The following is a 498,945-nucleotide window of genomic DNA, read 5'->3' as shown; positions in this document are numbered from 1 at the left end:
ACTGCTAATTCTGAAATAGTTAAGAATAGGCAAGCCTGTGCAGATAATCTGGAGAGATTGAGGGAAGCAAGTGGTATGTATGAAGCACAAGAGAAGTATTATTATAGCTTTAAAAGTTAAAGAAACATGTTTTTATTGTCTATACAGTAGTAGCAAAGTAAGCATGCATATCATAACTGTAAAAGCAAGTATGCATGTATAAGTCTGTAGCACAAATCAACTTTAGGAGTCAAGTAAGACTGTAGTCAGAGGTTGTGAGCTCAAATACCACGCATAACAACTGAACAATACTGCAATTCCTTAATAATATTGCATAAATTAAATTCCACACAAGTGGCATAAATGCCCTGCTGTTAACTGTAATCTGTATAATTGGACCAAACATATGTGCAATATCTGTACATTCCAAGGATTACTTTGAGCAATCCATAATTATAGTTTGTAGTTGTTAGGAAGTATACTTACATGTAAAACTTCAGATAGTTTTATTATTGTGATACGATGGGACTAATTTTATCTCTTTTTTTTTTCCACTTTGGGGGTATGCTACCAGTGTTGCAATTTGCAGGGGTATTTGATTTTCCAAATGGTATTATTATGCACTTATTTGCATCTAGCTTCAGGTCACGTCTCTGACACCAGTCATTAGTCTGTGTCAGACTAAAGTGCATAATTTAATTTAAATCCCTAATAAAATAGAACAGTTTAGTTGTGAAAACCATTCCAGCTGCATGAGGCAGCTACAGAAACAAATTATTATGATGCAGTGTGCACTCTGTGACCAGAAGAATAGATATCCACGTGAAAACTTGGTATACTATGAAGAACCGTAGAGGAAGTATACCCTATGACTCCATATTGCTTTTCAAATGTTGTAAATTAAAGGTTATGACTGGCATATTTATTAAATGAGAAGCGCTTGTGGTTAGGCTTCAATATTTGAATCACTGCTTTCACTTAGCCAGAACTACCTCTTATAGTTAAAAGCAAGATCTTTCTGAATCCCGACAACTTTTTTGTGGTAAGAAAAGGGCTCACTGTAACAGACTTGAAAAAATCCACTTGTGTGAGAGGCACTTACCATAAAACTAGATATTTGGCGGAAATTCTTGTAGCATTATAAGTAGCATGGTTTCTGCTCACTGACATCAGTTGTCATCTGTACAGATTCTTAAGCATTCATAGATCCACTCATACAAGAGTGAAGAAGACAGTCTTGCACTGTTGATTTTTCCAGAATCATTTGAAAGATGCTCCATATAAAAGCCATTTTACGACCTCACCTTCATTTCCTCTTGTAAAAATATTGTGATTTATGGCAAAAAATCAGTACAGTGTTTAACTGTTGACAGTTTAACACTCTGAACCCCCCAAAGTTGTGTATAAGTTAACAACCGGTAATCCCTCAGTAAACAGTTATAATTCAAACTCCAATCCAAATTCAGTGTCATACATGGGTATGCTTCTACTCATGTAAGAGACCACCTCACATAGTTCATGTACATTCTTTGAATAGGAGTCTTGTAACATTATTCATCACATTTAACTGGAATCTCTTGCAAAATTAATATCAACAGCCTCCTTGATAGACCCTAAAGCTGGGTTCATCCTTTTCACCAATTAGAATCTGGCATCTTTTTCACGATGTTCCTGCAGTTGGGAACAAGCAGACACCTTACATGGTGTCACTGTATCAGCATAAGTGCTCTTTCACCCCTCTTACTAGTTTACTTTTCGTTACTCACACAGTTTGTGTCTCAGTCCTTGATATCATCAGTAGAAGTTGTTGTCTTCACACTCACTTTTAAGTTAGTTGTGATTTTAGAAATGTATTTAAATGCTGCACCAGAAGGCAGAGGAAAGCTCCTTGCAGGACTGGTGGGAGAGACTTTCATCACACAGGAAGTTGGCTATAGTTTCTTCTCTGGTGACTTTTTTCTGTTCTACTAGTTGCAGTATTTTTACTAGTCATTTTTCAGGGTGGTAGCATGACAAGTGCAATGAGAAAAAGATTGAAAAAATGCACCTGTATGGTGGAAGAGGCATTTAGTGGCAACTCAAGGAGGTAGCACTAGACAACAAGTTTGGGAAGTTGCTCAAACATTAATTCAACTGATAGAATGAATCGAAGAAAGGAAGCAAAGAAAGCCATGAACGCCAAATGCAAACATACAGCAAGGTGAAAAATTATCCAAAACACAGGTGTTTGTAAGTCTTCTGAAATGGAGAGTAGAAGCAGATGATATTGAGGGGAATTAGTGCAGAGGAAATATAGGAGAACTGAAAAAAGAAGTGAAAGGAGCAATGAGAAAAAGAGAGAGAAAGAAAAAGGATTTTCAGAAAAAAACAGTCAGTCCCTGTATGAAGTGCTCAGGAAGACTGAGCAGGTTTGCATCAGTTATAATCTCTTATTTGGGGAAACATAAAGGGATTGGCAAAAAGGGAATGTTGATGATAACAAAAAAAAACAGAGCAAGAAAAGTAGCTGTCAGGAGCAAAAATAAATAAATAAATAAAAATTATGACATTAGGGTTGGGAGGGTGGCTTAATGGCTAAGGTGTTTGCCTTACAAACCCAAGGTGCAGGGTTTGAGTCTCACAAGGAATAATTGGCTAGGCTTAAAATGTCTCGCAAGGGCAGTTAGCTTAGTAATAAATTATGAACCTATTAAGTTAGATCCATCAGTAATAAGAAGTAAAGGAAGTACAATTATGCCTGGATACTGGCTCCTTTATGCACGCATGATTTATTGGCATAATGGACACAGGAAATGAAAAAAATATTTTTGTAGGAAATCCACAAAGATTTTGAAAGGCAGATCATGGATGGTTATGGAGGTAAACCAATAAGAGGTTATAGATAAGGGTTAAAATGGCCTTTGGGGATGAAGTCCTTATGTGGATTTCAAGTGGAATAGCCCCAATGCCACAGCGCATTTTTAAACATAGGTATATGGTGAGAAGGAAAACCTTAAAGACTGCAGAGGGACTGTTCAAATTTGTAGTGTGGTACTACTCTGTCAACACAGCCACAGCTGTCATTAATGGTATAGCTAAGAGCGAACCAATGCATATTTCACTACAAAAACAGTTGTGAACTTTAAACAGTACTGAATACCCAGTGGACATGCTGAGATTAGAGACAGTTTAAGAATTGCTGCGTGTTGGCATAACTGATCCTCATCAGTGCTGGGTTTACAGAGAAGAAGCGCCATGGATCATGGGGAATGACAGTAGACTACAGAGGACTAAGTAAAATTGCACCACCATTGGCATTTGCTGTTCTTGACATTATAACTATTATGGGAAAAGTACCTTAACTTGCTAGACCATATAATGTGGTTTGGACTAAGCCTTATTTTCAATTATTTTAAAAGCAGAAGACATCAAAGTTAAATGCTTTTATATGGGATTACAGACAGTAAATTGTGAGTGCTATCCCAGAGATATGCACACAGCCCCACCTTTTGCCATGGACTGATAACAAGAGACTTAGCTAAACTGCAACTTGGAAAAACGGCTGTGTTTTAAATTAATGACATTTTGATTACACGGGAGCAACCTTATATAGAAACTGTACAGCAAACTGTGTAATGCAGCATCTTTAGAACTGTGGATGAGCTGTGAATAAAAAAAAAATGCAATGTGAAACTTCTGTAAAACTTCTTGGGATGATATGGAATGGATCAAAAAGAGATGTGCCTGCTGCAGCAGTAGAACGCATGCAGTAAGTTGCTGCACCAAAACTGAAGCAACAGCCACAAACCTTCTTAGGAGTTGATGGGATTTTGGAGAGCATTCATGCCTCAACTGACTTTGCACCTTGTCTACCATGTCCTTCAGAGGAGATGTTAAACCAAGGCCCCATCTTCCTGAGTTGGTGGTAGTTCAGGTGAATGTACAAGATCCCACAGTACTTACTGAAAAGAGAAGGGGAATTTCTCCAATATCTTGGCTGAATTCCTTTGTCATTATAAATACCATATTGGGTCTCCCCTGAAAAGAGGCCACTGGCCTAGTGGGAACAACAGAGTCAACAAAGTGTAAATAAAATAAAAAAATAAATAAATGTAACCCAGGAGAAGGATGATTTTACATGGGGTCCAAAGCAGAAAGAGCATTTGACAAAGTGAAGAAAGCTTTACAACAAACCATAGGACTGGGTCTGATAGAACACTAGCAACCATTTATTTTTAAAATGACTGTTCAAAACCATGTGATCCCTTGGGTGCTCTGTGAAATTACTGCATTAGCCAGAAGCAGCCATTAGGATTTTGGTTCAAAATTTTTACCACAGCACAGCTGCAAAATAAACCCCCTACAGCAGCATGTATTAGCCATGTACAATGTTCTGCTTCATGTTGAAGGAATTATAAAACAGCAAACAGTGACTGCAGATGTATACTACCCCATCTGGACTGGGGGGCGGTTATACGGGTTCCTATTACGTTATTGAATCACTAAATGCCGAACGGTCAAATACTCAAAATGGCCATCCATTGAAGTGTGTTTTGTGGGGTCATGATACAGTGGGGAACAGGATATTTGCCCTTTCCCCACTGTAGTGTGACTTCGGAGTTGGAATATATAGTAGCAGGGGGTGTGGTGGGTACAGCCCCCTTACAACAAATGATTCGATGAATGGCCGTTTCGAGTATTTAGCCATTTGGCATTTCATGATTCGATAACATAATATAAACCCGGTTATACTACCCCATCTGGGGGCTGGTTATACTACCCCATCTGGGGGCCGGTTATACTACCTCATCTGGAAGGGTTATGTGATAAGACTTTAAAGAAGCCACATGTGAAACAAGCCTTGTTTGTACAGATTTGGTGACGGTTTCTATAAGAATGAACTAATATGCTCGGAGTGCCTCAAATATAACATAAATTAGTTGCATTTGTTATTTTGGAAGACAAAAATGTCAGTGAGAAACAGCATTAGATAATATTAATGCTTCTCATATCCAAAGCACTTTTCTTTGACCAACTGGACATGGCAAACTGAGAGAAAGCATGATTCACTGACAATTGTGCTACACTCAGCATGAATGGCAGTAAGTGGACAGCAGTAGCTTATTGTCCATGAATTGAGAATATACTAAACGTTGCAGACACAGCCTACCAGTGTAAAATACATGTGGGAAACATAGCTGTCCATTTCCTCTACTATGAATGAAAAGAAGTACAGCCACAAAGTGGATAATATAGCATCAGGAAGGGGCTCTGAAGAGAAATCCATGAAAGCTGGAATGGCAGATGGACACTTTGATAGAGGTGTTACAATGGAGTGGCATGCCAGCACAGAATAATTTTAAACAATAACTTAGAACCTGAGGCCAGTAGGCAATGCAAAATTTGTCAATGAACAAAGCAGAGAAAATGGCAGCTCAAATCTTGTGAATAGATACACTGAGGTAGAAGACCTAGTCAGATATGGCAAACAGACTTTATCAGAAGATCATCATTAGACCAAAATGAGAAATCGGCACCTGCATCAACCCCCTTTTTCTGATTTTGTACATGGGGTCAGGGTATCACATCAACAGTGATCATATCCTAGAGCCAGTGTTCACACAACTAGGTAGCTAGCCCAACAATGGTCATTCTTCTGTACCACACACACACACACACACACACACACACACACACACACACACACACACACACACACACACACACACACACACACACACACATGCACACACAACTAATGAGGGTTCAGAGTGTCCAATCCATCTATTGCATGTTTTGGAATGTAGTAGGAAACCACTGCACCAGCAGAAAACTCATACCACCATTGTAAGACAATATTTCTGAGGCCATATTCAGAAATATTGTCTGACAATGGTTGGTGGGTACTTATTCTAGTTTGCTAATGGCTTCACCAAATAAGAAAAAAAAAGCAGCAAGATGTGCTCCAAGGCTTAAATAAATTACATGCAACCTATGGACTGGTTAAAGAAATTCAGCGTAATGGACGACATTTTGCTGGTCAAGAAATATAAGAATGGGCAAATGAAAATGGAGTTCACTGGGTTCAACTTATAGCATACTATATGCAAACAGCTGGACTAGATGAGCAGAGAAATTAACTCTTGAAAGAGTAAATTCAGAAAAATACCAATGGCGGGATATTGCATGGACGAACTAAAGTACTTGAATTATCTATAAACCAACTAAATAACAGACTTCATAAGAATAATTAGATTCTAATGCAAATGCATACAGACAGTGATTGTTCCAACAACTGTTGCCTGAAACTGGAGATATTATAACCAGCAACTGTTTAACCTGTAACAGTAAATACAGCATAACACAATTCTGGTTACATACAATGACAGAATAGCATATTCCAGCCCAAAATAATAAAATGCTCAAAATGGGATGGAAGGTGCATTTACTAGAGGAATGGGATTAATGACTTGCAAATCTATTGGGATAAGAATGGGTGATAATGACAATACAGGAGGGAGGCCAAGAAATAGTATTAAAGGCTGCAAATTAAGACAATAAGAAACAAACCATCAATAAGGGCCAGCCCCCTAAAAGAGATCTGTGTACATCATAATGCTACCATTCTGCTGCAAGAATATGTTGTATCAAGCAGGTGTGTGAGAATCAGTGTAGCACTACCAGCCCCTGACCAATTAAATGAATGTTGGACTATAATTTGTGATGGATCTTGAGATACCCTACTAATATTACTAATTTCTGCTAAACAACCCTTGTATTTTCCTCTCCATAAGTTATCACCCCTGTTTTTGAAGTAGCTGGACCATTCAAGAGGCACTTCATAGACAGACCATATAATAACAATGATCCTCTTCCATTACGAACCAGTGAAGATATCACAAACATAAAAGCAGACTGTGACTGCTGCTACTATCACTGAACCATTATGTACATTCCAATGGCTACCCCTAAGTGTTAAAGACTTTCAGTAAGTCTCTAGAAAATGTGAAATGATATCACACATAATAAACAAAACTCTGAGAAATGCATATCAAGCAGGTATTAGAACAATGAAAGACAAGGGCACATTGTCAAAATACTCTGCACTGTACCACTTATTATCCATGGAAGAATGCTGGGATGTGCCACAAAAACATAGATGTAGGATCACAGGAAGGACATATTTACTCTTTTTCAGTAAACTCTGGAGTGACAAAGAATAGTGAAGGAGTTGTGGAGTGTATTAAGGAAAGAGTGAAGAAAGAAATTATACAATATGCCAATCAGATAAGGAAGTGCTGAAGAAGATGCACGCAGTCTTGGTAAAGGGGACAACAAGACATTGTCAGTGAAAAGAGTAAGGCCTGTACATGGATTAAAAAAGTCCTATTTAGACACTACGAAAAAGCACCAATGCTCATCCAGCAGGGTGAACTTGTTAGCAAGGTTGACCTGTTGTACAAACACTGATGCTAGGGATTTAGATCTTGGGGTAGGGGATTCAGATAGTATTTGATATAATGATAAATTCAGATCATTTTACTTTGGAGGTCCTGACTTAGAAAAAACTCCACTTTCTCTTTTGTCATCTGAGTGTCCAGCCAAGGGATCATAGCCAGAGTTTATCCCCATAAGAGAGGCATGCACTGCTAGAGGTTTTGAGCTATTTAACTTAACCTTGTCAAATCTAGTACCTATGTGCATAACTATACCAGCAAAGCAGAAAGAAGAAGATATATCGATTATCAGACTGCCTGGAAGCAATGAGTACTTTCTAGAATAAACTGAGAGGAGAAAAGACAATAAGCAGAGGAGTGCCAAATGTTTCAGTACTGGGATTATAGCATTAATGAGTGTCATGGCAAAACTCAATTTCTATGCTTACGATAAGATGAAAAACATAGTCAGATTTATGAAGAAGCCAGAATTCAGACATCCCTGCAGCAACTGCATTTTACGTCAGTTACTTTGGATGGAGTACCTCACAGAAAATGTATCACCTTTGTGAGTTGAATGCAAGCAGGACAAAGAAAAATAATTTGGAAGTAATATTTGCCCCTAAGCTGACTCATATTATGCAAAGAGAAAAGGCAATAGTAAAAACCAATAAAATGCAGTGATATATCGCATCAACAATGAATTCTCAGGGTGCTAGGGTTATTCTTGTGCTGTATGAGGTGAAGGTAATGCATATCGTAGGACAGTTTAGGAAGTTATAACCACAGACACAACAAGTAGTACAGGTTCACCAAATAGTGAGGAGTATAGAGTAGCTATGCTATGAGCAGTGATTTGGAACGTGGGAATGCACACATTAGAAGACAGAAAGGAAAGACAAAGGCAATAAGTATACATTTGGAAACTAGTTTTGAGTGGAACTGGATAGTAAGAATGGAGGAAGAAAGGGACATGGCTATAAGCTTGAAGGGGGGGGGGGGTGCTTCAAAGCTGTCCTGACAAAATACTACTTTAGTGAGATGGTGATGTTTCAGTGGTATAGCATAAGTCACCAGATATTACCATATATGTACCAAGGAAAAGATAGGGCAAGTGTCTGTGAATGGTAGATGTGTGAGGGGTAGTGAAAATACTCACACTTTGTACTTCATGCACTGTCTTCTGGTATTCTTATACATTCATGCAAGCATAGGTGATGACTTAAGTCAGCTAGATGCTTTGTTGGAAAACAAAATGCAGATATTGCAATTACTGGTATGCAGATATAACAGAAAATGGACTGCGACATAACGTCTATGGATGTAAGAGAATAAGGAGTGGTATTCAGAGTCTAAGGAGATGAAAGATGTATGGTAGCAAAGTTAGGCTAGGCAAATGGGAGTGTCAGTAATAAATAAATAACAGGGCTGAGATTTGTAGAGAAAAGGCATGCATGATGAAGAATGTCACATACAATGGAAGTGAATGCTAAGGGAATAATAATCTATTTAGAGGTAGCAGAACAGAAAATGTAATGTGGCTGTAAAGGGAACTCCACTAGTTTTAGACTGGCAAAAGGACATGCAAGGGTTCTTACAGAGAATGTAGAGGTGATGCAGGAATTAGGTGTGGAGTTACTACTAATAGTTTATACTGGGGTGAGGGATATTTTATAGATGATCCTGTCTAACCTGAAGGAACCAAAAGTAAGGGAATTATCTACAACTACTGACCTTGGATGCATAATTTCCCTGTTCCCTGTAATATCAAAACCATGGGACAATGATGCCGTGTTGGGATCTTTGAAGAACAGATTACATTAAGCCATGTACTAGAATAAATAAAATATAAAGTGGAAGGAAAGTGTAGGTGTCAACTGTTTGGGGGATTATAATAAATTGTGAATATTGGACCTGGTGGAAGTTAGTGATGAGAGAAACAGAATGAGGAAAAGAAAAAAATATCCTTCTTGTGCATCTAAAGATGTTAAAATCACTTTAAAGATGGAGATAAAGAAAATAAGATGGTCAGAAATGGAGTAGAGGAGAGCAGTGCATATATGATACTTGGAAATTAGATGATGAAGTAATTAAGGTTAAATTTAATAATGAAAAGCAAATACATAAAATGGTAGGTAAGACTATGAATGAGTTATATATATATATATATATATATATATATATATATATATATATATATATATATATATATATATTATAGAAGGGAAGAATGACAGACATGAGATAAAAGAATTAGGATGAAATAGTGAGTACTTTGGGGGTAGTGAAGGTGCAAATTGGAAAACTTAATTACTATTCTGTCATCTTCTCTGGAAAACACATTTACTTAAACACATAAGAGAGAAAGTGATTATGAAGGTGAAAAGTTGTTTCTTGTGTTGATAGCTGAACTGAATTCATCAAAGAAAAAAAATGACTGACTGAATCCTTCAGTCAGAGAAAACTGAGTAAGAGGGGTAGGGTGGCAATCCCTCTGACTCATCAGTGGGAGCGAGACACCCCCCCCCCCCATAACCCTAACAAAATTTAAACAACTTTGAGGTAATGGCATCTTAGTTTAAGTTACACCTATTTGGGAAGGATGAGTTTGATGGAGACAGATTTGGATAGGAGGATTCAGCAGTTTACTCCTCAGATGAATTCATTTTGGCAATACTCTGCAGAAAGGCAAGATACAGTAAACTGACACTGGAGGAGCTGAGCTTGCCTAGTTAACAAGCATATAAAATAATAGCAGGTTGATCTTGTCAGCTTAATCTATTAAGTTTCAAGGATTGTGTTGTGAGGCACTTGATAATATTCTCTTTGATGTAGAAATTGTAAATTTTTACAAGATTTTCAGCTTGGAAGTAGGGTACATGTGTACTTTTGAACAGTGGTAGGGTACATGGGTATATTTGAACAGAACCTAATTGTGACATCCTTGCTCTGGGCCAGTGATCACGGAGTCTCAATCCTCACCATGGACACTGGTAAGGGATGTTCACTTGAAACAGAAATAGATAAATACAGTATTTCCAGATGCGGCTCTCTGCACCTAGCACAATTTTCCTTAAGAGAACACAGGGAGAACACTCTGTCCTGGGGCTGGGTTTCCCTCTCTCTCTCTAGGCCCCCAAATAAGATTCCCCACTGACATAGCTGTAGAGTTGAGTCCTTATCCAACTGTTCCAAGCCAAGTCCTCCACCACCCTCTCTGTGAAACCACTGCTCTGTGTCCATGCTCCAAATAGCTGACACACACCCTTTGAAATTTGATTTTCACACACACACACACACACACACACACACACACACACACACACACACACACACACACACTCACACATGCACCTGGGAAATGATGGCACAGGTTTACCAGCTATGCCCCCTCTGCCCTAATTATAAGGTACATACCATCAGCAGAATACTCCAAAGCAGACTACTCAAAGGCTCTTACAAGGGTGCCCAATTATACTGAGTAAAATTAATACTAATACAAATGGTTGTGCTTGACCAATGCAGCAAGGCTTTCAGGAATGACCACAGTATCACCAAAAAATATAAGTACTCCCACATGTTAAAATATTCTCTAAAAGACCACATCCCAGTGAAAAGTTTAAATATACTTAATAATAAATAAGGAAAGGACATGAAAATACTAAATATCCATTTACAATAAACACCAGAGTTTCAATCACAGTAAATATTAAAAATAATACAGATGGATAGAGTCACCCAGATACAGAAAAATAGTACGTAACTAACCTCACTATATTTTACTGACTGGTTTAAAGAGTTACTATTCCCTGGATACTTATTAAAGCAATGCAAGATGAAGTGGGTGAGAGTGATCCTTCTTTGCCAGGTTTCAAAAACAGACTGACCTGATATTTCTGTCTCATCTAGTATTAAAGCATAATTTCAGTGCTGGCTTACAGAATGACATCACACACATCTGGTCATCTGACCTCTGGTTCCCACACTACCCCTTTACTAGAAACGGAACCAGAATCTATCACATATGTGCCATCAAACACACACATACAGCTTTGCTAAGATGTGTTATAGAATCTGGAAGCTATAAAACCATTTTAAAAATGTCCACCCTTCCAGGGTAGCAATTAGTTCACCCCTAAGGATAATATGGTAGGATTCCTAGTCCCAATTTTCACAGACATTTTGTTTCTGGCTGTAATTAAAACTGTAAGATACAATCTTTATGGCATAACCAGGTAATTTAATATCAGACTATTTTTCAAAGTTAGCTGGACTGAGATTAACCTATCCAGTATCCTCTTTTATAATATATTCATTTCAACAGTTACAATACAGTCTGACATGCAGTTGTGTTTATTCTCTGTCCAGCAGGACCCACAGTTGGTACATTTTTACACAAGCAGCTTTACAAATACATTTTCAATAAATGTACCTGTACAAATCAGTATTTTATACAAATGACATATAATTCTTTACAAAACTCCAGCTAGCTATTCTGGTATAATGTTACATATCCACTGCCATACTTCTGGCATAGCTGGCAATATCTCACATCATCACATCAGTCACTGACATTAGTAAATCTATTTTACCTGCTTTCTTAAGTGACATATGCCATCAGAAGACCTTGTCCTAACTGAAAACCAAGTGCCTCTGGGTGATCTTCAGTCTCCATCAGGGATTCGAGCATGGGGTGTACACCTAGAGCATGTACATCCCACTCTCAACCCTCAGAGCGATGAGTAGATGTTGATTCATCACTCCTCTTCTTCTTTCACTCAGTAGTTTCTCTAGTACTTGGACTATTAATCGAAACTGGTACATCTGGGCCATAGTTAGGGATTTATCCCTCAACATCATGGAACTGGCTAAATATCTTTGATCTGAGATTTGATAATGTAACAGCGACGAACGAGCTGCAAAAGAAGTGGCCAGTGTTAACCATCCAATTGCTATGATTTATGCTTAGTTTAAAAGAAAGGGGAATGTGGGCAGCACTAGGGTTGGGACACAGATTGCAACCATCGACACAGATTGCAGCCATCTAGTAAATATACCTAGGACTTTTTGAAATTACACCACCTTCCACACTAGTGCCCTATCCAAGGAAGTAACAGAACTACCATTTTGCATGGTATGCACACACACACACACACGCACACACGCACACACGCACACACACACACACACACACACACACACACACACACACACACACACACACACACACACACACACACACACACACACACACACACACAGATATATATGTAAAAAAAACTCAGGAAAACTGTCCACAGTCTTTGAGGCAAAACTACACTCTATAACAAATAAATGTGTGTGTGTGTGTGTGTGTGTGTGTGTGTGTGTGTGTGTGTGTGTGTGTGTGTGTGTGTGTGTCTGTGCAAGTGTATATAAAAATACTGAAATTATTACTTTAGAATGATTTAGAGAATTTGAGTAAAAGAACAAGAACCTTTTTGCGTCGTTAAATGCCATTTTTGTTTTTGAAGTTAGGTGATTTTTTTTTTTGTGCTAGGCATAATGCTACCTCTTTAAAATTCAATGTTTGCCTTTGACTTACATGCTGTTTAGGTGTAACAAAAGGCTTTTGTGATGTGGGATAATATCCGTGCATTTGCACTAATAAGATGCTTAACAAAAGAGCTCAACTGCAGCTAAAAGGGGTACATGGCCATATATTGGTATATGGTAGCACTTTCATGCTGTTGTCGGGGACGTGGGGAAAGATGTATAATTCCATGTATAAAGCATGGTCATTCAAGGTAGCAGCTGTATTGAATTTTTGGCAGGATGTTTCAGATTTCAGAGTTACTGGAGTGAAGTAAACACAATAATCACCTCTTGGCAGTGGAAGCAAGAGACATTAGGGGGGATCCAGTTGGCATTTAAGCCCACATCAGGAAGAGAAAAACAAACCAACAGGCAAAAGGGATACGGCAAAAGGCATGGGCTTCACTGGGTATCTAGTAAGAAATAGAATAGGTTGGATATTTCAACCTGGAAAGGATATAGAAGAAGACCCCATTCTTATTCCACCAAGATGGCCTCATCCATGGATCCCCTTCATAGGACTGAAATCTCAGAACATCAAACCTCTCATCATCGCAGATCAGAGAATCAAAGTTTTGAAATATCGAACCTTGGGAATGGAGATCGTTGTATAGTGCTTAACTGGAACTTTACCATTCTCTTCACTGCAATGCAATCTCGGAGTTGGTATATTTAAGTAGCAGGGGGGTTGGGGTGCAGGGGGGGCTTGCCTCCCTGCACAAACGTGAAATAAATTTTCACAATTTAGATTTTTTTTTTCATAGGTTCACTATTTCAAACCATCAATCCTCTGGTCTGCGATAATCAGAGGTTCGATGTTCTGAGATTTCGATCTTAAGAAGTAGACCCCTCACCCATTTATCAGCTTAGCTGGTATTGTGATATACAGTCAAAAGACTGGGGTGGATAGCACCCCAAGCCTTTCTGTGTTGGAGGGAAGCCTTCTAGTTTATCAGTGAGAGTGGTAAGCACTAGGTAGCCTATCTACCACAAGAGTGGTTTCTGGCTCAGAAACTGTAGTTTACTGGCAGTTTGGGCAGTTTTTCCATCTCTTTCAACTTTCTGGTTTCAAAGCCTGCATTTGCACTTGTTTCCCACATTTCCTGCAACTAGTCTAGTCCAGATATAGATTTGCTGTATCCATGACTGTTTGTAAGCTTCTGAGTCCCCCAAGCCTTTCCGTGTTGGAGAGAAGCTTTCTAGCTTATCAGTGGGAGTGGTAAGCACTAGGTAGCCTATTGACCTCAAAAGTAGTTTCTGGCCCAGAAATTGTAGTTTATTGGCCGTGTGGGCAGTTTTTCCATGTCCTTCAACTTTCTGGTTTAAAAGCCCACATTTGCGCTTGTTTCCCACCTTTCCTGTAACTAGTCTAGCCCAGATACAGATTTGCTGTATCCAGGACTGTTTGTAAGCTTCTGAGCTTTCTGTGTTGGAGGGAAGCATTCTAGCTTATCAGTGGGAATGGTAAGCACTAGGTAACCTATCTACCATAAGACCCAGCTACAGATTCTTAGTTTTAGCACTTGAATTTGCTTATTCATGCTCAGCACTTGTTCAGAACTTGTTGTTAGCACTAAATAATGTACAAATTACTACAGCACTCAGTCTTCCGCTCTACCTAGAGGAAAACAGTTTTTGTACTTACTTTCCTCACTTGCTTAGAGAAAAACAGCTCTTATACTCACTTTCCTCACTTGACTAGAGGAAAGTAGTTTTTTATTCAGGCATGTCCAAGGGTCAGCTCCCAGTGATCTCTCCTGCTATCTGATGAATTTGGGTATATTGGGGCAATGTAGCAATTGCCTCATGTACACAGACAACCCTCTCCTCCTACCACCACAACCTGTGAGAGATGCACTTATCTAGCCAAACTGGAGGTAAAGCTCTCTCCAACCAAGACTGAACTTGGCTGTCAAGAGGAGAAGGTAAACACTTGCACCACACCACACTCATTACATAGTCCCACTCACCTACACCACCAAAATCCACACATAGAAACACAAAAACATTCACAGAGGCTCTCAATAATAATCTGCTCAAGCAACAGAGACCTCCAAAGCAGAAACGCAAGCAACCTCCACTCCCCTAACACAACCCAAATGACACATAGCTCACAGATTCAGTGTGCCAATAAACCACAGCCCATAAGGCAAAACAACATACCCAACATACTAGTCATAGGTGACTCTATAGTCAGGCACACTGATGTCCCACTCACCAGGCTAAACAAGGAGAAGGTTACTGTCAGCTGCCTGTCGGGTGCCAGGATCCGCCACATAACCCATGCACTCAGGTCACTCCACAACAAGTACAAATATGACTCTTTTATTGTCCATGTTGGTGTGAATGACCTGGGATGTACCTCCATAGACTACATGGAAAGAGACATGGAAGAGCTCTTCGATCTTGTAGCCCAGGCAGGTATGACCCTATCCCTGATTAGCATCCTGCCATCGCCCAGAATGATACAAATGGTACAAGGACAAAATGATTGACTTCAACAATTGGCTAAGCTTCTGGTGTCATTCTAAAGGGATCCAGTATCTGTTTGCCTGGGATGACATGGCCGACAGACCACGATGCTTTGCCAGAGATGGCCTGCACCTGTCGCCCCTGGGATTGTGGATATTGGCTAAGGGTCTTGCCGCTCCTATAGTGCTTTTTTGTAGGCAAGGTTCAAATGACAAATTCACCACCATAACAGGAAGAGGCAAGCAAAAACTGAGGATAATGCTACTCAATGCTAGAAGTCTAAATCTCAAAATGCACTCACTCGAGGCACTCCTTAAAATGGAGAGCATCGATATCTGTGCAGTAACTGAGACCTGGTTCAAGGCTCTAGAGTGCACCCCTGCATTACCAGGCTGTAACTCATACCACACTTTTCGGCCATCTATCCTGGACCAGAGCACCAAAGTTGGAGGTGTGTCCATATTCATTAAGGATATCCACACCTCCAGGCTAGTTGCGCAGCATAATGCATCCGGGGTTATCCAAGTGCAAATAGCTTTGGGCAAAACTGCAATCAAATTGTAGCTTGCTACAGATCCCCCACCATGCCCCAGGATTCCCACTCCTCTTTTCTTGATATACTGGAAAATATTAGGGTTCAACCTAACACCCTAATAATGGGTGATTTCAACTACCCCACCATTAACTGGGAATACTACTCATACCAACTCCTTCACTCAACACTTTCTGGAATTCATAAATTCCAATGTCTTGGATCAACTTATCCACACCCTCACCAGGGACAACAATATCCTAGACCTAGTCATTACCAGCATGAGTGACCAGTGTTCTACACCTGAATTCAACTCCTCATTGGTTAGATCTGACCATAAGCTAATCACCCTAAATATCCACATCCCACCCTCATCCACCATTAAGGAAACCACAGTAAAAAATTTCTCCAAAGCCAACTTCATGCTTCTTAAGACAGAAGTGGAGAACTTCATGACACCTATGCAGATGGACAGTACAGGTATGACTGCTGAATCCTACATAAATGCACTCTATAAGCACTTACACGTGTGCATGGATCGTGCTATCCCAAACAGAACCAAGATGCTATCCTCCAAAAAAAGGAAGCCAATCTGGTGGTCCCCCTGCCATAAACAAACTCTACAACAGAAGGAAGAAACTGTTGCAAAAGAGAGTAAAATCCTATGAGTGGAGAAGCTCCCTGGTCAGCCTCAGTAAGAAGATGAGATCCCTTATATGATCCTCCAAAGCTAGCTACAAAAACAAACTCACCACTAATTCTAAGGGCCACCACAAAGCATTCTATAGCTATGTCAAGAATCTCAATGGCAACACCCAGATCTGCTCTGAGTTATAGCACAATGGCACGAAAATTACAGAACCAACTGATATTGCTAACATCCTGGCAGATAGGTTCAGTGCTAACTTTACCCCCCCCCTAAAGGGCCCATATCTATACAGGAAGAATGCAGAGTCCCTGTAATCACATCTATGCAGGTAAAAGCTGCACTCTCTAAAACCAAAAACACAGCATTCATGGGACCGGACAACATCCCAGGCTGCGTTTTACAAAAACTTCAGAATGAACTGGCTGACCACCTAAGCACCAAGTTCAATCATAGTCTCACGTCAGGCTTTGTGCCCACTGAATGGTGCACAGCAACAGTTATCCCTCTCCACAAAGAGGGAGCCACCACTGATCCTGGGAATTATCGCCCTATTAGCCTGACGAGCCTGGTCTGCAAGGCCATGGAATGTATCATCATGGAACTCATAAACAAAGACATTGGTAACCTCCAAACTCTGGACCCCACCCAGTTTGGGTTTGTGAAAGGCAGATCATGCCTTCTGAACCTGATCGACTTCTTTGAGGCAGTCAGCAAAGCCGGAGACGAGGGTAAGGTGGTTCAAACAGCCTATCTTGGCCTCGCCAAGGCTTTTGACACCATCCCCCATTCTGGAATTATAGCTAAACTCACTAAATTAGGTATAAATCCCTACGTCACAAGATGGGTTGCCAACTGGCTCACTGACAGAACCCACACTGTAAAAGTTGCAGACTCCAAATCTGACTTCAAACCAGTAACAAGTAGAGTACCACAGGGTTCAGTCCTGGGACCTCTCCTGTTTGGTATCTACTTCTCTGAAGTACAGGCTAACACAGAAGGCCCCTGGCTAATGAGGTTCGCAGATGACTGCAAACTAGGAGCCATAGTCGAGTCCCCAAATGATGTGGACATCCTACAGAAGGGCCTCATTGAGACAGATACCTGGTGTCAGAGACATGACCTCAAGCTCAGTGCCAAAAAGTGCATTGTCATCCCCTTTGGTAAAAACTCTCCCCTTTTGGAATGTACCTCACAAGACATCTGCAGCAGCTGGAAAGGCCATGGAAGTACCTCGCAAAGAGGATTACTGTCCTCAAACAGATGCCCTACTCTGACCGTCTCAAAAAACTCCAGCTTTGCTCTGTAGCATATTGTCTCCTCCAAGGAGATCTCTGCCTAACATATAAAGCTATGTTAAACCCAGAGCTGTTCCCAATCCCTCCGAGCTACATGCTCTAGGGACCTAAACCTTGTCACCACAATAAACAGGACATGCTGGATGGATAGATTCCAGTCCCAGAGACTTCCTATACTCTGGAACAAGCTATCCATCTATGTCAAGCAAAGTTCCTCATTAGCACTCTTCAAGAAAAATCTTGATGAGTGGATGGGAAATAGGAAATACACCCTGGGGATCACTTCTGTGGCTCTGCTCGACGGGGGCACAGGAAATTAACTTTCTGGGTGGTGTAAGCCAGGGACCCTTGTTGACTAGGCTTACTTAGGCCCTTGGGCCGATATCCTAGTACCTACCTATGAACAGGTTGGCACCGCACTCATTTAAGACTGGGCACCACTGTATTCTTTCTGAAAGTAGATATTAGTTGGAGAAATAATATAGATATTGGCCACTGGATGTTGCAGACATATAAGACATATCAGATCTGATTTACTATAAGTATTTTTCTTTATTGCAAAGAGTCCAGGTAGGGCCATATAAGATCATGATGCTAAACATTTTGATCATTTATTATATCAGATAAGAACTGCATGTGGATTGTTGGAAGAATATGGAACTGAAGAAAGTAAAGGTCCACATTCATTGTTTAGGCAAGGAAAGAATGAAAAGGAAATATTGCAATAAGTCCTTCAGGGACAGGGACACAAAATGAATTTTAAAGGCCAGATACTATTGTGTTGCTCCTCCCTGTATTTGATGTTAGAAATTATGAATATTTTTAAATAGGTGTAAGTAACTTGATCCCAGATGAAAGTATGATATCCAGACATTATTCAGAAACTGTACAGAGGGTGACCAATAATGGATGAACTGCAGAAAGGGACTAGACACATGAATTGCAGGACAGCTTGTGAGACCAAGTGGTAGAGAAATGCACATAATATTCCAGTAGAAAGATCAATTGTGATTAGTTGATTGATTGATTGATGTATTAACCGGGAGGTTGGACTTAACCACAAAGATCAAAGCTTTATATGGGGGAATAAGGTCCTTCTAAAAGAATGGAGTTGACAGTTTTTAGTATCAAAAGTAACACTACTGGAAGTGCTTTCAGGATGTTTTGGGGAGACCTCCCCCACAATATCAAAAGGACACAATTGAAAGTAAATTATCGGTGGTCTGTGAGAATAGACATGAGTTATTTATTTATTGACATTTGATTACCACAGAAGTCCAACTGGGTAGAAGCCCATTTTCAGTGGAGGTCCGGGGAAAAAAGCTCCAAATTATTACAAAAAATTTTAAGAACAATAACTTTACAATCTTCAGAAATAAAACAAAAACACCTGCAGTTTAAACAATTATAGTAAACTGGTGATAATATAAAAACTCTGGTTAAGAATGGATACAAATTATATGACAATCATTTAATATTTATTAAGCAGTTTGTAGAGAAAGTAAAGATAAGTTAGTCTAATATAAACAGAAACTGAAATATGAAGCAAGGGAAAACAGGCTTATGGTATGTTTAGAGAGAAAGTCGAGGAAGAGAATTTGACTGAAGAAAGTAAATGAAGAAAGGAGAGTTAGGAAATACAACAAATAAAAAAGGTACTTGTTTCACATTTATGGATACAGTTTATCCTTGTTTTGATCAATTCAGACAGTGTGCTCCTGTCTGAGTAGTTTACCTAGGATTTTTGGAACTGTACACCATCAGATTCTTCAGCCTCAGTTTTACAGATGGATGCTGGAAGAGGGGTGGACTGATTGATTTCAAGTCAGCAGATTTGGGTTGACACGACATAGTCTTCCCCATCAGGACCAGAACCGTCATCATAGTTGACTGGATTTCATAATTTGCGAACTGCTTAAAGTTCCACTCTGGTTAGTTAGCATTTTAATTGTCCTTTTTAATTGGTTTAAATGGGCACAGACAAATTGCATGACTGAGACCATTTCTTCTTACTGGAATGGTATCTTTATAGTGAGTATGAGCAAGTTGATATGTAACCTAATGCAACTCTTTTATAGAGAGAAATGTCCCAAATACCACAATTTTATGTATTATGAAAACCTTATCTATATAACTAATTCTTGCTGCTTCTGTTTATTCTAACTATTGTTTGTTATATATCTTGTTAAGTTCCTGTAAATATGTAAATACTTTCTTCTGGGTTGTGGCTGAATGCGTTCTAAGGGATCCGTCCACTCTTGATTAAGAAAATGAATACATACACATACAGATATACATAAAATAAACATGTTATTTGTACTTTGCAAACAGATCATCGTTGTTGTACAGTGGTATCCGAAGAACTGTTACATGAAAAAAATGTATGCTATGGAAGTCCACTGGTAAAACACCTATGTGATGCCGACACACACGTTCAGTAGACAGACTGCAAAATGTGTGGATTTAGTCTGTCATAATATCTCCTCTGCATTTGGTGTCTAAGCACTATAAAACAGCAGTATTAACTGCCCTCATTCTAAATACTTCAGCAAAATGTCAATGGGCATTTCTTGTAAGAAAATGTTAGGATCATCTGCTACACTTTGGCATCAAATGTGTTAGGGGAGGGAATGGCACTGAAGCCATACCGCACACGAAAATTTTGCTATGACAGCTGTTTAAAAATTCATACGTTTCCAGTACTTATTTTCCAAAACACTGACAACGTAGAGGGAGAACACTCTGCAATCAATATTTCTGTCCAAAGATACTACAACAGCGTCAAACTAGTCTGGTACAACAGTTTTAAGATGGACTCGAAAAGCACATAGGGACAAATGCCACGTAGACCCCAGCTGGCTACTTTTATGTCGAAAGGGTCCTGTAGCACGACCCCCCTCCCCCTTCCACTGCACCTGAGAAAAAACAATCCACTACTTGAGCAGTGGTTACATTTTGCAGAAATGATAAAATATTAAATGGATGGCCACGGTGCACGTTATGGAGTACCTTAATGATTAGTTGCCTGTCTTTCCAATGTTTACAAAAAACATCATGCAAAATCTTGGGCAGCTCAAGCGCTGCTGGTTTGTTGACTAAAGGCCCATGTATACACGTTTACAGATGTGCAGCCGGGAAGCTTAAAAGGCATCACATTCCTTATTGAAGTGCTACTGCCAGCGGGGAATAGCCGGGACGGGTACGTGAAGCAGGACAAGGCACCGCAAGCTAGTTTTGAACGTGAATACACTACAGTAGGGACCAAGTGAGAAACCATGGTTTGTACATTCACATTTATGCTGTTACTTGGACTTTCAGTGACTTTTGTGGCTTGCAATGCTCCGCCAGTACCGTTGGACGATGTAGCGATCGAAAGACAGTTTGTGCCGGCTGAGTGCCCACGGATTGTGAAAGAAGGGGATTTCGTCAGGTACCATTACCTCGGCACCTTCCCTGATGGTACCCAGTTTGATTCTAGGTAGGTGTAATCTTACGGTCATTGCTTATTTAATTTTCTGCGTGTTTGGGAGGGTCCTATCTGGAACAAGGAATGCAAATATTTAATTTGTAATACCAAGAAATGTCCGTACTTCATTTAAAAAGTAGTTGTGACTTTTTTGCGTGCCATCAGTGGTTGGTAGTGTTTAATGCAGGATATTTGGTTGATGATCTGAACCTAGAAAGTTATATGGAAGTAATTTAAATTTTAGCATTAAAACATTTTTAGGTTGGACATTTGATTAATGACCTCAACCTATAAATATAAAGTTAAGCGGATTTATATTTCTTACAGAAGTATTGCAACGGATGCATTGGATATGTATTTAATTTTCCCAGTCTAGAAAGGTAAGAGGGACTGTATATTAAAAATCCGCGGCCCTTACTCATGGATATAATCAGAGTGCAAATTGGTTTCTTTCCAGCACACTGAATAAATAAATACGAATCCATTTACTTGTGGGGGAAAAATATCTGTTGCTTTTTTAACCTTCCATTCATTTCTTACATCATAGAGTCGCAATCACTAGTAACTGCGGTATGTTGCATGGGCTTTGTACTTCAGTTGCAGCCGGTACTGAGGACTTGTACCGCATAGTTTTATTAGAAGTACATTTTTAGTCATCACGTTTCGGATTTAATTGAAACTTTCCTTTCTCAGTTTGCGAGGAATATTGCTGTTGGGATGGGGTAGTGCATTGAACCAACCATTAACTGACATTTAAGTCCAACTCTTTAAGTTTCCGTACCCTGGCAGTTTCACAGCAGGAATCTAAGGTGCTGGTGGGTAGCAAGGAGAACCCGGTGGTGGTCTGTGCTTTCCACGGCACATGTGACTTGTAAGAGGATCTAACTGCCGTACAAACTGGATTTAGCTTAAGACCCCAGTGGTGCCTTGCCAGACTCGTCTAAAGTGTTCCGCATTACTAGGAACGCCCCACATTTTGAGTCTTGAAACGTCCATCTTCCTCGCTTAGGGTTGCCACCTTATCAGATGCCCCAGGTAGGGCATTTCTTTATGGACATGTAAAACATTGAAGAACAACGGTATTCGCAACTAGTGCAAGGGACTAAACTTAACATTTTTTTTGCCAAAATAAAAGCTTATTTCTGTAGAATTTGAGTTGATTGTATAGAATAAGGAATTTAAGACACAAAATAATTGCCGTATTTCATTTTTACAGGAAATACAGGCTTTTTAGCGTGAAATCTCAGGCCATTCACAATTTTTAATGTCTTTTGGTAGGATACAGCTTCCCAAATAGAGACTGTCTTGCGCAAAGAGGGTCAGGTGGCAACTCTGTACCTTGCTGTTCGTATAAAGTGTATGTCACAGACACAGTGCTACAAAATTAATTTTCTAATATTCAACGTAAATAATATTAATTTATCAACATAGTATTTTGTAAGTATGAAGTAGCATTTTAACCACTGGAACCAAGGTGGCTACAGCACTGCGACCAGAGAAGACAGAATTATTGAGCATTTATTGGACATTAAAAACTTGAAAATGACTAATGCTTTAAGCAGGCATATTCAGGAATACAATGACCATACTTAAGTTTTTGGTAGTACAGCAACTGGTAAAGGATTTGCAAGGGAGATTGTTAGATGTACACTTGGATATATGTGAATTAAATGGCAGTTACATTTGAACGCAAATCGGTATCCAGGTATTAATATAGCAATAACCCACGCCTGGGTGTGGGTAATGCTGGATTTACCCACGGTTGGCGACCAAACAAAGCCAACCGTGGGTAAATACAGCATTACCCACACCCAGAAGTGGGTTATTGCTATTATACCATGACATTATTTAAGAAAAGAAACTATTACTTTTCTTAAATAATAATGGCATAGTATAATGCCTGTTTACTGCCCTTCCGCAGATGTCTGGCATCCACGGCAGTTCTGATGTACTGCACGCCTGCGCAGTACATCAGAGCTGTGGGCAAAAGCAACGGAGAAAGCAAGATCTCTGTTGCTTTTTTTTTTTTACTGTTTCGCTATGTTAAATGGGTTTAACATAGCGAGACAGTTTTAAAATAAGCAACGGACATTCCGTTGCTTATTTTAAAGCTGTCTCGCTATGTTAAACCCATTTAACATAGCTAAAACGGAGAACTTGCTTTCTCCCTTACTTTTTTGTAAAACACTGTCTCGCTATGTTAAATGGGTTTACCATAGCGAGACAGCTTTAAAATAAGCAACGGAGATCTCCGTTGCTTATTTTAAAGCTGTCTCGCTATGTTAAACCCATTTAACATAGTGAGACAGTGTTTAAAGTAAGTTATACTAATGGAAAAAAGTCCGGGCGACCGGACCTTTTTCCATTAGTATAACTCGATTTACAATGTGCACGCTGGCCAATCAGCGTGCACGTTTTGGGGGGGGGTCATGGTATAATTAAGCAATAATCTACGCCTGGGTGTGGGTAATGCTGGATTTACCCATGGTTGGTGTGGTTTGTTTGGCCACTTGGGCTTCGCCCTCGTGACCAAACAAAGACAACCGTGAGTAAATCCAGCATTACCCACACCCAGAAGTGGGTTATTGCTATTATGCAATGACATTATTTAAGAAAAAAAATACTTACTTTTCTTAAATAATGGCATTGTATAATGCCTCCGTGCTGCCCTTCCGCAGCTGTCTGGTATTCTGCGGCAGTTCTGATGTACTGCGCATGCGTATGTTTACACAGTACATCAGAGCTGTGGATGGAAGCAACAGAGAAAGCAAGATCTCCATTGCTTTTTACAAAGTGTCTCGCTATGTTAACATAGCGAGACAGCTTTAAAAAAAGCAACAGAGAATCTCCGTTGCTTTTTTTAAAGCTGTCTCGCTATGTTAAACCCATTTAAGATAGAGAGACAGCTTTAAAAAAAGCAATGGAGAAAGGAAGATCACCGTTACTTTTTTTAAAGCTGTCTCGCTATGTTAAACTCCTTTAACATAGCGAGACAGTTTCTAAAAAGCAACGGGGATTTTGTGTTCTCCGTTGCTGTAAAAAAAAAAAAAAAAAGACTTGTACTAATGGAAAAAGTCCGGACGACCGGACCTTTTTCCATTAGTATAAGTCTTTGATTTACAACGTGCATGCTGACCAATCAGCGTGCATGTTTTAGAATATTAATGGGGGTCATATAATTAAGCAATAACCCATGCCTGGGTGTGGGTAATGCTGGATTTACCCACTGTTGGTGTGGTTTGGTCACAAGGGCGAAGCCCGAATGGCCAAACAAAGACAATCGTGGGTAACTCCAGCATTACCCACCCCCAGAAGTGGGTAATTGCTATTATACAATGACATTATTTAAGAAAAAAAATACCAGTTCAGTCCTGGGTCCTCTCCTGTTTGGTATCTACTTCTCTGAAGTACAGGCCAACACAGTAGGTCTTTGGCTAACTAAGTTCGCAGATGACTGCAAACTAGGAGCCATAATCAAAACTCCAAAAGATGTGGACATCCTACAAAAGGGCCTCGCTGAGACTCAGTACCCATGAACTACCACATAGGCGGTAGTCTACTTAACACTGAAAGTGTGATAAGAGACCTTGGGATACAAGTGGACAGTAGTCTCTCCTTTGATAATCACATCGCCACAGTAGTCAGGAAATCCTTCTACGTGGCACACCTCATCACAAAAGGTTTCTCATTCAGGAAAGAAGAGGTCATTGTTCCCCTCTACTCATCACTCATTAGACCCATTATAGAGTACAATTCCCCTTGCGGTATGTACCTCACAAGACATCTACAACAACTGGAAAGGCCCCAGAAATACCTTAGAAAGAAGATTACCGGCCTCAAAAAGATGCCCTATGCAGACCGTCTCAAAAAACTGCAGCTTTATTCCGTTGCATATCGCCTACTCAGAGGCGATCTCTGCTAACACACAAAGCTATGTCAAACCCAGAGCTTTTAGACATGCTCCTCTTAAAGAAATCCTATTCCCTACGAGCTACACGGTCTAGGGACCTAAACCTTGTCATCGCAATAAACAGAACATGCTGGAGGGATAGATTCCTGTCCCAGAGACTTCCCATATTCTGGAACAAACTACCTATCTATATCAAACGAAGCTCCTCATTAGCGCTCTTCAAGAAAAATCTTGATGATTGGATGGGAGATAGGAAATTCACCCCGGGGATCACTTCTGTGGCTCTGCTCGACAGTGGCACAGGAAAATAATTTTCTTGGTTGGCAAAAGCCAGGGTACCTTTGGCTAGGCTTATGTAGGCCCTAGGGCCAATAGTCTAGTACCTACCTATGAACTTACTTTTCTTAAATAATGGCATTGTATAATGCCTCTGTGCTGCCCTTCTACAGCTGTCCGTTATTCTGCAGCAGTTCTGATGTACTGTGCATGCGTATGGTTACGCAGTACATCAGAGCTGTGTGTAGAAGCAACAGAGAAAGAAAGATCTCCGTTACTTTTTAAAAGGTGTCTTGCTATGTTGAGTTTAACATAGCGAGATATCTTTTAAAAAAAGCAACGGAGAAAGGAAGATCTTTGTTGCTTTTTGTTTTTTAAGATATCTCGCTATGTTAAACTCGTTTAACATAGCGAGATTACAGCAATGGAGCTCTTCCGTTCTCCGTTGCTACCAAAAACACAAAAAATCAAGACTTATACTAATGGAAAGAGTCCGGGCAACCGGACCTTTTCCATTAGTATAAGTCGGATTTACAACAGGCATGCTGACCAGTCAGCGTGCACGTTTTGGAATATTAATGTGGGGGTCATTGTATAATAAGAATATTAGTATATCCAGTGTATTAAAGTTAAAAAATATTTTAGGTTAATTGTTTTATGTCAAGAATATAAGAACAATTGTATAATTAGTGGTTAATATTTTTTTTTATATATTAATCAATTATGTTAATTGAATAATTAATGTAATTGTTATATTATAGTAAAAAGTTGTTGTTCTGAAGAAGTCCATTATTGAGGGAAGAAAACACTACTGTTTACTCAATAAAAACTTCTCTGGTCGCAGTGCTGTATTCACCTTGGTTCCAGTTGTTTAGCAATTTGTGGTTATTTAGTCAACATTTTAACCATCACGGAAAGTTCCCTAGTTGAAGCCTTTGCTGTGTTCCACATTTTAGAGATGGAAGGTTGAGAGCTATGTTACTGTGTTCTTCAGTTTAATAATGCGAGCAGGGTAAACCAACTTATTTTATGGCATGACTGCCATAGGTAACACAAAATATTCTATTGTCTACTTATAAAATGGGTAAACCAACTTATTTTATGGCATGACTGCCATAGGTAACAAATAATTTTCTACTGTCTACTTATAAAATGGCTAAGTTCACCTCCCAGCTTCCATCACAAACTTAACTCTGTGAAGTACTCAGTAAACTGAATGCCCTTTAAAAACCAAATGATATGCTTAACACATTATTTTGCCTATAAGCCTTCTGTACAAAGATCATTGGCTAGTCCTTGGCTCCCTGCTGCCCTGGTTTATTTTCCAGAGGTCTGTTTTCCAATAAGAACATCCAGCTTGCAAACTGGACCACTAACAAAGCACATGCTAGAGCACCCAGCATGTGCCTAGCCAAAGAATGAAACACACTTCCATCTGAACTAATATCAGATCCATCCTTTTCCAAAAAACATGCCTAAATCTACTTTAACTTCTGTATGCAAGGTGGCCAAGATTCATAGAGATGCTCTACAATTCTGTAGAAGGCTTGGTGTCATTGTGTGAAGACATGTGCAGTAATTACATATCCAAAGTGAGACAGACAGCTCTTCTGTGCAGGTACCTCCACTGTGGGATATGTAAGTGAGCACTGCAAAAAATACACAATCTGATTAATCTGTGCAGTAAAACAAGCGCATGACACATTAGATAGCATGACTAAAAATGTTACTTTGCAGACCACTGCATCTAGGAGTAAAACAGTGTATATGGAGGATGTGTGGTAACATGTTCTTCAGCAGGTCAGCACAAGGGACGCACAAAGTATTATAGCTGTACAGTATTTGCAACTGCAATGATACTGTGTCCACGTGTGGATGCTTGCTAGTTGCATAAAAGAGGTATATAGAATCCAGCAAGTAGAGGGACACAGAATGATAACATGTAGGCATTTACAGGATTGGGAGAAAGCAGGGCAGCATTTTTTGGTGGTGATGAGACCCAGTTTTTTTCTTTATGTAGAGAGAAGGGAAGAGGTGGAAGGGAGAAAGGAAAAGAATACGAAGAGGGATAGGTCAGTATGCAAGGATAGACAGACACACGCAATATCAAAGACAAACAGGTAGAGACTGATCATAGTCAAATGGGCCATAGGTAGGTTGGATTGTCCTCGCAATACCATTACCCCATTATTTGGCTGTCTCTCCCCAGTTATTGTAAAACAGTATGCACACTAACAGGGTATGAATGGTATTTTCTTCTTACTTTTACAATAATCACAGAGGTTTGGAGTTTATTTAAAACTTTCAAGTTTTACCGCAAAGATATTGAAAGACATTTGCTTAACAAAACACTCTTACATTGAAAACGGACTTGGAATGAACAAAAGTCGACTTCTTTTCCACTGAAATTCTCATTTATTGAAAATGGATCTGGCAACTTATTAAAACAAGAGAAATGCTGTGAGCTATAGTCCGGTGGCATAGAGTGAATCACTAATTAGCTACTGTGTGAAGTATGCAGGAATTCAATAGACACATATGCAGTGCATTTGCTAACACCATAGGCCAGTCACCAAATGCAAGTCAGGGGTAGCCCAAGAGTACTGTCTGGCGAAGTGATTTTCTTAGTCACACAGTAGACCAACAAAGGAGTAGGGACTCACACCCTCCACTACATGAAGCAGCTTATTAACAGCTCATAGCCTTAATCATCTGCAGTAAGTACCAGATAAACTGTTGCAGACCAACACAATGCATTTCACACCCATGTGCCTGCAAAAAAAGCTAAATTCTTAATTTAACATTAAACTTGACAACTTCATCATGTTTAGTTTATTTACAGAAAAATGCACGGTCAACAGTCAGCAAAACAAGGGAACCATACCCTAAGGACAGAGTTCATTTGATGACACTTCTGTTTACTACAAACAATACGTTTTATACCGTAATTACTCTGGGATGCAGGAGCCAAGTATTTAAATACACAGATGTGATCAAATGTTACAGACTCGTCTATGATTGTGCACAACTCGGATGTTTGCGATCAAATGGATGAATTGATACATAATGACCTAGAAGTGCATGTCTGACCACTGCTGTGAGGATCATACAGTGCACCCCATACCCTCCCAGCCTCTTTGCTCAAGATTCAAAGATCCAAAATCAGAAACAGAATTTAAAAGTTTGTCTTGAGTATTAGGTAGTATAACAGGTTTTCTGTTAGCAAGCATTTTCTGAAGGGTATGAAGTCAGGAACTCGCATGTTTGTTATTATTTCATGACTGCAATCCTTAACGCTTTACCAGAAAGCCACACATTTTACAAAGGGCAGACCACAGATATGAGGAAAAATTTGTGTGCACACACAGGTACGCTGTCACATGCACACTCTGTCACACTATCATTTACAGTCTCTTGTATGACTGTACACCTCTGACATCTACTTGCTATTAAATGAGTGAATACACTCCTAAATTATAGACCAGAAATTCATCTTGGCTAATTGCTAACAGAACAGTATAGTGCATCCCATTGTAACTCCCCCTGCATTTTCTGCTGCCCCTGCCTCTCAATATTTTAGCTGAAGAAAGTTGTTAGAGTAGCAGACTTTGTATTAAGCATTTTCTGAAGGTTACAAAGTCTGAAGCTGGCATCCTTGTCATTATTTAATGACTGAAGTCCACAACAGTCTGCCAGAAAGCTGTTTGTTTTACAGAGAACAGACCATCATTTCTCTCAACATCTTTGCTCAAGAATTATGACAAAGTTAAAAGCAGTGGGGGAACAAAGGCCCACAGAAGGACATATTTTAAGTATTTTCTTTTATCTGTTTGCTAACCAGGTAAACCCACTGGACAAAGTGTCCCTTTTTAGGAGTGATTGACTTGCTGAAAGTCACAGCAGGAAAATGAATATGGAAGGATTCAAACCCTGTGCTTTTGATTACAGGAAGTAGTTTAATAGTTCTTAGTTTGAAGTGCCAAGCAATTCTAGCAATGTCTTTCGGCTTCTCCTGTTAGGGGGTCACCACAGTGGATCACCGGTCCGCGTATTGATTGGCAGTGGAGTTTTTACAGTGTCGAGTTGTCAGCCTGGCACCCAGCCTTCAAGGAAGGCACACACACATATGCACCTACTGCTTGTCTTTAAAATTCACTCAACTGCAGGTAGGACATGCAGACTCCACACAGAAGGTGCTTCAGCTGAAAATAGAACCAAAGAGCCTTATGCTGTGAGGTGACAATGCTAACTGCTGCAACACCAAGTGCCAAACAATTCTAATTCACACAATAAGTGCTGCTTGGACATTCATTGTCTGAACAATAAGAACTATGAAACTCTGACTGGCTTTACTGACTGACTCTCCTCCTCAGTGATTTACCGTCTTTTAAAAGATCTGACTCTAAGGTAACAAAGCAAAATCTCTATAATCTATAAAGCAAATCTGACCTGCAAAGTAAACTAAATCAAATCTTCACCAAAAAAAAATCTGTGAAGTTTGCTTACTTAGACGCACACACACATTTGCACTGTCTGCATCTTAATGTGGGTACTGACTTTTCCAAAAAGACTAAGCTGTACTGTCTTTCTTGCTGCTCCATTTTGACTGTGACAAGCTCCAGGAAGTCTCATTGCTTCACATATAAAGCTTTCGAGTCCGTGAATGATGTGGCTCAAATGTAAAGTTTTTGAGCAAGTGAGAATTGGTTCAAATGTAAAGCTTTTGAACCAGTGAAAGACATGGTTCAAATGTAATGCTCTCAAGCCAGCGAAAGAGACTGGACCTATTGTACATTAAAACAGAGCAAACGAGTGGAGCAGACCCAGGTTGGAGTTGAGAGATGTGGGTGGGACCGTTTGTTTTATTTTATTTTTCTTTTCTTTCGTCATAGTTGTGCAGGTAGCCAAGAAAACTTAACACAGATTTGTTTGACTTATTTTTCAGAGATGCCACTCATTAATTACTTTTTGCAGCAGAAAGAATGTCTTCTAAACAGACATACACCCTTAAAGCCATAAGTCCGTTTGAAGATAAGTCCTGATTAATATTCTCAGCGGAAATTGAGGTCTTGAAGTACTAGAGTAATTGCACATTACATAAATGGACAGAGCAGCATCGTGCAAAACGAAGAGCAAATATCTCACATTTTGGTGACACAGGGTACATTGAGGGAGAAAGAGCACTTAATTGCAAAACAGAATCATGGGATTATGTCAGCCCCATCGGAGGTATTGTGAGGTAGTACAAATTGTATAGTAATAAATACTACCGTGTGGATTGGCACAGTGACCACCTGGCTGCCAAAATGCAAGTAAAATTAACTTGAATTAGTAAATGCAATGCAAGTAAGAGCTGGTAGAGAATATCTTCTGAGAACAAGTCAGAAGTGTGTTTGCATAGTGAAGTGACGTCTCAGTCTTTTTCGGTCCATCTGTTTTGGAAATCCTTGAAACTTCGCTTGTAATGTGGCTCTCTGTAACCATGGTGTATTGAATATCAAGACTGAAATATAGATTTTAGGTGAATGCTGTACTGGGAGAGCTTTTGTGGCTTACTCATGAAATGGAGGGGAATTTTTAGTTTTGCTGACATCTGCAGTAAAACAGAGTTGCAGTACTGCAACAGAGAAGGTCTTGTTAGTAGCATACTGACAGCTTCTAAACTGAACATGTGTCTCTGAATTTTTAATTCTGTTTTATAAGGACATTGACATATTTGGGTAAAGTTGCAAGTCTTAGCACAGTAAATCTTCATGATGTCTGTTTTTTTTTTTTCTCTAACTTTCAGCTTGTAAAGGAGTACAGACTTCCTCTGCAATATTTTCAAGAAAAAAAATGAGAAACATTGTCATATTGATGGGGAAATTGCTGGTAGCCATATGTCTTAATTTGCAGTTTGCACCATCTGCAGCCAATTTAGACCACATTGTAATTTAAATGGGACTTAAACTGCAATAGTCAAATCAGGAAGGAAGCTGTCAAGATAACTACACTGCATTTGGACCTGAATTTGTGACCACTTTTCAGATTTTCTGGGTAAAATCCAGCTCCGCCCATGTTATTTAATTACAATTTACTGTCTTTATCTATGCTATGTCTACTTTTATTATGATGTGATTTCAACAGTTCAAAAAGTGATATGAGCTGACTATTTGATTTTAAATTCTTAATCAGAAAAGGCAACGTTCTAAAGTCACTTCTTCTAGGGTAGACACTACAAAAATATCGGCTAGTAGTCTTTGGTGCACTCTTTTTTCTAAACCAATTTCTTCAGCCATATGTTTTTGGAATTTAAGTAGGCTACCAGTGAAAATTGTTGTACTTACAAAGGAAACATTCCAGTTTATTAGGACAGATATTAATGATTGCTAACAGACCTGTAACATTAATGCTTAACAAGGTTAACTTTAATATGGCCATGTGGTTAGCATTGCTGCTTCACACACACTATTTCTGCAATTCACTCTTAGGCTGTATACTTTGTGTAGTCTTAATGCCTTTTCATATCTTTGTAGACACTTGCTGGTTTCTTTCCACATCCCAGTGACATGCAGTAAATGAAGTAATGAACCTCTAGCTTGTCTTTATGTGGACGTGCAGTGCGTATGCGAATTCTGTCGACTGGTACCATATCTCCGTTTATTTTCTGCCTGTCACCCGGTATGTACCAGGATTGATTCTAACTTCCCCATCACTCTGCATTAGATAAAGCAGGGGGTAGAAGGAGAAAGAATAAATAACTTTTTGAAATGTTTTTGAAAAACGCAGTTGTCAGAATGCCAAGCAAAGGATGATTTTTTTTTTCTTTCTGGAAACTTGCTCATTCTTTTGCAGTGATCTGATCACCACATTATTAATAAACATACTGAGAAGTTTTGAACACGATAATCAAAGTTTGTTTCTTTTTTTTTATTAATTTATTTTGTAGCAGTAAACAGTTTTTAATTTTGTTTAAAAATGTTTAAAATGTGGAACATAAATTCGGCTAATGAGATAATCTCAGAGGTTTCCATGCCGTTTTAAACCTTCATTTTTTAAATATCGCCTCTCCTTGGTGCAAAGAGTAGGAAGGAAAGAGTGAGCCATATGGGGACTTGGCTTAATGGTTACAGAGGGTAACGGTTAGAAGCAAGGACTAAACGGAACAGCAAAACATATGTGGATTCCATTTGTTTCCACACTTTTCTCAAGTAGGACACTCACAGTTTCTTAATGAGACACACAACATATACTTTGAAATAGCACACACTTTTTAAATATAAGATATGTTTTAAGTGCAGTAGCCCATTTTTATTGGTTTCATAGGTTCATGAGTAGTTACTAGGCTAATGACCCCAGGGGCCCTTTTTAGCCTAACTGTACTTCCCGATGTGAGAATCAAATCCTGTACCTTGTGTATGTGATTTAAGTTTTGTTGCAGTGCTTTTATACATAATAGTATGGTTCTTGACTCAAGGACAAATTTTGTTATGAAATCTTGTTGGAGTGGGAAATACTGTATTTACACATAATGTCATGGATTATTGCCAAGTGTAAAGCCTAATGTGGTAATGCAGATAAGTAGTGTTCCATGCAGTCCAACAAGATTTAATGAATGAAATGCAAGTATGGATAAACTGTGCTTGCAGGTTTGGTTTTCATTGGTAGTACTTTGAGTAGATGACTACATGTCCTTATTGATCATGTACTTATCTGAGCGTGTTGATGTACTTGATTTTAGTTTGTGTAGTATGCTGCTGTCAGTTACATTCATTTTCAGGATTTTTTTAACTCCCTGCCAACACTGCATAGGCTGTTCTTCCATGCTTGCTTGTCCCTGAATCACCGCTTATTCCTTGGCGGGTATCCCAGATGTCACCTTTCACCAGGTGAGCCCTCAACCTCCTTGGGAAGTCTACCTCAAAGAAAGACATTGTTATGCTGTGGGAATGAAGGATCTGACTGGGGGAAAACAAGCATGGATACTAGGTGCTGTCATTCTTTTGGCAGATGGTCTTTAATTCATGGAGGTGGCTAGTACTATGATATCAGGACACTCATCACTTCCACCCCTCCTGATGTTAACTGGAGATGTCCTGCAAGACATTTGGTCTCCACTAGAGGCCACCCAGATGTTTGCCCCCCCCCCCCCCCCCCATGGTCAGATGCAGTGGCTGATGACCAACTCTCCTATCTTTCCACATGCCAGCCCAACTGGAAGCATTCCCAAACTCCGGTTAACCAGTGTTGCAAAAGGACACTGTGCATGGGCGCTATTGGGCTGTTTAATTTCAGGGATATGTTTGATGCTGGTAAAGTTATATTTTTGTGTTTTGTCATTGGAATATAATTAACTGTAAAGTCACTTAATTTGTTAAAATGGTAAACCTTCCTTACCCCCTGCTTGACTGCTTAATCTTTTTCTAAGCTGGTAATTTTGTATCTCCTTTGAAGAATGCATTTCAGCTAATCCTATTGTAGAACAAGGGAGATTTTAGTATCCTTATTGTGTAGAGGGAAGTATTTTTTTTTAATTGCTCTGACTTCTCCATTAGTTACTGCCTGTTAATGACTGCACTTACTGCTGAAACATGTTTCACTTTCATAATTCTTATCCACAAAGCACAATAGATCTACTTCTAGCTGGGTCTTGCTCATTTTTCAAGCTGAAGAACATTTGACCACAAAATAAACGGTCATCTCAGAGTACCTTTCAGTTTTGGTTGAGAACTTGAACGTTTGGATATTGTAAGTACCAGCTTACTTCTTCCTTTACTGGTACATCACAAAGGGCCTTTCCTCCTTTTTCTCCAGTATTTACTGGGTTTTGCTCAAGTCTTGTGCTGCACCTAGGCCCACCATTTTAAGCCTACCATTTTTCATTTCAAGGTGATTTTTTTCTCCAAAATGTGCTTGCAACAAACAGATTCTACCTGTGGGGAGAAACCACAAGTACCTTTACTATTTGTGACTCCAGTGCATTACGCTTCTGTATATAGTTTGGGTTCATTTTAATGATGCAGCAATGTATCACAAAAGTAAGGCTTTGGAGAACTGTTACAAACCTGTTGTATACAAAAAATTTGAATTTTATTTTGAGACAAATCTGAGGACTCGCATGTACATTCTAAGCCTCGTAGATCTTCCAGCATTCAATTTTTCTGTAGTTTAGAGTCATAGTTTCCCTGGGCCTTCTTAATGAAAACTTGGACTCAGTTTATCAACCTGCAGAGTCATTGGCTTCAAACTCCTCCTGCCCCTTCATGAGGCCCTTTATACCTTCCCTTTCCATTAGGCATTCACTGTGGTCCCATCACTGAGTTTTTGTTGGCTGCTGTGTAAAGTAAAGTAAAAAGCTCAGACTTCTGCTCTGGTCCCCTTAGTTCTATGACACCAGGAGTCTCCTGCAATGCTTCCTGATCTTTATTCTTTTCAGTAGCAATGGACAAGGCCTTGGCCTCTCCAATGTGCAGTTGTTTGCCTCCAGCAGACTTAGCAGGTGTTTAGAAAACAAACTTCAGCCTATGTAAAAGTGAAAGTGATGCCTGCCTTCCCAATGTTAGTGTTACTGATACTGGCATTTGTGGCATTTAGTTAGGCAAGTGCCACTGAAATAGACGTCCCCTCATTCTTTGCTACAAACTGTGACACTGCCAGCCCAGCTATCTGGAACTTTGCAAATAATCATGTCATTTGTGAATATTAATATGATTCATATGCCTGTCTTACAAATGTAAGAACTGTATGTTATGTGCTGAGCTTCAAGAATGTAAGTGTACCCTACTGGAAAAGAACAGAAATGTATATGAACTATATACTTGTTCATAGATTAGTACTAAGCTAACTGCCCTTGCGAGCCATTTTAAGCCTAGCCAATTATCCCTTGTGAGACTCAAACCCTGCATCTTGTGTTTGCAAGGCAAACACCTTAACCATTAGGCCACCCTCTCAATGTGCAAATGTATGTTTTAATAGTAGAAGCTGTAACATGAGTTAACTTGCAAAACTTCAAGAAAATAAGTGGAAATTATTGTGTTATCTCCCTGTTTCAGTGGAACAGACACAATGTCTAGGGCTAGAGGTTTTTCTATTGTCTTGAAACCTAAATAATTACTAGGGTTAAAATATAAAAATCCATCTGCGAGATATGTACTTCTCGCACAGAGATGATAAAATTCTGTTGGTATCTGTTAGCCTGGGAACTTGTCAGGGGACAGAGTGATGTCATCCGAGCTAACCCAGCAGTAATGTTGATTATTAATTTAAGAACTCTCTCAGAGAAAGGGCATTTTGTATCTTGTCTTGGACCTGGAAACATCCACTCATCTGCATTTGCCTTGCTCTGTAAGTAAGTCTAGGGTACAGTACTTTATTTTAGAGATAGATAGGAATATAGTGCAGATTAGTTTTAAATGTTTTCTGTATTTATTTGAGACTGTCATGCAATGTTGTTTTAAAATATTTAGTGTGATTCTGAACTCTGTAGACACTGTGTTGTTTGAGTATCGTCTTGTTCTTTTATTATTAAATATATTTAAAGCTTTTAATTGTGGCTGGTTTGATTAGAGATATTTAGTTAAGAGTACTTTCATATGTATTTGGTGACACTGTATAGGCCACTCCTAAAATAGCCTTGCTCTTGGTCGCACTTACCATTTGGATAATAGTAACATTACACAGTAGGATTGGTCACCCTTTGCAAGGGCCTTATAGTAGCTGATAAAGAGGTTGGTTGTAGTGATAACTACCTTATAGTCTGGGCAGAAGGGGGCATAGCTGGTAAACCTGTGCCAGCTTTCCCCAGGAGTGTGTGTGTGTGTGTGTGTGTGTGTGTGTGTGTGTGTGTGTGTGTGTGTGTGTGTGTGTTTGACATAACCCTATAGTTGTGCCAGTGGGGAGTCTTATTGGAGATCTGGAGAAATAGGGAGAAGCCAGCCTCGGACTGACTGATCTCTGTGTGCTCTTAAGGGAAATTGTACTTTACTGTGTGTTGTCATCCTCCCAATGTGTATGTCCCTCACTGGTGCTAGTGTTGAGGATTGGGGCTCCTTGATTACTGGGCCAGTGCAGGGGTGTCACACCAACATTTACTTATCAGGGACTGGGGCTACCAGCACTGACCCTTCCAGAGTTAGGAACTCTTGATGCCTGCCTTTCATATGTCAGAGGTACAGACTTTGATATAACTCCACTCTTCTACCTTTGGGAATCTTCAGGTCTGTAAGTGAATTTGCTTTGACCATCTGTTCCAACTGTGATGTTTCTACCTGTGTTCCTGTTTGTGGTATCACACCCTCCACACTCGCCACATGATTTGTGAGATTTTCATTACAGCACAGATAGCAAGAAGTGTCTTTGAGTCTTCTGACTTTGACCCCTTCCCTTCAGAGGCCTAGGACGTGTATGGAAGATGCACCATCTATAACAGTCAATCAACTCTTTCCAAAGCCTTGATGATAAGGACCATGTAGATTCTCCTACAGATGATCCATAGTTAGATTTCTTGCAGAATGAAGAAGGTAGGGAATTGATCCAGGAAGTCAGTATCTTTTCCTCAGTGGAGGCATTTCACCTTTCCCAGAAATCCTCCACTTACAACTGTCTTAAAGTTGGTTGGGGAAAACCTGGGCATAGTGCCCCTCTATTGCGAAGGAGACCAACTGAAGTTTTGTCCCCTCCAGGGTAGTTTTCCTTGTAGACTGAAATACCCAAACCAGCTGTCACTGTTTTATCTGTAGCCCTTTACAAGCCTCTCACTCTGACAGACATAGTTGTTCGTTCATCATATAGTCTAGGGCCATGGACAGGTTCATGTGTTTGCATCCTCAACATTCATGCTAAGGAACCATACCATATGGGGATGAAGTAAAGTATGTTGTGGAGGATCTGCTGTGTGGCTCATTAAAAGTGAGAAGGTGGATATTTAGGTCTAAGCAACCTCCTGGTCCACATGGCTTGCAGTGATGTTGGGCTGCCCTTTGTGGCATGATTTGGCATTGTTGTCTGCACTGGCCCAGTAATCAAGGCGCCTCCATCCTCACCACTGGCAACAGTGAGGGAGTTGCACACTGGGAGGATGACAAGTACACACACAGTAAAGTGCAATTTCCCTTAAGAGCTCATAGAGATCACAGTCAGTCTGTGGATGGTTTCTCCCTCTTTCTCCAGATCCCCAATAAGATTCCCCACATGTATGTATATGTATATGTGTGTGTGTGTGTATATGTATATATATATATATATATATATATATATATATATATATATATATATATACACACACTTTGAGATTTGATTTGTACACAAACACAAATGCACACCTGGGAATGTCTAGCACAGGTTTACTAGCTATGCTTCCTTCTGCCCAGACTATAAAGTAGTTCCAGCTACTCTAAGGCCCTTAGCAAAGGATGTTCAATCCGACTGTGCAGTGTTACTATTAATCCAGATGTTAGTTTTGACCAAGGCAGGCTATTTAGGAGTGGCCTGTACATTGTCACCAAATACACATGCAAGCACTTTAAGAGCTTAAATGTCTCACAAATATCAGCCACAAAGATAGGTTTAAATATATTTAATAATAAATAATAAAAGAACAAGACAATACTCAGTAAATCCAACACAGTTACTTCAGAGTTCAAAACCACAAGAACTATTTTAAAACAACATTGCAGGACAGTCTCAAATGCAGAAAACATCTAAACTAAACTTAACTATATTCCTGTCTATATCTAAGAGATACTATGCCCTAAGACTTACTTACAGGCAGTTGCAAATGGTGATGATGATAAGTGGATGTTCTTGCTGGTCCAAGACAAAATACAAAATGTCCAGTGTCTCTCTGAGAGAGTTTATTTATTTTTTATATTTAGTAACTGGGGAAGTCCGACTGGGATGGGGGGGGGGGCATTTTCAGCAGAGGCCCAGGGAGAAAAGCTCCCCATGCATCTTAAGAATATAAATACATACTATTGCAGAAGTTTTACACCATAAACAATAACTTATTTCAGACAATACATAGTTCAAAAGACAAATTAAGCAATATGCTGTGTAACTGAGAGATACAGTAAGTACGGGTTCAAACATATCAAAGAGTTTAAGTATAGCAATTAGTCGGATAGAGCTAGAATAGTAAAAGCAAACAATTCTACAGCAACTTAGTCTGGGCTAGTACATGAACAAAGCCATGAGTCATTAAGGAAACCTTTTAGGGAGTTTTTAAAGTGATTAGCATTGATAGTACTAATAGTAAGAGGAAGAAAATTCCAAACTTTTGCTATATTGTGAGAATATAAGGAATCGCCAGCAGTATTTGTTGATTTGCCCACTTGTAGTAGTGATTTATTTTTGGATCTAAGGTTACGGTTGATAATATAAGGATTTGATATGTTTAACAGAGCTGGAATTTTTTCAGCCCAATATAATAGTTTATGTGCCATTATTAGTTTGTATGATAATAGCTGTAGTAGTTCTAGCCAAGATAATTTTTAAGGAGTAACAGTGGTGCTTATTATGTGGACAGCCAGTAGCAAATTTAGCTGTAATGTTATAGCATATATCAAGTTTATTTAGATCTGCCTTTTTTAGATTAACAGGAATAGGGGAGGCATACATCAAGGTTGACAGAGTATGGGTTCTAGAAGTAGCAATCCTAGAAGTATCCGTTAGGAATTTATACCTGTATAAGATACCCAGTTTTTTTATGAACTTTGTTTGGGATATATGTAGATCAAACCGGAGATTTTCAACTATAGCACCAGGTAATTTGAGTTTCAGGGATGATTTTTTTTTTTGTATTATTGCCAGAAGTAATATAGAAGGAAGTAGAGAGAGAAGGACTTCTGGGTTTTGTCTGTTGGAGAAGGACTTCTGGGTTATATCTCGGAGGTGTTGAAGTGTATGTGCAGCACATATAGGTGTTGTGTCATCTGCATATTGGATAATAGAAGCTAGTGAAATAACAGTACTAAGGCCATTTTGTAAAGATACTGAAAAGTAAAGGGCAAAGGATAGATCCCTGTGGGACACCTAATGTAATGGGAAGAAGAGGGCAGAGGTCACACTGCCATTTTACTGATTGTTGGTGACTGTCTAGATAACTGAAACCACATAGAGCAGAAGGGTTGAGGTTTAATTTGGAAAGAATAGTTAGTAATTTGGGATGAGAAACTGTATCAAAGGCCTTGGACATATCAAGGAAGACAGTTGAAACTATTTTGCCTTCATTTCTAAATTGATTAATAATGTTAGTAAAACTTAGAGCAGTTATTGTACTGTGAAGGTCTAAATCCATGTTGGGAGTTGGTTAGAATGGTATTGGTGGTAAGGTATAGTAGTAGTTGAGAGTGAATGCATCTTTCAGGTATTTTTGATAGTGGGGACAAAATGGCAGTGGGTCTGTAATTTGAAAGTTCAGTTGAGATTACTCCCTTGTGTATGGGGATTATGTAAGCAGTTTTCCATATTAAAGGAACATAATGTTCTACAATAGATCTATTTATAAGGATTGAAACTGGATAGGAAATAACCTGGCAACTGAACACCTAAAATTAGCAGCAGAAGCTGTCTACAGCTAATGTGGTAGGTTTAGGTTTCTTTAATTTGTATATGGGTGCAATGGAGATGGGCTGGAATGAGAAAGAGTAGTATTTTCTGATTGGGAGTTCTTAAATTAATATCAAACATTACTGCTGGGTTAGCTTGTATGACATCACTCTGTCACCTGACTTCAGTTCCCAGGCTAAATAGAAACCGAACAGAATTTGGCAGCTCTCTGAGAATACATAACTTATAGATGTTTGCACCTGCTAAAGAACATAAAACACTTGCAAAACAATACAGAAGGCACCCTAGTTGTAGATATCCTGTTGCCTTGCTGCATTGAAACTGAAATATAACATCTCTTGTTTATGGCCCAGCTATAAAGTAACAACCTCAACTATTCTTAATTTTTGCAGGTTAATCTTCTGTGTTCCAGCAGGGTACACTGTGGTTACATGTTAGCTCAGATAACATGCAGTTATGTATAAATCATGTCCATATTCACAAATGACATATAATTATTTATAAAATTCCAGATAGCTGGACTAGTAATATTTCCTTCTGTTCTACTTCTGTGTAAGCCATATCAGTATTCACAAATTATATAGAATTATTTACAAACTTCAAGATAGCTGGGCTGGTAGTATTTTCCCTATGTCAGCCCCCCCCCCCTGAAAACTCATGATAGTTTTTCAAAGAGACCCTTGAGAAACCTTGCTTGAGAGGGTGATCCTGTCTGGGAATACACTACCCCATACCCTGTCCTGAGATTCCAGCTTCCTTGGCATTGCTGACCCCAGTACTGTGATGCACTGTTCCATCATATGCCTGCAACCCTAGGCTCCATCATATTAATTTGTGATTTGGCTGGCTGGTTCCCTTTAGCCATAGATCCCCTTTAGACTCCTTCTGCCTCTTATTGCCAATACTCAGCACAAGGGCCTCACTCTCTTCGTAAGGTTTCATCATGTTAACAATACAATTTGTGCCCCTGCCTAGCAGATCTACTATGTAGTTAACATCACTGACCTTCCTTATTACCTTGTAGGGTCCCTCCCAAGCTGCCTGCAACTAGTTGGGTCTGACAGAAATGAGAACCATTACCTGCTGCCCTACAGCATACTCTCTAGCTTGAGCTCCTGTCATACCAGACCTTTTTCTGCTGTTGAGCTTCTGCCAGGTTCTCCTGGTCCAAACCCATAAGTTCCTTGAGCCTTGTCCTGAGTTCTAGGACATATGCCACAACAGGCTCCTTGTGGAATTCACACTTGCCCACCAAATCATCTCTAATCAAATATAGAGGTTCCCTCACCTGGTGTTTTATACAGCAACTCCAAGGATGAAAAACCTGTGGATTCTTGGGGAACCTCTCGTGTGAGCAAACAGATGGGGTAAATATTTGTCCCACTTCCTCTTAAACTGGTCTACAAATGCCCGTAGCATGAACATGAGTGTGGAGTTTAACCTCTCAACAGGACCATTAGTCTGAGGATGGTAGGGGGTGGTCTTTAGATGCTTCAACAGACAAGCCAGCAGGTCTGACATGAAATTGGTACCTCTGTCAGTCACAGCCATCGTTTCAGAGTATCTGGTAGCATAATCTACTACCACTAGGATATACTTTTTCCCTATGTAACTTGGGGTCCTCAGGAGGCCCCACAGTATTCATAGCTGCCCTCTGAAATGTCTCCTCAGTCACAGGCAAAGGCATCAAAGGAGCTTTCAGCTTGTCTCCTGCCTTGCCTACCTTTTGGCATTGCTCACAGGTCCTGCAGTACCCTGTTATATCTCTGGAAATCGTAGGCCAATAAAAAGATCTGCATAATAAGTCTCTTTGTACATTTTATACCTGTATGACCTGCAAAGGCAATATCATGGACTATGGTTAGTAGTGCCAGACGGTAGGCTCTGGTCACTACCAGCTGTTGTATTTTCTCATGATCTAGTCCTCCCTCTAGGGTCCACTCTTTGTACAGTAACCCTTTGTCCCAGTATACAGACTCTCCCTTCCCTTGAGAATCGTGCCTCACTAGCTGCCTCCCTCAGGCCTTGTAATGTAGGGTCTGAGAGCCGAGTCTGTCTCAACTCTCACTTTGTAACCCTTCCCAGTTCCTCTTCCACAGGAAGTCTGGTATTCTCTGACAGCAGTGCCTCACTGTCAGCCTGGGTACTTCTACTCACCTCCTGCCCTTGCAGTCACTCTGTTCAAGGAACATCAATACCCATAAGCAGCTGTGGCTCATCTTCAGTGTCACTGCTACAGGGTAGCTCCTTCCCTGAAGTAACCACCTCACCAGTCCTGGCTGCAAGTGTGCGGTCTGTCTGGGTCTCCTCCAGGCTACCAGACCCACATGCTTGTCTCCCAGCCTGACTGAGTGTAGCTGCATGCACACAGGGTACTGCATTATCAAAATCATTCCCTACCAGGACATCTGCAGGGATATCCTCAAACACACTTACTTGCTGGCTTCCTTTTCCAGCTTCCCAGTCAAGGTGAACCCTAGCCAAAGGTGTTTGGAATGGGGTCCCTCCTAAAGCTCTGACTGGAGTAGACTGCCCAAGCAAGTAGTGCTCCTGTAACCATTGCAAGTTTCACAATGGTTAGGTCAGAGGCTGTGTCTCTCTTAGCAATGGCCTCTTTCCCATCCACTAAGGTAGGATATAACCTGTTGTGGTAGTTGGTACCCTTGTTGTCTCGACACAGTTTACTGCTGGCATTTTGTCATTCCCACTTACTGGCTCTCCCACCTTGCCTCCATGGACATCTGTATGCTATATGGCCACACTGATTGCATTTAAAACATTGGTCCTGGATGTGTACTTGTACTACTGGCTTCCCCTGCTATTAGCAGACGCTGTTGGGGCAATCTGGGCTGACCACCATGTTTTCCCTTAGACCCATGAGCAGCACCGGGTGTCCCTTTCCTGTGCAGAGATGCCCTGCTTGCTAGGTATAGGTCTTCCTTCTTCTCCAACTCATCTGCAGTAGCACACTGTTTATTCTCTAACCATATTCTCATGTCCTCAGGTAAAGTGCTAAGGGTTTGCTCCCTCACCAAACTGTCTACCAGCCCTTCAAAAGTGTTGACCTGACATCCACTCACCCACCTATGAAAATAGTTCCTTAATTCAGCAATGTATTCACACACACTTTCATCTGCTTTGCGTCTGTGCTCACAAAACTTTTTCCTAAAAGCTTCAGGTAACAACTTTAAAGCAGTCTAAAAGACAGTTCTTTAATATACAACATTATAAATTAAATCAATATCGCAGCTTAGAAATAACAGTTACAGCTTAACCATGGAGTAAAGAGGTCAGAAACTGTACCCAGAGCCTTTGGTCAACATTATACTGTTAAACTATCAAAATTATTCCCCTCTGTAAATTATGGAAGAAATTTACTGACCTTTGTTGCTTCTGGGGTTCGGTTGCCCTCTTCCCCATTACCTCCATGACTGTGGCGAAGAGTTAGCATTTTCTTTTCATGTTGCCTTTGCCTGTCCTTCTACTCGGCCTCTAGATGTTGCAGTTTCTCATTTTCCTCAGCCTCTAGACATCTCCATCTCCATCTCTGTGCTGTTTCTAGTTCCAAACGTTTGGCCTTCAGCTCAAATCTCTAACTCCAGATGGATTTTTAAGTCCTCTGTGGAAAGGTTGAGCTGTCCATTTTCTGAGTGTATATCTCCACGGCCAGTCTGATCGTCGTCCTAGTTGATATTCTGTGATGCAGCTGTGACTAAAGCTGCAGTCATGACTGCTTTAGTCGATTTCCATGCACCGGTCCTTTAGTCTGACACATCTCAGCCAACTGGCTCCTTGTCAGCTTGCCATACTCCTCTGCAGACATGCTTGCCTGCTCTCCCTGACTAAGCTAACAAAAAAATAAAACAACTGTGATATGAACGCTGAATGCTCACGGTGTGGGTGATTGAGAGTAGAAATACCTTCATTGACCACTGTACACAGGCTGCAGGAATTCAATATCCACACCACTACAAGCCAATTAATATGTGATGTGGCTATCTCCCCACTATCCACCAATTAAAATGTGACGTCCCTGCACCGGCCAGTAATCAAGGATCCTCCGTCATCACCACTGGCAACAGTGAACGAGTTGCACACTGGGAGGATGACAAGCACACACATAGTAAAGTGCAATTTCCCGTAAGAGCATACAGAGATCAGTCAATCTGGGGCTGGTTTCTCCCTCTTTCTCCAGATCCCCAATAAGACTCCCCACTGACACAGCTATAGGTTTGAGATCTCAGCTGTGTGACCAAGCTAAGACCTCCAGAACCCTGTCTGTCCAATCAGTGCTTCGTGTCCCTATCCAAGTAGCTGACACACACACACACTCACACTTTGAGATTTGATTTGTACACAAACACACACATGGGAAAGGCTGGCACAGGTTTACTATCTATGTCCCCTTCTGCCCCGACTATAAGGTAGTTCCAGCTGCCACCAGCCAACTCTTTATTAGCTACACTAAGGCCCTTGGCAAAGGGTGCCCAATCCTACTGTGTAATGTTACTATTAATCCAAATGGTAGTTTTAACCAAGCAAGGCTTTTTAGGAGTGGCCTGTATGTTGTCACCAGGTACATATGCAAGCATGCTAAGAGCTTAAGTATGTCACACAAGTGTCCGCCACAAAGATACGTTTAAATATATTTAATAATAAATAACAAAAGAACAAGACAATACTCAGTAAATCCAACACAGTTACTTCAGAGTTCAAAACCATGGAAACATTTTAAAACAACATTGCAGAACAGTATTAAATACAGAAAACATCTAAACTAATTTTACTATATTCCTGTCTATAGCTAAGAGATACTATGCCCTAAATCTTACAGACAGGCAGTTACAGATGGTGATGATGAGTGGATGTTCTTGCTAGATCAAAGACAAAATACAAAATGCTCAGTCTGTCTTTGAGAGATTTCATAAATTAATATCGAGCATTACTGCTGGGTTAGCTTGCAGTGGTTAGCTCTGTCGCCTCACAGCAAGAGGTTCTCCGGTTTGATCCTTGGCTGGGGTGCCTACTGTGGGGAGTCTGCATGTCCTCCCTGTGGTCGTGTGGGTTTCCTCCAGGTGCTCCGGTTTCCTCCCACATCCCAAAGACATGCAGTAGGTGGATTGGACACTCTAAATTGGTCCTAGGTGTGAGTGCGTGTGTATGTGTGCCTTCTGTGGAAGGTTGGGTGCCGGGCTGGCAACTCGACACTGTAAAACTCCACTGCCAATCATGAGCGGACAGGTGATCCGCTGTGGCAACCCCTAACCGGGAAAAGCTGAAAGAAGAAGAAGACTGCTGGGTTAGCTTGGATGACCTCACTTTTTGTCACCTGACTTCAGTTCCCAGGCTAAACAGAAACTTAACAGAATTTAGCAGCTCCCTGTGAGAATACATAGCCTTCAGATGGTTGCACCTGCTAGATGACATAAAACAATAAAACACTTCTAAAACAATGCAGAAGGCACCCTAGTTCTAGACATCCTGTCTCCTTGCTGCATTGAAACTGAGAGATAGCATCTATTGTTTATGGCCCAGCTATAAAGTAACTTAACCTCAACTGCTCTTAAGTTTTGCTAGTTAATCTTCTATGTTCCAGCAGGGTACACTGTGGTTACATGTTAGCTCAGTACATAACATATAGTTCTGCATAAGTCATAGCCATATTCACAAATAACATAGATTTATTTATAAAATTCCAAATAGCTGGGCTGGCAATATTTCCTTCTGTCACACTTCTATACAAGTCATATCAGTATTCACAAATGACATAGAATTCTTTACAAAATTCCAAATAGCTGGGCTCGCAGTATTTTCCCTGTGTCACAGACACCAAGGTGTTTTTCCTGTTGTATCCATTTTAAAGACCTCTCCTATTCAGGTTGGAAGGAAACAATACAGACTCTGGCACGTGTGGAAGTGAAACTCCATCCTTTGCAGAGGATCCAATGACAGGTATGGTTACAGTGTACCTCACAATCCCAGCAAATGGAAGGAGATGGTAATCCCCAGTTGCTGCAGCAGAATGTGAGGGGTCCCTGGCCAGTATGTGGGTAACAGCAGCTCTTACCTTTCACCTTACTATGAAACTTCAACAAGGTGTCTTTACTCCTCCCATAGGAGGTAGTCAGAGGGAGGTACTTCCTTCTTGTTTAAAGCAGGAGAAAGATTTATAGACAGAACTGGGTAAGGAGATAATAAGCAGTAGATATTACATTTCCTTACTTTCCACAACTTGGGTACCATCCGTATTCTTGTCAAATGCCCTACCCTATAAGTACAACTTGGCAGAGAAGGAGGTGCTGAAGCTTTTCAACAAAAGAACCACTAAGATGTCCCATTAGACCAACGATGACTAAGATATGGTACCAGATTCTTAAGTGTCCCCAAAAGATTTTCATGTCCTGAAGCTAAAACCACAAAGCTGCTGCATTTCCAGTGCTAGCCTAGTCTCATGGCTTTTCCGATTTGTGGTCTGTAGAAATCTCTTCAGGTCAGAGGCTGTACTCTCAAATGATCTATGAAGTAGACTAAGTTACTTGTTTGGTTTACTATTCAAGGCCTGGATCCTTTCATTGCATTTTCCCCAATTTCTATGTTGCCTGCGAGAAATTTGTTACAGGACTAAGCTATTCCACTGTAAGGTACATTTTGTAGCCATTTTCAGTTTGTTTTGGGTAAGATAATTCCTTTTCCAGTCTACATGTAATTTTTGATGTACTTTTCAGGTTAGGCCCATGTTAAGAGTAATTTCCCTTGCTGTTTAATTTTGAGCCAGCAGTATGTGGCAAGCTAAAAGCACTCTCCCAGAAAACATGACTTTTGCTAGAAAAACTTTAGAGCTTCTCTAGTGTTTGGTTAGACTTCCATATTTGACTTTCTTTAAGGAGAAACACAGTACAAAGGACTAGTCCAGATGAAATCATTTTAGCTAACAGATCTAGGAGTCTTGTTCTTGCTGTTGCTTGTTCTCTCTTGGTTGCATGCTCTTTGTCTCAATCCCCTTTTCTTTCTTTCTTTTTCTTTTGCCATCCCTATGGGAGGAGTAAAGACACCTTGTTGAAGTTTCAAGTAATAAGTCAATCTACCTGCTTAACGGAATAATCTCTTTCCATATCACTGGTTGTGTCCTTGAAGTGATTCCCTCAAGTGGTTAACTTCTTGGGGGTGCCAAGGACAAAAAAAACAAAACAAAGGTAATTCAGAAATCTCGAGTCAGATCTGGTGTCCCACCTGTGACCCCCAGAGGGTGACAGGACTAACGAGAGCGAGAGTACAAGAGATTAGTCAACATAAAATTACTTTAACTTTCAGATCTAGGAGACTGTGTCTTACTTCCGTCTCTAATGTATGAATATCAACAGACGACTCTGGGTACTGAATGGCTTGAACTGATCCTAGAGGAGACTACATATAGTTCTTTTTTCTTTACGGAGATGCTAATTGTAGGGCATTTGCTACTTTGAATTGTAAGACCTAGTTTGCTTAATCATTACGGACTTTGCCTCCGGTGTACAAGGTACAAAGTTTGATCCTGACCTTTGGCCACTGCCTGTATGGAGTTAAATGTTCTTGCGCTTTTTCTGTGGGGTTCCTCACACCTCCCAAAAACATGTTGAGTGATTCCACCTCTGAATGCAGTTGTGATGGTGCCTACTGGGGGAAGAGTTGTATAGACCAAGCACTGTGGTACACGGTATCCATTAGAGAGGAAAACACTGATAACCGACTGTGCGCAGTGTCAGGGCTAGCCACACAATGGTGTAACCGTTGTCTCAGTATGATTTGGTAGCATTGAGTAATGCCAACAATGGGCATGGGTATTGATGGTGATAAGTGGGTTGAGGATCTGGCTTCCACCAGGGACCCATGCTAATGGCAAGAGGGGTCTGTGTGTCTGGAACATCCTGTCCTTTAGTGGCAAAAGGCCGAAAGACATGAATCAATAAGCAACTGGCTGGCTAGTGTCCAAGTTGCTTGGGTTACCTGGGTTAGCTGTATTGAGTGAAAACTGTACCTAAAAACATCGAACTGCCAGACATGTACTGCGGATTGCTACAGTCTATAGGTTCACTTACAGGATGGAGCTTGGAAGTGAATGATATGATGGTAAGAAGGAGGCTGGACATCCTGTGTATCCAGGAGATAAAAAGGAAGCGCAGTGCAGAAATGCCAGGTGGTTTGGAATCCCGAGTCTACAACTAAGGAGGAGGAAGACAGACTAGAAATGGTGTGCGAATTGTGGTGAGGGAGAGTCTTCAGTGGACAGTGAGGGATATTATCAGAATTATTTTAATTTATTAATTGGCATTTGTTTACTGGGATAGTCCAGTGGGCCTTGAGAGCCCATTTTCAGTGGAGGCCTGAGGAAAAAAGCTGCAAAACATTAAATAATATAGAACAATATGCAGGCAAGTTAACCTGAAAATTTTCAAGGTACAAATAGCAGTGAATTCGTGCATAAATGTGTACTTACAAAGAGAGTGTGAAGTAACTGAGAAAAGAAAATAGAATTATTACAGGGTAACTGGCTTCACAGGTTAAGCAAAATTATGAAAGAAAATCACGAGTAACATTTAGGAGGTACATACATAGAAATCAAGGATATGAAAAGTATCTTGGGGGGATGTTGAAGGTAAAGGGGTAGAAGTAGGGGAAAGAGAAATGTGCAGGAGCATTTTAAGAGGGAGAAATAGTGCATATATAGGTATAGTGATAGATTCATGACATTCAAACTCCAGTGTAAGGATAGGGCAGTATTCATAATCTCAACCTATGCCCCACAGCAGGGTTGTGATACAGAGGAAAAAAGTGCATTCAGCCAGCAGTTGCAGAACCTACTAGATAAGGCAGGAAACCCAAGAGTTGGTGTTATTTAATGGGACACCTGTACACACATCGGGACAGACAGAACAAGATAGGACTGCTTGGGTCCACATGGGTGGGGCAAAGGAGAAGCCATTCTACACTTCTGTCTTGCAAATGGCTTGATGCTGGCCAACACAAAGATCACAAGAGTGGCCAGTGTGCAATTCAGGTAGACTTCCTCCTAGTAAAGAAAGAGCACTGAGGTAGAATCCGTGATTGCAAAGTCATCCCCAGTGAAACGTTCGGCCCACAACATAAACCACTGGTTGCCACCTTCAGATGTAAGGAGTGATCAGATAAGGTTCTAAGATCAACAGAGACTAGGCAGAAGACCAGGAAGTTAACTGGAAATAAAGCACAATAATTCCAAGGAAGTGCTTGGGGCTCTAGCACCTCAGGAAGAAGAGGAAATGGGTAAAGTTGAACAAACAGCATGTATGACCATAGAACAGATATTTGCCTGAGCCAGGTATGGAAATGAGGTACATAAGGAAAGATGGTGGTGAAAAGCAGAAGTTCAGGAAGTCAGAAGAAAGTGCAGGAAAAAGTAGGAGATAAGAAAGACCGGGCTAAAAAGGAATACTGATTGGTTGGCAAGGAGGCCTCTGAGAGCAATTACATTAGTGAAGAGCAAGGTATCGGGGGCACTCTACCAGTTTATGGAAAGTGATTTAGTAGGTGTCTTTCTCACATCCCTCCACACATGCACACACCCACACACGTATGCATGTGTATCTGTGCATGTATATATGTGTATGAGGGCACCTTTTTGGAAGAACTGAGAGTAAGAATCCATGTAAATGTGAAAAGGGGGGGTCATTTTGCACTGGGCTGTGCAACCCTGCAGCTCCTTTGTCATGACTGCGTACCCGTACAGACTACTACCGCTAAATGTACTATTGCCCAGTCTACTGTTTGTCAGAGAACGGAACAAATATAATCCTAATTTCCTCATTTTTTTATCTCCTGTAACTTAAAAATGTTGGTTACATTTTAATTTTACATTCCTTGAGTTACTTAAATTCCAGGGGGTGCCATTTATCTCTTTGCTTTCCTTTCTTCTGTGCTTGTAACTCTGCAGTTGCTCCTTCGTGCAGTGCAGAGGACAGCTGGCCTTATTTGGTGGGAGCATGGAAATAACCTTGCAGTATTGCCTGTATGAAGAAGGGCATATACTGAATTAAAACAATTCTTCAGACATGCAAGTCATTACTCAATTAGGTAGACATTGTAATACGCTAAAGTAAATGGGAAAAATTATACTATGCAATATCATTTAACCATTGTACATGGTAACTGTCAGGTGACAAACCTGGTCATGAATGTTTCTAAAAGTGTGGAGACATGGTAGTTGTAGCAACGACAGCTGTACTCTTGTATGTTCATAGGAGATTATTAGGCTAACAGCTTAAGGGACTTTATAAGCCTAGCCAATATAATCCGATTTTACCCGATATGTGGCCCCTAATGGCAAGAGGATGGCATGGATTTGTGCGTATGCATTGGGTATCTTAGACTGCCTTTATCCATAATGGACATAGGCACTATCCAGGGTGTGAATTTGTGATTTCCCCATCCATTGATCTAAATTGCATATGGCGAGAGCTATGGAAAGGCACTGCATAATGTGAATAAGAGTCTTGTTCCAAAGAAGGGGTGATCTGTGAGACAGATGTGCCTGTGCAGTAGGTTGTGTTTGCATCACTGACTAAGTTTAATAATAATAATTACAAGTGTATGTTAAAACTCTGTTGTGGACACAATTGTGGCTAATGCCACTCACAGATGTGGAGACCTAATATTGGTAGTTTAAATCTTTTGCTGCATCCACAGTTAAAGGGTGGGTTGTATGCACAAAATGAGAGCTAGTTGTGCTGACATGGTTCTGAATTCTAATTTACTCTCTCTAATATAGAGTCCAGCCAGCTATGTTAATTGAGGCAGAGTTGTGTAGAAAGGAATTCAGGAATGTTTTCAAGAGAAAAACATTAGACAGCAGCTTGGGCCATCCTTGGATCACACAGATGGGAATGCTTTCAGTTCATACCGCTGATACTTGGTTGATCTTGTTGCTAAGTTGTCTCTGTAGCCAAAGAGTGTGAGGTGAGGTGAATGAGTGGGGCTACAAAAGGTATTGATTCTAATCATCTGTTTTGAGCAGTTCAGTCTTGTAGCTGCCTAGTTTCAGCTCCCACCCCTGTTCAAAATGTAATTGTTTCTTCTGCTGAATTTTATTAGATTATATTGTGGTGGTATTCAAGTGCAGTACAAAAGATCTGCTGACATTTTACTTTAAAGTGCTGTGGAATTTGTTCAGTACACCTAAAATAATTTATCATGACTGTTCTGAATGCAAATGGTTGAAAGCTTTCCGGCTTAAGTATTAAGGCTTTTAGTATCTTACTAGTTATGCCATAAAGAATAGTAGGGTTGGAACAGCCGAGGTAAACATTTGGATATGAGCATCTGTTGAGGCCATGGTGAACTGGAATCTTTCTTTTGGAAAGTAAGTTCAACCATTGCCGTTTTTTTAGCCTTGGTGTAGAACATTCACTTTCTTGTGAGTTGGATTGTTGCAAAGCAAAGTTTATGCCTTGCTAAAAATATTACATGCCCAAGTCTCGCTGAATTTTGTGATTTTAGGCCTCCGAATCTGATATTTCATCTGCATGAGTCTGATATTTCAGCTGCATATTATGTTTTTCAACTAGTGCCCCTTTATAGCGGTGACCTGGAAGTATGGTCTGGTCAAGTGACTAACACAGAGTAGCAAAGTAGGCAAATGAAGGTTAAAGGAATCAAACAATGTAGCCTTGAAAACAAGAAAACTGTCAGTCATTTCTTTTTCTGCCGTCTTCTTAAAACCCACTTTCTTGAGAGATTTTTGCAGAAGTCCAATGGATTTTTGCCACCCTGTGAAGATATTTTGTGTGAGCATGTAGCTTATTGAACATTTCTGAATATGAATTTAAACTTACATTCTTTGATCTAGCTCAGGAATTTCTTTGTCGGCTAGTAATGTGGCTTGTTGCCTCTAGCTATCACTGCACAAGATGTTTGAAAATGTTTTGTGTGATGCATTCTTTCAGTATCTGTTTTGACTGCAGGAGGATGAAGGAAAGGGCTTTGTAACTCAACATATACTCATGAAAGTGCTGACATGCAACTGATGGAATTTCAAGAAATAAACTGGAAACATGTGGCGTGACCAAAAACTCCTCAAACCTATCAAATCTGCTGGGCATGGAATGTACTCATACCATGCTGCTAAGGCCTAGAAAACCTTACCTCTATGCATCAGGGCAATACCCTCCCTCCAGTCCTTTTTAAAACCATTCTGAAAGACTTTCTAGCCAATTTCTGGCTTTATTCTTACTCAATTCCAGGATAAACTATATCCCTAAATATGAAAGTACCTATTTCCACTCTGCACCTTCTTACTCCCCCATCTTCATTCGCATCATTACTTCATTTTCTCTCCCGTGATTTTCATGCTATAATCCTGTTTCTCCCCCCCACTTCATATTACAGTTCTCTTTGTATTATACTAACTTACATTTAATTTCTCTAAACTGGCTAAAACTTCTCTAAATATTAACCATTGTATTCACATGTCTAACTTTGTATAATTATTTAAACTGTAGATGTTTTTGTATTGTTGAAGATTGTAAAAGTCTTGCTCTTAAAATGTTTTTATAGTACTATGGAACATTTTTCAGTGGGCCTCCACTGAAAATGGGCACCTACCCTGTCAGACCTTTCCTGGTAATCAAATCCATCCACACCCCCCTTTTTCCCATTTTTGCACATGGAGTTGGGGGTGTCCCTTCAGCAGTGACAATCAACTAGAGGCAAGGTTTACACTGCCAGGTGGCTAGCCCTGCCACAGTAGTTATTCCATAACACACACTTGCATGCACACTCACACGTATGGCCCAGTTAGAGTAGCCAAACCACCTACTGCATGTTTTTGGCATTTGGGAAGAAACTAGAGCACCCTGGGGAAACCCATGCAATTACAAGGAGATACAAGGAGAACATGAAGACTGCACAGAAGGCCCCCTAGCTGATAACTGAACCAGGGAACCTCTTGCTGTGTGGCAACAACACTATCCACTGTGACCGGTAATCAAATTTAAGTAAGTATCTTCTTGGCCCTTTTTTACTTTGTTTTGATTCTTGATAGTCAAGGCACTGGCACTCAGCCTGAAAAGAAGAAAACTTTTGCATTTTGTTTCTTGTTTTTGTCTTACAGCTTACATTATTTTGAAGTAATTAATAGTCTAATCAGTTTGTTCACCCATGATAGTTCCAGCCAGTAGACAGCAGCAGGACATGAACTGCTTCATTTCAGCTCCCATTTCTGTCTGCAGCCTGCTACTTTACAGCTAGTACTTTGAATTAAACTGCTTCCCTTATCAGGGGATGAATGTTGTTGTTGTTGTCTTTCGGCTTTTCCCGGTTAGGGGTCGCCACAGCGGAACTCCGGTCCGCTTATCAGGGGATGAATAAGGATGTCAAAAAAACCCCACTTCCAAGCCTTGGCAGCATGATATGAGTACAGACCATGCCCTTCAGATTAAGGTTTGTGGCCAGAGAGATTTGATAGGTTTGTGGAAATTCCCTCATGCAGTTGCACAAGTAGGATTTGTGGTGAGAATAACCTAAAGGGATTGGAAAACAAAGGCACTAGATTGTTAGTTCTGTTTGGTGTTCCAGTTGTCTATCACCATGGGAAAATTGAATGTCTTTTGTTTCTATGAAGGATTCTACCAATCATCTGCCAAGGCTTATGGTTATCTGCCAAGGCTTATGGTTTTAACTCATTTCTGGTCTTGAACAAGTCCCCTCTGTTTCAGAAATAAGTATATAATCAGTTTGGTCACCACTAAAAGAAAAGCAGCTGCAGATGTTTGCATATTCACTCCACCATTTTCTCCCAGTTCCTAGGACCTTTCTTGACCTTTTTTTCTCACCACCAGGACAGTGATATTCTCTGAATAAATTTGTTGGAGTGAATTTAGTGAAGGAGCTTTTGGAGACTGCATTGGTAATGTGACTAAGCACAAATGGGCTTTTTTTTGTCAGTGCTTCACTTTTTGCAAAATAGGGACTGTTGGTTGCTTTGTACTTGGCATTTCATTGCTGGAAATAAATTCAGGGAACTTTAAAATAGGCAAAACAGAGATTAAAAAAAAATTAATAAGCATAACATCTGACAAGTACATGTACACCATAAACAAAATTCTGGGCATAAAATAGCCAGATACCTGTAAAAACGCACAAAGCAACAATTCAGGACATAGGAAGACAATAGTCCCATACTGTTTAATTTATTGAAACAACCTTTAATATTTTCTTTTGCATTTTTTTAATCTGGTAGGTGAACTGGTCAAAGGACCCTTTCTGTCACAACCCAGGCCAGACAGTACAACTAACCATACAAGTGAATGTAGAACTATTTACAGAGAAATTTACACTACCATGGTATTATGATTGTGTCTCGGATCTTAACAAGTATGTTATGTGTTCGAGGCATGGATGCCGATAAATTCACTTTGAGAGCAAAGCTTGAAGAGGTCCGTCTTGGCATCCACGTAGAGAATCATGATGCTGCATTTACAATTAGAGATCCACTCATAATTCTTTGCAGTGCGTGGAGACTTATCTGCTCAGTGTACCGGTAGTTACACAATAGTAGGATTTATTTAAAAAAAACCCGCAATATGTTGTGTCTTGAAAGCCAGTAAAGCAGCAGGGAAGTGGTTGATGTCCTTGCATATTCCCTGTTTGAGGGAAGCAGTTTAATTCAAAATACTGGCTGTAATGTAGCAGGCAGAAACAGGAGTTGAAACAAAGCCAGTTCACATGTCGTGGTTGCTATTTACTGAACGCCACTGTCAGTTTTTAGTGACTGATGCTGTCTTAACAGGGTGTAGAGCGCTTATCAATTCACCCTTCTAAACGTTGTTAAGGTTTGTTCTCTTACTAGAGTAGTGCCGAACTAGCATGCAATTTAACTGTTGTGGATTAGTCAAGGTGCTGCATGCATTATGTAGTTGTAGATATGGCACAGTATTAGTAGTGAATTTTCATTTAGGAATAGATCACTTTTGAATTTCCATGCAGGCACAGTTTTTTACTGACAGAACAAATTAGCTTGCAGTCCAATTTCAAAGAAGCATTTTGGTGGATGCAGTAAGAGCTGAATTAGTATCGACAGTAGATGGAATACTTGAATGCTCCTTGCCTTATAGGTGCTTTCTGGCCTACATCCCATCAACACTTGCAGGCATTCTTTTTTTCTTTATTTATTTTTAATTTGAAGCAAGTACATTTGTTCACTTGTCATATTTTTTCTGGGAGTTTTTTTTCCAACTGGGAGGTACGTTTTTTAGAGAAGGCTTTTTCATTAGTAGCTAATTTGTAAGGAAGTCCGGCTAACTGATTGGCACTTGTATTTCTAAGAGTATAATTATAATCCTTACTAAAGAACTGGTCTTCAGAGGTGGACAGTATCCAGTATTAAGAGCTTGTAAGTAAGGATGTTAAGCAGCAGCTTAATTCTCTCTAAAACTGTAAGCCGTAGATGTTCTCTGTTGTCTGTTGATGAAGCTTGTTTATTGCATTTGTGTACTGGGGTGGCCCAACTGGGCGTAAATCTACTCCATTTTAAGCAAAGGCCCAGGAAGAAAAGTTTCATAAACTTTACATATAGAGCAAAGCTGAAGCTAGGGTACATAACATAAATGATTTAAATGCTAGATTACAGTGTGAGTAGCATAAGTTAGTAGCCTGATGGAAAGCAGTATTTAAGACATTCTGGAAATAAACTTAGTGGTAGACTGAGGAATAGATTGGGGAAGGAATAGTTGGAGGGACTGAAGCAGCAAAGGAGGGGTAGTAGTAACAACCTGAGAAATAAGGTTTCAAATAAGGTGAGGAAGAGAAGAGGATTTTAGTATATTGAGTGAAGATGTTATGGTTTGAAGAAAAGAGTATGACTCAGTTCATTTGTTGTCTAAGAACTATACGTATGCATAGTCATATATCTGTTATATATATATATATTTTTGTTTATGCTTTAAAGGAGTTGTTTACTGTTAAGTCTTAAGAGTGCGAAGGAGGAAGTTCCAAGGAAGTTTGTAATTTAGCAAGCTAGGAGGAGTATAAAGAGGCACCTGCTGAGTTTGTATCAACATTGTATTAGTGGGTCTCCGTGGTCTACTTTTTGTTGTGAAATTCAGTATTTTTCAGACTAGGGCAATTGTCCAGTTGATAAATATCGACTTTGTGGGAAGTTAATAGTTGAGAATATGTGAGTGGGTTCTTTAGTTCTAACCACTGAAGTTGTTTTAGGGCCAGACAGTGAGTTCTGTAGTGGTGATTAGAGGCAAGTTTCACCACTTTATTATAGCACAGACCTACAAGTTTCACCACTTTATTATAGCACAGACCTAATAGGGAAAGTTGAGTGGATCATAGGTTAATCAAGATGTGAGCAGTGTATAATGTTGGGATGAGGGGGCACTGTGAGCAGTGTATAATGTTGGGATGAGGGGGCACTGCTTTTCCTGGCATTATCTGTGGTATGTTTGACTATATGCAGTGCATCTAGCTTTTGGCAGGTGCTTTTTACTGCTTGTTTTATATGTTGGTCATAAGTTTTAATCAGTAGTGACTTCAAGAAGCTTAATTTAGCTTATTAGTTCTTTCTGTTGTAAAATGAAATGATAGAGATTGTACTGTGGTCAGTTAGACAATTTGGAGTGAGTAAGATCACTTTTTTTTGAGGGGGGGGGGGTTAAAAAGCAGCTGTATTTCAGTCAGCCAAGCCTCAATGGTAAGACTCTTCGGTGAGCTGTTTTTGCTCATCTAGGCTTTTTGCAGAACAGATAAGTCATCTGTATGCTTGGATGATAGTGGTTTGTAGGCTAAGTGGAGATGGACATTAAGGGAGCTGAAGTAGATCTGTGAGGGACACCAGCCTTAACAGGAAGGAAAGAGGAGATGTTGTACAATTTTACTGCCTGATGTCTATTAGTGAGGTAGCTAGAGAACCAAGATGGTGAGGATTCATGTAATCCTAGGGAAGACATTTTTTGAAGCAATTTTTTATGTGATACCATGTGCTGAGACTTATCAGTGTTTTGATTCTGGTTGACCATTATAAAATGAAGGAGGGTGGTAGAGGTGCTAAGGAAAGGTTGAAAACTGTGTTGCGTAGGGTTGGAGGCAGTTGTTAGTGATAAAGTAAAGAATTTGAGACTGGATCCATTTCTCCAGTATTTTTGACAGCAGGGATGGTATGGCCATGTGGCTGAAGTTTGACAGATTAAGGGTTGCATTCTACCTCTCTGTAAAGGTGGTAACCATTTTCCCGTAGGGTGGATGCATAGCATTGTATGATGGAATGATTGATTGGGATAGCGCTAAGAAATGCTAGGGCATCAGCTGCTGTTTTTTTTTTTTGTTTTTGTTTTTAAAGCAAATATTTTTTAATCACAACCATTAACCTTCAAAAGTGTCCATGTATTATTTTATTCAGTATTAGTACATGCCATCAATATAATTTGACTGGAGTCCTAAACTGTCCAGTCCTAAGCTAACGATAGCAGCAAAATTTGTTTGTAGCCAGGCAATCTCTTCAGCTAGTTTACACAAATATTTCAGTTAAGTATGGCACTCCTCCAGGCAGATTTTAAGCACATATTGTAGAGTGATTTTTTTTTTTAACTCTTAAGATTTTAAGATTTCTTTTTTTTTTATTCAGTAATTTTTATTAGAGATTTAACTTCCAGATGACAATGAGAAACATTTGGAATATATGAAATTACATAATTTTAATCAGTAAAAAATATTAAAACAATAAATTATTTACAGAGGTGTCTACTGCACAACAGGAGTTCTAAAAGATATCAGAAACTAACATTGAGTTTTAACAGCTGTTTAGCAGTGCTTTAGTTCATCCATGTGTAGGAAGAGAGAACACTGGATGTTCTTATCTTGATTTAATAAGTTCAAATTGACATAACTTGGCTGCAGCGTTTATAAATATTTTTCCAGTTCTTGGTAACTTTTCCTGCTATAGATAAGATACTCCATAAGAGGGTATTTTATTCTTGTGACACAAGCAGAATTGGTATATTAAATAAAACTGGAGATTTAGCTAAAATAAATTTATCATTGAATAAAGCCTGTAAAAAAATATATATTATCCCAGAATGGTTTAGGCTCAAGTACAACCCAGTCAAAAAACATTTAGCTTACATCTCCAACATCGTAAGTTTTTTTGTACGTTAATTCAACTCCATGTGTTGTGAAGAAAATTCTGTGTGTAAATTTCCAAGAGAATAATTTCCATTTGGTGAGGAAGTAGTTTTTTTCGATGATGGTAGCTTTCATTTTTTATCATCCTCGCTTGGGTAGCTATTGTTCATAAGTCTGAAATAAACTCTAACTTTCTCTGTAGTATTTTGTTGCATTTTTAACCACTTTATATACTTTGGGTAGAAGTCCTTTCCTCAGCATGCTCTATTGTATCAAAACAATTAAAAGATGAATAAGCTTATGTACCGAGTTTCTTACTGTTGGGTGCATTCATTTAAACTTCTGTTTAACTGATTGTCTACAACTTTGAATGTCTAACCATATTTCTTTACTTAAATCAAATTTATTTATAATATAATTTATATAGTTTGCATTTTTCCACTGTCCATCAACTGATACCAATACACCATTTTTTCCCTGTAAGTGTAATTGCTGATAAACTAAATGTACTGATATTATTTTGAGTGTAAGGTATAGGAAACCGTAAGAAAATCTATGGTTTATATTTTGGATTCGGTAAAAGTTTGTAAAGGTGATCATTGTCATACTAGCTGAAAAATAACCTTTTAACAGTCAATGAAGATTATTATTTAGTATGTTATGATGGTGTGAATTTGTCATGTGATTAGATTTTAACAAGCTGCTTTCTTGTATCTCTTTCCATTTGGCCTTATTATTATTTAACCAAAAAGATAGCGTCCTTATGATTTATGATAGAGAATATAATTCTAAGTCTGACAAACCAATGCCACCCAAAAGACCTGTCTCTTATGTGATGATTTAAAGCTAATCTAGGTTTGTTGGGAAACCAAAGAAATCTCAGAATTAAGGAGTTAACTAGTTGTATACAAGTTTTAGGGAGAGGAAGAGATAGAGACTGTATCGTGTATAACATTTTTGGTAGTATAATCAAAGTCTCGGTTCCGTATTAAAAAAAACAAACAAAAGCTTGTTCCATTTATTAATAAGGTTCTTATAACATTATTATATTCTTATCAGTTAAGGTTATCCTTATAGATAGAATTTCTAAATATATTGTAGAAGATGAGAAAATGTTCATCCTTTTTATAAATATTGCAATATATAGGTAAGATTTTTGTTTTGTTTTCATTAAAGCTAAGTTCTTATTTCTTCTGGAAGGTTTTTATTGCATCAAATACAGTGAAGAGAGAAAGATTGCTATCATTCAGGGTCAAAAAAATATAATCTGAAAACAGTTAAATTTTGGAATTCAAATTATTTTTTATCTGAAAGCCTCTGATATCTAAATTTGATCTTATATCATTTGCAAATGGTTCCATAATTAAAGAGCAGTGGCGACAGAGGACATCCTTGTTTAGTTCCTTTGACTCGAGTCAGTTATGATTTTCAATTTATTTTTATGCAAGGAAAATAATTTTCATAAAGAAGATTAATAAGTTATAAGAAAGTATTAATAAAATTACATTCCTCTAAAACTAATAAAAGGTAGTTCCAAGATTCAAAAGCGCTGTTCATATCTAAACTTACTAATGTTAACGTATAGGAGTTCCTATTTATTATGAAATCAGTTTGGTCATTATTTACCAGAAATTGTAGAAATTGCTATATTCTGCAAGGGTGAATAGCCATAAATATTTTATAATTTATATTTAATAGTGAGTTTGGCCTACATGAATAACATTCTGTAGGACTTTGTATATCCAAGATGGTAAAAAAAACACGGAAAAAAACACGGTTCTCATGAATTACCACATCGATGGTAGTCCACTGAACATAGAAGGCATTGTAAGAGATCTGGGAACACAGGTTGACAGTAACCTCTCTTTTGACCACCACACTGCCACTGTGGTCAAAGTCCTTCTATGTGGCACATCCCATTACTAAGGGTTTTGCATCCAGGAAGAAAGAGGTCATTGTCTCCTCTACTCTTCCCACATTAGGCCAATCATTGAGTACAATGCCCCATTTGGCATGTACCTCACCAAACACCTGCAACAATTGGAGAGGCCACAAAAGTACCTCACAAAGAGGATCCTAGGACTTAAACATTTGTCCTGTATGGACAGAATAAAAAAACTCAACTATTCCCTGTCTAATATCACATATTGCTCTATCTTTGTAAGTCAGGCAGAGATCTATTACAAAGCCATGTTCGACCCAGCCCATACTTCCACACCCAAAGCTACTATAGTTCAATACGCTAACAATTAATCTGTTATTTGTTCAGCCTCCACTCTTCAACTTCTCCACAATTACACCCAAGAATCCTTTCTAATGGCTGAACATTGGCTCACTAAATCCAGTCTCATCCTAAACCCAAACGAAACAAAACTTCTCTTTTATCCGGGCAACCCCACCCCTCCCCCACAAGCAAGTACTCCCACCCCAACTTTTACTATTCTATCCAAAAATAATACCAGCATCACTCCCTTACTCCATACAAAATTGCTAGGGGTCAAAATAGACAGTAGATTAATGGTCTGGGTGATAAGAATGTCATTTTAAAGTCCATAAGAAACTTCTCCTGTACAGGAATAGCAAATTCCTAACCAAAAATACTAAATCCACTATTGCCCGAACTCGCCTACATTCTGCTTTTATATGCTTCACCTATACTAACTAACCTCTGTAAAACAGACCTCACTAAACCTGAATCTTGCTACAATAAGATAGCCAAATTTGCAGTCGGTGCCAAATACAGATCCCATCACTGTACATCTCTTAGACAGCTAAACTGGCTCAAACTACCGCAAACACTGCTTTTATCAACTCTCCTTCACTCACAAAATTCTCCTCTACCCAGATAACGCTCCTGCCCTTCAAAACCTCTTACAGCCATATAATTCCTCTAGACATTTCCACTCTTCCAATAAATTCCTACTTCAGGTCTCTAACAACATCAGATTAATGCTTCAACAGCTTTGCTTTAATCTTCATTCATTCCTTACTGATGGGATTCGGAACCGATCCTTGGTTCCGACACTGCCGATATACCAAGCTCACATCAGCCAAAACTCTTCTGCTAAGACTACCCATAGTGCCTCTCTTCCCCCTTTACCTCAGGTCTCATTTGCCGTGTACTTGTTAGGACGTGTCAAGCCATTCTGTCACAGCTATTTGTTACTATTTTAGTGAGCTTGTTTTTTGAATCTTTCGTTCCTTGTTTGACATCTCCTTTTCACTTTTGCTGTGATAGTTTTTTTTTGGTAAAGTCGTCTTGGTTGGATTGTTATTAGGGCAATATTTCTGATTTTTGTGGTGTTTTGAGGAGTTGACAATATGGCGGAAAAAGAAGGGCACTATTGGTTTTAAAGCATGCGACCAGTGTGCTCGTAAAATGCATAACTCAGACACACATTCCTCGTGTATCTATTGTTTAAACGTGGAACACTTATCAACCACCTTGCTCTGTTTGTGCAGGTTTTAGTACCAGGACCTTGAACGAGAGACGGAATAAATTAATTTTGAAGGGGTTGCTTAAGTCACCTTCTCGGAGGCCCTTTCTATGTCAGAGGGTTCTCCCCCTCCTAGGAAAGAACATAAGAAAAGGAGCCTGTCTGTCCCCTCTTCTCCGAAAGAGTCGGCTCCCAAATCTTTAGAGCCTAGCCTGATAATCACAAAATTGTTGATTATTCCACCAGCACCAGGGCATCAAACTCCGGGCATCAAACCCCTACTTTGGTGCTGTCCGTGGAACCTACAAAGATTTTGATTTCAGAATTGCCTTCACTGTCTTTGGCACCAATACTGGAATCTACTTCTTCGGTACCGACTACTGAACCAGACACTATGATGACTGTCTTGGCACCGGTGACAGTTCCGTTGGTTACAGTTCCAACTACAACTGCTCTAATGAAACTCTCCCTTTGGCCCAAACAATAGGAATTCCACTGCCAGTCACTCCCCCCCCTCTCAAATGCATTGTCTAAGTCCAATGACCTCGGTGTCAATGGGAGACAGGGTACCTAGGAACAGATACACCCCATCGGCGGATCCTTTCTATGGGCAGCCATACAGCCCCTTTTTAGAGCACCCAGACTCCCCATCGGGGATAGCCACCAGATCATCCAGGAGCCTTTCAGAATTAGAAGTGGCCAGACTTGTGGATCAACTCTTGACGGCTAGGGGGTTGCCCCCACTCAGCAAAACCCTATCCCTTCTGGAACAGGGGAGATTTTCCCACAGACTCCATCTTCTTCTCCTCCTTCACCCTTTTTGGTTTCGAAGCCCTCCGCTCCGATGCTCCTCCTGGTACCAGCTGGCACAGCGTCCACAGCACCATCATCTGCAGTACCGAAGCGTTCCCTATGGACTTCGACTCTCTCGGATCTGAGCCATCCTTGGGGTTGTGACTGTTCCGTTGGCACCAGGGGCTGTAGCGCGGCGGCGATCTCCTCTATGGCACCGTGCACTACAGTCCCTATGTATGCAATGGAGCCAAGTTCCCTTGAGCTTCCACTCCTGGAGTTGGGTCTGTCGGAGCACAGTGTGACCCCGGTGCTGAGGTTGTCCTTCTCTGTTTTAGGGCTCCCATCCCTCTCCAGGTGGGCTCACTTTCTTGGCGATGGTAAGGGCACTAGCCTCTGTGGGCTCGCAGCTGGTTCCACAGGCATCAGGTCACTCTATACTCTCACCCCTAGACCACAGTTGACACAGTCTACCACTCCAGGACAACAGGTATGGGAGCCACAAGAGACCCTCTAGCAGGGAGCCCCCTCTCCCCGGTCCTCCTTGGAAGCCCCTGCTGAGCAGGCTCCTAGGAAGAGGTTGTGCAAGAGGAAACACATTGACTCTCCTGAAGAGTCTGTCATTGAAGACCTAGATAACTAGTCTGTCATTGAAGACCTAGATAACTATGAAGGGGAAGGATCCCCAAAATCCCCTCCTGAAGATGTCTCTTTTGGAGACATCCTGGAGATTTTGAAGCGGCGCAGGGATTGGAAGTCCACTAATCCATCCTCCGAGGAGTCTGTGTTCTTGCAGGCTTTCTGTACCCAGCCCTCTACCACTTAGGTGACCCTGCCTGCTGACGAGCTCATCGTGCAGCACGCTTGGAAGAAGCCTGACCCCATCGAGTCCATCCCTTAGAGACCTGATAAATTTTTATGTCCTCCTGAAAATAATCCCCATTAGTCGAAAGGTTTGGCTGTAGACGCTATGGTGGTGGCAGCTACGAAAAAGGAGCTTGCTGAGAGCTACTCTGCCCGTCCCCCAAACAAGGAGTCTCGGGTATTTGACAGGTTAGGGAAGCAGGCGTTCGCCTCTTTGACCTTTCTCATTCGGTCATTGAACTATTTGGCGCATTTCACTAGGCTCCAGAGAGACCTCGTTTCGGAGCTGTCTGGAACACTAGCAGGAGCTGTGTCTGACAAGGTTTGGATCAAGGTGGCTCTGCAGTTAGCGACCCTGGAATCCATCTCTAACTCGTCCATGAGGTTGATCTCGCATGCAACCGAAGGGGCAGCTAGATCAGTGGACACAAGTGTTGTCATAAGACGTCATGCCTGGATGCGCCTATGCAACTTCACGGATCCCTCCAAGGCTTCCTTTCTCAACACTCCAGTCGAACCATTCTCCCTTTTCGGACCGAAAGTAAAAGAGACATTGGCCAGGTGTGAGCAAGTCAGTAAGACTCAATGTGCTGTAGGTGTATGTTTTTCTAATCCTCAATGATATTTCTCCAGGAATCAGAGGAGTAGAAAGATGTGGCACAAAAAATCCCAGATCTCTTTCTGAGACACACGTGGTGAGTATACCCCACAAGGCAGAGGGCTCTTCCAGAAGGCGCCTCTTTCAACGCAAGGGCAGTCCGCGTAGTCAGGGATCCAGAGATTCTTTCTCTGGCCAGCCCTACCGGCGCTCCTGAAGAGTGGCCCGACCTGCATGCCTGGCTAAATATCACCTCCAATTCCTGGGTGCAACAGATGATCACCAGAGGCTATCATATCCCCTTCAATTTGTATTCCAAAACATATTTCCGATGTCCCACCTGGTGAAAAGGAGTGCACAGCTCAAGATTTTAAAGCTGCTACAAAAGAGTCATCCAATTAGTCCCATCAGACTGAGGATCTGGCTTATACTCAAGATTCTTTTTAGTGCCAAAGAAAATGGACTGGAGACCCATTTTGGAGCTCCATATATTGAACAAGTTTGTCAAACTAATGAAGTTCTGGATGGTAATGGTTCAGTCTTGTTGTTGTGTCTTTCGCTTTTTCCTGGTTAGGGGTCGTTCAGTCTTGTTGTTGTGTCTTCCCACCACAGCGGAACTCCGGTCCACTAATGATTGGTAGTTGATTTACGTGCTGAGTTACCAGCCCTGACGCACAACCTTCAACGAAGATACGCCTATTCACGCATGCCTCCACGCAGAAGACACTCTAGCTGAGAATCGAACCGGACAGCGTCATGGTTCAGTCTGTTCTTCCTTTTTTTGGAAAAAGATGATTAGATGTGTTCCCTATATCTTTGGGATGCGTATTACCACATAAAGATGGACAAACGATCCAGAAGATTTGTCTGCTTCCGGCTGGAAGCCAATCATTACCAGTTTCCCACACTGCCTTTGGCCTCTCTACAGCCCCCAGAGTGTTCACCAAATGCATGGCAGTGGTTGCAGCTCATCTAAGACGGCAGGGATTCCAGGTGTTTCTGTAGTTAGACAAATTTCCATAAACCTGGAGAAAAGTCAGCTGACCCCAGCCCAGTCTTTAGAATTCATAGGGGCGATGCTGAACACACTCTCTCCTGCACAGTTTCCTTGCCCTCACATAGATTATAGAGATTGGTGTCCGAAGTCCAAACGATACTACCCCGAGACAAAGTACCTGCATGAGCAGTCCTTCAGGTCTTGGGTTCCATGGCTTCAACCATAACAATCATCCCATTGGCAAGACTACATATGAGGATACTCCAGTGGCTTCTGCTAACACAATGGTCAATGTTGACTCTCCCATTATCCTTCCAGATACGTCTAACGAACTTGTGCAGAAAGAACGTACTATGGTGGATGCAGACAGACATGTCTCTTTGGAGCTGACCTTTCTTGCCCTCTCAGCCCAAGGCCACAGTGACCACGGATGCCTCCCTGACTGGGAGGGGGAGGCATTATCTGGGACAAATGGTCCAAGGCACTTGGTCCCCTGCCGAGGCCAATCTGCATATCAATGTTCTGGAACTAAGGGTGGTGCTCCTAGCGTTGCAGGCATTCGACCTTGCCCTACCGTCAGGACTATAGCTATTTCAGACTGACAACATGTCAGTGGTCTGGTTCATCAACAAGCAGGGGGGAACCAAATCCTACCCTCTGTCAGGAAGCCATGAGAATTTGGAAATGGGTGTTAGCTTCCAACCGTTTTCTGTTAGCAACACACATTCCCAAGGATTCTAACGTGATTGCAGACAAATAGAACAGGTGTATCCTTCTGCCTCACAAGTGGTCCCTCAATCCTTCAGTGGCGTTTGCTGCGACTTTGTTTGCCTTGCACATAAATCACAAGTGCAGAAGCTATTTTGGCCTGACCCCCCCCCCAAGCGGGAACCCCCGAGGGACACACTCGCACATGATTGGTCCACTGGACTGCTTTGTCTTTCATCCAATTCCATTGAGCCTACATTTTCTGAAGAAAGCGATCCAGTTGCAAAGCAAAGTAATCCTCATTGCTCCTTACTGGCCCCAACAAGTTTGATTTCCTTTCCTGTCTCCTCACCTAATGCGCAAACCATACGCAAACCATGGATTCTGGATCCAACTCTGGAATTACTGTCCCACTCTCGAGGGCTACTTCATCCGAACCTGCCTACTCTCAAGTTGCCAGCTTGTTTTTCCACTTCCAATAATTGCCAGGCATAAGAATTTCTCCTCTCCTGTTCATGACATCCTTTTGGCTTCTCATAAACCATCCACAAGGAAATTGTATCAAGATAAGTGGAAAAGATTTACCTTTTAGGCCTGGGATAACAAAGTAAACCCTGTTTCAGCATCCGTTCCTGAGGTACTTCATTATTTATCTGGCCTGCCACAATCTGGAGTGTCAGCTTCTACGATTCGAGTTAATCTAGCTGCTATTTCTAATTTTCACAATGGTTTCAGTGACACCGCTCTGATTTCTCACCACCTCTGTAAAACCTTTCTTAAAGGAGTCTCTCATGTCAGGCCTCCCATTAGAGAACATATTGAACCTTGGAATCTAACTCTTGTACTACAGGCCCTAACAAAACCCCCTTTTGAACTTGCAGCCAATTGTGACATTAAATTTCTCTCATGTAAGTTGTTTTTTTTTCTGGTAGCTATTACTTCGCACGAAGGATATCTGAGTTCCAGGATTTATGTATCAAGCATCCGTATATGATTTTTCATAAGGCCAGAGTATCTCTTCAGACTAACCCTTCTTTCCTAACTAAAGTGATTTCAGAATTTACCATGAATCTGACTATTGATTTACCTGTGTTCTTCCCTAATTTTACAAATACAGTTTTTATTTATTGGATGTCTACAGACAATTATGGTTTTATTTAGACAGGATGGAATCTTTCAGGAAATCTGACCAGCTCTTTGTTTCTTATTCTGGACCTAAAGCAGGAAGAGCTGTTTCTAAGGTTATACTGTCAAAGTGGTTGAGGGATCCTATTTGCTTCGTCTACCATCACAACAATTTGCCTTTGCCAAACAAAATTAAAGCATATTCAACAAGATCTATGGCAACTTCGGTGGCTTTCCATTCTAGTGCTACCATGGATGATATTTGTGCAGTAGCAACATGGGCTACCCCGCACACGTTTATTATTCATTACAAATTGGATTTGGTCTCCAGAGGGTGAGTTGCCTTTGGCTCAATGGTGCTCTGGAATATTCTTCCATAGGGTCTCCCCGGAAACAAGGTAGCTAGGGACTCTGTCCCATCAGTAAGGAATGAATGAAGATTAACAACATCAGATAAACAAGTTATGTCTTACCATAATGTTCCATCTGTGTTGTTCATCTTCATTCATTATGTGCCTTCCACCATCCCCCTCCAGTAGGCTCCTGGAGGTTCTGGATGTGGTCCTTTATCCTGTGTAGGGTAATCTGCACAGAGAAATCCTCCGCTTTTACGTCCATTGGGGCAAACTTGATCTGAGGTAATGGAGAGAGGCACTATGGGTAGTCTTAGCATGAGAGTTTTGGCTGACGTAAGCTTGGTATATCGGGGCAAGTCCCATCCGTAACGAATGAAGATGAACAACACAGATGGAACGTTATGGTAAGACACTTTTTTTCCCATTGCATATCAAAAATATGGAATAAAATCCCAAACTCTTACTTCCAACTGCTCTGTCCCACACTTAAAAAAACTACTCAAAAATACACCTAACAGACTTGGCTCTATCCCTGTAACCCAACATGATAGCCCAATGTCCCCCTTCCCCCACTGCACTTCAATTAGCATCAGTATTATACCCAAACACTTCTGTCTTTCCCATAGAACTAATTACTTAACAGTTAACTTCATCACTGGAAATGTTTCCATGACCTCCTGGTGTAAATATAAACTTCAATCTCCTCCTGGTGTAAATATAAACTTCATTCTTCTCCTTATAAATACAGTCTGTCACTCACTTTCCTTGTACAGCATTGCGTTCTGTTGTACTCTTTGTACTATCTGCTATGTCTTATTATTCGTGTAGTAAGAGCAGTCCCACTGCACTGTAATGTACTATTATATTGGACATCTCTCCTGTACAGTATTATATTCTGCTTTTTATTTTGTTACTATCTTCTATTTTTTACTACTCTTGTATTAACTGCTATGCCTCTGCATTATCATGTATCATTGTATGTTTTTGTATATCTGTAGTACTAGTTTAAGTTTGTGGACCTTATAGCATTGTATTTGTATATCTGTAGTACTAGTTTGAGTTCATGTGGAGCTTATCTCCCCGGTCCTCCACTGAAAAAGGACCTGTGTCCAGTCGGACTTTCCCGGTAAATAAATGTAAAATAAAAATAAAGTGCACAAGCTCAGAGCCATTGTTTGCAGCTTTGCAGATAGTCCTAACTGCTGTTTTTTCTTTTTTCTCCACTAGGGCTGTAACCAACCAAAATGCTCACCTCCACTCTGTTGCCTTCTCTTTTATAGCACCACACCAATCCCTTCACCACTAAAAGCTAAAACAAAAAACATACGAGAGAAAGGAGAGATGAAGAATAAGAAAGAAAAGAAAAAAAAAATAAAATGGCACCATTCACAAGCATCAGATTATTTTTATTTATTTATTTAACATTTTTTGAACGGGTATGTCTGACTGAGCTGAAGAGCCCTTTTTCAGAGGCGCCCAGGGAGAAGAGCTCCATAAATTTGTACATTTAATATATAACAAATGCAAATTAAATTCAAGTGATAATACATATTTCAAAGACTACACAATGAATGACCAAAGCAAATTAGGCACTAGTGATAATACATAATTCAAAGAATACTCAAACTAGATTTTAGTAATATGTCTTATGAGAAAGAGAGATATTAACTTAGGACATTACTTAATGCTATAGTTCTCAGTTTGGAAATTGCAGATTAGGCAAGATATGTACAAATGGAGTGTTACTCGAAGATGTAAACAGATTAGGTTAAGACAGTTGAGGGATTAGTTAAGGAAAGGATAGTGTGCTAGTGTCTGGCAGGAGGTAGATTGTAGTTTAGGTAGGGGTAATTATTGGGGGGGGGGTGAGTACACTGGCAAGTCCACTGACATATAAGATACTCTTTAGTGGCTGTTCTAAATTGTCTGGGATGTGTGTGGGGGGGGTGAGTACACTGGCAAGTCCACTGACATATAAGATACTCTTTAGTGGCTGTTCTAAATTGTCTGGGATGTGTGAGGGTCCTAATTTCAAGTAAGATCCACCATACAATCACGCAACAGATAAATAAGAACATCCATAAACAGAACGAGCAATCCAAGAGATCAGACAAACAAAAGCACCACATACAAAAGACTAAAATCAAACACACCATCAGTACAATCAGTTAACAAGTCCAACCACTATAGCAAGAGCTAAAGCAAAAGTAGCTGATACACAGATACTCCTGCATTAAATATAATGGGCACAAGCTAAGTCAACTAAAATCACTCTATGATTACTTATTAGAATTAAATTAATGTAATAACTTTTTTATAAACTTGAGAAGTAAAAGGAAGCGTGAACGTATAGAAAGTATTGGTAAAATAATAGTAATGAGAGAATTAATAATCCTATATTTACTTAACTAAAAAAATGTATATGTAATAGTTGCATTAATCAATGCGGTTAAAGTAAAAAAAAAAAAAAAAAAAAAAGTACTTACCTTAAAGAAGAGCGCTTGCAAGATTACTTTACTTTTCTTTTAAAACTATTTAAAGGAACTGGTTAAACTTTATCATGAGAAAATAGAAATATATTTGTATATTAAGGCTGAATAATATTATGCAAATTAAATTGAATTATTTTTCCTTTGGTTTCTTTTTCTTTTCACTAATTTTGCATCCATTTCCCATGATTTATCTTTTCAATGAGCTGTTGTTCCAATCCACTTCATCAGTTTGCTGTAGTATTTTATTGTTTTTCAGGAATGTTGTGTCTAAGTCTTCAAAGGATTTGGTTTCATCTGGAAGAAATATGTCTGGTAGGAAACCACAAGTGAACTTTAATCTGTCTTTTCTTAAGTTTTTTTATTAATGGTAAAGAGCATTTTCTCAGACATCAAAGCAGAAGAGTAATCATTGTCAAACCGTATTATTCCGTCTTCTGTCTTAAGAATTGTACCAAGTTATTTTAAGGATAAATTCTTTGTCCTGAGATGAAAAAAATCAGCAGTATTAGATCTCTGTGAATAATTTTATTTTTTGATGAAGATGTAACCAAAGATCTGTGTGCTTTTTCTGTACCATATGACATTGCTTCAGGCAGATCTAAAATCTTGGGTATCCAGGATGATAAGTTTACCATGCTTTCTCTTATTTTTTTCAGGCAAACCAAACATACAACTGTTTCTCCAGACCTGTTTTCTAGATAATCTATTAACAGGTTGTCTATTTTATTTAACAGGAAAGTATTTTGCTTCAGTAGGAATTCAGTATAGTTTTCATCTTCGGATAATCTAATTTGTTGTCCATTTTCAGAGAAAGTTCTTGTATATTAGTAAGAACAGACTGGAGTTCTTTTTTCAAGGATAAGTCCTGTGAGTTTTTGTGACTTATTCCAGGATTACAAGTGAATTAACTTTCTAGGTAAACAAAAATTGTCAGAAAAATGAGTTGCAACAATTGTTTTGATAAAATCCATCAGAACAAGTTTAAGTAGATATATCCACTTCAAAATCAATTAGGATAACATAGAGTTATAATTTCCTGTCAGAAATAAAAATAAAGCAGCAGAGCAAGAGACATCTGTTGCTAGCCTGAAAGCATTCTAGCCACGCCCCAAGCTGCTATTTTGATGTACTCTTCTGGTATGTTATCTGGGGCAGTAATGGTAGATTTTAAGGTTGGAAGTAGATTTTGATTGTGGAAGCTGGGATAAGTTTGGATAGGTCTGAAGATTTTATTTTATTTTTTTCTGAAACGGTCACGGGAGTTAGGCTGCTGTTTGAATGAAGTCTGTATCGAATTGATTAGTTTTGCTATCAGTTTATTTGGATGAAGTAATTGTAGGTTGAATTAGTGTACCAGTTGGTTGACTGTGGACTAGAAAGCTTTGTGGTTTAGTTTGCTGCCTGTATTTTAATGTAGTAGTTCTTGCCACTTTTGATTTGTCTTTTAGTGGAATTAGTGGAATTTGAGATGTGTATACTGCTGACGAGCAACTACAGGTCTGACTTTTTCTTCCATTTTTCCATGCTGTCTCTTTCGTGAGCAGTTTAGTAGCTTTTGAAAGCAAGGGGGGCTGGATTTAATTTTGCTGTTTTGATTGGAACTTGTTCATTTAGTATGTTAAGAAAAGTTGGTATTTTATTCTTGGTGGTTTGTAATTATGTGGTGTTGGCATCTGAGCTTTCAACAAATGGGGGCAATCCATATTCAATCCCTGGGATGAGTACATTGATGTCTATGAAGAGTCTGGTTTCTGGAGTGAGGAGAGTAGATATTGTATAGACTGTTCTAGTACTTTGTTCACATGGGTGACTTCTTGAAAAGTAAAATGAGAAAAAGCATGTGACACAGTTCCTAAGTATATTGAGAGGTGGTTAAAGGCAAAATGTTAAGAGGGTTCAGTGATAACAGGGAGAGGGGCACATTTATCTTTTGAACTGTGCCAGGCTGCATGACCATAGCCTTGCTGGCATTTACAACAACCAATTCACATTAAAGTCAAACTGCAGCTTTCTAGAGAATACAAGTGATTTTTCCATTTTTAATGAACATTAAATAATCTCTGTAAATTAGTTAGTCAAGTGCTGTGAAGTCCCCGGGGAGATTGTTAATAAATAATCAGAATAAAAGTGGTCCAAGAACGGACCCTGTGGGACACCAGGATATTTATTTTCACTTACTGAGGAATTGTAGGCTTCATATGTGGTACAGGACTGATTGGATAAGTAGTTGCAAAACCATTTTACTACATCAGGAGAGCAGCCACAGTTTGTAAGCTTGGTAATTGCTCATGACTGACCTATTTCGAAGGCTGTTTTTGAGATCAAGATGTATTGCGCTAGTCATCAGACCTTGATCCATATGTAGAGCAGTTAAGGTACTGTAATTGGGACAAACATTCTGAAACTGAAAATGTTATATGCGCATCAGATGCATTCATTTTTTAGGTATCCGTTACATTTCATATTTTTCACTGTGCTTCCATGGAGAGTTAGGCAACTGAAGGGCATTCAGTAAAGTATTTTTATGCCCTGCCTGCTCTGCCTGTATAATTCGGACTTTGTTTATGTAGTTGTCATTGTGACCTATCACTCAATTGCCCAGATTTTTGCAGAATGTCCACATTATTGCTTCATAGTTTTGGTGTGTTCCTCATCAAATTTGTGATTTTCTGGCAAGTCATTGAGGACTGAACTCCTAAATGGCAGACAGGAGTTCTCCATATCCTTCAGAAAATGTATGTTAATGCAGAACCCATTATTCTAGCAATTCTCTAAGTAAGTAAAGTAATTTAAAAATGATCCCTTTATTTTTCATATTCATATGAAGTGTAAAATAATTGCAAGAAATTTCAACAGATATTAAGGTATTTACAGTACAAGCACCTTTGTTGCCTCGTCTTAGTTTTATCGGACATTTATTAGTACTTTTCTTAAGTTGGTAGCAGTGTAATACAGGGCATTGCAGTGAGAGAAGTGATTTTGACACTAAATCAGTTAATTTAGTTTACATTGTGAGTTACTCTGAAAGAAAGAACTATGACTTAAAATTGAACATCCTGGGTGTACTTATATTTCCCACGATCCATTGGTTCATGACAAAAATGTTTATATTTAAGCCTGATTTCCAGAATTTGATTGTGTGATCATTGCCCCTTATGATTATTTCCCAAAGATACAACTTGGAGCTCGTTAATTTTCTTGTTTTGAAATGTTAGCGATAGTTCCACTGGTGGCGGTATTAAATACAGTCTTAGCAGATACCACTGATGGATACAGCTTCACATTAACAAGTGGTAAAAAGAAAAATCTGTATACTTCTACAGTCATATGTCTTGCACTGTTGTGCACTTTGTTTTTTTACTTTTGTAAAGAAAATTGTATTGGAAATAGAATTGCTGCAGTTAAATAAATCACATTTTTGCAGGGAAAGAATTTAAGTATTAAAAAATGTGAATATGAAGTTGGACACACAGATTTTTTTTGTTTACTGCTGATATGCAGTTGTTTGTTATATTGTCATTATGAAGACAAACTGTGTAGAGGGGCACCCTAGCACCGCTGTGTACATCTTGTGCATGATCAGGCAAGTAGATGTTTAAGTTGATTTAATAATGTAGCCTTTAGCTAGGACCTTGAGTGCATGGAACTTTACATATGAGCTTTTTTAAATAAAGATTTCACGGAATATGACAGCCAGAATGTAGTCAAAGTGTGACTTGGCTGGGAGGAAACTGAGTAAATGGGTGAAATGTAGAAAGTGCATGGCTTGAAGAAAAATAGCTCCCTTGGTTTACATATTCTTTCTAATGTGTTTTTGGTTCCTTCTTTGTTAGCATCTTTGCTTCTCTAATGTCCTCCACCAAACTTATTATTAAAACTTATCATCACTACTGTTTTCGGGCACCCTTTATTTTCATTCTCCACCTTCTTGTTATTGCTTTCTTTGCTGCTGTTACTATAACCCATATTAACCTATTTTTTGTTTTTCTGCACCTGTGGCATTTGCATTCCTAATAACAACCTCTTTGCATTTTCTATATCTCTACAATATATTTATTTTCCATCACCACAACATCACAGTTGAACCCCCCACCCCCAACAATAACATCCATGTGTAGTAATAAGTCTCATAATTCTTGCCAACATTTTGTTTTCTTATTTATACTTTTATATGCATACAAAACAACAAACTTTTTTCCTTAGTCCTGCAGCCTAATGTAACTCTACTCTCCCTGGCTCTTCTAAATTGACATCCAGAACTTTAAAGACTTGTTCTGGAATAGCTGTTTCAGAGAATACACATCTTTCTTTCCCCATCATCCTCAACGCACCCAATCTGTATGTTCTTCAGTTTGAATGATAAAACAGAAAAATACTTGCTTACGGTTTTTTTTTTTTTTTTTTTTTTCAAATTTTCCTTTCTGTTTCTACCCTTAGTCCTAACTGAATTGTTTTAACTTTTTCAACCACCTTATCCCTTCCTCCCTAGTCAAGCATTCAAACCTGTTTGCAGTCTCATTTCTGTCCTACATTCCCATTCAGTCCTTCCCTTTTTTGCCCCCTCCACTTTTTTTCAGCATAGTCATGTCCTTCCCTTTTTTGCCCTCTACACTTTTTTCAGCATAATCACGTTCAGTCTCTCTCCAATGTCATTCATGTCTGCCTCATCTGAAATAACATCAGATGTTCTTCATATTGATCACTGCTGCACTTGCCTTAGTTATATAGGTTATATCCTACTAAAGATATAACAGCCAGCCAGCTTCCAAAGCTTCAGGGCAACTTCCATATACCCAAACTGTTTGAGATGAGCTGACTAAGACAAGTTTGGGTGATGCGCCCTTCAGAGCTTTACTGCCACTGAAGGAGTACACTCCTCTGAGGCATTTGAGGATCCACGATTGGCTTCTGTTTTCCTGTACTGGGCAGATAAGTTCCTTTTGGGGGAAACAAACTTCCATTTTCTTAAATTTGTTGTAGCTTTGTTACTTTCCTCTTCAGGAAATTTATCCAGAAGGTTGGAGTGTTGTGTTTTAATGGACTCTCTGGAGACTGCTGAATGGAGCACTCGCTTTTTTTGTCAGTTTAAAAGTACTGTAAAATAACTGAAAACATATTTTTTGTGTTGAAATTGTTTATTTTTCTGTTGTGAGTCTGTCAGTGCTTTTAAAAGTGCTGTTTGCTCTGTTTTTCCTGTCAGAAATAACTTTTGTGGACTCCTCTTCCCCGGGAAAGAAGCACCATCTTCAGCGTGACCATGGAACAGATTGCCGGTGCCACAGTTGGTATTCCAACTACAAAAGGAAAAATCTAAACAAACAGCCTTTGCCCCACAGCAGGCTAGCAATTTGCCTCAGCCACAGATGGGCTTGTGGCCATTTGTTGTACCTCAGACCACTCCTCTTTTTGACAGGATCCCTCTGGTATAACACCTACAGCTGCTATGGGCTGGGGGTTAGCTACATCCTTTGGGCTGGGGGTTAGCTACATCCTTTGCTGCGGTTGAAGTCCCTCAGTAGGCAAGGGAAAGCCAGTCTTGTCAGTCCTGTGAGAGGGAACAGGGAAGATTTCCCTGTTGTGTCAGAATTCTGTGCCCGTTCCTGGGGAAGCAGCATCTGCCATTAGTAATACGGCTGGCCTCATTTTTCCTGTCAGAAATTGAAAACCAAGCACATATCTACTCCTCCACACATTTCTTTGGATAGGAGTAGTTTACTAGGACTGGCTAAGGGTTTAATTCATGCAGACTTTCTGGTAAAATAAATGTTCTCTTTTCCTGAAGAAATTCAAGATTCTGAATCTGGACAGGAAGATGCAGGGATGGATTCAGGATTTTGTCCTCTGATTTCTGATTCAGACTCTGTGAAGAGCTCAGTTTCTGATTCTCCCTGTGGGGGGTTTTCTTTCTCTGAGACTATTGCTAGAATGTCCCATTGCTTTCAGTGGGAAAACACTGACGTTTCACAGTCCCTCAGAAAATACCAGCAGTTGTTACAGAAAAATTTCTAGAACCTACACCTGTTCCTCTTCTCCTGTCTGCTGTAGGGGATATGTGTCTTACTACCTGCAGTTTTCCTAATAGCCAGCCAATTGTCCCTAAAGAGGCAGGTATGATGTATAAAGTTTTATACACTATTCCCAAACATGACCCTGCAGCAGCTACGGCCTTAGTTGACTCCACTACTGATAAGCACTTTAATTCCAATTGTACTCATCCTAATATTTCTCACTGTTCTGACTTATAATTTATTATACACATTGCTTATTTCTTTTCTTTGTTATCCCAGTCCTGCTCACTCCTCTATTCTCACAACTACTCACTCTCCTCCATTCACATCTTCACCTTACCTCAGCAGTCAGCACTTCACTGATTGTTCCTGGGGTCCTCTTCCTTCACTGGCTCTATCCCGCTCCGTTCGCTCTGTGGGCTCACTTCGCTCCCCTACCTTGCCCCCAATTTCCACCTGCCCCCAGTGCTCCTACATTTATACACCCAAACCACACCCCCTTCAATAACCACCAATCATAACATCCCACCCCTTAAAGTGCCAGAACAACCACACCCAAGACTCACCTTGTAATCCAACTAACTTATCTTTTCATTACTCTATATACAACCCTGCCATAATGTCATTCATATCTACCTCTCCACAACGGAAAATCCTACTTCTGTCTTCCTTCATACCTATTCTTATTATATTTTACCTACTTACATTTTATGAACATCTCCACGACATAAACCTTTGTTATCCAACAAAGCAAACCTCGTCAACACCATTAGCTTACACTCAAAGCCATTCAAACACACCCAGCACAATAGCCCACCTGCCAGCAAAATATCACAGACTGACTCACATCAGATACTGTAGGCCAAAAGCTAGAAAATCTCTGTTCCAAACATGTAAACCTCTGCAACTTTTATGCTTAGAAATCAACTCCAATCTTTAATAGATGGGGATATCCATCCCAATCCAGGCCCAAATTCTATCCAGTCTAGAGAGACCCATAACACAACCCCTGCTACTACGCAACTCCTTACCAGACCTCCAACTCCTTATTGATAGCCCATCTTAACATCAGGAGCATAAATAATAAGGTTGCCCAAATACATGCTCTCATGGATGTGCATTCATTTGATATCCTGTGTCTCACTGAAACTTGGCTCAAACCATCTATACAAGACAGCAAATTTATTCCACCAGGGTATAGCATCTTAAGACAAGACCGAAAAGCTTAAAAGGGAGGTGGGAGTAGCTGTACTATATAAATCCGGATTACAGGTGACCTCTATTGACTCTAAACCCCCTCTAACTAGTAATGAAGAAATACTTATCTCCAAAATTCAACTCAATAACTGTAAATCCATATATATTATTGCTGTCCATCTTCCCCCAGAGAATAACTCTAATATCCTAGAAAATATCCTAAATTGGCTTTCAACCAATTATCCCCAAGAAACAATAGTACTCGGTGACTTTGATATCAACTGGAAAAGCTGTACTTCCGAACAGCCCTCTACCCATCTTAACCTACATGGGTTTACTCAAACTATTAGCTCCCCCACAAGGACCAATAAACACAATAACAGTGAAAGCACCCTAGATTGGATTCTGATAAATAGACATCACCAAAGTTACAAAGTAGGGACTCTCCCTGAGGATATAAGCGACCATGCACTCACCTTCATAATCAGATTTAAGAGTGACATCCCAAGTCCAGTTACCTATAGAACAATAAGGAGTAATAAAAATTTTAACCCTGATATCTTCCAAAATGAACTTAAAGCATGCAACTGGTCACCCCTCAAAAACTTAATTCTAGAGGAAGCAGTAATCTACTTTAATACTAAATTCTTAAGTATTCTTGACCTCCATGCTCCAAAAAGGACCATTAGAACTAGGAACAAACCTGCCCCCTGACTCTCAAAAGAGACAAAACAAAAAATGCTCCTCAGAAATAAAGTCTGGACCAAATGGCGAACTACTAAAAACCCAGAGGATCACATAAAGTTCAGACAGCTAAGAAATGATACAAAAAAAAACATTCTGTCAGACAAAAGAAACTGTTACATTCAACTCCAACATACCCAGCAAAACAAACCACAAAAATTTTGGGCAGGGATAAACACACTTACACCCAGGCTGTTCTGTCACTCCCTCCCCTGGAGGTACTGACCATGACAATCCAAAGCAAATCGCAAGTACCTTTAATACATTCTTCACTGAGACCATTCAGTCTCTTGCCAATAAACTAACTCCTGACATCTCATCTCTGATGCCCTCTAATACTACCTTACCTCCCACATTTCATCTCAAACCTGTCCCTACATCCTTTATCCGTACCCTTTTACTAAAACTCAAACCTACCACCACTGCAGCAGATCTCCTTCCTGCATAATATCTGCAAAAAGCTGCAAATGTCATAGCCTACCCCATCAACATTCTGATTAACAGAACAATCTCTGAGGTAACTATTCCTTCTGTTTGGAAGATCGCGCATATTATCCCCCTTCATAAAGGTGGAAACTCTAGGGAATTATCCAACTACAGACCTATTGCTATACTATCTCCACTGGCAAAAATCATGGAGAAATGCATTCATAAGCAACTGTTAAAACACCTAATAGATAACTTATTAGCTAACTGCCAATATGGCTTCAGGCCATTTCACAATACTACTACTGCCCTTTTATCCTTCTCTGACTGTATAAACAAAAATCGCAATAACAACACTCTATCCTCAGCCCTCTTTATTGATCTCTCTAAAGCCTTCGATATGGTTAACCACCAACTTTTCATAAACATACTCAAAAACCTATCTCTTGATGCACTGGTTATACAATGGTTCCAGTCCTACTTAAACAATAGGCAACAAGCAGTTCTGTGGGAGAACAACTTATCTCCCCATCTCCTCATTGCACTCGGTGTCCCCTAAGGTTCTATACTTGGACCTCTTCTATTTTCTATTTTCATCAACGACCTGCATACTGTAATTCCTCAAGCTTCCATAATACAATATGCAGATGACTCCACATTAATATGCTCAGCCCCAACTCCATCAGACCTTCAGTCTCTCACCCAAAAAGTGTTTAATATAGTTGAGGAATGGTTACTACACCAGTGCCTCATCCTGAACCCCAACTCCTACTTTTTACTCCCACCAATAGGGCCACACCACTACAGTTTACTGCCACATTGAACAATGGAACCATCATATCCCCCGACTCTACCACAAAACTCCTAGGGGTACTAATTGACAATAACCTTAACTTTGATAGTCACATTAACAATACCATAAAAACAGTCAACAAAAAACTAGGCTCCCTCTATAGAATCAAATCCTTTCCTACCCCACTAGCAAGATATAAGATTGCCCAGACCCACGTAATCTCTACCCTCCTCTATGCCTATTGCCCAGACCCACGTAATCTCTACCCTCCTCTATGCCTCCCCTATATATACTAACCTCTCAAAAAACAGCATGAACAAACTGGCTGTCTCCTATAACAATATTGCTAGATTTGCAACAGGCTCCATATTCCGAACCCATCACTGTATTAATTATGAACAACTAGGTTGGCTAGAGTTACCAAATCTACTTCTATTTAAACAATTAACATTTGCCTACAAAATCCTGTATCAGCCTAATAACACACCAATTCTTTCCAACCTTAAACCCCCTACAGCAACCTTAAGACCCTACGCTCATCTAATAAAATACTAGTACAAATAGGCAAAACCTATAATAAGGCTGGGGACTCTCTGTTCTCTAATACCGTGGGTAAAACCTGGAACTCTCTCCCCAGTGACCTGACTTCCCTTTCTTCCCTAACACAATTTAAAATCAGGCTTAAAACCTACCTCAAATCCCATTGGTTATGCACCTGTATGAACCCTAACCTCTCATGTCATTTTTTCACAAAGATACCTGTCTTATTACTGTATATACTAACTGTCTAATGAAAACCATAAATATAACAGGCCTTAAAATTGATTAGATTCTCTATATCCAAAAATGTCTTTCAGACTATCTACTATGATAACAAAAGATACTTATCATAAGATTCTGCAATCAAATGTGTTTTGAAGTGAACATATTTCCTTATATTCTACTCTACTCACATCTATATGATCTTTCATGTATCAAATAGCTTAATTTTGTATTGTACTTGCACCTGTGAAATTTTGTTTTGTTTTTATATATAATATTGTACTTTACTTTTCGAGGAGCTTTTCTCCCCGGGCCTCTGCTGAAAATGGACATGTATCCAGCTGGACTAGCCCGGTCAACAAATGTAAAATAAAATAAAAATAAATAAAATAAAATAAGGATGGAAAAACTATTAATAGGTATAGGGAAAATGGGTACTTTTCCATTATCAGGGCAAAAGTGTTAATGAGCGGTTTTGCGGTTTCTATTATCAGCCCAACATCGGACACTTTCTGTAATCAGCCCAATATCGGAAAAGAACACAAGTGTTGCCCCGTTAAGTATCATTTCTTGTAATGTGAAGTGCCCCTCTGAGTTTGCTTATGATAACTCTTTGTATACCCACCCGTGTTGCTTTACAGTTATCTGAGCTTCTCTTTATCTGCATTATTTGGCTCTCTGAATGTGTTCTCTAGTTTATCTAAGCACTTAATTGTAAGACAACTACTGCTCTAAAAACATTCTAAGCTTGTTTAATAGTTGTGATTGAGAGTTAACATTAGTTGACCGAACGTCTCCCTGTACTATAATTGGGGCAGGGCAGAGCTCGCACCCTTCAAAATGTGGAAGGCTGCCTGTCATCGTGTGGAGTAAGTTAGCAACATGAGCAGCACCTAGACTTGTTCAGCTACTAGGAAGGAGATATCGTAGCATGGCTGCAGTTTTTCATATTTCCACAAATTAATTTTGGTTTAATGTTGTTTACAATGGATCTCTGTTAAAAAAAAAAAAAAAAAAAAAAAAAAAAAAAAAAATTGTTTTGAATACATAACCGACACTTTCTGTGTAGGCCACGCACAAACCTGTAAGGTTATAGCTTGAAATGGAGAGCCATAACTTTAAACAGCTCAGGGTCAAATGCCAACATAATTGGGGTGGGGACATTTCAAGTATTACTATTAACTTAAGGCATTAATAGAAAAACACAAGGTGACTTAATATACATTTTGTAAAGTAAAAAGTCTGTAAATGTAATGGTTAAGTGTAATTAACTACTTTTTTTCCAAGAATCACCAGTTTGGGGCAGGACTGAGGGGATCAGGGGAGTAGTTGAGAGGTACGTATTGAGGCACAGGGTAGGTATGGTAGTGCGGTGATATTTACTTTCACATGCATTTAAGCTCCCCAAACTGTGTAGTTAGATTTAATTGTTGCCTCCCAAATACCCTTTCCAGTACTGAAAAAACGCGGTCATTCAGGTTGCCACAGCAACACTGAGTCGCAGAAGCCAGTGTAAGAAAACCGCTTATATTGGTAACGGCTGTTTAAAACGTAAAGCACATCAAGCCTAACAGCTGTGCAAGGATGTAAAGTAGAGCTGTAACATGCCAGATCATGCAGATTACTTTACTTTTTAAGAAAAAACTGCTCAGTAAATAAGCCTAAAACCAAATACCTTTACATCCATTTGGTCTTCTCTTCACTGGGAATTTTTTTCTTACTTTATCCTCCTTTATCCACACTTGTATTTTACAATATAGTCCCCTATATCAACAAGTTAAAGATGTTTTGCATAAGAACTGGAGCATATTTAAAGTTGACCATGACAAATATCAAGTTTTGGGTGAAAAACCAGTGATTACCACAAAAATTGGATTTAATCTGAAAAAGATTTTAGAAAGTGGACCAAAATGTCTTGTAACAGATGAAATTATCAACAATGGTACTAGGTGTTGTGGGATATGTAAATATTGTTCTTACATCTTACAGGATACTAAAATATGTTTGAAAAACCAGAACAATAATACAGTTTACCCTAGGAGAGGCAACTGTTTTTCTAGCAAGTTAGTTTATATTGCTATGTGTGACACCTGTAGTTCTTTCTATATTGGGAAGACTGAGAGGCTTCTCAAGACAAGAATTTACAAGCATTTGTACGACATAAAAAATAAAAAAGTTACAAATGCTTTGTATAAACACAGTACGACATGCAATGACTATACAGGTTTTCATTTTGCTATACATTTGGAATCCAGAGGTGGAGACTGGCAAAATCTATTAATGAAAAAGGAATTGATATGGCAGCTTAGGCTTGCAGCAAATGTTTCCCCTGGCTTAAATGAATGTTTGAATTTGGCACCAATTTTAAAGGAAAGGGCAGAACAAGTTTAAGTAAAATGAGAAACAGTTGACATTTGCATACAAACAATACATGTTTATTTAATTGTGATATTTGTGCTTTTTACCATTACATATTGCACTACTATAATGTTTTAAGAACATCAAGAATTTTGCAGAATTTTATTAGATGTTATAAATAAACCTTTGGTATTTTAAATCTCAATTAAGTTAATGGACTTGTTAATTGTTAAATTACTGGACCAATCACTGACTAGTAATCCATATATTTAAGCAGGGTTTTATCTTTTGTATTTAATTCTGATGAAGTCAAGTTTTAACTGACGAAAGCACTTAATTCATTTGGTGTTATAATAAAGAAGGTATTGGACTTGCAACGTATAGTGCTTCTTTTGGGTTTTACAGTTTCTTACAAGCACTATTGCACCTTTGTTTATTTCTTTTAGTACTTTATACATACTTAGAGGCTGCACGCACATTTGGATTAATCATCTCCAATCCCCCTTGTTAATCTTTCATATACAAAATTCCCCTCTTAACCAAGTTCAATCTTGAGCCTTGAATAATTGAAAAAATATTCTGCTTAATTTCTTTTAAAAGTTTCATTGGCATAATGTAAACATTTGCTATACATTTATATGATGCCAGTAAAACTTGAAAAATGATGTAAAATAAAAATAAATACATTTTACCTATTATGGTGTTTATTAAATGTGCTTTCTTCTTGTATGAAAACCTATACATCTTCAAAAATGTAATCATGTCTTTGATTTCTTGAATAATGTTGTCCCATTGTTCATATCTGTATTCTATATTTCCTAATACTATTCCTAAAATATCTGTACTCCTCTCATTATATTCCATACCTCCAATAATACCTTCATACCCAAATCCTTTACTTTTCTCTTTATTTATGCTTAAAGCAATTTATTTTTACCTTGTACTTAATTCTCCATTAATTTTTTCCATCCAGGTTTTATTTTTTGCTATTACTACAATATCATCAGCGTAAGTATACATTATTGGCAACTGTATTTGCTCCATCATTCTATATTCTCCCTTACTTAACATTTTATTAATTTCCCTCACTTGTATTCATGATAATAGCAAAGATCATACTACTTGCAGGACACCCTTGTTTTATGCCACACTCTATTTTCAAATTATCCCCAATCCAACTGTTTACGTTCAGTCTCACAATTCTTTTCATATATTGATTTAATTACTTGTAATATTTTTTTCTGTTATATTATATGCTTGTAAAATACTCCATAAGGCTTCATACTGAATATTATCTTATGCCTTACTAACCTCCCCATCATGATTTTTGTTTCCACTTTTTTATTAATATCATTAATTACTTCCCTTATTATCCACAGTTGGTCTTGACTCCCCTTTCCTTTTTCTCCCAAATTCTGATCAAGCAGTCTTTTTATTTACATTGTAATCTTTTACTGTTCTCATGAAACTGTTGTAGTCTGTTATTCAGTGTAATATAAATATAAAATGTTATCGCACCTGTACAAATTTGTTTATACTTAATTTCTTTTCTAGCTACTCATTCATTATTTCTGTAAACACCATTTTGCCAGTCATACATTTCTTTATACATACTATATTCAATTCTGTCCAAACCTGTAGCTGAATTAGTTAATATCCTTCAAGATCTCAGTCAACTCATTTATGTTTATTTTTCTCTCTCAATGTGCTATTATCTTTTGTTTAATTTTTCTCTGTTGTAAATGTGTTCTATGTTAATTTATTTTTTACTATAGAAGTCTAACACATGTACTTTAATTATTTCATATAATTTTTCTTGTTTTTAGTTTACCATCTTTATTTTTAATTCTCACATTATCTTTCCTTTTACTGTCTTACATAAGTGTGGTGCTACTTCTTTTCTTCCTTGCAAACAATATTTTGCTTATCTAATAATGTATTAACTTTGTCATGATTTCTTCTGTATAATTCTTCCATGTAATTATTTTCTTTTTCATAAAACAATTTTTTCTCTGTTAAATCTTTACATTTTTGACATATTGTATTGCATTTTTCTTCTTTTCTTTTCTATGCATTCTAAAAATACTTTTTTGTTCTTTTTAAATTGAATCCACCAAATTTTCCAATTTTCATAAAAAATCTGTCATACCAATATGTTGCCATAATTCTATTTTTCTTTCTTCTGATTCTAACACTTTTTTTCATTTACCATTTTATACCTTTCCTATTTTAATATAATCCTCATTTTCATGAATTCTTATCCAAATTGCCACATGATCAGAAAACCCAGTGTATTTAATTCCTGTTTGTGTAATTCTTAAGCCTTCTGATATCAAAAAGTAATCAGTTTCTATCTTGATTTAAAAGTCCAGTGTGTACTTTCTCATTTTAACATCACAACTATTCTTTTTATTTCTCAAATTACAATTAAAATCCCCTGTCATTATTATATCCATGTTAACACAGACATAATTAGGTATACTTTTAAACATTGTTTCTCTTTCTTCGTTACATATGTATATAACGTTTATTAGTATATATACATATTTTTTCATCTTATTTCCATTATTGTTATTTGGCCCAGTTTGCACCCTTTTTCTTCTGTTAATATTATAATGTCTTCTCACACTATTAATTGAGCATCTAGTGCAGTCCACCATTGTAAAATATTAATTATTTTAACATTCTTCATACCATTCACATTCTAAGCAAATATTTTCAGTTATTAAAATAGTTTTTAATTTTTTCTTTCCCTAACCCTCTACTATTAATTTCTCTTGTCTTTTCTTTACTTTTGAATTTATCTTGTATTTTATTGTCTGCCACTCTGACTCTAGCCACTAGTTTCCTATGTCTCTATTTTTCTGTTTTTTCCTTTTCTGTCTTTCCCCTTAAATTTAAATATCATTTCTATGTTTTTTTTTCTTGTTTTGTGTGCTCTTGTACAACATTTTATAAATCTTTTTCTTGTATAATTTCATCTTCATTTTCTTTTTCATTTTCTTGTACTTCTGCCTCACATTCTAAATACAAATGCCCTGTATTGCCACATTTCTTTCACTTCACATTTCTTTGCATTATGGCTTGTCTGACCACATAAATAACGTCTTTTTTTTGTCATATGCCGTAATTAAGTGATCACTTTTTCCACAAAAATAACGGTTGTCCTCTGTACCTTACAAAATTTCTATTGCCATGCACATTAATAACAGTAGGTATGTATATTACATTGTCATTTTCCATTTTCAAAATTATGCCACATTCCCAACCCTCAGTCCATAATCCTCTTTCATCATAAATTTAGTAGCATCCAACATTGTTAGCAAATATTCACTATTTTGCTTCAGTTTCAATTCTAAACTGAACCAAAATTCTTTTTGTTTGCCTGAAACAAGTCACAAAAAGTTTCTTTGTTAATTAAAATGAAAGGTGTTAGTTCTAAAGCTTTTACTCCCAAAGGTGCAGTAACATTGTCCCATACCTCATATATTTGTCCAAGCCTTTTTCTTTTTTTACTGCACAACTGAACAGCTTTTTCCTTTTATTTCCTTAATCTCAGTATTCTCCTTAGTTCCTTCTTCCACTGTTTGAGCATAGGACTTTTTTTTCTGGAACATTCTCTGATTCTTTTTCCTTCTCCTTTTCTCCCTCTTCTATTTTTTCCATAATATCACTCCAGGATACAGCAGCTGTACTTTACGGCTCACTGGCTAATTAGCTCTTCCAGATGCTCATCCCGCAGCCCTCCCGACTGGAGGGTTGAAATAACACATTTTCCTGCCAATTTGGCCACTTCAAACAGGTTTCTTTCTTGAAAATTTCTTCTGAATCCATCTCCACCACTGCATTTAGTTCATTCTCCTTCCTGATCTCCTCACTGTCAGCAAACAACATTTTCTCTGCTTCCACATGGCCTGAAAACAATTCTGGTAGTGATTGTACCATTTTTTCTCCATCTTTTAACAGACTTCACTTCCAAAATGCTTTGGCTTTCAGCAGCCATGTTTTCTCCTTGTTCATCCGGCCCACCTCCGCACTTGGAACAGGAACAGAAAGTCAGGATGTGTAACACACAAACTCTTCCCCCTACTGTCGAGTAGGGGAATTTCCCCAAGTGCATAGGCCAGACTTCCCATAGTCAGTATGAATGCTGCCTCCACACCTCTCAACTGTCCCTGTTTTGGAGAAACATTCATATTTTCAGGCTTTACTCCTCCCCACAATTCCCTCCCTCATCCGGAAGAGAACCCACAACCTTTGGCACCAGGAGTGAGTGTGCTACCTGTTGCACCACTGACCTTGTTCATTAAAGTCTACAGATTTACATTGTCTCTTTCATCATTTTGTCGCTCTTTTCTGAGTAGTATCTCACATTCTTAATGGAAGCAGACTTATTTGCTAGTTGATATTCATATTTAATGCTAATTAGATGCCCATATTTTTGTCTTGGTGTACCTGTGTTTCTTAGGCTTTTGTACCTGTTGGCAGTGTCAACAAGTTTGAGAGGTATGTCCTAAAAAGAGGCTGCTGTCCTAGTGGGACTAAACCAATCAACAGTGTGCATATACAGTGGATATAAAGTTTACACACCCCTGTTAAAATGCCAGGTTTTTGTGATATAAAAAAATGAGACCACAATAAATCATTTCAAAACCTACAATAAATGATTTCAAAACCTTTCCCACCTTTAATGTGACCTATAACCTGTACAATTCAATTGAAAAACAAATCTGTTAGGGGAAAAATATAAAAAATAAATGTACAATGCACTGGTTGCATAAGTGTGCACACCCTTAAACTAATACTTTGAAGCACCTTTTGATTTAATGACAGCATTAATGACAACTTGTCACATAAATTGAATTACTTGTTTGATCATGCCTCGGGATTGTAATATCTTAATAATGGGAAGACGTTTTTATTTATTTGTTTATTGACGGTTGTTGACCGGGAAAGTCCACTGGGCTTGAGACCCATTTTCAGTGGAGGCCCAGGGAGAAAAGCTTGAAGTTGCATGAAAATCATTACATGAATTTGTAAGGAAACAGTTACTTTTAAAGGAAGTGAAATAATACAGAAAACTATCTAAACAACACATATGTTGTAAAAAGGCACAGTACAGTAACAATGGAACATCAGCATGAAGGAAAATTATACAGTTAGAAATATTTAACAATACAACTCCATTTTTGGGGAGGTAGGAAAAGGGAAAGGTAAGTGTAGTGGGAATGTAGAATTAGAGAGTTAAACTTAAAGGTAGGATAGATATAGTTAGAATCTTATAGCTAGGTGGTGGGAATGTATAGATTACAGGTAGCATGTATTTAATGGTGGTGTTAAAAGGGCGGCCACGGTGGTGCAGCAGTTAGCATTGCCGCCTCACAGCAAGAGGTTCCCCGGTTCGATCCTCAGCTGGGGTGCCTTCTGTGCAAGAGTCTGCATTTCCGTCGTGTGGGTTTCCTGTGGGAGCTCTGGTTTCCCCCCACATCCCAAAGACATGCTGTAGGTGGAGTGGACACTCTAAATTGGCCCTAGGTGCGATTGTGTGCATGCGTGTGCCTTCTGTGGAAGGTTGGGCGCCGGGCTGGCAACTCGACACTGTAAAACTCCACTGCCAATCATGAATGGACAGGTGATCCATTGTGGCGACTCCTAACCGGGAAAAGCTGAAAGATGAAGTAGAAGAATTAATGACAGCATTCAGTCTTCTTTGGTAGGAGTCTATCAGCATATGACAAATCTTGACTTGGCAATATTCACCCACTCTTCCTTGCAAAAGTGCTCCAAATCTGTCAGATTGCAAGGGCATCTCTTGTGCACAGCCCTCTTCAGGTTACCCCACAGATTTATTATTGGATTTAGGTCTGGGCTCTGCCTGGGCCATTCCAAAACTTTAATTTTCTTCTGGTGACTCCAGTCTTTTGTTGATTTGGATATATGCTTGGGGTCATTGTCATGTTGAAGAGGAAGAGGAATTTCATCTTTCATCTTCAGCTTTCTAGCAGACGGCTGAAGGTTTGGGCCAAAAGTGACTGGTATTTGGAACTGTTCATAATTCCCTCCACCTTGACTAAAGCCTCAGTTCCAGCTGAAGAAAAGCAACCCTAAAGCATGATACTGCCACCACCATGCTTCACTGTGGGGATGGTGATCTTTTAGTGATGCAAAGTGTTGTTTTTGTGCCAAATGTACCTTTGGAATTGTGGCCTAAAAAGTTCAACCTTGGTCTCATCATACCATAACCCATTTTCCCACATGCTTTTGAGAGGCTTGATGTATTGTTTTGCCAATTTTAGCCAGGCCTGGATGCTTTTCTGTGTAAGAGGCTTCCGTCTTGCAACCCTACCCCATAGTCCAGACATGTGGAGAATACGGGAGATTTACATGTAGTACACAACCAGTACTTGCCAGAAAATCCTGCAGCTCCTTCAGTGTTGCTGTAGGTCTCTTGGCAGTCTTCCTGACCAGTTTTTATCTTGTGTGTTCATCAGTTTTGGATGGATGGCCAGTTCTTTGCAATGTCACTGTTGTCCCATATTTTAACAACTTTTTAACTGTCTTCACTGTGTTCCATAGTATATCCAATTCTACGGAAATTTTTTTTTACCCTTCTCCTGACTGATACCTTTCAACAAAGTATTAGTTTAAGGGTGTGCAGACACACAACAAAGTATTAGTTTAAGGGTGTACACACTTATGCAATTAGCATATTGTACGTTTTTTGTATTTTTTCCCCTAAGATGTTTATTTTTCAATTGAATTGTACAGGTTATAGGTCACATTAAAGGTGGGAAAAGTTTTGAAATTATTTATTATAGTCTCATTTTTTTATATCACAAAAACCTGGCATTTTAACAGGGGTGTGTAAACTTTTTATATCCACTGTAGCTTTATTTTTCTATAGCACCCATTATTTTATTTGATATTTATATTCTGGTGTTCCTTTATGGATATATTTCAGACTATCCTCTTTCTTGTTGTAGCTGTATATCAATGAATAGCTTTTTGTCTTGGTTTGTGTGCCATTTGTTTGGGTTGACATGTCTTTGTATCTATGATTATTTACTTTTTTGTTTTATTTATTTTTATGCTGTATTCATGGTTGAACTCTTTTTGAGGATCATGCCACTTCATATCTCTCAATTGTCCATATTTTTTGCAGAATGCACAGATTTCCAGCTCAAATATGTGGTCTTTTCTTTATAAAATTTGTGGTTTTCTGGCAAATCACTGAGGATTAAAACCACTAAATGACATACATTTGACTTTTGTATTTCATATCCCATATCCTTTAAAAAATGCATGCTAAGACAAATGAATAGTTTCATTAGGCTACTGACCTAGGGAGGCTTTTTAAGCCTAGACATAGTTTCCTGAAAGAGTAACTATGTTCATTATCCAGACATGGCATTGATGGCCAGGTATTTATAAGCAACCTATATGTGTAAGGGACATGGGTGCCAGCAGTCTATAGGAGACTGATTAGGGGAAAAGAGCTTTAAGGCACTGTGTAAGGCAGGTCTGTTACTCCTTGTATTCTTATTTTAAGGAACTTCTGAGGTCACTCTAGTTGCTGCATATGCCCTGTGTGGTGCATACCAAAGGTAGCATTGGTCTGATAAGGGCAGAATATAGTGGGATAATGGCCTCTTTAGACCTAGTTGCCGTACCCTTACTTTTAAGTTGGTCAACATAAAAGGATTTCCTCACCACTGTCGCCACCTGGTAGTTGAAGGTAAGGCTACTGTCTACATGTGTACTTGGATTCCTAACCACTGTGTCGACTCTTAGGGGTGTATTATCAAGCATGGTAATTAGCTGGAGTGGTTGTCACAAAGGATACAATTATGCATTTCTTAATAGTGAGTTTAAGACCATGGCTTTGGCACCATGTGTTAGTCAGAGATGGGCCTTCTTGAAGAACGCTAGTGTCTTCAGGGGAGTCTTTGATAACTCCCAGCTTGCAATCATTTGTAAACTTAACCAGCCATAAACCTTCAGTGTTTCCTTTGTCTTCAGAGAAATAGATGCCAAAAAGGAGTGGGCCCAGTACTGAGGCTTGGGGAACTCTACTAGTGACTGGCCTCTTAGTGGAGGTGGCTTCACCTCTTTTGATATCCTGGATCCTATCCGTGAGCCAGTTGGCTATCCAGTAGGTGATAAAAGAGTTTAAACTTAATTTAGTGAGCTTGTTTATGCCCGAGTGGGGTATTGTATCAAAAGCCTTGACCAGGTCAAGGTAAGCTTTGTGCACAGTCTTGCCCTCCTCCATTGCTTTAGTAACCCTGTCAGTGAAGTCCATCAAGTTTAATATGCATGACTTTCCTTTTAACAAAGCTGAACTATGATGGGTCCAGTATTTGTAGGTTACCTAGGTCCTTATTTATCATGGCCATGATGATTTTTTCCATGGTCTTGGATATGAGGCTGGTCAGACTAATTGGCCTGTGGTTACCAGGATTGGTGGCTGTACTTCCTTTGGCAGGGTAATGACTGTAGTCATCTTCATTTCTTGGGCAATAAACCTGACTGTAGGTACCAGCTGAAAAGTGATCCAAGTGGACCAGAGGTCCTGTTTTATGCTATTTAGAAAGCATCCCTGGATGTTATCTGGACACATCAATGCAGTGTTTTTGGCCTTGGAAAGTGTATTGATGACCTTTTTATGCAGTAATGGTTGGGGGGATTGTGGTATGCAGTATTTCCTTTGGGCTATGGGGAGGGGCTTTGAGCTGAACCTGTCGGCCACCAGGTTGCCAATAGCCTTCGGTTCAGTATAGGTGATGCCATTGTCAATAAGTTCTGGCAGCTTTGTTGTGTATTTCCCTTGAGGTTACGGACATAACTGTAGAAAGCTTTGTGGTTGTCTTTTGCCTGAGAAGCTATTTTTTCTTCAAATTTAGCTTCTGAACTTATAACCCTCTTGGCTACCAGTTTAGATTGGTCAGGAGGCTTTTAGTATATTGAACTTTGTTCCTCCTACATTTAGCCAAGATTTTTTTTTTCTTTTTATAACCAATTGATATTGTGATTCCATCAGGCTGGATTGTCTTTTGAGTTCATTTTATTCTTGGCATGAGTGGACACAGCTTGCTGTGTACAGCTTGTCAGTATGGCTTTACAGGGATTTTGTAAAGCGCTCAGCATATGCTTTGGTGTTCACTGAGCTTGGGGTACTTGGAATTTAGCCAAGTTGTTGTTTAGTACAGCGACATTAGCTTTGGAATAGTTATAAGGATTTTTAGTTTCATTGGGTCCCCAGATTTAAGTTTCAGTTTCAAGCAATACTGCTGTATGGTCAAATCTGATGAGCAAGGACATTAAATTGGGTGAAGAACATCTCTTCCCCCCTTGTTCGAGTATAAGGTCAAGAATGTTTGTACCCCTGTTAGGAGAATGGATCACCAGTTCCAGGATATTAGTAAAAACAAAGTTGAGGAATCGCAGGGCTTGTGCATTAGAAGTGGTATTGAATTCCAGCTCTATAGAGGGGTAGTTGAGATCCCCCATGAAGATCGTATTGGGTTGAACAGTGAGGGGCTTGAGTACATTGAGATAGGTAGTATGGATTTCTTGGGACATGGAGGGGGACCTGTAGATTGCAACGGTATGGTATGAGACACTGTTTATGGTGAGCTGCACATGTATGAGTCCCAGTGGGTCAAACACTAAGTAGTCTGGATGTGAGGTTGTTTAATATTGACAGAGTCTTCTCCACCTTTAGTTCCTTCCTGTGGTGTAGCTAGTTTAAAGGTGTGAAAGGCATTATAACCTTGTACTGCCGGGATACTCTCCATGACTTTAAACCATGGCTCCATTATTGCACATTCTCCAAGGAGAGGATATCTTGCAGTTAGTGGAGTTTCTTGTTAAGACTTAAGCAGTACCACTTTCAGATATTCCTTCATAGGTTCAGTTAAGTCAGGAAGTTTATCAGTTTGGCACTACCTAAAAATGGCACTATGGGGGGATAGAAAAGACCAATATCTGAAAGCCTAGAGGAGACAGGTGCAGACCATTACTGCCTGAGACATGTACTCAGCAAGCTTGATCATGTGTCATTTTATATAGTCAAGGGAGGTACGTCTCTCGTCATTAACACCCATATGGACTGTGATAGTCATACTGGTACTTGTGAATGACCTGAGTGTTTACGTGACTTGACAGATCCTAGCCCTGAAAAAGCAGCTAACCTTGGCACTTTTCTTACTCATTCTGCTGGGGGAGACATCGATGTGTCTCATTAGAATCACCAATAGCCATGAAATTTAGCTGTGCTGTGGTTTTCCTTAAGGGCTTAGTAGAGGCATTGCTACTGTATTACTCTTTGTAGCTGTGGGCGGTGTTTTAATGGAGTATTTATGTGATGGCTGAGGACCCTTTTTTGATTGTGCTGTGCAGGAGGTCTTAGTGTTTTAGGAAGGTTACCTATAAGTGCCTCAGCAGAAGTAGTTTTATGTGTAGGGTCTTCACCCTGTGCAGTAGGTGTGGTGCAAGTGTCACTGACAACCTCTACAGGACTAGTTTTGGTTGTATGAGAGTTTTTCCTCCAGCGTTAAAGCTGTTTTATTGAGAATAAGTGGGTTGTCAGTATACATGAGGCAATTGCTACAGTGCCTCAGAATACCTATCTCTACCATATTGGCTAGTCAGGAAGTGCATAGCGATGGCTACTGATCTATGAGGAGGAGTGAGGGAAATGTTAAATAGATCAATAACACAAGGAATTTGATAAGCAAAGCTCAGCTATGCACAAACTGGATGCTCTAGTAGATAAAAAAAATCTGTCTAGACATTTTAAGGTATTTTAAGGGAAACTTGCCCTGTGAAAGATCAGCATCTACACAGATTAAAAGGGAGAATTGTGCTGCAAGATATTGGCATGTGTACAGATTACTGCTAGACGCAACTGTGTTCTAACTAATGACTGTAAAAAATGTGAAAAACTACAGCTATTCAACACAGAAACACTCAATTAATGCAGTGAAAAACAAGTGCCAAAACAGTGGATATGGTGATGCAAGTCAGCTTTTGTAGAGTTTAGCAGAAAATGGCAACACTCTTCTCAAACACAGAGATTCAAATTTTAAACAAGCTAGGTCTCTATTCAGCCAAATGAAGGCACAGTAAGATTTACACCAGCAATTTCCAGCTCAGAAGGATGTAGGCTGCCCTCTCGTGCCACAAGAGTGTAGGCCACAACCTTCCTAATGAAAACTAATTTGTTTTAGAGCCCAAGTGCTTAAACCAGAACAAAGACGCTTAACAGACACCAGTAAGCCTTCACTAGCAATTCCCAACTCAGAAGGGGTATAAGCTGTCTCTCCTGCCACAAAAGTGTAGACCACAAACCTTCCTTATCCAAATCTAAATACATTTATGTAAATCTGACCTAGCTAAATTAGAGGCTTGCTACCACAAAATTGCTAAATTTGCCACAAACCTCCCTAATAGAACTCATCACTGTACTGCTTTAGGACTTCTAAATTGGTTAGAATTTTCAAATCTGCTCTTATTCAACCAGCTTACTATAGCTCACACCATTGTTCTCCAACCCAACAACTGCCTATCCCTCACAAATCTTGTACAGGCATAGACTACCAACCGGACACTTCGATCATCCAATAAATTACTTTTAAAAGTCACCAAAGCTAACAATAGTTTTGGAGTCTCTCTCTTCTCTTACCAGGTAGCAAAAGCCTGGAATGAAATACCTCAGCTTATAACTATACCACAACATTCCATTTTAAAGTACATTTAAAGGAATATCTAAAAAACAATCGGATCTGCTCCTGCTCCAGTTCTGGATAATCTACTCCTTTCTTTTTTCTGTTTTACTTTTGTCATTTTTTTATAATATCCCATATTACCTCCACATGCCAATCACCATCATTTACATCCTGTATTTAATCTATACTATTTTTATGTATATTTTATTTCAGTTTTAAATGTATAGCCTTGTAATATGTACTGTACTACATTTGTGAACATTTTTGTTTAGATGCTTATAACTGAAGATAAGACATTAAGTTGGGGGGGCTTTCCAGTTGATCTGTCAGTGCTAAGTAGAGTGAGCTGATGAGATGAGACTGAGAGGGAGGGTCCAAAGTCAGATTTATAGTGAGGGTGGGCAACTGAAAACCTCCTAGTTTAAAAGTGCAACAGGAGTACAGCAAGTGGGTGGAAAAAATCAAATGCAGACAGAAATCTGCAAAAGTCAGGTGGAGAATGGGAAGTCACGTAGCACTACAGAAAAATAAAGATGCCACTAAATACTTGTTAAATGAAGAATGCTGTTTCTCAGTTCCTCCCACTAATTAGCTAGATTTTATTCACTGTCTGCAAAAGAATATTCTAACTGATCCTAGCCAAGACTGCTTAAAACTTCAAAACTAAAAACAAAATGCAATAGAAGTGTAAAGGTAAAAAATGGAGTCAACCAGAGGAGAAGGCGTGGGTAGCAACGAATAAAGAACTGAAGGACTATCTGGGAGCGGAAGACAGCAAGAGTCAAGTGGGATAAGATGATTCTTCCGGTAGAACAGGGATTGGGATTATCCAATCTGAAGGGGTATTTCAGAGCTATCTTATCTTGTCAAATCGACAGATTACGCAAAAAATGTATTCATTCAGCTTCATCCTTTCTAAAGGGGAGTACTTTTTGTAATTTACTGCTTAGAACATACAAGGCAATCTGCCCGTAAGGCAGAGAGATGGCAGTCGTTGAGGCTGTTCAGTTCTAAGCAGTATATACTATGTCGCTGCTGGGTTAGGGACCGTGCCTAGCCTTACATCTCACTTACTGGACTTGACTCTTCTATTACAGTGTCTAACATGGGGGCAGTAATTACTTTTCTTTTTCTGTTGCTCCAGAGAAAAAGAACAGTTACAGAACTGCCACACTTCGGGACCGAAGTGTACTACACTTTATACAGATAGATGAGGCACCTGTTCTTGATTGTTCTCACCTCTGAGCTGTGATGTCTCAAAGGTAAAAAGTGTTAGCAGTGAATTTGGAAATGTTATAAGGAAAAACAAGTAAATGAGTACATTTAAATAAATGCTTGCTATAGTTCATTAATACACAAGTCTTTCTAGCTACATGAATTAGAACAACCTTTTTATAGATTTTTAGTTTGTTTTCTAACACCCTGGTACAAAATGGTCTGCACAAGAATGTGGAATTTTTTTTTTTCTTTTTAACTATTTTGCACAGTGACTGTTCCAGTGTCTTCTCTGTGCCTTGCCAGTTTTATATTAAAACCATGTGTGTGTGCTTGAGTAGTGAAATTGTTGGACTAAGCGGGGTTTAGCAGAGCAGTTAGTCGAATCCAGAATTCTGAATCAAGGGAAGTTTCTCTCTTACCTTCCCAGCATTTTCAGAGTTACAACATGTGTGTGTTGGGGGGGGGGGGGGGGTTCAGGGGTTGAAGGCTGTGCACAGCTCCTCTGAGAAAATATTTTTATATACTGTTGAACTTTTGTCTCTTTTACTGAAGCAAGGAAAGCTTTCCTCTACTTAACATTTTTTTTAGTGATGCTTCATCTTGCAACAGCCTGAAATGGCTATAGATGAATATAATTTAGATGTATTTTATATGAGTACATGCCTGTACAGTATTGTGATGTATGGATGTACCTTATAAATTACTGCTTAGTGTGGAGTGTTTGCTACAAAGTAAACATGGCATTTGCCTGTGCTGTTCTGTACTTGCAGTGTTCAGAAAACTGCAGTGATATTTCAACACTAGCTGGCTTTTTACATTACATTATTTTTGTAATTGGCACTGTTTGCTGTGGTACAGAAACAATGATTATTTTCTGTTTTATTCTGGATATGTCAGCTGTGGAGATTAGTGCACACTGTAGACCTAAAATTGGAATTAATGGGTCTGTGTTCGGCTATCAAACATAAACCCTCGAATGGCTAAATATCGTATGGTAAACATCAAAACGGAACATTACTGAACATAACTGCGAGTTGGCCAACATCACAAATGCAACCCCCACACCCCCTAACTATATGTACCAATGCCGAGATTGCACTGAAGTGGGGAATAGGGCAAATTTAAAAGGTTTCCTTCACTTACCTCATGCATCGTATTACTTTTTGGTTGTTGGACCTGTGTAAAGTACTAATAAGTACTGGTGTTACTGCGTAGAAACAGCTAGTGCTGGTAGCACCAAAGTGTGCTACAGCAAATGCCACAAAAGCCTGTTAAAATGCTAGCTGATTAAGCAAATTTAAGTGCAGGAAGTAAAAGAACAAGCACGTTATAAGGGGAAATTTGAAGAAAGGGATGGAAAAAAATGCCCAAGTGGCCAATAAACTACTATTTCTGGGTCAGAAACCACTCCTGTTGTGGTGGATAGGCTACCTATTGCTTACCACTCCCACTGATAAGCTAGAAGGCTTGCCTACAACACAGAAAGGTCTGTGGGGGCTCAAACTTACAAAACAGTCCTGGGTACAGCAAATCTGCATCTGGACTAGACTAGTTACAGGAAAGGTGGGAAACAAGCTTAGAACTTTTTTTTTTTCAGAAAAGCAGTTAGAACAGCAGCAAAAACCCTTTAAATGCCATACAAGCTAGCCCACTTGAGTGTGTAGCAATATTAAGGCAAATGCAGTTTAAATAAATGCAGATAAATTAAAAATGACAAGTGCAGAGAGCAGTAAATTGTGAAAAAATCAAAATGGATGCACTAAGTGCAGAGTAAGAGCACTTGAACACTTAAGAGCACACAGAACAGCAAACTAAGGTAATAAGGTAGAAGACAGTTAAGTACGAGCAGCTGAAGAAAGTATAAATAATGTTTTAGTGGAGAGGGAGGGAACAGAGTAGATGAGGTTGTCCTTCCCAAGTGCTTTCTCTGTACACAGCAGAAGAGATGGGACTGGTAGGAGTGTCTGAAATGAAAATATGATCTCATTGTACTCAGTTGAGTGAGCAAATGAGATGGGCCCAGAAGGAGTGTCCAAAAATACATTTACAGCAGGAGCAGGCAGTTCCAAAGCCACCAAGAATTAACACCACAACCAGAATAGGGAGGGTGGGAAACTAACTGCAGAAAGACAGAGACAACAGTATTCAATTAATATTCAGTGAAACAAGTAACTAATCTTTAATGCCAAGTGCAGAGAAAAATACACTTAAATCAGCTTGTGTGTCCAGTTGATTTTCACAGGTAAATCACAGCAGCCAACAGCTCAGATGTTGAGCAGAAATGATTCACAGAAGTGACCAACACTGATTATAAGGCAAAACAGACCCCCCCCCCCCCCCCAGTCTAAGAGTTGACTCAGGATTTCAAAAGCAGAGTAACAACCTCCAATGAACCCAGATGGCTACACTTTTTGACACTTCTGGCAAATTAACTGCAGAAAGATATTCAATGAAACAAATAATGCTAAGTGCAGAGAAAATTATACTTAAATCAGCTTGTGTCCAGTTACATATAGTAACATTGATACCAGGCAACTGTCACAACCTTTACCTCCCCGTGTGTTGGCTGTGTACTGCTTGCATCACAGTCAGCCATGAACTAAAACTGTTGCATCTCCTGGAGTTACAAGGTAAGTGTTGAACCTGGAGTGTATTGTGTAATATGAATGACTGGCATATCCTTGCATGCTGTTAGTTCGTAGTGTAGGCGAGTAAAAGGTGGAAGATTTGTACAGAAATTACCATGACGTGTCAGCAGAGACTTGTTTGACTTGTATGTGCCCATTAGTAAGTTATAGGCCTCCGGCATCAAAGATTCACACAGTCATACCTCTCAAACATACTGATGGTTACTGCATGGCCTCAGCTTAGCACCATATGTTTGTACTGGAAAATCATTAAATAGAGAAGTTAGAAAGTAATGATACACATTGCAGTATCAGACTTCCTAACCCTCACAAGATCATTAACAATAAAGATGGCATTTTGTTGCCATCAACTGTCTGTCTTAAGACCAATACAAGTCAAATGTACAATTCCCAGTTCAACATCACAAATGCAGATATACTAAGCTACAAGTCAACTGTCCACCCTGAGCATCAGACACAAAGCTTATGTATCCCTGAATCCAAAATATACAAAATGGGGATATGGCTCATTTATCATCACTTGCACAGGATGTTGTGGTGGTGGTGGGGGGGGCAGGAAGCCTAGGCTGACACAAAAAGTCGGTGAGTTTTTGTGAGTGAGAAAGGGAAGGAGGCAGATATTTGGATAAAGCAACAGATGGCCAGTGGGACAAAATGAGTTTTAAGCTGCATGGCTGAACCATGTAACTTTTTGTGTGTGTGTGTGTGTGTGTGTGTGTGTGTGTGTGTGTGTGTGTGTGTGTGTGTGTGTGTGTGTGTGTGTGTGTGTGTGTGTGTGTGTGTGTGTTTCATAGGTGTGTACTAGGCTAATGGCCCTGAAGTCTTTACAAGCCTAGCCCATAGGATTACCCTGGCATCGTGCCACCCGACCTTAGTTCCCAGTGCCTCTTGAGTAGAGCCTCTGGAGTGATCCCCGGGGCAAATGAAGGCTGAGGGAATCAAACCCTGTGTTAAAAGACGTTGTTTGTTAAGAGCTCATAGTCTTAATCTGCTGTGCTACCTGCCGGACTGTGTGTGTGTCTGTCTGCCTGGGTCCTTCAGCTGAAAATGGTTTGTGTGTCTGCATGAACACAGCCAAGCTCTGTGCTAGCTCTACGTCTTGGTATGTCAGACAGGTGTGAGCCATGCATGGTAGAGGTGGCAGTTCATCGTTGTCGTCTCCAACCAAGATAACGGGCTCTGCCAGGAGTTGCATTGGCATGTCCACTCCAATGGTCAGATGCGCTGCTTCTACCTGAATGTGGCTGTCTGCTGGACATGCTTACCACACGAGGATGCCCAGGATCACGACCCCATGGCCTGCCTCATCTGGGTTTGGACAGCTGAGTCAGTGATGGAGCAGTGTAAGTACTGCCACTAAGGGAGCGTAATCAGCCATGTACACATTGCCTAACAGCAGATGATCTGGCTGACCTACACCCACAAGCATACCAACCCCTCCCAGCAAACTTTCCATCACAGACACTGCTCCTTCCAGTCTGTCATTCATCTGATCCTGTGAATCAGCAACATAGTGGAGGCAGTCATGCATGTCAGCCTGTGCCGCATCTACAACCTTAAGCATTTCTGTGGAGCACCTATGGGAATATGACTGTGCCTCCATGATGGCCGTAAACATATGTTGAGTGGCACAGGAAGAGATGCCTGGATCAGGTGAACGATGGACAGCAGGCCTTATCCAAGCACCCATTACAACTACATTGTACCTTGCCCACACTTTGGCTACACCCAGAGTCAGCAGGTACTGAAGTCGCAGCAACCACACTTCCCTGATTATCTCGCCCTCCACCTGTCCAATATCTGAGGGCTCACTGGAATGGGTAGGCGTAGGCCTACTGGCTATGTCCGATGGAATTTCAGGGGAATGCTGTATGTCATCCTCAGTTGCCGAGTCAACCTCTGCACCCTCCTTGACTGTGCCTCTGTTTGTCCACCACCATCATCAGAGTCTGCTGATCATGTGGTAGAAGTCCCACACTTCCACTGTCAGGATCACCTGTAATGGTAAGCAACAAACTAAGGAACAATTAATACCTACACTACTATAGTCCAGTATGTGCTAACAGAATAATAGTGGTGGCAGTATTAGTACTGCAATACACAACAGTCCTGACATCAACATCACACATTATTTATTTGAATTGCTCATCAGTACTGACATAAAAATGTTTGTCTTACCGTGTGCAGTTGATGGTATGCTCTATTTGCCGGATGGTCATGGAAGAAGTTGAGCAAAAGGTAAGGACAGCATCATCATCATCAGTTAACAGTAACACAAGGAGTAATACTTTTTCCCATTTATATGTCCAGTAACTATGCTTTCAACAAGAACTTGGATGACAAGTCCAACCTATGCCCATGTGTAATCAATTAGAATGTGTTGTTAAATGTAGCAATCTTCAATCCCCTCAAAAAAAAAATTTCTTGTGAAACATAACCAACGTATTGATTTAAATTGTTACAACAGTATTTAACAATTGAGATACAAAAGACTACCTGAAAGCTCCTCCTGCGACGTGCTTCCTGTCCCCGAAACAGTAGCACCAGTGTTAAGGACATACTGTTCTGCACTTTCCTGGGAGCTGTTTGTATCCCTGATAGAGGACAGGGACTCTTAATTTCGCTGTTAGTGGTGGCTCTGTGGCAGGTCCCCCCCCCCCCCGGGTACTCATCCAGTCATGGACCACTGCAGCTGCTCTCCTCCATGCAGATGAGATCATGTCAGTGGCCCTACGGTGCACCTGGTCATATGTCCTGCTGTGCCACCCACTGCATTAACTTCTGCATCTATCTGCTGACAAATTTGCATTCAGCCTGACATATCTCCATGTCCCCTCTCAAGCAGGATGATACCTTGAATTGTTAAAGCTTCAACAATGACATGATTCCCAGGGTCACTGAATGGTGATTTTTTGAGGATTTAGATGCCTGGGTGCTATAGTCCTAGGCACCCTAAAAGACAGCAGAAGGATAATACACGTAAGTATCACATAACTACAAAATAACTGTTTCTAGATAAAACAGAAAATGTAGCATTTCAGTATCACCCACTTGAGAAACATAAAACAGTGTGGAGATTACAAATATGAACAGGGTGGATGCAAAAAAGGTGAGTAATAATAGCAACATATTCTTGCTTGTGCCATAACAGAAATGCAGCTTTTCTCTCCCACTCCCAAAATAACAGGCAAATGACACATTTTGCTAACAAATCATCGTTGAAATGCTAAAAGTGCTATCAAATGAACAGTCTTGAAGCATGTATACAGATTTAAAATAGAACATTCCATGTTAAGGTATTGCTAATCATGTATACCTGTGAATGCCCTGACAAACATGCCCACGCCATCAGTACATTTCTGACTAATACTTAAAGATAAGTGTAAAAGCCCTTGCTAATCAAAATATATACTATTAAACAGATTTTTCTTAATTACATCTCAGCATATGCAGTATATAGCTGACAAAATGCAAGCATGCCTTCAAAAGTTCAGTAATCCTCTGTGCAGATGTATCCCAAAGTAAATCCTCTGTGCAGATGTATCCCAAAGTAATGGCCTCTTTTCTATGTTCTCCACTTAAACAAATCTCCTCATCATCAGTTTTCCCTAGCTGCATGGTTGCCTTTTTATGTGTAGATTTAGGGCTGTCAGCATGTTGAAGATGCAAATGAGGTGTGAACTCTTTAGAACTGATGAGTCCCAAATACTTGGCTCTGTGTAGCACATGTAAACATAGTGGAGGCAGTTCCTCATTGTTTGTTGCCAGTGGATTGCAACTGTAAATAATGACTGGTAGAGAAGAACAGTGTTGTAAGTAAGCAGCACACAATTCACAGGTTCTGTTCATTAACGTCCAAACTCCCCTTTACTTGTTGGCAACAATCGGAGATAAGACAGAGCTGCATAATTGCAAGCAATACTCATAACTGTTTGTGTGAGCATTACATCCAAAAATAATAAATGTACAAGTAACACCTGTATGGTTTCTTATTACTGTAGATGATGTTGCAGTTGGTTGTATGCAGAATGATTTTAGTTCCTTGCTGCAAATGTGTTTGTGTGGCAAAAGGGGATAAGGCACCCTTACTGTATTCTGAAGGTTCATTGGAGTGAGAGTTCAAATCCAAACCTATGTAGAAATATCTCTTGCGTACTAACATATTTTTTAATATGTATGTCATTGACTGCTTTATTGCTTTTCCTCATTTTAGCTACTTTTCCCTTTTTTCTTTTTCTATTTTGGGGGGTAGCCAGTGTTTGCACGATACCCCACATAGTGCAAACATGGGGAACAGAAAAAATGTCAGGTTTGGCTGTGCTTATATTGGTTGTGCGAAGGGTGGCAGTGAGCAAACTGGACTAGTGGCCCACCCAGGAAGCAGACAGAACACCTGCAGAACACCTACAAACAGGGCATCTGTAAAATGGCAAAGGTCAAAAACAACATATTGTTGCAGTTTGTTTTCCATTTGTTTTCTATTAAGCAACTGTGCTTAAAGGCATTGTGCAGTTATTAGCATGGTTCCCCAGCAGCTGCAGCCATCAAACACCTACAGACAGGACTCAGACAGCCAAGAATTGAAATTGGATGCATTTGATTAGTTCTGTGAGGTGTTGCATGGCGGTTAACACAGAGACCTTAAGAATGATTAGGAAATTAGAAAATGTCAATTATCTAGTCCTGTGGCAGCAGGTGTTTAAGGTGTAGAGTTGGAGTACAGATGGTCCTGGGTTCTAGTACAGGTATTTTTACTGTTGTGACACTGCAGTTTATAGCAATGAACTGAAAAATAGACAGGTGTTGTTTCAACATTTCTTGTAGTAACAAGTGTAAGTGTAGGACTGACAAGCATGGTCCTGGGTTCTAATGCAGGATATTCCGTACAGTTTTAATGTTCCACTTCCCATTATAGTCACTCTCACTTATAACACTTTAGACAGTGGAGACTGATATGAATTATATGTATGAGGGATGAGCACCATTATTGTTTTTTCAGCTGAATGAGTGAAGGTATACCATATACTATATTTCTGTAAGTATAATTCTGCTTCTCGGCTGGAGTGCCTTCTGTGTGGAGTCTGCATGTCCTCCCCGCGGTTGTATGGCATTCAAAAGACATGCGTGAGTGGGCGTGCCTTAGTTGAAGGTTGGGCGTTGGGCTGGCACCTCGGCACCATAAAAAACCGACTGCCAATCCTTAGCGGAAGTGAGTTCCGCTGTGGCAACCCCTAACCGGAAAAAGCGGAAAGAAAAAACAAAAAAAATAATAATTCTGCTGTCTGCATAGGCTTCACAATTACATAAGACATGTACTCAACTGGATCTATATCCAATAACTTTGCCAGGTCATACGCATACATGTGTAGTAGCTCACTGTCACCTGTATTTATGTAAGATTCCAGACTGTCTAAGCAGCACTTCTCCTGTGGCAAAGATGGAAAATCAACACTGTGGCAGAAAATGTTTTGTTCCTTATGCCTAGGTTTGAATCCCACAGTGTAAAAATAAATTTTCCTCAGTGTGTAAAGGCAAAAACAAATCTGTCCGGTCATTACATTTATGTTCCCAGTGCATGTCTGCAAACATAACTCACCTAACAGTTAACTTCCAATTTCTAATATATATTTTCAGGCTACATCAATAGACACCCCTCAAACTAAGCCTATGTCACAAGTGATAATTCAGTAAAGGTGTTTAAAAAAAAGTGTCAGATTAACCTTCTAGTTTCAATTATTTAATTCCTCCCTGCTTGGCACTGCTGTTCTCCACTTTACATCATGCAGACACGCTTAGCATCATTTCTCGTGTTTGCACACTGCCAGTAAACACGTTAACTGAAATTGGTGGGAATGCATCAGTTCCCATTGCTATAGTTCAGCTGGTAGATATGGCTGGTATTATAGAGGAAGGTGCCAAGTTTAGGGCACAGAGGTGGGATGTCCAGGATATTTATTTTACTCCTGGTAAAGCACCACAGCCAAAGGCTTCTGCAGGGGACTATTCTGGCTCCCAGTAAAAGTCTGAGGTCTGGAATAATTCGTCCCAGGCTGTATCCAGTGCCATTGGTATCCTATGCATTGGAGAGCAGTGTAAGCATTATTTTAATGACCTACACAAGTGTAAAAGGGATATTCTCAACCATAGGTTTCATGAGTTTGCGACTGCGGACATCCCACAGTTGTGTAAGTATGACAGTAAGAGTTCTTGTAAGACTTAGAAAGCTAAATATAATAAATACTGATATGTATAATGCTCTTCTGTTCTTCTTTCCCCAGCTCCCTCCAAACATGAGTTCAATCCGACAGGCTCATGTTGCTCAATTGGAGAGACTGAGACAAGCAAGTGGTATATATGCAGAAGGAAAGTGTTATTGTATCTTTAAAAGTTCAACATAGCTTTTTTGGTCTTTTATAGAGTTGTATCAAATTGAGCATGCATTATCGTAAAAGCAAGTATGCATGCATTAATCTGTAGCACTTAACCCGTTGTAGGAGTCCTATATTAGACTGTAGTCAGAAGTTGTGTGCCACCCAGCCGTACATAATCTATGTGTGCTCAAATACCATGATTCACAACTATACAGCACTGTTATTTCTTCAATAATATTTTCATCAAATTAAAAACTCTACCAGTGGCACAAATGTCTTGCTGTAAATTGTAATCTGTATGATTGGAACATGCATATGTGCTATATATGCACATTTCATGGAATACTCTCAGGAATCTGTAGTATAATGTGTATCTGTTGGTGCATATACTTAAATGTAATACTAAAGATAAAAGTGTTGTATGATTGTATTAATGCCTTGTATGTCACGTGATGGTACTAATTTTATTTCTTTTTTTTTCTCACCCCAATCCTTATCTCTCTTTATTTTCTAGTATGTGTCATCAAAATGTCCCAATGTCATGCATGTGTACCGCATCACTAAATGCTACACAGCACAGTGAGGTAGGCCATCCCTCGCTCCATCAGCTCCAGCACTGATGCCCAGCATATCTGGGAGCTAACTTGGCTGCACTGTGTTTGCTATCCCTGCACTACTTGTGCCCTCAAGTTATTCTGCCTGGAAGCTGGTGCAGTGGTACCTTCGGGGAGCTGCGGCGGAGGTGGTGTTTTCATCTCCCAGCGGGAGATACCAGGGCTGGTGTGTAGGGTTGTGCACCTCACCATTGGTATAAGACTATCTCGGATGGAGAGGCTACTCTCTCTCATGGTCCATAGGAGATGATGTCAAGCACACGAGCTGCCAGACGAGTAAGGCAACAGTGATGACATTCCAGTGGTTGCAGACTTAACACCCCCAATCATGGCATTCCCCAAACGTTTGTGTTCCCTGTCTCCTCTCTTGTTTGTCTTGCTTGTTTGCACTTGCTTCCTCGCCTACCCAATTTACCTGACCCATACATACCTATGTCCCTTACCCAACAGTCTTCTCTTACTGAATTAAAAAAATGAGCACCTGTCCCGCAAAAAAAAAAAAAAATCATCCCATACATGGCTCTCCATTTCACACACGTGTCTTCACGGACTTGATTTGGTCCAGTTGGTTACACAATATGATTACATTATTGTCACCCCTCTCTCTGGAGGTAACAGGCCAAATTCAGCTAATATTCTCCATATATTATCAGTTTTACTGTTTGAAGAAATGGATACCCATGGTTCTTTTCTACCTCCGTCCTGCAGATTCCTGTATTGCTTTCCCTTTGTTCTTACCCCTGTTTGCTCTCCATTTCACCACTTTCCTATCTACCCGATTTTAACACCTGTATTCTTGTCAAAAAATAGAATCACACAACACACACAAGTAGCAAAAAAAGCAATGGATCTCTTCACTTGTTTGTGTGGAGTTTTGCATTATGCGGCAATGCCAAGTGACTGTGAGCGGCAGTACAGTGCTGTGGTTATCTCTGCAGTGATGCTTAACCCTGCTGCTCTATGCTAACACACATGTGCTGTAAAGAATTCATGTCATCGTATTATCACTGTTTATTTAAAAGTATTAGATACACCTGGATTTGAACCCAGTATCATCTGGGCTCAAAGATGTGTCAGTGCATTTACACCTGCTGCCACACAGTCATTTAAGCAGCAGGTGTGTTTCAAAGACTCTAACTACTAACTCTCATACTTTAGCAATGTAGCTCGCATTTGTACACTGCTTAACCATGTGCAAACATGGAAAGTATTGGAAATGTGCGTTTTGCATGCACAAACACTTTGCCAACAGTTGGGCAAACCACTGCTCACCCAGCTGTGGAAAAGTAAATGTTATTTATTACTGCTGTTTACTGTCCATTTCCTGTTTGACATGAAATTACATGTGGAAACATAACAAACTGAAGGTCCTAGCTAACAGTATGTCACATATTACAATACAGCCATATGTTGCCTCCCACCATGCACTGCAACCCTGGTATCTCAGTACTTTTTTCATACATAATTTCTGTAGTGTAGGTGATATATCAAATGTTGTGTGAGGTGCAATGCATATGAAGCTGTTAACATGCAGAATCAGAGCTATTGACCCATAAGCCTAAAAAGCTTTGTCTGCAAGGCTATGGAAAAAAGTCAGCACGGACCTTGTCCATAGGAACATAGGTGACTCTCAACACTCTTTTTGACCCATTTTGGTTTTGTCAAGGGTACATCTTGCTTGTTAAACCTGGTAAACTTCTTTGATACTGACCCCAAAGACCTGAAAGAGGGATAACGGAACTTACTGCTTATGTTGAATTATGCAAGGCCTTTGATACTTTCCCCCATTCAGGTATCATAGAGAAAATGTCCCATCTGGGGATTAAGCCCTACGTTACTGAATGGATAGCCAATTGGCTCGCCAACAGAACGCACACGGTCAAAGCTGGGGACTGTACCTCTACCACTAGACCACTTACCAGTAGAATACCACAAGGATCTGTGCTGTGCCCTCAACTGTTTAGAAACTATTTCTCTGATGTCCAGGCAAAGGTAGATGTTTTTTGGCTTACCAAGTTTGTAGATGACTGTCAACTGGAAGCAGTCATATAGAGTCTCCCAACTATGTTAACGTATTACAGTAGGGGCTGACACAGGCAAATGATTGGTGCCAAACATGCAGCATGGACCTTAAAGCAAAAAGTGCCTCAGTGTCCCATTTGGCAGTGAAATACCCCTGGTAATTATGGTATACATAACACCCCTCTAAGCTCAAACACAGTATTACAGACTTGGGAACACATGTTGATAGCAGTCTACACTTCAATCACTGTGTCCATAATGATGAAACACTCATTCTACATTGTGCACCTCATAAATAAGGACATCATATCGAAGACCAGGGAGGTCATAGCTCTGCTGTACTCTACCCTTATCAGACCATTAATTGATTGGAATGCTCCCTTCTGTCTGTACCTCACCAGACACCTGCAGCAACTGGAGAACACAGAGGTTTGTGACTGGGTGAATCCAGGGTTTCCAAAACATGACATACATGAAAAGACTGAAAGACATATCACTGTACTCTATCATGTAGGCTGCTGAGAGGTGACCCAAGCCTGACCTACAGAGCAGTCTCAGACCCTGCCTTACTGAAAATGCTGGACATCAGCAAATCAAATGGGACAAGAATAACTTGCCCCAGGAATGTCAGCCTAGCCTGTTTTTTAAACAGAACACACTGGGGAGACAGATATATCTCCCACCGATTGCCACCCCTCTGTCTCCCACTGCATGTGTAGCAGTGCTCCTCAGTTATGCTATTCAAGCGCATCCTGTGTCCCTCATGGACAGGGCCATTTGATGCTGATCACAACATCGGCATGCTAACAATGACCATCTAACTATGCTCAGTAAAGGGTACTTGTATTTTTAAATGGCTAGACTTGTAAACAACCTACGGCCATTAGGCTAGTAACCTCCTGTGATGATGTAAGGTATTGCCAACTATGCCAGGATAAGTAGGGCAGTGGATGTGTAACATATGCCAGCATAGCTAGCTGGAGTTTTGTAAAGAATTATATGTCATTTGTATATCAAACTGATTTGTACAAGTGCTTGAGTTGAAAATGTATTTGTGAAGCTACTTGTGTTAAAAAGTGTACCAACAGTGGGTTCTGTTGGACAGAAAAAAGAAATACCACCTGTATGTCAGACTGCATTATAGCAACTGAAATTAATACTGTAACAGAGAATAGTGGAAGAAAAGAGGTTAATCTCAGTCCAGCTAACTTTGAAAAATAGTCTGAAATTAAACTACCTGTTAGACCGTAAAGATTGCATCTTACGGTTCTGATTGCAGCCAGAGACTAAATGTCTGAAAACAAGGACTAGGAATCCCATTGTAGTGTCCTTAGCAGTGAATTAATTGCTACCCTGGAGGGGTGGAAGTGCTGAAATATTTTTATGGCTTTCAGATGCTATAACGAATTTTAGCAAAGCTCTATTTGTGTGTATGGTAACGCATATGTGTGAGATTCTGGTTCCGTTTCTTGTAAAGTGGGGGTAGTATGGGAACCAGAAGTCATTAGCTATAAATTGTTTTCTGAGGCAGTCCAAGTCTGACTTGAGCTGTGACGCTTGCCTTAAATACAGAGTTCTGTAGTCTGTGTGCTTGGGTAGGGGTTCTTACTGCAGTCAACTGGTGTGTGTGTAGTGTGTGTGTGTGGTGTGTGTACACGTTTGCACGCGTGCACTTGCTTGACATTAGAGAGAGAGCCTTTTGCACGTTTGCACGCGTGCACTTGCTTGACACTACAGAGAGAGCCTTTTGCACCTGCATGCGAGACACGGTTATTGCTATATTCTCCTCATCAGCTATATCTGATTTGCGGATGTGTACAATTCCAAATAGGACAGGCTCAGAGACTGGCATGGAGGCCAGGCAGAAGTCACTCATCCTATAAGATACAGGTTACAGTGACATGGATTTCAGTCTCTCCACAAACATCATGGCATGGTTGTATCCACTGTGTTTTCTTGGTGAGTAACCCATGTTATCTCTTAAGCTGCTGCACGTGTGTGGTGAGATACATGCAAAAGAGAGCATTATATTTTACAGGTTCGAGTACAGTGCTGTAATATAATCCCTGAGACTGGAACATGATGGCATGACTTATGATGTGTACAACATAGGCTTTCAACAACAGTGTGGAAACTTGGTGGTTGAGGTTCAGATTACTATGTACATGTGTTCCCAATGCTTGCATTGCTGGGTTTCAACAGAGCAGGTCTGTTGTCAATGCTGTAATTAGCAGGGAATTCTACTTTACAGAAGGCCAAAATAAAGACACATTTTTGCATTTATTTGTAGACCACGTGGCTTTGTCACCAATCATTTGTCTGTGTTAGCTTCTCCTGTAGTATGTTATCATCATAAGTGGACTCTTATTGCACCCAGTATGGAAGAATCGGCAAACACGGTAAGCCAAAGATTGTATACTTTAGCCCGAAATGTCAAAAAGTAGATTCCAAACAGTAAAGGGCCAAGCACAGATCCCTGGGGTACTCCAGTGGTGGCAGCTGTACTGGTACAGGTTGATTCACCAACTTTCACAGTATGCGTTGTGTCAATGAGCCAATTGGTTATCCATCTAGCGACACGAGGTTTAATCCCCAGCTGGGAGTGTTTCTCAATGATTCCTGCTTGAGGGATTGTGTTCAAACCTTAGGCCAGCTGAGGATAGCCAAAATGCACTGTCTTGCCTTCATCCAGGCCTGTCGCACATAATCAATGGGCTGTGACAACATCACAGCCTATCATGTGACTCATCACATACACCTTCCTGACACGGTTGAATACACACTTCAACACACCCTCCACACAGACTATGTTCTTGTAGATGGGTGTTTTCAAAATGCATCTGTGTGACTTGAGGGGAGGGAACCGCACCCAATGCATGCATGTACAGACACATCTTGACTTTAATCATCTGTGAGGTAGATCCGCATGTCATCATGGACCTTTTCTAAATGGACAGTAGTGACATCCCCGCCAAGTGCAACAGACCTGTGTGAGTTGTTAATGCTACATCCCGTCTGTTACAGCTGTTAGATGTCCTCAGAGGTCATTGAGGGCATGCATGACAACCACACTCAGCCTTTTGAACTTGACATGCCCAAGGCATTTGACACAAATCCATAATGAAGTCTTCACTCAACACTGACAGATGTGACCATGTACACCTATATCACCAAGTGAGTAGACCAGTGTATCACAGTTGTGGAATCTAAATATGCTGACGTGTGAAGTGACCTATATCTCCGGTCCAGTGATCAGGTCCATATATCATAGCTATCTGTTAGTCCCTTTATGGTCCATTATTTAAGTGATGGACATCACAGATGACATACACATCCTGTGTCCAAACAGCTGCCTGAAAGACTACAGATTCTGGGCAATCATTGACTCTAACTGTGATTAGTATAATACAGACAGTATCAACACACATCCATGATTGCTGCCACAACCATGACATCACCTCTAATGACAAGAAAATATGGGGGGAGGGGATTTGTTACGTCAGGGAAAACAAACAAACATACAACCAAAGTATAGTGTAGATATCACACCCTATTCTCAGACTAGTAAGGCGTGTGACCTGTGTCCTGGGGCAGAGTATTAATGAAGATTAATGTTGAATTATTTAATTATTTGTACACTGAAACTCCCATCACACCTTTCATTTATGGTATACCAGAAATACTTAAGTCTATGTTGACTCCACCCCTGAGACCTCTATACTTCAGCTAGAGGGTGGGTTACAGAATCTATATTAAAGTTTCTTGAAATCCAACTGAGGGCTGGAGTAGAACAAAACCGGGACTATTAGAGATGCAAACAATTTGTTCAAACAGTTATATGAACGGTCACAAGTTAATGACTTAGCAGGTTGTATCATTGTTACATTAGATGTAGACTCCCTATTCACAGTTGTACCTAATGAACATGGCATTAAGTCAGCTAAAGAATTTCTACTTGATTTTACAGAACACAGACAAACATATAAATATACTGTGTCATCTCTTGATGTTAACAAATAATGTGTTCCTGTTCCAGAAACAGTTTATTTATTTGCATTTGTTTACCGGGAGGTCTACTGGGCCAGGGTGAGCCCATTTTCAGTAAGGCCTAGGGAGAAAAGCTCCAAAAACAAACATGATAAAGCTACAGAATTAAAATCTAGAAATCAAGCAGTGATGATACAGAACACTACATTACAGAATAGGTGATACAATAAAATACATAATACTAGTTATAAAGCTGTTAGATTTTAAGTGTGCAGGCCAAACGAGTACAGTTGATGTGCGATAATAGCGAATGTGTGAAGAATACAGTTTTACAGTAGAGCAGGAAAGGTGGAGAGCAGCAGATTAAAGATACTGAGAGTGAGGGACAGCCTTAGAGCTATTGTTATAAAGGCATCAAGACTGAATAGAAGATGTGGTAGGTAACTAATATAGTAGGTTATGCGTGGCTGGGTGGCACATGTTGGACTTGGTAAGTTGGAAGCACTGAATGTATATATCAAGAGTCTGAGCCGTAAGTGAGATGGGGAGGAAAAGTATGGAGGCTAGGAATATTGTTTTTTATAGTCAGTGCTGGTACACGTACATAGCCAATGGGAGAATAGGTGTTGTTTCAGTGAAGTCTTAAAGCACTCAGGATTGCTAGTAGACCTAATTTGAAGGAGAGAGAGCATTCCATTGTTTTGCGGAAAGATTAGGTTTTGCTATCGCAGAGGTCTGTTTGGGTGATACATGGTGAAGAGAAAGGAGAGGGCAGGACAACTAGAAGGCTTGTAGATTAGCTTAGGAGCTGTGGTTAGTTGCAGGTATGCTAGATGTTGGGGAAGTTCTAGCCCATTTAGACGTTGGAGTGATACGCAGTGGTTATACAAACAAATACAAGGAGTAGTGATTGGGTACCCCAGTCGCAAATAGTTATGCCAGTATAGTAATGTACATATGGGAACATCAGTTTTAACATCTGAGAACTGCTTTTTTGGATATGTAGTTTTTTATCGACTTCTCGTAGATGACTTGTTTTTAATCGGGCATGGAGATAGTGAGACTTTTGATCAGGTTTTTGAATATCTTTCTCATTCTTCATCTTTTTTGAAATTTAATAAGAAAGTTTCCACTGACAAAACAGATTTCCTTCATATCACGATTTCTGAGAATATAAATTGTGAGACTGAAACCGCCCAGTGTCAAAAACCAACAAAACAGAATGCATACTTGTATATAAATAGTATGCATCCTCAATATATGTTTAATACTGTTGTTAAAAGTCAGATGTTGAGGGTAGCCAAATTAAATGCCTCCAACAGAAACATGAATCTACAATGATATAAACTGACATCGTTTTTTTTTATTGATAGAGGTTATAACCCTCACAATGCTAGCATTATTTGTGATGAAATTAAGCAGCAGTGTCAAACACTTGCTACACCAACTTTTTCAGCTGTTACCTCAAGGAATAATCCCTATTTATAATCTAGAAACACACCTAGATGGCTGTTTAATAACAACACCAGAAATGTTAAGCAAATTATAGCTGTTGGCATATCCTGCAAGATATCCTGAACTTAATCCCCTTATATCAGCTTGACGCAATTGTGGTTACAAAAGAAGTGGTAACCTTAAACATTTACTTTATTACAAAGAACAGCCATGTAATCTTTTTCTCAAGACAGTTAAGAAAGGCACCTACCACAATGTGGTAGGTGTGCATACTGTGTACATATGTTTTCACTGAAAAATCATTTATTCATCTTGTTGGTGGAAATGAATACAAGATAAATGTTTATGGAAACTGTGATACAACGAAGCTTACTAGTTTTGTGTGATAACTGCCGGACGTATTATGTTGGTAAAACTAACCCAAAAGCCAAGGAACGCATTGGAAATCACATTTCAGAAATAAAAAGACAAGTTATGACAAATATCATAAATTAAACATAAATTAGAAAAAGGTTGTGAGCATGATTTAAGTTTTTAATACTGAATGTTTTACACTGACCTTTAAGAGCAGGTAATATTGTACATTGCACTGAAATTGATGAATACCATTGGATACTTCACCTGAAGGCACATATACCAGCAGGACTTAATGGCTGTGTATCTTTAAAACCTATATTTGAGAATTACATAAACCAGTTTAATTTTAGTATTTAATTAGTCATGTGACCGTTGATTGTACTTGTATACTTGTTTGTGCTTGAAGAAGCCTCATTTGGCAAAAAGTTTTAACTTGCAATGTTTTAAAAGAATTTTATCTTAACCGAGCTGTTTTTGTTTTCAGTTACTTTTTATACTTTGCATTTGTGCCCTTTTCAGCTTCACTGGATTTACTGTTTATTGTTATAAGCTCTGGAAGCTGTCTGTCTGGTCTGATCCCATGGTGGGATATCCCACATAGCTTAGGCTACAGTAGCAAAAATCTAATGATGAACATCACCATATCTCTTCAGGTAAACCCTCATAACACACAGGGCTCCTTGTTTGACACCCTGTGCCTACTTTGCAATATCAGATACAGTTCTTATTAAACTTAAGGTTACTAGATTCATGGTATGACAACAGTTTGTGAACCCTGTTTTTGAATATAAATTCCACAGTGACCTGTTATGATGTTTCAAATGGTGGGGTAATGCAATGCAGAATGTAAAATAGCATGGGAATGTACATGCTGTGGGTGATTAAAGGCATCGATCATACAAAAGCAATAAATACATACAAAAGAGATGCTGACGGAATAAAATATGTATTTTTGACTCATTTTTTTTTTTTTTTAAGTGAAACACATTTAGACTTTGAAACAGTATGTAGAGCAGAAGACATGAAATGTGGATGACAATATTGGAGCATCACTAAGTGGGATGGTAGTGGTGATGATGATGGTGACTGCATAAGTCTCCATGAAGGAAGGAAGTGGGGAATGAAGCACAAGAGGAAATTACAGTTAATAAGACATGGGTGCTTGTAGAGAAAGAGAATCTTTTAATTGTAGGCTGTCAAGCTGAGTGAAGTTAGGAGTGATGTACAAAAAAGAGTGAGATGTGCCAGAGGGGGTACCACATAAATTCTATCAATTATAGGTGTGTGTGTGTGTGTGTGTGTGTGTGTGTGTGTGTGTGTGTGTGTGTGTGTGTGTGTGTGTGTGTGTGTTATCAAATGTCTAATATGAAGGGCAATCATTTTAGAGTGAATTTGAAATGATTGAAAAGTGTGACTGGGTGGTATTTGTTCCCCTGCACCCCCCACTAATTATATACCATCTCCGACATCGCATAATAGTGGGATAATGGCAATAAGTGGATTGTTTTGCAAAGAAGCTATGTTTCTAAATTATAACCAAATAATCCACTTAAGCTGTACTGATGAGGTCTGTAAAAAGGTCAAAACATGCTTTTAGGGTTTTGCTTTATTGGCCTGAATTTACCCATAAATACTTGGAAAAGTCATGGACATTCAGAATCTGTGTTTAGCTGAAACATTGTATGTCCATAAGGGCTCATTTGCATATATCCCATGTCCTCCATTACAGAAGGTTTAGCTTAGCTGGGTTTTTCTTGAGAGATATATATACATTTATGTGTGTGTGTGTGTGTGTGTGTGTGTGTATATATGTATGTATATATATATATATATATATATATATATATATATATATATATATATATATATATATATATATATATATATATATATATATATATATATATATATATGTGTGTGTGTGTGTGTGTGTGTGTATATATATATATATATATATATATATATGTGTGTGTATGTGTGTATATATATATATATATATATATATATATATATATATATATGTATGTGTGTATATATATATATATATATATATATATATATATATATATATATATATATAGGTAGGTATAGATACACGTGTGTGTCTCTCTCTCTCACACACACACACACACACACACACACACACAAAAACACGAATATTTTTATATATACACAATATAATTTGGTTGCAGTGTACTCAGTTGAATGCTTGTCTTGGACAGAGGGTATATTGCCCCTTTTAAATTGAAAGCCACTTTTGTCTACTCCGAGTATTGCATGGTTGGAGGGCTGTATTTATGTAGGGGTAAGTGAGGCATTTGGTTTAATGCTTTATTATAGCTGTAAGAATGTGTGTGAGTGTTTGTGGGTTAGGGATAGGGAAAGAGATGTAGTACATTGCACATGTTCATGTTTGTTACAGGATGTGAGCTTTACTGGATTTTGGATTAGGGTTCGAGTAAGGGATAGAGAAAGTGATACTCGGAACATGCATGTATTTGAGACGTGGGAAATTACCTTGTTTTTGTTTGATAAGAAGGTCTCATGTAGATTATATTATGTAAAATAAAAAGTGATAGTACCTGAGGGGCATGTACTTGTAGGTAGGCCTATAGATAGACTGGCTGCTTAAGCACTAGTTCTATGGCAGATGTCTAATGCGGTAGATCTGTGAACATCTATATGTGTATATGCCGCTAGAATGAAATGATAGGAAGCATATGAATTGTGTGATTATTTACTCTATGCTGCCATGATGAGACTTTGGATAGTGATCTTACATTTAAATGGACACTAAATTATACAAGTTAGATGGTGTATATAATGCCTACACCTTATAATGATAACAAGACCTTTGAAAGGTTAAGAGATGGGGGTTCAATAGGATTAGACAGCACGCAAGAAGTGAGCATAGATCAATGAGCATGTGTAGCAATAGATCAGATGCTTATCTGCATTAACTTCATGGGTAATGAAACACAATTAATAGAAATGTGGATGTATGAAGATTTACCCTAGATTAAATATGCATTAAAGAAACAAATTTTTTATACTATGCGCTTTCTGTATAATGCACTTAATACACAGTGCCGTTAATGTTTTGCTTCCATGATAGACTCTGCTGTTGCTAATATCTCCGATAATGCATCTGCATTTTGAAAGAGGTATGCCCTGATAGAGTTTAAAAAGGAAGGGGCAATAGGAAAATTATATAGAAATATTCTATATATATATATAAATGTATAGATTGTGAGTCTCAATATATGTCAAGACGCAGTTGGATATAGCATGAGTTTTTATACAGCAAGCTTTTTGCATGATACAGACGTATGGAAATACTGTGTGAAGTTTGAAACTTGTATTATAGGTTTCACTATTGTATTTTAATGTTTTAATAGAGGAATTTAGCATATATACATGAGTTTCTATTTATATGAATGAATTTCAAGTTTCGAATCGAGGAATACAGATGTGCATTTGGATATATTATGATTTTATGTAATATTTCCTTTACATGGTATAGATGTTTGGAATTCGTATTATATATGTCACTATTATGTAAATGTTTTATAAAGACATTTGAGAACATATATATGAGCTTTTTACAAACTTTCCATAAACTTTCCATAAAAAAGTGAATCCTACACCTTTAAAACTTTCAATTGTGGAGTAGTGACGTGTTATGTATGGAGCATGCGCTAGTTACAGAGGCTTAGAGATGATAGCAACATGTGAATTACACTAATGGAAAGTAAGTGGAAAGCTATTTAAATGGGTTTTTTAATCTTGTTAACTGTTTATGGTCTGAAGAAGCCACCGGTTAGGTGGTGAAAGCGCATACCGTTTTGTTACTTGTTTTAATAAATATTTATGATAACAGAGCCGTACGTTTGGCGACCGCTTCATTTTTTGATTGTGTGTGTGTATGTGTGTGTATGTACGTATATGTGTGTATATATATATATATATATATATATATATATATATATATATATATATATATATATGTGTGTGTGTGTGTGTGTATCTCTCTCACACACCGCACACACACGCACACAAATATTTTTATATATACACAATATAATTTGGTTGCAGTGTACTCAGTTGAATGCTTGTTTTGACAGTGTATATTGTCCGTTTTAAATTGAAAGCCACTTTTGTCTACTCCGAGTATTGAATGGTTGGCTTATCGAGTCTTACTATATTATGAGGGCTGTATTTATGTAGAGATAAGTGAGGCATTTGGTTTAATGCTTTATTATAGCTGTAAGAATGTGTGTGAGTGTTTGTGGGTTAGGGATAGGGAAAGGGATAGATTTAGTACATTGCACATGTTCATGTTTGTTACAGGATGTGAGCTTTTCTGGATTTTGGATTAGGGTTCGAGTAAGGGATAGGAAAAGTGATACTCCGAACATGCATGTATTTAACAATCTTGTGTGGTGGCACTGTTTGAGAGGTTTTTGGTAAGGTTATGTGTAGGATTCAGGTTAGAGACAGTGACAGTTAGGGTTAACCACATAAGCAAGATAATAGCAGTATGTTTCATACCTACATGCCATTGAAAACAGTTACTGTTTTCTTACCTGTAACTGTTACAGTACTCTCCCAGTAACTGTTACAGTACTCTCCCAGGACCCAGTCAATTAATTTTAACAAATTCACAGATTACTGCAAGTACAAAATGATGTTTGACTGTAACTGAAGAACACTTTATCCGTGTGAAACATCTGTGTGTGGAACAGAGCATCTGTTTGTTTGATACACCTTGAAGATTCTGTAATTTTATATTATGATAATATTTTGTATCATATTTCTTCCCAAAGTAAGATTTTACTAACAGGTGATATATTTAGTTGTAGCCCTGCATTTGTAGTGGTGAATGTTTTGAGTCCATAAATGAGACTGAAGTGTCAGGGAAGTGCCTTGTGGACTGAAGGGCAAGCATTCTCTCCACTGTTGTGGGTAGTGTTCCAAATAGTTAAATTCCTAAAATAGCAGATAACGGTAACAAAGTGCATGCTTAAAATAAACTATATTAGCTGAGGTAAATATGATTTGCAGAAATTACAGTGTAGACAGTGAATTTTCGAAGTTCTAAAAAAGTTGAACTAATTATTTTTAAATGTGCTAAGTACATGTACATTAATGTAAGTTTGCTCGGGCTACTTGACTTCACCTACTGCCTTCAACAATAAGGTATGTCTGTACTTAAGCTTAAGTCTGTTTGTACTGCCATGTACCAATGTGTCTCAAACATCCAGCATTTTTTCACCTACTGGTGTGGGCAAGAATCAGTTGACAAATGAGGGGGTGCAGCCTTAGGGCAGTGCCTGACCTTTTATATTTGCTGATAAGAAATGTGTGGCTTTTATAGTGAGAAACTGCATTAACTGTTGCATCATATTTACTTGCTGTCTGCTCCCCCAATGCATGCATGTGCACACACACACACACACACACACACACACACACACACACACACACACACACACCAAACAGTAAGTACCCCTACCACAATCAGTCTTTTGCTTATACACAAAAACTATTATTTCTTTGAGGTGCATTCTGGGTTTTTTCATTAACCAATTAACTAAGTACTACAGAATAGTCACATAAAGGAGCATACAACAAGTCTAGCCCTTGTCTCAGCAGTTGTGATGCACCAGATTCTATATTCAGACCAAGATGTGTGCATGCAGGCACATGAATTACTGTGGAATGTATGCCTAACCATACCATGGATAAGAGTCAGAAAGGTGGCTTGATCATATGGTAGCTCCAGGCATGTCTGCTACAGAACAACAGAACATTATGTAAAAAAAAAGTGAACCTAGGCAGCTGTTTTGTTCCATACAAAGACCTCTGATATAACTGTATTATTGCAATCATGTGCAGGCTTGTTTTATCATCTCTCCCCTTTCCAGGTGTTTTACCTTCTCTCTTTTGGCCACTGACATAAGTATAGTTTATTGGAACAGAGGAGTCTTGCTTACATAGATGAGAGAACAGAGGTCTGCAGAGAGATAGCTGTAAAGTCCCTGGGGTTTGCATGAACATGTTACATCTCACCCATGCATTTTTCTTTTAGAGATCCACAGTTATATGAATTAACATGATTTGTTTGCCTTTCTGGTTTAGGTGTGTATTTGTACATGAAGTTGCTTTCGATGAGTAACCATATTGTCTTGTGAGCAAGCTGTCCTTAGCTAAGACAGTGGACTGCTTTATGTATTAGGTTTCCATGTTTTTGTGATTTTGCTCCACAGTTATTTCAGTGTTAATTTGTGTCCTATCCTGTCACAAGTAACTGCTTTGCTTTATACAGACCTTGAGATTGAAGGTTGACTTTTTAATTACGTGACATAATGTCTGGTGTAAAAGTAGTTGCAAACTTTAAAGCCCATTTTTCTTAGTGTATGTGTAATAAGAGAGGAATGTTTGGCAGATACAGTAGACAATCCCATAGTAGATTACTTGCAGTTAGACTTTGCAGTTTTATGAGATGCAGCAAAGCAAAAGCTTGTGTCAGTAGGATGCAAATGAGGGCAGTGTGATAAGTACTAGAGCTACACCTGATCTGCTTTATACGGGTTACATAGCTATCCCACAAGGATGCAATACATACAGAGTATGTGCAGTATTGTCTAATATGCTATGCCTTCTTCCATTTTAGATATTTGGCTACCAAGACACATAGTATAATAGTAAATATAAATATCTGGTTAGTGTAAAATAAATTGCAAGTGTTGCCATGTAGATGTGCAACAGTTTGAATAGCAAGGTAGCCCTAGAGGCTGTATTCAGTCTTCATCTTTATCAGTCTTTTTTCCCATCTCTGTTTAGCATGTCCATACATTTTATATGCCATCATATCTTCAAGAAGTTTGCCTTTATTAAACTTTATCATAGCATTACTTACAGCATGAGGATTTACTAACTTTTTGTAAACAATAGGATGTCCACCTGAGGCCTAGATCAATCTGGTCAGTTGAAGGACAAATTTATCCACTTTTGGAAGTGGCATTTCTCAGTGCACAAAACTGACATTCATCACTGTTATCAACTTGAAGTTGCTGTAATATTTTTTTTCTTTTTTGTGTCGTCTACACTTTCTCCATTTTATAGCTTGGGCTTAAAGATGAAGTCCAACATCTTAAGTGATTCAAAACCTTTTATTAAGTCTTTCAAACTTTGACAGCTGAAGTAGTATGACTGCCTTTAAGATTCATTGCTCTGTACAGAGACCAGCATTAAGGGAGGGCTCAATTAGCATGGACAGTGTCGCTACAAGAAGGCTGGGGGTTTCGTTCAGATGCTTTAATACATAGAAACACATCAGAATGGATAGCAGCATCATTAAATATGAACAAACTAGTTAACAGACAGATCTTACATACATACATGTTTATATCTCAACTGCTTACTACAAAGTGGCAGTCAGGCTCACATGTGCTCAGTATACAAGCCCTTGGATAGCTTCTTAAAGGTATATACACACATTGATCTACAGACTGGGTACTAATTGCATGCAACTCTTATAGCTCTTTATGCTGGGCATTGTTTAACAGTTAACCTTAAACACAAAATGGTACACTGCCCTTCTGATGATAAAGTGCCTACATAAATGAAATATACTTAGTTCAGTGGCATGCATTTTGAAAACTTGGCAGTTTATGTATTTTTGTGTATATTTATAAGCTGTAAGACTAATTTTGCCATTTAAAAATTCGTAGTGTTAGAGTACCTAAACAACCTTATTAGAAATATCAGGCCAGTAGAGAAACCAGGCACCATTTTTGTTCTTCCCAGGATGAAAGGTTTGTCACCTTTGTAACAGTCTTTTGAGTGATTATAGGTATTTCTTCACATGTATAATGTCTAGGTTCTGTAGCAACAGAGATCGGAAGATGGAGAATGTTAATATTATACCTCAACAGATGCATGTAAGGGGGGGGGGGGTTGTGGTTTACGTGGCCTTTTACTGGCCCAGGTACAGGTTTCTTAACTTTATTTTTGCCAGGCATATCAGATAATCGCTATTAAATCAACAGGTGTCTGTCCCTCTGCTGCTCAATAAATCTATCATTTTCAGGTTCACATGCTGGTTTCTTTGAGAAGGGTGGGTGGCACTTGGTGCAGAGGATAAAGGCTGCACTGTAGTTCCTATGGTGCAGGGTTGTATTCTCTCAGCCCTCATTTGCCGACTGTGTGACCTTGACCCTTATACCAGACTGTGCCGTCGGGTCACCCATGAAAAGGGACTGTCTTGTGAGTCTATCATGTTAAAAATTTAAGTATTATAATATTATTATTATTATTATTATTATTATTATTATTATTATTATTATTATTAATTGTTATTGCCATTATTATTATTAATAAGCAAGTCAAACCTGGGTCTCTGTCTTTGTGCTGTAAGCCTTTCTGCTGGAGATAAACCCGTAATTCTGTTTCTAGACAAGACCTGCATCAGTCTTGTTTTCAGTGTCTGCTTTTATTTTTTTATTCCTTTCTTCAAAGTGTATAAAATGCTGTCTGCAAGGCCATTAGACAAAGCATGAAAAGAGGAAGTAGTTGCATGACAAGTGATATCTCTTTTCGTAACACTTCCAGATTGCACAGTAGTGAAACCAGCTGTTATCAGACAACAACATTTCTGTATTACGATGTATGCTTAACTCATGGCATCTGAGTGATGCCTCCAGGTACATCTGCAGTTAACTCCTACTGAAGCTTCTAGGCATCAAATATTGCTTGTTCATATTTGCATCAATAATTCCAAAACCATGCTATAGACAAGCTTTTAAAATATTTCATCTTAAAGTTTACACAACAGCAAACTCAACTGCATTATATTTGACCTCTGTCTAGTGCAGGGAAATAAATATTAACTGTTTTATTATATTAATTTATATAGGTATAACTTTTACATTTTTCTAAATATCTCAACAACCACGTAACACAGACTGCTTAACTTCAAGTGAAAGCTCTAGATGAATAAAATGCTGCTGACAGTATGTGTGTAACTTGAGTGGTTGCTTGAGGTACTAAGTTGTTTACAAAAATATTGCAAATGTAATAGTTACTGTGTTTACTCATCTTCTTTCGGCTGTTCCCATTAGGGGTCGCCACAGCAGATCATCTGTTTCCATTTCTTCCTGTCCTCTGCATCTTGCGCTGTCACACCAACCACCTGCATGTCCTCTTTCAACACATCCATAAATCTTATCTTAGGCCTTCCTCTTTTCCTGTTACCTGGTAGCTTCATCCTTAGCATCTTTTTCCCAATATACTCAGCATCCCTCCTCAGCACATGTCCAAACCAACGTAATCTTGCCTCTCTGGCTTTGTCTCCAAACCTTCCAACCTGGGCTGACCCTCTAATATACTTATTCCTAATCCTGTCACCCTCGTCACACCCAGTGCAAATCTTAACATCTTTAACTCTGCCACATCCAGCTCTAACTCCTGCCTTTTTGTCAATGCCACTGTCTCACTACCCTCTTGTAGACCTTCCCTTTCACTCTTACTGATACTCATCTGTCACAAATCACTCCTGACACTCTTCTCCACCCACTCCATCCTGCCTGTACTCTCTCTTCTTCACCTCTCTTCCACACTCACCATTACTCTGAACTATTGATCCCAAGAATTTAAACTTATCCACCTTCGCCACCTCTACTCCTTGCATCCTCACCATTCCTCTATCCTCCCTCTCATTCACACACATATATTCTGTCTTAGTCCTGCTGACCTTCATTCCTCTTCTCTCTAGAGCATATCTCCATCTCTCCAGGGTCTCCTCCATCTGTTCCCTACCCTCACTACAGATCACAATGTCATCTGCAGACATCATAGTCCACGGGGACTCTAGTCTGATTTAGTCTGTCAACCTGTCCATCACCATTGCAAATAAGAAAGGGCTCAGAGCTGATCCTTGATGTAATCCCACCTCCACTTTAAACGCATCCGTCACTCCCACAGCAGACCTCACTGCTGTCACATTACCCTCGTACATATCCTGTACCACTCTTACATACTTCTCTGACACTCCTGACTTCCTCATACAATACCACAACTCCTCTCTAGGCACCCTGTCATATGCTTTCTCTAAGTCTACAAAAACACAATGCAACTCCTTCTGACCTTCTCTGTACTTCTCCATCAACACTCTCAGAGCAAACATCACATCTGTAGTGCTCTTTCTTGGCATGAATCCGGGTCTACCTGAAAATGCTGACAACGAGATAACTGATACGAAAACACCGAAAAAAAAAAAGTTCAAAAACACAAAACTTCACATGCCCAACAAACCAAAATCCCGACAAACAACAAAATAAATACCTTTCCCAAAAAACGCACACACAACACAAGCACACCAAAAACCTTACAAACGTACACTAAACCTTACAAACACAACTATCTATGCACTAACCTTAACCCAAACCCTAACCCTAAGGTCCATCACTATCGCACACTTCCCTTAACCGCACCCTAACCCTAACTCACTTAACCTGCACCTAAACCTAAATTCCGTCACTATCGCACACTTACCTTACTCACACCCTGACCCTAACGTCCGTCCCTATCGCACACTTGCCTTAACATGTCGGTGTTCTCAGCGTCGGGATACTCAACTGTCGGTCTTCTCCATTGTCGATCTTCCGGTGTCTGTATTCTCATTGTCGGCGTTCTGCATTGTTGGCGTTTTCAGGTAGACCCCATGAATCCATACTGCTGATCGCTAATCATTATGTCCCTTCTTAACCTAGCTTCCACTACTCTTTCCCATAACTTCATGCTGTGACTGATCAATTTAATCCCTCTGTAGTTACTACAGCTCTGCACATCACTCTTATTCTTAAAAATCGGTACCAAAACACTTTTTCTCCATTCCTCAGGCACCCTCTCACTTTCCAATCTGGTTAGAAACTCCACTGCCATTTCACCTAAACACCTCCATGCTTCCACAGGTATGTCATGTGGACCAACAGCCTTTCCATTCTTCATACTTTTCATAGCTATCCTTACTCCCTCCTTGCTAATCCATTGCACTTCATGATTCACTATCCGCACATCATCCAACCTTCTCTCTCTCTCTCATTCTCTTCATTCATCAACCCCTCAAAGTACTCTTTCCATCTGTTCAACACACTCTCCTCGCTTGAGAGTATGTTTCCCTCATTATCCTTTATCACCTTTACCTGCTGCACATCTTTCCTAGCTTGGTCCCTCTGTCTAGCCAATCGGTACAGGTTCTTTTCTCCCTCCTTAGTGTCCAACCTTTCATACAACTCTCCCTCCTTAGTGTCCAACCTTTCATACAACTCTTCATATGCCTTATCCTTAGCCTTCGCCACCGTTCTCTTTGCCATGCACCTCATCTCCTTATACTCCTATCTACTTTCTTCATCTGTCTGACAATCCCACTTCTTCTTTGCCAACCTCTTTCTCTATATACTCTCCTGAGTTTACTATGACTTATAAAATTCAGTTTAAGACCTAGAGCGTAAAGAATATTACTGTTGTAAAACTGTTTGTGCTGAAGAGTTTGCCATTTATTTTTCTTTCATAATCCCTACTGTTCCAGAGATATGAACTCTTGTTTGAAATGTGAGAACATAATCTGATTCTGTCAAAAGGTTTAGGCTCCGCCCATTGCAAGTTACTTTGCAAACTTCCTGAGCTCCTTTGGAGTGAATGAGTTGAGCACTAGTTACATGTAATGTAGCAGACTTCCTGGCATTCACATCCATTCACTTTGAATAAGCATTTATTGAAACTAGAAATATTTTCCGTGAAATAGGTTAACATAGGCCACATGCAGTCTGCAGTATGACTTCACATGACCATCTCATTGGTAGCAAATGTATTTTCAGTGGAAGAGAGCTTGCGTACTTCAATGATTTGGCAGTTTTCTACTGTCACTCCATATTCTGTGTTGCTTTTTGGTGTTTAGATTTTTTACAGTATCATTTAATAAAAGTAGTAGTGTTGAGGTTGGCTGGTGTTTTGATTACAAAGTTTTGGATGTTTTTGCAACTAAGGCAGTTTTGGTGGCAGAAGGAGAAAGTAGGGTTGACCATACGATTCTGATCTCTTTTGTTGAGAAGAAGTACTTCTGAGAACTGATTTAAAGGTGATGGAATAGTCTTGGAAGTTATTCAGCATGAATTGAGATTGCAGTGCATACAATGCAGTTTGGAGGTTATGTATTGTATACAATGCAGATGGAAGGGAATGTAACATTTACAATGCAGTTGGAAGGGAATGTAACATTTACAATGCAGTTGGAAGGGAATGTAACATTTACAATGCAGTTGGAAGGGAATGTAACATTTACAATGCAGTTGGAAGGGAATGTAATGCTTACAGTATAGTTGGAAGGAAATGGAATGGACACGATACAATACAGTTGGAAGGGATTGAAATGTATACAATGCAATTGGAAGGTTTTGGAAGACGAGTGTTGAAAACCAGTGTGAGAACAGTGTATCATTTTGCCTGTACAGCAACAATGTTGTCAAATTGGAAATCAACCAAATTGACCTCAAGCTCAAAATGATACTTAAGGTAGAGCTACACAATGAAATCCTAAGACTAATTGAGTTCCACAAGGAGAGTAAAGTTTGGTTTAGACTTTGAAAGGTAAAATGATGAACTGGACTTCTCTCAAGTGTTGTTGGTACAGATAAAGATGCATCCTATGTTTGACTGTTGTGGATAATGTTATGGGTAAGTCACAGGTTTATACTGGCAGTTTGTGACATAGTATGAAAAGGAGGAGGTACTTCGACATGTTCGGCAGACCAACACTGTTTTATGAGAGATAACTGTACATTCACTAATGCTACCTTTTTGCCATGTTTGAGTGTCAATGAAGGATTGTAAAATGTTGTTTCCTTTTGCCAGAGAGGTGCAATTAGCTCGTAACTGACTCTGGGTGGTATTTTGGGTTTATAGAAAGAATTACTTTTTAATATAGAGAAACATTGTTCCAGATTTGTAGTTAGGACTCTAAACACAAAGTGAAGGTGATGCCGAAGAGTCTGCATTTTACACATGAAAATGTATGTTGGGAAGAAAAACTGATATCTAAAAAAATTTGGATTTAATTTGGTGGATCTTTATAATGTTTATTTGTATATAGTTATGGTCCAAGTATAAACATTTGAGATTGCAGGCTTGTAAGCAGATTTATAGCTGCAAATAATATATAGAGAATGTTTTTGTATTAGCAAGGAGCCCTACTGTTTGTCACCAGATAGTTGATTGACGCGACTAGAGTTGAACCTAAGTAATTGTGTATATACTGTCATTGCAGCTGGCCTTGCAGAAGACTATGAAGATGTGTAACGTTTTCTTTGCTGTCTCCACCTTCTCTGAGTTTGTGCATTCTTGGAGTTGATGTGTATGTGGTTTTTCTCCGCACAGGGAGTCGTGACCTTGGAGTACTACTGCTTTGGACAATGACCTCCCAATGTTTTGAATGTTTTGGGCTGTAATTATCTCCGTTAAACAAGATTTAATTGCTCATACTGGACCTGTATTAACAGCTTGAACACCCCCCCCCCCAAAAAAAAAACTATGTTTATGTAATACCATGTTTGCAACTGTTTCAGTGTTGCACTTATTCCTTGATTCTGTGTGAAAATATTTAATAATGTTTGTACTAGTATTTGCTTTGTTGAACCATTGTATTATAGGAATATTCATTCTTGGAATTTGGATGGCCTTAAGCTTGGAAGTTCTTTGTTAAGTTAACTAAAGCATATTTCCGTCTAGTTGACAAATTTTGTTAAATGTGTAGACTAATTTTTTGGTGTGACTGTGAAGGGAAATGAGCAATAGAATATTTTTGATCATATATTGAGGCTAATTTTGTGAATGACTCCTCTTGTGTGCAGTGTTGAAAGTGATTTATAGTTCAAATAATGAAGTACAATCTTGGATGTAATGTCCCTAAAGTGGGACTGTTGCATTTCTGTTAATGTAAGGTTTCCACATTTCTAGTAAGAGAGTGGATGAGTAGCTGTATGAGTAGCTGTATTTTATAGTCATGTCTGTTACCCTATACGTTTTACAATGATTCTTTCTATTTATTGGAGATATGATTAAAAGGTAGCCAATTGGGTTTCCTATTAATCAAGGAACACATTTTAATAAAAATCATGAAAAAAGAGTATTTTGAATACTGTTAAGGAACTTCAGTTATGAGACTGAAAAAAAACAAGAATGCTACTGACTTGAAAATAAGCTAGAATGCCGTAGATCATTTTGAAATTTTGAGCACTGTATGTTGAGTTATTTGAGATAATCTAGTCGTGTCTACATGGCTCTGCATCATTTTGTTGAAGGTAGGTTTGACTGAACAAATGTTTGAAAAAAAAATGAAAGTGCATTTGACTGAAATGCCATTTTGTCAAACTGTAGAAGTGTGTAAGTGGTATTTCTAGTGCCATTTTTGATCATGGAAGTTGTTAGGAATGATTTAGAAGATTTTGTGTGGATTGGCAATGTCCACTGTCCTATTTTACTCTCAGATTTGTAGATTCTTGTGTTTGTGTACCAGCACTGATTCACTGTTTTTTTTTATCTTTTCTCCACAGGTATAGTTAGAGTTTTGTCTTTTCGGCTTTTCCCGGTTAGGGGTCGCCACAGCGGAACTCCAGTCCGCAAATAATCGGCAGTAGATTTTTATGGTGCCGAGTTGCCAGCCCGACGCCCAACCTTCAGTGAAGGCACTCCCATTCACGCATGTCTTTGTGTTTACAAAACAACTTTTCATTGCATATATGTTGTGTAGAATGTTTTCAATTAAATATCTTTCCAGTCAAAATGTACTTTAGGTCATTTGTACCTACTGGTTTATTCGGCCAAACCTGCCCTTGATGAAATGATACAGTTGAGCTATAAGTCTGAGGGCTTTATGATCATTCCAAAGCTTACTTACAGTTGGGATTACTTTTTGGATTAATATAAAAAGAAGTTATGTCTTGCGTTCCGTCTGTGTTGTCGATCTTCACCAATCCTTGAAAGTGGGTTCTGTTCCGAACCGAGATGGCTGTTTACTTCGTCTCGCGCTCTCCAAACTCTTGAGCCAGGCTCTACCCATAATGCTCTTCTCAGAGATTACCTCAGATCGAGTTCGAGTTTGCCATGGAGTGGCAGTCAGAAGTGAAAGGTCATGGATACATGATAGATAGACTAACCAAGGCCATATAGGACTCTTTAAAGGGAATCTAGTCATGGGATAAATTGAGTCTACTAAGTCTCAGGATGGTGGATGGAGGGCGGGTGTGTCAGGGATTGGTGAAGATCGACAACACAGATGCAACATTGTGGTAAGACATAATGTTGTCGATCTTCACTCTGTCATTGATAGTGGGACAGATTCCCCAGCTACTTTTGTCTCTGGAGGTCTCATGGAAGAATATTCCTAAGCACTATAGAGCCAAAGGACGCTCGTCCCCTTGAGACCTGATCCAATTTGTAATGATTGATAAAGGTATGACGAGAAGACCAAGTGGCTGCTGCACAAATGTCATCTAAAGAAGCTCTGGCATGAAAGACTGCTCTTGTAGAATGGGCTTGAACTATTTTTGGGAGCTGGAGTCCTTTAGAATGATAAATGAGTCCTTTAGAATGATAAATGAGTCCTTTAGAATGATAAATGAATGTGATTCAGTCTCTAAGCCATGTGGCCAAGATAACTTTAGAAACTGGATTACCTAGATGGAGAGAAGAAAATGCCACAAAAAATTGGTTTGATTTTCTAAATAATTTAGTCCTGTGAAAATAAAAATGTAGTTGTCTATGCAAGTCAGGTAAATGGAGAGCATATTCTCCCTTGTTTGAAAAATTTGGGAAAAAGACTGATAACTGTAGAGTCTGATTAATATTAGTCTTGGATACAAACTTGGGCAGAAAGAAATGATTACTTCAAAGCGCAATGCTATCCTTTTGAAAAATTATGTATGGAGGTTCACACGATAAGGCCTGAAATTCTGAGACTCCTCTGGCAGAAGTGATAGCCACCAAAAATAAGATTTTCCAAGACAGATGTTTAAGTCACAAGTTGCTGATGGTTCAAAGGGGTTCCTGGTCAGTGCCTGAAGAACCACAGTTAGATCCAAAGGGGGAAGAGGTTCTTTAAATGGAGGTCTTAGCATTAGGAGGCCTTTTAGGAATGCTTTACACAGTGTGTGTGACATTAGAGTGGCACCCTCCAGTCGTATATCAAAGTTTTGAAATTGCGGCTAGGTGCACTTCAATTGTTGAAGCAGAGGAACCCAACTGGTAAAGTGAAGCCAGAAAATCTAATACTTTGTGGATACTACTGGAATAAGGCTCTACTTCATTACCCAGAGCCCATTAAGCAAATTCTCCCATTTACTTTGGGATAATCTCCTTGTAGAATGATTTGGGATGAGTGGTAATTTGTCAGACAGGTGAGGAAAGAGAAGGATGCCTGGCAGTCATGGGAACTGGAGAACCCATGCAGTGAGCTTGAGGTTTTAGAGATGTGGATGTACCATGCCCTCCGGGTGAGACAGTAGATCTGGAACTGGTCCATAATCCATGATGTCTGAATTTAAATAGGGAAACCAAACTTGTCAACGTCAGAAGGGGGCAATGAGGATTATTGAATTATCTGTCCTTTTGGCATTCTTCAGGAACTGTGAGAAATTGGAGGAAAGGCAAAAAGCAGACCGGGATGCCAATCATGGAGAAAAGCATCTCTGGGTGACTCCCCCTGAGGGGGGATTAGGGCAAAGTAACTTCTGCACTTGTTTGGAGGAGAGGCAAAGAGATCCCAGCAAGGTTGGCCCCAGTGGTGAAAAATGTTGTTCATCACTGCTGGATTGAGAGACCAGTCGTGAGGCAAGAGAATAGCTCTGCTCAATTTGTCTGCTAGTACATTGGAGCTCACTGGAATGTGCGTTGCTGTGAGAAAGCATTTGGAAGAAATCGCCCATTGCCAAACTCTTTGAGTGCTTCTCGACACAGTGGGTAAGATTTGGTTCCCCCTTGTTTATGTACCAGACTACTGACACGTCCATCTGAATCGCTACAGTTCCTAGAGGGAGGACATCTTGGAATGTTTATAACGTTAACAGCACTGCCCTCATCTCTTACATGGATGTGCAAGTTGGCCTCCAGTTGGGACCATGTGCCTTGGACTGTCCTGCCCAGACAATGCCCCCCCCACCCTGTCTGGGAAGCATCCGTGGTCACTATGGCTTGGGGCTGGGGAAGAATGAATGGCCAACCAAAGAGAATCTGGTTGAAGTGTAGCCACCACAATGGATCATGTTTGCAGTGATTGGTTATCAGAATTGGCTGAGACAATGGTTGGTGTATGAGACCACTGGGACGCTAGTAGCCATTGCAATATTCACATGTGGTACCTTTCCATGGGAACTAGGGTGATTACAGCTGCCATGGAACCAAACTTTGCTGGGACCTTGTTGCTGGAGGGAGAGCTGCAATTCCCGAGTAAGCGAGCGCCAATGAAATCCAGGTGTTGTGTGGGTTGAAGTGTGGACTATTCAAAATTTATAGTTATTCCTAGAGATGTACAGAGATGTATGGTGTAATCTTGTGCCCATTCTATCTGACGCCTGGTGGTAGCAGTGAGGAGCCAGTCGAGATATGGAAATACTCGAAACCCGTGCAGTCTTAAATGAGCTGCTACCACTGCCTTGCCTGGGGGAACCTACCCCTTCAAAATAAGTATCTTCAGTGAATGCTTCCTGTTGCACCTTTGTTTTCACAGGGAATTCCTCGGGGGATGATCCGGGGAAATTTCCAAAGAAGAGACTACCAAGGTAGGTGTTACCTGAGACTCTTGTGCCCTCTATCCTGGGGATGAGACTGATGGTAGCTCAGGTCGAGGAGATACTGAAATCTGCCCTGACAGGGATGGCAAGGACTGTGAGTCTCCAAAAGACAATGCCTTCTCCATAATCTGGAAGACTGACCCTCCCAGTAGAGGGATGGGCGCCTGGAAGCAAAATAGACTCCTTTTGGAACCGGGGTCACACCCTGCACTGAGGAGGCAGCCCCCCAGAGCAGAAGCCTTGGTTGATGCTACAAAGGCCAAGGTACCAAGAGACATGGAAAGTTCTGAAGGAACCAAAAAGGTACCGTGCATCTCAGACCCAACCAGAAAGTCTCAACCCCAGGCTGTCTCCAGTGCCGAAAGCTCGGAGGTACTCAAGGCAGTTCTCGGAACCAGAGACAAAGATGCTACCAGAACTGAGACAGTTGGAAGTGGGAGAGTCAGAATCGAGGACTCCGAAGGCTCAGCACGAGTTGAAGGAGTTGGGTATGGGGGGTGTCATAGGATGAACGGTTCTGATGAAGGTGTGGCTTGTAACTGAGGAGAATCCCCTCACCACCAGCAAATGATCCACCAGTGTCCTGATCTCTGCCGCTGAGAGACTCTTAGTAGATCGAACAAATACAGTGGAAGGAGATTTAAGGGGCCTCACTTCCACAAAAGGAATGTCTTTGAGGATCCAGAGATGGGGAATAGGACGTTCTTGGGAGCAGAGGCAGCCCTAATTGTTTCAGTACCGGTGCATCAGTAGGTGCCGAAGAAGAAGCTGTCGGCTCCGAAGCCAATTTAGAAGTAGTTCCAGTCAGATTCTCTGGTGCTGATGAACTCTTCCATACTGAGGAAGATTTAGCTGTTCTCCTTGATGGTTCCAAGAACCTTGGAACCAAGGAAGGCCTTTTCTATGAAGCAGGTGATGAAGATGAGGAAGTGCTAGCTTTAGTCATGGACTCAGAAATGGCCTTGTAAAATCCAGATTTAAGGAGTCCTTTTAAAATTAGTTTATTATTTTCTTTCAGTTAAAGTTTGTGTTAAAAACACAAGAAAACTGTGATTTGTCATGGAAGGGTTTGTTTTCAAGGCAGTACACACACACACAGTATGCCTGTCTGAGTTGGGCATTTTGCCCTCACATTCTTTACACCTCTTAAACCCAGAGGTGCCTTTAGAGGGTTTAGAAAGAGAAAGTTTTTCTTGTTCAGCCATAATAGCTGGAAGAGTTTGCCAGCAATCACACTACAGAACAGAGTGAGAGAAATACAGTTAGAAAGTTTTTTTTTTCTTTAATAGGTAGAAAATACCAACGATTGTATGGAAGAACACCTTTAAAAATGGTAAATAAAGATTGGAACGAGTACCAATGATGATGCTGGACAGTCTACCAACAGTAGAAGAAAGAGAAATGGGGAAGATTAGCTGCAATAAAAGGAGGAGCGGGTAGAAATACAGAGTTATAAAGAGAAAGTTTGTTGAAGACGGAAGTGTATAAATTAGCCAGTACTCACAAAAAATACATCAAGGCTTGAGAGAAGGAGCGAACACATCTGGTCTGTGAAGTGGCAAACAAGATCAAAGGTAATCTCTGAGAGGAGCATTATGGGTAGAGCCTGGGTCGAGAGTTTGCAGAGTGCGAGCTGAAGTAAAGGGCTGTCTCAGTTCCGAGGTTCAGAACCGAACCCACTGTCAAGGATTGAGTGAAGATTGATAACATTATTATAAAATCATTTCTTCTTTAACTGCGGTGGTGGTGCTGCGGTAGCGTTGTCGCCTCACAGTAACACGTCCTGTTTGATTCTCAGCTAGAGTGTCTTCTGTGTGGAGACATGCGTGAATAGGCGTACCTTCGTTGAAGGTTGTGCGTCAGGGCTGGCAACTTGGCACATAAAAAAATCTACTGCCAATCATTAGCGGACCGGAGTTCTGCTGTGGCAACCCCTAAACGGGAAAAGCCGAAAGACACAACATTATAAAATCACTTTTTTCTTGTTTTAAAGAATTAAGACCGTTTTAAGAAATAATTGGTACTTGCGTATTATCGCAACCAGATTTACAAGTCTCCCTAATTCATAATGTTATCGTGTAACTACTTTGTTACAGTGAGAAGGGGTGTGAAATGTGTGATTTTTTTGCTACTTTGCTGTAATAGTGGACATGAGTAGCTGCAGTTACCCATACATATCAACCCAATTGTAAGTCTGCATTTGGTAACTACTGAAGTTGACAACTTCTGACCCCACTGTAAAAAGTACATTAAAAAAGGGACCCCTCCTGCACTGTCTGTACCCTAAAAACTATTGCAGTACCATAAGAAAAGACACCAGAAGGCTGGAGTGAGTAAGTATCCCACGTTGACAATTCCCTTTAAATGGCATACGACCTACACCATTAAACTGTCCTTTATTTGATTTAACCCTGCCTGTTTGCAATTTAAATGAAGTACGTCTTAAAAATGAGCTACCAGTAATGTATGTGCGAGCCTCATCGGTGATAACATTATGAATTAGGGCGACTTTTAAATCTGGTTGCGATAATACGCAGGTACCAAATCTTACCTATACAGTATATTTGGATTTTTTGTCTTAATGCTCACTTTATGGTATTGCAAAGATGGGTTTTTAAATAAGGGGTGAAAAACATTATGTATTAGAAGTGTCCTTTGGGAGGTAGCTGCAAGACTGTTCCGATTTATATATGGTCATAGATTATACTTATGAATATGCTAAACCTGTAGTTTAGAATGTTAAGTTTTTGGTAGGTTTTCAGGAAAGGTTAAAGATGTTTTATAAAGATTAAAAATAGAAGTATGTTAACTGATATAAGGGGCTAGATATATAGCTTTCTTTGGGTGAAAAGTTTTGTGGTTTGTTCAGATTATAGTTGTGGGAATAATGTACATAATTTGTAATGGAGGATTAAAACTGACAAACCTTTGTCTGGAATTTTCCTGGTTGGCTCTTATTAGAGTTTGGGTGTACTGCAAACTGACTGTAATAGAATCTAGTAGTTTAAAACAAAATGGGGAAGATTTGATAGCCAAAATGATATGTATACAAGGTGTGGAGTAACTCTTGGGAAGAGTAAGAGGGACCGTATGCAGTTGTCTGAAGATAGCAGATCAGGGGTCTAATTCTAAAAGACTTGCTCTTACTCTAAGTGACTTAATCTGTTGTAAGCCTGCTTTATAGATAGGTCTTAAGTTGAAATATGTCACTTAGACCGAGAACAAGTCTTTTGGAAACTGGCGTCTGGTATTGGATTGCCAATTAGCTGGGATAAGGAGACAGTGGCCTACTGTTAGGGTCTTCTCTTACCTTGATGGTGCAACGTCATGTTGCGCTTGTGCATCACTAACAGGCTAAGGCTAAAACTGAGCTGTATAAATGTTTATACAGTTAGTGTGGGTGGTATGCAAATGTGTGCACTGATGAAATTGACATTAGGAAGTGTTTTATGTACAGCTATCAAGTTTGGCAGTTTAATATGTTTATAGTTTAAACCGGACTTTCAGTAAAGGGTTTTATTTTCATATGTGACAGCCTGTATAAAAGATGGCAGTAAATATCAGCCCTCTGGCATAGAGGGATGAAGCCCTGACAAGATTCTGGTAAAGACCACTTGAACAACTAGCAGCTCAAGTCGGTGCTGAAAGAGCCAGTGCTGGGGGTTTGGGACTGAGTACTCCCCACTGGCTTGCCCATGCTGGAGGAGGGGTGTGGCTTTGGCTTGCCACTTCTCCCTAGAGGGAGTACTGGGTATTACACCTGTCAATCAGGGGCCTGCTGAGTACATGCTGCCCTTGTGTAAGGACACTAGGTAGTGAGATCAGCATGTGCAGTCATATTTGAGCTCTATTCAGGGCTCTCTGGTGCAGGAAATGAGTCACCAAATGGACGAGGACTTCAAGGGTGTGGGTAGGTTATTCCATATGAGCTGTAAGCTTACCTACTCCCTACCCACCTTACTCTTGCCATAGGTAGAATGAATGGTCTGATTAGATTCCCCGGGCAGGAATGGATGGGTGGGTCACAGGAAACTTTTATAGCCTGAGGATGCCGAAAGTGCACCAAATGAGTGAAAAAGTAGTGAAGCCAGTGGGTAGGTGCAGAGTAAGAGTAATGAGTTATTGTAGCCCATTGTTGCAGCACATGTTCATAAACTTGTGAGGATTAAATCTTTAATAGTTTAGTGTTTAATTTACTTTGCAATGTTGCATTGTTCTTTAATATACCAGTTTCTTTTAATAAATGTCCATGTTTAGTAAGCATTTTCCCAGACGGCTCTCCAGTGTGACTGAATTTTGTCCAATTAGGTTCAGCTTGGGCAGAATATTTGCAAATGGGTAATGTTTACTTTTCTTCCTTGTAAGCAGCTTTCACACAAGTAACTCCCACTTTAATCAGTTTTCTTGCTTAGGTTTTAATTTTAAGACTGTCTGGTTCCAACAGCTGTTACTTATTTCCTTGAATTTCACTTCATTCACTGTAGTTGTGCTGTTTCCAGTAATCTCAGAATTCTTAGATTTTCCTTTCTTTTGCTGCTTCTACTGGAAACAGGGTCAAATTTTAAGAGATTCAGGCTGTGTTCACTTAAGGACCTGTTTACTCTGACCACACTCTGAACTTTTCTTTTCAGATAAATTGTTTGGAGAACTGTGCTATGGAGTGGAACCCTGAGTACAGCCCAGGCAATCCTAATTTGAATAGCAGCTGAGGTGCCTGTTGGAACTACCATTAGGAAGGGAGGACTGACTTAGGTTTGTTTGCTACTTTCTTTCGGGAGAAGGGGGCAGGGAGCATTTTCAGGAGCGTGTTTCTTATGAAATACATAGTCTTCATGCTGTACATTAAAAATGCAATTTGCTTCATATGTGTGGCTCTGTGGCATAGTATCATGCTTCATACTTGTGGCTCTGTGGTATAGTAGTGTGCTTCATACATGTGGCTCTGTGGCATAGTAACATGCATCATATGTGTGGCTCTGTAGCATAGTAACGTGGTTCATACCTGTGGCTGTGTGGCATATAGGGATGAAGCCTTAATTACAGCCTAGGTGGCTTTAGTGGTTTGGACTTTGTAAGGGGAGTATGGTAGTGAGGGGATGACATCAGCTCACCCATTGAAGGGAGAAGGTTATCCAGCCTGCAACAGTGTGACACTTACTGGATAGATATATTTACATCATGTAGCAGAAAGGGCAGGGGAATGCTTGGCTCTTCCAAGCCTCATCAGAGTAGCAGTCTTCATGGGACGTAGATGAGAGTGCATAAACCCATGAACGAAGGTATACAGAAGCCCTCATGTTGTTTTCCTGGGTCATAAAATAAAAATTTCTCTCTCGGCTGCCTGCATGACAGCCATATCACAAATGTCTTGTCACATTTGTAATGGAGAATTGAATAGATAGTAGTAGCAGTGGCAGCCACAGGGGTCAAATAAAAAGGTTAGAAAAATGTGCTGCACGTCATGATGTGAAGATCTGTGCTGTGTCAATGGTGTTGCTGATATTATAAGTAGAATGGTATTCTGAAGAGTCTGGTTCAGGTTTCAGCTGTGGTGCCGAATACTTTCTATGCCTAAAGTTTAGCTGGTATCATTTTTACTCCTTAGTACTAGTTGTGGTTTGGTGCCTATAAACTTACACTTGGAATTGTTATTCAGGAAAATTTTTGCAAGAACAACTGGTAAAGAATATCAAGCTACCAAATGGCAGATTTCTTAAACCAGTAATCGCTTGATGGCATATAACTACATTATAAAAGCTCACAATGTACTACAGAAGTTATGAGATGAAGGCTTTGTAGCACGTTGAAATATTTTAGCATTTGTTTTATGAAGTCTTCTTTTTCTGATTTATTCTTCAAATTCATTAAAGTGGCTTATTTGGCTTTGCAAGTAACAACATTTTAAATAAACAAATTTAAGACTTTTATGATCCTCCCTAAATCGGTTAACCTAATTGCTGCTTGTGAAATGTCCTGGAACTTAAATCCTCTTTCTTAAAAGTGAGAAAATGCTTTGGAGAAGGCTTTCTCTTCCTTTTTTTATAAGAAGAAAAATGAGCAGCAATGAGATCTTCCAGAGTTTTCTGGTTGTGCTCTATTCCTGTCGGACTTTTTTTGGAAAGTCATTAACATTCTGCAGAATTCTTACAATTTATTTGTTTATCGCCACACAGAAGGCACTCCAGCTGAGAATTGAACCGGAGAACCTCTTGCTGTGAGGCGACAATGCTACCACTACACCATACAAGACCCTGGATCCATCATTAAATTGTGAGGTTTGATTTCAATCAGGAAGGAGATGACGTAGTGGATGGAGTTGGCCTACATCGTGTGAAGAATCAGATTTTTTAGCAGTGTTATACTTTATTGAAAAAGTTAATAAAACAAAGCAGCAGATAATCCACAAGACAAATGCTTCGTTGCTGAGAGAATAGATAAAAATAAAAACTGTGCAAATGTTCACAATGAAGCAGCCAGGCAACTCCTTAAAGTTCTTGTACATAAAAGTCTTTTATTAAACGACCATGGAACGGTAAGCGCTTTCGCTAACAAGCTTCTTCAGACCACATAACACAAAATAAAATAATGATCCATTTATAAAAATTCAAAAATCACATTAACCAACCACATGGATACACCAATTAAAACATCCATCCCCTTAAAGAAGAAACAGTATGTCAGCCCCATTTAAATAAAAAGTTCATACTGCATTTCTATAAAGTGCATCAATGTGCATAAACATATGGACAATACAATTGCATATGAAAATAAAAAATATAAAAAAAATATATATGTGATGAAAAATATATGATAAAAAATGTATGCAAAAACCACAAATAAAAACAGTGATTCAATAATGCATTTCTGAATCCTCCGTTTTCTCAATAGGGGTTTTATCGAAGCCCTCTCATTTAACTCCCTCCCCTATCTGCTCTAAGGGTAATAATCCACTTGGTTTCCCAATACTCGGTGTGGTTCCTAATATCACCATCCCTGATACTCTGGGCAATGACCTCAAGGACTCTGAAATTAAAGCCATGGTTGTCCCCACATTGCATGATATGTTTGGATAGTGCATTATGTTCAGATTTCTTTTTGATGTTATAAACATGTTCTCTCATCCTGTCACGAAAAACTCTTAGTCTTGCCAGCATAATAAGAGTGGCAGACATAACACTCAGCTTTATATATCACATTTGATATCATACATGTTGTATCAGTATGGAGGATAAATTCCTTCTGAAGATCTGGGTGGTAAAAAATACTAGAACTGTTATTAAGGAACAAAAATTACATCTCCCACAAGGAAGGGTACATCCCATCTCTTTTCTGAAGACATTGGTACCTCTCATAACAGAGAAGTCTCTTCAAATTTTTTCGGTTCATATACAGGAAACATGGTATCTCACCCACTATTTCATTAATACATGTATCCACTTGCAGGATAGGCCAATTTCTACTAAAAATTTCATTCAAATCCTTATTGTCAACAGTGTAAAAAAGAGGAGCCCTTAGGGGCTTACTATTGATACCACTATGGGCACTAATTGCCTTAGCTGGACCAAAGTATGGGGCTGCAACACCCTCTCGTAGTACATTAAGTAGAGACAGATTTTCAGTAATCTCACTTTTTGTATAACCTCTCCTTAACAGTCTTGATTCCAAACTGCCAATTTCATCCTGGAAACAATTATCTAAAGGATTCAGCCTAGATGCCCTCATCCCCTGGCCTTTTATCAAATTCCGGAAGATATATCCAGGGTGCATACTGGACCTGGCTAAAAGTGAATTCCTATGGCAAGCCTTACAAAAAACACCAATATTAAGACCATTGTCTAATTTCTCTACATACAGATCTAAATACTCAATTTGTGTATACGACCAGCAAATAGTAAATTTCAGACAGTCAGTCAAACCATCCATCATCTGATGGAATATATAAAGTTCATCTGGACTTCTTTCCATAACGGGAAAAGATCATTGACGAAACGTCGATTAAAATAAGACGTGCCTTAAACCCCTCTTTCTCAAAGTACAGTGTTCCCAATGTGCCAAAAACATATTAGCGTAACTGTTGGCACATGAGGTACCCATGGCAACACCATGCCTTTGAATATACATTTCACCATTAAAAGTGAAAAGATTGATGTTATGTAGTCCAATCTCGCCTACATTCTTACCTATGGGTTCAGAGCCAAATGTTGGGTCCGACTCGGCCAAAACATTTCTAGCTTGAAGTCTTTCTATTGGCTGGGCTAAGATGGTATCCCATATTGCACTGCTCTATATCCCCAAATCTTGTTTGCCGCTCATGTAGCTCGGACGTGGTCTTGCTCTTGGCTGTGGCTAAGTACCCTTTTTTCTTTTTCTTGAGAGAATTTATTGCAAACAAAAAGCTATTTTAATAGCTATTGTTTGTTTGGTATTATTTTGTGGAAAAGTTGTGTGTGTGTGATTGTTTCTGTGGTATCCCACTAGCTATGAACTGTTCCACAAACCTAATAAAAACTGATGATAAAGATGTCCAAGAGTATTTATTGGTAGCAAAGCACAAACACCAAAGCACAACTCTGTTAACCCAGGTTTCGTCCTAATGTGACGGACTTCTTCAGAACAATGAAGTAACCCAAATGGGCCATATAAAAACACTTCCATTTATAATGGTTCAATAGATAAACCTGTTCCTAATTACATACACAAATTTTAAAGAAACAACACACTAAAATATTTTTTTTTTTAAAAAAGTATTTGTCACTAAATAAAGATGCCACCAGAACATATCATTCATAAAATGATGCATAATAAACAAATATAAAAAAATGTAACAATAATAAAAAAACCCTGAAACACTCCACATATATTAAGTCTAAAACCAGTTATGAACTGAAATAACATAAAAAAATGGTTTACTAGTTTAGCCCAAAATATGTCTAAGCTTAAGTATAGGTGCTAGACTAATACTTTCATTAATGCCTGGAAAATTCAGGGCATCTAACCATAGTTGCCATTTTAACTCACATATATCCAAATGGATATCTAGAGTTTTTCTTTGTATATCTTTCCTCAGGTCTTGTATCACACAGAACCTGAACTCATGACCCGAATTTGCCATAACATGTCTCGCTAAGGCATTGGTAACTTTACTATGTTTGATATCCAAAACATGCTCCCTGATGCTTTCCCTGAATAATCTAGCTGTTTTTCCCACATAGAACGTGGGGCATTCTTGACATTGTGCAACATAAACCGCTTTCTGTGTGTAACACTCATAACGTCGTACAACGGGAATTTTATAATGATTAACCTTGAAAAATTCCCCTGTTAATATACATTTACAAGTAGAACATCTACCACATCTAAAGTTTCCATTCTTCTTATTAGTTTTGTTTGTATTGGACCCACCATCCTTATATAACAGCTCTTGAGGGACCCCCCCTATTTTATTGGTTACTTGCTTGTCTATTTGTAAAAAAACCCAATTTTTCTTCACCATCTCAGTATACCATTCAACATCATGGTTATAGGTAATAATGAAAATCAAATTTGTACTGACACGTTGTTTATTATTACTTCTCATATTTTTATTGATGTCAGTACTAATATTCGTCTTAATAATAGCTTGATAAAAACGTATTGATCTTTTATGCACTACTTCTTTTTTAACGTTATAACAAAGGTCCTCCGGATAACCTCGTTTCCGAAGCATAGTTATCATATAATCCACTTCCCTTATAAAGGCATCATCATCACTCACCATCCTCGCAGCTCTAACCATTTGTCCTTTGATTATCCCTCTGTTTTGGTGGTGAGGATGCCAACTATTAAAGTCTAAATATGAATTGGAAAAGGTACTTTTCCTATATATATATCAGATATAATACATTTATTGACTTGATCAATGGTTAATCGTACATCCAAATACGTAATTGTTTCCATACTAAATTGATAAGTGAATTTAAAAAAAATCAACAGTATTATTAATATATTTAATAAATTCTTCAAGTTGCTCATTGTTGCCCTCCCATACAACAAAAATATCACCCAAAAAGCGCGTATATTGCCTTATGCATTTGTAGTATTCAGTTGGGAACACAGACTCCTCTTCCCAAAACGCCATTACATAATTCGCATAAATGGGGGCACACGCTGCCCCCATAGCCACTCCCATTGACTGTTTGAAAAATTGGCCTTCAAAAAATATATAATTATTGTATAGGACTGCTTCCATGAGTGTTACAAATGTATTTATTTGATCTTTATTATAAACGCCTGTTTTAACAAGGTGGGTTTCCAACCAAACAAGACCCGTATCATGGGGAATGATGGTAAATAAATTGCACACATCAATTGTGAGAAATATGAGATTATCAGTAATCCTAACTGTTTTTAGTTTTTCTAAAAAAATTCCACGAATCCTTTGAAATATAGTCAAAAGCGACCAAACCCCTTTTCAACTCATGATCCAAACATTTACTAATGAAGCATGTCTTAGTTCTTTTTCCATCCACAATCGGCCTGAATTTGGTATTATTGAGACCTTTGTGGATTTTAGGGATCCCGAAAATACTACTGACTACTGGATATGGATTCATTAAATACTCATGTTCTTTCTCACTGAGCTGCCTTGATATAGCATGTCATCAAGAAGCATATCAATTTTTTTATAACTAATATTGATTTCATTAATACTACTCTGTGTAAATTTCCTCCATGAGCATATCCGTAATGACATCAATATAGTCATTTCTTTCCACAATTACTACTCCATTCCCTTTGTCGGGTTTCATTATACGCATTTCCCTATTGATTAATGAACCCAACAATTCATTTTCCTTCTTCAAGTTGTTAAAATCCTGCCTACCACACTTATTTTTATACGCTGTAATATCCATTTCACAAGCTTTTTCAAATAAGGCTACTGCTTGATTAGTGGGGGGGTTGAACGTACTTGGTTTAACTAACCCCCCATGCCCAAAATTGTCACTTCTATCAGGGAACCACATTAACAAATTAATTTTCCGAATAAATGTTTTCAAATCTATTAGCATGTCAACTATGTTACCCTTCCTGCATGGAACAAAAGTAAACCCTTTTGACAGCAAATTGACATGCTCAATACTAAATTCATACTTCGAATAGTTGTATACCTTGAAATCGTCATAGGAATTAGATATAACGCTAGGATTACTTAGTGACTTTGAAAATACCGTATCATTCAGTTCATTGCACATTAATTCCACTATTAAATTAGCATCATCATTAATTTCATTACATAAACACATGGCATTATTTGAGGCCTGGCAAAAATAACTATTAGTATCCCACTAGCTGTTCCAATGTGCTAGGCCCGTTTCAGTTAGAGGACCTAGTCTGTCCCCTTGCTTCCCTGTGTTACAAACTTTCCGGTCTAAAACTGTTTAAATTAGAGGTTTTAGTCCTACCCCCGCTCTTTTGTGTGTCAGAGGATTGTTCGTTAGAGGTTTTTTGTTAGTGGTAGTTTTTCCCACCCTAAGTGTGGTGCAAGTTTCTGACTTTTTTTTCTAGTTGATTCCGTACCTGTAATTTTTTGTCTTGGTGATTGGTGGTAGTTGGTTACGATGTCTGAAGATTCTAAGGAGCACAAGCCCTGGGGCTTTAAGAAATGCTCAAAGTGTGGCTATAAAATGTCCATTACCGATGGACATTCTGTCTATGTATATTGTCTGGGAGCAATCCATCTCCAGGAGTCATGCAACTTCTGTCATACATTTAGCCCCAGGGTCCTTCAGGAAAGAAAGATTAAGTTAATTTTGAAGGGACTTCTGAAACCCTCCTTCGAAGAGGGTCTGGAAACTGCTTCCAGCTCTAAAGCTAAAACCGCAAAATCAAAAAAGAGGTCTCCGGCTCCTTCAATCTCCTCGGAGCCACCGGAGAAAATAGCTAAATCAGCTTCGGCATCCTCGGCTCCACCATCCTTGGGGCTGCAGGAAGTGTCTGTGGTGATGGAACCGGTGTCGGCTCCAATCATTTTGGAACCTATTCAGAGCCGATTGCCTAGTATTAAGCAAGTATCACCTGAGAGGAGGTCTCGATCTCCCTCCCTGTCCTCCAAATCCTCCAGGACATTATCGAATGTGGACATCGATAGAGTGGTGCAGAGACTCCTTCAGTCACCAGTCTTGGCAAAATTGTTCTCTGTTCCATCAAAGTCGGCTCCGGAGCCCATCCTGCTACCTACTTCGATACTTCCTCAGAGTGCATCCCAGCGTTTGGAGCCGGAGTGCTCGGCACCGTGTGATGTCTCCAGTTCAGTTCCGATGGCCCCTCCTGGCTTATCAGTGCCGACGGCAGCTCCGACCCCGTCGGTGCCGTCCACGGGACTCAGGATTCTTCAGTCGGACCCGAGGGAGAGGCTTTGGGACCTCTCTCGGTTCCTTGTTTCCCTCTCGGTGCTTCGTCGCGGGGAAGTCCGACTCCTGTCGTGGCTTCGGAGGCTGGTCTTTCCTCGGACTCAGGGGGACCAGCCTTTGAGGCCATGCGGAGTGCGCTGGCCAGATCGTCAACAACATCATGCGGGTCGGTCATTCTGTCCCCTACTACTCCGGTGCGGGTCTCTGATCACCACCTATCTTTAGACGGCGGAGCCCCAAGGCCTCAGGGTACCCCATGAGTGGCCCCCAAGTTTCTGAGGGCCCCTCAGAGTGCTTGCCTGAGGAGCCCCCTAGAAAGAAAACGTATAAGAGGAAGCACATAGACTCCCTGGATGAGTCTCTCACATCAGATACTGACCTCGAGGAATCGGAGGGGTCCCCCAAGTCATCCTCTGAGGATGTTTCTTTCTCTGACATCCTAGAGATCTTGAAACAAAGAGGTGATTGGCCGTCCAAAGCCCCCTCCGAGGAGGAGTCTGTCTTCCTGAAGGCCTTCAGTGCTCAGCCCTCCTCCTCCTGGGTGTCTCCACCCTTCGAGCTCCTGGATTTGATTTGTTGAAGGGTGTTGGAGAACCCTGACTCTGTGGAACAAGTCCGCAGGAGGCACAATAAATTTCTGTCTGCTCCCCCAGGTAAGGAGTTTCTTTCCAAGGGAGTCCCTGTGGATGCCATGGTGGTGGCAGCGGCCACTCAGAAGGAATTAGCGGAGACTTCTTCCACCGTCCATCCTCCTAACAAGGAGCCTAGGACCATAGATCAGTACGGGAAGCATACCCTCTCTTCAGTGACCTTTACCTTACTGTCACTGAATTATTACACTTTACACAGCTCCAGAGAGATCTCCTCAAGGAGCTTGGAGATACTCTCACGGGTAACATTTCTGAGGCGGTGACCCAGACGGTTAACGACCAGATGTCTACCCTCAATTCCATTGTTAACTCCTCCATGAGGCTGATTTCATATGCAGCTGAGTGAGCGAGTAGGTGGAAAAATCTGGTTCAAGAAATCAGAGGTTTTTTCCTGGTGCACAAGGTGAGCCCCCCTCCATAGGCAGAGGAGGGGGGGTTATTCAGGGAGACGCTGCCCTAGAGGCAGAGGAGATCCCCACAACTCGGGAGACCGCAATTCTTTTTGCTGTTCTCCCTATCGTCGCTCCTGATGGGAGGCCCGACTGTGCATTTCCGGAGCCAGTCAGGGGTCGAATCTCGTTATACCCGGAGGCCTGGCAAGACATCACCCAGGACCAATGGGTTTTACAAAAAATTTCCGGAGGTTATGTCATTCCCTTTTCGTCAGACCCCCCCCTCCAGTCAGAAAAATCCCGGATGTTCCACCCAGTCAAAGGGATTACGCAGCTTCAGAAGTTTCAAAGCTGCTAGAAAAAGGAGCCATCCAACATGTCCCCTCAGACCAGATCGGATTAGGGACTTACTCAAGATTCTTTTTGGTGCCGAAAAGAACAGGGGACCTGAGACCCATATTAGATCTCAGCCAATTGAACAACCATGTACAAAAGTCCAAGTTCCGAATGGTCACATTGCAGTCTATTCTCCCATTGTTGGGAAAAGAAGTATGGATGTGCTCCATCGACCTCAAGGATGCTTACTACCACATCAAAATGGACAGGGCATCCAGGAGTCGCCTACGCTTCCGGTTGGGAGCCAGTCATTTTCAGTTTCGAGCCCTGCCCTTTGGTCTCACCACAACCCCCAGGGTGTTCACCAAATGCATGGCAGTGGTGACTGCTCACTTGAGACGTCAAGGATTCCAAGTGTTTCCATATCTGGACGACTGGCTCCTCACTGCCACCACCAGGCATCTACTAATTCAGACCAGGGACGCCACTATAAATCTGTGTCAACAGTTGGGCATAACATTGAACTGGGAAAAATCTGCCTTGTTGCCCTCACAGCGTGTCACTTTTATAGGTGCAGAACTAGACACCGTCCTCATGCGGGCGTGTCTACCACAGGAAAGAATCAGAGCCCTACAACAACAAGTTCACGCCCTGCTCCCTCTGAGAAGAGCGAAAGCAAGATGGGTTCTCCAACTGTTGGGGACTATGGCCGCGACGATTATGTTAGTTCCTCTAGCAAGGTTACATATGAGACTCCTTCAGTGGCTTCTCTTTGCCCAGTGGTCTCTTCAACGTCTTCCTCTTTCTCACCCTATTCTACTTACGGACAGGTGCAAACAGGATCTCAGTTGGTGGCTTCGCACCGACAATCTGGGCACAGGAAAGCCCTTCGTTCCGGCACCCCCGTTTGCCATGGTGACCACGGATGCCTCCCAGATGGGGTGGGGGGGCATTATCTAGGTAGGACAGTCCAAGGCACGTGGCAAGAGCACGAGATGCATCTGCATATCAATATCCTGGAGAAGAGAGCTGTGCTACTTACGTTGCAGGCACTTCAGAGCTTTCTTCCTCTCGGGACTATTGCAATCCACTCGGACAATATGTCAGTGGTGTGGTATCTGAACAAGCAGGGAGGAACCAAGTCATATCCCCTGTGCAGAGAGGCCATGCGAGTGTGGCAGTGGGCAGTGTCTTCCCAATGTTTTCTGGTGGCACATTCCGTGGAAGTCCAACGTGATCGCAGACAGGCTAAGCAGATCTGTTCTGATGACTTACGAGTGGTCCCTGAACTGTCAAATTGCGGAACGGATCTTCCCCAGGTGGGGTCAGCCTTGTTGCGACCTTTTTGCCAGCCCCCTCAATGCCAAATGCAGCAGTTAGTTCACGTTGATCCCCCCTCAGGGGGAGTCACCCAGGGACGCTGTAGTCCACGATTGGCCCTCCGGTCTACTATATGCCTTTCCTCCGGTCCCCTTGCTGTCAAAGGTTATTCAGAAAGCGCAATCCTTGAGAAGCAGAATGATTGATTGCCCCACACTGGCCTAGTCAGATTTGGTCCTCCTTTCTCCATCCCTACCTCGTGGATGCTCCTTGGGTTTTGGACCCACAACCAGACTTACTGACACACATGTCAGGGCAGCTCCATCCCTCTCTGCGGACCCACCGGTTGACAGCCTGGCTACTCCACTTCCATCATTAGTTAGGCTTCATCATTTCTCGCCGTAGGTAGTTCATATTTTATCTTCCTCTCATAAGCCCTCGACCAGGAAGATTTATTCCAGCAAATGGAAGAGATTTTCAATTTGGGCTCATACCCAAAGGATTGACCCTTACACGGCTCCAATTTCATTTGTTTTGGAGTTCTTGTCTATGCTTTTTCACCAGGGCTCAGCGGCCACCACCATTAAAGTCCAATTGGCGGCAATATCAACCTTTCATGTCGCAAATGAGCCTAGTCTAGATGGCTCATAGACTCTGTAAGGCCTTCCTGAAGGACACTGTGTTACTTTGTCCTCCAGTATCGGAGCCTGTCATTGCTTGGGATTTAATCTTTGTTCTACAGGCTCGCTCTTCATCCCCCTTTGAACCTGCAGCTACTTGTGATTTAAAATTCTTGACCTGGAAGACTGTCTTTTTAGCAGCCATCACGTCAGCCAGACGCGTTTTAGAGATTCAAGCTCCATCAATCAAACCCCCATACTTGATTTTTTATAAGGACAGGGTTTCTGTTAGACCAAACCCCTCCTTTCTTCCCAAAGTGGCGTCAATCAGTAACCTTAATCAGTCCATTGAATTGCCAGTGTTTTTTCCCCAGTTCTCAAACAAGGCAGAATTCAAATTCCATCAGTTGGATGTACACAGACGACTACGTTTTTATCTGCACAGAACGAAAAACCTCAGAAAATCTGATCGTTTGTTTCCTTTTTGGAAAACAGAATGGGGTCTCCTGTTCCCAAAGTCACTCTGTCCAGGTGGATCTCCAGCTGTATTTCCTTTGTTTATTCCTCAGGGGGTAAGGATTTACCGTTTCCAGTTAAGGCTCACTCTACTCTGTCTGTATCTACATCTACAGCCTATCAGGCCAGATTGTCTATGGATGATATTTGTGCTGCGGCTACTTGGGCATCTCCTCGCACCTTTGTTACTCATTACAAATTGGATGTGGTATCTAGGGACAAGTCTTCATTTGGTTCCACAGTGCTCAGGAGTATTTTCCACTGAGCCTCCCAGGATTTAGGTGCTAGGGACGCTGTCCCACGGGTAAGAATGTAGGCGAGATTGGACTACATAACATCAAAAAGTTATGTACTCACCATAACGTTCAATGTATGTAGTCCATCTCTCCTCACATTCTTACTTACCCCCCCCCCCCCTCCTTCCCCCTTCCTGGAGGATCTGGAGGTTGTCTGGTTTCAGAGCTCCCTTCATTCTTGGTTGGTTCTTCCTTTCCTTGGATGTTGTTATGCATGGAGAATGAGTGCTGATGCATGGAGAATGAGTGCTGGTGTTCGCAGCAAACTAGATCTGGGGGATATAGAGCAGTGCAGCATGGGATACCATCTTAGCCCAGCCAATAGAAAGACTTCGAGCTAGAAAAGTTTTGGCAGAGTCAGAGCCGACATTCGGCTCTGAACCCACGGGTAAGAATGTGAGGAGAGATGGACTACATACATCGAACGTTATGGTGAGTACATAACTTCTTGTTCTCCAAAATAATTTCCAAAAAATGGCGTACAAGATCTGTCTGAACCAAAGTAAGTTCACTGTGGGTCATAAGGTATTCCTGTACATACTGTATTCCCAAATCATTGGGAATCACCGTAAAGAGGGACTGTACATCCAATGTGACAAAAAACACTCTTTCCATTCATAGCGATCTATAAGAAACTGTTCTGTTCCGACTAATAACTGGTCTAAGACGTTTCTCAACATACACTGATAAAGGCTCCGTGATCCATCCTCCACCTGCTAGTATGGGTCTCGGTGGATCAAGAGGGTCCTTATGCACCTTTGGCAATCCCTGTATTAATGGTATCAGGGGGTTTGTCACAGTAAGGTAATCATAGGTATCCTTAGTAATAAGGTCTCCTTTAAAGACATCATTCAAAGTATTAGAAATAGAGTTAATGATCTGATGTACATCTTTGACAGCAATCCCACTATAATACTTCCCATCATCTAACATAGCCTTCATAGACCGCAAATATTGTATTTTGTCCATGACAACGATAAGGTCACCCATATCGGCTGGTCTTATAATAATCAGATCATTGTCTTGAAGTCGCCTCAAAGCAGTTCTTTCATTATAACTCAAATTATATCTGAACTTCTTATAAGCATCAGTATTCTATAAGTAATATAATCCTATAAGTACTATGATACCAAGGGTACTGATGCTTATGAGACATTGGCACCAGACCATGGGTGAATTCCAGTTACCCATCCATTCATCCAAGTTGCGCTTAAACAGGGATAGAAAGGAACTCTGCTTCACATGAATGGAGAGCTTGTTCCAGAGAATGGGAATGGGAATTCTCTGAGAAACATATGTCTGTCCAACATGTCCTGTTTATGTAGCAAGCAAAATATAGGTAATTTAATGTAGTAGTTCTGATGCTGTATGTTTTGCAGATGTGCAAAGGGTTCATCAAAACATGGTTCAGGGATGACTCATTTGCCAGACAAAGATCATCTCTCCAGAGTCTGTATGGTGCTGAATAAAGGGTCAGGGTTTTGAGGTGATCAGTGTTGGACATCGTGTTTGCTGCCTGTATGGGTTTTGTAAAGAACATTTGTGGACATTCCAGTTGCTGCACTTATCTGGTCAGGCACATAGTGAAGGGGGCATTGTACTGTATGGTTAGTATGAGGGTATAGTACAGTGGTATAATGACCTCTCCTGACCTAGATGCCATGCCGTTGCTTATAAGTTGAGCAGCAGAGAAGGATTTTCTTACTACTTTGGACACATGTTTGTTGAAGACTAGGTCACTCTTTACCCGATTTCCCAAATCCCTGACTAGTGAATCACTGATGTAGTTACCTGGGGTGGTAGGCTTCCCAAAAGTACCATAATGCATTACTTGGTATTGAGTTTTAAGCCATGGCTGTGGCACCAGGTGTTTTGCTGTGTTGGACCTTCCTAAAGGGTGTTCTTGTCTTGGGGGGGTGGGGTTCAGTGACTGCATAGAGGCTACTGTACCTACCAGACATAAGCCTAGGACTAGCCCCAGAAACAAAGCACCCTGGTGCCATCTCAAGCCATTTGTTTTCCTGGTTATTCCAGAACTGTACCCAAAACTGTACCCAAACATTAGGAACACTAGTCTTCTGTTAAATGCATGTAGAACAGTTTTTCCATCCCCTCAGTGTCCTCCTTGATGATGTCTCATAACATTGAGCTTGCTCATTTTGAAATTGATAGAAGCTGTTTTAGTTCTCATCTTGTTCTAGTTCTCACCTTGACAATCTGCCCTTAGCAGATTTTGAGGATGACAGAGTCCGTTATGGAATGGCCATGTCCTTTCACTTATGTCAGTACATTCGTCAGTGCTTGCTTGGGACTGGTTGAAATAGAACAATTCCTTCCTTGAAATCATTTTCAAGAAGGCCATTTTTTTGTAGTTTACAGTCTCATTTGCCTGAGCAATTTGATACCTGTAAAGACTGATACTCTCTCTCTTTTTTTTCCTGCTCACTGATTTTCTGATTTTTTTGGCAATTCAGCATGAGACTGAATTATGTAATTCCATACCACAGCACAGTTTATCAAGATCCCAGCGTTTGACTACCACACAATGACAGGCTACGATCTGGTTTTGTCAAACTGGTGAACTCCTCTGCTGATGTCCTCTTGCAGTCCATGTATTTATTGTCTTTTTTTCACATGGTCTGTTTTCTGTCAACATATCTGGTCATACCCTGGCAAAGTTACTTCAGTGCATGAGGCTTTGGTGCACACACAATTCTTTTCCACATGAATGCATTGTCTGTGGTGCAACAGGTAGTGCACTTGCCTTTGGTGCAGAAGACTGTGGTTTCTATTCACACACAAGGTAGATGGATTGCTGACACTGCAGTCCAGCATTGGCGGGGGGGGGGGTGCTATCCATACCTTGCAACCTGGAAACATCAAAAATCTGGACAAGGCCCATGAAAAATGGGTACAATTCTGTACTCTGATTAACATAAAATTAGCATATATAATATTGTAACCCCACCCACTCCAATGGAATTATGGGATACCAACTTTCAAATGCAAACTGAAGAACAGACAACCAAAATATGACACTAGAGTCCCGTGCAGCCATTCCAATGTTCCACTACCTGGCTATTTCACCCCATTTACCGTAAACACTAACGTGCATACTGCTTTACTTCTACATTGATTATTTGGATTTTATGTTTACATTTTATAGCACAATGCACAAACACTAATGGACATCTGCTAAACAAAGCAATACTGTCTCACAATGAAAATAGACATAGCATTAAAACTTCTCTGCCCTTGAAATTCACATTCATTGAAACCGCATTGAAACCCACACCACATCCAAAGAAAATTCATCTTGCCAGTGGTGGATAAAGATTACCTTGGGCTGTTTTCAAATCAAAGGCCCCTTGCACACAAAACAAGAAACATACATGTGTTCTTTGATACATCTTCTTGACTTTATTAAATTAGATTCCTTGTATAATACCGCACACTTGTTAGACTTAGAGCACATTTTAAATTTATTGTTTGAACATTTTTACAGTAGCCAATGAAACAAAATGAACCAATGACAAAATTGCCCAATTCAGAAAATTTCCATCATAAAAGTCTACTTCCACACACACATTTTTTTCTTCTAATGCAGCACAGAATATAATCATTCTGATTTTCTGTTCCTGAATTTGGGTTAATATTTTTGCTCTTTCCACTGAGATACAAATACGCTTGTGCATGACATTTTGTCACTTCTGTTGTATCTGTAGCTACATCCTTGACTTGTTACACCAGCCCCCCTTTAAAAGTATAACACAGTACAGTATCAGCAATGCATTTACATACTGTGGGAGTAGAATCCACAGTCTTCTGCATCAAAAACAAGTGTTTAACCTGTTATGCTATTAACAATGCAAGCAGACTCAGCATATGCAACACTAAACGTCTCTTCCCCTGAATCTCTCAGCTCCTTGTAAAATCCACTCAACTGCATCTCTCAACTTTGCAGCACAAGGAGTCTGGAAAAAGCCAAATTTTATTGGGGGGGGGGCAAAAGCCCAAAAACCAGGGGCAGATTTTAAACCTTGCTTGTATAATTTTGGAAAGTTGGTAGAATAAAATGATGTTCTTCGTGTGTTACTGTTGCAGTCATTACATTTGGGGTAATCTGCTGGCAGCTTGCCCTTAGTCAGCCTGATTAACAAAGTCTTGGGTTCTGCGTCGGTTGCTGCCCCTTCTTCCATGACGTCAGGTCGTCAGGGGTATAAAACATGCAGCCGACGTCATTACATCAGTCTTTCTTGCCGTGCAGTGCCCAAAGCAGAAGCAGTTTGCAAGTGCTAGTTGGCCGACTCCTGAAATTTTCGTTTTCGAGTTTCAGAACCAAAGTCTTCAACTTAAAGCTAAGTACCCCATTGGAGAAACTTTTTCTTGCTCCTTACCAATGTCAGTAAAAGTTAATAATTGCATTACTTGTGGAAAGCAAATACCTCATAAAGATTTTCATCTGTACCGTATTCCTTGCATAGGCCCTGACCACAACATACCTTGCTGTCGGTTTTGTGCTTTATTTAATCAGTGCACTATCCGTCGTTGGTACATTTCGGTTCTCGGTTTAATTATCCAGAAATGATGTTGGTTAACTATTTGACCACCAGGATTTCAAAAAAACCCAAAGATAAAGGCAGAGACAGGCCGTTGATGTCCAAAACTGTCAAAGATGCTTCTCCTAAGCCAGTCGCCAGTTTGCCGGTAGTCAGTGAGGCGCTTTCGCAGCCGCTGATACCCGCTACTTCTGACTCGCAGGCCTCTACCGAGACCCATTCGGAGTCCGGTATGCCACGAGATATTTCACCTATGGAACCCGCGGATGTCTGTACCTTGGATAGGTCCGGAGCCGCGGTGCAAGCACTGGCTTCTGAGTGTGTATTCAGGACTACAGACTTGCATATTAAACCAACTCCACCTTCAATACTAAGGCCTAAATCTCGATCTTTGTCGAAAAAAACGACGCCCAGGCCACATGTTCAGGCCCCTATGCCTAAAAAACAAATGATCAAAATGGCTGAAGATCTAATTGCTCTAATCAGGGGTAGTCAACACCCCCCCCCCCTTCTAAGAGGCCTAGGGCCGAGCTTGACTATGAATTTTCTGATCAGGACTTGTTTCTTCTGACCCTTCTAATGACCTGGATTTGTCCATACCTACTTAGGATTCTGATGTAGAGGATTCCATTCCCTGTGCTTCCCCTGCTGAGGATTTTTCTTTTGGTGAAACTTTACATACCTTAAGGCAGCATTTCCACTGGGAAAGTCAGGAATTCTCTGATTCAAAAAAGAGGCTTAGGGATTTTCTTCTTTTACCTCAGCATAGACCTTTGGCTGTACCTCCTGTACTAGACATTGTTGATGATGTTTTTTCGGAATCCATTATGGCTCCTGATTCCCTGCCTCCAGCTCCTGGTAAACCTGACAGATACTACAGGGTTTCTGAGTCCCTCAAGTTCCTTTTAACAAATCCTGTTGCAGATCCTAAAACCATTTCTCAGGGGCCTAAGGGCATTAAGGCTTCTACTGCTAAAAATCCTACCCCTTCTGATTGAGACTGCGGGGCACTAGATTGATGGGGTAAAAAAGTTTATACTTCTGCAACCTTGGCAGTCAGGGCTTTTAAACTGCCAATTTCATATGTTAAAATATCAACAGCATGTTATTGGGCTGCTTAAACAGAAAATGATATTGATTTCTGACTGTGTGGAAAATAAAAATTTACAGGATTTATTGCATTCTGCTGAACAAGTTGGAAAACATACTTTGCAATGTGGTTTTGATTCTTTAGAGGCCTCTTGCAGGGCTGCTGTTACTGGGTCTGTGCTTAGAAGGCATGCTTGGCTTAAAGAGCAGTCTCTGCCTGATCATGTTAAAGTGAAATTGTTGGATGCTTCTTTAAATCAGGACCACCTGTTTGTCAATAAGGCTGAAGAAGTTTTAAAAAAGATGGAAGATAAAGCTAAATCTATGCAAACTGTAAACGATTTCTTACAAGTGCAACCTCCAAGATTTAGTAGGCACTGGCCTACTAAGAATTGGTCCTTTCCAGCTCCTTCCAGATCCTCTCAAGCCAAATCCAGACGCACCAAAATCACCAGTTTTCAGTCCCAGGGGACTCTCAGAACTAAGCAGTGGGGGGCCTCCACTTCCAAATCTGGAAATAAGACAACCCCCTATGGTAAACGCTCTCAATGACTTTCCTTTAAAATTACCAAGCACTTAGTCACTCCTTTGGGGGTAAAGATTGCTCTTCATGCAAAAAACTGGGAACGCATAACCCAGGACAAATGGATTTTAAGTATAGTGTCCCAGGGATACAGATTTCCTTTCCACACGTTGCCAACACCAAATGGGTTGCCAGACCTGCCCCCAAATCAGTGGGCAGAGGCTCAAAAACAGGTACTTTCCCTCTTAAACATGGGGGCTATTCAATCGGTACCAGAACAGGAAAAGGGACAAGGTTTCTATTCCATGCTTTTCCTGGTACCCAGAAAAGACAAATCATGGCGTCTAATTCTGGACATTTATACTCTAAACACCTTTCTGGACATTCCAAAATTCAAGATGCTGACTCTTCACCAGTTACTTCCTATGCTAGGCAAAGATGCCTGGTTGGCAACTCTAGATTTAAAAGAAGCATACCTGCACATCCCAATCAGGGAATCTTGCAGAAGATGCATATGCTTCAAAGCAGGCTACTTGCATTATCAGTTCTCTGCACTGCTCTTTGGCTTGTCTACTGTGCCCAGGGTATTCACAAAATGCCTGGCTCCAGTAATTGCATTTTGCAGGCAAAGAAATATTCAAATATATCCATACCTGGACAATTGTGTAATTCAGGCAGAAAACCAGGGCATTCTTCTAAATCATCTGGCGTTTGTAAAAAAAAAAAAGGTTTCTAACTTGTCTGGGGTACACCATAAATGAAAATAAATTACAACTGGTACCCTCTCAACAGATTACATTCCTGGGTGCAAGCTTGAATACAACTGCCCAGATGGCTTTCTTCACGCCAGAGAAGCAAATTCATTTGGTAACGTACTTCAAACAAGTGGCCACAAAAACTCTGCTATCTGCAAGACAAATATTGCAAGCCTTGGGGTTCATGGCCTCCTGCATTCTTTTAATTCCATATGCAAGACTGCATTTGAGGAAACTACAGTGGTACTTAAAAAACCTATGAAGTCAACATTGTCACAGCCTGGAAGCAATGATTCCTATTATACCTTGCCTACGCATGGAGTTCCTGTGGTGGGCACAGGCCTGCCACCAAAACAAGGGACTGCTATTCACATTACCCCCTGCTGCCCAAACCCTAAGTACAGATGCATCAGATTATGCATGGGGGGCTCACCTGGCAGGGAAGTGCTTTCAGGGCAAATGGAACCCACATCAAATGCACCTACATATCAATCAAAAAGAAATGTTAGCTGTACAGAATGCTCTGACAGCCTTCAAGGACTACATTCTTCCAGGACAACTAATGGGTAAAGATGGACAACACTACGGTTATGTGGTACATAAACAAGCAGGGGGGTACACATTCCTACACCCTCTGCAGACTAGCCATGGCATTGTGGAACACGGCCTAGAGCTACCATGTGCACCTACAAGCTCAATTCCTGCCAGGAAAATTCAATACACTGGCAGATGAACTAAGCAGAAATCTCATGGACCCACACGAGTGGAAACTGGAACCACGGATTTTCAACATGTTGACAAGCAAATGAAGGAGTCCAGACATAGATCTATTTGCCTCCCCCCAGAACTACCAGTTAGACAAGTTTTGCACAAGGACTCCCCACAAAAAAGCCTGGAAAGTGGATGCTCTGTCCTTCAGCTGGAAAAACCTATCACTCTACGCCTTTCCCCCTCTGCCTCTACTCTGCAAAGTTCTGCTAAAAGTCAAACAGGACAAACCAAGAATGATTTTGATTGCTCCAGTCTGGCCACGCCAACACTGGTACTCGCTCCTGCGCAGTGTGTCACACATATCTCCGTGGCACCTGCCTCAGACACCTTCCTTGCTGTCTCAGCAGGAGAACCAAATTCTGCATTATCAGCTTCCAACATTGAACCTTGCTGCTTGGCTAATCACTTAAATTCACCCTTAGCATCCCTCAGCAAACCTGTGATGGATGTCATCTTGGAGGTGAGAAGACCTAGTACTAGAAAACCTTATGCTGACAAATGGAAAAGATTCTGTGCCTGGAACCAATCTTTAGATTTTGCAATACTTAACTGAGATGCTTCACAAGGGCCTGTCTTTTTCTTCTACTAAAATCCACGCTTCAGCTATTTCAGCTCACTATAACACAGAACCACCCCTCTTTTCTCATCCCCTGCTCAAGCAGTATCTCAGAGGGGCAAAGAACTTGAGACCACCCAGGAGACCTCCTACCCCTGCCTGGGACCTTAACTTTGTTTTGGAGAAACTCACTCTACCTCCTTTCGAGCCTGCTGCTACTGCAGACTTAAAATTTCTTTCTTGGAAAACAGCCTTCCTTTTAGCAATTACTTCATCTAGAAGGATATCTGAATTACAGGCCCTTATGGCAGTGGAGCCTTTCATCATCTTTCATTCGGACAGGGTATCTCTGAGGACCAATCCATCCTTCGTGCCCAAGGTGGTTTCCAGTGTGGCTCTTAATCTGTCCATTCATTTACCAACCTTCTTTCCCAATCCACAGAACAAAGGGGAACGGATTCTGCATTCTTTGGATGTGCACAGACAACTTAGATTCTACTTGGACAGAACTAAATTTCGAAGAAAATCTGATCAATTGCTAGTAGCATTTGCTGTTGGGGCAGAGGGGAAGGCTGTTTCAAAACAAACCATTTCTAAATGGATAAGCCATTGCATTCACTTCTGCTATAAGCACCATGGAAAACCTATCCCGCAGGGGATCAGATCTCACTCCACCAGGGCGGCATCTACTTCTGCAGCCTTTCTCAGGAGTGTTCCTACCAGAGATATTCTAAAAGCTGCTACCTGGATGTACATACTTTCACCAAGCATTGTCATTTACCAATTTTCTCTAAATCCAGAGCTGGCTTTGCCACTGCTGCCTTACAGGGCCATATAGCTGGTCCTAATGCTGTATAAATTCCTCCTCCCAACCATAGCTTTGGGAATCTACCCAAATATAATGACTGCAACAGTGAAACACAAAGAACATAGTACAGTTGTGTACACTTACCATAAATGTAGATGTTCAAGTGTATTTACTGTTGCAGTCCTGGTTACCCTCCCTCCAGCCCCCTGTTTTTCTCTGACTATACCTCTACTTTCTGTTACTATGCTTAAGAGCCTTTTTGGTGTATTTGCTTTTTGTTGGAGGTATATTTTTGTGTTTTTAATTTTATTTGCTCCCCGTTCGGGGGGCACCTGACATCTGGGGCAAGAAAAACTTATGTAATGACGGCTGCATGTTTTATACCCCTGACGTCATGGAAGAAGGGACAGCAACCGACGCAGGACCCAAGACTTTGTTAATCAGGCCGACTGAGGGCAACCTGCCAGCAAATTACCTCAAATGTAATGACTGCAACAGTGAATACACTCTAACATCTACATTTATGGTAAGTTTACACAACTGTACTTTGTGTTACCACCATGCGTTTCACTACCAAACTTGAACCTAGGACCCTGTTCACTACAGTCAGAGCAACATACCACTATGCCAAATCAGCAGTTTTCCTGAAAGATAGGAACTTTAGGAAGACTGAAACTTAAATGGTTATCATTTAGTGAATTCAGTTCTTACTTCTCACCATAGCTGTCAACCTCTTAGCACAAAAAAACCTGGACAAAGCCAATAATGGGGGAATACAGAATTCAGTTCTCACTTCTCACCATAGCTGCTCTCAACCTCTTGGCACAAAAAATGGACAAAGCCAATACTTGGGGAATACAGACACAAAAATAGGGACAAATTTCTAATACTGTTCTTATAAACTTAGAAAATTGCTAGAATAAAAGGTTTTGTGTTACCATTTTTTCTCTGAAAAATATGAAGTCTGAAATTCAAATGCCTGTCATTATTTAGTGAATTCAGTCCTTCACTGATTTGCCACAAAAGTCCAGAATACCACAGATTTTATGAGGAACAGAACAAAAATACGAGGCATACATCTGAAATGTTCACAAGTGATGGTGGGTAGGGACTTTAGGCTCTTGTCACCTGTACCCAAGGTACAGGGTTTGAGCCGGAGTACCTCCTCTAGCCACCAGGCATATTCACCTGGGCATTTTATGTGGATATATATATATATATATATATATGTGTGTGTATATGTATATGTGTGTATATATATATATATATATATATATATATATACACACACACACACACAATTCCAGGGAAACAGCAGCTCCATCTATAGGCAGCATTTACCCATGTGTCACAGCTGGAAATACATTCACATTGAGCCCTTAAGCTCAAATCACGACACTAAGGAACAGCTGGAAATGCATGCATATTGAGCCCTTGAGCTCAAATCCGACAGGCTGGCAGGCCGTTTCATGGAGCTGACATCATTGTGCATGTGATGATGTCGGCTCAAAAACCCGGAAAAAAATTTCAAATAAAAATGCCGGGAAATTCAGAAATTAAGGGGTGCCACTCGGGAATCGTGGCACCCCATTATTTGGACCCCAAAACTTGGTAAAATTGGGAGGTATGGTGCTGTCCTACAGATGAGATGTTAGACCGAGGTCCCATCTACCTGAATTGGAGGAAGCTCAAGTGGATGCAAAAGATCCCACTGCACCTGTTGAAAAAGAGTAGGTGAAGTTCACTGATGCCCTGGCCAAATTTCTCCTAGTGTAAATACTACCTCAGATCTCCCTCGAAAATTCTACCTCAGATCTCCCCTGAAAAAGAGACTACTAGCCTAGTGGCTGTAACCCTGTCAACATAGAATAAACCTAAATAACTACCTCTATAGAAAGGAAATTTATCTGGGCTGAGTCTGCACATGGTTTCACTCCATATTCCCACACTGTTAGGAGAGAAAATTCTGGCTGTATATTTTAGGGATTGCATCATGATTTGAAACATTGCCTTTGAAATCATTGACTACACACAGAGAAGTGATACAGCTGTGTTAACATTAGAGGTATGCACATGCACTTGTTTACTTTAGACAGATATTTTTCGTCCGTAAGAAGCCTCCTAAGTAACTGTACAAGACTACCACTGTACTTCCAAGTCTCAAATTGACTTTTCATAAGTGAGTGCAGCTTTGGTGGTGGTGGGGGGCTGGTTTTCCATTGGGTTGTTACTACTACACAGTAAGTCAAGACGATTGAAACTAAATCTGGTTTTCAGCAAAATCATTCTTTATCAAGTATATATGTTCCTAGATCCATGCAGTTATGCATTTTTCCAGAGAGTAATGCATCTGGACATAATTCGATGACTACCTACAAGGATATAAATGTGTGGAGTCTACAAAAGAGATTCTGCTCTTTGCCCTTGAATCTTGGCATTACTAATACAAAGTGCTGCCCTTTACTGCTTTATTTTTATTTTGAGAAGGGGACTTAACCACAGAGACCATTTTTCAGCCACTTCCTAGTTGCATATTGACATAAACAGATAAACATTATGCAAAGTCTTTATAAGAAAATACAGTATAAACATGGGAGAAACCTATGTCTGTATTCAGAGTTTGACTTTAGACACACAAAACAAGACGTATAGATTAAATAAAAGAAGAATGCATATCTTTACCTAATGCCAAGTGTTACTCAACCGATGTTTAGAAAACAAGTAGAGGTAAGTCAGTTCTGTAGTGTGCAAATAAAAGTGATAAGACAGTACATGAACATCAGTGGCAAGCTTTGTTAGGTTGACCATTTAACCTTGATAGAGAAACGTTGTATCTGGGCGTAGGAGTAGGAATCAGTGAAGTATAGTGGCTACATTACACCACTGTGATGTGTGCAGACTGCATGCGGTGTGATAAGTTTTTGGTGTGCTCATTGGAAAGCCAATTATGAAAAGTGACTTTTAAAGGGGAGGAAGAAAGAGTTCTACATGTTGGGGTCCTGAAAAAAGTCCCATTACCAGTATGCAACCGACACCACCAAGTAGTGTGTATCGGGGAGAGTAGTTCTCAAGGTCTTCAGCAAAAAGGCCATTCAGGAGGTCCATCTGGAACAGAGAGAATTAAGACATTACTCAAGATTTCTTTTAGGGCCCATTCCATATCCAGTGGCCTAAATATATTTTTTCCCAAGGAATCATTTCAGATAGTTTTAAGTTCAGTCCAGCCTGTCGTGTGTCTAGAAAAGAGTGCATGTATGAGCTAAACCTGTAAATAGTTAGCTCTACATCAAGAGGTTTGTTTTCTTACAAATAGGAGCCAGTCTGTATACCCCATGCTCTTCACTTGAACTTTAGCTCTGCTCCCAAAGTTTACCAGCTGTATGTCTGTCATAACTCGTTTCCCTCTTTGGTCAATCGACTTCCTGCCACTCCCTGTCAGGAATGTTTCATCCAACAGAGAGAGAGAGGATCTGTTCAAAACCTGTGGTGTGATGGTGACCTCCCAAAGTCTTACCATTCCCTGGTTTAGATCCTAATGTTAATCGGCTGTTCTGTTGATACCAGGAAATGTTGGGCCATCTGTTCACAACCCTTGCCATTCCCTGCTTTAGATCCTAATGCTAGTCTCTTGATACTAGGATATGTCGGGCCTCTCTGCTCCCAGGCATGTTGCTGCCTCTGAGTTTCCTGCCAACCAATGACAACAGAAATATAGGTACAAGCTCTAGGGTTGATGGTAGCATCACTCTGTGGCAAGACACTGCTGTTCTTTTTAAGCTAATCTCACCCATGCCTGTTCCTGTAACAATAAGAGCTAAGCTACATATCTTTTTAGAAAAAGATGTCTCTTTTTTTGTCCTCTGGACAGAGGTCTTAAGCTACATATCTTTTTAGAAAAAGATGTCTCTTTTTTTGTCCTCTGGACAGAGGTCATCTACTTGATCGCCACCCTGTAAGAATTGATCAGAGTTTTTTAGTTGAGCTAACTGCAGGAGTTTAGACCCTTTCTCTACCCATATTCTATGGATCCTGTGATATTTGTAAGAAATATTGTATTCTTGTCTTCACTGATCTTCCATAAAACTGCGTCTGGTAGCCATGCCCATGTTTCAGTCAGGGCACTTTGGTTTGAAAGAGTCTCTTTTTTTTTTAAGGACTTTCCTACTCAGACTCTGGGAGACCCCTTTTCACCTTGGGATGTTTATTTTACACTGGAGAAATTGACATTGTGTCCTTTTCAAACTGAAGTATCTACTGATGTAAAACTCCTGTCCTGGTAGACTTTTTATAGGTAGCTGTAACTTTCCAAGAGGATATCAGAGCTCCAGACTTTCCTTGGTCAGTTTTCCATGCCTGGTCTTTCAAAAAGTGAGAATGGTACTTCCGGCTAACCTGTCCATGTCCAAGGTCTCAGCAAAAGGTAAAGTGAACCAATGGTGTTCTTCTGGGCTGTTCTAACCAGGATGAATGCTTCCTTCACTCCATGGATGTCCACAGTTAGCTCAAGTTCTGGTGGGCAGAACTACATCATGAAGAAGGGGTAATTGTCTCTGTTGCATAGGAAGTGTGAAATCCAATACTTTGAAGAATAAACTGCAATTCATATAGTGAATTTTTAAGTTTGCTTTTGTGCCTTTACTGACATGGAGGGCTGTGCTGTTACACAATTGTACCCAATAGCAAGAGACGCACTCAGATAATATAGTATATATTCACCACATTGGCTAGGAACTCATCCAAGAAGGCACTAAAGATAACCTTCATAACTGATAAGAGGTCCAAGTTACCTACAAAATGACAGATCTGTAAAAAGAAGCTCTGTCTTCATTAACCTTCCTCTGTTCCCACCTTTCCTTGCTGGCTTCTTTTTCTTATGTTTGTCCTGGACACAGAATACGTAGAAGGTAGTTCTGCTTTTCAAAATGGGAAGGGTGTGGAGTGGGAAGGCAGCCTGGTAATGTTTTTTCTGCTGAGCAGTCGTAACCTGTGGACTAAGTCCTAAAGGTTACCAAGGATAAACCTTCTTGCAGATAATTTTCTACAGTAACCGCTGATTAAGTTTAAGTTTCTGTATAATTGTTTTGTGTGTCTTCAATCTTTATGGTCATGTGTTAACACAGGTGTTCCTAAACCAGAAAGTGAGTCTACAGTTTTGACAGTTTTATGATATAAATTAAAACATTATTTTCACTTTTTTTTCAGTTGATGAACTGTAATGTATTCTCCTTGAGTCTTCTGTCAGGAAGCAGTGTTTATTCTTAAAACTCGGAACCTGGTATAAACCACATAACTAGGGTCACTGATTTGGCTAATTCAAATGAATTGGTAATCATTGGTAATAGTCTTTGTACACAGCAGAACAAAGGGCTGCACTTTTTCTTTTGCCTCTGAAGAGGCCCTATGTGGGGATCTATATTATGTGATCGAAGAATCTCTTCTTCGAACACAAAATTGACACCTATACAGCGAGCACTGTAAACTGCAAATGGCTATGTCCTCAGATTGTTTTCCTCTGGGAGAAAAAATTCATGTGGCTGTAAAATAAAAACAAACTTCAAAACACTAAGTGGGGGGTTTTGCCCCCCACACCCCCCCCCCCCAACTAAATATACCAACTCCGAGATTGCTCTACATTGAAAAGGGCAATTCCCAAGAACGGCCAACTGAATTTTTCCCGAGGAAAAAATTTGAGGACGTGGCCACAGTTTACAGCGTTCGCTGTATATGGATCGATTATTATGTGTTCGAAGAAGAGATTCGTCAATCACATAATATAGATCCCTGTGTGGCCAGCAGTGATCTGCATCTGGTACTTTTTAAACGTTCTGAGCTAACGTGATAGAACAGAAGGAAAGTTCAAATGTGCAACAGAAGGAAAGTTCAGATGTGAACAGGATGGTCATCCATCAGCAGGAAGTCTGTATGAGTGACCAGTGAGTCTTGAATGTATGTACAAGGTGAGGGGGGAAGAACAAAAGGTTTGCTGTAATGCAAGTTTTGTTGGCTGGATTAAATGGAGGAGTGTAGAATGGAGTATGCATGCACAAAAAGTGATGGTCACCATCTTGATGAAGTGCTCATCACATGCTAGAGGAGGGTAAACTGGTTAGGGCAGAGCATTAAACCTGATACCTCAAAATATGATGCTGTATTCAACCTCCACCTAGAATTCATCTTCAAGATACCTTAAGTGAAAACAGAAGGGATGACCTGCACAGTAAGTGAGTCCTAGGGGCGACCTGATGTCAGTGACAGAAAAACTAAATAAAAATGCATGTAGCAGAAAACTGTACAACTATATTTAATTTCTTTTTCCACATGGTCTTTGTAAAGGTCTTGGGGGATTTCCAGAGCTTAGGAAGCAGTTTATTTTTTTCTTGTTGCGATACTTAAAACATATGTAGTTCATTTTTTGGTCCCACAAGTAACTGCTCAGCCAGCATGTAGAAGGGTAAAAGCAGTTGCATATAGGAGATACTCTTTATACTCATGATTTTTAATGCAACATTGTAACTCTCTGTTTCAGTTATGACCGTGGCTCCACCTACAATGTGTTTGTGGGCAAAGGACAGCTGATACCAGGGATAGACAAGGCCCTTCTGGGGATGTGCGTGAATGAGAGACGTTTTGTGAAAGTGCCACCTAATCTCGCTTATGGCAGTGAAGGAGTTGGTAAGGAACTTGGTCGATATTATACCACATGATGTTTGAAGATCACTTTTTCCCCCACAAGCTTTGTAGAAGAGAATGTTGAACTTGTTTGAAATCTTAAAACAGTATTTAGATTTTTGTGGAAGATGTGAACAACAGCAACATCTCTGTGTAATGTATGTCAGTTTTAAAATGTGAGTAGTAATGCACAAAGCTATAGACATTTATGGAGTATCTGTTTATTATTTTGATTTTAATTTTTTCTTCATAATTATGAATCTTATTCGTCCAGAGTAAAAGTAAAATCCATTTATATAGCCTTTTCTTTCCTTTCCTTCCCTTTTTCGACCTTGTCGTCATCTTCTGTCCCATCTTCCCATTATGTTTTACTGTTAATTATTAGTGCTTAGTATGTTAGAATCCTGGTAGAGTTTGTTTTTCCTAGATAGCTGGATAGCCACTAACCATTAATCTTGAATACTGCATTTTGGGGGTTTATTACTGAAGTAGTGATTGTGTTTTCACTTTGACTGTTTTGATTGTGTAGCTTATATGGTGAAATCTACTAGTTTTAAGAGGTGCTCTAGGCATGGGCACAAAATTCCATTCAAGATCTTCATGTCATCTGTGTGGTCTACTGACGGTCTTACCTCAGTGCGTCCAGTGACATTTGTGCTGCCTTTGGTCCCTGGACACTTGCAGACAGGAGGAACAAGCTTATTGTCAAGGGTCTTTTTCATCTGGATTCAGAAACTGATAAAAACTCTCCGGCAATGAGCCGTACAAAACAAAGGGTTTGATCCAAAGAAATGTCCAAGTGAGTTTTCTGTTCTGTAGACCGCTCCTGAGGCTCAGTGGCTCAAGGAGCATGCTGCACAGACTGCTACTTACATCTCTTCTCTGGATCTGGGGATATGGGTTCTTATTGCCATTCATGATTCGCCAAAGATACAGGCAGGAACACTCAGCTTTGAGATCTTTTTGCCCTCTCTACAAAATCCTGCATGTCCTACAGAAGTACTGTGGAGGTTGATTTAGATCACTGTTTGCAAAAGTTCCTGAAGACTCTGATTGAGATGGGGGTCATTTTAATTCCATCAGCTTCAAAGCTGATTAGATCCATTTATTTTACCCCTATCCAGGCACAATCATCGATCCAAACTTCAGCTCCATTTCTTTTGGATTCATAATTGTCACCCATATCCTGTGGCCTGAGAGCCACTGATGCACACTTCATTGGCTTGAGGGTTGTTTGATCCAAGTCACCCGGTTACAGCTTTACTGATCTGGTCTTGGAGCCGGGTACCCTGGTGGTTACCTCCATTCATTTTCTCTGAGACATCTGCCTTAGAGGCTTCGGGGTCCTATCCTCTTTTCAGTGCTGGCTCCCTCATATAGAGCTCTGAATTCCACCCAGGTCCATTTAACACTATTTTGGGGAGTTGAATCCAACCATGAGTGTCCTCAGATCCTCATATCCACTGAAGGTTGATGCAGATTTCTGAGTGTTGATGAGGCTCATTGCTTTGCCACATAAGGCAGATCTACAGACTTCAATGACTGCAGTTTCCACCACTCCCCTTTGACACTCATTCTTTCTTGTTGACTTCTGCAAAAGCATCCACACATCAGACTCATTCCATTGACCCCATACATTCTGTCCTGGCACAGAGGCATTCCTTGGAGGACTCAGGAGCCTCATCCCCTGAGCCTCCTAAAAAGAGGGTATGTAAGAGGAAACATCTGTACTCCCCATCAAAGAGCGTCACTTCAGATACTGACTCAGAGGATGGAGACTGGGTCCCCTCTTGAGAATGCTTCCTTCAGAAAGATCCTAAAGCTCATGCAACAGAAGGGATCCTGGCCCACTGAACCTCCCTCTTGGGATGAGGAAGTATTGTTTGAGGCATATGAAATGATCTCTTCTACATCCTGGGTGATTCCTCTCACTAAGAAGTTAATAGGTTTGGTGGTGAAGTCTTTACATTAAACTGTCACCTGCAGTCAGTTTCAAGGAAGCTGGATAAAATACTCCATCCTCCCAAAGACAAACCATTGTGGTCCACAACTCCATTTGTAGACTCCATAATTATTGTGACAGCCACTAAAGAGTTGCCTAAAGACTTTTTTTTTTTTTTTTTATCCATCTGCCCAGCAAGGAGTGTCTGACAATGAATAGACTGGGGAAGCAGGCCGTTTGCTATTGAGTTGCATTGCTCATAAGACAAGATTCTAGAGGAATCTTGCTCAGCAAGCATTATCCACTCTGAATAATCCCGTTACTCCAGAGTCACCGGAACAGCTTCAAACCACTCTGTCAAAGATGTCTAATATTACCAACCTGTCCATGCACCTGTTGCTTAATGCAGCATATGGAGCAGCAAGGGCAGCCGGGGTCTGCATAGCTATGAAATGCCAAACTTGGCTGCATTTGTGAGCTTGCACAGACAAGTTTAAGGCATCCTTCACAAATGACCCCTTTGAAGATTCCACCTTAGTTCCTTCCATGGTGAAGGGAAGATGCAGAAGAGTGAGCCGGACAGTAAGTCTCTCTCTCTGCAGTGGGAGTGAAATTCGAGACCCCTCAGTGCCCATTCATCTGAAACCAGAAGAGGACTCGATCACTCAAGACATGAGTATGATTCCTCTTTTGATACAGGTGGCTGAGACAGAGGCAGGCACTTGAACAGATGCAGGCCTAGAGGCTGAGATGGTGCACAAAACCAGGGTTTCTACGGGCCATTTTCTGACAGACGTCCATCGAATACCTGAAGGTCTGCCTGACTGCCACTCTGGAGGTATTTGAAGGTACATATCCCTTTACCCATACTCGTGGTTCACCATCATTCAAGACAGCTGGTAACGGGGATTGTATCCAGAGGCTATTGCATTCCATTTTTAGAAGTCTCCCCCCTCACCACTTCCATTGCCAGATGGCCTACCCAATCAGTCAAAGGCTGCTATGCAAGACATTTACTCTCTCTGCAAAAGAGCCTTCCAGGAGATCCCACCAGACTAGCTTGGGTCATAATTTCTTTGGAACCAAAAAGAATCTCTAGTAAAATCAAAATACATCCAACCCATCTTGGACACAAGTTTCCTAAGCAACTATGTTGAAAAGACCTGCTTTCTAATTGTCTCTGTGCAGTCAAATTTTCAGTGTCTTCAGGAGAATGAAATGGATGTGTCCCATAGTTCTCCAGGATGCATGCCTTCACATAAAAATAGTGAAGGAGTCCGAGAGGTTTTTGAGACTCTGCTTGGGAGCCAGTCACTACCACTTCAGAGCCCTGCCTTTTGGTCTTACCTCAACTTCCATGGTGTTCATCAAATGCATAATAGTAGTAGTAGCCCATCTGCATCTTCTGGGATTTAATATTTTCCCTTACCTGGATGACTGGCTCCTGACTGCCTCATCCAAGGAGTCTCTTCTGCAAGCTAAGGATTGCCTTCTTCAACTATGTGCAGCCCTATGTATGTCGTATATCCATCAGTCTAGCAAAATCCAGCCTGATTCACACTCATTGTTTGGTCTTTCTTGAATGCCAGTCGGACACAACCGTAACCCTGTTCTCTCTTCCACAGGAAAGAATTTTATCCTTAAACTGCAGTACAAAGTCTTCTGGAGTTTGATTGCCCCCTGGAGTGTTTGGTTTTGGTGGTATTGGGTCATATGGCATAGTCCATATTAATGGTGCAGTTCACTCATTACCACATGAGGATCTTGTAGTGGCTGCTTCAGACACAATGTCTGAGGTTCAACTCTTTCTCAAGCTGTTATGTTAACTCCTCTGCAGTCATGGCTTCATTCCTCACTGGTCTCAGCAGGCAGGCTCTTCTAGGTACCCTGTGATCATGGACACATCCTCCCTTAGGTGATGGGGAGGGGACTCTGGTCCAAGGTTTTGGTCCTACTCCGAGGCTTGTCTTAACATAAATGTCCTTGAGATGAGGACCATTCTCCTTGTGTTGCAGGAGCTACAGGATTGTCTTACTCTGGGAGTGATAGATACAGACGGGACAATATGATAGCAGTCTGATACACAAACAGGCAGGGGGGAACAGATCTTAACCACTTTGTTGCAAGGCTGTGAATTTTGCAATTGATGATGGCTTCTCACTGGTTTCTGGCTGCAACACCTCTTCTTGGGAGATTGAGTGATCTAGCAGACAGGCTCCGCAAAAACTTCCTCTTGCCTCACGTGTGGTTCCAGAATCCAGCAGTTAGCGATGGTTCCAGAATCCAGCAGTTAGCGAGGAGATGTTTCATTGCTTGGGCACTCCCTGCTGTAGACTGTTTGTGAGCCTCCCCCGAACACCAAATGCAAGAGTTAGTTTACCTTTCTCCCTCATTGGGACAGATCCCCAGGGATGCTGTCTCGTTATTGGCTTCCAGCTTTACTTTATGCCTATCCCACACCTCCGTTCATGACCACGTTCATACAGAAAGCAATTTGATGCAAGTCTACAGTCATCATCGTAGCCTCTTTTTGGCCCAGACAGATATGGATCTCCCTCCTCAAACCATACCTAAAGAAACCCCTTGGTTCCTTGATGTGCTACCAGATCTCATCATCCCTCCAGGGAGCCTCACCCTGACATTGCAAGTCTGAAGTTAACTGCTTGGTTTCTCCAGTTCCTGTGATTAAAAGGGATGCATCTCTTCCATCTGATATGATCTACATCCTCACCACTTCCCAGAAGTCTTCTACGTGTAGTCTATCATAGTGTGGAAAAGATTTGTCTTATGGGCTTAGTCTCAGAACAGATAACCTTTTAAGTTTTTTGTTGAAGATGAACTCCATTTGTTGTCCTCCTTGTTTAGCTCTGGCTTTTTTATTTTTTTTGTTTTTATTTTCTGTCTTTTATTAACTATCAAGGTACAGATGGTAGCTATTTCATCCTTTCACATTGGCTTTCAGGATTCTTCACTGGCTTCTCACAGACTACGTAAAGCCTTTCTTGAAGGCACCTTCCTGTTTCCACTGTTCAAGGATCCCACTCTTTCGTGGGGCTTGAATTTAATTTTGAAAGCATTATCCAAAGCTCCATTTGAACCAGTAACATCTGTGGAATTTAAACCATATTCCTAGTGGCCATCATTTCAGCTAGGAGGATTTCAGGACTTTGCTCCCTATCCTCCATTTTCTCCTTAAAGGACAGAGTTACTTTGAGAACCAATCCCTCCTTTGTTCTATAAATGGCTTGTGAGACTGTCTTTCACAACACAACCCATCCATCTTCCTGTGTTCTTCACTAGCTACCAGAATAAAGGGGAATACAGTTTGCATACATAGGATCTACATAGTCAACTCCATTTCTACTGCCACAGAACAGCACCCTTTAGGAATGATGAGCGGCTGTTTATGGCGTTTGCCAGAAGGAATTGGGTAAGAAAGTGTCTAAAATGTCTGTCTGTATTGTCTGACTGTATTGTCACTTTCCATAACCTATCCTTACCCTCCAAGGCTAAAGTGTATTGTACTAGAATCCATAGTGGCTTCAGCAGCATTCTTCAGATCAATTTCCTTGTATATCATTTGTTAAGCAGTTCCATGGTCTTCCTCTCACCTATTTATTAAGCATATGTTGGACTGTATTTCCAGAGTCAGGGCTTAGGACTGTATTTCCAGAGTCAGGGCTTCCTTTGAATCCTCTATCCTGAAGTCACGAGATTCAATCCAAGAATTACACAGCTAGGGATTCTGACCATATGTCGGATCAGATGGCCTGGATGAATAGAATACAAAAGTTATGTACGTACCATAATGATAGATCTTTAATCCCAGTCTGTCTGTCAGCCCACTTAATACCCCTGAAGGATATTCTTTTGTGGAGCAGAGGCAGTGCAAGTGTGCTTTAGGTTCAGGTGCCAAACTTGATCTGAGATATTTGGAGAGAGGGGCATGGTATTATAGGAAGGAAAATTTTGAAAGATTTTGAAGGACTCTAGGCTGGAGCAGTGAATTTGCTGGATCAGATGTAAGTGGAGGCTCAAGAACCCATATGTCATATAGGACAGACTGGGATTGAGAACATAACTTTTGTTTAAAAAATCTTGCTTTATGTTTGCATTTATTTCTGGTTTTTGTTAAAGGAAAAAGAAAAATATTTGTACAGTCATTGTGATTTGTCTAGACTGGCCTCTAGCTACTGTAAACAATCAGGTGGAGTCTTGTATCACTTCTCTGTAATTAGTTTATTTAAATTTTTATGTATGATAGACTGATTCAGAACTGATTTCTCTGCTTACCACCCAGTGAATGGACTGATGGACTTTGACTCCTCTGCAGCTCTAAATTGGAAAATTGGGAGATCTGACAATGTATGATAAATGAAGTAATACACCATGAAGTAATACACCATTCTAAGCAGTAAAAATTGCTCATGTCCATTTACATCTTACATATTGGAAGCAGAATTTCTTCTGTAGTTGTCATCTTCATATACAACTTCCTTATGATATTATTGAAGTTACACCTAAAAACAGTTCATTACAGAACAGACACTTCCAATATGTGAGAGTCAAATATGTGGAAGGTGCCACATACCCACACCTAACGGAATTCTGAAAATGATAAAAATACAACAAGCAGACCTGGCATTTTGGGTCTAATTCATATTTTCCATATGCAGGGATTTAGGCCTGATGGTGGACTTTAGACTGAAATATGATGAAAGTCTAACATTTGTAGAGACTTGTCACATAGCATTTCTAGTGGTAATGAGAGAGTTTTTATTCCACTTTACAATGCTGTAGTAAGACCACACATCTAATATTGTGTAGTTGTCTGTGTTGATAAGATAACTACACCCAGTTAAGCTAACTGGAAAGAATCCAGAGGTATTTACAAGACCAGTTGATGGTGTTAAACATCTTGGTTATAAAAGTAGTCTCCAGCAGTTGTCATTGTACTCTTTGCCTTACAGACTGGTATGTATATGCATGAATAATGATGTAATGTCAGGCACCCTGGGTCTTGAATTCATTCAGCACAGCCAGGGTCAAGAAATAAACTGTAAAGGTCAACATGGCACTCTTCACTGGGGAAAAGCTCTTTTTATCACCGGAATGGAAAATTATGGCCTGACCATCTGGTAGAGATCAGAATTGAGTCTAGCCTTAATATATATATTTAAGATACTTATTTTGTTCTGGCATATGGTGTCCATTTCCATGAAACACTTTCAAAAGCATTAGCTGAGGTGGGCTGAAGAGGTGACTACCTTGGGCTCAAGCTGATGTGGGGTGATCAACACTATATGAAAAGATGCTGATCAGTCCTTGAAAGTACTTAGTAATTTAAGCAGCTGTGGTCTTGGTCATGGCTGCTTATATGCCATTATTTTAGTCAGTGACATGATTTGTGTTATGGGGTGCGAGTGCCAGTTGGAAAGTACAAATGTGTAAAATCTTAACATAACAGTAGATATCCTTATCTTCACTGTTGCAGTATACATTAAAGAGGATGCTTGGCCAGTATAAAAAGCCTAAAAGATCTTGTTTGCGTTGTATGTCACATTTATGCTCCCTGCACAGAACGTAGGGCATAAAAGGGATGTACGGACACAAGTACGTAAAACTGAATTGCCCCAGAACAGAAAAGTTGCCATGGGACAAAAGAGCCCATGCACATCCAGAAGGGAAAAATGAAGAATAAACAAGAGGGTGGTTGGACGGAGGGAACGAATTCCGCAGCAGTGAAGAGAAGGGCATCTGTTTTTATGCCAAGATTTTACACAACTGTACTATGTCCTGCCACTTCACTGTTGCAGTATTTTTGTTAAAGGGATTTTACACAACTGTACTATGTCCTGCCACTTCACTGTTGCAGTATTTTTGTTAAAGGGATTTTACACAACTGTACTATGTCCTGCCACTTCACTGTTGCAGTATTTTTGTTAAAGGGAGAGTAAAAAATCTCAAACAGAATGAGAGGTAGAAGGCTGAGGAGACGTCAACAAACTCACATAAAATGGTTTCAGCAAAACCTGCTTTGGCCGTAGAAACCATATCCAACTTATAATGCTCAGTAAAGGTATGCACTGAAGACCAAGTAGCAGCTTCAAGGATGGAATTTGTGTCCAACCCCTTGAAGGCACCAGAAGAGGCAACAGACCTAGTGGAATGAGCTCTAACGGAAGCAGACAGATTTGCCATGAAAAGAATAACAAAATGAAATTACCTTAGATATCCAGGAGAAAATGGTTTGATTAGAAACAGCCAAACCCCTAGACCTGGTTTGAAAGGAAACAAAAAAGCTGATTAGACATGCAAATAGTCCTAGTTTTATCCACATAGTACTTGAGCTGTTTGCACGTATCCAAGATATGCAGGACCCTCTCACTAGCAGACTGAGAAGAAGGGAGGAAGGAAGGGAGTTGTACCAACTGATTCAAGGAGAGCTCATTTACTACCTTGAGCATAAAAGGATTAGTACAGAGGGATACCCTGTCCCTGTGCAAAACCAAACAAGGAAGAATGGCCATAAGGGCCTGGAGCTCAGGAAACCCTCTGAGCAGAAGTAAGAGCCAGCAGCAAAACTGTCTTCTAGGTACCATGTTACAAAGAAGCAGAATCTGCAGGCTGAGAAGGAGCCTGAGTCAATTTTTCCAAAACAAAATTAAGGTCCTAAGGAGGAGGAATACATTTTATTGGAGGCCTAATATGCAGGACACCTTTAAGAAATTGTTTGACCTCAAAAAATGAGAAGTCAAAGGAGGATTCAAGGGCAAACCACCAGAAGTGACTGACAAATGAGCCTTCACAGAAGAATAGGCTAAGCCAGACTGGAACAAGTCACACTAATAAGAGAGGACCAGAAGGACCCCCACTGAAAAAGGGTCCTGGTTACAAGCATGGCACCAAACCAAAAATCTTTTCCATTTGGACATCCTGTAAAATCCTAAGCACATCCTCTATCACAGACAATGTCACTTGCAAAGTGGACAAGTGGGGATGGATGGCAGATCTCTTGTTCTGTGTGAGGAGATCCAACCAGTGGGCTGACATATGGTGATTGCCCATGATCAGATGCATTAAGAAATGGAGCCACTGTTGTCTCAGCCAAAAGGGAGTCACTAGCAAGATTTTAGGGGAGTCCAGCTGAATCTTCCGCAGGACTCTTGGAAGTAGAGGAAGAGGAGGGAAGGCATAGAGAGACATCCCCTTCTAAGGAAAAGAAAGGGTGTCAGTCTTCCGTGCCAGATGGCATGGCACTCTGGAACAGAAGAGAAAAAGCTGCCTGTTCAGAGGGGAGGCAAAAAGATCTACCTGAGGAATAGGCCACTGATGTACAATGTCCAGAAACACATCTCTGTGAAGCATCCATTCATGAGCCTTTGTTTTCGAACTGCTCAGAGATTCTGTCACTAAATTGTGCTCTGAATGTATACTGCCTGAAGAGTTAACTGACAACAGAGCCACCTTCCAAGCCTGAAGAGCCATCCTGCATAGGAAGTAAGATTTTGTGCCTCTCTACTTGTTGACATACCACAATCACTGTACTGTTGTCTGTATACAACTTCATGGGGCCTGGAGAGAACATGGAGTGAAAAGCCTGAAGGGCCGGAATCCGAGCTCTCATCTCTTTGATATTGATATGGTGTGACTTCTGATGAGGAGGTCAAAGACCCTGAACCTTCAGGTGACCAAGAAATGCCCCCAACCCCATGTCTGAGGCATCGGTTAACAGTTCTTGAGAAGGGAATGGAGCTGAAAGGGACCAGCCTGGGTTGAGAGCGAACTGTCAAATCCACCACTCAAATTCCTTCTTGAGACAGGGAAGGAGAGGCATACTGAAGTTCAGAGGCTAATGATGCTGCAGCCAGACTGACTTGAGGTACCATTGAACTTCTGCATATGTAGTCTGGCAAAAGGAAGCTACAGAATAGATGAGACCATGAACCCCAGGGCCTGAAGAAACTCCCTGACTGGCATGGCAGTCATAGGAAGAGAGACTGAAAGAAGGCTGTCAATGACTATACCTTTGGAGGCGGAAGAGAGGCCAAAATTGGCACCATCTGAGTCCTGCATCTCGGATACATATGATCCTGAAAGGGAGTCACGACGGAGTTTTGGAAGTTAATAGTGAACCCCAGACTTTGAAGAAGAGAGACTGTGAACTGCAGATCCTACAACAGTAGAAAGAAAGAAGGCACCTGAAGCAACAGGTTATCTAGATAAGGAAACATTTGAATGCCTCGGAGCCTTCAAAAGGCAATCACAGGAGCTAGGCATTTTGTGAATTCCCTTAGTGCGCTAGAGAGGCCAAAGGGCAAAGCAAAGAACTGAAAATGAGAGGATCGATCAATATCGAGCAGCAGTTTAAAAGAAACTGGGAGCTTACCCAGTAGTGGTTTACAAAAAGGATAAAACACTGAAACTTATTGTAAACTTACCCACCCAAAAGGTGTCGAGGTGTCATGAGGAATGTGGGCACTGTAATCAATGCCCCTTTATTTTAGAGAACCAAGGTTTCACCATTCATGGATTTGGCAAAATATATTTAGGACAAAAGTACAACTGTGGGACTAAGAACTTGGTCTATATAGAAATTTGTCAATGTTGCCCAAGGTTTTATATAGGGAAAACAATTAATTGTCTCAACAAGCGGATATATCAACATTTATACGACATCAGAAGAGGGAATGTGAATAACACATTGTTTAAACATATCAAAGATAATCCTAACCATCATTTCAAGTTCACTGTTATTGAACAGGCTAGCCATAAGGATGGGGGGGGGGGGTCCATCTGAATTGTTCCTTGAATTACGGGAGCTGATGTGGCAGTTACAACTAAATGCCAACCAGCCCCCTGGTCTTTATGAAACAGTCTCTTTATCTAGTTATCTTAAACTAAAAGCTGAATTTCATCTTTAAGTTATACAAAAAAACTCAAAAGCAATGATATACATCAGCGGGAGGGGGTCAGAGTACTGCTTTAGTATATTGCTTTAGCATAGTGGAAGTAATTTTTAAAAAGCAGATGTGACATTTGTATGTATGTCAATGAAATATGAATTCTGTATGAAAAAAACTTTTTATAAGTTTATTTTTATTATTTTATTGTTGAAATAAGTTCCAAATTGAATAATTGTCTTAATTGTTTTAGTCACATGGTATGTTGATTATTTATAAGGTAGGAAGCAAAGCAAGCTTCTTGTATTCTGAAGAAGTCATATGCTTATTGCAGACGAAAGCGCTAAATAAAAGTTGTTACAGCTACCCGCCTGTGTGCCGTTCAGTTCCTCGTGTTTTTAGTTCTAGGTAGCTGCTTTCGTACATCTGTTTTATGCCCTACGTTCTGTCCAGGGAGCAAAAAATGTGACGTATGACACAAACAAGATCTCTTTAAGCTTTTTTTTATACTGGCCGAGCATACCTCCCAACTGTCCCGAATTACTTGTTTTTTACCGTGTTTTGGTGTCCAAATGAAGGGGTGCCACGATTCCCAAGTGGCACCCCTTCATTTCCGATTTGTTTGCTTTTTTTTTTTTTGAATTTTCGCGCTGTCTGAGCTGACGTCATCACGTGCGCGATGACGTCAGCTCTGTCAGCGCTACCAGCCAGCCGGAAATGAGCAAATAGCAGCAGCACTAATGGCAGTTTCTGTGCTTTGCTGCCGAGAAAGAAAATGCTGGCTGGCTTTGCATATGCTGCCGAGAGAGGTGCTGGCTTTTGAGAGTGCTGCCGTTTTCGGATGTAAGAACGAGAGAGGGACTTTGAGAGGTGCTGGACACTGCTTGCTTTTGAGAATGCTGCCGTTTTCATGAGAGACTGACTTTGCTTTTGCTGCCATTTTCGGATGGATGAACTGCTGGCTTTGCTGCCTAGGTAAAGAACTTTTCCTTTTGGTGCAAGTAATTAACAATAACAGAAAATTGCCAGCCTTGATGCTTGCCATAAGTGCAGCACAGAATAAATCAAAATATCATTGAAACAGACAAAACTTTACAGGCTAAATAACAACCTTTCCTAAATAACAAGTAAATGACCAAAAACAGTAACTGTGATATTTAAATGATATTTGTGACCTAATTCCTTTGCCTCATTTATTTTGTTGGTTTAATACCCTTACAAACTCTGTAGATAGAAGAGTTGTTTACTAAAAAACATATGACTTTGTTATTGATCTGATAAGTGGCTTGCAGAAAAGAATCAAAGTATATGGTTATCTATTGGTAATACCCTGCTAAATGGAAAAAAAAAAGAAGGCCAAATCCATTTCTTAAAATTGAGATGTATTTTTCTGGGTACTTCAGTTTTCTTCCACATGCAAAAGATATGCTGTAGGCAGATTGTGTGTGTGTGTGTGTGTGTGTGTGTGTGTGTGTGTGTGTGTGTGTGTGTGTGTGTGTGTGTGTGTGTGTAAATGTCCCCAATGTAACCTGGTGGCTAGAGGTATTTAGGCTCAAACCCTGTACCTTTGGTACAGCATAAAAATAACCTAAAGTCCCTAGCCACCAACATTTCTCAGCTTTGCCCAGATTTTTGTGCTATGAGTTGAGAGCTATGGACAACATCATTTTTATTCCCCCATTATTTGTTAGCTCCCGGTGGTGGTGCTGCGGTAGCGTTGTCGCTTCACAGTAAGACATTGTCCTGTTCGATTCTCAGCTAGAGTGTCTTCTCTGTGGAGACATGCGTGAATGGGCATACCTTTGTTGAAGGTTATGGGTCAGGGCTGGCAACTCGGCACGTAAAAATCTACTGCCAATCATTAGCAGACCGGAGTTCCGCTGTGGCGACCCCTAACCGGGAAAAGCCGAAAGACACAAACAGTTATTGGCTTTGTTGTTTTGCCCAGGTTTTTTGTTCTAAGAGTTGAGAGCTATAGTGAGAAGTGAGAATTTAATTTGTATTCCTCCATTATTGGCTTTGTTTGCCCAGGTTTTTTGTGCTAAGAGGTGGAGAGCTATGGTGAGAAATGAGAACTGAATTCACTAAATGATAGCCATTAAGTTTCAGTCTTCCTATTTTTTCAAACTGGTGATTTAGCATAGTGGTATGTTGCACTGACTGTAGTGTATAGTGTTCTGGGTTCAAGACTTGCCAGTAACATGCATGGTGGTAACACAACATTTTATTCTAGCAACTCTCCAAAATTATACAAGCAATGTTTAAAATGTGTCCCTGGTTTTTCACCTTTTGCCCCCCCCCCCCCAAAAAAAATCCTGAAATTGAAAATAAGTGCGAAAAGCTGTGCAAGATGCCTATGGCTTACACACTACTGTCATTCTGTTTATAGTTTGGGTGTGGAAGTAGACTTTTATGATGGAAATGTTCTGAATTGGGCAGTTTTGTAATTATTGATGTTCTTCATCTCACATTGCTGCAGTCCTTACACTTGGGTAGTCCGCTGTCCTCGGTCGGCCCGAATATCAAAGTATTAGGCTGACGTCGGTCAAGGCGCTTAAGACTGACATCAGAACGTCAGGGTACAAATGCGCATGACCAACGTCATATCCTCAGTCTTTTTTGCCGCATGGTCCGATGCAGAAGCAGCGTTGCAAGTGCCGCTCATGCTCTGAAATTTTTCGAATTCGGAGTTTCAGACCGAGTCAAAGTTGGCTAAGTACCCCGTTGGGGAATATTTTTGTTTTTTCTTGCCTCAGTGGTTTACCGGATGTCAGAAAAAGTGAATAACTGTATTTCTTGTGGGAAACAGATACCGCATAGAGATTATCATACTTTGTGTATTTCTTGTTTGGGGCCTGAGCACGACGTTGTTGGGTGTCGCTTTTGTGCTAGGTTCAATAAGCGCACTATTAAGCGAAGGTTAGATTGTGCCAGGTTGGTCTTCGGGAAACGGTGCAATTATAATATGCCGTCGGATGCTCCGACGCCCGCTTCTTTGAAGCGCAAAGACAAAGCAGCTAAACCCAGGCAAGAAGAGTCGTCCGTACCGGACGCCGGTTCTTTAGAGGCATCAGTGGAACCGGTGGTTCCGCCGGAGGCTTCTCTGGAGTCCCAGGGGGAGACTTTGATATTGCAGGATGTGGCTTCTCAGGAGGCAAGTCAGGCTGAAGGGGCTTCTCAGGTTACTGTACTCCCCTCCCTTCCTAGGGTGGTTAGGCCCTCTCCTGTTTCCAAGCCTTCTCCCAGAGGCAGGCCAGGTTTAGCTTCTGTTGGTGTCACTCCTAGTTCATCAGGATCTGTGCCCAAGAAGCATATGCTTAAAATGGCAGAAGATTTAATTACTTTGATTAGAGGTTCTTTGCCCCCTCCTGATAAGAGGCCTAGGGTGGAACCAGAGTTGGGGAGTTTTGAGCAGGCTTCGGATGTTTCAGAGTCTTCGGCTGAAGACTTGCAGGAGTATTCTCCTTATTCTGATTCTGATGTGGATGATTCTACTCCTTCTGCTTCTCCTCCAGAGGATTTTTCTTTTTCGGAGACTCTTCATTCCACGAGGGAACATTTTAAGTGGGAAGGTCAGGACTTCTCTGATTCCAGGAAAAGGCTTAGGTAAGTATTGCTTTTACCCCAGCATAGGCCTTTGGCTATACCACCTGTTCTGGATGTTGTGGAAGATGTGTTTGCAGAGGCTTCACTTAATCCTGATTCTTTGCCTCCTGCTCCTGTTAAGCCGGACAGGTATTACAGGGTGCCTGAAGCTCATAAATATCTTTCTAAGAGTCCTAGGGCGGACCCAGAAACTGTTAGTCAGGGACCTAAGGGCGTCAAGGCCTCTGTTGTAAAAAATCCGGTTCCTCCAGATAGAGGCCAGAGCTTTGGATAGATGGGGAAAGAAAGTCTATACTTCTTCCACCTTAGCTATGAGGGCTTTGAATTGCCAGTTTCACATGTTGAAATATCAAAACTATCTTCTTTCTCAATTGAAGTCTAAGGTAGATGCTCTGGCGGAAGGCATTGAGTGTAAAGAATTACAAGATTTGGTACATGTTTCTGAACAGGTGGGTAAGCATTCTTTACAATGTGGTTTTGATGCTGTACAGGCCTCGTCTAGGGTGGCTGCCACTGGGTCAGTTCTTCGCAGGCACGCCTGGCTGAGGGATCAGAATTTATCTGACCATGTTAAGACTAGGATTTTAGATGCTCCTTTGCAGTCTGATGTGTTGTTTGGTTCACCTGTGGAGGCAGTCTTAAAGAAAATAGAAGACAAGGCTAAGTCTATGCAGGCTGTTAAAGATTTTTTGCAAGTTCAGCCTCCGAAGTTTAGTAGGAATTGGCCTGCTAAGGGGTGGACGTACCCTTCTTATGATTCACAGTCTAGGGGAAGATCTAGACGTGGTAGGGGCAGAGCTCAGGGCTCTTTCAGACCTAGAACAGGGAGTTCATCTGCACAGTCTTCGGGTGAGGGCAGGGGCCAGTCCTTTCGTAAACAGGCCCAATGACCTACCTTTTCAGCTGCCAGAGCCTTCTTGTCTGGCAGCGCCTTTGGGAGGAAGGTTGGCACTCTTTCAAAGAAAATTGGAGTTTAATTACCCAGGACAGATGGGTATTGGATATCATACACCAAGGTTACAAGTTTTATTTCCATACCTTGCCTCCTTTCAAAGGCATGCCAGACGTTCCTCCTCAGCAAAGAATAGAGGCTCACAAACAAATTTCTCTGCTGCTTCAAATAGGGGCCATACAGCCGGTCCCTCTGCCAGAAGTGGGCCTAGGATTTTATTCTCGCCTGTTCCTAGTACCAAAGAAGGGGAACACGTGGAGACCAATTTTGGATTTATCCATCCTCAACACTTATCTGGACATTCCCAAGTTCAAAATGTTGACGTTACAACAGCTTTTACCTCTGCTGGGCAAAGATCACTGGATGGTGACTCTGGATCTCAAGGAGGCTTACCTTCATGTTCCTATCAGGCTAAGTTGCAGGAAGTATCTGCGTTTTCGAGCTGGGACTTCTCATTATCAGTTCTCTGCATTGCCCTTTGGCTTATCTACTGCACCCAGAGTGTTCACGAAGGTTCTGGCTCCAGTGATAGCTTTCTTCAGGCTAAAAGGAATACAAATCTATCCTTATTTGGACGATTGCCTGATTCTGGCCCAAGGAAAGGACGAACTTCTTCATCTGCAATATGTGATAGCAGTGCTAAGATGCCTGGGGTATTCTGTGAACGAAATAAAGTCCAGTCTAGTACCCTCTCAGGATATGTGCTTTCTGGGTGTGAGACTGAATACAGCATCCCAGATGGCCTTTTTGACCCCGGACAAACAAAAGACTCTTTCCCTTTACTTCCATCAATTGTCTCATCAGTCCAGGCTGACTGCAAGGACAGTCCTTCAAGCCTTGGGGTTCATGGCATCTTGTATTCTGGTGCTTCCCAATGCCAAACTGCATATGAGGAAGCTACAATGGTATCTCAAAAATGTATGGACACAGCACTGCCAAGATTTGGACACTGTCATTCAGATAATACCTTGCATTCAAAAGGAATTTTTGTGGTGGGCTCAGGAATGTCACCTAAACAAGGGACTCTCTGTGACCCGGCCAGAGGCGAGTCAGATTCTAACGACAGATGCCTCAGACAAAGCTTGGGGAGCTCATCTAAATGGAAAGTGGATACAAGACACGTGGCCTGCCAGACTACAACATCTACATATCAACTTGAAGGAGATGTTAGCAGTCCAATTTGCATTAATAGCTTTCAAGGATTTACTTCTTCCAGGGCAGGTGTTGGTTCTAACAGACAACACAACTGTCATGTGGTACATCAACAAGCAAGGGGAACACATTCTTATCCTCTATGCAGACAAGCAATGATTTTGTGGGAGACTGCTCTCAGTTTACAGCTAAATCTTCAGGCAAGGTTTCTGCCGGGAGCACAGAACTCCTTAGCAGATGTGTTGAGCAGATTTAATTATGGATCCCCACGAGTGGAAATTGGATCCTCATGTGTTTCAGAAATTGACAGTGTCATGGGGAACTCCAGACATAGATCTGTTCGCTTCTCCACTAAACTACCAGCTGCCAAAGTTTTGCACAAAAGGTTTCATCCCACAGCTTGGAAAGTGGATGCTCTTTCTTTCAATTGGAGCAATCTTCATGTGTATGCCTTTCCACCTCTGCCTCTCCTCCCAAAGGTACTTCTAAAGGCCAGACAGGACAAACCAAAGATGATTTTAATAGCTCCAGATTGGCCTCGACAGCACTGGTACCCATTACTGAGAAGTCTGGTACGGGAGCCTCCATGGCCTTTGCCTTCGATTCCACACCTGCTGTCTCAGGAGAACAGTCATTTACTCAATGTCAAACTTCACTCTCTTCACCTAACAGCCTGGCATATTCTGTTTTGAACCCTGGAGGGTCTCAGCTTCCACAGCAAGTTTTGAATGTTATTTTGGAGGCCAGAAGGCCTAGTACAAGGAAAGTGTACGCAGACAAATGGAAGAGATTTTTGTTTTGGAGTGCAGCAAAGGAATTTGATGTTTCTAAGCCTAATTTAAGTGTGGCTCTTCAATATCTGGCTGAGTTACTGGACAAAGGTTTGTCCTTCTCTTCTATTAAGGTTCATGCTGCAGCAATTTCTGCTCACTATGACTGTGATCCACCATTGTTTTCTCATCCTTGGTTTTAGCAATTCCTTAGAGGGGCAAAGAATATAAGACCCCCACGTAGAGCTCCTACTCCTGCTTGGGATCTCAATTTTGTGTTGGAGAAACTCACTCTACAACCTTTTGAGCCTGCAGCTTCTGCTGAGTTGAAATATTTATCGTGGAAGACTGCTTTTTTGTTGGCCATTACCTCTGCAAGAAGGGTTTCTGAATTACAGGCCCTTATGGCGGTTGAGCCTTTCTTAATTTTCCATAAGGATAGGGTATCTTTACGTACTAATCCTTCCTTTATGCCTAAAGTGGTTTCTAGTGTGGCTTTAAACCAAACTATTCATTTGCCTACTTTTTATGCAAACCCCCAAAGTAAAGGGGAGAAGATTTTGCACACTTTGGATATACACAGGCAGTTGCGATATTATTTGAGCAGAACTAAAGGGTTCAGGCAGTCTCAGCAGTTATTTGTTTCATTTGCTTTGGGTTCCCAGGGCAAGCCTGTGTCAAAACAAACTATTTCTAAGTGGATTGGGTTTTGTATTGCTTTCTGTTATTCCCATCATGGTAAGGAGATTCCAGCTGGGATTAGGCCTCATTCCACTAGGGCTACTGCCACTTCTACAGCTTTTTAAGGGGGGTGGCAACTAAAGATATTTTGGAGGCAGCTACTTGGAGTTCAGTGCATACTTTCTCTAAGCATTACCACCTTCCTCTTTACTCTAAATCTAGGGCTGGTTTTGCCACTGCAATCTTACAGGGCATTTTGGCAGCACCTAATGCTTTATAGTTTTGCCATCCTCCCTTACCTCTGCTTTGGGATTCTACCCAAGTGTAAGGACTGCAGCAATGTGAGATGAAGAACATAGTACAGTTTTGTACCTACCATAAATGTAGATGTTCGAAGATCTACATTGCTGCAGTCCAATTTACCCTCCCTCCTTCCCCTCTGTAGTTAGAGGCGGTGGTGTGGTTTGGGTTGTAAATATTGTGGATATTGTACATATGATTAGTGCAAGGGTGGTTGGTTGTTTTTTGCTGTCTTTTGGTTTTGGCCTTTCTTTTTAGGGTCTTCTGACATCTGGGGCAAGAAAAGACTGAGGATATGACGTCGGTCATGCGCATTTGTACCCTGACGTTCTGATGTCAGTCTTAAGCGCCTTGACTGATGTCAGCCTAATACTTTGATATTCGGGCCGACCGAGGACAGCGGACTACCCAAGTGTAAGGACTGCAGCAATGTAGATCTTCGAACATCTACATTTATGGTAGGTACAAAACTGTACTGTTCATACATTTTCTTTGCCTACAGTACAGCCTACTGGAAAAATGTTCATTCAAACAATAAATTTAAAATGTGCTCTGAGTGTGCTGTATTATGCAAGGAATATCGGCTGGGGTGTCTTCTGTGCAGAGTCTTCATGTCCTCCCTGTGGTTGTGTGGGCTTCCTCCGGATGCTTCATGGTTTCCTCCCACATCCCCAAAGACATGCTGCAAGTGGATTGGACATGCTAAAATTGGTCCTAGGCGTGAGTGCGTGCATGTGTGCCTTCTGTGGAAGGTTGGGTGCCGGGCTGGCAACTCTACACCGTAAAACACTGCCAATCATGAGCGGACAAGGTGATCTGCTCTGGCGACCGGGAAAAGCCGAAAGAGAGAGAATAACTTAATAAGTCAGGAAGGTGTATCAAAGAAAAGAACACATGTATGTTTCTTGTTTTGTTTGCAATTGAAAACAGCCCAAAGGTAATGTTTATCCACCACTGGCCAGATGCATTTTCTTTGGATGTGTTGCAGGTTTCACTGCTGTTTCAATGAATGAGTTTCAAGGGCAGAGAAGTTTTAATGCCAAGTCTATTTTCATTGTGAGACAGTATTACTTTGTTTATCAGATGTCTGTTAGTGTTTGTGCATTGATGTGCTGCAAAATGTAAAAATAAAATCCAAATAGTCATTGTAGAAGTAAAGCAGTATGCACACATTAGTGTTTATGGTAAATGGGGCGAAATAGCCAGGTAATGGGACATTGGAATGGCTGCAGGGGCGGGGGGGGGGGGGAGACTCTGGTGCCATATTTGGTTGCCTGTTCTTCAGTTTGTGTTCGAAAGTTGGAATCCCACGATTTCATTGGAGTGGGTGGGGTTATGTAATTATGTATGCAAATTAGTTGTTAATCAGCGTACAGATTTGTACCTATTTTTCATGGCCCTTGTCCAGATTTTTGATGTTTCCAGGTTGAGAGGTATGTGGCCGAGCATTGGTCTGTCCAAGACGGGACTTCCCTTCTTTAATGAAAAAGTAATATGGAAGGACATCTTGCTACTGCAAGGCTGCAAGAGACTGCTTGCATTGTTTGTGTGTTTATGCATGAGTAGCAAAGTGTTTTTGGACCTATAGCTATGCAGCGTTTATTGCTTAAGTACCATGGTGATTGTTCACAGTTGTGCCTTTTTCACAACCATGACCCAAATGTATGTTAGGTTTGTAAACAAATGCAAATGTATGTTGTTTAGGTTATTTAACCTATTTCATCAGTGTAATTTATTTATATTTACATAAAACCAACACACCTCGTGGAACCAGACCTGATACCAAAGAAGAGTCCAGATGGTAAAATACTCCCAATTTATTCACAAGTCACAAAATACGTTAAGCGTTTTCGTCCGCCACACTACAGAACTTTATCAAAAACTCTTTATATTTACATGTTGTATTCCTTGAAAATGTTATTCTTGTCTTGTTGATTTGCTATCACTCTCACTTCCTATTACTTTTCTTTAGAGCAGTAATGGAAACCTTTATACTACTACTGTCTATAGTACTACTGGAAAGCTTTTGTTTTAAGCTCAGCATTCAAGCAAATAAACATTGTAACATGGCTTTTCTAGCATTGCTTAGGCTTGTTTCTATGCTAATAAAGTATTTTAATTTACAGCAGGTACAATCCCACCTGATGCAATTCTGCATTTTGATGTTCTTATGATGGATATCTGGAATCCTGCTGATGAGCTTCAAATCCAGACTTATCAAATGCCTGAAAACTGTAACCGCAAAGTGCAGGTTTCAGATTTTGTGCGGTACCACTACAATGGAACTTTGCTGGATGGGACATTATTTGATTCCAGGTATGGAGCAGGCCTTCTAGAATATTTTTCTTAATTTTACGTAACATGTCATAGCTCTTGTTACTGATTGGAATAGGTTCTAGTTCATATGTTCTAGTTCATAGGTAGGACATTTAAAGGTAGTAAGAGCTTCATGCAACTTTTGGTCTGCGGATAGGTACTGAATTTTCAGTTTGGAAATACTGATGTTGACACAAGGCAGCTATTCACGTGTGCTGCTGCAGTCAGCATGAATTTACTATGATGTGCAAACAAAACAGGATGCCCTTTACTGTGTTTCTCTGCTTATTCGTTAAATGAATTATTTGTAAATGCAGTAGAGCCAGATGTTCTTCATCTCACATTGCTGCAGTCCTAACACTAGGGTAGTCCGCTGTCCCAGTCGGCCCGAATACCAAAGTATAAGGCTGACGTCGGTCAAGGCGCATTTGTCTGACATCAGGACGTCAGGGTACAAATGCGCATGACCGACGTCATATCCTCAGTCTTTTTTGCCGCATGGTCCGATGCAGAAGCAGTATTGCGAGTGCAGGTTGGCGTTCTGAAATTTTCTGAAGTCGGAGTTTCAGACCGAATCAAAGTTGGCTAAGTACCCCGTTGGGGAATATTTTGTTTTTTCTTGCCTCAGTATTTAACCGGATGTCAGAAAAAGTGAATAACTGTATTTCTTGTGGGAAACAGATACCTCATAGGGATTATCATACCTTGTGTATACCTTGCTTAGGGCCTGAGCACGACGTTGTTGGCTGTCGCTCTTGTGCTAGATTTAACAAACGCACTATTAAGAGAAGATTAGATTGTGCCAGGTTAGTTTTTGGGAAGCGTTGTAATTACAACATGCCGTCGGATGCTCCGCCCGCTTCGCCTAAAAAGCGCAAGGACAAAGCAGCGAAGCCTAGGGTTGAAGAACCGCCTGTCCCGGACGCCGGTTCTTTAGAGGGCTCGTGGAGCCGGTGGTTCTGCCAGAAGTTCCTTTGGATTCTCAGGGAGAGACTTTACTGTTACAAGATGTGTCCTCTCAGGAGGTAGGCCAAGCTGAAGGGGCTTCTCAGGTAGCTGTCCTCCCCTCCCTTCCTAAGGTGGTTAGGCCCTCCCCTTCTGTTTCCAAGGCTTCTTCTAGAGGCAGGCCAGGGTTAACTTCAGTGGGGGTCTCCCCTAGTTCTTCAGGGTCTCTGCCTAAGAAGCATATGCTTAAAATGGCAGAAGATTTGATTACTATGATTAGAGGTTCTATGCCCCCCCCCGATAAGAGGCCTAGGGTGGAACCTGAGCTTGAGAGTTTTGAGCAGTGTTCGGAGGCTTCTGAGTCTTCGGCTGAAGACTTGCAGGAGTATCCTCCTTATTCTGATTCTGATGTAGATGATTCTACTCCTTCGGCTTCTCCTCCTGAGGATTTTTCATTTTCAGAGACTCTTCATTCCATGAGGGAGCATTTTAAATGGGAAGGTCAAGATTTCTCTGATTCCAGGAAAAGGCTTGGGGAATTTTTGTTTCTACCCCAGCATAGGCCTTTGGCTATACCTCCTGTTCTGGATGTGGTAGAGGATGTTTTTGCAGAGGCTACCCTGAACCCTGATTCTTTGCCACCTGCCCCAGTTAAACCGGATAGGTATAAAAGGGTGCCTGAAGCTCATAAGTATCTTTTTAAGAGTCCAAGGGCAGACCCAGAAACTGTTTCTCAGGGCCCTAAAGGTGTTAAGGCTTCTGTTGTTAAAAATCCTGTTCCTTCTGATAAAGAGGCAAGGGCTTTGGATAGATGGGGAAAGAAGGTGTATACTTCTTCCACTTTAGCCATGAGGGCTTTGAATTGCCAATTTCACATGTTGAAATACCAAAATTATCTCCTTACACAATTGAAGTCTAAGGTAGATGCTCTGGCGGAAGGTATTGAGTGTAAAGAGTTGCAGGATTTAGTTCATGTTTCTGAACAGGTGGGTAAGCATTCCTTGCAATGTGGTTTTGATGCTGTACAGGCCTCTTCGAGGGTGGCAGCCACTGGTTCTGTTCTTCGCAGGCATGCCTGGCTGAGGGATCAGAATTTAGCTGAACATGTAAAGACAAGGATTTTAGATGCTCCTTTACAATCTGATGTGTTATTTGGTGCCTGTGGAGGCAGTTTTAAAGAAAATGGAGGACAAGGCTAAGTCTATGCAGACTGTTAAAGATTTTTTGCAGGTTCAGCCTCCAAAGTTTAGTAGAAATTGGCCTACTAAGGGGTGGACATATCCTTCTTATGATTCTCAGTCTAGGGGTAGATCTAGACGTGGTAGGGGCAGAGCTCAAGGTTCTTTTAGGCCTAGAACAGGAGTTCACCTGCCCAGTCTTCTGGTGAGGGCAGGGGTCAGTCCTTTCGTAAGCAGACCCAATGACCTGCCTTTTCAGCTGCCAGAGCCTTCTCGTCTGGCAGCACCTTTGGGAGGAAGGCTGGCACTTTTCAAAGAAAATTGGAGTGTTATTACCCAAGACAGATGGGTATTGGATATCGTTAACCACGGTTACAGGTTTTATTTCCATACCTTGCCTCCTTTCAAAGGCATGCCAGACATTCCTCCTATGCAAAGAAAAGAGGCTCACAAGCAAATTTCTGTGTTACTCCAGATAGGGGCCATTCAGCCGGTTCCTGTGCCAGAAAGGGGCCTAGGATTTTATTCTCGCCTGTTCCTATTACCAAAAAAGGGGAACACGTGGAGACCAATTTTGGATTTGTCTATCCTCAACACTTATCTGGACATTCCCAAGTTCAAAATGTTGACGTTACAACAGCTTTTACCTCTGCTGGGCAAAGATCACTGGATGGTAACTTTAGATCTCAAGGAGGCTTACCTTCATGTGCCTATCAGACTCAGTTGCAGGAAGTATCTGCGTTTCCGAGCTGGGAATTCCCATTATCAGTTCTCTGCATTGCCCTTTGGCTTATCTACTGCCAGAGTATTCACAAAAGTTCTGGCTCCAGTCATAGCTTTCTTCAGGCTAAAAGGAATACAAATCTATCCTTACTTGGACGACTGTCTGATTCTGGCTCAAGAAAAGGACGAGCTTCTGCAGCATCTGGAATATGTGATAGCAGTGCTAAGATGCCTGGGGTATTCTGTGAACGAAATAAAGTCCAGTCTAGTACCCTCTCAAGACATGTGCTTTCTGGGTGTGAGACTGAATACAGCAGCCCAGATGGCCTTTTAACCCCGGACAAACAAAAGAGTCTATCCCTTTACTTCCATCAACTATCTCATCAGTCCGGGCTGACTGCAAGGACAGTCCTTCAAGCCTTAGGGTTCATGGCATCTTGTATTCTGGTGCTTCCCAATGCCAAACTGCATATGAGGAAGCTGCAATGGTATCTCAAAAATGTATGGACACAGCACTGCCAGGATTTGGACACTGTCATTCCAATAATACCTTGCATTCAAAAGGAATTTTTGTGGTGGGCTCAGGAATGTCACCTAAACAAGGGACTCTCTGTGACCCGGCCAGAGGCGAGTCAGATTCTAACGACAGATGCCTCAGACATAGCTTGGGAGCTCATCTGAATGGAAAGTGGATACAAGACAAGTGGCCTGCCAGACTACAGCATCTACATATCAACATGAAGGAGATGTTAGCAGTCCAGTTTGCATTAATGGCTTTCAAGGAGTTACTTCTTCCAGGGCAGGTGTTGATTCTAACAGACAACACAACTGTCATGTGGTACATCAACAAGCAAGGGGAACACATTCTTATCCTCTATGCAGGCAAGCAATGATTTTGTGGGAGACTGCTCAGCTTGCAGCTAAATCTTCAGGCAAGGTTTCTGCCAGGAGCACAGAACTCCTTAGCAGATGTGTTAAGCAGGCAAATCATGGATCCCCACGAGTGGAAACTGGATCTTCATGTATTTGAAAATTGACAGTGTCATGGGGAACTCCAGACATAGATCTGTTCGCTTCTCCACTAAACCACCAGCTGCCAAAGTTTTGCACGAAAAGGTTTCATCACACAGCTTGGAAAGTGGATGCTCTTTCGTTCAGTTGGGAAAATCTTCATGTGTATGCCTTTCCACCTCTGCCTCTCCTCCCAAAGGTACTCCTAAAGGTCAGACAAGACAAGCCAAGAATGATTTTGATAGCTCCAGATTGGCCTCGGCAACACTGGTACCCATTACTGAGGAATCTGGTAAGGAAGCCTCCATGGCCTTTACCTTTAATTCCACACCTTTTGTCTCAGAGGGACGGTCATCTACTCAATGTCAAGCTTCACTCTCTTCATCTAACAGCCTGGCATATTCTGTTTTGAACCACAGCAGGTCTCAACTTCCTCAACAAGTTTTGAATGTGATTATGGAAGCCAGAAGACCTAGTACACGTAAAGTGTATGCAGAAAAATGGAAGAGATTTTTATTTTGGAGTGCAGCAAAGGATTTGGATGTTTCTGAGCCTAATTTGAGTGTGGCTCTTCAATATCTTACTGAGTTATTGGACAAAGGTTTGTCTTTCTCTTCCATTAAGATTCATGCTGCAGCAATTTCGGCTCACTTTGATTGTGACCCACCATTGTTTTCTCATCCTTTGTTCAAGCAATTTCTTAGAGGGGCAAAGAATATAAGACCCCCACGTAGAGCTCCTACTCCTGCTTGGGACCTCAATTTTGTGTTGGAGAAACTTACTCTACAACCTTTTGAGCCTGCGGCTACTGCTGAATTGAAATACTTGTCATGGAAGACTGCTTTTTTGTTGGCCATTACTTCTGCAAGAAGGGTTTCTGAATTGCAGGCCCTTATGGCGGTTGAGCCTTTTTTGATTTTCCATAAGGATAGGGTATCATTACGCACTAATCCTTCCTTTATGCCTAAGGTGGTTTCTAGTGTGGCTTTAAACCAAACTATTCATTTGCCTACTTTTTATGCAGATCCCCAAAATAGGGGAAAAGATTTTGCACACTTTAGATGTACACAGGCAGTTGCGTTATTATTTAAGCAGGACTAGGGATTTTAGGCAGTCTCAGCAGTTGTTTGTTTCTTTTGCTTTGAGTTCTCAGGGCAAGCCTGTGTCAAAACAAACTATATCTAAGTGGATTGGGTTTTGCATTGCATTCTGTTATTCCCATCATGGCAAGGAGATTCCAGCTGGGATTAGGCCTCATTCCACTAGGGCTACTGCCACTTCAACAGCATTTCTAAGGGGGGTGGCAACTAAGGATATTTTGGAGGCAGCTACTTGGAGTTCAGTGCATACTTTCTCCAAGCATTACCACCTTCCTCTCTATTCTAAATCCAGGGCTGGTTTTGCCACTGCTGTGTTGCAGGGCATGTTGGCAGCTCCTGCTTCATTATAGATTGGCCATCCTCCCTTACCTCTGCTTTGGGATTCTACCCAAGTGTTAGGACTGCAGCAATGTGAGATGAAGAACATAGTACAGTTTTGTACCTACCATAAATGTAGATGTTCGAAGATCCACATTGCTGCAGTCCAATTTACCCTCCCTCCTTCCCCTCTGTGTTTAGGGGTGGTTGTGTGGGTGGGGTTCTATTTTGGTAAATTTGTATATATTGTACATATATTAGGTACAGGAGTGTTTGGTGTTTTTTGGTTTTGGCCTTATCTTTTTAGGGTCTTCTGACATCTGGGGCAAGAAAAGACTGAGGATATGACGACGGTCATGCGCATTTGTACCCTGACGTCCTGATGTCAGACAAATGCGCCTTGACCGACGTCAGCCTTATACTTTGGTATTCGGGCCGACTGGGACAGCGGACTACCCTAGTGTTAGGACTGCAGCAATGTGGATCTTCGAACATCTACATTTATGGTAGGTACAAAACTGTACTTTTTTAATAGTTGTGAAGTACTCTGTATACACTGCTGTGAAGTAGTAGCATGTTTTTGATAAGTAAGATGTGCTTCCTTAATCACTGTTGCAGAATACCTTGCAATATGTTATCCTGCTGGATAATAGCCATATGATTGGCCAGCATACCAAAGCCTTGGGCTCTTCCCACTTGCCATACATTAGATGTATGTCTTACACCTCCGGTATAAGGTACATAAGTGATGTACGAGCGCCATATCCTCAGAACTTCTATGCTACCAGTCCAAATGCTGTGTGTTGAATTCAGACTGAAAGTTCTGATAGTTCTGCAAGCCTAGGACAGACAAATACCCCACTGGGGACTTCAGTTTCCCCATAAAGATAGACATGAGAAGTGCCTTCTTTGTTTGGGTGCAGATCACAACCACATCATCATCCACTTTTTTTCCCACTTTCTACATGGGTCAGGATGTTGTGTTAACTGTCACCATCTCGCTCGATTTAGTGCCAAACTTCTGCCTTCTTTGACACATGCTTGACTGTTTCAGATCTTCTGTCAAAATCCATCCACCTCTTTACAGGATGCCCTTGTTTCCTCTTACCTTCTCCTGTCTGTCCCAAATCTTCACCAGATTGTTTTCTGCTTTTCTGCACATGTGCACGAACCGGCATAATCTGTTTTCTTTCATCTTTTCTGCAGTTGGAGCTACTCTGGCTTCTGCTCTTATGTCCTCGTTTCTTTGTCTGTCTTACATTGTGCATCCTACCACCCTTCTCAGGCACTTCATTTCCATTGCCTCTTGCTTTCTCATCTGCTCTGCCTTTACTACCGAGGTTTCTCTATCATACAGTAGTAATGGTCGCACCACTGTTTTGCACACCCAACTTTTCAGCTTCTTTGACATTCTTCTATCATACACTACCCCAACACTCTCTTCCAGAAGGCTGCAGCCCCTCTGATTCTAGCTTTGACCTCCTTCATTCAGACTTCTCTTTTACTCAACCACCCCTCCCAGATACTTGAAGCCATTAACCTGTTCCACTATGTTCCCTTTTATAACAATTCAAAGCATCTTATGATTTCCCTAGTTTGCTGCCATTGCCACTGTCTCATCTGTACTTCGTTTCATCCCATGTGCATTCAGTTTTGCATTCCATTCCCCTATTCTTTGCTGACGTTTTTGCTCAGAGTCTGCCTGTAATGAGACATCGTCTGCATACAGCAACTGTGTTGAGTTTCTCCCCGCCTGTTTACTTCTGTTCACACCGGTGCTGGCCTACATTAGTTACCTCAGAACTGAACCGTGGTGCACACCCACCCCCACTAAGAACCCCTCTGAGACCGAACACTGTTTATACTAGAGTCATTGGGTCCTTGTACATAGCTTGTACTAATTCTTCCAATGTTTCTGGATTTCAAACCACTGCCATGCTACCCAAATTGGCTTTCTTGAGAGCTTGTCATATACTTTCTCCACGTCTAGGAATGCCCGGTTGGACTTTTCCTCATCTCTAACTTCTTCTCAACTATCTGTCTCGCTGCAAACCGTGGGTCACTTGTGCTGGAACCTGATCTGAATCCAAACTGCTCATCTCTCATCTTACTGTACTACTCTGTGTAGATGTGTCACCCTGTCCAGAACTTTCATACAATGTAACAGGAGTCTGATACCTCTGTACTGCCCACGTTTGAGTGTCTTCTTTGTTCTTGTACACTGGAACAAGAATGCTTATTCTGCAGTCATCTGGGATATGGCTTTCGCTCCACACCAAATTGTAGCTTGCTACAGATCCCCCACCATGCCCTAGGATTCCCACTCCTCATTTCATGATGCACTAGAAAATATTAGGGTACAACCCAACACCCTAATTATGGTCAGTTTCAACTACCCCACCATTAACTGGGAAAACTACTCCTTGTACCAACTCTTTTGCTCAACGTTTTCTGGAATTCATATATTCCAATGGTTTGGATCAACTAATCCACACCCCCACCAGGGGCAGCAATATCCTAGATCTGGTCATTACCAACATGGGCGACCGTTGTTCCACACCAGAGGTCAGTTCCTCGTTGGTCAGATCCGACCACAAGCTAATCACCCTAGACATCCACATCCCGCCCCCACCCCCCATTACGGAAACCACTGTAAAAAATTTCTCCAAACCAAATTCACGCTTCTTAAGACAAAAGTGGCAAACTTCACATCACCCATACAGACGGACAGTAGAGGTATGACTGCTGAATCCTACACAAATGGACTTTATAAGCACTTACACAAGTGCATGGATCGTGCTATCCCTAACAGAACCAAGATGCTATCCTCAAAAAAAAAAAAGAAGCCAATCTGGTGGTCCCCTGCCATAAACTGTACAATAGAAGAAAAACTGTTGCAAAAAAGAGTAAAATCCCTTGATTGGAGGAACTCCCTGGTCAGCCTTAGTAAGAAGCTGAGATCCCTCATAAAATCCTCCAAAGCTAGTTACAAAAACAAAATCGCCACTGATTCTAAAGACAACCACAAAACATTCTATAGCTATGTCAAGAATCTCAATGGCAACACTCAGATCTGCTCTGAGGTACAGCACAATGACACTAAATATACAGAACCAACTGATATTGCCAACATCCTGGCAGATAGGTTCAGTGCTAACTTTACCCCCCCCCCACCCCCTAAAGGGCCCATCTCTATACCGGAAGAATTCAAAGTCCCTGTAGTCAAGGCTGCAGAGGTATAAACTACACTCTCCAAAGCCAAGAACACCGCATCCATGGGACCTGACAACATCCCAAGCTGCGTTCTACACGAATTACAGAATGAACTGGCACCCCACCCAAGTACTATGTTCAGTCATAGCCTCATCTCAGGCTTTGTGCCCACTGAATGGCACACAGCTATGGTTATCCCACTCCACAAAGGGGGAGCCACCATGGACCCTGGGAACTACTGCCCCATTAGCCTGACAAGCCTGGTCTGCAAGACCATGGAACGTATCATCATGGAACTTATAAACAAAGATATTGGTAATCTCCAAACTCTGGACCCCACCAAATTTGGGTTTGTAAATGGCAGAACATGTCTCCTAAACCTGATAGACGTCTTTGAAGCAGTCACCAAAGCTGTAGATGAGGATAAGGTGGTTCACACAGCTTATCTAGATCTCGCCAAGACTTTCAACACCATCCCCCACTCTGGAATTGTAGATAAACTCAATAAACTAGGTATAAATCCCTGTGTTACAAGATGGTTACCAACTGGCTCATTGATGGAACCCACAATGTGAAAGTAGCAGACTCCAAATCTGACTTTAGACCAGTGACAAGTGGAGTACCACGGGGTTCATTCCTGGGTCCTCTCCTGTTTGGTATCTACTTCTCTGCAGTACAGGCTAACACAGAAGGTCTTTGGCTAATGAAGTTCGCAGATGACTGCAATTCCTAACTATGTGGACATCCTGTAAAAGGGCCACACTGAGACAGATGCCAGATGTCAAAGCCATGGCCTCAAGCTCAATGCCAAAAAGTGCATTGTCATCCCCTTTGGTAAAAACTCTGTAACCATGAACTACCACATAGGCGGTAGTCTAACACTGAAAGTGTGATAAGAGACCTTGGGACACAGGTGGACTGTAGTCTCTTCTTTGATAATCACATTGCCACAGTAGTCAGGTAATCCTTCTACGTGGCACACTTCATCACAAAAGGTTTCTCATCCAGGAAATAAAAGGTCATTGTTCCCCTCTATCCATTGCTCATTAGACCCATTATAGAGTACAACGCCCCTTTTGGTATGTACCTCACAAGACATCTACAGCAACTGGAAAGGCCACATAAATACCTCACAAAGAGGATTACCGGCCTCAAACAGATGCCCTTGCAGACCATCTCAAAAAGACTCTAGCTTTACTCCATTGCATATCGCCTACTCAGAAGCAATCTCTGCCTAACATACAAAGCTATGTCAAACCCAGAGCTGTTGGACATGCTCCACTTAAAGAAATCCCAGTCCTTCCGAGCTACACGCTCTAGGGACCTAAACCTTGTCACTACAATAAACAGAACATGCTGGAGGGACGGATTTCTGTCCCAGAGACTTCCCATACCCTGGAACAAACTACCTATCTATATCGAACAAAGCTCCTCATTAGCACTCTTCAAGAAAAGTCTTGATGATTGGATGGGAAATAGGAAATTCGCCCTGGGGATCACTTCTGTGGCTCTGCTCAACAGGGACAACAGATCGTGCAAGAAAATGATTTTCTTGGGTGGCAAAAGCCAAGGTTCCTTTTTAGCTAGGCTTATATAGGCCCTAGGATTAATAGCCTAGTACTTGCCTATAAACCTTATGAGTACCCTCAGGAGCCATTTCTCCCTTATCTCACCCAGCATCTGTGTCATACCTGCTTTGACCTCCATCTGAGCCTGCTGCTTTCCCTGACGTAATTTTCCTTAGTGCTATTCATACTTCTTCTAGAGTGGGCTCCTCTTCTCTGATCGTAGGCTATGTCTGGGGTGGTACAGCTTCTGTGGGGTTTTTTTCATTCAGAAGCTGCTGGAAATACTCCTTTCATCTGCCTTTGATGTCCTGTGGACTGGTGAGCAGGTTGTTGGTGGCGTCCCTTATGAAGGGTGTCTGACTATCTTCTTTATCTTTCTGTCTTTGCCTTGCAACCTGATATAGGTTCTTTGTGCCACCTGCTGAGTCACTTTTCTGAAACTGGTAGGGTGCCTCTGATGCATTGTTCTTTGCTACTGCAACTCTTTTCTTAGCTTCTTTGTTAGCCAGCCAGTATTTCTTCATAGGCTGGTCTGTCTTTTTTGTCTCCCAGTTTTTCCTGCACTCCTTCTTTCTTTTGATAACCGCCTGGACTTCTGCATTACACCACCAGCTTTCCTTATGTACCTTATTTCCATACCTGGCTCAGCTACATATCTGTTCTGTAGTCCTCACACATGCTATTTTTAGGTGCTGACATTCTTCTTCAACTCCATCTATTTCCTCCTCTTCTTGGGGTGCCCTGAGCAATCCCTTGAGGTGTTGTACTTCTTTTCCAGTCAACGTCCAGGTCTTCAGCATGGTCTCTGTTGACCTTTGAGCCATCTCTGACCATTGCTTGCAGCTGATTGTGTCAGCCAGTGGTTTATGCTGTGGGCCGACTGTTTCACTGGGGATGACTTTCCAATCATTGTTTCTACCCCAATACCGTTTTCTTACTAGGAGAAAGTCTACATGAGTTGCATGCTGGCCACTCTTGTATGTGCTCTTATGATTCTCTTTTTCTGAACCATGTGTTGGCTACCTTTGCCAGACAGAAGCCTAGAATGGCCTCTCCTTTATTCCCGTTGCCCCCACCAATGTGGACCCAGGCTGTCCTCATATCCTGTTCTGTCTGTCCTGGTATGTGCATTCAGTTCCCCTATTAACACCAATTCCTATTGTGTACTCTACCTAGTAGATCCTGCAGCTGCTGTATGAATGCACTCTTTTCCTGACTATCACAACCCTGCTGTGGGGCATAGGCTGATTGTATGAATACTGCCTAACATTACCCTGTAGTCTGAAGGCCATGAGTCTCTCAGTAATTCTGATATCCCTCACTGCCTTCTGAACCATCTCTCTCATCACAGTTCACACACCATTTCTAGCCTTGCCTACTCCTGAGTAGTAGATTCTGGATTCCAAGCCAAATGTCTTTGCTGCACTGCCCTTCCATTTTTTCTCATGTATGCTTAGGATGTCCAGCCTCCTCCATTCCATCATGTCATGCACTTCCAAGCTGCATCCTGTCAATGAACCTACATTGAGTGTAACAATTGTTAGTTCATGTTTTGGCAGGTTGGTTGGTTTTATGTCCAGCTTTCACTCAACAGAGCTATCCCAGGTAACCCCGACTGGGCAACCAAACAGTAGCTTATTGACCCAGGGCTGCTGGGCATTATGACTGGCACATTCTGACCAAAGGGGGGGTACATACATCCCTCCAGCTGTTAGCATAGGTCCCTGGTGTAGGTTGGGTTGTCATCCCACTTACCACTGACAAGTACCCATGCCCATTTGACAACATTAGTCAACATTACCGATTTACCTAGAGCCATATTTACACCGTCAAGTGTCTAGCCATGCCATAGCATGCAGTCTGTGATCCATGTTTTGCTTTCTTGAGGATACTGCGCACCACATTAAATGCCCAAAGTGGTTGATCTATACAGATCTTCCCCCTGTAAGGCACGATGTAAAGTCTGTGCTGCTGCCCACAGCTCCATTCATTGGTGAATTTTAAGATGGAAACACTCGGCATGTTTTTTGGAAATTGGAGGAATCCCTAAGACACCTGGAGAACATGCAGACTCCAAACAGACATGGGCCAGATCTTAGGATCAAACCTTGCAACTTGTTAATGGGACCCTTATGCCAACACAAACACAAGCAGTGTGATATTTGTAAGGCATTTGTTCCTAAGATCCTGTACAGCAGTCCTTCTTCCCTTTCTGTCTGTTTAGAGAATCAATGGTTGAAATTATTCGCTGAAGGAACCAGGACTAATGAGTCCGTCTGCATGGACATCCATTTTCTATCAAAGAAGTTGAAGTTGTGACCAGAGCATCTGTCTGTCTCTAGGGTCAGAAGAGCATGAGGAACCTTCTGTTCTTACACCCGCTGCCTCTGTTGCAGCCCATTTGGAGGCTGACATGGGGCATGATTTTCACACATCAAATGAGGCTGAGCCATTATCCATTGTGGACAGAAAGGGGAACTGTGGCTGGTAATTTCTGAAGGACATGGGGGAGTATTTCCGATACTTGTAAGGGAAAAAATACCAGGCTTTTTTATAGAGTTAAAGCAGGAAATACCAGGTTTCCTATAGAGGTAACGCAGGGTTCAGAACCTCATAAGTTTGTTAGGACTGATGGCCTGTACTTACTAATGAACTTAATGGCCCCAAGGGGCCTTTTTTAAGCTTAGCCATGCTTCTTTAAGGTGAGAATCAAACCCTGTACCTGTATGGTAAACACCTTAACCATTATTCATACAACCCTCCTGAACAATCGATGGAAACACACAGGCACATGCCGTCATATTAAAAAGATTTTATTATGAACAAACAAAAGACAGTTAAGCGCTTTTGTCTTGTTCAGGGACTTTTAAAAAACTGCTTTGTCAGCTGATTCACTTTATGACGATAGGGGGCCCTGCAGTCATGCCAGGAGAAGTAGGGTAGTGGATGTATAATTTATGCCAACACAGCAAGCTGGAATTTTGTAAATAATTATGTTATTTGTATATCAAACTGATTTGTACAGATGCTTGTGCTGGAAATGTATTTGTAAGACTGCTTGTGTTAAAATGTATCAATGGTGTGCCCTGTTGGAAAGAAAAGAAATGTACATGCATTATTGTAACTGAATTAAGTGCGTATGTTTCAACATTTACTGGGAGAGAAGAGGTTAATCCACCTGACTAAAATATATCTGAAATAAATTACTTCATGGGTTATGCCATAAAGATGTTACCCCGTAGTTTTGAGTCGAGCCAGAGATGCAGTGTCTATGCTAGAGAGTAGGTTGTTGCTCCTGTAGAAAGAGTAAAATGGTTTTATGATTTTATGACTTCCAGCAGCTGCAGCACATCTGAACAAAGTTCTGTCTGTGTGTATGGTAACACATGGGTGCCAAAATCCTGTTAGCTTCTAGTGATGGGGATAGTGTGAGAACAGTCAGATGACCAGATGTGTGTGATATCATTCTGTGCAGAAATATCTGAACATTAGAGGAGACTGAAGTCTCAGGAACATTCTGTATTTTGTCTTGGATCTGACAACAGCTGCCACTCGCACATCTTGCTTTGCTCTATTCCGTAAGTAAGGACAGTAATTCTTTTAGTCAATAAGGAATAGATAGTGAGACTAGCTAAATACTGTTTTTCTATAACTATGTGAAACTTTCCATCAGTATTGTTTTTAATATCTCCTGTGGCTGAAACTGTGGTGTTTACTGTAAATAGATATTTAGTATTTTCTTGTTCTTTTGTTATTTATTATTTATATTTAAACTTTTCACTGTGTTTGGTCCTTTTTAGAAAATATTTATGCTTTGAGAGTATTTGCGCACATTTATTTGGTGATAACTGTGGCCACTCCTGAAAGCCTTGCTGTTTGGTCAAATTATCATTTGTATTAATATTAATTTCACTGAGTATAATTGGGTACCCTTGTAAGAACCTTAAAGTAGCTGGTAGGGGTTCTGGTGGCAGTGATAACTACCTTATAGTCTGGGCAGAAGGGGGCACAGCAGGTGGATCTGTGCCAGCCTTTCCCAGGGGTGTTTGTGTGTGTGTTTGTGTGTGTGTGTGTGTGTGTGTGTGTGTGTGTGTGTGTGTGTGTGTTTGTGTGTGTGTGTGTTTGTGTGTGTGTGTGTTTGTGTGTGTGTGTGTTTGTGTGTGTGTGTGTTTGTGTGTGTGTGTGTGTGTGTGTGTTTGTGTGTTTGTGTGTGTGTGCAAATCAGTTCTCTTAGGGTGTGTGTCAGCTGCTTGGAGCAGGGACATAAAGCATTGGTTTCACAGAGAGGGTGTAGGAGAACTTAGCTTGGAACCCCGGCTAAGGACTCAACTCTAAACTGGGCCAGTGGGGAGTCTTATTGGGGGTTTAGACAAATATAGAAATAAACCATCCCCTGGACTGATCGTGTTCCCAGAGTGCTCTTAAGGGAAATTGTGCCTGCTTCAGAGAAGTCTGCGTCTGGAAATACTGAGTGTATCCATTTGTATTCCAAGTGAATGTCCCTCTCCAGTGTCGGTGGTGAGGATTCAGGCTCCTTGATTACTGGCCCAGAGTGGGGACGTTGCACACTTAATTGAATAGCAAACCCCACCATTAACACACTACAAATTGTTCAATAAAAACAACTTTAAACTGGTTGATCATACTCTACCACAATTAAAATTATTTTATTTATGTATTTATTGACATTTGTTGACTGGGAAAATCCACTGGGTCAGAAGCCCATTTTCAGTGGAGGCCTGGGGAGAAAAGCTACACAGTTAATCAAATACTATACAGAACAAATGCAACGTGAAAGAGAGATACATACATAAGCATAGGGTGGGGAGTAAGTTAATACATATTGTCAGACTCTATGGCTACATATTTATTTATTTTAAAACAGGAGCAATAGAACTGTAGTCATTGATATCTGGAAAGGTATAAGCATTCAGCCTTAATTGCCAAATTAGTGCCTGCTTACTAAGATATTCTTGTCATGGACCCACTTGTTCACATGTGTCTATACCTTTTCTAAAATTAACAATACAAATTTCTTAAAATATCTACATAATATTAAATGTTTACACTAAGCGTTGTTTAAATCATAATTCTTGATGTCATGGTAATGTTCATAAATACATTTTTTAAGTTGACGTTCTGTTTTACCCACATAAAATGCGTCACGAGATGCAGTAGGAAATTGTGTTACAGTCAAATTTACCAGGACATAACAAGCTTTGATAGTTCTTAAAGGTGCTTTCACAATCCAATGTATAACGGCATTGGTAACATCTACCACATTTACTCATTTTACTTGTACTTTTGTCTATATGTCTGGGTGTAGCTTTTAACAATTATTTAATGCTAGCCCATGTTTTAAAAATGACTTTCAGCTCAAAACCTAATTTGACTAAAATCTTCAGAAAAAACTATTCTTTCAAGTTTTAATTGGTAGTTTTCTAATGGTACTTTTTTATTGGTAAATATACAAATAAAAGGCAAAGTAAATTTTACTCTCATTTAGGACTGCACAAGTGCAGCCTAAATGAAATTCCAAGTAAGTCACCAGCGAGAACATAGGAAGCAAGGATAACAAGAACAGTATAACATTTCAGTTTAAAAAGATTTTCAATACAAGACCCACAGAAGGATAAATAAACAAATACCAGCAAAACACACTAGCTCCCCTGACAGTCAACAGAATACTGTTCATAGCAGCATCACAAACTGAGGGAAAACCAAGGCACAAGAAACTAGTAAAACAAAATCACAAGTTCGAGCAACTGTAGAGTCTTCTCGCAACCATGCAAACTTCTTCAGAAGTACTAACACAAAAACATTTGACTGTTCTTAAATAAGCACTCAATCAAAAAACGTGGGACAAAGCGTCTGCAAACGAAAAGCGCTTAAAGTTTCAAAGTTTTTTATTATATCTGTGTGAAGATTATTAAACCTGTGAGAAGACTCTACAGTTGCTCAAACTTGCTATTTTGTTTTCATAGCAGCATGACAGAGTAGGATTGCACATGTTAAGATTGTCCTTTGTTCAACTGCATCAGACAAACCGGCAATTGCACATGACTAAGAAAATATATTGCTACTTCAAAGAATAAAAAATGAAAGATATTGCACACTTTTCAGCTAAGCTATGTATTGTGAATGATTAGTGTCTAAATAATCGGTGGCTGGTATCAGAGTTTATAAGTCTCAATAATGTTGGGTAGAAGCTGTTTAAGTGCCTGGTAGTCTTGCAGTGGATACTCCCAATATCTCTTCCCGAAAGGCAGCTGGGTAAACCAGCCATGTGCAGGGTGAGAGGGGTCACAAATTATTTTGGATGCACATTTAATGCTTCTTGCTGCACAGAGATCCTGGATTGATGGCAGGTATGTGCCCATGTTTTTTTCAGCAAATCCCACCACTCTCTGTAGCTTATATCTTTCTACTGTTGTACTGTTCCCAAACCAAACTGTGAAGCTACTAGTGAGAATTCTTTCAACTGCTCCTCTGTAGAATGTGGTGAGAACAGTAGGTAGGAGCTTTGCTTTTTGAGCCTTCTGAGAAAGTGGGGATGTTGGTGTGCATTTTTGAACAACTGTTCTGTGTTCACAGTCCAAGAGAGATCCTCCGAAATGTGTGCCCCCAAACACTTTATAGAGTTGACTCTTTCCATCTCTCCACCATTTATCATGAGGAGTGAGTGTGTTGTTGACCTTTTCCTGAAGTCTATAATCTCTTGTTTTATTAATATTCAGGTCAAGGTTGTTCATAGTGCTACTTAAACCATTATCTAAAGTGATGGTCTTCACCCAAGACAAAGACTCGTCTTTCAAGTTTGGCTGATAGTTCGTATTCCTCTTTGCATGTACAAACTCTTCGCAGTTGTTTTTAATCTCATTAGTATAGTCTCTAACCAAAAATATATATCTCAACTTCAACATCTCATCTTTAAACAAAGAATCTTGTGAGAATATCCTTGATAACCTAATCATTTCTGTTTAATAATTGCCTTTTTCTGAAAGGCAGGGTAACAACTAGACCAGTGTAAATAACTGTTAGAAAACATTGGTTTCTGTAAGTAGTTTACTGAAATGTTTTAGATGCAATATCCTTGACAACCAATATGTCCAAAAAATGTACTCTGTAGAAAATTGATACGAAAAGTATAAGAAAATCAGATTCATTTAATGTGTTAAATAAAAAAGTTGTCCCGAAGTGTCAAGTTACCTGCCCACATAATAAAAATATCTTCCTGGTATCTCAAATACAAACTGATGTGTATAAAACTCACTATTAAAAACATAAAGATCTTCCCACTCAGTTAATACAAGATTAGCATACAATGGAGTGACCTTAACTATTATACCAACATATTGATGTTCCTGTAAAAAAGAAGAAAAAAACTAGGTATTGTGTTCCAGTTGTCAAAGAACCCCATAAGGAGTGCTAAGACTTCACTCAAGGACTTTTTAAAGCTGCTATGGGTTTAAAGCATACGCAGAGTTTGTTGGTCCCTTTTCCACTTGGCTTTCCGTCTTCCACCCCCACTACAAGGCCTGGGGTTTCTGATTCTTCTGATGAGGATAAGGGTTTGGATTCTGGGGAGGAATCTTTGGCTAATTTTTCCCAGTTTCACCCTCCCTTTAATAATTATGCCTCCAAACATAAGGAAAGAGAGTATCCTCTTCATCAGACCCCAAAGCATAAACCATTTTCATTGGGAAAGTTCCCAAATGTGTGATGTCCAGAAGATAGTATGATTTCTTACAGAAGGATTCTCCCAGGCTTTCTGCACTTCCTCATGCTTTGGAAACTCTTCTAGACACTTTTTAAGTCTGCTTCCCAAGCCCTTGAGTCTGTCTTTTGCTTCTAAAAAAAAAGTTCTGTAAGGTTTCTGATCTTCAGAAATTCTTGTATAAGAATCCATTATTGACTCTGATGTGGTTTCCCTTACTGCTGAGAAAGCTATTAAGCAGCTTCACTCTTCCAAACTCTTTCTTTCAGACAAGGGTATAAGAGCAATAGACAAGTTCAGTAAGGTGTATACCTCTCCTACCATAGATTTCAGGGTTACCAGGTACATATGGCTAGGTTAGTGCTTGCTGTTTCCTAATTGGGGGGGCGGTGGCTGGCATGCCTGAGTCTTTTTCGAAGTCTTCAGCTCTCTGTCGCTCTTTCTTTTTTTTTTTTTTTGCTGGATTCTGACTTCCAAGTAGCTCATCATTCCATCAAATGCAGCTGTGATGGAACTGATGCTTCAAATAAGGCGGCTGCATCAGGTCGGTCATTAGGTAGTGTTCATGGGTTAGTCTATAATCTCTCCCTGAGGATGTTTAGGCAAAATTGTTACTCTTTTTTAGATACCCCAAATTTGTTTGAGTCTGCTGCCACAGAGCTTTTTAAAGCTGTGCAAGACCTTAGTTTTCCATACATAAATATCAGAGGAATTATACCTGTAAGGCTCCTTTTGTGTGTAAGCATAATAAACAGCCTTTAAAGGGTAAAAGACATTCTAAGAGACTTTTCTGAGAAACATGCTCAAGATCCCAGGCTCAGAACTCTTCCTTTCTGGACATTTCAGCTTCTGTTTGGCCATCATGTCCCTCTTCCCTTGGCCAGATTCCTCTTTCCTAAAGGTAAACTCTGTCTTTTCCCATTTGGCAACAAATCCCAAAGAGTCTTGAGTCTTGAATTCTATCAGCAATTCGCAATGTCTGTTTCATGGTATGAAATACTCTTCTGCTTTATCAGGGGTTCTTCAATCCCCTCCTTGCCAGTTGCCTCATTTTCTTCCCACTCTTCAGGACCTCTTGGCTCAAGGTACCATTCAGCTGGTACTTCCTTGACGAAAGGTCACAGGTTTCTACTCCAGGATATTTTTGGTTCCCAGGAAGGAGTGCTCTTGGAGACTCATTCTGGTACTTTCTTTTCTCAGCACCTTTCTAAAATTTCCTTTCAAAATTTTGATTCTCCAGTCTCTGTTCCCTATGCTTCTTCCTCAGGCTTTTCTTGTATCTCTGGACATGAAAGATGCTCAGCTTCATGTTCCTATACACCTTCTCTTCAGAAAATATTTATGGTTCTCTGTATCTTGCATACATTATCAGTTCTCTGCTTTGCCTTTTGGTCTTTCTACAGTCCCAAGGGTTTTTAATGTCTAGCCCCAGTCAAGGCATTTTTGCAGGCTCCATATAGTGCAGATTTTGCCTGGTCTGGATGTTCTTGTGATTCAGGACCCCTGTCCACAGATTCTTTTGCAGGACATGGAATTCATAATGCATCTTCTTTACAGTATGGGCTTCGCTGTCAGTCATTCTCAGGACCAGGTTTTCTTGGAGTGCAGGGTTCATATTCTTACTATGAATGTTTTTCTTCTTCCTCCCAAGATCCTTTCTTTGACAACTTTCTTTCATTCCCTTCTACCTTTGCAAGAGAGTTTCTAGGAGTCCTGAGTTCAAAGTATCCATTATTCCAGTGGTCCCTTTTGCCAGACTGTGTATAAGAAAGTTCCATTGGTATCTCAAGCCAATTTGTCTGCAACATTGTCACCATTCGGACTTTCCTGTGTCTCACTTGTCATGCCTAAGGAAATCATTTCTGTAGTGGCTCGATAATATATCAAAATCCAGACCTTCCCTTTCAGAAGCCTTCTGACACTCTGGAGTTTTTTTACAGATGCTTGAGACCTAGGCTGGGTGGGCTTGTTCCAACCACATCAGGGTTAGGGGGGGTCTAGTTGCCACAAGAGGTGAAAGAACATAACATCAAGGGAATGAAAGCTCTTCTGCTTGCTCTTTAGGCTTTGCATTATTTTTGGATTCCAGGTCCACTCAAGTTTTCACAGGCAATACCACTGTCATATCGTACATAAACATGGGGGAAAAAAGTCTTATCGTCTTTGCAGACTGGCCCTCGTAGCATGGGATTTTGCTATTAATCATCAATTGATTCTTCAGGCAGTCAGTATTCCTTCAGAGCACAATGTTGTGGCAGACAGTCTGAGCAGATCTATGGTAGATTTCTCATGGGTGGATGCTTCACAGAGAGGTTGTCCTGGACATTGTCCATAGATGGGGTACTCTGGTAGATCTTTTGCCTCCCATCAGAACAAAAATTTTCTCAAGTTCTGATCCAGAGTGTCAAGTCCTCTGTTTTTGGAAATTGGATGCCATTTCCTTCTCTTGGAAAAGGATGTTCTTGTATGCTTATCCCCCTCTTCTGTTGCAGAAGGTCTTGCACAGGATCATGTGGGACTGCCCAAAAACCTTGTTGGTGACTCCCTTTTGGCTTAGGCTTCATTGCTTTTCCCACTCTTTTTCACCTGGCTGGGGGTACTCATCACAAGTTACCCCACAGGATGAATGTATTCACAAAGAACAAGGGCTTTCTAATTCATGGTAATCTTCTCACTCTACAGTTGACTCTTTGGGCGATATGATTTTAATTCCTTTTAGGCAACAGGTTTCTGAGGATGTGATTCAGGTTTTGCTGGAAGGCAGAAAACCCACTACTAAAAAATTCTATGTTGCAAAGTGGAAAAGATTTTTGTTTTCTTAGTGCCATGACAGTGAACAAACTCTTCTTTTAGTGGGTATTCCCAGTTCTTTGTGTGCATTTTTCAATTCTGGTCTGGCATACTGTTCTGTTTAAAGCTCATTTGTCTGCCATTATGCTTGTTTGCCTCTGAAGCCACCACTTTCCTCTAGGTTTGAGGTTAAGTATTTCCTAAAACATTTTCCTTCATATTAGGCCTCCAAGAAAAAGAATTAATCCTTCTTGAGACCTTTGTTCTTGACAAATGGAACCAACAGCTTCTTCCCCCTTAAAACTCTGTACCTGCAGAACTGTGTTCTTGGTGGCTTTGACTTCTGCTAAGAGTTTCTGAACTTCAGGCCCTTATAGCAGATGATGTTCATCGTGTTACACTGCTGTAGTCATTACACTTGGGTTATCCTGCCGTCAGGCGGTTCCCCAGTCGGCCTGAGTTCCAAAGTCTTGGTCCGGCGTCGGTTGCTGTCGCCTCCTCCCTGATGTCAGTGCGACAGGGTTATATAAGATGCAGCCAACGCCATTTTCTTCAGTCTTTCTTGCCGCGCGGTCCCCGAAGCAAAAGCATTTCGCAAGTGCCGGTCGGCCGTCTCCTGAGATTTTCATTCCGAATCCAGCTACAAAAATTCTGCACAAGGAGTTACCATCCACAAGCATGGAAAGTGGATGCCCTCTCATTCAGCTAGGAGAACCTACAAGTATACGCTTTCCCACCACTACCTCTCCTGCCAAAGGTACTCATAAAAGCCAGGCAAGAAGAGCCAAAGATGATCCTGATTGCACCAGACTGGCCAAGCCAGCACTGGTACCCAATCTTAAGGAGCTTAGCACAAGAACCACCCTGGATTTTGCCTCACATCTCACATCTGCTGACTCAGCACAACAGTCAGATACTACACAGCCAGCTAAAGATCTTAAACCTAGCTGCATGGAAGATTCCTTAGTCAAGCAAGTAATGCCTCTCTCCAAGGCTGTTATGGATGTCATTCTGGAGGCCAGAAGGCCTAGTACCAGGAAAGCCTATTCGGATAAATGGAAGAGATTCTATGCCTGGAACCAAACTCACAGCCTTGACCCTCTTGTCCCAAACATTCCTCAGATACTACAATACTTAACTGAGGTGCTGGACAAAGGCCTTTCCTTCTCATCCATCAAGATCCACGCCTCTGCCATCTCTGCTCATTACAACACGGATCCACCACTTTTCCCTAATCCTATGTTAAAACAGTACTTCAGAGGGGCTAAAAACATAAGACCGCCCCATAGAGCACCTACTCCAACTTGGGACCTCAACTTTGTTTTGGAAAAACTAACTTTACCTCCTTTTGAGCCAGCTAACACAGCAGAATTAAAATATATCTCTTGGAAAACTGCTATGCTCCTGTCAATAACATCAGCACGAAGAGTTTCAGAATTACAGGCACTAATGGCAGTGGAACCTTTCCTCATTTTCCACCAGGACAGGGTGTGTTTAAGAACTAACCCTACGTTTATGCCAAAGGTGGTATCCAATGTGGCTCTAAACCAAACTATTCACCTGCCAACTTTTTATCCAAAACCACAGAATAAAGGGGAGAGACTACTGCACTCTTTGGACATTCACAGGCAGTTATGCTTCTAGTTGGACAAAACCAAAGCTTTCAGAAAATCTGAGCAATTATTGGTAGCATATGCTGCAGGAGCACAGGGAAAAGCCATTTCAAAACAGACTATCTCAAAATGGATAGGAAATTGTATACGTTTCTGCTACACATACCATGGAAAACCTGTACCTAGCAGCATTAGATCTCACTCCACCAGGGCAACAGCCACTTCAACTGCCTACCTCAGGAGAGTACCTACCAAGGATATTTTGGAAGCAGCAACTTGGAGTTCTGTACATACCTTCACCAAGCATTACCATCTGCCTCTATACTCTAAATCCAGAGCTGGCTTCGCCACTGCAGTGCTGCAGGGCCTTATAGCCACCCTTAATGCCTTATAGAACCAGCCACCCTACCTCAGCTTTGGGATTCTACCCAAGTGTAATGACTGCAGCAGTGTAACACGATGAACATAGTACAGTTTTGTACCTACCATAAATGTAGATGTTCGAGTGTATACACTGCTGCAGTCCAGGTTACCCTCCCTCCTTCCCCTCTTACTGGCTGGTACGTACCTATGTCTTCTACCCTTACTATCTATGGGGAGTATTTGCTGGTAGCTGTAAGTTGCTTTTTGCTTTTCTTATGTATGTTTTATTAGCAATTGGAATTGCCTACCTATTTAGAGGCACCTGACATCTGGGGCAAGAAAAACTGAAGAAAATTGCATCGGCTGCATCTTATATACCCCTGTCACACTGACGTCAGGGAGGAGGCGACAGCAACCAATGCCGGACCGACTGGGGAACCGCCTGACGACAGGATAACCCAAGTGTAATGACTGCAGCAGTGTATACGCTCCAACATCTACATTTATGGTAGGTACAAAACTATACTTTCTTTGTGTTTCACTGTTGCAGTCATCACATTTGGGTTATCTGCCTGCAGATAGCCCTCAGCCAGCCTAAATACCAGAGTCTTCAGATTCTGTGTCTGATGCTGTCGCTTCTTCCATGACATCAGGTCATCAGGGGTATAAAACATGCAGCCGACACCATTACGTCAGTCTTTCTTGCCGTGCAGTGCCCGAAGCAGAAGCAGTTCGCAAGTGCCGGTCGGCCGAGTCGTGAAATTTTCGTTTTCTAGTTTCAGACCTGAAGTCCTCAAAAAGATAAGTACCCCGTTGGGGATCCTTTTTTCTTGCTCTAACCGATGTCAGAAAAAGTTAACAATTGTCTTGCCTGTGGAAAGCAAATACTTCATAGAGATTTTCATTCATACTGCATCACCTGTTTAGGCCCAGACCATGACGTCCCTTGCTGTTGGTTTTGTGCCTTGTTCAACGCACAAACTATTCATTGTCGGGCTATTTTTGTAGCTAAATACTTTCGATCTCTGTACTCCGAAATGGCTTCTTTAAGCCATCCGACTACCGATCTTCTGAAAAAACGTAAGGATAAAGACAGAGACAGACCGCATAGGTTCAAAACTGCCGATGAAGCTTCCGATAAGCTAGTCAGTGAGGTGCTTTTGCAGCCCCTGATGCCCGCTACTACAGATTCGCAGGCCTCTACTGAGACCCATTCCGAGTCCGAGATGCTTCTTAGACTATGGAACCTATGGATGTCTCTACCTTGGATGGGTCCGGAGCCGCTGTGCAGGCACCAGCTTCTGAGGGTGTATTCAGGCCTACTGATTTTCATATCAAACAGACGACTTTGTTTCAAGCTAAGAATACCGAATTCCTCATGCATAAAGCTCGCATTAAGCCTAGAAAACCGACGACCAAAGTGCATTCTCAGGCCCATATGCCTCAAAAACAAATGATTAGAATGGCTGAAGACCTTATTACCTTAATTAGGGGAAGCCAGCCTTCCCCCTCTAAGAGACCTAGAACTGATTTTCTGTCCTGATTCTTCTGATCAGGAATCTGATATCTCTGTTCCTTCTGACTACCAGGATTTACCCTTCTCTACTTATGAGGATTCTGATGCAGAGGATTCCATTTCCTCTGCTTCATCTCCAGAAGATTTTTCTTTAGGTGAAAGCTTTCATACCTTTGGGGAGCATTTCCGCTGGGAAAGCCAGGACTATTCTCAATCCAAAAAAGAGACTTGGGGAATTTTTAAACCTGCCTCAACACAGGCCTCTAGGTATCCCTCCTGTTCTGGAGATTGTAGATATTTTCTTGGAATCCAGCCTTACCCCAGACACTTTGCCTCCAGCTCCCAGGAAACCTGACGGGTACTACAGAGTACCTGACTCTCACAAATTCCTTTTCAAGAATCCTACTGTGGATCCAGAGACCATTTCCCCAAGGACCAAAAGGCATTAAGGATACTACTGCCAAAAAGCCTAACCCTTCTGATAGGGATTCTAGAGCTTTAGACAGATGGGGTAAGAAGGTATATACTTCTGCCACTTTGGCCATTAGGGCTTTAAATTGCCAGTTTCATACGTTTAAGTATCAGCAGCATATTATGGAATTAAACAGAAAATGATGTTGATTCCTGACTGTGCTGAACACAAAGATTTACAAGAGTTAATGCATTCTGCTGACCATGTAGGTAAACATACTTTGCAATGTGGTTTCGATGCTTTAGAAGCATCTTGCAGGGCTGCTGTCACTGGGTCTGTACTTAGAAGGCATGTGTGGCTTAAGGAACAAAACTTGCCAGATCATGTTAAAGCTAAATTACTGGATGCACCCTTACACCGAGAGCGCCTTTTTGGCAACAAGCAGAAGTCCTCAAAAGGATGGAGGAAAAAGCTAAATCTATGCAAACTGTTAAAGATTTCTTCAAGTGCAGCCACCTAGATTCAGTAGTTATTTGCCTTCAAAGAACTCGTCCTTTCCAGTCCCTTCCAGGCCTTCTCAGTCCAAACCCAGGAGAAGCAGACCACCAAGACTTCAGTCTCAGGCTATGCACAGATCTAAGCAGTGGGGGGCCCCCACTTCCAAAGCAGGGGGGAGTTGTAAGCCACCCCTTATGGAAAAATGGCACAATGACTTGTCCTTAACTCTACCAAGCCTTGCTCAACTACTTGCTCCCTTAGGAGGAAAGCTCGCCCTGCATGCAAAAAACTGGGAACTCATTACCCAAGACAAATGGGTTTTAAAGTTTCCCTAGGATACAGATTCCACTTCCACTCACTCACAACCCCAAATGGATGGACAGACCTTCCCTCAAACCAGTGGGCAGAGGCCCAAAAACAAGTACTCTTATCTCCTCAGTATTAGGGCTATTCAACCTGTTCCAGCAGGACAAAGGGGACAAGGTTTTTATTCAAGACTGTTCCTGATTCCCAGAAAAGAAAACTCCTGGTGTCCTATCCTGGACCTTTCTATTCTCAACACCTTTGTGGTGGTTCCAAAATTCAAAATGTTAACTCTTCAGCAGCTTCTTCCTATGCTAGCCAAGAATGCCTGGCTGGTAACTCTAGACTTAAAAGAAGCTTACCTGCACATCCCAATAAGGGAATCCTGCAGAAAATTCCTACGCTTCAGGGCAGGCTTCATGCACTATCAGTTCTCTGCTCTGCCCTTTGGCTTATCTACTGCGCCCAGGGTATTTAAAAAGTGCCTAGCTCCTGCCATTGCATTTTGCAGGCAGAGAAATATTCAGATTTACCCATATTTGGATGATTGCCTAATTCAGGCAGAGTGTCAGGACTTGCTATTACAGCACCTGGCATTTGTAAAGAGACCTTTAACTTCAATGGGGTACACCATCAACAAGAAGAAATCACACGTATTACCCTGCCAACAGATTGTATTGGCACAGCAAGCTTGAACACAACTTCCCAGATGGCATTCCTCAGTCCAGAGAAACAAGTTCATTTGACAACCTACTTCAAACTGCTGGCCACAAACCCCAGCTATCTGCAAGGAAAATCCTGCAAGCCCTGGGGTTCATGGTCTCTTGCATTCTGTTAATTCCATATGCAAGACTGCATATGAGGAAACTTCAATGGTACCTAAAAAGTCTATGATGTCAACATTCTCAGGACCTGGAAACAATGATTCCTATTATCCCTTGTCTAAGGGCAGAGTTCCTTTGGTGGGCAGAGGCCTGCTACCACAACAAGGGACTCCATTTCACTCTACCCCCTGCCGCCCAAACCCTAACAGACTCATCAGACTATGCATGGGGGGGCTCACATGGCAGGGCAGTGCATTCAGGGCAAATGGAACCCAAAACAGATACATCTGCACATCAATCAAAAAGAAATGTTAGCTGTACAGAATGCTCTGACAGCCTTCAGAGACCTTATTCTTCCAGGACAACTATTGGTAAAGACAGACAACACCACAGTTATGTGGTACATAAACAAGTAGGGGGGAACCCATTCCTACCCACTCTGCAGACTAGCCATGGCTCTGTGGAAGACGGTCTTGAGCTACCAAGTGAACCTACAAGCTCAATTCTTGCCAGGCAAACTAAATTCTCTGGCAGATGACTTAAGCAGAAATCTCATGGACCCACACAAATGGAAACTGGAACCGAAAATATTCAAGCTCTTGAACAAATGGGGGACACCAGAGGTAGACCTGTTTGCCTCCCCTCAGAACTACCAATTGAACAGATTCTGCACCAGAACTCCCCACAGTCAAGCTTGGAAAGTGGATGCCCGGTCCTTTACCTGGGAAAGCCTCTGTTTATGCCTTTCCCCCCTCTGCCTGTCCTCCCAAAGGTTCTACTAAAGATCAAACAGGACAAGCCAAGGACAATACTGATTGCACAAGACTGGCCACGTCAGCACTGGTATACCTTTTTTGCGTAGTCTGACAGTGCTACAACCTTGGCAGCTGCCTCAGACCCCTTCCCTGCTGTCACAGCAGGCGGGCCAGATACTGCACCCTCAACTTCAAACCCTGAACCTTGCAGCCTGGCTAATTCCCTGACCTCACCTCCAGCAACCCTCAGTAAGCAGATGCTGGATGTCATTCTTGAGGCAAGGGGGCCTAGTACTAGAAAATCCTATTCAGAAAAGTGGAAAAAATACTGTTCCTGGAGCCAGGCTCAGGGGATGGACACAAGGGCCTATCTTTCTCTTCAATTAAGATTCATGCCTCTGCCATATCAGCACATTATAATACTGACCCACCCCTCTTCTCTTATCCCCTGCTAAAACAATTCCTTAGAGGGGCCAAAGATTTAAGACCCCCCCAGAAGGGCTCCCACTCCAGCCTGGGACCTTAACTTTGTATTGGAAAAACTCCCCCCCCCCCCCTTTGAACCAGCTGCTACAGCAGAGTTGAAATTCCTTTCTTGGAAAACGGCTTTACTTTTAGCCATCACTTCAGCAAGAAGAGTGTCTGAACTGCAGGCCCTCATGGCAGTGGAACCCTTCATTATCTTCCATGCGGACAGAGTTTCCCTCAGGACTAATCCATCCCTTATGCCCAAGGTGGTGTCTAGTGTGGCCCTAATCCAGTCCATTAATTTACCTACTTTTCTCCCTAATCATCAGAATAAAGGGGAAAGGATACTGCATTCTCTGGACGTACACATGCAGCTTAGATTCTATTTGGATAGGACTAAGCGTCTCAGAAAATCTGACCAGCTGCTAGTTAGCTTTGCTGCAGGGGGAGAGGGGAAGGCCATTTCAAAGCAAACCATTTCCAAATGGATAGCACATTGCATCCATTTCTGCTACAAACGCCATGGAAAACCTACCCCACAGGGATAAGAGCACATTCCACCAGGGCTGCATCTACCTGTACTGCATTTCTCAGAGGAGTCCCTACCAGGGACATCCTGGAAGCTGCAACCTGGAGCTCTGTACATACTTTCCTCAAGCATTACCACCTGCCTATCTTTTCTAAATCCAAAGCTAGATTTGCCACAGCAGTTTTACAGGGCCTTGTTGCTAGCCCTAATGCTCTTTAATTACCTCCACTCTTCCTTAGCTTTGGGAATCAACCCAAATGTGATGACTGCAACAGTGAAGCACGAAGAACATAGTACATTTGTATACACTTACCATAAATGTGGATGTTCGAGTGTATTCACTGCTGCAGTCCTGGTTACCCTCCCTCCAGCCCTCTCACTTCTCTTGACTTTTACCTTTCCTCCTAGTTTGGCATATATTATATCATGTGTATTTGCTTTTTGCTGGGGGTGTTCCATACCATATAATTGCTTCCTGTTGTGGGAGCACCTGACATCTGGGGCAAGAAAAACTGACATAATAGCATCGGCTGCATGCTTTATACCCCTGACGTCATGGAAGAAGTGACAACATCCGCAGACTCTGGTATTCAGGCCGGCTGAGGGCTACCTGTAGGCAGATGACCCAAATGTGATGACTGCAACAGTGAATACACTCTAACATCTACATTTATGGTAAGTGTACACAACTGTACTTTCCTCAATTCCTGCTATCTCATAAAGATGGGGTGTCTCTTAGAACCAATCCTTTTATGCCCATACTGATCAGGGATTCATCTTTGAATCAGATTATCCATTTTCCTTCTAATTCTTTCTCCTCAAAATAGTAGTGAGAGGAATCTCCAGGCTTTGGACTTTCATAGATTGCTCAGATATTATTTAGACAAGACTAAAGATATTAGGAAATCTGAGCATCTGAGCAACTTTTTTGTTTCCTTTCAGGACAAGAAATAGGGTTTGCAAAGTTGTAAGCAAACCATTTCTTTTTCTTTGTTAATACTTCATGGCAAAAAAGCTTCCTACTTCTGTTTATGCTCAACATACTACTATGGTTGCCTCTGCTGGAGCTTTTTTCAAGGGTCTCAATGTTAGATCCATTTTGGAAGCTGCTACGTGGCCTTTTTTTGCATACCTTTACTATGCATGGAGTTTGATATGATTTGTAGGGTCAGAGCAAGTTTTGCTAAATCCATCCTCTATGGTTTTTGGAGGGTTCCTCAGTTCCCTTTTCCTACTCCCATATTTTACGGTAGCTGTACTAGGTTTACTGCTATAAGGAATACTGCAACAGTGATAAAAGAAGGACATAGCACAGTTATAAGAATTTACTGTAACGCATGTCCTGCTTTACTGCTGTTCCACCCCCTCCCTCTTCCCCTGAGTTTTGTCTTCTCCTTGTAGCCAAGAGGTCTTATTTTTCCTTCTTTCTGTATGTACATATACATGCTTTCTTTTTTACCCATTGGTTGCCCTAGTTCTCCTGTGGCAGGTCAGCTGTGAATATTTGGTGCTCGTACGTCACTTATGTACCTTACACCTTGGACGTGGGATGTACGTCGTCTGTATGATGTCTGGAAATGCCCAAGGCTTTGGTATGCTGGCCAGATGCATGGCTATTCTTGGAATGATAGCTCTATTGTAAGGAATGCTGCAACAGCGATAATTGGATATCTACTCTTATGGTAAGTCCTTACACAATTGTGCCATCTCTTCATTATCTCGATTTCCATTTCCCAAACATTTTATTAAGCTGGTTTTCTTTAACTGGCAATGAATCAACCCCATTGCCAGTTGTTTTCACAGTAACATAATAGTAAATAATATATGGAATCATTTACTGTACATTCATCTTTTACTTCTTGCTTTAAAAGTGTAATGGCACTGCTAGTCAAGAACGTGCGTCAGCATGCATGTGTAATGCATTTCTTTAAAAACAGATACATGAAAGTTTTGAAGAAGTTTAACATTGAGGCAGGGCATTGAACATAAACTCACTTGTAGACTGACCCCATAGTAACGACGTAGCTCTGGATATGTAGTGAATGATTTGTTTGTTAAAAGTTGGGACTAATGTTGTGCATGTCTGAACTCATGCTTTTGGCTTTGCTTTATTTTATTTATTTATTTTTTTGAGATGGAGGCTTTTCATAGAAGTTTCTTTGAATTTTATTTTGAGGAGCTTTCTGCAGTGAGAGGAACACTTTAATACTTTTCATTTGCTGACAAAAAGGGACATTTTTGCCTATCTGGTCTGCCCTTTTTCTTCACTCCTCCACCTTATTGCCTTACCATCTGGCTCATGCTGTTCTGAATGCATCTGCGACTTCATTCTCTTTCATTCATTCTGGTGATCTGTCATATGTATTCACTATCCTCACCATGACGTTGAACTGTGTAAAATCTTGTAGTTTGTTCCTTCCTTCATTCTATTACTTGTGTCCTCTGATTTATCCATCTCTCCATTATGATGAGAAGTAAGGAAAATTGGAATTTTGGTTGGAGATACTTAAGGAGAATAACATTAATAATACAGAATATTATATTCATACAGTACCAGAAAGTATTTTAAGAACTAAGCCAACATGGGAAATGGAGGAAGAGAAGAGTTCGCCAGTAGGGATGACTGAAAGAAGGGATATAGAAAATAGGCAAAGGGGGGGCTGGAATTTTCTGGAGAAAACTACCATAGGAACCAAAGTTTTGGAAGCAAAGAACTAGAGAAGAATAGGTATTGTGGGATGAGGCCAAGCTGAAGTTTAGACTGCAGGTTAGAGACTGACTTCCCTACTGGGATTTAGCTCTAGTTAATTTTTAGTTGAGTCTTGAACATAGGCTGCTGTTAAAAAGGGGGGATAGGTAGTTTGAAGTATTTTACATGCCCTACTGTGTTTTAGTTGGTGTTGGAAAAGATTGGGGGTTAAAAAGGATTGGATGAGAGAATAGAAAGGCAATTTACAAAGGAACAGTGAGGGAGTATCTGTATAGCTCCCAAGTATGCAGCAAAGTCCAGAAGTTTTAGGAATTTGCTTAAAAGTTATTTGTTATTATCCAGCTGTCATCATTCACATTATTTCACAAATAACTGTAGTAGTATCTCAAAGTAGTGTTCCTAGTATGCAGCTATTTACGAAACAGGATTCTTTTACAGGAACTAAAGTGCTATTCTGCTCAGACTTTATGTACTTGCCATTACTGGATAAGTGCTAATAATTTCACTTACATTTGGGACAAGGCAAGCAACATTGTGTGCAACAATTACACAAGTTCTCTAAGCAGCTATGAAAACAAAACACATCAACTACCCTGTGCATAAAGAGTTTGCTGATGCAGTTGTCTTGCATCTCTGAAAGCTGTAACATAAGTACAAGTAAGCCCATGTAGTAATTTAAGCATGAATTTTTGGAGTATGCTTTCCATAAGACTAGAAAATTAAAAGGGGTTTGTATGTAATGCAGTTGTAAACATATGCTCCAAATCATTAAGGTTTAATTCACTATATGTACATTTTCTATGACATTTTGCCTACCCATATATGGCTGTCTGCACTTGTACTGAAACAAGAAAATCAATTTTGCTTACTATACATGTCTATTGTGAACAAATCAATGTTTTGCAAGTCCAGAATCCCATACCTATGTCATCAAACTTCTTTGAATGTGTTAACGTAGTACAGCTAAACATTTGCCACATGCAAAGACCAACCATACCTCTGAACTGTCCAGATTTGCACAGAATGCCCAGATTTTTGCCTCATATTTTTGATTTTTTCCTCATAAAATTTGTGGTTTTCTGGATTTTTGTCTCAAATCCGTGAGGATTGAATTCACTGTATAATGATAGGCATTTGAGGTTCAGACTTCATATATTTCATAAAATGCACTGTAACACAAAACCTTTTATTCTAGCAACTTTCTAAGTTTATAAGAGCAATAATTAAAATTTGTCCCTAGTTTGACACTTTGTCCCCCCGTTATTTTTGGCTTTGTCCAGATTTTTTTGTGCCAAGAGGTTGAGAGCTATGAGACCAATATATCATTCGCTTATACTCCTGAATCATGTTCATTGTTTTTTTGTCTTATTTATGTATAGATACTGTCGCGTGTCTCATGTGTTTAAATGAGACACTGAGGCTGGGTATGCATTCAAGTAATTTATTATACGTACACACATCAGAAGCTGTAACTTGTACATGTACTTCTTACTTCATATACTTACTGACTGACTTGTTACTTCTAACACACACACACGTGCATCTCCATTCAAGCTTACATTCACACTGACTACAAAAAAATGGTACTGATCTCGCACATGCTCAGTAACTTATATGCATGTGCTGTCTAGCTACAGTGGCTGACTAGGTTCAGTATACACACTGATCTACATCCTCCCTCTTTAACTTTGTTCAGCATTGCAGAATAGAAGAACAAAGGCATATTTAAGAGCTAGACATTATTTCAACATTTCAACAAAACATAACTGATTTCAAGTCCGAGTCACTGTGTATTTAGTATTGGGTTTGCAAATTGTACCCGATCTAGTTACATAGAAATTCTGACTGGGTTTAGCAACAGGGACAGTCTCTGGGGATTCATTCAGTATTGGAACATCCGGGTTTACATCACAGTTGTTTGAAGAAAGCACACTGTCCTTTTCAATTCTAACAACTAACAAGTCACTCTGGAAATTAGTCACTGGCACAGGCAATCTACTGTGGCACTGGTTCTGAGACAGGTTACACATGTCTACAATTCTTCTGTAATCCATTCCTTCAGATTATAAGATGTAAGATCTTGGTTCTTCACAAATGTCCTTCATGATTCCTACAGGGTCATAACTTTTGGATATTTGCATTCTCACAACTTCTTGTATCAAGGGATTTACTGGTTTTATCATAGTACAACTTTTGTGACTGACATTTTCTCAAAAGTTGAGCCTTGACCACTCTATTCTTTGCTTTTGGTACTAACAATTGTTTACTGATTGGAAGAGTTGTTTGTGTCTCTGTGCACATCAGTCTTTGAGCAGGTGAAACAAGCAAGTTGTCTCGAGGAATATTTCTGAGATTGAGTAAGTTAAGGGAAACATCAATACCATCTGTCTTTGCACTCTGAACTGCACGTTCAGCTGAACCATTGGCTTGTGGATACTGAAAACTACAGGTGATATTAACAAAGTCCCAAGACTCAGCAAATTTCTTGAACTGCTGACTAGTAAACTGTGCACCATTGTCAGACATGACTTTGTGCAGACTACCATGGTCATAAAAATGTCTCAGTTTTGCAATTACTGTGCTGGACATCAAGTTAGGAAGTAGGTCATTTTCAGACCAATTTGAGTAAGTCTACTAACGTCAAGTAATGTTGACCATTCCATTTCTTAAATATATACATCAACAGTCGACCATGGTAATTCAGGAATTTGGTGTAGCTGAAGTGGTTCTTTCTGTTGATGTGGTTTGGTGCTTTTGCATATTGAACATGCTAGAATTTCCTTCTCTATATCTTTAGACATAGAAGGCCAAAATACAATGCCTGTTGCTCTTTTGGTTGAATCAGTACCTGGGTGACCACGGTGCAAAATGTTGATATATCCCTGTTGTAATGCTTTAGGAATTGCCACTTTTGGACCTTTCATGATGATTCCATCTTCTATCATGAGTTCTTCTATGTAAGGAAAATACTGCTGAATGTTAAGTGGTAAACTGGCTTGTCGTGTTGGCCAGCCTTGACTGATAATATTTTTCATCTTCTGGAGAATTGGGTCTGAAGCTGTGTGATTTCTTAGTTCATCAAGCCGTGATGACGAAAATTTTCTGACTTTCATGACTTCAAAGTCTGCAGTTTCATTTTCTTGCTGCTCTGTCATGTGTCTGGGTGTGCATGACAAAGCATCACCGAGGTACAAGTGTTTGCCCTTGTACATTTGCAGTTTTAACATCATACATTGCAATCGTGCTGGGGCTGTATGCGTTGGCTTTTTCAAAATTGTCACTGATGGTTGGTGGTTAGAATACACAAATGAAGATTCCTGCTCAATGGCCTCTGAGCCAGCTAAATTGAGAAGTATAAATGCTCTTGTATGTGCATCTTTATCAGAAAATGCAGCCTGTATGAAAATGCATTATTGCTTAAACACTCGCCAGTTCTCAGCAATATTATTATCAAACAGCAGCGGTTCAGGTCTGTGAAATCCCCCTGCCATAACAACAAATTTCTTTTAAACATAAGTGTAGACCAGGTACTTGTAATTTCACTCAAGTGCACACCAACGTCTCTGAAAATTCACACCAGCCTCTCCGAAAATGATTTTCTTTACTTTAACACTACAAATGGCTCAGACGCTCTGGACACTTCAAACACTTAGTCTTTGGTACTGTGAAAAAGTCGGACATTGCAAAAAAATGTGGACATTTTAGCCTTTTCAAACATTTTTAACACTTTGTAGATTATTTCAAACACTTTAAGTATTGTGCCTTTATTTTGGACATTGTACACATCTTGGAAATTATTTTGAACACTTTGAATGCTATGCCACACGTTTGGCGACTGAAAATCATTTGAAATGAATTTAAGTAACTTTGAATAACCGATGACCTGTTTTGTGTTCACTCTTGGACATTACTCCACTTCTAACTGCGTGCCTCATGGTTTGTAAGCTGCTTCAACTTTGGATCTCATTCTGACACCATGTCACATGTCTCGTATTCAAATGAGACACTGAGGCTGGGTATGTGTTCAAGTCATTTGTTATGCATACACACATCAGGAGTTGCAACTTGTACATATACTTAGTACTTGATATACTTACTGACTGACTTTTACTTCTAACACACACACACACATACATCTCCATTCAAGCTTACATTCACACTGACTGACTACACAAAATGGCACTGATCTCACGCATGCTCAGTAACTTGTATGCACATGCTGTCTAGCTACAGTGGCTGACTAGGTTCAATATACACACTGATCTACAGATACTGCAGTGTATGCTTTCATATAGATCTAGCCTATCCAGCTGTCTTGATCTTAAGTACCATACATATCCAAATATCTCTTTTCCTTTAAAGAAGTTTTTTTTTATAATCATCCTGTATTTTTTTGTGAAACATCTGTTTACGGTAGCTTAACAATTTCCTTGCCCATTTGCTCAACTTGTACTTGATTTATTCTTGTGGGTCATTCTATTATCTTGCCAGGTGCATCTTCCAGACTGTCTCTTTTTTTTACCAGTGGAATGTAGCACATCATTATGGTCCCATTTTGACTCAGCTTTTCAAATCCAGCATACATACAATTTTTCTCAGTATTGACTAAGAAACAACACTGTTGCTCATTGAGTTGCTGTAAACTGAATTTGATAAACTAACAACTTAAATGTGAAGCCTGAAGAGGTGCCCAACTTCAAGAACCACCGTACATGTCTCATGACAAGCATTTTTTTCAGGGACAGAAGCAATCAAGACGTCCTTTTAAGCTAGGTGGAAAGCATTCCATCTTTGAAGAGCTGATAATCTGAAAAGTAATTGGAACAAGGGTATCAAAGCAAGTTTACAAAAATCTAGTATGTCTTTGAACCAGTCTGCAGATGGTCTCATTTCTTGGCCTCATCATAATAGATGATGGAGGAAACTTTCTGAGTATATTCAAATTCCTAACTTGCAGGTAAGTTTGGAAGGGCTGTCATTGACTCAAGTGTTCAGATGACCCAAAATCATCTCTGTATAATCGGGGGGAGGGGTCACGATGCTCCTGTGGAGCAGGCTTCCCATCCATGTTAACTGGAGATCCTCCCTAACTCTATTTAAGTGCAACTTAGACGAATGGATGGGTAATTGGAAATTAATCTCTGGCCTGGTGCCTGTGTCTCTGATGGACAGAGACAGTCAGTAAATCACTCCCTATTTTAATAAAACTTGTGGGTCAACTTTTGGGTTGCAAACCTGGGGTGTCTGGGCAGAAGATGAGTGACAGGACTTGCCTTCCGATTCTTCAGCGTTTGTAGTGCTAGATACCTGACAGGCTGGTGAACAGTGTTATGAAAATGTTCCTTCTAACCTCTGCAAGGCTGTGCTCTTTGGCCTGATAAAGACACCGGCATGGATTATCTTTTGTGGACTGTATTATATATCATTCGCTGTATACGAGGACTTGCTTTAACTGTAAGTTATGATGGAGATCAAGGATACAGAGGGATAGAAGGGATTAAGTATTGTGTGGGGAATTGTTCTCTTGTTACTTGTACTCTCTTGTTCCTGCCATTGATTTGTTACAACTGTGTGTTAGTAATTTTATATTGTGTGTAGTGGTTTACTTTGTTAATTTTTTTTTTTGGAAGTTTCTAGGAATGTGACAACTAGGGAAAATCATTTCATAACCAGTATACATCTGGTTAAGTGAAACTTAAAGTAAGTGTCATTAACTATCAAGAAGAGTGCTGTTATGGAATAGTTATGTAAATGTTGTGCACAAATAGTGTTTTCACAAGAGCTTAAGGTGAAAAGGGCTTGTGTTAATACTGCTAGGATGGAAGGCCAAGAAGTTTTTTCTGTGCACAATTTTCCAAATGAGATGTTGTAATCTTATTTCACTCTACTCTGTCATAGGTGGTTAATAAGATTCATACTGATGAGCAAGGCAGGTGAATTGTGGTGAGCAAGGGTGCACCCCCAGGCCCATTGGTATTGGCCAATATTTACAGTCCTAATGATGATTATGAACCTGACCTAATTAACTGCATGGATGAAATAATCAAATCTGCCTGGCAATTTGAAATAGGGCTGATTGTTTGGGGGATTTTAATGTATTTAGGGGCAGGTACTAAGTATTCCTTGGGGTGGGGTTTGAAAGACACCTTCCAAGTTATTCTAGAGCTTGATGTTTTCATAAAATAATTTTGCTTGTTTTTTCTGTTTAGAGAGTGTTGTAATCCCTGTAGCATATTCAGTATAGTCTGAGCCCACTGGATTCAAGTCAGTTTTATTACTGGTTAGTGAACAAGGACATTTTTTCTTCAGTTCTTACCTCTGGGATTTCCCTTGCCGAGGAATGTGACCATGCTATGGTCTCACCTAGGTATGACCTCAGCACTAGGATGGTTAGGCCATTTCTATGGCAGTTTGATATACTCTTGCTAAACTGCAGAGCTGCAGATTACATGCTGGCACAATGTATTTCAAGGTTTTGAGAGGTATACCCTCTGGAAGACCTAATGTATTTGCTAACTGGCATGAGTTTTAAGCTTATGTGTAGATTTTCTTTACATGACAAGCACGGGGAGGGGGATACAGAAAAGCTATAAGTACCAGACTAGATGGAATGGAACATGAACTAGAGTATGTTGAAACCAGGTTTAAGCAGAGTGGACATCTGTTATGGCATATTGAGAGACTTAAACAGGAAATGAGGCAGTTGCAGTTTATTCATACCCACAAAAAAATGGGAGAGGTATAAGCTTTTTCACTGGACTTGAGGGATAACATCCGACAGTTTACTTGCATAGAAATACAGGGAAAGGGTTAAACAAGTGCAATTCTTGGCACTCTAGGGTCACCTAGGAGAAGTTCAAATTGATCCCAGGAAGAATGCAGAGTCCCTGTAATCACAACTATGCAGGTAAAAGCTGCACTCTCTAAAGCCAAAAACACAGCATCCATGGGAACGGACAACATCCCTGGCTGCGATTTACACTAACATCAGAACGAACTGGCTCCCCACTTATGCATCATGTTCAATAATAGCCTTGCATCAGGCTTTGTGCCCACTGAATGGCGCACAGCAAAGTTATCCCACTCCACAAAGGGGGAGCCAGCACTGATCCCAGGAACTATTGACCTATTAGCCTGACGAGCCTGGCCTGCAAGGCCATGGAACGTATCATCATGGAACTCATAAACAAAGACATTGATAACCTCTAAACTCTGGATTCCACCCAGTTCGGGTTTGTAAAAGGCAGGTCATGCCTCCTGAACCTGATCGACTTCTTTGAGGCAGTCACCAAAGCCGTGGATGAGGGTAAGGTGGTTCACACAACCTATCTTGACCTCGCCAAGGCTTTTGACACCATCCCCCATTCTGGAATTATAGCTAAACTCACTAAACTAGGTATACATCCCTACATCACAAGATGGGTTGCCAACTGGCTCACTGACAGAACCCACATTATAAAAGTTGCAGACTCCAAATCTGACCTCAAAGCAGTGACAAGTGGAGTACCACAGGGTTCCGTCCTGGGACCTCTCCTGTTTGGTATCTATTTCTCTGAAGTACAGACTAACACAGAAGGCCTCTGGCTAACGAAGTTTGCAGATGACTGCAAACTAGGAGCCATAGTCAAGTCCCCAAATGATGTGGACATCCTGCAGAAGGGCCTCACTGAGACAGATGCCTGGTGTCAGAGCCATGTCCTCAAGCTCAATGCCAAAAAGTGCAATGTCATCCCCTTTGGTAAAAACTCTGTACCCATGAACTACCACATAGGCAGAAATCTACTTAACACCGAATGCATGATAAGAGACCTTGGGACCCAGGTGGACAGTAGTCTGTCCTTTGATAGTCACATCGCCACAGTAGTCAGGAAGTCCTTCTACGTGGCACACCATCATAAAAGGGTTCTCATCCAGGAAAAAAAGAGGTCATTGTTCCCCTCTACTTGTCACTCATTAGACCCATTATAGAGTACAGCGCCCCTTTTGGAATGTACCTCACAAGACATCTGCAACAGCTGGAAAGGCCACAGAAGTACCTCACAAAGAGGATTACTGGCCTCAAACAAATGCCCTACACTGACCGCCTCAAAAAACTCCATCTTTACTCCGTAGCATATCGCCTACTCCGAGGTGATTTCTGCCTAACATATAAAGCTATGTCAAACCCAGAGCTGTTGGACATGCTACTCCTAAAGAAATCCCAATCCCTCCAAGCTACATGCTCTAGGGACCTAAACCTTGTCACCACAATAAACAGGACACACTGGAGGGATAGATTCCTGTCCCATAGACTTCCTATACTCTGAAACAAGCTACCCATATATGTCAAGCAAAGTTCTTCATTAGCACTCTTCAAGAAAAATCTTGATGAGTGGATGGGAAATAGGAAATACACCCTGGGGATCACTTCTTCGTCTCTGCTGGACAGTGGCACATGAAAATTACTTTCTTGGGTGGCATAAGCTATGGAACCTTGCTGGCTAGGCTTACGTAGGCCCTTGGGCCGAAAGCCTAGTGCCTACCTATGAACCTACCAGTGGCATCCTCCTGAAAGAGTATGCTTATGACAGCTGATCTTCCATACTTTGCAGTGAAGAAGCTTTTTCATGGATGGATGCCATTCAGCATACACATTTACCATATGAGGCATTGTCCTCACTGGTAGACCCCCCTTACAGTTTTGGAAATTGAGCAGGCCATTATGGCGTTACCAAGTGAGAAACTCCCAGTCTGTATGGGTTAGGCATTTACTTTTATAAGGAGCATCATAGTTTGCTTTCTGGCCCACTATGGCACTTATTCCAGCATGCAATTTTATTTAAGTGTTTCACTTCATCAGTTATGAAGGCTATGGTGATAATGATCCATGTTAGAGGCCAATTTCTTTGCTTAATACATAACTCAAGATTTTTGCCACAGTTATGGCCATGTGCTTAGAAAAGATAGTGCTGTGCAATCACTGGGGTTTTATTAAGGGGAGACAAACAGGTACCAGTGCTGTCTGTACTTGGGCTACGTTGCAGAGGCTATGCCAGTTGCAATGGATCGAGGCAGGAGCATGCCTTTTTGATTTTAATATTGATTTGATTTTAATAAAACGTTTAATACAATGAAATGGCAGGTCTTATGGAAAGTTCTGAGCTTTTGTGGTATCTCTCCAGAATTTAGATTGGGTGAGGTTGCTGTATTCATACTCTTCAGCCCCTACTGTCTGTACTGTTTGCCTCTGTGATTGATGGGTATCTCTCTGAAATTTCAAGCTGCTTGCATTATGGTGAGAGCAGAATATCACTTGTGTGCAGCCTGGCTTGATGATGACTATGCTTTGTGGATTCATGACATTTTGAGGCATGTTGTACTAGTTTTACGTGAGTTGAATTGTTTTACAGTCTTCGGTTTTTGTGGTCAAAAGGAAAAACATTGTTTTGTCCCCATTTTATCAGTCCGATCCCCCTCAGGGTCAAGAGAGAGGGGATATACCTGTGGCATGCATACAAGAAGTATCTTATCTGAGCACTTCTTTCCATAGGGATAGGTGGGATGAGTGCAATCTCTTCCCTGTTGTGGAATATGCACTTTGGGTGTTCATGCAGCGGAAGAAACCTCACCTTCAGTTTCTTACTAGAATACAAGCTACCAGACTTTTTATTCTTCCAAGGATGCTGTTTGTGTTAAGCTTGGGGATATTTTTCATTTGATGGGGGCAAGGAGGAAGGGTCTCCCAACTTCTACCTTATTTGCAGACACCTGGCTAGATGACTTTAAGTGATTGATTAAGTTGTGCTTCATTGTGAGTATTTTCTTACCGAGTTCTTAACCTTAAAATTGAGTAACATAGTGTAAATACAGGTCTGCAGCATCCAGAGCTTCAGCTGCATGGTTTTAAACCCTTTTTGAGGTATTCCAGCTACAAGTTTTCCCTTAGTAGCACTTGTTATCAGTTATCATCTAGTAATACTACTTGTAGACAGACCTTCCTCCCTTTACTCTTTTAGCTGTTTTAGTTTCTGACAAATATGGATGCACAATTTCCTACATTTTCTCCTGCCAGTCTGGTCGATATGAGCATCTTGAGACAGTGTAGCAACTGCCTCATGTACATGGACAACCCTCTACTACTGCCACCTAGGAACACAATTTGTGAGAGATGCAATTACATCAAGCATCTAGTGTCATTGCTCTCTCCCCCACAACTAGTATATCGGGCACTGAGAAGGTTGGCAACATGAACACCACCCACACCTACACAACACACTACCACTAATGTGGAGTTCCTCTGTAAAAGCATACCCAAACAAGAGACCTCCGAGACATAAGTGCACGCAAACTCCACTACCCACCACACCACACAACACACATAGTCCACACACCTGTGTCTCACAACCACTAAGGCCTAAACATAAACCCAACATATTAGTCATAGGAGACTCCATTGTGAGACACACAGATGTGCCCCTCACCAGGCTGGATAAGGAGAAAGTCACGGTTAGTTGTTTGTCAGGTGGCAAAATCCACCATATCATCAATACACTCAAGTCTCTCAACAGGTACTGTTATGATTCTGTCATAATCCATGTCGGAGTTAATGACTTGTGATGTATCTCCCTGGACTATATGAAGAGAGACATGATTGAGCTTGCTGAGTATGTGTCCCAGGCAGATATGTCCTTAGCCTTAAGCAGCATTCTACTGTCACCCAGAATGATGCCTCAATACAAACAAAGTGATTGACTTTAACAGCTGGCATAGTTTCTGGTGTCATTCAAAGGAGATCCAGTACCGGACAGCCTGGGATGACATGATTGACAAACCATGATGCTTTGCCACATTTGGCCTGCACCTGTCTCCCTTGGGCTTCATGTTCCTGGCAAAGGGTTGTGCCTCCCCCATAGTGCCTTTTTTAGGCAAAGCCATTAGGTCAAAACTACCAATATGAAAATTTCATCAAAATGTAAATTAAAGGTTAAGTGCATTCATTGCAAGCATTCTTAACCCTGGAAGAAGCTGACATTTGTGCAGTCACAGAAACCTTGTTCAAAGCTGCAGAGAGAACCCCAGCCATACCAGGTTACTCATCCTATCATTCATTCAGACCCCAAGCCATGGGCAGCAAAACAAAAGGAGGTAGAGTTGCAATATATGTAAAAGACATACACACCTCTAGGCTGGTCAAACAGTATGATGCTCAGGAAACATTCCAGGTGCAGTTAACAATTGACAAGACCCCTATTCAAATCATAGCTAGCTACAGGCCTCCAACTCAGACTCAAGATACCCACTCCACCTATTTGGACCTCTTAGACTCTATCAAGATTCAACCCTTTACCCTGATCCTGGGCAACTTTAACTATCCAACCATAGATTGGAAGAAATACTCATGCCAAAACATAAATGCCCAGAGATTCCGATTTTGTCGATACAAATGCTTTGGACCAGTACACCCCCACAAGAGGTGAAAATATCTTGGACTTGATGTTAACCAACATGAGTAACCACTGCAGCATCCCTACAGTGTCATCATCATCCCTGGTAAGATCCGACCACAGACCAGTGACTTTCGAAGTCACCATCTCTCCAGAACCCCCCCCCCCCCCAGCTAGTGTCAAACAAAAAATTTCTCCAAATCTGATTACAACCTCCTGAGGGAAGGTACAAACTGCATGGAATCAGGAATACCAGACAGGACAAAATCCTCCTCCTCAAGGAAGAGTAAACTCATATGGTGGGCATCTACAATAAATAAACTCTATAATAAAAGGAAAAAAATTGCTGTTCAGGACCAAGAAGGAGCAGGTGTCTAATTGAAAGCAATCTCTCCTTAACCTGAACAAGCAAATAAGAGCACTAGTGAAATCCTACAAAAGCAAACTTCGAGTCCAGACTGGCCACATCCACTAAAGACAGTCATAAGGCTTTCTTCACATATGTCCGCAATCTCAAGGGATGCACCCAGATCTGCTCAGAACTGGTGGTCAAAGATGCCACATACACGTACCCTGTAGATATAGCCAGCCCGCTGGCAGACCGGTTCAGTGAAAACTTCACTCCTCTGCCCCCGCATCAGTAAAACAGGACATCCCCAGTACCTGCCCCCCTCCCCTTATCTCTAGGGAGCAAGTCATCATTACCCTCTAAAAGGCAAAAAATACAGCCTGCATGGGACCCGATAACATCCCAGGCTGCATCCTACATGAACTCAGGCAGGATCTTGCAGCACCATTAGGCACCCTATTCAACCAAAGCCTGAGTACCGGCTTTATTCCAGCTGAGTGGAGGACAGCTACTGTCATCCCTTTTCACAAAGGTGGAGCGTCCACCGATCCAGGAAATTATAGACCAGTCAGCCTAACTACCCTGATCTGCAAGCTCATGGAGCAGATTATTATGGACCTCATTAACAAGGACATTGGCAACCACCAGACACTTGATACCACACAGTTTGGTTTTGTCAAAGGGAGGTCATACCTGTTAAATTTGGTCGAATTCTTTGACACAGTCACCAGAGCCATATAAGAGGGTAAGACCCCGCCTACCTTGACCTGGCCAAGGCCTTCGATACTATTCCCCACTCAGGTATAATAAACTCTCTCAACTAGACATCAGTCCATATGTTAGCAGATGTGTTGCAAACTGGCTCACTGATAGAACCCACCTAGTCAAAATAGGGGAAGCCATCTCAAGTAGTAGACCTGTAACAAGTGGTGTAACCCAGAGATCGGTTTTGGGGGCTGTGCTGTTTGGGATATACTTCTCAGATGTGCATGCCAAATCTAGTGGGCTGTGGCTGACCAGGTTTGGAGATGACTGCAAGCTGGGTGCTGTCATCAATTCCTCTAGTGATATGGACATCCTCCAAGAGGGTCTCACCCAAACAAATGACTGGTGCCAGAAATATGGCCTCAAACTGAATGCTAAGAAATGCATCGTCATCCCTTTTGGGGAGAATGACATTCCCAAAAAATTATCACACTGATAATAAGGCACTAAGCACGCGATCAGGCATAAGGGACTTGGGAACCCAGGTTGATAGCAAACTGAATTTTTTGACCACCATATTGCCTCTGTTGTACAGAAAACTTTCTACATGGGCCACCTCATTACTAAGGGCATCTCATCCAGGAACAAGGTGGTCAGAAAATCCCTGTATTCTTCCCTTATAAGACCGATTATTGAATACAGTGCCCCTTTCGACATATACCTCACAGAGCACATGCAGCAGCTGGAAAGACCACAGAGATTCCTCACCCAGAGAATCCAGGGTCTCAAATGTTTACCTTACACAGATAGGCTAAAAGCCATGTCCCTCTACTCCGTCTCCTACAGACTCCAAAGAGGTGACCTCTGTCTGGCATACAAAGCAATCTCAGACCCCGCCCTGATGGGGCTGCTGCATATCCGCAAGTCAAGCTCCACTCAAATAACCTGCACGTGAGACCTCAACATGGTCTATGACATCAGTGGGACTTGTTGGCTGGACAGATTTGTGTCCCAGAGACTCCCCCTTTTGTGGAATATACTCCCTCTCTATGTAAAGCGGAGTACCTCATTAAACCTTTTTAAGGGCAACCTGGATAACTGGATGGGGAACAGAAAATACACCCCTGGGATTCCACCTATGCCCCTGCTGGACAGTGGCATACGGTGCTGACTTGTGGGAACATGGGCTAAATTCTTGGCCTGGCTTGTAAGGGCCTCTGGGCCAGTAGCCTAGTAACTTCCTATGATAAGGTTAATTTAGGTATTCCCCAGAATATAAATAGGTCAGAGTTATTTTATTTGCATCTCTGGGCTCTTTGAGGGATAGTACACATGTATGCAATACTTGGATCTTTGGAACAGTATGTTGAGCTATTCCTTTACCCAACAGTAGTAGCCACAATGTCTAATGTCAGATGACTCTGTTGTGTGTAATATCAGATGACCCCATCATATCCAGATTTGCTTTTACTAAATTTTATCCTTGGTATCCTACACATATCGTGTTGCAGAAGTGGACACTTTTGGCTGATGGACTGTGCTGGGATTGCTAGAGGCCTGGAGTGTTGTGGTGCTGTCTGCAGATAGAAGTGCCAGGGAGGAAAGTGCAAGATGGTGAAGACTGGGCACTCCCTTTTCTCTATCAGATTTCTCTATTAAATTCTGGTTGTTTGGTCTGCCTTTTGGCAAGATTCAGTTTGGTAGTACTGCCTATTTTTGATTACGTGTAGTACTTTTTTTTTATCTTTCTTGTTTGTATAGTGGAAAATGGTCACAAAAAATTGAGTTAAAACTTTCATAGCTTCCACTATAGATTAGTTAAATGGTCACATCTAGACATTGACTGGTCTGAATTTTGGAGCATCTTTAGATATCAGATTTGAAATGTTTACTGGCTCTGTTACTACAGCAATTTTGTAGCCTGCAGACTCCATGCACATTTTATGTTTATTAAGCTTATTCTTGTTTAAAAAAAAATGAAAGAACACTTCAGAGGTAAAACCTTTTTGGACTTTGTATTTTCTCCTCTTTTTTTCATGCACAGTCTCAATTTTTTCTGAGGATCACATTATAAACTTAAGAATTTCAACAGGAACTCTATTTCTCTTCATACCATTCATGTTTTCATGTCAGGATTCTCTTTCTTAGTTAGAGTTTGGTAGAACCCACAAACACAGCCACAAGTAAATATTTTTTTTTCAACAGTGGCTATTTCTAGCACAGAGGCAAAAGCTGACCAGAGGGACTGTCATTCAGGTAGCCAATGAGGTGATTTGTGCCATTTCTGGTATCCTAGCAATTTTGACATTTCTGTTTTAAGCCTTAAATCTTTTAAGCATGTATGAGTGCTTGCAGTACCTTGGTGTGTTCTTTGCCCACTGTGTGCACGTACGTGTGTGTGTGTGTGTGTGTGTGTGTGTGTGTGTGTGTGTGTGTGTGTGTGTGTGTGTGTGTGTGTGTGTGTGTGTGTGTGTGTGTGTGTGTGTGTGTGTCTGTGTATGTGTGTTTTGTTTTTGTGTGTTTATGTTTTGTTTTTGTTTGTGTGCATGTGTATGGGCCACCATCACCAACTTGTTCTCCATGTCCCTGGTACTGACCATTTTAATGCACATAAGCCTTGGCTTCATAGGTGGAAATCTGCCAAACAGAAGCCAGTTCTTAGCATCCCCCACTTCCCACTCTGGAACAAGTAAGCTATTATCAGTCACTCACGTCTGCTGTTCCCTGACAGAATCTCAAAGCTTTTGATTCACTGTCTGAAATCGGGTCATTTGTTTTTTAGATCATCTGTATCCCTGTATACCACAGAACTAGGTAAAGAATGGTTCTTACATTTAGAAAGGTCTGGGAAAGATTTTTAATTACTGTTTTTACTGTTACTAGTTATTTTTAACTCCTTGGTGTTGTGCACATGACCCATTAAAATATTTTTGTTTCAGCTGATATGAAATGTATGGAGGGGGACTGACTAGGAGGGGGTGAGAGTGTTTTGTTTTTTGTTTTCTTTTTCTTTTTGTAAAGACTGTTTACTGTTGGAGTTTAATATTGCATTCTGGAGTTTGTTGGGAACGTAAACTAAGATTTCCCTAATGGCAGGTCTAGACATTTGCAACCGAGATGTAGTGGTACATCTGACTTGGTAACAGGTGGGTGTATCAGTGAAAACATCAGCATTCAGGACTAGAGCCTTTAACTCTGAAAAAGATGGACTGGAACTATCATTCTGTTATCTTCTTGCACTTAAGAATCAATACAATACATTTGAAAAGGACACCATCAAGTAACTAATAATTAAAGTAAAATGTCCAATTGGTAGTGATTACACCATAAGCTCCACACTTCGAACAAACCAGGCAGCTGAATACCATAAAATTGTTATTCATCTAATTCATGCTTAAGCGCTTTCTTCCCCTGCATGACACTTCGGGGACATCATCAGAACCAAAAGAATATTCCCCTGTCTTTTGGTCAACCCATTTATACATCCAGTGAAACAATAATTCAATTATCCAGTTAATAAATACATCAAGTGCATCTTAACTAGAGGCACAACATATTTAAAACCATAGGTAATACATTTACATTGTACACATAACCATAGTAAAAACATAAGTAGAAGTACTTTGTGTAAACAATTCATAAAGTTAAAGCCCTTTTTTTAAAATAGGTACCAGGGAAATACAATCATTTAAGCCTGGTGCTTCCAATACATTTAATTTAATAATCCAATAAAATTATCTAAGATCAACCTGAAGTTCCCACTAACCACCTCTAAAATTGTGTGGCACAACTTCCAGAATCCCAAATTTAAATACTGTGTCCCCCTGGCATCCTAATATGTGCCTATAAAGGGCATTATTAGTGTTCTTACTAATAGCATGTAAATGCTCATAAATTCTTGTCTTGAAATTCCTGACCATTTTACCAACATAAAAATGTGCACGTTTGACAAGTAGAAATAACTCTCTTGGTGTTACAATTACCTTTGTGTAAAAAAATACCTCTATTTCCTTTAGTGTACACAGTATCTTCATCCAAAATGAAGGGACATTGATTACAATGTCCACATCTGGTGGTTCCTTTAATATTTGAAGTTCTGGGTACTGGAACTTGCTCCATTAAATTTAAAAAATTTATTTCTGCTTTATATACAAAATTTGGTGATTGACCTAAAAGAATATCAAGGTTGCCCTTGAATATATTCCATTTCCTTAAGATAAAGTCCCTAAGTGTTTTCTCCCCCACACCAAAGGCAATAACCATACTCGTGTTGTAACTCACCTTTCCTTTAAAATTATTCAATGTTTTTTGAATTAATTCACCACTGCCTAACAAAGGTTTGTATTTTGTTCCCCATCCTTCTGTCATTTCTTCAGCTATGTTGTCAAGAAGGGCTTGGGAATAACCCCCGACCCTAAACATTTCCTTGTTTGTTACTTCTTCCAAAAAAGTCTCACTTGTAGAGCTCATCCTTCTTGCCCTTACCTTCTTCCTATCTTCTTCTTGCGCTTGTATCAGGAGGAAAAAAAAATAGATGTGCTCTCCAATGAACCCCTTGTCTCAATGACTTGTACTCAAATGACTTTTGGTGCATTTACTCTGACTGCTTTCCTTCTGTCTTCTCCAGATAGTTTGTTGCCTCGACTGTTGATTCAGGCTGTCTGCAGGGTTAATATTTTTATTTTTTGAAGATGTACATAGTTTTGTGTGTTCTAAGTCAGCAGCGGATGGGAATGTTGTGAAATTGTATTTAGCTTTTTGTCTGAGGGTTGTAATGTATAATAGGTGGGAACAGCTTTTAATCAAAATGGCTGCACTATCCATATTATCTTAGAATGTAAGTGGCCATACAGGTATAGCCAAAAAGGAAAGAGTACTGAATTATCTTAAGAAATGCAGAGGGCAAATATCAATGCTGTAGGAGACACATTTGGAAAGAAATGAGCATGTGAATTTGGATTTTAGGATGAATATTCAGCAGCATGTAGAGAACAAAGGAAAATGGCGTTAACAATATTAATTACTAGAGGAGCTCTAGTAGTGACAGAAGAAGAAAAAAGATAATGGCAGGTTTGTAGTAGTAAGGGGCTATTGGCAAGGGAGTAGGATTACACTGGCATGTATTTATATTTCACCAAAGTGTGCTATTATGCAGCATAAGACAGTTTTGGGAGAAATGGACTTTCACTGGAGAATATTATGTATAGGAGGGGACTGAAACTTGATTTGCAATAGTGAGGATGCATCAGGGGTCCAAAAAGTGAAATTATAACGGAGGGTAGATATCTTTTGGTATGAAAGATATGAATTCAGTAGTAGGAACGCTGACTGAATTTACATATTATTTTCCCAAAGTACAATAAGTGGGCTAGAGTAGATAGAAATTATATTTCACAGGAACATGTGCATTTAATTGAAAACTTCTGAAACAGTTTTTGGAGAGGTGTTGATCATGCACTGGTAAAAACCATGATAAAGTAAAAATGAGACCCTAGCTCGTTCACACCTATATTTTAAAAAAGAGGAATTTAATGAACAGGTAGTAGAAATTTGAGTTATTAGGGAAGTTGGAAATATCTTCAGAAGTTATAGCTAATAGGATAAAATGAAAATGGGGTTTAAAAATAGGGTAGAAATAAGAGAAAATGATATAGTTAATAGGAATTAATTAAAGGGGCTGACGGTGGTTAAAATATTGCAGAATAAGGGGAATCTCACAGAACAAGAGGCAGAAATGCTGAGTGCTAAAGAGAAAATAAGGGAGTAGCTGGATAATATGTATGAATTTAGAAAACTCGCTGTTGAGCAATTATTTTTTTTATAACTCCGGAGCACAAAACTTGTAGCACAACAAATTAAGCAACAGGGTTGACGCCAAACTTAGGGAGCCTGTAACAAGAAAAATAACCAGAGATCCTGTAGAGGTTTTAGATATATTTTGAAAATTTTATGAGCATTTGTATGTTGTGTCTTTTGGCTTTTCCCGGTTAGGGGTTGCCTAATGATTGGCAGTAGATTTTTACGTGCCGAGTTGCCAGCTCTAACACACAACCTTCAACAAAGGTATGCCCATTCAAGCTCGTCTCCACACAGAAGAAGCTTTAGCTGAGAATCGAACAGGACATCGTCTTACTGTGAGGCGACAACGCTACCGCAGCACCACCACCGCAGTTTTATGAGTATTTGTATAAAGCAGAGAAATGTGGAAATCAAGAGCACAAATGGAAATGTTTGTGAAGACTTGATTATGCCAAAGTTAGAGGTTGCTGAGGCTCAGCTAACAGTTAAGAGAGGAGAAGATGAGATAAAAACGATGTATTATCAATCTTCAGGAAAGTTTCCAGAAGCAGATGGTATTCCTATGGAAGTTAGGAGGGAAAAGTACTAAAGATCTAGAAAGTTTTGTTTTAACAGTAATTTAAAAGGAGGTGAAGCGCCAACATCTCAGAAGGAAGCTGTGGTGGTTCTTTCATCTGAAGACTGAAAGGACCTGTCAGACCCAGCTTCATACAGACCCATTTCAGTTTTAAACCATGATTGTAAAGTTTGTCTGCACTAGTGAAAAGAATGGAAAAGCAGTTGCCAAAATTAGTAGATATGGATCAATGTGGTTTTTGTGGAGGTGAGGCAGACATTTGGCAGTGTTAACTGAACACTGATCAAAAGGAAGAAGAATGCAAGAAAAACTGATGTTGGTGGGTCTTGATGCAGCGAAAGCATTTGACAGAGTAAGCTGGGATTTTATGAGGAGGGTAATGGAAGCATTTGCATTCACTGATGCAATAATAAGGTGGATTAGGAGCATATATGAAGGACTGGAGATAAGAATTAAGTAGGAGAGTTCTCCACTGATAAGTTTTGTGAACAGGGGAACAAAGCAGGGTTTTCCTCTTTCCTCTTTGTTATTTTCTTTATCTTTGGAGCCACTGGCAGAGAAAACGCAGAACTCAGAAATACAAGGATATAATTTAGTATGGTAGTCAAGAAAAGCTGGCTTTATTTGCAGATGGTATTTTGTACCTAAAATCTAGAACAGGACATCTCAGTGTTGTGGAACATTTTGAGACAGTTTCAAGTGTTTTCGGGATATAAAATTAATGAAGGTAGAAGCCTATAGCCAGAAATTATGTACCTACACACAGACTGGTTCAGGAATGCCCATATGTAGTATTTAGGAGTATGGATATAAAAGGGCTTCTGTTATGGCAGCTAAGGAGATATGGGAATAGACTAAACAAATGATAATACAAAAACTGAGAAACTGGAAGCTCTTGTGTATGGACATGAATAGTGAGATACAAGCAGTGAAAATGTTTTTGGCCCTTAATTTTCTATATGGGTCAGCCAGAGAAGTTGTGGACAACAATTAGTAAAGATTTGAAGGAATTTATATGGGAGGAAAAGAGGGCAGGAGTTAAGTGAGATAAGTTAATCCTTCTAATAGAGCAAGGTGGTTTAGGATTGGCTCATTTGAAGAGATATTTTAGAGCTACACAATCAAGTCTCATAACACAAGCAAAATATTATAATTCAAAATGGAAAGTAAAGGTGAAGTAAGGGGCAAGTTCAAGAAATATTGGGACTTTGGATGTAGATCCTTAAGGAGAATTATACCAACCATACAGAATAGTGTATTCATAAAGTAGCAGAAATTATTCCAAGAACTAAACCAACACAAAGATGGAGAAGGGAGATTTTGCCAGTAGGGGTGACTGAAAGTAGGCATATAGAAAATAAGCGAAAGGAGCCTGGAATTTACTGGAGAAAGCTGGCAAAGAAACTTAAGATATTAGAAACAAATAACTACAACAGGAAAGGTAATAGTGTGGTGAGGCCAAGAAGACATTTGGACTGCAGGATAGAGACTGCCTTCCCTGCCAGGGATTAATATGAGTACAGGTAAAGAGAAAGGGTGGGGAAATCTTAAGTGCAGGACGTGCTATGGTAGAGTTTTTATTTGAATGTTGAACATAAGCTGCTGTTAAAAAAAAAAAAAAAAAAAAAAAGGATAATTAGTAAGCATATAAAATATTCCATGCTAAATATAAGAATCAAACAGAGGAGGTAGGAAAAGATTGGGAAGAGAGACTGGAAAAGCATTTTACAAGAGAACATTGGGAGGACATATGTATGGCCCTCAATTATTCAACAAAGTCCTGAAGGCTTAGTTTCTTTGCTTGGAAGGGTTTGCCTCTGGTAGACACCAAATGTTGGAGGTGTGATGGGGAAGAAAGGTGACTGGTAACATGTCTTGGGAGTGTAGAGAGTTGGCAGATATTGAAAAATTACATACAAGGTACTTTATCAAAAATTATGGGTGAGCAAATGGCTATAACTAAGGGAATGATTTCTGTTGAGCTGGGACCCAGGATATGAAATGCCTAGACATAGTAAGGCCTTACGTTTAATTATGTTGGCTGCCAGAAAAGCAAATACTAGAAAATGGAAATAAAAATCTAAACCAACTCTGTTTAAGTGTTGAATACTATAAAAGAGAGGAAAAGAACTGGAAGAGGGATCTTTAGAAAAGGGAAGAAGCAAGTTACTTAAAATACATGCAAATTGTGGGAACGGTACATGCAGAGTGATGTTCAGGAGGAGTCTGTTTTAAAGGAGGGTGGGAGTTCAGCAATTTATGTAATGTTGGACTGATAGTTAAAATGATACATTATATATAATGTATGTGAATGGAAAAACATTTTAATATAGTTTTTCTTTTTTGTTCATGTATGTTTTCCAGTGCAAGTCATAATTAATAAAGATTTTAAAAATTACCTGAAAGAACAGAGATCTCTCTGATCTAAGCTGAGAAAAAGCAGTGTGCTGTCACGTTACCACAAGAGTAAACAGAGTTCATGATTTTTAAGCAGACTTGTGATCTTTGATGGACATTCAACTCCTTAAGTAGTGATGTCCTGAAGATACCCTTATACTTAAAACAGTGACATCCTTGCATTTATCAAGACAGACTTTGATAGTTGGGTGGACATCTGTAAATGTGACCTGTTTTACCCTCCTGGAAGCATCAGTAGGCTGGGTACTGACAATGCACGAATAGTCTCTAGTCTTAACTGCCTTCTTTCTGTGATTCTGTTTCCTGACAGTGAAACAGCTGTAACTTCATTTGCTACTATGACACCTTTAATTTTTGCATATTATATGTGACTGATTATCTACCCCCTCAGGACAGACTAAAATGGCTTATTTGTATTGTTTGAGTGTACCATGTCATACAAAGTGTGTTGTTTTATATTATATTGCTTTATATTATGGTCTAGTTTTGTTTTGCTGTAAATGGTGCTTAAGTTCCTTCAGGATATTTACCAGGCCAGTAACAAAAATTTGAAGTAATCCATCCTTTTCTTCTTAGGTGCTGATGGTTCAGTAAGTCTTCCAAAACATGCTGCTGTTTTACTGGTAAAATAAACTAATTTATTTATTTTTATTTTGCTTGTATTTTTTATTAGCCACAATCGTTTACAGACATACAATACGTATGTGGGGATTGGCTGGTTAATTCCTGGTATGGATCAAGCATTGATTGGAATGTGTGTGGGAGAAAAACGGTTCATCACTATTCCACCTTTTCTAGCCTATGGAGAAGAAGGAGATGGTAAGGTGGAATCTGCTTGCTACAGATCTTTGAACTCAAACTTTGCTCTTGAATTGCAAAACGCAGCTTCTTGCTTGCATGATTTAACATAAAATTTACTTTTTTCTCCCTTTATGATAATGTATGTTGAGTTAATATAAAAGCTTAAAATAGAACAAAGTACAATACTTACAAGTGATCCTGCATGCATTATATTGTGTATGTTTAACAATTTGTGGTTGGGGGGGGCGGCTAGATGCAGTGGTAAACTTTGGAAGAAATGTTACAACAAACACAGAATTCAAAGGAATGAAACCTAGTTCGCAAAGCACATTGCTGTAGGAGGGGTGTCCTCAGTGTTCCAGTGATTGCTTCTGATGGCTTTACATTTGCTACTTGGTTTCTGCAGTGTAATCTGATATGCTTTCACAAATAATGAAATGTAGAGATCATACAGTACAAGCTATTTTACATAATACCTATAAAAATAAAATGGAGGACAGTGCTGATGCTGCCAGCCTGTGGCACTGTTGTTGGTCTGCTTTATTTAAATACTCTAGCTGCATTGTCTCTGTATTCATTAGACAATAAATGTAAAAGGTGATGTTTTTTTAAAACCATACTTTGAAATTGCTTTGCTTCGGTCTTCTTCCTAGGTAAGGACATCCCACCTCAGGCTTCAGTGGTCTTTGATGTTGCTCTTCTGGACCTGCACAACACTAAAGACAGTATCGCTGTTGAGAAGCTATTTGTTCCTGAAACATGTGAGAGGAGAACGAAGCCTGGTGATTTTGTCAGATACCATTACAATGGCACACTCCTTGATGGCACCTTCTTTGATTCAAGGTATGTGTAAAACTTCAGTTCCCAAGATCCATGGATACATACTTTAATTGGATTTAAAGGATTTAATTGGTCAAATAACACAATTTCCAAGTTCAGTTGTAAGAACATTGATTAAGATCAATGGAATGTCTTTATCAAGCACCTCTGTGCTCCTTGCAATTTGAGGCATGGTAACAAATGTAGGCATTTAGTTATTTCTATGATTTCTTTGTGCCTGTAGCCATGGAAAAGTCTCCAGATCCATATCTCCTCCAATCTAAATGAATGAAATATGCTGACCCTCATATCGGAAAAAGGAAAAAGTCCTTCAAGGGAATGAAACAGCTAGGCATATAACCGTGTATGAGTGGTGATGAGTGGAACAAAGGCATTACTAAAATTAATTTTGGACTTGGGCATAGTGGACATTTTCTAGAGGATGGATATGCCCTTGCTAGTTACTAATCCTGATGCACTGACACTCTAAACATACTGAATTTTTTTTTTATTATTGTATATTCTGGTATTGTTGTATGAAATTAAAGGTAGTGCCAGACTATCCAGTCATTTAAAACTAAATTTGTCTCACCATCCCTAATCCAGTGACTGGGCTTTTGTAGGTTGTGGTTAGATTTTGCATCCCTGAATCTTAGAGTCACTACCACTAAATGTGAGGCTACTTATCACTTTTTAACATTTCTGAGTGCCTTTTAGGAAGCTGACTTTTACACTCTTAAGTGTTGCACTCAAAGTAAGTGTACTCATTGTTTTTTAGTATTGCAGTTGCATGTATTTAATTAGATTTTTTGTTTACTGAAGCATTTAAGTAGCATTAGTTACAGTGTAGAGGCAGTTATAAGCTAATGGTTTACTGAAATATTTTATTTAAAGACAATTGTTTAGTAAGCTGTATTTTTTAATATTCTTTTTAACTCTCGCTTGCTGTCAGGCATCAGCCATCCCATGACCCTTTGGACAGTGTACTCCATTGTGAGGCTACAGCTGATAATGGGAATCCATTGTCCACACAACCATCTGAGGTTTACATTTTTTTTCAGCCCCAAACTCTCCTGCAACATCATCTTTTCTAGGTGTACACATTTTTATACACACCATGTATAGCCTGCTGTGACTATGGCTAGGAAGACAGAAATCCATGTCCCCAACCCACAGAAAGCATGCTGTGCACCTCTCTGTTTGGAAGCCGCCAGAATAGGCAATATCTAATATCTGGTACTCAGAGCCACTTCCCCAATTGACCCAACCATTAACTAATCTCAGGTCAATGGGGTTTAGTCACAGTTTCATAACTGTATGCTGCATTAGTGATGGGATAGTAATTGATATAGTAAGGGTAAGATTCTGTTGTGCGTGTATTAAAGGGGGAGATAAATGCCAGGCATGGGCAGTGTTGGCATGTACTGGAGGTTATGAGCATGTGAAGGACATAAAATGCAGGTTCTGGAGTAGGAGATAGATGATTAAGGGATAAGACAGGGAGTGGGAAATGTGTCACGTTTAAATTTATTCAAAGATAGTCATTGCACAGTTTAATACTGCAGCAGTCTTCATGTTTAGAAATTCCGCCACAGAAGGCCTGATGTCTGGCCCGACTTGAAGATCAACAAATCTGTGATATGAGGGAATACCACCCATGCCATCTTTGGTTGTTTCTTGCAGGAGTAGGCAGGTCAGTATCCTGTTGGGGGAAAATCTTACTGTACATTCTGTGCATGCTTTTATGTGTAGGAGTTTTCCAAGTATTAGGGGTACACACTGCCAGGAAATACATTACATTACATTACATTAGTTGTGGAAAGCAAATGTCACACAAAGGCTTTTGCTGTCAGTGTCTTCTGTCTGGTGAGGGGGTACAACATTGCCTCTTGTTCCATCTGCTCCTTTAACAAGAAGACTATAATGTGGAGACGTAAAGACTCTGTTTCAACAAGGAAAAGATGGACGTCTTGTCCAGGACCACCATGGAATGGACTAGGTCTTTCACAGGCACCCTGTTGAAAACAACAAAAGTAAACTCTCAAGAGATGGAATTCAGAAAAGTTGATGAAATATCTTCAATCTGAAGATTACCATAAGAGGTTATCCATTGTGATGAGGCACTTTCACAGCCTCCATTTCTGACACCTGTTTGACCTGATGTCTCTGGTATTGTCCTTCTGGAGGCTACTACGAGTCAGATGACAGCATATCCACCCGAGCCAAAACCTTTCTATTACCAATAAGTCTAAATATCTCTCCATAAGCTTCTGGTTCTGCTGCCTTTATAGTGATTGAGGATAAGGGCAGTATTCCTTTGGTCTGCATCCTGGTGAACATCCTCAGAACCAAGATAGAGATCTTAGCCACTTGCCTGCATCTTGAGGGTATGTGTCCTTGTGAAAGGGTAATGAGGTGAGGTTGCCTGCAAGATGACTATCTCCAAATAGTTAGCTCATTTGTATTTGGTTCTGTTACTCATTTCTTGACAAGTCTGTACCACAGCTAATGGCCCATTCCACTAGTGCACAGCAGCACAGGAGATCAACATTCAATCCATTTTAGAAGCAACTTACAGTTGAGTTGGAGCAAGTTTAGATACAATGGATAAATCTGGATACATACCCATCTCTCCAGCAGGTCCTATTTATATCACAGGCAAGGTTTAAGTCTTTAGAATGAGTAATTCTGGTGCCGTTTGTTTTGTTGATATGCAGGTGTTCCATCAGAATGGTGTCCGGCAATTCCTTGTATGACAGACATGGATCTCCCTTCAACAGCCTCTAGGAGACAGACTACAGGGATAGTGCCATAAGGCGGTTTGCATAGGACATGTTACTTACACACTGTATTCTTTTAGTGAAGACCTCCGTGGACATTGCAGTTGTTGGATATGCCTGGTTAAGTACATACCAAAGGGGCATTGTACTCCATGATGGGTCTGATGAATGCCAAATAACAGTGGAACAATGACTTCCTTTGACCTAGATGCCATACCTTTGTTTATAATTTGCACAACATAGAATGATTTCCTCACTACCATAGACACATGATGGTAAAGGCTAGATTACTGTCTGCATGTGTCCCCAGGTCCCTGAGTAATGGGGCAGCTGTTAGGGGTGTTTAGTCAATATGGTAGTTACCAGGGGTAGATGACTTCCTGAAGGATATTATGAATTTCTTGGCATTTAGTTTCTGTGGCTGTGACACCAGTTATTTGTCTGTTAGCTCTTCCTGGAGAACATTTGTGTCAGTGAAGGGATTCTATGACCGCTCCTAATTTGCAGTCCTCGACAAATGTAGTCAGCCAGAGGCCATTGACATTGGCCTTTACTTCAGAGAAGTAAATGGCAAAAAGGAGTGGTCCCAGGACAGATCTGACTCTGTTTGTGACTGCCTGCTTTGAAGAGGTGAGCTCTCCAGTTCTGACTTCCTGGGTCCTGTCTGCGCTGGCTATCCACTGGGTGACATAAGTGTTTGTATCTAAGCTCTTGAGTTTGTCAACAATGCCTGATTGGGGTATTGTCAAATTCCTTGGCCAAGTCAAGGTAGGCAGTGTGAGCCATTTTGCCATCATCCATTGCTTTGGTGACCTTCTCAAAGAAGTCCACCAGGTTGAGTAAGCATGACCTGCCCTTGACGAAATAAAATTGGGTTGGGTCCTGTGTCTGGAGTTTTCCTATGTCATTATTAATCATTTCCATAATTCATTCAGTAGCTTGCATATGAGACTAGTGGGACTTGTAGTTCTGTAGTTTCCAGGGTCTGTGGGTGGTTGTGCAGAGGGCTGACTGTTGCTGTCATCATTCATGAGACATCAAGCCAGTTTGGAGACTATAGTTAAATAGCAATTCCAGAGGGCCTGATAGGTCATGTTTCATGCTGTTTAAAAGGCATCCTTGGATATTGTCTTGGCCCATTGATGCAGTGTTTGTGGCCTTAGAGGGGGCATTAAGGACTTGTCCCCTAGCGTTAGCAGGGGAAGTTTTATTTGGTGGTATTTCCTGAGGGAAGATTGAGGAGGAGAGAAAGGTAAAGTTGGAAGTGAATTTGTCAGACAGCAGGTAAATCTTCTGAGTTTGTATAGGTGGCTCTATTAACAATGAGCTTTGTACACAATTATGTATTGCCTTGAGGTTTGCGGACATAGCTAAAGAACACTTTGTGGTTGTCCTTGGCTTGGGAGGCCAAAGTTACCTCAGATTTGGCTTTAGTAGGTTTTATTTGTCCTCCAAGTTGTTTGTTTCATTTGAGAGTGCCTTTATACTGCTGAAAGCTGCACCTCCTAATTTGCCATAATTTTCTTCCTTTTGTTATTGAGCCTGTTGATGATGTGATTCCACCAGGATGGATTGTTTGAGTTAGCTCTGTACTTCTTCCTGGAGGGTGCAACTGTCTTTATGCAGCTATTAACATGCTTCCATAGTGTTTAGCTGTCTCTATGCAGCTATTAACATGCATGCATAGGGTTTCTGTGAACAGTTCCATGCAGACAGCATTGTTCTCAGGGTTTTCAGAGGCTTGAAATTTTGGCAGTGTATCACTTAATAGAAATAAATTAGCCTTAGAGTAGTTCTTGAATATTCCAGTGTTACCTGAGACCAAATCCAGTATGGTTGCACTCTTGGTTGGTGTATTGACAGTTTGGTCCAGGGAGTTTGTGTTTACAAAATCCAGAAATCTCTATGGCTGCATGTTTGGTGTTGTATAGGATTCCCTGTTAATAGTGAAGTAATTAGTCACCCATGAATATGGTATTGGGTTGGGTGGTGAGTGTTTCCAATAAGATTAAATGCATGTTATGGGTTTCAAAGAAGGGGACCTGTAGCTTGCAAAGAAGTTGTACAAGATTTTGTATAAGGTGATTTGAATGTGGAGAAGCTCAAGTGCATTGTCCTGTTTAATCAGCCTTGAGGTATATTTTTTTTATGTAAATTGAGACACCTCTATCGTTAGTCCATGCCTGTGTAGTAGCTGATCTAAATGTGTGGAAGGAATTATAACCTTGCACTATTGGTGTGCTCTCAGTGGCTTTAATGTCTCAGTGACGAAACAGATGTCAGCATTCTCTAGGGTGAGGAGAGCTTCTGAGGAGTGGAATTTTGTGTTTAGACTCCTATCATTGAGCAGTAACACCTTTACATTTTCTTGGTTTTGATTTGCTGTATCAGAAGTACTTTCAGTTTGGCATTGCCTAAAAAAGGCACTGTGGGGGGAGGACAGTGTTTTAGCTAAATAACTTGAAAGCCTCGAGGGGAGTGGTGCAGACCATCCATGGCAAAGCAGTGTGGTCTGTTGACCATCTCCTTCCATGCTGGCAAATATTGCACCCCCTTAGAATGACACCAGAAACTAAACCAATTTATTAAAGTCAGTTATCTTTTGTTCTTAATGTGGCACCATCCTTGGAGAAGGTAAAATACTGCTCAGTGTTAGGCTCATACCATCCTGGTACACATATTCCGAGAGCTCCATGATGTCTCTCTTCATGTAGTCTAAGGTGGTTCATCTCTGGTCATTTACACCCATGTGAACTATGACTGAGTCAAACTGGTACTTGTGGTCCAGTGACCTGAGTGTGTGCATAATGTGATGAATCCTGGCCTCTGATAAGCAACTGACTCAGTTTCTCCTTACTCAGCCTGGTGAGTGACTTCAGTATGTCTCGCAATTAATTCTCCAATGACCAGAATGTTGGATTGTGTAGGTCTTAGAAGTAGAGGCTCCATGAGATTTGGCTGTATTTGTTGATGTGGTTGTTTTGAGAGAGTTTATTCAGGGCTGATGAGAGTGTTTGTTATGTGTACTTCATCTAAGAGGTCTTTGGGGTTTAGGAAGGTTACATTTAAGTGCCTCAGCATATGTGGGTCTATGTGTCTGCAATGCATCGTGTGTGATAGATACAGTGTGTGTACAACTGACAACTTGATTGACGTTAGGACTGCTTTTATGTGAGAGCTTTTCCTCAAGTGACATTGTGTAAATACATCTCTCACACACCGTATTACTTTGAGAATTAACTGTCTGTTAGTAAACATCAGGCAATTTTTACATTGCCTCAGGATGCCCATATCCACCAAGCTGGTAACCCAGATAGTGGGAAAGTTCATATCCATGGCAACAGACCCTTTTTTAGTGATTAGATGATTGGAGTGAGGCTTTGAAAATTGCTCCAGATTAAGGATCATTCCAAATCTGTCACGGTGGTACAGCGGTAGCATTGTTGCCTCACAGCAAGAGGTTCTCCTGTTTGATTCTCGGCTGGAGTGCCTTCTGTGTGGAGTCTGCATGTCCTCCCCCCAGTCGAGTGACCTCCAAAAGACATGCATGAATGGGCGTTCCTTCGCTGAAGGTTGGGCGTCGGGCTGGCAACTCTGCACCATAAAAAATTGACTGCCAATTATTAGTGGACCGGAGTTCCGCTGCGGCAACCTCTAACCGAGAAAAGCCAAAAAGAAAAATATTCCAAATGTACAGTTTGTTCAGGTGCTCAACATTTGTCTTTTCTGTGTGATAGTTATACTTGCTTAGACAAGCATGCTAATAGAAATGATAAACTCGATTGTCCATAGATAATGAGGAGGGGGTCTTGCTCATCTGTCCCGACTAATTTTGACACACCTGGGATGAGGATGTTTAAACAAAGGAGAACACCTTCCACTCCCATTCAGATACACCTGTCATTGTCTGGAGACATGGAGGTCAGAGTCTGCTTCATGCCCTTAAAGGATCCTACAGCTGGCTTTTCTCCCCACCCGTCTACATGTGTGATGCCTCCAGCAGAAAAAATATTTTAATTGTACATCTGTGCGGCATAGAAGAACCCAGTGTGGTGGATATCCTCCAACTTCCTCCCAAGAGAATGCTGCTGTAAGGTGCTCTGTCTTTCTCAACTGGTATTTGTCCAGTAATGTGACTGTTTTCTGGCCATGGATATTCAGTATCACATATTGTACTTTAAGTGCTCATCTGGTGACCTGATACAGTTATGTCACCATAAAACAGATTACTGCCATCTTTCACATTCTGCATGATAAATATGTTCTTCTCTGTTATTTTATTGCTATTGGGGCACATTATTTTTAACTGAAAAGCCTTTGTCAGTCACTTTCAGTCTTTAGGAGTTAATATCACTGAAATGTGAGGGTGGAGTCTGACTAGGGGAAGGGAAGAAAATACTTCGCTGGAAAGGGTTTGTTTCATATCTGGACTAGTTTTCAGTTTGCAGTCTGTGGTTTACTGAAGAGGTCATCAAGTAAAGCTTTCATCAGAAGTACCTTTGGATCATATATTTGTTTCTTGCTGTGTTATATTTGTGTTTAACAGTTTTTCAGAGTTGTAAACCATTCTTATTGTTTGTGTACTGGGACAATGTGGTTATGGCTAAGAGTAACATGCTACAGCCCAGTACAGACTGAAACAAAACATTTGTCACTGACAGATGCTTAAATTTTCTTTATTAATGGCTAACATCTGTTTTGAAGTTGCATTTGTTGTATTGTTTTTTCATGTTACAACACAGAGCTTGACTTTTTTTCAGCAGTGGATACAAGTTTTATCACAGCAGACTTCGCAGGTAATCTAATGTCCAGCTGCAGGTATATTTAAGGTGGACTTGACACTAGTGAAATGGTATCTGGCATTAGCAATGTCTTTTCCCATAGTTCTATCTTCTGTTTTTGTATTGTTCACATCCAAAAACCTGTTGGGGTTTCTCCTTATCTTTTTATTTTAGTATTGATTGGTTTCATGTCATCTAGAAAGGGAAACTGTCAGTGGGAGGCAGATTCCCTATAAAGACAGTCATGACCAGTGCCTCTTCTGTTTGGGTGATTCTCACGACCGCACAGTGTTCTATCTGTCAAGCATGGGTCCCTAAGTCCCTACATATCCATCTCTCCTCCCTAGCTAGTTACCTTGAAAACCACAGTCTTAAGTAAAAAAATAACAACAAACTAACACAGTCGAGTACTGAAAAATGTTTATTCAAAATAAAATAACATTGTAATCACAAAAGCGCTTACTTTTAACATTGTTTCATCAGACAGAAAACTGAATGAAACCGCACTCAATTTAAAATGAGACTAACCAATGAATTTCTAAAATCAGTTAAGCCATTTAAGCACGTTACACGCAACGTGTTGAAAGGCCAGGTTTATCGAATGAGGTTACAGAACGATGACTCTCAACTACGTATAGCGCTTGACTATCACCAGTGCTTAGTAAGAAAAGGAAAGGAGATGAAAGGCCTATTACAATAATTCAGAGGCACCCCATAGTCCACAGGCATTATCAGTTATGACTGACACTTTGAGGGTACCCTTACCCTATTCCACTGACATTAATAAGTACTGCAACATTATAAAAAAGAACTGGAATATTTTACATACGGTAGAAGAACTGAAGGGCTTCCTAGATATTACACCACACTCCTTTTAAAAATAACAAGTCACTTAAGAAGCATTTGTGTTATAGATCACAGCATCACAATGGAACTGTTCGATCCAGCAGGAAGGGCACTTTTGCCTGTAGGTCTTGTGCAGCATATAAGCATATTCTTGCCACGACCCCGTCTGTGGCAGGCATGGATCCAACTTTCCACACATCCTTGGAGGCCTTGCAAATGTCTACTCCAGAAGTTGAGGGGGAACCTTGGCTGATTATATCCATGAGACAGAGGAGGATTCTGCCAGTCTTAGTGAGGAAGTAGATCCCTACTACACTTGTTGAGTCAAAGGTCTGAAACTCTCAGGGTTTTTCGTGCAGATGTCCCACAGAAAAAGAAACAGAAAATCAGGCATATTACCCCTGCATTTAAGGTTCCCCAATGTGAATGGTATGATTCTACTTGGTGGCTTAATGCTGTAATGTCTTTAAAGTGTCCTCAAGGAGTGTCTGTACCTGCCCTTCCCTGATCTTCCAGTTCTCTTAAAAGACCTTGGGAGTCAAATTCCTTAGAGGATTACGATTCGGTGGAAGAGGTTTTAGCCTACTGTTCTCAAATCCCTTCCCCGTTAGACTGTGGTTCTGAGGAAGAGGATTCTGTTAGTTCCGAGTCCCCTTTTGAGGAACTCTCCTGTGTGGACACTGTTTACCTCTATGATGGAATTCTTTAAGTGGAATTGTTCTCAAGTTTTGGATATTCAGAAGAGATACTATGAGCTTCTCCATATGGCATCACCCCAGCATTCTGCTGTTCCCACAGTTCTGGCTGCCCTCCTTGGATATCTGATCAGCAGTTTCTGCAGCCCCTGATTCAGCCTCCATCCTACAAGAAACCTGACAGATTTAACAAGGTGCCTGATGACTATAAATGCCCTTTTGCTGATCCTCCTGCAGTGTCTGTCTCTTCAGACAAGACTTCCAAGCTCTTTCCCTCTACCTAGTTACTTCCTTCAGATAAGGATAGCAGGGCTGTGGAGAGGCTGGGCAAAAAAGTTTTATACTGCTGCCACCTTATCCTTCAAGCCCATTAACTACCAGACTCCTATGACTAATTATGGTTATCTTTGTGTTTCACTGTTGCAATTGTCACATTTGGGTTATCCCTGCCAGGGTAGCCCTCAGATGACCCGAATACCAGAGGCTTAGTATTTCTGTGTCAGTTGCCGTCGCCCCTGGACTGACGTCAGGTCGTCAGTGTTATAAATTAAGGCAGCTGGCGGCATTACATAGCCAAGGAGCCCGAAGCTAAAGCAGTTTGCACGAGTGCTGGTCAGCCGCTACCTGAGCTTTTTGTTTCTGAGTTGAAGCCTTCTAAAGCTAAGTACCCCATTGGGGATCCTTTTTTCTTGCTCTAACCAATGTCAGAAAAAGTTAACAAATGTCTCGCCTGTGGAAAGCAAATACTTCACCGAGATTTTCATTCTTACTGCATCACTTGCTTAGGCCCAGACCACTGTGTCCCCCGCTGTCGCTTTTATGCTTTGTTCAATGCCAGAACTATACGTCATTAGGCCCTTATTGTAGCTAGATATTTTTGCTCTCAGTGCTCGAATTCTAATATGGCTTCGTTAAGCCATCCAACAGCAGATCTTCTGAAAAAACGTACAGATAAAGACAGACAGACTGCACAGGTCCAAAACTGCTGACGACGTTTCAGTTAAGCTAGTCGTAAGTTCTCCAGTCCTCAGTGAGGCGCTTTCGCAGTCCCTGAAACCTGCTTCTGTGGATTCACAGGCTGCTACCGGGACCCTTTCAGAGTCCGGTATGCTGCGAGACTCTTCAACTAAGGATCCTGCGGATATCTCTACATTGGATGGGTCCAGAGCCACTGAGCAGGTACTGGCTTCTGAGTTAGTACTTCGCACTACCGATTCTCGACACAGACTGACTTCTTTCGCCTCTACCATTCTTTCGAAAACTACAGAGTTTCTAAGTCCCAGGGTTCGAACCACACCCAAGAAACCTATAACCCAGTCTCAGGCACCTGCTTCCTTGCTTCAGTCACAGATGCTTAAAATGGCGTAAGACCTTATAATGCTCATCAGGGGAAGCCAGGCTACCCCTTCCAAAAGAAAGAGATTTGTCCCCAGTAGCTTTATCTGAACAGGAGTCCGATGACTCTGATGCATCTGAATATGAAGATATGCAACCTCTCTCAGCTTATGAGAATTCTGATGCAGAGGAATCCATCCCTTCAGCCTTTCCACCTGAGGACTTTTCCTTTGAGGAAACCCTACATACCTTAAGGGAGCATTTCCAGTGGGAATGTCAGGACTACCCTCAGTCAAAAAAGAGACTCAGGGAATTCTTAGATCTTCCACAGCACAGATCTCTGGCCATGTTGCCTGTCATGGATGATGTTTTTATGGAATCCAGTTTGACTCCTGACACCCTCCCTCCTGCTCCCAGGAAACCAGACAGATACTATAGAGTCCCTGACTCACAAATTTCTTTTCAAAAATCCAACTGCTGACCCCGAGATTATCTCTCAAGGACCTAAAGGAATTAAAGCAACTTCTGCTAAGAATCCCACCCCCTCAGATAGGGATTCCTGAGCATTAGACAGATGGGGTAAAAAGGTATACACCTCTGCTACTCTTGCTATTAGAGCACTAAATTAGTTCCATATGCTGAAGTATCAGCAACATAACGTGGAACTTCTCAAACAAAAAATATCTTCTTTCCCTGCTTGTGCAGAAAATAGAGTTACAAGAGTTAATGCATTCTGCAAGTCAAGTAACTAAGCACACCTTACAATGTGGTTTTGACGCCCTAGAATCATCTTGCAGGGCAGCAGTCCCTGGTTCTGTCCTTAGAAGGCATGCTTGGCTAAAGAAACAGCCCTTGCCAGACCATGTCAAATCCAAATTATTGGATGCACCACTGCACAAAGACAACTTATTTGGCACCAAGGCAGAGGAGGTCTTAAAAAAGATGGAAGAGAAAGCTAAATCTATGCCGACAGTTAAAGACTTCTTGCAGGTCCAGCCACCAAGGTTCAGCAGGCATTGCCCCTCCAAGCAATGGTCCTTTCCTGCCCCCTCCAGGTCAGCTCAGCCCAGACCCTGGGGAAGCAGGCCCCCTAGACAGCAGCCCCAGGGAATGCAGAGATCTAAGCAATGGAGTTCCTCCTCTTCAAAACCAGGAAGTGCTAAACCACCCCCTCATGGTAATAACTCACAATGAGTTTACACTTCCACACCCTCCGTCTGCCCAGCTGCTTTTGCACTAGGAGGAAAACTCTCCTTCCACACAAGCACCTGGGGCCCCATTACCAGTGACCGCTGGGTCCTCAACATAGTGTCCCAGGGATACAGATTTTATTTCCACACTCTACCAACCCCAAAAGGGTTCCCAGATCTTCCCCCAAACCAGTGGGCAGAGGCCAAAAAGCAAGTCCTTTCCCTGCTCTCTATGAGGGCAATAGAGCATGTTCCTGCAGAACAGGTAAGCCAAGGTTTTTACTTCAGACTCTTCCTGGTGCCCAGAAAAGAGGGCACCTGGTTCCCCATCCTCGATCTATCCATTCTAGACATTTTCCTGGTGATACCAAAATTCAAAATGCTCACCCTCCAGCAACTTCTGCCTATGCTCTCCAAGGATGCTTGGTTAGCCACCTAGACCTAAAAGAGGCCTACCTACACATCCCAAGCAGAGAATCTTGCAGGAAATATATACGTTTCAGGGCAGGATCACTGCACTTTCAGTTCACTGCTCTTCCCTTTGGCTGATCCACTGCTCCCAGAGTTTTCACAAAATGTCTGGCTCCTGCCATTGCTTTTTGCAGACAAAGAAATATTCAAATTTACCCATACTTAGATGACTGCCTGATTCAGGCAGACAGTCAGGAAAAGCTAAGTACCTGACCTTTGTAAAGGACCTACTGACCTCCCCCGGGTATACTATCAACAAAAAGAAATCCAAACTATTAGCCATACAAAAAATTGTATTCCTGGGAGCAAGCCTGGACACTGCATTCCAGATGGCAGTCCTTACACCAGAAAAACAAAACTACCTGACAACTTACTCCTCTCAGCTAGCGACCCTACCCCAGTTATCCGCAAGGAAAATCCTGCAAGCTCTGGGGTTCATAGCTTCTTGCATTCTACTCATTCCATATGCCAGACTGCATATGAAGAAACTACAATGGTCCCTAAAAAGCCTTTTGTGTCAACACTCCCAAGACCTGGAAACTCTTATACCAGTGATACCTTGTTTAAGGAAGGATTTTCTGTGGTGGGCAGCAGCATGCTACCACAACAAGGGACTACCCTTCTCACAACCCCACACCACCCAGACCCTCGCCACAGACTCATCAGACTATGCCTGGGGTGCACACCTGGATGACAGGTGCATTCAGGACCAATGGAGCCCAAACCAAATACATATGCACATTAGCCAAAAAGAGATGTTAACTGTTCAGCAAGCTCTGTCAGCCTTCAGACCCCTACTCTCTCCGGGGCCTCTACTGATCAAAACAGACAACACCACTGTGATGTGGTACATCAACAAGCAGGGAGGGCTCACTCGTACCTTCTGTGCATTCTCGCCATGACCCTTTGGCACACGGCCTCAGCCATGCAACTACACCTGTTGGCACAATTCCTGCCAGGCCCTCTAAACTCTCTGGCAGACTTGAGCAAAAATCTTCTGGACCCACACGAGTGGCAGCTAGACCAAAGAACCTTTACCCTTGTAACCCAGAAATGGGGCACCCCGAAGGTCGGCCTCTTTGCTTCCCACTCCAGCCATCAGCTCAGCAAATTCTGCACCAGGGAACCTCACAGCAAGGCCTGGAAAGTGGATGCCCTATCCTTCCAGCGGATCAACCTCTCGGTCTATGCATTCCCCCCTCTACTACTCACTACAAAGGTACTGCTCAAAATAAGGGAGGAAAAACCAAGGACAATCCTGATTTCCCCAGACTGGCCATGCTAGCACTGGTACCCTCTGCTGCGCAGCCTGTCACCACTGCCACCATGGCATCTCCCTCAGATCCCAACACTCCTGACCCAGAGAAATGGAGAATTCATGCATCCCCAATTGCATACCCTCAATTTGTCAGCCTGGTTTATTCCCTGACCACTGCACAAGCTGCCAGTCTAAGCAAACAAGTTCTAGATGTTATATGCGAGGCCAGACACCCTAGCACTAGAAAGTCTTATGCTGACAAGTGGAAAAGGTTTTGCACCTGGATCCAGGCTAAGGGAGCTGGAACTGCACAGCCCTCCCTACCTGTCATCCTGGATTACCTAGCTGACATACTACACAGGAGTCTAGCCTTCTCTTCCATTAAAATTCATGCCGCTGCCATTTCTGCTCATTTCAGCACAGAGCCACCTGTTTTCTCCCACCCTCTCATCAAACAGTTCCTAAGAGGGGCTAACAACTTGAGGACACCCAGAAGAGCACCTACTCCAGCTTGGGACCTTAACTTTGTTTTGGAAAAGCTCACTCTGCCCCCCTTTGAACCAGCAGCATCAGCAGAGTTAAAGTTCCTCTCTAGGAAGACAGCCTTGTTTCTGGCTATCACTTCAGCTAGAGGATTATCCAAGCTACAAGCACAAATGGCTGTAGAGCCCTTCATCATTTTCCATGCTGACAGGGTCTCCCGTAGGACTAACACATCCTTCATGCCAAACGTGGTGTCCAGTGTGGCTCTAAACCAATCCATTCATTTTCCTACCTTTTTCCCTAACCCACAAAACAAGGGGAAAGGATTCTGCACATTCTAAATGTGCACAGACAGCTCAGATTCTACCTAGACAGGGCTAAATCATTTAAAAAGACTGATTAATTGTTAGTCCACTTTGCTGCAGGAGCAAAGGGCAAGGCCATATCCAAACAAACCATTTCCAAATGGATAGCACACTGCATCCATTTCTGCTACAAGCAGCATGGGAAACCTCCCTCCAATGGGGTCAGGACACATTCTACCAGAGCAACCTCCACCTCTGCAAATTTCCTCAGAGGGGTCCCCACCAGGGGCATCCTGGAGGCTGCAACATGGACATCTGTTCATACCTTCACCAAGCATTATCACCTGCCCATCTTCTCCAAATCCAGGGCAGGCTTTGCCACAGCAGTCTTGCAGGGCATCCTAGCCAGCCCCCAGTCTACTTAACTGCCTCCACCCTTTTCTTCAACTTTGAGAATCAACCCAAATGTAATGACTGCAACTGTGAAACACGAAGAACATAGTACAACTGTGTACACTTACCATAAATGTAGATGTTCGAGTGTATTCACTGTTTCAGTTCTGGTTTCCTACCCTCCATCCCCCTTGTCTCTGTCTCAGTTTCTCTCTATCCTTACAAGGATGTTTTCGTATTTACTTTCTACTGGTGGTGTTCTTCCACCATAAACTAGCTCCCTCTTTGGGGGCTCCTGACAGGGCAAGAAAAACTGATGTAATGGCGTCGGCTGCCTGAATTTATAACACTGACGACCTGACGTCATTCCTGGGGGCGACTGCAATGGATGTAGAAATACTAAGCCTCTGGTATTCGGGGCGACTGAAGGCTACCCTGGCAGGGATAACCCAAATGTGATGACTGCAACAATGAATACACTCATCTACATTTATGGTAAGTGTACACAACTGTACTTTCTGGCCCTCCTTTCTCAGGTTTCTCAAGTTATTTCTGATCTTTCTGTTTTTGAGGGGAAGGCCACTGCCTTTTCCCTATTGGGCTCCAATTTTCAAGTTGCCCATCATTCTATTAAATGCAAATGTTCATCGTGTTTCACCATTGCAGTCATTACACTTGGGTTATCCTGCTGGCAGGCTACCCGAATTCCAAAGTTTAGGTCCGGCGTCAGTTGCTGTCGCCTCTTCCCTGACGTCAGTGCGCCAGGGGTATAAAAGATGCAGCCAACGCCATTTTCTTCAGTCTTTCTTGCCGCGCAGTGCCCGAAGCAAAAGCAGTTCACAAGTGCCGGTCGACCGACTCCTGAGATTTTCAAATTCGAATTTCAGATCCGAAGTCTTGATTAAAGCTAAGTACCCCGTTGGGGAAACTTTTTTCTTGCTCCAGACCGATGTCAGAAAAAGATAACAATTGTATTTCTTGTGGGAAGCAAATACCTCATAAGGATTTTCATTCTTACTGTATTCCTTGCCTAGGCCCTGATCACAACGTTGCTAGCTGTCGGTTTTGCGCTAGATTTAACCAATGCACTATTAAGCGTCGGAACGATTTTGCCTTTCATTACTTTGGCCGAAGATTCAATTATATAATGCCGTCGGAACAACCGACTACCGGAGTTTATAAAAAGCGCAAGGAAAAGGACAGGCATCCGAGGTCCAAAACCGACGACTAGGCTTCCAGTAAGCCAGTCGCCGGTTCTCAGTGAGGAGCTTTCGCAGCCCCTGATGCCTGCTACCTCAGAGCCAAAGGCCGCTGCCGATTTCCCACATGGAGCCAGCTAGGCCTCTGGATACTCAAGGTATTGGACACTCAGAAAGTATTCCCTCAGATGGGTCCGGAGCCAGTGAGCAGGCATCTGCTTCTGAGGGTGTTTTCAGACCTACACAGCTATATGTAAAGCCTACCTCAGCTTCCAAAGCAAAGACTAAAGCAGCTCTAAAGACAAAGAAACAAGTACAGCATTCTCCTGGGCAGACTTCCATGCCTAAAAAGCAGATGCTCAAAATGGCCGAAGACCTAATTACCTTGATCAGGGGTTCCCATCCCCCTCCTGATAAGAGGCCTAGGCAAGAGACAGAATATGAATCTTCAGATCAGGTTTCCATTTCCTCTGACTCCTCTTCTGAGCAGGACTACTCTCTTCCTCCATATGAGGATTCTGATGCTGAAGAATCTGTTCCTTCAGCCTCTCCTCCTGACGATTTATCTTTTGGGGAAACCCTGCATACCATGAGGGAGCACTTCCACTGGGAGAGCCAAGACTACTCAGAATCAAAGAAAAGGCTTAGAGATTTTCTTTTACTACCTCAGCACAGGCTGCTTGCTATTCCCCCTGTGTTAGACATTGTAGATGTATTTTCAGAGTCCGCCATTTCTCCAGACTCTTTACCCCCTGCCCCTGTAAAACCAGACATATACTACAGGGTTCCAGACTCACATAAATTTCTTTATAAAAACCCTGCTGCTGATCCAGAAACTATTTCTCAGGGTCCCAAAGGGGTCAAGGCTTCTACTGCAAAAAACCCTATCCCCTCTGACAGGGATTCTAGGGCTCTAGACAGATGGGGGAAAAAAGTTTACACTTCTGCTACTTTAGCTGTGAGGGCTTTAAATTGTCAGTTTCATATGCTTAAATATCAGCAATACTTAATGGCACTGCTAAAACAGAAAATGTTGGCAAATTCTGATTGTGCAGAAAATAAGGAAATGCAGGATTTATTGCATGCAACTGAACAAGTGGGAAAGCATACATTGCAATGTGGTTTTGATTCTCTAGAGGCCTCTTGCAGGGCCGCAGTTATGGGTTCTGTCATTAGGAGGCATGCTTGGTTAAAGGAACAGATTCTACCTGATCATGTTAAGGCAAAATTACTAGATGCTCCTTTACAGCATGATACTGCATTTGGTGTTAAAGCAGAGGAGGTGTTGAAGAAAATGGAGGACAAAGCGAAATCTATGCAAACAGTAAAGGATTTCTTACAGGTACAGCCACCCAGATTTAGCAGGAACTGGCCTACAGAGAATTGGTCCTTTCCAGTGTCAGACAGACCACAAAGAGGCAGATACAGATGCCCTACAGGCAGATCCCAGCCCCAGGGCTCATACAGGTCTAAACAGTGGGGTGTTTCTACCTCCAAAAGCGGAGAAGACAAATCACAGCCATACAGGAAACAGTCCCAATGACTTCCCTCTGCCAGCTCCAAGCACTTATCTTTTGGCAGCCCCCTTGGGGGGGGAAACTAGCACTTTTTTCACAAAATTGGCACATGATCACCCAGGACAAATGGGTCTTAAATATAGTGTCCCAGGGCTACAGGTTCCACTTTCACACCCTGCCAAGGGCAAAAGGTATGCCAGACATGCCACACAATCAATGGGCAGAGGCACAAAAACAAGTTTCATCCCTCATGGACATGAGGGCCATTCAGCGAGTACCACAGCAAGAGCAGGGACAAGGATTTTACTCAAGGCTTTTCTTGGTACCCTGAAAGGAAAAAGCCTGGAGGCCAATACTGGACCTGTCTATTCTGAATACATTCCTGGACGTTCCAAAATTCAAAATGTTGACTTTGCAGCAGCTTCTGCCCATGCTGGGCAAGAAGGCTTGGCTTGTAACTTTGGACCTAAAAGAGGCATACCTGCATGTACCAATCAGACAATCTTGCAGAAGATACTTCAGATTCATAGCTGGCTCAATGCACTACCAATTCTCTGCACTGCCCTTTGGCTTATCTACTGTGCCCAGGGTCTTCACAAAATGCCTGCACCAGTAATTGCATATTGCAGACAAAGAGGAATCCAAATATATCCTTACTTAGACGATTGCCTTATTCAAGCAGAGAACAAGGACATTCTACTAGAGCACCTGGCTTTTGTAAAAAGATTATTGATTTGCCTAAACACAGTAAACTAAAAGAAATCAAAATTAGTACCCTCTCAAGAGATAATATTCCTGGGTGCAAGCTTAAATACAACTGCCCAGATGGCTTATCTCACGCCAGACAAACAAAGGCAACTGACTTCTTACTTCACAATGTTGGCAACAAAGACCCAGTTATCTGCAAGAAAAGTTCTGCAGGCCTTGGGCTTCATAGCATCCTGCATTGTGCTAATTCCATATGCCAGACTGCATATGAGGAAGCTACAATGGTATCTAAAAAGTGTTTGGACTCAACATTGCCACAGCCTGGAAACATTGATTACCCTCATTCCTTGTCTGCAACAGGAGTTTCGATGGTGGGCACAGTCCTGTCACCTCAACAAGGGACAACCATTCAACCTACCCACAGCCAGGCAGTCAATAACAACAGATGCTTCAGATTATGCCTGGGGGGCCCACATGGCAGGAAAATGTATTCAGGGCACATGGCCCTCAAGCCAAATGCATCTTCATATAATCAAAAAGAGATGCTAGCTGTTGAGAATTCCCTGACAGCTTTCAAGGACTTTCTTCATCCATGACAACTACTGATAAGGACGGACAATACTACAGTCATGTGGTACATAAACAAGCAGGGAGGCACACATTCCTACCCCCTCTGCAGACAAGCCATGACTTTGTGGGGCACAGCATTGACTTATCAAGTACATTTGCAAGCACAATTCCTGCCAGGAAAGAGAAATACTCTGGCAGGCGAACTAAGCAGAAACATTATGGATCCCCACAAGTTGAAACTGGATACACAAGTCTTCAGCATGATAACAAAGAAATGGGGATGCCCAGACATAGATCTTTCACAACTGCCAACTACAGAGATTCTGCACAAGGACTTGTCACAAGCAAGCATGGAAAGTGGATGCTCTATCATTCAGCTGGAAAGCCCTAACAGTATACGCCTTTCCTCCTCTGCCTCTCCTTCGCAAGGTACTCCTAAAGGTCAGACAAGAGAAGACAAAAATGATTCTGATTGTCCCAGACTGACCCCGCCAGCACTGGTACCCAATCCTAAAGAGCTTGTCTCAAGGCCCAGCCTGGACATTGCCTCTAATTCCTCACTTACTGACCCAACGAAACAATCAGATCCTGCACAGCCAACTCAGGACCCTAAATCTGGCAGCATGGCGAATAATGTAGCCATTCAGAACACACCTCTCTCTAAAGCAGTGATGGATGTTATTTTGGAGGCCAGGAGGCCAAGTACCAGAAAATCATATGCAGAAAAATGGAAGAGATTCTGTGCTTGGAACCAGGCACAAGGAATTGACACGCTTGTACCAAATAGTCCTCAGATTTTACAATACCTAACTGAGATGCTGGGCAAAGGCCTATCCTTCTCATCAATTAAAATCCATGCCTCTGCCATTTCAGCTGATTACAACACGGAACCACCTATTTTTTTCTCATCCATTGCTAAGGCAGTACCTCAGAGGGGTCAAAAACATAAGACCTCCAAGGAGAGCACCAGTACCTACATGGGACCTCAATTATGTCTTGGAGAAGCTTACACTGCCGCCTTTTGAGCCGGCCAATACAGCTGAAATAAAGTTCTTATCTTGGAAAACAGCTCTGCTCCTGGCAATAACCTCTGCAAGACGAGTTTCAGAATTACAGGCTCTCATGGCTGTGGAACCTTTCATCATTTTCCATCTTGACAGGGTTTCTCTGAGGACTAACCCTACATTTATGCCTAAGGTAGTGTCCAGTGTGGCCCTTAACCAAACCATTCATTTGCCTACTTTTTATCCAAACCTGCAGAATAAGGGTGAGAGACTCCTACATTTTTGGACATACACAGACAGCTACGCTTCTACTTGGACAGAACTAAAGCTTTCAGAAAGACTGAGCAACTTTTAGTGGCATATGCTGCTGGATCACAAGGAAAGCCTATTTCGAAATGGATAGGCCACTGCATTCGATTCTGTTATTCACAACATGGCAAATCAATTCCTAAGGACATTAGGCCACATTCTACCAGAGCAGCAGCCACTTCAGCAGCCTTCCTCAGAGTGGTACCAACCAAAGACATTTTAGAGGCTGCAACTTGGAGTTCGGTGCACACTTTCACCAAGCACTACCATTTACCTCTCTACTCTAAATCCAGAGCAGGCTTTGCCACTGCAGTTTTGCAGGGCCTTCTAGCTTCTCCTAATCCAATTTAGACCCAGCCACCCTACCTCAGCTTTGGGATTCAAACCAAGTGTAATGACTGCAACAGTGAAACACGATGAACATAGTACAGTTGTGTACCTACCATAAATGCAGATGTTTGAGTGTATTCACTGTTGCAGTCCAGGTTACCCACCCACCATCCCCCATTTCTTTGCTGGGACTTATCTATACCTCTCTATCCTATACAACCTATGTGGTGTATTTGCTTGTAGATGAAGGAAATGTTTGTTATTGCATGCATACTTATTGGCATAAATTTTTAGCCTACCATTTTGGGGGCACCTGACATCTGGGGCAAGAAAAACTGAAGAAAATGGCGTCGGCTGCATCTTTTATACCCCTGGCACACTGACGTCAGGGAAGAGGCGACAGCAACCGACGCCGGACCTAGACTTTGGAATTCCAGCAGGATAACCCAAGTGTAATGACTGCAACAGTGAATACACTCGAACATCTACATTTATGGTAGGAACACAACTGTACTTTATGCTGCAGTTGATGCTTCCTTCAGGGCTGCTGCATTTGGTTCTGTTATGAGGCGTTGCTTACAGTTTTGTCTTCAGGCTCTCCCTGATGAAATTAAGGTCAAATTGTTGGATGCCCATTTGGACAATACAAATTTTTTTGGCGCTGCTGCTGAGCTTTTCAGGTGTCTTCAGGATAAGGACAAGGCCTTACAGGAGTTGAAACATATTTTGTTTCTTCTGTTCCTAATTTTTAGAGGAATTAACCTTCCAGATCTGCTTTTGTCTCACCCTCTGCCTAAAGGTAAAAAGGGTGCTAGGCGTGTGCCTCCTGCAAAGTCTACTCAGACTCCTGTTTCCCAGAAACCTTCCTTTCAGGAGAAGCCAGGTTCTATTTGACAGTTTATTTCCCCTTTCCCACAGCCACATCGCTTTATCCCTTTGTCTTTCCCTGTCCTTTCCAAACTAGTTGAAAATCACAACAGACTCTTGGGTTCGGTCTATTATCCACCAGGGATATTTCATGGTTTGGAAATCCTTCCCTTTTTGGGCATTCCTAAACTTCCTTGGGAACAGCTTACTTTCTTCCCAGAGGTACTTCATTCTCTTTTTGCCCAGGACACCACTGAAACTGTAACCTCGTCTCAGGTGGGGAAGAGGTTTTATTGCAGAATGTTTCTGGTTCAAAGAAAGGACACCATCTGCAGACCAATTCTGGATCTTTCCTAGCTCAACACCTTTCTCAGCATTCCTTCTTCTTTTCAGATGTTGTCTCTTCAAACTTTATTTCCTCCTCTTCCCCATCCTTGTTTGGTCTCTCTGGATCCCAAGGATACCTACCTCCATATCCCCATCTATCTTCTGTTCATGAAACTTTACATTTTTCTGTTTCTATCTTGCATTTTCAGTTCTTTGCTTTGCCTCTCTACTGTCCCAAGGGTGTTTACCAAATGCCTCAGTCTTGTCATTGTCTTTTGCAGGATGAGAGGAATACAGATGTTTTATCTGGTTGATCTGCTCATTCAAGCTTTTTCCCCTGAGGCTGTGCTTCAGGATCTCCAGTTTACTGTTTCCCTGTTCCAGAGTCTGAGGTTCACCTGAAACTTTCAAAAATTAGCTGCGACTCCTTCTCAGGATCATGTTTTCCTTGGTTGCAGGATCCAGACTATTCCCATGCTGACATCTCTACCGTCCCTAAAGTTCTGTCTCTTATTCCTCTGGAGTCAATCCAGGGCAGGGACTTCCTCTGGGTTCTCTGTTTTATGGCTTCCACCAGTCCCATGCTTCCTGTGGACAGGCTGCATATGAGAAAGCTACAGTGGTATGTCAAGTCAATGTGGCTTCAACATTACCTCTGCTTTATCAATGTTCAAGGTCTCTGTCCTCATCGGTGGTCAGACCACATCAGTGTAAAGGAGATGAGGGCCCTGCTTCTAGCCTTTCAGGCTTTTCATTCCCTCTTTCATTCGAGCCCCCTCAAAATTTTCAGGCACCACAGTTATGTTATGTCAACAAGCATGGGGGCAGAAGGTGCTATCTTCTTTGCAGACTAGCTCTTCATGTCTTGGATCTAGCTGTCCAGTATCAGGTTACTCTTCAGGTAGTTTACATTCCCTCAGAGCATAGTTTGGTGGCAGACTCTTTGAGCAGGTCCAGTACACAAGCTCGTGAACAGATGCTTCACAGTGGTGTGTTCCTGGACATTGTCCACCCATATGGTATTCCTGAGGTAGATCTTTTTGCCTCCCCTCTGAACAGACAACTTCCTCTATTCTGTTCCAGAGTTCCAAGTCCTGTTGCTTGGAAAGTGGACACCCTGTCTTTTCCTTGGAAGGTAATGTTTCTATACATCTTCCCTCCCCTTTCTGTACATTGAAGAGTCTTGCACAAGATTAGGCAGGACTTTCCCAAAATGTTGCTAATGACTCCCTTTTGTCCCAGGCAGCACTGGTTCCCCCTTCTTTCTCAGTTAGCCAGGGGTGGTCACCACAAGTTACTTCACCGGGTCGATCTCTCATACAAGACTAAGGGTCTCTTCGCCATTCTTACTTGTCCACTCTTCAACTGTCATTGTGGGTGGTACGGTTTTGATCCATTTTAGGCACCTCTTTTCTGAGGATGGGCTTCAGGTCCTGGAGCAGGCCAGGAATCCCATTACCAGGAAATCATACATGTGGTGCCTGTCTGGAAACCAGGATTCCTTATCTGTGTAGGTTCCTATGGTTCTCTCTTGTTTGTGTGATCTACTCCATGTTAGATTAGCATATCCTTCAAGTAAAGCTCACCTGTCAGCAATTTCTGCTCGTCTGCTCTTGACTTCTCCTTTGCCCTCCAGATATGAGGTCAAGCAGTTTCTTACTGGCATCCTTCATGTCAGGCCTCCCAGGAAGCCTGTTCCACCCTCCCGGGACCTCAGTTTTGTTCTTGAAAAAGTGAGTCAGGCTCCTTTTGAGACTGCTGCTTCAGCTTCTTTACAGTATTGTACTTAGACTGTTCTTTTAGCACTCATTTCAGCCAAAGAGTGTCTGAGCTTCAGACTCTAATGGCTATTCCTCCCTTTTTTGTTTTTTTGCAGAGACAGGGTGTCTTTTCATACTAATCCTTTTATGCCCAGAGTGTTCAATGAGTTGTCTCTTAATCGGTCAGTTCATAGGTTCATAGGGTGGTACTAGGCTGTCAGCCCTAGGGCCTATACAAGCCTAGCCATAACAATTCCCTGGCTATTTCTTCCCACATTATTTACTTTCCTGGACCCCTGTCTAGCAGGGCGACTTTCTCCCATCCAATCGTCAAGGTTCCTCTTGAAGAGGTCCAAAGAGGCACTCTGCTTGACATGTATGGGCAATCTATTCCAGAGTCTGGGGAGTCTCTGGGTCAGGAACCTATCCCTCCAGCATGTTTTGTTTATTGTGATGACAAGGTTTAAATCCCTGGAGCGTGTAGCTCTGAGGAATTGGGATTTCTTTAAGTGTAGCATGTCCAACAGCTCTGGGTTTGACATGGCCTTGTATGTTAAGCAGAGATCGCCTCTGAGTAGACGATATGCGACAGAGTATAGCTGGAGTTTTTAAGGCGGTCAGCGGGCATCTGCTTTAGGCCTGTGATTCTTTTAGTGAGGTATTTCTGAGGCCTTTCCAGTTGTTGCAGATGTCTTGAGAGGTACATACCAAATGGGGCGTTGTATTCTATAATGGGTCTAATGAGGGATGAGTACAGTGGGACAATGACCTCCTTTTTCTGGATGAAAAGCCCTTCGTGATGAGGTGTGCCACATAGAAGGATTTCCTGACTGTTGTGGCGATGTGGTTATCGAAGGTGAGACCACTGTCCACCTGTGTCCCTAAGTCTCTTATCACACTTTCTGTGTTTAGTGTACTGCCACCTATATGGTAATTCATGGTTACATGTTTTTTCCCAAAGGGGATAACAATACATTTCCTGGCATTGAGCTTGAGCCCATGGCTCTGGCACCAAGCATCTGTTTCTGTAAGGCCCTTTTGTAGAGTATCCACATCATTTGGGATTCAATAATGGCTCCCAGTTTGCAGTCATCTGCAAACTTTGTTAGCCAGAGTCCCTTAGTGTTGACCTGCACTTCAGAGAAGTAGATGCCAAACAAGAGCGGCCCCAGGACTGAACCCTGAGGTACTCCACTTGTCACTTGTCTGGAGCTGGATTTGGAGTCGGCTACTTTTACAGTGTGGGTTCTATCAGTAAGCCATTTAGCAACCCATTGGGTGACATAGGGATTAATGCCCAACTTAGTAAGTTTATCTATGATTCCAGAGTGCGGGATGGTGTCAAAGGCCTTGGCAAGGTCTAGATAGGCTGTGTGGACCACCTTACCCTTGTCCATGGCTCTGGAGACTGATTCAAAGAAGTCAATCAGGTTCAGGAGACGAGATCGGCCCTTCAAACCCAAACTGGGTGGGGTCCAGTGTTTGAAGGTTGCCAATGTCTTTGTTTATAAGTTCCATGATAATACGCTCCATGGCCTTGCAGATAAGGCTTGTCAGACTGATGGGACGGTAGTTTCCGGGATCCAAGGTGGATCCCCCCTTGTGGATTGGGATAACTGTAGCTCTGCGCCACTCAGTGGGCACGAAACCTGAGATGAGGCTATGATTAAACATGACACTTAGGTGAGGTGCCAGTTCATATTGTAGTTCATGTAGTACACAGCCCGGGATGTCATCTGGTCCCATGGATGCTGTATTCTTGGCTTTAGAGAGTGCGTTTTGTACCTGTGTGGCCGTTATTACTGGAATTTGGCAATCTTCTGGTATTGAGATGGGCCATTTAGGGGGTGAGAGGGGGGTGAAGTTGGCACTGAATCGATCTGCCAGGATATTGGCAATATACTTTGGATCAGTATATTTAATGCCATTCTGTTTTAGCTCAGATTCTTGACATAGTTATAGAATGCTTTGTGGTTGTCTTTGGAATCTTTGGCAATTTTATTTTCGTAACTAGCTTTGGAGGATTTTATGAGGCATCTCAGTTTCTTACTGAGGCTAGTAAGGGAGTTTTTTGCTTTCTGGGATTTTCCTCTTTTCTGCAAAAGTTTCTTCCTTTTGTTGTAAAGTTTGTTTATGGCAGGGGACCACCAGATTGGCTTCCTTTTTTTGGATGAGAGCATTTTGGTTCTATTTGGGATGGCACGATTCATACATGAGTGGATGTGCTCGTACAGTGCCTTAGTGTAGGATTCAGCAGTTGAACTTTCAGTTCCCGTCTGCATGGGTGTTATGAAGTTTGTCACTTCTGACTTGAGTAGCATAAAGTTGGCTTTGGAGAAGTTTTTTATGGTGGTTTCTTTACTGGGGGGGGGGTGGGATGTGGATGTTAAGGGTGATTAGCTTATGGTCAGACCTGACTAACGAGGGAGTGACCATAGGTATGGAGCATTGATTTCCCATGTTGGTAATGACCAGGTCTAGGATATTGGAGCCCCTGGTGGGACTATGGATTAGTTGATCCAGGGCATTGGAATTTATGAATTCCAAGAACCGCTATGCTAAAGGTGTTGGGACATGAGTAGTTTTCCCAGTTAATGGCAGGGTAGTTAAAATCACCCAGTATTAGGGTGTTTGGTTCTATCTTAATATTTTCCAGTATGTTTAGAAAGGTGTAGTGAGAATCTTGGGGTATGGTGGGGATCTGTAGCAAGCTACAATTTGGATTGCAGTCTTACCTAGTGTTAGTTGCACTTGGAGAATTTCAGACACATTGTGTTGGCCAACTAGCCTGGTGGTGTGAATATCCTTGGTGAATATTGACACTCCTCCACCTTTAGTGTTTTGGTCCTGGTTTGGTGGCCGAAAAGTGTGGTAAGAGTTGTAGCCTGGTATTGCAGGGGTGCTGTCTGGAGCCTTGAACCAGGTCTCAGTTACTGCACAGATATCTTTGTTCTCCATTTTTAGGAGTGCCTCGAGAGAGTGCATTTTGAGGTTTAGACTTCTAGCATTGAGTAGCATTACCTTCAGATTTTGCATGCTTGTACCTGTTACAGTTCATCTCCTTTCCTTTTTTACTTCTCTGCAATCTGCCAATGAGGAGATTTTCACACCTTGGATTTGTATAGACAGCTCAGATATTTTTTGGATTAAGTTAAGGGTATTCATAAATCTGAGCAGCTTTTTTTCATTTCATCCCAGGTCGTTGGGTTTGCATGTTTCTAAGCAAACCATCTCCTCTTGGATTTCTAAAGTAATTTCTTTTTGTTATTCTTTTCATGGTAGATGCCTTTCCTCTTCAGTAAAGGCTCGTTCTGCCAGAGCTGTTGCTTCCACACTGGTGCTTTTTTTTTCAAAGGGCTGGATACCAGTTGTATCCCTTGAAACTGCTACTTGGTCTTCTGTCCATACCTTCACTAAGCATGACAAGTTGGATGTTATTTCCATGGCTAGAGCTAGCTTTGCCAGGGATGTTCTGCATGGGTTTCTGGAGGGCTCTTCACTGCCTTCCTCCTCCCATGTGTATTCTTGAGCATTTTTACTCTCCCTTCTGTTAGGAAAACTGCAACAATGATATGGCAGGATATATTAGTTTTTTTTAAATCTTTCCTGAGCAGTAGATGTCCCCTTCACTGTTGCAGTATCCAGTCCCTCCCTCCCTCATGTCCCTCTGCTCTGGCCTTTTCTTCTTGCCCTCCTGGCTGAGGGGTTCTTCTGTTTTATTCTTCTAGATCTATATGTCCTTCCTTTTCGCCAATGATATTCTGTTCCTCCTGGGGCTTTTTCAGTTATGAATATGTGTGACTGTACATCACCTTTATGCGATACACCTTGAGCAGGGTGCAGATGTATGGTGCCTGTAAATACTAAAGGCTTTGGTATACTGGCCGGACGTCTGGCTATTTTTGGCAGGAGATCCCTTCTGTTAGTAATACTGCAGCAGTGAAGAGAAGGGCATCTACTGTCAAGGTAAGATTTTACACAACTGTACTTTTACATAGTTTCCTGCTCACTATTGAAAGTAGCTGGAAAATGTAGCAGCTCTGTGTATGGGGCCTTGGGGGTGGGGCATGTAACTCTATCTCATGGGTTGGACATGTACCCACATGGGCAAAAAATACTGCATGGCATACACTGTATTGGTGCCCTACTTGGGTGTAAGCTAATGTGTTGGTTCCAAGGATAGACACCCTCCCATACGTACAAGCGTACATGTAGAAGTTTTGCCTGCCTCATCTCCTTCTGTTACTGAAGGCATAAAAATAAAAGCATGCTTTTTGTGCCTTATATGGAACCCTTTCCTTCCAGTGGGCATCGACAAGTCATGCTTTCTGAGTAAATGGACTCCATACAGTTACTGTAACAAAAGCTGCAGATGCACGTCGTATATAAAGTCAAGATCCTTTGCTAATGATTTGTTCCACTGAAGTCTTTCTAGGTGATGAAGACCTCAGCAGAAGTAAGACAAATAATTAATGTGTACACTGAGTCTTTATCTCATAAATGTACACAGGACAGTAGACAGTAGATTAAGCTTTTTGCACTTTGATGGAACAGTAAGTTATCAGACTGACTTTCATACGTGTAGTTTCCAGAGGAATATTTAAATTAGCAGTAATGCTGTCCAAAATGGACATTCTAGAGAAATGGACCAACCAAGGAATTTTGAGGCTAAGAGCTACAGGTATGTAGCTACCCTACCCCCAGATGGTATGATATTTTAGCAATAATCCATGACTGGGTGTTGGTAATGCAGGATTTAACCGCATTTGGCATAGCTTCTTCACCAAAGTGAAGTCCAAGTTTTTAAACAAAGCCTAACTGTGGATAAATCATGAGTTACCCCCACACAGGAGTGGATTATTGCTATCCTACAATGAACTTGTTTAAGAAACTAAAGGCTTATCTTTAATTATGGCGTTGTATAATTGAACATTGGTACTCTTTTGCTGGCTTCTGGTAATCTAGGATGTCCAGGTTATGTACTGCGCATGTTCTACCTCTGTAAATGGCTGCACAGTAAAGTGCCATCTCTCTCTTTTTTTTTTTTTAACTTCTTGAGAAGCCTGCATGGTCCTTATACTTCTCAGCTGTCTTGGGTTTCATAGAAATGTCCAGATGTTTGCTTAATATTTTTGATTTGATCTTCATAAAAGGTCTTGCAAATCAGTGAGGACTGAAGTTCATTTTGCAAGGCAAGTGGTTACAAAGTTATGCCATGGAACTGTTTTGTAGGGGTGCTCTTGGCTTTGAAATCAATGTTTTTTTGTCTGTTTAAATTTGCAGGCTAGTGGTGATGTATAATTTTGAAATATTTCTCATATCAGTTGAAAATTTACTACAATAGGTGTTTTTTTTGCATTAGTTTGCATTTTCTGAGCATTTCAAAGAATGAAGAATGTCAAATGTTTAGCATTACTGACACACGGAAATCATTAGTGATATACCAGAAAAATAAAAACTTTATAAGACACAGGAAAAAACTGTGTGGCTAATTAGGGATACTGTGCAACGCTCCACACAGTTGAAAGGCATGCTTACCATCAGTAGATTGTACTAGTGGTAAGCATACAACTCAACTGTGCAGAGTTTTGCACAATGTCTCTGACTGATGTTCTTCATGTTTCACTGTTGCAGTCATTACATTTGGGTAATCTGCTGGCAGGTTGCCCTCATTAACAAAGTCTTGGGTCCTGCGTCGGTTGCTGTCCCTTCTTCCATGACGTCAGGTCGTCAGGGGTATAAAACATGTAGCCGACGCCATTACATCAGTCTTTCTTGCTGTGCGGTGCCCGAGACAGAAGCAGTTAGCAAGTGCCGGTCGGCAGACTCCTGAAATTTTTGTTTTAGAGTTCAGAACCGAAGTCTTCAACTATAAAGCTAAGTACCCCGTTGGGGAAACTTTTTCTTGCTCCTTCCAATGTCAGTAAAAGTTAATAATTGCATTACTTGTGGGAAGCAAATACCTCATAAGGATTTTCATTTGTACTGTATTCCTTGCCTAGGGCCTGATCACAACGTACCTTGCTGTCGGTTTTGTGCTAAATTTAATCAATGCATTATTAAACGTCAGTATATTTTCAAAATATTTTGGCTCACACTTTAATTATCCAGAAATGTCATTGGTTAGCAATACGACTACCAGAATTCCTAAAAAATGCAAAGAAGAAAACAGAGACAGGCCGTCGAGGTCCAAAACTGACAACGCTTCTTTTAAGCCAGTCGCCGGTACTCAGTGAGGCACTTTCGCAGCTCCTGATACCCACTACTTTTGATTTGCAGGCCTCTACTGAGACCCATTTGGAGTCCGGTATGCCATGAGAGGATTCAATTATGGAACCCGTGGATGTCTCTACTTTAGATGGGTCCGGAGCCGCTATGCAGGCACCAGCTTCTGAGGGTGTTTTCAGGCTTACATATATAATATATATTAGACCAACGCCTTCTTCAAAACTAAGGCCAAAAACTAAATCTATTTCTAAAAAAACGACACCTGGGCCACATGTGCAGGCCCCTATGCCTAAAAAAACAAATGATCAAAATGGCTTAAGATTTAATTACTCTGATCCAGGGGTAGTCAACCCCCTCCTTCTAAGAGGCCTAGGCAAGACATTGATTATGAATGTTCTGAACAGGATTCTATTTCTTCTGACTCTTCTAATGAACAGGATGTGTCTATACCTACTTATGAGGACTCTGACGCAGAAGACTCCATTCCTTCTGCTTCTCCCCCTGAGGATTTTTCTTTTGTGGAAACTTTACATACCTTAAGGGAACATTTCCACTGGGAAAGTCAGGACTTCTCTGAATCTAAAAAGAGACTTAGGGATTTTCTTCTTCTTCCACAGCATAGGCCTTTGGCTATACCTCCTGTTTTGGACATAGTTGCTTTTTTCAGAATGTAGTATGGCTCCTGATTCCCTGCCTCTGGCTCCTTGTAAGCCAGACAGATACTACAGGGTTCCTGACTCCCACAAATTCCTTTTCAAAAATCCTACTGCAGACCCTGAAACCATTTCTCAGGGTCCCAAGGGCATTAAGTCTTCTACTGCTAAAAATCCTACCTCTTCTGATAGGGATTCCAGGGCGCTGGATAGATGGGATAAGAAGGTTAATACTTCTGCAACCTTAGCAATCAGAGCTTTAAACTGTCAATTTCATATGCTTAAATATCAACAGCATATCGTGGGACTGCTTAAACAGAAAATTATATTAATTTTTGACTGTGGAAAATAAAGATTTACAGGATTTATTGCGTTCAGCTGAACAAGTTGGGAAACATACTTTGCAATGTGGTTTTGATTCTTTGGAGGCCTCTTGCAGGGCTGCTGTAACTAGGTCTGTGCTTAGAAGGCACGCTTGGCTCAAAGAGCAAACTCTGCCTGATCATGTTAAAGCAAAATTGTTGGATGCGCCTTTACAACAGGACCGTCTATTTGGTAATAAGGCTGAAGAAGTTTTAAAAAAGATGGAAGATGAGGCTAAATCTATGCAAACTGTGGAAGATTTCCTACAAGTGCAACCTCCAAGATTTAGTAGGCACTGGCCTACTAAGAACTGGTCCTTTTCAGTTCCTACAAGAGCCACTCAAACCAAACACAGGCATTCCAAAGGCTCCAGGTTTCAGTCACAAGAGACTATTAGAACAAAACAATGGGGTGCCCCCTCCTCCAAATCTGGAAGCAACAAGGCACCTCCCTGTGGTAAACAGTCTCAATGACTTCCCTTTACACTTACCAAGCACTTACCTTTTAGCCGCCCCTTTTGGGGGAAAACTGGCACTTCATGCAAGAAACTGGCAACGTATAACCCAGGACAAATGGGTTTTAAACATAGTATCCCGGGGATACATATCTCATTTCCACATGTTGCCAATCCTAAACGGATGGCCAGACCTGCCCCAAATCAGTGAGCAGAGGCCCAGAAACAAGTTCTGTCCCTCATGAATATGGGGGCTATTCAGCCAGTACCAGAAGAAGAAAAGGGGCAAGGTTTCTATTCAAGACTTTTCCTGGTACCCAGAAAAGACAAATCTTGGCATACAATTCTGGACTTATCTACTCTAAACACTTTTCTAGACATTCCAAAATTCAAGATGTTGACTCTTCAACAGTTACTTCCAATGCTAGGCAAATATGCCTGGTTGGTAACTCTAGACTTAAGAGGCTTACCTGCATATCCCAATCAGGGAATCATGCAGAATATATCTCCACTTCAAAGCAGGCTACTTGCATTACCAGTTCTCTCCACTGCCCTTTGGCTTATCTACTGCGCCCAGGGTTTTCACAAAGTGCCTGGCTCCAGTAATTGCATTTTGCAGGCAAAGAAATATTCAAACATATCCATACCTGGACTATTGTGTAATTCAGGCAGAAAACAAGGACATTCTTCTAAAACATCTGGAGTTTGTGAAAGGGGTTCTAACTTGTCTAGGGTACACCATAAACGAAAATAAATCGCAACTGGTACCCTCTCAAAAAATTACATTCCTAGGTGCAAGCTTGAATACAACTGCCCAGATGACTTACCTAATGCCAGAAAAGCAAATTCATTTGGTGACTTACTTCAAACAGGTGGCCACAAAAACCCTGCTATCTGCAAGACAAATTCTGCAAGCCTTGGGATTCATGACCTCCTGCATTCTTCTAATTCCATATGCAAGACTGCATATGAGGAAACTTCAGTGGTACTTAAGTTTATGGAGTCAACATTGTCACAGCCTAGAAACAATGATTCCAATCATACCTTGCCTGCAGCTAGAGTTCCTATGGTGGGCAGAGGCTTGCCACCAAAACAAGGGGCTGCCATTCACCACACCCCCTGCTGACCAAACCCTAACTACAGACGCATCAGATTATGCTTGGGGGGCTCATCTGGCAGGGAAGTGCATTCAGGGCAAATGGATCCCAAATCAAATGCACCTTCATATCAATCAAAAAGAGATGCTAGCTGTACAGAATGCACTGACAGCCTTCAAGGACTATCTTTGTCCAGGACAACTAATGATAAAGACAGACAGGACAACTAATGATAAAGACGGACAACACCGCAGTCATGTGGTACATAAACAAGCAGGGGGGTACACACTCTTACCCCCTTTGCAGACTAGCCATGGCATTGTGGAACATGGCTTTGACCTACCAAATACAGCTACAAGCTCAAGTCCTGCCAGGAAAACTGAATACTCTGGCAGACGAACTAAGCAGAAATCTCATGGACCCACACGAATGGAAACTGGAACCATGGATTTTCAACATGTTGACATGCAAATGGAAGAGTCCAGACATAGATCTTTTTGCATCACCCCGGAATTATCAGTTGGACAAATTCTTCACAAGAACACATCAAAGAAAAGCCTGAAAAGTGGATGCTTTATCATTCTGCTGGAAAAACCTTTCAGTCTATGCTTTTCCCCCTCTGCCTCTGCTCTCCAAAGTCCTACTAAAAGTCAAACAAGACAAACCAAAAATTATTTTGATTGCCCCAGACTGGCCTCACCAGCACTGGTACCCAGTCCTGCGCAATGTGTCACACATTCCTCCATGGCACCTGCCTCAGACACCCTACTTACTGTCTCAGCAGAACAACCTAATTCTGTGCACTCTTCTCCAAACTTTGAATTTTGAAGCGTGGCTAATCACCCAAATTCACCCTTAGCGTCCCTCAGCAAGCCTGTGATGGATGTCATTTTGGAGGTAAGAAGGCCTAGTACTAGAAAATCTTATGCTGACAAATGGAAAAGATTCTGCACCTGGAATCAATCACAAGGGCTGAGCACAGCAGTGCCCAATATTCCTCAGATTTTACAATACTTAACTGCGATGCTTCACAAGGGCCTGTCATTTTCTTCCATAAAAATCCATGCCTCAGCCATTTCAGCTCATTAAAACACAGAACCTCCTCTCTTCTGTCATTCTCTGCTAAAGCAGTATCTCAGAGTGGCCAAAAACTTAAGACCACGCAGTAGAGCTCCAACTCCTGCTGGCACCTCAATTTTGTATTGGAAAAACTCACTCTCCCTCCTTTCGAGCCAGTTGCTACTGCAAACTTAAAATTTCTCTCCTGGAAAACAGCTTTTCTTTTAGCAGTCACTTCATCTAGAAGGATTTCAGAATTACAAGGTCTTATGGCAGTGGAGCCTTTCATTATTTTTCATCCGGACGGGGTGTCTCTCAGGACCAATCCATCCTTCATGTCTAAGGTGGTGTCCAGCCTGGCTCTTAATCAGACTATTCATTTGCCAACTTTCTTTCCCAATCCACAGAACAAGCAGGAATGGATTCTGCATTCATTGGATGTACACAGTCAACTTGGATTTTATTTAAACAGGACAAAATCTATAATAAAATCTGACCAACTACTCGTGGCATTTGCCGCAGGGGCAGAGGGAAAGTATTTCAAAACAGACTATTTCCAAATGGATAAGCCATTATATTAATTTCTGCTGTATGTACCATGGTAAAACTATCCCCCAGGGGATCAGATCTCATTCCACCAGGGCTGCATCTACTTCTACAGCCTTTCTCAGGGGCGTTCCTACCAGAGACATTCTAGAAGCTGCTACCTGGAGCTCAGTTCATACGTTCACCAAACATTACCATTTACCTTTATTCTCTAAATCCAGAACCGGCTTTGCCACTGCTGTCCTGCAGGGCCTTATAGCTGGTCCAAATGCTGTATAAATCCATCCTCCCAACCATAGCTTTAGGAATCTACCCAAATGTAATGACTGCGACAGTGAAACACGAAGAACATAGTACAGTTGTGTACACTTACCATAAATGTAGATGTGAGTGTATTCACTGTTGCAGTCTGGGTTACCCTCCCTCCAACCCACTGTTTTTCTCTTACTATATCTGTACTCTCCTTTGCTATGCTTAAAAGCCTTTTTGGTGTATTTGCTTTTGTTTGGAGGTATATTTTTGTGTTTTTAATTACTTAAATGCTTGGCTCCCCATTTGGGGGGCACCTGATATCTGGGGCAAGAAAAACTGATGTAATAGCATTGGCTGCATGTTTTATACCCCTGACAACCTGACGACATGGAAGAAGGGACAGCAACCGACGCAGGACCCAAGACTTTGTTAATCAGGCTGACTGAGGGCAACCTGTCAGCAGATTATCCAAATGTAATGACTGCAACAGTGAATACACTCTAACATCTACATTTATGGTAAGTGTACACAACTGTACTTTCGCATTTTGGCCTGTCGTAAAATCTGTTGCAGTTATCCAGCATATCTGCAAGAAGAAAAATCCATGGTATCTCTCAATGTCTCAGAAAACCCAGTATGCAGCCTGTACTGGGTCAAAAATAAACCAAGCAGAAACTTTGCAGTGTGGAGGGTGTTCAATCCTTGAAATACATTATGCACGTAGTTCACTAATAAGATTTGAACTTTAATATATGCATGGAGTATTTACGTTTATTTAATTCTGATTTTTCTGTAGCTTGCTTGTAAACTGAAGATTCTGTATTAATTTTACCAAACCCTTGTTATCCTGTCCAGGTTATACATTACTTGTGTGGCTATGAATTTCAAAATCAAAGGATCCAAGATGGTAGCGGAGGTACCACTGTTGTTTTTAAAAAAGTCTACAGTTGAAACGAGTCCACTTGGAGATGTACTGAGTTGCTCAGTTATCTCACTGAATCTTGACTGACTGTTCACCTCACTCTGTTAGTTAAAAACAATACCGATTGTTTGCCAACCAGTTAGTACTAGTTGCAGATCCTAGCATGTGTTCCTTGCTGCTAAGTGTTCAGGTTCTGCTTTCAAGTTTGAGGCCCCAGTTCAAGAGTTATTGTTGCCCTTAAGATCATCCAGGTTTGTCTCTGAAGAACTGTGAGAAGGACCATACTAGAAGAAGTGCATGCTTGCATTTTTTTCCATTTACACTTTTTTGAATATGCAACCATGTGTTAAATCAGTTAACACTGAATGAAGGCTTAGCAAAATGTTGCTGCATTTTTTTTTTAGCAAGGAAACGTGCATTAGTAGTGTCATTCTTTTTTCGAGTTAAGACAAATCTAATGCAGTTAGGTGTACATAAAACAGATGAAAAATCTTGTCACAGTCTGTTGTCTTTCTGACAGTACACAGTAAGGTGCAGTTTAGGTTTAACTTTAATGTAAAGTAAGACGAGACTCTATTGACAGTTGAGTACAAGTTAGCACTAGTATGTCCTTGTATTAACTATTTAGGTCCACATGATGTTTTAGTAATCACTCTCAACTATCTGCAACTGTCTGTTCTAAACTGAGAATTATACAGCATTATTAGCCCAGTGTTTTTTTCTTTTACATTGACCAGTATTTTGTAAGGCCATTTTCTAAATTCATTAATTTATATGTATTTGTTTACCCGCTAAGTGTACTGGTCCATTTCAGACATGATCAGGGCTATTTCAACTAGCAGTGGTTAAGAAGGAAATTAAAAAAGTGCCTATAGTTAAAGCATGCATTCATGAAGGGAAAAAAGTGCAAAGTCCATGCAGACATTAAAAGTATTTTAGAAATAAAAACCTTATCCCTGAAACATGAAGTAGAAATGCGCATTCTGAGAATCGTGTTGCCTGTTCTTCCAAATCACTGTGTCCATAAAACGCATCTCTTTGTGCCATATGCTGTCTTTCAGTACATAACAGATAAACATCTTAAAAATGTAGTAGTCTGTCCTTCCTTTTATTTATTTAATAATGATGTTTATTAATAATTAATATAGTAAACTGTTAAAAAATGCGATGCAGCCATTTGCAAAATAAAATGAAACTGGTGAGACAAAGGTTTTTACAAGCAAAGTACACAGGCTTGCAATTACCTAAGAAAAATGTTAAGCATACCTGCTTCAGTAAAATGATGTACGCTTGCTTAATATACCTCTGTTCTTCAGGAACTGTTTTGAGTTAGTTTTAGACCACTGTGAAATTGAAATGACGATAGTTGGTAGTTGCAGCAAATGATCAGTAAGAAAGGGTCCTCGTTGTAAGATGGTTTTAGGTCTGAAATAATTACACACACGCGCGCGCGCACACACACACACACACACACACACACACACACACACACACACACACACACACACACACACACACACTCGGACACATAATAAAGAAAGCTGCCAGAGGTGAGTTGAGAATTTATTCTTGCTGCGGGAAAAGCGAAAAAGGAGAAAGCAACAAACACAAGGAAATATTGCGGGACTAACAACCTTAGAACCAAAAACTATGCTAAAGTCTTGCCTGGGTTGCAGCACATGGGGAGACAGATAAATTACTTGCTACAAAACAAAATCCTGAATACCTCGTAAGAAAGACCCTTTTACTAAATTTAAGTACTAAACAAATTTCCTCAGTAGAAAGTCAGTGATTGCAACACATCTTGTAATACTTGCTAAACGGCACCTAAGAGTTTATTGCACATAGCTGTTAACATACACAGTTGTAATGCATTTTACTGTACTAAATAGGGGTCCCAGAAGTCCGGTTCAAGTTGTTTTCCCTGACTGTTGTACAGTGACTGTGCTGGATGTGCTATTTCACATAGCAGGAAGGAGGAGGAATAGCTAAAGGCCTATGCTGAGGCATGAGTAAAAAATCCCTAAGCCTCTCTTTTGAATCCGAAAAAATCTGGCTTTCCCATTGGAAATGCTCCCTTAGAGTATGTAAGTTTTAACCAAAAGAAAAATCCTCTGGAGGGGAAGCAGTGGGAATAGAGTCCTCTGCATCAGAATCCTCTTAAGTAGATAAGGGCAAATCCAGATCATCAGAAGAATCAGAAAAAAAACAGAATCCTGGTCAGAAGAGTCATAAACAACTTCAGTCCTAGGCCTCTTAGAAGGGGAGGGGGGGTTGGCTTCCCCTGATTAGAGTTATTAGATCTTCAGCTATTCTTATTTGTTTTTTAGGCATAGAGGCCTGAGCATGCGGTCTGGGTATCATTTTTTTTTTTTTTAGGCATGGTTCAAGATTTAGGCCTAAGTGAAGAAGGAGGCATCTGTTTAATATGAAAGTCCGTAGGCCTGAATACACCCTCAGAAGCCGGTGCCTGCACAGCGGCTCCAGACCCATCCAAGGAAGAGACATCTGAGGGTTCCGTAGTTGAAGCATCTTGCGGCATACCAGACTCCGAATGGGCCTGCGAATCAGAAGTAGTGGGTATCTGGGTCTGTGAAAGCACCTCACTGAGTACTGGCGACTGGCTTAGAAGCGCCGTCGACAGTTTTGGACCTCGGCAGCCTGTCTGTCTTTATCTTTGCATTTTTTCAGAATCCCGGTAGTCGGATGGCTAACTGACAACATTTCTGGATAATTAAACCTGAGAACCGAAATATTTAGAGGTGAAAATATACCGACGATGGATAGTGTGCTGATTAAATAAAGCACAAAACCGACAGCAAGGTACGTCGTGGTCAGGGCCTAGGCAATGGAATACAGTACGAATGAAAATCTTTGAGGTATTTGCTTTCCACAAGTAATGCAATTATTAACTTTTACTGACATCGGTAAGGAGCAAGAAAAAGTTTCCCCAATGGGGTACTTAGCTTTTGTTTAAGACTTCGGTTCTGAAACTTGAAAATGAAAATTTCAGGAGTCGGCCGACCGGCACTTGCGAACTGCTTCTGCTTTGGGCACCGCACGGCAAGAAAGACTGATATAATGGCATCAGCTGCATGTTTTATACCCTTGACGACCTGACGTCATGGAAGAAGGGACAGCAACCGATGCAGGACCCAAGACTTTGTTAATCAGGCCGACTGAGGGCTACTGCAAAGCAGATAACCCAAATGTAATGACTGCAACAGTGAAACGCTAACATCTGATGGGGACTGAAAATAAGGCCCTCTGAAAGGTATTAATGGATCTATGCAGCGCCTGCTTTCTGGTGGCTAAACATTCTATGTACTGTGACTGTGATGCCTTGGAAGCCAGCAGTAGTCACAAGGTCTGTCATTAGAAGACATGCCTGGCTGAGGGAGTAGTCCTTTCCTGAATATGTCAAATCTAGTCTTCTGGATGCCCCCTTAGACAAAGATTTTCGTTTTGGTCCTAAGGCTAAAGTTGACCTGAAGAAACTGGAGGATAAGACCAAGCCCATGCAAACTTTCAAGGACTTCCTTCAGGTCCATCCCCCTTGTTTCATCTGGAATTACCCTACTAACATTGGCCCTTTCCAGCCCCTCAGTCTAAGCCTAGGCAAAGGAAACCTCCTAGTGAAAGGAGCCAAAGCCAGTACCAGCAACCGAGACAATGGTAAGCAGACCCCAATAGGCCTAGAAGATCATGTACCCAGGGAGCTAGCAGGAAGCACTCATGACTCTTGCATGACATTTCACCCCCCCCCCCCGTCTCCCTCCCCTCTTTCCCACCCTCCCTCCAGGCTGGGGGGAGAGTGCCACAATTCTACAAGAACTAAATTCTCATTACCAGGGATCTGTGGGTGCTAAACCTCATTCAGAGAGATTACAAACTCAAGTTCAGAAAAGCCCTTGATTCACTCAGGCCTCCCAGGTATTCCTCCAAACCAAAAGACAGAGGTCTTAACCCAGATAGAGTTCTTTGTGCTCAAGACTGTGTGGAACATGTACCAAAATCCTTACAAGCTAAAGTTTTTACTCCAGAGTTTTCCTAGTGCCCAGAAAAGAAGGTACCTGGAGGCCAGTTCTAGACCTGTCAAGGCTCAACCAATTCTTACAAGTTCCAAAATTCAAAATGCCAATTCTACAAAAACTGCCGCCATGATTTACCCATATGCCTTCGTGGTAACCTTGGATCTAAAAGATGCATACCTCCATATTCCCATAGAAGAATGCCACATAAGGGTATTGTGCTTCAGAGCAAGTATGTGGCACTATCAGTTCTGTGCTCTGCCCTTTATCTACTGCACCCACAGTCCTCGCAAAATGCTTAGCCCCAGTGACAGCCTTCTGCAAGACAAAGAAAATTCAGATATACCCTTACTTACACAATGGCCTTATTCGGGCAACTAGCCTAAAAAAACTCAAATCGTACCTGCTTTATGACCAAAACTTACTAATCTCAGTGGGATTCACAGTCACAACACAAAAATCTTAAACAACCCCCACAAACAGGATTGTATTTCTGGAAGCCTTACTAAACTCAGCTCTTCAGAAGACTTTCCTCAAAACAAAGTTAGCTTGCTAACTCTGAACTTCAAATAATTATTGATCTGGAATACCTCACAGCCAGAGAGCATCTATCTCAGGCCCTTGGGATATATGGCCTCTTGCATTCTAATGATTCCCCTGGCTGCATTACATATGAGAACTTCAGTGGTATATCACTTTGTGGTGCCAACACTCAGTCTGTCACCTTAAGAATAAAACTTCTTCCTTGCCTCAAGAAAGAGTTTGCCTGGTGAGTCCAAGCATGATCCCTCAGTCCAGGCCCTCCCATCAGGTTCATTCCCCAGAACCAAACTCTGACAACAGATGCATTATAAATAGCCTAGAGGGCCCATTTTAAGAACGTCCAGACTCGAGGCAGATGGGACTCCAAATTCAAAAACAAGCACATAAACCTAAAATGGCAGTCCAAAAAGGCCGGATTATGTCCCAAGAGTAATGGAAATCCAATGTTCTCCTGGTGAAGACAGACAATACCACATTTTAATGTGGTACATACACAAGTTGAGGGGTGACCCACTCTTACCCCCTTTGCAGCTTAGCCATGGACCTTGTGGAAACAGCAAACTTCCTAACGCTGTACATCAAGGCACAAGTATCTGCCATGAAAAAAAAGTCAACTAGTGGATCAGATCACCTCAGCAGGTGCCTTTCAGACCTCCATGAATGGCAACTGCATCAGGTATTATTTCTCGGCATAGCCTAAAAATGGGGATGTGCCACAGATGCAACATTTTGTCATCAATTAAAGTGTTCACTTGCAAAAGGTTGGCTGTTTGCTGCAGAACAAAATTAAGTTATCCCAGAAGACGGATTCCTTTTCCTTTCCTTGGACAGGCCTGTTTCTCTATGCCTTCTCCCAATACCACTGCTACCAAAGGTATTGTCGAAAATAAGGGAAGAGGGGCCAAGGGTAATTCTAATAGCCTCAGACTGAGTGAAGCAACACTGAAGATCTTTATTACTCATTCTAGCCAACAGGAAGTCATGTCATCTGCCACATACAGTGGACCTGATAACTCAGAAGAGGTGCACAATAATACACCCAAATCTGCACACACTCAAAATTGATAGCTTGGATGATACCTTGATCACATGGAAGGGGTCACTCCTTGACAGGCTGGTCCTGGACATTCTAATACAGGCCAGGAATCCTAGCACTAGGAAGTCTTTGTCTGCCAAATGGAAACGATTCATTCTTTGCAGACAAATACAAAGTCCTTATCAAGCTCAGATCTCTTTCATCCTGTCATACTTATCCGGCCTTTTTGAAAAAGGCATGTCGTACTGCTCTGTAAAAAAAAAAAAAAAAAAAAAAAAAAAATCCATGCTTCAACTATTTCTGCCTTTTCAGCCTTCTCTATTTTCACATCCCTTCATGAAACACTTTCTGAAAGGGTTTGTCCAAATTAAGCCTCCCAGAAAACCTCTTGTTCCTCCTTGTGACCTCAGTTTCATTCTGTAGAAGCTTACCCTTCCACCCTTTGAACCAGTGCTTTCCGATGATATAAAATTCCTGACCTGGAAGACGGCCTTCCTACTAGCCATTACCTTAGCCAGAATGGTATCAGAGCTAAGGTTGTTGAACATTTGGAACCTTTCAGCATTTTCCACCCAGACAGTGTTTCTCAGAAAACAAACCTTCCTTTATACCCAAGGTGGTGACAAATTTCCTTAAGCCAGACCATACACTTACCTACATTCATTCCTAACGCTCAAAACAAGGGAGAAGGGATCCGTCATTCTATGGATGTGCATAGGCAATCGCGTTACTACTTGGACAGAACCAAGAATGTCAGGACATCAGACCAACTTTTTGTGGCCTTTCAGATTAGCTGTGAGGGTAGGCCGGTTTCTAAATAAACTATTTCCAAATGTATCTCCTTTTGTTACAACCATGGGGTAAGAAGCCCCTTGATTCTGTGAGGACACATTCCACTAGGGCTACTGCTACATCTGCTGCCTTTCTTAAAGGTTGGCCACTAAGGACATTTTGGAAGAAGCTACTTGGCCCTCTGTGTATACTTTCACCAAACATTGCTATCTTCCTACCTGTTCCAAGTCTAGAGCAGGATCTGCCACTGCCATTTTGCAGGGCATCCTTGCCTCTACTTAAATGGTTCCATCCACTCGTCTTTTCAGTATTGTGAATCATCCTATAAGTCAGGACTACAGCAGTGAACACAAAGAACATAGTACAGTTGTGTACATGTGGCATAAATGTAGATGTTATAGTGTATTCACTGTTGCAGCATTCTTTGCCTTCCTCCTTCCCCTCTGGCCTATGGGATGGGCTAGGACATTCCCCTTCTCAGTCAGGGTAGCACCCTTCCTCTTGTGGAATTCAGAGTCGCAGAACCCTGACCTCAATGACATATGGGAGACTCCTGCTTGTTGGGGGCAAGAAAGTACTGAGGTTATGGCACTGGCCGATTCCCTTTATACCCAAATGTAGTGACGCTGGATAAGGCATCTGCTGGCTTCTGCAGGAGGGGAAAATATTCTCTGGTTGTCATGCTGGCCAAGGGCTTCCACAGTGGGAAATCCAACGAGTCAGGACTGCAGCAGTGAATACACTCTATCTACAGTTATGGTAAGTATACACAGCTATACTTTTTCTAGCAATTCATTGAGGATTGAAGTCAATAAATAGTAACAGACACTTAAGTTTCACACTTATATCCTTCAGAAAAATACATGCTATCGAAAAACCTGTTCTGTCAAATGTTAAGTTTGTAAGAGGAGTATTTAAAATCTCTCCTTGATTTTGTAGGTTCCTCCATTATTTCTGATTTTATCTAGATTTTTTTTTTTCTTCACTAAGAGATTTTTCTATCTGAAGTGTTGATTCTTGGGGCTTCCTCTAAAGAGACACCAGTAGCCAAAAAGTAAATGTCACTGTTGGTTAGAAAGGCAACCGGTAATTATGTTGGTGTTAATGTGTTTGTGTGAAAAGTTTGTTGAATCTTTTCCAGTGTTAGCTTGCATATTTAACTGTTTGGTTTGTATTCTGAGGTGTTTCTGATCTGTTGTCAGGAATTCCATTCTCTGCTCTGATGACTAAGGCCTCCCTTATGTAGCTATCTACCACTAGTAAAGCTTTCTTAATAAATTAGCTTCACATGCCCTAGAGCATTAACTATAACATTCTGGCTAAATTTACCTTTCTGTCTTGTGTTTTTTCACTTCACATTGACTGCTATTAGAAACACAGATCGGGTCGAGAAGGTCTAAATTCCTGGCTGCATGTGTTTTCCTGTCTTAGATGTCACTTTTAAGACCTGTCCTGGGGGGAGGGGTGGGTTAAAAACAGTTTGCATTCCTAGTTGATCCTATCCTTTAAAAATAGATGCACATCTGCTGCTCTACAAAGGAAGTTAAGATAAAACACTGAGCACAGAACTATACAAGTATTGTCTGTAAAGGCTGTATGAAATGCATAACTAACTGCTGAATACAATTACTTGTGGTAGCATACGTTAGTTTATACCCAAGCGGTTGAGGACCTAAGGTGTGTTATTTGATACACTTGTTGATACATTCATGATTCACCTCCGTTCTTAGCCTAGAACAGAAACAAGCCAATATTAATGCTTTGAATGTTTCAAAGTCGTATTTCTCTTGTTAAAAAGCATTTGCATTAATTTAAAATAAATTATTTTTTTAAAGTGGGTTTTGATACCAGTCTTCAGTGGGGTGTAATGGGTATTGTAACGGACCACAGGTCATTGTCCTCCTAAACTCTATTACTAAGTCTAGGAAAATGTGGTAAGCCTGCAGCTATCACAATACCTTTCTATCCTGTACTTGGTCCCCATGTTCTGTCTTTTTTTATGTTGGGAATACATGGCCGTGTCTGTGCAGTGTATGAGATAAGTAAGGAAAAAAATAAAATAAGGTTTCTGAATGCCCCACAGGCATTACTGTGATTAATGCTTTAACTGTACATGAACATTTATATATACACGTGTCTGTATGTAGTATAGGTTTGTATATATCTCATATACACCTTTATATACATACGTAAATATGAAATATAGATATCTTATACATGTAGGACTGTACATCTGCAGCATAGCTCTTAACCTATCAGGCGCAAATCTCAACAGAATCAGAGACGCATTTAAAATGTTAGTACTGTTAGCTTGAAACATTGAAAGAGAATGTGAATTAATATGTATATTCTGAAGTAAAATAAGTATGTGACTGATATGTCATTATTAAGTGCAATTATCGCCATTAAGTGTAATTCACCACATTTTCTCCAAAAAACAAATCGGGGTCTTCCCTGAAAATCAGGGGTAGTTGAGAGGTTCTACAGCTTAAATCAGCATGCTAAGGATTAGCTATTACAGTAGTCAGTTGAGTGCATTGCTAGCAATCTGCACTTGTTTCTACAGTTCAAATAATAATTTCAAAGAATGTTAATTTTGGAAACCGGTACTGAAAATCAGAATCGTGGGTGCTGCTCCAAAGAGGACTTTTGCCGCAAATATGTTTCATTTTTTTTTTCTTCTGAACTTCACATCTGACTTATGAGGTAGTTAGTGTAGAGGTTTAATGGTGTGAGCTGTTGACAGGCTGTTTCTAGTAGCCCAAGCTACAGTGTTTGAATCCTTTCACATTCATTTTCCTACCGTTGTGACTCTGGGCAAGTCATTTAACCAGACAGTGCTGTCAGTTTGCCTCTGAAAGGGACAGTTGTATCCACTGGGCAGTTAATAAAATCTTGTCAAGTTCCACTTTAAGATGACCCAGTTTCCACTCAGACTGACAGCCCTGTGATTAATTCTCCTCTGGGTGACAACCAGGTATTATGAGTTGCACTGTCATCCACAGCGTAAGGGGACCTGCTTAAGTCCTGTTCCCCACACATGCCCAGCAAGCACTTGAGGAGTTGGGCTTGCAGTGGGCATATCATAGGACTGTCCTCACTTATGCAAGTGATGTAAGCCCACTGATGTCCATGTACCCCCACTCCCCCAGCAGATAGGTTTGTAGGTTTTCCCGTCTCCACTGAGGAACTCGTATGTAGTGTGAATAGCCAGATAAGTGACTATCCCCTTACCCATAGGAGATAACCGGTGGGCATAGCCCCTCAAACTTCCCCCACCCCAAGTTAGCTCGTCTAGCATCAGGGTCTCTATTAGAACCCAGGTAGTCTGGATCATACTCAGGCCCTCTATGCATGGAGCTGACCATTGTTGCCCCAAATAATGGTGCTTGGTGTTCTTTTAAAACTGGAAGTTCAGAAAATATGTGAATAATATTTTTTATGGTTTGCTGATATTTGTACTACCTTACATTGCAGAAAGCTTAGCCATTTTAAAATTGAAATGGACATGACCATAGACTGCATTCTTCCAGTATTTTTGTAAAGCTGAACTAATGGACACTCCCCACTGTGTAATTAAGAACACAAACATAAAGTTCACTGCACTGGGAGTAAAGGTGCTGACATTTACTGCCTGTATAATGACACCATAATTTCAGTAACTGCAGCTTAGAATAATGAAGCAACATCCATGTGCCACAGCCCCGGTAAGCCTTTGGCTATGAAAAACTATTACTACTACATCCACTAGCTGGGGGAGTCCCTGATCTCATAAATAAGCTGGTCACAAAATGCCAACCTATTTGCAACCTACTTCAAGTTTCACTTTTTTTTATAATGCAAATATATTGTAGTATGCCCACCGAGAAATCAAATGTCTTATGTGATTGCCACCAATGGTCACTTAACTACCTCATATAAAAAGGTACCAGCTTCTTAATGGCTGAAGGAATTGCATATGAAAAACCAGTTCTGCAGCAAGGCATAGCAGATGCTTCAGAATATAGTGACTCACCATTCCCCCGTTTAACCAGGCATGTGTGCATATCCTTGGCTTCCATGGCTACACATTCAAGCAGTATAAAGGAAACAGTGTGCATTCCTTTTAGATTTCCAGCATGGGTTCATGTCAGGGCATGGTCTCTGCAGCACACATTAAAGATCTGTTTACATCTAGCTTGACAAAGGAATTCATGTTGTGGTTTTCTTGCTTTGCTAAAAAATGTTATGAGCTGAGTCACTTTTTGCTCATCACCCGTCTCTGAGGAAGGCATGGCTTCCCATCCTCTTAAGTGGTCCTCTAACTATTTAAGAAGTGTTGTGGTCCCTTAAGGGTCAGTTTTTTGAACACTGCTATTTTAATTGTATATGAACAGGATGTAGTACCACACTAAAGTTTTAAAACTACTTTGTTGTGCTGGTAATGTCATACATTTCTACTTCTCCGGCAATCTGGAAAAGGTACAGTTAATATTCATAAATATGTTCTAAACATTTTAGAACAGGTTGCCCAGCAGTGACCAAATCCTTAATATGGCTAAATGTAAAGCAGTGCAGTACAGAAGTGATGCCTTCTTTTTATATGGCTTTCATTTACTTAATTGCTGTTAACAGTAGAATTTCTTCAGGTATTGCCCAAGCTGCAGTCAGATGTCATGCTGGAAAAGGGCTCAGTTTTGAGGGGTTTTTTTACTGGTTAATTGGGTAATTTGTTTAAATCAGTTTGCTCGTTTTCTATTCTTTTATATATATATATATATATATATATATATATATATATATATATATATATATATATATAATTATACAAATCTAAAAAAATGCACTTTATTCATCTGCTTTTACTGTAATTGTGTTTCTTCCCACTTTATTACCTTATTTTGCTTGTGTTTCTTAAAAGTATTCAATTGTATTATTCTGCTGCAGTTATTACTGCTTGGTAGTAGCTTGATTAAATTGTAACTGTTATTCTAAGCCTTTTGATTTAAGCACTTGGGTTTCAAAGCAGTTGTTTTACATTAAGAAGGTTTGTGGACTGCATTGTTGTGGCAGGACAGGTAGCTTACATCCTTCTAAGTTGGGAATTGCTGATTGAAGGGTCAGTGTCTGTTATTCTAAAAGTGCATTAGTTCTGGTTTAAGCACTTTGGCTTCAGGCCAGTTATTTTACATTAAGAAGGTTTGTAGTCTCTTCTCTTGTGGGAGGAAAGGCTAGTTTCTGCTCTTCTGAGCTGGGAATTGCTGATTAAAGGCTTATTGTGCCTGCTTATTTGATCTGTTTCTTTCTAAAATTTGTGTGCCGTGTTTGCTGTAGCCCAGAGGTTAGTAGTTTGTTGGCCATTTTGGGCTAATTTCTCTTTCATTTCCCTGCTATAAAAACCGCATTTGCACGGTTTTGCGTGCCGGGCAGTGCCAGTCAGCTAGGGTTAAAGTATTCCCGGCTCCATGAAGTCTGCTCTTCAGTTTTTCCCTTGGAACTAGATGAACTTCAACTTAAGCACTCAAACCATTCATTTCACAGCCCAGCACTTGCTCAAAACTCATAGCAAGCACTAATTAACCCTAGCACTAGATCCCCTGTACTGTCCAGAAGGAAAAGGCTCTCTATTCGTCCCTACCAGCTGATCAGTAAAACAGTTCACTTTACGTATTCAGGCATGTCCAAAGGGCAGTTTCAGGTGTACTCTCCAGTCCAACTGGTGAATCTGGGCATTTTGAGTCAATGTTACAACTGCCTCAGGTACACAGACAACCCCCTCCTCCTACCACCAAACACTAATATATGCGAGAGATGCAATTATACAGCCAAATTGGAGGCAAAGCTCTCTCAACCTCAAGACTGGAACTGACAGTCAAGAAGAGAAGGAAAATACTTGCAACACACCACCAGTCTCACATAGACCTATTAAACCAACACCGGCAAATAACACACATAAATACAGGAAAACATACTTGGAGGCTGTAAATAAAAATCTGCAAAAGCAACAGAGACCTCCAAAGCAGGCACCCAAGCAACCTCCATACCCCATCACAAACCATGAAACACATACTTCACATACTCGGTGTGTCACACAATCACAGCCCTTAATGCAAAATAACATACCCAACACACTAGTAATAGGCGACTCTGTAGTCAGGCACACTGATGTCCCATTAACTAGGCTGGACAAGGAGAAGGTTACAGTTAGATGCCTGTCGGGCACCAGGATCCACCACATAACACAAGCACTCGGGTCACTCCAGAGCAAGTACAAATATGACTCTGTCATTGTCCATGTTGGTGTGAATGACCTGAGATGTACCTCCCTGGAATACATGAAAAGAGACATGGAAGAGCTCTATGATCAAGTAGCCCAGGCCGGTATGACCCTGACCCTGAGTAGCATCCTGCCCTCACCAAGAATGATGCCACAGTATATAAAAAAAATGATCACTTTCAACAATTGGTTAAGTTTCTGGTGTCATTCAAAGGGGATCCAGTATCTGTCCACCTGGGATGACATGCTCGATAAGCCATGTTGCTTCGCAAGAGATGGCTTGCACCTGTCATCCTTAGGCTTTCGAATACTGGCCAAGACTTTTGCCGCACCTATAGTGCCTTTTTTAGACAAGGCTCAAAAGACAAACCCACCACTGTAAATAGCACAAGTAACCAAAAACTGAAGGTAATGCTACTCAACGCCAGAAGTCTAAACCTCAAATTGCATGCACTCAAGGCACTCCTCAGTATGGAGAACTTCGATATCTGTGCACTAACAGAAACCTGGTTTAAGGCTCCAGAGAGCACCCCAGCACTACCAGGCTGTAACTCGTAAAATACTTTTCGGCCACAGAACCCAGACCGAAACACACAAGGTGGGGGTGTATCCATATTCATCAAGGATACCCACACCTCCAGGTTAGTGGCACAGCACAATGCCTCAGAGATCATCTATGTGCAACTAACAATGGGCAAAACTGCAATTCAAATTGTAGCTTGCTACAGATCACCCACCATGACCCAGGACCCGCATTCCGCGTATCTGGAGACACTGGAAAATATGAAGGTCCTACAAAATGCCCTAATATCGGGTGATTTCAATTACCCAAACATTAACTTGGAGAACTACTCAAGTACTAACTCCCTTGCCCAATGCTTCCTAGAATTTATAAACTCTGAACGCCCTGGAGCAACTGGTCAACACCCCCACCAGAGGTGACAACATATTGGACCTGGTCATCACCAATATGGGCGACCGGTGTTTGTACACCGGATGTCAAACCATCGCTGGTTAGATCAGACCATAGACTAATCACTCTGGATATCCACATTCCACCCGCACCCCCAAGCAAGAAAACCACAGTGAAAAACTTTTCAAAAGCAAACTTCACGTTACTTAAGACTGAGGTGGAAAGGTTCGCAGCCCCCATGCTAAAGGACAACACTTTCCAAGCGGCTGAATCCCTTACAAAGGCACTATGAACACCTGCAAGAATGCATGGATCGTGCTATCCCAAGCAAAACCAAGACTCACTCCTCCAAGAAAAGGAAACCATTTTGGTGGACCCCTGCCATAAACAAGCTATACAATAGAAGGAGGAAACTAGTGCAGAAAAGAGTAAAATCCCAAGAAGGAACGACATCCCTGATTAATATCAGCAAGAAACTACGATCCCTCATAAAATCATCCAAGGCTAGCTTCGAAAGAAAAATTGCCAAGGACTCCAAAGATAACCACAAAGCGTTCCTTAGCATGTCAAGAACCTAAATGGAAACTCTTAGATCTGCTCTGAGTTAGTGCAGAATGGCACAAAATACACTGAACCGACTAATATTGCCAACCTTCTGGCAGACAGGTTTAGTGCAAACTTCACCACCCTCTCACCCCCCTAAAGGGCCCATAACCATACCAGAAGAATGTAGTGCCCCGGCAGTCACTGACACAAGTTAAAACAGCCCTATCCAAAGCCAAAAATACAGCTTCAATGGGAGCAGATGGTGTCCCAGGCTGTGTCTTACACGAACTCCAAAATCAACTAACTCCTCACCTAAACACACTGTTCAAACTCAGCCTCTCGACAGACTACGTACCCATAGAGTGGCGCACAGCAACAGTTATCCTGCTACACAAAGGTGGAGCCACAACAGACCCCAGGAGCTATTGCCCTATAAGCCTGACTAGCTTGGTCTGCAAGGCTATGGAGCGCATCATCATGGAATTCATTAACGGAGACATTGGGAACCTTCAAACATTGGACCCTACCCAGTTTGGCTTTAAGGGCAGATCATGACTCCTAAACTTGGTATTATAGACAAGCTCACCAGCCTGAACATAAACCCCTACGTCACGAGATGGGTTGCCAGTTGGCTCACGGATAGAACCCACACGGTAAGAGTTGCAGGCTCTAGGTCTTACTCTAAACCAGTTACAAGTGGTGTCCCCCAGGGCTCAATCCTGGGACCCGTCCTGTTCGGTATATACTTCTCAGAGGTACAGGCAAGCACAGGAGGACTATGGCTGACCAAGTTCGCAGACTTCTGCAAACTGGGAGCCGTAATTGACTCTCCAGCTGATACAGACATCCTCCAGAAGGGTCTCACTGAGACGGATACCTGATGTCAAAATCATGGCCTCAAGCTAAATGCCAAAAAGTGCATAGTCATCCCCTTTGGAAAAACAAAGTACCCACGAACTACCACATATGTGGTAGTCCCCTAAGTACAGAAAATGGAATAAGGGATCTGGGGACCCAAGTAGATAGTAATCTCTCCTTTAATAATCGTATTGCCAAGGTGGTTAGAAAATCCTTCTCTGTGGCCCACCTAATCACAAAAGTGTTTGCATCTAGAACAAAAGAGGTTATTGTGCCCTTCTACTCATCATTCAGCAGACCCATCATAGAGTACAACACCCAATTTGGGATGTACCTTACAAGACACCTGCAACAGCTGCAAAAACCGCAAAAGTACCTCACCAAGAGGATTACTGGCCTCAAACATATGCCCTATGCAGCCCGACTGAAGAAACTCCAGCTGTACTCGGTTGCATACTGCTTACTCAGAGGTGATCTCTGCCTGACATACAAGGCTGTGTCCAACCCAGAATTGATGGACTTGGTCCACCTAAAAAAAAAAAAACAAATCCCCGAGAGCCACACGCTCTAGGGATCTAAACCTCACCAGAGCGATAAATAGGATGTGCTGGAGGGATAGATTCCTGTCCCAGAGACTCCCCATTCTTTGGAACAGGATTGTAGTCTACATTAGGCAGAGCCCCTCACTAACACTCTTCAAAAGAAACCTTGACGAGTGGATGGGAAGCAGAAAATTTACCTTGGGGATCACTGCAGTGGCTCTGCTGGACAGAGGCACAGGGAACTAATGGCTCTGCTGGACTGAGGCACAGGGAGCTAATCTAAGGGGGCGGCGAAAGCCAACACATTCTGGCTAGGCTTATAGATGCCCTCGGGCAGATAGCCTAGTACTTGCCTATGAACCTGTTACTGCATTATTATAATAAAACTTGATTCTACATTTTAATCTCTTGCATGGATTGGTATGATGCCTAACAGTGGAGTTTAAACTGAAAGGTGTTCTGCTTTAGTTGCTGTATGCCTGCCTCATGCTTCAGCACACCCAAGTCAATTTTTTAATAGACTGTTCCACCTGCAGAAGTGTTGAATGAGCTGCTGCTGAAACACTGCAGAAGTGTTGCCCAAGTTGCTGCTGAATCACCCCTTGTCATTCCTGCTTAGTAATGAAGTTTGCTTGTCTTCCTTTTGTAACCTGCCTCAGCTTAGCATCTTATTTTTACATATAAATTGCTCAGTCTGCAGTATTCCATGCTGACACTTGCAATACCTTTAATGTGGTATAACTTTATCTAACATGTTCTTGCTTCACAATGTTATGTGCATGATTGTCAGGAGATAAAAACTATTATTACTTCTGTCTCGGTATGATTTTTCTCCTTCACTTTTAGAACCTGCCAAGTATTATCAAATGTTACCATTTATCTTTCTCTGTTTAATGGCTATTTCCATGTGCTTCTAGAGCTGCATAGACTTACATAAGAGCCTGTTCCATGGACCTGTATGGGGTAAACTATTTAGCTGGGCACAGAAGGGGGACATTAGAATGATTGACACTGGCTTGCCATCTCCTAGGGAGGAAGGTGGTCTGGGTCTGCTGATGCGCTGTCTTTTGACAGAGGTGAGGGATGGTGCAGCAGTGTGATGGTTCTCGACTTGCACAGTGTCTCATCAAACAGTGCTTATTCTGTGCAGAAGCACAAAGGAAAGGTGGTGGTTAGCCTCAGTAGGGAGCACATGCATCAAGATTGCAAGTGGTAGGGGGAGTTCCATTTAATCTAGAAGCACCTGTCACACCTTTAAACGGTCCAGATTTTCGCAGAAATCCAAATTTTTTGCATCATATTTTTGGTCTCTTTCTTATAGTTGTGCTTTTTTGTCAAATTACTGAGAATAGAAGTCACTAAATAATGGCATACATTTGAGTTCCAGACTTCATATCCATCAGAAAACACATGCTAATTCAAAGTCTGTTCTAGCAACTTTCTAAGTTTATAATAGGAATATTTAAAATATGTCCCCATTTTATGCCTTTGTCCCCCCCATTATTTTTAGCCTGTTTCCATATTTTTTAGCCTAAGAGGTTGAAAGGCATGCTCTGTCTGGATGGTGGCACATCACCATTTGACTTCTGCCTTCCTGGTGTGGCTTGGAAAAAAAGGACTGGGAGACTGAAATAGAGCTGATAGCCATCAGGCATGGAGAAGAAAAAGAAATAGTAAAAAGTATTCTTCCCTGATGTTTTCTTCTGTGACCTAGTAAAATATCTTTTTTTGTATTATTTTTGAAGCTGTTATGCTCATATTCCTGATATCTGGCCTGATCACCTTTGTTTTGTCTTTTAAATATCTTGGAGTTGCATACCTCTCAATCTCTTAGCACATGAATTCTAAACAAAGCCAAACATAATTGGGGGAAATCAAAGACCCAAAAACAGGGACAGTTTTTAAATATTGTTCTTATAAACCTAGTTGGTAGAATGACAGGTTTTGCATTAGCATGCATTTTGTGAAGGGTGTGAAGTCTAAATGTCAAATGTCTGTTTAGTAATCTAAATCCTCAATACTTTGCCTGAAAACTGCAAATCTTATGTGGAACATGTGACGTCCCTCCTCTGGGCCAGTGATCAGTGAGCCTCAGTCCTCACCACTGACACAGGTGAGGAGCATTCACAGTGAGAAAAATTAACACATACAGTATCTTTAGATGCAGCTTTTTGCACCAAGTACAATTTCCCCTTCAGAGCACGTAGGAAATGCACACTCCAGTCCTGGGGCTGGGCTTTTCCTCCAGGTCACAAGTAAGACTCCACACTGACCACACTAGAGCGGAGTCCTTAGCTGGGTGTTCCAAGCCAAGTCATCCACCACTCTCTCTGTGAAATCAGTGCTCTGTGTCCCTATTCAAAGTAGCTGACACACTCACAGATTTGATTTTCAGACACACACACACACACACACACACACACCTGGGAAAAGCTGGCACAGCTTACCCACTCGGCCACCTCTACCTGGACTATAAGGTAGATTCACTGCCACCAGAACACCTGAAGCCAGTTACTTTAAGGCTCTTACAAGGGTAATAGTTATACAAATAGTAGTGTTTAACCAAGCAGCAAGACTTCAGGAATGTAGAGCCACAGTGCTGCTAAGTAATTGCAAGTACTCTCAAAGGTTAAATATTTTCTAAAAGACCAGCCACAATGAAAGTTTCAGATATATGTAATAATAAATTAGAAAAACATGAAAATATTGAATATCTATTTATAATAAACACCAAAGTTTCAATCACAGAAAATTTAAAAAACACCACTGATGGAAAGATTCTGTCAGATACAGAACAAAACATTTAGGTAAACTAGCTATGTTTTTCTAATTGACTGAAGAATTACCGTTCCCTACTAACTTACTAAAGGAAGGTAAAATTAAGTGGATGAGTGTCTTGTCAGGTCCAAAAACATAGTGCACACCTGATATCTCTCATTAATATTCAGATACAATTTCAGTGCTGGCTACAGAATTACATCACATATAGTCACTTGACTCTGTGGTTCCCACACTACACCCTCACTAGAAATTGAGACAGGATCTGGCACTGATGTGTCTCAATCCATACAAATAACTTTATCTAAGGTTTATTACAGCATCTGGAAACTGTAAAACAATTCCATCTTTTCTACCCTTTCTGCAGAAACTAACAAGATTATGGCACCCTAGGGTAGCAATTAGTTCATCACACAGGACAGTAGAGCAGGACCTCAATCCAGGCTTTTCACAGACATTGCATCTCTGGCTGCATTCAGACCTTTGAGATAAAATCTTTTTTGGCCTAAAACCAAGTCATTTAATTTCAGACTTTTTTTCATAAGGTTAATTTGGCTGAGCTTAACCCCTTCTCTTCCAGTATCATCTGTTAAAATATACATTTCTTCAGTTACAACAATACAGTCTGACATGCAGGTATATTTCACTTCTATCCAGCAGGACCCACTGTTGATACATTTTTAACACAAGCATCTGTAAAAATCAGTTTGATATTGAAATGACCTATAATTCTTTACAAAACTGGCATATGTTACACATGCACTACCTGGCTCTTCCTCACACAGCTGGCAGTACCTCATATCATCAAAGAAGAAACAAAAAAAAAATCTGGACATTCTGCAAAAGTCTGAACAGTTGAGAGGTGTAATACTTGACTCTTGTTTTCTACTTTAATCTATATGTTGCACTTACAATTAAGAGTACTTTCTCAGCTTGAACTCTCCTACAAAACTGTACTTTTTCTATTAATACAATCTTACAAGGTTGCCAGAATGTTTATTTCAAAATATCAACATGTCATTGCAAAGGCAGTAAATTCAGAGTGCCAGATTCAACTGTGCATATGCACGTTTATCCATATTGTATAGATAGATATGCTGTAATGAGAATGGAAATATTCATAGATAGATGTGCATATTTAAGTATTTCTACATTATGGAAATTGCTTTCTTTCTTACCCAATGTGAACTGCTTTTTATTGCAGAAAACTGGTGACTGAAGCTTATTGTAGTTCGCGTCAAAACAAGCAACTGAGGCTTCCTTTCATTCCACTAATTATGTGAAAAATACTCGTGATAAAATGTCGTTAGAGCCATATCCTCTACATTTCAGTGCATACTTGCTGAAATTACTCCAGCGTTTAAGATCTCTGCATTTGTTTTAGGAAGTCTGCACCATTTCTTGAAAAATAATGCGACAAAAGAATCGCATAAACTTGCATTCCACTTTACCTCTTCCTCAGTGTCATTAAAACTTTATTCTTGTCTACAGTCTTGACATGTATAACAATGTATATTATTCTGTTTATGTTCTGTAGTTCACTTAGTTTGCAAGATGCACCTATCCTGACATTCTCCTCTGGGAAATCAAAAAGTCTAGGTTAGGGAACATGTGGCTGGCATTGCCTTGGGATATGCATGCTGTAATAAAAATTATTTGTTAATGTATTTGAGCTTATGTGAATGTTAGTCATGTCAAGCAGTACTTAAGTAAAACAAGAAACTGGTTTATAGATAGTTACTAGGCATGCCGTCCCAAAGGCCATTGAAGAACCCAGCCCAAATTCTTTGTTGTCCCAAAGCACTGTCTAGTTACTTGACTTGCTCTGTAACACACTAGGTAAACAGAGGCTATAGGTATTGAACCATGGACTACAGCTCATATGGAATAAGAGCTCATAGCATAAATGTTCTGCGCTGTCAGACAGTAGTGTTCATCTTTTTATATACACGTAATTTGATAATCCAGTCAGGCAGTGTTTCAAATAAAATGAACTAAGTCAGGGAAATGATGTCTGGCATTGCCTTGGTAGAATAAGACAATAAAAGATTTTTTTTTTAATTAAAAGATGCATACATTTTATCTTCGTCAGCCCACTTTTCCCATTTTTTCCTACTTGAGGTCAAGGTATCATGTTAACTGTTGCCATTTCTCTCGATTCAGTGCCACACTCTTGCCTTCTTCAGCACTTATGCCTGATTGTCACAGATCTTCTTTCACACTATCCATCAACTTTCCCGGACATTTTCGCTTCCTCTTACTTCCTCTTCCTGTCTGTCCCAAATCTTCCTCACCAGATTGTCTTCTGCTTTTCTACACATGTCCAAACCACCGTAATCTGTTCTCTTTGATATTTTCTGCAATTGGAGCTACTTTGCTTTCTGCTTTTATGTCCTCATTTCTTCATCTGTCCCACAGTGCGCATCCTACTACCCTTCTGAGGCACTTCATTTCCTTCACCTCTAGCTTCTTCAACTGATCTGCCTTTACTGCCCAGGTTTCTGTACCATACAGTAGCACTGGTCGCACCACTGTCTTGTACACCGTAATGCATCCATTTTATATTAAAGTATATTGCAAGCAGAGTTTAAGTAAAAAAGTAAAATAGTAGAAGTGAGAAGATGGCATAAGGAGGCTTCTCTAGTAGACGGCAGTCAAATGTATGAGGTGGCAAAGACAATGGAGCAGAATTCACATCCATAGTAGAAGTACAGTTAGAACATAACTAAGGCTCACTAATACGTTGTGATATATTTTTTTGGGCACTTTGCCCCGCTGTCTGTCAATCATTAGCTTCATTACCTGAGTGAAGTACTTAACCATTTGCCTGACCAGCCTAGGAGGCTGTCTATATAAATCCAGCATGGTATCTGTATTCTTCAGAGCCATTTTGGGTAATTATAAATACAAAAGCAAGCAAATTGTTCTTGCCCCAGGAGAAAGTTATTCATTTGAGTCAGTATTGTACCCAGATAATTGAAAACTCTCATTTAACAGTAAGGGGCTTTCTAAAGGTTCTTGTGTACATGTAAGAATCTGTTGTGTTAGTATCATTTGGCTAACTCCATATGTAGAGAATTCAGTGTTACCCCAAAAATGAGTGGTAGCTCTGAGCTTGCTCACCTCAGGAATTGGGGCAATGGGCTGATTCAGAAGGAGGACTTAGCTGACCACAGAGCTGTGTTTTTGTTTTTTGCATTTTTCTCCCACCTTTCCATAATTTTTTACCTACCTGGCCCTTGTGCTCCACCTATTCTGGGTCTTCCAGCCACCCCCCCCCCCAGGACTTATTCTGGGAATTGCTGGGGCTGGTCACAGATCAAAGGCAATGGAGCTTGGCACATCTGAGCTTCCATCTGGGAGAGGTTACTATGCCTACCCTGTTTTTCTCCCCCTACCTTTGTGGTAGTGTTGTATGGTCCCTGAGTGAGCAGGCAGTGTGGGCTTGTGTTGTCTCTCCACTCCTTCAAAGCAGCTCAGCCAGGCTCACTGCCACACACTAGCCACACTTCCTCTGGTGACATCCCTAGCCTCCACCAGGGATCATCTTCAAAAGACACCCACATACCACCCTCCCCCTGGGATGGGATGGGCAAGCCAATACCTCCTTGCGGCTCTGTCACCCGGTCACCTAAGTCATAATCAGGGCTTTATCTCTCTGTCTCTGCCACCTGAATGGTGTGTTTGTCAAATACCACCAGATGGGAATGTGTCATAACATGGATGAGACACTTTGCAGGCATCTGCAGAAACTATTTGCAGCCAGGAGGTTGTAGTTGGGAGTATGGCACACACACACACACACAAATTCCAGCACTTGCAGCATATGATAGCATAACTCTTGGCACCTCTCTAGTCTCACAAGAGAATTAATGGTTCAGCAGCATTCAGTCCTGTGAGGAATGAATGGGTCGTCATGGTGGCTGGAGGAAGGCTTAAGTAAAGGACACGGTAGGTCTTAGAAATAATCCTTCCTTCTAGCTAAAAGTTGTCACTGAAATAGCTTTGAATCAAGCCATACAGCTGTCAGTATTTTATCCTATGTTAGTAAGCAAAGGGGAAAGAAAATTGCATTTGAATGTATACAGGCAGTTTAGGTACTACATAGAGAGAACCACAGAGTTCAGGGATAGTGATATGCTGTTTATTTTCTTCATGCTGGGTAAACGGAGTAAACCAGTGTCAAAATGACCACTGTCTGGGTGTTAAACTGCATTGTTTTTCTTATCATAGAAGAACACGGCGGTTCAGATAATTGTACACTCTACCAAGAGAGCTGCCACCATAGCAGCCTTCTTGAAAGTATATCGCTCTAGAGTCTTTCTAAGGCAGCTAGTTAAATAAGTATCCACACTTTTTACAAATGCTTCAAACTGGGCATAGGATAGCTGACTTTTTTTCTCCTGGCTAGGCAATTGTACTGCAATGGTGATTTTTTTTGATAAACCTAGTACAGTTTACAGTCATGATGTAAATGCCCTAATAGTTGTTCCTACCTTGTCATTACTGTTTGATTATTAGCTTTTCTATTTACTGGCCTTTACTTTCTTCTTTGTCTTTGCCAAACCCCATATCACCACTGCTGTAGTTTTTAGACCGTGTTTGACTTGAACAATTTTGATCATATGTGAAATTCACCCCTGGTATGACACCCAAGTCTCTGACAGAGGTAACTATTAAATCTTCCCCCAACATACATGCCTTAAAAATAACCTCTAAGGCATAATAACTTGTGGGATACATTCGGGTCTAATTTGTGGAGCTTTTCTCCCTGGGCATGCCCTGAAAGTGAGCTTCAACTCCAGTGGACGTCCATATAATCAAAATTAAAATTTGCTTATAGGTTCATAGGTGTATACTAGGCTAATGACCACTGGGGTCTTTATAAGCCTAGCCATGCAACCCAAATGTATCCCACAAGTTATTCTGCCTTAGAGGTTATTTTTAAGGCGTGTGTTGGGGGAAGATTTAATAGTTACCTCTGTCAGAGACTTGGGTGTCATACCAGGGGTGAATTTCCGATTTCCCAACCACTACTCCAGGTTGTGCTCGAATACGGTTAGGGAAGGGCTCTACTTCACATGGATGGGAAGGCTATTCCAGGGGTTCTTTGAGATACGTACCTGTCCACCCAACATATCCTGTTTTAAGTTGCAAGCAAATTTTAAATCCTTAGATCTAGTAATTCTGGCGCTGTTCATTTTATGGATATGAAAAAGGACCATCAGAGTGTGATCCAAGGACACCTTGTATGCCACACATAAATAACCTCTCAGCAATCTGTAGGAAGTATATAGAGAGAGGGCTTTGAAGCAATCTGCATAAAACATTGTGTTTTTGCCCTGTATTCTTTGTGCAAGGAACTTCTGTGGACATTCTAGTTGCTGTGTGTGCCTGGTTAGATACATACTGAAGAGGGCATTATTCTCAGTGATGAGTCTGAGGGCTCAGTACAGTAGCACCCCTTCCCTGGACCTAGATGCCATGCCCTTACAAGTTGAGTGACATCGAATGATTTTATTACCACCTTAGACACCTGTTGGTCAAAAGCTAGGTTACTGTCTACATGAGTCCCTATATCACTGATTACTATGCCTAGGTTTATGGGTGTTTTATCGGGTTTATATCATAACATCGAAGTAGTAAAACGAATGTTATATCAAACCCAAAACAGTGAACAAGAAAATAATGAAGCTGCAGAACATTAAATACTTTCCTAGGGAAAGAATTTGGTGGGCTGTTTCTGCCGCTTCGCTGTTTTCTCCACTGTAGTGCGAAGGTTACGGACCAGGTTAAGATAAGTGTGCGAACGGACCGGGTTAAGATGAGTGTGGGAATGGGATAGATTAGGGAGCGGGCAAGGTGAGTGTGCGATAGGGACTTTAGGGAGCGAGTAAGGTGAGTGTGCGATAGTTACGGACATTAGGGTTAGGGAGCAGGTAAGGTGAGTGTGTGATAGTTACAGACCTTAAGCTTAGGGTTTGGGTTAAAGTAAGTGGATAGATAGTAGTGAAGAAACACTTAAAGCACTGTTGAAAGGAGATGCCCAACACCGGTCAGTCACAGAATAAATCCAAAGTTTAATAGATTCGATAACAATCCAAAATACATGTAACGTTATAAATCCTTCCAAAAATAAATCATATAACATACTATATATTCTCCTGTAACCTATATTAATCTCATTTTTGGAGAGATTATTATATTTACTTCCATCAAGTAGTATGTGTAACATTTTGGCCTCATAGTTTATATTATCCATTAATACTATCCCCCCACCCTTATCAGGTTTCATAACTCTTAAATTCAGATCGGAGAGAATCAGAAACCAGAGGGAGGGGAATTTTCAACAGAATGCATGGAGGGGGAGGGGCAGGAGATTCTAATTGAAAATGGTGGGGGGAGTGGATGTTCCCACCTTTTATGAAAATTATGGGAATTTTAATTCCAGTAACACAGACTGTGGTTTGTACATGTGAGGAATATAAAAAATTCAACATTTTTAATTATACTGAATTGGATATGAACAACATATATTTTAGCCTTTTCTCTAAAGGTTTGAAGTTTGTACCCAGAACCAAGTGTGATATTAGTAGATTGATAATAGATTTTAAGATGTTTTTAAGGAAAATTAATTTAGAATTGATTTGTGAAAACAGAACATTAGATGATGGGGTTCATGAGAAATTGAAAAGGAGCATCTGGAATCCCCCTATCCATACTGAAGTTAAGAATTTTGAGAATATTGTTGAAGGAGAATTTAGGAAGGCAATTAAGAAAAACAAATTTGCCCCTAATCTCTCATCTGAAGAATATTTACTGTTAACAAGATTTAAGGGATAATGTGAATTTAAGAGTTATGAAACCTGCTAAGGGTGGGGGGATAGTATTAATGGATAATATAAACTATGAGGCCAAAATGTTACACATGCTACTTGATGGAAGTAAATATAATAATCTCTCCAAAAATGAGATTAATATAGGTTACAGGAGAATATATAGTATGTTATATGATTTATTTTTGGAAGGATTTATAACGTTACATGTATTTTGGATTGTTAAGGCTGCAGTGGTGGTGCTGCGGTAGCGTTGTCGCCTCACAGTTAGATGTTGCCCGTTCGATTCTCAGTTAAAGCTTCTACTGTGTGTGACGACATGCGTTCCTTCGTTGAAGGTTGTGCGTTAGGCCCGGCAAGCCAGCATGTGAAACTCCACTGCCAATAATTAGCGGACCGGAGTTCCGCTGTGGCGACCCCTGACCGGGAAAAGCCGAAAGATCGCATCTATTAAACTTTGGATTTATTCTGTGACTGACCGGTGTTGGGCATCTCCTTTCAACAGTGCTTTAAGTGTTTCTTGGTTGGTTTTTGCACTGTTTCCTCTATTTTTCGTGGTTACTGGATAGATAGTAGTATATGTACGGTTTAGTGTAGGGTTAGAAATAGAATTTTAACTGTATATGTGTGGATTACTTTTTTTTGGTGTGCTTGTGTTGTGTGTGTGTTTCTTGGAACAGCGTATTTTTTCCCTGGGGAAAAAAATCACTGTTCTGAGCTTTCGATTATATCACATTTCGACATTCCAAGTTCGAGCTTATGGTGTTCGATATTTTGGGATTTCGATTATGTGATATACACCCATTTTATCACGGAGGTAGTTTCTATGGGTGTCTGAATTTGGCAGCAGTAATTTGTTTGTATTGGACCTTTCTTGCAAGATGTTATTAGGGGGGTGGTCTGTGCAATTGTCTGCAAACTTTTGTAAGCCAGAGACCTCCTGGCATTGAACTTGACTTCCAAAAATAGATGCCAAGTAGTGGACCTAGCAGAAAATTCTGGGTGCTGTACTGGTGACTAACCTCTTTGTAGAGGTGGTCTCTCCAGTCCTGTCTTCCTGGGTCATGTGTGTGTGTGTGTGTGTGTGTGTGTGTGTGTGTGTCAGTTGGCTATCCAGTTTGTTACATAGGAGTTTATGCCTAATTCCATGAGTTTGTTTACGATGCCCAAGTGGGGTGTTATATCTAATGTCTTTGCTAGATCAATGTGGGCGGTATACACTGTTTTGCCCTCATCCATTTCCTTGGTGACATTCTCAAAGAAGTCCAGCAAGTTCAGTAGATATGTCTTGCCTTTGACAAAACTAACCTAGGTTGGGTCCAGTGTCTGAAGGTTTCCTATGTCATTGCTGACAATTTCCATAATAATTCTTTCCATGGCTTTGCATATGAGACCAGTCAGACTAATGGGTCTGTAGTTCCCGGTATCCATTGATGGTCTGCCTTTGTGCAGATGGATGACCGTTGCAGTTCCCCATTCATGTGGCATTAAGCCTGTACTGAGGCAGTGGTTGTATAGTGAATCCAGTGGCCCTGATAGTTCATATTTCAGGCTGTTTAGGAGGCATCCTGAGATATCGGGGCCCACAGAAGCTGTATTCTTGGCCTTAGAGAATGCATCTAAGACCTGCCCCCTACTGATAGTTGAAGGGGTTATGTTAGGTGGTATTTCCTGAGGGTGGCTGGGAATGAAATGTTAGGTGGTATTTCCTGAGGGTGGCTGGGAATGAAAGTGGGCAAATTTGTAGCTGAAATTGTCAGCAAGAAGATTTACTGTATCTCCTGGTTATGTGGAAGTGACTGATTTACCAGTACAGCACATGGCTGTGTACTGCCTTTGAGGTTTAGACATAGCTAAAGAAGACCTTATGGTTGTTCTTGGCCTAGGATGCAATCTTTACCTCAAAATCTGCTTTGTTGTACTTGGTCCTTTTAATATTCTATTCAGTTTGATGAAATAAGTTTTATCTTTTTGGTGTTACATTTACTAGCTACAACATTTTTCTTTTGTTGTAAAACCTGTTTAATTTTGGATGCCACCAGGGTGGTTTGTTTTTTGAGTTAATTTTGGGATTGTTTCTAGTAGGCACAGCAGACTGACTCTATGCAGTCATTGACTTGGTTGTACTGAGCTTCTCTGAATAATTCCACATAGGCTGCTGTTTCTGGGTTTGGAGGAGCTTGAAATTTTGACCGGTTCTCTTAATAAAATGTAGTTTGCCCTTGGAGTAGTTTCAAACTGTTACAGGTTTGCTGGGATTACAGAATCAGTTCTTATTTTGAAGGAGACTGCTTTGTGGTCATAGAGGACATGACACCTGGGGGAGTGCAGCTTTCTCCCATATTTGTGAGTACCAGGTCCAATATGTTTGCACCTCTATTAGGTGTATGCACTAACTGTTGCAGGGTGTTTGTGTTTGCAAAGTCTAGGAGCCTCTGCGCCTTCAAATTCAAGGTCTTTTAGGATTCCCAGTTTATGGACAGATAACAAAGTTCCTCATGAGTGTAGTATTTGGTTAAATATTGAGGGTCTGTAATAGGACCAGGTATGAGCTGTAGGTTTCATGAGACATAGAGCATGCTAGTATATGGTTGTGGGACTTTGTCTATGGTTATCTGGACATGGAGGAACTCCAGTGCATCATCCTGTTTAACCAACCTAGAGGTATGCTTGTTGATGTAGATGGAGGCACCTCTGCCTTTAGTCTCTGTGTGCAGTTGCTGGTCTAAATGTGTGGAAGGCCATGAAGCATTGCACTGTTGGGGTACTCTCTACAGAGTCTCAGTAACTGCACAGGTGTCTGCATTCACCAGGGTGAGGAGAGCTTGGAAGGAGCTTCTTATTTAGACTTCTGGCATTGAGCAGTAACACCTTTAGACTTCCCTGGGTAGATTTTGCTGTGTTGGAAGGTTTATCAATTTAGCATTACCTAAAGTAACTGTGTGTTTGGCAGTGTTTTAGCAAATATTCGAACGCTTAGAGGGGGACAGATATAGGCTGTCCTTGGCAAAGCAATGTCATTTAACCATGTCCTCCCATGCTGATAAATTGTATCCCCATAGAATGACACCAAAAGCTAAGCCAAATATTAAAGTCAATCTACTTCTGTTTGTATTATAGCATTATCCTTGGTGGCGGTAGAGTGCTGCCTAATCCTAGGCACATAGCCTGTGACACAGTCTGAGAACTCCTTAATGTCTCTCTTTATATAGTCTAGGGAGGTACGTGCTGGGTAGCACTCCCCCTTGAATTTAGTATTATATACCCCAGTTTAGGCTCTAGCCCCCAAAACACCCTTAGTCAACCCACTGGTAAACCCTCCTTCACCACTCCCTAGTAGCTCACCCTACACGGACTACCACTGAATCATACTGGAATCTGTGGTGCAGTGACTTGAGTGCATTCTTCATTTGTCAGATCCTGGCCGCTGATAGGCAACTGGACATTATTTTTTCCCTTTTCAGCCTGGTGAGTGGGGTATCAGTGTGTCACAGAATGGAGTCCCCTATGACTACAGTTCACGGTAGTATGGGCTTGGTAGTCGAGGCACAGCTGGGTGGGCTACAGTATTAGGTGTTCCTGTTGAATGTTTTCGGGTTTCCTGAGTACATTTTTTGCAGGCAAAATGTCTGGAAGGACTTTGGGGCTTGGGAAGATTGAAGTTAAGTGCTCAGCATAAGTAGGTCTGTGTGTGGGGTGCATGCTATGTGTGATGGGTGTAGCATGTGTGTGTCTCTGACAGTCAGATTGTTTTAAGTGTATGCAAGAGTTTGCCACTAGTGACATTGTGTATATATTCATCTTTCATGTACTTTGTTTCTTTGAGGAGTAAATAGTTGTCCATAAACATTACACAATTTTTACATTGATTCAGTATTCCCGTATCCACCAAAATGGCCGTAAAGAAATTGGGACAGTGCATATCCATGATGTCCAGGTCCTTTATTGGGTGAGCTTCTAGGGTGTGGTGAAGGAGGGCTTAATAGTGGATTTATTAAGGGTGCTTTTGTGGCTAGAACCTAAACTGGGTTATATAATGCTAAATTCAAGGATGGGGGGGGGGCTTGAAAATGCCAACTAGCTTTTCTGTGCTAACCAACACAAAAAGTAAGTGAGTGAGTAAGGTTTTAGTTTCAAAAGAAACTTGTGTATTAGAGAGGTGGGAATGGGTTGTAGAGAGAAAATGTGTTAGGTAGCTGTAGAATTTCCTTGAGGGGAGGTGTTAGTACTGGTATTGTTATTGAATGAATCAGGAGGCAATAGATTTTTGTGGAACTGATCTTTGTGTTTGGTGTAGAATAATTTACAAGTTTGAGTAATCTGTCTATGAAGTGGGAGTTAAACATGTCTGCTAATACAGATAGTTCTTTATCAGGGGCTAGTGACGGGTTTTGAGTGGACCCAAGAGTGAGTAGTGCTGAAATGGTTTTCCAAAAATTTTTTGGGTTTTTGATTTGGCTGGATACATTTTGAGAGAAGTAGTTTTTTTTATCATTTTTTAGCTTTATTTCTTAGCCACTTGTATATAAGGAGATTGGCATAAGAACAAAATGATACCAGTTTTTCCAGGCTTGGTCTCTAATTTGCAATAATTGTTTTGTGGATTTAGTAAGCCAGGGTGCATGGTTTATTTTTATGCTTTGTTACAGAGAGGGGCTAAGCTGTTAAGGTTTGTAAGAAGACTTTATTGAAGTGGTCAGTGGCATCATCCAGTGGTAATATTTTTAATGGGGACCAGTTTACCATTCTTTTAAGATGTCATTGAATAGCTGTTGATTGAATTTGGCTAGGTTTCTTGAAGTTGTAAAGGTATGAGGTTTAGCTTCCTGTGTGGGGGTCCTATAGTTCTATGCTAGTAAGTGATCACTCTGGGTATATGAAAGCGTGCTGGAGTTCTAATATTTATGGGGATTAGATCCCATGATCCAGTCTAAGGTGGCACCTAGGAGATTATTATATTGCATTCTGGCAGGGGTAGTGATAAGCTGTGTAAAGCCATGGAGGTTAATGCTATTTACGGGGGAGTCAGTGATTAGATTTTGCCAGTTGATATTCTTGTCACCCATGTTAATAGTCTAATTGGTAATATTGGTGGCAGTCCGTGATAGGAAGTTTTCTAGTGTTGGAATATTTTGGCCAGGGGATATGTAGACTATTGCAATGCATATTTGTTTAAAATTATTTACATTTAGGGATAGCAAGAATTTCTGCATTGTTGAAAGAGGGGAGAGGTTTGGAGAGGGGCGGTATAGCATAGTTAAGATATATTAGTGCTATACCCACTGCTTTTTTATGGGTTCTGTCATTTCCTAGAATATTGTATAATGGATGGACTAATTCTGTATCTTGAATATGAAGTTTTAGCCAGGTTCCGTAAGTGCTACTTTATCTGGAGAGTATTGTGTCAGCCATGATTGAAATTTGGTGGTTTTCTTACAAATGCTACATAAGTTTAGTGTTTAGTAAAAGTTTTTTTTAGGGGGGGGTGCAAATGAGCAGGAGATGAAGGTGACTGTATAGTACCAGGGTTTGGGTGAATATCTCCTCATTGGGAGAGTAAGAGAAGATGATTTATGGATGGAGAAATAGGAAGTTTTAGCAGTATGTTTGGAGACTATGTGTAGTATTAGTTTGGGTTTAGTAGAGTTGGAAAAGAAATAGATTTTAGTGAGATGAATATGGTTGTATTCAATTAGGCTGACAGTTGTGTGAGAATCTATGTATCTGCTCATCTATAGGTGTGGCCCGAGTAGTGTTTTTTACAAGTGCAGGTGTTAGAGAGTACTCAAGGGAAGTGACTTGTGTGAGTACGCTTAATGAGGTGATCAGAGATATTGTGTAAATAGTACAGTGTATCGGAGAAAGCATAGTGTTGTGTGATAGGATATATTTACTAGGTATGGAATAACAAGGAGTCTAAAAGGAAAGAGAGGGCATTATAACAAGGAGTCTAAAAGGAAAGAGAGGGCATTATAAGTAGTTGTATAATGGTTGAAAGAAAAACTAGATTATGTTTGAAGAAGGATTATGTATAGTTTGGAGCATTATCTATAGGAAAAGGAACTGACTGTAAAGTGCTTGTTACAATTCCATAGGTATTAATAGTGTGATACAAAGTTGCGTATATATTAGGTGGTGAATGGTGAGGAGGAGGAGCGAAGGTTGATATAAATGTAAATGATTTGGGGGTGGATGGGACAGGGGTAGGGTAGAGAAGTGAATTGAGCCTGAGTGTAGCGAGGGCAAATGGATTGGGGCTACACAGAGCTAGGAACAGTTCAGAAAAAAAATCAGTGAAAGAGAAGTTCAGGAAGGAGCAGAAGGTGAAATTTATGGGAAGAGAGAAAAAAAGTTAGAACCAGAGAGGTTTATTGTTCTTGGGAGGTAGGTATCTAGACTTTCATTATCTGTCCAGATGTGCTTAATTATAGAAGGGGGGATGTGCTTAATTATAGAAGGGGGTATAACACTTCACAAATATGATTATATGAGGCTGGCAGGAGGTGTCGTATTAGTATAGGTAAGTGAAGCACAAGAGAGCAGTGTGGAATAGGTAGAGTAACATTTGAAGAAAGAACATGTATAACTATTGCTAATATGTTTGAGGGGGCGTGTTTTGGTGGCAAGGTGCAGACCAGTTTACAATAAAGATAGGCAAAATACACTTGCTTTACATGGACATACTTTGCTTTGCCTCTCTTTGGTGGTTTTAGGGAAGTTTGTTGGGCACCAGTTGATCAGAAGTTTCTTTAACAGGAGTATGTCAGTAATGCTGGTCAGGATAGTTAATTTGCAGGCTGAGAGGATGGCTGAGAAAATAACTGTTAGACTTTTCTGTAAAAGTAAAAAACAAGGGAAGAAGGTTAGAAGGGAAGGGAATGGAGAGGTGGGGATAGTGAGTGTAGGTAGAAAATGAAGGGCAGCAGTATTTACAGCAATGGAAGTATATCATGTGGGGGAGAGAAATAGCAGTAGGTAAGAACAATGTTAACAGAGACAGAAACATTCGTCAGTAGGTAATGTGAGGCACAGGACAGGATATGTATATATAGGTATGTCACTTTATAATTGTAACTGATCCAAGTAATTAAATTATCATATAGTTCTATAAAGTTGTAACTAGCAGTATATAACTTTATAATTTTATAATTATAAATGATCCAAGAAAGCACATACAAATCATACATTTTATTTAATCGCTAGTGTCAGAGTAACTGTCTAAAGATGCAGAACAAGGTCAAAGGTGCTGAATAGTAGGCAGGCAAGATCTTTTTTTATGGGAAAATGCAGTAAAAAAATGACAAAAAATGAGGCTTGACAGTTCCTTCTCCGTAACAGTTATACATACATGCAATCATATGGTTGTGTATATGTACTGATAACTGTTACTATTCAAATAAAAGGATCACTGTTACACCACCCACCTTCTCCCTTACTTTTACCTTTACCTTCCTTTTATGCCAAGAATTTTGAAAAGTCTGAAGAGATAATAAACATAATTCTCATTTGCTAAGTAGTAGAAGTAGTAGGGACATCTCATTTCTTTCTGTACATCCAGCTTCTAATTTGGCTATTACCTAGGGTGAGCATTTCCTGTCCCCTTAACCTCCATTTGATTTTGTGGGGTCTTGAATTGCAACTCACATCTCATGTGTACCGAAAGGACTTTACTGCTATGGCTCATTGAATGAAAACTTTGAACCACTTCTATTGAGTCGCATTAAAACAACAAGTGCAAGTCCGACGCAGCTAATCATAGACTTTTCAGGGCACACTTTGTGACTTTTTTCTTTCTCCTAAGAAAACAAAACAAAAAAAACAGAACAGAAGGTGGCATGAACTGATCGTCCTTTTAGCCAAATGTTGTGCTGATACCTTTGGCATAGAGATGCATTCATCTAAGCTCTGGAAATCAATGCTGAAAGTGGATTTCAGTATAAATTTTCTCAGATAAGGAGTTACACTGCAGAAGTAATCCTGTTATTTGAACATCTACTTCTGTGGTAAGTATTTTCATGATCTCTACCTTCCACATGTTTTACAAAATGTTAGGCACAGCAGTATAACAGGCATCTTGAAGATAGAGCATGAAACAAAAACAAATACTTTAAACATGAGATGGATTAAGATACCTTGTATGTTTCTTTGCTCTCCTTAGTTATTCACGGAACCGTACATATGATGTTTACATTGGAAAGGGATACGTGATTGATGGAATGGATGAAGGCCTGCTGGGTGTGTGTATTGGAGAAAAATTAAGGATAACTATTCCACCCCACTTGGGTTATGGAGAAGAAGGAACAGGTAAGCAAATTTCTGAACTGGTTTATGCATTGTTGTAATTTAGATTATTATTTTTATGATCATCTTCTTTTGATTGGCTTATTTTTACTGAGGAACTGAAAAGCAAGAAACTGAATTGAGTGGCTGGGGTAGATAAAGGAACCAGGAAAAAATGTGTGGCCCAAACCGAATCCATCAGGAAGTTGCTAAGTTAGGGAAATAGAAGATATTCTTACTTTTTGGGTTTAGGCATGTAGGTTGCAAGACATTTCCCTGTGAGCTACAAGGCTGAAAGTAAAAGGCCACAGAGCCTTCTGCTCCCTGGTTTTCCACCCCTTCCAGGAGACCTAGGAATTCTGATTCTTCTGACGAAGGGTTGGATTGTGGTGAAGAATCCTTTAGCATATTCCTTCTAGATCCACTCTGCTCTTGCCTTGACGTCTGATGAACATTCTTTGTCCCCTGACTCTCCTTTTTTAAGAATTCTCCTTTGGGGGATACAGTGGTCTCTGTGATGGAACACTTTAAAGTGGAACTGTTCTCAGGTTCAGAAGTGATATGAACTCTTACAAATAGACTCACCCAGACCTTCTGCAGTCTCTCCTGTTTTAGTTGCCTTTTCAGATACACTTACAGCAGTTTTCAGGCTCCTGACTCTCAACCTCAGCCCCCTAAGAAGCCAGAAAAATTTTATAAAGTTCCTGAAGATCATAAATTTTTGTATAAATGTTTTTCCTCTGATTCTGCTGTTGTTTCCATGTCCACAGATAAGCTATCCAACTGCTATTTTCTTCTAAGCGTTATCCTTCTGGCAAGGATACTGTGGTATGGGAGAATAACTGTATACTTCTGCTACTTTGGCTTTTAGGACCATTAATTATCAGACCTGCATGGCTAGATATGTCCTGGCTCTTCTTTCCCAGCTTGAGGTGATGGTGGGGCGGAGTTGACTGATGTGCCTAATACAAACAATAAGACTTTTGCTCTTTCTTTTCCAAGTTCTACCTCTCCAGTAGCTCGACTTTCCATTAAATGCAATTCTAATGCTGCTGATGCCTCTCTTAGGACAGCTGCATCTGGTTCTGTCATGAGGAGATATTCTTGGTCACACCTTCAGGTCTTACCTGAGGGTTTTAAACACACCTTCAGGTCTTACCCGAGGGTTTTAAACACACTTCAGGTCTTACCTGAGGGTTTTAAACACACCTTCAGGTCTTACCTGAGGGTTTTAAACACACCTTCAGGTCTTACCTGAGGGTTTTAAACACACCTTCAGGTCTTACCTGAGGGTTTTAAACACACCTTCAGGTCTTACCTGAGGGTTTTAAACACACCTTCAGGTCTTACCTGAGGGTTTTAAACACACCTTCAGGTCTTACCTGAGGGTTTTAAACACACCTTCAGGTCTTACCTGAGGGTTTTAAACACACCTTCAGGTCTTACCTGAGGGTTTTAAACACACCTTCAGGTCTTACCTGAGGGTTTTAAACACACCTTCAGGTCTTACCTGAGGGTTTTAAACACACCTTCAGGTCTTACCTGAGGGTTTTAAAGGTAATCTTTTAGAATCTTCTGTAGATAATGAGAATCTCTTTGGCTCTGCTGCTGCAGAATTGTTTGAAACCCTTCAGGATTAGGGTAAGGTTATGCAAGACCTGAAGCTAATTTTGGTTTCTCCTCTACCTACGTTCAAGATTAACTATCCATCTAAAATCATCTTTTGTCTATAGGCAACCTAAACAACCTGCTAGGAGCAATAGGGTTACTAAGCAGACTTCCCCAGACAGACTGAATCTGACTTCTAGAAGCCAAAAACCTTATTTTCTTGACAAATCTGCCTCTGTACTTACACCCAGCCTCCCTTTCCCCTCGGCCAGATTTCTCTAGCCCTCAGGCTAATCCTTTGCCTTCCTGTTTGCCAACAGATGAGTACAGTTACATTGATTCTCTTCAGCATCCAGTATGGTTATTTTATAGCTTGGAAGCCTTCATCCATTTCTCAAGCCTTCTTCTGTCTCCTCCTTGCCGGCTTCCTCATTTCCTTTGGTTCCTTGAGATCTGGTGGAGCAGGGAACCATCCAACATGTTCTCTTGTCTCAGCAGGGAACAATTTATTCCAGAATGTTTGTTTTTGCCTCCTAGGAAGCAGGGGTTATGGAAGCCCATCCTAGACCTATCCTTTCTTAACACTTTTCTCAAGGTTTCTTCCTACAGGATGTTTAGAAATGAAGCGCTGTGTGAGCACCTTGAAGTTTAGTTAGCATAATCCATCAGATAGTGGACAGGGTCCAACTGTTCAGGCCAAAACAACTCGAAAAAAAATGAAAGAATAGCCTTTTGAGGTATTCAATGTAAGCTAAATCATCAAGCAGTAGTAGTAAGAAATATTTGTAAACTAAACTCCAAACAGTAGTAAAAATGTTGTGATCAAAATTTATTTTCTTTTGAGAAGAAAAACATCACATTCTTTATAACAAAACAACAAATTTTGTTGCGATTAAAAATAACTTCACTTCTTAGTAGCAAAACAACAAATCTTTATTGGGTGAAACTTATATAAATTGGCAGATAAGCGCTGTGCTTATGCAAAGAATCTAGAAATAAATCTTGTGTTTATACATATTTCACAAACAAAAAAATTCAGCATTCTATTTAATTCTATAGAAATGTAAACATATAATTGTGATTGGTTAAAACTTAAATATCTTTTAAAATATATATTAGAATATAGGTGGCTTTAATAATCCAGTAGTTATCTTGCTTCCAGCTTCTGTGTGATTGAGTGGAGTGTTTGTAGCCAGGAAATTCAGTAGTAAAACTTGAATGAGAGAACTTTGAAAACTGGTGTGCTGTAAAACTTATAAATGTACCTATGAGGATATTGCAATAGGGATCTGTGTGTTTAGTGCTTTTTATAGATATATAAAAGAGTAACATTAGGTGTTAACCATCTGATCAACTCTGTTGGCTAACTTGTCTAAAACACGTACTGCACTATCCATGGTTTGTGATTGGATAATAAAACTGTATGCGGGAAATCAGGAAGTAAAATCTGACTGGGTGAAAAATTGAAATGCTGGTCTGCTATGGGTCTTGTAACAAACACCAGTGAGGACCACAAAATTTGGGTTATGTGTGATTGATATTTTTTATATAGAAGCTAAATGTCGCAGATTATCAATTAAATAACAGTACATTTTTTAAAATACATAGCAGAATTTAAATAAAAAGGAAAGCAACCCCATTTAAAAATGTCTCTATGTTAAAAATAAATAATTATAGCTTGTCTGCAGTGCTTTCTCTCACACTTCAGATCTGCTCATCAGGTGGAATCTTTCAATTCGAAAGAAAACTTTTTGTGAACAGAAGTACAGTAATTAATCAATTAATAATAAATAATTGTATAACTCTCCACCAAACTCAAATAATTGCGTGGTGATGGAGTCTCCTAAGGTTGAGAATGCTGGTGATGGAAATCCGAGTGTTAAGTTCTGGTAGTTTACATCCTTCTAGTCTGATCTGCCATTCTAATTTGCATTTTTCCAGTCTATCATTTAATGATCATTGTAGTTCTTCTTTTGGTATGCGATGTAAAATATGAAATTGGAGTCTCTTGTGTCCGGGTTGATCTCTGTTTTGTTTGGCTAGTGCATTGTTGTTGTTGCTGTAGCAGATGCCTGTAAGGTGTCTAACAATTCTGGTTTTAAATCTATTGATAGTTTTCCCGATGTAAAAGCCAGGGCATCAGGTGCATTGGGCCCTTTAAATTACTGATTCCAAGTTGCAATTCCCACATTCTTAGCAGTGGTTGTAGCGGTCAGTGTTAGGGCAGTCAAAACCCGTTTTGTTGCTCATGTGCTTACACTATCTGTAGATTGAGGTCCACAAGGGAGTGTACCCTTTAGGAAGTTGAAATGGTCTGTGGTTATTCTGCTTATTTTTTCAAAAAAATGTCTGATATTCCTGTTTCTCTGAATGTTGAAACTAGGTCTTTCTGGTAGTATATTATTCAGTGTTAGGCTATTCTTGAGAATAATCCAGTTGTCCTTGATGTCCATTATAACTCTGCAGTCAGTGGAGTAAGTAGTCGTCCTGGAGATGTTTTTTTATATCCCTCATTGTGGTTTCTTCTCCTGTTAGTTTTGTGGCTGTTGTCAGGGTTTGGGTAATCAAGGTTGATGTTTTTTTTTTGAGGTAGATAGGTTCAAGCATCCTTAAGACAAACTTTTTACTGTAACCATGGGCGAGGAAATCTTTCTCTAGGTTCACTATATTGATGGTGAAATTGCTTAGTTCCTTCAGTACTCTTGCATTCCTGTAGCGCTGGGATTTAATCACATTCTTGTTAGTCTGGAAAGGATGCTTACTGTCCCGGTGCAATAGTAAGTTTACTCTGGTGGGGTTTTGGTATAGGTTATTTGAGAACCAGTCAGAGCCTTCCATTTTTGATATCGTGAGGTCTAGGAAATTAGCATTGTCTTTGTTGTGGGATGTTGTAAAGTTCAGGAAATTCATGGAGGTTCCCAATGTAGTTGAACAATTCCAGTAACCTTGCCTCTGTGCTGTTCCAAATAAAAAAAAAAATGTCTTCAGTGTATCAGAAATAACAACCCATAGGATAGTAGAAGGGAGAGTCATATATGTGCTCTCTCTCCCATTTTCCTATAGCAGTATTAGCTGGGCTGAGAGCCATAACTGCCCCCATAGCAATACCCCATTTTTGCCTGTAGAAAGATTTGTTAAAATGGAAAAAATTGTTGCTTAGCAGAACTCTGAGGAGTCTGCTGATAGCTTCTGTCTCAAAATCGAACTCTATGCAGTGTTTCCTTGAAGGACTATAGTACTGCTTGAATGCAGTAGTCATGTGGAAGCACTTTCTAGAGTTCTTCTAAATTGATAGTCACCAAGAAGGAGTCCTTGTCTACTTTGATGTTGCAGATTAAAAGGGTTGCTTTTGACTAGGGGCTTGATTTGAACCTCTAGATATATCGACATGGGTTCGGTGATGCTGCCTCCGCTGAGCTTTTCACTAATTAGACCTTTATCGTTCAAGATGTTGATGATTTCCTTCAGGATGTTGTCTGTTCAGACACATTTCCCTGTATTGCTTCCCCTGGCTTTTCTGGTATTTCCAGATTTGAGTGATGCTTACCTCTTTATTCCTATTCACCCTCTCTTCAAACATTTCTTTGTTTCTCTGTTTCTTCCTCTCATTATCAGTGCTGTGCTTTGCCTTTTGGTCTTTCTACAACTCCAAATGTCTTTACTAAATGTCTGGCCTCTGTGGTAGCTTTCTACAGACTTCAGAGAATTCATATATTCAGTTATTTCGATGACCTTCTAATTCAAGCCCCATCTCACCAGCTCCTGCTTCAAAATCTACACTTTACTCTGATTCTGTGCAGTGTGGGGTTTGCCCTCAACCTCAGTCTTTGTTGACTCCATGTCAGGACTTGGTGCTTTTTGTTTGCATGATTCAGGCTATCCCAGTGTTGGCTCACATCCTGCCTCCCAAGGTCATCTCTTTGACTGTTTATTTCTAGTCTCCTCTTCATCTTCCAGTCCTTCCTGCAAGGGAGCTTCTCCAAGACCTAGAGCATATGACATCTACCATTCACATGGCTCCTTTGGTCAAACTCCACATGAGGAAACTTTAATAGTATCTCAAAACTGTTTGGTTCCAGCACTGCCACCCTCTGGAATGTCCGGTCACTCTCTTACCTTGTCTCAAGTTTGAGCTACACAGAGGTCTGCCTTTTCAGGTTCCTGTCCCTACGCAGGAGCTGTACATGGATGCTCCCAATCACAAATGGGAAACCTCAACCAACAAAGTCCAGGGTCTTTGGTCTTTCAGCAGATGACAGACCATATCATCATCAAAGAGGTAAGGATGGTACTACTAGCTCTCCAGGCATTTCACTCCCTTTGAGTTCCGGGTCCTTTAACGTTCTTTTACAGAAGATACCACAGTCATATAGTATATCAACAAGCAAGGGGGCATAAGATCTTGCCTTCTCTGCAAGCTTGCTCTTCAGTCTTAGAATTTTGCAGTCCACCATCACCTGGTTTTTCAGGCAATTTGCATCCTTTTAGAGCACAGTCTAGTGACAGACTCTTTGAGCATGTCCAGGACACATCCTCATGAGTGGATGTTTCACAGGGAAGTATTTCTGGACTTTGTTCATCAGTGGGGTAACCTCCAAGCAGATCTTTTTGTCTCCCCTCTAAACAGATAGCTTCCTCAGTTCTGTTCCTGAGTTCCAAGTCCTCTGGCTTGAAAAGTGGATGCCATGTCTTTTTCTTGTTAGGGAATGTTTCTGTATGCTTGTTGTCTTCTTCCTGTAATACCACAGTTCCCACACAAGATCATGTGGGACACACCCAAAATCTTGCTGGTGATTCCCTTTTGGCCTAGACAGCACTGGTTCCCCTTTCCGTTTCATCTGGCCAGGGTCAATCATCACAGGTTGCCTCACAGGATGGATCTTCTCACACAAGACAAGGGATTTCTCATTCACTATCACTCATCCACACACTTGGGGGGAATAGGGTTTTGATTCCTTTCACACACAAATGTTCTAAGGACAAGCTTCAGGTTTTGCAGGAGGCCAAAAAACTCACTACTAGGAATCTTGTATGAGTAAGTAGAAGAGATTTTTTCTGTTTGGAGTCTTAAGCATGACCTGAATCCTTTTTCTGGAGGGGTTCCAATGGTCCTTACTTGTTGCCATTTCTGCCCATCTGCCTCTGAATCCACCTTTGGCTTGTAGTTTTGAAGTCGAACAATTTCTAAAAGTAGTCCATCATATCAGGCCTCCAAGAAAGCCTATTCGGCCTTCTTGGGACCCTAATTTTGTTCTTGAAAAATTGAGTCTGCTTCTTTTCTGCTTCATTGTACTTGGAAGACTAATTGTGTTGTTAGTTCTTACTTCTCCGAAGACGGTTCCTCCTTTTTTGTTTTTTCACAATGAAAAGGTGTCTCTTTGTACCAATCCTTCTTTTATGCCCAAGGTGGTTAATGGTTTTCTTTGAATCAGTCCGTTCATCTTCTTTCTCCATAGTCTTCTAGTGAAAGATTACTACACTCCTTGGAGCTCAGATATTACTTGGATAAGACAAAAAGTATCAGGAAAGCTTGGCAAATTTGTTTCCTTTCACATCAGGAAATTGTGTTTGGCAGTGTCTAAGCAAATCACCTCCTTCTGGATTTCCAAGTCAGTTTCTTTTTGCTGTTCTTTTCATGGCAAACATATAATCTCTTCTTTTCATGCTCATGCTCAAAGCTGCTACCAGTAGAAGTGTGAACAGAAGACCATTAAAAGCTGGATGTCATTTCCAGTGCTAATGCAGGATTTGCTGGGGCCATATTTGAGTTCATGGAGGGTTCTTCTCTGCCTCTCCCTGTCTTTTTCAATAGCTTCTGTACTCTCCCAATAATAAAGAATTCTGCAGCATAACAAGGAAGGACATGGTACAGTTGTGTAAGATCTTGCCATAACAGTAGATATCCTACTTCTCACTGTTGCAGTATCCCTTGCCCCTTGTTGCCCCCTGTTACTTTATGTTGCTCTCCTTCTGGCCAAGGGGTTTTCCTTTCATCCTTTTCTCCTTATTCCCTTCCTAGATGCCCATATTATTGCTTCCTCTGGGGTAGTTCTGGTTCTTGTGGAGCATTTCAGTTCTGAGGAATAAGTGTCAGTACATCACATATATACCTTACACCTTGCACTTAGGGCATACTGCAGATGTATGATGCCTGAAAGGTGTAAAGGCTTTGTTATGCTGGCTAGATATTAGGCTGTCCTCATTAGGATATCCCAGGAGTTAAGAACAGGACATCTTCTGTTTATGGTAAGGTCTTGCACAACTGTACTCTCTTGCTTATTGTCTGGTCTTGGTATAAGAGACATTTAGAGTGCCAGCTTATGATTGAGATGCTTTAGATGATGTATTTAAAGACAAGACCATGAAAGTTTGTCTGTTGAATGGGAAGGATAGGCTGAGAGAAAGACAACAAAATGTTGGGGGACTGAGAACAAGATCTGTTGGGGAGAGCAACGGCTGAAATTATTGAAAATGCTAGCTTTTATAGACTACAGATGAAAGAGAGGAAGAGAGATGCAAGGAAGGAGCTTACTACAGGGGATTGTTGAAGGTGAAAAAAATAAAATAATTGAAAGGCGGCTCATTAGTAAGATCTTGCCTCACGGGTCCAAGGTTTAGTTCTGACTTCTGCTTATTTTTTGCATGAAATCTTTGTTCTCCCTTTTTGGGTTTACTCTGTTCCTGCCGCCCAAAAAAATTCAGGCTCATTGGCAATACCAAATATGTCTGTCTGTCTCGCCAGATTTGTCTGCCTGTCTCTCATTTTCTCTATTTACACCTGCATTGTATTTATCCTAGATATTGTTGAGCAGGTCATGATTGGTAGACCAGTGCATTTAACTGGATAATAAATGAAATAAAATTGTTTTATTTTACATTTTTTAGTGGAGTAAAAATGAAGGATTTGTAGTTAACTAGTCTTTGGCACGTGTTTGTGCACTTTTTTGTGAATGAGTAGAGATGCAAGTAAAGATAAGGCAGTATGAGGAGAGACCAGAAAGAAGAAGGGCTAGCTTTGAGGACACCAGAAGTGGACTGAGTGATACAGAAGGTGTGAACTGAAAGGCAGACGTGGGGTGTTTGGTTGAATTTGAGGGAGGAAGAGCAAGAAACTAAAGGAGGTAAGTAAGCAAGGCAGCATTTTAAATGTGTCCCACAGGCCATCTCTGAATACATGTAGGTCAGCTTAGATAACACTTGACTTCTAAGGATAGAGCTTGAGTCTGTAAAATAATGATGCAATCTGCTTTGATATGTCATTTCTTGTATCTGCATTGCCTTCAAAATATGGCAATCATTTCTAAGCGTATTTATTTAGATATTTTATTCACTGTTCTTTAACATATTCAAAAACAAACTTAAATCCATGTAAATGAAATATCAGTACCAGCCGTATTTAAGGGCATTGGTAGTTATTAATTTATCCCTCCCAGTTTAAAGCCTCAACACATACTTCAGGTCCAAAACAGTGTCCATTTTGCATCACACACGCCATTTCTATCACTTCTCTTTTCATCCTGCACCTGGGACCCTGTGCTGCTCCTTTCTATCCCCTTTCTGATAGTTAACTTACTCATTCTTTACTATTCAACTGTTGTTCTCTCTTGCTTTCATTTTCTGTGAGATGTTTTTCTAGATCTTGCCATCTGTTCATCCTCTTCATTGCTTGTAAACTCTCATATATTTTACACAAATATTCATTTATTCCCAGCCATCCCTAACTTCCTTCCAATACCTTACTTTCTTCCATTTAATATCTTGTCTGGTCAGTGACATGGCTTCCCTTACCTGTGTTCCCCAAATGTACATAGTATTTTCCTCTTCTTTATACCTCAAGCACATCTGGCACTCTTTTATCACCTCCCTCTACTTGGAATCTCTGTATCGGATACCGTGCGCCTTGCTTATAATTGCACAGTATCAACCTTTAGTGAGTCTACCTTCAACATTATTTCCCCCATTCTTTTCTCTGAGCCTTATCTCAACTTATTTCTCAGGATTTTGATATTTTTTTCATTGTCTTCAACTTGGAACTCCTAACATTTGTAAATATCAATTCTTATGCCACTTTGTGTTTCTTCAGAGATGCTTTCCTCTCTTTCTCCTGTTATTCTGTTTTGTTCGTTTCATTTCAATTGCATCATCTGTTGTATGATTAGTCATCAGTTTTTCTGTTTCAGCTTGTAGTTGTTTATCGAACTTAGTGAGAAATAGCCCCCCCCCTTGCTTTCTAGCTATATACTTCATATTACTCGTAACCATTTCTTGCTCCATTTTTACCATTTGTCTCTTCCCCTCCCCAATTTTTGTTTAATTACCATGTGCATGCACTGAAACACATTGCTGTTTAATTACCTCATGGATGTGTGCTGGCATTTATTACCTACTTTCATATCTAACTTCTCTAGTGCACACTGCAGAGTGCATTCTTTTCAATCTTACCTTTAAGCATCCCTGTTACTAGCACTTTCTCTAATACCTAAAAAGATCATCTCTACTTGACTCCAAGTAGACTTTTCTCTATCTGTTAAACCTAGCACTTGCTCCTACAGTACTTATTACCTTGATACGGCACTCTTATAGATAGCACCCCAAAAAGGCAAACCCCCATTTCTCGGTCACCCACGTCCCCCGGAATCTCTTTTAAAGTTGTTTTGTCTAGTCCTTCTAGCATGTCGAGGGATCAGTTGCTAGTGTCCTCTCCTGCTCAGCTGGTGAACCTGGGAATATTGAGGCAATGTTACAATTGCCTCATGTACACAGACAACCCTCTCCTCCTCCCACAAAACACAAATACATGCGAGAGATGCAACTATACGGCCAAATTGGAGGCTGAGCTCTCTCAACATAGGACTGGCAAGACCAGTCAGGAGGAGAAGGTTACCACACACACTATAGACCCAGTCTCACATAGTACCATCACAACCTCAAATCATACACATAAACACACAAAGACATACTCATGGCTCTGATCAAAAATCTACCAAAACAGCAGAGGCCACCAAAGCAGACACCCAAACAACCACCACCTCAGAACACAACACCTGCAACACATAGACCTCACAGTCAGTGTGTCAAACAGTCACAGCCCTTAAGGCCAAACACAATGCCAGACACACTAGTCATTGGTGACTCCATAGTCAGACACACTGACGTCCCGCTCACCAGACTGAGTAAGGAGAAGGTCACAGTAAGCTGCCTGCCGGGCACTAGAATCCGCCACATAACGCAAGCACTCAGGTCTCTCAACAGCAGGTACAAATACGACTCAGTCATTGTCCACACTGGTGTAAACGACCTGAGACGTACCTCCTTGGACTACATGAAAAGAGACATTGAGGAGCTCTCTGTTTATGTAGCCCAGGCAGGTATGACCCTGACCTTGAGCAGTATCCTACCTTCACCAAAAATGATGCCACAATACAGAGATAAGATGATCAGCTTTAACAATTGGCTTAAACTCTGGTGTCATTCAAAGGGGATCCAATGTCTGTCTGCCTGGGATGACATGCTGGACAAGCCACGCAGGTACTCAAGGGACGGCTTGCACCTGTCACCCCTGGGATTCCGGATATTGGCAAAGGCTCTTGCCACCCCCATAGTGCCTTTTTAGGCAAGGCTCAAATTCTAAACCTACCACCCTAGAACACAAAAAGGAAAAAAACTAAGGGTAATGCTGCTCAATGCCAGAAGTCTAAATCTCAAAATGCACGCACTCGAGGCCCTTCTCAGTATGGAGAACATCGATGTCTGTGCAGTGACAGAAACCTGGTTCAAGGCTCCTGAGAGCACCCCAGCACTATCAGGTTTTACCTCTTATCATGCTCCAGCCCCAAAATCCGGACAATACCAAGAAAGGAGGGGGGGTATCCATATTCATCAAGGACACCCACACCTCAAGACTGGTGGCAATGCACAATGCATCGGAGACCATCCAGGTGCAATTAACCATAGGCAAGACTGCTCTGCAAATTGTAGCATGTTACAGGCCACCCTCACAAACTCAGGAACCTCACATGGCCTTCCCGAAAACACTAGAGGGGATAAATGTATCACCAAACACCATCATACTAGGTGACTTCAATTACCCTAATATAGACTGGGAACACTACTCAAGCCCAAACACCCTAGCCCAAAAGTTCCTGGAATTCATAAACTCAAATGCCATGGAACAACTAGTCACCATCCCCACAAGAGGAGAAAACATACTTGATCTCATCATCACGAACATGGGAGCACAATGTTCAACACCGAAGTATACCCCTCACTGGTGAGATCACATCACAAACTAAACTCGCTGGACGTCCTCATCCCACCCCACCTGAAATAAAAAGACCACAGTAAAGAACTTCTCAAAGCCGACTTCACACTTCTAAAGACTAGTGTGGTCTCCTTTAAGGCCCCGAGCCGGAAAACAGTACTCAAGCCGCTGAATCACTTACAAATGCCTTCTACCAGCACCTGCAGGACTGCATGGATAAGGCAATCCCAAGCAAAACAAAGACCCTTTGTACCAAAGGCAAGCGTCCAGTCTGGTGGACCCCAGCCATAAACAAACTCTACAACAAAAGGAGGAAGCTACTACAAGATAGAGCAAAATCATTAAAAGGTAAGACACCCTTGATCACTATAAGTAAAAAACTAAGAGCTCTCATAAAATCATCCAAAGCAAATTTTGAGAGAAAAATAGCTAAAGACTCAAAAGACAATCATAAGGCCTTCTTTAGCTATGTTAGAAACCTGGGAGGAAACTCCCAGATATGCTCAGAACTAGTTCAAAATGATGTGAAGATTACTGATCCTACAGACATTGCCAACATACTGGCTGACAGGTTCAGTGCAAACTTCTCCCAAAAGGAAGAGATATCTATACCAAGCAATTGCAGCCCCCCAAACATCTCCAGCGCCCAAGTGAGAACTGCTCTCTCCAAAGCAAAAAACACAGCATCCATGGGACCTGATGGTGTCCCCGGCTGTGTGCTCCACGAACTCAACGAGGAATTAAACCCACAGCTAGGACAGCTGTTTAATCATAGTCTTACCTCTGGATACGTACCCAGGAAGTGGCGCACTGCAACTGTGGTCCCACTTCACAAAGGCGGTGCCTCCACCGACCCTGGAAATTACCGGCCCATTAGCTTGACAAGCCTTATCTGCAAAGCCATGGAGAGGATCATAATGGACCTCATAAATAAAGACATAAGGAATTTGCAGACTTTGGATCCATCCCAGTTTGGCTTTGTCAAAGGCAGATCATGCCTTCTAAACTTGGTTGACTTTTTCAAACAGTCACCAAAGCCATTGATGAGGGAAAGGCAGTCCATACAGCCTACCTCGATCTGGCGAAGGCCTTCGATACAATACCCCACTCGGGTATCATTGAAAAACTCATCAGCTTAAATGTTAACCCATACATCACAAGATGGGTTGCAAACTGGCTGAGTGACAGAACCCACAGGGTCAGAGTTGCTGGCGCCATGTCAGACTCAAAGCCTGTCACAAGTGGTGTACCACAGGGCTCAGTCCTGGGCCCACTCTTGTTTGGCATCTACTTTTCCAAGTACAAGCAAACACAGGAGGGTTATGGCTGACAAAGTTTGCAGATGACTGCAAACTGGGCCATAGTAGAAAACACATCTGACACAGATATCCTTCAGAAGGGTCTCACAGAAACGGATAACTGGTGCCAGAGCCATGGCCTAAAGTTAAATGCCAAAAATGCATAGTCATACCCTTCGGGAAAAACAAGGTTACCCCTAGCTACCAAATAGGTGGCAATCCACTGAGCACAAGAAGTTATCAGGGACCTGGGGACCCAGGTTGATAGTAGTCTGTCATTCGACACCCATGTAGCTAAAGTAGTTAGGAAGACCTTCTACATTGCCCACCTTATCATGAAGGGATTCTCATCTAGATCAAGGGAGGTCATAGTCTCCCTATACTCATCACTCATCAGACCAATGATTGAGTACAATGCCCCATTCAGAATGTATCTGACCCGACACTTGCAGCAGCTGGAGAGGCCACAAAAGTTCCTCACCAAAAGGATAAAGGGTCTCAAACATCTGTCCTATGCTGCCCGACTGAAAGAACTCCAGCTCTATTCAGTCGCCACCGCTTGCTCAGAGGTGACCTTTGCCTAACATACAAGGCCATGTCAAACCCAGATTTGATGAATATGCTTCACCTCAAAAAATCTAGATCCGTCAGAGCCACAAGGGCGGAAGACTTAAACCTCGACACGGCTATTAATAGGACGTGCTGGAGGGATAGATTCATCACCCAAAGACTCCCTATGCTGTGGAATAAAATCCCAGTATATGTGAGGCAGAGCACCTCGCTGGCCTTGTTCAAGAGAAATCTTGACCAATGGATGGGAGATCGCAGATATACCCCAGGGATTACCTCAGTGTCACTGCTCGACAGAGGCACAGCAAAATAATGGGTATAGTTCCCCATACTAAAGGGGTGGCGTAAGCCACAAAACTATGGGCTAGGCTTGTAAATGCCCTCTGACAGATAGCCTAGTATGAACCTATGAACCATATGTTGCTTTTTAATTAACATGTGTGAGTGGCTTATGTTTTTTTAATTACCATATGTGCATGCACACACACACACACACACACACACACACACACACACACACACACACACACACACACACACACACACACACACACACTCACTGTTTAATTACCACATATGCATAGGCTGTCACATGTTGCTGTTTAATATTTCATTGGGTCCTACTTCATAGTTTCATAGGTAGGTACTAGGCTATCGGCCCTAGGGCCCATACAAGCCTAGCCAAAAAATGTACCCTGGCTTTCGCCACCCAAGAAAATTATTTGCCTGTGCCCCTGTCGAGCAGAGCCACAGAAGTGATCCCCGGGGTGAATTTCCCATTTCCCATCCAATCATCAAGATTTTTCTTGGAGTGCTAATGAGGAGCTCTGTTTGACATAGATAGGTAGTCTGTTCCAAAGTATGGGAAGTCTCTGGGACAGGAATCTATCCCTCCAGCATGTTCTGTTTATTGTGGTGACAAGGTTAAGGTCCCTAGACCGTGTAGCTCGGAGGGATTGGGATTTCTTTAAGTGGAGCATGTCTAACAGCTCTGGGTTTGACATAGCTTTGTATGTTAGGCAGAGATTGCCCCTGAATAGGCGATATGCGATGGAATAAAACTGTAGTTTTTTGAGACGGTCTGCATCTGAAGGGCAACTGTTTGAGGCCAGTAATCCTCTTTGTGAAGTATTTCTGTGGTCTTTCCAGTTGTAAATGTCTTGTGAGGTACATACCAAAAGGGGCGTTGTACTCTATAATGGGTCTAATGAGTGATGAGTAGAGGGGAACAATGACCTCTTTTTTTCTGGATGAGAATCCTTTTGTGATGAGATGAGCCACGTAGAAGGATTTCCTGACCACTGTGGCGATGTGATTATCAAAGGAGAGACTACTGTCCACCTGTGTCCCAAGGTCTCTTATCACATTTTCGGCATTAAGTAGACTACCAGCTATGTGGTAGTTCATGGGTACAGTGTTTTTATCAAAGGGGATGACAGTACACCTTTTGGCATTGAGCTTCAGGCCATGGCTTTGACACCAGGTATCTGTCTCAGTGAGACCCTTTTGTAGTTTGTCCACATCGTTAGGAGTTTTGATTATGGCTCCTAGTTTGCAGTCATCTGCAAACTTTGTTAGCCAAAGACCTTCTGTGTTGGCCTGCACTTCAGAGAAGTAGATACCAAACAGGAGAGGACCCAGGAGTGAACCCTGTGGTACTCCACTTTCACTTGTCTGATGTCGGATTTGGAATCCGCTACTTTCACAGTGTGGGTTCTGTCCGGGAGCCAGTTTGGCAACCCATCTTGTGACATAGGGATTTATACCTAGTTTAGTGAGCTTATCTATAATTCCAGAGTGGGGGATGGTGTCAAAAGCCTTGGCGAGATCTAGATAAGCTGTGTGAACCATTTTACCCTCATCTATGGCTTTGGTAACTGCTTCAAAGAAGTAAATCAGGTTTAGGAGACATGATATGCCTTTTACAAATCCAAACTGAGTAGGGTCCAGAGTTTGGAGATTACCAATGTCTTTGTTTATGAGTTCCACGATGATACGTTCCATGGCCTTGCAGACCAGGCTCGTCAGGCTAATGGAGCGGTAGTTCCCGGGGTCCGTCGTGGCTCCCCCTTTGTGGAGTGGGATAACTGTCGCGGTGCGCCATTCAGTGGGTACAAAGCCTGAGGTGAGGCTATAATTGAACATGGTACTTAAGTAGGGTGCCAGTTCATTCTGTAGTTCGTGTAGAACGCAGCCTGGGATATTGTCAGGTCCCATGGATGCTGTGTTCTTGACTTTGGAGAGTGTGTTTTTTACCTATGCAGCCATGATTATAGGAACTTTGCATTCTTCCGGTATAGAGATGGGCCCTCTAGGGGGTGAGAGGGGGGTAAAGTTAGCACTGAACCTATCTGCTAGGATGTTGGCAATATCATTTGATTCTGTATATTTAGTGCCATTGTGCTGTAACTCAGAGCAGATCTGAGTGTTCCCATTTAGATTCTTGACATAGCTATAGAATGCTTTGTGGTTGTCTTTAGAGTCAGTGGCAATTTTGTTTTCGTAACTAGCTTTGGAGGATTTTGAGAGATTTCAGCATCTTACTGAGGTTGATCAGGGAGTTCCTCCAGTCATGGGATTTTACTCTTTTTTGCAACAGTTTCTTTCTTCTGTTGTAGAGTTTGTTTATGGCAGAGGACCACCAGACTGGCTTCCTTTTTTTGGAGGATAACATCTTGGTTCTATTAGGGATAGGATGATCCATGTACTCGTGTAAGTGCTTATAAAGTGCATTTGTGTAGGATTCGGCAGTCATACCTCTATTGTCCATCTGCATGGGTGTCATGAAGTTTGCCACTTCTGTCTTAAGAAGTGTGAAGTTGGCTTTTGAGAAGTTTTTTACAATGGTTTCCCTAATTGGGGCTGGGGGTGGGATGTGGATGTCTAGGCTGATTAGCTTGTGGTCGGATCTGACCGAGGAATTGACCTCTGGTGTGGAACACCGGTTTCCCATGTTGGTAATGACCAGGTCTAGGATATTGCTGCCCCTGGTGGGGGTGTGAATAAGTTGATCCAAGGCGTTGGAATTAATGAATTCTAGAAAACATTGAGCAAAAGAGTTGGTACATGAGTAGTTTTCCCAGTTAATGGTGGGGTAGTTGAAATCGCCCATTATTAGGGTGTTGGGTTGTACCCTAATACTTTCCAGTGTATCAAGAAATGAGGAGTGTGAATCCTGGGGCATGGTGGGGGGTCTGTAGCAAGCTACAATTTGATTTGTGGTCTTGCCCAGAGTTAGTTGCACTTGGATAATCTCGGATGCATTATGCTGTGCAACTAGCCTGGATGTGTGGATATCCTTAATGAATATGGACACGCCTCCACCTTTAGTGCTTCTTTCTTGGTTAGGTGGCCGAAAGGTGTGGTATGAATTGAAGCCTGGTAATGCAGGGGTGCTCTCTGGAGCTTTGAACCAGGTCTCTGTCACTGCACAGATGTCAGTGTTCTCCATTTTAAGGAGTGCCTCGAGTGAGTGCATTTTGAGGTTTAGACTTCTAGCATTGAGTAGCATTACCCTCAGATTTTGCTTGCTTGTACCTGTTACGGTGGTGAATTTGTCATTTAAACCTTGCCTAAAAAAGACACTATAGGGATGGCAAGAGCCTTAGCCAGTATCAGGAATCCTAAGGGCGACAGGTGCAGGCCATCTCTGGCAAAGCATCGTGGATTGTCGATCATGTCGTCCCAGGCAGACAAATACTGGATCCCCTTAGAATGACACCAGAAGCTTAGCCAACCAGTCAGCCAAATGCAGCTGACCTGCTTGTCTAACTTCCTTGAAAACATTTTTTTCATTCATCCTAAAGAAATACCAATGGTTGTATCGTTATATTCTTGTAAATTTAATTTTGTAATCTACCTTCTGGTAGCCACCTCTGTACTAAAAAAAAATTACTTATTGTACAAGTGCATTTGTTTGTATTCCAGTCTCTTTATTGCTAATGTTTGTATTGTTATAATTCTTGTATTCTTGTAAATACTGTAATCTACCTTCAGGAAGCCACCTCTGTAAAAAAAAAAAAAAAAAAAAAATTGTACTTATTGTATTGGTGTATTGGAGCTTTTCTCCCCAGGCCTTAACTGAAAATGGGCTCTTTTCAGCCCAGTGGACTTTCCCAGTAAACAAATGTCATAAATAAATAAATGCTCTCTATTCATTCCTGTCTTCTCTAATCACCCTTAAGCTTATTTGTTCTTACCTCTTTCAACTTGTCTGACTAAAAAAAAAACAGGCAGGTAAAGTCAGTCTCTCCCTGTCTGTCTCTGTCTCTCTAATACGCATATACACACACTCTAGGCCTTCCTTCCTCCTTCCTTTTCCATCCCCAAACCATAACAAAAAAAGCTGTATGTCACGCTTCTTTGGTCCATATACATTACCATTTATTGCCCTATACCATTATACCTTTTCTAATACTTGGATTATCCTTTTTCTGCCAGCCCATTCCTTTTTTTTTTTTTTTTTGCATCGTCCATCATTTCATTATCTCACATCCTTTACGTTTACCTACCTCTGAAGTAATACCATGTTTGGTATTGTCTTGTTTTCCCTCAAGTCCTGCTTCACACTTTAACATGTTTCAACATTACTGAACCTTCAGCAAATTTTACTGAAATGCAAGTTATCCTGTTTTCTGCTAGCAGCATCTGGATGTTATATTTGTAGTCACCACTGAATTTTGTTTCTCCCCAGGAGGGCGAATTTTTGTATACCAGGTTCTGTGTCCTACTGAACCTCCTTAGATGATCTACAAACCAGTACATAACCAAAGCTATGTACCATAACTATGTAGAACTGCTAGATCATCCCTGTATCAACAGCAATAGCTTCCTCTGAAAAGGAATCTCCCTTACAGTACTCTCTTCCTAATTCCTCCTTACTTCATTATGGCCTAGTGATGCCTTCAGGCGCTTCTGCAGTTAAATCCTACTGAAACCTCTGTACATCTAACATAGATAGTCCATAATTGCGCTAAATATTTAAAATCCATGCTACTTATAAGCTTTTGAAAGATTTCATTTTAAAGCTTACATGAAGCGTAACACAACTACACTGATGTTTGACATCTGTCTTAAGTTATTAATTGTTCATGTACTGTTTATTTATATTGTCATAATTTTATTTTTCTAAATATCTCAACCACGTAATACAGATATTGCTTAGCCTTCATGGAAAAGGTAATGGATGAAAAAAGTGGGTAGTGAGATACTGCAAGTTTACAAAACATTACACAATTAATATTTACTGTGTTTATTATGTCATATAAAATCCAGTTTAAGATCTAGAATCTAAAGAACAGTACAACTGTCTTGAACAGTTTGCTATTTTCATTTCTTTGGTAACCGTTGTGGCTCCTGAGATGTGAACATTTAGTTTGAAATGTGAGGCTACAACTTGATTTTTGTCAAAAAGGACAAAATGCAATAATTGGGAGTTGAGTACAAACACCCAGACATCCATTGGAGTGAATGCCTACTGCTAACCATAAGTACTCCCTACTGTCATGCCATCCCTTTTATTATTAAACACACGCAGTAGCATCCTCCTCCTCCTCATCTGTATTGCTTCTGCCTGTCTGTACCTGCACTACTCCTGTTTTTTTTCATACATTTAACTACTTTTCCTTGTCTTGTGACAAAACCTGATAAATTTACAAGTTCACCCACTTTGTTGTTACCAGAAGGTATATGGCAGTCACATCTTCTATTCCCTGTTTTCCTGTTCAGTACCAAGTTTCCCCAAACACCAATTCAGCAGCTTTGCCGATGCCATGTTTGACGGTTTCTTGTTGCAATTACTTTTGCTCGCTGGTATTTGTTTACCCAGCTGCATTTTCTGGCTTTCCTATCGTTCAACTAAGCTGTAGCCCAAGTTATTACTTCCTTCCTGCAACTCCATTAGTTCATTTTCTAAGACAGTTGTCTTGGAGAGGATCACTATGGTAACAAGCTGAGCTATGTAGGCTAGACTTCATTATCTCCAGCACAAATCGCTCATCCTGTGGGTTCACTTATGTATTTTGATGCAAGCCAAGATGTGTAATCTCTCTGGTGAATCTTGGGTCTGCTCTTGTACCTCCTTAGTGGGGCATGCATAATGCAGCTGTCAATGGAGGCACTCATGAACATCCACAGTAAGTTAGGAGACTACCAAAAGTGGCTCGTATAAACCCATGTACTACTTCCTTTTGTAGTCCTCACTCTGTCTTGGAGCGTAAGCCCAAGAAACCTATGAGGTAACTTCCCTTCTACCATTTATATAAATGATTTTATCCTTTTTTTTTCAGTACCCCAAGCTCATGATCACAGGTGAAGATTGGGACATAGGATGAAGCTATCAGCTTACTGGTCAAGCTATGTGTTGGTTCTCGCTTCAGTACCACAGTCTGGTACAATGCCTGTAGTACTAGGGCTGCTGCAGCCAGCGAGTGGTCAATATCCCAGTCCTCTCATCTTCACTAGTAAGAATGAACTTTAGATACTGAAAGTCATCCACTTGAGTTACCTGGTAGGTGGTTATAGCCTATATATGAACTCTAACCTTTAAACAGTGAGTTCAGAACGAAGGTAATAGAAACAAAATTAATCTTTGATACCACCGGTGTCTCCTCTTGAAGGATTGTAACCTAGTCTTCAGCATAGTACTTCTTTACACCCCTTCTTTTCACTATGATTAACATATCTGAAGTGAAGCTAAGCAGTTATAGTCCCCATGTTGTTACTGCAGCCATGTCTTAATACTCATTTGGAAGAGTTACAGCTCTTAATTTGTACCCTGAAAGTTTGAGCAGCATACAAGAAAGCATCTCCTCTCTGCATAATGTCACTGATAGTTGTTTTATTTGCTTACTTTTGTTATCTTTTGTCCCACTAGGCATTACTTTTTTCCACAGAAGTCCCAAGGTGGTATTAATACTGCAGAGGGGTGTTTTCAACAGGACACCAGAGAGATTTCTTGATTTTTTTTATATAATCATGAAAAAAACTGTTTTTCATCTTTCCTGAAATTTGGTTGTATGCTTTTTTTGTATTTTATTGTGATTCTTTAAATAAAAAAAAGTTCATCTTTTTATTTTCTTTTGCTTCCAACTCTGTTTTATAAGATATGGTATGTGAGTTGGGATAATATCCCATCCAAAGGATAGCACATTAGGAGTACACCCCTCTCCCATAATGCATGCCAGTACTTGTGCATGAATCTAAGCATCTGGTATGAGATCAGAACCCACAGTCTCCTGATCTTCCCAACTTCACAGTGAATGTGTTACCTACTGAGTCGGCTGCTGCATTTACATTCTGTGTTTACTCCCACCCACCCTTTGAGAATACCCAAGGGCAAGTAGGAAATAATTTACTGTTTTCATTTTAAAATGTATCAGTGATACCATAAATGAATTAAAAAGAAGCTATTACTGGAATATATTACAAATATGTTTAACAAGGGTAATAAAATGCAGAATGATTTTAATAAACAGAATGTTTTTACTTTTTTCCCCAAGATAAATAAAAGCACAGAGTTATATTTTTTGATGCAGTTGTACTTTTTAGTCAAATGCACACATCTGGCTTATAGCAGAATATTTTACAAATACTGACGTTTTGCTTAGTGATTCTGTGTTAAAGGAATGTTTACTACATAGATTTATTCCTTCATTTTACAGTGGTTTGATGTGTACAATCATTTTGAAAAAAAGAAAAATGGTAACTTTTATAGTCTAGATCTCATACCGAAGTATTACACCCATGGAGTTCGGGCCCAAGGAGCATCTGCTGTCCAAGTGCAACCACATTGTAAACTAAGGGGAATTCAGTGTGTAGGAGACCCTTCCCCTCTGAGGCAGTATATAGTGGAGTTCAGAAGAGCTGCCTAGAGAGAGTGTAGGCCTGGCTTGGTCTGCTTCCTACCATTTGTCTTTTTGCCATTAAAGAAAATGGGCAGATAGGAATTCCCAGGCAGGTGTAAATGGGCCAGTAAAGGGCTTTCCTAACCCGAGAATGCCATCTCCTGTCCAGTGGAATGAGTGGACTGATTGAGTGCAGGTGGACGAGCCATCAAATGAGGTCATGGGTGGCAGTGTTTTGTAAGTTGCCCTTTAATATAATTATTCTGCAGATTGTCAGTGTTGTGGTACAGTGTTTTTTCAGCAGATTATCTGGGAATAACATTTTTTGCATCACTTGTTCTTGTAGTCTGTGTTTTAATGAACACTGTACTATCTAGGAGTTTTAAGTGAGAATTATGAGTTATACACAAGGCATTGAATATAATGAAGAGAATACCAGCTAGGCATACACAAGAGTGTTGCAAAGTAGGCGTTCTTGCTTTAAATGTAACATAATGTTTTCATTGACTACATCTAGACTGACATGAGAACAATCTTAAAAACCTAGAAATTGAATTATCCTTTGCAATAGAAAGACAAAGGAAGCTGTACTTAGTTTAAGTGGTTTGTTTTTTCCATACATTTTATATTATGCTGTACAAATTCATCTTTAAGACCCCTCATGTTTCTGTGGTCAAACGTATTTATCTACTTACTGTTGTATATTGTTTTTTAAGCAATAATCGGTAATTGTATACCTTTCATGTTCCCCATAGGGCTCATTGCTACAATAGTATTATTTGTGTTGTCTGGTAACCAGCCACTCTCTCACAGCTTTGGCTGCCCCACCTGCAGGCTGCTTTCCTCCTCATACTAAAGTCATCAGACTGACACTGGATTGAAAAAGAGCAGCCTAAGCAAATGTTAATTCTTTTTACTGCAGTCTGCATTTGATCAGTAGTATGTAGAGGAGGAATACAGATCCTGCAGTCAATTCTTCTTGAATTGCTATTTTCTAGTTGGTGTATTGCTTGAGTACTTTGAATTGATAAGCTTTTGTTCTTATGTTTCTGATGCCTGTGACATCTCCTAAAAAAAGCTAGCACCAGTATGTTTGCCTGTGCAGATCCTGCTGAAGGGCATTAGCTTCCTTCAGACCCATTTCTGTCTGGGTAAAGGCATCGGGTAAAAAGTGCAAAGAATGCCAGCCAGTACTTGAGAGGAAAAACGACTGAAACTGTTATGTAAACTTTAAGAGCCTTCATTAAGTACTAAATACTGCTCTGCTTAGGTCAACGTGTCTTCGTTCTTGCGACATCTGTAGGTAGGGCTGTCCTCCATCTCCAAAGAACTAAAGGAAAGAGCCTTTCAAAGATGAATAAACTCCAAAAGTTAGTTACCTGGAAAATTGGCAAGATGCACAAAATCATAGTGACCTCACTAGGTGTACTTTAGCCTGAGGACTTTTTGCATAACACCATCATTCAGTATGCAGCATGCACTGGTATTTAAAACAGTTAGATGCCCCTTGGTTGGGCAGTGTGTCTGTATATATATGTGCGTGTGGGGGGGGGTGCAAAATTTCTAAGGCTCAAGAGTTTGGAGGATGACTCAACCTGCTCTTTGTTGTTGAGTACATAGAGGGGAGCATTAGCAGGGTCCTCATCCTTTGTATTTATTTCTTGATGTCACTGGACAAGAGGGAAAGGAGAAATTAATGGGCTGTTAAACTGACGGCATTTGATCAAAAGATCAAGAAATTACAGGATAAGAACTTCATGTATGTTTGCGTGCATGTGTGTGCCTTCTGTGGAAGGTTGGGCGCCTGGCTGGCAACTCGACACCGTAAAACTCCACTGCCAGTCATGAGCGGACAGGTGATCCGCTGTGGCGATCCCTAACCAGGAAAACCCGAAAGAAGAAGATGAATTCTAGGGCAGCAGTAATTGTTATACTCAAGCATACAGTTATGGTGAGTAGGCTCACACAATTGCACTTTCTGCAGATGTTTTTAGGCATGTCAAGATTTTACCATCAGTTTAGTAATAACATTTGAGATTTCCAGTTTGTGCCTTTATCTACTTAATTATTTATTTATGCCATGCCTTATGCAGATTGCCAGTTAATGCAGAGGACTATTGGACTAAAGTTCCAAGTCATAAATGATCCGTCTCTGAGGTACAGGTTCTAATTCCTTTCAACTTCATTTGCCTGCTGTGTTACCCTGAGCAAGTCACTTTACCAGACAGTGCTCCTGGTTTGCCCCTTAAGAGACCATTTGTCCTGTGGGCTTGGTAGGGCAGCAAATAGGTAACATAAAAATATGTATTTTTACATATTTTTTGTTCCCTCTTGCTTCCCCCTGTGATACTCCTACCTTATCCCATGTCCATTGCCAGGTGTACCCACCTCTTCCATTAGCTGTAGACTTGCTCCGTTATAGACGTTGGCTGGTGTGGATTTTGAGGACATCCAAGAGGGTTTCTGTCGTCAACTGTCAGCTGGGGGGATTTATACATTGTAACTCACCCTTTTCTCCTCCCCTTCCTCTGCACAATTCAACTCAAATGTGCACGGGCTACTCCTATCTTTGGACCACTCTTCCCCTCAGGGAGTGTCCTCACTGAGCACTCTCCCACTCAGGATGGACATACCCATCTTTCCCTGCCAGTGCCTCCAACACCCAAGCTGCTAATCTGACCCAGGTCACCTGGGACATAGGTAGGGCTTTAAGCGTCTATGTCATGGTGCTGGCTTGTATTTGTACATATCTGTATATGTACATCTTTATATTATATACATACACACATGTACACATAAACATATACACATACACACACACACACACACACACACACACACACACACACAAGCGTGCACATATGTATACATTTATAAAAAACTAAGACAGCATTTCTGCTGACAAAGTACTGTTGACTAAAAAACAAAAACATGAACAAAAAAAAAAAGCCAAACATCTTTCTGTTTTGTGTTTCAGAACTGTTGCCTGGGACAGAAGTTATTTAGAGTAATAGCCATGGAATTGTCACCCATTTTTACTGTAAATGTTAAAAGAATCAGCAGGGTGGGTAAAGTATAAGTTAAATTCCTCTACTGGGTGGATAAAGTATAAGTTAAATTCCTCTACTAAGGACCCACTAGTCTTTCAGCACGCACACACCTATACACATATACACACACACACACACACACACACACGCACACACAGAGAACAGGTGTGTGCAGCCCAAAGGGTAAGAAGGTCACACAGACAGCCCATTTAGTAAAAACTCCAAGAAAGACTCAGCAAAGCAGGTTTTCAGCTACATAGCTTCTGAATGCTTGTGATTTTTTACTTTTTTTTTGTTTCTTCCCACATATCCTTACCTGCCACACCAAAATCATTTTTAATCCATACTGCTAAGTGCTTCCTTTTATACGGATATTGCTGAACCAGTTTGTGTGTAGATACATAATTTACAGCTAATGCCTTTGCTTTAGCTTCATTAATTTTATATCCCAGAAAGATTTGAAACTGCTCAGAATGTTACACAACACTAAAATATCCTTTTCTGGTTTTATCTGGTATAAAATAATGTCATCTGCAAATAGGGCCAGCTTTTCTTTACTATACCAATTATATCCTTGAATTTCGGAGTCCCTTATTTTCTTTGCCAGTGGTTCTAAATATAATGCAAGTAACAAGAGGAAAGAGGACACCCTTGCCTGGTTCCTCTGCTCAAGCAGAAATTATCAGAGAGAAACCTACGCACTTTAAATTTCGCTTCCAATCCCTTATATATCCTCCTAATATACCTTATAATTTTATGAGGGAATGCAAATGCTTCCATTGCCCTGCTCATAAAGTCGCAGCTTACTCTGTCAAATGCTTTCTCTTCAACAATACCTACCAACAACAGTGATGTTTTCTTACATTCTGCTTCTCTCTGGGTTGTCAGTGTTCTGTTTGCTGTCAAGATGTTTGCCTCCCCTCCACAAAACCACATATCTGTCAGTACTGGCATCATAGTTGCCATTCTTTTAGCCATTGTAGACATAAACATTTTACAGTCATTGTTTACTATTGAAATGGGCCTGTGTGAATCTGGATCCGATAGGTCTTTACCCTCTTTATGTATTATAGCTACCATCGCTTTCTTCTAGGATGTTGGTACTTCTCCTTCTCTTAAAGTGCTGTTAAACAAAACTTTCCAGATCTTCATTTTTTCCCTCCTAGCTTCCAAACTTCCACAGGAATACCATCTATTCCTGGGGACTTTCCTGGAGATCTACTTCCTGGAGATCTACTTGTAGATTGGTTGTACAACACCATTTTTATCTCATCTGCTCCTAAGTAATTAAGCCTCATCTACCTCTTAACCTTGGCATATTTAGTTCTTCCATAAACATTTCCATTTGTACCTCTTCTTGATTTCCATTTTTTTGTGCTTTATACAGACTTTCATAGAATTTCTGAAATATTTCCAAAACTTCTGCAGGATCTCTTGTTATCTTCCTTGTTATAGGCTTCCTAAGCTTGGCAACAGCCCTTTCTACTTTCTGTTGCCCGAGTCGTTGTGCTAAAAGTTTTTGTGCTGTCAAGTTATCAAAAAACAGTTGCTTAACAGCAGTCTTTTTTAAACTTGTGCATATTATCAAGGTAATCCCATATTTTGTTTAGCTTTCTGCAGTTGCACCTCTTGTTCTCTGAGGTTCCCCCTATTATGCAATACTTTTCAGTCCCTCTAAATAATTCCTGTTACTTCTTAACCATATCTCCCTTACTTTTATTTCCACCCTATTTTTAATCTCCACTTTAATTTTATCCCACTCCCTAACTATATTTTTCAGAAGAACTTTCTATCTTCTCTAATGTCCACTACCCATTCCTTAAATTCTTCTCTTTTCAGCAGGTAGGTGGGAAGGTGCCAGTGTCTCATTTTTATTTCATTCATTACCTTATGTTTTTAGTTTAATTATTATTGACGCATGATCTGAAGTTATTGGGTGTGTATCAGGACTTTCAATTAAATGCACGTTTCTGTGAAATGTAAATTCTGTCTAACATAGCCTAGTTTTTGTATCTTGTGGAATAGTATGTAAATTCACTCTGAACTCCTTGTACTGACTTCACATATTCCATGCCAAATATTTTCATAAATTTCTTCAAAAGTCTAACCTCTTTTGTTTTATTTTCCATTCTGGGCCACCAGACACATCTTCACTGCTACAAATCAAATTTCAGTCCCACCTATAAGTAGTATTCATTGCTGAAAGCTTGTTATTTCTCCTAGAATTGTCTTTGTAGCTTTCCTAGATGGAGAAACAACTGAATGCATTCAGAAAACATCATCTCTTAGATATTTCTCTTTATCAGATTGTTTCTCTGGAGACATGAGGACCAGCTACTAAGCATAAATTTATTTACTTAAAAAAGCTTTATAATATTTAATGTTCTTTTTCATTTACTTGCTTTCTCTTAAAACTTGTCACTTGATCAAGTGAAGAAGCTTAATCCAGTCATTCCCCTATGCAAGAATGAGAAAATGTACATGCTGTTTTGACCAGACTTTTCTTCTTTTTTTACATTGCAGTGCCTACATTTCTTAAAGCTGAACAAGGAGAAATAGAGAAGGGACCCTTGTTAAGTGTGTAAGCATGGGCTGGGAGATGGAACCATTTACAGGTTACCTTTGTCCATAGGTGCCAAACCAGGGATGAATTCCCAGTTTCCCATCCAATTGTCCAAGTTGCACTTGAATTGGGTTGGGAAGGAACCTGCTTCACATGGATCGGGACCTTGTTCCATAGGCAGAGTAGTCTCTGGGATACATACCTATCTCTCCAGCAGGTCCTATTTATATCACAGACAAGGTTTAAGTTTTAAGAATGGGTAATTCTGGTGCTGCTTGTTTTGTGGATATGCAGGAGGTCCATCAGAGTGGGGTCTAACAATGACCTGTATGCCAGGCATAGGTCTCCACTCAAACACTTGTAGGAGACGGAATACAGGGATAGGTCCTTGAGGTGGTCTGCATAGGACATTTTACTTATGTCCTGTATTGTTTTAGTGAGAAACCTCTGTGGCCTTTCAGTTGTTGGATATGCCAGGTTAGGTACATACCAAAAGGAGCATTGTACTCAATGATAGGTCTGATGAATGCCTAATGCAGCAGAACAATGACTTCCTTGGACTTAGATGCCATACCTTTGTTTATAAATTGCGCAACATAGAATATCCTCACCACTGCAGACACATGATGGTCAAAGGCTAGATTACTATCTGTGTGTCCCTAAGTCCCTGACTACTGGGTCAACTCTAAGGGGTGTGTTGTCAATATGATAGTTACCAGGGATGGATGACTTCCCAAAGGATACCATTATGCATTTTTTTGGCATTTAGTTTGTCAATGGCTCTGACACCAGTTATTTGTCTGTTCCAGCCCCTCCTGGAGAACATTTGTGTCAGTGTGAGATTCAGTGACAGCTCCTAATTTGCAGTCATCTGCAAATTTTGTCATCCAGAGACCACTGACATTGGCCTTGACTTCTGAGACATAAATGCCAAAAAGGAGCACTCTAAGGACTAGGACTACACTTGTGACTGGCCTCTTTGTAGAGATAGACTCCTCAATTCTAACTTCTTGAGTCCTGTCTATGAGCCAGTTGGCTATCCACCGGGTGACATATGGGTTTGTACCTAACCTCTTGAGTTTCTCATCAATGCCCGTGTGAGGTATTGTGTCAAATGCCTTGGCCAGGTCAAGGTAGGCAGTGTGAACTATTTTACCCTCATCCATTGCCTTGGTGACCTTTTCAAAGAAGTCCACCAGGTTGAGTAGGCATAATCTGCCCTTGGCGAAACGGAACTGGATTGGGTTCAGCATCTGGAGGTTTACTGTATCTCTTTTGATAGTCTCCATGATCATTCTTTCCATGGCTTTACATATAAAACTTGTGAGACTTATGGGTCTGTAGTTTCCAGGGTCTGTGGATGGCCCACCTTTGTGCAGAGGGATGATTGTTGCCTTTCTCCATTAATGAGGCAGAAAACCTGTTTGGAGGCTGCAGTTAAATAGTAATTCCAGAGACCCTGATAGGTCTGTTTAGAAGGCATCCTGGGATATTGTCTGGGCCTATTGATGCAATGTTCTTGATTATATCAAGAGTATTAACTACCTCTTCCCTGGTGATAGGGGGAGTTATATTTGATGATATTTCCTGAGGGAAGGTTGAGGGAGAGAGAGGGGTAAAGCTGGAGATGAATTTATCAGCCAGGAACCTTTCAATTAACAACTCCTGCTGCGGAATACCAGTCCAGTTGCTTATTTGTGCTTTTATAAAATTAACTTCCAGCTTCTCTGATATGGCAGAAAATCTCAGGTGTTCCCCACGTGCTGTGTCCTGTTATTTTATGAAGCCTCTCTTCTTGAACAGTCTCCTATTCAGCCAGCCTTTTCTTCATCTCCACCTCTGATTTTTGCAGGTTATTATCACATCATTTGAATATGTTTAAAATGTCTTCCATTTTTCCAGCCTTTTGTTGTTTGAGTTGATATACTCTCCATCAGTGTGTTTATTTTAACCAGGTGTTTGTGCAGTTGTCGTATACTTTCCTCTAGGTTACTGAAAGTCATGTCTGGAGCTTACACTGCTTTTTGCTGAAAAGCTGCAGTACTCTTCCCAGTCAGTGTTTTTTCCTCACCTTTTGTAGCTGATTTTCTTTCAAGTCCTCTATTTCTTTTCCTGGCATCCAGGCAGTGCACTTTCTTGCCAGTTACTGAAATGTACCCGAAAATACAAGTACACCTGCTTTCTCTGCTGAGTTAGTTTTCACATTGGGAAAGCCAGAATTAAGCTGTTTCTCAATCTGCAGCCATCTTGGATGGCTCGAGTATACCAAGCTAATTGATGGTAACTGTGATGGAACAGGTGTGTGGAAGTAGATGTATGCCATGGGAAGAGCATAGCATGCTTCTGCAGTAATGCAGGTACTCTCCTCTGCTACTAGAAGAGCAGAGTTGGAGCCATAATATGAAACTCTCTGAAGATGGTGTTCATTGCATCTCTGTGATTTACTTTCATTGAAGGTGTGAGGGAGGACCAAACAGTGGTGAGACTTCATGTTCAGCTGACAGCAGGGAGAAAGAAAATTTGAATTAACTTCTTACCTTAGGAGTGGATTAGAGATTATGTATGACGTTCTGATGTTCATTAAAGGATTCACTGCTGTTGTATGATTTAGCTACAGGTGGACATTTGCCCACCCAGCTTGAAATTCAGAGCTTTAGACAACTCTGCATGCTGAGAACTTTTCTTGCACATTAACGACCATTTAAATGCATTTCCTTGTTTTATACTGACTTTCATACTACTATTCCTGCTGCTACTAGTGCTACTACTGCTGGTACTACAACTACTGCTACTACTACTGCTGTTGCTGGTAGTGGTACTACTACTGCTGCTGTTATTACTACAACTGCTGCAGCTGGTACTGGTACTACTACAACTGCTGCTGGTACTAGTACTACTACTGCTGCTACTGCTGCTACTGCTACAACTGCTGCTGCTGGTACTGCTACTAGTACTACTACTACTACTATTATTGCTTCTGGTACTGCTACTACAGCTGGTACTGGTACTACTACTGATGTTGATGATGATGCTTTTGAGTGTATGCTTTTCATGAAGTTTCTTGAGGTTGACAACACTCCAAGAAAAATCACCAACAGTGGTGCCTGAAATACAGATCACTCAAAAGGACTTTAATCTTCATTCATCTTTCTGTTGCAGGGAAGATCACAAAATGTTCATATACAAAGAGTTGTATTTAACAAACAAAACCCTAAAAAGTAGTTCCAAAAATCTCAGTTTCTTCCTGAAGCCTCAAAAACTCCTGCCCCTGACCCAAGATGTGCCTTTTCCTGCTGCAGAAGATGAAGCAGTATCTTCTAAAGTAGGGTTCAAAAGGCTTTGGGACAGTGCAACTGCAAAATGAATATTCTGAAAGATGCAGGCATAGCTGTCAAGGCCACTGAAACTCCTTTCAGTTCCATGGAGGTCTGCAGGCTCTGCTGCCAAGGAGATGTCGTGCAAGTCCCAGGCTCGCATGTCTATTTTGGCACATCTGTCTGCCCAAACCACTTTGGAGGCTGAACTTGTGGTAGTGCTGTGATCTCATGATGGATCTCAATACAAACGACTGCCACATTGCAACAGGATGCCGGTCACCAGCCATCTGCTGTTGGACAGCATAGGTCACATGTCCAAGGGCAGACCTTCCTCCAGACACCACTGCTGTTTTAGTACAGCGACTTTCTGTCTTTAGATATTAAATATCTATGTTTAAATCCTGTTACAGATCCTGCTGTTTTTTCTCTTGATACCACAAGATGCACATACTGGCAGTCAACAACAGTGTCTTTGGTAAGAACAAGGGGAGTAGGTTAATGAATCATTTTGAGAAGGTGTATACTTCTACAGCTGTAGGTATGCTTGGTTCTTTTAGATTTTGCTTAAACTAGGTAAGCATTCTACAAAATGTGACTGTGTCACAGATACAAGTGACAGGACAGCTACCTTAGGTACAGTTTTAAGATGGCACACCTGTCAGGATTTGGCCATTTTTAAGATGGCACACCTGTCTCGGGATTCGGCCTTTACATGATCATATATGGAACCAGATCATTACACTGCCTTGAACAAATATTTGCTTTTCAAACCTCCTTCTCAAGAGATATTTAAAAGTGTGAGGATGAAAGACAGAGGTGGTTGTGCTGCACCTACCTGTTCTTAAGTACAGCAGTTTGTGTGTTGCACTTTGTTGAACTTTCTCATGCTTTTTAAACTTTGCAAACCACCTTGGCAATGTTTTGTCATGTTTTTGAGTGTTAAATTTATAAATGTGTATTTTTCTGACATTCTTCTTGCATTATATCTGAGATGTTTAAAAACTCACTTTGCATATAAAAAAAAATCAAAACTATCACTATAGTTTTGGCATGTGGTATTTATTTTTCCCATTTTGTGCAGTGTCTTATTTCTTCTGCATCTGGCATTGTGAACATTAGCTGTAGATGTTGGATGTGATACCTCGACCCCATGTACAAAATAGGGAAGAAGGAAGCTGATGCTTTATTTCTTCTGCAGGCATGTCTTTTCTTTTTTCAGTTTTTTGCATAGCTAGTAAATACTATGTTTAAAGCTGCAATGTATAGGAAGTGTGGGTAGAAATCCCAGATCTGGTGGATATAAGCAGTATTACCAGTAACTAATGACATGTCTTTATTAGGCTTGTATTAATGTCAGAAAGTTGGACTGTTTCTTACTTAAATGCCTTCGTTGAATCAATTCAAACATATTGGCATGACAAGTGCACAGTCTGCCTTTGGTGCAGAAGGCTGTGGGTTCTATTGCCCTGTCAAATGGATTGATTGCTGGCACTGCAGTGTAGTACAAGATGGGTACTGCATTCCTGAGTGTATTATCCTTTGGATGAGATGTTAAATCTAGGCCCCATCTGCCTAAGTTGGTGGAGCTCAGGTTGATGTAAAAAGATCAAATGGCACCTATCAAAAAGATTTAGGGGTCCTTTATTGTATACAACTACATACAAATGTATACATTTAGATATTTACGTTAGATTTATATTCCTCCATCATTTACAACTTTTGGTAAATGTTTGTATAGACCCTCACTTTTTCCACAACCACCATTTGATTTCTTTTGTATTGTATTTGGTATCACCCAATTTCCATTAAAACATAATCTCATTCAGTCTTTCCTTCCGTATTATCCAGATAACAAAATATTTTCCTATCCAAATTTTGACATATTCCTTATTGTATTTCTCATCAAATCCATATTCAGTCATATCTGTGTTTGTTTATAATCCCATATTTCTTTCAAAATATTCTTCTCTATTATTTTTGCCATAATTTTTAAAAACATATCTTCTTCTTTCGGCTGCTGCCATCAGGGGTCGCCACAGCAGATCAACTGTTTCCATGTCTTCATGTCCTCTGCATCTTGCTCTGTCACACCAACCACCTGCATGTCCTCTCTCACCACATTCATAAACCTTATCTGAGGCCTTCCTCTTTTCCTGTTACCTGGCAGCTTCATCTTTAGCATCTTTTTCCCAATGTACTCTGCATCCCTCCTCAGCACATGTCCAAACCAACGTAATCTTGCCTGTCTAGCTTTGTCTCCAAACCTTCCAACCTGGGCTGACCCTCTAATATACTTATTCCTAATCCTGTCCATCCTCGTCACACCCAGTGCAAATCTTAACATCTTCAACCTGCCACGTCAAGCTCTGACTCCTGCCTTTTTGTCAATGCCACTGTCTCCAACCCATATAACATAGCTGGTCTCACTACCATCTTGTAGACCTTCCCTTTCACTCTTACTGGTACTTGTTTGTCACAAATCACTCCTGACACTCCTCTCCACCCACTCCATCCTGCCTGTGTACTCTCTTCTTCACCTCTCTTCCACACTCACCATTACTCTGAACTGTTGATGCCAAGTATTTAAACTCATCCACCTTCACCACCTCTACTCCCTGCATCCTCACCATTCTTCTATCCTCCCTCTCATTCACATACATATATTCTTAGTCCTGCTGACCTTCATTCCTCTTCTCTCTAGAGCATATCTTCACCTCTCCAGGGTCTCCTCTACCAGTTCCCTACTCTCACTACAGATCACAATGTCATCTGCAAACATAGTCCACGGGGACTCATGTCTGATCTCGTCTGTCAACCTGTCCATCACCATTACAGTAAGAAAGGGCTCAGAGCTGAACCTTGATGTAATCCCACCTCCACCTTAAACTCATCTGTCACTCCCACCGCAGACCTCACCGCTGTCACACCACCCTCATACATATCCTGTACCACTCTTACATACTTCTGACACTCCCGACTTCCTCATACAATACCACAACTCCTCTCTAGGCACCCTGTCATATGTTTTCTCTAAATCCACAAAGACGCAATGCAACTCCTTCTGACATTCTCTGTACTTCTCCATCAACACTATCAAAACAAACATCTCATCTGTAGTGCTCTTTCCTGGCATGAAACCATACTGCTGATCACTAATCATCACCTCCCTTCTTAACCTAGCTTCCAGTATCCCATAACTTCATGCTGTGACTGATTAATTTAATCCCTCTAGTTACTACAGCTCTGTGCATCCCTCTAGTTACTACAGCTCTGTGCATCACCGTTATTCTTAAAAATCTGTACCAAAACACTTTCTCCATTCCTCAGGCAACCTCTCACTTTTCAAGATTTCATTAAACAATCTAGTTAAAAACCCCACTGCCATTTTACCTAAACACCTCCATGCTTCCACAGGTATGTCATCTGGACCAACAGCCTTCTGTTCTTCATCCTCTTCATAGCTATCCTTACTTCCTCCTTGCTAATCCACTGCACTTCATGATTCACTATCCACACAGCATCCAACCTTCTCTCCCTCTCATTCTCTTCATTCATTGGCCCCTCGAAGTACTCTTTCCATCTGCTCAACACACTCTCCTTACTTGTGAGTATGTTTCCCTCATTATCCTTTATCACCCTTACCTGCTGCACATCTTTACTAGCTCGGTCCCTCTGTCTAGCCAATTGGTACAGGTCCTTTTCTCCCTCCTTAGTGTCCACCCTTTTATACAACTCGTCATACGCCTTATCCTTAGCTTTCACCTCCTCTCTCTTTGCCATGCACCTCATCTCCTTATACTTTTGTCTACTTTCTTCATCTCTCTGACAATCCCACTTCTTCTTCGCCAACCTCTTTCTCTATATCCTCTCCTGTACTACTTCATTCCACCACCAGGCCTCCTTGTCCTCCTTCCTCTTTCCAGATGTCACACCAAGCACCTTTCTAGCCATCTCTCTTACTAACTCTGCTGTAGTTACGCAGCTATTCGGTAACTCTTCACTGCCACCCAGTGCCTGTCTCAACTCTTCTCTGAACATCACCTCACAATTACCATTTTTCAATTTCCACCATTTGATCCTTGGTGCTGCCCTCACACTCATCCTCCTCTTCTTGATCACCAATGTCATTCTACAAACCGCCATCCTATGCTGCCTAACTACACTTTTCCCCTGCCACCACTTTACAGTCTGCAGTCTCCTTCAGACTGGCCCTTCTACATGAGATATAATCCACCTGTGTGCATCTTCCTTCACTCTTATATGTCACCCTATGCTCCTCCCTCTTGTTAAAATATGTATTCAACACAGCCATGTCCATCCTTTTCTCAAAATCCACTAACATCTGACCTTCTGCATTCCTTTGCTTAACACCATACCTACCCATCACTTCCTCATCCCCTCTGTTCCCTTCACCAACATGCCCATTGAAATCTGCTCCAATCACCAGTCTCTCACCCTTGACTACATTCATCACCACTTCATCCAACTCACTCCAAAATTTGTCTGTCTCATCCATCGCACACCCAACTTTAACATGGGCCTCCAGGTGTCCTTTGTTGTACAGCTGTCCTTTAAGGTGTGCATGAATCTCCCCTCCAGCACGCCAGATTCAGCGAGGGCAAGAGCCATTTCTCTTCTCTTTCTCATGCATGGGTGTTTTGCCTTGCATGTGTGGTCAATATTCAGATCGCTCTGTATCCTGATTGGTCCATGTGTTAACTGTCACCTCTGGGCAGCATCGTGTTTACCGATATTTCTGAGTGGCTTTGGTTTTTTAGGCAGAATATTTAGCATTTTATTCAGCTTTATCCTGTTTTGGTAAGGAGTGATAGGTTAGGACTGCTCTGAGCAATCAGTGGTCCCTCATCAGAGAATATGAGGGGAGTTGAGACAGTCGATGAGCTTGAGATGACTCCCTGAGACCCTTTCAGATGAGAGTGTCGGGTCAGATATGTGTGACTTTAAAGGTATGGGTAACTTGGTTAGCTACATGTACACCTGGGTCCCCAGGTCCCCTTGTGTAAGATAAGGGCCTCTCCCTGATAACTTGATGGGGTCAGTAGATTTAATGATAAGTTTTTCAAGCAATGGTGTTGCAATTTTTTTAGCTCCTGATTTTTTGGCAGCCAAACTGTATCCGCGGCTCTGGCACCAGTCCTCTTTTTCTGTGGCATGCTTCTTGGTTTTTATTTAAGTCAACTGTGTTTTCTTTTTTGGCGCCCAGTTTTGACTCATGTATTTTGGCATTTAACTAACCTCCGTGGCTCTGGCACCAGTACTCCTGAAAGTAGAGAGTTTTCAACTTTGAAGCCAGGTGTGTTTCCCTGTGAAACACCAGCAGCAGTCATCCTCCTTTGTCAACGACAACCCCAGTAACTCTGCTTGCCAAAAAAGTTGCCACCAACCAGTTTGTGATGTATGGGTTAACATTTAAGCTGATGAGTTTAACATGAGAGTTTGACAATGATACCCGAAAGTGGGGGCCCTGTGGGGAAGCACTCCGCCAGCCCAGTTGTGAGCTGCATGACTGGCTTAAGGGTAACATTTTTTGATGAGTTTGAGTTGGGTGAGTGATTTAAAAGGCATGATCTGCCTAGATCAAAGTAGGCTTGGGTTCAAATTCCTCCTGCAAATTGCTCTTCCCTTTATTTATGAAAAGTCTTATGGCATGAAAAGGCATGACTGCACAAAACAAAGTCAAGGCTGGTTGGATCAATTTCCAGGGTCGTGCGGACCCAGTATTGAGTGTGAAGGCTCCTCTCTCCATGGCTTTGCAGATCCCTGGGTTCAAAATCCAGAGAGGTTTGGTGACAGGTGAGGCTGCAATTGTCCAGTGGTGGGCAGTGCGCCACAGCCTCCTCCTGGAGTCCAGGGGGACACCATCATTTCCAGCTGGATGCTGCTGTTTTTGCTTTTTGGAGAGCAGTTCAGGAGGTGGGCATGAAGCCGGGGACACCATGGATGTCCTGTGATGCTCCCTTTTTGGAGAGGAGAAGTTTGTGACCCGCCATTTCAGCTGTGCATGTTGGCAATGTCTGTAGGATCAGTTTTGAACTAGGTGGGGAGCATATCCGTTGCACTGAACCTGTCAGCCAGTATGTTGGCAATGTCTGTAGGATCAGTAATTTTCACATCATTTTCTTTTATCATCTGAGCATATCCTTTTTTTCTTCTGATCTTTAGGCCTTTTTTCTATGTTTTTAGTTTTTGAGTCTTTTGTCTTTTTTCTTATTTTTCTCCTTTTTTTTGTAGTTGCTTTTTTCTTAGTTAGTAGCTTCTCCTTTTGGGTGTTAGTGCTTTTTTTGATTTTTGGTCCACTTCCTTTGGCTGTTTCTTTGTTTGTTTTATGGTTGTTTATGTTGACTGCAGCTGCACTGGTGCAGCCCTGCAGGTTTTGTACTGTTGCATGCTATCCATGGGCCTGTGCTTGAGTACTGCTTTAGCATTCCTAAGATTAAAGGAGACTCAGGTTTGAGTTTTCACTTGGTAAGGGTTTCTTTTACCTTAAGGTTTTTACTGTGGTTCGTGATCGGCTTCAGGGAAGGTGGATGAAGACCTACCCAGTGATTTTTAGGGTGGGTGTTGAACATTGTGTGAGGGTCATTACTGTTCCGTGATGAGATCCAGATGTATCTGATCTTGGTGAGTGAGGGGGTGACTGGTCCCATGCATTGTGGATGAGGTATGTTTGTTCCACTTGTTTTGGAGTGTTCTGTTTTTTTGAGTGTTTGGCCAGGTGTTGTTCCTGGGTAATTGTTCCTAGTTGTGTTTTGGGTTGTTGTTTGGAGTAGTATGATTTGGGTAGGAGTGTTAGTGAAGCAGATGAGGTATGTTGGTGTTTGGTTTATCCCCTTTGAGTTTGTGAGGGTGAGTTTGTAACAGTGTTGTGTTTGTGAAGGGGATGCTGGCTTCGATGCTATTCATTGCAAGAGGTCAGTCTTCTGTAGTGGTTAATGTTATGATAGTTGGAGATACCTCCCCCCTTGATGCAATATTTTCCTGATTTTGAGGTGGTATGATGAATGATGACCCCCCCTCCTTTCTTGGTATTCCCCTTTTTTGATAGCGGGGGGGTGCTTGGGTAAAACCTGATGGCGCTGGGGTGCTCTCCAGGAGACATCGCCCAGTGCATGTACTCTTTGAGATTTCGAGTTTCTCCATACTGAGAAGGGCCTACTTTTTCCTTTTTTTTTTTAGTTTTACTGCTTTGAGTGTTGCCTTGAGCCTTAGTTTAGTTTTGTGTTCTGGGTTCAAAAGTTTTAGATGGGGTGTTGCCTGGGTCTCGCAAGTGGGGGGTGGCAAGAGCCTTTGTACAGTCCGGAATCACATCATGCAGCTGGCAATACCAGCATGTCATCCCAGGCAGACATCATGTGGAAGCCTTTGAATGACACCTGTGGATCCTTTGAATGACACCCAATTTTTAGCCATTATCAAAGGTGATCTGCATTGTCTCTGTGTGAAGGTAGGGGTAGGATACTGTCAGGTATCAGGGGTCCTGGGCTACATAACTGTGAGATCCAGATCACGATCTCCTCATGTCAGCCGTGCTGAGGCACGCCGGTCTCAGCTACACCATTTGTAGCCGTGACTGGAATGACTGAGTCGTTGCTGCTGAGCTTTGAGACCCTGAGCGCTATGTGGATGATTCTAGCGAGGCACTGACAGACAGACGTGGTGTTCTGACCTGCTCAGTCTGGTGAGCTGGACGCCTGTGTGTCTGATGACTGGAGTGTCCAATGACCAGTGTGTGTGTCGCATTGTGTGTTTTGGCTGACTGACTGAGGTCTATGTGACTGTGAGGTGGTTGTGTCTGAGGTTGTGGTTGTTTGGGTGTGTCTTGTTTGGTGTCTGCTTTTGTTCTTTTTTGCTGTTTTGGTAGATTTGATCAGATTTTTGAGTATGTGTTGTGTGTTTATGTGTATGATTGTAATGGTTGAGAGTTGTTGGTGTGAGATGTGTGATAGTGTGTGGTAATCCTTCTCCTCCCCTTCTCCTTATGCCAGTCCTTCTCCTCTCAGCCTGTTGGCCTAGATATGTTTGCTCTGCATGTATTTTGTGTTGTTTGTTGGAGGGAGAGGGTTGTGTGGGTTGTTGGCAATGTGAGTACATCCTCAATATGCCAGTCACCACCTAGGTTCAAGAAGGCTGACTGTAGATGAACAGCAACTGGCTGGTCTAGAAGGATAGACAAAGGATAAAAAAAAAAAAGGGGATGTCTGTGATGTGGGTGAGGGGGGGGTTGCCTTTTTGGGGTGCTATCTATAAGAGTGCCGTATCAAGGTAATAAGTACTGTAGGAACAAGTGATCAAGAAGAGGAGGATGAGTGTGGAGCATATGCACTAACAACATTCATCATTACACCATCAATTTCCAGCTTCATAAACATAACTCTATCCAACACTCTCTTTTCACCTTCAAAACACTCTTAGCATACTATTCCTTCAGGATAATGCCTACGCCATTTCTCCTCCCATCCACACCATGATAAAACAATTTGAACCCGCCTCCGATACACCTAGCCTTGCTCCCCTTCCATCTGGTCTCTTGCACACACAATATACCAACCTTCCTTCGGTCCATCATATCAGCTAGCTCTCTCCCTATACCAGTCATGCTGCCAACATTCAAAGTTCCGACCCTCACCATCACAGTCCTAGCCTTTACCTGCCTTTGGCCATGCCTTCCGCCTCTTCTCCTCCTTCGGCCAACAGTAGCCCAATTTCCGCCAGCACCCTGTTGGCCAACAGTACTGGTGGCGGTCGTTGTTAGCCCGGGCCTTGACCGATCCGGTATGTATATGTGTACTTTTGTCTGCATGTATGATTTGGCAAAATTTTACGCTGGATGCCCTTCCTGATGCAACCCTCCCCATTTATCCGGGCTTGGGACCGGCACAAAGAAATGCACTGGCTTGTGCATCCCCAGTGGCTGTTATACATTTGCTAATTCACATTGTAAAAGACATATATAATTTCATTTATTTTTTATAAGGAATACTTCCTTTCACAGGCAGTCTATTAATGTATAGCCGCCATAAACAATCTTGACATTCCAAACTTTTCATACACCATTTATTTCTGTTTTATAGCTTTTATTTTTTCTTATGTCAAATGTTCCTATGTGTTTACACAGTAATTTTTTTCATCATTATGTTTTTGTACCATAATTTCCTGTTTTCTTCTACCTTTTTCTATACTTAACTTCCATATTTTTATTTTGTCTTGATACTATATTTTTTCATTTCACGAATCTCTCTCCCATTTATTCAGTTTTATTATATTCCATTCCCTTTCATGTTTTGGCTTAAATAACCTTACTTCCAAGTTGTCTTCTTCATTTATCCATTTTAACACCATATATAGATTCAGGAATGCCCCATATACTCTAGGGTTCAAAAGACCCACCCCACCCCATCTTCCTTATCCACGTGTAATACTTCACTTAACTGGGTTTAACCTAGATCCTCAAATCTAAACATTGTTTCATTTAGTTGTTTCTCCAAATAATTTGGTTTCATATATATACCAGCCTCAAAGGCTGTTTTTCCCATCCATGTGGAATTAATCAAATGCAATTTTTTTTCTAAAAAATAATCTGCACTATTCCACATGGCACTAATTCCTTTTAATTCTTGTAAAATTGTCATCCATTGCTCCCTAACATTTATTACAACAACTTTTATTCCTAATATTGAGATTTCCTTTGTTCCAAATTGAAATCTCTTTAACAGCTCCTCTGATCCAAATCCCTTACTTTTTTCTCTGTTAAGTGACACACTATTCCTTGTAAACTATTTACACGCAAAATCACTACTTCCATCATTTTACTGTATTTGGTTATAAGGATAATATCATCTACATAAGATATGATGATAGTGATAGGCTTGTTTGATACCTGCATTCTATATGTACTGTGATTTTCTAATTTTTTTTCATTTTTTCTTTACTAGACAGTTCATTACTGTTACATATAAAATACTACTCATTGGGCATCCTTGTTTTAAACCCCTGTTCATCTATGTCTCTTCACTTAACCAACCATTTATCAAACATTTTTTCTTGCTATTCATATATACTGATCTAATTACTTTCTGAATTTGTTTACTAAAATTGTATTGTTTCATTGTTCATCATAACATATGATCTGTAATTTCCAATGTTTTACTTATATCTCCTATGAGTAATTATGCTTTATTACATTCTTTTTTAACATCATTTATTTCTCTAACAGTCATTAACAGTTTCTGGCATCCTTTTCCTTTAACTCCATAAATGTTATTTTTTAATTCCTTATCTGTATTATTCTCTAATCTTATTTGTATTATCTTCATAAATATATAATCAGTATTTAACATAACTGGTCTCAGTTATTAACTTCATTTTTTTCTCCTTTCTTGAAAATAAATCTCATAATTCCACTACATATTTGTGTATAGTAAATACCATAATTTAGCCATTCATTAAGTACATATACTAAGATTTATTTTAGCCATTGATCTATATTGTTATACATTAAATAACATATACCATCTGAACCTGCTGCAGACCTAAGATTTGCTTTCATTCTTATGTCCAATTCCATTAGAGTAATTTGTTTACCAACATCTTTATTTTGTAAATTGCATAACTTTCCCTTTATTTTCATTTTTCATCTGTTTCTTTAGTATCCTTTTAACATACTGCACTAAAGTTTTCATAATAGTTCCTTGCTATTTTTCAACTCATTTTTTATTTTTAATTTCTCGCATTATACTACTTTTTTCTTTTACTGTTTTACTTAAATATGTGAATACTTCTTCCTTTTTTCTTGCAAAAAAGATATTTGTTTATACAACAACTCCTTAATGTTTCTTGATTTCATAGGTTTATAGGTTGGTACTAGGCTATCGGCCCTAGGGCCTATACAAGCCTAGCCATAACAATTCCCTGGCTATTTCTTCCCACAATATTTACTTCCCTGGACCCGTCTAGCAGGGCGACTGATGTGATCCCTGGTGTGAATTTCCTATCTCCCATCCAATCGTCAAGGTTCCTTTTGAAGAGGGCCAAAGAGGCGCTCTGCTTGATGTGTATGGGCAAGCAGAGTGCCTCTTTGGGCTTCTTCAAAAAGAACCTTGACGACTGAATGGGAGATAGGAAATTCACCCCGGAGATCACGTCAGTCGCCCTGCTTTCTTTTATATATCACTCTTCTTTTCTATAACATACTTTCTCAATTCTCTCTAAACTTTCTAATACCTTATTGTGCATTTCCATATGTTTTTTGTTTTTGTATTATTCCATGTTCCCATTGTAAGTTGGTGTTTGTGTTTTCGGCTTTTTCCCAGTTAGGGGTCGCCACAGCAGAACTCCGGTCCTCTAATGATTGGCAGTAGATTTTTTTATGGTGCCGAGTTGCCAGCCCGACGCCCAACCTTCAACGAAGGCATGCCCATTCATGCATGTCTTTCAAACGCCACTCAACTGCGGGGAGGACATGCAGACTCCACACAGAAGGCACTCCAGCCGAGAATCGAACTGGAGAACCTGTAATTATTTTTATGTTTCTCTTTAAACATCTTCCACCATTGTATTATAAAATTATCTTAGTTATGTGGTCTTTCCATAATTCTAGTATAATATCTTGTTCTTCCTCATTCCACATGTTCTTGCTTATTCTTATAATTCCTTTTCTAATTTTGATATGTTCTTTATTTTCTTTTGTTTTTATACGTATTGCCATATGATCTGAAAATCCAGCATCTACTGCTTTTGTGACTCTTTCTATACCTTTAGAAATTAAGAAATAATCGATCTCTTTTCTAACATCCCCTTTCCTATATGCACTTGTATTTCTATTCCCCAATACCAAATGTTCACACTTCATAATTTCCCTTTCTTATCTGGCCTATTTTTTTATTTTATTCCTCAAGTCACAATTGAAATTTTCTTTTACTGTTACATTTATTATTATAAAATCCAATATGTCTTTAAACAGCCTCTCTCTGTCTGTTTTTATGTTACATATGCATATACCACTGTAAGTCTATAAACTCTTATTTTCCCATCTTAGATCTGCCACTGACAGTCGTCCTAATCTAACTAAAGTAAAATCCAGTAACAAAATTGCACTGCAATATAGTAAGGGCTATCCCTGAACAGGCTGCTCTCAAATTCCAAATTTTACCTCTTCTCCGTAAGTAATGGTATGTCTACTTCACATTTATTACATCACTGTAATACTCCAATTCTTCTTACTAAACTTTTTTATATTAATTACACTAACAGAGAAAATTCTTAGATTTTGTTTCTCTCCTTCTTAATGCATATGACTTTATATATTTTTATTGGGTCCCATTCAGAAGCTCAACTCTTTAGAAAGTTGAATCTTATATGGTCGAGACCATATGATTGCCTTGTCTTTCCAAAATGTTGAAACTTTTGAATGGAGATCACGGTACAGTGAGGATTGGGGAAATTACCTTTTTCCCCACTGTAGTGCGATCTCAGAGTTGGTATATTTAATATTTAGGGTATATGAGGAGTGCAGGAGGGCTTGCCCCCTGCAAAAACTTAGATTTTTGTTGACTTTTTACAAAGTCGATCATATGGTCTTGACTATATGAAGTTCAACTTTTTGAACAGTCGAGCTTCTGAATGGGATCCATTTTTATCCATTTCTTTTCTTTTTCACTTTTAAGCCTAATCCTTGGAATTTCCTTTTTCTATCATTTACTCTTTTTCCAGTAGACTTTTTTTCTTTACCCTCCAATCTATAACTCCCCATCACTGTCCTCTGTTCCTACTTCTGTTTCACCTTCCTGTTTCCTTTTTGCCATTATCTACAAATTGTATAGCATTATTTGTATTTTCTACAGTCATTTTGTTGGTTTTCTTGTAATTGCTCCTTATGTTTTTACTTTCATTTAGTTTATTCTACACACATTTTTTTTCTTTTTGTTCTTTTATACACTCCATCCATAAATGTACTGTTCACATTTATAACATTTAGTTTCACATTTTTTTTTACATCATGTCCAAACTCCAACATAGAATACATCTCTTATCACAATTACCTATAAAATGTTCCTCTTTCCCACAAAAAAAAAAAAAAAAATGTTTTCAGTTGTCACCAAAAACTATGCAACAGGTCTATTTCCTTCAACATTAATAATGCTTGGAATATGTAGAATTCTGTCATTTTCTGTTTTCCAAAGTAACATTACAATCCCATCCCCCAGTCCATTGTTCTCTGTTTTGAAATGATTTTAATGTTTTTACAAAAGTACTTTAATAAATATTTTTACAGTTTCTTTTTTTGTCTCTGTTCTAAACTGCATGTGCACTTTTTGTGTTTCATGGTAGAAAATTTTAATAATGATATAATTATTCCATGGACCCATTTCTTTTCTTTTTTTTTTTTTCTTCCCATGTTCCCCCAAAACGTGTGTAATCCCATAGCAGTCTCAAAAAAAGGACACAATATGTCTCTTTTATCAAAATAAATATTCTCACCTCTTATGGCTTAATTTCTTAAGGCACAGTCAGTGTGTCCCATATTCCATACCTGTCCATCAATTTCTCTTCCTTAATCTGTATATGCAAAACTACTAGTTTTATTCTGTTACTTCCATTTTCTTACTCACTGTCTTTTTCATTTTTCTCTCTTACTGCTTCTGCAAATATTTTTTGTGAATATCCTTCATGTCTTCCTTTTGATAAATCTTTTCTGTCCCTGGTTCATTTATTTCCATCAATAAATCATCCTGCAACCCACTCAACTGGAGGGTTTTAATAACAACATCATCTTGAAACCATTCCTCTCCTCTCTACTGTCAAACAGATTCATTTGAAACAGTGCCACCATATCATCTAAGATTTCATCATAGTCTCTTTTTTTAAACATAGACTCCAAACTTTCTTTGATTAATTCCAAGGAGTCTGCATTCATCCTGCCTCCTGTCTCACTGGCTGCCATGCCATGCACCATCCTCCCAGCCACCATTGCTCCGGGAATGGAACATGCACACGCACTCATTGGTTGTACAGACTGCAAGTGCTGTATCAAGTTTGGAAAGTTCCCCAATGCCCTGGCAGAATTAACCCCTAGTAGTACAAATATCACCTCTGGTCTCCCCTGAAAAGACTACTGGACTAGCAGGACTAACCCAGTTAACAAAGGTTGAATGAAATATATAAACATTTAAGCATTATATTGCATTGTAAAACTTCTGTATAGTGGCATTAAGAAAAGGCATAAAACTAGGGAATATAGCCATTAGTATTCAAAATCATGGAAGGAAATATGTCATCCTCTCCATTACAAGCATAAAAGGATAAACTTTCATCAGAACTTTTCTTTAGAACTCACGTTGGTGTTATTTTTGCTAGCTCTCATACTGAAGTCATAACCTTCTGTCTGCTAAAACCTGTTCATGCCATTCTTTCTCTCACTGATAACTAGACAGCCAAATAAGAATATTAAGTCTAAATATGACTGGCTTTTTTGTTATGTTCTCTTTCTTTGCTGCACGCTACTGTGAAGTAAATGAATTTTTAAGTGCATAAATATTTATTTTTCTGATAAAGAAATAATCCCTTTACCCAACAAATGTAACTAGAGCTTTGCTGACATAATATTTCAAGTCTTTTCCATTTTATGTAGTTCATCTTATTTTTATTTTTTTTTTCAAGTCCAGCAGCTGCTATTTGTCTCCCCTGGCATTTAATCATCTTCATTAAACCAAGCCGCCACCCCCCCCCCCATAACAAGAAGTTGAAACCTCAAAAACACCTCACTCTTACACTAGGCATCCCCGGACACTGTTCTGTAACTAAAGAGACTTAAAACTAATTAAACCAAGCCACCCCTTGGGTCAAGCAGGTGCCTGCCCCCCATAACAAGAAATGGAAACCTCAAAAGTACCTCACTTGTGCACTGGGCACCCACAGACACTGTCCTGTAACTAAAGAGACTTCAAACTAATTAAACCAAGCCGCCCCTCAGGTCAATCAGGTCTCCACTCCCCATAAGAAGTGGAAACTTCATAAATACCTCAATCATGGTTCAGGCACCCACAGATACTGTCCTATAACTAAGGAAACTTAAAACTAATGTAGGTGCCTAACTTCCAAGTGTCCAGACAGTAAAATACCTTAACTGCACTAAATTAAAACAAGTGTTAGTGAGTGTGTTAGTACATTCTGCTGTATAGTTCCTTACTCAAACCACTGTACTGACGAGCTCATCACCAGGAAGCAACCACTGCATAACCCTGTCCAGTAAGTGATCCCCCCCAAACCGCAGTCTATTTTCTTTTGAGAAAAATGTCAATCTATAAAACAGCATACCATTACCTCTCCTCTTCATCTGTACCTAACACCAGTCTCTAACCCCCCACCCACCCACTTCATGGTCCAACCACCTCTCACATCCAGTTACTCATCTAAATTCTCACAAAAATTATCCATTATCCTATCTCGAACCCTAGCTAATTACAACACTACTTCCTAGCCTATAACGTTTTAGATACTTTGTACTGCAGCACTTTCTGCTTCCTTTCTTACCCCACTTTCCTTTATTATCCTGCTCTTCTCTTTTACTAATACTCCCTCCATTATCAAACAATTACTACTTGGTGCTTCCCCCACTCAGTTAAAAATGCCACATCTCAAAGATTTTCTAAACATCTTCATGCTAACCCAACACATCTCAATACTTCTATCTTTCTCCTTAGCCACACACTATACATCCAACCACTACCCCCTAGCCCGTCCACAAAGTAACGAAAAGGTAACTATTAACTCTCGTACACTAAAGCAATTAACAAACTTCCAAATATCTCCATCTTCAACACCACCATCCTAGGCCAACATAATACTAAAGTACCACCACCCAAAATAACTTCAAAAAAATATCACATTTGAGTACCACAAACATATATGTTGTCATATCAGAACAATAACAAACTTTGCCAAAAAACTGTTTACAAGTGGGGGATATACACCCAAATCCTGGACCCAACACCCTTGCTCTGTCCAATTCTCACACACCACATATACTTAATATACCTGACAAAAACACTGACTTATTGTTTCTAAACTTAAATGTTAGAAGTCTGGTTAATAAAGTTCATGAACTAGAGTCCTATCACATTATTCCCCAGAAATAGCCATCCTAACAGAAACCTGGCTTAAACCCCATATCTCAGACAACAAAATTACGCCTGTAGGGTTTGGGTCTATATTACAAGATTGAAGCTTTAGTTAATCGAATAACTAAAGCTCGATCTTGTAATATCAAAACCGTAAGATGTTGAACGGACGATTCAACCCAAGGAAGTGCTTCCTTTGGCCGTTATGTGGATTATGCTCTTTTCTTCAATTTGGAGCAATCTCAGAGTTGGTATATTTACTTAGGAGGGTGTGGGGGCCACAGCTCCCCACATCGGGGGGCTGTGTGGTGCAACCCCCCCCCCACTTGATTTCGGGTCCAACGTTTTTTTTTTTTTTGTTTTTGTGATGCGGCCAAGGGAAGTGTTTCCCTGGGTTGAAACGGACGTTCAACATTTTACGGTTTTGATGTTACAAGTTCAAGCTTTAGTTATCCAATTAACTAAAGCTTCGATGTTGTAATGTAGACGCCAGGGTTTAATATACTTCGAGCAGACAGAAATGACAAAACAGGAGGCAGAGTAGCTGTACTTTTCAAAAAGCCTAACTTTGACACCTATAATTCTACAAATATCTACCCTTACTAATACTGACCTACCTCTTGTCAAACTACAAATCAGTGCTAACAAGCACATAAGTATAGTAGCCATTTACATCCCACCAGGCAATAATATTTCCACCATTGAACACGTCCTTCGTGTATCTCTAATAATGTCACCCAAGAAACTATTATCATGGGTGATGTTCATCGTGTTACACTGCTGCAGTCGTTACACTTGGGGTTATCCTGCCGTCAGGCGGTCCCGCAGTCGTCCAGAGTTACAAAGTCTTGGTCCGGCATCGGTTGCTGTCGCTTCTCCCCTGACGTCAGTGCGCCAGGGGTATATAAGATGCATGCATCCGACGCCATTTTCTTCAATCTTTATTGCCGTGCGGTGCCTGAAGCAAAAGCAGTTTGTAAGTGCCGGTCGGCCGACTCCTGAGATTTTTGAAGTCGAATTTCAGATCCAAAGTCTTCAATAAAGCTAAGTACCCCGTTGGGGAAACTTTTTTTCCTTGCCTCAGACCGATGTCAGGAAAAGTTAATAATTGTATTTCTTGTGGGAAGCAAATATCTCATAAGGACTTGCACTCTTACTGTATTCCATGCCTAGGCCCTGATCACGACATCACTAGTTGTCGGTTTTGTGCTATATTTAACAAACGCACTATAAAACGAGGTTTTGATTTTGCTTTGCACTACTTTGGCCGAAGGTTCAGTTATACAATGCCATCGGAACAACCGATGACCGTAATTCTTAAAAAACGCAAAGACAAGGATAAAGACAGGCATCTGAGGTCCAAAACCGACGACGAAGCCTCTTCTAGGCCAGTCGCCGGTTCTCAGTGAGGTGCTTTTGCAGCCCCTGACACCCGCTACCTCAGAGCCACAGGCTGCCTCCGACTCCCACATGGAGACAACTAGGCCTCTGGATACTCAAGGTATTGGGCCTACGGAATCTAATCCCTCAGATGGGTCCGGAGCCGCTGAGCAGGCATCGGCTTCTGAGGGTGTTTTCAGACCTTCACAACTTACTATTAAAGCAACAGCCAAGACAAAAACACCATAAAAGACAAAGAAGCAAGTACAGCATTCTCCTGGACAGTCCACCATGCCTAAGAAACAGATGCTTAAAATGGCCGAAGACCTCATTACTCTAATCAGGGGTTCCCATCCCCCTCCTGAGAAAAGGCCTAGGCAGGATACACACTATGATTCCTCTGATCAGGTTTCCATTTCCTCTGAGTCGTCTTCAGACCAGGGATACTCTCTACCCCCCTATGAGGACTCTGATGCTGAGGAATCTATCCCTTCAGCCTCTCCTCCTGAGGATTATTGTGTTGGGGAAACTTTACATACCATGAGGGAACATTTCCATTGGGAAAGTCAGGAGTATTCAGAATCCAAGTAAAGGCTCAGGGACTTCCTTTTATTGCCTCAACACAGGTCCCTGGCTATTCCGCCTGTGCTAGATATTGTGGATGATGTGTTCTCTGAATCCAGCTTATCTCCTGACTCTTTGCCCCCTGCACCAGCCAAGCCAGCTAGGTATTATAGAGTCCCTGACTCTCACAAGTTTCTTTATAAAAACCCTTCTGCTGACCCAGACACCATTTCCCAGGGTCCCAAAGGGGTTAAGGCTTCCATTGCAAAAAATCCAGTCTCCTCTGACAGATTCCAGAGCATTGGATAGATGGTGGAAGAAAGTTTACACTTCTGCAACTTTAGCAGTAAGGGCTTTAAATTGCCAGATGTCCTTCAAGGATGCATATGCAGTCCTTACAAATGGGTAGTCCTGTCGTCAGGCAGCCTTTCGGTCGGCCGGATTCCAAAGTCTGGTCTGGCTGGTGTCGCTGGTGTCACCCGACGTCATAGCTGCAGTTCTTCGGGTATAAAGGCATCAGCCGACGCCATTTTCCTCAGTCTTTCTTGCCGCATGGCGCCCGAAGCAGAAGCTGTTCGCAAGTGCCGGTCGGTCAGAACCAGAGATTACTACGAATACTATCAAGACTTCTAAAAGCTAAGTACCCCGTTGGGGACTCTTTCTTGCCTCAGCCAATGTCAGAAAAAGTGAATAACTGTTTAACTTGTGGGAAACAAATACCTCATAAAGATTTCCACTCTTACTGCTTACCTTGTTTAGGCCCAGACCCCGACGTAGCAGCTTGTCTAGCCTGTGCTTCTTTTAACCGACGGACGCTTAGACGCCGGTCGGAGTTTGCAGAACAGTTTTTCGGCTCTGATTTTGCTTATATCATGCCGTCGGATCCTCCGACTTCACAAATAACCAAAAAACGCAGGGAAAAGGACAGACACTCGCGGTCTGCGGTTTTGGCCAAAACCGCGGTTAAGCCAACCACGAGTGTCTCGGTTTCGGCTGAAACTGAGCAAGCGGTTCTTTCCCCAGCCGAAAACATGCCTTCTACCGAGGCCTCTTCTAACCTGGTGGAATCGGCTTCTGAAATCCAACCTGCAGTTGCGGTTTCTCAGGAATTATCAGACACTATTCCCTTGGATATTTCAACCCCTGCACGTGGAGCTGCTAGGCCTCCTGCAGCCATGTCTATTAAGGCCTTTGCCAGGGCTAAAGCTTCAAAAACGGTGCCTGTCAAGCCCCCCTCTAACAGGCCCAGCACCAGTCCCCGTATGCTTTTTTTGGCTGAGGATCTCATTTCTTTAATTCGTGGATCCCAGCCTCATCCAGACAGGACCTCTCATCCACCTCCAGAGAAGAGGCCTAGAGCAGAGCCCCCAGAGCCAGTATCCACAGATGATTCCTCTGATGACTCAGAACATACAGACCCTCCTGAGGCTCCTTATTCTCCTTACGAAGACTCTGATGCTGAAGAGTCCATTCCTTCAGCCTCTCCACCTGAGGAATTTTCCTTTGGGGAAACCTTGCATGCTATGAGGGAACAATTTCAGTGGCAGGGCCAAGATTTCTCAGACTCCAGAAAAAGGCTTAGAACCTTTCTACATTTGCCACAGCATAGGCCTTTAGCTATACCTCCAGTTCTTTCTGTTGTAGATGATGCATTTAATGATGCTTGCACTGCTCCTGATTCATTACCTCTGGCCCCTGCTAAGCCCGATAGGTTCTACAGAGTCCTGGACACTCATCACCATTTATACAAGGCTCCTTTTGCAGATCCAGAGACTATCTCCCAGGGCCCTAAAGCTGTAGCAATTACATCTACTAAAAACCCCCTCCCCTCTGAAAGGGAATCCAGGTCCTTAGAGCGATGGGGTAAAAAAGTTTACACCTCTGCTACTTTGTCAGCTAGGGCTTTGAACTGCCAATTTCATATGATTCAATATCAAGAGTTTATGCTAGACCAGTTAACTAAAAAGCTGTCCTCTGAAGAATCTTTAGATAAGAAATATGTTCAGGAAATGGTACATAACATACAGCAGGTTAGTAACCATTCTTTAAAATGTGGCTATGATGCACTGGAGGCTTCCTTTAGATCAGCCATGACTGGCACAGTTATCAGGAGACATGCATGGTTGAAAGAGCAGGCATTACCAGACCATGTCAAATCAAAGCTTTTAGATGCTCCCATGGACAAAGTCAATTTATTTGGTTCCCCTGCACAGCAGGTACTAAAAAAGATGGAAGAGAAGGCGAAATCTGTACAAACAGTGAAAGATTTCTTACAGGTTCAACCTCCAAGGTTTAGCAGGAACTGGCCCTCCAAGAATTGGTCCTTTCCGGACTCCTCTAAGACACAGAGAGACCGGAATAGGCGTTCAAGAGGCAGAAACCAATCCAGGGGTGCCTACAGTGGACGACAGTGGCAAGGTAACAACCAGCGAGGCACAGACGCAGCCACCACCACTACAACAACACAATCACAGTGACTTGGCTGTGGCACCGCCTACCAGGGAACAACTGGAAGCACCCTTAGGCGGAAAGCTAACATTATTTTCAAAAAACTGGCATTGCATCACAAGGGAAAAAGGGATTTTGCAAACTATAGACCAAGGTTACAGGTTCCATTTCCATACTCTACCAGCAAAGAGAGGAATGCCAAACCTACCACCTACTCAAAAGGCAGAAGCTCTAAAGCAAATATCTCAATTATTAAGAATGAGAGCTGTGGAAAAGGTACCATCTATGGAACAAGGAAAGGGATTTTACTCCAGACTCTTCCTGGTACCAAGAAAAGAGAGCAAATGGAGGCCTATTCTCGACCTGTCCGCTTTAAACACATTCCTCATTGTTCCAAAATTCAAAATGTTGACCCTACAGCAGCTCCTTCCCATGCTGGGCAAGGAGTCTTGGCTGGTAACTCTAGATCTCAAGGAGGCATACTTGCACGTCCCCATACGACCAAATTGCAGAAGATACCTCAGATTTCTTGCAGGATCAGAGCATTATCAATTCTCAGCATTGCCCTTTGGCTTATCTACTGCGCCCAGAGTGTTCACGAAATGCCTGGCATCAGTAATTGCTCATTGCAGACTTCAGGGAATCCAAATTTACCCCTACCTGGACGACTGCCTGATACAAGCGGACAACAAAAGCAAGCTAACAGAAGACTTACAAAGAGTCATTTACCTGCTGCAAGCCCTGGGATATACAGTCAATATAAAAAAGTCAAGGCTGATTCCATCCCAAAGAATAACCTTTCTGGGTGCAGAGCTGGACACATCAAAACAAATGGCATTCCTAACTGCAGAAAAGAAAGAGCAACTACCTCTCTACTTCTTGGCATTAACAAAGCAGAACCATCTAACTGCAAGGAAAGTACTGCAAGCCCTAGGCTTCATGGCATCCTGCATAATTCTGGTCCCTCATGCCAGGCTGCATATGAGAAAGCTACAGTGGTACCTAAAGAATTTGTGGTCTCAACACAAGCACAGCCTAGAAACCAAAATTCCAATAATCCCATGCCTGAAGCAAGAGTTCCTATGGTGGGCTCAGGCCTGTCAATCAAACACAGGATTGCCCTTCTGCAACAGTCAACCAAGCCAAACCATCACGACAGATGCATCAGACCTCGGTTGGGGGCACACATGCTGGACAAGTGCATACAAGGCTTATGGACTCAAGACCAGCTGCGCCTGCACATAAATCTAAAGGAAATGCTGGCAGTAAAATTGGCAATCCAGTCATTCAGACCATTTCTCCAAGAAGGTCAGTTGATAAGGACAGACAACACCACAGTTATGTGGTACATCAACAAACAGGGAGGCACACATTCATACCCTCTATGCCGGCTGGCACTGGACCTATGGGATGTGGCTCTGAGCTACAACATTCAGTTACAAGCAATTTTTGTACCGGGAAAAGAAAACATTCTAGCAGACATACTAAGCAGAACTACCACGGATGCCCACGAATGGATGCTGCATCCGGACATCTTCAAAGCCATCACAAGAGAATGGGGATTACCACAAATAGACTTATTTGCATCCCCACTCAATCACCAGCTAAAGAGATTCTGCACAAGGACGTACCACCCACTTGCTTGGAAGGTGGACTCTATCTTTCAGTTGGAAGAACCTGACAGCATACGCATTCCCACCACTTCCTTTGATGCACAAGGTGCTTTTGAAGATCAAAGAGGAACGTCCAAGGATCATTCTGATAGCTCCAGACTGGCCAAGGCAACATTGCTACCCATTGCTGAGGAGCATGTCTCTGGAACAAATATGGGCACTACCTCTGATCCCATTACTGTTAACACAGAACAACTACAACATCCTGCATCCAAACCTGAAAACTCTACAGCTAACTGCCTGGAACATTACATAAGAACAATTAACCCAAATTTATCCCAAAGGGTTAAAGACATAATCCTTGAGGCTCGTAGACCTTCAACAAGAAAGAATTATGCAGCAAAATGGAAAAGATATCTCATTTGGAGTACTGCAAAGGGAGAAGATGTGGCACTGGTAAACATAGCCAACATCCTGGAGTACTTGGCAGAGCTCTTCCATACAGGCCTGTCCTATTCTTCCATCAAGATACATGCATCAGCCATTTCAGCAGAATACAGCTTGGATCCTCCTGTCTTCTCACATCCTCTGCTCAGGCAGTTTCTGAGAGGAATTAAAATGTAAAACCTCCCAGGAAACCACCATTGCCAGCATGGGACTTGAACTTTGTGCTAGAAAAATTGACACTTCCCCTTTCAAACCAGCAGCAACAGCAGAATTACAATACTTATCCTGAAGACTGCTTTCCTGCTGGCAATCACCTCAGCAAGAAGGGTCTCTGAACTACAGGCATTAATGGCAGTGCAACCCTTCCTGATCTTCCATCAAGATAGTGTCCATGAGAACAAATCCTACATTTATGCCTAAGGTGGTATCCAGAGTGTCTTTAAATCAGGCTATCCACCTACCTACATTCTTCCCCAACCCTCAGAACAGGGGAGAAAGACTGTTGCATACCTTGGATGTACATAGACAATTACGCTACTACCTGGACAGGACCAAGTCCAATAGAAAACTGACCAGCTTCTGGTAGCATATGCAACAGGAAAGGAAGGAAAACCAATTTCAAAACAGACAATCTCCAAATGGATAGGAAATTGCATTAGATTTTGTTACTCCTACCATGGAAAGAAAACTCCAGAGAACATCAGGCCTCACTCCACAAGGGCTACAGCCACTACCACAGCCTTCTTACGAGGAGTGGCTACCAAGGACATTATAGAGGCTGCTACTTGGACCTCCGTGCATACATTTGCCAAGCATTACAATTTACCTTTATACTCTAGATCCCGAGCAGGTTTTGCCACTGCTGTTTTGCAAGGGATCCTAACTACACCATAATCTTTCCTTTTTTCCTCCTCCCCTAGTTTAGCTATAGTATTCTACCCATTTGTAAGGACTGCAGATGCATCCTTGAAGGACATAGTACAGTTTTGTACCTACCATAAATGTAGATGTCCGATAGGAATGCATCTGCAGTCAGGATTACCCACCCACCTTCCCCTCTGTGGTACTCCTAGGGTATTTGCCATCCTTCAGCTAGCTTGGGGGGGATCTATTATGGTGTATTTGTTTGTATATATGTACATACATGCTTATTTTATGTGTTTGCTCTCTACTATTTGGAAACATTGGCATTTATCCAAATTTAGCCATCCAAGAGGGCACCTGGCATCTGGGGCAAGAAACACTGAGGAAAATGGCGTTGGCTGATGCCTTTATACCCGAAGAACTGCAGCTATGACGTCGGGTGAAGCGCGACACCAGCCGAAGCCAGACCCAGACTTTGGAATCCGGCCGACCGAAGGGCTGCCTGACGACAGGACTACCCATTTGTAAGGACTGCAGATGCATTCCTATCGGACATCTACATTTATGGTAGGTACAAAACTGTACTTTTCACATGTTTAAGTACCAACAATATTTAATGGCTCAGTTAAAACAGAAAATGCTTGCAAGCTCAGAAGCTCCTGACTATAAAGAATTGCAGGATGTATTGCATGCAGTTGAACAGGTGGGAAAACATACTCTGCAATGTGGTTTTGATTCTTTAGAGGCCTCTTGTAGAGCTGCAGTTACAGGATCTGTGATTCGAAGACATGCTTGGTTAAAAGAACAGAGTTTACCTGATCATGTTAAGGCAAAATTATTGTATGCTCCTTTACAACATGATACCTTGTTTGGTGCTAGGGCAGAAGAGGTGTTAAAGAAAATGGAGGATAAAGCTAAATCTATGCAAACAGTCAAAGATTTCTTACAGGTACAGCCACCTCGATTTAGCAGAAATTGACCTACAAAGAATTGGTCCTTTCCCGTGTCAGACAGACGGCAGACAGGCAGATACAGACGTCTAAGAGGCAGATCTCAACCCCAAGGCTCCAACAGACAACGACAGTGGGGTACCTCAAACCCAAAAGGAGGTGAAGACAAGTCTCAACCTTACAGGAAACAGTCCCAATGACTTCCCCCTTCGTATGCCAAGCACTTCCCTTTTGGCAGCCCCCTTGGGGGGGGGGGGGGGCTAGCACTTTTTTCTCAAAATTGGCAAACAATCACCCAAGACAAATGGGTTCTGAATATTGTGTCTCAAGGTTACAAGTTCCACTTTCACACTTTACCAAGGCTAAAAGGAATGCCAAACCTGCCACAAAATCAATGGACAGAGGCTCAAAAATAAATTCCAGCCCTCATGGACATGAGAGCTATTCAAAAAGTACCACAGCAGGAACAAGGACAAGGATTTTACTCTTCCTGGTCCCCAGAAAGGACAAAGCCTGGAGACCCAGACTAGACCTTTCAACTCTAAATACTTACCTGGATGTTCCGAAATTCAAAATGTTGACACTACAGCAGCTTCTTCCCATGCTGAGCAAGAAGGCCTGGCGTGTTACTTTGGACCTCAAAGAGGCATACCTGCATGTCCCTATCAGACAAGATTGCAGACGATACCTCAGATTCAAAGCTGGTACAATGCACTACCAATTCTCTGCACTGCCCTTTGGCTTATCTACTGCACCCAGGGTCTTTACCAGGTGCCTGGCACCAGTAATTGCATTTTGCAGACAAAAAGGAATTCAAATATATCCATAACTGGACGACTGCCTCATTCAAGCAGAGAGAAAGGACATTCTTCTAAAGCATCTGGCGTTTGTAAAAAGGTTGCTAATTTCTCTAGGGTACACAGTAAATGAAAAGAAGTCAAAACTAGTGCCCTCACAACAGGTAATATTCCTGGGTGCCAGCTTAAATACAACGACCCAGATGGCTTATCTCACGCCAGACAAACAAGGACAACTGACTCGATATTTTCAACTTATGGCAAAAAAGTCCCATCTCCCTGCAAGAAAAATTCTGCAGGTCCTGGGATTCATGGCATCCTCCATACTACTAATACCATATGCCAGACTGCATATGAGGAAATTACAATGGTACCTAAAAAGTGTTTGGACTCAACACTCACAGTTTAGAAGCTGTAATACCAATAATTCCCTGCCTACAACAGGAGTTTCGATGGTGGGCACAGGCATGTCACCTCAACAAGGGTCAGCCTTTCACTCTACCCACAGCCAGGCAGACTCTAACAACAGATGCTTCGGATTACGCCTGGGGAGCACACATGGCAGGAAAATGTATTCAGGGCAAGTGGACCACAGACCAAATGCATCTTCACATCAATCAAAAAGAGATGTTGGCTGTTCAAAATGCCCTAACAGCTTTCAAGGACCTTCTGCATCTAGGACAATTATTATTAAAGACAGACAGCACCACAGTAATGTGGTACATAAACAAGCAAGGGGACACTCATTCTTATCCCCTATGCAGGCAAGCCATGACCTTGTGGAACACATCTCTCACAGCTCTAACTTATCAAGTTCATCTGCAAGCACAATTCCTGTCAGGAAAGAAAAATACTCCGGCAGACAATCTAAGCAGAAATATCATGAACCCTCACGAATGGAAATTGAATCCACAAATCTTCAGCATGGTAACGCAAAAATGGGGATGTCCAGACATAGATGTTTTTGCCTCCCCACTGAATTGCCAACTACAAAAATTCTGCACAAGGATTTACCACACAAAAGCATGAAAAGTGGATGCTCTTTCATTCAGCTGGAAAAGCCTAAAAGTTTATGTCTTCCCACCACTGCCTCTCCTTTCAAAGGTTCTCCTAAAAGCCAGACAAGAAAAACCACAGATGATCCTGATTGCTCCAGACTGGCCACGACAGCATTGGTACCCAATCTTAAAGATCTTAGCTCAAGGCCCACCATGGATTTTGCCTCAAACTCCACACCTTCAGACTCAACAAAACAATCAGATCCTGCACGGTCAGCTCAAAACCCTAAACCTGGCTGCATGGCTGATTCATTAGCCAAACAGGCACCACCTCTCTGTAAAGCTGTTATGGATGTCATTTTGGAGGCCAGGAGGCCTAGCACCAGGAAATCTTACTGAGAAAAATGGAAAAGATTCTGTGCCTGGAATCAGGCTCAAAGCCTTGACCCTCTTGTCCCAAACATTCCTCAGATTTTACAATACTTAACTGAAATGCTGGACAAAGGCCTAGCCTTCTCGTCAGTTAAGATCCACTCCTCTGCTATTTCAGCACATTACAACACGGATCCTCCATTATTCTCTCATCCCTTGCTAAAGCAGTACCTCAGAGGGGCTAAAAACATAAGACCGCCCCGGAGAGCACCAACACCAACTTGGGACCTCAATTTTGTTTTGGAAAAACTGACACTGACACCTTTTGAGCCAGCCAATACAGCCGATCTCAAATTTTTATCATGGAAAACAGCTCTGCTCCTGGCAGTAACTTCAGCACAAAGAGTCTCAGAGCTACAGGCGTTAATTGGCAGTGGAACCTTTTACAATTTTTCATCAGGACAGGGTTTCTTTAAGGACAAACCCTACCTTTATGACAAAGGTGGTGTCTAGTGTGGCTCTTAACCAAACCATCCATTTGCCAACTTTTTATCCAAACCCCCAGAAAAAAGGGGTTAAACTTCTGCACTCTTTGGACATACACAGGCAGCTACGCTTCTACTTGGACAAAACAAAAGCTTTCAGGAAAACTGAGCAACTGTTTGTAGCATATGCTGCAGGATCACAGGGCAAGGCTATCTCAAAGTAGACTATTTCCAAATGGATAGGTCACTGTATTTGTTACTGCTACACACAGCATGGAAAATCAGTCCCTAATAACAATAGGCCGCATTCTACCAGAGCAAAGTACAGTTTTGTACCTACCATAAATGTAGATGTCCGAACAGGATAGCATCTGCAGTCATAACAAATGGGTTGTCCTGTCGTCAGGCAGCCCTTCGGTTGGCCGGATTCCAAAGTCTGGGTCCGGCTTCGGCTGACGTCGCACTTCACCCGACGTCATCTCTGCTGGTCTTCGGGTATAAAGGCATCAGCCGACGTCATTTTCCTCAGTGTTTCTTGCCCCAGATGCCAGTTGCCCTCTAGGAAAGCTAAATTTTGGATAAATGCCAATGTTTCCAAAATAGTAGAAGGCAAACACAAAAATAAGCATGTATGTACATATATACAAACAAATACACCATAAGAGACTCCCCCCCCCCCCCAGCTAGCTATTAGGAGGGTAAATACCCTAGGAGTACCACAGAGGGAAGGAGGGGGTAATCCTGACTGCAGATGCTATCCTGTTCGGACATCTACATTTATGGTAGGTACAAAACTGTACTATGTCCTTCAAGGATGCATCTGCAGTCATAACAAATGGGTAGAATACCATAGCCAAACTAGGGGAGGAGGAAGAAGAATTATGGTGTAGTTAGGATCCCTTGCAATACAGCAGTGGCAAACCCTGCTCTGGATCTAGAGTATAGAGGTAAATTATAATGCTTGGCAAATGTATGCACGGAGGTCCAAGTAGCCGCCTCAATAATGTCCTTGGTTGCCACTCCTCGTAAGAAAGCTGTGGTAGTGGCTGTAGCCCTTGTAGAATGAGGTCTTATGTTCTGTGGAACTGGTTTTCCATGGTAGGAGTAACAGAATCTTATGCAATTTCCTATCCATTTGGAGATTGTCTGTTTGGAAATTGCTTTTCCTTCCCTTCCTGTTGCATAGGCTACTAAGAGCTGGTCAGTTTTTCTGTTACTTTTGGTTCTGTCCAGGTAGTAGCGTAGCTGTCTATGTACATCCAAGGTGTGCAGCAGCCTTTCCCCCCTGTTCTGTGGATTGGGAAAGAAGGTAGGTAGGTGGATTGCCTGGTTTAAAGACACTCTGGATACCACCTTAGGCATAAATGTAGGATTAGTTCTCATGGACACTCTATCTTGATGGAAGATTAGGAAGGGTTGTACTGCCATTAAGGCCTGTAGTTCCGAAACCCTCCTTGCTGAAGTAATTGCCAGTAGGAAAGCAGTTTTCCATGATAGGTGTTGAAGGTCTGCTGTTGCTGCTGGTTCAAATGGAGGGAGTGTCAATTTTTCTAGCACAAAGTTCAAGTCCCATGGTGGTAATGGTGGCTTCCTAGGAGGTTTTACATTCTTGATCCCTCTGAGGAATTGCCTGAGTAGAGGATGCGAAAAGACAGGTGGATCGAAGCTGTATTCTGTGGAAATAGCTGATGCATGTATCTTGATGGAGGAATAGGACAGGCCCGTATGTAGAAGCTCTGACAAGTACTCCAGGATGTTAGCAATATCTATGTTCGAGACATCTTTTCCTCTTTCAGTACTCCAAATGACAAACCTTTTCCATTTTCCTGCATAGTTCCTTCTTGTTGAAGGTCTGCGGGCTTCAAGGATAATGTCTTTAACCCTTTGTGATAAGTCTGGGTTAGTTGCTGTTATGTGATGTTCCAGGCAGTCAGTTGCAAGGTTTTTAGGTTTGGGTGCATGATGTTGTAGTTGTTCTGAGTTAACATCAAAGGCATCAGGGGTATTGGCCACATTCTCCCCTGAGACATGCTCCTCAGCAAAGGATACCAGTGTTGTCTTGGCCAATTCGGAGCTATCAGAATTATCCTTGGACGTTCCTCTTTGATTTTCAGTTCAAAGGAAGAGGTGGAAATGCATATGCTGTCAGGCCTTTCCAACTGAAGGATAGAGAGTCCACCTTCCATGCTAGTGGGTGGCATGTCCTTGTGCAGAATTTTTTGAGCTGGTGATTGAGTGGGGATGCGAATAGGTCTATTTGTGGCATTCCCCATTTCTTTGTGATGGCCTTGAAGATGTCCGGGTGTAGCATCCATTCGTGAGCATCCGAGGTGGTTCTGCTTAACATGTCTGCTAGGGTGTTTTCTTTTCCCGGCACAAATATTGCCTGTAACTGGATGTTGTAGCTCAGAGCCATATTCCAAAGGTCCAGAGTCATTCTGCATAGGGGGTATGAATGAGTGCCTCCCTGTTTGTTGATGTACCACATGACTGTGGTGTTGTCTGTCCTTATCATTAAATGGCCTTCTTTGAGGAATGGTTTGAATTTCTGGATTGCTAGTTTTACTGCCAGCATTTCTTTTTGGTTTATGTGCAGGTGCAGCTGGTCTGGAGTCCACAATCCTGTATGCACTTGTCCAACATGTGCCCCCAGCCTAGGTCTGAGGCGTCCGTGTGATGGTTTGGTTTGCTTGAAAGTTGTGGAAGGGCAAGCCTGGGTTTGACTGGCATGCTTGAGCCCACCATAGGAACTCTTGTTTCAGGCATGGTATTAGTGGGATTTCGGTTTCTAAGCTGTGCCTGTGTTGAGACCATAAATTCTTTAGGTACCACTGTAGTTTTCTCATATGCAGTCTGGCATGGGGGACCAGGATTATGCATGATGCCATGAAGCCCAAGGCCTGCAGTACTTTTCTTGCTGTTAGCTTGTGCTGCTTTGGTAATGCCAAGAAGTAAAGAGGGAGTTGTGCTTGTTTTTCTGCAGTTAGGAATGCCATTTGTTTTACTGTGTCCAATTCTGCACCCAAGAAAGTTCTTGTCTGGAATGGTATCAGTCTTGACTTTTTTAAATTGACTGTGTATCCCAGGGCTTGTAGTAAGCAAATGACTCTTTGTAAATCTGTTGTCAGCTTGCTTTTGTTGTCCGCTTGTAACAGGCAGTCGTCCAGGTATGGATAAATTTGGATTCCTGTAGCCTGCAATGGCGATTACTGATGCCAGGCATTTTGTGAATACTCTGGGCGCAGTAGATAAGCCAAAGGGCAATGCTGAGAATTGATAATGCTCTGATCCTGCAAGAAATCTGAGGTATCTTCTGCAATTTGGTCGTATGGGGACGTGCAGGTATGCCTCCTTGAGATCTAGAGTTACCAGCCAACACTCCTTGCCCAGCATGGGAAGAAGTTGCTGTAGGGTCAGCATTTTGAATTTTGGTACAATGATGTATGTGTTTAAGACGGACAGGTCGAGAATAGGTCTCCAACTTTTCTCTTTTCTTGGTACTAGGAAGAGTCTGGAGTAGAATCCTTTGCCCTGTTCTGTTATTGGTACTCTTTCCACAGCTCTCATCTTTGTTAATTGAGCTATCTGCTTTAGAGCTTCTGTTTTTTGGTTTGGAGGTAGGTTTGGCATTCCTCTTTTTACTGGTAAGGTGTGGAAGTGGAACCTGTAGCCTTGGTCTATGGTTTGCAAAATCCACTTGTCTTTTGTGATGTAGTGCCAATTTTTCGAAAATAAGGCTAACTTTCCGCCTAAAGGTGCTGCTTCCCTGGTAGGCGGTGTCAGAGTCAAGTCACTGTGATTGTCTTGTTGCAGTGGCAGTGGTTGTGTCTGTGCCTCTCTGGTTATTGCCTTGCCACTGGCGTCCTCTATAGGCACCTCCTCTGGATTGATTTCTGCCTCTAGAGCGTCTATTCCTGCCTCTTTGAGATTTTGAGGAGTCTGGAAAGGACCAATTTTTGGCAGGCCAGTTCCTGCTAAACCTTGGGGGCTGAACCTGTAAGAAATCCTTAACTGTTTGTACAGATTTTGCCTTCTCTTCCATTTTCTTCATTACTTGCTGAGCAGGTGTACCAAATAGACTGGCCTTATCCATAGGAGCATCTAACAGCTTTGCTTTAACATGATCCGGCAAAACCTGTTCCTTCAACCATGCATGCCTTCTTATCACTGTGCCAGTCATGGCTGATCTAAATGAAGCCTCCAGTGCATCATAGCCACATTTTAAAGAATGGTTACTAACCTACTGAATGTTATTCACCATTTCTAAAACATATTTCTTATCTAAGGAGTCATCAGAGGATAGCTTCTTAGTTAACTGATCAAGCATAAACTCTTGGTATTGGATCATGTGAAACTGACAGTTTAAAGCTCTAGCTAAGAGAGTAGCAGAGGTGTAAACTTTTTCCCCCATCTCTCTAAGGACCTGGATTCCCTTTCAGAAGGGAGAGGGTTTTTTGCTGAGGTCGTAGCTACTGCCTTAGGCCCCTGGGATATAGTCTCAGGATCTGCAAGTGGGGCCTTGTACAGGTGGTGATGAGTGTCTGGCACCCTGTAAAATCTATCTGGTTTGGAAGGGGCTGGAGGTAAAGTATCAGGAGCAGTGCAAACATCATTAAATGCATCATCCACAACAGGCAGAACTGGAGGTATAGCTAAGGGCCTATGTTGTGGTAAGTGCAGAAAGGTCCTAAGCCTTTTCTTGAATCTGAGAAATCTTGTCCCTGCCATTGGAATTGTTCTCTCATGGCATGTAAGGTTTCCCCAAAGGAAAATTCCTCTGGTGGAGAGGCAGATGGAATGGATTCTTCAGCATCGGAATCTTCATAAGTAGAAAAAGGAGCCTCTGGCTGATCTGTAATGTCTGAGTCATCCGAAGAATCATCAGAGGACACTGGCTCGGGGGGCTCTGCTCTAGGTCTCTTTTCTGGAGGCTGAGAGGCCCTGTCTGGGTGAGATTGGGATCCCTAATTAAGGAGATTAAATCCTCTGCCAGAGTAAGCATTTGTGAACTAGAAGTGGGCCTATGTGAGGGGGTCTTAACAGGCACTGATTTAACAGTTTTGGCTGCTTTAGCCCTGGCAAAGGTTTTTATAGACATGGCTGCAGGAGGCCTAGCAGCACCACGTGCTGGGGTAGAGACATCCAAAGGGATGGTGTCTGATAATTCACTAGGAACCACAGTAGTAGGCAAAACTTCAGAGGCCGATTCAACTAAGGTAGCAGGAGCCTCAGTAGTAGTCATGGATTCGGCTGAAGATTGACCCGCTTTCTCGGTTTCGGCCGAAACCAAGACACTCGCGGCTTGCTTAACCGTGGTTTCGGCCGAAACCGCGGACCGCGAGTGTCGGTCTTTTTCTTTGCGTTTTTTAACAATTTGGGTAGTCTGAGGATCCGACGGCATAATGTACGCAAAATCTGGGCCGGAAAACTGTTCAGCAAACTCCGACCGGCGCCTAAGCGTTCGTCGGTTGAAGGAAGCACAGGCTAAACAGGCTGCTACGTCGTGGTCTGGGCCTAAACAAGGTAGGCAGTAAGAGTGGAAATCTTTATGAGGTATTTGTTTCCCACAAGTTAAACAGTTATTTACTTTTTCTGACATCGGCTGAGGCAAGAAAGAGTCCCCAACGGGTACTTAGCTTTTAGAAGTCTTGAGTAGTATTCGGTAGTAGTAATCTCTGGATCTGACCGACCGGCACTTGCGAACAGCTTCTGCTTCGGCGCCACGCTGCAAGAAAGACTGGGAAAATGGCGTCGGCTGATGCCTTTATACCCGAAGACCAGCAGAGATGACGTTGGGTGAAGTGCGACATCAGCCGAAGCCGGACCCAGACTTTGGAATCCGGCCGACCGAAGGGCTGCCTGACGACAGGACAACCCATTTGTTATGACTGCAGATGCATCCTTGAAGGACATCAGCCACTTCAGCAGCCTTTTTCAGAGGAGTACCAACCAAGGAAATTTTGGAGGCTGCAACTTGGAGTTCAGTGCACACCTTTACCAAGCATTACCACTTGCCTCTTTACTCTAAATCCAGAGCGGGATTTGCCACTGCAGTTCTGCAGGGCCTCATAGCCAATCCTAACTCTTTATAGACCAGCTACCCAACCTTAGCTTTGTGATTCTACCCAAGTGCAATGACTGCAGCAGTGTAACACGATGAACATAGTACAGTTTTGTACCTACCATAAATGTAGATGTTCGAGTGTTCACACTGCTGCAGTCCAGGTTACCCTCCCTCCATCCCCTCTGTCCTAGCTGGACTCATCTATACCTTTCTATCCTATACAACCTTTGTGGTGTATTTGCTTGTAACTGAAGGTATTGTTTTTATTTTTTATATATGTTTTATTAGCAATATGTATTGCATACCTAGTTGGGGGCACCTGACATCTGGGGCAAGAAAGAAAATGGCGTTGGATGCATCTTGTATACCCCTGGCGCACTGACGTCAGGGAAGAAGCGACAGCAACCGACGCCGGACCAAGACTTTGGAACTCTGGCCGACTGTGGGACCGCCTGACGGCAGGATAACCCCGAGTGTAATGACTGCAGCAGTGTGAACACTCGAACATCTACATTTATGGTAGGTACAAAACTGTACTTTCTCAATACTCACTGGTTTACCTGTAACTCTAACAACCTTAGCAATCAGGCGGCACAGTGGTGCAGTGGTTAACATTGCCGCCTCACAGCAAGAGGTTCTCCAGTTCAATTCTCGGCTGGGGTGCCTTCTGTGTGGAGTTTGCATGTTCTCCCTGTGTTCGCGTGAGTTTCCTCCGGGTACTCCGGTTTCCTCCCACATTCCAAAGACATGCATCTGGAGCATTTCTCCCCGGGCCTCCGCTGAAAACAGGCTCTGTGGAACCTAGTCGGACATTCCCGGTCAACAAATGTTAAATAAATAAAATAAAAATAAAATAAAAACCACATTAATTTCTATGGCTTCTCACAAGTTATCCAGTTCCCTAACAAACAACCCTCCCATTATCAAAATGTTGGCTGTTTATCAGAAAACATCAGTGATCACATACCTCCCTACCTACTCAGGCAACATATTAACCATACTAAGCACACTATATATTGTCCCATCCATAATAAAAAAAACATTTTAAACCACAGGAATTAATGTACACTCTAAAACATTGTAACTGGAGCCCACTGAAGATTTTCCCCTTAGATGTAGCAGTTGAACATTTTTAATAATACTTTCCTCAATATATTCAACAATATATCACCCCCTAGAACAATTCTTGTCAAAGCAAATTCTGCCCCATGGCTGACTACTGAAACAAAAACCCTCCTTAAGCAAAGGGACAAGGCCTGGATCTCCTGGCATAGTAGCAAAACTCTACCTGATCATATAACTTATCAGAAACTCAGAAACAAAGTTAAGCACCAAATCAAGCTAGACAAAAAGAACTATTATACTAACATGCAAATTAAGAATCAAAGTAACCCACAAAAATTCTGGGCTACAATCAAAAACATACTCAGTCCTGGACAAACCACAGCCTCCTCCTACGCCTTACCAAATGACTCAAAAAAACACCACAGAAAAGTTTAACAAATACTCAAATACTTTACAGGAAGCATTCTTGCACTAACCAGAGGTAACCCAAATAACCTACTAACAATCTTAATAACGATAGTAATAATTCCTTCTTATTTCAACCCATACACACCAAAACCATAGAAATACTCCTAAAACAATTTAAACCAACTACAACTGCAGCTGATAACTTACTAGTAGATTGCCTAAAAATTGCATCTGAGGCTATATCTTATCCTATATCAATACTGCTTAACAGCTTGGCTTCTGAAAACTATGTCCCTACCATCTGGAAAATTTCTTATATTATCCCTCTACATAAAGGTGGTAAATCAGGTGGTAAATCAACTGAACTAATTATCACCCCATAGCTATCCTATGCCCACTTTCAAAACTCCTGGAGAAATGTATACATTCCCATCTTATGAGATCTCGCATCCAATAACTTACTTGCCATCTCCCAACATGGATTTAGACCAAACCATAGTACAACCACTGCCCTACTAAGCTTTATCAACACCATAAACCAGTACAGGAATGAGGGAAGCAGTCTCATCAGTTTTCTTGGATATGTCTAAAGCCTTTGACAGTCTCCCACAGCAAACATCTAACTGCTCTCTGAGACCTAAACATATACCCTTCATATGTCTCATGGTCCCATTGTTATTTAACAGGTCGTCAGCAGGCAGTTAAGTGGCAATATGACTCTCCACACTTCCCCCTGTTACCCTTGAGGTCCCACAGGGATCCATACTTGGCCCTGTTCTCTTCAGTATTTTCACTAATAACTTCAACTCGGCCACCTCACTTGCCACAGTTAGCCACTATGCAGATGATTCAACAATAATATGTGCAGCCCCTACCATGCATCAATTAAGGACAAAGCACAACAAGCCTTTACAGAATTGAAACATGGCTGTCTAACCCTCAGCTTATTCCTAACCCTCCCCCCAAAAAAAGTATGATTTTTCAATCTACCAGACCACTAGAACCGCCTGCCCCAGTTCCACATCACAGCTAATAACACAATAATTACACCTGAACCAACCACCAAACTACTAGGAGTCATTCTAGATGATAAGCTAAGATTTGGCTTGCATATATCACAAAAGTCCACAAAAAATGGGCACCCTTTACAGAAACCAAAATTTTTTAACAGACTCCTCAAGAGTTGCCATAGCCAGAACCCACCTCATTGCAACTGTATTATTTATATGTTTCACCCGTTCTTATCAACCTCAAAAAAAAAAAAACAGATTTAGATAAATTGAATATATGCTATAACAAAATAGCTAAATTTGCTACTGGGTATTTACACAGGTCACATCACTGTCTAGCCCTCAAAAAAACTCTCCTGGCTTGAACTACCTCAGCTTCTTGCATACAAATAACTAATCATGGCCCACAAATTACTCCATAACCCAGAAAAAACTCCAGATCTCCAAAGGTCAATACACTTGAACACTATGATCATCAAATAAGTCATTACAACAAGTCTTTAAAACTAACACTGCAGGAGACTCCTTTTACTCTTCCTATATCTCAAAAACCTGAAACTCCCCATAATATTAGAAACACTGACAACATACACCACTTTAAAAAGCAACTCAAAAATTATTGAACTGACACTTGGCTCTGCTCATGCAACACCCCTGACTGATCTCCTGTTATCATGAGTGCACTCTCCATTAATTATTCTAGCCTTTTCCTTGGACAGTGATCTTATTTCTATTATGATTTTACGTTTTTCTTTCTATTCTTAAATGTGTGATAAATCTAGAATTATTTTCCCTTTACAAATGTAAATTAATACTCCCAGGTTCTATGTTAATATGACTATGTTAAGTTACACATCTGATGTATCTACTGTTAGACATGCTGTATCTACTGTAACTTATGTTGTATATACTGATTGTCATGCTGTACCTACTGTAACTTATGCTGTATATACTGATTGTCATGCTGTATTTACTGTTACTAATGTATGTACTGATTGTCATGCTGTATTTACTGTAACTGATGTTGTATATACTGATTGTCATGCTGTATTTACTGTAACTTATGTTGTATATACTGATTGTCATGCTGTATTTACTGTTACTAATGTTGTATGTACTGATTGTCATGCTGTACCTACTGTAACTTATGCTGTATATACTGATTGTCATGCTGTATTTACTATTACTAATGTATGTACTGATTGTCATGCTGTATTTACTGTAACTTATGTTGTATATACTGATTGTCATGCTGTATTTACTGTAACTTATGTTGTATATACTGATTGTCATGCTGTATTTACTGTTACTAATGTTGTATGTACTGATTGTCATGCTGTATTTACTGTAACTTATGTTGTATATACTGATTGTCATGTTGTATCTACTGTAACTTATGTTGTATATACTGATTGTCATGCTATACCTACTGTAACTTATGTTGTATATACTGATTGTCATGCTGTATTTACTGTTACTAATGTTGTATATACTGATTGTCATGTTGTATTTACTGTTACTAATGTTGTATGTACTGATTGTCATGCTGTATTTACTGTTACTAATGTTGTATGTACTGTCACATTTTGTGGAGCTTTTCTCCCTGGGCCCCTTGTGAAAATGGGCTTTGCCCAGTCAGACTTTTTCAGTAAACAAATGGAAAACAAATAAAATAAAAGTCTCTTTTTTAATTGAGTTTGCTGCATTTCTAATGTACTGTACATGTCTTTCTCCTTCAGAAGATGCTTCCTGCTCTTTTGTGTTGGCTGCATTGCTGACAAATACTGTTTGTGTATAGCTGCAGTATGTAGTAGGTGTGTTTAGAAATCCCATATCTGCTGTATACAAGTAGTATTACCAGTAGCAGATGATCTGCCTTCATGTCATCCTTAAATTATTTCAGTGCAAGGGGTTTTTTTTGCATCATTCCTCCTCCTGCCCCTTGAGCTCTTCCTCCCTCCCAGCTGCTCTGTTTGCCCACTCACCTTGGTAAGTGCCTTTTGGCTCGCGCATTCTTTGTGAATGTGGGTGATCAGACCAGAAAAGGGTCAGTCATTTGTGAGGTGCCCCTTACACTCCCCAGCTTGGGAGATGGTATTTCCTACCTCGCTACTACTGATATATACCAGTTCTGAGATCACACAGTCCTGGAGAAAGGCAACATATATGGTTGCCAATGTGTTTGAGTTGCAGCTTGCTGGATCGTCAGTTGCTCATTATGCATTCAGTGAAACCACAGTCTGTGATTAGTACTCATTAATAAACTGCACAGAGAAAATAGAACTGACCCCCCCCCCCCCCACGCACATGGTAACACTTGAGTGGGAATTTCACTGGGTTGCTATTCGCTTAATTATGCTGTGATTTGTGAGTCAGTGATGTACAAATAGAGGTCATGATATATGCACATACAGTATTACATGGAAGAAGACTCTTGAAAGAGATGTTCAACAAACTGGCTCCCATCATGTATTAATGTGGTAAGGTGGACTGCTTCCATTTTCTTCCATTTAATTGTTTACAAGCAAGTAAAAGCACTGTTCAGGAAATAACTCAGTGGTATGTCATAAATTCCAAAAATGGACATTGTTATAAGAGTATTTTGAAAACTGTAGTTCCAGACTGTTGGCTTTTAATACAGTTTGGAGTTTGTCTTTAATTTGATGAATGTTTAACTGTGACTTTCTCAGTTTCCTGAATAGTTTGTCAATGAACAACCTGATTATTGTGGCGGCAGTCTCTTTGAAACTGAGGCATTGTTATATCCAGACTTTCCCTAATACTTAATGTGCTTGGGTCCTAAAGTAATTATTTTGAAAAAAATTGTACTAGAACTTGTGTATTCCCAAAGTAATCATGTGCCTTTATGGTAGCAAATGTAACTTTCCACCTTAAGCCTTATCAGACCAGATACTAGGTATAACTTTTCAGAAATAAGAGTATGATGTTATACTTTTCACAGTGTTACACCATTTTGTATGTGCTATGCAAAATTGACTTTTCAGCTACATTAGTAGGTTTGCAGCCTTCGTTTATAACAAGTTATAGAAAGCATAAAAGACAACTAAAAACACTCAAGTAATGGATGAGCATTTAATCTGGTAAACATAACCTCCTGCCTTCCATTTCTCAGTGCTTTGTTTTACTATTTATCCATACTGTTGTGCCACCTAATGAGCAGGTCTATATATAGAATGAAGAAAAGTTTTAGAGAAATTGTTGACAAAGGCATTTAACTTTAGCAAATTCTAACATTCAAGCCAGCACCTTGCTTTGAATATGCCTGTTTAAAAGTAGGGCTGAATGTGGCAAGAATTAGTGCAGCTTCTCAGAAAACGTGGGTGGCATAGTACTGGAGATGTACAGGCAGACTGCTTGCTGCATAGCACTGGGGACGTACAGGACATCTCTATCCCATGTAGCTCTGGGACATACAGGGAGACTGCAGCCCACATAGCTCTGGGATCATACATGGAGACTGTGCCCCGCATAGCTCAGGGACATACAGGAGGCTGCGCTCTGTGTAGCTCTGGAGACATACAGGGTGACTGCACCCAACATAGCACTGGGAACGTACAGGGAGACTGTGGCCCACATAGCTCTGTGGACATACAAGGAGGCTGCGTCCTATGTAGTGCTGGAGTCATACAGGTAGACAGCACCCCGTGTAGCTCTGGGAACATACAGGGAGACTGAGCCCCACGTAGTGCTGGGGACGTACAGGGTGACTGTGTCCTGCATAGCTCTGGGGACTTGCAAGATGACTGTGCCCTACATAGCTCTGGGGCCATACAGGGAGACTAAGCCCCACATAGTGCTGGGGATGTACAGGGAGACTGCATCCCACAGGTGCAAGAGGCAGCACATATTTGAGGGCACTGGTTGTAGATTTGTTTTTCGTGTGCATCTGTACAAGTTCTAAACTATAACTAGAAAAATAAAACAGCTGTGTAAAGTGTGCCATGTGAGAGTGCAGAGCAGGATGTGTACCTGTGCTTTTAGCAGTAGTTACTCATGTGTGAATTACTAGGATCAGTGATACGTCAGTGTTAGTCCATTTTACTTTGAAATGACTGGACATCTATTCTAAGGCCACTTATGTGAAACTAAAGCATTTGCATAATAGGATCAGACATGTTTTACAAGAAACCACACACCTTTGCTGGCATTTTGACACATTTCAGATTTAATTGACATTTTGGGAATACTTCAGAATGTAATGTAAACTGAAGACTATATCCCATAAAAAGGGAATAACTGTTTTGTTTAAGGTCAGCATTTTGCATTTACTCCAGCTATGTGTGCTTTTAGACAGACGTGATGTATTGTGTATTTGAGAGGAAAATCTTTGAATCATGAATATGAAGGAAGGGGCTGGAAGGAAGATAATGTAAACAGACTCCTGGGTGGTCCGCTTTTGCTATCTAGTACATTTCTTGCCACTGACCCAGTTTGTTTTTATCTTTAGGTAGATCAGATTTCATAGACTGCCTGGCTCCTACATACATGTTTGCACTCGCATAGTCCCATTTCCTTACCTGATGTTAATTTTATAGATTTAGAGAGTAGGCAAACTGTACATTCTCCAGTAGGGTATTAATGTATAAGTAATGCATGCTGAAAAATGAGTCTGCCACTTCACTGCAGCATATCAAGCCGCCATGGAGCTCGGATTGGAAAAACCTAATGGACGGCATTATTTTACATTCGCTAAGCAGTGCTTCTGGTGTTTAGTGAGTGTAAAATAAAAAAAAAATTTGTGTGTGTGTGTGTGTGTGTGTGTGTGTGTGTGTGTGTGTGTGCGCAAGTGTATACATGCATGTGAGTGAAAGCAAGATTGATCGAGCCTTTATTTTACACTCGCTAAGTAGCACTTTTGCTGCTCAGCAAGTGTAACAACTAAGGATAACAGAAAAAAGTGTGTCTCTGTAAGTTTCTGTTTCTGTGTGTGTATGTTTCTGTTTGCATGATTGTGTCTGTCTGTGCGTGTGAATGCTTGTTTGCTTGAAAGTGAGGTGTGTGTTGGAGAGAAAGTGAATTTCCTGTAGACTATGTTCAGGTATATGAGAGTGAGCCAATACTTTATAAGTTGATTACCAGCTGGCATAACTGTTGTGATAGCACGACCTGTACAGTGAGTCGTTGGCTTGTCCTTGCAACACTAGTAGTGATTGTGTCTGTTTGTCTTTGTAGTACAGATATCCATCTATACACAGCACATCTTTTCCTTTCTGAGATTTTACAAGGTATAACATTGCCCTTTTCAAGGAGTGCAATATGAGTACTTGGCAGCACATTGTCCTTATTTAATTTAGACGCAATACCTGTGATGTCAAGATATGTCTACTGGGTTTGTTCCTTTATATAGAAATGAGTAATGATGAACACACAAACATGATGGTGTCATTATATGCATATACACACTAGGAAGTCTTTCACAAGGCTACACGTGGTGTATACAGTATATGGTGAGTAAAACATCTAGTTATGGTTACTGTGTAGATTACTAGCTCACTCTTGGCATAACCACTCTTGGCATAACCAAAAGCTGTTTTCTTCAGGTACTGAATGTTCGCTCTATATATTTGTAACTAGTGTTGTAGAATTGTGAGCATGCTGGAATACAGTATTTGTTTCAAAATAAATATTGTATGTCATTGTTGAGGTGAAGTAGCTTTGTGTATAGTGGTTGTACGACAGTAAGTAATCACATGTATTTGTTTTAGTAGCAGATGTACGTGTGAAACATTGCCTTACATTCACACTATATGTGCAGAGCTATTACTAGTTCTTATTATAAACTGGAAATCCTTTTCCAAATGTACTTATAAAGCATAGAACTGCAGTGGTACAGATGTACTCAAATTGCAGCTGTGTTGCACTTTTTTAATTTTATATGAAAGATGTGGATGGCAGTCCTGTTTCATATTACAAAATCGTCTGTTCGGCATGTATAGAAATGGTTATGTACTGGTTTGTTATTTCAGATGCATGTATTAGATTCTGAAGGAAATAAAGTTTGAAAGTCAAATGTGTCATTTATTTAGTGACTTCAATCTACAATGACTGGCATGAAACCACACATTTTAGCAGTAAGGGACCAAAAAATAAAGGAAATATGTAGATATTTTTAAAAATATATATATATTTTGGTTGTAAAATGTTCCCTCTAATAGCATTTACATATAGTACAGCTATTTGAAACCTTGCACAGAGGAACTATTTTACATTAAAAATATAAAAAAAATAATATAGTAGTAAAATATATAAGTAAGTAAAACACAACAATTTTAGAGAGAGCCCATTTTCTAAGTGCAATAATGCCCTCCAGGGTGTGTATTAATATGTAATTAATGCCCTTCCAGGGGTGTAGTCACACATTAACACACACACACACACACCCTGTCAGGCATTATTGCTTGCATGTAGTTCTTCGTCTGAGAGATCACTGAAATATTTTGTTTTCTTTTTAAGCTTTTTTTCTTTGTCTAAAACTTACAATGTGAAGTTGTTAAATCTCGCCGTTTATTGTCACTGATGGGTTCGGAGCTGATCCTTGGCTCCGACATGGCCGATAGCAAAGCTCAAGGTTTGCCAGTAGCTCGAGACCAAGCCCCTTATCCCATGATGCAGTGCTGGAATTACTTCAGATATAGTTTGCCGCAGCACAGATCTCGGTGTTTCAGATAGCTCGGACCAATTTTATTGGATAGATTCGTCTATTTGCAAATTTTAAAAACTTTTTTCTTGACTTTCTTGTTAGGATAGTTTATATATATATATATATATATATATATATATATATATATATATATATATATATATATATATATATAATGATACTGCGGTGGTGGTGCTGCAGTAGCGTTGTCGCCTCACAGTAAGACGTCCTGTTTGATTCTCAGCAAGAGCGTCTTCTGTGTGGAGACATGCGTGAATGGGCGTACCTTCGTTGAAGGTTGTGCATCAGGACCGGCAACTCGGCACGTAAAAATCTACTGCCAATCGTTAGCCGAACGGAGTTCCGCTGTGGCGACCCCTAACTGGGAAAAGCCAAAAGACACAACAACACACATACATATATATAAATATAAATATATTTATATTTATATATATATAGATATATATATATATATATATATATATATATATATATATATATATATATATATATATATATATATACTGTATAGATTTAGACTTAGATTTCGATAAGTGCCCTGTGTTGGCTTGGTTTTTTCTACAGAGTTGGCCTAGTAGTTGGCCTGGTATTTAACCAATTTCTTAGTAGTAGTTAGATGTGGTTCCGAAAAGCACAGGGAGCCTTTCAGGACACACATGGAGAAGCCCCCCTCTAGAGGCAGAGGAAGGGGTTATAACGGAAGATGCTGCCCGTGCAGCAGGGGGGGGGGTCCGCAACAGCAGGGTGACAGGGGCCAGTTCTCTGGTCTGCCCTACCAGCGCTCCTGAAAGGAGACCCGGCTGTCCAGTTCTGGAGGCAGTTGGGGGTCGCTTATCTTTGTGCCCAGAAGCCTGGCTAAGCATAACATCCAATACCTGGGTACAAAGCATGATTTTCAGAGGGTATTTCATACCATTCTCTTCCCCTCCCACTCCTGTCAATAGAATCCCAGATGTTCCACCCAGTCTCAGAAAACAAGCAATTATAGAAGTCCGCAAGTTGCTAGAAAAAAGTCATCCAGCCAGTCCCAGCAGACCAAACAGGATTCGGAACTTACTCAAGATTCTTTTTGGTTCCAAAGAAAACAGGTGACTGGAGATCTAACTTGGACCTCAGCAGACTCAACCAATTTGTAAAAAAAGAGGCGTTCTGAATGGTCACGCTTTGGGCCATTCTTCCCTTTCTAGGGAAAGGGGATTGGATGTGCTCCATCGACCTCAAGGACGCGTATTACCACATAAAGATGGAAAGATGGACAAACACTCCAGAGATCACCTGCGTTTCCGGCTGGGAGTCAATCACTACCAGTTTCGAGCCCTGCCCTTTGGTCTCACTACAGGCCCAGAGTGTTTAGCAAATGCATGGTAGTGGTCACGGCTCACCTGAGGCGTCTAGGATTCCAGGTGTTTCCATATCTAGATGATTGGCTCCTCACCGCCACCACCAGGCATCAATTGATTCAAGCAACACAATCTACTCTGACACTCTGCCACCACTTAGGCATTAGTCAACTTTGAAAAGTCTGCCTTGTCGCCATCGCAGCATACCATCTTTATAGGAGCAGAGTTAAATACCTCAACCACCACTCTGTCTTCCAGTCGAAAGGGTCTCACTTCTTTGCCAACACGTCAACTCATTGGTGTCAAAGAACAGAGCTACAGCCGCAGACGTCTTGAAGGTACTAGGTTTGATGGCGGCAGCAATTCTAGCCATTCCACTTGCAAGGATGCATATGGGAATTCTTCAATGGCTCCTGTTTGCTCAATGGTCTTACCAGAAATTGCCAATGAACCATATGATTCTCATCACAAACTCTTGCAAGAGGGACCTTCGGTGGTGGTTGACATCTCTGTTCACAATAAGAAGACCCTTTGTCCTCCACCCCAGTAGCCAGTCTGACCATGGACGCTTCCCTGATAGGGTGGGGGTGGGACATTTTCAGGGAAAGACTGCCCAAGGCACATGGACGGATCAAGAGTCACATCTGCATATCAATGTTCTGGAGTTAAGAGTAGTACTTCTGGCGTTGCAGTACTTTCAGGTCTCTCTTCCTCTAGGGACAATTGCAATTCAGACAGACAACCTGTCAGTAGTCTGGTACTTGAAGAAACAGGGCGGAACCAAGTCTTATCCCCTTTGTCGAGAAGCCCTCAGGGTATGGCAATGGGCTGTGTCATCCCAGCATTTTCTGTTAACAATGCACATCCCGGTAAAATCCAACATGATAACGGACAAACTGAGCAGAGCAATCCTGTTGCCTCACGAGTGGTCTCTCAACCAATACGTTGCGGACATGATTTTCCGCAAATGGGGCCAACCTTGCTGCGACCTCTTTGCCAGTCACATCAATACTAAATGCAGAAGCTGCTTTACCCTAATACCATCTCCGTGACATCCCCCGAGAGATGCACTCGTACACGATTGGCCTCCGGGTCTCGTATATGCATTCCCTCCAATTCCATTGATACCCAGGTTTTTACAGAAAGCAAAGTCGCTGGGAAGGACTGTTATCCTTATAGCCCCTCCATTGGACTCGACAGATTTGGTTCCCTATTCTTCACCATCATCTGCTGGAGGATCCATGGATCCTGGACCCAGTTCCAGACCTCCTGACACACCCGTCAGAGGACCGCCATCCTTCTTTGCAATCTCTAAAGCTGACTGGCTGATCCACTTCCCCAAATAGCCAGGCTTCATTCACTCTCAGATGACACAAGACAAATTCTATTGTCTTCTCATAAGCCATCCACCAGAAAACTATATCGCAGTAAGTGGAAAAGGTTTTCCATTTGGACCAGTATACAAAACATTGACCCTTTCCGAGCTCCTTTGTCGTCCATTTTAGAGTTTTTGACAATGATTTTTAAGGAAGGAGCAGCAGCTGCCACAGTTCGGGTTCAGCTAGCCGCTATATGTAATTACCACCTTGAATTGGATGGGTTAAATTTTATGGCCCATAAGTTATCTAAGGTTTTTCTCAAAGGTGTTTTTCACATGAGGCTTCCTGTCAAAATCCCTTAGTCTCCCTGGAATTTGAATTTTATGCTATCTCAGATAATTCTGCCCCCCTCCGAACCAGCATCATCTTGTGATCTCAAATTGTTGTCCTGGAAAACTATTTTTCTAGTGGCCATTACTTCTGCCCGCAGAGTGCCAGAACTTCAAGCATCATCCATCAGACCTCCTTATATGATTTTCCATGCTGATAGAGTAACTCTCAGAACAAACCCCTCCTTTTTGCCTAAAGTCTGTTCTGAGTGTAATATCAATCAGGTCATTGAGTTGCCAGTCTTTTTTTCCCCAACCATTCCAACAAATTAGAATACATGCTGCACAAACTTGACGTGCACTGACGGCCCAGATTTTATCTTGATAAAACTAAGGATATTAGAAAATCAGATGAACTTTTTGTATCCTTTTCGAAGGCCAGAAAAGGTAGACCAGTGGCTAAAACAACCCTTTCAAAATGGTTATCGGATTGTATCTCATTTGTTCATGCAACTGCTAACATACCTTTGCCACACAAAGTAAAGGCTCATTCAACCAGAGCTGTTTCTATGTCTTCTGCTTTTCAAGCCAAATTGCCCCTTGATAACATTTGTGCTGCAGCCACTTGGTCTAAGCCTCATACTTTTATCACTCATTACAAAGTGGATAAGGCTTCCAGGGACAGGTCTTCTTTTGGTTCTACGGTCCTAAAAATATACTCCCATGAGCCACCCAGGATTCAGGGTGCTAGGGACGCTACCCATTAGTGAGAATAAACGGCGAGATTTAACAACTTCACATAAAGAAGTTATGTACTCATCATAACGTTCCATGTCAGTTGTTTATCTCTTCATTCTCATGTCCCTCCCTCCAGCCCCCTCCTGGCTGACAGTTGACCTAGACGCTAGTATCATCCTGGTTGTTCAATACTTCTTCTTCCTTCTTGAGGAGTGTACCCCTTACAAGGGTATATACACACACGCAGCAAACAAGATCTGAGGTAATTCCAGCAGTGCATCATGGGATAAGGGGCTTGGTCTCAAGCTACTGGCAAACCTTGAGCTTTGCTATCGGCCGTGTCGGAGCCAAGGATTGGCTCCGAACCCATCAGTGAGAATAAAGGCGAGATAACTCACATGGAACGTTATGGTGAATACATAACTTCTTTTTCTTGTTGCTCAGAATTGGTAATGAAGAGGGAAGAAGGTACTTCACAAATAAGTTTTTTTGCTTGCTGCCTTACACAGTCATATAATTATGTAGTAGGAAAATACACTCTTCTTTAATGTCATTGGCATTTGCTATTAAAAAATTATTTAGTCTGTAGATTTGATCTGGGACACCCACCCCCCACCCCCCTCCCCCCAGTCCCATCTCTTTACCTCATTCTACCTAATAGACTCCTTCTGCACTTGTTTTTAGTCATTTTTAATTTAATTGCATTTTTTTTTAAACTGTTTGGTCTAACATTGCTACATACTCAAGTGTGCGAGTTTGCCCTGCATTTGAATTGTTTTTACTGCAGTTTTAGCTACTTTTCTATATATTAAAAAAACAAAAATCTAAGCCGGTTTCCTACCTTTCCTGTAACTAGTGTAGTCCAGATTCTGATTTGCTGTATCCAGGACTTGTATGTAAGCTTCTGAGCCCCCCAAGCTTTCTGTGTTGGAGGGAAGCCTTCTAACTTATCAGTGGGAGTGGTAAGCACTAGGTAACCTATCTACCACATAAGGAGTGGTTCTGGCCCAGAAATTGTAGTTGTTGGTCGTTTACGCAGTTTTTCCATCTCTCTCAACTTTCTGATTTAAAAGCCTGCATTTGCACTTGTTTCCTCCCTTTCCTGTAACTAGTTTAGTCCAGATACAGATTCTTAGTTTTAGCACTTGAATTTGCTTATTCGTGATCAGCACTTGTTCAGAACTTGTAAGCACTAAATAACCTACAAATTACTACAGCACTCAACCTTCCTCATTACCAAGAGGAAAACAGTTTTGGTACTTACTTTCCTCACTTGCTTAGAGAAAAAACAGTTCTTGTACTCGCTTTCCTCACTTATCTGGAGGAAAATATTTTTTTATTCAGGCATGTCCAAGGGTCAGCTCCCAGTGTTCTCTCCTGTCTATCTGATGAATCTGGGTATCTTGGGGCAATGTAGAAATTGCCTCATGTACACAGGCAACCCTCTCCTCCTTCCACCTACCACTGCAACCTGTGAGAGATGCACTTATATAGCCAAACTGGAGGTAAAGCTCTCTCCAACCAAGTCTGAACTTGACAGTTAAGAGGAGAAGGTAAACACTTGCACCACACCACACTCCTCACATAGTCTCACTAAATCTACACCACCAAAATCCACACACAGAAACACAAAAACATTCGCAGAGACTCTCAATAATAATCTGCTCAAGCAACAGAGACTTCCAAAGCAGAAATGCAAGCAACCTCCACACCCCCAACACAACCCAAATGACACATAGCCCGCAGACTCTGTGTGCCACTCAACCACAGCCAATAAGGCAAAACAATGTACTCAACACACTAGTCATAGGTGACTCAGTAGTCAGGCACACTGATGTCCCACTCACCAGGCTAAACAAGGAGAAGGTTACTGTCAGCTGCCTGTCGGGTGCCAGGATCCATCACATGACACACGCACTCTGGTCACTCCACAACAAGTACAAATATGACTCTGTGATTGTCCATGTTGGTGTCATTGACCTGAGCCATACCTCCCTGGACTACATGAAAAGAGACATGGAAGAGCTCTCCGATCTTGTAGCCCAGGCAGGTATGACCCTAGCCCTGAGTAGCATTCTGCCATCACCCAGAATGATACCGCAGTACAAGGGCAAAATGATTTTCTTCAACAATTAGCTAAGCTTCTAGTGTCATTATAAAGGGATCCAGTATCTGTCTGCCTGGGATGACATGGTCTACAGACCACGATGCTTTGCCAGAGATGGCCTGCACCTGTCACCCCTGGGATTCCAGATACTGGCTAAAGTTCTTGCCGCCCCGATAGTGCTTTTTCTAGGCAAGGTTCAAATGACAAATTCACCACCGTAACAGGAACAGGCAAGCAAAAACTGAGGATGATGCTACTCAGTGCTAGAAGTCTAAATCTCAAAATGCACTCACTCGAGGCACTCCTTAAAATGGAGAACATCGATAACTGTGTAGTGACTGAGACCTGATTCAAGGCTCCAGAGAGCACACCTGCACTACTAGGCTATAACACATACCACACTTTTTTGGCCATGTAACCTGGACCAGAACACCAAAGGCGGAGGTGTGTCCGTTTTCGTTACCACACCTCCAGGCTAGTTGCTCAGCATAATGCATCCAAGGTTATCCAAATGCAACTAACTCTGGGCAAAACTGCAATCCAAATTGTAGCTTGCTACAGATCCCCCACCATGCCCCAGGATTCCCACTCCTCTTTTCTTGATGTACTGGAAAATATTAAGGTTCATCCAAACACCCTAATAATGGGTGATTTCAACTACCCCACCATTAACTGGGAAAACTACTCGTACCAACTCCTTTGCTCAATGCTTTCTGGAATTCATAAACTCCAATGCCCTGGATCAACTTATCCACACCCCCACCAGGGGCAACAATATCCTAGATCTAGTCATTACCAACATGAGTGACCGGTGTTCCACACCTGAAGTCATCACCTCATTGGTCCGATCCTACCATAAGCTAATCACCCGAGATATCCACATCCTGCCCCCACCCCCCATTAAGGAAACCATGGTAAAAAATGTCTCCAAAGACAACTCCATGCTTCTTAAGACAGAAGTGGTGAACTTCATGACACCCATGCAGATGGACAGTACAGTTATGACTACTGAATCCTACACAACTGCACTTTATAAGCACTTACACGAGTGCATTGATCATGCTATCCCAAACAGAACCAAGACGCTATCCTCCAAAAAAAGGAAGCCAATCTGGTGGTCCCCTGCCATAAACAAACTGTACAACAGAAGGAAGAAACTGTTGCAAAAGAGTAAAACCCCATGAGTGGAGGAGCTCCCTGGTCAGCCTCAGTAAGAAGCTGCGATCCCTGATAAAATCCTCCAAAGCTATTTACGAAAACAAAATCGCCACTGATTCTAAAGGCAACCACAAAGCATTCTATAGCTATGTCAAGAATCTCAATGGCAGCACTCAGATCTGCTCTGAGTTACAGCACAATGGCACTAAATATACAGTACCAACTGATATTGCCAACATCCTGGCAGATAGGTTCAGTGCTAACTTTACCCCACTCTCACCCCCTAAACGGCCAATCTCTATACCGGAAGAATACAAAGTTCCTGTAATCACGGCTGTACAGGTAAAAACCACACTCTCCAAAGCCAAGAACACAGCATCCATGGGACCAGACAACATCCCAGGCTGCGTTCTACACGAACTACAAAACGAACTGGCACCCCACCTAAGTACCATGTTCAGTCATAGCCTCACCTCAGGCTTTGTGCCCGCTGAATGGGGCACAGCAACGGTTATCCCACTCCACAAGGGGGGATCCACCACGGACACTGGGAACTACCGCCCCATTAGCCTGATTAGCCTGGTCTGCAAGGCCATGGAACGTATCATCATGGAACTTATAAACAAAGACATTAGTAATCTCCGGACTCTGGACCCCACCCAGTTTGGGTTTGTAAAAGGGAGATTATGTCTCCTAAACCTGATAGACTTCTTTGAAACAGTCACCAAAGCCGTAGATGAGGGTAAGGTGGTTCACACAGCCTATCTAGATCTTGCCAAGGCTTTCAACACTATCTCCCACTCTGGAATTATAGATAAACTCACTAAACTAGGTATAAATCCCTATGTCACAAGATGGGTTGCCAGCTGGCTCACTGACAGAACCCACACTGTGGAAGTAGCAGACTCCAAATCCGACTTCAGACCAGTGACAAGTGGAGTACCACAGGGTTCAGTCCTGAGTCCTCTCCTGTTTGGTATCTTCTTGTCTGAAGTACAGGCTAACACAGGTCTTTGGCTAAAGAAGTTCGCAGATGATTGCAAACTAGGAGCCATAATCGAAACTCCTAACGATGTGGACATCCTACAAAAGGGCCTCACTGAGACAGATGCCTGGTGTCAAAGCCATGGCCTCAAGCTCAGTGCCAAAAAGTGCATTGTCATCCCCTTTGGTAAAAACTCTGTACCCATGAACTACAGCATAGGCGGTAGTATACTTAACATCGAAAGTGTGATGAGACCTTGGGACACAGGTGGACAGTAGTCTCTCCTTTGATAATCACATTGCCACAGTAGTCAGGAAATCCTTCTACGTAGTACACTTCATCACAAAAGGTTTCTCATCCAGAAAAAAAGAAGTCTTTGTTCCCCTCTACTCATCACTCATTAGACCCATTGTAGAGTATAACGTCCTTTTTGGTATGTACCTCACAAGACATCAACAACTGGAAAGGCCACAGAAATACCTCTCAAAGAGGATTACCGGCCTCAAACAGATGCCCCACACAGACCGTCTCAAAATACTCCAGCTTTACTCCGTCGCATATCGCCTACTCAGAGGTGATCTCTGCCTAACATACAAAGCTATGTTAAACCAGAGCTGTTGGACATGCTCCACTTAAAGAAATCCCAATCCCTCCGAGCTACATGCTGTAGGGACCTAAACCTTGTTACCATAATAAATAGAACATGCTGGAGGGATAGATTCCTGTCCCAGGGACTTCCCATACTCTGGAACAAACTACCTAGCTATATCAAACAAAGCTCCTCATTAGCACTCTTCAAGAAAAATCTTGATAATCTTGATGATTGGATGGGAAATAGGAAATTCACACCGAGGATCACTTCTGTGGCTCTGCTCGACAGTGGCACAGGAAAATAATTTTCTTGGGTGGCAAAAGCCAGGGTACCTTTGTGGCTGGGCTTGTGTAGGCCCTAGGGCTGATAGCCTAGTACCTAACTATGAAAACTGGACCAAGAAGTTTAAGAATAATTGCCCTTAGGTAATCTATCATGGCTTTCTGCTGAAACCTTGTACATTGTCTTTAATGCTAGCTGGCCTCCTTTTCCTTATTGCTGTCACACATTACTCCTAGCAGTGCATGCTTGGATTAGGATGTAGGACAGAAATCGGGACTCCAGAAACTAGTATACATTACCTGGTAACATAAGAGCCATGTTATTCCAATTCTCCTTGACAGCCATCTTATGTGGCTTCTCCTGCAGCTTCAGTGCTTCAGTCACGTAGCATGTTCAGAACTGCTTTTGACATATAATACTGTGAAAGTGAAGTACCTTTTGTAGTCAGCCGCCGGTGTTAATTTTTTTTCCTTTTCTGTAACAGTATTTAAGTGGATGTTTTTTCCCCTTTACTAAGAAGAGAAAGTGAAATCCAGACATGCAGGGGTCTGTGTACAGAGCTATTATTTTCTGTCTTGTGGTGCATCTGTCTTGCTGCCTAATTGCAGGTTGACTTGTGTAGAATGCTTCATTAATGTGACAATTGATTTTTTTTTAGGTAAAATTCCTGGATCTGCTGTCCTCGTGTTTGACATTCACATGATTGACTTCCACAACCCTTCTGACACAGTTCAGATTAAGACTACCTACAAGCCAGATACATGCTCTGTGCTCACAAAGAAAGGGGATTTTGTGAAATATCACTTCAATGCCTCTCTCATGGATGGTACTTCACTGGATTCTACGTAAGTATAGTGACAATGCTTTGGTTTTAAAAGTCTGTAAGGTTTCTTTTTAACTCCAGCATTTCCAGGTCATCAAGTCTCCATCCCTTATCGACTCATTCATTTCTGTTATGTACCTACTATTATAAGACACCATAAGAAGCGGTAAGGGGGATGGATCGTGCCCCTCAGTCCGCAGAAGATTGTGTGCTGCTAGCTTCTTTGTCCAGGCAGTCTGTGTGCACATCACAAAAATGAGGCCTGCATTGCTGACACATTTATGCTCTTTGTTTCTGTACGTACCTACTAAATTCACTTGCAGCACATTGTGCTGCTTAGCAGCCTGACATGGCTGTCCTTGCCCTAACTGCAGGTGCTGCATCATTCAGCCACCATGTGGTAGTTGTACAGTTGGCTGAACAGCCTCTGTTCCCCTTATAGGTGCAAACTGACTTCAGCTGCTTACTCCATTCAGTCCACCTCCCCCAGCTGTTCCATTCAGTCCACCTCCCCCAGCTGTTTCGCCAGCACCCAGAGGCAGTTGAACCTGGTTCACCATGGATACAGTCAGGGCTCCATTCCTGTGCACTGAGGAGACGTGCTTTTACTGCACTGACCCAAAAAAGAATAAGTAGCTCTCATTCTGTAGCCAGTATTACAGATTCATTTCCCTATCGTATGTCTGACTACTTGAAGGTTGTTTAAATATATTGTAGCCATTTTTCTTGGTGTTCACTGTTGAATAAAGTATATTTCCATTACTTTTGTGCTGCTACTGCATAATTCTAAAGCACATAGAGGCCAGGGTTGTTACTCTTCCACCTGAAAAAAGTGCTGTTCCATTAGCATCAGAATAGTTTGAAATCACTTTGAGAAGAGTTAAGGATAAATACTCCAGTAGCATAAAATAAAGATATCTTTGGGAGTTCTAGGGTTGTGCCCTCATTGCCCTCCTGTAGATCTGTCTTATTTTTTGGCACTAAATCAAAAAAGTGGCACATTGTGACAGGATAAATAACAAGTTTTTTTGTGGAGTACCTGGCAATGTTTATGGTGTAATTTCACATTCATAACATTATAAAGGCAAGCTAAGGGGATCTGTGAACAAGCTCTTAATCAAATGCCATAAAATTAATGCTAAATCCAAAGTTCACTTGAGAAAATGTCCAAGAAATGAATGATTATTGACTGATTAACAGAAAATAGAAGGTGTGCCTCAAGACTACTCCCTTCCTATGGAAACTGGAAAATAAATCTGAAGAATCCTCTTTGAATTGAAAGATGTTGGGAAATCTACTGAATGGTAATAAGCTGAGGACATGACTTTAAATCAGTAATGGCACAGAGAGGATTCAAGTTGTGGACAGTAGATCAAGCAGGAGGGGAATCATCGTTTGAGTTGTTTCTCAGCTTCATCTGAGAAGGTTTATTTTAATTATGTTTCTATTAATCTCCGTGTGTTGACTTCAGAAAGAAATAATAATGTGCTAGTTTGGGGTAGGTCAGTTGCTTGCATCTGGGTTTGCAGATTGTTTTATGATGTCTTGCAGAGAAGTAGATTGCATTGCAGTTCAATACAATACAATTCTATTCCACTTTGCAAAGTTGTTTGCATTTGTATACTTTGCAGATTTTTTGCGACCGCTACTTGTGTACAGCATTTGAAAATGTAGTAGTTCAGATTCCATTGCCTTTCAGACTTGTTGATTTTACAGTGACTTAGATTTATAGGCTTTACAGATTTTTATCTGCATTTTGTTTTGATTCTGCTAATCAACAAGTCTCCCGTCTGGTGATGGTCTCCCTTGGATCCACTAGGAGGAAAGCCTTCTGGGGGACTAACTCTGGCAGCCATGGTGGTTACTTGTGTTCTCACTGGCATCCTGGCAGTGAGAGTTTATTTTTCCTATCCCTACGCCTGGGTGGAGGAGCACACATCATGCAACACTGCATGAGTCCACAATGCCATCCCCTACGCAAGTGCATGCTTCACTGCACTTGCCACCAAATAGCAGCTTGGTAGACTGCATGCATCCCAGTCCCCACACCTGCATTACAGGCCCACTCCCTTCCTCTGAATGGCTGCTACAGCCTTGTGAGTAGTGCATCTCCACGTTGGGCACACTTTTTCTCCATCAAACACCTGAGCCACAACTCAAGTTCGGGTTGCCTAGCTGATAGTCAAGGCTTTTTTCCTGTAATCTAATATGGTGACTTGTAGAACTCGTAGATGTAATTTCTAGTTTGTAGTTGGTAGTCTGCATTTGGAAAAATATTTTAAGGCATCTTGTTTGTAAGTCTATTTTGTTAAGTTTCCCACTTTAAATACCTGTCTAAGGTAAGGTTCAGAATCTCAACACCTTCCTTCTTTTTTGAATTTCTTCCAGAAAAATAGTTTGATTACTTTGGAGTAATCCTCAAGACCACAGTTTAAAACATTAAATAACATGCAGTAGGAGCTATTCTATAGCAAGCAGTGCACAGCATTATATGACACTGCCGTGAGTGGTGATGCACAGGAAGGGGGAGATTCAGAAAGACACATTGTGACCATGCTACTGAAGAATATTGCAAAGTGCACTGTATTTAAATGACTAGACAATGACATAAACAAGTGTTAGCATGCAAATGAGAACAATTGCATATGCAAATCAGAAAATCAAAGATGGCGGAAAGATTCAGAATCATATAAAATTAGCATGATGAGCTACATTGATAACCTGATGTTCATCGTGCATACAGCTGCAGTCATAACAGATGGGTTCTCAGCTCCTGAAATTGAAAATTTTTTGCAGCGAAGTTGTGGGAAGCAAATACATAAGGATTTTCATTCCTTGCTTAGGCCCAGACCACAGTGTAAAACATTAACTATATTTATGTCGCCGGATACTCCGACTCTGACTCACCAATTTTTTATACAAAAGCCATGTGGCTGACCCAGAAACTATCTCACAGGGCCCCAAGGGAATTAAATTGTCACACTTCCAAAATTGAGAGGCATGCCAAACCTGCCACACAATCAAGGACCTATCCATCCCTAAACACATTTTTACTGCACCAAAAATTCAAGATGCTCACATTACAGCAGCTACACAAATACCCAGATGATCCTCACGCCAGAGAAAGCAGCAGGACTTAACTAACTTCAAGAACACTCACAAATTTCACCAGGCTGACTGCAAGGAAAATCCTGCAGGCTCTGGGATTCATGGCATCTTGCATCCTACATCCCCCATGTGCAAAGCTGCATATATGAACTTCAATTCAATGGTACCTGAAAAACCTAATGGTCTCAACACAGCCACAGTTTGGAAACAATACCACCATGTCAAAAAGAATTTTTCTGTGTGGGGCTCAAGCATGCCAAACAAACACAGGTCTCCCATTCTACACCTCAAGCAACACATCAATCAAAAATGCTAAATAAAATAAATGCTGTGCATATAACCAAAAAGATAGCTTTCATCCACTCAACTATTGATAAGGACCACAAACACCACCAACACATACAAACAATAAAAAAAACGGAGGAACCCCTATATAACCCCCCTATGCAGCTATTGCATGGCTCACTTGAACATGGCTCTGGAATTACAAATACAACAACACAGTCACTTTAAGGGCAGGAAGCTGAAAACACTGGCAAGCAGACAAGCTACAGAACCAGATCCACCACAGATGAGTTGAATGCATCCCCTCAAGTTTTACAGAGATAAGCATAGGGAAGGAAGGCCAGACATAGATCTCTTTGCCTCCCAAAAAAACCCACTTGACAAAATTCTGCTCAAGAACTTTTCATCCACAGGCCTGGATCCATGGACCCTCTCTAATGCCTCTTCTTCTTCTGACTCACAGTTTCAAAAAACTCTTCACAGTCAGCTGAAAACACTCAATGGGCCGCATGGAAGATTCCTTAACATCACAAACAGACCCTACTCTCCAAGGAGGAGCAGGATGTCATTTTGGTCAGCCATCTTTCTGAATACAACACTGATCACCTTTTTTTTCTCTCACCCCCCCTTAAGAGACAGTTCCTCAGGGGCTTAAGAATATAAAACCCCAAAAACAAAACCAATACCTGCTTGGGATCTTCATTTCTAGAAAGAAGCTGACCTTGCCTCCTTTGAGCCAGCTAAACAGATTTTTGTAATATTTGTCCTGACATCCACAAACAGCTGCGTTATTATTTGGACAGAACAAAGCCTTTCAAAGAAGAAAATCAGAACAGCTCTGTCCTATGCTATATAGAGGCAAGGGGGAAGCCAATCCAAACAGACAATCTCAAATGGATAGTCCACTGCATAGGCTTTAAAGATATTTTGGAAGCAGCCACTTGGAGTCCATTATACTCCAAAAAAACTAGAGCTTTTGCCACCTGCAGTCTTGCAGGGCATAAATGTAGATAGGGGTTGCTAATACAACAGCAGTCGCAGTCTCTCTCCCTCCCTCCTTCTGGACAGGCCTATTGGCTAACACCTCCTCATACAACCTTCTGAGGGCCAGGACTTTTACCACAGATTCACCTGCATTATGACGCTAAGAGTAACATCATTTTTAGCTGTACGGCATGTGTTAGTGGCTATTTGTTGAAACCAGTGTCTGCGGTGTTGGGCATTGTTGCCTACTGCATCACATATGGGTCTGTCAGCAGCTGACATACTATCTCCTGCATTACCACCACATTGTTGACCACTACCAGAGACACTACAGCAACTGAAGGACCATTTATGGTTTCCTCAAACAGTGAAGAGAGATGTCACTATATGATTTGTCTGTGACATGGCCCATTTCCTTGGTGTTCAGATCACTGACAGCAACACATTGCCATCAAGGCCCCACCTGCTTCTCATGGTGTCCAGTATATTAACTGGAATAGCGTCTGCTCCAGCTTTTGCCAGTGTGCGTTGTAGTGGATATTTTATACAGTGTTTGTGTGTCATCCTGGCTGTCCCCATGATTTTAACATCTGGCACATGTGTAACATGTACCAGCTGTTTGTGCAGTGCGACTTTACACAGGGTTGCCTAGTCATTATGTGCCCACACATGGCTCACACAGAGTCCTGTATATGCTCTTCCCAGTGATGTGGGCAGCAGGTAACATAAAATGGTGTCCGGTGTTGTGTATTGCAGCATATGGCTTAGAACCATTGCTGATAACCCACATCCATAGCTCCCAGATCTTGGCAGAGATGACATACAACACCACAGCATCATAGGCACTCAACATCATCAAAGACCATGTGTTTGGACTCCTGAAGGTCTGCTTCCACAACCTGGATACATCTGGTGGTGACTGCAATTTGAACTGGAGGTTACAGCAAGATGTCTGTGGCCCATGCCATGCTCCACAGTGTGGTAGTATGCAAGCAAATACAATCTGGGAACATCATAGTACTGGCAGACAGACCTTTTGGCGGAGCAGTCCGCCTAGGAGCCATCTGAAACAGCAGCTGCACTGGTACGCCATTCAAAGCATATGAGGTACATAAGTGACTACCTTGGAAAAGAGGCAGCATGTGATCTACATCTGTGAGCTGTGACGAAGACAACACAGACTAAAACTGAGGCATGCATTAACTAATCCAAGCTTTGCATTACAGTGCATAGCCTGGCTGTGTTGTGCTTCATACATTCTTACCCACAGAGGTCAAAGGAGTGGGCAGGGCACAGTCTTCAACATTTTCTCGGGTGGGGCAAAGTGCCAGGTGACTGTAATGTAATCATAGGAATAAAGGTTACAGGAGGAACTTATAGTAGCTACTCATGGGTAGCAGGTTGTGGAGCGTCTTGGATCACATTCCGGACTGTCTGCAGGGGGATCTTCATGTCAAGAACATTGGCCACATTACTGTGTAGCCCAGCAGCATCAGAGTTGGATGCATACTACAAGAGGGACAGGGTACCACTATGGAAGCATGCATGGGAACCTTGCTTTGGCTGTATAGCTGGGATCCAAAAGAAGGACAGTGTCTATGATATTGAAGACACAGACTTATAGTTAGTGAACTCAGTAAGCCATTTGGGAATTGGGATGGTTTGGAATTGTTTGTGGCAGGCCAACTGGGGTATTTGTGCAATGGAGCTAAAAAGCAATGCTCACAATCATGAGAATGCTTGTGTCTAGGGACAGAGGTGGCCATTGCCAGTGGTCTGAGTGATGCGGTCTCACTGGTGTAATTGTTGCAGTGTATGTAAACCTGGCCTGTGACTATGCAATGTGCATCCATATCCTTGCATGGCTGCACTGGGCATTTGGCAGTATCAGGAATATAGTAGTGCATGCCAGTTATTCTACCACTGCCCTTATCAGACACATTTGTTTCATGTCTCTGTATACCATGTCACACAGCAGGTGGTGCAGGTCATATCCTGGTCCCTATAGTGGTTGTACTTCCTCCTGCAGGGCGTGCTGTATACTCAGTCACTGTGACTGTGTGTAGGGACTGCCTATGCCTGGATCACTGATCTGACATTCTGATGTGGCATTGAGTTCAGGAAGTTGTCTGGAGTTATTGTGATGATGTCCACCTAACATTGTTCACCTGTGGTGGGTGTGAGTACCACTGTGATAGTGTGGTTTATGGATGCCATCAATGCCAGTGATACTGATGTGGCCTGTATGGGACTGATATGGGCAGGATGCCGAGAGCTAAAGACAGGAGATAGCAGAAGTTGTGTTTCCTCTACCATCAACAGTCTTCAACATTTGCTCAGGAGAGGTGGGGCAAAGTGGCAGTTGACAGTAATGCAACTGTAAGAGTAAAGGTTACAGGAGGAATATGTGTGTTTGGGGGGGGGTGCCATCCTTTTTTAGTTTTTCTGATATTGCCACTTTCTCATCAGACTGTGCAATGTGCATTGTCCCAGTATCATTTGCCACAGCTGACCTAATGACATTAGGCATATGAAGACCTGTTGTGCTGAACTCTTTACCACTAGAACCATCAAAATCATAAAGATAACATACATGTAGCAGACCAAGAACATGTGTGCCACCTCCCCCTGTATGTGCCATGCATATTGGTTCATGTCAGTTACTTGCATTGCAAATGAGCACATTCACATGTTGTAGTGAACTTTGAGCTTGCAGGCCTGATGTACCTGGAGAACAGGTATTCATATGTGATTAGGTAAATGACCATGTCATACATGTGGGCAAGTTTACAATGACACTGGAACATGTTAGGACAATCTCTTGTGCATCTACATGGGAAGCTGTTATCAGCCTAGCTCTGACATACAAGCCACTGTCTGGTATGAGGGCTTTTTCACCTGCCCCAGACAGGATTGCCAGGAATTTTTTTGTCTCTTTGAGACACCTACATATGGGTGGTCTACTAACTGTGGTGAATCTGTCCTTGGATGTGTCCTTTGCCTTGATCTTCACATGCAGAAACGTATTGCTGGCCCTGTAATGCACCAGTACTAATGTCCTATTAATTCCACTCAAAGCACTGATGTCCTGCACAAAGCCAACCATTCCTGCCTTCTGAAACGTGTATACTTTATCATTGTTGAAGATGCACATGCGTGCATAGGGCCTGCAGTAACCATTCTGACTCTGGTGCTGTTAATTTTTTTTCCAGCCATTGTTGTTCTCTGTCTCATGGCAAGATATGTATACTTGTGGATTATTGGCAGTGTATGCATGACTGCCCTTGGCAGACCCAACAATTCTGTCTCTGATGCTGTGAACCTTTTCAGCCATTGCTGTTCTTTGTCTTATGGCAAGACATGTATACTTGTGGATTATTGGCAGTGTATGCATGACTGTCCTTGGCAGACCCCCCCCCCCCAAGGCAGTGTATGCATGACAGCCCTTGGCAGACCTCCTCGGCAGTGTATACGTGACTGCCCTTAGCAGAACCCCCAGCATTGTATGCATAACTGGCCTTTGTAGACCCCCCCCCCATGTCTCATCAGTGTCCCCCTACCACCATGTAGTGTCTACATGCCTGTCTGGTACCATGCTTGTACCCTGTGGCATGCTGACACCAACAGTGGGCATGTTCTCACTGCCCTTCTGCTTGTTACCCTGTACTCACTGCATATGGCGTGGTCTTTGAACAGCAATCCCCAAATCCTCTGTATTTTTTTCATGCTGTCTTTCTGCATACAGTGTTATCCACAACTTTGTGCTGCAATCCCTGTCAGGGTGAGACCCATCCAAATGTTGGACAATATCCTGTCTTGCCTTTGAACTTTTCTGTTATTTTCATGTCCCCAAGTGTGTACATGCCATCATGTGGTCCAGTACCACTTGTCTTGTCTGCTGTCATTAGGCCTATATAACCTTTTAAAAATCATTTACTGTATTGCTATTATGAACTTGCTCTTCTTAATATGATTGGACACATTATGGTGGCACTGATTTTTGTCACACTGTCATGGGCCTTTGTAGCACAGTGAATATGGGAATGAGGTGCTGTAGCACGATTGTTCATGAATTGATGCCGTAACTTACTTTTCTCAACCACAGTAGGCAGTACCATCCTCAATTGTGCCTGTATCCAGGCTGGAAGGTCATGAACACAGTGAGTTTATGCAGGGATACTACAAAGCTCCTAGGGATGTTTTTCTACTTTGCTTCACTCAAAAATGCTAAATGCTGCCCAGTGGTGCAGATCATGTAGTGTTCATTCAGTGCAGGCATGCACTTGAGGTTTCAGTTGTCCTTCTTGTTTAGACCTGTAGAGTAGACATGACCTATTCAGATGCTGGTTACAGCAGGGCTCCTGCCTTTTGCAGCCAGGAATCTAGAATCTTCCTCTTCTTGTTGCACTGGAACTGTAGGGAGTGTTTGCTGGGCCAGAAGGTTAGAGCATTCTGTAATACTGATGTTTGGCACCAACTTGCCATGACAGTGAGAGATGCCACTAACTTCTCCCACTGTGGAGAACTGTGCAGACAGAGGTACAATGACTTTTGGATGCGCCATCTAAATGTGCTCCACCAGTGGGAGGCAGAGATTAGGGAACTTGGTTTGGAACTGTGTTTATTCTGGCACCTGTTGCTGCTATTGCCTTCTGTTGTAAAGGATATATGTAGTACTTTTTTCTGTCTACTCTTTTTTGCAACAGTAGAGGAGATAAAATTGAATTGGGCAGGCTGTCTAAAGAATAAAATACGACCAGTCACAGATTCCACAGTAGATTTATTGCTCGATGCAAAAATATCTCTCTCAAAAAATTGAAATCTGAAGTTTAATAACATGATCAATTCCTCACTCATGAAAAATGATCTATGAATATAATTTCAAATTGAATTGTAAGCAAAAAAAATCTTAACATTATTTCTTTTAATTTAGTTTCTGTAATTAAAAGCAACCGTGATACACTTTTCATAAATTACTGTTTTAACTTGGTCAAAAATGTTTAACTTTTCAAGGGCAAATTATACTTGCTCAAGGTGAGATCTCTGATCCTAATGTATGATTGCCTGTGGAGTAAGTGATGGTTTAATAAAAATATTTGTTTAAAAAAAAAAGCAGGAATTGAATAGTTTATGTAATATTGCTTAGGTTATATGATGTATAGCAATATATGTGAACTATAATTTTTATGTTAATATAGTTTGATTACTTTTATATGAATGTAGATTTATTTGTGTCACAAGTGATAATTTAATAAAATGTGTTAGAAAAAAAAAAGATGATTTCTTAAGTCCTGTCTGGATAATGGAATGACAAGACTGGTGTCTTTGTTGACCACTTGTGACAACAGTTAAATGCTCAGAAGCTCAAGCACTTCCCTACCCATAGCAGTGGTGGATTTAGGCATTGGCGCAGGGGCACGCCCCACCCCCTTTTTAAAGCTGTTGATTCCTGAACAAGAAAGTGTACTGCACCATTCATTTTTTTCTTTCTTTAGTCAGAAAAATGTACTGCTAAAATGGTACATTTTCCAATTTCAACTTACATTTTTCTTTGCTGTTTTGGTGCACTGGACTGTGTTGAAAATGGAAAATGTACCATGAAAACAGTGCATTTTTCGGTTTTAACATACACTTTCATTGAAATGTTCATCGGGGACGAGATTGGAAGTTGCAGTCAGGTGATCTATCTGACAAACACCAATTGCTCCTCCAACTGCATCTCCACTGTAGCTGAGTTAGGCACGTTATGGTGAGATCCCCGATACAGAATTTCTTCAGTCTTGTGAAAAAAGAAACCGAGAGTATTTATCATAGTCTGGATTTCTGGAGTGACAGATGTCTTTGCAGAATCAAGGTTATTCCGGAGAACTGTTGAGATTCATGTCATGCAGTGTGAGTGATCTGATACTAGTGTTGACCATAAGGTAATTGGCACTTCGTACAACTTCAGGAAAACAAAGGGTTACAGTTGAGAGAGTACCTTGTTTGGCTAACATGGTTAAACTGTCCAATTTTTGCCTCCCATTTTCTCATGTTCCTCATAAAATGTTCATTTTCTGGCAAATCACTGGAAACCATCGGGGATTAAAGACAGAAAATAATGACAGACATTTGAGTTTCAGAAAATACGTGTTAATATAAAGCCTGGTATTCCACCAACTTTCTATTGTAAGAGCAATATTTTAAATCTGTCCCTATTTTTCATGAAGAGAACATTTTTGACCCCACTAAACACATTATTTTTACATTGGATGTTAATTCACTTTATACTTGCATACCCCATTCCGATGGTGTTGAAGCAGTACGTAGTTTTTTAGTTTCAAAGAAACTTTTGAATAGTTCTCAGGTTTCTTTAGTGTGTCGTTTTTTGGATATTATTTTAGAAAACAACTTTTTCTTGTTTAGGAACAATTACTTTAGACAAAAACGTGGGGTCGCTATGGGCTCCCCCGCTGCCCCAGCCTATGCCAACATAGTTATGGCTTGGTGGGAGGAGGAGGTTTTGTCCACCATTAACAGTAGATTTAACATATTATTTTATGGAAGATACATTGATGATTTAATTTTTATTGTTGAAGGTGATAAAACTACAGTTTTAAACATGGTACATGAATTGAACTCTAAGTCAGAGTTTCTTCAATTCACCTTGGGTGAGATGGGGTTAATTGTTAATTATTTAGATGTACATCTTTGGTGGGACTTTGATAACAATTGTTTTCAAAGTAAAATACACAGAAAAAGAACTTTCACCAATGGATATCTGCACTTCTCTAGTGGTCACCCCAAGCATATTATCAGAAATATTCCTAGGGGACAGTTCATTAGAACTAGCCGCATGACCACGAGAACAATTGATGTTGTAGATGAATTTCATTTAATTGTGTATTTGTTTAGCCTTAGGGGCTATGATGAGAATTTTTTGATTGATATAGGTACTGAGGTTTTTAGTAAACGAGATGCTTTTTTTCCACCAATTTTGAAAAGTGGTTTTATCAACTCCAGTAATTTGGCATCTGAAGTAGACCTGGTGACTAGCAAACATGTTATTACAGAACAATATTGTTCCTTTGACATGAGTTCAGACTGTTTTAAATTAAAAAAGATATTAGAAGACAACTGGAAAGTTATCAAAGGAAACCAGGATATTACTAAAGTAGTGGGGTGTAAACCCAATTTTGTGTTTCGCAAAAATAATTCGTTAAAAAACATCTTTGAGAGAGCTAGTTCTGACAGAACAATTTCTGTTCATGACAAACTGAATAAGAGGGGTATGTTTAGATGCAACAATTGCACCATATGTCGTTTTATTTCTGAAGGTCCATTTATTAATGTTATCACTAGTGACAGGATTTTAGAAGTGAGAGGTTATGTTGACTGCACCAGTAGTGGACTTATTTATATTGCTTTATGTTCTACGTGCCCATCTTTCTATGTCGGCATGACCACTAGGAGTTTGGGCACACGAGTTAAAGAACATTTATATGCCATTAAGACCAAGAACCATAACAATGCTTTATTTAGACATTCAGTTTCTTGTACCGGTTTTAAAAAATTTATGTTTACTGTGTTAGAGACATGCATTAATGATGGTAGGGCTGGTGACTTTAAGAATTTTGTTGAACAGCGAGAGGTCTTATGGCAGATAAAACTTTTTTCAGATAACCCTCCTGGGTTAAATGATACTATTAATCTGAAATGTTTTTTAAAACATCGAAAATTATCTATTTCAAAAAATCTAGACAGGAATAAGTTGCTTGAGTTATTTTGTGTTTGACACTTTTTTAGTCAGTTTTACCATTGTCTTTTTAATGTTTTATGAGCAATTAAGTAATTTACCATGTGATGTATTTATCAATTTCTTGTTGTATATAAGGTTGCCTTTGCATGTGATTTTTGTATTCTGATGAAGTTATTTACGAAAGCGGAGATTAAATTGACCTATACGCTATTTTGTGACTGTTGCTGTGCTGTGCTTTCTCTGCCTTTTGTTTCTTTGAGAGAGTACCTTGTTTGGCTAACATGGTTAAACTGTCCAATTTTTGCCTCCCATTTTCTCATGTTCCTCATAAAATGTTCATTTTCTGGCAAATCACTGGAAACCATCGGGGATTAAAGACAGAAAATAATGACAGACATTTGAGTTTCAGAAAATATGTGTTAATATAAAGCCTGGTATTCCACCAACTTTCTATTGTAAGAGCAATATTTTAAATCTGTCCCTATTTTGGGGCCTTTGTTCCACCTTTTTTTAAGGCTTTGTTCAGATAAAAGGTTGAGAGGTATGTTCCTGACACAGTCCAAGTCTGAATTTTTGAAGATGGAAATCTTCTAACTTTAAGAAAGAATGGCAACCTCGTAAGTTCAGTGTGACATTATAAAAGCCGATTAATTTCACCCAAATTATACCATGGCCTGTTTTTCTTATTCAGGTAAAATGATTCATATAAAAAGATTTGGCCCCAAGACTTTACACTTTGGACAAACTGTCCATTAAATCACATTAGATATTAAGAAGACTAGATTACCAGCCACTATGATTTCTATCAGGAGTCTGTTCTTACGACAGTCAGGAGCGTCCCTCCCTTTTGAGTTGCCCATGATTGACCACAACAACTGGATGCCTGATGTTTTGCTAAAGAACCTCTGGAACCATAGGTCAAACCATTCAGGGACAAATCCAGAAATGATTAGGGGCAATCAGGCACACTTTTAAAATATTAGTACTACTAACCTGAGACATTGATAGAATTGGAGAATGTGAATTAAAACATATTCCCTGAAGTAAGACATCTGTAAGTTGTCCTCATTTATTAAGGGTAATCCACCAGATTTTCTCCAAAAGGCACCAGTTTAGGACAGAGTAAGAGGGACAGAGCTAAAATGTGAGTCATCATCAGGGACAGTTGAGATGTATGGCTTGAAATGTCTCTTTTTTTTCAGTGCCAGCAGAATCCACCTTTCCTGCTGCCACTACTCCTGACTGTACAAATAAGCACCTCAAATCTGACATGCGCATGCACTCGCTCACACCTTCAGATGACCGATCTTTGCACATAAACCACCTGTCCCTCCTTCCATAAGACATCTCCCTATTTGGACAGTTGTCCTGACGTGTGTGTGTGTGTGTTTGTGTGCAAACACACACGAGAAAAATGGCAAATGTCCCACGATGTTACAGCAAAAAGTTTTGGTACTTATTATCGCAACCACATTTTTGCGGTAATGCTAGTTGCTTTGGTTTACGTGGAAAAACACTTAATACAATCTTATAAACTTCAACATATTTTCTGTAATGTTTGTAAGGTTTAACAATGTTTACTATTAAATTCACTGACAAAATGAGTCTTGAAAATAGGTTTCCCATGTTATCGCCAGCATGTCATGTCAGCTAAGCTTGCCCCATACTGCTTTATATGCGTCCCTTTTCTCGTGCCATCAAAAGTTGTCAAAGCTTTAGTTCAACTTTTCTACACTGAAATCACTACAAGAGCAACTGAGCAATCCACATCTTCTCAAGCTTTGTATGCAGAAAAACAGTACAAGATCAACTAAACAATCCCTGTCTCTAGAGTCGTATCATATACTTACAAAAAAAAGAAATGAAAACAGGCATTGCAGTAAAACTACAAGCATCAGTACATAAAATCAAAGCAGAACTTGAACTTTGTACTTCTAACAAAGTTTATTAAACAACCTTTCATTATTTTGTTTGAAACTTACTTGGTACTTCACATAAATGAAATCGCATGTCTCCGATTTACTGTATACTGTATGAAAATGACCAATAAATACTTTACCTATATTACCGTTCATGTGTCCAGTTTCTTCTTTTCTTCAAAAACATTCAGTTTACATATGGTAAACTGGAAGAATAATCCTTCCGACTGGTGTCCCGTTTCTTATTTTAAGTAGCAACTCCAAAAATAACAAACTAAAGCAGAAAAATAAATCTGGAAAACACCTTACACATTGTACGTTAAGTCCCACAGTGCTTTCAGGCCAATATACGTACACACACGACCACTCTTAGCACTGAACTCAGTGCTAGATGTTTTTACAGCACGCAAGCCACAAATCCTAAAATTGTACATAATTGCCTAAAAAGCACTACCAATATCCCAGAACACTTTTGAACACTTTACCCTTCCGTAATGCACATCTTTTTCACTTGCTTACTTAACCTCAATAAAGTACATTGTATCGCAAAATCTGGTTGCGATAATACGTAAGTACCAAAGTTTTACATAGCTGTGATAAGAAGATGCTTCTGTTTTGTACCAGAAACCCTTCCGCATTACAGAAACAACCAGAAACAGCTCATCTTCTACAACTAAGCTTTTTTTCTGACAAAAAAAACAATGAAGTCCCAGTCCTTTGCACTGCTTGTGGGTATAGTTTATAGGGTACATGCAGTACATCACCCCTCCCCCACTTTTTTGTACATGGGGTCAGGGTATCCAGTCAACACTAACAAAATATCCTACAGCATATTTTACTAAATAAATAAAGTATTGACAAATATTCATAACCACCAAGGATGCAGTCTGAAAGCCGATTATAATTGAAAATAAGAAGTTGGTCCTGTCTTGGATTGTCTCTTTCCTTACCTCCGACCTTCTTCTGACTATTAAAGATCATAGCAAAGTCAAATGGGGTTGTGGGAAACTGGTACAAATGAAGGGCAATTTAAGAAAAAAAAGATGTTTTGCACCAACATTCATTTTTGAAGCACAACTTTAAAACTCTAATGTGTGGCATTAGAGGCAGACTGACTAGAATGCTCAGTGGATTACCAGATAATCATTTTTTTTATTTGAGACAGGGTAACTATACAAGGCAAAACCGCAGATGCTCTAGTAGAATATCAGGAACAGTTTATAGGTTCTATGTGTGCTTTTATGGGTATGGGAAGGGAAAGTGAATCAGACTGAAAGATCAAAACTCAGTGTTTTGGGGGGGGGGGCAAACATTTGTTTTCACCAAGACCAGAGGCAAAACCAAAATAATCTGAGACAATTACTAAAACATTGAAACTATTCACTTAGAAAGTTGATATCATATGAGGATTTTGTATTACTATGCATTTTATGTCTGTAACTGTAATGCTTAATGCCTGGGATTCTGGAACAACTTTAGCAGTCACTATTTTGTCACAAAACCACTGATTTCCTAAGGCACAAAATGAAATTTAGAGGCAGAATCAGGAATTTCTCTGGGTGCATAGTACCTCCCCCAGTAACAAGCTCATATTAGCTGATTTGTCCATTTGCAAATCAGTGTATACTAGCCACTGGGTTGGTGTAGCAGAGAAGTGCAGCTGCATTCATCAATCCACCCATCACTAGCTGTGCCCAGCAAAGCTTTACAAAATTCTTATTGTAAGCTGTAGTAGAAACCACAATAATGGCTACAGAAAATCAGTCCAAAAGCTTTCTCTCTAGCGCCTCAGCCAAATCGCCTTCATTGGAGTACAAAAAAAAACATTCCTACCAACACATTAAATAATCTTAACAGTAAAACAGTCAACATTAATTAATCAGTTGCATACTTCCAGTTACATTCCCTGTTTAACCCCTTAGGGGGCCAGAGTATTGTATTTTAAAATATACTACACTGTTTCCTTGTGTAACAACTTATCTTTTGAACTAGTTCCCTCCCCCATATATTGTAAGCTGCCCCAGTGGTTGCACATTCTTAGCTGACGATGTTGCGTGCATTACTTTGTCTATTATGTAAGAAATTCACACATGCACAATACTGTTCACATTAGAGTGAATTAAGAATTGCAATACAAAATGCCTGTGGCAATGCATACTTGTTTTATGAAAAATTGCTGTACTGTGTGAAAACTGAATGTCTTCAAAAATAATGCGCCTCAACAGTTTTTTTTTTTTCTTTTACCTTGCACATCTGCCTTTATAGGCTCGGGACAGTATAATTTATTCTCACCAAATAACACCTCCATGGCTGACAGACTCTGCATCCCTGCTATCCCTTGGTTCTGTTAGTGGCTATTTACTAGCTTGTTGGACCTTTTCCCAGCTAGCACAATCCTGTTATTTATACTACTACCCAGTTAGAGGAGCAAAGACCACATTGCAAGCTGCTGTACAACTAATATGTTTAACTGTTTCTGTACTTTGTCTTATCACTTCTGTTTTCAAACACTGGTCTGAACACAAGATAAGCAAAGGGAGCAGTCCACTGGCTTACACTGGTCTGAACACAAGATAAGCAAAGGGAGCAGTCCACTGGCTTTCTGTGCAAATATGTGCTGACTCACTAAAGAATTGACTCATCATAGTAGCTCAAGTTAACTGTGGCTCCAGGCAAACAAACGAATCCTTGCATTCAGGTGTTTGGCCAGATGCATGCTGATGAGTGACATTTGGTTTAATCTATACTTTACTGGAGTCCCTTCCACATAGATTTTAGCAGTCACATACTCAAAACATTCACATTAAGCAGATAACTTAGTACTAATTTTAACTGCACAACATAATTAAAAAGTCACTGCATCAATAAAGTTAAACAATAGCTAGGTTTGTTGGAACTGCAAAGGCTAAATCTGGCAATAATAACAACCTGTAATCCTTTCTGTATGAAAGTTACTGGCTGCATAAGTATAAAACTCTTCAGCACCTTTTTCTTTTAATACATTTAATTTCAGGTTCACAGTAAGTTTATAGCTACTGAATAGTGTCTTGCATTTATTTGAACTTTAGCAGCTTACTCAGATGTAGTGCTGTGACTTGCTGTTCTCTACCTGACTATTGCTGATCTCTGTCTGCATTTGATTTTGGATTGGAGTTATTCATATATTTTTCTTACATTGCATTTTGTTTTGTTTTAATTTTTTTGTCCTGTTTTGGAGTTTTAACAGGTCTTGGCTAGGGTCCATTAGAAAAAATTATTTTGCAGACAGTGAATAACATCCAGCTAGTTAGTGGGAGTAGCTGAGAAGTAGCATTTCTCACTTAACTACAGATATTTAGTGGCATCTTTATTTAGCTGTAGTGCTGTGTGACTTGCTGTTCTCTGCCCAGCTATTGCTGATCTCTGTATGCATTTGATTTTATTCAACCTGTCTGCCTTATTCCTGTTGTGCTTTTAAATTTGGTGTCTTTTGAGTTGCCCACCCCTAACATAGTTCTGATTTTGGACATTCCTCCCAGTCTCATCACATCAGCTCATTCTGCTGAGCACTGAGAGATCATTTGGCAAGGGCTTCCCTCTCACTCACTTAAAATTGAATTATCTACTCTTTCCTACCTTCCCACTTACTAAACAAATCCACTTTATTCAGTTGCATTTACTGTATTTGTTCTTCTTCTGCCTTTATTTAGCTTTTTGCTGAATGTTCTTAAAGTGTTCAGTTGCATTTAGTCCACTGAATTTATTACTGCTTGTTAGTAGCACAATCATACCTCTCAAACATACCAAATTCCTCAGCATTTACCGGTTTTGAGCTCCAAATAATGGGGTGCCACAAATTCCCAAGTGGCCGTCTTTATTCCCGAATTTCCCAGTTTTTTTTTTTAGTTTTTTTTTTGCTGACATCATCATGTGCAGAGGTGTGCACAATGACATGAGCATTGTGAGCAGCGTGCCAGACTGTCAGATTGGCTGAGGGCTTGATGGATGTGACTGACTGATTCACTGTACTTTATGGGCAGTAAAAGTAATGTGCATGTGTTTCCCCAGCTCCAGCTCAGGAAAACTTTCCAGTCTGTGTTGAAAAAGGGAAGGGACCGTTCAGGTGCTACTGTTGCATTTATTGATGAGAACAGGTTGAATTGTTTGAACTTTTCAGGTTATGTGCTGCTGCATTTATTATTTATTGATGAGAAAGGGGCACTACTGTTTTACTGTTGGTGCATTTATTGATGAGAACAGGTCCATTACTGTTTTACTGCTGCAGCAAATGAGAACAGGTCCATTACTGTTGCAGATGAGAACAGGTATGTTACTGTAGATGAGAACAGGTCCATTATATAGATGAGAACAGGTCCATTACTGTTTTACTGAGGTACGTGGTCTGTTCTACTGAGGTCCATGGTCCATTACTGTTCTACTGTTGCAGATGAGAACTGGTCCGTTACTGTTTCTGCATATAGTTACCAATTGCTGCTGCATTTTTTGATGAGAAAGGGACCGTTTGGGCGCGCAATTGCATTTAACGTGTTCTGTCTGATCTGAGCCAATGAATTACTGATATAGTTGAAATGAAATCTTGCTTTGTTTGTGTACATTTGAAGGGTTCTCTCTAATCGTTGCATAGTTCTAGGTAAGGAATCTAAGTTTATGCACTACTGCTGCCATTCAGGCATTACTGATATAGTTGAAGTGTGTGTGTGTGTGTGTGTGTGTGTGTGTGTGTGTGTGTGTGTGTGTGTGTGTGTGTGTGTGTGTGTGTGTGTGTGTGTGTGTGTCTGTGTAAAATGCTCTAGTTAGGTGTATGTCTGGAATGTTTGGCTCATACTGTTGGCCTGTTCATCTTAAAATTTGGATGGTGCGGTGGTAGCGTTGTTGCCTCACATCGAGTGGTTTTCTGGTTCAACTCTCAGCGGAAGTGCTTTCTCTGTGGAGTCTGCATGTCCTCCCTGCATTTGAGTGTGTTTCCTGTGGGTGCTCCAGTTTCCTCCCATGCTACAAAGACATGTCTGGAGCATTTCTCCCTGGGTCTCTGCTGAAAATTGGCTTTGTTCCAAGTTGGACTTTCCTGGTAAACAAATGTTAAATAAAAATAAAATAAATTTGTGTTTTTCTGGCAAATCAGTGAAAACTGAATTCACTAAATAATGATGGCCATTTAAGTTTCAGTCTTCCTAGCTTTCAGGAAACACATGGTAACACATTTTACTCTAGCAGCTTTCTAAGATTATACAAGCAATGTTTAAAATGTGTCCCTGGTTTTGAGCCCCCCCCCCCCAATACATTTTGGAGTTTTTTCCTGATTTCTTGTACTGCACAGTTCTTCAGGGAAAGAGAAGAGTAGTGCTGCTTATGCAAAGTCTACTTGCATTGTTAGTAGCACAATAGCTAGTATACTTGCTTTTGCTGCAGAAGTCTGTGGGTTCTACTCCCACAGTATGTAGATGGATTGCTGATACTGTACTGTGCTATACTTTTAAAGGGGGTGGATGCTGCAGTACTGAGAGTGCCCACCTTTGGCAGAGATACCTAGTAACTATGAACCTGTTGTCTGTTGCCATCCATTACCTATTGAAATATTACTTGCGTATTTTTTAATATAACATAGGCAATTTATTCTTCAAGGGCAACAGGCACTTTACATGTAGATGAAACAGTGAAATATAAAGTTGTTTGCTAGCAGCAACCTCTTCATTAGTTACAGATCTCTTTAATCTGGAATTATTTAGATGACTTTTACTTCTGCAGAAATTGTGCATATTTACTGATACTGGTGGATTGTAGAAGTTTGAGTAGACTTTTATGATGGAAATGTTCTGAATTGGGCAGTTTTGTCATTATTGGTTCATGCATTTTGTTTCATTACTTACTGGAAAAATGTTCAAAACAATAAATTTAAAACTCGCTCTAACAAGTGTGCTGTATTATACAAGGAATACAATTTAATACAGTCAGGAAGGTGTACAAAGAGCGTGTGTCTGTTTATTGTGCAAGAGTCCTGTGATTAGACAACAGCCCAAAGGTAATCTTTGTCTGCCACTGGCCAGATACATTTTCTTGAATGTGGGTACAATGAATGTGAGTTTCAAGGACAGAGAAGTTTTAATCATAAGTCTGTTTTCATTGTGAGACTGTATTGCTTTGTTTAGCAGATGTCTATTAGTTTTTGTGCTGTAAAATGTAAAATAAAAGTTTTAAATTAAATCCAAATAATCATAGTAGAAGTAAAGCCATATGCACATTACAGTGTTTATGGTAAGTGGGGTGAAATAACAAAGTAATGGGACATTGGAATGGCTGCAGGGGGACTCTGGGACCATATTTTGGTTGTCTGTTCTTGTGTTTGCATTTGAAACTTGGTATCCCACAGTTCCACTGAAATGGGTGAGGTTAACATAAATTTGCATACATAATTATATAATCAGCGTACAGATTTGTACCTATTTTTCATGGGCCTTTGTCCAGATTTTTGATGTTTCCAGGTTGAAAGGTATGAGCACAATTACATTGTAACTGTTATTCTAATACTCTTAGTTCTGATTTAAGCAATTGGGGTCCAAATCAGTTATTTTAGATTAAGAGGGTTTGTGGTCTGCACTCTTGTAGAAGGAGAGGGTAGCATCCACTCTTCTGAGCTGGGAACTAATGGTGAAGGCTTATTGTATCTGTTAGTCTAAGTATATTTGTTCTGGTTTAAGCACTTGGGTCCAAACCAGTTATTTTACATTAGGGTGGTTTGTCGTCTAGACTGTTGTGGAGGAGTTGGGTCTGCACCTCTCTGAGCTGGGAATTGGTGTTATAAGTCTTATTGTACCTTTACTTGATTGGGTATAGGGCTAGCTTGTTTAAAAATCTGAATCCCCATAAAATGGTGTCTACTAATGCTGGCATTGACACAACAAGACAAAAGAGAGCCAACTGAGTTACATTTACTGATCTGGAAAGCCAATAGCATCACAAACTTTATTATAAGGTACAAGGTCAACAAGGGAAATAAAAGCACTGTGTCAAGACTTGTATATATAGCATACATATATGCTAATAAATGGACTGTCTGCATTATTAATAAATGGACTGTCTGCATTATTATTTAGTTGTAAGTATGGAATGTTAGCATCTTCCCAATTTCTAAGCACTAAGAAGCAATAGGTAGAAGCCATGAGTGGGCCAAGTGTTATGAATCCAACTACTGAATTATCCACCAGTCCTTTTACTTGTTACACTGTGGGTGGTCTTTATAGACAGCATTTTCTAAACAATGGCTTCTTTATATTTTCTTTCAAGGTCATATATTCATTCACTTAAAACATTTTTTTCTTGCAGCAATGTCTTTATCAAACCCATTAAGTAGTGTTAAAAACATGCAACAGTGATCAATTACAGTAATAAAATTCAAAACTTCAAACCACTGAAAGTAGCATTTGATAAAAGAGAAATTAAAATAGATAAAGAATGTACAAAATCATGGATAATGCAATGTATTAACAAACACAGAACTGTGATCCTTTAACTGCCCAACTGCATGTGGAAATCCAAGGATAAATCCACAGAACATAGCCATAATGTTATTTAGCGTTCTAGATGCAACAATGGGCAACACCTGTAATCATTGCCTGAGTATGATAAATAAAAATACTCCAGCATTCATTCCATTTGTTCATACATATTTTGTCATGTGACCATGCCTTATGTCTGTAGCATAGTCTCTGCATGACTTGACAACCACTCCCCTGGGATTTCTTTCCAGTGCAAAAACCAAAATGCTCAAAAACTGGTTTTACCAAACTGATGTTAGAGCTTCTTAAGGTGATCTTTCTACAAACACTAAACTCAGTGTCCCACTTTTCCACTCCCACCCGGTAGTCAACTAATCAGACTGTGCCCCCACTTTTGCAAATTCCTGGAAATGCCACTGCATAGTTCTTTTTTTAAAGTCCTCGTGATCTCTTTGCCACCTGCAAAGACAATGACGTCTCCTTCAGAGCTCGAACAAAAAATTCAAGATTTTAGAGCTCGTTGAGTGTGCATTAACAGTTATGTTAGATTGGAGGAAATGAGCCATTGGATTCCTCAATATTGAAGCTTGGCGCTCTTTTTAATAACTTACTGAGTTGATGCAACGTATGATATGAGATGGAAAGATATTTATGTTACTTTATGTATGAATATCAAATCTAAAATTAGAGATCAACAGTTAAAATGAGTTATATTTCTATTTAGTTACTTTCAGTAGTGTTTGTGTATGCAAGTACAATCAGGATATTTAAATGTCGTATTCAAACATTTATAGAATATGAAATATTGGATTATGTTCTTTGTAAAGTCATTGTTGCAGTACTATTTCTCTTTAAATATGGAAATCAGACTCTGACTGATGTCTGCCCAACCAAGTGTACTCTCAGAGCTCTTCCTATGCACGAGCACTGTCCGACAGCCTTTCTATGTAGGGTCATATGCCTACATCCTGCATAAAAGGGGGTGCAAGCCTTGCCATTGTTTTTTTTTTTCATTTGCACTCATTCTGTGTACTTTTGTAAGTCCATGGTCACTTGTTCTTAGCCTGTTGCTCCAGAGCTGCTCTTGAGACTTCAGATACAAGTGTTGTATTAAGAGTTATTATTTCTTCCTGTAATACATCTGTTATATATTGCTGTAAAGTGTCTTTGCCATTGAGGTGTGTTTGATGACTGTTGCAGTTCCTGGGATATGCATTGTGCAGATCTGAAGAACCATTGTGAGACATCAAATTCCATATAACGAATATCATTCTCAGTGACTTTTGCTTAGGAGAGTCTTGCTTGTTGTCTGCCAAATTTATGTGGGTTTCTAAAACCCACAGGAGCAGGGCAACTATATTTGAATTTCTCCTGCATCAACCACACATTTATGCTGTTTTGCATGTGGACAGTGTCTGGCTGTTTCACTGAATGGCCTTCCCCCTAAAAAGGCACATAAACAGTAGTAGTAGTAGTAGTACCGGCTGCTGTGGTGCAGCGGTTAGCGTTGTCGCCTCACAGCAAGAGGTTCTCCCGTTCGATTCTCGGCTGGAGTGCCTTCTGTGTGGAGTCTGCATGTCCTCCCTGTGGTCAAGTGACATTTAAAGACATGCAGGTAGGTGCATGCGTGAATGTGTGTGCCTTCTTTGAAGGTTGGGCGTCGGGCTGGCAACTCGGCACCATAAAAATCCACTGCCAATCATTAGCGGACCGGAGCTCCGCTGTGGCGACCCCTAACCAGGAAAAGCCGAAAGACTTTTGGTAGTAGTAGTAGGTACCAGTAGTAGTAGGTACCAGTAGTAGTAGTACCAGTATCAGCATCAGTAGTAGTACTAGTATCAGCAGCAGTAGTAGTAGTACCAGTAGTAGTAGTAGTACCAGTACCAGCAGCGGTAGTAGTACCAGTAATAGTAGTAGTAAGGAAGTTGAGGGAGAGATGGCCTTCAAAATAGATGACATGAAGAAAAGAATCACCTTTACTGTCTTAACTGCATCATATAGGTCCAAAGATAACAGAACCAATGGGTGTGTTTCCCGTCTCTGGTAATGTCTGATGCATGTACCAACCACTGTCTGACTCCATTGAATGAAGACATGCAGGTAGTCACATGTCCTCCAAAACTAGTCATGCAGTCCTAGTAGTCTCCCCTGTTTCCACATACTGCATATTATGCCAGTTTTGGTATTTAACTTTTGCCTTTGTTGCACCCCTGGTGATTTTCGTTTTTTAGAAGTGATGCATTCTCTATCTTGCTTTTGATAGGCTGCGCTGATATCAGGCAAAGAAATGCATACAGAATCCATCTACAGGGATGCTACACTTCTGTTGTTTCTTCAGCAGTACATTTCTGTGTTGCTGTTAGTTGCTTTTGCTTTCTTCTCATTGTCTGTAATAGGTTCATAGGTTCATAGGTTCATACTAGGCTATCTGCCCGAGGGCATTTACAAGCCTAGCCCATCGTTTTGTGGCTTACGCCACCCCTTTAGTATGGGGAACTATACCCATTATTTTGCTGTGCCTCTGTCGAGCAGTGACACTGAGGTAATCCCTGGGGTATATCTGCGATCTCCCATCCATTGGTCAAGATTTCTCTTGAACAAGGCCAGCGAGGTGCTCTGCCTCACATGTACCGGGATTTTGTTCCACAGCATAGGAGTCTTTGGGTGATGAATCTATCCTCCAGCACGTCCCTATTAATAGCCGTGTCGAGGTTTAAGTCTCCGCCCTTGTGACTCTGATGGATCTGGATTTTTGAGGTGAAGCATATTCATCAAATCTGGGTTTGACATGGCCTTGTATGTTAGGCAAAGGTCACCTCTGAGCACTGAATAGAGCTGGAGTTCTTTCAGTCGGGCAGCATAGGATAGATTTTGAGACCCTTTATCCTTTTGGTGAGGAACTTTTGTGGCCTCTCCAGTTGCTGCAAGTGTCGGGTCAGATACATTCGAATGGGGCATTGTACTCAATCATTGGTCTGATGAGTGATGAGTAAAGGGAGACTATAACCTCCTTGATCTAGATGAGAATCCTTCATGATAAGGTGGGCAATGTAGAAGGTCTTCCTAACTACTTTAGCTACATGGGTGTCGAATGACAGACTACTATCAACCTGGGTCCCCAGGTCCCTGATAACTTCTTCTGTGCTCAGTGGATTGCCACCTATTCGGTAGCTAGGGGTAACCTTGTTTTTCCCGAAGGGTATGACTATGCATTTTTGGCATTTAACTTTAGGCCGTGGCTCTGGCACCAGTTATCCGTTTCTGTGAGACCCTTCTGAAGGATATCTGTGTCAGATGTGTTTTCTACTATGGCGCCCAGTTTGCAGTCATCTGCAAACTTTGTCAGCCATAACCCTCCTGTGTTTGCTTGTACTTCGGAAAAGTAGATGCCAAACAAGAGTGGGCCCAGGACTGAGCCCTGTGGGACACCACTTGTGACAGGCTTTGAGTCTGACATGGCGCCAGCAACTCTGACCCTGTGGGTTCTGTCACTCAGCCAGTTTGCAACCCATCTTGTGATGTAATATGGCCCTTTGTTACAAAATCTGTTTAGTCCAATCATATAGTCCAATCAGTGGTGTCCATCATAGAGCACAGTCCTCCAGAAAAATAGCTCCATCATTGAATGGCACACTCACTTTCCATAGTCTTGAATGCTGTTTATCTGTCTATCTATTGACACTGTTCTTTTTTTTCAGCTCATTATAGCTGTCCAAATATTTGCACTATGTACGTATAGGTTCATACTGTATGAACTGAAGTTGAATTTTTACATAGTTCATAGGTGTGTACTAGGCTAATGGCCCTGGGGCCTTTACAAGCCTAACCATAGGATTACCCTGGCATTGTGCCACCTGACCTTAGTTTCCTCTGCCTCTGTCGAGTAAAGCCACTGGAGTTATCCCCGGGGTGAATTTTCTATTTCCCATCGAATCAAGATTTCTCTTGAGGGTCAGTGAGGTGCTCTAGTTGGCATGTATGGGAAGTCTGTTCCATAGCATGGGCAGTCTCTGGGTTATGAACTTGTCCCTCCAGTATATTCTGTTGGTTGTGGTAATGAGGTTGAGGTCTCTGGAGCATGTGGTGCAGAGGGATTGAGATTTCTTTAGATCTATCATTTCTAACGGAGCTGGGTCAGACATGATTTTGTAAGTCAAGCAGAGATCACCTCTACGTAAGTGATATGAGACAGAGAATAGTTGGAATTTTTTTAGTCTGTCCATATAGGACAAGTGTTTAAGGCCTAGGATCCTCTATGTGAGGTACTTTTGTCTAGTGAGGCACATGCCAAATGGGGCATTGTACTCATAGGTTCATAGATTAGTACTAGGCTAACTGCACTTGTGGGCCATTTTAAGCCTAGCCAAGTATCCCATGTGAGAATCAAACCCTGCACCTTGTGTATGTAAGGCAAACACCTTAACCATTATGCCAACCTCTCACCCCCCTCAATGATTGGCCTAATGAGGGAAGAGTAGAGGGAGACAATGACCTCTTTCTTCCTTCCTGGATGCAAAACCCATAGTAATGAGATGTGCCACATAGAACGACTTTCTGACCACGGTGGCAATGCGGTGATTAAAAGAGAGGTTGCTGTCAACCTGTGTTCCCAGATCGCTTATAATGCCTTCTGTGTTCAGTGGACTACCATCGATGTGGTAATTCATGGGAACTGGGTTTTTCCCAAAGGGGATGACTACACATTTTTTGGCATTGTCATTCTTTTGTACTAGGCTTTGTAATAACTTTAATTGTAACTGTATTATGTCAGTGTGGAGCTTTTCTTCCCGGGCCGCCACTGAAAATGGGATATTATCCCAGTAAACAATTGTCAAGTAAAGTAAATAAGTAAAATGTAGTGGTACTTGCACATATACTTCCATGGCTAACCGAGACCACCATGTCATCTTGCCCTTTGACCACAGGGGAACCCTTTGCTGTAACTGTTACTGATTTGATTTGTAATACAACTTATTCCCGATCTCATGACTATCATCTCTAGGCCATAATTACTGCATAGTGCCCTGTGAATGCAATCAGAGCACTGTGTTTCAGTAAATGATCTACATGCTTTGGATATTACAGAGATGAGCTGTCCTACTTATGCATTCATCCTGGCACCCTCTTATATATACACAGCTCATGTGGGCTATAACCCATAAGAACCTAGGCAACAGCACTTTCATAGTTGTGTGCATTGTTTTGTTTGACCTCTAAGACATTTCTATGTGTTTTGAGTATGCATTTCTGAAAATCCATTACTTTATAATTTGTGGTCAGCTGTTATCATAGAGGAATTCTCGTCTTTGTCCGTCTTCTCTTAATTGTGAATTACTCTGTTACAGCACCACTTTGTGGCAACCATTAAACATTTACCTATTACTGAATAAGCTTTTCTACAGTTTCAGATGTTTCCTTTGTGGTCACAGTGCTCCTTGCACTGTAGTAGGAAAAGTGATGATCTGAAGTAGGAATGTTCATTTGTCTGCAACCTGTGGGTTACGGATCCGATATCGGATCCGAGCCGGCAACTTGTTTCAAGCTAATGGATCCGAGCTCCTAGCCCCTCCCTTCACCCATAATCCCCTGCTAACCCTCCATGACCTCAGATCTAGTTTGCCATGCTTGTGATGGCTGGATCCTTTTTCTTGAGCTCCAGATAAGTGACTAAAAAGTTAAATTTTTTTCGTCAGAAAACTCTTTTATAGTTTAAATTAACTTTTATAAAGTGTGTCTGAGTTAGGTTCCCTATTTTTTGTTTAATTATTACCCTCCCTTCGCTGGTCGCTAGTTTGTGAGTGTTTGTTGTGTGTCTTTTGGGGCCTGTGTGTGTGTGGGAATGGCTGAGGCCCCAAAAGCCATATTTGGCCATAAGCTCTCCCCTGATGGCCACACTCGGTGCCTTGGGGTTGAACACCTCACCTCGGGCTGTACTATCTGTGCAGCGTTCAACCCCAGGGCACTGAAAGAGCGAGGGAGAGCTGGTCCTGGCGGGACTTCTACCCCTACTCCTGTGGCTCCATCACAGCCTGTGATGTGCCTCCGACTGGGACTCAAACTCCCGCTAAAGTGTCGGAGGACAGGGAGGCCAGGAGGGAGAAACAGAGGGAGAAGCACCAGCCCCGCCAGCTAAGCAGGCTTCTCCTCCATTGCTTCTAGGTCTCCTCCTCCTCGGCTCCGATCCCTTCTTTCTCCCCGGGGCCCGAGGAGGCACTCCAGGCCTGCCTCGGTGGCCTCTTCGAGATCTACATTCAGTTTATCTGATGCAGACTTGGACCGGATGAAAGGTTCATCCAGGCCCAGCTGCAGATGGGAGTGCTCTTGCCTCTCCCTCAGGGACACCTTTTTCCAACTGTTCTTCTCCGACCCGCTACGGTGGGCGGTTCGAGCCGAGCTGTCAGATCCGACCTCGATCTGGGGATTCAGTGTGCCCCAGGTCGGAGCACACTGGTCCCTCGGATCCGATCCCTTCATCGGATCCGAGTGGGAGCCGACTGGATCCATTAGAGAGTGGCTCTCCCTCGGCATTCGATGTTGTGGAGAGGGCTCTGTTGAGAGCATCCGGACCCCAGTCCTTGCATCGACCCCTCCCTGCACTCCCTCTCTGCTGGGCCAGGCTTCCATCACCCGCCCAAAGGCACAGCCTCCTTCCATGTCACACATAGTTCCATTGGAACAAGATGAGGCCTCCTCGGACAGTCCCCGAGGAAGCTCCCCACAAGCATAAGTGCAAAGGAGGCACGTGGACTCCCTGAGTCCTTAACCGAGGACACGGACTTGGAGGAAGGGGAAGGCTCCCAAGATCTGAGGATGTCTCCTTTGGAGACATCATGGAGATGCTAAGAATCAGAGGTGGGTGGTCTGCCCCAAGTCTTCCTCTGACAAGTCCGTGTTTCTGGAGGCATTCGAGGCAGGCCCGTCTACCTCCTGGGTGTCCCCTCCAGCCGATCCCTGGTGGACCTTATTACCACCAGGGCATGGAAGGATCCGGACACCGTGGAGCCACTACCCAAAGCGACGGATAGTATTCTTAGCCCCCTCAGACCGGTCTCATTGGAGTAAGGGCCCCTGTAGATGCCATGTTGGCGGCAGCCACAAAGAGGGAATTGGCTCAGGAGAGTCCCTCAGTCCATCCACCGAGCAAAGCGTCCTGTTTGATGGATCGCTTAGGGAGTCTTTAGTTCAGCGACCTTCTCAGTAAGGTCTCTGAACTATATGGCACATGTCATCAGGATGCAGCGGATCTTATCAAAGAATACGCTGCATCCCCTGAGTCCATGTCGGAGGAGGATAAACAATTGTACTCCACCCGAATGGCCACTCTGAGATCTATTTCAAACACCTCTATGCGGCTATTGTCCCACGCCTCAGAGGGAGCCTTAGCGGAGCAGGCCTAGTCATGAGACGTCAGGCCTGGCTCCATTGCTGACTTTATGGAGCCCTTTAAAGCGCCCTTCGTGAATGCCCCTTTGATGGTTCTGCCCTTTTGGCAAAACAGTGCTTGTCCAGAGCGAGAAGGACGGGAAGACGTTGTCTGCCGGAGTCCGCTTCTCTGCTCCCCAGCGGTCCTTTTCAAGGAACCAAAAGGTCAGAAGAAGATGTGGTTCCGAAAATCACAACATTCCCAACCAGCTCGGACAACCAGTCCTACCGTGGCAGAGGTGGACAGGGAGGACGCCCTAGGGGCAGAGGGGCTCCGAGAAATTGGTCCAGAGAACCTTTCTCTGAACGGCAGCAACCCTGAGGGGTTGCCCGGCTGCTCCACTCTGGAGGCAGTCCAAGCATCTAGCGGCATGGGAGTCCATCACAACAGACCGCTGGGTGCATCATATCCAGAGGGTACAAGATACCAATTCTTCATGTCCCCAATCCAAGAACCTCCCGATGTACCACCCGATCACAGGGAGAATACAGCAGCTGCTAAGAAAAAGAGCCATCCAGCCCATCCCCAAGACCAGCTCGGATTAGGGTTTTACTCCAGGTTCTTTTGGTGCCAAAATCTGAGACCCATCCTAGACCTTTCCCGCTTGAACCTGTCAGTAACCAAGGAAAAATTCGAATGGTCACTCTTCAATCTATACTCCCTTCTGAGGGAGAACGATTGGATGTGCTCTATAGACCTCAAGGATGCGTATTACCACATCTTAATGGACAAACGATCCAGGAGGTTCCTGGGAGCCAGTCACTACCAGTTCAGGGTCCTTCCCTTTGGCCTCACCACAGCCCCGGTGTTCACCAAAGTGTTAGCAGTGATTGCGGCCCACCTGAGACTCCAGGGAATTCAGGTCTTCCCGTACCTGGACGACTGGCTCCTGACCGCACCAACAAGGCATCTACTTTGCTCAGCCAGAGACTTCTTTCTCCATCTAGCCCCACAACTAGGCATTACTATCAATGTCGGCAAATCCCTACTGGCTCCAACACAGATCATAGAATTTATAGGTGCCAGAATAAACACCAGAGATTTGAGAGCCTTCCTAACTGCGGAGAGAATCAGAAATCTTCAACTCCATGTGCGGGCTATCCTTCTTTCAGAGGCTTCACCAGCAGAATTGATCCTGAGGGCACTAGGCTCCATGGCAGCAGCGATTACACTCCTTCCATGCGCCCGTTTGAACATGCGAGTCCTGCAATGGACTCTGTTAGTGCAATGGTCCTTCCTATCCCTCCCTCTCCACCATCCCATTGCTATCAGCAAGGCTTGCAGAAGGGCGTTACTATGGTGGCTCCAAGCATCAAACTTCCATACGGGCCGACCCTTCTGCACCTCTCCCCCCATCGCCACGGTGACCACGGACGCTTCCATTACTCAGGCAGGACAATCCAAGGCATGTGGAATGATACAGAGACCTCCCTGCATATCAACGTTCTGGAGATGAGAGTGGTGCTGTTAGCGTTGCAAGCACTTCAGAGCTTCCTCCCCGCAGGAACGATTGCAATTCACTCAGACAACATGTCAGTGGTCTGGTATATCAACAAACAGGGGGGAACCAGATCTTATCCTCTTTGCAGCGAAGCCATGAGAGTGTGGGAATGGGCGATCTCCACCAACCGCTTTCTGATTGCAGGACCAACATCCTAGCGGACAAGCTCAGCCGCACCCTTCTTACCCCCTACAAGTGGTCTCTCAATCCTCTAGTAGTGAAGCAGATATTCGCAACATGGGGGCAACCCTGCTGCGATCTTTTTGCATCTCCATCAAACACCAAATGCGACAATTTCTTCGGCTCTAATCCCAATCTCCAAGTCTGGTGCATGCTTGACCACCTGGTCTACTCTATGCCTATCTTCCTCTTCCAATGATGATACAACTCTTACAGAAAGCCTCGCGGTTGGGTAGCAAAATGATTCTCATTGCCCCATTCTGGCCTCGACAAATTTGGTTCCCTTACCTGTGGTCTCACCTTGTGAATCACCCTTGGATTCTAGATCCCATCCCGGATCTCATCTCCCATCCATTGGACTTGCCAACTCAAAACCTGAACAATCTGAAACTGTCAGCTTGGTTGCTCCAGTTCCACTCCTAGTTAGGACTCCCGGTATCTCTTCACCAGTCAAAGCCATCCTCGTGGCAGCACATAAGCCCTCCACCAGGAAGGTATATCACAGCAAATGGAAACGTTTTCCATCTGCGAGAGCTAGATCCCTTTACGGCTCCTCTTCCATCCATTTTAGACTTCCTAACTGAACTCTTTCAAGAAGGTGCTAGTTGTTCAACTGTCAAAGTGTAATTGGCAGCCATTTCTCATTATCATGTGGGACGTGATACAGGACCCTTGATGTCAGCCAAATTGTGTAAAACCTTTCTCAAGGGTACCTTTTTACTTAGACCTCCTGTAAACATGGGATCTTACTTTAGTTCTTCAAGCTCCACTGCTCCACCCTTTGAACCCGCTGCTACAGTGGACCTCAAATTCTTGTCATGGAAAACGGCATTCCTTGTAGCCATTACTTGAACTTCAGGCTCTTTCTGTAAAACCTCCGTACCTGATTTTTCACCCTGATAGAGTGTACCTCAGGATCAATCCCTCCTTTCTTCCCAAGATAGCATCAGAAACCAACATAAACCAATCCATAAATTTACCGGTTTTCTTCCCTAAATATCAAAATAAGGGTGAATACAAGCTGCACTCATTGGATGTTCATAGGCAGGTTCGTTTTTATACCCATAGGACGGCTGGCCATAGACAATCCGACCAGCTGTTCGTTTCCTTTGCCAAATTTAACTTGGGGAAAGCTATCTCTAAAGTATCTTTATCTCGCTGGATTTCCCAATGTATCCTGCTAGCTTATCAAGCCTCGGGTAGATCCGCACCAGAAGGAGTTCGTGTTCATTCCACTCGCTCCATTTCTACTTCTGCGGCTTTCAAGTCTAGAGTTCCCTTGGATGATATTTGTTCTGCAGCCACTTGGGCTTCATCTCATACCTTTATCAACCACTACAAGCTAGACCTGCTTTGTAGAGGAGAGCATCCTTTGGCTCGTAATATCCTTCCATGATGTCCACCCAGGGTGCAGGTAGCTGGGGACTCTGTCCCACAGGTTGCAGACAAATGAACATTCCTACTTCAGATTTAGAAGTTATGTACTCACCATAACGTTCCATCTGAGTAGGTAGTTCATTTGTCTGCAATTCCCCTGACCTTCTTTGGATCTATTAGTTTTTTTTAGGTATCCTTTGTCGGATATATATGGAGAGGCAAACTCGATCTGAGGTCATGGAGGGTTAGCAGGGGATTATGGGTGAAGGGAGGGGCTAGGAGCTCAGATCCATTAGCTTGAAACAAGTTGCCGGCTCGGATCCGATATCGGATCCAGGTTGCAGACAAATGAACTACCTACTCAGATGGAACGTTATGGTGAGTACATAACTTCTAATTATGGTAAGGTGTCGTACGTTTGGCTGTAACCTCTTGTAAATATCTAGTGACAGCTTAATTTTGTCTAGCAGCCAGCGATATTCCCAGAGCTAGCCTAAGCTTAGATTTGGAATGTCTAATGCATGTTTCACCACTTTTCACCATCTTCCCTAAAGTAACCCTATGTTGAGGAGCTGTATTGTTTTAATACCAGGTTTTACATTTTCTCAGAAGTAATTTTTTATATTTTCCTGCTTCTCTGCTTTTATCATGTCTTCTCTGTCAGAATCTTATTCTTTAACTGGACTACTGTATTAACATCTTTGATTAACAAAATTAAGATAATGTCCTGAAGTTGTCAATTCAAATTTGGCTAGGCGTTTAAATGTTCATGCCTTGTCATTAGAATATGTAGAACAACCCAATGTCTCCCGATGAAACTATTTTGTCTTTCAGTCTATAGTTTTGTCTGACCAGTTTTTGCTGAAGTATTTGCATGGGTTGTGGGTTGTATAACTCATCTACCCCCAAGTTTGAGTACTCTGCATATTGGTTTGTGGATTTTGTTTTCCTTTCAGCAGTTCGTAGTTCGTGTGTGTGTGTGTGTGGTGTGTGTGTGTCTGTGTGCGTGTGTTTTGAGAGGGTATTCTGAAAGCAGTGTAGTACTGCACTGCTCCATAATTTCATCTTCATTTGTTCTGTTCTGAATAAATAATTAATGGAATGTGCTTTGACAGGCAACAAATTTGGATTTGTTGCAAGGGAAGTCCAGAATATTGAAAAACAACAGATTTCCTTGAATGGTTCTTGTATAGACATGCTTTACCTCTTTTTTTTCTGGGCAGTGAAGAGAACAGTATTGTGCTTTACTTGGATCCCTTTTGCTACTCCTGTTAGTTTTGTTTTCACATTAAAAATACATTGTGGAGCAGAGTCCACAAAGATGGAAGCCATTTCCAAACATGCGGGTACAGAACTTTCTACACGCAAGCACTGTCTAACAACTTAAAGGCCAGTCATATCAAACTGTATGGTTATATCCTTCTGGAAACTTTACAGTATGTAGCCTGTTGTAGTAACAGTACAGTCTCTGCTGGCATAGTCATACAGTGTTTTACCAGATAGACTCTTGGCTTTCTTTCTATGCCTGTCTCTTGGTCACAATTAATTTGCAGGTTACTTTCAGAGCTGTGTTCCTACCTTCACACTTTTTTCTAGCTGCCAGTCTTCTGTCATTAAAAAGTAGAGACCAGGTGTGTGTGTGTGTATGTGAAAACACTTTTGCTATGACAAGCTTTATTGTAACATTTATGTAACTTGTGGACTGCTAACACTAAAAAAGTAGTTCACACTGGAAGAAGTTGCTAACAAAAATCTTCTTATTTGGTATCCACCTAACACATTCCCTGAGCTTTAGCTCTTAGAGAAAACAATACTTAATGGACAGTGCCATAAAAGCTATATAGATAAAATAAAGAAAAAAATGTCAAAAGTTAGTATGTTAATAACAAACATAACTTCTTAGCTGTGGATGGCTTTTAGGTTGTTGAAAAGTAAATCAGTCATGTTTCATGCAGGTGTTTATCCATGCATTGTGCCAGAAGCCTGTAGAGTGAAGTGGACAGAGATTAATGTTTTTCTCACATCCTTGGTTATCAACAGAGTGCAGAATTGTTTGTAGTTCTCTTTTCCTCAGAAGATACATAGGCTTTCATTTTGTCCAACCTGCATAGGTCACATCCTATTCATTGGAAGAAATGAGTATACAGTTTTGTTCAGTGGGCAAGCAATCCAGTTCCCAAAAGTTGTATATACAACATACCAGGTACAAGGTAGAGGGCACCTTGGCCACTGACTTGATAGATATGGGATTTGTAAACAGTCGTGCATCTGTCATCATAGAATAGCTGGCCAAAGTGTGAAATGGTTGATCATCATCAGCAACTCCCTTCATTTTCTACATAGGGTTGGTGGTGTCAACTGCCGCCATCTGTCAGTTTAGAGCTACTCATACCTTCTTTGACATTCATGCCAGCCTGTCACAGGTCTTCTGTCACACAAACCATCCATCTCTTTTCTGTGCACTGAAGTTTCCTCATGCCTTCTTCCTGTCTGTCCCAAATCAGCTTCACCAGGTTATCTGCTGCTTTTCGGCACATGTGCCCAAACCACTGGTTATCTTTAACTTCCTCTGCAATTGGAGCTATTCTTACTTCTGCTCTGATGCCCTCATTTCTTCATCTGTCCCACAGTGTGCATCCTACCACCCATCTCAGGTACTTGATCTCCAGTAACTTCAGCTTCTCTGCCTTTACTGCCAGGGTTTCTGTGCCATACAGTAGTACTGGTTGCAGTACTGTTGTGTTCATATAATTTGCCTTTCTTCTGTCATACATTACACCTGACATTCTGTGCCATTTGTCTGCAGTCCCTCTAAGTCTAGCTTTGACCTCCTCATTCAGACTCAACTAGCCCTCCCAGATAACTAAAGCTGTTCCACTATTTTGTCTTTTGTCTCGATTTGCCCCATTTGCTGTCATTACAGCTGTCTAATCTATGCACAAATGTTTGACGTCATGAGTAAAAGATTAATGCACAATCAATTTTATTGATACACCAAAGGCTATACTGTGGTTATTGGCAAAATAAGTGAATTTGGAGATGCAGGGTCAAGATAGTGACTGGTGCAGCAGCATGTTCAACCTCTTTACCAGAAATGTTGTTGGTGCTTGTGCAAAGGGACATGGGAAAAGATAGGGTGCACAGCATCATAACCAGTTTGGCCATCATATCATTAGGACTGCTGTTGCTTGTGCACTGGGGAATGGAAAGGCATATCTGTGAAACTTGTTTGCTGTAAGTCCAGATAGCACTCTTAGCATTGGTGCAGTGGATACAGATATGAAAAGGTGCACAGTAGTGCATCCTTTGTGACTGACTAGCACTATGCATATCATATGCCAGTTGGTTTGGTGGGATCGGGACAGTTACTGCTTATGCTCATGCTTAATGTACTAATTACACTCACACTCACACGTGTGTGTGTGTGTGTGTGTGTGTGTGTGTGTGTGTGTGTGTGTGTGTATGAGCATTCATGTTTGCATGTGCATATGTGTGCCTCATACTTTATTCCACAACTCTAGACAAATATACAAGGTCAGGGTAAGCAAATTGATATGCAGGAGTCACGCTTCATAGTGTTTCTGAACTGTGATTGGCTTAATGACACATTTTGCCATAGCTTTAGTGTATTACTGGTTTGGTCACTTTACTTTTGTGATATGAGCTGTACTGAATGAAACACAGCCTGTGCATGCTTGTTGGTGTAACTGCTGACCAGCTGTGCATTGTCAGCAATAGTAGCTGCAGATTAAGGATGGAGCCTGGTTTCTTGCTGTGCTTTGTTTGTACTATGTTGGTATGTATAAGGACATATATCAATATGTATGTATGTATGTATTTGTTTAGCTTCATTTATTTGTGTTGGCTTGAGTATGAAGTGCTGCCAGTTTAACACTATATGCTCATGTAACTCCACTGCTAAACCGTCCGATTGCCTCTGGCAGGTTACTAGAGTTGAACAACTACATTTTGTATTATAATACAGTCTCAAATGGCAAACACTGAAGCACATTTTGGCTGCTTCTGAAATGCTTGAATACATCTGTTCTGCAGCCCTGCTATGCTGTTGTCTATGAATATGTGAAGGAATTCTCCATGCTTTTTCATGCACATTAATCCTGTACCATGTCTGTCAGTGCTGCCAAAATTACTTAGATGTAGACTTTGAAAACCATGTTCTGAATAACAGTTAATTAATACAGGCTTCAGCAAGTTGCTTTTTATTGTTTGCTGTCTCTCCCTAAGCATATTTCCAGCTGCAGACTTCTCTGCCTTCCAGCATCTTGCATTGTTGCATTCTTTTGTTTCTGTAAGGCAAGATAAAAAAAAACGTTCTTTTATTCGCATCCTTGAATTGTATTGCTTTTGTTTTTAGTTTAAAATTCTTCTGTGATCTTTAGCATATGTACGTGTAGTGCTTGATTAGGAGGATGATTTGAAAGGTCTGATATTAATTCTTTTGATGGAATCAGTAATATGTATTGTATTTTAGTAGTTTAGCTTCATGAAGGGATCCTTATTACCAGAATATGTAAGTCCTCTGTGTATTCAGAGTCATGAGTGTAGTTCATTATTTTCATATTTACCATCTAAATTTTCTGGAATTTGGCAGGAATGGGTCACAGTTCAAGCTTATTGCACAATGATGACTCAATGCTTGAAACCTATTTCAGGGAAGAAACCAAATGCTATGCCTGTAGGTGATGCGCGGCCAGACCAAATACCAAACAAACACAGTTGCCAGCAAATGTAACAGATGAAATCAGCCCAATATATAAGTAAATAAAACGATTTAATAGAATAAATAACAGACCGGTTTCGGCAAAAATATGCCTTCTTCAGTGTTGGAAAAAACAGACAACCTATTTCAGTCGTACAGGAATTAAGGCATTGACAGATTTCTGAACTCAGAACTATACTGCCATTAAGTTTAAGATTTGTTGAAACATTGTATAAGCCCTCAAGCAGCCAAATATTAGACTTGCTATGTAGACCAAATATTAGACTTGCTATGTAATACTTTTTGTTCAGTTCACATGTGATGGTACAGTCAGGTAACACTGTGAGCACCACTTGTACGTAGCTTTGTAATGACCTAGAGACTTTTGCTACAAAAATATGATGATTTTCTGTCCTAGACTTGAAGTTAGGGAATCTATGCTCAAGTGAGCTGAAGGTCAGCCTATGTCTTTTGCTCAGAAATTATTACAGTAATGGCCCACAAATGTTTGATATAGATAACTACCTAGTGTTGCTCACCTTTGCACTGGTGCCCAAGGCATAGACTGAAGTGCTTAAGTAACTGTTTAAGATGCATCTGCAATTAAATATTTACATAATGAAGTCTAGTCCACATTGTGTCATTATATTTCTACTATACTTAATATAGTTTAATTTAACCTCATTCTGCTCTAACACATCAAGTAGGCACAACCATCAATTTATATCCCTAGCTGCATATTCGTTCATCCTTCCTGTCCTCATAAAATGCCAGGAGGAAAATTTGAGAGATGGAGACTACACCATTATCCATTTTAGTGTTAAAAATTTTTCGTAATGCTTCTGATAACCCTTCCCACTACTGAAGGTTAGCAGGACTGGTGTATCATATGGCATTCATTCAGTTTATGTGCATGATTTGGCACATTAGCTGAGCTTGTGCCCCCAAGTTCGTGTGTATGTTGGAACTTGCCCAGCTGGTACTCTTGCAGCTAGATTTAACTGATTATCTGATCCATGGTATAGGCATGATACCCTTGGCTGCTCATGCCTGTCCCTGTCTGGCTATCTTTGCCAGTTCCCAGGGTGCTGATTGAACCCAGTGCATCTAGGGTGTTTGGGTCATTCATTGCCACAGACCAAGCTTGATTCAGTATAGGTTGACTACTAAGTGCTGAGTATAAGAATACTGATTTGCATTCTGTCATAATTTTGATATTCATTGTATGAATCAGCAGTATTCCTTAACCATGGGATTTACTGAAGGTGGACATCTGACCTTCTGTGCTGACATCCAGAATTTTCTCAGGCATCTCCTGTGAAAGTACTCCTTCTGCAACAGCAAGCAGATACATGCCATATAAGGAAGGCTTGCTCATGTCACCCTTCAGTTCTTTTTGCTGCAGGAAAATAAGGGATTAGTCATCAGTTGGCTGTCTTCCAGATCCATTCCATGTGCTGTCCGTAGAACATTAAGTGCCTAGTTTAAGAATTATTTTTCTTTGGTGTTTTTGATGTAGTTCTAGACTGTAAAATGAACTTGTAGGAAATTACTTTTCCAGACTTTTCATGCCCTATGGCTTCCACAAAACAGACTCAAATTAACTTAGAATTTTGATCTTTGTAGGTTAGAATTTGGAGGTTACAGCATGTAACTTTAAACATGCATCTTTGAACATATAATTTAGAACTTCATGACTTAGAATTTTAAAATGCTAGAGTTTACAGCTTTGAAACTTAATATTTAGAACTTAAAATTTTGGAACTAGACTTAAAAACTTGTAATCTCAGACTTTACCACTTAATGTTTTGAACTTTATAATAAACCAATCGAGTTTCCAGGCATGTATTTTTAGCAGTTAGAATTGGGAACTTTGAGATTGACACATTGCAATGTAGAATATAGACTATGGCAATGTAGACTTTGGAGCTTAGAATGTGAAACGAACACAGAATGTGAAACTTTGGGGAAAAAGTTAGAAGTCTGAATTCAGAACTAATTTGAAACTTAGAATTTAAAGCTTCGAACAAAGAATTTGGAATATCCTTTTTCATCTTTAGAACTCAACAGTTTCATCTTTTGAGCTTAGACTCTGATACTTTAGAACTTAAAAAATTGCCATACAAAAATCACAGGACAGCAACGTATAATTCAGATTATGGAATTTTGTGCATGGTCTCTGAATTTTGGAAATGAAAATTTGGAAATTTGGGTTTTTTAATGTAGAACTGTTTGAAACTTAGAATTTAGAGTTTGGGAACATAGAATGTTTGAGTTTTATTACTTTGAAGTCTAAACTTTGGAGCTCTGAAAATTAGAATTTTGAAACTTTAACTTTGAGTTTAGAACTTCGGTACTTGGACGTTAGAATGTTGGAACTTTGGAGGAATACTTTTTGCAGCTTTGGAATTTTAATATTTCAACTTTTTTAGAATTTGAAACTTTGAATTTGGAGCTTTGGGACTTAGAATTTGCAATGTAGAATCTGGAACCTTAAAAGCGAATGTGTAACTACAGTTTGGAATTTAGAATTTGCAACTTTGTGACTTAAAAATTGAGAGCTTGTAACAGGGCTTTGGAATTTAGAATTTGGTAGTCTGGAATTTGCTGTTTGGAAGTTTTAAATTTAGAATTTAAATTGTTTGGGAATTACAATATGAACCTTTGAAACTTAGAATTTGGAAGCAAGAATTTGAAATTTTTAAAGTCATATTTATCACACAGAATTTTGATCTTCTGAACTTATATTTAGACATTGGAACTTTGAAACCAGATTTGAAATTTTTTAATTAAAATTTCCGGAAGTATAGAAAACAGAATTTGAAACCTTTGAACGCAGAATTTGAATCTTTGGTTGGAGTATATAATTTGAAACTTTGGAACTTAACATTTGAACTCTAAAACGTAATATGGAACCTTGGAACATGGCCAGCTGAACCTAGAACTGAAAAATATATGTGGTTATGTTCAGCATACCTTACACTTCCTTGGCTTGCTAATGTAGCTGTCAGTAATTGGTATTTTCCAATTTGTTGCACCTCAGAATAGCTTGACTTTGGGCGTCCGTGGTGCATGATTTTGCTTTAAAGGAAAGGTTTTCTCTTCCCTGATCCCTCTTTGTACGGATAGATAGACAACCATGTGGTGAAAGGATCATTTATGTGATCCCCCCCCCAGCTTACAACAGTACTGCAGTTTTTTTTCTCTTTGTCAGCATCAGCCTTTTTCATTATTTTGCTTTCTTTGATTATTATTAATGGCAATGGCCACCTCCTAGGAACATTTGAATGTCAGTCTTGGAAAACGTAGTTGAGTTAGCTGCACTTTTTAAATTAATAACTGTAGTTCATTGTCCAAGTGAAAGAAGTATGAAAAATCTGACTCCAGTGATTAACAGATGTTACTCTGGATGAGCTGACTTGTGTTATACTTACCGATTTTAACACTGTAGTGAGTTTGGGGTTAGTCATCCTTCCTCAGCTCATTGACTTGCCACAGCCAAGCGCTCTGTATAATGCAAAATGATGTAACAAACACCATAAGATGATAACATCCACTTTATTGATTACAAGTCATTAAAGACAAAAAATCCTACAACCACCTACAAATAAATCATACAAAGAACCCCAAACAGTTCTGGAACTCTATAAACACCCTTCTCAAGCCTGGTACCACAAAATAACCCTTGTCCTGACACTAGTAAATCTGACCAAGAAATTGCCAAACTATTTAATACCTTCTTCACCTCTTCCATTGCTGAGTTGACCAAAACCTTCCCCAATAACATCCCCCTACCCACCTCCTCCCAAGCTTCCACCCCATCTCCTCCCACTCCCCCTGTTTTTCAACTTAAACCTGTATCCACCAATCTTATAAAGAAATTTCTCTATAAACTTAAACCTTGCACCAATGCTCCTGACATCAGTCCCTCCTCCTTCTTAAAAATTGCTTCTGACAGTATTGCTCTCCCTGTCAGCATCCGGATCAGTAGATCACTACTCGTACCAAAACTATGGTGCTCTGCTTTTATTCTTCCACTCCACAAGGGTGGCAAAAACTGTAACTTCTCCAACTTCCGCCCCATAGCCATCCTCTTTCCCATCTCTAAACTTCTCGAAAAATGCATTCACATACAGCTCATGCCATTCCTAACCGAACATCAACTGCTCTCTCCTACCCAACACTGCTTCCGATCAGAACATACCAACACAGCCCTTCTCTCCTTTTTACACTCTATCAAAGCCATTCCAAACACCAAAATTGTCCAATATGCAGACGACTCTACTCTGATCTGCTATGCCTCCAACCAAACTGAACTCAAGTCTCTAACTCAATCTGCCTTCTCAACCACTGAAAAATGGATGCTATAAAACCACCTCTCACTTAACGCTAAGAAAACTAAAATCCTCCTATTCACTCCCTCCAAATCCACTCCCATTGACAAAAACTCATTTCAAATTACCAGCCTCAACAACTCTATCATTGATATTGTTCCCTCCGCTAAACTCTTGGGGGTCACCATTGATGAACACCTAAAATTCAATACTCACATCCAACTTAACATCAAGAAAACCCACATAAAACTCTGCCTACTCTACATGAATAATCACTTCCTCTCTCCCTCTACTAAATTGACCCTGGCCACTACATATCTTTTCCCATCTCTTCTATATGGTGCTCCTCTGCTTACTAATCTATCTTCCACCCTTACCTCCAAACTAGAAGTATGCTACAACAAAATTTCCAGGTTTGCCACAAAAGCAAAAGCCTCCTCTCACCACTGCTCCTCCCTACTAACTTTAAACTGGCTTGAACTCCCCAATCAACTAGACTTCCTCCAAATTGTCTCAGCCCACAAGTTACTATTTCAACCCACCAGCTGCCCTGCTTTATCTAATATCCTCCTACCTTATAGCCCCCCCAAGACCCCTTAGATCCACTCACCAAAACCTCATTACCATCCACAAACCTAAGCGTCCTGCTGGTCAACTTTTACTCTCCTTCACCCTAGCTAAAAAATGGAATGCCTTGCCCTCCACTTTGAGGGCCTGTGACAACCTAAACACCTTCAAAAGACTACTTCACTCCTACCTGTTTCTTCACAGAAAATGTAACTGCACTCTTCATCCCATACCTCCCAACCTCCCCTCTTCCTTCTCTCCTGGCTAACCTCCTTCCCTTCAAACCTCTCACTTATACCCAGACTATAAATTATAATCAATCTCCACCAGCCTCTCGCTCTATGCCTCTCATCCTTTCCTTCATAACTACTTTTTAACATCCTAGCTACTAAGTATTGGATGCTTTTCTTTCTACTACTCGACCTGGTATATAACTGTACGACTACATATTGAATGCAATGTAAATTAGTCTTTTTTTCCTTTTGTTATTTCAGTTTGTTATGTAACTTAGCAATGTGAAAATTCTATATGTTATGTAACTTGTTATGCGGAGCTTCGCAGCTTAGCAATGTGAAAATTATATATTCTATGTAACTTATGTGGAGCTTTTCTCCCTGGGCCTCCACTGAAAATGGGCTCTCGAGCCCAGTGGACCTCCCCGGTCACCAAACTGGAATGGAATAAATAAATAAATGTGGTATAGAACAGCAAAATCAAATACTGACTAAAAATCAGAATAGTAAGATGAAAATGGTTTCTTCCTTCTTTTTTTGTGCCATTCTCATGATTGATTTAAAGGGAAAACAACTAATATGTGATAACTCCACGCACACATTCATTTTTCTTCTTGTTCATTTACATCTGAAAACCACCATTGCCTGGCTTCAAACTCAGAAGTACAGCCCAGGCTACACTTATCTGAGATAGGATGATGGTAATCTATGACTGGTGAGGTACATCTAATTACTCATTTTAAAGAGGCATTACTAGTTCTATTTAATGGCTCTGTAGTTTGAATCAGTGATCTAACCTAATTACTTTGTTCTGCATACCCTATATTATATAACAAATCAAGAAACAAACAAAGGAAAGAGAATGTAAGCTTTCACTACCAAGCATAGAAAAACAAGTTCAGAATTAACACAAATAAAATAATTATTAAATATTAACATTTTCTGTACATGGCACTTTAATGTTGGATTAAAGGGAAAGAAGAGTTTGGCATTTGAGTGAAATTCTCCATTAAGACTTAGAACTTGTTGCATTGGGACCTAACATTTGTGTAACTAGCTGCTTAAAATTTGGTAACATGGAATGTAAAATTTGAATTTTAGAACTGGGTCTTGGAACTTTGAATCTGGAACTTTAGAACTTAGAATTTTTAGCACTAGAGCATAGAATTTGGAACTATGAAACATTTGAATCTGGAACTTTAGAACTTAGAATTTTTAGCACTAGAGCATAGAATTTGGAACTTTGAAACATGTAATATGGAAATGTGTAACTTAGAACATTGGAAGTTAACACTTAGAACACATGACTTGAATTAGAAACAATGGATCTTAGAATTTTGACCATTGGAAATGCATCGTTTGGATCCTCTTTGAATGTGATGCTCTTGCACTTATAATTTGGAATACTGGAATTTACAAGTTGAAGATTTGAGTACAAAGCATTGGAAGTTAGAATTTTGAGTTTAAAATATAGAGTGTTGGATCTTAGAATCTGGATTTCTAATTTAGAATATTAGCTTTGATTTCAGAACTTACATTTTGGATCGTAAAATCCTGGAATTAGAATTTTGGAATTTGGAATGCAGAATTTGGAACTGTGGAAGGAACTTTTAAATGCAGAACTTTGAGACTAGTTTTGAATGTTGGAAGTCTGAATTTAAAACTATGAAAATTAGAATTTGAACTTAAGTTTAAAATTAAAAGATCCAAAACCTTAAAACATGAAAAATGAAACCTTGGGAAGTAAAGGTTAGAAGTTTATCCCTTTCTGATTAGAATTTTAAATTTGAAAAAAAAATGGAATATACAATTTAGAACTGAAAAATTTGGAACTTTGCGTTTTAGAATGAGGTTTAGAATTTAGAACTTTGGAACTTAGATTTTGAAACTTTAAATATAGGATATGGAACTTCCAGAAAAATTATTTGGAACTTTGAAACTTAAAATGTATGACACAGGATATGGAAGTTTAGAACTTAGATTTCAGAACGTAAAAATGTTGATAGTAAAAAAATAAAACTGGATGTCTTGAAACTTAGAAAATGAAACTTTAAGATCCAAAGTTGTAATTCTAAATTTAAAAGTTTAAAAGTTTTAGAACATTGGAACCTAGAATTTGGAACACAGAATTTGAAAATTGGAGAACGGAGCTTTTGTATTTGCAGTTTGGACATTCAGATTTTAGAATTAGAATTTATAACTTTGTATCATGGACTTTAGTAGCTAGAATTTTGAAACCCAAAGCTTAGAATTTGGAACTATCTAATCTGGAACTTTCAATGGTAGAATCTGTAAATTAGAGTTTGGAACATAGAGTTTGAAGCTTTATAACTTAATATTTAAAATTTGGAACTGTATTTTTTGCAGATTTGGAATTCAGAATTCTGAAATTTGTAACTTGGAGTTCTGTAATTAAAATATGGATCCTTGGAACTCAAAATGTAAGTATATGGAACTGAGACCTTGAACCTTTCGACTTTGGCATTTGGGACTTAGAATTTTGGAATTTAGATTTTGCAACTTGGAATTTGGAACTTCTATTTCAACTCTTAGTCCATACTGCACACTCCTGCCATGCATTCCACTGGGATTGTTTGTGAAGGGTTCACATTTGTCTTTGTGTTGTCAATATAACATGATGAAGTAACAGTTATTCTACACATCAGGGTTTCCCATATTTCAAGTTTTTATCTTTCTGAAGCAAGGCCAAATGCAGTCTTCTTTTCACTGCTTACGGATTATCAGGGCTGAATTCAAAGTTTATTTTATACACATTCCAGAGACTTTGCTGTACAACATTCTCTAGCAATGATAAAACATGCCAGTACCAAAGTGTAGTAGTGCATTACCACTAGCTGAAAAAACACATTTTATAGAATTGATTCTTTTCTATTTAAAAGCCTATATTTAAGCAAAAAAAGACAGAGTGGTGTGCTACAAGTGCACCTCAATGTTTGCAGTAGCATTGGGAGCATGTGAGCTAGTAAAAAAAGAATTGTTGGCATAATTAAATGTACTACCAGGCAGGTAATCATATGCAAACTGTTAAGGAGGCAGTCCTTGGTTCATTTCTTTTCTGTGGAGATCGCTCTTTGCAAACATCAGAGTGAAGCAAATGTAATCTGTATAAACATCAGGTATTCCCTTTTTTAAGGTTGGGGGCTCATTTCCTTCCTTCACATTACATTCCTCTAAATGTTTAAAAAAAATTGTATTAGATAAAAACTTATGATTTAGCTAGAGGTCACATTTTGCATCTGTGATGTATCCTACATCAGTCTGGAGTCTGTCCAGATGTCCGGACTTTCCCTTTTTTTATTTGCAAGTTCTTGTACCTCCTGTTGTAAAGATTCAAGATTCTTTATAGAAGCCATCCTATCAGATATTCCATAAAGTGAATGCAATTTTTAAGTTGAGTGGAGGAGAAATCCTTTACTGCTAGGTATGCATTCTTCAACATGTTGTCCTGTATGCAATCTTTTTGAAGTAGTCTTTCCACTGTCAAGGTTAACCACAAATTCCTCCAGTACTTAATACTTCATTTTATCAAGGGATCAGATTATTCTGCTGTCAAGCTTCACTTTTTCATGTTGATCCCAGTAGTAAGCACCTAGTCTCATTCAGGCTGTTTAAATCCTTACATTTATTCAATTACATCCTCCATGCAGTCTAATTTTCAACTTTGAAAAAAATTACCTTGCCACTTCATCTGGCTTTGTTAGGGGAATTGAAATTATTGGGGAAAACATTGTGCTCAGTAAATACTTCTGATCAGGCAGAGTTTAAAGTTAATACTCCAAACCTAAAAAATGCCAGCACACTGTCAGGTAGCGGATGTAAATATTGATTCTTTTTAACTCATCCAAAGATGAGACATAAAACAGACCAGTGTCTGCATCAACTGCCTTCATCAATGTTATAAAATAACATCATTGTAGTATGAATTTAAACAATCCACACCCAGTTACCATTGGCTGCTTACAAATGCTCATTTAATCGTGGTGAAAACAAGCTACCTTGACTAATGATCCAAGCTTTCTCTTTTTTATTCAAAATACCATGCCATCCAGATTTGTTACCCGTGTTATATGAAATTGTATCTATTACATCATATTTCAAAGTTAACCTGCTCTAACAGCCTTTGGATCATGTTAGGTTTTCCATACAGTTGAAAGCTCTTTGCTTACCAGTACTGTTTGTGAATAATCCTTTGTGTTCTGCCTGAATCAGTCCAGACACTTGCTGAGGTTTTGTACTATTGAGGTCTAATATAGTGGGCATCAGATAATCTGGATGTCCACCTAGAGGTTAACATTTTGCTTGCCATAGTAGAGAACAGTATCAAAGACCCATTCCATAGTGCCCTTTGCTAAAAAGAAAGAAGACAGGGCATTAAGAAAGAAGACAGGGCATTAAGAAAAATAGTTTCCCTTGTAACAGTTGGTAAGTTTCATTTCCATTTGGAATTACAAATGCAGAAGCCCTTCATATGTAAACTTGAAAGGTCATTTCAGTATAATGACCTGTATCTCTCGTAGCTTGCGGAGCTGTCTCTGGACATCTGTATGTCTGTGATGTAGAATTTAATTTGATAGTGGTGCTTAATGGAACCACTAATTGGAGATGTGTTTTAACTATCCATAAAGGTTTGTTTATTGCTGGCCAGCCCACCATATGTTTGCTCCAGGATAGTGTCGTAAGGTACAACAATTATTGGAAACACCATTGTTGTAAGTTTGAGGTCTCCCTCCTGCCCACACCTTTGTGGTGAAATTTTCTAGATTTTGTCGGGAATTGCTTTGTCTTGGAATCGTATGTACTTTTGTTTGTATATGGCTGACATATTCCAGGCTTGGCCTGTTAGTGTTTTATTCATCAGTCAAGGACTGGAGGGAATATGACTTATTTTCTGTGTAGCGATGGTGTAGAGGTAGGACAGTGAATGAACTTGTTGCCCAGCTGTTTCTAGAATATTCTCACACAAACCTCTATGACTTTCTGCTGCAAGAATGGTCTCAGTAATCTCACACTTCAGTTCTAAGGGTTAAGGCTCACTAGAGCTTCAATCTTTTGTCCTTAGTTCTGTCTGTTTCCAGTTGCAATTTCTGTGATTCTTGGCAAGTCCTTTAACCAGACAGTGCTCACATGTCACTCCTGAGAAAGGGACCTTTACATCCAGTGGGCGTACCCAGTTAACAAGTAAAGTAATAAAAATAAAATAAAATCCACTGCTATAGTGAGTGGACTGGGGATCCACTTTTGTGGCGAATGCCTCGTTTATTTTTGTTTGAAAGATAATATTGTTGAAATTTTCTAGTGAAATAAGATGCTTTCTTTATCACAGGAAAGTTTATCTTTCTGACACAGTGCTTCATCAAAGATGGCAGACCAGCTTTGATTTAAATAAACCATTGCTTTTAAGTTAAAAATGTAATGTTTTACACTCTTTTCACACAGTTAACTAATAGGTTTTTATTTTCTCAGGCACAACTATGGCAAGACATACAACATTGTTCTAGGATCTGGACAGGTGGTTCTGGGGATGGATATAGGTCTTCACGACATGTGCATTGGAGAAAAACGGACTGTAATTATACCTCCACACCTTGGCTATGGTGAACAGGGAATTGGTAAGTAATAACTGCCTTTATTTACTTTTTTTCTGTTCTCAAATTCATCTTCACAGTTACTATTTTTTGGAACAACTCTAGTTGTGGCCAGTTTAATGTTATATGCCATGATGCAAGGAGATAACACTTGTTTTGTTAGAGGGAAAGTACTGATATGTACTTTTCATTGCCAGTGTCCCTTCAAGTTATGATGTCCTAGTTCAAAAACAGATGTTTATCATATGAAGGAGAGTGTACATTTGGTACATAGGTTCATACTAGGCTATCTGCCTTAGGGCATTTATAAGCCTAGCCAGAGTGTGTTTGGCTTTCGCCACCCATTTTAAATTAATTTTGCTATGCCCTTTTCGAGGTTAGTATACTGTGCCTCTGTCTAACAGTGACACAGAAGTGATACCCGGGGTAAACCTATGATCTCCCATCCACTCATCAAGATTCCTCTTGAAGAGAGTCAATGAGGGACTCTGCCTAACCTGGACTGGGATTTTATTCCAGAGTGAAGGGAGCCTCTGTGTTATGAATCTGTCCCTCCAGCATGTCCTATTTATTTCAGTGCTGAGGTTCAAGTCTCTCGAGCGTAGCTCGATGGGATTTGGATTTTCTGAGGTGCAGCATGTCCATTAATTCCGGGTTGGACATGGCTTTATACGTCAGGCACAGATTGCCTCTGAGCAGGCGGTATGCCACTGAGTAGAGCTGGAGTTTCTTTAACCGGCAGCATATGGCATCTGTTTGAGCCCTATGATCCTCTTGGTGAGGTACTTTTGGGGTCTTTCCAGTTGCTGCAGGTGTCTGGTAAGGTACATCCCAAAAGGGGCATTGTACTCAATTATGGGCCTGATGAGGGATGAGTAAAGAGGCACGATGACCTCCCTGATCTAGATGTGAATCCCTTCATGATTAGGTGGGCTATATAAAATGTTTTTCTAACCACTTTGGCCACGTGGTTGTCAAATGAGAGATTGCTATCAACTTGGGTCCCCAGGTCCCTAATTACTTCTTCTGTACTTAATGGATTACCACCTATGTGGTAATTTATGGGCACTTTGTTTTTGCCAAAGGGGATGACTATACACTTTTTGGCGTTTAGCTTGAGGCCATGGCTCTGGCACCAGTTGTCTGTTTCTATGAGGCCCTTTTGGAGGATGCTTGTGTCGGCTGGAGAGTCGATTATGGCCAGTTTGCAGTCATCTGCGAACTTAGTCAGCCACAGTCCTTCTGTGTTGGCCTGTACCTCCGAGAAATATATACCGAACAAGAGAGGTCCCAGGACTGAGCCTTGTGGGACACCACTTCTAACTGGTTTGGAGTCTGACATGGCTCCAGCAATTCTAACCATGTGGGTTCTGTCCTTGAGCCTGTTTGCAACACATCTAGTGACATAGGGGTTTATATTTAAGCTGGTGAGCTTATCTATAATGCCCGAGTGGGGTATTGTATCGAAGGCTTTTGTGAGGTCCAGGTAGGCTGTGTGGACCACCTTCCCCTCGTCAATGGCCTTGGTGACTGTTTCAAAGAAATCAACCAGGTTTAAGAGGCAGGATCTGCCCTTAACAAAGCCGAACTGGGTAGGATCCAGTGTCTGTAGGTCCCCAATATCTTTATGAGGTCCATGATGATCCTTTCCATAGCTTTGCAGACCAAGCTAGTCAGGCTTATGGGGCGATAGTTTCCAGGATCCGTTGAGGCACCACCTTTGTGGAGAGGGACCACTGTTGCTGTACGCCGCTCTTTGGGTACATATCCTGTAGTAAGGCTGAGATTAAACAGTAGTTTTATGTTTGGGTTTAGCTCTTCTTGGAGTTCATGTAGGACGCAGCCCGGGACACCGTCTGGTCCCATTGATGCTGTGTTTTTTGCTTTCGAGAGGGCAGCTCTTACCTGAGCATCTGAGATGTCAGGGGGGCAGCACTCTGCTGTGATAAATATTTCCCCTTTTGGTGGGGAGGTGGGGGGAGAAGTTTGCAGTCATAGAGTTGAGACAGGAGGCAAGAGACCCAATGAGCTGAGGAATGAAGGCACATCTGTGGAAAATTCAGACAGGCACTGCCACTGGGGATGCTATTTGGAAATATTATGAATAGCAGGATGAGTGATAACAGCAGATGGTACAAAGAGGTGAACAGGATGGTTCAAAATCTTTCTATAGCCCAAGACAGACATTTGGGTCTAAAAGTCTAAGGCCTTGACTGAATAGAGGAAAGCAGGTAAAATATCCACAGTTTAAGTAAAATACCTCTGTACTTATTGCAGTTAAGGAACAGGAAATCGTGGTTCATAGGTGTGTACTAGGCTAATGGCCCTGGAGCCTTTGCAAGGCTAGCCCATAGGATTACCCTGGGCCCCTGCAGTTATCACTGGGGTGAATTTTCTATTTCCTATCCACTCATCAAGATTTCTGTTGAAGAGGGCCAGTGAGGTGCTCTGCTTGACATGTATGGCAAGTCTATTCCAGAGCATGGGCAGTCTCTGGGTTATAAACCTGTCCCTCCAGCATGTTTAGTTGATTATGGTAATGATGTTGAGGTCTTTTGGAGCATGGTGCAGAGGGATTGGAATTTCTTTAGATGTAGCATTTCTAACAGAGCTGGGTCAGACATGGATTTGTAAGTCGAGCAGAGATCGCCTCAAAGTAGGCGATATGAGACAGAATCGTTTTTTGAGTCTGTCCATATAGGATATGTGTTAAGGCCTAGGATCCGCTTTGTGAAGTACTTTTGTGTCCGCTCCAGATGTTGCAGGTGTCTAGTGAGGTACATGCCAAATGAGGCATTGTACTCGATTGGCCTAATGAGGGAAGAGTAGAGGGAGACCATGACCTCTTTCTTCCTGGATGCAAAATCCTTAGTAATGAGATGTGCCACATAAAAGGACTTTCTGACCACAGTGGCAATGTGGTGGCCAAAAGAGAGGTTCCTGTCAACCTGTGTTCCCAGATATCGTTTTTTGAGTCTGTCCATATAGGATATGTGTTAAGGCCTAGGATCCGCTTTGTGAAGTACTTTTGTGTCCGCTCCAGATGTTGCAGGTGTCTAGTGAGGTACATGCCAAATGAGGCATTGTACTCGATTGGCCTAATGAGGGAAGAGTAGAGGGAGACCATGACCTCTTTCTTCCTGGATGCAAAATCCTTAGTAATGAGATGTGCCACATAAAAGGACTTTCTGACCACAGTGGCAATGTGGTGGCCAAAAGAGAGGTTCCTGTCAACCTGTGTTCCCAGATATCTTATGACGCCTTCTGTGTTCTTTATTCTACCATCGATGTGGTAATTCAAGGGAACTGGATTTTTCCCAAAGGGGATGACTACACATTTTTTGGCATTGAGCTTAAGCCCATGGTCCTGACATCAGTCGTTGGTCTCAGTGAGGCCTTTCTGTAGGATGTCAACATCACTTGGGGAGTTAATAGTAGCTCCCAACTTGCAATCGTCTGCGAACTTTGTCAGCCAGAGTCCCTTTCTGTTGGCCTGGACTTCATAGAAGTAGATACCAAACAGGAGAGGACACAGGACCAAATCCCGTGGGACTCCACTTGTGACTGGTCTGCAGTCCGACTTGGAGTCAGCTACTTTCACACTGTGTGGGTTCTATCTGTGAGACAGTTTGCAACCCAACTAGTAATATAGGGGTTGATGCCTAGCGTACTGAATTTTTCTATGATTCCTGCATGGGGAATGGTATCAAAGGCATTTGCCAGATCAAGGTAGGCTGTATGAACTACCTTGCCTTTGTCCACACTTCTGGTGACTAACTCAAAGAAGTTGAGCTGGCGTGATCTACCCTTCCCAGAATCAAACTGTGTAGGATCCAGAGTTTGGACATTCCCTATGTCCTTGTTTATTATGTCCATGATGATGCATTCCACAGCTTTGCATATCAGACTCATCAGCCTAATGGGGCGATATTTCCCAGGGTCTGTAGTCACTCCTCCTTTGTGGAGAGGGATGACTGTAGCAGTGCCCCATTTGGTAGGGACAAAGCCTGAGGTGAGGCTGTGATGGAACAAGGGCACACAGGTGAGGTGCCAGTTCACTCTGTAGTTCTTGTAGAACACAGCCAGGGATATTGTCAGGTCCTATAGAAGCTGTATTCTTGGCCTTGGACAGTGCTGTTTAACCTGTGCAGCAGTAATACTGGGTGCCTGGCAATCTACTGGCATTGTGATTGGTCCTTTAGGAGGGGAGAGAGGGGTAAAGTTGGCACTGAATCTGTTTGCAGGTATATTGGCAATATCTGTTGGCTCGGTATAGGAGGTACCATTATGCAGTAGCTCGGAGGAAATCTGGGTATTGCCATCGAGATTCTTTACATAATTATAGAAGGCCTTGTGGTTGTCTTTACTATCTGCTGCAATTCTGTTTTCATAGCTAGGTTTAGAGGGTTTGATGCTGGATCTCAACTTTTTGTTGAGACTGATAAGGGAGTTTTTCCAGTCTTGAGACTTCACCTTATTCCGCATCAGTTTCCTCCTCCTGTTGTAGAGTTTGTTTATGGCAGGGGACCACAAGATTGGCTTCCTTTTTATGGAGGAGAGCGTCTTGGTTCTATTGGGTATGACGAGATTGATGCATTTGTGTACGTGTTTGTACAGTGCATTAGTGTATGACTTGGAGGTCATGCAACTATTCTTCATCTGCATGTGTGCCGTGAAGTTAGCCACCTCTGTTTTTAAGACCCCAAAGTTAGCTTTGGAGAAGTTTTTCATGGTGGTTACCTTTGCGGGGGGAGGGGGAATGTAGATTTCCAAGGTGATTAGTTTGTGGTCAGATCTAACCTGGGAGGAGTTGACTATTGTGTAGAGCAACGGTCGCCCATGTTAGTAATGACCATGTCAAGGATGTTGCTACCTCTAGTGAGGGTAAGAACGAGCTAGTCCAGGGCATTGGAATTAATGAATTCCAGGAAACGCTGGGCAAGTGTATTGGTACATGAGTAGTTTTACCAGTTAATGGAGGGATAGTTGGTCGCCCAGTATGAGAGTGTTAGGTTGGACCCTTATATATCCAGGGTGCTTAGGAATGTGGAGTGAGAGTCTTGGGACATGGTTGGGGACCTATAGCAGGCTATGACCTGAATCGGTGTCTTACCCAATGTTAGCTGCACCTGATGTATTTCAGATGCATTATGTTGGGCTACCAGTCTAGAGGTGTGCGCATCCTTTATGAATATGGAAACACCACCATCTTTGGAGCTTCAGTCCAAATTCTGGGGCCGAAAGGTGTGGAATGACTTATAGTCTGGTAGTGCAGGGGTTCTTTCTGCTGCCTTGAACCAGGTCTCTGTTACAGCACAAATGTTTATGTTCTCCATTTAAAAGAGTGCTTTGAGCAGTCACAGAAATATAATGTGAAAAAGCTTTGACATAGAAAACATCATAGTAGGATATTCACTCATTCAGGCCTACTAGCACTCTTGTTAATGACATGTGAAATTCCTCTATAGTGGCAGGCTGCTCAGCAGTGGACTGGAAGTCTGAGTCATGCTAAATGTAAATAGAAAAATATTTTAAACTGAGTAAGTAAAGTAGATTTTTGCTTTATCTTTGTTATTATCTCACATTTAAGGTGATACTAATAATTGTATAATATTAATAGAAAGGATGCCAAAAATACCCTGTTCAGACACACTTTTTTGTTTGTAATTAAAAAAAAAGCTATATATTTTAGAAAAGGTGCCTACTGGTAACACAGGGAAACTACTCTGAAATATAAAGTGTTAATTTGCCATTTATGGTTCCACGCAGCAAATTATCCAGGTTTAAATGACGGGGTCTTGGTTATCCGTGTTTTAAAATTAAGATGAGCCATGCAGTGACTTAAATGTTTATGTAAGTGTTTTAACTTGTGTATTTACTTTGGCTTTACTATTTTAGCTTGTTCACACATAGACACACATATATCTTTACTTTTCAGCACCACTTAGTGGTTTTTATTGTGTCAGCTGAATTGCTTTCTGTCATGTTTTTTGTCACATGATACTGTTTTTGAGGCATGATGATTATGGTCACGTGGTACAATTTAGGTAGCATATAAAAAATGTCTTCTGTCCATTAGGATTTAATACAGAAGTGCTTAAACATTAAATTTCCTTTGCTGCAGCTTCACTGTGTGTTTTTTGGTTTTGGTTTCCTTCTCTAACACAGCATTGAAGGTCTTCTTGTGGTTTTTCATAAAATGAATGGGATTAGCCACATGACTTCAGTTTGCTGGCCCAATCTGTAGAACAGTTGAATATCTCCTGAGGTTGTGAGTTTGCATTCCACACCTTGGCATTTGCATGAAATCTGGTGAGTAAAGGAGAGAGTAATTTGCGCCATGTGGATGTTACGTGAAAGAACCACTCCTGAGTGTAACTCATCACATGAGACATTACACCAAAAGATGGTCATTAAACTGTCTGGCGTGATTTGCAGAGCTTTTCCACATCCCAAGGCTTGTTACAGCCACTGTGCCATGGAACAGCTGACTCGTCATGTAAAGCAGCATGCCATTGTGGCAAAAAAACTCTTTTTCTATGGGAAGCTGCACCCCACACCCCTTGATATATGTATGCTATCTCTGAAGTTGCAATACCTCTGAAGTTGTAATACCTTAGAGAAAAGGCAGGTAGTTTTTCTCTTTTCTCTGAGTTGGTGGAAACTTGGAGGCAATATATTTATTTATTTATTTATTTATTTTATTTTATTTTACATTTGTTTACCGGGATAGTCCGACTGGATACAAGTCCATTTTCAGCGGAGGCCCGGGGAGAAAAGTTCCACATAGACAAACTTACACAGATTACACAGAAGTTAGCAAACAATTATAAAAACAAAGTGATTTATATACAATGGGTTAGTAGTGTTACCTAGTAGGGACTCTCAATTCTCATGGACAGACAATTAAAAGTAAGAGACATCAGATTGGAAGCAGAGGTTGGTGATGTAGTTACAAGTTATGATAATTGCAGAATATGCTTTTAGTTTATAACTTAAACAGGGTTGGTACATGGGCATAGCCAATTCACTTTGAGATACTGTTTGAAGTTTTTTTTGAAAAGATTTTTGGCGGATTGTAGGGTTATATAGTTTGGCAATGAATTCCAGGTTTTGCCAGTGAAGTTGGCAAACAGGGATTCACCAGCATAGTTATTAGCTTTGTTGAGATTGTCAGTATGAAGTCAAAACCTTCATATCAAGAGTTGTAGGGAGCACAGCCCACTTCAAAAATGCTTAAATATTGGTTCATTACTTTAATTTTGTGGCCATGTGGGGAGGTTGAATAATGGGTACTGCGGTGGTGGTGCTGCGGTAGCGTTGTCGCCTCACAATAAGACGTCCTGTTCGATTCTCAGCTAGAGTGTCTTCTGTGTGGAGATGTGCGTGAATGGGCGTACCTTCGTTGAAGGTTGTGCGTCAGAGCCGGCAACTCGGTACGTAAAAATCTACTGCCGATCATTAGCGGAGTTCAAAAGCCGAAAGACACAACAACAACCTACTCAACACTGGCAAATAGAAGTAAACCCAAATATTTTCTTCTGCAGTGGCACTTGTTTAAAGGATAACCATGACATGTCTGCCTCCTCCACTTGTAATAGAAAGATCATCCATAGGAAGGGTCCACAATCTGTTTCTCTAGAGCACAAGAAATTAGTCCCTGTGGCCTAAAGACCCACCACTTTGAATGGGGTGAACACTGTATGTCTACTAGGAAAATAGCATCACCTTAAAGAAAAAAGGCTAAGGATAGAAAGATTCAGTCTTATTGACATCATCATTCATTAAAGCCCCAGGAGCCCTGGTCCTAGTGCAGTAGTAATTTGTTCATTCCTGCAGCCTGTATCGCAGCTTCCCTGCTTGCCTTGACCTTTTCAGAGATGGGCAGTTGGACCCTTTTATTACTGCTACTGTTTGTTTATAGGAACTCCTTGGTGCTCCCACCTCAGCTGCACTGTTTTGCACACTGCAGCTGTTTGCTTATAGGTTGCTTGTTGTTGTTGTTGTAATTACTCCTTACTGCTCACAGATCAGGTCCTAGCCATTAACAACAGCTGTTATGCATTTCCCTTGGTACTTAGGTTAGTTATTGACAGTAACTGTTTGGCTGCATCCAAGTATGTGACAATTGATAAATCCTGGTAAGTATCAAGATGTAACAGCCAAGCTTGTTGTCTCTTTGAAGTGTGTGTGTTGTGGCATCCCAGACAGATTATCTTTATTCTGTTGATGGCAGTTGAGCCATGAAGTCAGTGGTGTGTTAGGTATCTGAACCAACCTCCAGTCATAGTACTGGTTGAATTTCAGCCTGCTGTTCTTGAGTATACTGCGTATTCTGTTAATGGCAGTTGAGCCATGAAGTCCGTGGTGTATTAGGCATCTGAACCAACCTCCAGTCATAGTACTGGTTGCATCTGAGCCTGCTGTTCTTGAGTATACTGTGTGTAACTTTTACTAACTGTTCAGCCCTCATTCTGTAATTTATGTAACACTGCTTTACTGTTGTAATTGTGTATTGTACCAAATTATAGTTGCATCCTTCTGACGGGTCTTACATGTTTAATTTGTACTACCTTTTCAGACCTTGCACTATTCCTGTTATACTGACTATGTGCTGTACCAAATTATAGCTGTGTACTGCTCTCTGATAACTTGTTTTATGTAATTTCTTCCCTGTAAGATTAAGTAGTGCCATCAGTGTTAGTGAATCTTAGCTTCACCTGGTACATCTCCTTCACAGCATGGTTTAACTACCCCCAACATATCTTTTTTTTCCTTCTGATCAGAATATCATTCCTGTCATTAGTAATTCATCCCAGCTGGCAGACGAAGTGCTGTCTACCTTGGTCATCCCTTCCGTTACCAGCATTATTGCACCTGGTATTCTAAGATATTGTGGAACTGCCTAATGCTTATTGACAACCAAACACCACTTTATCAAAATGACTTGACTTGTGAGAGGTGTAGCTATCTACATAACCTGGAGGCCACCCTATTTCCAGTTTGATGACCAGGGAGGTCCACTGGGCTCAAAGAGCCCATTTTCAGTGGAGACCCTGGGAGAAAAGCTCCAATAATACAAGCTCCATAATATGAAGTACAATACATAGTGGAAACAGAAACAAACTAAGCAAATGTTACATACAAAATAGGAAAAACTAAACAAAAGTTAAACAGCAGCTTGGAGAAGGATGTAAAGCATATTTACATGTTTAGTGGTTGAGAACAGTAGTACAAGGTTAAATTAATACAGAGGTTTAAATCATCTGAGAATGACATAGAAGTAACATTAGCATGGATAAGTTCTTTATGCATGAATATTAGCATGAGTTAAATTAATACAGAGGTTTAAATCCTCTGAGAGTGGTATAGAGGTAGCATTAGCATGGAGGCAGTACATAAGGTTAATCAACAGTGTGTAAGGAAGAACAAACTTTGTGTATTATAAAGTATTTATGTATTAAGCAGGTTAGGTAGGTGGAGTGCAATTGCATTTCCATTTTTGGGAGAGGTAAGTATGCAGCTGGGTTTTGAAGTGTTCAGAGGTCTCAGAAATTTTTAGAGATGGAGGGAGAGAATTCCATTTTTTGGTGACTGAAAAGGATAGGAGAAACTGACCAGCGGAATGGTTTGGTTTATAAACAAAGATTAGATTTTGGTGGGTAGATCTTAGTTACCACCAAGGACAATTGCAACTTTGTCTCCATGTATGTTGTAAGCCTCAGATGAAACAACACAATTCACCCTGTACTGGGGGTAAAGAACACCTCATACACACATGCCATGGATATAGGCAACCTGCATCACATAGGCTAGGTGGGAACATCGCCACCCTGTCCACCCCAGTCGTACATGGAGATATGCATATCAACCACACTCCTCCCCACACCAATGGTGAGCATGTACATATTGCCTACTGATGGCAACAACAGCATATCTTCATGGGGCATACTAACATCAGTGTCTGCCTCCTACATGAACTCAGGCATGTGCTCAGAGCTCCATCACACACCACAGTCAAACATAGACCTGCCACCATACACACACCATCCACATGGAAGATGACCACTTTCAACCCTCTATACAGAAATGAATGGAGGATAGAGGATTATACAGTCAAGTGTCCAACATTGGGGAAAATAAGATAGCTCTGGGACAGGTGTGTAATGCAAACTGCTATAGCCATTATAGCTTGGAGGTTTCCGGGGTTGTCTGGATTTTTTGCAAGTAATATCCCCTGTTGTGCATTTTTGAAAACTGTATGAGGTCCTGTGACCTTTTCCTGTTCATGTCTTCCAGGTAACATGCAGAGTGTTCGCCTACCAGCATTCTCTGTTGGGGGAACAGACATCATGACCCAATATGTGATTGGACATTATGCCCCGTCACGTGGACGGAGAGCAGAATTTATTTATTTATTTTATTAAGCACTGTTACCCACACAATGCACCATAAATACAATGTGTAGGAATGCTTGTATATGACAGGTGTAATCCCCAGAGGCCATGTAGTACAACTGAGAGACAAAAATAAAGTGGTGTAAACTGCCCAAAATGACCAAAAACTCCAAAAGCAAGGTGCAGAAACGGAGATGATGTACAATCCACTATAGAGCTTTATTCAACTACCAAATCCACAAACAGTACAAAACAGAGCGAAAAACGAACACTTGAAAATACATAAACGCCTTAGATATTCCACCATGCGTTTTCGTCTTATACATAGACTTCATCAGATGACCAGCCTGTTTCAGGAGGACCAATATTTAAATACAACCAATTAATCAGTTTATTATACAATGAAGTAATCTACCAATAAGTTATAAAAGTACTTAAGACCATAATTATACCCATACTTCAAAAAAGCTTGCTAAAATATATCAAATCAACATTATAGTTCTTTATTCTTCTCAAATTAAAACCCATTCAACTGAGAGACACATAGACGGTAAACAGGGGAAATGCAGACATCAAAACCCAAACAGCACATTCAGCTGAGATGTGAACTGTTTTATTAGCACACACCGCTACAATTTGAATCCTGCTAGTGGTAGTAGTCTGCATACAGAATTATACACCACAACTGTACAGATATGTCCAGACTGTCTATTAAAGTGGCCCATATCTAATGCCTATCAACCTGTCCATCTGGGAAATCAGTGGGATGATCCCAGATGTATAGGCAGCAAACAGGAAATACAACTGATTGACACACATCTATGACAACAAACCTGGCACACTAGCAACTCCCCAATACCTTATGTGACTAAGAAGCCATGTACGTCCCATTTACACCCCAACCTGTTAAGCTGTGGTCAGAGTGAGATGTATGCATAATACTAATGGGTGATCTGGAATCTTGAGTGGCAACAGTCAGGTAGTGCTAACAAACATTGCTCCCACAGGTATGTTGGATACGAACACTGTGCTGTGAAATACAGACCAATATAACCTGTACTGGTACCGTCCACCCTGGTATTGTATGGGATTGTGAGTGTTGCAGTTTCTCTGAATAATAACGTATCATTGGTCACTGTCACCCACACTGTGCTACATAATATAACTGTGTAGGAAAGCATGTGTATGTGTGTGTCAGGTCACTAAAGGTGGAAGAGGGCAATGTTCTAGATATGTCCAGGCATACCAGCATGTGGTCAACACATGGCCAGAGTCTGTGCAGAAAGAGTTAGATAGCATAGTGCAAAACATCAACCTGGAATCCGGCTGTATGTGTACAAACAGTCAGTGTTAACAAACATTCCCTTCACAGGTATACCAGGTAAGAGGTGTAAACTGCAGGTAAAACCGGTTTATGTGTAATGATGTTGACAGCCATATCAGTGTCCAGTATAGGTCTATAGGGTAGTGTAGTAAGACTTGTAAAGTACAGATAACAGCACTGACAAGGAAAGTAATGTGGAGTACAGGAATATACTACTTGTTAATTGACATCTTTCTCACCCCCACCTTATCTCCAACAATAATCAACATACCCACCCCAACTGGTATGTACTGACTCTGGTAATGCCCAGTTGTTTGATAAATATTCTAATGGTTCCCATGCATGTGCCATATTGAATTATTCCAAAATTGTTGGCATGGTGCCATCAACGTACCTGCATGCTGTTCTTATTACCACTGTGGTCCCATATATGCATGTGTTCTGTTTGCTATGCAACTGTTCCGTATCTGGTGTCTGGGTTAATGGGAATATCTATGCATGCTGTTATACCTAACCCAGGAATGTGACTATTACTAAACCATATATGATGTTGAAATCTAAACACTATAGAATGCTTGGGAAGGCCAGTCCTAGCGGACCCACCTGTCTCACTTCAGCTGGCCGAGGCAACGGGCACCAAGCCCACAACTCCTTGTCCGTTGGTCCTGCACCACCTTCGGGTCGAACTGCCTCAGGGGATGTGGCTCATCCCCCACTGGGAGTGGGCGTGGATCGGCACCTGTCACCTGTTGCCAGGTTGGGGTCATGGTGCTTAGAGCAATCAACGACCAGGTTGGTGATCTTCTATGCCAGCTTGAGGGCCGCATGTCATGATTAGAGAGTCAGCCTGACTCTGCGGCTCAGCCCCCAGCGCAGCCACCTTCGGGGCTGTGAATGTGTAGTGGTGACTGCCCATGAGTGGGGACCTCAGTCTGATTGTTACCACTAGGGGGCTTGTTCGCTTCCGATATCCCAACACCCCTCCCCATCGAGGTGTTTACCCCCCACATTTGTCACATACTGCCCCTGTATGCGTCTTGTGTGTCTTGTCTGTTAATCTACCCAACCTACCTCCCCAAATATACCTACTACCCCTCCCCAACATCCCACTCCCACCTGAAAAAAAAAGATAATCTGTTCCCACAAAAAAATCTCGCCCCATACATAGCTGTCCATTTCGCACACATGTCCACTGGACACATATAATCTGTTCTAATTGGCATCATAACAAAGTTTCTTTGTCCTCACCCCTCTCCCAGGGGTTCAAGTGTCCAAATCTATCTCCAAATTCAGTATATATGCATAGCTGTTGCTGTAGAAGTAATGAGTAGCTATGGACCTTCCCTACACCCTTCCTGCACATCCCTAGCTATTTTCCCTACAGTCTTTCCCTCTTTGTGCCCCTTTTTCACCATTTTCCTATCAACTCTTTTTCTTTTCTTTTAAAGAAATTAGCACGGGGGTAAGCGGGAGTAAGCAGTTTTAAGAAGCAGTAATCGGGTTTAAGCCTGTTTGTGCAGGGGTAAGCACTGCCCACACAGGTTAAGCAATTTAGAAGCTAACTGCATATAAGAAACTGTAACCGAAAGTTAGCACTGCTTACCTCTGCGTAAATCCACGTACAACTGCTTTAAAGTGCCTTAATCACTCTATATCCAACTGTCTGTGTTCTGCCCATCAACAAAATAGCCACTGCAAGGCTCAAACCCAGGACCCTGCAAACCATAGACAAAGTGATTTACCACTAGGCCATGGCAGATATACTTAAATCTGATGATCTGAAGTAGGATATTCATTTGTCTGCAACCTGTGGGTTATGGATCCGATATCGGATCCGAACCGGCATGGTTTTCCAGCTATGGATCCAAGCTCTCAGCTCCTCCCCTCACCCATAATGCCCTGCTCTACCCTCATGACCCCAGATCTCGTTTGCCGCGCTGGTGACTGGATTTGGGTACATAGCTCTCAGCTAAGTGGATTCTGTTACTTGTTAAAATCAGAGAATTTTTTTGGTTTTTTGAGTGATTCTGTGTGAAAGTTTAGGTTTCCCTTTCTTATAAGTGTATTTGTCCAGCGCAATCATTCAGCAGTACAGAAAATTACTTTAACATCTAGGTGTGTGTGTGTGTGTGTGTGTGTGTGTGTGTGTGTGTGTGTGTGTGTGTGTGTGTGTGTGTGTGTGTGTATCTATCTATATATATATATATATATATATATATATATATATATATATATATATATATATATATGTACCTCTCTCTCTCCCCATGCATACATCTATACATATGTCTACACATATGTATATATAGATAGATATATAGATATACACACACACACATAACTATCTATCTATATATATATATATATATATATATATATATATCAAAAAAAAAAAAAAAAATATATATATATATATATATATATATATATATATATATATATATAGATACATAGATATATATATATGTGTGTGTGTGTGTGTATCTGTAGATATAACAGAGAACATAAAGACATATATGAACACAGGCACCGTCAATGGGGGTGAGGGGGCTCAAGCAACATATGTTTTACACGTATTGATATCCCCCCACCCAGCAAAACAGGTCTGCCCTGCAATACATTACCAACTGTTGCAAATGCCATAACCAGGACCTGGCACTACATGGCCACAAGATGTTAACAGTAAGCCATCCCACCTGTGTTATGTCAGGCTGGTATTGATAACATGTCATGCAGTACAGTCTGGCTACCATAGTGAATGTGCAATTTGTAAGTAATAAACAGTCCTATGATACATTTACACAGACACATGTATGCAGATACTTGTATATATGTATATGTAACTACACATACACACACACACACAGGTTTTGTCTAGGAAGATACATAATCAGAGGGTGCACACTGTACTGAACAGCCAGTATCCCTACATTTGCAACCTCATCTGATGGACAGTGTATGAGTCACCCATCCCACAGACAATTGTTACCTGACACGTATACTCACAGAGAAGCCAAAGGCTGTAACAACACACAGGTTTGTATACATAGGAAAGGTTCAGCTGTGTACTATTACAGTTGTATGTGCCATGGCATATAGCTGATTATGCTTTGACATATGTACAAACAGAGTAATGCAACACTCAGACAGATCATTTATTACAGTAATCCGAAAACATCACAGCTGTTGGTGTCCATGCCAAGGCCTTCAGGTAGTACAACAGGAGAGACAGACTTGGCCACAGCTTAACAAGCAGTCAACAGTATGTAATGCAGATGTATAGCCCAGTGGCCTCTAAATACACTCTGCATGCAATCCCTAGGGGAAAAGACCTGGGTTGACACTATGGGTGGTATCTGTCACATAACAATGCATAACTGAAATCATCACAATCACACTGATGGCAGTAATCAGTAGGACAGCAATGGTCACAAGGCGAAATGTATGGTAATGTACATCCGCATAACTTAAGGCAGCTTACTACTGGTATTCCTCACATGTTGTAACACCCTAGGATACTTATGGTGCATACCCCCCATACACTGACTTACAGGGACATAGCACACTGTTAAATACACTGACCTCTAGACTGCAGAGGTGCACACATGTGTTGTGCAAATAAAGCCCACATATATATGGTGCATATGGTCTGTACACCATTATTTATTAACATCATACCTGATAACAAGCCAGTTAAGTAACAGACTGCTGGACATGTTGTGTGTAGTAGGGGCTGTTTCTGAGGACATTACTTGGACATTCTATGTTTTTGTGTGCAGTACTGTGGTCTGTGTACGTAGGGCAGGGGTCTGGAGCCTTCAGTATCCAAAGAGCCATTCCTGACCCCTCACCCTGCAATCTAAATTCATCAGGAGGCACAACAGCTGTCTGACTCCTACAATGAAGATAGCAGAGCATATACGGTTTCATATATAGTTATACTAAATATAACATAACTAAGTGTATAAGAACAGTACCTAACATATGTCCATAATTGTGTACCTGTGTTGTGATTGATTGACCTCTGTGTGTGTGTGTGTGTGTGTGTGTGTGTGTGTGTGTGTGTGTGTGTGTGTGTGTGTGTGTGTGTGTGTGTGTGTGGGAGTGTCCATAAATCCTCAGAGGTACAAGGAGCCACTACAGCAGGGTTGAAGAGACACATGTGGCTCCAGAGCTGCAAGTTGCAGACCCCTGAGTTAGGAATATTGATGACTGTATGTGTATTGCACTTACGAACCATGGGCTCTGTACAGACTGTGGTAGACGCCGTTGTTATCTGTCCTGTTCTATCTGATGTTACATGCTGCTCCAGTGTTAAGCTTGTGCATCATATGTGCCTGTGGCTGCATTGACATTGGATGTGGATATGCATTTTCTCACAGGTGTCTGCTACGCTGTGCTGTGACGTGCATGTCGAGCCCGCTATAATCACAGGTACACATGTATTCCCCCATACAGTATGTATTCCAATGTTGTGGCAGTCAGCCTGTGGTTTGCCCAGTGCTTTGTGACATGCCTAGTAACCTACTGTAATTACCCAGTGTGCTGTTATGTCCAATTACTTGCAAGACATACTGCAGCCAGGTCAGCATAACTGGTGTGTATTTCTGACAAAGCAGTGGTATGCTGTACAGATGTATGTCACTATCTACTGGGTAGTATGTGGCCATGTGTACTCAGCACCACCATGTATTATGTGTCAGGACAGACTGGCGTGTGTGCATGCATACACTGTGTGGGCATATGTACTCCAGTATTGTTGTGATATACCCATGTACATGGCTAGTAACATCCAAATTGGGAGGCGTGGTCCACATGTGTAAACTTCTGGACTGACCACAGAGTGCCAGACTGTCCACATATATTGGTCATATCCCTGCTGTAGTCCAGAGGATCATTACTGTGCTAGCAGTGATACTGTATTATGATGCCCTCAGGATGTCTGTCCGTAGCCAGTGATGCACATGTGTACAACAGATGTGACCTCCCACACCCAACATGTCTGTTAAGACATCCCTATGACAGTAGCAATAGTCTACATGTATACCTGCAATACATCCATGACATCCCCTTGCACTAAGGTGTTGGGACTATTGGTGCTGAGGTAGGACTCCACTCCATGTTCTGGACATATGGTAAACATATATGTGCACACTTATATCCACATATCTATATAGATATATACACATATACATATCCACATACATATATGGACAAATACATATCCACATACATATATGGAGATATATATGTGCATATATATATATATATATATATATATATATATATATATATATATATATATATATATATATATATATATATATATATATATATATATATATATATATATATATATATATATATATATATATATATATATATATATGTATATATATATATACATACATATGAACACTCACACATATACACAGCAATGACTCAGAGTGACTAAGCTTCTGATGTCATTCAAAGGGGATCCAGTATCTGTCTGCCTGGGACGACTTGATTGACAAACCATGATGCTATGCCAGAGATGGTCTGCACCTATTGCTCCTGGAATTCAGGTTATTGGTTACAGCTCTTGGCACCCCCATAGTGCCTTATGGAGGCAAGGTTCAAAGGACAAAATCACCACCATAACAGATACAAGCATGCAAAACTGAAGGTAAGGCTACTCAATACTAGACGTCTAAACCTAAAAAGGCACTCTCTTGAGACACACCTACAAATGGGGGATCATTGATATCTGTGCAGTAAATGGGACCTGGTTCAATGCTCCAGAGAGCACACCAGGCTGTGTGGCACACCTCATCACTGAGGGCTTTTAATCCAGAAGAAAGGGGGTAATTGTCCTACTGTACTCATCCCTCATTACATATAGCTCATATATGTATGTATGTGTGTGTATATGTGTGTATATATATATATATATATATATATATATATATATATATATATATATATATATATATAAAATAAACAAACGTCCGAAACCCAAACAGCCAGGCATACTTACACGAAAGTAATTTTAACCGACTAAGCACTTTCGTGTAAGTATGCCCGTTGCCAAGGCCGTACTACGGTGCGGATAAGGGAAAATTCCCTTTGCCCCACTCTAGTGTGGTCTCTGAGGGAGAATATTAAAGTAGTGGGGACAAAACATATATACATATATATGAATGTATATATCTGTCTATATACAATTGATGTTATATGATTGTGAGTCATACATATATATACATACAGCTGTCTGTCTACATTTACAGATATATATTTGTCTATGTTCATGCATGTTTGGCTCATAATTTTGGCCTGTACCTCATTCTCTTGGCAATTGACATGGATGATCTCAGGATTTAAGTCCGTAACTACTGACGACATCTTTGCGTTTCAGACTTCAACTCCTTCAAAATGTGTTTTAACACATATAACTATTTGTACCCACATTTTGGCACACTTTGTCCATAATTCTTGCATTAAGAGGTTATGTGGTATGGCATTACTACATTCGCTGTACTGTTGAATGATTGTGCTGGATGATATGTTTGTGATAACATCAGATTTATGTACATCTGTCATGGCTTAGTGGTAAATCACTTTGTCTATGATTTGCAGGGTCTTGGGTTTGAATCTTGTAGAGGCTGTTTATTTTATTGTGGGGCAGAACACAGGCCATTGGATACAGAGTGATTAAAGCACTTTAATGCAGTTGTAAGCGGGTTTAAGTGGGTTTGCGCGGAGGTAAGCACTGCTGACTTCCGGTTACAGTTTCTTATACTCAGTTAGCTTCTAAATTGCTTAACCTGTGTGGCCATCGCTTACCCCTGCGCAAAACATGCTTAAACCCACTTACAACTGCTCAAAAGTGCCTTAATCACTCTGTATCCAACGGGCTGTGTTCTGCCCAGCAACAAAATAAACAGCTCCTGCAAGACTCGAACCGAGGAACCTGCACACCATAGACAAAGTGATTTACCACCAAGCCATGCCAGATACAAATAAATCTGATGTTTTCAGACACATATCATCCGGTCCAGTCATGCAACAGTACAGAGAATTATACCGACATCTAGATGTATGTGTGTATAAATATAGTAATATCTAAACAGATACTAAATATCTATATATGTGTATCTATATTTCTAAAACTATATACATATATATATATATATATATATATATATATATATATATATATATACATGCAAATGCCTACATCGACACATATGTGTCTTCACCTATATGTCTACATATACACAGCAAGTTACATGTGTACGCAGATATATATCTATGTAGGTATATACGGACATAGGTATATATATATATATATATATATATATATATATATATATATATATATATGTAAGCAGATATATATATATACCTATATAGGTATATATGACCATATATCTGTAGCTAGCAAAGGCAGATTAGCATAAACATATGTCCACATGCACCATTAATGGGGTGCAATTAATACGTTAATACGTCTTGTACGAATAGGTATCCCCCCACAGCCAAACACGTCCGCCCTGCAGTACACTACCAAGTGTTACAGATCCCATAACCAGGACCTGACACGACATAGTCACAAGATGTTAACAGTACTACATCCCACCTGTATGATGTCAGTCTGGTATTGGTAACATATCATGCAGTACAGTCTGCCTCCCATAGGAAATGTAAAATGTGGAAGCCATCAACATCCCCAGGATACAGATACACAGACACAGATATGCAAATACATACATACATACATATATATATATATATATATATATATATATATATATATATATATATATATATATATATATACATATATGTATACACACACATATATATATATATATATGTACATATATATATATATATATATATATATATATATATATATATGTATGTACATATATATATATATGTATGTATGTATATATATATATATATATATATATATATATATATATATATATATATATATGTATGTATATATATGTGTATATATATATATATATATATATATATATGTATGTATGTATATATATATATATATATATATATATATATATATATATATATATACACACACACACACACACACACACACAAGTGACTATGCATACACACGCATATGTGTACAGTAAGATACATATGTAGAAGACGCACACAATATAGAACAGCCACTATGCCTACAGTTAACACCTGAGCAACTGGGCACTGTATGGGCCACCCATACAAATGACAATCATTGCCTACAACATATACCCACAGAGAGGTCATAGAGAAAACACCACACGCAGGTTTGCAGAAATGGAAAACCTTTATTTGTGTACTATTACAGTTCTATATGCCATGTCACATAGCTTTTCAGACACTGACATCCATATAAACAGAGTAATGCAACTGTGAAACTGTTCTACTAATACAGTAGTCTGGAAAGGTTCACAACTGTTGCTGTCCAGACCAAGCCCTTCAAATTGTACAATAGTGAGGACAGACTGGGCCACAGGATACCAAACAGTCAACATTATGTAATGCAGGTGTATAGTTCAGCAGCCTCTGTCTACACTCTGTACACAATCACTAGGTGGTAAAGATGTCATGTGACCAAATGGGTTGTAACTGTTACATAACAAGGGATAACTGACACCATCACATGCACAGTAACAAACAGAACAGTCTGTATGGCAGGAGGCAGTAGGCTTACATTAACCCAATTTATGTAAGTAATGTAAATATAGGTGAAGTATACGGTACTGTACATCCAGATACCTTAAGGCAGTTCACCCTTGATACCCACACATTTTTTAACAGCCTAGATCATTTATGGTGCCCCCTCCAGACTCAATAATGCAGGGCCATATACCACTGTTGCATACATTGGCCTCTGGAGTGCATAAGAGCGCACATGTATTGTGTAGGTGATGCCCACACATATATTGCCGCAGCCCCACCGTATGTGTGGGGCATACGACAGCAGTGGACTGGTGGCAGCAATGGCACTGTGATATACTCACAGCCCACTGTGGAACAACCCCCCGACATCATGTCATATGTGCAAAGCTTGGTATGTAGGTGGAGGACAGAGGCTGGAAACCCTGGTACAAATGTGGAAAACTGTTGCCATACACTAAGCAAGTTGCTGGTGTTACAGGATAGTCTGCAACATACCCTTAGTCAGGGAATTGAGGTTAGAAACAGAAAGGGATGTAGCCATGTACTGATAGCACTCAACACACACACACACTGCCAGTGAAATATCTGACACAGGACCTGTGTGGTGGACAGACAACACATGATAGGCACACCTCTGGCTGCCAAGAGGATAGGCCCATGGTTGAGAGCTATGCAGACAGACTGCATTCCAAGGTAAAGTAGTATGTATACACACACCCTGTAACGCCAGTACTATAAAAAGCATAACACAACTCTACGCACACTCTGTCTGTAGTTCCTGAACCTCCTACAAATATGTAGCTGCCCTGAGTGTGCCAGTTCTCCTGTAAGAGGTATTGCTGCCTGCTGTTTGTAACACTGATGCTCACACACAGGAAGGATGTTCATCACACAGGCAATGTAAAGAGACCACTCCCACATGATGTAGGCGGTTAGAGTAGGTGGTTGCCAATCACTACACATGTGTAATTTTATATATATATATAGCTGTCTGGATAATATGTACATATATTTTCACCATATGTCCTGGACATGGAGTGTAGCCCTACCCCAGCCTGTATAGACCCGTAGTCATAGTGCAAGGGGATGTCAGGTATGTATAGCAGGTGTATTAGTAGACTATTGCTACTGTCATTGGGATTGTCTTCACAGACATGGTATGTGTTGATCACATCTACCTATAATATGTGTGCTATTGGCTACTGACAGACATCCTAAGGACATCATAGTAAAGTACCGCTGCTGGCACATAATGCCCCTGTGGACTGCAGCAGAGATATTGGGCAATATATGTGGACATTCTGACACACTCTGTACAGTCCATAGGTATACACTTAACCCCTTAGTGCTAAACATGTGTACCATGCCTGACAATATGGATGTAGACAGCCATGTAGATGGGTATAACACATAATGACTGAAATACATTTGCCACCATGGGTTATGCATTCACACACCCCTGTCTGGCCTGACACATAATATCCGCTGGTACAGGAGTGCCATAACCACATACCACCCACTAGATATTGACATACATCTGCACAGCATCCCACTGCTCTGTCTGACATACATGACTGTTAAGGGAGGCCCGACAGCAGTACATCTGGCAAGTATCTGCACATGACATTTCAGTGGGTAAGTACACTAAGCTGCTAGGCATGTAACAATGCACTGTGCAGGCTACTGGCAGACTGGCTCAACACTGGCCTACATCTCCTATGGGGGAATGCACATGTACCTGCATATATAGCAGGCTCTACAGGCATGTCACACCACAGGGTAAGATACACCTGTGTGAAAGTGCATAACCACAACCAATGTGAACGCAGCCACAGCCACATATGTTAAGCTATATGGAGCTGTTATAGGATGCACCATGGGGATTACTAGGGGAACTCATTCCCCAAAGGTGTATTTCACAATGCATGACATCAGCAGGATTGCCAAAGTAGGCCATTTGAAATGTACTGAGTGTGACTAGCCTGTAATGCATTGCTCTGTACACAGACATTGAAACACACACAAAATATCCAGAACTGCCATGGGTGGGGATGGAACCCTACCACAGTTCTACATCACACTACAGCAGTACACAGTTACAGGGCTCGCTACAGAGATGGGCTACAACCATCCCAGAGGTCTATTTCTAGGTGGGTGACATCAGCAGCCATGCCAAAGTTGAGTATATGAATTGTAAGGAGTGTGAGTACCCTAAAACGCATTGTTCTCTACACAGTCAGAGACAGACAGACACGTACACAAACACACACTCACACACACAGTTGCCAAGTCTGGAGTTAGAACTCCTACCTAACTAATTTATCACACTACAGCAGTACGCAGTTATGGGACGCACCACGGAGATTACTGGGCTACAACTCTCCCAAAGGTGTATTTCATATTGATGACCTCAGCAGGTTGTCATAGTAGGGCTATGGGGTGGGCGGTGTGTGCATGGGTCATAACCCATTCATCTAGGTGTTGACATGCCACATGCAGGCACACACAGGGTCATATGTCACAGGTATGTGTATACAGCTACTAGATGTCTACTTCCTTGTACAGTAATGTTGCACAGCTGGCACATGCACCATATGGTCTGTAATGCTGACAGATACTGGTGGCTAGTATCTGCAGTGAGTGACATCTGTACCTCATGTTTTGGGGCCCTTTGGCTGTGTGCTGGGTGGGACAGGCCTGGATGGCTCCTTGTCACAGTCACCCTCTTCCACACATCTATGTACATCTACCTTTGGCTTATTATAGTGTGTTGTCCTGACATATATTTCTGTATTCCTATCCACTGTGTGTGCAATGCATGAGTGGTGCATACTGACGAATGTCTACACTAACAACTGCAACTGCCAGATATGTCTGGTCCACTGGTGTTTGCAGTCATGGCCTTCATGTGTTTGTGTGTGAGCATGCACAGTATGACCTTTCAGTATGTTGTTGACTGACATTGCCTTCATTTCTTAAGTGTGTGAACATGCCCAGTATGGCTCTCTGTATTGAATTTGTGGATCGTGTACGGGTAGTTTGTGCTGCAGTGCTGACCTTTGTGTTGTACACCGACAGGTAGCATGCTGTCTCTGCAGGGTATCCATCGATCATTTGGCTTTGACTGTTGCTATATTTCTGCATAGCTGAGGGGGGGGCACACCTGACTGTTTCTACATTTCTACACAGGAGTGGGAGGGCACACCTGACTGTTATTACATTACTGTGTAGGATGGGGGGCACACCTGACTATTTCTACATTTCTGCACAGGAGTGGGGGGGGACACACCTCACTGTTATTACATTACTATGTAGGATGGGTGGGTACACCTGACTATTTCTGCATTTCTACACAGGGTTGGGGGGCACACTTGACTGTTATTACTTTACTATGTAGGATGTAGGGGGCACACGTGAAACTTGTACACATTTGCTATGACTGTACTGGTATGTCAGCTACTCCATTTCATTCTGTATTGCTAACTATCATGCTGACTAGAGGCATACCAGTGTACTACAGATCGTGGCTTTGATTGCCCTACATATTATTGTTTGACTTCCTACCCTTTAGAACTAACATCCCACTTCCTGCCCTGCTGTGGTCTGTCTGTGTAGGCCTGGAGGGGAGGTTAACCATAGCCATCATTCTGGGGCCATGGCACAGGCTCTGTTTGGGTTTATCTACACCTATCCTGCTGGCTGAGACTGTTGGGTATGTGAACCATCCTGACTGGTATGTGTGGGTCATATGGGCACACATGTCGCTCAGCACATTTCCTGCAGTGGGTTTTGTCACCCTGTGTAGTTCTGGCTACTCTGGTGACTCCAGTATGTATTACAGATGTCATGGTGCCACTGTGGGTGTCTACTGACTGCTCCCATAACATTCAGCCACCCAATTCCTTTGCATGCTCACATCCATACCATAGCTACAGGTAACAACACATTCTACTCCATTTAGCAATTGGACGGTTGATTGACTTAACTTGAGGGTGTGCCAGACTTGTGGATGGTGCTGGAGGGCTGCTTATGTCAGATGCACATAGTACACTCCCTATACATGGTTGATCACAAGTAGTGTCATATTTGGCATCCTTTTACTGTATGTGCGAGTCAGAGAGAGGTGTCATTCCCTGGGTCCCTACTTTGTCAGTGCATGTGCTATGCGTTGCCTCTTTGCCAAGGCTAGGCATACTGGGCATGCCTCCTTCTGCGTACTGGGGCAGGCTCAGGTTGTTCCTCTTCCGGGTCACTCTGTGCCTGTGCAGGCCTTGACATTGGTGGGGGGCTGTGGCCCAGCACAGTGCTGTTCCTGCTGCAGCTGTTTCCGCAGGATCATATTGTGTAGCATAGCACGTACCATAACAATTTGGGTACATGTAGTTGGTGAATACTGCAAGGCTCCATCGGATGTGTCCAGACACCGGAAAAGTGACCTGAGCATCCCAAACACACGCTCTATTATATGTCTGGCCTGTGCATGTGCCTCATAATGGCGTTGTTCAGGTACGTGTGTGTGTGTGTGTGTGTGTGTGTGTGTGTGTGTGTGTGTGCATTTCTGATGGGTGTCATCAGCCACTGCTCCAGTGTGTACCCAGCATCCCCCACTAGGTGACCATAGGGAATGTCCCCATTGGAAAATCACTGGTACAGCTGCTTCTGATGCCGTATGTGGGAATCGTCGTAGCTTCCAGGGCAGCCATCACACACATTCATTATAATGCCCTGGGCATCACATATGACCTGGCAGTTGATGGAGGGGAATGCCCCTGCGGTTGATGTAGGCCCTACCCTGCTTACCGGGTGGTGCTGTGTATATGTGCGTGTAGTCTATAGCACCCACTGCCCCAGGGTATTCTGCTATTTGGTGGAAGAGAAGCATATTGCTGGTCAGCACCTCGTGGGTGTTGGGGAAATATACGTGCTCACTGGCATGTGCTGACATGGCATCCAAGAACTGGTGGAATACTCTGGATGCTGATACCTGTGGGATCCCCATTATATCCCCAGTTGTGCTTTGGGAGGCACCTCTGGCTAGTATTCCTAGGCCTACACATACCTTGGTGTCCACTGGGATGGGTTCCCCTCAGTCAGTTTATGCGTACAGGTGTGGCCGGCACAGCTCAACAATTTGCTGTAAGAGGTCTCTGTCCACCCTATAGCACTCCACTATCTCCAGCTCATGTATCCCCTCGTAGTTTACCCTGGGTCTGTACACTTTCTCCATCTCCTCACTCTGGGTTGCTCGGCAGCATTCACATCCTCACCACCCTCAGCCTCTTGCACATGTTGTTCTATGTTGCCTGCTGCAGCCCTTCTCATTTTGTAGGTTTGTTAAAATTGCCCCGCTTGTATACACTGGTGGTGTAGAGTGTGGGGAAAAACCAGAGGGAAGGTGTTTAATTAGTTTATAGTAGTGTTCTGGGCTGGACTGGTCTGCCGCCTGTGTAATTGGCTGATTCTGATATATTTCACCTGCCAACTACACTGGTTCTCCTTGAATACCTTCCTACTGGTGTTTTCCCTTCCTATTGCCTCCCTGTTTAAGCCCGTGTGCAAACCGCGCAAACAGTGTTCAAATATGCACACTGCTGCTATTTCCTGGTTTAACTTCTTTTTTCTTCCTGTAAACCCTGGTGCGCGGCACACACACCCGCTTACACTTTCTAAAGAGTGCTAGGCAGGTTTAGATATACCCCCTAGCTTAGCTGTGCTAAGCTAGGAGCAAACTCGAGCCACAGGGCTCCAATCTGCTTACAGTATGCCTGACACACACCACCATGATATCACCTACCTCCTAGGCTTACACCCAGCTGTTCATAGTCTTACACTGTTGGGACCTGTCTCACATGCTAGGGAAAACTGGGATTCACTATCCTTCCCCTCATTTGCATAGGATTGCCTGCTAATGCATAGTTACATGTGTCACACTGAGCCTCCCCACTTAGCAACCACTACTTTCTGACCAGGTTGCCTTCTGCCTGCCATTGACTTGCATGGCAGAATACTGATTTTAGTTGGAATGCTTATTTTAGGTTTATTCTCTTATTTTCCCCCGATCCCGTTTGCGCACCACTGCCCTATGCTTAAACAGCCGAGATCGGCTAAAAAAATAAAAGTTGATTTTTTTTTTGTATTGTTTGCAATGCCAGTGGCCTTATACTTGGCCATTGGCATGCTTCCTCAATGATGTGCAGCCTTTATTTGGAGCCGTCATAGCTCCGTTTTTGATTTTGCAGAAATGTACTCTGTTACTAACAGAGTACATTTCTGCAGATAGCACTAGTCTTGCATGGACTATTGCAAGCTTCCTGGATTGCAAAATCACCTCATTTGCATGTATTTCACCTGCAGATGGGGTGATTTGCATATCAGGGCTTAGTTTGTGCAAGATTAGTGCAGGAGCACTCATGCACGCCCCCGCAGGCTGTTCCTGGATCGCACGGCAGACATATTGCCTGCGTGAGCTCCTGCACCAATCTTGCACTCTGTGCAAGCTTTTGAGAATCCAGGGGAATGTCTTTTATTACTTGGTTCTGCTTTTCGTAAACTGTTTTCACATGCAACAACCTTTTATATCTCATATTAAATATATACTAATGTACTTTTCCATCCCTATTTTAACAATGTACTTCACTGGAGACTGAAATTAAGCCTTTCATTTCTGGAAAAATCCTCATCCTCCTTAGCTTTCCCCCACTGTTGTATAACCTGGATCTTTATCAAAGTCTGTGATTGCCTGCATGGTATTCAGAGCTACTTGTAGATCCTCATTTTATACTTTAAGCTTCATTTAGATATTGTATTTTGTACTGTACCCTATGGTCACCAGTATTATGTCAGTACATTTGAGGCTGGTTGACAAGGAGGAAATCCCTCTTTGTTGGAGAATCAAATGCTTGCTAATAATGTGAACTAAAGACAGTGTTTGAATATAAGCTCTAACTAATGTACTGTATAATCTCAATAACGTCAGCACAATGATTTGTACTCACATGGTCGAATCAGTGTGCAGAATTTGTACATGCCAATTGTTCAAAATGTTGGAACTTACTATCGCTAAGGTCTACATTCGAAATAATTTGAAATACCTTCGCCTGTGAGAAAGTGACTATTGCAGTGAAGTTACTGTGGCAAACATATACATTTTATACGTTTCTGCCGTGGGGTCCTGTACCCCCCTGTAAATTGTATATACCAATGCCAATATCGCACTACAGTGAGGAAAAGGATACATTTCCCAATCTGCACTGTGCCGCGACCTCCATTCACAATGCTGAACTCATAATAGCGAGTCAAGCTTTACCTTTGCTATTATGGGTTCGTAGTAATTCATATCAGCATTGTGACAGCTTAAAAAGGCTCATTCAAACACAGTGTTCAAAGAAGTGCTACTCAGCATTTTAATATGTATGTATGTATATATATATATATATATATATATATATATATATATATATATATACGTCTGTATGTATGTGTGTGTCTACCTAATAAGATCGAAGACCCAGATGATCGAATCCATCATGATTGAGACATGAATGAAACCTCAGAAAAATGAAAAGTGACAACATCGAAATTCAAAAAAACGAAAGGAATTATTTTCATTTCGTGAGTAGTTCTACTTAAGAAGAACGGTGATGCTTTACGTGCATACTGCACCTGGTGGTTCTCGTGCAAATGTGGGCATGCCGTGGGTGTTTACCCTTGTGTTCAATGTAGTGCGATCTGGGAATTGGTATATTTAATTGGCAGGGGGTGTGGGGGTTGCAGGGGGGTGGAGCCCCCCTGCAAAAGCATAAGATAATATAATTTACAATCTAGGACTGTTGGGTGGTAGTTGTGATTTATGGGAACTATTTGTTATGGTGTTAAAAAGTCAGTGGTTGTTTTCATTTTTTTGAAGTTCGTTGTAGTCACTTTTAGTTTTTCTGAGGTTTTGTTCATGTCTCAATCGTGTTGGATTTGATTTTCTGGGTCTTAGATTTTATCAGGTAGACCCATGTATGTATGTATATGTGTGTGTGTGTGTGTGTGTGTGTGTGTGTGTATATATATATATATATATATATATATATATATATATATATATATATATATATATATATAGTGTGACAACTTGATTCTAACTGTTAATTTGTGGCCTGCAGTGGTAATAAGCCTGAGTTTTGTATCCCTGATTCTTATTGGTTTCTTTCATGATTTAGATGGAGAGGTTCCCGGTAGTGCTGTACTGATTTTTGACATTGAACTTGTTGAGCTGGTCGAAGGTCTGCCTGAAGGTTACATGTTCATCTGGAATGAAGAGGTCTCATCTGATCTTTTCAATGAAATTGATCAGAACCATGATGGCGAGATTCTTCCAGACGAGGTATGTATGGAATTAAAGGGGAACTCTAGGCCAAGAATGATGCAGGTAGTTCTGCAGTATTTGCAGACAGGAATGTACAGCACAAACCTTTTTTTCTAGTTTGATAGAATACAATAATTTAAATAGCTCTAAAGTAAAATTCAAGATAGCTCTAAAGTAAAATAAATTACTGCAATTTACTGAATGCCATTCACTTACAACTGTTAATTTAATCTTTACTGACTGGAAACCTGCTACTAATACTTCTCACATGTTGAGACTGCTAGTCTGCTGTGCACTGCTATGCTCTTCTGTATGCAGAATAAGTCTCAAATAATGGCATTAAGTGGCGACTTGTGGTTTTCTATTGACTGCTGGGAGATGATTATTATGCAGGGCTCTTGTTTAGGAAGCAGTCTGTAATAGATCAGTGGAAATAAGTGCTATGCTGGCTGTTGAAAATTAATACTAGGCATACTGCCCTAAAGTACTTATACTGGCCTAAAGTACTTAAAAGCATGCACTACCACCTGGTTTCTAAATGCTTGGCAGCACAGAATGATTATTACTCGTATATCCTGCTTATCAAACAAACAGGGTGTAATTGGGCTTTGGAATTAAGTGTTTGATTTCATTTATATATTAACTGACTGCTAAAAAGGTGCTTTATCTAATCCTCTTACTAACCAAGGTGTGAATTTGCGTGATAATAATATTGTAGCAGTAAAGGTCAGAAATTAGGGGCTTAATTATTAATTTTTTTTTTAAATGAGGTTTCTATGGCAGGCATGTAGCATTCAGTGCCTAACTTAATGGAAATAGAAGATGCAGCTTTTGAACCTGGCAAGTCAAGAAGCAGTGATGATTCTTTCTGTAGATGGTTAAGATTCTGGTTGGATCGGGGGACAGGTGATGTTAGTTTGCCACTTTGTAGATGCCCACTTTCACAAAACAGTTTAAGTACTTAGACCCCTGGATCCCTTTCTTCGTATGTAGACAGTGGAAGACTCCAGAAATTCTAAGCCACATTTCAGTTAATGGTAATTATATAGACTGCATGCAATCTATGTGCAAGCAAGCCTGTGTTAATTGTAGTCCCTTTTGACTTATTCATTGCAAGCCTATATGGTCTTGTATAGCAGTTGATGGGTTGCTCACTGCAGTGATGTGTAATTACACCCTTAACAAATTCAGGGTACTAAAGTATTGAACCTTGTTTTTTTGTGCGGTCTGTCTGTTTTTTACGTATCACCCTGTGGTATAATATAAATCAGTTTTTGGCCATAGACAGTAAAGGTGTTAACATGTTGTACAGACAAGTACAGTTTTATAGCCTAGCAGGTCAGAATAGAGACTGTTGTATCATTATATGCACATTTTCTTTCATCGCTTGAGTGCTTTCTGTGGCTTCATTTTGCCGTTATGTGCACAATCAATGCATAGCTTTAAGCAGAGACAGAGTTCACATAATGATGATGTTTGCCTAAACCAGACAGCCAAGCCCCACAATTTTTGAGTAAGACTACACAAAAAAGGAACGCTTTCTGACCTTCTGCCTAGGAAAGGGATACAGTGTGTGAAGTAGAGTAAAATGGGAAATACAACCATGTTCCTGAATACAGGCATAGAATAGGGGCAGCTTTGGAACTGGTAGACTTGTATGGCTCTTGTGATTTCTTGAGGTGTCAACCCTGGACAATACAGTTACAACTGCTGAAGCCTACACAAATGCACTCTATAAGCACTTACACGAGTGCATGGATCGTGCTAGCCCGAACAGAACCAAGACGCTATTCTCCAAATAAAGGAAGCCAATCTGGTGGTCCCCTGCCATAAACAAACTGTACAACAGAAGGAAGAAACTGTTGCAAAAGAGAGTAAATTCCCATGAGTGGAGGAGCTCCCTGGTCAGCCTCAGTAAGAAGCTGAGATCCCTTATAATATCCTCCAAAGCTAGCTATGAAAACAAAATTGCCACTAATTCTAAAGATAACCACAAAGCATTCTATAGCTATGTCAAGAATTTTGTTGGCATCACCCAGATCTGCTCTGAGTTACAGCACAAAGGCATGAAAATTACAGAACCAACTGATATTGCCAACATCCTGGCAGATAGGTTCAGTGCTAACTTTACCCCCCCTCACCCCCTAAAGGGCCCATATCTATACAGTAAGAATGCAGAGTCCCTGTAATCACAACTATGCAGGTAAAAACTGCACTCTCTAAAGCCAAAACACAGCATCCATGGAACTGGACAACATCGGGCTGTGTTTTACACGAACTTCAGAACGAACTGGTTCCCCACTTAAACACCATGTTCATTAATAGCTTCGCATCAGGCTTTGTGCCCACTAAATGGTGCACAGCAGCAGTTATCCCACTCTACAAAGTGGGAGCCACCACTGATCCCAGGAACTATCGACCTATTAGCCTGACGAGCCTGGTCTGCAAGGCCATGGAACGTATCATCATGGAACTCATAAAGACTTTGGTAACCTCCAAACTCTGGATCCCACCCAGTTCGTGTTTGTGAAAGGCAGAGCATGCCTCCTGAACTTGATTGACTTTTTTGAGGCAGTCACCAAAGCCGTAGATGAGGGTAAAGTGGTTCACACAGCCTATCTTGACCTCGCCAAGGCTTTCAACACCATCCCCCATTCTGGAATTATAGGTAAACTTACTAAACTAGGTATAAATCCCTACATCACAAGATGGGTTGCCAGCTGGCTCACCGACAGAACCCACACTGTAAAAGTTGCAGACTCCAAATCTGACCTCAAAGCAGTCACAAGTGGACTACCACAGGGTTCCGTCCTGGGACCTTTCCTGTTTGGTATCTACTTCTCTGAAGTACAGGCTAACACAGAAGGCCTCTGGCTAACGAAGTTTGCAGATGACTGCAAACTCGGAGCCATAGCCAAGTCCCCAAATAATGTGGACATCCTACAGAAGGGCCTCGCTGAGAGAGATGCCTGGTGTCAGAGCCATGGTCTCAAGCACAATGCCAAAAAGTGCAGCGTCATCCCCTTTGGTAAAAGCTCTGTACCCATGAACTACCACATAGGCAGCAATCTATTTAACACCGAATGTGTGATAAGAGATCTTGGGACCCAGGTGGACAGTAGTCTCTCCTTTGATAGTCACATTGCCACAGTAGTCAGGAAGTCCTTCTACGTGGCACACCTCATCATAAAAGGGTTCTCATCCAGGAAAAAAAGAGGTCATTGTTCCCCTCTACTCGACACTCATTAGACCCATTATAGAGTGCAACACCCCTTTTGGAATGTACCTCACAAGACATCTGCAGCAGCTGGAAAGGCCACAGAAGTACCTCACAAAGAGGATTGCTGGTCTCAAACAAGTGCCCTACACTGACCACCTAAAAAAAACTCCAGCTTTACTCCGTAGCATATTGCCTACTACGAGGTGATCTCTGCCTAACATATAAAGCTATGTCAAACCCAGAGCTGTTGGACATGCTACACCTAAAGAAATCCCAATCCCTCCGAGCTACACACTCTAGGGACTTAAACTTTGTCACCACAATAAACAGAACATGCTGGAGGGATAGATTCCTGTCCCAGAGACTTCCCATACTCTGGAACAGGCTACCTATCTATGTCAAGCAAAGTTCTTCATTAGCAGTCTTCAAGAAAAATCTTGATGACTGGATGGGAAATAGGAAATACACCCCGGGGATCACTTCTGTGTCTCTGCTCGACAGTGGCACAGGAAAATAACTTTCTTGGGTGGCGTAAGCTAGGGAACCTTGTTGGCTAGGCTTACGTAGGCCCTTGGGCCGATAGCCTAGTGCCTACCTATGAAGGAACTGTATGAATTGATCAGTCAAATCCTGCGTACCATCCCACAACAAAAAATGTCAACAAAACGTTTGTAATAAATAATATGCATTGTGAAAATGTTTGTGTGGTGCCTTCAAACAGTAGGTGTTAGCAAAAAAAGACATTAAAATTGTGGGTAATACAAAGGCATTCTAAGGTATGAATTTTTTTATAAAGTAGGCTTTCACCTGTATTTCCATAACTGCATTAATTTCATAAAAGCTGTGTAATCTATGGGTGAACAAATTGTGGCAAAGTATGCAAAACATTAAGGTGCACAATTTTGCCACTGCCATCAAAAAACAGCTGTATACTGTCCCCATTAGATTGCACCTGAACAAGTGAATATTTCTCCCACTGATATATATGTGTCTTGCACACTTAGAGAATGATAATCCTTTGTTTGACCATTGCACTAGTATTTTAGGCAAAGTACATTTTTACTTCATATCTACAGACAGCCCTTACTAACACTAGCATATAATCCACTGTCTAAAAAAAAGCTGTCATTGTTTACATTGTGTAACTCATGTCATTTATCATGTATTGTAAGTCTAATGACGTATGTTTTCAGTAGAGGATTTTGGAGAAAACCTTTCAAGGGAGCAAGTAGTTTCTTGGTTTAGACCCCATGAAGCAATGGTGTTTAATAATTAACCTCCTGCTTTTCAGGACTGAATAAGTTAACTTTAAGTCAAACACTGCAATTTAATACGGCCTGTTTGCTGGGCACAGATCTGTACACATAGTGAATGGTAATGGTTAAAGCAGCAGGTCACACTGGGGCCGAGCACAGACCTAGGAACGAAAGAAAATGGCTTTTCAGCATTTACTGAATGCAACAGACTTATCTATCAAGTATACCTTCATATATATTTAATATTTAAAATGTTTTTCCAGATATTCCATGAAAATGGGATGTGCCCAAAGATGAAGTCCAGTGAATGGTTTGTAGAGCAGAACCACATTTACAGAGAAGTTCAAGTCAGTCAAAGAGCAAAAAAAAGCCTTAAGTGTATAGTGTCAGCAAAGAGGATGGGAATTAGTCGTAAATGTTAAAAAGTATTGCCTAGATATAGAATTTAAAAGAAAGCAAGTCATAACTAAGATACCTAAAAGGAGATTAGTGGGTAAAAAAGAAATAGAGGGTTAATATCAGAATTAAACAGGTAGTTAGAAAATACAGCAGTGCAGGAACTTGAACACATTGTGAAGACTGCAGTCTGTTTGCTCTTTAATTTGGACTATAGTTGTACAGGTGTTAGATGTTGCAATTATGCCCCATATGAGATCGGAAGTGTTGTGTTTAAATGCTGGTGTGTTAGAGTATGCACAATGGCCACCACAGAGCAATGGCTAGAAGCTAAACCAGCTTTAAAAGCTGTAAAATACTTAGAACTGACACTTTTTTGTATGTAGCAGCCTGAAGTGTATTACTGCTTTTAAATCTATTAAAGGATGAAAGATAACAGTTGTGTTTCTGGAGATTGTCTCTGTGGTAGCAGTGTGTTAAATGCTTAGTGCTCTAACAGTTGTTTTCTTTTTCTTTTCTTTCTGTGTCTTGTGCAGCTAAAGCTTCATTTATTACTAAGGCACATGTGGCAGCACTATGCTTATTATAGTTTTAAAAACAGTAAAACATTTAGACTTCCTGCACTCTTTTTTCTCTTCCTTCCTTTCCACCCTCCCCTGCCCCTCTGCAATTAGTAGTACATAGAAAAGATAAAGCTCTGTGCATAGCAAAGAAATGTGATTAGATTCCTCTGATCCTAACCAAGCTGTTACATGTTCCTCAGATGGATGTCAAGATTAGCATGTTGAGTTTCGCTTCACGACACACTTGAGATTTATTTCTTGATATCCATTTCTTGAGCATGTAACAATTTTTATGATCAGAGACCCAGTCATTGTCCTCTATATTAATTATATTGTAAGTTTTTTCATTCCTGTAAAAATACTGGCACTGACCTCGGCCTTCTGGATGCTTTTATCTTTTCTTTGGAGTAAAATTAGAAAAGTGGCTGAGACCCAAGGCATATGTCTGCACCATTGGAAACCCAAGTTGAAACAATCCCATGTAATAGGATAGCTGTCAGGTGGGACAGGTAAAGTGGCACAGCTAAGTCCTACTTCCTAGATAAGAAGGGAGATGGCTGTTAACCAAGTGGTCAGCCTTTGAAAAGCAGGGTGTGTAACTGTGCTGTGGTGAACATCGGAAAGGTGTATACGTTTGAAGAAGGTGGGTAGATGTTATCACTGAATGCCACACCTTGCAGTTCATGAGATGTTTCATTTGGGGTGTAAGAAGCCAGAAGTGTACTGGCCTGCTCCCACACATAGTCATTCACATTGCTTCTTACTGTTCCTAAATAAGCAACTTGAAGCAGCAGGTTTATTCTTAAACTGAGGATTTGGCCCTATACAGGAAATCTATTAAAAGCCTTGTACATCTGTAAGTTAGGAGGGAAATCTTCAGCAAGTGGCAACATTTTGTGGATGTTGGAGAAAAAGGTGGCAGTGGTTTGTGGATGTTGGAGAACAGTACTGCTTGTCTTGTAACTAGCTTGTTATAGGAGTTTAATGGATCACCATTTGGTAGTTCATTCATTCGGGAGAATTCATAGTGCAGTACACAAATGAACATACTTTCAGCAGACTGTACAGTGAAGATGTGCTTATTTAGCTTATCTGAGTAAGTCATGACCAGTGAGGCAACTTTTAATCTAATTTTTCATCTTGGGATATTTGCTTCTACTGTTTTAATTAGACATCTCAGTAAAAGTTTCATCATTCTCAGCTGTATTACATTGCCTTCTTTATCACTTGTATTGGTCATCTGCCTGAATGCACCATTGTATTATGCTCAGAACATCTGTGGATGAATTTGGGGGGTTGACAGCACAGTACCTCTTTTAGTGCAGAAGCCCATGTCCACAGAGTGTACTGAAATAAGAAACCTCCCTAAATATTGAAGGAACTTTCATTTGAGATCGATTCTGCAGCTTGCTGTTTAGCTATGCCCCTATTCTGTGATGTCTATTCTGCTGCAGCTTCCATTTTGAAGAAGTAACAATTACACACTGAAGTGTTAGATGGCATGTAGGATTCCATATTAGATTGTCAGAATCTTCTTTCTTGATGGCTTATTTGTCGACCCCTACCCATCAAAGCTAACTTCAGCGAACATCGAATTTTTTTACAGAGTAAGTAACCAATTTGCCACTACCCCACAGAAGCACACATCACACTGTCAAAACTCACCCAAGTGGGGGGCTTCGCCCCTCACCCCCTAACTATATATACCAACTCCAAGATCGCACTATGGTGGGGGAAAGGGCAAAGTTGTGGTGTTGGCCAATTGGTTACTTACCCTGTAAAAAATGTTGATGTTCGCTGAAGTTAATAGATAGGGCCCATGAATAAGCCATCAATGAAAGAAGATTTCAATCTAATATAGGCACGGAATGTGGCCTACACTGTGCTAGTCAATTTAAGTTACTTAAACAGAAGTACTTGTGTTTTCGGGGGGGGGGTGCAGTTTGCTATGGTTAATTCTGATATCGGGGCTATAGCTTCAGAATTTCCTAGAATAAGTTAATTGTGCATTTTGTACATACACTCACACACACACACACACACACACACACACACTTGCAGATATCCTTTAAGTGGCATATGAGCTGTGTTATTAGTGATTAGAAGAAACTGTAAATGGCAATGATTTGACACTGGCTTGTTCAGATAACAACTTACTGGTTTCCTCACTTGAGAAGGGACAAGGGAACAGAGGTTAGCAGTGGTGAGTAATAGAAATAAAACTGCATTTGTGTTTTTTCCATGCTAGTAGGAGCACCTTATTGAGGAAAATTTCTTCCACATCCTTCTGCTGTTTACAGTGTGCAGTTGATGTTTTTCCACATAAAAAATGGCATGCAGATATGTTAGTATATATTAGAAGTGTAATGCTGTTCTGTTTGTGACTGTGTACGAGATTGAGAAGATTTTATCACCAGTAGTCACTTCTGTTTTCTTTCCAGTTTTCAGGTTACATAAGCCAACAAGTATCTCTTGGAAGGGGAAAGTTGGCCCCTGGATTTGATCCTTTAAAAATTATCGCAAACATGTTCACAAACCAAGACCGGAATGGGGATGGCAAAATCACAGAAGAAGAATTTAAACTGAAAGATGAAGAATCTAAAGAGGCACATGATGAACTATAACCTCTGGCATACTCCTGGGGGATGGGAAAGTGTGAAGTGTAGGGACTGGGAGGGTGGTAGTGAAATTTTATACATTCTAATTGCTTCTCTTGACCAGTGTGTCTCGGCCTAATATTTGGGGTCTTGCTAACAACAGTATTATTTAATATTTGGTGAAGTAGTGTAGCCACAATAGGGAAGACAATGTGCCTTGAACTGCTTACTGTTATCTGAGGAATATGACCGCCATAACACCACCATCCATTTTGCTCCCTGTGTTCATCTGTGAGGCGTATATACATAACACTCCTGCAGTTTATTCGTAGTTGTCATATCAATATGTCTAACTTACTTCTTGGATTCACATAGATTTTTGTGCAGTTACCTGGCCTGCATTAAATGCAGTACACAACAAAATGTAGCAAATTGTCTTCTGGTTTTTGATGGACTAATTCTAATATCTATTCAGAAGCAAAGGCTCAGTTGAGTAGAACACTAAGGTGAATCAAACTTAACATCAGTTTAAACAATTGTAAGATTCACGTATTTCCTTCCGTAAAACCTGTTGCAGTTGTTAAACACTCAGGCAGCCAAATCCAATTACAAAGGAGGTAGCTTCCTCCTTTAGAGATTCTATCAAATGCCCTGTTGCTGTCTTGTGATGAGTATTTTAGTTTGTGCTCTGTGTGTGTGCACGAGTGTGTAAGTGTGTGCGTGTGTGTGTGCATTTGTGTTGCTAAGCTGATAGGTTTTCCAGTTGAAATATTTTTATACATGTTTTTTGTACCAATTGTTTTTGTACTGAAAACCATGGAGTTTGACAGTGGGTGAAGTGTGTTCCATATTACAGATGTCAGGCTGATTTAGTCTACAGATTGTGCCTTTTCATAATAAATAACTAAAGAAATGAGTTGGCTTGTGAAATTATTGTTATCCGTGGCATTTTGTGTAGCAGGTAATACACTTTATAATTCACTTGTGGGATGTAAAGCTGTTTATATTGGGAGATGGCTCACCAAAGCACATTTATCATATCATGGATAACTTTGTTGCTCTTTCTGGTTACGTATTTCTCTTTTCATTCCTCAAGTTCTTTTCAACTTTTCACATAGAACTGCATTGTATATTAACAGTCTGCACCTTTTTTTATACCATGACTTTTTTAAGCTGCAGTTTATAGTGAATTGTTGGCATCAGTCTTCCATCAGTATAGCTGTAGAAGGACATCTTGGCTAGCATGCTGTTTGTGTATGCCTGTCAGACGTAGACCATGTTGGGGGGGGGGGGTAGTTGTAGATTCACTTCTGCCACTGAGATGCTATTATAAAAAAGCCCTCAAAAAGTTATGAGAGGAGCAGCAGATCACAGACATGCTTTTAGTAGAAGTCAGAAGTGTTGCCTTTGCCGAATCCCTTCCAGAAAACCAGCTACATCTTTGTATTCAGCGTATCATGAGTGAACTTCAGAGTATCATGAGTGAACATCTGATCTTATCAAAGTTCCTTTTAACCAGCCATCTTCAGGATTCCATTCTCCAGGTGGAAGCTTCTAGACCCAAATGGAAGTTGTGAAGCTTTCATTGTCTTTTGTATTAATTTAATTAGTCTGCTAGTGACTGCAGGTCCATTAACTGCATTGCATTTTTATTAAGCAGTTTTAAGAATTCACATGATGTTTACCGTATTCTTGCATCAACGTATGCTTCATGCCTTACTGACCTCTCCGATTTTAATTAGGATAATTAGGACTGGACTTAGACTTCACCTCTCTACTGCTGTAGCACAGGATCAGCAAATGCAGTTCTTTTTCTGGCTCCTGCTACATAGAACCTGATCACCAGTTTGATGAAGACACTGATTTCCCTTTCACCACGTTTAAAAGTTACTTAAATAGGCAAAGAGTCTTGCCACAAACTTGCCAGGGTCTGGCAATAGAAATTTGCCTCCCACCTCCATCATAAAAGATGTAAGATGTCAGTGTCTTGGATAACTTCAGCTGATTTTCTTTAGTGGAGCAATTTCCTTTTGTCTGATCTCTTTAGTGAAGTAAGACTTTCTTAATGAGGATTTTTCTGTTTTTACTCAAGATCTCCCAACAAAATTATTATTCTGCTCCTAACCTTAAATGTTATGTAGAAGACTTGTAGTGGGACAGTAATTGAGAGTTCCTGAACTTTTATAGCTGGTATTAAAGGCTTCTCGTGCCAACTCTTTTACCAGAGCCATAACTTGCTCATCTAGCACAAAGTGCCATTCCCCAATCTGTGCCCCAGGACCAAAAAAGAAAATGGCAGTTCCCCACAATCTGGTGCTCCTCAACTCTAAAGAGCAAAGTTAGTTCTCTGATCTGTGACCCTCTCCTCTAAGTTGAGGAACAAAAAAAAGTTGCAGGCTCCCTAGCCCTCTCACCCACTTCCAAAATTAAGGTTTTATAATTACATGCTACAGATACAAATGTACATTGTACCAGATGGTTTGCTGCAGTTAACAATACAACCACTAAGCACTTCTACTATTCTCACAGCAGTTAACAGTGTCCGCATTCATTTCTGAATTCCAATATTTCAGTAAACCCCTGTCAGCAACTGCCTGTTATGCCCTTGAACACATTGCATCCAAGGCTGCTGCCCCCTTCATCCCACCCTAACTGCACTTCTTTCTTGTACAGCCTGTTATTGGAAACTCTAGCTTTCATATTTCACAAATGTAATTATTGCATTGTAATCACATATTAAGTTACTGATTTTATTACTGTTCATCTCCGAAATCCTGTATCTGTTTCATTTCCAATGTACTCTCGATTCTTCTAGTCAACTCTCGTACTCCCTTCCTTTTCTCCCAACATTTTCTGTGCAAAAAATTTGAAAAGGTTTCAAAGGTACATTACCTCTGTGGTCTTTATTACCAGAAGAACAAAAGGTAGAATGTCCTTCTGTTTCACAACTTAACATTTTGTTGGACAAACTTTTGCATTTCCTCCTTATCTTGTAATTCATCAAAAAAATGCTTTTGGCCCATCTAGGGTAGAGTACCTTGAAGAAAGCTGGGTAAAGCAGTTTGAATCTGACAACTGCATCTCAAATTTCCCTGAATAGTGGAATAAATCTGATCCTGTTCTGTCTGGTGTACAGTGAGCAATCACTCTCCACAGCCTGCTGTCTCCCACTTTTAGTACTTGATACAGTTTTGTCAGAATCAACTCCTTCAACTGGTCGGATTGCATATTTAGTATTAAAGGTCTAGGTTGCTTTCTTATAGCCAGGTTTGGAGCAAACACACAATGTGCCCTTTCAACTAACAACTCCTGCTGTGGAATACCAGTCCAGTTGCTTATTTGTGCTTTCATAAAATGAATCCAGTCTGTTCTTTCCAGCTTCTCTGGTATAGCTGAAAATCTCAGGTTTTCCATATGTACTCTGTCCTCTAATTCTGTTATTTTTTGAAACATCGTTCCTGAGCAGTCTCATGTTCAGCCAGCCTTTTCTTCATTTCACCCTCCGTTTTCAGCTTTATCATCTCATCTAAATATCTGTTTAAAGGTTCTTCTGTTTTTTCCAGTCCTTTGTTGTTTGTGTTGATATACTCTGTGTTTTATTTTAACCAGGTCTGTATGCAGTTGTCTTATCTTCCTGTAGGTTTTTGGAAGCCATGTCTGAAGGTTGCATTACTTTTTGCTGAACAGCTGCAGAACTTTCCCCAGTCAGTAATTCTTCCTCACTTTTTGCAGCTGATTTTTACCAGGTCTTCTGTATTTCTTTAATACTGGCAACTAGGCAGTGCACTTACTAGCCAGTTACTGAAATTTACCCAAAAACGCAAGTCTACTAGCCTTCTCTGCTGAGTTTCTATTTTCACACTGGGAGAGGTAGAAATAAGCTGTTAATGTGCAACCATCTTGGAAGTCCTGGAAACTCTAGCTTTGAGGCATACATTGTAGGGGTGGCATGAAGTACTCAGCATTTCCAGTGTATCTGATCTTTGGTCACTGTTGTAATACTGTTCATTACATATGGAAATCAGTTTCAGACTGACATCTGCTAGATTAGTCTGACACTCAGACCTCTGCTTATCCAAGGGAAGAGATCAGTGGTCCCTCCACAAGGAGTGTCTGTCACTGCATTCCCTGGTAAAAGGGGATGCCTGTCAAACCATATCCAGTTCTTTTTTTTTTTTTTTTTTAACTTTTGGCATGGACACTTCTTACTATGAAAATCTTTAGTTGCTGTTTCTCAGCTTACCATAGCAGAGCTCCTGTTGGAAAGTTAAGAAGATAAGTGCCCTGCTGGAGATCCATTTATATGCTGTACAGTGTCTTGGTTCTTTATTATTGTCAAGTTGTTTTGCCACTAAGTTTGGTTTGTAATATGTTGCACTGTGGGTGCTAGATTGTCTCTGTAGGCCTGAAGAGCCATTCTAAGTGCTGGTGTCAAATCCTGTATAAATATAAATCATTGCTTTAATGTCCCCTTTTTATTTAGGCGACCCTAATTTTTCTGATGGCCATATTTTTGTAGGTAGAGCAAGGTTGACTCAGAAAAAATTGTATGCCATGTTGTAGGCATTTGAGTAATCACTGGCTTCTTCAGAGGAAGACCTTCCCCCTAAAAACGTGCATAAGAAAAAAACACTGGGATAAGTAGGTTGAGGAAGAAAGAATCCTCAACCTACTTATGCCAGAGAGATGACCTGACTGCATTACTCGGCCCTCTGTTTCCACCCTCTGGAGGTGAATACAAGTCTGATTGCCAACACATCCTCCTGGACTACGAATGTATGTTACATTTGTTTTCCTTAAAGTAACAGACCAATGAAATCCTACTATGGTCCTTTCTCAAAAGACAAAACCTTGCCTTCCATCTTCAACTCCTTTAGAACATGGGAGATGATTAACATTAAGATCATAGGGAACTCGACACTGGGAATTCCCAGAGGACACAGTTAACAGAAATGTACTCCTTTCACAAGAGTCGAGTTCCCAATCATTGTTCATTCATTACCTCCATTTGGCAGATGAACTCTTTTTGCTGGGCAAGTGGTTTAAAGCAGGTTCCCCAGCTCCTGTTCACCATGAACAAGTCAGGTAGAGCCTTTCACATCAAAGACCCAAGCTCATCATCTAAGGAAGAGGAGAATGACTTGGCCCCTATACAAAACAAATGACATCCCACTTTGTTTGATTCAGATAAAGGGGATGCCATTTCATCAATATCCCAGTAGAATGATGACTTCTTTAAGTGACTCACTAAGATGATTGAGCTTTTAATTGGAAGATAAGAGAAATGTCCGGCAGTAAAAAGATGTTTTGATAATGTACTAAGGAACCTAAGACAATAACACTGCCTTTGATACCTTTGCAGAGTTGTTCTGCAGTCATACTCCTAACCCTCATTTCCAAGAAAATAGTCTTGTTATGCAGGCTCTAGGAGAAACACCAGTATTTCTATAAAAATCTGGTGATGGACACCACAATGGTTTCCTTAGATGCAGCAAAAAGTAGTAAGCTGGTCTTGACCCCAGTAATTACCAAAAAATAAGGAGAGCATGGTCCTAGACAGATTTGGTAAAAAGTGTATACTTCATTTCTGGTATTCCAGGCAATTAATTACTAGTTGCATATTATGAAATATCAAGGTGATATCTGAATGCAGACTGGAGGCTTTTATGTGTAGATATTCTTGGTGAGTCAGTTGAGTCCCAGATCCTAAATGTACTTGGCACAAGACAGAATGTGTTTATGATGAGGATGCAGTCTTTATAGTGTGGCTGCCTTGAGATCATTAATTATTAGCTGCCAGGTCTAGTTTAGGGTACAGGCATTACCTGAAACTGTCAAAGGAGACTGAGTCTTTTTTGGTAAACCTTCCCAAGACATCTGTTAAGCTGGAAATAAAAGGCGAAGTTCCACAGACCACAAAACACTTGTTTAACAGTACAGCAGGAGAGAAATATTTGCTGTCCTTCTATTCCTATGTTGCAGTATTCTTGGTGTGGGATTTTCTGCATCAGGCGACTGACACTCTGGCTCCTATACAGAAGCTTCAGCTTGGCTGTTGTAGTTGTGTGGGACATCACACATAGACCAATACACCAGGGATCTTAAATGTGACGTCTACACACACAGACCCCAGAACTTTTCAGCCGCAGACAACCAACACATTGTGTGCCTCGCTCCTTCACTGCAAGACGTCTAAAAGCTAAGTACCCCGTTGGAGTTTTCTTTAATTTCTAGCTAAAGCTTGGTTTGTTGTAACAATCCTTGTTTGATGTCAGGGGAAAAAAGGCAAATGCCAATGCGAGCGCCAGATACCCCATAAAGACACACACAACTGCTGCGTTCTTTGCTTAGGCTTGGAGTACAATCACAATGCTTGCTCCATCTGCCAATCTTTCATTCCTAAGACCCTTCGCAGCCATCTGGCCACACTAAATCTCTACCTGGAAAACCAACGGTTTAAAAAATTACCTCTCAGGATGGATCCCGCCTCATTGGCCACAACTGAACCTCTGTGAAAGAAGGCCAAGTTTCCTAGGTCATCTTCCTCTGCCGCTCCACTAGTGGACGCCCTACCAGCTACCGATTTAGGAGGCGAGGGACGTCGACTTTTACAGCGACCTTGGAGGAAGCCGCTTCACAGTCGATGACCGGCATGTCCACAGAACTAACCCAGACACCGGCTTCCGCTGAGGTTGAGGGGGAACCAGACACAGCAGGGCCTCCAGCCGGGATCCTTCCAGCAGACACTGCTTCCCTTAACCAGGCATCCGATTCCAGGCCTACTCCTAAATCTACCCCAGTCAAAAAACTAAACATCTGGCTGCACCCACAGAAGGCCTGCCATATTGGCAGTCCTTAACCTCTTCATTAATGCAGGCCTTTATGGCCCTTAGGCCTTCAGCCTCTTCTCCAGCTACTCTTTCTCTGCTTAGCACTAGGCCTGCCTATTTCTTACACTTCATAAATTGCTTCTCCTCAAGAGTATTATTCACCAGATGATGACACCATTGAGGTACACTCCCCCCAGAAGTTATCACCTTTGGTGAAACCATCACTAAAATGAAAGAATATTTTAAATGGGACACCTCACAAATGTCTGAGACTCGAGAGATATTTTGAGCTATCACAGTTAAAACAATGAGTGAGAAAGTTATTGAAAAACCAATCAGTAAAAACAAAATGAAAACTCCAGCAAAGCTAGATCATCCAATAAGTGACCTCCCAAACCTCTTGTATCAGAGGCACATGGGATATATGAAAATGATTCTTATGAACATCAAGTGTTTCAGCTAATTGGCAATTCTGAATGTCCATGACTTGTTTCATCATTTTAATGGACAATTTCAGGCAAGAGGTTTGGGAGGTCACTTATTGGAAGTTCTAGCTCTGCTGGAGTTTTCATTTTGTTTTTACTGATTGGTTTTTCAGTGACCTTCTCACTCATTGTTTTAGTTTGTTGTTTGGGATATTTTTGCAGTGACCCTAATGATAATGGACATAGCTGAGTATAACAGCCCTGTGTTTCTAATGCTTAGTCAAACACCCTGCTTGTGCTGTGCTGATGAGGTCATAAGGCTGAAATATGCATATCCACAGCTAGTGGGATTCTTCTTTATTGGCCTGAAATTGTCCATTAAAACTTCGAAACAAGTCATGGGCATTCAGAATTGCCAATTAGCTGAAACACCTGATGTTCATAAGGATCATTTGCATATATCCCATGTGCCTCTGATACAAGAGGTTTGGGAGGTCACTTATTGGAAGTTCTAGCTTTGCTGGAGTTTTCATTTTGTTTTTACTGAGCTATCACAAGTGGAATCTGCCTCCACTGCTGCCATTCCACCTGTCATCTCTTCCTATGTAGATGCCTTTGTCTCTGCATCAAAGGCACCAGATTCTCAGCCACCTCCCCCTAAGAGGTCAGACTGCTTCTACGAGGTGCTTGATAACCAAAAATTCTTAGTCAAGCCTCCCTTGGCAGATTCTGCTGTGATTGCCATTTCACCAGATAAACAATCCAAACTCTGACTCATTCCGTCTGCCTCTCTCTTAACTACAGACAAAGACAGCAAAACAATGGATAGACTTAGAAAGAAGGTTTATACCTCCCACTTTGGCCTTTAGAGCCATCAGCTATCAAACCCATATGACCAAATATGCTTTGGACCTGGTCTCTCAAGCCACGACTGCTGGCTGCTACTCCTGACTGTCCCACTAAAGCTGACATCTCTTCCAAAATATTTCTGGCTTCCCAGAGAGCCAGACACTCAATCAGATGCAGTTATGATGCTACAGAGGCCTCTGTATGCTCTGCAGCATCTGCCTCTGTTCTCAGGATGGCTTTGTCTGTAACACTTACCAGAAGACTTCAAGTCTAAAATCTTAGATGCCCCCCTGGACCCTAATTTCCTGTTTGGCAAACAGTCAGCAGATCTGTTCAAAATTCTGCAGGAAAAGAGCAAGAAATTGTAAGACATCAAGCATTTCTTGGTGTCCCCAATTCCCAGATACTACAGGAATTACCCTTCCAAGGCCACTTTTGTCAGGGGAAACCCGTCTTCTGCTGGTCCTACCTCATCCAGACAAAGAAGAGGAACCAGAAGACAAACCTCTACCAGGCCAGCTGTCTCTCAGCCTCCCTCTAGACAGCCCTTTCAAGATAGAGGAAGCTCCAACAGTGCAAGACTGCTTTGCCAACCTTTCCCTTTCTGCCTGCCTCTCCCACTATCTCGCCTTTTGGAAAACCATCACCACAGGCAAACGGGTTCTGGCTATTATTCAAAAAGGATACTTCCTGTCCTGGAAAGAAAAGCCACCCTTAAGGGGTGTCCCCCTTCCCCCCAAAAATCAGAGACACCTCTTCCCACAGGTTCTGACAGATCTTCTGAACTTAGGCACCATAGAACCTGTCCTTCCAGGACAGGAAGGAAAGGGCTTCTATTCAAGACTATTCCTGGTCTCCAGAAAAGATGGACCATGGAGACCCATTTTAGACCTTTCCTTCTTAAACCTATTCTTAAAAGTGCTCACCTTCAGAATGTTGTCCCTTCCAAATTTACTCATGCCAGCCAAGGCTTTCATGGCCACACTCTACCAGAAAGAAGCCTATTTGCACATACCCATTCTACCCTCCCACAGAAATTTTTACGTTTCTCTAGACCCTCCTCTCATTTACAATTTACTGATTTGCCCTTTGGTTTGTCCACTGCCCCCAGAGTGTTCACAAAATGTCTGGCACCTGCCATTGCCTATTGCAGAACACAGGGGGATTCAGATTTATCCCTACCTAGACGACATTCTGATCTTAGCAGACTAAACATGGTTAATCCATCTAGAGTTCGCCATGTGCCTACTACAAAGTCTGGAGTTCACCCTCAACCTCTCAAAATCATCTTTGACACCAGAACAAGACAAAATATTTCTGGGTTGCAGGATCAAAATGGACATATTGAAAGCCTTTCTTCCATAGGACAAGGTCAGCTCCCTGACATCCCATTTCAAAGCCCTGCTGCAGACATAAATAATAACTGCATGGAAATTCCTAAGGATCCCGGGCCTAATGGCAGCCACCATCCCCATGTTCCACTAGCCAGAATGCACATGCGAAAGCTACTGTGGTATCTAAAAACAGTTTGGTCTCCGCGCCAACATCCTCTAGAGCAAGAAATCACTCTCCTGCCCTGCCTAAAGGCAGAAGTGAATTGGTGGATTTTTTTTTTAAGTCCAGCTGAACCCAGGCCTTCCACTGCAGCCTCCTCTCCCAAACCAGGTTATGCATACAGATGCTTCAGACTCAGGATGGGGAGCCACAGTGGCATCCTACAGGGTCCAAACAAAGTGGCACCCTTCCTTAAGGAACAAACACATCAACATGAGGGAAATGACAGCAGTCCTGTTAGCACTGTAAGTCTTCATTCCTCTCCTACTACCAGGTGGTCTCCAAATAATTACAGACAACACCACAGTTATGTGGTACCTCAACAAGCAGAGTGGAACAAAAGCTTACCACCTGTGCAGACTAACCTTACTGATATGGGTCCTAGCCTCTCGACACAACTTGTCCCTGCAGGCATCCTACATCGCCTCTCAGGACAACAAACAAGCAGGCCTTCTCAGCAGAACTTCCTCTCCACAGCACAAATGGATGCTGGACAGGAATGTCTTCCTAAACATGGTCCACAGGTGGGGCACACCTCAAGTAGACTTGTTTGCCTCCCCCCCCCCCCAGAACAGACAACTGCAGACCTTCTGCTCCAAGATCTACTACCCTCTAGTCTGGAGTGTAGACACTTTCAGTATTTCTTGGAAGGGAAAGTTTCTATATGACTTTCCTCCCTTCCCACTAATTCAGATAAATCCTTCTGAAAATCAGGAGAGACAAACCAAGAATGTTGCTGGTGACTCCCTACTGGCCAAGGCAGCACTGGTTCCCCCTACTTTTCAATCTAGCCAAGGGCAATCACCACAAGTTATCCTACAAGGTGGACCTTGTGATGCAACAAAAGGGAACCCTCATCCACCCACACTTGCAGATGCTCTCACTGACTCTGTGGATGATAAACTTCTAATTCCCTTCAGGCACCACTACTCAGAGGACATGCTTTCAGTCCTGAGGGAGGCCAGGAAACCTACTACAAGAAAATCCTACTTCGCTAAATGGGAAAGATTTTCTAAATGGTGTCTGGACAAGGGCAGGGATCCATGCATCGCAGATCCCTCCCCCTTAGATGTTCTTCGTGTTTCACTGTTGCAGTCATTACATTTGGGTTATCTGCTTTGCAGTAGCCCTTAGTCAGCCTGATTAACAGTCTTGGGTCCTGCGTCAGTTGCTGTCCCTTCTTCCATGACGTCAGATCGTCAGGGGTATAAAACATGCAGCTGACACCATTACATCAGTCTTTCTTGCCGTGCGATGCCCGAAGCAGAAGCAGTTCGCAAGTGCCGGTCGACCGACTCCTGAAATTTTCTTTTTCAAGTTCAGAACCGAAGTCTTCAACTAAAGCTAAGTACCCTGTTGGGGAAACTTTTTCTTGCTCCTTACCGATGTCAGTAAAAGTTAATAATTGCATTACTTGTGGAAAGCAAATACCTCACAAAGATTTTCATTCATTCTGTATTCCTTGCCTAGGCCCAGACCACGAAGTACCTTGCTGTAGGTTTTGTGCTTTATTTAATCAGTGCACTATCCGTCATCGCTATATCTTCGCCTCTAAATATTTCAGTTCTCGGTTTAATTATCCAGAAATGTCATCGATTAGCCATCCCAACTACTGGGATTCTGAAAAAACGTAAAGATAAAGACAGAGACAGGCCGCCGAGGTCCAAAACTGCCGACGACGCTTCTCCTAAGCCAGTCGCCAGTTCGCCGGTACTCAGTGAGGCGCTTTTGCAGCCCCTGATACCCGCTACTTCTGACTTGCAGGCCTCTACTGAGACCCATTCGGAGTCCAGTATGCCGCGAGATGCTTCAACTGTGGAACCTGCGGATGTCTCTACCTTGGATGGGTCCGGAGCCGCTGTGCAGGCACCGGCTTCTTAGGGTATATTCAGGCCTATGGACTTGCTTATTAAACCGACGCCTCCATCTTCATTTAGGCCAAAATCTCGAACCATGCCTAAGAAATAGACGCCCGGACCGCATGCTCAGTCCTCTAGGCCTAAAAACCAAATGATAAGGATGGCTGAAGATCTTAAAACTCTAATCAGGAGAAGCCAACCTCCCCCTTCTAAGAGACCTAGGACTGAAGTGGTTTATGAATCTTCTGACCAGGATTCTGATTTTTCTGATTCTTCTGATGATCTGGATTTGCCATTATCTACTTATGAGGATTCTGATGCAGAGGACTGCATTCCCTCTGCTTCCCCTCCAGAGGATTTTTCTTTTGGTGAGACCTTACATACTCTAAGGGAACATTTCCACTGGAAAAGCCAGGATTTTTCTGATTCAAAGAAGGGACTTAGGGATTTCTTACTCCTGCCACAGCATAGGCCTTTAGCTATACCTCCTGTACTGGACATTGTTGATGATGCCTTTTCAGAATCTAGTTTGGCTCCTGATTCTTTACCTCCTGCTCCCAGAAAACCTGACAGATATTACAGGGTTCCTGATTCACACAAGTTCCTTTTCAAAAATCCTATTGCGGATCCAAAGACTATTTCACAGGGACCCAAGGGCATTAAGGCTTCTACTGCTAAAAATCCTACCCCCTCTGATAGGTACTCCAGGGCGCTGGATAGATGGGGTAAGAATATTTACAGTTCTGCAACCTTGGCCATTAGAGCTTTAAACTGCCAGTTTCATATGTTAAAGTATCAACAACATGTTATTGGATTGCTTAAACAGAAAATGAGGATTCCTGACTGTGCTGAACATAAAGAATTACAGGGTTTAATGCATTCTGCTGAACAGGTTGGAAAACATACTTTGCAATGTGGATTTGATTCATTAGAGGCCTCTTGCAGGGCTGCTGGTACTGGGTCTGTGCTCAGAAGGCATGCTTGGCTTAAGGAGCAATCTTTGCCTGATCATGTTAAAGCTAAATTGTTGGATGCTCCCTTAAATCAGGACCACCTGTTTGGCAATAAGGCTTAGGAAGTTCTTAAAAGGATGGAAGATAAAGCTAAATCTATGCAAACTGTCAAATGTTTCTTACAAGTTCAGCCTCCTAGATTTAGTAGGCACTGGCCCTCTAAAAATTGGTTCTTTCTGGCCCCTTCCAGGTCTTCTCAAGCCAAACCCAGACACAGCAGAAACCCCAGGTTTTAGTCCCAAGGGGCACACAAGACTAAGCAGTGGGGGGTTTCCACTCCCAAATCTGAGAGTAGTAAAGACTTTCCGCTATGGAACACTGTTGGGAGAGTGGCCTAATGGTTAAGGTGTTTGCCTTACAAACACAAGTTCAGGGTTTGAGTCTCACAAGGGATAATTGGCTAGGCTTAATATGGCTCACAAGAGCAGTTAGCCTAGTACTAATCTATGAACCTATGTCTTAATGTCTTGCTTTTAAAATTTCCAAGCACTTCCCAACTGAATGCTCCTTTAGGCGGAAAGATTGGTCTGCAGGCCAAAAACTGGGAAACTCATTACCCAGGGCAAATGGGTTTTAAATGTAGTATCCCAAGGATATAGATTTCACTTCCACATGTTACCAACTCCAAGCGGATGGCCAGATCTACCCCCAAATCAGTGGGCGGAGGCCCAAAATCAAGTACTCTCTCTTAAAACATGGAGGGTATTCAGTTGGTACCAGAAGAGGAAAAGGGACAAGGTTTCTATTCGAGACTTTTCCTGCTACCCAGAAAAGGCAATACATGGCATCCTATCCTGAACCTTTCTACTCTAAACACCTTCCTGGTGATTCCAAAATTCAAAATGCTGATGCTTCACCAGCTGCTTCCTATGCTAGGCAAAGATGCATGGTTAGCAACACTAGACTTAAAAGAAGCATGCCTGCACATCCCTATCAGGGACTCTTGCAGAAAATACCTACGCTTCAAAGCAGGCTACATGCACTGTCAGTTCTCTACACTGCCCTTGGCTTATCTACTGCGCCCAGGTTATTCACAAAGTGCCTAGCTCCAGTCATTGCATTTTGCAAGCAAAGAAATATTCAAATATACCCATACCTGGACGATTGTCTAATTCAGGCAGAAATACAGGACATATTTTTGAATCATCTGGCCTTTGTTCAAAGGGTACTGACTTGTTTTGGGGTACACCATAAATGAAAAGAAATCACACCTCGTACCCTCTCAGCAAATTACATTCCTGGGAGCAAGCTTGACTACAACTTCCCAGATGGCTTTCCTCACGCCAGAGAAACGGATTCATTTGACAACGTATTCAAACAAGTGACCACACAAACCCAGCTATCTGCAAGGCAAATTCTGCAAGCCTTTGGGTTCATGGCCTCCTGCATTCTTCTAATTCCATATGCAAGGCTGTATATGAGGAAACTACAATGGTATCTCAAAAGCCTACGGTGTCAACATTCACAAGATCTAGAAGCAAGGATTCCAATCATACCTTGCCTACGCCTAGAGTTCCTTTAGTGGGCAGAGGCCTGCCACCAAAACAGGGGACTACCATTCACACTACCCCCTGCCACCCAAATTTAGCAACAGATGCATCAGACTATGTATGGGGGGGCTCACCTGGCAGGGAAGTGCATTCAGGGCAAATGGAACCCAAGTCAAATGCACCTGCACATAAATCAAAAGGAAATGTTAGCTGTACAGAATGCACTGACAGCCTTCAAGGACCACATTCTTCCAGGACAACTAATGGTAAAAACGGACAACACCACTGTGATGTGGTACATAAACAAGCAGGGGGTACTCATTCTTACTCCTCTGCAGACTAGCCATGGCATTGTGGAACATATCCTTGAGCTACCAAGTGAATCTACAAGCTCAATTCCTGCCAGGAAAACTAAATACACTGGCAGTCGGTCTAAGCAGAAATCTAATGGACCCACAAGAGTGGAAACTGGAACCAAGGATTTTCAACATGTTGACAAGCAAATGGGGGAGCCCAGATATAGACCTGTTTGCCTCCCCCTGGAACCATCAATTGGACACATTTTGCACAAGGATTCTACACAAGCTAGCTTGGAAAGTGGATGCTCTATCCTTCAGCTGGAAAAACCTATCAATTTATGCCTTTCCTCCTCTGCCTCTGCTCTCCAAAGTACTACTAAAGATCAAACAGGATAAGCCAAGGACGATTTTAATTGCACCAGACTGGCCTCGCCAACACTGGTACCCACTCTTGTGCAGTGTGTCACGCTTGGCTCCATGGCACCTGCCTCAGACTCCTTCCCTGTTGTCTCAGCAGGAGAACCAGATTCTGCACCCTCAGCTGCAAACCCTGAATCTAGCAGCCTGGCTAATTATCTAATCTCTCCTTTACCATCCCTTAGTAAGTCAGTGATGGATATCATTTTAGAGGCAAGGAGGCCCAGTACCAGAAAATCTTATGCTGCAAAATGGAAAGGATTTTTTGCCTTGAACCAATCTCAAGGAATGAACGCAACAGTGCCCAATTTACCTCAGATTCTACAATACTTGACTAAGATGCTTTATAAGGGCTTGTCCTTTTCCTCCATCAAAATTCATGCCTCAGCCATTTCAGCTCATTATAGAACGGAGCCTCCCCTCTTCTCTCACCCACTGCTCAGGCAGTTCCTCAGAGGGTCCAAAAACTTAAGGCCACCCAGGAGCGCTCCAACTCCAGCCTGGGATCTTAACATGGTCTTGGAGAAACTCACTGTTCCTCCTTTCAAGCCAGCTGCTGCTGCAGATTTAAAATTTCTTTCCTTGAAAACTGCTTTCCTTTTAGCTATCACTTCTGCAAGAAGGGTATCTGAATTCCAGGCCATTATGACAGTGGAACCTTTCATCATCTTTCATGCAGACAGGGTGTCCCTCAGAACCAATCCCTCCTTCATGCCCAAGGTGGTATCCAGTGTGGCTCTTAATCAGTCTATTCATTTGCCTACCTTCTTTCCTAACCCACAGAACAAAAGGGAATGGATACTGCACTCTTTAGATGTGCACAGACAGCTTAGATTCTACTTACAGGACTAAACCTCAAAGGAAATCTGAACAACTGCTGGTGGCATTTGCTACAGGAACAGAGGGGAAAGCCATTTCAAAACAAACCATTTAAAAATGGATAGGCCACTGCATTCTTTTCTGCTGTAAGCACCATGGAAAACCTATCCCACAGGGCATCATTCAACCAGGGCTGCATGTACCTCCACAGCCTTTCTCAGGGGCATCCCTACTAGGGACATCCTAGAAGCTGCTACCTGGAGTTCAGTACATGCTTTCTCCAAGCATTATAATTTGCCAATTTTCTCTAAATCCAGAGCTGGTTTTGCCACTGCAGTCTTGCAGGGCCTTATAGCTGGTCCTAATTCTAGTTAAATTCCTCCTCCCAACCTTAGCTTTGGGAATCTACCCAAATGTAATGACTGCAACAGTGAAACATGAAGAACATAGTACAGTTGTGTACACTTCCCATAAATGTAGATGTTCGAGTATATTCACTGTTGCAGTCCTGGTTACCCTCCCTCCAGCCCCCTTTCTTCTTTTGGCTATACCTCTACTCTATGTTCATAAAGCTTTTTGATGCATTTGCTTTTTTGTTGGAGGTATATCCTTGTATTTATAGATTTAATTGCTTCCCATTAGGGGGCATCTGACATCTGGGGCACGAAAAGCTGATGTAATGGCGTCGGCTGCATGTTTTGTACCCCTGACGTCCTGGAAGAAGGGACAGCAACCGACGCAGGACCCAAGACTTTAATCAGGCCGACTGAGGGCTACTGCAGAGCAGATAACCCAAATTTAATGACTGCAACAGTGAATACACTCGAACATCTACATTTATGGTAACTGTACACAACTGTACTTTCTTGCATGTGTGTCAACTAGTAAAGGGCGGACTCTCTTACTCTTCATTGAAAGTCCACCTTTCTGCAATCTCAGCCTGCCTGCCACTAGACCCTCCCCTACTAGCCAGGCTCATGTGCCGATATTCTTAAAAGGAGTCTTACACTTCAGACCTCCAAGAAAACCCATTCCACCTCCCTGGGACCTTACTGAGTCTCTATTTGAACCTGCTAGTGCGGCTACTCTGCAAATGTGCACATGGAAGGCAGTACTGCTAGTGGCCATAACTTCAGCCAGAAGGGTGTCTGAATTATAGGCCCTAATGGCCTGCCTCCCCATACCCTACCTTCCACAAGGACAGGGTATCACTAAGAACTAACCCTTCCTTTATGCCAAAGGTGGTCAATGATCTGTCTTTAAACCAATCTGTTCATCTTGCCACCTTCTTCCCCACTCCTACCAATGATGGGGAGAGAATATTCCACTCCCTGGATGTACACAGACAGCTAAGATTTTACCTTGACAAAACAAAATCCATTAGAAAGTCCAACCAACTCTTTTTCCTTCCACCCCCAGGCCCCTGGGCAAGACCGTCTCCAAACAAACCATTGCATGTTTGATTAAGAAAGCCATTTGGCTCTGTTCTTCACACCAGGGCAAAAAGCTCTCACAGTGAGTTAAAGCTCACTCCACCAGGGCAGTGGCAGCTTCTGAAGTCTTAGGTCTGGACACCACTTCCATACTGGAAGCAGCCACATGATCCACCATTCACACTTTCACCAAACACTGCAAGTTAGACAATGTCTCCAGAGCAAGTGCAGGATTTGCCAAGGCACCTCTGCAGGGCTTTGAGGAATCAGCTTCTTCCTCCTCCACCCTTCCTTCCAATTAAGCTGTGGTGCTCACCCACACCAAGAATACTGCAACATAGGAACAGAAGGACATAGAATAGTTGTGTAAAATCTTACCATAGCCATAAATGTCCTTCTCTTCCATGTTGCAGTATTCTTTCCCACCCACGAACCCCCTTATCCTTCTCTCTCACTCTGAGTCACTCATATCCTCAGGTCTCTTGGAGTTTACACCCTATCCTGTGAGCTATGTGTCCACATAATGGCTCCTGACCCTATGACTGACATCACTGGCTACTCCTTCCTGCTGGGCCTTAAAGTTCTGAGGTCTGTGCGTGCAGACGTCACATTTAAGGTCCCAGGTTTATGGCCCTGTGTGTGACATCCCATGCAACTACAACAGCCAAGCTGAAGCTTTTGTATAGGAGCTGACTTACTGGTCACCTGAGGCGGAAAATCCCACACCAAGAATACTGCAACATGGAAGAGAAGGACATCTATGGTTATGGTACGATTTTACACAACTATTCTATTCTATATTCAGACACTCATAGGTGCAAGCCTTGGAATAGTGACACTGAGTGAGCAAAAATGTGAACTTGTATATAGCAAGTCCAAGATTGCTGTTTCCCTTTTCTCCAAGTTGTGGTAATCTCTAAGTTTCTATATATAAATTATGGGAATATGGGTGGGGGGGCTTGTCCACCACATGGTGTTAGAGGGGGGACTGCCCTTGAGCAAAAAAAAAAAAAAAAGACAAGCCTGTGAAAAAAAAGCAACTTAAAAGGGAACATTGACATTCAGCATTCTCTGCTCACTTGCATTTTCATACTTTTTCTGTAATTCCTGGTCTCACAGTTATGAGTGTCTTATGTTACAATAGGGAGCCACAGCAGGAACTGTCCTTCAAAGACTGGACTCTTGTTTGGTCACCAAGTTAAGGACGTGCAAGCTAAGTCTAAGAACTCAGGGGAGAAGCAAACATGGCACAGTAAGATATGGACCAAACAAGGAGGCTAAGAAGTAGATCTGACACTCCTATGCAACTCTGGCTCACACCTCTCTTGCATCATCCTTCCCTGCCAGCCAGCCAGCTTGGGAGGCATATTAATCTACTTCTGGAAAAATAGAACCATCGACAGCTGGGTTTTGAACGTCATAACCGGTTATAGGACAGAAGTCGTGACTCTCACTCCTTTTTTGAGAGTGCCTCCAGAGCTGGAGGAGAAGCTACGTCGTGTCTTACCCTTGATTCAGCAGTTTCTAGAGCAGGGGGCAACAGAAAAGGTGTCACAGCAGAAAAAATAAGTTTCAACTCCCTTCCTTTCATATTTCTACAATAGTCGACCCCAGGAGGCTGATTTTGGATCTGTCAGAGCTCAGTCTCAACTCATTCACTCCAGTAGAGCTCTTTTGAGTGTGTATCTTTAACTCCCAGTGGGTGTGGCTTCAGCCTTTAAAAAATGAAGTTATCACTTTCCAGTTCTAACAAATGCTCATTAACAGAGTTCAAATATCAAAACAATTGTGCTTGCCATCATATATGCTTCAAGATAAAATATTCTAATATCTTGTATGTAACATGGTTTTGGAATTATTAATGCAAATATGAGCAGGCAATATTTGATGCCTAGAGGAGCAGTAGGAGGTAACTGCAGAAGTGCCTGGAGATGTCACTTGGCTGTAATGAGTTAAATGTGCCCATATTCAAGATTTCCTTTCTTGTTCATATTAGTTCTGAAGGATGCATACTTGCATGTCCTGTGCACAATGACCACTGAAAATTCCTGAAGTTTGGAGATGGACCATAGCATCAGTATTCTTCCCTGACTTTAGGTTGTCTACTATAGCCAACGTATTTCTGAAGTGTTTGGCTGCAGTCATTATCTTTTTGATGACGAAAGAGTCCATATCTATATCAAGAAGACTGCCTCCTTTAGGATGACAAGCAGCAGTAGATATTTAACAGGCTGAAAAATACCATGGAGTCCCTTAGGCATTTGAGGTTTTCACTGAAACATCCTAACATGCGTGAATGGGCGTACCTTCATTGAAGGTTGTGAATCAGGGCCGGCAACTCGGCACGTAAAAATCAACTGCCAATCATTAGCGGACCGGAGTTCCGCTGTGGCGACCCCTAACCAGAAAAAGCCAAAAGACACAACAACTGAAACATCTTAAGTTGAGCCATTTCTTAAACAAGATGTAGATTTTCCTGGAGTCTTCCCTGGAGATGAGAGCACAGCATGTATTCTCCCAAAGACCCTCCTGTTTCCTTATAGACTTTTTACCTGCTACTGGCCAGCAGATACTGTACCATAGGCAATAATTTTTTGAAAGTTCAATGGTATACGATGGCTGCCATATATGTTCATTGTGTTTCACTGTTGCAGTCCTAACCAATGGGTTATCCGGCTCCCGGTAGCCCTTGATCGGCCAGAATGCCAAAGGTAAGTAAAATATGACACTGGCTGCCATCAGTTGTAAAGGACGTCAGGACATCCTATACAAAAGGAGGCAGCTGACGTCACTTCCTCAGTCCTTGCCGTGGAGCCCGAAGCAGTAGCATTTCTTGCACGAGTGCCGGTCTGCAGTTTACCATTTTTCGTTTCCGACTACAGAGTTGAAGTCTTCTACACCTAAGTACCCCATTGGGGATCCTCTTTTCTTGCCTTAACGAATGTCAGAAAAGGTTAATTGTCTTACATGTGGAAAGCAGATTCCCCATAGAGATTTTTATTCCCATTGTATTTGTTTAGGCCTTGGCCACGATGTTCCTAATTGTGATCTTTGTGCCTCCTTTAATCCACATACTGTTCATCGTCGGGCTAAACTTTTTGCTAAACATTTTGGAGTTTGGCCTACGTTTGTCGGTATGGCGTCCGCTGGTCTTCAGGCTTTGGATGTACCCAAAAACCATAAGGATAAGGATCGCAACAGGCTTCAGAAGGTTAAGTCCTCGGATGATGTTAGGATGTTCGTCAGTCATGCGGTAGCCAGTGAGGCGTCTTTGCAGCCCCTGCAGTCCACAGATTTTCAACCACAGGCCTCGGTTGAGACCATTTCAGAGTCCCCCAGGCCTCTGGCCTCCATTTTGCCTTCTGAACTTTCGCCTGTCGCCTCTTTAGCTGGATCCGGAGCCGCTAAGCTGATGCCATTGTCCAAGGCCTAGGTTCTTCGTTCAGACAGCAAGCTCATACTGACCTCTTCTGCAACTTCGGTGGTTGCCAGGCCTCCCGAGTCCATCAGGCTTGCAGGTAAATCTTCCAGTCGTAAGCCTGTGAAAAAGCAGGCTCCAGTTCTTTCTCTTTCCCCTCAACCCCATATAATTAAAATGGCTAATGTCCTTTTGACTCTTATTCGGGGTTCACAACCTCCTCCTTCTAAAAGGAGTAGGGATGTTTCTCCTGAGGCTTTGTCTTTTTCTGGTTCTGATTCTTTTAGCTTTTCTGCTGACAAAGAGGATGTTTCTCAGGCTTTTTCTCCTTTTGACGATTCAGATGCAGAGGAGTCCATCCCTTCTGCCTCTCCTCCAGAAGATTTCTTTTTTGGTGATACTTTGAATACTCTCAGGGAGCATTTTAAATGGGAAAGTCAGAATTATCCCCAATCTGAGAAAAGGATTAGGAAGTTTTTGGATTTACCTCAGCATAAGCCTCTGGCTATTCCCCCAGTGTTGGAAGTGGTTGATGATGTTTTTCTGGAAAATTGACTCCTAATTCGGTTCCTCCTGCTCCCAGGAAACCTGAGAGGTACTATGGAGTTCCTCATTCTCATCTGTTTCTTTTCAGGAATCCGTTGTCTGATCCTGAGGTTATTTCTCAAGGCCTTAAAGCAGTTAAGGCCACTGTTACCAAAAATCCTGTTCATTCTGACAGGGAATCTAGGAACCTTGATAGGTGGGGTAAAAAGGTTTGTACCTCTGCCACTTTTGCTATCAGGTCTACTAATTGTCTTTTTCATATGCTGAAGTACCAGCAGCACACCTCGGAGGCTATTAAGTCTAGGATAGCAAGTGTGCCTCTTCTGGCGGAGAGTAGGGATATGCAAGATTTGCTGAATACTGCCAGTCTTGTCAATAAACAATTTTTTACATTGTGGTTTTTGACATTCTAGAAGCCTCCTGCAAGGCTACAGCTGCTGGATCTGTTATTAGAAAGCACACTTGGCTTGGGGAACAGCCTCTTCCAGAGCCTGTCAAGGCTAAGCTTTTAGAAGTACCTTTACATAAGGACAATCTTTTTGGCAGCAAAGCAGAGGAAGTGCTCAAGAAGATGAAGGATAAGGCCAAGTCTATGCAAACTGTTAAGGATTTCCTCCAAGTTCAACCTCCTTGCTTTAGCAGGAATTACCCTTCTAAGAGTTGGACGTTTCCTGATACCAGCAAACAGAACCGTTCTAGGACTAGAGGTTACAAATCTTCTAGGGGGCAGGTGGCTACCCCTCAAAGGTCTAATCGTTGGCAGGCTTCCACTTCCAAGGCTGGAAGTTCTAAGCCTGCATCTCAATCAAGGCACTCTCAGTGACTTTATCCAACTTCTGCCTGTTCTTGCCTGCCTGGGGAAGGTTGGCTCCTTTTGCAAATGTCTGGGCCACTATCATGGACAACAGATGGGTACTCCGAACTGTATCCCTAGGGCAAAAGTTTTCTTTACACACCTTTCCAGTTCCCAAAGGATTCCCAGATGCTCCTACAAACCAAAGGGCAGAAGTAGAAAAACAAAATTTGTCTCTGTTTCTTTTAGAAGCAATAGAATCCGTTCCTGCTCAGCAGGTAGGCCAGGGTTTCTATTCCAGACTTTTCCTAGTTCCAAAAAAAAGAAGGCACTTGGCGTCCTATCCTAGATCTGTCCATTCTGAACTCTTTCTTGGTAATTCCAAAGTTCAAGATGCTCACTCTGCATCAGTTGTTGCCAGTGTTAGAAAAGGATTCCTGGATGGTAACTGGATCTCAAAGAAGTTTATCTGCACATTCCTATCAGGGAAAGTTGCAGGCATTACCTTCATTTCAGGGTGGGTAAGCAACATTATCAATTCTATGCACTGCCCTTTGGCTTATCTACTGCTCCCAGAGTTTTCACAGTCCTGTCTCCAGTAATTGCTTTTTGCAGGCAGAAGAAAATTCAGATTTATCTATACTTGGACGATGTCTGATTCAATCAAATTCTCAGGAATGACTATTAAAGGATCTAGGATTCGTAAAGACTCTTCTCTCTTCCCTGGGTTACACTCTCAACGAGGAAAAATCAAAACTGGTGCCATCCAAGGAGATAACATTCCTGGGAGTGAGTCTGAACACAGCCGCCCAGATGATATATCTCACCCAGGAGAAGCAGACAACTCTTTCAGTTTACTTCAAGGACTTGGCAAGCCTGTCCAAGCTCCTTGCAAGGAAATACCTGCAAGCTCTGGGATACATGGCCTTTTGCATTCTCATGATTCCATATGCAAGACTGCATATGCGGAAATTGCAATGATACCTCAAAAACATTTGGCGTCAATACACACTGGACCTGGATATGATGATTCCTCTGCTTCCATGTCGACAGACGGAGTTTCTGTGGTGGCCAACAGCCTGTCTACAAAACAAGGGCATGCCTTTTCATCCGCCTCCTGCCACTCATGTTCTTACCACAGATGCATCAGACTACAAATGGGGAGCATACCTGGATGGCAGATACATACAAGGACGTTGGAATGCCCAGCAGATGCACCTGCACATAAATCCAAAGGAGTTGATAGCAGTTCTGCAGGCCTTACTAGCTTTCAAGTATCTTCTTTCTCCAGGAATCCTACTCATCAGAACAGACAACACCACAGTCATGTGGTACATCAACAAGCAGGGAGGGACTCATTCTTACTCCCTGTGCAGGCAGAGCATGAATCTTTGGTTCATAGCAGCATCCCTGGGCCTGCATCTGCTAGCTCAATTTCTTCCAGGAAGGCTCAGTGTTTTGGCAGACCAGTTGAGCAGACAAACCCTGGATCCTCACGAGTGGCAGCTGAACAGAGCAGTCTTTTACGGCATCATTCAGTGTTTGGGCACACCGCAGGTGGATCTTTTCTCTTCCCCAGACAACCATTTTCAACCTCTTTTTTGCACCAGACAGCATCACAGCAGAGCCTGGAGAGTGGATGTTTTGTCCTTCCCTTGGACGCTGCTGTTAGTTTGACTTCCCTCCTCTTCCTCTTCTTTCCAAAGTATTAGTGAAGATCAGGGACGAATGACCAAGGACTATTCTCATAGCTTCCGACTGGCCGAGACAGCACTGGTATCCACTGCTTCCCAGTCTCTCCCAACTTCCTCCTTGGCGTCTTCTTCTGAAGCCAGATCTTTTGGTTCAGGATGGGGGGAAACATTGTACATTTGGCAGCATGGCTCATTGTTTAACTCCTCCATTTTCTTCTTCCCTTTCCCAGCAGGTGGTTGACGTGCTGAGGGAGGCCAGGAGGCCTAGCACTAGGAAGTCCTACGCTGGCAAATGGGAAAGGTTCTCTCATTGGATGCAGGCTAGAGGGGAATCTTCTTCTCAGCCTACCCTTCCTGTGATCCTGGAATACCTGGCTGATTTGCTTCAGGGTGGTCTTTCTTTTTCCTCTATCAAGATCCATGCTTAAGCCATTTTTGCCCATTGTTCTTTTAAACAACCCTTTTTCTCTCATCCCCTGATGAAAATGTTTCTCAGAGGTGCTTGCAACTTAAAACCTCCCAGAAGGGCACCTACTCCAGCCTGAGATCTTAATTTTGCTTAAGAGAAACTCACTCTTCCTTCTTTTGAGCCAGCTGCCAGTGCAGAGTTAGTTTCTCTCTTGAAGACTGCCTTCCTCTTGGCTATAACTTCAGATAGGAGGGTTTCGGAGCTTCAAGCTTTGATGGCTGCGGAGACTTTTCTTATTTTTTACACAGATAGGGTCTCTCTGAGAACCAACCCCTCCTTTATGCCTAAGGTGGTTTCCAACCTGACTCTTAATCAGTCCATACACCTTCCTACTTTCTTTCCTAATCCTTGAAATAGAGGTGAAAGGATCTCTTGATGTGCACAGGCAGCTCAGGTTTTACCTGGACAGGACTAAAGACCTTTGGAAATCAGCATAGTTATTGGTCAGTTTTGCCCCTGGAGCCCAGGGCAAGGCTATTTCTAAGCAAATCATTTCTAAGTGGATTGCACATTGTATTACCTTTTTTTTATTCCTTTCATGGAAATGTTCCTCCTCAAGGGGTTAGGACCCACTCATCTAGAGCAGCTTTCACTTCTGCAGCCTTTTTAAGGGGTGTTCCTACTAAAGACATTTTGGAGGCTGCCACATAGTCTTCTGTTAACACTTTCACAAAGCATTAAAATTTACCTTTGTTTTCTAGAGCCAGGGCAGGGTATGCCACTGCTGTTCTGCAGGGCATTATTTCCAATCCTTGATTCTTTTGGTTCCTCCTCCCTTTTCTCTGGGCTTTGGTAATCAACCCATTGGTTAGGACTGCAACAGTGAAACACGAAGAACATAGTACAGTTGTGTACACTTACCATAAATGTAGATGTTCGAGTGTATTCACTGTTGCAGTCCTGGTTTCCCTCCCTCCTTCACCCTTTTGGTCGTCTCCTGTTCTCCTTTCCTAAGGCACAGGCTAAATTTGGTGATGTTCTTCGTGTTTCACTGTTGCAGTCATTACATTTGGGTAATCCTGCTGGCAGGTTGCCCTCAATCGGCCTGAATTCCAAAGTCCTGGGTCCTGCATCGGCTGCTGTCACCCCTTCCCTGACTTCAGGTCGTCAAGGGTATAAAAGATGCGGCCGACGCAATTTTCTTTAGTCTTTCTTGCCGCGCGGTGCCCGAAGCAGAAGCAGTTCGCAAGTGCCGGTCGGCCGACTCCTGAGATTTTCGTGTTCAAGTTTCAGATCCGAAGTCTTCAATAAAGCTAAGTACCCCATTGGGGAAACTTTTTTCTTGCTCCAGACCGATGTCAGAAAATGTAAATAATTGTATTTCTTGTGGAAAGCAAATACCTCATAAGGATTTTCATTCTTACTGTATTCCTTGCCTAGGCCCTGATCACAACGTTTCTAGTTGTCGGTTTTGTGCTAGATTTAACCAACGCACTTTTAAGCGTCGGTTTGATTTTGCCTTAAACTATTTTGGACGCTGGTTTAATTATCCAGAAATGTCGTCGAATAGCCATCCGACTACCGGAGTTCACAAAAAACGCAAAGAAATGGAGAGAGATAGACAACCAAGGCCCAAAACCGATGATGAAGCTTCTCCTAAGCCAGTTGCCGGTTCTCAGTGAGGAGCTTTCGCAGCCCCTGACGCCCACTACTTTAGAGTCGCAGGCCGCTACCGACTCCCACGTGGAGTTGGCCATGCCGCTGGAAATTCAAGGTGTTGGAGCCTCGGATACTATTCCTTCAGATGGGTCCGGAGCTGCTAAGCAGGCACCGGCTTCTGAGGGTGTATTCAGACCTAAACATCTTTATATTAAACCGACTTCAGCTTCAAAGGCAAAGACTAAAGCACCTTCTAAAGCAAAGAAACAAACTCAAGATCCACGTGGTCTGGCCTCTATGCCCAAAAAACAGATGCTCAAAATGGCCAAAGACTTCATTACCTTGATCAGGGGTTCCCATCCCCCTCCTGATAAGAGGCCTAGGCAAGAGACTGACTATGAATCTTCAGATCAGGTTTCCATTTCTTCTGATTCCTCTTCTGATCAGGAATATTCTCTTCCCCCTATGAGGATTCTGATGCTGAAGAATCTATACCTTCAGCTTCTCCTCCAGAGGACTATTCTTTTTGGTAAACCTTGCATACCATGAGGGAGCATTTTCACTGGGAGAGCCAAGATTTTTCAGAATCTAAAAAGAGGCTCAGGGATTTCCTTTTACTACCTCAACACAGGCCACTAGCCATTCCACCTGTGTTAGACATTGTAGATGATGTGTTTTCCGAGTCTAGTCTTACCCCTGACTCCTTACCTCCAGCTCCTGTTAAGCCTGACAGATATTACAGGGTTCCTGACTCTCATAAATTTTTTTTTAAAAACCCTGCAGCAGACCCAGAAACTTTCTCAAGGTCCCAAATGAGTTAAGGCTTCCGCTGCAAAAAACCCTCCCCCCTCAGACAGAGATTCTAGGGCACTGGATAGATGGGGAAAAAAGGTTTGCACATCTGCTACCTTGGCTATAAGGGCCTTAAACTGTCAGTTGCATATGCTCAAATATCAGCAACATGTCATGGCATTGCTTAAACAGAAAATGTTGTTAAACACTGAATGTGCAGAAAACAAGGAAATGCAGGATTTATTGCATGCAGCTGAACAAGTTGGAAAGTATACTTTACAGTGTGGTTTTGATTCTTTGGAGGCCTCCTGCAGGGCCACAGTTACGGGCTCTGTAATTAGGAGACATTCTTGGTTAAAGGAACAAAATCTGCCTGATCATGTCAAAGTTAAATTATTAGATGCTCCTTTACAACATGATACTTTGTTTGGTGGTAAGGCAGAAGAGGTGTTAAAGAAAATGGAGGACAAAGCTAAATCTATGCAAACGGTCAAAGATTTCTTACAAGTACAGCCACCTAGGTTTAGTAGACACTGGCCAACAAAGAATTGGTCCTTTCCTGTGTCAGACAGACCTCAAAGGGGCAGTTCCAGACGCCCTAGAGGCAGATCCCAGGCGCAAGGTTCATACAGGTCAAAGCAATGGGGTGCTTCTACCTCCAAAGTTGGAAAAGACAAATCACAACCATACAGGAAACCGTCCCAATGACTACCCCTGCCTGCACCAAGCACTTATCTCCTGGCACCACCCTTAGGGGGAAAATTAGCACTTTTTTCTCAAAATTGGCACATTATAATCCAGGACAAGTGGGTTCTAAATATCGTGTCACAAGGCTACCAAGTTCCATTTGTATACCCTGCCAAAGGCAAACAGCTGGCCAGATCTGCCAAAAAATCAATGAGCAGAGGCACAAAAACAAGTCTCATCCCTCATGGACTTGGGGACCATTCAACAAATACCAGAGCAAGAGCAGGGACAAGGATTTTACTCAAGACTGTTCTTGGTACCCAGAAAGGACAAGGCCTGGAGGCCAGTACTGGACCTATCTATTCTGAACACATTCCTGGATATGCCAAAATTCAGGATGTTGACTTTGCAGCAGCTTCTGCCCATGCTGGGCAAGAACGCTTGGCTTGTGACTTTAGACCTAAAAGAAGCATACCTGCATGTCCCAATCAGACAAATGTGCAGAAGATACCTCAGATTCAAGGCTGGCTCGATGCATTACCAATTCTCTGCACTGCCCTTTGGCTTATGTACTGCACCCAGGGTCTTTACAAAGTGCCTGGCACCAGTAATTGCATTCTGCAGACAAAGAGGAATACAGATATATCCTTACTTGGACG

General features: G+C 41.3%; 1 protein-coding gene across 2 annotated transcripts; it reads left to right on the top strand.

Annotated features, from left to right (window-relative positions):
* The first annotated feature begins 20,642 nt into the window (after nt 1-20,642).
* On the top strand, nt 20,643-472,216 carry FKBP9 (FKBP prolyl isomerase 9). 2 transcript variants are annotated; one of them, XM_044063002.1, is made up of 10 exons: nt 20,643-21,394; nt 162,258-162,403; nt 182,833-183,022; nt 235,521-235,666; nt 236,302-236,491; nt 304,459-304,604; nt 386,883-387,069; nt 434,394-434,539; nt 463,123-463,286; nt 471,145-472,216. In XM_044063002.1, the coding sequence occupies exons 1-10, from the start codon at nt 21,192-21,194 to the stop codon at nt 471,325-471,327; spliced, it is 1,701 nt and encodes a 566-aa protein (XP_043918937.1). In that variant the 5' UTR covers nt 20,643-21,191; the 3' UTR covers nt 471,328-472,216. The 2 variants fall into 2 exon arrangements, with proteins under 2 accessions (XP_043918937.1, XP_043918938.1); XM_044063003.1 differs by lacking the exons at nt 20,643-21,394; nt 162,258-162,403 and adding exons at nt 165,614-165,617; nt 176,180-176,183.
* Nucleotides 472,217-498,945: the final 26,729 nt, after the last annotated feature.

Source organism: Protopterus annectens, chromosome 2.part1 (genome assembly GCF_019279795.1).
Source record: "Protopterus annectens isolate FY-2018-M chromosome 2.part1, PAN1.0, whole genome shotgun sequence".
NCBI classification, from domain to species: Eukaryota; Metazoa; Chordata; order Ceratodontiformes; family Protopteridae; genus Protopterus; species Protopterus annectens.
This window is presented reverse-complemented; position numbering and strand designations above follow the sequence as displayed.

What these genes read in the sequence shown, in the direction of transcription:
- FKBP9 (XM_044063002.1), top strand. Translation starts at nt 21,192, where the DNA reads ATGGTTTGTACATTCACATTTATGCTGTTACTTGGACTTTCAGTGACT. An exon ending in GGTACTTCACTGGATTCTAC is followed by an intron (nt 387,070 to 434,393) that starts GTAAGTATAGTG and finishes TTATTTTCTCAG; the next exon opens with GCACAACTATGGCAAGACAT. An exon ending in CTATGGTGAACAGGGAATTG is followed by an intron (nt 434,540 to 463,122) that starts GTAAGTAATAAC and finishes TTCATGATTTAG; the next exon opens with ATGGAGAGGTTCCCGGTAGT.